This window comes from Hippoglossus hippoglossus, chromosome 20 (genome assembly GCF_009819705.1).
Source record: "Hippoglossus hippoglossus isolate fHipHip1 chromosome 20, fHipHip1.pri, whole genome shotgun sequence".
In the NCBI taxonomy this organism is placed as follows: Eukaryota; Metazoa; Chordata; class Actinopteri; order Pleuronectiformes; family Pleuronectidae; genus Hippoglossus; species Hippoglossus hippoglossus.
Window position 1 is genome coordinate 10,154,989 of NC_047170.1, and position 576,716 is coordinate 10,731,704.

Sequence of the window (576,716 nt, forward strand, 5' to 3'; positions counted from 1 at the left end):
GGAGATGTAAGCATCACCTCTTGTTTTGGTCATACCTCCAGCGAGGAAGCACCCATAAATGGCTAAAGCAACGTAAATAATTTAATTAAAACAGCTTGTTATTTGTTTCACCCTCCATCATCTAGTTCAAAGATACACAACCACTTATTTCCACAAATCCATTTGCAAGTTCAAAACATTGTTTAAATGCTGCAAAATGCAATCAGTATTTTGTGAAATGGAAAAAAGAGTCAATCGTAATGACGAATCCACAGAGAATTATCACCTGACCAACCAGGCTTACTCTCAAGAGGATTTGAATGTCTTCTAGCTTTTTGGGGTTTTATGACGCACAACTCTACTGTTTTGGTTTTGTGAGCACTCTCATTACTCTAATAAACCCACTGTTTACCAGCAGGCTGGTAAACAAAATGAAGTATTTAGCCAATCACAGCCAGATATCTATTCTCAGGAGATGGTGGTAGAGACCAAAAACAGAGCTAAAAGTGAGCAATGGACTTGCAAGCAGAGGAAGAGGGTGACCACAATAGGTGACCACAAACAAGACTCCAAATTATTGCTAGCGCTGCTGGCTAAAATCATGCTATAAATCATCAACTGTTCAACAAAATGAAATTATTATTTAATGATATGTTTATGTTTTGCTGTCCCTAAACATTTAACTTCATTACTGTTCTGTTGTTAAATAGCAGTTAGTTGTGTGTTTTGTTAGTTTCATTGCCAGATATGTGAAGATGTCTTTATAATACCATGACATTTTGACACTGAGTTGTAAAATATGCACCAATCATTATGTAGGCAATAATTTATCGTGGCAACATGGAAACACGTATGCAGAAAAAACATTTGCAATGATTTTCTCATATTAAAGGTCTATTGCTTCACTACTCTAGGGAGGCCGTTGGTTTGGTCCCTGGTTATCAAGACCAAGAGATTTATGGGACAAAAAGCCACCTCATCAGTTTTTATTTTCAAAAATGGGCTGATGTGGGCTCCCTGCTGTCAAATCATAACATTTCAGCTTTAATTCATTCCACATGTTGACAAAGACAAAGGGGGAATTTCCTTCATCTCCCTGTGAACAACGTATAAATCCCTATTTGTATGATTACTGTGCTCTGATTGTGACATGTGTGGGATGATGCTTGTGTGGCTGCAGCCTGAGAAAACCGACAAACATCATCGCCGTGAGACTGAGCTTGTCCTCACCTTGTCTCTCCCGGCTGCAGATGTGGCCGGCTCTCCTCTATCGTCAAAGCCGTCAGCCCTCTGTGGCATTGTTTGAATCCAACTCCTTGCTGCCATGGTAACCTGAGCAGAGCGAGGATGGGATACAAGTGAGAGATAGTGAGAGGGCATGACCTGCACTACTTGTGACACTCTTTCATGATTTCGTGTTTAGTATTCTGGCTGAGTGGTGGTGTGGTGATAATGACTGGACAAATTTGATTTAATTAGACACTACACAATATCACTTAACTATTTGCAGTATGATGGGTATATCTTCAGACCTTATAAAAGACCCTAACATGTACATAGGAAATTGTAATACACATTGAATATGTAATCCATATTTCCACACTCTAACACAATAGATCAAGTAGGAATATGCTAACATATACTCCACAACCACCTTTTCCTCTTCATAGTCTCATTTACATGATTCATCAACTTTTAAACCACTCCTGGTGCAGTGATACACTATGGAAGGCATTTGTGTATTTTTCCCTCTCTTACTTCATTTTAACATTACATTTTCAATCATGTCAGCACCGAAGAAATAATCAATTCAAAAAGGACATTACTCATTCTGGCTCAAATTTTACAGGTGCACAGCAGCGGTCAGAAAAAGAGATTGTCAGGCAGAGCAATCGAAAGAGTTGATGCTGTAAGAGCTCAAAGAAATGCTGATCCGTCCGCGCTCTGAGTGAGCTGAGCTGACACACTAAGTGAAATCTATTCAGCTTATGGCTTTTCATGGCCTCACCTGCAAGAAAAATCTATTAGACCCAATGCAGTGGTGCCAAGTCAGCCCGAGACACTCTTCTTCAGGCAAGAACAAGAATCAAATATATTAGTAAAAGATATTTAATGATTGAGAATAGATTTTCACATCATGTTATATTTGCGCAAGTGAGTGTGAGTGTGTGTATGAAGTTATGCCAATGAGGGAGTGCCATTAGAACATAATTATGAAGGAGTGCCGTGGTTTTGAAAAGCTATTTTTGGTGCATCGTGCAAATAGCTGCTGTTTACACTTGTAAAATGTTTTTGGGTGGATCGCTCTGGCAACCATTACAAACCTTGTGACTATAAAACCAAACTGCACATCCCCAAAATGAAATATGGCATCCATATACGGAACAACCATGTGTATGTTACCATTTAAAAACCTTTTAAAAAACTATCTTTCATCGTAAAAATATAGCTTAAATGCGACAAACCATAATGCGAACAGGGACAGCAGAACAACACGATTACAGCAATGTGCTAATTTCTTCATTTTCTTGCCTTTATGGAGTAATATAGACTTTCCCACTATTTCATAAGCATGTCTGTGAGTGTTGATTCATTTGCGATGTCACTGAGCCCCCAGCTACACTGACATATGATGTAATTGATTATCTACAGATTGGATGTTTTATCTTCCGGGGAGCTTTGATGTCTAAACTGATGGTAATTCGTCGACGTAGAATAAAGCAGAATTTCATCTGTCTGGCATGGGAAGATGAGAGCCGTCATTGCTGAGTGCCGCTTTATACCGTGAAATACAGCGGAGGAACGAGGGGGTGGCAGAAGGGGTACAGATGTAAGATTAAAGACACGTTGTGCTGGTAAGTGGTGTTGTATTTAAGTTTCACTTCAAGCCTAATGAGCAGTGTTCAGTGCGAGCATGCTAATGCTCAAACAGCCAAGGACACATAAACAGAAAGTGAAGCCAAGGAGGCCAGACAATAATCCCTCTTTGTTCAGTGACTAACACACAAATTGCAGCACAGCCAGGCTGTTTTTCCTCAGCCTCGTCCTCGGCTTCCTCCGTTGTTTCCACATGAGGGGACTGAAAGCCTCGCTGATTTTCTCCCCTTCGCACCTTTCACAAAGCTGTTACCAGAGCAGCCGCATGGAGAAAGCTGAGGACAATATTGTCGAAGAATATTGATTTGCAATCAGACATAGGTCTGTCCAGTTGAACAGGGGGGGGGGGGGGTTGAGTTTCAGTCTCTCTTTAGAGGTTATTATGTACATGACCTGACATTCCCTACTTTATTTATTATTTACTTATTCATTGCCCTGTAAAACACTGCAGAGCTTGTTAGCGACAACATCAAAACACACATTATAATTATTTTGTGTTGTTGCTAACGTAAAGTCCCTCGGTTACAAAATTCCCCCCAACAGTACTTCTTCTGAAGCTCACTTACATTAAGCTAGCTACCAATAATAATGCGATTTGTGTTGTTGCTAGCTAGCTTAGCTTATAGCTAACGTAAAGTCTGTTGGATAAAGCTTTTCCCTAAAAGCACCTTTAACACTCATTTATGTTAGCTGTTAGCTAGCTAGCAACAATAATGTGCATTTTTGTGTTGTTATTACAGCTAACTTAAAGTCCCCCTGTTACAAAATTAGCTTGAACAGCAACTCACTCACTAATTAACATGTTATGTTTGTTCAGAGGTGTCAGTGGGCATATTTTTAAGATAACTATTTTCATGGCTTCTAATCTTTATGCTAAGCTAACTACGTCTTACACACGAAAGTGTATTTCACAGAACCATCTTTAAACACTTCAACAACTTCAACAAAACTACTATTTTAGTGCAACCCTAGTCAATACATCAACAGCTGTCATCAGGACAACTTACTGCCAGAGAAATAGTAAAAAAAAATGTCTGTGGGATTATAAATAGTAAGAGGCACATGCTTTTGGAAAGACACTTTCCTGTTAAACTTTGTAACTGCATCACACCGCCAACAAAAATTCCATTTACCTCCACTGCATCAGGGTTATTTTCAGGGAGGGATCATCTCAAAACCTGGGCAAGTTAAACCAAACCTATCCGATTTGGCACGGTCCGATCCCACTGGAGTCAAGTCAAAAATCTTTGTTTTCCTGTATTTTGGGTGAACCGACTCAAACAAATAGAGCATTAAGAGAGCTGATGTTTCACTTGCATAATCCAAAACATCCATTACACTATGAGTCACGTCTCCTGATCCAGATGTTGTCTCCTAAAACACATTTCCTGTTTTCTCTCATGCTGTTTTACCCTCACTCGCACACAAACTTATTCCCACAAGTATTTACGTGTTACAGATTACCTGTCATTTCTGGTCAGAGCAGACGTGTTCAGTGGGGGGAAAAAAAGTGAATATTTTTCCACACTGGCTGTACAGCATCATCCTCAGACACATTGACAGGAGCTGAAAGTCGAGCGGCTGATGAACGACACTTCCCACAGGGACGCAGGCGAGGGCGAGCACTGCACGGTGAGGGCTCTGCATAGCAATTTTACACAGTTAACTCCGCGAGATGCCTTGAAAAGTTACTTTAAACTTGAAAGTGTGGAGTGAATAACAGGGATTTGAGGATGAAATAACTCTGCCCCGCTGAGATTACCGTCTCTTTACACAACCACATTGTGGTTTGTGAGGTTAATGTAAGCTTGTAACCTTGGTAACGTGATTTCAACACGTCTTACAAGAAGCCGTGTTGCTGTTTTCCGAAACCGAAGCACAGACTCAGGAGGAATGACACTGAAATGAATGGCCTGGTCCGTCTGGTGAAATGGCTGACATGTTTGTCCGCATGTACACTTGAGTCCATTTTGGATTGGCTGCCAATTGGAGCAGGGCTCGCTGTTTTAAGATCGTTTTTCACTCTTCCCTCCTCTTGTCTCCCGACTAAACTGCCCCTACATCAATTCACATCATCGTGCTGCGGCTGTCTACCCAGTGGTCTCGCCAAACCTCCGGGGACACGTTTGCAACAACAGTTCTTGATGTCAGACAAAAAAGAAAAAGGGGGTGTAAGAATGAGGATGAAGATGCATAACCATGTTTCATTATCCCCATTCAAAATGTGACTCACAGGGAATTGACACAGACTTGCACTGATGTTTTTTTACAACCTTTTTTCAGGTTTGTTGAGATAGACGACGCCACCGCTCACTGATATGCTAGAGGATAGGAAACTGGTATGTGGGCCGGAAATGAAACCCACTTATTTCCACAATTCTTCACAGCGGTGCATGTTTCCAGTCTTAGTGGTAGACGATTCCTCTGTGACCAGGAGCCTGCAGGCTTGAAGATATTAGACTTGCTTCTCCTCCCTCTCACTCCCACTCATTTTTTCCATCCTGTAATACACCTTGAGACAGGGTGCCTATTCATGTACAACTTGCCGTATCAGGAGATGCATTCTTTATGGCTTACCACATTTTAAAGCCCATATAAACTCCGCACAGAGGTACACTAACCCCCCTCAACATGTGTCCCAGATAATGTAAAACATACGATACATTTAAAAAATAAAGTGAATGAAAAAACAAACATTTAATCCCCGAAGGATCATGGCTTGTCTCCCTAAACCACAATACTCTTGTGATTTTTATCCACATCTGACAATTGTATTTTTATCTCCTTATCCAGAGTTGAATAAACAGTAGTCTTCTGTCTGAACGATGAATTGACAGTCTTGATAGCTGCTGTATATTCCACTGAGGAGTAATTACTGTAAGTAACTGAAGTGTTTGGATCGCTGCAGAACTGTATAAATAATCACTCTACATAAACATTTTGAAAGCACAAGGAAATAGATTCATCAACACTGAGCCAGGAGACAAATTCACCGCATAATGCCGCATTTCTTCAAGTCATTATGAGAACCAAACCACCAATTTTTCATTTGTTATGTACGGAGGTTTGACAACACGTTTCCCCTTCTCTCCTCACTCTGTCTTAAATGCACACAACACACACACACACACACACACACACACACACACACACACACACACACACACACACACACACACACACACACACCCACACACACACACACCGTTTGGCAGGAGCTACAGTGCAGGCATAAGTGGAAAATGGCTTGAATACTCCTCTTTGGGTTGGGGCAGTGGGCTCGGGTGGGGGGGGGGGGGGGGGGGGGGCCTCAAGATGTCTGACATGTTTCTGCAGGACCGCAGGCCACTGGCTGGCGCGGAGTAGAGGGCTTGCGGTGGGCTGTTTGTCTGCGTGAAGCTGGCATGGCCTCCCCGTTCCCCTGCATCTGTTCCCCATTAGCAGAGCCGAGAGTATAAAGCAGGGAGCTGACAGGGGCTGGGAACAGTCTCACTCTCGTCTGGATCATGGGGTTTACTATCTGGCTGTGCGTGCTCTGTCTGCAGGCGAGCCTGCTGTCACACGCTCTCGACTGCTCAGGGGCGACTCAGGGAGAGTCTTGTCTCGGCGGACAGACCGCAGACGAACAGGTAAGAGACCACACCTCTAATGGATGTGATAGTTAGGGAAGGACAAGGGTGTTCATTATGTATCAGTCGTCATCTGTCGTGACACTGCAGGGGTAAGTGCAGCCTGCCTGAGTCTATTTAAATGCTGTTTACTTGACCCAAACTATATTATAACTAGCACTTAAATTAAAAGTTAGCGAAAAGAATCTGAGTTATCAAGATTTTCTTGTTGGAATGCTAAACAGAACCTTATGTAATGTGATCTAGCTATGAAATGTGCTTCATCTCTCATTCTAGATTAGTTTGATTGAAATTTTAAGGAAATTGTATGTTTAAATTTGTTTCAATTACACTGAAAGAACAATATAGTTGAGAATTTTCTTCAGTCTGTTTTATAACTACAATCTACATCTCCTCTGTCTCACACTTATCTTCTTATTTTTCAAGAGTTCAATGTAGATTTAATCACAGAAACCCTTTGGGACTCTAAATTTAAAAAAACGTTCCAAAATCTGTCAACGTTTCTTTCAGTTGAAGTTTAACTTTCAGTTCACGTATTGATTTAGTCCGTTTTTTGCTCAGACACAGTGCGGTCAGTGTTTATACACTAGCTCGGGTCAGAGGAAGCCAGTAACGCCACTGGAATTCAGTCTGACTTCTGTTGTGACGATAATAGTGGTCAAGTGTGCGCCAGGGCGGCAGGAGACGTGTCCGGTCTAACCCTGACCTGGGGAGACATACTGTATAATTTATTTGAAACAGAAACAAAGTCTTATTGTAATGGTTTTTACAGACATAATGCTTCAGCACCAAAAATATACCCTTCCGTGGAACAAAATCCTTCAACTCCCCACTTTTTTTGGCTTTTCATGTGGCTACCAGCTGTTATACTTTAAACTTGTGGTTAGCGTCTTTCTGCGGACAGTCCTCATGTTCTGTCCAAAGTAATCACCCTCAGCCGGACAACGGATTCAACAGCTGCAGTGTGGGAGAGAGGAGGATTTTCACCCACAAACTAAAAGAGCTTGAGTTGGGACTTCTGTTCCATCTGAGGGAGTTTGTGCCACACATGCCTTTAGCAGTGCTTTACTGTGGCAGTTATTTCTAATCTAATTACAGCGCGCACAATTATAAGTTTCGAATGTGGCGATAACTAACTAATACCAGGAGGCAGCATCTCAAAGAGGCTGGATTCTCTTGGGTTTGCCTTTTCTGCCAAGGTCACTTGTGTTTGTAATAGCACGGAACACATTAAATTAGAAAATTTATGGGGGTTGCCATCAACCAAAACGAAAACCAAATGGACCGTGGTTGGTTTTGATGGATATCCCGACCACGCCCGCACGCATACAAAACATACATCTTGATTTTTACGAGGTTGTCAAGACCCAAGGGATCGCACCTCTGTAATCCTCCCTCGGAAAACATGCAGTGCTTGGTGACCGGGGTCTTTGGCTGTTTGTGTGTGTGTGTGACATTTTGTTAAGCATGTCAATATGTCTTGTTTGTCAGTGGAATGTTTTCACAACATAAAACTGAAAGAAGGAGGCGGTCAGATTTTTTTCCTTTTCTCATAACCCAGCGTGAAAAGTACAAATATACAAACTACTGACTCTTTGACCCTCTTCTCTTTCACTCCCTCTTCTCAGTATGGTGATGAGAAGCAGCAGAGGGCACTACCCTCATCTGAAGGACTGGTATGTTCCACTACTCCATTTAATCCATCACAAGGTTATTGCTCCAGTCTGAATCCTTAAACTCCTCTGCGAGAAGGAAACACTGGTGTTGGAAATTAAATAACCTAGGATATTAAAGCTAGGGTTGGTAATCCTGGAAAAGCTAGCAAGAGCAGGCCAGACTTTGAAAACATGCGACCAGTACATCCCACCCCCTCCCATTAGCCCTCTCAACAAAGTTACACCCCCAAAAACCCATAAAAGCACTCTGCGTGACAACAGCTTGAAGACTTGCTCTCTAACTTCTGGCTATCATCTCTGCTGGTAGGCAGGTCGGTTAGTGACAGACAGGTACGCTAGTCAATCACTTCATTCATGAATCATTCATGAAATTATTGGTCGTCTTTGTTACAGTCCTGCAAGAGCTACAGACACCGGCTTTTTTCACTTTTTCAGATGACTTTATTTATTGATGACTATCCATGCATGGATAGTCAGTTCAACATCAAGAGAGTTTCAATAAATAAGGTAAAAAAGTGCTTAAGAAACAATTGACCAACCCTTCCTTTAAGTGGTGTGGGTAGGGGAAAAAAACAAAATAATTACGTTACTATGTTACCACTGGTGATATGATGAGATTGTGAAAAAGCTGTAAGAAACACAAGTCAATCCATTGTACACACTAGCAATGTATGAGGCCCGGCAGCAAACAACAGCACTTTATTATTGCACTTCTAACACATTCAATCCCTCGACACTGAAAACTACAATACAATACAATCACTGTAAGAACATCACATCGCAAATGATTCAGAGGCAAATATGTTGTAGCTAATGTTGTTTACAACAGAATGGAAAAAGAACATGAGGAGGAAGTTATTATACTGGAAAATGATTTTTCAGAGTTTTATTTCCACACTTTTATAACTTGGGTAAGGGGGGGGGGGGTATTACATCACTGATGGAGTCGAGGGCCTGTATTGTTATAAATGTGCCGCAGAGTCCTAATTGGCGAACTGAAACCTGTTGTTTCTCAAAGTGACAGTCCATTTATGAGGGAAACGAGCGGATCAATAGCAGCGCTCCGTTTATGTGGGGATCAATGAGAAATGCAGGTTGTGGAGGGGCTACGCTGGCTATACTAATTTTTGCAGTTTCCTCCCCTTAATGACGGAGTTTACCAATAAAACGAGGGAGAATGATCGTGAGGAGGATGGGAGAGAGGAAACAGAAAATGACGTGTTTGCTCAATTCATCCACCACAGACTTCATCGCACAGAGCAGACGTGCAGTTGACGACTTGTTGTTTCCCTCTGTGGTTGTGGATGTGGTTGTGACTGTGTCATCCCTGCAGGTTTTGTTCAGACGTAAGAGGCACTTGGAACGCAGGGGTCCCACCCACCTGAGTCACTCCAGCCTGCCCGGGGCCATCTCTGTCAAAGGCTTCCCGAACTCTCTCATCCAGGTAAACCACTGGTGTTAGTCACACAGGAGTCAGAGAGAGCAAAAGCCCAACGCTATGGGGGGGAGGATCAGTTTAAAGCAGTGGCTGCTGTTCACCAAGATCCAGAGAAGTTTAAATCGTAGATTTAATCATGACATCAGAGAAGAACATTTATTATAATCATGCAACACTCTAGTGGCTGTGGGGGAAACTGGTTTACAGCTGTCGCAAGAGGTGTGTGTGTTTTCCAAATTCAATTTTGTGTATTAAAATGTGTGTATAGTTTCTATTAATCCCTATTTCATGGTTTCTTAGGCTGACAGGTCCAGACGACACTTGGTTCAAGGTTCAAATAAGAAAAAGAAGCGTATATCCCGCGTCGGCTCTTTCTCACTCCTCAGCAATGACAAGAAATCCAACCCCTTACAGGTAAAGTCTCCATGGCAACCCTCGAGCAGAAGGAACAGCTGGCGCAAAGATGCTGGATGTGTTTGAGTTAAAAGGCCATCTCAGTTGGTTTTATTGGATCCGTTTGGTGTACTCGCCAATGTAATCTGTTGGTTTAAATTAATGTTTGATAATAGGCAATGTATTTTTTGTTTGACAATGGAAATGTAATGTGTCATAATGCTGAAATACGTTGATATCCACAGTTTCGTAAAAATGTCCTTCACATTGCTGTGGATGGCTCTTTCCCTTCCAGGTGGTCAGAGCAAGGAGACAGGTGATGACCGACCCACCGAAGAAGGGGAAGACGGAACGTTCTGGGGCTTTCTCTGTCCTGGTGCGTCATTTTATAATATTTATTCTTCTATATGCAAATTAACCACATGCTCGATGCATTATTTATATTTACTTGTTGTCTTGTGTGTTCTCCAGGGAGATCCACTGACCGAAGAGAAGAACCAAGTCAAGAGAAGCATATAGGAGATGAGTGCTGGGAAATAAAATGCTCCTGACAAAGACTGTGTCCACGTTTTAGCAGAAATCACGTAAACTAGCTGAAGATTTGTGTGAAAATCTGACATGTGGATTAACAGCTTCGATGTGTATTTAGATGTGTGTGTCCAGAATTAGCATTCCTGTAGTTTACAATCATCAGCCAGATACTTTTTTATATGCTATTTTAAGTTTCTAATATATTCCTGCATGTTATCACAAAACGATTCAATATCAATATTCTCGTCCGGCACTTTGTTGTAACCTATTTAATCACAGATTCCTTAGAGATCGGGGGGTATATTTTTGCAGAAATATTTCTTGTGTTGTTGTATCAGTTTTCAGAAAAGAAACGTTTAGTAAAAACACATGCTGTAAAAGACTTTATGCACTTCTTTATGCTCCTTCTGGAGTCGGCCCTATAAAACGGGAGAACAGTTTTTACGCTCTGAGCTTCATTAAGAAATCAAATTGTATAACAGCTCAGTCTTTCCCTCGCTCATTTCCCAGAATAACAGGTTACATTTCCCACACAAGGGTCTGCAAAACTGCCCATGACTAATTCATAAAAATGAAGTATGAAGAGATTGAAACACCACTAAGTCCCTAATTACAGATGGCAAGTGCTACATGTACAGTGCCTGGTTGGCGAAGATGGCAGCAGAATAAACCACTTCTCTACAAGAGGGCCACTAATTCATTTACATTACAGCAGACAGGGGCAAATAGCCTCTACGTGTGTGTGTGAGAGAGAGAAAAAAACATCTAATTGTAGCCCAGAGCATCTGTTTCAGGAGTCAAACTTTGTCTATTTTAACATCTTGTGTCACTTTAATTCATTTGGCCAGGAATGGAAAAGCAGTATGGTTTGAGTATTTCTGCAGGACACTTAACATTAGCATACGCACAAAATCTGATCTTTATGTGCTGCTCCTCATCTGGGATTCTACCTATTTATTTACAACATGTCGGATTAAACATGGTTAGAACGCAGCACTTTGCTGTGATGATGACCTAAAATTGTGCTCAGGCCCATCCAAAGTGAAGCCACCAGAAAATCCCAACTCTGAGGCAATCTGACGAGGAAAATGAGCACGTGTAAAAGAGGAAAGGAAATCTAAGTGAATGGAATGACTCATCCTCATGCTCATGTAGCGATCAAAGCCCTCTGCTCGTGACGTAGGTGCGCAGAGCGCACCGTGTCATTTTTATGGTTTTATAAACCCAAACATCAAGAGAATGTTATTTATAAACATGCCATTTTCCCTGAACCCCATCACTGGTGCTGAATATGCTTTGGCAGCTCGCTCTGGGGAGGGAATATCAAGAAATGTGAGGTCCTGAGCTACTCGTCCATCATCAGATAACCTTGATGAGCAGGTTATGAGCTGTCTCTGTGTCATCCGGTTGACAAACCCCAACAGGATGCCATTCGGATTTCTCCGAAAGAGGGACACACATCAAGACCAAGATCCTGTTGCTCCTATTTAGAAACAACAAGAAGGAGACAGCCCCAGCGTAGTCCCTTGTCATCATCTCTCTCTCTTACACACACACAGCTCTGACAGCTGCCAGCAGGCTATCACTGACTGTACCCTTGGGCTGATGCATCCTGGGAAATTCCTGCTTAATGACCTGATGGAATAAGTGTTTCCCAGTGTGTATCAGCTGTAGACCACGCACATGCAAACGAACACACACACACGTGCAAAGACACATCCCCCAAATGCAATATAACCACACAGATACATTATAAATAGAAATCAGCCATAAGACCCATTTATTCCAGTGACGTAAAGGCTGAATCAAGATTGAGTCTGAGTGTGTGTGTGTCACCATATGTGTGGTCAACACAAAGGGAATCCTTATAGCTGCGTTTCAGCCATTGCGGTTGTGTAATGGTGTGTGGTATTGTTTCCGCTCTGAGCTGGGTTCGTTCATCCTCAGGAGAACAAAGCCGGTGATAATCACCATACGAGTAAAATAACTTGGAAGCCTTCAATCTATAGGACTGTGGTAGGAAAAGATGCAAGCCTAGTGATATGTCAGACGTTCCCATAAAAAGCTCAGTCAGGTTAGTGCGCAGTTAGTGGCTTATCTTCAACATCCTTTTCAAGCAGAAGACAAACCACCACATAAGTATTAGTTTCTTGTTGAGAGGAGCATCTTTCCCCAAACAACATGCGATGTGGGAAAAGACAGTCACAAACATGCTCTGCATTAGGAGTGGATAGAGGTTTGTTATTGAGGACAGTATGTTCTACTCCAAGATAGGAACCTAACTTATTGTTTTTGTTTTAAAATATTAAGGATAAGTTGTGTTTATGCAGCTCAGGTCTTAGATTTCTGTGGTTTTAGCCATTATCTGTATTGACAATTATCTGTATTGATAAATTTGACTCATTAAGATAACAGCGTTTACAACAACACTGAATAAACAGTAAGAAGAGGCAAAACGCTTTCCCCTTGTTACCAGTCTTTGTAAGATAAGTTCCCTGAAACCGACATATTCCATTAATCACTGTGAAAAACATTACAGCATCTATCCAGATAAAATGAGTTTGATGATCAGGCCCCAAACAGTTTTTTACTGTGTGATATTCAGAGACTGCATATAAAGATTGATGATGCGTCTCCACTTCCTCCCACTATCCACAAATGAAGCCAAAATATCCTGAAGATGAACACCAATCACAAGTCAGTGTCAGCTGTCAATCATGACGTTTCACTGTTTCTATAGCATCAATTAAAATCACAACACATTGGAAAAAGCAGTTACATACGTCAATGTGATAACTATATAAAATGACAGAGACATTAATTTGACATGTATTTTGACTCCTAACATTAAGGAGGCGACGTTTATGATCTATACTGCAGCCAGCCACCAGGGGGTAATCAAGATGCTTTGGCCTCACTTTCTAGGAGCTGTCATGTCATCCATCTTTATACACAGTCTGTGGTGACACTAAACAAAGTGTAATATGAATGGATGAATAATGATTTCTTTGTGATCGCAGTAAATTCAAGGTATTCCCTGCTCTGTTCCTGAAATGTCTCTCCTCGTCCCTTCTCTGTTTCCACTGACCTCAGACTGTGACCATGCTTTCGGGCTGTCTTTGGCTCCTTCTCTTCATCTCCTGCCACTTCCCATCAGTTCAGGGCGTTGGCTGTCTTCCTTCACCTCCTGTCACTTCTGTCTGGCCTGACATCACCTCGTCCAAACAGTCTTCCTAAGTCTGCCTGTCAAAACGTCTTCTAAGTGCTGTCACATCCCTCCGGCCCTAATGAAGAAAAGGCAGAGAGGGACAGAAACAGCGATGTATGTAAGATATGTGTAACTCCTCAGTAAGAGAGTTGGGGATTCAGCTCAGTTTGTCCGTCTGCTGAGCTTTGTGCATGTATGGAAGCCGCAAATCTCTTTTCTAGGCCCTGCTCGCTTCCTATTATGAACAAAGCCTTCGTCTGCACATCCAGGGGCAGTCTGCCACCTGTAATACCCTCATTTTGTCACTATAAACAAACGTCAACCAAATGTTTCAACGTTGAATTGAGATCAAACTTTCCAGTCACAGTCTCTGATGACATCCAGGACATACACCCTGTGTTTATGCCACAGTCGTACAGTGTATTATTTAGCTTGTAGGCTAATAATTAGGCTACCAATGTATTACAGACCACATGTTTCTAATTGTTTACACTGGAATACAAAAACTCATCACCATAAAATGTCAGGAATTGAGAAACAGCTTAACATAGCTTATCTTGGCTTAAAGACTGGAAGCAAGTGGAAACTCTGCTCCGTCTCATTTGGATACTACTGTTCGTGCACAGGCAGAGTTCAATATGTACTTACTTGTGCAACTGGTGCATGAATTTCATTTGGGTTGTGTTGTCTGAAAACACGGCTGTTGTGCATTTAATGGAAAAGACAATTGCCACTGTTAGTTCACAGACTGCAAAATAAACACAATAAACATATAATGGCGTCTTTCCAACAACATTTGCGGTGCTCACTATGACAACCATAGCCAACAGTGGCAGCTTCTTTGGTAAATATGTTGGTTCTGTAGCCTTTACGAGTGGATAGGTATTCAGTGCCTTTCATGATGCCATAATTATCAGTGTGAAAGAAGTCATGCCCCAGAAGTAAAAAGTGTAGGTACAGAAGAACGTCAAATGAGATGTTACCTCGGGGTGACAAGACAACCAGTCACTGGTCCGGAAATACTTAACTGATTTTAAAACCATAAATTGCCTGTAGATGGGTTGATATACAACGCTGACAATAATTGGAGAATTACTAATCATCTTATCATAATATCTAACTTTGAAATTAACTACCATGTGTTTTTTGAGTTCACATAATGTGTTAGAATTTCACATAAATGGGTTTTAGAAGGTGTCCAAATGCCGAAATTTGGCTGTTGGCTGCTATGGCCTTGACAGCCCTATAGCATCAGGGGCCCCCACCTCCCTTACCATTAGCAATTCACAGTTAATTTAAACCTCTCTGGTTTAGCTACAGCAATTTTTTTTAAATTACTTAAAGAGCTGATGAGCAAAGCTGAGAGAAAAAGGCAAGATTGAATCAGTTCCGTCTGCAATTCATCTGCGTGGCTCTCCCTGGAGAAGATGGATGCCTGCTGAGTCACTGCCATGGGCCAATCTCTGCCCCGCTCACAACATTAGAGCGGAAAATACTGCTGAGTTTGACCCGCTGCCCACTGTAGGTGCACAGAAAGCTGATTTATTAAGAAGGGAATACTTGCAGACAGGTTGAATCAATTTTACAGATATAGATTAGCAGGGCAGAGGGGGCTGATGATGAGCTGAGCATTTCTAAAACATACTTTATATCAAGGAATAAGTAAAAGAAATTCCTCGCAACTTAGCTTAAGCAATCTCCATTCAATCAGAATTAAAGGCTTGGGGTAATTAAGTTGCATAAAAGGGACAAAGGATTACGAGAGAGAGAGAGAGATAGAGAGGGGAAAACGGTGGATTGGTGCAGGGCAGGTTTGGGTCAGCCTGAGTCAAATGAGCTGAGTCCTCCCACTCCTTCTCCTTTCTCTTTGGTATGATAAAAACGTTGTTGCAAGCTATGAAGTGGACAGGCCTGTCAGTGGAGAGACGAGCTGCAGAGGCAGCACGGGGAATCAGGCAGGCAGGAGAGGAATTCCAATCAGCCTGGGGCAAGATGGAGCTCCAAAGTTGAGAACTTCTTATAGAGGCCGTGACAAGCATGCGTCCTCGGACATGAGGCATCAGGAGGGAGGAAGGGATGAGCAGGCTGGAGAAGGGTAATACAGGATTGGGTGGTGCAAGACGCTGGCTGGAAATAACACGCCACCTTCCAGCCACCACCTCGTTGACTCTGTAACCATTCGTGAAGGTTACAAAGGCTCTAAACTGGTGTAAATATGTCCTGCAGATGAAAACAAGGGTAGAAAGGAACAGCACATTCCTCTGTTACATTCCTCCAGGGCGGAAGAGTCATGGCATCTCTCTGCCAGGAAATGTTATGATTTGAGCCAAAAGAGTAGTATAGCACATCAGAGAGAAAAAGTCTGGAAACATTTTCCGGAGTTTGCCTTTCACACACGAAGAAGCTTGTGCGGGTCAGACATGTTCACAACAACAGGAACATGTCCAAAGCATTCAGGCAAGGGGTGGCCTCTGGGAAAAGGATGCTGGAGGCGGGACATGACGTATTAATCCCACTGTGGAATTCAGTTTGTTTTGTTGACGCTGGTATTAGTCCTTTTCTTCAAAAGCTCTCAAATCTCATTGTGTTTCCAAGTGGACATCTTCATCAGCATCTACGTGTATGACGCGTGCTGGAAACACCATCAAAATGCCCACTCGCTCAATGTGAATTCTCCTGCTGCGTTCTCACATGGATTCACTCAGACATTTTATCAGGGTGCTGGCAGGAAAAGTTCCAGGAAATATCCTGACCAAGTGATTTGGTCATTTGTGTTCTCAGTCTACAAACCACTTCAAGGCCTGGTGATGAAGAATAAGAAAAGAAGTAGTTTTAACTTGTGGTCAAAGAGACAACTGCTTCCAGTTTCCCAGCAAGACTCGCGTGTAGACGTCATTTTAAACAGCACAGAATTACTTCTGATTACTGGGAATGACTTTGTCTTGCAGGATAGAGCAAACTGCTGATAGAAATCCTTTATGCTTTTTCATTTCTACTTTATCACTCCGCCTCCATATCTGTAATCCTCATCTCTCTGTTATCTGTTATTTCTAAAGGGCTTTGCATCAGTGCATCAAAATAAAAACGCCAGTCAGCATCATAGATGTATGATGAAGAATAAAATGTTCTGTGGGACAGATATGAAAGAAAAAGCAACTTTTTTGTGGCTATTGTGCCCACAGCTTGTAAACTCCCTCAAAGTTCAACTCCAAGTGCATGAGGTCTCATGGGTGTCAGCCCGGGCAGAAACGTTATTAATATTTCATTTTGAGGCTAAATCTCTCTTTGAACATTATAGGGGAAGGCGAGGTTGGTTGGCCCTGGAATTTGGCCTCACATTGAATTTTGAAGTCATAAATGGATGTTTCAAGACTGCAGAGCGGGTGGCACTTTAAAGGACCCGGGAGGACAATAAATCATTTGGTCACACGTCAGTGCCCGAGTGTCTCGGGATCAAAGCGCTCTCTCAGCATCTTTGTACCACTCAGCTACTCAAGTGAGAAGTGCGAGGAGAGATAGAGAGAGAACTTCAGTGTGGGAATGTTTATCTATGTGCTGTATAATCCAGTTGTGATGCCACAGAGGGATCTGAGAGAAGGCTATGACAGTTCCGCCTCACTTAAATTGCAACAATTCACCCTGGTAGAGTGAAAATACGAGAACCAGAGAAACAAAACATCTGTGCTAATATGTAGGAAAGCATTGTTGCATTCCTTTGCACTGTGCCAACAACTAGATATCTTGTTTCAAACCATCTATATGGGAATATTACAAAATGTGCACGATAATATCTGCGTTTGCATGAGGCTCCTATGATTTCAGTGCACGTGGCTCAAGTTAATAATGTTGCTGCCGATATATTTCTTCCATTAGTGATCTGCTGTCGATCTGGTTGTCAGTGAAAAAATAAATACACTCATGGTTTATCAATATGTGTATCTCATCTGATCCCTCGTGTATTAACTGTTACTGATTATTTGTGGTAGACAAATCCAAAGCTTGTTAGAGACAGCCCTCTTGTGGTCATATTATATACTGCAACAACTCTGAACCTCAGCAGAGAAACGACAGATTGATTGATTATGTCCAATTTTTCATCTTGATTAGAGAAGAGATTGGAAATAAAGACATTTTAAAAGACTTTAAAATGATCAACTGGATGTCAGATCACATAACTCTGACTTATCTGACTATTGTCATGTTTACAAACCCCGACAGTAATGCTAGACTGATCAATGATTATTTAAGATTAAACTTTTTAAAATGTATGTAAATTGGTCAAAGCTTCCTTTCCCACAAACTTTACACTTTACTGAGGGAATCTATCCAGTATGGAATGAGGTGGTAGATTTTCTCAATGTCTTCCTGTGTCCTTGGATCAGGTAGATTGTGACTGGCATGGAATCATCATCAAAATAAACAAATAAAACAACTGGACATCTTTTTATTATCTTTAACATAAATTAATCAGAAAAAGCAGTTTTTACATGTAATACAAGGGGTTTGGTGTATTTGTTAGTATCCCAATGGATTTTGGGCACTATATAAAATGTATACAACATTTCATTATCTCTGTCAAGGAGGTTATGTTTTCTCCCGTATGTTTGTTGTTGGTTGGTTTATTTGTTTATAAGCAAGATTACACAAAAACTACTGGAGGGATTACCAGTAAACTTGGTGGAATAATGCAGTGTGGGTCAGGAAAAGAATCCATTCAATATTGGTGCAGATCCAGATTAGGGCGCAGATCCATTAATTTTGTTTCCACTTTCAAGTGGGTGCAATTTGGTGGAGATTGATTGAATTGAAGGGGACTATTGGCCCTTGGCGGAAGTACGCGCTCTACTGAGTGCCCTCCTAGTAACATCATTTAGATGATTGGGGCATAAATTCTTTCTTTACTCACCTCAACTGGCCAAGGCAGATGGTCGCCCACATCGAGTCTGGTTCCACTTGAGGTTTCTTCCTGTTAAGAAAATAGTATTTTTCTCTCCACAGTTGCTAAGTGCTGCTCATTATAGGATCTGTTGGGTTTCTCTATAGTTTTGCACCTTACTATGTAAAGTGGCTTGAGATAATGTATGTTATGATTTAGCACTATATCTCAAATCTCATTTAATATGCAAATATAGTTATGACATTAGCACAATATATCGTTTTGTAGTACAGTACATCCATAAAGTCTCAGGTTACTTAACACAATTACTTCAAGAAAGTGTTAGTACTTAAAGGTTCAGTGTGTAGAATTTAGTGGTCAAGTTGCATATTGCGGCTGAACACCCCTCAACTCACCCTCCCCTTCCAAACATGACAGAGAACCTGTGGTAGCCTTCAGTTGTCATAAAAACTCAAAAGGTGCTTAGTTTGTCCAGTATGGGCTACTGTAAAAAAAAACATGGCCAACCACCCACTCCGGATGTGAATATAATGTATTTAAATATAAAGGTGCATATTCATACAATTAGGATAAAACACAATAGTGAAAACATCACTAGGATTATTTTATATTAAATGACTGCCAATAGATCCCTTTCACCTACATCTTACCCACTGGACCTTTAAGGGACCAGCATACATGAAGACAGTCATGAGATCTAACATGTATTTATTATTTATTAGAACATAGATGTGTTCAGTGGTTGGGCCTTAGTGGGACTGCTACAGGGGGTGGAGGTGTGGGAGGTGTGGGAGGCCAGGGCCGTGTTGTCACTGGGTGTGTGGTCACTTTGACCCCGTGTGCTGAGCGGACTTCACCATTGTCCCTCTCTGAAAAGTCTTTAAAACCGCCTGGTATTTCTCGTTCATCTTCTGCAACGCGGGCTCGTAACCGTCACACTGAACCTTGAGCATCCTCATGTCCGCCACCAGCCGGTTTTTCTCCTGCACAAGACGCGTGAGCTGCAGCCGCTGGAGGTCCCTGGCTCTCTGGGCCGTCACCAGGGCCTGGGCCAAGGCGGTGGCCTCCCGCCTGTACTCGTCCCTCTCCCGCCGGGCGTGTTTCAGCTCCGTGTCCAGCCGCTGGTTGTCGGTGTAGACGCCGGGCACCACGCCGACCCGCCCTGCGTCCACCAGCCCCTTCTTCTCTATCTCATTCCACTCGGCCTGGAAACACTCGAGGGTTTGTGTCATACCTGCGTGAAGGAGGAAGTTGCGTAAAAAGTCATCCACGGCTTCCGGTCGGCGTGTGTTGCCAGTAGCGACGGGCCGAGCGTTGGCCTCTGCCTGGGTTTGAATGGCTTTCAACGTCGCTTCTAGATCTTCCTCCCCCTCTGTCAGACTCCAGTCGTCTTCCAGAGAAACTTCTTCATACTGAAAGTCCTCCTCGCTGTCGATGGGAGCTCCCCCGCCATCTTTCTTAGTGTTTTTCTTAGCTGCGCTCATCGTTTCAGTGGGCAAGCTCCAATAGTGGCAGCGGGAGCTCGTATAGGGACTTCCGGTGTCACCAGAAACTCCCACTGATGTGTAAAGGCATCTGCCTTTGTGGCCACAATGTTTAAAGGCATCTGCCTCAGTTGCCACACTGTTTGGCATCTGCCTCAGTTGCCACACTGTTTGGCATCTGCCTCTGTTGCCACACTGTTTGGGGTCAGCTGTCACAGGTGCTAGCTGCCGCGGCAGGTGCCCTAATGCAGCCTGGCAGCAGTGTGATTTCAAGTTTCAGTTCTATGACACAAAACATAGGCGAGGCATAACAGCATTTAAGCTGAATCGGTACAAATATGACAAATAAATCAGATATAAACGAGCATGTTTCACAATGCAAGTGGAGAAATAAAGATCAATTATTCTTGGTGCTCAGAACAGTAACACGCTGATAAACATTCATAAACTACGTATAAACCTCCCTGAATATGTCACAAACAGCGGTGTAACTGTAACAGCTGCCTTGACACATCAGTGGCAGTTTCTATTGCCACCGGAAGTGCCTCTACGACCTCGCTGTCACTCCATGCTTTCACGTCCACATCTAGAGAGTTTGGTGTTACCATGGTGACGGTCACCGCGAGATCTCACCACTTCTCGTTCCCTCTCGTTCGTCCTCAAACAATCATGGCGGACTACCGAGGGGCGCCCTTGGCCACTCTGCCCAAAACACTGGACCCCAACGAGTATTTCAACGTTTCCCCGGAGCAGAGACGATCTGAGCAGCAGCGAGCGGCGCTACGAGCCAACCTGAAGAGACAGTACCAGACACAGCTCAACAGCCCGCTCAGGAAAGAGCTCATCGTGAGTAGCTAGCGGTGTTACCCTTGAAAAGAACACAGGCTAATGGCTCCAATGCTAGCGGTAGCATGTGAGGGGAACAGTCGCTCAGACCAAAACTACACACGCTACAGTGGACTTGTTTATTTCACTGCTTGTGTTTAATTCCTGTGCGAGGGTTTGTGCAAACAATTACATCCGCAACCATCTTATTTAGACAAAAACTGCGCACTGACGCTAGCTAGCTAACACTGATCAGACCCACTGTGACACCTTTCATCAATAAAGACCTCAGGTCAACTTCTGAAAATAAGTAATATTATGTATAATGTTATTTGCAGTTTAACTGTATTATACAGTATATTATAAATGCCATTTATCTTTCCTTATCTGCCAATGCTACATTACGTAGAACAAAGTACTTACCCTACAATATTCGTAAAGTGCTGCAGCGTTACTAATACACGCTGTAAAAGTTAATGCACCATAAAGTACATTGCAGTATTTAAATGGAATGGAACATCACCGTCATCATTTGAAACATCATTTCAAAAGCCACTGTTGATATTTGTTAAGTTCTCACCTCCAGACCCTGCAGGTTAATTTACCCTTTTCCACCTCCCTGGCTGTTTCCACCAGTATAATGCAAGTAATGAGCTGATTTCAGTCTTAAGTGACATTCGCATTGTGTAACTGTGCATCGAGCACTAACACAATTCCACTTTGCCGGAAATATCGACCTTGTTTCAAGAACTATACACAGTGTAATTCTGCCTCTGTATGCTCTGAGTATACCACTACATGTCTGTAGTATAAGGTGGAGATTTTGACTTCTTTCAGTCATTTTCCGTAGTCAGCATAGAGAGATGTTTAAGTTTTCCTGTGTCAAATTCTTTTTATTTTGTATCTTGTATATTTCTGCAACTGTTTGACCTTTCTCTATTGCTAAGAATTAGTTTATGCAGGTAAATCATTTAAATTTAAACTTCATTGCATTGTTTTGTCTCCACAGGAAGACCCCGCGCTGACACGCTGGGTGTATGCACGTGCCAACCCCTACCTGCACTTCAAGCCCACGTACAAGACGTCTCTGATGGGTGCTATGTGTGGAGTGGTGCCTCTCTTCGTCCTCTACTACGTCTTCAAGACCGACAGGGTATGAGACAAGATGCAGTGGTCTATCTTTGCTTGATTATCTGAGTTCATGTTTTTGGCACATGTTTTCACAAACAAACATTCACTAGTTCTGGGGATATAATTAAATTACTGATAGTTTAGAGAAAGATTTATTGACAGTTTGGGTTTTTACGCTGTATAGAGACCAAGCAACAGAACAGAGCCAAATTTAGATGTAGACAAAAAAGAAGAAGAAACATTTCTATTCGTGTATTGTTGTGGTTAAAGTCCTTTTTCTCAGGGGCCACCATTGTGCTAAAGGCATCTTGGTTTGCAATCACTACTGCTTTCTTCATTTCATTGTATCTATCTGCTGTTAAATCGATATTACTCGGTAGCAAACTGGGTCATCAAGAATTTGACTTGATCTAATGCAGCGAACAACAGACTTGGTACATGTTACAGCTCTAAAAATCGGTTTTATGAGGGAAATTCAAACAATGATATTACCATTTAGAAGAATATTTATTTCTAAGAGAATACCTAAAATGTGATACTTTGTCATGAATGGCATCATAGACATGTGAAAAGCTTTTTTAGTTATGGATTGGGTACTCATTATTTCCTTGTAGGTGCACAGTTGATCTTGCTTTTCTTTTTTTTTGTCACCGTTCCATTCGCAATAGAAATTAGTTTTTTCATTTGAAATGGTGCCTGCTTTCATTTTCCTCCCCATTGTCATGGAGATTCCCCCTTGCAATCCTCTCCAATAGAATCTCCAGCCAGAAAGTGGTGCAATTGTCACACTGCTGAGCGATCATGTTCATCTCCCCCTCTCCGCTGGGAAGAAGGGAAAAAAACTGCTTGAAAGTCATACGATGCTTGCTTATAAATGTGTGTTTGAGAAAATGTCAGGAAGGTGAAGAGGGTGAGGGTGATATAACTTTGTCACTATGGAAACTGAACTAACCCATCATCTGTTTGTCGTCTGGTTTACAGGACAGGAAGGAGAGGATGATTAAGGCTGGGACCCTGGAGCGCAAGTTCAGTTTGTCATCATGAGCTTCGATGTATCGAGACCTGTATGTTCTAGTGAGGATTTCAATGCGTGTAATTATTATTAACTAAATAAAACTATATTGTCAAAAATAAACATGGTGCTTTTATTACTGAGGGGAAGAATCTGCTGCCGACATTCATCAGGTTTCTTTTTGCAGTTTTGGTAAAATTTTACGATTAAGGGTTTTCTTCCATTGTCTTATACAACTAAAACTGTTTCAGTTTGTGTTCAGTAGCCTGATTCTTCTACCTTCTCCCATCTATATAATGTCTAACAATCAATATCAAGTGGAGCTAGCTGATATACACACAAGCCCAAGTTATTGTATAACGGTGATGCAACAAGTCTAAATCTACAGTGACAGATGTACTCACTTTTGTTGCATTAATATACTTTGGATCTTGTATTTACAATGTAGTCTATACAATGAAGTTTGTATTTAATTATACATATAATTAAACAATCAGTTTTAAAGAGACACTTCAACACTAACCAGTAAACGGACTGTATTTATATAGCACTTCTCCAGTCTTGACGTGCTTTACAGTACAAATCACATTATCACACATCCACACATCACTTACATATCTGTATATCTATTAGCCACCATAAATTACTGGTCATACCAGAACAGCAAAACCTGTGTGTGTGTTGAAGTGAGAAGAGTTTCTTTATTTAGCATGAATTTATCTTTTTATTTTTATGAAGAACAATGTGTTATGTCACAGGCTCTCTAATGTAAAATTCAGTTTTTCACTTTACAAAGGTTTTCATGATTTCTTTAAGCTCCAAACTGTTCAGGTAAAGGAGATACACAAAACACATTCATGTGCAGCATGGCTGACGCAGGCAGAAACAATTTAAACACCCCATTTTTCCATCCAACATAACAAACAACAAACAGGTTTTATTTTTTATTGTGCAACCCCAATCATAGTTGTTTGTATAAAATAAATGTCTAAATTACATGGCATGGTTTTTCATTCCTCCTGTATTTTCAATCAATACATCTGATCAAATAACACAAAGAAAGCCAAGGATTGCAGGTAGTTACATAAAATGTTGCTTTAACAGCTGTATTTGGTAAGATTTTCCCTTGTCTACTTCTTGCTGGGCTTCCAGTTGGGGTTAAAGTGGCTGCGGAGATGTTCCCAGCATTGGTAGTAGCTCTTGTCGAGCCTCTGACACGTCTGTAGACCCCACTTGGTCACTGCCATACTGAAGGACGACTCAAACATGAAAGCCTGAAGGAAGGAAAAGCCACATATTATCTCACAGATTTTACAGAACAAACAATTCTTAATATCCAATTAATTTGCCCTGGTTAAAATTGAAACTTTATATATTTCTTTTTTACCATGGTGCCCTCAGCCACCCTCTCAGGCTTGAGTTCTGCAGTGCTGCTCTTCTCGAAGCATTCGGCGTCAGGGCCGTGCGGGGTCATCATGCTGTGCAGGCTCGCTCCTCCTGGCTGGAAACCCTCCTCTTTGGCCTCATAGTGGCCTTTGATCAGACCCATGAATTCACTCATGCAGTTACCTGAAGTCACAAGAACACAGCACTGAGCTGGGAACAAGTGGTGACTCTGTTCACCACTAGGTGGCGTTATAGATCTGTGGTGAAACCAGACCAACTGCACTGTGGTGGGGCCTCAGTTGGATACAAGTCATGCAGCAGGAGTGCATCACCTAGAGACTGGTTGGGTAAGTAAATACAGATGTTAGCTTATGGTTAATTACAAAATTAGCCAATCTCGGTAGAATTTGAAAGACAATTCAAATCCTGTCACATCCAAACAACCCAGCTCTAAAAATAATTCTTCTTCTCCCTGGAAAAATGTGCACAAGCCAAGCCTGTTTAGAGTTGAAGTGAGGCCTGTGTGTGTTTCTTACGGTGATAGTACGGTGGACGTAAGGTGTGGTCGGACACACCCCACCGAGGGGGGAAGATGACAAAGTCAGCGATGGCCACCCCCGGTCGTGTGGATTTGGCAGTCAGCACAGTAAAGATGGATGGATCCTGTAGGAAGATTACAATGTACCAAAATATGTGATGTTTTGAGATGATGCTCACAGATTGTAGTGTGCATACATTAAAAGCAAGAAATTAAGCCAAAAATTAACAATATACAATATGTTTATACTAAAAAGCCCTGGTATTGTGTCAGTGTCCTCACCGCGTGGTCGAACGCCACACAGTTGATCACCATGAAGTTCTTCAGGTCGTATTTGTAAGGCGTGTAGTTCCCGTGCCAGGCGACCACGTTGAAAGGAGAGAAATCCTACGTGAGGAACGCGAAAACAAAACAAATAAGACGAGTCTGCCCGAGCAACAAACACAAAGGACTTCAAATTGAGCTTTTCACTGGGAAGAAAAAAGGAACAATGAATAATTTCTTTGAAATCTTAAATTCCCAGAGAGTACTTCTTGACATAAAGAGAGAAAAGAAACGGTCATAATGAAAAGGGTTGATTGTGAAAAAGAGGGTGTGCTTCTTTCATTCTTCGTTTTCTTTCATTCCCCCCGTTCCTTTGCGATATGAGGCTCCAGGTATTACGGGGTAATTGGCCTCACAATCAAACTTTCCCAAACTTTGAGCGTTTTGCTGTAACAGTGGGCGCAGAGATATTTCTTTATCTTGATTGTTAAAACCACAGCAATTTTATATAGTTTCTCTGTTCTGGTAATGTCACTGTGAAAGAAAAAGACATTCAACAGGAGCTCTAAAATCAATATAGCTCATTACAACTCAAGCTGCCTCGTGGCTGACCTCCGTGCTCCCTACACACACATGAGCAGCTGACACACACTGACAAAAAAACACGTACACACATATTCATGCATAGACTTGTGTATAAGTAAATTCACAAATAACCAATAAACACACAAATACACACACACACATACACACACTCAATTTACAGCAGTTGCCATAACAAAAAAAGGTCTTTGGGGGAACCCAGTGAAGGTAATTTCTTGGACATTCATCTGCGGTAACTCCACTACATTCGATTAAAATGACGGGGAAAATGCACTGGCACACACATGCACACAAAACACAAACATATTGGCCCAGTCAAGCAAATAATAAGTTAATTTGAGCAATTTCAGCGCGCTGCAGGGGAACAAAACAGCAGGAGCAGACGGGAGGAGCAGCAGCAGCAGCAGCATCTTCCCTGAGATGAGGCTTGTGTCCTCCCTCCACCTTATTTTCATACCCCTGTGGCCCCACCATCCAGGCTCGGGGACCGGTGGACACCAGGAAGAGCGTGTCACCTCTGACCTCCAGCACATAACGGGGTAGATGCTCAACCAGAGATGAAAAGTGTTTGTTTTGCAACAGAAAAAATCTGTATCTCACCCTTGTGTACTTCCAACGATGAATAATAACAGTGTGGCTTGACACGGTTTCTACGGTTACAACCCCCCCCCCCCCCCCAACCCTCCGCCCCTGACGAACCTCTCCTCCCACCTCCTCTTTGTCTCAAAAACCTCCTGGCAGACGTGATGTGTCGATCCAATTATGCACCGAACAGGACATTTTCTGTTGAGGGAGGATCGCTCCCCGAGAGAAATCTAGTGAAATTAATGCTTAACTTGTAAAAGGTTTTTCCTACAAAGTAAAGCTTCACAGGGAACACTGTGTGTAACTCCAGAATGCTTTAACTAATTACCAGTGATTAAGACTCATGAGGGAGTTGAGGTGGAAACCTGCTGAACAGATAACAGCCAACGCTGCCATATTAAATCATAAGGGACGGTAACATCGGCAGGAGCGGCTAATGGATTATATGCTTCACTTGGGCAGTTTCCTGTTAGTCCCTGTTGCGCTTCGATGGTGTTTACTGAAGCAGACGCAAACTTAAATAGGGTAAATAGGGTAAATATGCCACATGTGTGGGCCACTGTCATACAGCCTCTGTGCATATGTGTGAGTGTACTAACACACAAAGTGAAATGTCAGTGAGAGGAAGCACCTGTTGGCAGGCAAAGAGCTTCCCCTGGTACTTGTTGATGACGGAGAAACCTGTGGCCACCGTGCGATCCTCATAACAAGCAACTGGACACAGGAAATCTCTGGGGTTGGCCAGACCATTGGCTCCTGCAAAACACACAAACAGTTACACACAAGGACACGCACACACAGAACTAGAATGTGTCTGAAATAACTCCTGCGCTACTGTATTTACGTAGTCCAGCATTTCATTTCAAAGGCCGAACTCCAAATAGGAAATGTATGCATTATATGGTGCCCCTTCAAAATACCAAGAAGGTAGTTATGAGGCCACGTGCGCTAACACATGAGCAACGTTTGACAGAAAATGGATCCACTGCATAGCTGTCAGTGATTCTGCTGAATGATGATGATGATTAGACTTTTTACTGCTGTCTATTGAGTAATATTATGGATGGTCTATTATATAGGGGGTAATGGATGAGCAAATGAGGAAGTGATTTCTGATACAGCCCTCATGCTAGTGGCTCTGTCAGGGTATAATTAGGCGTATGAGCAAGCTAATATTATCACAGGTCTGTGGCTTACTGTGTTCACCAGTTCAATTTGCTTGCTAGCATATTAGCATGCTAACATTTCGTTATTAAGTACAGCTAAGACTGATGATCAATAGTTCTGCAGGAATTTGATCATAAATCAGACATTTGGGCAAATAAAAATAAACATTTAACCTGATGATGGAGCTGAATAAAAAAGTCACAAGAATCCCCAAGGTGAATATAATTCATTGTGAGTGCAACATGAATGTTTTACCCACATTTCAGAGCAATCGATCCGGTAGTTGTTGAAATATTTATAGTTTTGACCATATAAGTGGTGGATCAACAGACCAGATATCCAGACTATAAGATGTTGCAGGAGTGGTGGCGTCATACAAACACACACCTATGGGTCCCAGGTCAGGGAGTTCATAGTGGGCTCCATACACCTCCAGTATGTAACCTCTGGTTTCACCAAACACGTCCACGCTGAAGCGCATCCCTTGCTGGAGAGGATACATGAGAAGAGGAGGAGAGAGGAGGAAATTTAAATGTCTGTGCTGATGTCGCCAATCCTGAAGATCAGACTTTCTGCAGCTCAAATCTCTCTAATTTTATTTATTATTAACACTTACATAGAAAGAAACCAGATTTAACATTGGCAGCATGTCAATTATATTTGTATATATAGAACAGAAACATATGATGAGAGTGTGGGAATATAAATAAAAATAAAAGCAGGGGTACATACATTTACATTAAATAATGTATTTGATTTTAAGGTCACTTTGAAAAAGTACCAAACTATGTCTTTCTAAATATGGTATATTATCTGGCGTGGGGGCAGACACTATGGTAGATTTCTATAAAAAACTGTATAAATGAAAAAACATGGCGCTCACCTGGATGACACAGATCTCGTTCGGCTCCACCATCATCTTCCCAAACTCCGTAGTGATCAGGATCTCTCCCTGCTGCGGGACTAGAGACAAACAGACAAAAGAGAGCGATGGAGAAAAGACAATCTGAGGCAGGAGAAGGACCGAGGATTGAGCTATCATTGTTCTTGTGATAAATAACTGTGAAAACATCAACAGCCCTTTTCCTCACCAATCAGAAAGTCTCCATCTGAGTTGTTGAAGCACCTGCAACAGGAGGAAAAAATGTTTTTTTTTGTTTTTGCCGATATGAGAAAATACATCTATATCTCACACAATCGGCTCATTTGCACACAAACACACACTCACCTGTCGACCATGGAAGTGTTGCAGGTGTACACGTGGATGCCAATGCCATTGCGAGATTTGGTATCTCCAGCACCACAGAGAGTGTGCAGACCCTGCAAGATACACACAGCCACAATCAATCAACTGACATTATGTGATTAAAGAATAATATTAGGAATAAAAAAGATTTGAACTTACAGCCACGAAGTCCACTTTCTTGTCTGTAGGTTTGGGAATGGTGAATGGAAGCCATCGCAGCTGGGAGAGAAACCTCGGAGTCAGAATCTACTTCTACAGTAAATACAGACAATTTAAACAAATACATCCTTTTGGCTGAAGTATTAAAGGCCCCGAAAACACGTTTCCCCAATTAGTTCAATTCAGTTTAGTTTATTTAGGCCAACAAAAGATATTTTAAACAAAGGATTTGTTACAAAAAAGCAAGGCAATAACTTTACAAAAAATGAATAAATCAGTAGAGGAGATAAAACATGTATTAGACTTATTAGACTCTTAACTTGAGCCGTGAGTTCCCAAATAAATACCATATTCCTATTTTTAGGGTACGATGTTATTAGCAGCAGGCAATTTGATTAGCATAAAGACAGAAAATAGGGGAATACAATCAGTATCTGTTAAGATAACAAAATCTCACTTTTAGTCATTAATTAACACATAATATCTTTGTTTACTTCTTCCAAAATCTGAGCCAAGCAGTGTGTATCATGCTGTTTTCCTGTTTCCTATAAATTAAGAAGGACTCAATGATCAGGGCCTCCTCCTGTTCAGCCTTGATGTACCTGGTTAGGATCAGGCTCCACTTCATCCCAGTTCTCTGACAGATTCCCACAAGGCACTGCGGTAAAAGGCTTGTGTTTGACGGATGGGATGATGCGGTACAACCAGCTGGAGAAAGAAAAAAGGACCAGTATTAAGTTATTTCACGTGTACTGTGCATGGGCTGGTTTTCCTGTCAGAGACAGAGGGGTACCTCCTCTTATTGGCTGGTCGGGGGCAGGTGAAAGCAGAGCCAGAGATCTGCTCAGCGTAGAGGCCGTAGGGACAAACCTGAGGATTGTTCTGTAGAGACACAACACAGTGTGTTCAGATAGGATATTAATGGTATAAACAGTGTGTTATGGATTGTGTAGTATTATCTACAGCTCATGTGACCAAGGGAGGTTTTGCCCTTCTTTAATCTACTATAAATGCACATAGGGTACATTTTTGACTTGCCTGGTCAGCCTCTATTGCAGTTCCATTGTAGTTATATAAGTGTGGTTCGTCAAATGATGATGGATGTAAAAAGAAAAATCTAAATGCAGCTGAATAAACAATACTATATATCTTTATTTAATTTTTACTTTGAAACCAGGAGGAATCACTAGCCTTTGGTTGGTGTCACCCCTCCTAACGCTTATGGTGTTGCATTAAGTATTTGTGCAGTTCACCTAAGCACAAAATCTATAATAAACTATTGGATTAATAACAAAAATTAGCACTGTGTGTTTGTGTGTGCATAAGCTATATACCTGTCCCTCGGGTAACGATCCAGGACAGCGAGGGTCTTCAGAGGAGAACTCGTTCCCGAAACCGCTCATGTACTGAAACAGACAGACAAACATTTAACACTCCCGGCAAGTGAAAATGAAAACAAAAGAAAACTCACCATGCGGCCTCATTGTAATGCAGGATAAATGTGTTCATGCTGGTTATAATTAAATCTGAAGGCTTGTCATTAGGCCTTGTCTTTTTGTTAATTGTTGTCATATTGATTCACATTAGATCTATGATAAAACAAACTGCAGTCACGCCAAATGTCTCCCCTTGTAGTCATCCATTGCTTTTGTGCTATTGTGTTACAGAAGCAGACTAATTATGCTAAAATCCTCCACAGCACAATTTGATCAATACTTCAATTATGACAAGATTATTATTCCGCTATTCTCCTCTGATGACACTGATCACCAGCCCCCGCAGTGTTCCCTGCCTCTGGGAAACATGAACTTGGCAAGAAGGTAAAGAAATCTTGCTGAGTCACTGTTAGTCTGCAGAAAGCTCACACACACACACACACAGGCTACTTAATAGGTTCCATGTGTGTGGGTTTTGAGTGTAGGGTGCCTAAAAACATTTAGAAAGCTCCAGTGTTTAGAGAGTGGTGTGTAAAGTAGGATTTTGCTGAACTTGCGCTGTTAAATCGAGTTAGGGTGTAGAAAAAAGCTTTTTCCCAACTTTTATATAGATATAAAGACATATTGTTTAATTAAGCTCCTTCTTAAAATATAATACAACAACATATTGACCCAATATTATAAATCTAAGATATAAGCATGAATAACTTTAAGTACAACAGGTCACTCAGCTGCTTCAGAGATGGTTTCCACCGTAAAAACAATGAAAACAAACCCACTGTAAACCAGTATATAAATGGTTTGTATATATGTGGAAGCCAATAGCAGAACCTAATGAGAATATAACGTTTTAAATGGTTTTATATTTTTGTTCTACTGATAAAAAACCCCACTAAAATACGTTTGTGCTGCTTTTGAGGCATCCTGCACCACATCTGGGCAGCTGCTGAATGCAGCCCTCTGATTGGTCAGACTGAACACCTCCCTTCAGTCAGCCGGTATGTCTCTGTTTAGTAAGTATATGTAAGTTATCACGGTTTAATTGTGCACGTCTGGTGCAAAGTATGCATTAACAGTTTAAATACAACTTTTGCTTTATTTTACAAACATTTAACCCCAGGATATTTGCATGTTCATATAGTCAGATTCTTGGTTTGTGGGGTTTTAGGTCTAAACTCTGGAGAATGAGCTTTTCTAAAGCTGCAAGTAGTTTTAAACAAACAAAATGCAGCCTTACCTTGAGTCCAGCCATTGTCTTGTCTGTTTAAGCGTCCTCGCAAAAGTAATTTAGCAATTTTGTGTGACTCCTAATGCATCCCCCCTTGGACTAAAGTCCACTGCAGAAAGAGTGCATGCTGGTATGAAGTGAGCTCAAAAGGGGGCTGGATTTATACTCTTTCCTCAGTCTGGTTGTAATTAAGCATTGACAGACTGGGTGACGCAGCAGCAGCAGCAGCAGCAGCAGCGGCGGCGGGGTGTCCAGCAGCGGAGGGGAGAGGACAGAGAGGATGGCCCAACTGTGAGCAAACAAGCACCAGTGTCACTGGTCACTGACAAAATAAACAAGGACGAAGGCTGCATGAAAAAAAGTTGTAGGTGCAACACAGGTAACAAATATAGGACACACAGAATAAATGAAGCAAAAATACTGAAGACATCCCATAGGTAATGGTGTCTGTCAATACAGACAAACAGTCTGCACTAGCTGCAGTGGTAGAAGAAGTATTCAGAAACTTTACTTTGGTAAAAGTACTGCATTCAAAACCTTACTTAACGAAAAGTGTGCAAGTATTATCAGCAAAATATACTTTAACTATGAAAAGTAAAATCACAGTGCAGTGAAAGGTTTTACTAGTGATATTTCTGTGTATGTTGCATTTTACTACAAGATTGAGCTCATTTGAAATACTTCATGTACTGTAGAGTAGTTTAATCCACATCAGTGCATCATATTTTGTAAGATCATCATAAGTCTGTGAGAACAATGTATCTCGAAAATTGAACCCGTATTCAGCTCTGTGACGATGCATTTTATAGTTAATAAAGAGGCTTTTTAAAGAGTTGAACACATTTAGGACCAGTCCATCCTTCAGTTGATCCCAAACAGTGAACATCAACACATGTGGCTTACATTGTCATTTGAAAAGTAACTAAAGCTGTCAGACAAATGTAGTTGAGTAAAAAGTATTTCCTTCTGAGATGTGGTGGAGTAGAAGTAGAAATAACACTAATGTAAAGTACAAGTGCCTCATATATGTACTTAGTTAGAGTACTTGAGTAAATGTACTTTAGTTACTGTCCACCACTGACTAGATGATAGATTATCATAAATAATGTATTATATTCTCTCAGTGAAATATTAGTCAATAGGTCTATGAAGGTTATAATGAAGTAAGGAAAAACCAGCAGACTATAAACTGGTAAAATGCCAGCAGACAGCATTTGTCTGCATTATACTATCACTATAGTGACAGTCACCCCGGTCAAACTGTGGTGGCCTCACATGCTCTGCTTGAGCAAACAACTGTGTCGTGCACATCCTCACGTCCTTCAAAGAAAACATCTCAGCAAAAGAGTCTTTAGAAAAGAGTAGCCATAAATTCCAAACTTGCGAAAGCTTAAGTTTTATTCATTCATTTTTTTTTTTTTAATAGACTCTATAATATCCCAAATTGGCAGGGGCGGATCCAGAGTCAGGGACAGGGGGGCAACGGCCCCAGCTGTACTCTGGTAAACTACACTTACCAATGATATATGAGTATTTCTTGATAATGCTATAGAACAAAGAGGAATAACTTAAATGTGCACCTTACTCAATCAGAAATTGTGCATGGACATACAGTGTAATTGGCCCAAAATTGCCCCAGATTAAGAAAAATCCTTGATGCCACTGCAAATTTGTAATGGGTGTTTATTTTTGTAGAATACAGGGCGTGCATGCCACCAACCGGCAGGCTGGGGACATCATCTCTCTGGATTTAATGCACCACCAGTTGATCAGATTGTCCATAATCGCATCTCTTATGCTTCACACATGCTGCGTGACTGTTTTATTCGAAGCGAGTTATCATTCAGCTGCATTATTAATTGACTTCTCTTTAAAAACTAGCACAATCCACAGACACAACCTCTGCATGCTGCAGTGAGCAATCCCCTCTTGGTATGAACAACAGCAAAGGCTTCCAAAGAGGCCCTATACATTACTTTAAGCAAAATGTATTCAGCTCATTTCTTGAAAATAGATGTCCAAAACGATGGGTACCTAATGTCCCCCATGCAGCATGTATCAAAAAGAATCAATTTCACCTTCTCTCATTCTTGGCTCGCTTCCCCCTCTTGTCTATTTCTTTTCTTTTTGGGAGGTGTTGGGGAAGGGTAAATGATGGCAATTCTCATAGCGAGGCGCAAATAAACTCGCCGCAGCAGAAGTAACTGTTCTCCGGCGAGGCGTGCAGGCAGGCCCGGGCCCCCCGCTGACAGCCAGTCAAGGTGCTGTGCCAAAGACGAGAAAACCCAATGGCAGGAAAATATCACGTCCCGGTCTCCGGAAATTGATCTGCTCCTTGTATGGAGAAAGAAAATGAGCGATTTTAATTTCATCCCCGAGTCTGATGATAGAATTCTAGAGTAGCCTATTTGGGGCCGATCTGGGCGGCGTCTGTGCGTTTGAGGAGAGGCAGGAATAGCTGGAGACGGTGGAGACAGTTATATATCTATGCATGCGTGAGTGGGCCGTAAATGCTTTGTTATTAGATGCCTGCTGAACTCAATGGCTTGATGGTAAATGGTACACTCACCTGGCAGAGTCTATCCCCCATATGCATAAACAGGAAATCTGTCTCTCCCTGTGTGTCTCCCTCACACACACACAGTAAACTGTTGTGGGATGACATCTTTAGCCTTTCATAGTAGATGGTGGACACAATTTCACAACATGAAACACACATAATGTTACAGTATGTGCTGTTTTTTGTGCCGTCTGACCTGTGTGGGTTTAGCATGGGTGTGCCAGGGGGTTCAACACGATCAACATACGGTACTGAAGCTTCCGACAGGCACCATAGCATCTGCAATGCATTACTATACAGTGGTATGGAGGATCGAAACTGCCAACATTTTAAACAAAGAAAGAAATATTCGAATGACAGAATAATATATAAATAAGCAAGTAAATGCAAAAAATAAATACTTGAACAAATGTAAAATTGTATGTTCTCTATAGTCAGAAAGTGAATATGATTTAATTTATGTTAAACTTTTTGTTCCTTGATGACAAAGGTGTAGTGTATAGGTCTATGTGCTGGTACTGAGCTGCTAATAGTCTCTGTCCAGTTTAATTTCTGTTGCATACCATAATAATGCAGATGACAGTCGAGTGCCGTCCTCATCCACTCCCTGCAGAGGCCCAGGAAAGACGAAGCCGTAACCGATCCAGGTTTTAGAGTTGAGCCCAACTTCCTAATTAACATACAGACACAGAAATACAGGTATAATTACAAAATGTAGAAATACAAAAAACATAAATATACAAATAAATATATAACTATATAAATAAATGAATGAATAAATGTAGGAAAACACGTTTTACTTATTTATTTCTACATGTTATTATCGTTTTTTTATTTCTCTATTTATTTTGGTATAGTCGGTCCTCTATACAGCAGACTTTACAAACAAACCTTTAAAGGTTAGAGTCACAGTGGCTAAACGGTGCTTCGACCAGAACCAGGGCAGTGCATCGTATCTACACACACACACACACACACACACACACACACACACACACACACACACACACACACACACACACACACACACACACACACACACACACACACACACACACACATATACTGTATATCTCAAGTGTACTTCTGATTAAATTAATCAGGCAGTAGCAAGTAGCAACAACTAATTAGCGTGTTCTTACACACTCCTGCTTTTGTTTCTCCGCGGTAATGAGATTCCGTCGGCTTCTCTTTACTCGTCGCCGAGCTGAGAGCAAAGCAGATGCCAGACATTCTCTTATAGGCAGAAAACATCACATAATACAGTATAGATGGATGTTGCACCGACACAAGACACGAGATTGAGTCTTTTGTTCGTCTGCTCATATCAGATCAAATTAAACCACATCGGCAATTCGAAAAATTGGCAGAAGTGCGATTTGTTCTCTTGAGCTGCACATTTTGATGAAGACACAGAGAACAACAAATATCAAAACTTAACTTTGTGAAGGACATGAGTGCAGATGACACCTGAATTGTCATCGCCTGCCCTCATCTTGTGTATCACTGGAGGCTAACTGCTGTATTTGGATGTCACATCTAACAGGAAATGGCTTGGATTCGTGTATTTTGTAATTATAGCCCTGTTACCCACTGTCGCACTTTAATGTTAAATGACTCCTGACATGATCCATCCAGAGCCAGAGCCACACACACACACACACACACACACACACACACACACACACACACACACACACACACACACACACACACACACACACACACGTCTGACAGCTCCATTTAACGCTGATTAGATTTGCAAGGACATGTAGTATACCCTCACTATGTCTCCCTACTCTCTCCCTGTCTCTCCGTGAGTAGGTTGAGTATCTCCTGAATCCTATCTGTCGCCGTAATGTTATGCAAATGGTTTAATATGAAGATAAAAGACTGTTGCAGCGTGTGGCGCTCTCCTGGTTCACAGCCTCGTGTTTCCAGGACGATAACTCTGGCGACGAGGGCACTATTTGGGAGTCATTAAATGATGGCCTTCCTGACATGCACCCGCTCACCACCGCCGCCACCCGCCCTGAGTTGGCCATTAAAGCGGCCCACACCCACACCAAGAACCGCACACACACACACGCACACACACACACAGTACAGACGCCTTTTAGCGCCAGCTCCCAGTTTCTTACACATCACAGTGTCACAGAATAGAAAATTACACTCTCCTCCCACAGAGAAAATTGCTTTGGAATTGCTTGGTTATAAAGATGTGCTTTAAAGAGAGGGGGTGCATGCAATAAAAAAAAGGACACACACAAACACAATTACTTAAGCACTCTAAGGACAATTCTTACAAGTTAATCAGAGGATTTACCAATTATTGATGTCAAAAGGATTTTGCTGCATATCTCTTCTGTGGCCTATGTTTATGCATGTGTTTGTGATTTGCATTCAAGGTGTTTAGTATGCATTTGTCTCTGTTGTTGTGCTGAATAATGGCCGAGCATATACACATGGATGGCAATCTCCAAATGAGTTGTTTTCTGCACAGCCCCTGTACTGGTTTACGTAGCTTTTCAAGTAGCTTGGGTTGTAACTGTAGCTGTTTGGGAGTACGTCCAGATGAGTTATTAAACAAAGCGAGACATAACAGCCCCAAACATTAAGGCTGAGGAAGGTAAAATAATAATTCCATGCACCACAGGAGAGACACAAGACGTATCAGCATCAAGAGACAAGAGAAGCGTGACTGAGAGGAAAGTGAGAATATACAAAGTAGAAAATGGTAGAGAAGACAGAAAGAGGCAGAGCACAGATAGAAGATTAAAATAAATCAGGGAGGACAGTGGATGGATGAGGCACAATGAGACTTAGTAGCTTCACGAGAGCAAAATGGCCCCTATAGCAGAGAGCGTGTGAAGAGGATGTTTGTACTGGAAAGCCGACAAAACCAAAACACATTTAACTGCACAGTTGGTAAAACTGTTGAACAAAACTTTAGCCTATTATGTCAAAGAAATGTCAATTTTTTCTATTTTCAGCTTTTTCAATTTGCAGTAAGTGCAAAACTAATAAACATTTTGAAACAAGCCACTGCAGCACTGCAGTAACTTCATACTTTATATTATTCTGTGGGCTCTGTTGCACTTATTGCAGCAGTGTCAGCTTATGTAGACAGTATTTAAAGATGGACATGACTGGTACCCAAAAGTGATGCCAAAGCATTTGGATCGCCACCCGGTGGCTGGTTGCAGTACAGCTCATAAATCCTGCTTTTCTCCATGTTAGTGGGTGGGACACGGACCTAACTAAAAAGTCAAAGTACTCATCAAATAGGTTTTCTCAAAGATGGCCTCTGTCTTTTGTACACTTTTCTCGTACACTTTTAATTTGTTATTTGTTGCTTTGAAAACAGGATGAAACTTTATGATTGACAGCTGAGACTGACTCACGATTGGTCGAGCATGTGTATCAGTGGGACCTTCAATCACTACTGCACAGATACTGACTCCAAATCTGCAAAATGGCAGTGTTTGTATCTGGGATATTTGGGCTTCATTTCTGTATAGTAATTTCTGGAGTCATTTAAAAACATTTGACGTCAGTGCTTAGTTACTGCTCTGTCTTTGTAGGACAGTGTAGGTCATTCACGGTCCTTGCCAAATACCAACATAACAATCTATTTTGAAAGACTGAGCCTCTACTACCTGTAAGAAGTAAATTGCTGTAAAATTGTTGATAAAAAGTCGCTCATGCAGCTGCATTTATTGTACGTGGATTAAAGGGGCAGGTTTGAAAAGTAAAAGCAACAACATGGTTTTCAAATCATCCACAAACTAAGCGATTCCTTCTGTCAGTTAATTAACAAAACACAGAGTTGTGAATATCTTTGTATTCATCTCTGCAACCTGTTACTCTCTGGAGTTGGACGCTGTGGTGGCATGCGGTAGTGAACATAAAATGCCCGGTGAGCAGGTAATGAGTCATAGTGAGCCCCAATTGTCTGCCTATAGGATATTCTGTCCCACTGTCTCCGTCTGGACCCGGCCCAGCAACTCACCAGACACCTCATCACAAATAGAATTAGCTCCCCGGACAGAACCAAAATGAGATTGGCTGGATGTTTGGCTGGAAGCGTAATGGCATTGGGGTGCTGGTGGTGTTTTCCTTGCAGGGGACCCAAAGGGCCGGAGTGTGTATCAGTTCAGACACTTCGTATGGTGCCAGTTATACTATTCACCCCTCCCTATGAAGCATGTGGACAGGTGGTGAGGATGCCTCCTCTAAATCTGTAGTTTAGCTTGGTAGTTTTGAGGAGTAGTCTGAGATGTGAAGAGGGAAACTTGAGGTGAATGGTCTTTGGACGAGGAATGGGTGTGTTCAGCATCAGAGAGCGAGGAGGGTGGGTTTATATCTGTGTGGTTTTCTCATCCAAGTGTGTGTTTGCCTGGTGCAAGAGTGCGACTGATGTTATATCAATCTGGGCGATGATTGTGTGTGTATTTTGGCGTGTATGTGCACATGTGTAGAGCTCCGTTGCTGTGTATGTGTGTGTCCGTCCCCAGCACCATCATTAGGTCGCAGGCAGTCCCAGTGTTGGGGGTGTAGCTCGGCTGCTCCTGCTCCTCTCAGGCCAATTTAGGGGGAGAAAAGCACTTCGATCCTGGCCTGCAAGTCTGAGGGTCCCCAGCGGGAGGCAGCGCAGCCCTGCAATCTATATTGGATTTATTCCTTTCCCATCTACAGGCCCCACACACCCCACCGAGAGGAAGTCTCAACTGCACTCTCTGTCCCCTAAGACAATATGTTATGGTACACACATGAGTACACATAATCGTGTAAACACACACATGCGGACACACTTTGGGAGGCACACACACCTGAGTCTATCTTCAGGGCACACTCCCCCACAGCAAGGAAGTTACACAGGCACACTTTCTGTCCCTGTGGGAGTTGCACTGAGGTCAAGATACTCTGAGGTTCGTGAGAGAGAGAGAGAGAGAGACACACACACACACACACACACAGACAGACAGACAAACAGAAAGAAAAGAGGATCGTCCAAGCTGTTGAGTTATTTGAAGCTGACCATTGTTTCTCTCTTCGAAAATATTGTTCTGATTTCCAAAGGCCAAGGTACAAAATGCATTTTTATCACATTAAAACAAGAAAAAAGAATTTACATAAAACTCAGACAAGGTCAGGGAGAAACGAGCTTCTTAATTTAGTCTAATCAACTGTCATTTGCATCGCGCCATTTGCGCAAGGTATTGCCACTAACTGAATAAATGGACTTCTTCAGACTCAAGGGGGGGCACTCCGGCTTTGATAAGCTGGCAACATAACTGATTTGCATATATTACTTTGATTATCTCATTACTGGGATGATTCTTGCGGAATTTTTGACACTCGCGCAATCGAATTAAAATGAAGGCACGCAATCAATAAAAGGGCAACGCGGCTGAGACAACACACCGCGCCCCAGGTTTGCATGGTCAACTTGTGGTGATGATGATGATGAAGCTGGGGATGATGATGGTGGTTATGATGATGATGTGGCAGATGACGGTGATGGCCATGATGATGATGATGATGATGATGATGACCTCTTCAGCTCACGAGGTCCCAGACTCCGCGGTGGGTTCACAAGAGCATCGGGCTCTCGATTCCTGCGATCAAAGCAGTAATCAGTGGAGACAATGGGGGCCGCGAAATTGCCGCCTTCGTTCGGGTGACCTCTGCACCTGCCATGAATCCAAGAGTGGCCCGCAGGCGGCTCATGATCCCCCCCCCCCAACAATCGATAAAAGAGCTCACATCTTTTCGTCCGACTCAACCCATCTGAAAATGATGAAAGCATGCGTAAAAAAGCGCGCACGCCTCTGATAATCTTGCAGTGCGGTAGCCACAATAACCTGATAACATTGTTGGGGAGCGGGCGAGGCCATGAGGGCCATCACTCCGGCTGCAGCTCCAAGGTGTGATCAGGGTATCATCTGTCACCAAAACCATCACCTGGAATCATGAGTGACACTAAGTAGCCCACGAGATATCATTTGGCTTAATACAGTTCTCGGTGTTCTACAATCTTCAAAGCCTCCAATGAATTATGACAAGAGGCTCGTTTGTGGCCACACACAATTTGCTTGAGGGATTTCGGCTGCAGCTCCAAGGTGTGATCAGGTATCATCTGCCGCCAAAACCTTCAAACCTGGACTCATGAGTGACACTAAATAGCCTTTAGGGAATGTATCGTTTGGTTTATTTTACTTCTTCCGAAATTATGCCTAATGTCCTTTGTGTTCTGATCTTCAAAACCCTCCAATACATTATGACAAGTGGCTCATTTGTTGCCACACACGATTTGCTCTCGGGGAAGAAGATTTGGAGACTCCTAATAGACTCTAACCGGAGCAGAGGCACACGTCCATGTTTTAAATCCGTGGTGCAAATAATTACAGGCCTTGGAAATTGATTTCCCTGCGACCTTCTCCGGCACACGAGGCCCCCCGAATCCCCCTGGTAAGCTACTTCTGCTGAAGCATTAAGTCATTAATTATTTTCCTTACATAAGGACAAATTATCGAGTCAGTTGAACGAAATTAGAACCCTTTGTTTCTGATCAGACCGCATTACCGCTGGAAATTACGGATGATGGCTGCGTGCGCGCTCGGCTTTGTTGTTTCGATCATCGCCTGTCGCTCTGAACCCGCACTAACAAAGTCATTAAATTGACTCCCTCTCGCTCTCATTATGCGGGCTGTTAATAACCGCTAATTAACTTTGCTTACGCGCGCCTTAAAAGCCTGCCCCCCCCCCCACCAACACACACACTCCCCCCTCTCTCCTTCCCGTCTTTTTCCTGCTCGGCCTCTCAAGCTGAGAGCAAGTGTCCAATTATGTCAGAGCGCGACGACGGATGGAGGATGAGTCGTCGAGCCAGTTGATGCGTGTGAGGTGGCAGATATTTACACGTGTTGCATTTGGAACAAACTTGCATGAACACATATATTATTTCCTGCATGTGGAAATGCCTGATATCTCGTATACACGTGGATGGGGTGCGTTCCTTCCAATGACTTCTCCAAAACGAACGTGTTTAAAAGAGCAGCCGATTAAGCAAGAGGCATTGGGTGGCGAAGATGACCCCCTCGTCCTATGATGCGTTCAGGTGCATGGTTCTATACATTATAATTACTCGGCCTCACCTGTTGAAGCAGTGTGCTATTCCAACCAGGAGATGGCGCCAATTGAATGACCTGCACGGTGAAAGGAACCTGCTGGTCCTAAATCAACGGAGCACTGTGGCCTTGGCCTGAGAGCAGAGACATGGAGCCGGAAGAGAGGAGATATAAGTTACATGACCTGTGGGAAACTAGAGATGTGCGCACACTGTGACTTTTCAATGCACAAATACACAAATGGCGAGCATGGCACCAAAAGGGACTTCGAGGGTAAAGAAATGCACCGTGGCTCAGTATAAGAATTGCGCATATGAGGATATTAGGTCTGTGCAGTTAGGATGTTATGAAAACACAGGGGAGGCGGCGGGGGAGGAAGACGGCCTCTCGCCGTCATCTCCTCACCTGCGCGTCAAATAGACGGCAAATTGAAAATGTGAAAATTGCGCTCGAGGCTATTCCGGCCCCCACTAATGTATGCGCGTAATTAGTGCATTTAAACAAAGCGCACGCGGGTGTCCTGCTGGCTGAAATGGCTGCTGACATCTCCTTTTCCACAGGGTTAATAACAGTGTGCGGATAAATGAATCAAATCGTGCCCCCCCAAATTACAGAGCGTCTCTAAATACTCGTCTGTATTACGCACGTCTGTTCGTGAGCGCGCAGGGGGAGAAAGAGAAAGGCATAACATTTTGTATTGTTATTACACTCATTACGTTGATTTGCGCGCAAGTAAACAAGCTCGGAAGTTTGTGACACGACTAGAAAAAAGTTGCAGATGCACTAGTCCTATGAGTCCTGCTTATTATATATAAATACATAAGGAAAAACAATATAATTTTTGTATTGTCTTGTAACAACTCAGACCTCATGATGGAGCAAATCTGCAAAATATTCATTCATAAACATGATTATCTTATTTAATGTTTTTTATGATACGTCTAAAGTGTATTTTTTAACATTTTGCACGTTATTAAATATAAATAATATAAATAATAATGAAAACAAGAGCTTAACTGTCGGATCTACCTCCACTAGATTACCAAGCGGCCTGTACCTTTACTAAACCTTACAGATATGTTGCTCTCGTGTCCCACAAAAAAAGTTACTGCGTCAGACAACCCAAAGAAAATAAAAGAATAACTTTCTGGACATATATATTTTATTGTTATTTTTCGTTTGCCGCATGTGGCCCGGGCGGATACATGGCGGAGGGGAGGAAGAGGGGAGAAAGGGAGCGAGGGGGGAGACAGAAGGAGAGAGTAAATTGCAGCTTGCTGAAGTTTTTGGATTGAATTCTGAAAATGATCCTTTTAACAGTGATGGGCTCTGAGGCGAGGATAGGGGTCACGCCATTCACAGCGGGTTAAATAGACTTTCATTTAAAATTACATTCTCGATCTATCTCTCCCTCTCTCTCTCTCTCTCTAGAGCAAGGCGGAGTCCCCCTGCGTGCGTGCGTGCGTGCGTGCGTGCGTGCGTGCGTGCGTGCGTGCGTGCGTGCGTGCGTGCCATGCCCCCGGCTCCCCGCGTCTCATCACCGCCGCGCCAGCCTCACTTTTTAAGTCAATCCGCAACTCCAGCAGAGAGCAGGCGAATGATGGGAGAGGAGGGGAGACAGACGGGGAGACAGACACATACAAAATCACACATTAACCGTATTATTGCTTTATTTTATGTCTCTAATTGAAATGCTGCAGCTTGAAACTGTTAAAAAAAAATAATAATCCTCATCCTAGTTTGGATATTTCTGTTTCTGTGTGACTCGGTGTCTGACAGGTTTTTTTCACAGGTGCTCTCTGGGGTTGAGCACAAACCCCGAGCCAGATTTTTTTATTTTCCATCTCGGCACAAGGATTCAACACAGTGTTAATAACCTGAGAGACATTATTTTAACCTGACCAGCATAAATGTTTTGTCCTTGTAGGAAAAAAACACCATGATTTATTATTATTATTATTATTATTAAATAATCACAAAAGCATTGGCCTGTTCTTTTTAATTGCAGAGGATGGATTGTTATTATTATTACTACAGGTAGCAGTAGTAATAATGATTTACAACAAAGTAATACAAATAACATGAGATAAAATAGTGGCAGCAAAAAGGGTGGAATAAATGTGGAATTGATTAATTGTTTATAAGCAATATTAGCAGTTATTAGCCTATTGTTAATGCTGCTGTATTACATTAGGCTGTAATACTGTATGACACTGACATGAAGGCCCATGGGCATGAATACATTTGTCCTTTTCTCCAACTGACATAAAAAACAAGACACTAAACATGTGTCTGTTTAGTCCCAGGAAGACATGGAAGGGACACCCTGAAACTGAAGCAGCTAAATTTAATTTAACCATTATTTATTGTAATATTTACAACACCATGATAAAATGTTGTATATATTAATAAAATGTATTTTATTATTTTGTAGCTTGGCCAAAAAAAAGGATCTGTGCTGTTTATTGTATTTGTACTTTTTGGGCATATTTTTGCATTTTCCCCTGCACTGGTCTGACTGTGTTGCCAAAACCCTGTTTATATTATTTAATAATTTCACTCAAGTGGAGAAGATTTTCAATGGATCTTTTAAATCTTAATAATGTTACACAAAACACATCTGTCAGAGTAAAATATAAATCAAACTAACAGACGGTAAAAGCTGCTTTAAGTTGCTTTGCTTGTACAACTTTATTTTCTGGAGTTCGTTCCACGAGGCGAAGGGAAAGAAACTCCATGTCACGTTTTGTTGTCCTTCCCTCAAATTAACTTTAATGTAAAATATATAAAGCCGCCTCGCGCTGCCTCTCTCCCCGCATACACACACACGAGCCAATCAGGCGCGCGGTGACAGCCTCCACGTTTACGCAGAGCACAGCGCACGGAGCGGAGCAGCGCGAGGCACACCGGAGCGCAGCGCGAGGCGGAGGAGTCAGCTGTCTGTCATCAGCTGAGAGAGAGAGGGGGAGAGAGAGGGAGAGAGAGAGAGAGAGAGAGAGAAGAGAGGAGAAGAAGAGAGAAGAGAGAAGAAGAGAGGAGAAGAGAGGGCAGGAGGGAGGAGTAAACGCTCCGGGTTCAAACTGACACACCGGCCTGACAGAGAAGAAGACCAGAAGAATAAGGGACAGACGAGCGCAAGAAAGAGAGAGAGAGAGAGAGAGAGAGAGAGAGAGAGAGAGAGAGAGAGAGAGAGAAGGGGAGAGAAAGTGACAGGCGTTACCGAAACCAGACGAACCAAAGCGTCGACATGAACGGCCAGTTCGAGGAAGACATCTACGACCGGGGAGAGAGGAAGAGCAGCAAGTCCCCGACGCTGCTCTCCTCTTACTGCATAGAGAGCATACTGGGCCGCCGCAGCCCCTGTAAGGTCAGGCTGATCGGAGCGCAAAGTTTGACGGGTCTGCCCGGCAGAGGAGAGCTCGACAAACCGGCGGACGGTAAGTTCCCTCTGCACTGGTTTATTGGAAACACTGTGGAAGGTGAACATGTAGACGTAACAAGGAGCTTCCGTGCGTAATTCCATGCGTAAAAGTGTGTGGTTAGCTTTATGTCCCCAGAGGAGTTTCTTTGCAAAGCCAGAAAGTCAAGAGAATAATCTCATCAGTTTCATAATCGTTGGCTCACAGGCCTGAATGTTGTCTCGTGGTATTTGTTAAGTCTGATGAAAATGTTTAAAAGCATATGGAAGTTGCGAATTTAAAGGATTTGCTCTGCTCTTCCCAGCCATGTTGTTATTCAGTATTTTGATATCCCTGCCATGCTTCCCTCTCAGGGCCAACTAAAGACCCCCTGTCTCTCAGCGCTGACATCCACCTGCCACCAAAGCTCCGCCGGCTGTACGGGCCCGGCGGCAAGTACCTCCACGACCACGCAGCGAAGCTGGACAGAGAGCGGCTGCTCCTGGAGCAGGCCAGCGACAGCCTCAAGATCAGCCAGGCGCCCCAGGTGAGCATCAGCCGCAGCAAGTCCTACCGGGAGAACGCGTCCCTGAGCCGGGGAGAGGGCGACCAGAGCCCCGTGGAGGGCTCGGAGGACGGCAGCCTGGGGCTGGTGGAGCTCGGCCCACTGAAGTTCGAGGAGGACGCGGCGGGAAAGGAGGAGGAGAGCTGTGCGGACGCGGCGAGGCTGTCCCCGAAGGACGAGGAGAGGGAGAGCTTGAACGCCGGGGATGGGGACGTGAGGGACGGGGAGGACAGCGTGTGTCTTTCGGCGGGCAGTGACTCGGAGGAAGGGATGCTGAAACGGAAGCAGAGAAGATACAGGACTACGTTCACCAGTTACCAGCTGGAGGAGCTGGAGAGAGCTTTCCAGAAGACACACTACCCCGACGTGTTCACCAGGTAAGAGAAACTGAGATAGTAAAATATAGTAGTCACATTATTATTATCATTATTATTTTAAAAATGTATATTATTATTATTGTATTTATTATTATTGTTGTTATTAGTATAGCTATACAGTTTAATGCAAGTGCATATAAAACGCAGGTAGGCTTTACATTTTTCAAAATAAATTAGTCTACAATAATACTTTCTCATGACAAATTATTATTATTAGAATTATAACAAGGTTTGGCTTTAAATGAAACTCCCCAAAATGCAAAAAGACAAACATGCTATTTATTCTCTTATATTTTCCGTAATTGAAGGTGATAATTAATTGCATTTATTTTTAAATTAACACCTCCCAGGCCAATAACTTTTGCCCCCAGTAATTCCACACGTGTGTAACAGGACTCTGCGCCGATCACACCTCATAAAATGCCCCAACAGAAAAAAACCCGTGTCTTGCACAAGTGAGCACAATGGGCCTGGAAGTGCTAACACAATGGAGGATCTTTTTTTTGTTGCTACACCTGAATGATGCATGACAGCGAGATTATTCTCAGGGAGGATAATTAACCGGTGCAGCTCAGGTTAGCTGATGCCGGACATGATACTGAATACATGCTGGAAAAAAAAAATGTCAGGGCCTAACTTCAAACCCAAGGGGCAGGTGTAAACACACACACACACACACGCACACACGCACGCACACACAAACACACACACACACACACACACACACGAACACACACACACACACACACAGTGAACTAGAGGGCTCCCTATGATATATTTCAGAAAATTATTATTATTACTATTAATAGAAATTTTATATTTATAGAACATAAAAACAAAATAAATAAAATCCACTTATAAATAAATAACGTGTAGATGTTTGGCTCCTCTTTACGCACAAATAATAATAAAAAAAAGGCTTCTCTAAATCTACAGGACACAAGTACCTATATTTTCTATTTCTTTCTCTTTTTTTAACCTTTGGGATTATTCATATTTTCCAATTGATTTACTTTAAGACGACTCGCGGCTGTAATTTTGCACCGCAAGCCCATCTCTGCAGCTGAAGGCAGCGCCAATTGCTTTGTGGCAGGCTAGTTTGGATGTCATTATTTCAAACCATTATGTTGTTACAGTGACAGGCCCGGGCTAAGGGAGAAGGAAAAAAAAAATCCAACAATCACTAAGGCCTATTTCTACCCATCCGTGACAGGGGAAAATAGAATATGGCCGTGGCGTCTTTCTGCAGTTCATACCAGGGAGGAGAGGGAGGGAAAGAAAATCAAGCCTATTTTGGTCGTCTGTTGACAGTGAACAATAGGAGGGGACAAAACAGCAATTCTTCCAAACGTTGGCCTGTAACCTTGAATCTTTTCTTCCCCTTGCCTTTTCTCTCTTCTCCTCTTTCTTTTTTTTTTTTGACTATTCTTTTCAGAGAGGAGCTCGCAATGCGCCTGGATCTCACCGAGGCCCGCGTCCAAGTAAGTGTCTTGTTTATCTTGTATCCGAACAGCGATGCCTTGTAAATCAAACAGAAGGGAGAAGGATGGAGGAAGGATAAAAACTTTTTTTTTTTTTTTTTTTTTTAAATGCAGCATCCTCATAATGTTTTATACGTGGAGGAAAATGTCCCTGGCGCACTTTGGCGCTGCGTAATAGCCGGTGATATGCGTCACTGATTGAGGATCAGCGATTACGGGCCAATTCGAGGCGGTAATTTATTACAGTAAAAACGTGTTAAATGGCCCCAGCCGCCGCATATGGGGAGGGTCCTTTTCTGTTATTGGATGTTATTACGCGCGGACGAGGGAACGTTTTAGTGGCAATTAAGCGGATTCATAAAAAGCTCACTTAGCGCACGGAGCAAACACTGTCCATGTTCCCTGGGACGTTTGGATTCCCATCAGAGGGGACAGAGTGTGTGTGTGTGTGTGTGTGTGAGAGGGTGAGACAGAGTAAAAGGATGTGTGAGAGAGAGAGGGGGAGAGAGAGGGGAGGGATAATGCTATTTGATTTCCCATTATGTGATTGCAATAGACCTGCATTGATCCGATGCTTTGCACTTGGGAGCGAATGAGAGACCATTAAAGGTGTTTGCTCCCCTCCCTCCCTCCCTCCATCCCTCCCTCGCCTCCCTGGCACTGAAAGCGTGGCCCTGCATGTCGAAAGCCCAGGCTCATAACCAGAGAGACAAGTCAAACACGGCGGAAAAGCTCCGGGGAGGTTATGGCCGACGGTAAAACAACAGATGTCTCTTTAAGGGGCCGTAGGTGAACAAATCACTTAACGGGCGCCATCAGGAGGTGATAAAAACTCATAAATTCCCGAGGGGCTGTGTAATGCTAAACAGCCCTCTGGGAATAATGTGTGTGGAGTGTGAGTGTGAGTGTGTGTGTGTGTGTGTGCGCGGTCCCTGTCGCTCAAGCTGGCTCCGTTCAATCACTTCCCCTCGTGTTGACATTTTGCTCATTGTGCGCGCCCCCGTGCTTCAGCAGAGCAAACTGTCCAGCGGCGGATGCGTGGGAAAGTTAAATAGTCGCTCCGGTGGAAGTCGCTCGTTCTGCGGCGTCTCCGAGAAGAATTTAATTTAAAGCGCATTAATTGTTATTGGAGCCAATGTTCTGCGGATCTTTTGTTAACACAGCTCTTAATTATCTCCCCCCCCCCCCCCCCCCCCGCCCACCCAGAGGACAACCCACCACCACCACTACCCCATCCTTTAATTAGACATTTAAAGGATTTACCTTCACATGTCATTACCGTTGACTTTCCGCCTGTTGGCCACCACCTGAACTACACGGTTATTACCAAGTGCAGTGACACAGCATTCAAAGTCTGATCAGAGTCTGCTCATGTGAATTTCAATGAAACACTGCTGGAGAATAATGCCTAAAATTATATCAAGATAAAATTTTTTTAAAAACATAGATAATTATCATGATAAATGATCGGTCATTTATTGCGATGATTATAAATATTGTGTTTTTATTAATTTTTTAGGCTTTTTATCACCCCACATAGTAGAGGTTTAATGACTAAGCCCAGTGATGAAAATTTTGATTTGTAAAAATGGGCAAATACAATTTGATTTGAAATGTCACATGATTATTTCTTTTTAAACTTTTGCTCTGTAGTGAATGATAAACACTTGATAAACAGCAAAACATTTTACAAATCTATAGAGCAATTGTGTGTTCTCTGTTTTTGCATGATGCATCAGAAATAAATCAATATATATTGAACCTTTCTTATATTGCTTTTTATAATTATTGATATTGTTTTATTGCCCAGTCCTATAGCAAGCAGGACAGGGGGTTAGAGTATAAGCTATTTTTATCCGTCTTTTCTTTTTTTATCTTCTTCACTTTATTGGGAAAAGTGATAATCTGCTCCTATTTTTTCCATTCAACTTTGTATTTATTTGGCAAAGTTAAACATACAAATTTTAAGATATTGCTTCCATGTCCCTTCCTCCTAATTTACAGCCCCCCTCCAGCTTTACGTTTATCTATTTACATGCATGTTCAAACTCTACAACACATTGCTCATATTAATCAACATTATCATCTTTGTGTGCCCCTCTAGGTGTGGTTCCAGAACCGCAGGGCCAAGTGGAGGAAACGCGAGAAGGCCGGGGTGCAGGGCCACCCGTCGGGCCTGCCCTTCCCAGGCTCCCTGACGGGGGGCCACCCTCTTAGCCACTACCTGGACGGAGGCCCCTTTCCTCCCCATCCCCACCCGGCCCTGGAGTCTGCCTGGACGGCTGCTGCAGCAGCGGCCGCGGCTTTCCCGGGCCTGGCACCGCCACACAATGGCGCTGCCCCACCCCTGGCCACCCAGCTCGGCCTGGGCACTTTCCTGGGCACGGCTGCAATGTTTCGCCACCCTGCCTTCATCGGACCCACTTTTGGCAGGTGAGCTTCACCACAGGACCTGATATCTGATGTATATATTTACATCCCGACTGCACTGATCTGGACTTGTCAGACACATTTATCCCTGTGTTTTCAGTTAAATAACTACAATTTTGTAGTCAAGCACATGTGCAGAACAATGCACGGCAGTAACCGAGCTCCAAATATACTCCCAACACATCTATACACTACAATGACTGATGGTAATCTTCATTCACACTGAATTAGACTACTGTTTCTCTCAGTGTCTGATTATAAATATGCTATAGTGTTAACCGTTCACAGTGGTGTGTAATCACTCTGTCAGACGCCTTAGTAAATTAACAAAACGTCTGATCCTGCCAGACAAGCTGTGAGGAAGGGTGGCACCGCACACTGCATGTGCCACAATTAGCTTCTCATTTGCTTTCCTCTGTTATGCAGCTTTATTAACCTTGTCGTCTCTGCGTTATCTTTTATATTGAGAAGTTGACATGTAATTGATGCCATAAATCTAGTTCGGGAGAATTTTAAAAGAAGCAGATGAACTTAAGCGCAAATAAAAGGCATCAAGGGACAGTGGAACTCTTAATCATCAGTTAATTGGTTTCTCCTCCGACTGCAGATCGTATTTTGCTCACTAATGAGGCTGTGTTATTTTTTGGCTGAATTATTTAACCCTGAATCTTAGGAAATACGTGTGTTATATTCCAGGCTCTTCTCCAGTATGGGTCCCCTGACCAGTGCTTCCACTGCTGCAGCTCTCCTCCGCCAGCCCGCCCCTCCCGTGGAGAACCCCTCCCACGCGGGGCCCGTCCTCCCCGACCCTTCCGCTTCCTCCTCTTCCTCCTCCTCTTCCTCAGCGGACCGCCGGGCCTCCAGTATCGCTGCGCTCCGCCTCAAGGCCAAGGAACACTCGGCTCAGCTCACCCAGCTTAACATCCTGCCCGCCGGAGCCTCGGGGAAGGAGGTGTGCTGAACACTCCCAACACCAGCCCTCGGCCCCCCCCACCCCCCCTGTCCCGGGCTTGCGTCCCATTCCATGACACCCCTGCTATGTCCCCCTTGTCAAAAAAACCCTTCATACCTCTGGAGGAAGCTGTCTCCTTGTCTCCCTGTGTTCAACCATCCCCCTGTTACCTCATGTGTCCCCAACAAAATAGCATGACCAAATTCAAAAGAGCACCGGCTGAGAAAAGTGTGTGTCTGTGTGTGTGTAGTACAACATTGGTTAACACATAGCACGAGAAGACGAATATTTTAAGCATAAAAAAAAATATTTGTATTCATTATTCTTTCACACAAACTGAAATTAGCTCCTCTGTCATTTCACTTGAGCTATAATATATAGATTGCCCATGAAATGTTGTTCTTCATGGATAGAAAATCAAACACAAAGCACATCATCAGTGGAGGAATGTAACAAAGTACACTGACGTTATATATGAATTTAAAGTACTTGTTGGATGCCACTTTATCTTTCACCATAGTTCAGTGGAAAATGATCTAAACTCCACTACATCATTTTACAAATTATTTAATTTTAATTAATATTTACGCACAAAATATATCTGATGTCGGGCCTTGTTATAGCTGGAACGAACAGTTCACGCTATTCTTAAATGAATGCCTCAGTAATTACAATAACTCTGTATTGTATTGCTGTAAAATTAAAACTATTTAATAGTTAATACTAAATAATAATAAGTTAATTTTACCCATGACATTTGTGTACATCCACTTAAGGAAATATCTCAAATCAGGAACTTTTGGTATTTTACTGTGTAATCTGACTACTTTTACTTCAGGATCTGTCATCACACACACACACACACACGCACACGCACACGCACACACACACGCACCCACACACACGGAGCTGAAGATCCGCCAGGGAAAGCCGAGACTTTATAAAAAAAAAAAAAGGATTCTTCTCGTGCCACTTCACACGTGCACAGCTCGAGTGCTCAACATTAAACACTGCTCTGCTTACTCTGTATGCATGGACGTGGGCTGAGCCGGCCTGCGTCTGTAATAAAGGTGAGTTGGAGGCATTGCCCCCCCCCAGAGCCAAAGGAAACCTGTCCATAGACCTTCCATAGCCTTCTCTCAACGAGCCTGACTCCTCGACGCTCTGCACGCCAGTCCCACAGTGACACTCAATACATATACACACATATATATATGTATCAAAGATGTGTTCGGCTCTTTGACTGCAACAGCGGTGATATTCCTGCTGTTTCCGAGTCAGGACGTGCGAGCAGACTTGAGACTGATGTGTCTCCTACTGACGTGACTGTACATATTGTGTAAAGAAAAAAAAAACAGAGGGGGAAAAGTACAGGTTGAAAAAAAAAGGATGATTTTCAAAACAAGGTCGTGTATATTTGAGGGAGACCGTGTTTTGATAATTTGCACTCGGTGTAGTGTTTTAATGAATGTTGCCCTGTGTAGAATTTCACCTGTGTTTATGAATTATTATTATTATTATTAGGTTTTTAGAGAATTATTTATGTCAACTCTTTCCCCCCCTGCCCCAACGTGAGGAACTGAGTGAAGGACAGTTTTTCTGTTTTCTTTATAAGTGATTGTAAGTTTCCTGGTTTATTAATGCTAATTTGAAAATAAATAACATTGGTAAAATGAGTTATCTTTTATTATTTCAAATTCCTTTAGGACTGACATATAGGCCCTGAACCAGGAAAAAATAAGCAATGTGAAATAGAATATTATAGAACTATTAATAAAAGGTGTTATGAAGAAAATGTGCTTTTCTTTGCTTTATGTTTTTCGTGTTTTCCAAATATAAAGAGCTTACTTAAAGGGACTTTCTATAAATGAAATATAAATAATCTTGACTACAGGAATGTGAAGTATCTATATGTTCTTGCAGCTTCAGTAACAGGTTGTGATGCTCAGGACACCTGCAGAGCAGCTTACATGCATCATTTTGTCACCGCCTCCCCCTGAACAAGGGGGAACATGCATTACAGCTGCATAATCCAGTGCACTGCATGCGTCTATATCCTCCTCAGCGGAGTTGACAAAATACTGACCATATATTCATGAGCTTAATCCCCCCAACATGAGAAACGTACGACAAAGGGAGAGGGGTTTTCAATTAGATCGCCCACTTTATCTGTGGGTGAGAGCTGGGGGGTTGAGGCGGGGGGGGCGTCACAAAAGTTTCCTTTAAGACCCTTTAAAGGCGCTAAATTGGTCTTAACATCTGTAATGCAGTGTCGGTGGAAGCGAGTCCCCCCTTTGTTATTAATGAAGTAACAAACCACTTCATCAGACGGCGCACACACTCTCTCTCTCTCTCACACTCACAGAGTTAATTCCCTCATCACCCCCCCCCCCCCAATCCTCCTCCTTTCTCTCTCCATTGGGTCTCACCACTGATGCAGCACCATTACAGCAATCAATGGTTATTCTCCTGCGTTTGACCCATCCATGGTGCCCGGCCAAATCGCGTGAAATTACCCCGCGGATTAGACTAGTCCCCTCCTTTTTTTATTGTCTGCATCTGAGAAAAACGGCCTTCTCCTCCTCTTAATTCCCTCAGATCCCTCGTTTTTGTCTTATATATGTGAATCCACAGGTCTCATACCTGCTAATCATTTCATTTACTCCCGAAATGATGAGGGGACAGATGGAGAGATACATGAATTAATCCTGACGCACACACGGCAAACACACTCAGACTCAAAAAGCCACAGAGCTGCTCTTTGGAGCATAATGCGAAAATAAAATGAGGAGGAAAAAAAAGGGAAAAGATAAAAACCAATTTTCCCCTGTGTGCACAGACCACCATCCACCATGTTTAAAAAAAACCTATTCTTTAGCTCAAGCTCAGTGGAGCGTGCACGTATGTTTTTCTGTGTATAGGGTTTTTTCTCCTCCTGTATAGGGTTTTGATGAGATTGTCTGGGCCCGGGGAGTTTTAATCTTATTGTGAATATAACTAATGAATGGCAAACCAATTTGTCCCTAATATCTGGGGAATGCCTGGAGGCGGATGACCTGCTGGGAGCGGGGCTTAAACTTTCTTTTGCGGCGCAAAAAGGCGAGAAGATTGAAATGCTGTGGCAGGAGGGGTGGAGGGGCCGGCTCACGGATTTGCAGCCACACTTGATGATGGTGCATGCTCTTTCATTCAGGACAGGGCCTGCACTTGCGTATATAGGCTCCATGAATGACCATCATAATGAGTGTTGATATTAGGGTCAACACAGTCCAATCATTTCCCTTCAAATTGGTTCCAAAAAGAAGAAGAAATCTACATTCTTTGAACAGTTTTGTTCAGTGTAAACACCCTAGTTTCTCACTAGTTAATCCAGGTGTCCAGAATAAAATAAAATAAAAAAGTCCTCCCGCTGACTTTTGCCCGTGTTCATTCCCCACATTTACATCTCTGCTCCTTCCCCCCCCAGCTGCTGGATGTGATTTGGCCCCTGATTTGCTACCTGGCCTCCTTTCTCTCCACCACGTCCCCGCCGGAGAGAATAGGCCCAATCACTCCACAGCCTCAGTCGGGATCAGTTCTCACTCAGTCCCCGGGAGAGGAGCTCTAAAAAGCTGCTTTGATGAACACCTCCCCTCCCTCCCTCATTCCCCTCCAACCACCCCCCCTCCCTCACCAGGACCTGAATAGCGGGGGCCATGGCACTCCGCTCCCCCCTCTCGGATCGCCCCTTAATTCCCCGTCTCTCTTGCTCTCATCCAATTAGCTCAGTGTATTAAGCGGTTTATCGTCTCATAACCGCCTATTCAGCTCCAACAAGGGAGACACTTTGCAATGGGACCGGCTCTCCTTTTGACACCCCTCTCTGGTGCTTGTATGTTCCGCCGCGCCATGAATAACAGGGACAGAATAGGGGCCTAATTCCCTCATCAAAGCCTACCTTGTCCATCGCTGGTCAAAACGACAAGCAATAAAGCTTAACGCGACAATACAAAGAGACTTGTTCGACCTTATTAGCTTAGCAGGGTCGAATTAATGCGGGGACTCAATTTGACTGGGTCCGCTCCAAGCCGAGAGGACAAAACGGGGCCCTCACTTTCAAAAAACCTGCAGCCCGGGTGCAGTGGGAATAGCAGGCCTCCATGTGCACTTCCTCTGTGATTCCGAGGTTGATTACGTCTCAAGGAAAACAGAGCAAAAATATAAAATAAAAAAAAACTATGCAACTGTGGGGAGAAGTAGTGGAGCTGATATGATTTAATAAATATGTAAAGTTATAAGCAATTGGCTGTAAATGCACCGAGACGCTTCCTCCCTCACACAGCCCTGTTCTATCTATTGCATAGTGAATCATGGTTTAAGTGTTCAGCCCACTTAAGGTTGCCTTCACAAGTCACAGCGGTTTGAAGTGATTTGTGAGGCGTGCAGTGTTTATGGAAATGCACACCGCAGGATGGAGTAAAAAAACAAAAAAAAAAACAGCCTTTTTGCTGTATTAACACAAAGGAGAATTCTTGGAGAAAGATGGTGAAACACGTCACGAGGCAGGAAACTTTAACTGCATACAGTATTTAGAAAGTGCGGAGGAATATGACAACATTTCCACATGAGATAAACGTAGAATATTTGGCGATATCAACACTTGTGTATCTGTGCTGGGAAATACGAGTGAGCACTGCTGATTAATGGCAATATTGATTTCAAAAGTATTTAATTCCCCAGATTAAGTTTTTTATATTTCCCACAGAATGAACTATAGCATGATACTGTGACTTAAAATGACTTGCACTATAAAACAGGACTGTTTCTATACCATTCACTCAGAGAAATAGCTTAAATCTCTCATTAGAAATACAAAGTAGAAACAAAGCAAAAGCCACAAAAATCACATCAGTATTTTTAAGGGACAAAACGTGATGGTCGCCGTTTTTCATCCAGCAAAGAAACAACTGAAACCAAAGCCACATGAGCTCAGTCACTACTACAAAAGTCGTGAATCTTTGAAAAGAACTCGCAAAGATATACTTCAGTCTTTAAATCTTAAAAAAAAGGATCTTATCTCTCAGGGAACTACAGTTTTGCTGCATTAGTCAGAATTTACAGCAGCAGGTCACTTTAATAAACTAGAGTATTTATGTTAATGGTAAATAAAGGAACGGGTCATGTTTCACAGGTTATGGACAATGAAATTATCTTTAACACATAAGAATGAGCTGTATCAGGCTCTAGACATGTTAGTGGAATCAATTCACTGAAACTTTTGCTTTGTTGACGATAAGAAATGTATTATTTTTTTTTTAAAATATGGTTATAAATAAAGCTCAAAGATTCTTGATGTACCGACCGAGATTCACCAATTCTAAATAATCAGTTATTTTATTGATTTTCCCCATCGTCTTCCTTAATAGATTTCACTTTCATGGCACGTTAGTGTATTACAGTGAGTAGTTGTAACACAGGAAACATTTTTCAGCGGTGCAAAAAAAATAACAAGATTAACACTTTATCCATTTAGCTTTTTTATTGAAGTTTCAGTATCAAAAAGATTTTCATCAATATCAAAAACACCCAACATGGAATATTCTAGTTATTACAACAAAAAAAAAAATCATTACACAAACCCTACTGAGCAATATGAACTGGACACATGGAAAATTACACACATTAAAGCACAATCTGCACAGAGAGGAGGGGGCCGGGGGGTAGAAGTGAGGAGTGAAATGGATGAAATGACATCAGTTAAACAGAGGCAGCGGAGGAGAAGGAGATGAGCTGTTCGATATGGAGACAAAAGAGCGAGGGAGCAGCGCGTGTGGCCTCCTTCACCCCGTCACTCCCTGCATCCTCCTCGCTTCTTCCTTTCATCTTCTGATCCGACACACGGGAGCGTGCACGCGCGCTCACACATGCACGCTCGCACATGCACGCTCGCAAATGCACGCTCGCACACTCACATTCGGGGATGAATGGTGGTAATCAGAACAAGTGTCCGATCGCTGCAGGCATCCAGTGGTCTTAGTGGCCAGAGTCACTATCATTGGCTAATTAGCGGCTTTTGGAGGACGCTGGCTGCTCCGAGAATAAGTCATTTTTTACACGCACTCGCATTCACACACACATCTGGACACAGCCAGCCTCCACACACACACAATAGACTGTCATTTAAGTATGATTGCTGCTCCCCCCTTTAGCGGCAGAGTGATGGGGTCAAGCCACAAGAGCGTGCGTGTGTGTGTGTGTGCGTGTACCGAGTGCCTATGTGTGGTGGAGGAGAAAGGTGTGATTTGATTTTAAGCCATACAACAAGCCCATTAGGTCCAGGGAGGGTGATATGAAGGTCAGAGCCCAAAATCATTCATACCTGCTATCATCAAACCCCCCCCCCCAAAAAAAAGCGTAGAGAACACATGTGGATGAATGTGCGAATGTCCAGCTCCGAGTCAGACGTCAAGGCCGCCTGGTGGTGGTGGTGGTCTTTGCAGATGTGTGTGTGTATTGTTTTACTTGAGGGTGGAGAAGGCCTGGAAGAGTTTGGCCAGGTTAATCTCCGAGTAGCCGCTGGTGGCCAAGGCTTTGTCCGACACTTCCTTCAGCCTGCGATACACTTCCTTCTCCTTGATCCACCGGGAAAGAAGAACTGCAGGAGAAGAGAGGAAAGAGGAGTTACCACTGCCGGAGCTCAACAGAAGATCAACAAGCTCCTCAAACGTGGGGACATCCATACGACTTCGCTTTCATTTAGAAAATGCATCAACCCTGCTCCGGAGTTTAAGAGCCACTAAAACAGAGAAGTTTGGAAATGCTGCAGGCCCCGTTCTAGTTTGGAGCAATCAGTCGTGTTGATGTTGTTTCTAACACATGAAGGAGTGAAGCTACTTTGTTCTTCTCTCTGCTTTCCTTTATATCGCTTTTGACTTTCGTTGATTTTGTGGATAGGTCGACCTCTCGCCTCTCGAAATGTTCCTGTTGATGTGAACGTGTCTGACCTGGACAATTCATTTCCCCGGACATCTTCCTGAGTTCATGTCTGAAAATAGGACATAATTGTGTCCAACGGTAAGTGGAGCCGCATGCCCAGCATCTTTGTCTCCTCATTAACCAACACTGAGCATTTCTCGCTGAACTTGAGAGCCAACAGATCTAATGCTATCTGCCAGTATTCCTATCACTCTGAGGGCCTGGAGACGTCGCACAGAATTGGACTGATGGGTCGATGACGGCATGCGCATGCGCATGCGCACACGCACGCACACATACACACACGCACACGCACGCGCAGGATCATGAGATCGATAGAAAAGCCCAACGAGCGCATGGAGTCAATATCTTGTCCCTGTTATCCCTTCAGGTGGGCCGTAATAAAGCCAGAGAGGAGACTGAGAGCTGACTATCGTGGGCTGGGTGGCCACTGAAATCAAATCTTTTCAACATTATACTGAGCGTCAAGTGTAGATGAAGTATCATGAAACCAAGTAATAACACACTATCAAACCAAAAGCATGCGGCAAAGCAGCCACATCTGGAATAATAGTGAGCTGACAGGAGGTCAAGAATAACAGGAAAGTGGAAATAATTGTTTTGCAGTGATTTGATTTCACAGCTAATTCCTTCTCATTTATATTTATCATGAACTGGATTTTAAAAAACGTTTTTATTTCAAATAAATTCAAAAAGACCCCAAATCTCATTGAGAGGGTTTGTTTTTCCACGATTTCTGATGCAGAAAAACAAATATCATATAAAATGGAACCAGTGAATGAATAATTAATCAAGTGATCAGTTCATTGTTTCAGGAGTGAAAGCAACAGTCAACCTTAAAAGACAAAATTATTTTATTTTTCTAGATTTACTGATTCTATTTGGATGCATGTCTGTGATTTATTGAGATGACACGCTGTATATAAACACATGAGAGCGCACTCAATCATACACACGCACACACACACACACAGTCCATATGGCCAGTTGTCATGTCCTCGCCATCTCCGTAGCCCTATCTCCTGTCTTCCTGTCCATTACATTAGTGGCTGCTGGATAAATACCAACCCACCGACTGCCCAAGGGAACAAAGGTTAGATACACAAAGATCAACAGTGTCTCTCTCTCACTCACACACGCACACAGACACACGCACACACAGTCAATTGATGGTAGTTAAACACCTATAAAAGCACACTAAACCAAAGTCATGGCGACTAAAAAACATCCACGTGACAAACTAATCACACATGCATGCACTTGTACACGTACACACACACACACACACACACACACACACACACACACACACACACACACACACACACACACACACACACACACACACACACACACACACACACACACACACACACACACACACACACACAGGAGATGGTGTGGTTGACTTAAACGTCAGCAGCAACTATTACCAGATAATCCCCATGTTAGCGAGGACAGGGATGGAGGGAGAGAAGGTGGGAGAGGAGAGGCAGCAAAAGACAAACTAGTCTATTTATCTGGGGAATAGAAGGGAGTGATGATGCATGATCAAGCGAAAGCAATCATGTCATCATTTCTGAAAGGTAGGAGAAAATAATTCTCCCCCTCCTCTCCTCTTCCTCACTCCTTTCTCTTTTTCCACCTCAATCACTGTGTGGCGAACAGATAAAAGAATGATTTAAGAGTCACAGAGAGGAAAAGAAAGAGGGAGAGACCTCGCAGCGAGTCGGAGCACAGTGGGGAGTGTAGTTCAAATAAATAGCCTCCCTTAAAAAGCGAGTAAGAGGCAGGAGGAGAGAAGAGAGGGGAGACAGTGTTGTTGGGAAAAGGCCGAGACATGGAAGAAACAGGAGGAGCGGAAAAGGAGAGAAAGAGATGCAAATGAAAGATGGAAAACGCCGTGCTGGTAGAAAGCATACTGTGGAGGAAAATGCAGCTTTAGGGGAAAATGCAGCTTCAGGGGAAAACTTTGCGTGATTAGCAGCACGGGACAGAAAATCGGTGGCGCGGATTCCACGTTTCCCACTGTCTCACACACATATTTCACAAAGATTCACACGCACATGTGCACAGTGAGTGTATCAGGGGTTATCTCTCCTCTAACTAGGTGTTGCCACACACTCATGCACACTGGCGATGCTGGGCACGAGTAGATCGGGGCTCTGCACGCTCTAACTAGGTGTAAATACAATAACAAGCCTGTAATTAAGTGAGCATGATGAAGTTAATGGAGATCGGCCATTCCGTCGGCCGCCTCCATGAATATTCTATTAGGCTGGTGGCGACGGGCAGCTGGAATAGCAGTTAATTTAATCACCACTCGGAGCACGGGGAAACTTCTTTGTGTGAGTGTAATTGCACAGAATGAATAATTGATTTGACAATCGCACCCGCAGATTTTGCCACCCCGCTTTGTATCGCCGGAGAAAGGGAGGGTGGAAGATGAGGAGAGAGAGAGAGAGAGAGAGAGAGAGAGAGAGAGATGGAAGAAAATGGAGAGTAAAGCGAGGGAAAGGAGGAGAAGAGAAAGAAGAGAGAGGGAGAGGAGTGGGAGGGTAGACAAGGACCAAATGCGGAGCGCTGAGAGGTGGCAGGGAAGCTGTCGGTAAATGGATCATTAGAAAAGCGCGGCTCAAGGACAATTTATATTTTATCAATGCGGCGAAATTACGTTATTGCTCACACATGCAATCATACTGCCCACACTCAAGACGGAGACCTGGAGGGGAGGAGTGACGGAGGGAAGAGAAAAGGCAACAGAGAGCGAGGAAAGGAGAGAGGGGGGAGATGAAAAGGGAGAGCAGGGGGGAGACGGAGAGAAGAAAGGTGGCTTGAAATGATTTGAAAGTCATTGATACGGGATGTTCCCAGCAAAGGAACGGACAGCATGTTTATTTCATAGCGTGTGTGTGTGTGTGTGCGTATAATCTATTAGAGATCTCCTGGAGCGGGTGAAATTACCTCCATGTTTTACTCAGTCGCAGCAATCAAGCACAAAAATGCAATGTACATGTAGATAAGACAGACACACAAACACACTGTGGCACTGCGCGCGCACACACACACACACACACACACACACACACACACACACACACACACACACACACACACACACACACACACACACACACACACACACACACACACACACACACACACACACACACACACACACACACACGCTATTCTGTGTAAAGCTATTTTACTTTAATGTGCTTTATTGTGTATGTTCCGAACACATGTAAACACACACGCTCTGAGTGGCTCTGCGATACATAAATAACCAGATATGATCGAGACTGAATGACGGCACGAGTATTCCAGTATAACATGGCGCTCCTTTACCTGAGGCTTTGGTAAACAACAGTAAGTGTGAACATTATAAAGGATAAGGCTGCCGTGTTTCTTTGTTAATAAATCCTTTCAAAGAACCAACACGTTTAGTTTGTATCTCAATTCTCTTCTTGTCCTCAGCTTTAAGCCCTATGAGGATGCATATGTTTAGATAGAGTAACATCAGAGCAAATCCACTTTTTGAGTGACTAAAACACACGTACAGTCACCTTACTGTGAACTTTTTGTATTTACTATCTGATGATCCAGGTCCTGTTTTGTAGTTTTCATTGTCCACATGAAATATATAAAATACGCAATGTACCCTGGACACTGGGGTTTGTTGACATAGGGAAAATCTGTTTAATTCAGGTAACATTCTTTTTTTATTCCAGAATTCCAAAAGTCATAAACCAAGACCTCTGATTGCATGCATCAACTACTATTGATCTCAAATGCTTCCAATTAAAACTTATATCCACTCGCACCTCGTCCACCCGTCTCTTCTAGTGGACACTGCTGCAGCTTGGTCGTTCACTACAGAACATTATCACCACATACAGGAAGTCAAATCGGTGTTGCAAATCACTATAGGCCCCACAGAGATACTGGTCTGTGCACAGAGTCAAGTCAGGTGTATAGGATTGTATGTCTCCTCCCTGTAATCGGAGCAGTGTGGCCCCTGGGTGTGTAATGCAGTAATATGGGGTATTACTGCCCCAGGACTGAGGGATAACACCGTAAACCTATATTTTATAGCAGCATGAGAATGTGTATACATGCATTCTCCTCTGCCCGATGAATCCATCCGTGTGTGTGTGTGTGTGTGTGTGTGTGTGTGTGTGTGTGTGTGTGTGTGTGTGTGTGTGTTGGATTAATCACTTGCTGTAGACAGTGTTGCAGCACGGGGCTCACAGATATCAATGTGAAGCATTATGAGTGACACAGTGACCTACACCTGCCCTATAAGCTCACATGCTTTGTTCAGGGGTGAAAACACTTGCGGGCTCAAATATCTCACTCTCAGTTTTGCAAATTGCGAAATCAAACCAGTGAATCTCGGTATCAGCCATATTTATGTAAATAAAACAATCAAAACGAGAGTTATGAATGTTTAAGTTCACTCTGATGAACTACAATTGCATGTTTCCATTTACAGTGATTATAAAACCAAATTGTAACGTTTGAATTGTGTCCATATGATATATGAGCTCATGAATCTTAAAGGCTTCGGTCAAAGGGTTGTTGTTGTTATTGTTGTTGAAACTGACCTGTGGTTCTGCCACAAACTTTTATTTATTTATTTTTTTGTAAAATAATAAGTTTCACCCTTTTAAGGCCAATGTAGGTTGTGCTAAATGAAACATGATAAATAGAATCAGGAAAAGTCTGCGGGAATTTGCACTTTTTAATTGGTCAATCAACCAATCTGAGAAGGCAGAGTCCAGAGTATCTTGTTGTCTGCAATGCACCAAACTCAGAGATATTCAAACTGTAACATACCTATCTAATAAATCAAAAATCTACATCTGTCTGTATGTAGAATGAGTCCTGCAGCCGGTCTTTAGATGCTGTGGCTCAACCACTGCAGGTCACTTCTACAGTTTCAGAAAGAAAAGCTGCAACCAGCGTCATCACAGGCCAAATAAACAGCCCATTCCAAACAGGCCGGTTTAAAATGATCACTGCACTCGTCCCTCATTTATTTTGAGAGCTCTCTAACCCAAAAAGTTGGCGACAGTACATGTGAGGTGTGTTTTGTTTCAGCCTGTCATCAGTGGACCAGTAGATGCCTGCTGCCACAAACTTAAACTGCTCCACAACCATCAACCATGTGTGTTCGCTGTGCATTCTACATGTACACTAAACTGTGAACACACATGTCCAGGGCTGCAAGACCAAGTGAAGATTGCATTGTGTATTGTACTGTATCGTTTTGAAGGGAACAGATAAGCCAGACACTCAAGAAGAGAAAGTGCAGACTGGATCACAAACACTGCAAAGCCAAGGAACATAAAGAAAGGAGAGTGAAGAATTGATTGGGGATGATTTCTCAAATCTTGGAAAAGGCAGAAATAAAAGAAGGCAAAAATGGAGGCTATAATCATGTTAGTACTCCTTCCATTCCCTCCTCCACAACAGGCCAATCCCTCTATTTCAGCTCCCTCCATCTTCTGAGTGGTCATCTGTTGATTACACAATATATTTACCTCTGCTGTCTTACTCTTTCGCTGCCTCGTTCAGGTCCAGCCCAGCGCGCACACTTTGCACCATTCAGGCATACATAAATAACATACATACATAAATATTTAATCAAATAAATAAATCACTCGGCCTAGCGGCCCTTTCTAATCAAGTGACATCAATCAGTGAGAACTATGGGTAAAGAGGCCTTGTAGCTGACGCCTACTGAGCGCGCCCAGAGCGCTGGAGTAGCGTCTATTTGAGTCCAAGGGGGGAAATATACGCTCCATGTCCCATTATAGGAGAAGGGCTATCCTTTCGTCAGCGCGCCCATTACTCCCCCTATCATTTCCCCAAATCTAAAACCTGTTTTCAATCAACACAGCCAAACGAGTGCCTGTCCAAGAGAGGGAGAGAGAGAGAGAGAGAAATGAGAGAGAGAGCAAAGGAGCGAAAGCGGCAGAGATGGACAGTGAGGGTCGGGGTAGAGGGAGAGCAATGGAGGGCTCTTTCCGTCTTTCTTCCAGTGATTGGAGCGTTTTGCATTCTGTATGTGTGTGTGATTGAATCCGTCTCCTAAATTAGGGCTGTCGAGTCGAGGAGCTGAATGTCCTTAACCCCCTCCCCGTATCCAATGGCCATACTCTGTTACTTGTGTGCTGAGCATGTCACATCATCGGTGAATAATGTAAGTGCAGCCTGGGTAAAAGGTTTACGTTGAGCCATTGATTGCTAATGCTATGTTGTATGCCTATTTGCGAGGAAGCATTGTTAAGGCATCAAAATTCAAACTTCCGACAGTCACTCTGGTAACTTGATATTAATTCCAAAGGAGGAATCATAAAGAAATGGCAAGAAATGAATAACCTATAATATAATTTTTAAAATATAGGTCTGGTTTTACAGCTACTACAGTGAAAAATGAATCCTGCAAGACAAAGTTAAAGACTGAAAGTTGAGACGGAACACAACAGTACAGTGACATGTATGATGTGTGTGTGTGTGGTCTTACTTTTCTCATCACCCTGTAGGACTTTGGTAATGGCATAGTCCCAGTCAAAGATGAATCTGTAGAAGCAGAGCTGGTTGTAAAGGGCCTTCTCGGAGTACTGTAGAGAAAACACACACAAAAACAGTTCATATTAAAACAATTTCCTAATCTTCCATCTTGACATTATCTCCATTCTTTGGAAGTGTTGGACCTGGGTCAGTTACATGTAGTGTAAATGTGACGTTCACTCCATATCGTGAAGACCAGAAATTCAAGCATCAAAAAGATGGGAAATGAATGTTCGTGTGAACCTTGTATTTCCAAGTCAAATCTTGACATCTTTAACACATTGCATGAAATCCATCTGACTGATCTTGATGGGAGGTAACGTGAGGCCTGATCTGACGGAGTGTAATTCACTGAGAGCAGATAAACTTATTTTTAGAACATTATTTTAACTGTGGATTGGTCACATGGCCAGACCCCAAGCTCGGTGGGGAATGGGAGGTATCATCCTAATGGAATAAGTCATGTAGCGCTAAATGTATCTGTCAGTTAATCAAATGAATCAACATCTTAATCTAGAACCTCAAATGTTGTGTTCTCGACAATTGATCGAAACATGAAACACCCGCAGACGTCATCTTAGGCCTTTCTCACATATTATAGAAAAAAGAAATATATTTTGTCAATTAATTGAATAATGAAAACTTGGAATCAAAATGGAAAGCAGTTTTTGTTCTCCTGATTCAGTCGACATGGTGTAAATACAGCATCTGTCTCGCGTCTACTCTCTGATCATGTTCAACAGAAACACACGATGTGTGAACTGTATCCAACAAGTGGTGACACACCAACACTTCTACCATCCCTGTATTTCCTGTTTGTATAAGAAGGTTATTAGTTTCTATTATAATCATTTGTGAGCCGAGTCAGGATCGTGACGGGGTGTAAAAGCATCCAAAACAGATGAATAAACCCGGTTTACCACCTGAAGAAACATGCTGATTGAACGTGACTCCGCGAACGTGCACCCTGCTCGTAGGACTCTACCTCCCTGACAACATTTCCTTTCCTCTGTGTGACACGCTAAAGCAAGAAAACAAATTTGCTTGCTTTGTTAATCTCCACTGCAATTAACTGGAGCCACACGACAGCCTGCCAGAGGGAGAGAGGGAGAGAGAGAGAGACGAGGAGGAGGAGGAGGAGGATGAGCGAGACAGAGAGGTGGGAGGGAAAATAAACGTGAAGAAAAAAAAAAGAGAGAAAATGGTAAAGATACAGAAAGAAGTGAGAGATGAAGAGAGTCAGACAGTGAGAAGGAGAGAGAGAAAGAAAAGAGGGGATCGGGCCTGAAATACCCTCCCTCATAATAGTTTGTTGTGATAAGCCATTGTGAGAGAGGTATGCGAACAGCCGAGGCTGTCAATTTGATTAGCCATTATACTGCATGTTTAATTGCAGTTATTGGCTCGTCATTTCCCTGCTATGCTGGAGAGGGCACGCTAAGCCCCGACCCCACACTGCCATCAGGTGTGCGCCGAGTGCTTTATTATTACCACCAGGAAGAATCCCCCCAATTCGTGCGTGTTTGTGAGAGAGTGTGTGTGTGTGTGAGTGAAGTGAATTTGTGTGTGCCCATTATACCTGCCAATCGGCAATGTGCGTAATTGTAATTTCAGTTTTTACTACTGCGGCATAATCAAGTGGCAAGAGCATCTAATGCAACTAAATGGAAACTATGTGATGTGCGAACATGAGTGAGTGAGTTAATGTGTGTGTGTGTGGGTGTGTGGGTGTGTGTTAAATGGCGCACTATGGCTGCCCACATGGCACACACAGCTGTTGACCATTGATGCACTGCCTAGTCAACAAACCAAACCATGCGCATCCCATAATGGAGCCTCGGTTACGGTTGCCAAGGTTGAACAAGCCCAGTCGGCACAGACACCGCAACACCGCTTGTTCCTCTTGAAAATAACAACACACGGAGAGCACACATGCATGTGCACACGCTCGCACTCGGCGCACGGGCACATTCAAACAATATAAAGCTGATTGTGGGCGGGCCCCGTTGCTGCAAACTGATTGACAGGTGTCAGAAAGGCGTGGCTAAAATTTTACAGGGTTGTTATTGAATTTAGAGCCCCTCAACCCCACCTCACTCTCTCCCTCACACACGCACGTGCACACGCACACACTCTCTCTCTCTCTCTCTCTCTCTCTCTCTCTCCCTCTCTCCCCCTCCCTCCCTCCCTCCCTCCCTCCCCCCCACACACACACACACACCACACACACACACACACACACACACACACACACACACACACACACACACACACACACACACACACACACACACACACACACACACACACACACACACACACACACACACACACACACACACACACACACGCCTACCTCGTCATTCAGCTCGGTGCTTTGTTCCTGCACTGACACCATTTCAATTTGCTCCACAAATCTGCAGCATTTTCAGCCTGACTGCCTAAGGAGCAAACCAGCTGTGAAATTGCCTCTCTCTCGGGAGCGTAGGAGCCCACCCACCCCCCTGCACCCCCACCTTGTGCCCCCTTGCTCCTTTGCCTCCCTGCTCCCCGACTGACTCCCCCCTACGGGCACGCACACACACACAGACCCGGTCCTGTTGCATGAACACAGTTAGGCTAAAAGGAAGAGGGAGATTTGTGCACGTGTGTGAGAGTAGAAAGACGCCGTGGAGACAGGATGTATAGAATAAAGGGAAAGTAAAGCATAAGAAAAGGCGGCTAAATCATACAAATTGATCCAAATCACAGAGCAACAGAGTCTAAAACGGCTCGCACAATAAAACGAGCACTCAAGTCTTCCTCCGAGTCTTAAAAACACCTGCCTCTATCTTTTAGGAAGACGCACACAAAGACGCACATCCAACCGCCAGCGAAGTTTTGCGCACTATACTGTCACTCGGGTATATCACTGCAGCAGTTAGAAAAGCTAGACACACAATATGTCTGCGAGAACGTAAGAAAAGTACAGGAGGCCAAACAGAGTTCATAGAGGATGGAAAGTGTGCAGCTGCTGACAGACTACAACCATTCAATCCCTTGACATAGATACGACTTAGAGGGAAATATCGGCACGGGTGACACAAACAAGGCCTCGGCGTTACGCACTTTTCCCTAAATACTGTTCTCCAGCTAGGATGCAAACACGCGCCGTAAATACCGAAGCCACAATATCCCGAGCCCTCGCACAACCGCAGCTGCAGAAAGAGAGAGGGTGTGAGAAAAGAGAGGGAGACGGAGAAACAAACATACATTTTGCCTCAGCTGTGAGGCCACGAGGCTTTGAAACTCTTGAGCTTTTTAGATGCGATGAGCATTATTGCCGGTTGTGGTAGTCACGCCGATCAGCTTCACAAGACACCATAATGAGTCAATATATGTAAATCTTTACTAGGCAAACACGGCAGGAAACAAAGGCATTTAACTGGTGCTCTCGCCCGCAAGCCTCCAACGATTCAGCACCGGTAATTTCTCCCCATTGAAAGGCATAATTGCCTGCTATTTGAAGATATTCATGCTCAATTTTTGAAATTAATTTCAATTGGGGGGAAATGTAGAAATGTCAGCTCCAGTGAAAGGGATTTGATTTCAATTATCCTCACTCAAAGGACTGTGATTTCCAAATACACTTAAGCAAAATTATGACAAGAATTTTTGTTCGGCAAAATTCAGTGTTTAAGAGCGATTAGGCGATAATGGGGCAGCTTTGAGCTGGCAGTGAATGCAGCCCGTCTCCCTCTGAAAGGCACTCAATTATCTCTGATTGCTCCCGCTATAATGTATCAAATAGAGATACCTGCTATTGCCGTAATTTGTGTGAAAATTAACATGCTGCAATTTCCACTAGAGGGAAAAAGGGAGCTCTAATGGGCGCCTGAGCGTACATCAATAAACGAGAAGAGAAAAAGAGAGAGAGACAGAAAGGGAGGGTGAGAGGAGGAGAGAGAGAGCGAGCGAGCCAGGAGAAGAGAGAATGAGTGGAAGAGCTAAGGAGGGAGGGAGGGGGGGAAAGAGAATGAAAAGAAAGGAGCAGGGAAGAAAGCATTGAATAAAAAGGGGGAAAGAAAAGGAAAGTTGGGACAAAGATTTGAGACAGGGTGAGAAAAAAATATATATATATAGTCCATTGAGCTAAGCGCTGTGGAGGGAGGGAGAGACGAAGAGCAAGGGAGAGAAAGAAATTTAATTTACTGAAAATATTACAAATTGCACCTGTGCATAACTCCCCAAAATTACCAACCAATCAAGGCAGAGTGCCTATTACTCTCCCATTACATGGAGATCAGATCACGCTCTGAATCTGTGTCCAGAGAGAAAGGGAGGGAGGGAGCGAGCGAGGGAGGGAGGAAAAGAAAGAGGCAGAGAGGGAGAGACTGATGGAAGAGGAGAGCGGCAGCACCCACAGCGATGGTAAATGTAGCATGATGCGCGAGAGGGAAAGGGAAAGCAGAGTTAAACAAGAAGAAGTGCCTTCACAGAGGCTCTGGCACAAACAAGCAAATTTAGCGTAGCATACGCAAAGACAAAACCCTGCATGCCTCTCTGGCTACGGCTGATATTAGCTCCATAATCTGCAATGAAAGGGAAAGCAGCCAAAACAGAGCCTCTGGCTGGATGCACAGAAATATCATGGAAGTTCTAACAAACCAAAAAAAACTTTAATAAATGTATCTATAAAAAGAAAGACAACCTCTCAGCAGGGGCGTGTGGAAGCATCATCATCGTCTCTACTTGTTTGAGTCACAGTCGATCTACCACCAGCTCAAAAAGCCATGAATGGCCTCTTGAGTACTTTGCATAATTGGCAGCAATTTAATATGTAAGCTGCAGGGCTATTAATCTCCATTCAATAGCTTGATTCAGACAACAGTGTTACCTAACACTGAAAAAATGAAAGTTATGTTAATGCTGATTTCATTAAAATACTCAAAAGGCATTTATATTTAACTTTTTCTTCTTTTTTCTCCTATTCCACATTTCATTGATTGACTGCTACTTTTGAAATGTAATATTATATTAAATATTTAAACAAGAATTTTTCTTTAAAAATAAACAATTACATTTTAACACATGTAGCTGCTTCACCAGGTCGAAGTATCTTCCGTCTGTGGCTGCACAGTTTGACACCAACAGATATTAGGTGTTGTTTCTGTCAACACTGATGGATAACGGTAGGAAATTCAGGACACCCAGAAGAAAAATATATTCTGCATTCCAGCCCCAAATCATCAATTTCAAATCTCACTCTGTGCTTAAATGTCCCATGAGTTGAATTTATGACAAGCATCACAGAAACCAATTCAGTGGATGAACACGATGCTGTTTTTTGCCAACTTCTCATACCATCTGTAAAAGTCGAGTCAGTTTATTGTCATGTATTGAGATGCTTCAGCCAGATGGTAGGACCGCCCCACAAGAAGAGACACAAGAAAGAAGGTGCTGAGCCTGACCACTGCACACGTACAGGTACCCGTTGATGGTTTTGGATACTAAAGCTGTTTTCAGACATATACTTCAGAAAATATCGGATAAAATGGGTCCAGACATTCTCTGGAGTTTGCCTTTCACATATGAGGAAGGCAGCAGGAGATCGTCTGAGTCGTTCCCAACAACAGGAAAATGTCCGGAACATGCCCATTCACGGACATTTTGACAGGGGTCTTGCAGGAAATGTTACAGAAAACGGACTCCAACTTTTGTGTTCTCACATACAAGCAGCTTATTTGATACTTACCCCACTCATTTGAAGGAGATACTTGTATTTGTGTGTTTAATTACTTCTTTAAACCATTTATATTGAATTTAGATGATACATTTTTTCCTATTTTCTACCTTTATGCAAAGTACCTAGTTGCCTTTGCTAGGTAAGTCTCGTGTCATAATCGTTATCTGGGTTCAATAGATGTATATAAAAGACTGTATAATGATAGAGCAGGGAGTCGAGCAGTGTGGCAGAGACCAGGTAAAATAAGGACAGGCTACAGGTTTTTAGAGTAGAGAAAGGGTGCATGAGTGAGCACAGAGAGTTAAATGTTTTATTCAGCCCGCAGGTTGAAAGTGCCACGGCCCTCAGACACAGCAATGGCCGCGTAAGTGGCTACAGAGACAGCAGAAATTGGCCTTCTGGTTTACAACATGTCGCCACAGAGCCAGGCACAGCAAAGCAGCCAGTGGGGACAGACAGGAGCAGAGCATGCAGGGTAAAAAGAAAAAAAACTGACAAGAGTGAGTTAAGGCCAGGATTTAGACAGAACAGTACGGGAGAACAAAAAAAAAAGAAAAGAAACGTCATTCTCAAATTGAAAGGGAGAGTGTTTCTGTTAAATCCAGTGGTCAAGCTAACAAAGTGTTCATAAGGCAGAGGCTGGACAGACGGACAGATGCTTTTAATGGTTCGACTACCATTCAGCTCTTAGTGCCTACGCACATGTGAGGGGAAAGTGTGTGTGTGCACGGACGCACCATCACACACACACATACACACGGAAGACAAAGATAAGATCGATGTTATTGGTGCGTATACGTGGTGTAATCTGATCCTAATGAGCAGAGATGTACAGAGACTATATGACAGAGACTTCAGCTCTATAGCACCATCACCTGGTCAAATCATACAGAATGCAGAGCGTGTCTTAAACAAGAGTTTTGTGGTGTGCGTTTCTTTGGTCCAATAAGAGGATGCATAGCTATGCAAGTGTGTGTGTGTGTGTGTGTGTGTGTGTGTGTGTGTGTGTGTGTGTGTGTGTGTGTGTTTACCTCAGGTCTGAGCGTCGCCCTGGTGCAGGCGGGGCAGATGGGTCCGTGGCGGGAGAAGGCGATGGGTAAACGTCTGGTCCTGTTCTGACAGGTCAGGTCCTCACACACCAGCCAGCCCTGTCAGAGACATATGATGACATATGATTGTATTAACTGTGACACATCCAACATTAAACAATAGAAACATAAATGGCAACTGCTTTCATGATTGGTTGATGTATTTCCAATGAAAACTGCAAACATTCTCTGTGTTACAGGGTTTTCTCACATTCTACCAACCATTAATCAGGACAGATAAGTTACTGCATGTGTCCACCAAGGCTGAATGTCCACTCCATCATCATATTGCCTCAACTTATTGAGATCAGATACATGAACACACAAGTTTTCTGCAAACTGTTTACATTACATTCAGGCAATTCATATAATTGTGAGAAACAAACCAAAAGATTAGAACATTATGTCAATCAACTGACTACAGATCAAGGAGAATATCAATATGAAGCACAAATCTAAAGAGACACAGAGCAAATTTGTCAAAGTTTCCTCACTGTAGAGTAACTGAATAAAGTTAACGCCCCCTAAAAATATTTATTTTAATTCACAGAATCTGGATCATTATCCAGATCTGCACCAAATTACGCCTGTAATTCAAGACATTTAATGAAAAATTCACAAAAGGTCAAACAGAACCCCATCGCGTGGTTTTTAAAGAAAGAGAAATTATTTTCCTGGATCCACTCCCTTGATCGAATATGCTCCAAACCTTAATGACGTCTTCCTTGGCACAGACCCCACCGTTACGCCAAGTTTCAAGAAAATCAGTATACAAGTTTTTGCGTAATCCTGCTAAACGTCAGACAAACTGACACAAAATTGAACACATCCTTGACCTTAAAGGCTCCATTCTCACTTATAAAGCCATGAGCATTCTGGTCTCTATTCTGGTTTCGGCTGCTCTGAAGAAAATATAAAACACAGAAATTTAAAAAAAAAGGTTTTAAAATACTCTCTGACCCATCCATCAATTTCCATTCTCGCAGCACTTTGAAATAACTTTGAATTCCAGCTGTTTCCTGTCCAAAGGGACCCCTGATGTAAATATCTCACAACATGCGTCAGAAGAAGACGTTCACAGCAGCTTTTACTCCCCTGCATGATTGCTTAGTTATATCACACGTGTTCGTGTGGGTGTTTATATTGTCAATAAAAGGTGCTCTTAAAAATTGACAAAAAGAAAAAAAAAAAACTTTTGATGCCTTGAAGACACTCTTTCTGTTTCTGTTAAAAACTGTTTCTGGTAATGAAAAAATGCTGCTGAAAATTGTTGCTTCCATTTAGCTGCTATAATTCGGCACAACACAGTGACAAGAAAAGTACTCGGGAGAAAGAAAAACAGGAGCCGTAAAACAAAAACAAGTGCGAGCGACGGGCAAAGAAAGAGGGATAAGAACAGAGGTTAACATCTGACTTCACATCGCGCCGGCCTCACTCAATCACTCTTTACGTTTCAATGTAACTTCAGCTGCCGTGCGTCGCCGCCCTGCTCTGGGAGTGCTTGTCAGACGGGCAGAGCAGCGGACAGCCAAAACGGCAGTAGTTAGGACCCCCCGGGGTGAGGTAGTGACCCTGGGCAGGTGCTGTGGTATAACCCTCTCAATCTCCCTGTATTCTTCCAGAGCCCTCCTCCCTCCTGCTTCTTATGCCCTGTCATTACTAAGGGGGTTTAAAGGGGAGGGGGGTTAATGCCCAACTAATGACAGAGGATAAGACCCACCGCTATCAAAGCTTTTGAGTCCATCCTCCATCCATCTTTCCTTCCTTCCTTCCATTCACTGCACCTGTCCCTCCATCCACTTCCCCTCACGCGCAACGTTTCTCCGATTGATTTTTACGTTTGCCTTTGTCTCGTCTCTGGATTAGTTTTGAGCAGCAGCTAAAAAAAATAAATAAACGATTCGAGAGATCATTTCTTTCTTTTCAACCAACTCTACAGTGTGTAATTTGTTTTCCACTGTGAAAGAACCTGCAAGAACCTTTGATAGTAAGAACTAGGACAAAGTGTCGCTGGTTACATGAGGAATCTGTTTACACTGTACGTGGCTTTTTAAAATGACTTTTCAAAGACAAACAAACATTTTACACTAAAATCAGCAGGTTTTTTTAAACGCAGATAAGCCCGCTGCCAGTGGAGGCGTTTTCAATGATGAAACCAACATGTCGGAAACTGGAAACACAACAGAAGAAAGCACCATGGACACCAGTGACCATGTTACGGTGGTTACATCTTTAACTTCCAAATCAGGCACATTGATGAATCTTGCCTCTTTCAGTCAGTAAACTTACATGGGGACAGTGAGTGAGCAGCAATTTTTTATTCCCACCACTGAATCTCAAATGGACTGAGGTCTGTTGTCACTCAATAATAAAACAATAATTGTATTAAATCGATTCTTCGGACTTTACATTGGGGCTTTTTGTTTTCATGCATTATATATTTCTGCTACTTTCATGCTCATAAGAGCAGCTTGCTCCATTTATCTGGATTTGTTCAACACATTTTCCACAATCCGAAGAGCTTAATGATCCAATATGTCTCGTCTATTAAGCAATGTAAAGACAAACCTCATGTCTTATAATGAAATTTTAGTATGTTTTTACCAAACTAAAACAAGAGGAGTAGGCAGGAAGAGGAGTGCTTCATTTCTCTCTCACACACACACACACACACACACACACACACACACACACACACACACACACACACACACACACACACACCCTTCCAAATGAAAACCAAACACACATTTTCACGCAAACACACACGTATGTCCCAAATCAATTAGAAAGTCCCAGAGTTCACAGTTATACCCACAAATCCGAGCTCGGGGACTAATTATCTAAACACCTACACCAAGCTTGTGCAAAGAGCTGAGCTTCATGGGAAATGAGACCGCGCCACTGTCTCTGATAAAGACACGTCCGGGACAATGGCTCGTAGTGGTGACAGATAAGGAGTCCGAGAGATGCTGTTTGACCTTCATCGTTTTTTACGTGTATTTCTTGTGACACAAGCCTTGGTACACACTGCTGTTCCCATGACACACCACACGCACACACACCAATCACTGTGGACACAAAAATATTAATCGCTTCCTATTCTCCTGCATTAAGTTGAATTACTGACACAAATCAAAGACTCAAGTGGCAAATACACACACAACTGAGAAGGCTAAAAGCAGGAAAATCTACCCACAATGCCACTCTGCTCTGCGACTGACCCAAAACCCACCCACACACACCAAAAATAAAAAAATAAGTTAGGATTAAGTGCAGCAGATGTGTGCGAGCTGCACAGAAAGGATTAAAAACAAGAAGCACACATGAGGAGCGAGGCAGAAAGAACAAAAAAAAAGAAAGAAACCTAATTGAGGCATTTCGCTGGAGCAAGGGTGGGGGTGTACAGTTGGACGCGAGAGAATAAAGGCTCATAATTACATAATTATAGCAGTGGATATCTGACACATTGAATGTAGACGTCAAATGAGTTCCACATAATTTAACCAAACAGAGGCAAGACCAGGCCACGACAGAGCCCACCAGGAAATATACCTTCTCTCTCTGCCTCTCTGCGATGGTCTGTTCCTTTTTTTATTTACACTCGTCTTTTCCAAAGTCTTCCTGCTGTTGCATTCAAACAGTTTAGGCTCTGATACTTAAACCTCCTCGTATTTCTGTGGTTCTATCAGGAAACTAAAGAGGTGTATTTGCAAATGTTGCTTCTTTGGACTTGGTGCTGTGGTTTTTAAACTCCTGAACTCCTTTTTCCGGTACCATTGGGTCATACTTATTTAATGAATCATGGCAAGGTATTGTTTGTAAGGGGTGCAACCATAGACTGTATGTAATAATAAAGATGGACAACATTTCTTCACTTACCCACTATACTCTGTATGAAGCCAAATATTCCGGTTGCACATTTGGAGCAGAGTCGGCGTAGTAGTGATCAGGGGAAGGAGCCACGGTATTGAGGTCCCGCCGATACACGCATTTGACCAATAGCAAGTAATTATCAGCTAAGTCTCAACAAATAACTAAAATTAAACCCAACTTACAGGAAAAATGTGCACTTTAAGAAACATCAGTGTGATAAGAACTACCTAAAACATGTACTTAGACTGTTTTCTTTAGAACATGACAAAATAACTTTTAAATGAAGTAAATATTTCAGCACCATTTTTAAAACAATGGGGAAGCCTCTCTGACGTGAGTCCTGTTCCACACACACACACACACACACACACACACACACACACACACACACACACACACACACACACACACACACACCACACACACACACACACCACACACACACACACACACACACACACACACACGAGCTCTACAACTGGTTTCATCAGTCAACACTTCCAGCTCTAAAGTGAATGGACCTAAAATCGGTCTACTTCACAAACACTCGCACGCACGCACACACACACACACACGGAGTGAATAAAGCTCAAACGGTTCCACTTTGTACCTCCTCCGCTTAATCAAAGCTTCTCTATTCAACAATTTGACCTTTTGTTCAAAACAGGATTATCACCTTCTCTGGTCTTCATTCACCCTTTCTCTCTCCCTCCCCCTTTCTTCTCTTGCCCCTCAGACCGTTTCCAGGGGCGACCCACATGACGAGGGTAATTGCAATAATTTGTTAAATGCCATGGCAACGGTGGTTAGACGGGAGGAGTTTAAAAAAGAAAAAAGAGAAAGAAGAATTGGGTGGTTCAGGAAACAAGCAAATCTCTCATTTTGCCCAAGACAGTGGGATGAGAGGATGAAAGGATGACAACAGTGTTTTGTATTGAGAGAGAGAGAGAGAGAGAGAGAGAGTAAGTGAACAAGTGTTTGCCCATTCTCAGGGTGCTGGTTTATTGATAATGGTGGGGATGGGGAGGACATTACTAATGATTAATGTCTCTGTGGTCCAAGCTTAGGACGCCAACACACATATATTCTTACACACACACACACACACACACACATACACACACACACACACACACACAGAGGAGGGAGGAAAACACACACCACACACACACACACCACACACACGCACACAGACACCGACACACACAGACACACACAGAGAGAGGTGCAGAGCTTTCACTCTATCTGGCCAGACAAACAGCTCTATTTGAACTCTCCCTCGGCCTGAAAGGAATCCTTAATTACACAATATTACCCCTCTTCATTGCCCTGCTGTGTGTGCGCTGTGTCCACTGCTGTTCAGCCTCCACTGGTGTGTGTGTGAGTGTGTGTGTTGCTGTGTGAGGTGTAAGTATTCAGCGGTAGCAGCTGTTTCACACATCGTGACAAAGGGGTTGAGGGGGACTCGCTCCCCACACATTCACCGCACTAATTGATTTCTGTTCAGCACTGTGGGAGAGTAACCCTGACACACACACGCACACACACACTTTTACAGACAGTGCATTCCACTCACAAGACCAAGGTGTTAGAAGCTACCAGGAGGGAGAGAGTGCTCGACAGACAACACAGGAATCCAGTTGAATTCACTCTCGAGATGCTCGTCAGGAGCAGTGACAACACATCCTCTCTTTCTACTCTCGCAAACATCTAGAGTAAAAAAAACACACACACACACACACACACACACACACACACACACACACACACACACACACACACACACACACACACACACACACACACACACACACACACACACACACAAACACAGAACCGGTCTCCGCAATAACCCACTGAACTCACATCCATGTGCCTGGATCAACATTGAGTCCTCTGCAACAACGTAGTTAAAACACCGCATTGCGTCGCAATCTATGGGACAAACTCTCCCGTCTGCAGGAGCGTGTGATTGTCTGCTCGCCTTTGGCCCTCAGTTTAAATACGTGTCTCATAAACTCCAGAGTGAACCAAACAAACACAAAGCAAACTGTAAGCACTGCACAGGTCCAAAGAAGCGCTGAGTGCGAAGTGAGCGCAGGTTAGTGGGGCAGCGAGGACATGAGGCAGGGTAATACAGCACGGTACAAAGACACCGGACATGCACTGTGTTCCTGCCCCGAAGCATAAGCTCTGTGGTTGTTTATGATTAAATCTTCAAGCCAAGACTAGCTCACACACGATTGACACAAATCTACTTGATCTTTTAAGTCAACTATGCTAAATTTGCTGTATTTTTAGTTTTCGCTGATTCTCTACTAACCCAGTTTCCCCCGACGTGATTTAATCATTTCACTTTACCATCTACTGAAAGAGCACACGTGAAACTTGGTATTCAAAGTAAAAAAAAAAACACCCATTTAAGTGTTTTCATGGATCATGCTGCTACAAATCTGTCTGCCGTTGTTTTTTTATATTTTAAGAGCATAATGTGCTCTTTGGTGGAAATGTCAGTGCAGTTTCCTGCTGAGGTTCCCTTCATTTTTGGTCCCACATCTTTTTGATAGCTTCTCTTAGCGTCACTGCATCTGTTACATCCCCCATTGTGTTAAATACAGTCCAACACTTTCATAAACACTTAGCGAAAGGTCAATTTTCACAAGTGCTAAATATTTCATTACATACGGCTCCGTTTGTCTGAACACTTGAATTAATCTATTTAAGAATGCGTTGATAGACACTGATATGCAAACATCCTCAACGTTTGATCGAGCACAAATAAAGCAGTTTTTGGACGGACTAAAATGTACCTTGAGAAAGGGAAAAAACTGAAGAGACTCTGGCCAGCTGCACTCTTCTCGTCTATCAAGCTGCAGTATTAGATACCAAATGAAAACTAAATGAAGTGGCCCTGCAGGCGGTCAGAGCTCATGCATGCAACCTGCCACAAGAACAGAGGAATACTCACAGAGTAGTATTTTTTGATGTAGCGACGGATGTCTAGTAGCAGTTTGTTGCTAATGTTGACGGTGAAGTCGACGGGGCGGCTCCCACAGGGGTTGTGACAACATCGCATTAAGCTGGGCTCCAACTTTAAACCCTGCAAAAGAGAAAACTGCACATGTCACATCTGAGAAAAGCGACAGATCGATCCACAAGCACTTTATATATGTCATCATCTTTAGTCACATTCAAAATAGAGATCCAGAAGAGAATACATCTTCATGCAGCGGTAAACAGTACATTTAGACAGCCTACACAAATTATCCTTTTATTAACTTGTTTATATTTTTTCAGTTAAGTAATTTTTTCCATAATCTTCGCTCCATATCCCAAAATAAAAAAGTGAAAACAGAACATTTTTGAATTCTTTGCAAATCTATGAAAAATGTGAAATATCACATTGACATAAGTATTCAGACACTTTGCTACGAGACTTGAAATGTATCTCAGGTGCCTCCCATTTCTCCTGATCATCCGTATGTTTCCACACACTGATGTCAGCATGTGGTAAATTCAGTTGACTGGACATATTTTGGAAAGGCAAACGTGACAGGAGCAGCATCAAGCTGTGAGGGCGTTTTCTGGCCGCAGTGACAGGGAGACCGGTCAGGTTTAAACAGAGCAGAGCACAGCGATATTCTTGGCCAGAGCGCTGAGGACCCCAGACTGGGCCAAAGGTTCAACTTCCAACAGGTTAATGACCCTAGGAGCAGCTAAGGGCCCTGACATGTATCCAATTGAATGTCTCTGGGAAGATGTGAAAATCTGTGTCCACCAGTGGTTTCCTCAGAGTTTGAGAGGATCTGCGGACAGAAATTGGAGAAAATCCCAATATCTAGTTGTACAAAGTGGCTTCATACCTATGAAGACATGAGGACTTTTGTTTTTGCTTGGTCATTATGGGGTAGCGAGAGTAGATAAGGTTAGGGTGAAACAAAAGATGAAGGGCTAAACTCTTTTCTCTGAATGCGCTGTATGAAAAAGCCTGCACACGATGGAGTCTGTGTAGCAGGAGGCATTTACTACAGTCTCAGTACAGTAATTAAAATCTGTCTCCCATCAGTGCTGCATCCTGTGCATAAACATTACTGTATCTGCATAGGGATTCATCACAGCTGCATTTTTAACTCTATGCTGAGAAAAAGCAGTTATGCAACATAGGAAACGTCGCCATTAATTTTAAACCTGCACAAAGAGCGTGTCAAGCGGGAGGTGTAAAGGCTTAAAACACCTCTGGGTGCAGTAATACTGTAACCTGAAGCAAACGGGTCAACGTGAACTCACTCCTCCTGAATTGTCCACTTGAGAGCAAGACTTATAGTTCATGCAATGAAAAAAAATAAAAGTAACCAGAGTACATAACAATTACACTAAATATAACAGCTTTAAACACTTGCTCCCTTCAACCTGAGCTCCATTTAACTGTCGCATTGATAGCAGCAAAAAAAGGTTTCTGCAGCGAAGTCAATGACACAAGTACGCGTGTGACCACACACACACACACACACACACACACACACACACACACACACACACACACACACACACACACACACACACACACACACACACACACACACACACACACACACACACACACACACACACACACACACACACACACACTTTCTTTGTTTAAATCATTTCCTTTCTGGGGAAAAAAATAATTTTAGACAAGTTTGACTCATTGAGTAAATTCACACATTAAACACCATTGCAGGCTACATCCTAAAAACAGTCTTGAGTGTCTACATCATCGTTTCCAAACATCTCAGTTTCTGCCCGTCCAGATTAAATCGCAGCCGCGGGGTTTTCAAACTAAAACGGGGCCAGGAGCTTTTCCAAACTTCTTTAGACCTCCAGAGAAGTGTGAACATCAGAGGTAGCCATAGCACAGTGCATGTGTTTTCAAATGAAAACTTAGTGTGTGCATGCAGCCCCTGTCTCTTCTCCACTTCTTCATGTTTTATTTTCTTTCCGGCCTGGAACAGCCTCCCTTCTTCTCTCTCCATGGTATCCTCCCTTTCCACTCCTTTATCTCACTCGTTTCATTCCAAACTTGAATTTGACAAATGCACTCCCCCTCCTAAGCAAGTTGCAACCATCACTTACTCAGCCAGTTGTTTTGCTATTTAAGTTATTTTAATTAAATGCAACATTTAATAAAAAACACCCTACGTAGTTTCTTCCTGTCAGGAGAGACAAGCTCAAAACAATCCAGGGAAGTACCTTTTAGAATTCTTCACTTCTCTACATGTCATATAAATCCAATCCAGCTGTCATCTTAACACACCCTTCTGTAAAACAATTTGAAAAGGTTTACAGTGTCAGCTGTCTACCTGAACTGTTCCCATCCCCGTCTTTGCTCTGATAATGTGTAGCTTTCATGTGGGACACCCAACGCTCTGTTAAAACTGAACTCAGGGAAATCCCTGGAGTTCCAGACAAATTTCTTACTCTCCTCCTCCTTAGTTAATCTTTTCATACCCCCATCAAACAACTTTCCTCCTCTGTCTGTCCTCCATCATCCATCACCACCTCCTCCAACCATCTCTGGCTTCGTGTCAGTGCTGGAGTCAAGGCCCATCTGTCCTCCCCTCTCATTGAGCTGTTAGACCATGTTCACAACCCTAATTAACTTACTGTCTTATCAGTTTCTGTGTGTGTTTGTGCGTGTGCATCTTTGCGTGCATACCAGCCTCTGACGCGCGGAGGAGAATTAACACCAGTAATCAGTCAAATCCCGGTAAGTTTAGTCTAAAAATTGGAAAAATGTAAACAACACTAACCTATCTGACAGATAACAAGTCATTTGTCTCCTCGCTGACAAGAATTTGATCCAAACTGAATCAAATAAGAAACATTTCTGTATGGTTCTTGTGCAAGTTTCTGCTGAAGTGTATCATGATATCATCCTTTTATGGAAAGTGTGTGTGTGTAAAACTCCTTTTTTTAAATTTAATGCAAGTTCTCCGGGCCAGCAGAGGACAGAGGGTTGTCAGTTTTATTAGTGTCTTCCAGACGAGAAAAAGCTGCATGCCCTGCTCCTCATTAGAAGCTGATAACACACACACACGACCTTGGCCTGACAAATGGTCGGAGATCAGTGTGTGTGTGTGTGTGAGAGTCCATAGAACAGCAGGGGTTAAAGGAAAGGCTTTTCAAGTTGTGGAGTCCAAACAATGCCAATGAAAACAGAGTCGGTATTGGAGCCAGGCAGCTGTCTAAAAATACAGACACAGACACAATATAGAGGATGACTACGGCATGAATCCTTCATGGGAAGTTTGAGTGAAATGCCTTCGGAAAAACACTGTTCTTCCACTCTCATACTTTCTATCTGTGTCTCTAGTGATTAATCCATTACAATCCATAAGTGATAGAAGCAATATTTTCTTTTTTGTCTTACTGTGCATCTGTGAGATTCTTTTGCTTCCGCACATCTCTGACTTTAATGGGGTCCTCAGATCTGCAGAAGATTCTAATGGTGTAAATCATCTGGAACTTATTTTCCCCTATTTGGTTGTTAGGTCATGACGTGTTGTATCCGTTTCCATGTCCAAGCTCTGGTATTTGCAAGATGCCGCAGTGCTGTATCACTGGCTGTAATTGTGGGTCTCAGATGGTAGAATAGACTTGGCTGAGCAGCACAGAAGCAAAAACTGTGCGAAGACCGAAATGAGGTAGATTAAATCACATCAGGTGTTCTCTTTCTCGCCTGGACATTTTTTGAAAGTAAAATCATTCCTTATTTACGCCTCACTTCAAATGACGTTATGGCAAATTAATTCACAGGTTCGGACATTGTTGTTTGCTAGTGACCTGAAGGTTTGGACCCAGATGTGGAGATCACATTAAGCGCAACATCAAATTTAAGAATGAGATGGGATGATGTAAACTCGTACCTCAGTACTTCTTTCCTAGTCTGGGCTTTTGGTGTTTGAGATAAATCAAAAAAGATGACGGAGGTATAAGTGGGATGCAACTTTTCAAAACTTTCAGAAGGTACAAAAGACAGTTTTGAAATTCATAGTTTAGGAATCATGGAATAAAATGGGACAGGTTGAACCGTTGGGGGACTTGCGTAATGTCTGTTTACTTACAGCTCCTTCAAAGACGTTGTCGTAGGTGTTGTCAGTGCCACACTCTGGGCAGGTGAAAGTGAACCTCTCACAGTCTTTGTAGCGCTCTTCATCAGTCAGCTGGACCGGAGCTCCCAGCGTGCCGTCAGCCTCCTCCTCTCTCTGGTGCTGCTGCTGAGCCCGGAACTGGCTGGGGTCCAGACCTGACGAGGACAACGGCATTTATAAATCTACAGTAATTTGAACAAATGTTTATGGACAGACTGGGCCGATGAGAGACGAGGAAAATAGAGCCGGCATCTGAGCCAAACCACTTTTATGACCATTAAACAACAATGAGACATCTATTTTGTACTTTTATTGGACCATTGCGATATCGGGCATGACATCGTTCCTATGTTTGGATGTCTCAGCTGTCAATGGACCATTAAACATCGGAATTAGAATTCTAATGCTAACATATAAAGAGAGATTAGTAGCAACACACTGAAGTATCTGTACCGCACAAATACTTGAAAGGACAGAGTGTATTTATAAAAGAGCAAGAGAAATGAATTGTGTTTAAACTTTAAATGTAAATTCAGTTATGTAATTTATTCCGTTGCTTTTTGCAAGTTGAAGTCAAAACTTTTCACTCAAAACTTTCGCCCCCGTGTTTTTAAAGACATAAAGAAACCCGATAAACTTTGAATCATGATCTAGCACCTGAGTGATGACGGGCCGCCCACTCTCAATACAATTAAAGCCTTTTACAGTTTCTCATAACCTGTAATTAACCTACCCAGCCACGTGGCTATGAGCACGCTGTCAATGCCCTCAATGGGGTCACAGATGCGAGACACCACGGGGTGGATCTGCTGGGCCAGGTAGTACTGAGTGTCCAGACTGAGACCCTCCTGCTTCTGGAGTTGCTCTAAAGCGTAGGCTCTCTGACTGGCTGCAAGTGTGGAGCCATCCTGGGGGATAAAAACAAGATACGCAGTGGTTTCAGTGGTAGATTGTACCTCACACTGTAGGTTCGTACACACAGAAGTATCCGTGGAACCTCAAATACAGGTGTTCACGATCAGGTAAATGATAAAACCCCTGAAACAAATTCTGAACCAGTGTCTTCAAGGAACATATTCACATCTCTTTTGTATGCACACACCTTACAGATGATGTAAGAGACTGTATCTCCAGCTTTGACCCGTCCGCCCTGAGAGTTCATCCATAGAGCCACGTGGACGTGAGGGAGGCTCTTCTTGTCTGGATAGTCCTGAGGATCTTTAGTCAGTGCCTGAAAGAGGAGGAGAAAGGACAAAAATGACCATCAAGAGGAGACAATACAGTAAGGATGGCTTCCTATAGGCAGAGCCTCACTTGAGTTGTGTTGATTTGTTCCCACATTCACATGACAGAGTGTTTTTTAAGAAAGTCCTCACCTTGTTTATCTCATACTGGTTCAGAGGTATGGTTCCATCTGCTACCTTCTCTCCCGTCTCCACCAGGTGTTTCTGGATGTTCTCCACAATGATGTCACGGCTCAGGTCCGACAAGATCTGACCAATCACATAGCTGGGAGAGGAGAAAAGAGGATTTTATCATGCAGAGGGAGTATTTCTGCTGTAATGTTTAATAAATAGATCGTCAAATGGCAACTGGGTTTGGCTCCAGCTCCCCCCACGACCCTCAAAGGATAAGTGATATAGACAATGGATGGATGGATGCCTATTAAAGTTTGGTATATCCAACGTACTTTCCACATTCCTTGGCCAGGTCACACCAATCTCTGCGGACAATATCCAACCCTTTGAGCTCCTGCTTGACGGTGTACTGTCCTTCGCCGTGATTCTCCACAACCAAGGCTGCGTATTTCTTCTTCTTCAGCAGTAAGAGGGACTTAAACACGCCGTCGATGTCAATCTCCAACAGTTTGTAGAGCTTGTTCACTTCGGCTTTTACCTGGAAGTAATGAACATAAGAAATGTAAATTTTTATAGATTGCCGGGTAGATATGTGGCGAAAACAATGAGTCACAGTCAAAGACATTCACAAACGGACCTTATTGCCGAGTTTGAACACCTCCTCCAAAGACCGGCTGTTGGTGTTGATCATAATTGAGTCCGTGTCTCCGTAGATGACTTCCAGATTCATCTAGGTCACAAGCGATTAAAGGTTTTAGGTCATATTGCTCCAAACCCTTTTCAGTGAACAACAATTGAAGGCTTGTTGATATCTCACCTTCTGAACCAGGTCTTTTGTATTCATCAGAATCTAAAAAGAGAAAAGCAAACACAACAGCATGAATGGATGTAAATGTCGACTACAAAATGCATTGCAGCAAATACACAGTAAACAAACAAACAAAGATTATGTTTCTATGTTATTTGTTGGGTGATTGTGTGTGTGTGTGTGTGTGTGTGTGGTGTGTATGCATGAATTTGTGTGGACATGAGAGCAGAGCAGGTGACTTGCTTTTAAATGGGGGATAATTGACGAAGAGGGCAATTATGAGAGTGTGCTGTGACAGGAGTCTTTTCAACCCCCCCCCCCCCCACACACACTTCTTAATGACTCGTAATGGCCTTTATCACCCGCAGAGAGAGTGACAGACAAATAAGAGAATTCTGTTAACGCAGGTTGTCCACCGCTTGTGTGTGTGTGTGTGTGTGTGTGTGTGTGTGTGTGTGTGTGTGTGTGTGTGTGTGTGTGTGTGTGTGTGTGTGTGTGTGTGTGTGTGTGAAAGAGGGAGAGATCTGAGCAGCAGAGGGATCCTAACAGGTGGGGGCCCAGAGGAGTGGAGAGTTGGGTGGGGGCTCTGGGTCGCTAATCTGGGGGGTCGGAGGGACGGAACGCAGTGTGACCTGTCACCAGCAATCTGCTCCTCAATCAACCACAGCCGCATATATACACACCCCGACTCGCACTGTGCTCAGCGTCGGGACAAGGACGTGGCTATTTCAGAGTGTCAGGAGGGGGCGGGGTTAGGCAGCAATGGAATTGTGTGGGGGGGGGACGGCGTTCCACTGAAACCAGAGTGGGACTCCAGCAGGCTTTATGGGCTGCTCGATACTGCTGTACGGCAAGGGGGGGGTTTGACTCATTCACAGAACAGCCATCTCCATTAGGGACTGCAGTCAAGGTCAAGGTCTCACCACAAACACACACACAAATTTTGGCCTGAGCACATGCACCCTGAAATGTGCTGCTAAGCTTTTATGCAGACGAATCGACTAAACTGACTCACACTGGTTTAGGAGAGGAAGACGAGGAGGGGAAGAAGGATATGAAATAATTCTCAGGACTTAGTAAGATTGAGGGTACATGTCGATAATTCTTAAAACCAAATGCGACTCTACCGCTGTAATTTGTGACGTCTAATATGATGGTTTTACCGACATTTTCAGTGAAAAGATTACTACATTTTAGTCAAGCTTTCAAATCATGTATGAAAATGCTTTTTCCTTCCAGGTGTAAATTTAGATCACGGCTACTTTTCGTAGATGTAAGAGTATTTTATTCAACATCTAGAAATAAGAAGAAGAGAGGTAGATAAATAGAAGGGACTGAGCGAAAAAAAGGAACAGAAGAGAATCCATATTTGACCGAATGCAGAATCCTTAATTTTTCCGCATTTTGTTATGCTGCATCCTTTTTTTCTCCTTAAATTAAATTAAATTAAATCAGAATTTAAGAATTGTTTGCTAACTTATTGACAAGGACTAGTATTCAGACACTTTGATATGAGACTTGAAATTAATCTTAGGTGCCTTTCGTTTCGCTAGATTCACTTTAACTCTCTTCATACCTGCAGTAAACATCTATCTCAGGTGCTTTGATCACAAGTGGACAACTCTAAATAGAGGTGTGAAGGTACCAAAGATGTTTTGTAGTCTGTGGCTACATTCTCTGAGCTGAATGCAAATGCGTTGTGGACCACATACTGTATGAGGGACCACCTACTCATCTGACATCCTCCGACCCTAATTGATTTTCGACCGGTTGCCAAACTAAGGCCATGGGGTTGAAAGAGCTAATTCGAGCAAGAGGGGGAGAAAGGTCTTGGTAACAGAGGTGACCAAGAACCAGATGGTCACTGTGACTGAGCCCCTGTGTGGAGATGGGAGAAACATCCAGCCTGTAGCAGACTCATTCAAAAAAAATGCAGTCGCATCTTTAAAGTCATGATCCAAGAATCCAATGATACTAATTAAATTCTATCTCATAGAATGCATAGACAATTGATGAGACTTCAGATTCACAGATCTGTTACATAGGCCAGACGTCCTGGACTGAGACATCACACCTCGACCAACGCAGCCCCTTGTATTGTTTTAAAGCAGGGTTCAGTCTCAACGCCCCTTCTACTTTGTTATCTCATATATTGAATTTGAAAATCTATGTTAAAATTAACTCTTTATGATGAGAAATCTCTCTTCAGTATTTCCTTTTCACGTTGATGAGCAGTCAGAGAGAAGTGGTTTAAGGAGAGCGAGACAGAAGAGGAGGATCTGAGGAAAAACAAAAGACGGAGAAACAAAAGCAAAGTGCAGAGAAGTGATGGATAGAGAGATGTAGAGAAGACAGAGTGAGAGCAAAGTGCGGCGGCAAGGGAGGATGAGTGAGGTGAGAAGGTGTTGATGTAATTGATGTGTGGACTCATTTAGACAGGTTTTCCATATGCTGTCACTTCCAGCAGGACAAACTGCATCAAGGAATGAACCATGTGAAAGACAAGTCATTTGACCATGACGCTGGAATGTGTGCAACTGCTGGTGTGCGCGCGCGTGCGTGCGTGCGTGCGTGTTCATCTTTATACACATACCAACCACACAGATATTATATGGACCAATGCAAACACATATCCCCAGGGGGTAGAAAGAGTGTGTATGTTTTCCCTCTGATGACTGCACCAGTCACCACAGTGAATTCCTCTCATACCGAAAAAACTGAAAAGGCCTGAGAGAGAACTTGTTCAGACACTAATAGTGTCATTGTCTTCTGTAAAACAGCTGCTTGTTTCATATTCGCATTAGTCAATCAACCAATTAGTTGCCTGACAGGAAATGAAACTGCGAGGGGTGGCCAATTAAAACTTCAGACATATCACTGCTTACGGTTGCCTTGTTGCACAAATATGAAAACTTCATGTTCAGTGTTTATTTCCTTAAACATAAAACGTAAGATATGAAGTTAATCACTTTTTATGTTTATGTCCATGTCAAGTTAACATTTAATTACATTTCTTTTTCAAACTTAGGAATCACTGAAACATTTTTTAAAACACATTTATTGCCCGATATGTCTATATCTGAGGTATTTTACAGAAATGTACTATTTTGAAGGACTGGCACTGAACAATAAAGAAACGTAAGACAAGGAGGGAGAACAGGAAGATGTCTTTTCTCTAGCATGCACCATTGTACTAATGAAAAACAAGCCTGTCGTTATATTTATTTAGGTTTGTTTCGTTAACTACTTCATTAAAACTAATTGCATCAAGAAAACGATAAACAATTAGGGAGCTGCTGTACCTGTAGTTTGGTTAATTTGGTGTGGACAGAAGAGAAGAATTATCCTGGTTTGACATCCTCCCTCATGATATCAACATGGAACCATGTGGGTTTGTTAAAATCATTGCTTCCTTGACAATCAAATATCAATTTGATAGTAGTTGAGGGTTTGAATTTTCTGTATTATCACACATTCCCCATGATAAAATATTGTGGTCTGTTTTGCTTTCACACCACAAACAACAATACGTGTGTTTGGAAGAATAAACGTTTTTAACAGTTAACTCACACCAGCCAGGAGGAAAATATCCTTACATGCCCTTTATACCTTCTAGATTATGTGATAGTAACACTAATCAGAGCAGCAGCCTCACCAGTTTTGGGCCAAACACACAAGTGTGGTGGACTCTGGATTTAAACCAATTTGCATTGTTTTACAGTTGAAATTAATAATTCCCATTTAGAAAAAACACAATGCACCCAACAATCCGCCTCGTTTCTTGGGGAAACCAACTTTAGGCCACCTGCTCCTGCCAGTGTTGGAAAAATATGTAGTTGGGCACAAGTCCATGATATAAACAGATCTCTTCAGTCTGTGCATAAACCCAAATCTCGATTTTCAGGAGAGATTAGCGAAACGGATTAGATTTGATATTTTCCAGAGCCATTTAAGCAACAGGAGAAATCTGCATTTGCCCGATGGCTTTTTTCACAGCTTGCAATTTGTGCTTTTAACCATGTCTCATGTCTTTGCATGTGCACCTGTGTGCCCATTAGCCGGGAGTTATTGCACCCTGTCATTCTAATTGATAAGTGGTTCAGCCCTCGTTGTGATATCCGCCTTTTCACAGCTGTTGTTCAAGCGATTCGTTGGCCTCATCTATTAGGCATCTACGTGTTTTGTTGTCATGTCGCTCTCATATATTCTTTTATTTCAATACCACTTCCAACGCCTCTGCAAACAAAATCTCTTTTCTTTGCACAAGTTGACATTTTCAAATAATATTAGTCGTAATTGACCCTGTTTGGCTGAGTGACAAATTGTTTAAATAGGAGAGGAAGCAATAAAGATGATACAGACAAAATGAAAAGAGGAGGAAAAGGGCATCCAACGTCCACCCTCGGTCTCCCATTCTGACCTCAACACACACACACACACACACACACACACACCACACACACACACACACACACACACACACACACACACACACACCCACACACACACACACACACACACACACACACACACACACACACACACACACACACACACACACACACACCTCTGCTCATCAGCAGATCAGAGGCGGCATGTTAAACCTCAGTGTGGCAAGAGGGCCCTTGTAAAAGAGCCTGGGGCACCAGTGCCGATTGTTTTTGAAAAGCACTCAGCTGAAAAGCATTTTGGGATGACAGTCGGCCGACTGAAATAGCACCTGTGGAGGAACACACCACTGTCAGAGCTCAGGAGCCGTTGTACGCACAACACGTACACGGACGCGCATGAGTATGCACGCACAGACAAATCACTCTCTCACTAACACAATGTCACAAAAAAAGATGCAGGAGATTTGAATAAAGAAAATGCACGATTTGCAAACACGCACACACACACACACACACACACCTGCCCTGGCAGATGCCATGGCTGTGTCCTCATAGCTGCTGCAGGGAGGGTCAATCTGTTTTTAAAGCTGCGTCTGATTTAACACAAACCGGTGCAGATCCCGAACGCTGGCATTCATCGAAAATGACTAGACAGTGACAACAATCCAATTAAAAATATGATACTTCCAATAGTTTCAGTTTAAATGTCCTAGAATGCTTGTATTTTTGCCATTGACCAATTACGGAAACTATTTGTCAGACGACCCCAAATCTGTGTTTTAAAAAAGTAAAATATGATGTGAAGGAACTTCCTGCAATAATATATGTGATCAAGAACTCAAATGTCTTTGCAGATGTGTGCTGTAACAGCTGCTGTATCTCCTTCTCTCTTATGATTGTTTATATTAAGACCGCCGACTCTCTTCATACAGTCTTACCCAAGTTTTGTGTGGGTGGTTTAACAGGTTAGTGATGTTTTGAGTCTGTTGTGGGGACCTGTCAGTGTCATAATTGGAAACGTTCAGTTTTCTGGTCCATGACACTTTTCATAATCAATTTACATCGATGAACATGTTTCGCATCCACAGATCAAAGTTCTTCTCCAGTTGGAATTATAAAGTTCTGAGTCGTGGACTCTCTCATCTGTGTTTTTGCTCTTTGCCGTGTGGAAGAAAGGCTCAAAGTGCCACTAATGACAAAAGCATTATCCAGCACAACAAAATTAATAGAAAATTCTTTGAAACGATAGACGTTACAAAATATATATCATCCCATCACGTAGACTTATTTATAGACTTTAAAGGGCTAAAACTGTCAAAAGAGGCCTATTTCTCCTCTGCAAAAATTCTCTTTAACGTTTATAATCCAGTCGGGAAATTTCCTTATAATATGCATCAGTGGCTTTAAAATATGGTAATTAAGGCTTTAACGCCAAACCAAATGAAACTTGAAGCTCCACGCTGTGACATCTTCCTGATGCATTTACCATCCATGCAATGAAGTGAAGATCAGAGCATCAAGTCTATCAGGTCATAAATCAAGAAACTTAAAGATTTCAATAGAACTGTACATGTGCACCACTTCTGTGCCAGGTCAGCTTAAACCATTTACTAATTATCCTCTTATCCAGCCCTATCAGTAGCCCTGATAAAGACAGCAGATGTCAGATCAATCCATTATCAATTATAATCCCTGTCATTAGCCCAGTCTCACATGGCCTCATTAGTAGGTGTTACCAAAGTCGCAGTTTGGATTCTGAAACCCTGTCCTGTCCACTGTCAGCCCTCACAGACAAGCTAATGTAGCCAAAATAGCAGCGACGCTCCCATGTGACTATTTGTTAAGTCCCCGCCTATCCAGAGCAAAGCCAGCTCTTTAAGCGGACTACAGGACCATGGAAACATGCAGCCCTCATTTCCCCAGACACGAGCGTGTACACATGCATGTGCAGACACACCATTGTAAGGGGGGGGGGGCTTATGTATTCTTACGTCTAATTTAGGAAAATGTAAAAAAAGTGACCCCAGTGATTCTGGGACAGCAGCGGCGATTGAAACCCTGCATTAAAGAAACAAGGGCAACAATATTTCCTTGCACAACCATCGCAGCCTGTAGTCGAGCAGACGGACGCGCAGACATGATGGGGGTGGTCGAGGTATTCCTGTGTCCGAGACGGGTAAAATGATTTGTGGTTCTTGGGACGAGAAGAATGAAACGCTACCTAAAAGGGGGACAACAATATTTACTCAGACTTCATTACACCCGCATACACACGTACAAATAGAGGTTTAACCTCAACCAAACTTTGACCTCTCCACACCCTCTGCTCTGTCACCCAAGCCCACTTCTATTCTTCACTCTGCATGCCGTCCAATAATGTCAACTACGAGCTCCTGTCAGGCTGTTTTTAAACACAAGGACAGAGACTCAATTACAGGAGAATGGCCATCGGGAGTCATCCTCCATCCACACACACCTGCTAATGGTTGTCAGGTTTGCTGGCAAAAGGGTCAAAAGTCAAACCAATCTGCGTTCCGCAACAATCAGCGGCTTCCACCAGCCTGTTGTTAACATCACTCGTTTAGAGGACATAAACACCAACACATTTTGTTTGTGGTGACAAGGGAAGGTTCGTGATTTTTTAAAACAAAATCATGGTGGTGTGGCAGCTGTTGTGGTGCCCTTGACTGGTAACAGACACCCCTGTTTGCTGTGGCAAGTAATATTAGGCCCCAGGATGTGAAATTAACACCAATAACCTGCCAATAACCACAAATAACCAGGCAATAACCAGCTAAATGCAGCAGAGTTTTTCCTTCATGATTCTAAATCTAGCCACAGATTCTACAAGTTAACACGAAGAATCTGGAGGCAGGGAGCCTTGTGGTTTCTGATTAGACCAATTATGTTTAAGAAGATTTTGGCTGAGCGCAGGTAAACAGTCCATGTGGAGAGCTAAAGAGGTGGAACACATCCAGTGAAATGCATTGGTTATTGTTATTTATATTTATCTGCATTCATATGCAGCTAGAGATTAGCCCCAAAATATTGTCTGGATCTAAACAAATCTGCAAAAAGTATTGTTGTTTGTGTTTTGTGTAGAGAAACCTTTGACTTGTGTGATAAAAGAAACTACTCAATGTATAGAGCCTTGGCCCGGATATCCGCCCTCTACTCCAGAAGCCCCAAAATAATAACCCCATTGCCACCAGAGGCTGATTCGTTATCAGACAATAGACGATGGGCTCCATTATTAGACACTTATAGATATTCCTCTTTATCCCGTGTCAGGTGAAACCGTGGGATGATGTCAGGGAGTCAGCAGCCACTCTTCAGTGGACAGTGAGTCTTACTGGTGTGACAAATGCATCTTTCAGCCTATTGAACATACACGTGTACGAGTTGTCTGTGAGTCATAGATGTGTTCCTCTGCACCCAACCGTTCTCTGGCGAACATACAAAAGAACCCAAAATAACGCAGAGGGGTTGAGGGGGACATCAATCTGTGGTGAACCCTCGCCTGTGTAATCCTAAACCTTCACCTTCCTCTTAATACCCATCATCCCCCCCTTAATACCCACACATACCAGGACAGAGGAGGGCCACAACAAATGGTCTCCCCGACAAAGGGCAGAGTTCGGCCAGTAGCACTTGTGCACATTCACGGATGGGCATTAACACACAGTCAAAGACACACACACACAGACACACACGGATAAAAGACATACTCAAGGAACTTGTATATGAGTCGTGGGGAAGGGGGTAAGTGGGGGTTTTCCGCTCTTAACTTGGCAAATCTGATCAGAAGAGCCACAGCCAAGGGTCTGTCATCCCCTTCTGAGCCTTCCCGTCTGAACCCGCCGCGGGCTGACACACCACTGTGGTCCCTGGCCTGACCCGTTGTGCCACAGGGGGTTAAGGCCTCAATTTAAAATGAGAGTGAGAGAAAGGTGAGAGCTAAGCCAAGAACACACGCGCATTCAGCCGAACACTCGTCCATACAGATGAAGGGAATGCGGCGAGGGGCGGGGAGGGTGGATTTATGTCGGCTACCGAGTAGTGGTTAGTGCGCGTGTTACAATTATAAATATAAAAAGCCTCTTAAATCATGATATGAAAGTTGAGTGCAAATGTGACGATTAAAATGGGGGCGGGGGTGCAAATGGCAATACCCACAAATACACTAGAAACCCGGCTATAAATGCCAGCTGGCCTCCCTGGCTCGCCGCAGTCGGAAACTACCAAGAACCACTTGGCTGGCGGTCATTAAACTTCAGCGCCCGATACAGAGTCAATAAAACAGCTCAGTTTTGTTCAAAGTGTTGAACCAAACCACCTCCAGGGTACGTGTGATAAGTGATGGCTCATGTACTGGGAGCACTTCACGTTGTAAATCCACATTCTAAAAAGATTTATTTTAGTTTTGTCCATCCAGATCAGGAAAACAATAACGTCGAAGCCTCATGAAACTATAAACCAGGATTTGATACTTGGTAGAATCATGTAAATGTAATTCAATGTAAAAACATTAATAGATGTTGTCACTAATTTGAACAGTTGAATCACAGATATGTACAAATTTAACTTAATTCTAGGAGTTTAATTATTAATTGTCTTAAATTAACTTCAACAACACATTATTTAGAGAGGTGTCCCTGTCCCTGGTTGTGTTGAGGCTGTGATCTACATACAGCCGGAGGTAAAAATAGATGCATCATAGATACAAAGTAAACAAAACTCTAACATTGTGCAAAGTGGAATCTCCCGCTACCTCAGCAAGTCGGTGCTGTGAACCGTGTGCACACCGTGACTTCAGATGTGACTGATAACCTTACGATGCACGTGTCTCCAATCATGTCATTTCACTCACCACTGTGTGCAACTTACCAGGGAAGTGAAGTCCTAATGGAATACAGTTAGTTTACAGAGGCCTCAGCACACTGGGAAAATTATTTCTAATAAAACCTAAAAAGACTGGTGGTGTTTAATATCACAGAATTACCTACTAAAGCAACCAGAGCTGAAATATTCCACAATACGTTCCTGTTTCAGTTACATTTCCTCAAACTACAATGTCTCAAAGTTTAAGGGAATTATTCAGCTTTTTTAATTTAAGAAGTGAAACAGCAAAGGTCTGGGACTGAGGTAGTTTTGTTGTTCTCATTGGATTTGTTGAAAATAATAAAAATCCAGAAAGTTGCCAACTTGTTCTTTTAACAAATCACTTTCCTGGGAAAGTCTTTGCACATTTCATTATTTCATCCCAAACTATTACCACTTACAAACCCTAATTTTATTTTAAAAGTTAATTATTATTTTGGTTGAAGTTTTACAAAAGATTATTTCAGCAATCTATATCTTGAGAATTGGGGAAAATCGCTGTTTGTTTGTTAATTTGTTGAGTCCTTAATCTTAAAGGAAGTTTTTTAACTGACATGAGAATTAAATTACATTTTCTTTTGTGCCATTTACAAACTGCAGATTTAAATTATGTTTCCAAATTATTTGGTTTAACACAACTGCACAAACAATGCGCAAAAATCTCACCATTTCAGATGATGAGAGAGAAACTCACTTCCTGTTTATGCTTCTTGGAGGAAATTAAGCAAGAAGGAGGTGAAGTGTAATTAACACATGCACCTCTGGCAGTCTGGGGTGAGAGAAACTCCCACCTGTACCAGCAAATAAAAAACACACCTTTTACAATGTAGCTCTGTCAGCCTAACAAGCATGACTGCAGGCACAAACTGACTGACAAAACAACACACACAGACACACAGACACACACACACACAGTTACTGCCCTGCCCTCCATTAGGGAACACAATGAGTGTGTAAGGGGATCTTAATGAAGGAGTCCCCTGAGGCAAAGCCTGACGCCTCTGCTGAGGATGTGTACTGTTAGAGCTCATTAAAAGAACATGAGTACAACCACTGACGAGGTGAGAGAGAGAGAGTGTGTGCGTGGTGCTCGGTTACAATACCAGGTTTAGCCGTTTATGTCATGCAGCACACACGCCGCTTCGCACCAGTTTATCGAGCGCGCACGCCCACGTTGTTCCATTCGTGCGTGTTGACCGGAGTCATTACACAAACAGACTTTACATGGGGAGAGTGAGTGTTCAGAGTGTGTGTGTGGTATTTTGTTACTGGAAAACACTCACACAGGACTATTGATATCACAGACACGAGAGCAGGCCTCTTATTCTGACAAAATGAACTTGAAGAAGGATTAATCATATTTAGAGGAGGGAAGGGCGAGAGAGGAAGAAATTATTTAGTGGAGAGAGAGAGAGCGAATGACAAATGTGAGACAGGAGAAAAAGAAAAAAAGAAACACGAGATGAGGAAGAAAAAGTCTGGAACAAAATGGAACAGAGGAGGGAAGCAGTGCACGTGTGGATTCTGATGTAGCAGTGCCACCTTGTGGATAAGAATTGAACTGTTTTGACTTCTACTGCACTCTACTGTTGATTAATAGTGAAGACCAGAGATTTATACAGAGTGTATGTGCTTTTGTATGATCTGCTCTGTGTTTAACAATAAGCTTATGTACTTATACAACAGACATATTGCACATTTATACAATTAGTAATTTTATTGTATACATTTCTATTTATCGTATGTATTTTGGATTGTTTCTATTCCTGTTTTATTTCTTAGCATGTTTACCCTTGAGCTACTACTTTTTGTGCTGCTGTGTCAAATTGAATTTCTCCTACAGTGATCGATAACTAAATGTCTTATCTTCTTTTAGTTCAGCTTGTGTATCAGCTTTCAGAGGCATGACAATTAAAGACTTTGGCATCTGTAATGGCCACAGTCCTTAATCAATGTGCATATGTGTGTGTGTCAGTGTTCCACTCACCTCTCGACCCTTGTGTGTGACCAGGGCAGCGAGTGGCTTGGCGTAGAAACGGCTGAAGCTGAATCCCAGGCAGCCGTACATGCTGTTAGCCGTCAGCTTCAGAGCCTTCTGACGGATGTCGTACTGAGGAACCGTTAACCAGAGTTATGTTTGGCCAAACAGATACAAGCCGACGCACATCTCAAAGTCATAATCTTATTCATCCAAGAGAATGACGCCATCGAACATCAATCAACTAGCGGACAAACCTCGTTCTATACCTCCCATACTCATTTGTTCTGCTATAGCAAGATAATCACACATGCTCTGTCTAGAAAACAGCGAGAGTGACAGTGTCATGTGTATGTTTGTGTTTGACTGTATGAATAATTGCATGTGTACCTGCAGGTAAAGGTCCGGGTTGATGTCTTGCTGTTTCATCAGCTGTTTCACTTGTTTTCTCCGCTCAACCAGCTTCCTGATTTCCTTTGGCAGGATTCCCATTTCCAGGGTGGAATCTGGAACCTCGGGAATCTCCTCTGGCTCGTTCACCTATAACCACGACAACAGGAATTAAAACAGAGAAAGGAAATGGAGGCTGGTGACATGGATCTTGAGCCACCCACGTGTTTGCATGAATAAATCATGTGTAGTAAACATGTGAAGACGTAACTGACAGACCTCGTTCTTCTTCCGGGTGTTGTGAGCTTCCCTCTGCACAGTGGTGAAGCAGATGTTGAACTCCTGGATGATTGAGGGATACAGGCTGTTGAAGTCGAGCAGCAGCACAAACTTATCATAGAAACCTAAAGAAAAGAGATGGAGGGCGGTTACAGAAAGAAGAAAACACACAGATACATAAGAGCAACAAAAATTTGCAAAGATTTCCAACATGTTCTTACCAACTTTAGGATCCAGCACTAGACCTCCAGCATAGGCTGCCTTCTTCTTCCGCTTGTTTTTCCCTGCATCCATATCATCCTCTCCATCGACCTGGGACACAGGAACAAAAAGGGGAAAAAGGCAAGAAAGCCTGGTCACATGATTGTACATTGAAAAAGAGAAATCTGTGTGTTTGTGCGTCTCTACCATCGCCAGCTGGGCCTTTTTGAAGGAGGGTTTGTCCGGGACGATGTAATTTTTCTCATGGAAGGCATGAAGCAACAGGAACTCATTCCTCTCAGAGCGACCGCCCATCAAAGTACGAGACTGCAGAGAGAAGCAGGAAGAAAATCAGGTGATTGGAAAAGGAAATGAAAAAACTTATATACCAGACTTAAGCCAGAAGTAAACTTTAGCAGTGATGGATCTTTTTTTCTTTCCAAAAATCTCTCCGTAAAATACATGGCTTGATCACAACAAACAGAAACTAAGTTTTAGAAAAGGCTTTAAGTCTAAAATCGTTTCTAATCATTCACAAGAACAAAGTCTTTCTTATGTCACAAACTCTTCTGCTTCTGACTGCACATAAAAAACAGCACAAAAGTTGCTGACTAGAGTTTTTAAACCTCTGCGACTGTATATCCTTCTGTCTTTTGTCATGAACATTTCAAATAATAATGTTGATGGTACAGACGTTTTCACTTTGTGGGGCCAAATATTCTCTCAAGCTCATCCCTCAATGATTTAAGGTAGAGGTATTTTAAGTGTGTCTGCTTTTTGGATGTTAACTTCAAGACTGTGAAGTGCAATGTTAACTGTTATCTCATTGAGTTACTAATAGTCTGGTGTGATGAAATCAGAAATATGAAACAGTTTTGCTGAATGTTACCATGACATTGCCGGCGATGTTGGTGATCTGCAGAGCCAGCGGCAGCACGTTGAGCTCACACATGATCTGGAGGATCAGCTTGGCGTCCGTCCATGTCAACTCCAACAGGTAGAGCAGGTGAGGAGAGTCACTGACAAACACAAAACTCACAGTTTAGGATGCACAAACAAAAATAATGTTTGTAGAAGAAGATATTTACATTAAACGTCCCTTTAAACGTATTCACCTGTAGAGGTTTTTGATCTCTTCCTGCGGGATGGTGACTCTCTCCGTCTTCAGCACCTGTGCAGTCAGCTCAGTCAGGTGATAACTTTTACAGCGAATCAGCTCCTTGGCTGAGATCTCCACATCGCACACCAGTCGGCCACATGTTGCGCTCTTCTCTGCAAAGGAACCACGACCCTGCAAGAATACAGGCCACAAAAACACATAAACACAAGCACATACAACATATGAAATGATTAGTGATGTGAAGAACGGTAAAGAAATACAACAACAGCCTCTATTACTTGGGATTTTAGTTTTTCTTACACCTAATTTGGGCATATTTGACCTCCGAAGGCGTCCAATCTTAGACCAGTGCGGAACCTTGCACACGTTGATCCTCTGCAGAAGCACTTCCAGGTCAAAACCAAAGATGTCATGGCCCTACAGGAAATAGAAGGGCACCACGGTGATGAAGCATTTCACCCATTTCCTGTGCATCTTATGTTCCTATATCCCAGTGTCTTCTACTCACCACCAGCACATCAGGGTCAATCTTGTGCATCTTGGCCAAGAAGAAGCCGAGCAGAGTTCGCTCTGTGGCAGCTATCTCCACCTTCCCATTCTAACAGAGGGAGGGAGACACTCAATGTTCAGCATTCACACAGACCACGGAGAGGAGCCATAGTGCAGACAATATTCCCTACATCAAGTCAAAAGAAACCTGTACATTGAAATCTAAAATACTGAAATAAAGGCCACTCACCTTCTTCCTGATCGCCTCTTTGAAGTCGTACGGGAAGATACAGTCTCCTGGTTTACTGACCACTGAAAAAACAATAATCATTTCTACACGTTCATCATTTTTAGACTCACTTGTCGACTGAGCTTCTGATTAGTATTCAACATGTTCAACCGTAGGACATACTGGCTGCAGAATAAAATGTAAATCTGATGTTTATGACATATTTATGTGACTGAATATGATTAAATTCCCATACATTTCCATTTCATACACAATTCTGTGCAATTCTATAAATAAATAAAAAACAGCAAATTTGAATAACTCACCACAGAAGTGGTTCTGGTAGGGAGGTCGAGGTGCAGATTTATCCATATGGAACTCATAGTGAACGAGTGCAGCCAGAGACACAATCTGCAGAAGAACAATTATATCATCACGTCCTTGCTCACTTTATATTTCAGTCTGTTTACAGCCACAGCAATAAATAACACTGTTAAATAATAACATGATATACTACAATAATGAATCCATCATACAGTTCCTGCTAAAAGTGGGAACTGACAATGCTCTGACCTCATTGTGGTGCGTCTTGGTGTTCTGGATCGTCTTGAGGCTGATGGACATGACAGTGATGGGCGGAGGAGTCAGGTCTTTAACCACAGAGACCAGGTCACTTCTCAGGGCCAGAGCTTCCACCTTACACCAGCTCACCGGCTGGCTCAACAGCTCTAACACACACACACACACACACACACACACACACACACAGAGGAGACGTTAGATTGGCAATTTTCATAGGAGATTCCAAATTTATTGTAAAATCCAGAGAAAACATTTCCTACTCTGATGACCTGGAGTGTATTTTACTTTTTACGTGCATAATCCCTTTTAAACAACAAAATGCAGGTAACGATCGATCTTTGAAAAATGGGCCACATTTCTAGATATCCTTCTTACGTGGAGTCTTGATGTCGAGCCAGCAAGGCCCTCTGATCTTCCTGCTGAGGAGGAAGTGCTCCAGACTGGAGGTGTTGGTACCGAAAATGTGGGAAAAGGTTGCCCCCTTCAGGTCAGTAGGCAGCGCAGGAAACTCGGCCTACAAGAAAACAAATTCCCCACACAGATAAATGTGTTACTAGGAGAAAACCATGGACAATCTGGGGAAGGTGGATACGTGTGCATGTGTCTACTCACAGAATATCTGACCTCCAGGTATTCACACTGACTGGGCACATCAGGAATTTCAAAGGAGTAGTTCCTGTCCACTTTCTGCAGAGAGACAAACACAGAAACCACAAACAAGTCAGACAAGCCACCCACCAGAAAAATACTATTATGCTATAACTAAGGTTGGGACCAACCTTGGACTTGAACTTCATAATCCTGAACTTCTCAGAGAGCTCGTTTAACTCCTGGTAAACGTCCATCATTCCGACAGGAGTATCCGACACCTCCCCAGTCTTAGGATTTACTTTCTGTTGATTAAAGTTAGAAGAAAAAACAAGTTAATAAAAAGGTGTTAAAGTGATCACACACACATTTCACAAGTAGAAAAAACAATAGATAAAAATCTAGTTTCATTCTACATCTGTACTTTGCATGGAAAATGAATTATAATTATTTTAGATTCCAAAACTATAAAACTTTATAGTGTAATAAAAGTTCTGTAATTAAACTTAAAGGCAACTGACTGAGAATCTAAACAAGTGGTCTTACTCATTACAGTAATAAGAGATAACATATACGTAGATGAAGTGTACATACATACAGAAATAAAAATTATGAAAGGTCGTGATTCACTATAACACCTGTTCAGGGTTTTCTAACAATCCACTAAGTATTAGCAGCAGAACCTGGTTGTTCTGTTTCTGAAAACCTAGCGATCGTTACGATTTTTTCCATTCGCACATCCCCCTGTCTGAAAACAGCAACTCTAACCGTCCTATGAGAGTGAGATTAGCAGCCATGTGACAGAACAGGAGACCTACGTATTCCCGAGGCAGCAGGTACATGGTCCGCTCGATGTTCTTGACAGAAACGCAGCAGCTGACGTGAGACTTTGCAGATTCGATCCACACTTTTCCAAACAGGTACACCACACCTAGCGAAATGAAAATATCAGCAGGTGCCTCACAGCGATAGTGTCCTCTCTACATATTTTCCCTTCAAGTGTAAGTTTGACTCACCTGGCTTACTGTACGGCTCTTCAAATGCATCCAACCAATAGAAACGGAAAACCTGCTCCCCGTCTGGCCCCTCCGCTAGGGGGAGTTTGCTGGAGTCGACCTGTACCTCTGCTTGAGCCTCGGTGACTCCGTCCTCCTCCTCTTGTCCCCAGGAGCCTCCGATCCTGCTCGACCTGGAAATGGACAGAGGAACAAAGATGTTAAAACTCAAGCTCATTAGTGAATCCCTCCCATGTTAGCAACAGCACATAATTCACTTTATGCATTTATTATACATGAAGGATTCGGTGTCTCTAATGTGTGGAAAACTGAAAAAACTGAGGCAGAAAAATCTCATCCAGGTCTTGAACAGACACATCGAAGGCAGATACAAACGTACATGAGGACAGAATCCGGACACTCTGCTTTGGGCTCCACTTTCACTGCAGCCACCGCTCCGACTTTAGATCCAGGCTCAGCATCCTCAGTAACTACAGGCTTCTGCTCCTCCAGTCCAACCTCCATCGGCTCATCAAAGTCCACACCATCAAACGCCAGAGAGTCATTTACTAAGAGACAAGTCGCCATAAAAGATAAGAGAGAGCTCTTTTTCTATAGGGAGACAAACAGAGTAAAAGTTTGTACAACTGTGTCTCTGTCTTCCTCACCTTCCTCATCATCCAGCTCCTTCACCCGCTGCTTCTCTGAAGGAAGAGCAGGTTTGGAGGGAGGAGGAACAGCTGATGCCCTTGGGCTCGGGTGAGAAAGCGGCGGGCGGATCACTTTGGACTTTAACCCTGTAGCTGAGGGTGACTCCTGGTGACAAAACATTATATGTTTAAAATATTTTCAAAACAATGACAGAAAATGTTGACGGATTGAAGAATACCTTTGGCATTTGAGGTTTGATGGAAAACGGATTCAAGGGTGATCCAAGAGACTTCTTTTTCTTCAGAGTCACCACAGGCGGAGCTGCCAAAGGACTTGGTTTCTAGGAAGACAGATTAAAAACTGATTTAAAAAGCAAACATGACAATATATCAGATGGACAAAAAAGAGGAGTAAAGGTCGGCTATAAAAAAAAGTCACCATCACTACGCAAGAAATGAGGCAAAACCATATTAACCGACATGTGAAATCCTGTATATATGACTTCTTCACCTCAAAAGGTTGAGATTCTTCTGTGTTTTACTGAGACATGACAGAGGGGCATGGAAGACTCCCCCTAATTGAATTATGCCCAAATTAAGTGTTTGGATCCATGGGATTTATCATCTTTCTGTCATGTTTTTCACTGTTTTTATATATATTTATATCACTTTTTATCTATTGTGTATTTCTACTTTCTGGTGTCTAGTGTCATTCATTTACACACCATGGCCTGCTCGCGAATCATTAATATTAAAATCTATATTTTTAGCAACCACTTGACAAATTATGGGAGAACTCAAACTCAATACTGCTGTCAAAGTATCTCTATAAAGAAAGGACAATTAATTATTTTCTGTTTTCTAGATGGTGTGTTACTAACCTCAGAGTGCAGGTCCTGTAGGATGTCTCCTAATAAGTCGTCTTTGGAAAGGTCCACGTCTTTCTGCAACAGACAAAATTACACTTCTGATCAATGCATGAACAAATAAAGGAGCAAGAATTGGTGTCAGTGTTTTCTCCTGTTCCATTTTTGTGTTTTCACTTCCACCGAAATGTAAAACTAGAATTAATGCCATGCAGTTGTATGTATGCCTCTACCAGGCAAACGTGTTGCAGGAAATAAGATCACAACCTCCCTCTCTGTTCCTGAGTCATGGTTAAATAATGGCCAGAAAACAGAACATTATAACGTTACTGGGAAGTTGACCTTTGACTGTGTTGACATTGATTCTTAAAAATATGTCAAAATTTACACATAAATTCTTGAAAAATGTGCTTTGTGAGGACAGAGTGACCTTTAACAAACAAAATCTATTGTGTTCATCTTTTAATCAAAATGAATGTTTGTGACAAATTTGAAGAAATTATCTCGAGTAGTTCCTGAGAAAGGGATGGTTCAGAAAATCCACATGCAGACTTGAGGAAAGTTGCAATAGAAGCAGTTACTAAAGAAAGTCCATGACACAAACAGAAACACACCTCAGCCGGCCGCTTGACATTACTGTTCATGAAGAGGCTCTTAATGGTGTTGGGCTTAGAGACGGCAGCTTTCGTCACATTTTTCTTTGAGCCGGCTCCTTTAGCACCTGCTTTTCCTGCAAACACAAAAAAATGTATTTACACACCTAAACTGTCCATTGTCCAACTCCCACTCTCAAAGAAATACATAAAACTAATGTCTGATGCAGTCTTAGTTCACCTTTTTTGTTTTCCACTACGTCATCATCCAAATCGTCATCGAAGATTTCTCGTCCGTCCTCCACATATCCTGTTCCATCTGGGTGAAGAGAAGTGTTATAAGACCTCTTCATCACACATATATTCCTGCAGTGAATAAAGAGACTGAGACTCACCGTCATCAATAATCCAGTCATCCTCTTGTCGCTCTCGTACCATCTTTGAGTACTGATCCTCGTCCACCTCCTCGTAAACACTGGTGAACTCCTCCACCTGGAAAACATGATCATTGGCTTAACATCTGTTAAACAAGCAAACCTGAGTAAATATTAAATCCTGAAGCACTTTTCTCTGTCAAGATTATGAATATTAAATTGCTTGTTCATCCTATAAAATGTGCTGAACAGGGCTGTTCACTGTCGTGGGGTAAAAACTTTTTTAGGGTTTACTATTTGTGTGCCCTGAACCAAACAAATAATTTACTTGTCACATACCAGCAGTTGTTTTTAGAGATAGTGACTGATGTTTACTAATGCTACAGAACTATCACCCTCTGTAGCACCAGTGCTATGTGCAAAAAAGTTAATGCACAGCCCTGCTAAACACACCGCCTTGTATGTTTCAATAAACTATGAAGGGATCAAAACTTGTAAAAGAGCTCCCGCACAAAGTCTAACTGGCAATCAGAGATTTATTATGTTACGTTCGGTACTAATCCTTCATCTGGTTCCAAACCGTTGCATAACAAATCTCTGATTGCAAGTTAGACAACATGCTGGAGCTCTTTCACAAGTTTTGATCTACTCGTCCCTCTGAGATTCAGCTGTTCCACGAAATGGAGTTGTGAAGCATTTTTTTATATAAAATATGAAGGAAAAGTAATTTACATTTAAGGAGTTCAAACGAGCCAAGATGTTGGAATTTTTTCCCTTAAAATTGGTGATCATTCTTTTGTTAATTGACAATTTCCTTGTGGAAATGACATTTTGGGGAAAGACCAGCTGATTGGTTGATACCAAGTCAGTAAAGATGTGTTTATAGATCCTAACAAGTCAGGGGATGCAGCTCTGAGGTCTCACCCCCTGCTAACGTCACTCCACACACAGTAACACACAGGCTGTTTGCTACACGGGGTCCTTACTTCATATTTGACCTTCTCCCCCTTCTTGGCCTTCTTCAGCTGCTCCAGCGCAGACTTCCTGCCCAACTTCTCCTTCTTCTCCCGCCGGGAGCGAGACCTGGCCAGACCGCAGGAGTCCCCTCCATCCTCTGAGGACAGGAGCACGTCACCATGACAACACGGCAGGTGTCCAACATGACAGTTTGATTTAACACTGACTGCACTGCACGACCTGGTTTGTCTTTTAACTCATATTACCTGAACAATAAACGCATCTGAATGGATAGTTAGTGATATTTAAACAATGGTTGCTTAATCAATTAATGGTACATTTACATATTCAGCCCAGGGCCTCCTGTGGAAGATGTCAAAACAGTAGATGTTAGCAGAACTAGCTTACAATGTGTTTAAAGCCTAAACTTCTATTGCTAACTGTTAGCATGTTTGCAACGTTATAGACACAAGCCCTGCTAACGGCTAAAGCATGTTCCCTCTGCTGGTGTGATAGTGATAGCTAGCAGGTGTGTTAGCTAACTCCTTCGCTCCCCTCCGAGCCAGTCCGCCAAAGTTAGCTCCCAAACAAAGCGACGCGGCCACTCACCGGCGCCCTGAGCCTCCGTGTCTTTGTCGGGGTTGGACACCGGAGCCATGGGTGTAGGTTCTTGTTGTCTGACAGCAGCTGGTGAGCACCGGAGAGTCGGTCGGTGGGAAAGACGGTCAGTCAACACAACAACAGGACGATCACCCGCCAATTTACTTTCCCGGGGAAAGTCATATGCAGGAAATGACATCACGGCGCTGCCAGCCAATGGGATTAAATAATTTCTGGCCTATCGGGGGCAGTGTTGTACAGTGTAAGAGTCTTGTGTACATCACTCGATCCAAAGACATGTTAACTAGAGAGAACAGTGTGTTACACTATAATCATTACATAGAAAACATAATATAATGTACATTCTACATACAGGCTATAACTTCAATGTGGTATATACATAATAATATATAATATTCATAATAGCAGTATATGTGTGCATCATGGTAAACACATCTCAGCAACTATCCTCAAATTAGATTTTTCAAATTAGGATCAGGCCACGTGGTTCTCCATCTTTTCAGTGTCTGTTCCTGTGTATCCCTATAAAGTTCGTTTCCATGGCGACCAGGCGGGACTATGGAGGGCACAATGGCTTCCTGTCCCAGATTGGGGCCACACAGTAACTACAGTGAACAATGAAAACACAAAGGCCGGTTTGTCCTTCGTCCCCACAGCATATTTTAGCCTCTTGATGCCATTACATCACAATAATAATCCATATCTAACCCTAATAGCCTCATAACATATAGTGGGATAATGGTCACATCATCATTATGATCCTATGTGTGGCTTTAGAAGCAAATAGTTATTAGAGCATGTTCTGCAGCCTAAGAACTATTTTGGTGTGTTCCTTCAAATGCATCATTGTTCTTATATTTTTTTTTTTTTACTGTGCAGAAGATGTGATCACTTCTCAGGATGAGGCTACAAGGTGCAGGTTGCATGAGTTATGTCCTCCACATGGGTGCAGCACAGTAGACAGAGGGTCTGCTGTGTCCACAGTGGTCGCAGCTGACCAGTTGCTGGTGAGCAGCTGACCTGACCGGACTGGGACAGACGGACCGCAGCCGCTCCGCTGCACTTTGGAATTAAACCCCAGACGGGCTCCAGCCTCGGACTCTCACGCGAACCAGACGGAAAAAGCGAAGAGGACAACACAGATCAGCACTGGTGGTTTTGACACTGTCTGGTGTTTGGACAGGATGGTGAAGCAGCGACGCGTCAGAGCGCATTCCGGCTGCGCAGCTGTTGCGCCTCTTTGTTGCAGAAGGGGACCACCGAAGGTAAACACGCATCCTCCGCACGAAAAAGCATGGAAACCCCTTTTCATTGTGTGTTTTAATGATGCTACAGTAGAAAGTTTCCCGAGAAGCATTTGAAAAAAATTGTTTGAGTAGTTTCAAGCATTGGAAACATCACAGTTTAATTCATGTGCCAATTCGCACACATAAATAGGCTGGATCTGTATATTAAACTGTGTGTGAACTCAAACTACAACTTTAACTCGATGCAACAACTGATAAACATGTCAACACAGTACATTCACCTGTTTCCTAGACCTTCAATGTTTCGTTTGTAACTTGAAAAGCACCTTGAAACTGTGTTTTGAAAGATGCAATATGAAGTTTATTATTATTTGTATTATTGTAAGTGAGTTTACAACTGAAGGTACAGGTTAAGATATCCAAGGCCTTAATATGTATATGTATCCTCTGCAGAATACTCTGTCAGCATACACCATGTCAGAATACACCATGTCAGAAATCAATACTAATCAACAATAATCACTAGTTCACTCTTAGTACATGTTACATCTACAACAATCGGACCATGTCCCTGGTCAGTGGACACTGGGTGATGCTGGGGAACAGCCTCTCACTGATGGTGCCATGGACCACTCCCCCAATCCCCGCCGCTGCCTGAGCTGCCGGGCCGCTGGAGCTCTTCTCTGATTGGTCCTCTCCCGCAGCTCTCTCCTCTTTCCGTCGCCATGGAGAGAGCTCATCAGTCTGCGAGCGAGCAGAGATCGTCTATCGACACAGCGACTCCCTGCACTGTGTAATCTGACCCGTGCGAAACAAGCGGCACATACCAATGCTTTGTTTTTTCTCAGGTGGTTAGTGATGCTGATGTGGTGGTTTTCTGACAGATCTGACTGATCACTCCAGATCAACTTAAGGGCCTTATTGCGCATCCACAACATGACACAAATACACAAACCCCAAATCAAATCACACTGGCACTGGTATGACAATTTGTTGTGCTAAAAAGAAAACAGTCAGAGTGCGACCTCTTTGCGGCCTCCTCCTCTCTGCAGCAGGGGCATCAGAGAGAAGGAGGAGGAGGAGAAGAAGGGAGGAGGCAGAGGGGGGGAGGACAGACAGAGAGTCAGAGCAGAGAGTGGGCGGGGCGAACGGATGAAGGAGAAAGAGGCAGAGAGAGTAGAGAGTAGAGAGGCCGCATCGTTGCACTGATGCTGAGTCACATCGCTGAGGGACCACAGAGTCTTTGGAAATAATGGAGGAGCTCGAGCACACCTGCCCGCATCCTCGGACGGTAGGGTCGTCTGTGTGAAATGTGTGTTTCCCTGTGTATGGACGTCTTGTGGTGTGTACAGAGTGTGAGAGAGGCAGACAAAGAAAGGCTCCTCATCCCCCCCCCCCACCCCCCCCCCCTGTTATGAAACAGATCTCCTACAGCAAGTGGCCGAGGGAGATGCTCAGACTGCTGAGTGGACATTGTGTGTGTGTGTGTGTGTGAGAGAATGGACGCCCTGCTGAAAGGACTTTGCAGCAGAATGGACAGAAATCCTCCTTCTCTCTCCTCCTCTGTTGTTCTGTCCTCACGCTTGTCTCCATCTTCTGTCCTCCCTCCATCCTCTCTGTGCTCGTGCAGTCTCATCTCTGCTGCTGTCTGCTTCTCTCATGCATTTTTAGGGGGGGGGCTTTAATCTTTCTCATGCCAGATGTTCTTTGCTCGTCCAAGAGTTGGTTTGACCGAGCGGCCTCTAACCAGCCCTCCTAACAGGCCCGTGTGCTGCTGGTTGTTAGTGTTTAAGCTGCACCATCTGCTCTGTGCTAAATGTTTGTAAGCTCTCCCCCCCCCCCCCCTTGGGTTTTTCACCCACCATGCCCGAGGAATCATGGAGGTGACGAGGACGCTCCCTCAGCATATTGCTGTTGTGGTTGCAGCTCTAATGGCTCCAACTCTTGTGCAAACGGACGGGGCAGTGCAGAGAAGATGAAGACATGCTAGCAAAATGTCTTTGCAATTTAAAAGGTCAGGGAAAGAGTGTGCAGGTAAAATTGGAGGTAGACACCACAGGGGGAGTCAAAACATATGTGGCAAATATTAAAAATCAATGCCTCCCGTCTATTCCTCTTGCTGCCCCAACTCTTTACCTGCCTTATTTTATATGTGCTGCTTCTTTTGACAGACATTTACATGCATAACCATTAAAATCAACTTGTCTCCAGACCTCTTAATTTCAGCGATTCATATAATAAAGCGAAAAGAATACAATTATTATTATATACAACTATTTAATTCTACAAATAAGTTTTAATGATGTGGTTGATTCATTGTTGTAGCGTGTTACAGTTATTCCTTGTGTTTAGTTGACATTGGCTTTGACACAGACCTCACTGCCATATGTGTAATAGTAACAATACTTAGTACACAAATCTACCAACATTTTCTTTTCCATTAAATATATGTTCCATGTCTTCTAACCTTATCAAAAGACGATGCAAATGACACAATATGGAACTATCAAGCTTCGTTTTTATACCAAATGAAGATACTTCACTCAGCCGAGCGTACACCCCCGCTAAGGCCCAACAGTCCCTTTAAATTCAATCAAGCTGCACCAGATTGCTCACACTCATAGATATCAGTCCCCCTAAATATGCCTGATGTTTTTCATCAAGATCCCTTAATTATCATCTGGGAAATATGGTGAAAATGTATCAATGGACAGGGTGAAAACACAACCTCACGGTGCTGTATGTTATCCTATAGTGCAGGTCTCTTTCACCATTAAAAGGTTTTAGGACAAATAAATATCATAGAAAACTCAGAATAATGTCCAACCATCATTGGCGTGACAGTCTCCTGACAAAATAGTCCTGAAAAACGTTGCAGTTGTGTGTAACGCCTTGATTCATGGGCACAGACTACGTTCAGGAAATGTTGCTGTTGAACTTTCACATGTCATTTTTCAAAACAGTGATAATTCACCTCTGTTCCAAAGGTGTGGTTCTGCAAATACAATCTCAACGCTCCCCGTATAGCTAGAGGCCACTTGAGCTTATGTACAGTAAGAAATGTTTGTCTGCCCTTCAGCGTTTAGAGCTCACCACTGATTTGATATTTACCAAAGAACAACACCTTCCTGCGTTTCTGTCTCCATTACCTCGGCCTGTTTCAGACGGTGCTCATGAAACTGTCTCTGGTTTTGTTGTTGCTCCGAGACGATATTTCTGACGTCATTTGCCCCAGAGACTGGATCTCTTTCCATTTTTTCCTCCTCCTCTTACACTCCCACGTCTTTCGGCTCTGTACCGACTCTAACTGTGTTTTATTGGTGTGAATGAGATTCATCTTAGTATTCCCTGCAGTCAACAGATGGCACACGGAAACACATTTTCTGTCAGGCTCACACTGCAGCACTTTAACCTTGAGCTGGTGCTAACAGTGTTGTCCTTCTTATCTCAAATGTCCTTCCTGGCTCTGTCCTGTCTTTCCTTGTGTCCTGCTGTCTGTCATCATTCCTCCATCTGCTTCATCGAAGATTTAATTATCTAAAAATTATAATTGTTTTCCCTCTGATCAATTCACCGCGAGGTCACCTACATTCTGACCACATGATTCTTATTCTTCTCTTTGTATTTGAGTTTATTCCTGTGAGGCAGATCCATAACTCTGTCCTTACTGTCTGTCACACAATACACACACACACACACACACACACACACACACACACACACACACACACACACACACACACACACACATACACACACACACACACACACTGATCAATAACACTGAGTGCAGCTCTGAATTCAATCGGCCCAACATGGAGCCGGCATGAGCTGTGGTCAGTTACTTAATGGAGGTTACTGTATCTGAAATGAGGCTGGAAACAGAGGCCTGCCGCTCACTGGGATGGGCAGCCATGTTTCTTTTGAACAAATAATACATGGTTTTGTATTAATTTATTTCAAATATATGCAATAACAGTATTTGTAATATATATGTTGTAATAGCCTTTTGGAAAACATCATCGCCATCATCTTCAGAAATCTCCTCTGTACTTGTATCCATCTAAATCTCAGGGTTTGTCTGTTCTCCTTTGTTCCAGACGCTGACCGAGCCGGCCATCTTTGCCAGGGAGGCCAGTTGTGACTGCCGCGCCCCTCATGAGAAACTCACCATTGCTCAGGCCCGTAGAGGGACCCCAGGTTGACCTCTTCTCTTTCATGCTCATATTTAACACAATACTCACAATTCTTCCTTCCTGGAAATACATTTGTCTCCAAAACAACTGCTACTATACTGAATCTGCAAAGTAATACAGCTCCTTCCACTAGTTTGTCTACTTCTTTATTAAAGACTGATATAGTAAGGTATATTAATACTTGCGAATTGTAGAAATCTAGCAAATTATATTATATTATATATTATAACTAGTTACGGGGAGAACATGTAAACTCCACACAGAAAGACCAGCGTGCTGCTAATAATTATATCAGTATAATAAAAAAAGCCCTAATGGTCCATTGTGATGCACAAACCCAATAATCACCTGTAATCTCCTGGATAGAGAGTTGATACATTTCAATTAATACCATTTACCTGGTATATAATGTTGTCAATACACAATAAGATGTGCTGAAAGTTGGGTGAGCATTCCTGCAGAAGCAATATTATGCATATGTCAAAGAAATCTGTATAAAATAAATGAGTTTTGCTGTCTTGTGTTTTCAGTGGACCGACCGGTCAGAGTCTACGCAGACGGCATCTTTGACCTGTTCCACTCTGGGCATGCTCGTGCTCTCATGCAGGCCAAGAACCTATTCCCCAACACCTACCTTATAGTTGGAGGTAATACAGATATGAATAACAAATGCAAACACACACTCAAACACGGCACGATGAAATGCCACAGTGAAAAATAACCCATTCAGATTTGTCTAACTCATGTGATTTCTATGTGTTTTGTGGGGTTTCCCTTATTGTGTGTTTGGAACAGTGTGCAGTGATGAGCTGACCCATAAGTACAAGGGTTTCACCGTCATGACGGAGTACGAACGGTACGAAGCGCTGAGACACTGTCGCTACGTCGACGAGGTTTTGAGAGACGCACCCTGGACTCTCACACCCGAGTTCCTGGAGAAACACAAGGTGCATATGATAAAACACATTGTGTGTGTGTTCACCACCAACTCCTTTATCATGTATGTTGACTGACATGTATGAGACCTACTGTGTGTTAAACCCGGGTTTTATGTTCACCTCATGTCAGTTTTCTGCCACATTCTACGTCTCCTGTGATTGTTTCTCAGATCGATTTTGTGGCTCATGATGATATCCCATACTCCTCAGCAGGAAGCGAGGATGTTTATAAACACATCAAGGAGGCAGGTCAGTGCTCCAGAAAGTTGAGGCTGTGACAACTCTGCATATTTCTCCTTTCAGTTTTCAAACTGAGTGTATTTCTGTGTGTGTGTGTGTGTGTGTGTGTGTGTGTACACCAGGGATGTTCGTGCCGACACAGAGGACAGAGGGAATCTCAACGTCTGACATAATCACCAGGATTGTCCGAGACTATGACGTCTACGCCCGACGAAACCTGCAACGTGGCTACACGGCCAAGGAGCTCAACGTCAGTTACATCAATGTACGTTCACTGATCATGCAACCATTATGTTGTAATGCTGAACATCACAATTAAACGTTTAGTTCGGTTACATTAATCATATTACTGTATTTCTATAGCACTTTTCTAGTCTTGATCACCACTCAAAGAGCTTTACAGTACAGTTTTGCCATTCAACCCATTCACAGTGCAGCACTTCCTCTGTCGCACATCTCCCATACACTGCCGACATCATTTTGGGGTTCAGTGTCTTGCCCAAGGACACTTCGGCACTCTGAATGGAGGATCTAAATATTGACCTTCTGGGTAGAAGACTACCCGCTCTACTCTCTGAGCCACAGTCACCCACATAATGTACTTTTTTTTTTTGAATTTGAAGAAAATTCAATAAACTCTAACTTTTGTAATCATCTTACACTGACTACCAATCATTTCATAGATTTTTTAGGAGATGTAATCAAACATCTGCTTGTCTATATATAAACAATCAAATATATGTTTTGTTTAAATCATATCATTTTAGAATATAGCACCATCTAGTGTTATATTCTAAAATGATATGGAGGAATCATATCAGGCTCAAGTTTTTTCTGCATCAAGATCATGTTGGCTTAATTTTTTTGATTTGCGACTCAAAGGAAACATGTTTCTTTTCCATAACATTACATGAAATATGCAGCGAAACACCAACCAGTCCCCAACAAGTTTAACTGAGTCAGGATGCAATGAAAACATTTCTTCAAGAGATTCAACTTTATATGTTTCCTCACCATTTGATCCGCTCAGGAGAAAAAGTACCGACTGCAGAACCAGGTGGATCGCATGAAGGAGAAGGTTCGCACCGTTGAGGAGAAGAGTAAACACTTCGTTTACCGTGTGGAGGAGAAGAGTCACGACCTCATCCAGAAGTGGGAGGAGAAATCCAGAGAATTCATCGGTAACTTCTTAGAACTTTTTGGACCAGATGGAACTTGGGTAAATAACTCTACCAAGGCCCCACTCATCATCATCATCATATAGACTGTTATCACTGTCAATATATTTATTTAATTCCCACCCTCACCCCAAGTAGTAACAGTACTTTTTCCCTCGCTAGAAACAGGTGTTCCAGGAACGCAGCGGCCGAATGCTGTCCTACGCTCTGTCCCCCAGGGGGTCGCCCTGCAACAGCCCCCCCCGCGAACTGTCCCCCCTTCGCTCTCCCTCGCCCCCGTCTCCCCCTTTACGCTGGCACAGCGCACGGCCCTCGCCCCCGAACTCCCCGAAAGGAGCGTCGGCGTCCATAAGCAGCATGAGTGAAGGTGATGAAGATGAGAAGTAGATGGACTGCTGAACACACTCCCATGCACACGCACACAAACACTTCACTCCTGAGAACTCCTCACACACACACACACACACACACACACACACACACAGAGACACAGACACACAGTAACCCACTAACACAAACACATCTATACTCTACACTAGAAACACTGGCTGCACAGGGTGGTCATGGGAGATGTGGTTCTGAACTGCAGAGCTAAGAAGCCATCACTATCTCTGTTGTCTGGGCAACCAAGGAGACAGAAGGAAGACGAAGAAAGAAGGAGCAGAGGATATATGTACACACATATCAAGGCCCAGAATCCTTTGCAGCACCTTTTGAAGAGGATTTGCTTTGGATTGGCCAGCACTGATAGAGACAAACAATGGCCTGCTCATAATATCCCTTCACTGCTTTTGTCATGTTCTGTTTAGTTTAGTGTTTGCTTAGGAAGATGCAGAGAAAGACGTCTTTTGTAACTGCTGTTATCACCGGATGTGAAAAGGCACAAAGTTACACAATCTCTGTGTCTGACATTCAGGCGAACAGGTCACGTGAAGTGACGGGAACTGGATTCATTCATCACTGTGTAACTTTGTGCTCGTTGAACTCGGAGTTTAGGGATTAATGAAAAAGTTGACGCAGCCGCTAGAATAGCAGAGAAGCGGAGAACCTGTTGACACACAGACACATAGTTAGTGCTTGTTTGCAGCATTTCACACGGTGGCTGAGACGTCTCACACAAGCACATTAAGGGGAAACACAAATGCAAAAGCCACAACACAAATACAAAAGCCACACAAAGGAAGTGAGCGACAACAGATGTTGACAATGAAACAAGCAGAGTTGCTTAACGCGGTCAAGTCGTCGCTTGTCTGCCGCCGCTTAAAATGTGATGCTGGTCCATCTGAGGAGTTAAGGTTCGGGTGCTTGACTTTTCGCAGTTGTGTTTTCTGCTCATGTGATTGTGTGATACGTCTCGGCCACCGTAACTTTATCATAAATGCCGGGTAAAAGAACTCGTGGATTTTATGTAATGTAACAAAAGTGATTCACAATATTAAATTCCCTTGATTTATTTATTCCCACGCAGCAATATGGATCAGTGAACTGCACCTAATCTGTGAAATGCCTGTTAGTTAGTCTCACTGGGTTGTGATCAGGCAGAAGAAACAGTAGCTTCTTGAATGTAAACAGTCATTGAGACCACACACCGAAAGAGTAAATAGAATCTCATTTGTACCCACATGCTTCCTCCACACCACAGCCACTCACTCATCATGAATTGCAGTAACTTCATAGAGACACACTCTTTCTCCATAGTATTTTTTGGACAATTTTCCATCTTTTAGCAGTCAATGTTTAGCAGGCATTTCGTCGCTCTTTGGAATATGATGTCAGCTGTGAAATAAAAACTGGCGAACCTGGAGAAGCAGCCTTTCCTCCAGAACTCTGACAATACTTGAAATATTCAATATTTGAAGCCCTCCAGGTGAACTGAAGCTGGAGCCTCACCCCGAGTGTTTTCTTTTGCTGTATGAACGACCCCCTATACTCTGGTCTGTATCAGAGCAGACTTCTCTTCCTCCTTAACAATACAATACAATACCCTCATGCAATGTAGAGAACTTACTGTCCTGTACGCACTACATGTTAATCTGCACTATATGTACAAACTTTGAGAATGTGTCTTTTTTTATCTTTTAAATTTTAATGTTCAAACAGCTTGATATGTAAATAAAACAAAAGCGTACAACTGCATGACAGTATTGCAGTATTTGCTCTTTTTTAAGATGACACAAGGTAAACTAGAATTACTGCAGTCTCATGCCTCTACCAACCAGGGCAGTTTCAGTCCACACACACATGGTACATGTTCTTTAGTCTTAACGACTCTTTACAGTACAGATTTGCCAATCAACCATTCACACTTCGGATCATACACACAATTAGGGTTTCAAGGAATTTGGAATGCAGAATCGAGGAAACTGGGATCGAACTGCCGATCTTCTGGTTAGTGGACGACCCCCACATACTTGAGGTTACCGTGGCCTATGATCTCTGAAATCGAATCGGTTCATCTTTTGGTCCAAGTGACAACTGGTCAACATCTGAAGAAATCCCCAAAAGGCAGATTTGGGATATAATGTTCAAGAGGCCAAAGACACTGTGACCTTAACCTTTGACCACCAAATCCAGATCAGTTCATCCGTGAGTCTGAGTGAACATTTGTCAAATTTGAAAGGACTTACGCTTTCAACAAGAACAAAGAAGGGTTTTGCGAGGTCACAATGACCTTGACTTTTGACCAGATGGTCCTGATCTATCACGTTCATGAGAACATGAGGTCACCTTGACCTTTGACAAACAAACTTCAACCAGTTAATCTTGAGGTCCAAATGAATGTTTGGACCAAATTTGCAGAAACTCCCTCCAGGTGTTCTTGAGATATCGTGTTCACAATGGGACGTATGGACGGACAGACAACTGGTAAACAAGACGCCTCTGGCCGTCGCTGGCACAGACACACAAAAAAACCTCACAGATTACACACAACAGCGATTTTCTTTATTGTCAGGTTTGACAGTAGGTATTGTAAGTTGGTATCATGCTGAAACACATTGTTAGACTGCTCCCACACCTTGTTCGTTGTTTGTGTTGATGTTGCAATATTTGCACATCTTTGCACATCTTTGCATGACTGCCTCCACACTGAGGAGCTCATGCAAAAACACTAACAATATTTTAAGCTTGGAGGTACAGTAGGATTGAAAACAGAGCGATCACTCCACACTGGCTGCATATACAGTGTAGACATTATTCTTAGTTATATATATATATATATATATATGTATATAAACAATATTTTCTATAACACAATAGGTACAGACAGTCTTTCTTGTCAACGGTCAAGGTTGTCAACGACTGAAGCTGGAAGATCCTCCTGATGACGACGACCACACATTACAGGCGGTGAACTGAGGCCTTTGAATGAACGGGGGCGGCCGTCTCTAACCTATTGAACAACACTTCCTTTACAGCGGGTTGGACACCGAGCGTCGCTCAGTGGCAGGTTTACAAAGGCATTGGCAGTGATGGAATTACAGTGTGGCAGAACAGCGAAGGAGCTACAGAGTGAGGAAACAGTCCATAGCGAAGAGTCTCTCAAAAGTCTTCATCTAAAATCCTTTCTTTTCACATCGGATACATGGAGCTGAAGAAGACGAGAAAAGAGAGTCACTTAAAACAACATTGGGTTTTAACAAATGGGTTCAGGTTTGGGTCAAGCTGAATTTGGTATTTTTCTGTAGCTTTTTAAAGATGACAGCACAAACCTGGGATCTGATCTAATCATAATAAACCCTCACTTAAAAAATCTTAAAATACAGCTGAATTTGTTTTTAAAAGGTATTTGAAAGAAAATATATTAGACTTATCAAAGTGCACTCATACAGTTCCTGAACATGATTCTCGTGACTTGTGATTGGATGTTATGTTTCAGTACCCACAGATGCTTCAGCGGTCGAGAGCTCAGCTCCTCGAACCACATTCTCTTCAGTGCTGCTTAACTTCCTATAGCATAGAAATAAACAAAAAAGCAATCAATAAAAACTGATAAGTTATCATAAAAAAAAGTAACCCTGTTCCAATATCAAAGATTGAAGGTCCCAAAAAAACGTGCGCGAATAAATAAAAACCTGTCACTGACGAATTTCTTCTGCATTTTAGCTGAATTCCTCTACATCATTTTCACTCTTGATTATAAAACAAAAGTACATTTTCAAAAAAAGCTTTGTTTAAACTCATTCATAGAAACCATTAGGATTAGTAATACTACATGAGAAACACAAGGCGGACTGCAAGAAGCGTTGGTAAGTCCAAGCTGAGGTTGTGTATCCAGGTCTGGAATGTTTGCAGGAGGAAATGCAGTGAGGATGAAAGGTAATGATGTTATCCCACGTTTATCGTTTCTCATGAGATGCATCAGGTCCGTTCCCTCTCTTCTGTGAGGATTCATTCAATTCATCATGCTGGTGTGGCTGAAGCTACTTGACAGTCAAAGCTGGCGTTGCGGCGGTTCAGGAACATCCCGGCGGATGCACTGTTCATCATTAGCAGGCGTTAAATCAAGGTGCAGCTCGCTCGTGGGCAAGCGGGGTCAGTATTGCTGATTAACTTTATTGGTGGGTGGTTGAATAACATCTGGGAGTTGAGTAGTAACAAGATAAAAATACCGTCACTCCTACTATTCTCTTTAAAAAATCATTTATATTGTATCTATCTAGAAGTAAGGCTTTCTCTCAGTGACATTAAATAAAAATCCTGATTACTAGATCTTTAAAAACAAGGTGGACGCCTGTTCCAATGCTTCCTAAATGTAAATTAAATAGAGTGCAACCAAAACAAGACTATGCAAATGACACACTGGCCTGAGCGTGCATAGAGTCAAAAGTATAATTAAACCTCCCTCTTTTTCCTGTGTGCACTTGTGTTTGAGTGGGAGACGCAGAAAACAAGCCTTCACTGACGCTGAGAAAGACCCTCGATCAGCAGGGCTCGGCCCATTCAGCCTCGCGAAGCAGCGGCCTGGTCAGCAAAGCAGACTATGTGGGAGAGATAACAGTGATGCAGGGAATTTCGGTTGAAGTAATGGTCACAGTCTAACCCCATTTATAAATGAACACATATAGGTTCTTTATAAATGGGATTAAACAGTGTGGATCCATAATTTGGAAGAGTTTGATTTTAAAGTCCAACGATAACAACGAACCGCTACTCTGATGAAGCTCATTGCCTTTGGGTACAGATTTAAGCCGAGGTCTTCCATCTTTTACAAAGATTTAACCACTGGAATGTAAAAGCCAGTCTGATCCTAGACCAAGCTTCTACCCAAGGGCAACATTTCATCGTACATGCTCGAGGCAGAGTGCAGAGGGCTGGGCTAGCGGGCGGGGCGGAGTTATCTATTGGCTTTGTATTTGGACTTGCTGGCATCGCGTGGCTCCTTGCTGGGGTTGCTCCAGTCGTCGGCCTCGGGGCTGGTCTTGTAGTGCCGCCACGCTGACTTGTTGAAGACGGGCAGGCGCTCGAAGGACTCACTGGACAGGGCCTTTAAATGGAGGAACACAACAGCCAATGAGAAGTCATTTAAGTATTTAAGTTACGATTACAAAGATTTTTGCCCTGGTTGATTTGACTGAATAAAGAGCATTACAACAATCTAGGTGACAAAATACAAAATGCATGGGTCATTGATCATGTGTGAATTAAAACTTAACTCAAAAATAATAAACAGTTCTTTGCTTCCCACTTGTTTTGTGGTACCAGACTTCCAAGTGTCTCTGTTAACTTGTAAATGATAATAAGGACCAGTGCATCAGAGTCATTTAACACTTCAGATAAATATAAGTGATTGTCATCAGTATACAAAGGATAAATCACACCATGACCAACAAGCAAAATGATAACGGATCAAGAATTGAACCCTGTGGAATACCAACAAAATAAAAAGTATCACGCTTTCTAAAGTCATGGTCGCTCAGGCTAATAAAACAGAGCTACTTCGATTTTCACATCTAGAAGTATCCATTGTGTCCATTACTACTATAACAGATATTTTTTTCATTATTCTGTGTCTTATTGTAAAGCCAGATTTCAATTTTAATGATACGCAGCAACTCATCCAAGTGTTTTATTTTCTAATTGCACTGTTGCATTTCCACAGCAGTTTTCAATCATGACCTCACTTTTGCACATTGTTGTGGTAGATTGTTACCAGTGGGTCTTGTTTTAACTTTAGACATCCTCCCAAACTTTATGCAATACTAAGCTAAGGAAATTGCCTCTTGGCTGTAAGAGTATATGTAACAGACAGATATGAAAAAAGTATTAATCTCCTCATCTTAAACTGAATAAGTATATCTCCCAAAATATTCAACTACTACTTTAAACTCTGAGTATCATGTCTTGCGAATTGAGAAAAGTCATTCCAACCTTTGCCCTTTGTGACTTTCTTATTTTACCTTCAGATAGATGACAGCATCCGTGCCAACGCCCTCCATGGAGTAGAGCTTCAGATCCCCCTGGAAATATCGGGCATAGAGCCTTGAAATGGGTAGACCGTAGCCAAAGCCAGCCTGGACAGGGGAGGAAAAGAAGAGGCAGACTTAAATTTTCCCCAGTTGTCATCCCATATAAATGTCTGAGCTGAAATGGTCACCGGGGTCAATATTGGTTTGATTTTATGCGAGTGTGTACCAGGGGAACAGCTCCCGGCTCCAGGCTGGGCGTCGGGGCAGTGGAGTACATGTAGTTAAACAGACGGTCTATCTTCCTGAGAGGAACTCCTCCCCCACTGTCACTGATCTGAGGAACAGAAAAACCAGGCAAACACACCGTTTAAACATCACAACATGCTTTGCACGAGGAGGTCCTGCATTCATTTGTATCTGATTTACCTTTACGGATAGATCCTCTTTACCCAGAGTGACTTTTGCCTTTACAGGTGGTAATCCCTCTTTGCTGTTCTCATGGAGCTCCACGGTGGCTCTCATCGAGTTCTGCAAACGCCGACAGAATTAATTAACCCAGCTCAGCACCAGTCCTCATAGAATTATAGTCACATTACAGTTTAATTACATTTAAAGAGCGCTGAACTGGTTAGGTTAACTGCACTCAATGCTGCACGGCTCACCTTGAACAGCTCGAACAGCATGTGGAACAGATGAGAGGGAACGTACACGGCCTGGATGGGCTTTTTAGGGGCCTTCACTGGAGGAAAAGAATATGAGGGGTGTTAGAGGACAAAACCCACACACAAATGCATACACAAATACACACAAACACTAAAATGCTAGTCTTGTGAAGTTAATGAGACGGTACACATTGTAATCATTACAGGAGTAAACGTGGAGCTGCACCCACAAGCTCTAAGTAGCCTCTGTAACATGGCGTAATAGCTGTGTGACAGATTAGAGGGAGATATGGTTAAACTCGTAGGATTTTAGCATGAAAGTAAACGCTTGTTTCTTACTGTTGAACTCTTCGATCTTGAGCTCAGGAGCAGCCAGGTAGTACTTCTCACACAGCATTTTGGCTGTGTCGTAGGCATCTGACAGAAGAGAGCGAAACAACAGGAGTCAGGGCAGGACAAGCTGAGAAATGTTCACTGTTTACATTTAGATTCCTCTTTTAGCTTCCGTTCATTCCCGGGTCATTGAGAGTGCGGCTACTGAAAAACACTATCACTGTGTAAGCAAGCCACTAAGCAGAGATGTTCATGGATTTATGTTTGATTTATGACACTGTTGAGAATGTGATAATAAACATAGCTAACCTTGTTCCCATAAGACCGATGCAATTATCTTAACTCAAATAACTAAATATCCCCACAGATGAAATATACACATATTGGCTGCAGCTCAAACTCTGACTTGATTCTTTCAGCATTGTTTGTAACTATAACATTTTATATTATTGTATTTTTTGAATTATACGGCACTTTTCAAATTACTGATACAGAGTTAGAAACAACATTATAAACATTTCATGACTAATGCCATTAAGATCAGGGAATAAAATAATAAAACAGACAAGGCATGCAGGTAATAAAATGGTGTGGTAGGATTAATAAAAGGATAAAAGGCCTTATTTAAGATGTGTTTTATTTAAAACACATCTTTATAATTATATAATCATGTGAAAAACGTTTGCAGGGATGCACTGTAACAGCAAAAATTATGTAACAAAGTAAGCCGATAACATATAGTCCAAGAATAATAAGATACATATAAAGAATGTAATAAAATATGTATTTACAAATAAATATACAATAATAAAATAAGAGTACTTATAAAGACATGATAAGAGCAAGTAAATATATAATAATACATAAATAAATATATGACAGTCAAAGGCTGAATACTATTACATTTTGTACAGTGGACATACACACATGTCGATAGAAAGAGAAAGAGACAGATAACTTTGACCCTCTCTGACTCACCACTGACGACTTCAGCCACGCTGCAGTTGGGGTCGATACTACCGATGTGTTTTGGATGAGCGGGGTTGGTGTCATTCCCAAACAGCAGAGCTGAACATAAACACATGGAAATAAAAGGTCAGCTGCAGAGACGGGTCATGAAGAAAAAAGTGAAGCGGCTAGTGAGATGTTCTTCAGGACTCACTGTGCTGGTTGATGAGCATGCGGAACGAGATGCGATTGGTGTAAAAGCGGTCGAGGAAATACTGGATATTGCTGCTGATGAAGGGGTCGAAGCCAAACTTCTCCTTGTACTCGATGACTCCCTGCGCCATAGTGGGAACCACGTCGTTGTGACGGTTACGGATCTCGATCAAGAGCTCCAGGAAGCTAAAGACAGAAAATCGAAATCCATCAATATGTTAACAAAACAATCAATGGTTGATATTCTTAAACTGCTTTACGACTTGCACTGGATTATGGACATTTTGCTGAAACTACCCAGATATGTGATAACGCTTATGTCTGAATTAGTTGCTACAGACATTTTCGGGAACTTTTCCTTCCAGCCTGGTAAAATGCCTCCTGCTGCTCGACCCAGACGTCATCCCTTTACTGAACTCTCCTGCTAGGTTCTTCAAATGTGGAAGACAATCTCAGGTAAATGTACGGACCCAATTTTCCAAACATTTTCCAGAGTTTGTGTCTGAAAACGGCTTTAGATCGACTGTGAGGTAATTCACTGATAATAGTGTAAGAAAAGAAATCACCAGGACAAACATTACAACATTTTTCTACAAAGGGATTTTCCTTTCTGAAAATGAGGAACCAGATAAATACGACTCATAATGAACATTTATTTTTAACTATTCTTTGAAACTAAATTACTGTTGCTGCTCTTTCCTGTGTTTACCATTTCTGCATCCTATTATCTGGCTGCAATTAGGTTAAAACACATTAAATATACTACAGTTACCTGTACAATGTGCAACTTCTGCCCCTTAACAATAACAAAAGACCTTGTTTGATGACATTGGGAAGCAGTGTGGGATCATGGGAGTTGTTGTCTTCACCATCATCGCCAATGAAAATCTACCTGACACGACTCGGTCGCGAATCATATTCATGTTGGAAAGAAGAAACAGCCCACTTGGCTAACTGGCTAGCAGGTTCTCCAATAGGAAATATCTGAATTGTCTTTTTAATTCCTTGTTTGGACGAGTATCAAGCTTAAGATCACTGTCCTTACAATCCAGTGAACTCTGGGAAACATGTTTTCTAAACAGGCTTATTCAAAATCCCGCCTGTGTTCCTCAGCCATGTGTGGCTGTTCATCACATGGCGTTCTTATAGTATAAATACACAGCGTTACCTGTGCAGTCAGCAGAGATCTGTGTGTACTAAGGGGATTAGCTGCAGTGGAGGAGGAACATGTAAACATTAAGCCAGTGTACAACAGCTGGTTGTACCGAAATGATATACAGTGTTTTCTTTAACCAATCATTAATCACTCACTCATTCAGAGCGCGAGGGTCCTCCGCTTTTCGATTCTCGTAATCCAGCAACTCCACAAAACTCTGCATGTACCTGATAAAGCAAGTAAAGAGGTCAAAGGGCGACGTTCACAAAAGCTCCTTATCACAGACTCCATTATAAACTTTATTATCTGGAAGCCTTACGAAGAACATAACTGAAAGAGGTGTCTCACCACTTCTGCACCAGCCTGACGGAGGGCTGGCCCAGCAGCTTGTCAGGCAGCAGGTTGACTTCTCTCATGGTGTTGGCCAGGCGCACGGGCAGCTCCTTACGCAGGAACATGTAGGAGGTTTTCTCACATGCATTGTTCCGGCCTGAGAGAGAGAGAGTAGGACGAGTTTCACGTAAATACAATATTTTTAATAAGTTTCTGGTAGTTTGGTTGATTGAATTTGACTGGACTGCCGGGTCTTGGCGGAGGTGTGAGCTCTACTGAGTGCCATTCTAGTTTGTCATATGAAAACAACCATTCATGCCAGGCAGCTGGAGGCTGTGGTGGGTGTCGATATCCAACCTTTAACATGACACCTTAAATTTGCTATCTGCAGAAACAAAATTACTCTGCACCAACATCAGCCAGAGCTATACAAGGAAATCAGAAATAAAGTACAGAGGGGGAGTCGTGGAAAGGTTAGCAGGATCTGTGGTTCTACATCCAAACAGGAAAAACTGAATTACACTGATAAAATCTTTAATGGTTTTCTTGAAACTAACTAATTGAAAGCCAGCGTAGCATTTTTAACATCCTTTTACTCCACTTAATTTAATTCACAGTGTGCAACATGCTCCGGTCTCATGCTTCCCTCTCACGCAGAAGCATGTGAAGCCTATTAACCCTCAGCAGAGAACCACTGGACACCGTGGAAGTCTGTGGGGAGAAGCAGTTCAGGTTCTTATAATCAAAAAGTGACACAATGGTAAAGTCTCAGGCTGCACAAAGGAACAATTGCAGGGGTAGCGGAAACCCTTTGTGCTGATGTCTGTGATCCACCTCGAGACTCCCACACAGACGAGACAGTAAGATATGTCACCCTGTGTTATTGTATCATAGGGGTGAAAGAACTCGATGATCAGGCAGAACGACAGGAAGCCTCCTTTCACCTCAGCTCAAAGCAAAAACCTTCACCTGATTCAGCAAATGTAGAGGGAGCCTTGTAAATCATAAAACCGGGAAGTGAAAACAGCAAACACTGACTCAGCCCTGGAATCACACACTCCTGGGATGACGGCCCATTTGTTCCCCTTTTCAAAACACACCAGAATCTTTTTAATATATATGTAGAGAAAGGTGTATATCATATACATATTCTATGTATTTTCTTTTCTTTTGATTTTATTCCCTATTATTAATTCTATTTTATACTTTCACATGATTTTCTTGTCTACCTGGTTTTTGACTATCTGCTGCTGTAATAATAAGGGAATTTCCCTGGTAGGTTTATCTTATCTTATCAATTCCCACTGAAAAGTTAATGGTTGAGTCAATGGTTAATGATACCAGCATTAAAAAATGCCTGGTCTAGCCTCAGCAAGTCCGCAGAAAATCTATGCACCGATCTGATACCATGTCTGTAAAGTATGCGGGTGTCACCCAGATAAAACAACAATTTTCTTTTCCCATAAAGCACTTCTTCTTCGCCGCTCTTCGCCACTTGTCAGTGGCCGTACGGCACTGACAAGCGAAGAAGTGATCTCCGCTGGTGCACTGTTAACAGCTATTTAAAGGAAGTAATTGTTGTGTTTTTCCAACACATATTCATTAATCCGTGTTCTTTTTCAGCAATGACTGTCAAACTAGATTAAAAAAAGAAGTTCAAAGGCATTCATCCTCTGTATGGATTTGTTTTTCAAAGGGTTTAACCTGAGCCAGGGCATGATATGAATCACCACTTTCATACAGGGTTAGTAAGAAAGAGCTGTTATATATGCATATAAAGATTTGTTGTATGAGTTGTAATTTACACCTACGCCAAGGAGGTCATGTTTACGTTTGTTTGTCTGTTAGTCAGCAGGATTACGGAAAAAACTACTTGTTGAAAGGATGAGATATGTCAGAGAAGAACCCACAAAATTTTGCTATTTCATTTAGCAACAGAATAATTCTTGGATCTTAAAAAAAAAAGGTGACTAATGTTTAAGTGTGTGTGAAATTTGGTTCCAGTGAGTTTAAATGTGGTTTAACACACAAATAGGGTCATCGGGCCTTTGGTGGAGGAAGGTAGTTCTGGTTTTAAATGCCCTGGTTTTCAGACTGGTTCTCTGTATTGGCCGATACAGAGAATGTTATCGAGGCATCTCAAGTGCAGCAAACACTTCCTGTGTTTCCTCTCATGTCCAATCCGCAGCTGTGAGAGCAAAATTGCGTCAGAGAGACAGACGACTGTGTTAATCAGAAGATGGATTAGGAAAAGCCTTGAGTGCAGCCGCTGAATTAATAACTGTGGTGTTGCACTGTCAGGTCTCTTGTCCGCCGGCCACAGTTGGTGACTCAACAAATGTGTGTGCACACCCAGAAAACATGAGCCTTCAGGTAACTTCTGAGAACCACAGCGATGGAAAGGCACATGAAGTCCTGTTGTTGAGCGATGAAGAAAAGGGGAATGTTGAGCAGGGTTCACCCTCCACACATGCAGGACCTGGCTGCATCCTGCATCCTGCACACACACACACACACACACACAGGGCTGTCATCCATCCACAGTGTGTGTGTGTGTGCGTGTGTGTGTGTGTGTGCGTGTGTGTGTGTGTGTGTGTGGGTGTGCTGTCATGGCTGAAAGTAAACCCCACAGTGAAAAGGGCAGATCTGACCCAGCAGAAAGCGTAAGGTTTCATGGCACCTGGCAGCACAAGACGTCCAACTCTATTAATAAACACAGTGACACATCAAATCCAGAGCGGAGACTCTCAAGAGGAACAACAGGGCCACTTGTTTACCTCGGGATGACACTCACCGAAATCCAGGAACTGCTTGATGGAGAGCGGGGACGGGGAGAACCGGGAGTAATACTCGATTTTGGGGTTGGCGTTTTTCAGCAGGGACGCGAAGACCCTCATTTTTGCAAAGTGTGCAGGTGACGTGTGCGGGTTTAGCTGCGAGAAAGACCCTCGGGAGGAGGAAGAGTAGAAAACACGCGACACGACCGTCTCATCCCCGGTGTTGTTGACTGGCGCACACGCAGACAGGGCTCCTCTCCCGGCGGCGTCCACATGTGTCCCAAACCCGCGGGGCTCCGGCGGACACCACACCACGATGGACAAACGTCCATAAGGTTACATGACACGGTGCAGACGCTGTGGACTCAGCCGCGAGTCCGTCTTCATCACTGGACTTTCAGTTCTGCTCAGAAAACCCGAGGAGCCTGCTGGGAGAAAACACACACACTTCCGGTTAACGTGTTTCAAAATAAGACGCAGCCGGTCAAATGTGGCAGGGCTAAGCATCTGAGAGCTGGTGTGTTATGGTCAAGCGATTAGATTCAAATAAATAACTTATTTTTGCGTAGATCGATTGTAAGCCATTATGCAAAATGTAACAGACAGACATAAAAACTATAAAGAAGCATACAATTACCACAAAGAGAAACAACACAACAACTAAATGGTTCAAAACAACCACAAAAAGATTTTAAAAAAACAACCACAATGTGACACAAAACTACCACAAAGTGACACATGACCACGAACAAATTAAAAAAAACAATGACAAAGACACACAAAACAACCACAAAGTTTAACACAAGCTGTATCTTTTTTGTCTGAAGATTTACACAAAATGTGATACAACTTTTTGAAATAGAGGAAGATAGAGACAACAGATGCCAACCAACTGCAACATCAGTCCAAAAACAACTATTGTATACAATCCTATTGCATGAGAAGATGTCATCTGTAGTTTTAATATCACATATTTGTAAACAACTTAACATTCAGAACTGTGGCCTTCACATACATTTTAATTTTTCATTTCTGGATAGTTAATATTTATACTTTTAGATTAATTATTTGAGAAAACTTATTAAACAAAAAACAGCAAATGTTGCTCAGAGAGTGACGTTGCAGTCGAAACAACACGTTTTATTTTTGAAAGATCTCCTCCAAGTTTCCGGTGTGTCTGGTCTAACTTGACGTCATTGGCCAACACGTAGATTCGAAGAGTCTCCACTCAACCGCACTTGGCACAGGCCTGTTGATGCACTGCGGGGATTGGTCCAAAACACGGAAGTGAGCCACAGCAGCAACCTGATTGGTCGATAGGCGTGTCAATCATCGCGGTTTAGCTTGCCTTGTTTACCTGCAGCTGGTCACTGACACACTGAGTTATATAAATGTAACAAGTTAAAAAATACACACATAGAATACTGCATATTGCAATTGGTAATAAAAAATACTTTAATACTTTCTTTTAGTATTTGATGTGAATGTTTTCACTCTGTATTAAAACACTGTCAGTCATCTGCTGCAGTTAATTACAATTAGGCTCCACTCACATTTTAGTTTCTACCGCCACCTAGCGGCAGAAGATTGAGAATATGCATTTTCAGATGGACAACTGTGATCGTCATATTCCAGAGGTTTCAACACAGACAAGCAGATGTGCGATGAAAATTAATTTGAAAAAATGTAGTTTAATATAATAAATGCCCTTTATTTCACAGAGAAGTTGACAGAAAGGGCTGAGTAATTAAATATTGATTCAACTTTAATTCATGTCCAATTGGATAAGTTACTCTATTTCATTACCATTGCATCTGGAGTATTCCACTTAGACCACAGCACATATATACGCTAAACATGCTTGAATGTAAAATGTCAACATTAATTCATATATGAATTTTTTGTCACCTTGAAATCTACTACTTCCAAGCTTTAAACAACCCAACACATAATTAATGGCTAATAAAAAAGGTTTCTACTGTAGTTAATGTAGCAATTCATTATGTAGTATTTTGTTATTAGTAGTATTTTGTTATTTTATTAGGTATTTAGTTAATTTGATTTAGTTTTGTTGGGGCTGAGCAGCCTTATAGACACCACAGGTTTATACAGGCATATGTATGCAGAGGTAGATGTAAAACCAGCACAGGAGGTTTTATGTTTTGAAACTCATATTGAAGAACTAACTGCAAAGCCTAAAACAAAATTAAGTGTCTTTTCTAAACAAGCAGCGTTTCTGTTTTAACACATGACTGCAGATTGTACAGATTTTAATCCTTAGACCAGAGGTCTTCAACAGGGGGTCCGCGACCCCTAGGGGGTCCGCGGAGGTACTGCAGGGGGATTGCGAAATTTTTGGTTGATTAGAAAATTTTAAATATTTTTTAAATTAAAACAAAAAAATTCCACAAATTTAAATGTCTTTAAATACACATTAACATGAATCAAACATATTGTAGCGAACGGATAAATGGAGGCAGAAGATGTTATCTTTCAGTCAGCAATGCACACATTCAGCGACACACAATAATAAAAACATGAATATATGAATCTGTGTATTATTTGAATAGCTTAGTATTGAATGCACACTAACAGGGTAGTTATGTTTATACATGGCACTAGGCCCAGTTTAATATAAAACACTATTTTATACAATATATATAGTAGGGGGTCCCTGCTCCATCTCTCCATCAGTTTGGGGGTCCTTGGCCTGAAAAACATTGAAGACCCCTGCCCGAGACAATGTAAAACTATGTTAACTGATGTTTTATACATTTATATTATAAAGGCTAAAATGATAAATGCTCCTTTTTTTAAATGTCTGTTTTATCACTGCTATACATACATTATTGTACTTCTTTGTGTTCTTTTTACTGTATTGCAATTCATTCAACGAACAACCACAACATTAGTTTGTATATAATTCATATTTATTCATATTTTCTTATATATTCTCTTAATCAGATAAATGCATGACAATAAAATATCTCTCTGTCTCACACACACACTCACACTCACACACACACACTCAGTTCTCATGCAGACTCTGGTACTACGACCATCTTGGTGTTTTCACAGTTGTCATCTTTTTCTTCAGGTACAGGATCGTACGGTCGTCGATACAGCAGCCGCGTTACCAAGGTGATGATGAACATCTCCAGGATCAACAGCTGCTGACTCATCACTGTGGGGCAGGAAGTACAGGAAGTCAATGTGGTGACGAGGGGAATACAATCAAAAACAGGACTTTAAGGATGGATGGATTCATTTTTGATCAAACAGATGAACACATGGATGGAGGGACTGGTTGTGTGGATGGATGTTGACTCACTGTATCCTCTGGATACCGCAGAGAAAGGAGGTGCACAGGCGATGGTGCCATTCATGGCCAAGATGTTGATGATGGCTGACTGCAACTGGCTCAGGATCAGCACCAGCTATACACACATACACACACACACAGTTAACCCTGACAAACAAAAGGCTGCTGGAAAATCTTGTAAAAAAACTAATGAAAGCCCTATAGCCTGACATGTTATTAGAAGGAGTGTTTACTTACAGCCAGTCATATATATTGAGGAGTACACGCAGATACTGTCCGTCATGAAGTGTGCAAACAGCTGTTTGTGTGCATGCATGCTTCCCCTGTGCCTTACCTGGTACATGGCGTACTTGGGGATGATCTTGATCGTCCGCAGGGTCGTTCTCAGGTGCATGAAAAGGATCGCTACAGGCCACAGGGCTGTGATCGTCAAGATGCCCACGAATGGGTTGATCCAAATGGCGGCTCCGGTGATCTTCAACTGAAAATGGAGTCAGGCACACACACAATCACACAGTTATCTGACTGTCTCAATGACTTCAGAGAACATTGCACTGACTTGCATTGGTTTCCTAGAGACTAATTCTAACCTTAACCATACTTACTACTAGTCTAACTCTTACCTCAACCTCAACGTAAAACCTGTCTTCGCCTTTAAGTTTTATGAATTATGTTAAGGGGACAAGATTTTTGTCCCCATAAGAAAGACAAGTACCCATAATGTGACTGTGGAAGTAGATTTAGGTCCTGACAACATGAGTAATACCTGGACCACACACACTCCATGAAATCCATAGATTTGTCCATATATATATTCTAATATAAATATGATATGTGAAGATAAAAATGTATCTTTGCATTTGCACATAATACAATTGTACTGAAGGCAAATCATGACTATAATTTTCCTACACAAAAAGGTTCAACCGGAGCAATTAAGTCTAATATAGTAAATTCAGATTTTTTTAGACACCAAAGATGAAAAGCAAACAAGATAAACAATGTGTGTTTATGAGTCCTCAGTTACCTGCAAAATAATTGGAAAATAAATACCAAAAACAATTTAGGGATATGATAGCACGAAGGGATGCGGTTCAGAATTTCCATGAAATTAACTCACATCAGTCACGTTAAAGTAGCCGTTGGTCCAGAGGACAATGGAGAGGATGGTGAAGACGGTCTTCAGGAGGGCAAACTGGAAGGAGCCAAGTTTGAGCAGGAAGAGCGAGCGCCTGGAGTGGGAACAGAGGAAACTATTTCATGGCAGCCGCTGATGACAGAACGTGGGTCTAGTCTCTAAATGCATTTTTAAAAAACGAATCAAAAGTTTCCAATCAAGGAAGGCCGCTTCGCCCTGAACCTCTCCTGGATTATTACAGCAGGATGTTTTGAACACCACAGCCTTGGGCTCATCTCTATTGGCTCATAAATGGTTTAAAATGGAAAACAATAATGTCCCACTGAGGTTCATCATCACCTGAACAGACTGCACTAGCTCCTCATAGATTTACACAACAAGAATCACTGCCCTGCGATTGTATGCCTCTGTCAACGAGTGCAGTTTTAGTTTGCATTCATGACGTGCGAAAAGGATTCCCTCCAGGCATTCTTAAAGGGATAGTTCACTGAAAAATGAAAATTCACTCATTCACCCGACGTTTAAACTGGAACAGGTGGATCAATAAACTGTGACACAAAGTGAGTGCAATTAGTCTTTAATCTGCTAGAAAGAAACATAACGAGACTAGTGTGATATATGCCCCCCTCCGACAGGGCTGGGTGACCAGGAGTGTGTTCAACTTGCTTTCACAGAACAGAAGCGTACATCTAATCTGAGTCCAGCCCTCGTTGGATCGCTGCGTCTACACAATCTTCAAACAAGCAAACAATGACATAAGAGAGCGCTGCCTCAGCCCTGATTCTTCAAACAACAGGTGATAAGGAGCAGCCCGAGATCTGGGCTTAATTAGCAGAGCAGCATGTTTCGGCGAGCACCTTTCAGGGATTACTCAACAATATAAGCAACATCAAAACAAATGTGCAAAACGTGCAACCGCGAGAAACATCGTCTCCTTTCATATCTCTGGTTCTGCTTTTAAATACAAACAGTTAAAAGGAATAGTCGGGACATATTGTTTGTTTTCTTGACAAGAGTTAAGACAAGAGGTTGATGCAAACTGTGTCTCAATTCAGGGGACGCGTCCCTCAGAGGCTGCATTTGAAGATCGGCACAGCAACTGTTGACTAAGCTAAATTGTAAATATAAGCTGAAACAATTGGGTGCAATATTTTCCTATATTGATATTTTCACTACTGACTTTATAGTTGATACCATATATTGTATATTAAGACGGACAGCGTGAAGACCCCCCAAAATGATGCCAAAGCATATATACGTATAAGTCATAAACCCCGCCTCCTCCATGTTAGTGGATTGGACATGGCCCCCACTGCAAAGTCAAAGTGCACGTCAAATAAGTTTTTCTTAAAGATCGTTTCTGTCATTTAAGGTAGTTCTTATCACATGTACAGTATGTCCATATATTAGTTATTTGATGCTATAAAAATGTCATGATTGACCTCACAAGCACGTTTCTATCTCCCGATCGCTACTGGGCAGACTCCAAATGCGAAAGATGGCAGGGTATGAAACCGGGATATTTTAGCTTTATTTCTGGACAGGGGGAGGAAGTGGAAACATGTCGATTGTTATTTACAGTCCATGTTTGATGCGTTTGGTACCAGAACTCTTTGAGGCTTTTTTCTAGCTGTGTACCTGACAAAACAGAGTAATTATCCATCTGATAAATAAAAATGAATGCATATTTCATGCTTCACATTCATCATGTTGGGATCTGCCATCCAGCTACAGACAGGATACTGCTGACAGCTGATTTTCACACCCAGGGTGTTGTAAGAAAGGATTCATTTCTCATTTTACCTCTTACGGCAGCACAAAGATACTGATCATGAAAACCACCGTCTGTACATGTTTACCGTGTTATGTCGACGTGCGGCAGGCAGAGGCAGCAGCAGCAGCACGGCCCTGTGCTGATCTTCAGTTTGTGTTTCCCCGCTCGTCTTAGGAAAGCCTCATCACCGCCAACCTCCTCCACCATCATGATCAGGAACTTGAACACCACAATGGCAAAGTAACTGCGAAGAAATAAAGAACGAGGGACGAGAAGTGAGGGGGAGAGGAAGAGGAGAAGACACACGAAGGAGGACGATCAGTAGAGGAACATTACACAACAGTATCACTGACATGCAAGTTTCCCATGTGATCTTTCTCCGTGGGGCTCTGCCAGTGAAATAATACACAGCACAGCGAGAGGTGGGAAGTGAGAAAGAGAGGGAGGCAAAGAAAATCAGACCCACCAGGCAGAGGTCATATCAGTAAACATGGTGGCTCTGGGAATCCACATCCCCACACAGGACATGGTGCCGATAACCTGAGAGAGAGAAGAAGAAAAAAGAAAACCATGTGAAGATACAACATGATCCGACCAGCACGTCTGCAAACTGTTTTCTCTGCTCTTCTTAGTGTCTTCATCTTACCGGCGCAGCCCCATTCACCCAGATGATCACACTCTTCTTGTTGGACGGCACTTTCTTATAGATGTAGACACATTCCTCTATGAAGAGCAGCATTGACAACGCCGCCATGAAGGTGAGGATGGCGTACAGGACTATGCCAAAGATGTCCAACTCTGGAGGGAGAGGAGAGAAATTCACAGAAATAAGCTAATTTTTCTAATGTCTAATTTCAGCTGCAGGACTCAAGGTTTGGCAGGTTGAATGAATTGTTGCCTGATAAAAACTGGTGGCTTTAAATTAGAATATATATTTACAATCACAAGAAAAAGTGGAATGGCTCTCAGTAAAGCTAATACATCCACCAAGGCCAAACAATCCTACGTGTGTATGTTTATTTCTTACAGTGGAAATATAAAAGAAAAAATCAAGAGGTTAAAAATTATCTTTTTGTCATAAAACATAGTTAAAGAGAGTGAAAACCTTCATAATGATAGTCTTCCCAGGCTCAGACCCCTTCCCTCCACAAAGTTTAAGGAAAATCGGTTTTGTAGTTTTTACTTAATTCTACTCACAAATAAACAACATAAAACCTCCTTGGCCGGTGGAACTAGAATTGCAATAACAGGAAAATGTGGTTAAACTCAAAACTTCTCGCGACATGAAACATTTTTTATTTAAAATGTTTGACAGACAACTAAAAAAAGTTTCTTTGGGCCATTGGACCTAACTGGAAATAGGAGTAGCTTCATTGTAATGGTGAGTAATGGTTATGTTACTCATCATAGATGTTGAATACACTAACTGTAAGTCGCTTTGGATAAAAATGACATGTAATGTAATGTAATATTGACCCATCACTTTGTTGATGCCCTGAGTTGAGTTTCTTTGATGACACGAGTCTGTAACAATCTGAGGTTGTTTTGAAGTGAATGTACAGTGCAAGTGAAAACAGCAGACTGTTGCCACTGGCATGTACAGTACATGTTGATCCTCTGACACGTGCTTATTTCCTCACGTCATGTGATATTCAAGAGCTTTGCGGTAGTCAAATATACGTTTATTTCTAAATCAGCCTGGAGGACAGAACAGAAGGGAAAGTTACTGATGGAATAAAAAAAGCTATTGGTTGTGAATCAGCATGAGTTGTGTTCCTGAAACTTTCTGGGTGATGAGTTATTCCTGCATGTGGGTGGGATTTTGTCAGAAGAACACAGGGGACACGTATATGGGAACAATGAAATCATACAAACAGATGTCTCAGACAAAGGAATATACACCATGACCAAGCTGCACTTCTGTTCTACATGAGACAGGAAAGGTTGAGTCAAATAGTTCCAGGTCATTTATTCTCTGGAATCCAGAAGGTCATTATCGGTAATCAGTTAATCAGAAACACAAACAGTTTCACTATGACCTCTTAGTGAGTCCGGGGCTTTGATTCTTTACTGTAGGTTTGACGAGAGCTGGATATTCTACTGTGAGTGAGTGAGTGTGTGTTGGTGAATGAGTGAGCGTGTGTGTGTGTGTGTGTGTGTGAGTGAGTAAATGAGTGAGTGAGCAAGTGAGTGAGTGAGAGAATGAGTGAGCAAGCAAGACGCAAGAGAGAGTCAGTCAGTGAGCGAGCAAGAGAGTGATTGAATAAATGAGAGAGTGACTTTTACCTCTTTCAATCTTTTTATCTCTTTCATCCTGCTTGGACATGTTTAACTTTGGTCTCTGTTCAGCACGTTGAATCTACCTTTGTGTATGAAACTTGCCTTATAAATAAAACTGACTTGCCTTTCAAAATAAATTGGCAAAGTTTCTATTAAAGGACAAACTTTAGAGACTTTGTTTAAAAAAAATAAAAGCACCTATCAACAAATTTAAAGACAAACTAAGTTACACACAGAGGCTCATGTCTCTCTGCATCCACTCGGCTCATTGAGAAGCCGTTTATAGCTCAGGTGGAGGCTGCTCTACGGTGGCCCTGAAGGTCAAAACACGATAAGATTTCACAATCTTTAATACTCACAAGACAAAGATTGGTTTGTAATATGGTGCCAAATGTTACTCTGTGTCACTTCCACCATATGATTATGATGATGATGATGATCTTAGCAGACAGCTGAAGTGACCTCACTCTGCCAAGCCCCTGACAGGATGAGGTTCCCCCACCCTCTAAGTCTTTACTTTTACGGTTGATCAAACATGATCAAAAGGGGGGATTGTGAGGGAAATGTAACATTTTGATCATGCACAATGTTAATTTCCCCTTTGATTGATCATGATTGATTCTTACACAATGTAACCTTGATCATGCTGTATCCTGTACAACTGAATGAATCTTGGCCTGATTGCCTAAACTGAGGAATTGTTGCCTCGGTGTCATCAGAAGATCCTGACCTTTGACCAAAACCCTAACCCTCAACCAGAGGGGAGGAGCCAAATGTATGAAGAGAAAGAACAGCTTCCCATCGGTGTGCATATTACAAACCGACCTTTTGTCTTGTGCACCATGTTCCGAGCATTAAAGTGTGACAATACTGTAAGAGATGTGTGTCTCGTTCATGTGTCCAGGTCCAGCTCTGATAAGACAGCCCCGTCCCATTAGTCCGAATTCTTTGAGGCTTGCTCACCGGGATCCATGGCTCATTAAAAGCATCACATCAAATGAATGTCTTTTGTGGAAATATCCCCAAATGATTTCAAGCTTCTCTTCCATTGTTCAAAGGAACAGAAAAAGGAAATGACATTGAGCTTCCAGCAGGGAGTTTGGTTATGTCCAGTGACAAAGAGTGGTTCCACCCTTCCAGTAATAAGAAATGTTAGTGTTCTGTGAAATGTCTGGTCGTCGTGCTTTGACCCTCAGGGCCACCGTACAGTGCACAATGTGATAACTTTTCTGGACATTAGCTGGAGAAGCTGAGTGTTGAAACAGTCAATTGAACTTGACTCTAACCTGCCACCTCCCACCAACAAGTCCAATGTGCAAACAGAAAAAGGCTGAAACCAGGTGACACCGGGGCTGGACGATACAGTCAAGGTTTATATCAGGACACACATTTATCAGGTGACATTCATTATCATGATAAATGTCATATTATTATTTCTTTAAACTTTGAGGACTTTTGGCTGCTGAGTGGAGGTTGTGGTTTTAAACTCTTCTTCATGAGAAGAAAGTGACAAACACTCGATTAACAGCAAGTAGTAGTAGTAGTAGTAAGTATTTTACAAATCTGGGGTGAATGAAATATATGATATATCTCCTGCATAAGGATTATATTTATATATATTGAACGTTGTTAATGAAAACTATATTGTGAAAAGTATTGATATTTTTTTATTGGCCAGCCCTACATATATATATGTCTAGTGACAGCTAGGGCTGTATATAATTATTAAGACGCAGGCTACTACAGTGAAATAAACAGCGATCTATTTCACCACAATTGAGAAATTAATTATTTGAATGAAAAAAATGAAGGTGCTTTGTGGATTTCACATAATTCAATGATGAAGAAGTAAAAGAAAAGCACAGTTTTAACTTTCATTTAAAGGGAACTTAATCATATAGCAGCTAAATAAATGTTTAAAAAACACATTGAAAACAAAACTTTCTGCCACGTTATGATTAAGAACAAATGAAGTAAAAAAAAATGTTGGGGTATTGCAACATCACTGAATCATCCACAAATCATCTTGAGCTTTTCATTGGAATAACGTTAAAACAAATTTGCTGCATGTTGGTGTGCTGGATTGCGAAAAATATGTACTGAAGTAGTATTTGGATAAAATACAACAAAATATTCAAATTAAATTGCAATAATCAAAAATTAAATGGCACCTCAAACCTGTCTTGAAATTCTATTAAGGAGCACACAATTGCTAAAAACCTATCTCCCCGGGAATCATCAATATTAACAATTATCTTTTTTTAAATAATATTTTACTTAAATAGAAACACTATGACGTTTAGTGACATTAGGATTTAAGGCATGAAAATATTACTTAGCTCCATTTCTCCTAAGTGGATTTTCTCTATAAGCTGTAAATGTCAGGCTCACAAGTGAAAAAGCTAAATAAAATGGATAATCCAACATTAGTAACACCAGCACCCAAGTGACATGGATTAATGGATTAGATGTATAACTGGAACTGAGCTCTGTCTGAACATGTGGCTGTAATTTGACAGTTTATCTGGTTCTGGTCTGGAAACATATGTACAGCAGATGTCAGGGCTTTGAATTGGGGCCAGGGGAGCAAAACAGAGAATAGAGCCAACGCTCCCTCTCCTTCGTTATTTACTGTAGTGTTTGCTTGGCTGCTTCTGAAAACCCTCTTTGTATAATCACATTATCGTGGCCTCCCAAAATAAATCAGGATGGACCACAGGGGGAAAACACAGACTCCCCAGAGGTTCCCAAAGCTTGGTCCAGGTCCTTCAAGGAGGAAAACAAATAAACTTTTCCAAGAATCAGTTTCACCAGTTTAGTTTTTCTCTTTTCCCAGAGGGACCAGCAAGGAGACGGCAGCCAACATGACAATCTAACTGGATTCCTGCTAATTTCATTCTGCTGATGCGTAATCACAGCTACTCACTGACGATGATGTCGATGGCGAGAGGGGGCTTCTCCCAGCAGCTCGGGTCAATGGTTCTGTTCGATCCATTATTCATCGCTGGAGGGTGTCGACGGATTTCTCTCCACAAACAACAACTTGTGCCGCGGGTCTCTCTCGTATCCACAGACGCGGCGTGCGTAAAGTTTGCGGTGCGGACTCTCCTCTTCTCTCCAAGTGTCCAAATGAAGCGTCCTGAAACTTTCCATGGAGGGATATTATCTGTACCCCGCAAAAAACACTTGCTGCAGCCTCTAGACCCGCCCCCCCTCCATGTCGTCACCGGCTCCTGAATAAGTGACGTAAAGAAGGACGTGGTTTGCGTCTGAACTTGTTTCAGTTTTGACTTTTATTGGTTTTCACGGAAATGTTCATCTGTTAAGAACAACGGATTTATGGAAGAACACTGGAAATGTTTTTAAAATGTTTCATCTTGCATAAATAAAAACCTGACAGAAAAAAAGGAAGGACAGAAATGTTTATTCGATTCACTTTCTTTTGTGTGTTATGTTTTTGTGGTTGTTATTTTTCATTATTGTTTTTCATTTTATCTATTTATAAATTATCATATTTGACCAAATGTATATGTGTGTATATAAGTGTGTATGCTTGCCTTTATTTCCTTATCTGAATTACCTCAATCCAATTTACTGAGTAGGAAAAACAAATGTTTGCTCCTGAACCTTTGTGAAGCCTACACAGTGTTTGATCCTAATTATATAAACTTTTAAATAAAGTAAATGAAAAATTCATTGAATCTTGTCACTCATATAAGATTGGTTATTCTTGCCATGCGTTTGTTTTTCTCTATTAAGGTGTTGTAGTGTGTTGCACACTGCTTTAATTTAATGGTAATGGTCTGTGGTTGTTTGGAAAAAGCGTGGTTGTTCATGGTATTTATTAGTTCCAGTTAACTGAGCTATAAACTACGGCCTGCTGTGAGTGCACATGTCTGTCTTTTTCTTCTCTCAGTATTTTAGGATATATTGCAAATTAAGCGGATTCTGAAGGAGCACGGCCATGGCGAGGGAATGATTTTGACCGTAGGACAAATGGGGATTCATTCATTCATATTTTTCACAGGAGAACTTCTAGATAGTAGAGTTCAGGACAGAGGACAGTCGGTTGCATGGCTTTGGGTATCTGTGTCTGAGGGCATTTCTCAGGACTGTAGCTCATTGACAAAGCCGGCACTCACATCACATGCTCCCTGGTCCCATAGCAACATGTGCAGGGTCGTCGTCATGTGAGGCATTTGCTGCTGTGGGTCCATCTGAATAAAACAGGCCTTTACTGTGATCTAGTCCATCAGTTAAATAAAAGTAGTAGAACGTCTCTCTCTCTCTCTCTCTCTCACTATTGTAGTAGAAAAAATAACTAAGTGTGGTTGAAAACTATTTTGTAGTTGGCAAGTAAGTTTTTGCAGACCTGTCAAAAGACTTTTATGACTTGTATACAAACTGTCCAAATGCTTTATGACCTGAGCTGTTTTATGGTCTGAACTGTGTTGACCTGAAAACTTTCAGACCCTTTTGCCACCCTTAACCAGTTTTTATCCTTTTTATCACTTGTGAAAAACTGCTAAGACTTTCTCGAATGTCCGTGAATTCAATTTTGCATATAAACATCAGCCTCACATCCAGGTTTTCCATGCCTGCCAGTTCAGAGAAGCCTTGTGAAGTTAATATTGCCTAAAGACATGAGCTTTTCTTTGGCTCTGAGATTAAACCTCTTTATCCCCGGGCTGCATGTTCAGACATATTTAAGGTATGATTAATAGAAGGGACAATGAAAGCCCCGGATGCACACACGTCTAGTCACACAACTCTACACACAGAGCAATATTGGCATGACGAAAGGATGAGAAGGCATGATATTTATGTGTCATGCAAAGTTACACTCTGTTGTATGTGTTCACCAGTTACAAAATGCACAGTATGATCCATCTGCGTCTGACCTCACATGACCACTGACTCATTTTAATCAAGTCTGAGCAACTGTCAGCAGATGATTCTGGTTACATCAAGCCACTCCTTAATGATTCTGTTTCAGAGGCTGCACACTCGTGTTCCGACCGGCCTGAGTTTGTTAAACTGACGGGAATGTTCCATCCCAAAAAACAAAAGAAAAAATCAACAGCACAAGATGTCTACAGGAAAATTCCTCCCAAAATGATATCAATAAAAACAGAGTTATAAAAAAAGAGTTTAAGGTAACAACTACGCAGACTGTGACGGCAGCTGTGTTGTATTTCTGATTCTCAGCTGTGCAACAGACATTCAGATTTAAGTTCATCCAGTCGCAGCCGCTGTCTATTGATCAACTCCTGATCACATCATCCTGTGAGGTTTAGATACATTACTTCCTGCCAAGGTTCAATATTGACAGTGTCGGTTGATCCTGATGTCACTCTCCCAAATGTCTTTTTAATGGTTAGCGTTGCCTTTAATGAATAAAACATCCAAAGTCTCGCCTGAAGGCTGCTGCAGCCTTGGGTAGGAAAGTCACTATTTACTCTCCTTCAAAAACTGACACCGAGGTCATTAACATGGGAGTTTGTAGCTTAGATGTACACGGACACACACACTAACACACACACACACACACACACACACACACACAAACACACAAACACAGGTTTTCGTAGCTAGTCACTTTGCATTGACTTCCATTCATTGTGGACAGCCTAACCAAAACCTTGTCCTTTATTTTAACCACAACCAATTTATGCCCAACCCAAACCTTAACCTAACCGCACTTCACATCTTACCACCGATCTTTACCAGGAGCTCCGAAATTAAGTTTTGCCTCCTTAGTACCAGCCTTCGGTCCCCATGAGGTCTACTGGTCCTGAAAAGGTCAGTATTTGTGCAGGTAAAGGCCCCGTAGAGGCCACAAAAACAAGTAAACACACACATTTGAAATAGTTAAAATAATTTTGTCTGGATTTAAAAAACACCAAAATACAAAAATTGATTAGCATTTTTTTTATATTTTACGTTTTTAAGTGTAAAAAAAACAAAAGAATATTTATTATAAAAAATCTAATGACTTTCCAAATGGAAGGTTCAATTTTTTTATTCTATTACCTTCAATGCATTATTGATTACTATTATTTTGCTTCATGTGGTGTTTACATAAAGTATATGTGACATTACGCTGCTCTCACCTTGGCCAGTGTGCTGCACAGATCTACAGAACACATGTGTTATAATCAGGGGCCTTAATTTGGGATTTACAAGTCAGGTACTTTTTTGAAAGAAAATTTAAGTGAAGCATGAAGGATTTCAGAGGATGAACAGAGGAGTCAATAACAGAAGTCAAGGGCCTGGGTGTCACACAGATAACAAAGAGGAAGGTTCACGTGGTTCCTGAATCCATAAGTCAGCAAAGGTTGTTGACTCTTCTAAAATACTGTGGTCATGATGCAATAAGCCTGTTTTACTTTTGTATCTGTGCTTATCAAAAAGCACTTTTTATACCCTGCATAGCAACCGCAGCAGTGTTTACTGTTCCTATCACTTACTCACTCTTCTTCTGACAGCACAAGGCTAAACACAGTTATTCATTTTGTCAGCCTGCTGTAATTGCATCTTTGTGTTACTCTAATCAAGTTATGATTCACTCCTGGAATTTAAACAGTGCAGATGCTAATAATGAATAGCTTCAACACAAACTGACTCTGGAGATGAAACCAACTGTCCTCTTATTCAACTGAAATACACAATGTGTTTTCTGTGATATTGAGACATTTTTGGAATTCAAGACATAAGCTATATTGACCAAAACACATCAACATAGCTTATCAACACGAATCACAATTTGTTTCAGGAGAAAATCTGATAAGTGATCTCTGCCAGTAAATTAGTGCTGAAGACTTCAATTTGAAAATGAAAAAATATGGGCATGAGGCAACAAGTCTTGGTGCTTGATACTCTTGAAACTCCTGCTTATCTTTTGGTGGTAGTGTTGCATTGTGGGTACCATATGAACCAGGTTTAGACAAGAAGAAAACATAGGACTGAAAAATTGATTTTGAACTTGAGTCCATTATGAGTCTGACAGCGTTAGTTGTAGGAGAGCGATGCTAAATCAGTGGGATACTCTTAAGAGTATGTAAGTCCTTGACTGTCGTAAATGTTCTATAGTATTTCTTCTAGACCTCAGTGCAACTTTTGAGGCAGTTGATCATTTGACTATTCAAGCAATGCCCTCATATTGTTTATTTTCTTTCTTTACTGCCCCAATCACTTATGGAGTACCCCAAGGATCAAATTTTGGGCCCATTCAATTTGGTTTGGGTATTTGGTCCCTTTAGGCTCCATCTTCCACAAGCACAATGTCTCCTTTCACTGCTTCACCAATCACACCCAAATATACCTTTCATTAAATCCTGAGGAGTGCATCTCTGTTGTGTCCATCCTTAATTGACTTCAGGATGAGAAATGCGGAATGGTCATTGGACAAGACAGAGGTGATTGTTTTTGTTAACCCCAACATCACAGAGAATTAGATTTATTTTTTATTTGAACTCCATCTGCTCCACTTTGTTCTTTCTACATATTTCTATATTACCTTGTATTTTATCATTCCCATTCATTTGATGAAAGAACTTACACAACTGATGACAGCAGAATTAGACTGGAGGTTTAAAAAAACATTTATTGTTATTTTCACGTTACTTGTGTAGAGGCATGTACTTCATTCACAAAATAGGAACAGTAAAATTAATCAGACAAGAAAAATATATATGTAGTCTTTTTCATACATTATCAATTTATATACACACACGTTGTAAAATAGGACATTGTAACAAAAAGAAATCAAAATGTAGCAATAAGCAAGTTATGATAGGCGACATCTGCACTGTGTACGATACAGATGTGAAATGTTTTTTTGAAATTCGACTGAATTTTTAAGATCCTTCCTCCATTGTCACAGGAGTTTTTATGGCTTCATTTATAAAGTTTTAGCAGACCAGGGTAAAGCTGGATTAAAACATGACACCCCTGGCTACAGTTGAAAAAAAACCAGTCTGTTTTATCACCATAATCCCTGTTATGTTAAAACGTTGTTTACAGAAGTTAGGCGCCATGCGTTTTATCATTAGTCAGACAGATATGTATGTACACAGACACGTAAAAAATCTCATGGCTGCACAGAAGCATTTCTCCCAAGACGACAGTATTACAAAAAGAACACTCAATTAAGGATTACAAAACACACACACACACACTTTAGTCTCTAGGCCAAACCGCCCAGAGGCAGATTATAGGCGATTTGTAAAACAAAGAAGACAGGTCCAATGTTTTAGAATCAGTGATCATAAGTGACGAGGGGAGAGAGCCAAGCTCGTTATACAAGATAGAGTTTAATTATGTTTTTACCTGTTACTAAAAGTTTACATATGAGGTTTAGAAAAAAAGATCCACATTTGATCAAAACACAACCTTGGTTTGGACCATGATCTTCAACAGTAACTTCATCTGCTGAAATCAAACCACAGTGTGTACTCAGCCACCATGACAGTTAAATCCATACAGCAACAAATATCCTCCAATCATCTGTTTGTAGAGAAATACACTAGGGCTCAAAAGATCAAACATGATTGGAAGGATAAAATGTAAACATAAAAGCTGTTTTAAACGCTCCGTCATTCAGCCAAATACCCTCACTGTCCTGTCTGTGGTACATTCAGCACAACTATGACGATTACCGAGAAACACACTGTACAACACCACGAGTTCACTCTACAGGACAGAAACAGCTGTAAACTTGTACATCACCAGAGTCTGATTGGGTCTAGTTAGTGGGAGGCTCCTCCGGCAACGGTCAGGGATGTGACCAGACGGGTATGAGCAGTGACACCTCAAATCTCCCTCAAATGTAAATCAGAAAGTTGCATATAAATGACAGAAATTCACCGGAAAAGGATGTACCTCATTCCTGAAAAATAGCTATTTGGTTGTTCATCATTTCACAGATGTTCACGTGATGCAGTCATTTGAGTTTTCTGGTGCTTTAAAAATTCAGTCATTGTGGATTGAAGTCACATCCCAGACATTCAACATTGACGAGACAATTTAACTGTCAAGTTTTACACAAGCTAAATCCGCTTAAAACAGTTCAAGGTCACAACACTGAGCTGATTCCAGATTACGTAAAGAGTAGACGAGGAGCAGAAGCTCTAGTCGACACCTATTTTTTAACAGTAGATGAATTTGGTTCAATTCACTTTGGATTCCGATTTAACCTGGACAAGTTTTCACAGGAACACAGTGAATCATTCTATGAAATCATTTCATTCTGATGAAAGCTGCACCTGCAAATTAGACAGAAAGTGAATTGAGCCCTGAGCCAGAGGCTTGTGAAGAACAGACGGCTCTTCATCTGAATGAGGGCAGATAACAGCGTTGCTGCCACCTGCCGGCCAGCACTGGTGCTGCAAGGACATCATGACCCACACAGGCAGGCAGGACAGATGCAACTCGTGTAAAATAGTTTTCCACGACGACTGGTAAATTTGGTTACCAAGACATTGGCCAGTGAGGACAAGATAAAGCTAGAATGTTGTAAACACTGCAGAGCTCCTGACAGGTCAAGCCCTTATTTGGCAATGGGTGTTGGTGTCTTAGTAAAAGGTTGAAGCACTGAGTTGTAGAGAGGACAGGCGGCTGTAGACATTTTGGACAAACAATCACTGATCATCACAATGACATAATGAACCGACTCTGAACAGGTAGTGAAGGATGCTGCACATTGCAATGTGTGAAATGCATCTCCCAGGTCATACTGTCCGTAAGTAAGCAGCACGTTGTTGCACGAGTTGGCCACAAAAGCACATAAAGCTGACTCTTTTAGTTCTTAAAAAAAAAAAGGAAAAACTGCCACTTCAACTGTTATACACACACATTCACACACTCAGACACACAGTATGCCATAAATCACATCATCCAACATCTGTTTTACCTGGGATGCTTTTTTGGACATGATAGGGGAAAAAAAGCAGCACGTTGTTTTGATGGATATTGATCAACTAAGAAAGTGCAAATGCTCCATCTTGCGCTCTGTTATCCAAAGCCCCATCCAAAACCCAGCTACAGTCTTCCCTGTGGTGCACTGGCTCAGTGCAGTAGAGTCCTCTGTAATGTTGTCCGGGTTTTGGAGGGGAAACATCCATCTCAAAAAAGGGTGCGGACCATATATACGCTTGTGTTATAGAATATAAAAATGTCACATGAGTAAACTGATCCATCTTCAGAGGGATGAAAAAAAAAAAAAAACAAGAAAGAGAAATGTTCAAACCAAACACACTGATCCAGCTTGTCCACCACTCTCCACTGCAGTTTTGTGCCTTTAAACAAGTCCTGACGCACCAAGGAAGCTTTTGGCACAAAAAGTTTTATCATAACAGCAAAGAAAATCCCTCCAGGCTTCTTTCATCTTCTAAATAAATGCTCCAGTTGTAAGAAAATAATTAAACTAAACAGCAAAAGGAAATGGCTGAATGTGTGACAGGTTGCATGTATGCATGTGTGTTGGTGTTAGAGGGAACAACCTTGTATGTCAGGTCCTGTGGGTGGTAGGTGTAAGATTTTCTTACGACACTGCATGCGAAAAAATGCCAATGCATTACTGTTCTGTGATGGGCAAAATGAATGCATTTCCACGGTTACGCTGAGCGGGTCTGTGGGGATGAGGTTGCAGTGGGAGACTGTTGCCATGGTGACGAACTAAACTGCTGCGTTGCTTAAGGCATCGTTTTAGATGATTGAGGATATTCTCCTGCGGTAGACGAAGAAAGCAGAAACAAAACAAACGTTATTAGGTGAGTCACATTAGAAATGTACATAACTGTGAAGCGCAACACTCCCATGAAAAGTTATTTTCTTTAATATGCACATAAACAATGTCGAGCTGTAACCGAACCTGCAGGCTAACTCCAGTGATTCAAGTTTACCTGGTTAGGACTCGCTCTCCATGGAGACTGTAATGGTTTCACTATCATCTGTGAAGGCAGACAGAAGAAGGGATGAGCTGACGGAAGTTTTTCACGTGAATTCTGTCTGTGAAATATTCCCATCCCTGGCGAGGCTCACCTGATTTGAGGGTGTTGTTAGCCAGATGGTCTGCGATGTTGTTGGCATGCTGGTCGTTGTTCAGGAGGCGATTCTGCGAGTCGCTGACTGGGCTCACAGGGACGTCCACAGTACTGGAAACATGCCAAACAAATAAAAACATAATTCATATTTACTCCCTGTCCCTCTTAGAATTGATTTTAAGATTTTACTGATCACTTTTAAAGTCTGGCCCCAAGCTACATCCCAGAGTTGTTGACCTGCATCCAGCCTTTGATGGGAACCCTGCTGGCTGTTCCAAAGTCAAGGCTGAAAACTAAAAGGTAAACATGCTTTTGCAATCAGGGCCCCTCGGCTTTGGAACGGCCTGAGGAGTTAGGGCTCGCAGAGTCAGTCACTTCTTTTAAATCACCTCTTAAAACTCATTTTTATTGACTTGCTTTCATGTGGTGTTGTGTTTTTATCATTTTCTTTTGACCTTTTATTTTACTTGTTCATTTATTTTTTATCATCATATTACTGCTTTTACGTGTTCAAGTTTTGACGTGTCGTAGCTCTATATTTACTCATTTAATTTGAACACCACCTTGTTTACGACAACCTAAACGTGGATGTCTGGCCTCCTTGTCCCATCCTACAAAGCACTTTGTAAGTGCTATATAAATAAAGTTTATTATTATTACAGTGTGTATTCACAAACCCTTCCCAAACATAAATCCTTAGTAGAACTTCATGTTAAACAATATATGTTTTAACCCTTGTCACAGCAGGACTGCTCACCTTTTATTGGGCTCTGGGTGCAGGGTCACTGTTGCCTGCTCTACATCCGCACTGACCAGCCGTGTGGGGAACGTCAGACCGTCTCCCTGGCTGCAGTAAATAAGGAGGAAACTCAAGATTAGGTGCAGTTGACCTGCAGGGCAAACTAACTGCATCACATTAAATATGCAACCAAAGGTAATCTGATATGTAAAAGGAAGAGATCCACTGTTTTTAACTGTGTCATGCAGCTGTAAAACAGGCTTTTTTCAATTTAGTGCTGTGAGGGGAAGAGTAAACATTAAGTCCTGCTAACAGCATGTTCATTTCTAAAGTCTTATTCTTTACCTGGTGAAGATGGGAAGCGGCCAGTATTTCTTCTGGTCTCCAAAGACCTGAGCGATGTTCTTACGGAAACCCAGAGAGAAGCCGTTCTTGTCAGAGCCGGTCCTAAAGACTGGGGCTCTAAAGGCCTCTGGAGACAAGAATGGAGAGAAAATACCAACACAAAGATTATTTCACAAACAATAGCCAAAAGAGGAACAACCTGCAAACTTAACACCTCAATCTTCAGTGTCTTGACTTCCGCTTTCCAAATCTTTCCGCCCTTCATTGGCTGACAGTTAAATTCAGGATTGATTTGAAGTTTATTTTAATGACTTGTAAAAGTCAGCACATTCCGGCCCCCAGTTATATTAAAAGAGCTACTAACACCTTGAGCTCCAAGTCTAAAGCTCTTCCAACCAACTCGTGCTAGTAGTTCCTAAGTCAAGGCAGGTAACTGAGGGTGATCAGGCTTTTGTCATTATCCCAATAAGGCATGACAGCACTTTACCTGTTTTTAACTCATTGCTTTAAATATAATTTCATTGGGAAGTCTTTTGATGCCTGAGTTGTAACTGTTTTAAAAGATGCTGGATGTTTTTAATATTTTCTTTTAAATTATCTTTTTTATTTTTGTCTTGTTTTGGTCGGTATTGTTTTATCCTCATATTAAGCACGTAACCTCTTTATGTGGGTGCTTTAGAAATATAATATAATATAATATTATAATATGAGAAAGAAAACAGATTGACTTTGTTTACAACCTCTTAAAACTTTAAATTCTGTGTTGAAATGTGTTCACATGTTAAATAGCAGAGAAACCTGTCGAGTGTGTGTGTGTGTGTGTGTGTTACCTATAGTGGACCTGTTCTTGCCCACAAGCCACAGGTGGTAGCTGAAGAGGGACAGAATACTGATGCAGAACATGGCCGCCACAAAAAAAAGAAACAAGACGTGGAATTTGGCGTGAGTGTCTGGCAGCTCATTCTGGGGAAGAGACAGAAGAAGAGGAGGGCCATAAATAACAAATTCCCACCGAGGATATTAAAAGAAAGTCTATGTAAAAAAAAAAAAAAGAAAAAGGGCAGATGACTAAGAGGAGTGTCACATGAACCATGTCACTGCATGCACATCACGACAATACCCAAGTAAACGATGGGGAGGCACTGAAACGCTTTGGAGGATGACTGGGTTACCTTTGGGCAGTTCTCTGCCGATTTCCTCCGGCAAAGCTTTAGTACAAACAGAAACGAGACTGGTTAGCAACACCAGGAGAGAAAAGGCAGCAGGGGAGACGAGAGGAGACACTTAAAAACCAGGAGGCAAACACAAGTCAAAGCCCAGTATGGTGACGGGGGGGAAAAGGGAAAGAAAGCGAGTGGGCAAATGTACAAAGTGTGACCAGAATAATGGAAACAAAAGGGATGAAAGAGGTAAAGATGAGAGGAAAGTGAAGTGGAACAGCTACAAAAGTGAAAAGAGGAAAGAACAGGAGGGCGTCTTTTGCAGGCTGCATGGGTGGTGTGACTGATGGTTCTGAACAAGGAGAGGCGGACAGAGAAGACAAGAGATCAGAGGACAATGACCCAGTGTCCGAGAACTGGGGACAACAGAGAGGGGTCAGAGAGTGAAGAGGGGCAAGAGAGGACAGACAAGACAGAGGAGCAGCACAGCTCAGCACAGGAGAGGTCAGCACCATGCACAACCAACTGAGGAGGATGCTGGACCTGGATTTCACACGCAGCCACATCTGCATCCTCTCCAGCATCACAAGAGATGCTCCGATACCGGAATCGGAAATGCGTCAAATACTGGCGAAAATGCAGAGCCTGCCATCGGCGAGTATGCGCATCTATGTACCAATCCAATACCATGTCTTTAAAGTATATTCGTTTCCTGTTGTATGCAGCAGGGTTAGTAGCATACAAATGTTAAAATATGTCATACAAGCTGCTATTTCTTTAAATGCACTGGCATCGGATCAGTACTTGGTATCGGCCAATACACAAAGTCCAGGTATGAGTATTAGGAAGGAAAAATTTAAATCGGAACTTCTCTCAACATACTTCAGACACACATTCACAAATCCTCTTCTTTACGTCTGCGCGCTGCAACTCACCGTCCAGAACTTTATGAAATACTGAAGCACGGTGGCTGCAATGAACAAACAGTACACCAGCGAGTAGGCCAGGAAGAGGATGAAGAACTTGTAGTTGGAGAACCCCACGCAGTTGTTCACCCTGCAGACAAACAAATACCGAAAGTCAGACGTCAAGGAACCGTATCAATCTGAACTTTATATAAAGGTGCCGCAGGCAATGTTGCAGTGTTGTTTTGTTGGTTAATATTTAATTAGCCTCTAAGATTAGAAACAATCCAGAGCATAGGCACAATTTTCAGCAGCTCATTTTGGCCACATCACAGTGTAATATTCAACTTTATTCTAATAAAGTATTAAAACCAATGACATTCAAGTATTTGCAACACTATCTGTCAAACCTTTAATGAATAAGTAAACAGAATTGGGATAAGAGTAAGTTCTGGGCTTTTATATGATGAGGAACTCAGGTTCATCTCTATATTATACCTGCATAACACAACTGAAAAACATGAACACATACCAGGGACAATGGTGGTCCATTTTAAGCACGCACCTGCCAGACAGAATAAAAGAGGAGACATTGAAAAAATGACTTGAAGGGGTGAGAGACAAGAGGAAGAGAAGAAGGTTTCGGTTGAATCAACCGTTTGTATTCAGTAAACCTGGTTTTCTTACATGTCACATGCGGAGCAGTGATGACATCGGTCCGGCTTGATAACTTGACAGCGGTCACAGTAACGGATTGCTGTTCATGTCAACAACAACAACACGTTATCAATACAGGACATTTAAGCTCCGATAAACAGAAAAGACAACTCCATTCTCATTCACGGTCGCACACACAGACGTACCTCCGGCTCCTGTGCGGGTGTACAGAGGCAGACTGGTGGCGGCTCTCCAGAGGATCTCCTGCTGGGTCTCTGGCCTTTCTTCCTTCTCGTAGCGCTCCTTCTCAGCCTTGGGCAGGCAGAACTGGAGAGACAGGAGCAGCATGTTCAATTTTCTTTAGAAAAATACATTCATCATGTTGACTTTATGGCAACAGGGGGGTTGCAGACATAAGCGGAAATCTGCACACTTTCCTGAAAGTCTTCCATATGGGCTGTGAGATCGGGTCAGTGGCTACGGACATTTTACGGTACTTTTCATGCAAGCCCACTGATAACATGTCTGGAAAATTGACAGCAAGCAAGTGGGCGTATTGATGACGTGACAGAAACGAAACTGGAAGAAGATACACATGTGCACTTTGAAGATGTCGACTTGGAAAGACAACAAGATTTGGAAGCTTTTGTCTTCCTCCTCCATGCCCATGCTTTCCAAAAATTCCAGCTCCTGTTGTGAACATGTCTGACTGTGACTCTGACAATCTCCTCCTGTGTTCTTCATTTGTAAAAGACAAACTCTGGAAAATGCCCAGACCCAATTTTTCTAAAACAGCTCTACAGACATGGTGGGCTCCATATGGCAAATTGGATTATTGTAACCTACCTCTTTGGAAGGGTTGGCAGGCTTGGTGAAGATGGTCTTCCAGTACGACCACACAAACATGATGAAAAAGAGGTGGAAGAAGATCAGGTAGACGACTGGAGGGAAAGACGGAGCATCAGGATCAAGAACATACACAGTCTAATGTGTGCACTGACATTAAATACATGCATTTCTCCAAGTCTGGACCTAACAGATGATCCCAATAAGTAGTAAACAGACTCAGTTCAGTAATTCAGTTTTTCCTCAGGACACTTACTCTGCTCTCCTATGCTTGGGATGGTGACTGAAAGAGATAAAACAGAATGAAAATGAACATTAGACATTAAAATAGATCAGACATGGCTTCACAAGGGGAACAGAGAATTGTTTAATTCATCCATATCTCATGTTTAATAAAGTTATAAATCCGTGCAGCATGAAAACTACATCTGACGAGTGTTTCGCACCCGACACCAGCTAAATATCATTCACAGTTCAAATAGAGACAGATGACAAAATAAGGGAAATGCAACATAAGGTGTTGGGCCACCACGTGAAACCAGAACAACCTTTTTGGACGGATGGAAACAGTTATTCAGACACATTTAATGATTAGACGATGTTGAGAAACCATTCCTGCATCGACATTCTCAATCACCTGAGGAAAAGTTGCTCTTGTTTTTGTCGTGTCATCAAATGTGCTGTCGACCAGAATTTACTTATGTCCCTCTCTCTCTCCCAGAGATGTAAATGCAGATGTGACTGCGGTCGCTGTTCCAGTCACAAAGACTCGTCAGCTGAGCCTTTGTGACTGAAGCTCCTGACGCCCGAGTCTCAACAATGACGCCTCTTTTCAAAATCACTTGGACCTTTTCCTCTTTTTATCTAGATACAAATTCGGAATAAACAGGGCTCACTCTGTATTTGCACATCATAGAGCGGGATTGGGTGTTGACTGGGTGTTTGCACCAGGGCATAGGCGATATGAGATAAGTATAGTCATATCGATAGTTATCTTGATAAATGTCACATTATTTATTTGAATTTTAAAGACAGATTTTTGTTCCTGAGTGAAGGTTTTTGTTTTAAACTCTTCTTTAAAAAGGGCAGAGAATGACAAACACTTTATAAACAACATTTTACAGATCTGAGGTCGATCAGTAAAATGTGTCATATCGCTGCACTGTGCACAATGCGCAGGAACTATATCGATGTATATTGGACTTTTGTTATTTGCTATTGATGACAATTAAATTGCGATAATGATTGAGGTTGTTTTATAGCCCAGTCCTAAAAAATTTTACCATTTTTATTCTTTTGACAATTTTTTGTTTGTTTCGATGCTATTTTTACTTGTGTATTTGAATTGTGAAGCACTTTGTTTAGAGTGCTATATAAATAAAGATATTATTATGGAAATTATTAAATAGAATTGGTCATTTTACGCTCCTTCACGTTGCCTTGTAAAAACTGGCTATGGGGACAACAGATGGAAATTAGCCTCTATGACTAACTATGCCTCATTGACAGCATTTTGTCTGTTGATTAACGGAAATAAAATGCTAAATTAATAATGAAACATCTGTATTCAACATGTTTCTCCAGCCATTTAATCCCCTCCCCTTTAATGTGTCACCAGCATGTTTATCTAATGAATTGATCCTTGATTTAAAAACAGATAATAACAATGAGGATCTCTCTGAGTGTTTGCTGCTAAGAAGCCAGAATAAGCGAACTGTGCCCGGCTCCAGCCCGTTACCTGCCAGGCTGCTGAGCGGAAGTCTAGTTGGAGGAAAAGTGTTGATGTGTCTGTGGCAGCTCGACACAATAAAACCCACAGAGACGAGCCAGGCAGCGGATACAAACAGCGAAAGTTTGACACGGAATTCTCCATGAAACCACCCAGCCCTGCTCCCCGGCAGCTCGCTGGTAGAAACGCTGGAGCTGGGTGGGTTTTTTTCGGACGGAGCCATTGTTGAGCTGCAGTCCGTTTACTTCCTGCTGGACCGCGGCGGCTGCTCGTTAGTGCCGGAGGAGGACAGATCACAATGAAAACAGCGGCGGTGGGACCGGCGGCTTCGAGACGAAGGGCCGGGGAGGCTACTCACATATACACAGCTCCACCACGTAGGCATAGTACGACCAGCAGACCACCAGGGCGATGAAAATCACCGGGATCCACGCTAAGCCCCGCTGACAGCATCTCAGTACGTGTGTGGGCGCCATCTTTCTCCCTCTGCTGGGGCAAGGGAGTGTCGCGCTGTGACGTCACTTCAGCGCTCGCAGGGAGGAGGAGGGCGATGACAGCGACCAGTTCAGTTCAGAGATCGATATTATCGATATTATTGATAATGACCTATACCCTGCACACCAAGCAAGAAATACAATTATAACTAATAAATAAAAATAATAAGTCACTACGGACTATTCACTATACTTACTCATATATATCAATACTGATTTGCACCTTTTTTATCTGCATTGTTTTTATCCGTGTCTAGTTTGAGATTCTATTGTTTTATTGTTTTTTATTACATGGTATTTATTTGCTTTTTTCCTATCCCGTATCAAACGTGTATTAACATATTTGTATACAAATGTGTATGTTATAATAGCCTTTATGTTATTATTCATGATTTGACTTTAACAGATTTCAAGACTCGTTATGAAAAAACTGGAACTTATTCTGATCAAAAAAGCTCATAAAAAAGTATATTTCAGAGCTTTTATTAGAAAGAATCCTCAAGTAAAGTCAACTCAAACTCAAGCCTCATATTTGATGCAGATTGTTTAATCACCGCCCAGATGTCAGCTCTCCGTCAGCTGGGCGGTGCTTTAGGACAGAGTGAAACTATATGAGAACAGCAGCAATGCACCAGGAAAACCATAAAGAAACCCAATGAGGAAACTCTGTGTGCACGAGGTTTGAATCGTCTTGAAGTTGTTGTTGTTGTTCAGTAAAAACAGAGTCAGTCTGATCCAGAACACGCAGGAACTCCGTGGACATGGATGTGCAGAAATATTTGAACCGGATCGGGTCCACGGTCCCGGCTGAGCCCGACCTGGACGCGCTGCGGTCGGTCCACACTCGTCACTTGCTGTCGGTGCCGTTCGAGGACCTGACGGTGCACAGCGGCGGGCGAGTCGAGCTCGATCTCCCGCTACTCTACGACAAGATCGTGACCCGGCGCCGAGGCGGCTTCTGCTACGAGAACAACGGCCTCTTCTCCTGGCTGCTGTCCTCCCTGGGCTTCCAGGTGACCACGCTCTCCGCCCAGGTGAAGAACTTGATCACCGGGTACTACGGGCCACCGTTTGACCATCTCGTCCTCATGGTGACCCTCCAGGGCCGCCGCTGGTTGTGCGACGTCGGTTTCGGTGCGGCAGGCTTCTCTGTGCCGCTTTCTCTGGAGACCAGCGGGCCCCAGACGGAGGGCCACAGAGTGTACCGCATCAGAAAGCAAGGGGATCTGCACTTTCTGGAATGGCAAGGAGAGGAGAACAGAGGTGCGGATGGAGACTGGAAGGAGATCTACAAGTTCACCCTCGATCCCAGGCGCCTGGAGGACTTCACGGACATGTGCCAGTACCACCAGAGCTCCCCCTGCTCCATCTTCTTCTGCAAATCCCTCTGCACCATTTTGAGACCAGGTGGACGGCTCACCTACATGGGCCACAGACTCATCTCCACCACATTCCCCACTGAGGGAGCAGGGTTAGAAACCACCACCAGAGAACTTCAAGATGAGGAGATTACTGTCATTTTGGCCGAGGGTTTTGGAATCGTGCTGAATTCTCCACTCAAACCAAAGGATGAAACAATAACACCACCCCCGGTCATGTATTGATCATATAGGATATCTATGTATCTTCACAAACAAATCTTAGATAAATCTGCTGGATCCAGACAGATCAGTCTCTTAATTATGCCAGATTGTTTCTCATCAAGCCCCATGAATGATTTCCTGGGAAATAAGAGCAAAGTGATCCAAAATTCCTTGATCTGACCCTTTGTCTGCACTTTTGCCAAAATCTTATGGGAATTTGATTAGTAATCTTGTTTAAAAACGAACAAACAAATGTACACAGGTGAAAATACAACCTCCTTGCCGGGGGGGAATTATGGGAAAAAAAATCGGTGTACTTATTGAGATGACTTCAATCAGTGTTTTGTTGACTCGTCATACACAAATGATTTGTGGCTTTAGTCTAAAATTCACCTTTGTACTGTAACCCCCCTGCCTGTTAAACAACAACCACATCGTCTTGACAACAAATGCACCAACAAAAAGATAAATTGTCAGAGTCAGACATGTTCACAACAGGAACAGGAATTCTTGGAACGCATGGGCATGGAGGAGGAAGACGAAAGCTTCCAAATCTGGTTGTCTTTCCAAGTCGACATCTTTAAAGTGTACACGTGTATCTTCTTCCAGTTTCCTTTCTCTCACGTCATCAATGTGCCCACTGTTTGTAGGTCAAAAAACATACAAACGAACAAACAAACTTACCAACAATACCATCAATAAATATGACAATTTGGTAAGAATTTATGATGCTGTTTTGGAATACAAATTGTGTTTAAACAAGGAACAAAACAAAGAGTTAAATATATATGCAGTGATGAGTATTGAGCTGAATCAGGAATTGTGTGTGGATGTTGGGCATTTAATTGGTCCCTCTGTGTAAATTGTGAGCCCTTTATGGCCTTGATGTGTTTTTCTATCCCCTATCATAAGTGTTTTAACATATTTGTATAAAAATGTACATGTTATAATAGCCTTTATGTTATTGATCATGATTTGATTTTAACAGATTTCAAGACTTCAAAACTGGAACTTATTCTGATCAATAAAGTTCTGACATAAAAGGTGCTCATAAGAAAGTATATTTCAGAGCTTTTATTAGTGAGAATAATCAATTAAACTGAACTCAAACTGTGTGTGTGTGTGTGTGTGTGTGTGTGTGCGCGCGCGCGCACAAGCCTCATATTTGATGCAGATTGTTTAATCACCGCCCAAAGGTCAGCTCTCCGTCAGCTGGGCGGTGCTGTAGGAAAGAGTGAAACTTTATGAGAACAGCAGCAATGCACCAGGAAAACCATAAAGAAACCTAATGAGCAAAGTCTGTGTGCACGAGGTTTGAATCGTCTTGTAGTTGTTGTTGTTGTTGTTGTTCAGTAAAAACAGAGTCAGTCTGGTCCAGAACACGCAGGAACTCCGTGGACATGGATGTGCAGAAATATTTGAACCGGATCGGGTCCACGGTCCCGGCTGAGCCCGACCTGGACGCGCTGCGGTCGGTCCACACTCGTCACTTGTTGTCGGTGCCGTTCGAGGACCTGACGGTGCACAGCGGCGGGCGAGTCGAGCTCGATCTCCCGCTGATCTACGACAAGATCGTGACCCGGCGCCGAGGCGGCTTCTGCTACGAGAACAACGGCCTCTTCTCCTGGCTGCTGTCCTCACTGGGCTTCCAGGTGACCACGCTCTCCGCCCAGGTGAAGGGCTTGATCACCGGGTACTACGGGCCACCGTTTGACCATCTCGTCCTCATGGTGACCCTCCAGGGCCGCCGCTGGTTGTGCGACGTCGGTTTCGGCGCGGTCGAATCCTCTGTGCCGCTTTCTCTGGAGACCAGCGGGCCCCAGACGGAGGGCCACAGAGTGTACCGCATCAGAAAGCAAGGGGATCTGCACTTTCTGGAATGGCAAGGAGAGGAGAACAGAGGTGCGGATGGAGACTGGAAGGAGATCTACAAGTTCACCCTCGATCCCAGGCGCCTGGAGGACTTCACGGACATGTGCCAGTACCACCAGAGCTCCCCCTGCTCCATCTTCTTCTGCAAATCCCTCTGCACCATTTTGAAACCAGGTGGACGGCTCACCTACCTGGGCCGCAGACTCATCTCCACCACATTCCCCACTGAGGGAGCAGGGTTAGAAACCACCACCAGAGAACTTCAAGATGAGGAGATTTCTGTCATTTTGGCAGAGGAATTCGGAATCGTGCTGAATTCTCCACTCAAACCAAAGGATGAGACAATAACACCACCCTCGGTCATGTATTGATCATATGGGATATCTATGTATCTTCACAAACAAATCTTAGATACATCTGCTGGATCCAGACAGATCAGTCTCTTAATTATGATCAACAATTCCTGGATCCAACCCTTTGTCTGCACCCGTGCCAAAATGTAATGGGAATTTGATTAGTAATCTTGTTTAAAAACTAACAAACAAATGTACAGAGGTGAAAATACAACCTGCTTGTAAGAGGGAATTATGGAAAATAAATCTGTGTACTTATTGAGATGACTGCAATCAGTGTTTTGTTGTAAATAAATGATTTGTGGCTCTAGTCTAAAACTCACCTTTGTACTGTCACCCCCCCCCCCCTGTTAAACAACAACCACATCATCACAAATGCACCAACAAAAAGATAAATTGTCAGTTTGATTTAATAAATTATACATACACTTTTAAGATGTACAATGGTCATTGCATTAATCCATCTGTCTTTTTTTTTTGGTAAGACAAAGTCTGCGTTCAAAGTATTTACACATGTACAATTATCAGGCAGCACTTTACAAAGCAAGGCATGAACAACAACAGAGATGTCGGGCTTCAAATCCAACCCTGTTACCCTCGCCCTCCTGCCTACTCCGTCAATCAGAGGGGGGAGGGGGTTACTCAGCTGTCCCATGATTATAGCACAATCTCCTCCCGTCCCACCTTTTGATGGGGGCGCGGAAGGGAATTCAAAAAATTGAACGACATCCATCAAATCCACCAACATCCACAGGAGATTCCAAAGGATTATGGTCGTAGAAAAATCAAAAGGGGTGGGGTGCAAGGTGTACACAACTTAACCGGTGCAAAAAAAAAGAAAAGTGGTGACGAGTGACACAAGAATTTACTCCACGACAGGGATGGGGGGGGGGCTCGAGCTCGCTCTCCCGGATTTGCGCTCGTAGTTGACGAGCCTCTGGCCGACCAGGTACCTGTAAAGACAAATTATCACAACATTAACACAATGATTCTGTTTTCAGACTTTCCAGCACTGTCAGCACTTTCCAGTACTAACAGTAACGTCATTATGTACTCAGAAAGTTACATGATTTTTAACATATATTCCAACTGGCACAATACAAGTTTGCACCCAATATTTTCAACTTACAAAACTGGAAAGTTGCTTTAAAATTAACATCCTCAATGTTGCAACTGTCGAACAACAAAATAGTCCTTACTTGTCGTTCTTGATGTGTTCGTAAAGGCGTTTAAACTGTCGGATCTGGAAGGACAGGATGCCGATGAGCGAGACCACCATCAGGAGGAATGGATAGATCCTCCTCTGCATTAGAATCTCCATCTCTGGGGTCACTCCTGCAACAACAATCCACAGTTATATATTGTTTCATTGAACCTCCCATTAGATCACAATGTAGTCACTGCAACAGTCATCTGAGATAAGAAGAAATGTGATAGCACTGAAAAAGTTTGTGAAAAGGATGAATCTGTAAGAAACTCATATTTTACTTGGATTATATTTACTGGTATGGTTAAGTGTGCTGCTCCTGTCTTGGTCAATTTCAGAGGTGTAATTACCAAACCAACAGGGAAAATGAAAGATTCAAACAAATACATTTCTTACGAATAAAAATATACACTCACCGACAGCCGGCACCACTCCAGCAGCAATTACATACGGTACGCACAAGGACAGCAGCAGGACTGAGATGACTGGAGCAGCCAGTTTACGGATTATGAATTGGAGATCAATGTTGCGAATTCCATTTGCGTAAACCTGAGGGAGAAAGTTTGGATTTGTTGTAGAACGAATTACAATTGAATTGACCTGCACTGATGAGTTACTGTCTTTTAACGCAAGTAGGGGAGAAAACAGAGTGAGCTACAAAACAGAACGAATGAACATGGTTAGGATCCACTGTCGAGCTGGAGGATACAAGACCTGAGTGATGTACCATCAAAACATGTTCTCAAGGACAGACAGACCACTTAACTACTCTGCTGCTCTTCCTATATGCTATAAATAAAGTAAATGTTGGTATACAACCACTGCAGTGTCATAATTATATTCGAGAATTAGTTTCTTATCTAGATCTTAGCAAATCTTAAAAGGCAAATGAATATTTGTTGATTACAAGAAGCACAAATTTCATCTTTAAATATATTCGTAAGATTTGACAGTTAACACAAATCTTTGATGTAAAACCCACCTGCTCAATAACAGTTTTCAACCACCACTGAGGGCCCATAAGAGTGATGGCAGCGATGATTTTGGCATGAAGCACTCCGAGAGCCCAGTCCTGAAGAGAACAAAGATCAATGGATGAATATAGAAATAAGTATGGGAATTAAAGACTCAAATGGGTGAACCCATTAACATTTCAGTAAAACAAAGTCTATAATACAGAGGAGGAAAAGAGAGATGGAAAAAGACTGACATGCTTATACAACACAGACATAATCATACCTGCCAGGGGTAGAAAAGAGGTGTTTGGTCCAGGGGAACCCTGAGAGGAGCCACAATAACCAATTCGAACAGCAGACCCAGTAGCAGCGGAATGACTCCAGCAACCAGCAGAGCAACAACCAGGGTCTTTAGAATCTGCAAAACCAAAGAGGATGTAAAATAAACACAGATATTAATGAAGCTTCAACAGATTATGAGATTAAATATGGCTGTTAAAGTTTTCATCCTTCTGGGGGCAAAACTACTGCAGCACTGGCCGAGTTAAAGACCTGAGTGGAAGCTCCAGAGTTAGGAAATTACCAATGGGCAGATACTGGCAAAGTTTACATGTTGACTAATAAGCTTAATTAGAAACCAACCACTGCGGCCCTAGATAATCTAATGTCCAGACGGAGCAAAACCAATTACAGCACAAATCCTCTGCCCAGTCTTGGTTTTTGCCAACAACGGAGGCTGATCACTGATACTTGCCATTAGTGTCCACTCCTGGACTTTGCGGAAGATGACCGTGCGTCCCTGGGGCATCCAGGCCAACAGCACGGTGACTCCGCGGATAGACAGCCAGCAAACGTACAGGCCACATGCCGCCGTGTACAGCTCGTGGATTTTGGAGTTTCCTGTCCAGAAGGACATCAGCCAGCGCCCGGTGAAGACTGAAACACACGGGACAAATTCTCAAGTCTAAATAAAGAGAACTATTTCAGCTTAAAATAGAGCTGCTTAAACTGCATAGACATAAACCCTGTTACACAGCCTGATCAATGCGGGACTGCCTTGCCACTCTGTATTAAAAAGGTATGAACACAGGGGTGGGGGGTGGGGGGTGGCATTGTTGTTCTGCCTTTAACCCAGAAGTGGAGGTAGTCACAGAGCTGGATCCACAACTGTGCAAAAGGCGGAGTGAGCATGGCAGGACAGACCCCCCCGACTCTGTTGTGGTCACAGCTCTATTTCTGGAATAACAGTGTGCTATTTACAGCAGGAGCTTTGTATAAAAGTGGCTATTGGCAACCCCTACAATTACTGCAGTGGTGTTGGTCCACAGAGTGAAAACACGTCTCACCTGGTAGAGTCAGACACACCAGACTGGCCACCAGCAGAGTGATGCACATGAACGCTATCAGCAACACAATCTGCAGAAAAAGAGGAAAGACATTATAAGTGAATACGGAGCAGTAATCAAACTTTTAATCATATCTGATTTACATTACAGATTCCCTGCCAACACTGTAGAAATGTGTGCTTTCTAACCTAGAGCTGGAATATGTTGGACAAATATAACATGGCGATCAAAGCCTTTAACTTCAGAAGGAGCCGTAGAATAACAAGAGTTAAGTTGTACTTCCGAGGGCGTTGGCACATTTCTAAATTTTGTGTGGTAAACCACAAATACCAAACATCTCTATTTGCTCTTTCTTAAAAGCATAACCAGGCTATGGAAGAAAATCCTACTCGTTCTGTTTCATTCTCAGTTATGACTGATAATAAGGCACTAAATTAATGTTAGTTTTATGCAGTAACAGTTAAAAAAAATACTAATTTGAACCCTTTTGAATCCATCTGCCTGCCAGCACATCCTGGAGTGCTACACTAACTATAAATTAAGAGGGTGTTGCCCATTCCCAGCAGCCAAAGTAAAACATGCAACGAATCTCCCTTTTATAGCTTTTTCAATGTCACACAAAGAAATGACTTGGAGAAGTACTTTGGGACCACGTGGTTTTGCAGCCTAGAGTAACCAAAGGTCCAAATGTTGGCTGCATGCCTCTGAGACATTGATTGTAGTGGCCCGCCACAGTTTACTTTGTCCCACCAGATTCATAATGAACTGAAAATATCTTTACACCACTCTGTTTCCCATACATAGATTTATTGGTGGCGGCCGGCCACGATATCAACACTGACCAGCATATATTGATTTTCTTTTTCAGTTTCAGATGTGTATGATCTCAGTGCATTGATTCGCTCTGGCTCTACTTGTCCCACAAAACAGTAACACAACATAAATGTCCCCTGAGCCTGCGCCAGAAACTGCAGCGGTAAATTATCAATGTCTCACCCTGAATGGGAAGCGAAGGGGTCGGTGGTAGGGCTGGAAACCTACTGGTCCCCCTTGTTGCAGGATGGCCTGATGGGCTGCATGTAGGCCCTCGCCAACAGCAGGGGCAGGGTTGTTATTGTTGTTATGGTGACCGGGGGGAGGATTATTATTGTTGTTGTTCACAGGCTGGTTGGCATCATTGTCGTCCTGCTCCCCGAGGAGGTAGGAGTGAAGGTCTCTGCGAAGGCACAGAGTCAGTTACAGGCAGCCAACATGAAAAGATATGTTAAGTTGTATTTATACTTGACTTACAATAAATATCCAGCACTGACTGTCCAGGCTCTGACCAGGCCTTTGAGCCACTGCCGAGTGTGTCCCTGCTCCAGTAGAGCCGGCAGCACAACCTGAAGTAATAATAGCTCCAGAGACAGCTCGCTGACCGGGGCGTCGCTGCAGGGAAACAGGTGGACAGGGTCAGACAAACACATTTGAACAGTGTGTGGACCAAGGCATGAACCATACGGTGGCACGGAACACTTGAGATCTTTTTTCAAAAATCAGCCTGCATAGAAAACAGTTTTGTTAAGTTATATACAGCAGATGCTCAAATGGATAAATCACTACAAATGTAGTTCAAAGCAGTAGCTTTTACACAGATTATTGCCAAGTGACCTATAATTTTGTTATGCCTATGGTTACCTGTAGAGCATGACATTGTATGGCAGGAAGGTGGGCAGCAGTAATTTAATCAGCCTGATGGGCAGCCACAGCATGAGCAGCACGATCGAACCAAACACCACCACGGACAGGATGAACCGCCGCAGGTGACGGTAGATGGGCAGATGAATCATCTCCTGCACCGGGTTGAAATCGGGGTCATTGAGGTTTCTCAGAAACCACAGCACTCCGGGCCTCAGCACCTGATGAACAAACGACAAGTTTGACAACAAGCTAAGTTTCTTTTTATATTTGGATTTTCAAGTATCAACAGAAGAAACTGAACCGTCAACAAACATTTTGTCGTTTACCTCTCTCAGTAGGAGGATGAAAGAAGCAAAGTAGAAGACGTAGACCATTCCCACAAGCCAGTGCAGGAACATGGTGGTGCCAGGGGCTGATTTAAAACTCAACTCTCTGTCTTTCAGTGAGGCATCAAACATCTCCTGCAGGAAGAAGAAAGTAAATGTTAGATACAGAAAGCATCGATTCATATTCAGCATCGCTTCGAGGACGATGCTTTTTAATGACTTGTCTTGGCCCGATGAATACACAGTTTAGATGATAAATCATGTTACAAAAAATAAAAACACTATCATTTTCTGACAGTACACGCAGGAAGAAGTTTGTCTCATTTGCCACTTGTCAGCATCAGAGGCTCCTTTGAATTTGTGGGACAAATTGAAATGATAAAAATAGCTTATTCCACACAGTCCATTTTTCACCCCTTTTTATTATTTTCACAGGTTGACAACTACAGAGCAGGAGGGATGTGGTTCCCTGCTGCTGTGAAAGTGGCTCCATCTGTTCTGAGGCAGGTTGAAAGGCTCAGGACAAGTTTAGGAAAACATATGGACTGATTTACATCGAGCAGCACTGGGGACAAGCTCAAGTGGCAGCTGTGGGTGGAGAAGGACTTGGTGTTTTTGACATTGTGCCAGTAAGCATCAAAAAGTGCAAATCAATTCAGACTTAGGTTGCATTAGACATGCACTGAAGTCCTGACATTTTCCGTAAATTTTCCAGTGAATGTCCGAGTTAGCTGATTCCAATATTTTCCAGAATATTTCCTGCCAACTCTCTAGTAAAATGTCTGGAATATGTCAGAGAGAGCTCTTGTGAGAATACAGCAGGGAAATTCAAAGTGAGCGAGTGGGCATGTTGATGACGTTTCAAACACGCGATGGACGCAAAACTGAGAAAAACAAACAAGATAAAAACAAAATCAAAATTTCTTTGGATTAAGGAGGTGCCATTACAGGACGCTGTCGAAGACGTCAACTTGGGAAGATTACGTGGTTTGAGAGCTTTTTGTTGTAAGGGCCAACGCCGGTGTTGATGTGTTGTAAACAAAAAAATCTTGCTCTCCACAGCAGAATTTATACTTCATATCCTGTCTACTGCATGATCAACCCAGCAGCCCCTGGCCTGAATTTTAAGGACATTTTCCTATTTTATCTTGCTTCGTTCTTCAAATGCGAAAGAGAAACTCCAGAAAATGCCCGGACCCAATTTTGCGGATATTGTCTGGAGTTCATGTTTGATATCAGCTTCAGAGACAAGGAAAGTGAGAGCAGCAATGCAACCTTGTCAAAAGCCACTTCAATAGTTATCTGACAGATGCCTACACAGGGTAGACATCACTACTTTCATTTCAGTAAATCAACAAAGACGAAGCATTCACTGAATTTACATAAGCAGAGACAAACTTAGAAAAGGATGCTATCACTGTCTCTGAGGAGGAACCATTTCCAGCTATTAGTAGCTATGGATGCTATTTTATGACAATATTTCTCATTACAAAGTACAGGACTATATCTGAAACAATAAAAATGTAAACGTTTGACCTTAACATTGCCACAACACAAATTACAGTTCGGAGTCTTACTAAAGAGCAGATGTCAAGCCACCAGCCGCAGATGAGTGGAAACACACCGATCTCCACAACAACCAGCAGAGAGACCTGTAATGGAAACAGAAACATGTCTCAAGGCCATCCTAACCCTGCAACCATATTAGACATTTATCTGATTATTTCTGAGTCACACTGTGATAAATTATTTCTATATCCCTCAGTCTGTGAGTGTGATTGCACATAAAATGTAATTCAGTGTTTTGTTCAGGTTGTAAATCTCAGTGAGTGAATACTTCTGTGTGTATTTTCACTGAGCTACACAAAACAGACGTTCAGGTAAGGCGTGGTTACCTTGACAACGATGTAGCAGACTCCCAGGAGACGCCGGGAGCGCTGGAACCTGACCAGAGCAGCCATTCCCTGAGACAGCCATTAAGGATCGATAACAACAGTTTACACACACACACGCACACGCACACGCACAAAGCTGCACACATAAATAAATTCAATGTGCAATGTCAGGCCCTGTAATATTTTGTGTGCCTACAAACAATGGAATTCTCTTAGGTTCTACATTTCAGTAGAGAACAGGGTATTCGAGTTTGGCGGAAGGATACATGACAGAGAATGAGCGTCATGGCCAGCAGGATGTAGCCCACAATTGTTGTGATTAAACCCTCGAAATGAGAGGCTTGGACCTGCGGAAAAATACAAAGTAGACAATAAATTGAAAGTATAGTTAATTGAATGTGTTATTACACTACACAATAAGTTTAAGTGATGAAAGTATATTCTTACATATTCCTCAAAGCCAAGACCAACAACGGAGAAGTGCCCGATGTGGTATGGACAGAACGCTGAACGAAGAAAAAGAGGAAGAGTTGTCACAGTGGCATAAACTTAATTGCCAGAATTACATAATAACAAATAAGAGTTTAAGTCTGTGATTTTGGTAAAACAAAAAGGACCAGGACCAAACAGCCTTACTCACCAAAGACTAGGATGAAGAGTGTGTTGAGAGACACTACCCAAAACACATGCTCCTGCAAGACAAAGACATAATCATCAATAAGGGAGATTTTACACTTTACATTCCTCATACAAAAGTGAAGTTAATATAAACGACAACTACGCATTTAAAGACTTACCAAAAATACCAGTGAACCATCCAGTCCAAGCATCTACAAGGGAAATTGAAGGAATGCAAGTGTTGCGTTTGCAAGGATGTTTTACACAGATAGTTAAAGTTACTGATTTTGGTTTGTGTGTACTCAGGCTGATCAGTCACGACATGTAGATATGAAGAATTACCCTTTCCCAGGTGAGCTCCTCGGCTGCTCTGTCCCACTCCAAGGCGTTCCAGTTCATGTCATCTGCAGGGACAGAAATTAAAATTATTTAAATTATCCAACTTGACACGTAAAAAGTATCTATATAAACAGCATATCAGTGAGCTCATGTAATTTAATATCATTCTAAAATGATTTCTAGCTATATCTTCCTGCTCGTCACCTTCATTGTGTTCATCTGGTCTGATGTTTTTGAGCTGGCTTTTAGAACAAAGGCAGAAACATGTTATTTAACAAATGCTGCTACTGTTATTTACGCCGCTCTGGGAAATTCAGTGAGTGCAAAACCATCTATTGTGCGACTTTTCCATTGTATTCCTTTAGCTGCAGTGACACAGTCCATTAACCATGGTAAAACAAAGCAAATGATGATATGAGAGCTATGGGGATAATTTTGACACATGGTTTCATCATTGTCAGATTAATTTAGATGGCAAATTGTTACAAAATGAGACGATTGTGAAAAATATTTGTACATCCCATCACCAGGAGTACGGTTTGTTCTAGTGTTTATCAAAATTAAAACAGATTTTCAGATACCTGTTGTTTTCCGCTGCAAAAAGTGGCTTCACAACCTTAAGTCTTAAAGTCCTAAAATGAATGTTATTTATAAACTGACTCTTCAAATTTCAGTGCTGACTAAATGAGCTAAATCTGCCAGGAAAAAAAAGGCTTCAGCGGAAACTCTGACAGCTCCATTGTCTAACCTTGTGCTCCATTGTTGGGGTCTGCGTCTTCAGCAGCTGCTCCCTCCTCTTCCTCCAGCTCTGGGTCATCACCTTGGTCTGGAGGGACATCGGGGGGCTCAGGCTCTGCCTCATTCTGGGCTGGGGGATCAGCAGGGGCCGGCGGGGCTGCGGGGGGCTCATCTGGGGCTCCCTGACCTGCAGCTTGTGCCTGAGGATGAGAGAAGGATACATGAATTTTATATAGGGAGATGCCAGTATGGGTGATTTTGTGTGTATATGTGTGATTAAGATGATTTAGATGTATGAGATATTGTTGTATATGGTGTTTTAACTTTTATGTTAATGAAATAATGACTGGCTAATTGGCAATCAGTCAAACAACGCACCTCATTGGCTTGTCCAGCAGCATTAGGTGGTGGCGGATGGTGCTGCTCTAACCACTGGGGTGCGCCACCGTGGACTATCTGCTCTCGGAGCCACACCAGACTGATGAACGCACACAGGGTGCAGGTGACGACAAAGCAGCCCTGAAGACAATCTGCAAGCAGGTTCTCTCTGCAGGAACAAACAAAAACACTGATGAGGGGACATGAAGAGAATATACGTGTAGAACACAGTTGCATTAACATGATGCCTTTAAGTGTAGTGCTGAAGAATAATCGTGTCGTCACTCACGTAGAGAGCATGTCCAGTGGCAGTGTCAAAAGTGAGCTCACAGAGCCGGTAAACAGACACTTGTAGATGCGACCTGAGGCAAAGAGACCAGACAAATTAATCAGTGTCATTCCCAATAAGGATTCAAATGTTTAAAACAGCACTAAAACAACCTACATAATGTATAACAATATAACATCCATTATTTGTATATTTAGTACTACGGGGGGTTTAAATAGCTTGTGTATAATTATCTTGATAAACATGAGCTAATGCGAAAAGGTTTATGACATGGTGATGTCATCAATAACTTTGGTATGTTACATTTAATGTGTCAACATACAGCATCATGGGCATTTGATTCAAAACCAATAACAAGTGAAATGCAACCTTACCATAAAATATTACGCCATTATTAGTTAAGTTATTATGTGCATTTCATCAATAGTAGTGTATGAATGCTTAAGTTACATGTTCACAGTGATTTTGACCTTTGACCACCAAAATCTAATGTTCATTCTTGATTCAACTAGATTATCTCGAGTAATAATCTGTTTATCTCTGCATTACTCTGTGTGTGTACTACTTACATGCAGTGAGAGGAACGACCCCCAGCCATGCGAAGGCCACCAGTGTGTAATGGAACCAGTAGCGGATGGCCGTACCCACGCTGGTCAGCAGGCCGGCACAAATGTCCTGTATGGGCAGCCGTGAGGGCATGTCTGGGGAGTAGACTGAAGAGGAAACAGGGACAAAGTGAACAAGAGACATTCAAATAATCTTCTCTGTGCGACAATGTTCTGTTTACAATACTGGAAGTTGTTCATATTATCCAAAATAGTGTCTTAGCAAAAACGCTGATTCTCCAAATGAAACAGTCATTTATAAAGCTTACAGCGTTTTTATTTTTTTTATTGAAGTGGATGATCCATCAATGCCACAAACTTACTTGGTGTGAAAGCAAATCTGTGCTTGCATAATTCACAGTACTCCTTCCTGCTATGCTTCAGCCACTGGACCAAACTGTAAAACAAAATGAATAACGTGAGAAGAAGTGAACGGTCTGACTTTGCATTTTTATGTTTCCTCACATATAGTTTCTGAGCCTGAAGAAACGTTTCTCACACAGCCACACACATCACACTCTGGTTTATAGTTGTTTGAGGGAGGGATCGGAAAGCCAATCAGGGCTCTATTTAATTTACACACTGTATATTTCTGAGCTGACATGTGTTTCTATGTTGGCCAAACAAATACCATCCTGGCATTTTGTAAAATAAACTAAACTGAGGGATTAACAGTGGGGTTATGTAAGTGAGTCATTACATCAGCGGATTCAAACACATATGGCAGCATTAGACCTACACAGACTCCAGTTATACGTCAATTTTAAATTCAACTCAACTCACATCATTCAAGGTTCAACTGACGGAAAACTGAGCTATCTGTGGGACACTGGTCATAAGATGTTGAAGTGCAGCTAAACAAAATCCAGACAAACTGTAACACTAATGATTCTATAAGTCTGTGAAGACAGTCATTTGTTTAATAACCCAAATGTCCCTGAGTTACCTAAAGAGTTATTGTTGTACAACACAGATTATTACAGTTCCTTCCTGGTGAAAACTCTGAAATTGAATAATTGATTAAGAAGTAACCTGCGACTCATTTATGGAGGAGATCTAATTAAATTGAGTCCGACAGTCAAACTGTCGCACCCTGCTGTGGGGATTTTGCCCACCTGCTATTTTAAGGTGTTTAAGGTTTAAGGTGAGTAAGTCCTGTCCACATATAACTTGATAAAAGTGCTGACCGTGGCATTATAGATGATACAATTTTAGTAAAGTGTGTCTGCTACCAGAGATTTGTTATGTTTTGTCCGTATATCTAAGCATAGCTAAATTTAACATTCCATACACTGAGCAATACAATCCAGACACAAAAGGTTGTTATTCTAATATGGACACAGACTGAGGTTCAACTGTTCCCTCAGAACAATCCAGACCGGGCCTTTGCTTCTGACTAGAGATTTCCAGCCAACTGACCTCTCTTGTAACAATTGACGCTCACACACACTTGACACATGAGACAAAGCACGGTCACCATAGTACCGGCAGGGGCTTGTATTGTTTTCACCATTCTAATACCACACCTAAAGCCAGTAATCTGGGATCCTATGTAACCTGGATGTAATAGAGGAAACTCTACTCTGCATCCATTTCCTGATTCTTATATTACATGCAACCACTTTTGTAATAATGATAAAGGACCGCCTGTACTCCAAGTTATACAATTTCTCAACAACCACCTCCACATAACAAAACCTAGTCTCTTTGAAAAAAGGAAATCCCTTTATCCAGATTAAGTTGGATTTTCAAATCAAGTGACATTATTTACACTAAACGGTTGTAATCTGATTATAACCCTCTCTGATCAGCAGTCTAATTATAGGAACATACATGTTTACACAGATCCTGCTTTCTTTCTTTTTTAGAACACAGGATTTAAAATAACCCGGCCAACAAAGATTTCTTTTGAAGAAACTACATAGTCTCTTAAGAAGCTGGGCTCATGTGCATTGAGAATAACCACTGTGGAAAATAAATATTGGAAATATGGGAAGCATCATTCTGTGTTTTTTCCCCGCAATAATCGACTGCAACATATGCATTTAACACACAAAGTTGAGTGAAACTTTCATTATCAGTTCTACACAGTCGATCTTCATTACAACTGTATGGGAATACTAGATTCTAAATACACCCAGTTCACTTTAAGGAGAAGGTAAGAGGGAGGTAAATGTAAACTAGAGGTTTGAAGTAACAAAAGCAACATGTGTACACAGTGTCCCACCTCAGGCAAATTACTCGCATTAGTGTCAATAGTGAGCGACACTGCAGAGAGAAAGCTGTCGGCCTCAGGAACAAGCTAGATCTTGCTCTGCAGGTCGCTCAGTAACTTTTAAATAACGGCAGCAAAGCTGATGCATTTCTTTTTTAAACAAGATTATCTCCATGCACGTGTCTTATCTAAACATTTAATATGTTGAGGTTTTATTGATTTCAACATTGTTTTTTTACTTATTTGATCATTGATTTTAGAGTTTAATATTCTCTTCCCTTCAGGGCTCAGACTTTACTGATGTGCTTCATACACTATGATGTATTTTGAGAGTGTGTTCGCAGGTTTTTCTTGTGTCGATGTTTGGGTGAGCTCGCAGGGACAAATTCCAGTCAGCTCTGTTGATGTGGCAATATATTATTCAGTCTTGCATCTTGAGAATCAGGGGTAGCTGCAGAGTCACAATAATAATAAACAGCTGTCAAACTGGAGGACACAGCCAAACCACACTTACCATTCCTGGTGGATGAACTTGATACTGCCAGTGCAGACACAGGGGTGGTACAGGGGTTTGTCCGAGGTCCCCTCAGAGCGGCACACGCGACAAATATCAGCTTCACAAACAAACAAAACAAACACATAATGTGAGCGAGTACAGCCATCACCAATAGAAAACAAGAGCCAGATGTGCTGACACGTGCAGTGGGTGTGGGGACTGGGGTGTGTTGACAGACAGGCTCATGGTTGTGGATGCAGGAATTTCATTTAGAGGCTTAACATAGCTGAGGTTAGACACCTAGGTGAGCAGGGTGTATAGAGCTAAATTACTAAGCTTATATACGAGCCTACACACCAGGAGACTGATGACATCATCACTAACCCCTGGGTCTCTTTTACTACACAACTGCTGTTTGACCAAAATGCTCAGCTGCTTTAAAACAAGCTTTAACAACCCCCCCATGTTTCCCAGGCTATGCTATCCAGCTAACTGCCCCTCTAGCAGGCCAGCAGTGGTGCTGCTGCTGCTGCTGCTTCTCTTGGATGCACTCGCGATGCTAATGCTAGCTAACCGCCAGCTGGGAGCTGACTGCAGCACACACTTCCCCCCCCCCGGTAGCTTACCTTCCTCGGCCGTGTCCATGATGTTCGCTAAGCACCGGTCACCGTATCTTCAGAGAGCGCCGCCTTCAGCGAAACCCATCCACGACGCCGTCGGTTATCGTTCAACTAGCTGCGTTAAGCTAGCGAGACGAGCGTATCCTTACGTGTCGGAGGCATTGACAATCATAAAATGGTTTCCCCCCGCAGACTGACCACTAGCGGCTCGCCGCGTCGTGTCCTCTCACATCCAGTCTTGCGTTCGGCCGCCAGCCGCACAGGGTGTATCCTCTCGGTGCGTCGTTATATAACGTGGAGCGCTCCGCCTGGGAGACGGTGCATCCCTCCGTGTCGCTGCAATGACAGTTTGAAGCCCGGAGACAAATGGCTAGCTGGCTAACGCATGCGCTAACGTCACTGCTAGCCGCTGTCACAACAATTTGGCTTTGCGACAGTGGTTCGATTTTGTTTTACCCTTTACGGCAGGGACACAACAACCGTCACGTGGTAAATGGGGGGGGGGGGCAGGCCGTGATTCCCACTGATACTTTGGATATTAAAACACCAGAGGCTTTGTTTTTAAACACATTAAAATCATTTATCTGCATCGACACAAGAGAAAATGTTTTTATTTACTTTCTGATGCTTCTAGAAACTGTGTTTATCGACTGTGGGTGACAGAAGTCCATTCATATCGAACAGCGACACCTGCAGGAGGATACCTGACCCAACAACTTCTTTACATAACACGAGACTTGCACCTGCGACCCTGACACAGGAGTCGATGTGGAACAAAAGTTTGATGCACTATTTTACAGGCCTTTTTTATGGTTTAGGTATTTTTTTTTCTACATAAACAACCAGTTGTTAGTGCAACATTTTGTGTTGCAACAACATAGATAAGCTATGTGTTTTTTTCCCTCTTTGGCAGTTTTGCAAGGTGCTTCTTTATCTGTTACTATAAGATAAGATAGATAAAATAATCCTTTAATCGTCCCACAATGGTGAAATTTGCAATATTACAGAGTCAAACATAGGCATCAGTGGGTAATACTATGTAACATGTAATACTTACGTTTAAGGATAATAAAACTTAAGTGTAAGGATGATACTACTTAAGTGTAAGGAAATATAAAACATAGAAGAATATGAATGGAATAAAAACTAATTTATACAGTGTAAAAACAAGAAAAACTATGTACAGTGAATGGATTGCACATGCACCATTGTATTGCACAGAATTAATATTGCACAGTTAAACCAGAGTTAAAGTTCCAGTCCTTAATGGGTGCGTGTAGTTCTACTGGGAGCAGAGCTGGTTGTACAGTCTCACTGCTGCAGGAAGGAACCATCTATCCTCACACATCAATTAAATACTAATTGCATCTGGTTTATTGTTAAACATGTGGAGATATTTGATGTTGTTGTTCACAGGGCAAGGGGGGGTCAAAAAAGCACTGAGAGCAGCGTTGGTGACATTGTAGGCAATGAGTCCTCATTGGAAAATAAAATATATATATACAGTATATACATGCTTATTAACACCAAAGATAAGGAAATTGAGGACCAGAATCATCAGGTTGAGGGGCTTAATAGGAGGTGCCGTGGCTTAGATGGTTAAAGCGCCTGTCTAGTAAACAGGAGATCCTGGGTTCGAATCCCAGCGGTGCCTTTTGAGAGGATCCCCTGAAGCTGGTATATGAAGCTGTGTTATAAATGATGAAACCTGAGGGGCCATTTTGTTTCGTCCTGAGTCACAGCAGCATGAAAACAGCATGAAGGAGCAGATCAATACTGTTAACACACACAGAAGAAAAGATGATTAACAAGAACACACAGACACACTAAAGCCCTCTGCACCATGAACGTCCAGGACAATATCTCTTCTCATTTTAATTCTAGTTATTAGTTTATTTGCCCATGTGTGATGGTCCCAGAGCCATAATGATAGTTATTATTGTTGTCATATCTATTATTATTATTATTATTATAAACTTGGAATGACGAAACAATATAATTTGACCTAAAAAGTTCCCATTATCATACTTGTATTATTTATTATTATTATTATTAATATTGTTATCATTATAAATTTGGAATTAGGAGTAAGAGTAACGATATAATTTGACTTAATCTGAGGCTGCTCAGGACACAACGTCATTCACAAAGTGCCTGTTTCTCCCGACTGTAAAGTTCCAATTATCATACCTTTATTTTGACGGTTTAATTGTACTTCCGGTTCACTCCAAGTTGATTTCTGACAATTGTGGAGTCTTCAATTCACAAGGATTTTTTTTTAATTAAAAATTACACCAAACCAAAGACTTGCCTTATATTTATCACTTGATCTTCAATGTTTATAGACATTGCAAAAAAAAAAATGTTTGTGTAAGCTACCTTTCATACCTTTTTTGTAACATAAAAAAAAGCTTTAATGACGATTATTATCAGCTATAACAATATATTCGGAAAAGACAGCACTGGTATTTTTAAATGATAACCATCCAACTCCTCATTGTATCGGGTGCTTTGAAAAAACGTTCAGTTGAAACTTATTTTGAAGGTCACATCTGGATTCTCATTAACTTCTTGACAGGAGCTTTATAAACAACGAAGTCCAGCGTCAGGCTGCAACTTTTCCAGTTCTACCAAACCAGAGGGTCATCGTATAAAACTCTGTCAATACGGTAAGCCGTGTTTTTGATCTATATTTAGATTTTTAAATACAAATTGAATATTAAAATTCTTCAAAACTTCAAAACTGCTGGAAAATGTCCCAGAGCTGCGGTGTAAAATGCTTTGTCATCATGACTTGAATGCACAGAGAAATCTTTTGGCTGAGTGTGTGTCCAGATCAGACCCATGTTTCTTCCACCTCTCTGTGTGTGTGTGTGTGCGTGTGTGTGTGCGCGTGCAGATGGCAAACGAAGCCAGGCCCTGCCCCTGTGAAATCGGAGACCGGATTGAATACGGAGGTCTTGGCCAGGAGCACCAGATTGAGCACCTTCAAGCGTATGTGGTCAAACCAGCCACTGCGTCTGACAAGGCCGTCATAGTCATACAGGACATCTTTGGATGGCAGCTCCCCAACACCAGATACATGGCTGACATGCTGGCTGCCAATGGATACATGTATGGAAAAGTTCATGGAAAAGAAAAGTTGCACAGCGAGAAGCTCAGGTCACATGTAGTCTGAATGAGCAGGTTCACTATTAGGCTTTTGTGAATATGATCTCCTCCTCTGTCCTTGCAGAGCTGTTTGTCCAGACTTCTTTGTTGGGAAGGAGCCGTGGAATCCATCTGATGACTGGTCCACATTTCAGGCGTGGCTTGAGGACAAGAAGCCAACAAACATAAACAAGTAACTAAGCATTGATGCATTTTCTTGTAGTTTTAGTTTATCACACAGCTGATGTTCCAGTGGGATGAGGATTTCTGAGTGATATGTCCTTTCCAGAGAGGTGGATGCGGTGCTGAGGTTCCTGAAGGAGCAGTGTGGGGCCAAACACATCGGAGCGGTGGGCTTCTGCTGGGGAGGGGTCGCCACACATTACCTGGCCATGCAGTACCCAGAGGTCCGAGCTGGAGTGTCGTTCTATGGTGCGTCCCTGCTACGCGGTGGTTAATTCAGTGTACGGAGGGAAGGCAGCATGTTGAGATGATGGTCTTATGTGATGCTGTGCAGGGATCGTCAAAGAGAGGGAGGACATTTATGAGCTGAAGTTTCCCACTCTGTTCATTTTTGGAGACAAAGACCTCGTCATCCCACTGGATCAGGTGAGTACGCATTAAGCTTTTATACACACTCTATACTTTAACCTGCCTAATGTCAGAGCAGCAACACACGTTAAAAATATATAAATACATGTTAAAATACTCGAGCCCAACTGATGTTGTGACTGCTAGAAATGTTATAGGCTTATTTTACAGAACAAGGCAGAAATGTTTTGCTTTTATTTTAGAATTTTTATGTCAAAACGTTTTTCCTTTATTCCAGTTCTACATAATTTGTTTTATATTTTTTATTATATAGTTATTCATAAGGTTTTTGGCTTAACTATAAAATATCAAGCCTTAATGACATTTCTTTGTCATAAGGGGTTGTTAACATCTCAGGAATCATTGGTAATTTTATTTTAATATATTTTTTACTCCCTAATATTGGTCTTGGCCCACAAAAACCCCTGTCAGTCTGGCAGTATGAAATACTCCACCACAAAATCTCACTCGATACAACAACCATTGCTTACATCTTTTTTACTCTTCAGGTAGGAGTCCTTGAATCCAAGCTGAAGGAGAAATGCACAGTGGATCATCAAGTGAAGATCTTTCCTGGTCAGACTCATGGGTTTGTTCACCGCAAGAGAGAGGACATCAACCCCTCAGACAAACCCAGAATCCAGGAGGCCAGATCGGACATGCTCAACTGGCTCAACAAGTACATGTAGATGGAGGGTGGGGACCTGCACACTGGAGTCGGTTACTTGTAACAAAAGAGCCACGGAAGCAACTGGTGCCTTTAATCCCATTTCTACTCATAGTTTACCAGCTTTCATGGGATAAAAAGATGTAATATTAAACCATTTTGAGTGAGGTGATTTAAATTTGTTTGGTTGTTGGCATTCCAGATATTTTCAAATCCAGGTGATGTCTGTATCTTTAGATACTAATAAATTATGATTTTGAAAGGATATGTGAATAAAATATACATGTAATTTTTTAGCCAAAATATGTGATGTACTTTTACCAGTTGGAAGCTGTATGATGACATTACACTATCTTCACATAAGAGTGTATTCAATCATTTGTAGAATGTTCCTGGTGAGCCAAAGTTTAGTAATTTTGTTTCATAAAACATGATGTAAACCTTAAATAAAACTTCAGGGGCTTGAAAACAGAACAGCGGAGTCGGTTCATTTCAACAGACCAAGATTTTAATGGTACGAATTTTTAACGTTACGATTACAGCTTGAACATTTTGTATCAAATGATAAATAGCAGTATGCAGTGCGGTTTGGACATGGTGCTCTGGGGAAGTGCTTAACACCTCTAAAATAGCACACGCATCAACAAGCGTTACAGGGCACAGCCGAGCCTTGTGACGTTCAGGAGTTCTTTAGTCCTCGCTCTCCCCCTGGCTTCGGATGTCGTCGATCTTAAGGATCATCTTTACCACCTGAGTAGCCAGCAGGATCTGCTGCTTCTTGCCGATCAGGGTCTCGATCACATGTTGGTGCTTCATGTCTGTGTGGGGAAAAAAGGAAGTGATTCACTAAGTCATGTCACTCTGCTTTGACACCAAAACGCAGCATCGCCATTGTGCTAATCCATCAGGTTGGAATAAAAAGGTAAATACTCCAAGATCCTTGTATTCCTTACCATTGGTGTTGTTATTCAGACAATCGATGCCGAGGAATGGGTTGTTCTCTTTGACCTGTCTGGCTCTGATCTCTGTCATGTTCTGGATAGGGTTCAGCCCACTGTTCTCTGCCAATGCCATTGGGATTACCTCTAGCGCATCAGCAAACGCCCTCATGGCATACTGTTCCAAAGATGGACACTAAAAAGGAGCAGAAGTTGAAAGATTGTATCAGCAACACGAGAATCATCATATATATTTCAATAGTAAGAGTAAATACTTTGAAAGTCATGATTTTTGTTTTGTCATGTTTGTGCTTCTTACTTTGTCTGCAGCCTGGTTGACAGCCAGGGCACATGCAATCTCTGAAGCTCCTCCTCCGTACACAACACGGTTATCTCTGACCAGGTTGCGAATGACACACAGAGCATCATGGAGCGCACGCTTGGCCTCTTCAATGATCTGTCAGTGAGAAAAATAAAATAAGAGTAAACCAGGAGGGACAGAACAACAGATATAGATACTTTAGACAAAGGCAATAGTTCAATGTGCTTACCATTTTGTTGCCTCCACGGATGAAAATGGTCACTGCCCTGGTGTTCTTGCACTCCTGGATAACCAGCATGTGGTCCTTTGTAGTACCAAAGGAGATTTCCTTCACCAAGCCAGCTACGCCAAGTTTCTCTGGTGTCAGCTCAGAGAACCTCGGCACGATGCGGCCTCCTGTGGCAATGGCGATCAACTGTGGAGGAACACGACAGACACTGTAAATTTAAATGCTAACAATCAGGCAAAACCGTACTGTGCTGCAAATGAAAATGTTTTATTAAGAATGATGACTTCTGTCAAGTGACAAATGCCCCTCACCTCGATCTCGGGCCCTCCGACCCACCGCACGGCCGGCAGATCGTTCTGTAGCAGAAGGTGGTTGGCTTCATCATCGAAGCCCCACTGACAGATGGCCAGGGTAGCCCCGTTACTTTTGACCTAAAAGATAAATACAAGAGTAAATATTAAGATTAACCACGCGTCAGTGCAGATGTTAAGATTTCCATTTAAAGTAGCATCGATGTTCCAGTACTAACCTGTTGGATCATCTCCGCAAACTTTTCCTTTTCATATGCCTGGAGTGCTTTGTAGTCTTCCACGGAGGTCACATCCAACTTATGTTTGGTCTTTGGCTTTGGGGGCTCAAACGGGCAGGTGAGGATAGCGATCTTAACATCTTTCAGAACCTGAGTGGTGACAAAGAACAACTGGTGTAAGATATAGAAGTCACAGTGTTGCAAGAGGAAAATGCAATTTAACTTGTAGTATTGAGCTGATGTGCTAAAAAAGCAAATAATAGTTCCCATAGGAGTTGTAGCTAATATAATGTAGTTGAAGTACAGTTTAGTTTTGCCTAAATCGCTTTGCAATACATGCCTAGTATTTTGATTCACAATACTTTCTTGTTATCATAGATTTTTTATTTGTCCTTGTGTACTGCCAACTTTGTGATTCCTATGCCATCCTCTGGAGCATGAGATTTCCTTTGGCTCCTACCTTGGGCATCTGAGGGTGGCTGAACTCCTTGTCCACTACGACTCCCTTGATGAGCTGTGTGTCCTCCAGCTTGCCTCCCACCTTGCCCTCCATCTTGATCAGCTCAAAGTCAACATCCTTCCTGTCCATGTCGGCAACAGTAAGGATGGCGTTCACTGCAATCTCTGCCATCTGTCTGTGGCACCGGTTGATACTGAAAGAACAGAAAAACTATAAGGATCTGAGCTGATCTTACCTTTTGCCTTATAATTTAAATATACCCTATGAAACAGCCCCTTTTAAGTCAAGTGTAGAATTGCAATGTTTGAAAGTGAAAAAAGTACCCGCCATGTATAAAAATTAAGTTTTTTAGTAGCCTCATAACAACATCCCAACACTCTAGTTTCTAGAAGACTCACACTTTGGACCCCAGCGTTGTCATGGCAGTCTGAATGAGTGGTTCTCTGTTGTTGGGATCGAAGGGGAAGGTTTCTCCAATTCTGTCCAGCTCCGCGATGGCAATGACTGCAGCCTGGTCGTAACCGTCGGAGATCCTGATGGGGTGGATACCGCGGTCCAGCAGCTGCTCAGCCTGCTCAAGGAGAGCCCCAGCCAGCACTGAGGAGGAGGAGGGAACAAGACAATGATCAATTACAGGTGAAAAATGACAAGACAAGATCTACATAATCAGAAATTAATTTGATTTAGCATATGTCTGATGCACATTATTATGTCACTGCTGCAAGGGGCCAACAGTTTGTGCATTTATGGGAAAAATATTCCAGTGGTTCCAGTGATGTTATAACATCAAATAACTGGTATTTCCATCTATTATTGTATGATATTAGATTATCAATGGGTTAAATCATGGTCAGAACTATAAAACCATTTGTTCGCTGGAGGCATCAGCACTGAGACCCCAAGAACACCTCACCACAGACCTATAAAGCCAAATTTACACAAACAAAAGTCACAAGTCCCACTTCCTCTTTCCTTCCCGTACCAACAACTCCAGTGGTTCCATCACCAATCTCATCATCCTGGGACTTGGAGAGCTCCACCATCAACTTGGCAATCTGGTGGTCCACATCCATCATGCTGAGGATAGTGGCTCCATCGTTGGTGACGGTCACTTCTCCATCCCTGTCAACCATCATCTTGTCAAGGCCTGGATGCAAACATGGAAAAGTAGTTAGAGGAATAGTGACGTGTATGAAACTTGAGAAATTTTTTTTTTCATGATAACACAAAGAAGCTCAGCATCCATCTCTGACAGCCTGATCAGAGGGAGGGGCAGGTGGGGTTTCTCTCACCATTAGGTCCCAAGGATGTTTTGAGCGTCGACGCCACCGCCTTGGCTGCCATAATGTGAGACTGCAAAAAACACAAAGTGACGCAGATGTTACGTTCAGCTGAAATTTACATCAATCTCACTCTCGATAATTACATCGAAAAGCGATGCACGATGCAGACTGCGATTGTGTACAAAGGAAATGATGCGCACCAATAATAATCATTCGGGGCACAGCCCAATGCTACATAGCAACACCCCCCGACTTGCAGAACGCACATGGGCCGCATGTTAGCATGATTTGCTAATTCCCTAAACTAATGCTACTGATTTTCACCAGCATCCTAGCTTGTCATTAAAATATATACTCAAGAATCAAAGATGACAGCATGTACCACGTCGGATTACGCGGTAGGTGCTTAGCGCCATGCGACTAATAGCAAGTTAGCAACATGCTAACCATCATGCCACAGTTAGCTAGCCCATTGTACCTTAAGTGCGTCAATGCCCGAGAGCCGTGTCTTCTTGTCCTGGTCTTTAATGATGATGAAAGGCCTCCCATACTCATCAAACGCCAATGTCCCCATACTGGACATGTTGACTGGTGGATGCGGCCACTAAACAAGAGTTTAACTGGTAAAACTACGATGTTTAATGGTGGAGATCCGGAGTGTGGCTAAGCTAACCGCCGCACTGGTCTGCCGGCGACTTCTGGAAGACTCCACGGGCGGGGAGGGCGGAACCAAGTAGTGTGAAGTGGGTTCCTCTAATCCACTCCCCTTCGCCCATTACAGCGACACCCAGTTATTGAAAAAAAATATGATATGATACTGAATAATCGTTTCGAATATTTAATGAATTCTATTTTAAAGTTATAACTTGAAAAATGCATTCTTTTAAAGTGGTTTCTTCCGAGCCCGTTCAATCACAGTCCGCTGTAATCTCGCGTGATTTCAAGTGTTGCTATAATTCTACAGGGCAGAGTGGAGTGGACTGAAAAGCTACAGCTAAAGGTAAAAACACAACTCATAAAATACCACAGCTTATTTATGAATGTGTTATATCGTGTTTTAATGTCTTCTTTGGACCTGATTGGACTTTTGGTTGAAAAAAGACAACGCGATTTAGCTTTTGTTTCGCAAACCAGGATAAGTCCCGTTAGTGATGTTGTCATGAACCGCTATCTTGACAACACATCCCTGCTATCATCGTTATTAGTTTTTAATTTGGTTGGAAAAAATGTTAAATGCTCAAATCCACGTGTCTGGATGCATGGATGCTGTCAACGCCAAAAAAAAGTGACGCAACTTCCGGGTTCTTCATGGTGGCGTTCAGGTCCGCGGTGCTTCACTGTGCAGGGAGGCTGGTTCTGTGTCCGTCTGTGTGTCACCTGTCAAATCCTCAAGTATGTAGGTAAGAGGAGATCAAGTAAAAACACAGCTCGACTAGTTTGACTTTTAGTGTCTGTCCCCTCTCCAGCTGTGGATTATTTACATGTTGTCTTGTCTTTTTAAAGTCAGTTTATAGGATCTTTTAGGTAAATAATAATAATACTTAATAATAGTAATGAATTGAACACACTTCACATTGGTTAAAAATAGAGGAAACAAATAGAAAATAAGAAATATACATCATTAATTACGCATTGAAGGCATTTCTGAAAAGGTGGATTTAAAGTAATATTTTGAAGGTGTAAAGTTCGGTGCAGTCTCTGTCTCTGTCGCTCACTATAACAAGTCAAAATGTCTGTTTTGAAGAAAAGTGTCAATTAGGAAATGTCATTTATGAATATGGAAATCTACAAATGTCACTGTTTTCCTGGAATGCTCCAGCATGCCCTGTGAAGCGCAGCCTCGGTTCCTGGTTCTGTACGGGTCTCAGAAGGGTCAAGCTCAGTCCATAGCAGAGGGGATAGCGGAGGAGGCCCAGGACCATGGACTGGGAGCTGAACTCAGCTGCTTGAGTGAGAATGAGAAGGTAACTTTTCCTTGAAGCACAGTTTGTTAAGCCCATCTTTCACTGCATGGCTAAAGATGCACAGTAACATCTTCATAAAAGTGATATTGCCTGATGATTTGTAAGAATATTTATCTAATATGTTTTCATGTGGACTGTGGAAACAGAAGTCATTGATTAATCATATGGTTCCAGTACAATTTGGAGAAGGAGAATGCCCCCGTGGTCTTTATTCTGTCTACTACTGGAGACGGGGAGCCGCCAGACAATGCCCTGCAATTTGTAAAGCGCATCAAGAAGAAGACTCTCTCCACTGACCACTATAAACACCTTTGCTATGCACTTTTAGGTAAATTCTATCAAGCAGTATGAGGGTCTGCACTAGCTCTCTTTGCAGCTCGTACGTCAAAATGCTCAATATATTTGTGTAAACCATTCTTCACTATCTGAACAGTTTCTGGCTTGAGACATCTTCATCTGTTTCCCTCTTTCTGCTCCAGCTTTAGGAGACACAAACTATGCAAATTTCTGCAACTGTGGGAAAACAGTTGAGCGTCGTCTACAGGAACTTGGAGCCACACAATTCTATGCTGCAGGATATGCAGATGATGGTGTAGGGTAAGTTCTGCAGGGAACTTAAGTGTGGACCTCCAGTTTTCTCCTTTAACTTACCCACATTTGTATTATCATCTTATCTGTCTCTTCTTTTGACTACTCTGCTGTCATTTATCATCTTCTAAACTTTGCTCTCTCCAGTCTGGAGGTGGTTCTGGACCCCTGGCTTGAAGGACTGTGGAAAGCAATTAAAGGAGCATTATCAATAATGGCTTCTGACAGTAAAGGGGAGTCGAGGGATTTACCAAAGGAAACTCCTGATTCACAGATATCAGACGTCAAACTTGACCTCCTAAGCCTTAGTGATGAACAGAATTGCAAATCACTCACAGCATCTGTAGACTCAGACTCCAAATATGCACCTGTAGCTTCATCTTCTGCCTCTGCTGCAAAAAACAGTGATTCAAATCTCAGGGCTACTTCTCCTGGGTCTCGTGGTACCGACAGTGTTTCTACATCAGCACTGCAGACACAGGCCGGGGCTGCTGAAGTTCCCCATGTTGCATTGGCAGCCTCTCTGACATGCTCCCTGCCCCCTCTGTCAGAGTGTGCTCTTAATGTTCCTGCTCTGCCTCCACCATACCTGGATGTCTCTCTCCAGGATGTGGGCACAATTGAACAGGTGAGGAATGATGCTGCTAATACATTTTTTTATTCGTGCCTTAGTTTACTCTTCGTCTTATTATTATTTGTTTTCCAGATTGTTGAACAGCCAAACAAAGAAAGTCTCCACGAGGTACCCGTAAACAGGGCGGTGCACCTGACCAGTGGAGATTCAGTCAAGCCGGCCCTTCTCTTAGAGTTGGACATATCTGTAAGTTTGACCGAATAACGTCAGTGGCATTTTTTTAAACCTGCAGTGTGGATTCAGACAGTTATAGTTGGCAGCTTAAACTGAAGATGCGTCTTCTTTATTCTCAGGCTCAGCCGACGATAGCCTATAAGCCGGGGGATTCGTTTGATGTGTTCTGCCCAAACAGAGCTGCAGAGGTGGAGGAGATGCTCCACAGGTTGGGCCTTCACGACCAGAGGAACTGCCATGTCCATGTTTCCCTAAAAAAGGATCATAAGAAAAGAGGTGGGGTTGCATTTTATCATGCTTATGTACACTACTCAACATCACTTATGCACATTTCATATAAATGTCTTTACTTTTCAAAAGGTTTTCGTTTAATTATTGTCATGATCATTTTCTACTGTTCTCTGCTCCCCGGCTGCAGGTGCCCAGGTGCCACCCTACATCCCCCAGAGCATTTCTTTGCAGTACTTGTTCACTTGGTGTCTGGAAATCAGGAGCGTCCCTAAGAAGGTAGAGTACAGTGTGTCCAAACATTGCTCTGCAGCGACTGACTTTGTAAATTGCATCAGCCGAGCCAGCCAACCTGTTCTTTTAGTGTGTCAGAATAATAAGAGGGGAGGTGTTTTCTTTTTTATTTAAGTGTCATGTTTTTTCCAGCCAGTGCACACTGCTTTTATTTGTATTGTCCAAAGCTTGGGGAGCAGTGTGTTACTCTTCAGGCAGAAGTGCAATTACACTTTGACTGGTTCCCTCGGCACTGGTTTCTTTACTGAGCAAACCTATTGGTACTGAAACAGTCGGTTACGACCCCAAATGTTTGCAGGGGTCCATAGTTTGTTTTAATGAGCTCAGGCGGGACTACGTTTACTTGGTCTTGCTCGAGGCTGAAATAATGATTAAACCTGCCTGAGTTGTGTTTGGACAATAGAGATTAACACATTTGGTGAACATGTAACATGCACCTTGACCTTTGGCGAGTTCACCCAGGTCTCATGTTTCCCTCAGTACCGAGCAGTGTCTACCGCAGAGTTTTTTAACGTGGGAGTGAATGCCGATTGTATCCATCTCCATTGCAGACAAAAGCCACATGTTAGTGGGTTTTTTGATCAGTGGGAAAGGGGCTTAACTCCCTATGCTCACAGTGGCTGACATGTCCTCCACTCCTTATCCTGTTTCTAATATCCATCTCCCATATTCTTGCTCAACATTGTGTCCTCATCTTGATTATGCAAGTTAAATTGATTATTCAATAAAAGAAACCCTGCCATATTCTAATGAAATTGAAAACTATTAATTTCCCTCTGGCATGAGCTGCATCAGTAATTCCCTGGCTTTTGTAAACAGTGTGTGCACCAAATGCCAAAATGAAGACAATTTGTTAAAATGTCAAAATATGGCAGCGATCCAGTCGCTCCTCAAGAAAAACACAATTTAAAATATTGTGCAGTCTTCAGCACACACTTAACATAAAAATAAAATGTTAAGCGATAAGATTGAGGGGACCATTATGAAATAATTGTCCAAATGTCCGTGATTATTTTCAACTGTTCAGCCCCAGTCTGAATCGTAACAGCCCCGATCCATCGACTTCCCTGCTGCTTACTTGTATACACTTCTTCTCTCCAGTGTTATTAAACGCCTGCACAGAAATTGATTGCTGCAGGTCAGAGTGTTGTCTACAGACTTACAAGGCAGTAAAGGCAGTAAGGATTTTATTTTACAACGCCTGCCTATGTAGTCCAAGCAGTTTATCTGTTTTACAAAAGCGTTTACAGCACCTATAATTTTTTAAAAGCCGTGATTTTTAGGATAGTGAAATATAATAACCCCAGCAGCCTCTTATAGTGAGTACACTACCCAATACTATGTGTAATAGTGTCATATACACGTAGGTATACTTGCACCTGTCTCACCATTTCTACTGAGACAAATGTGAGAATATATCACTCACTCCCTCCAGAGACTCTGACATTTACAGTCACCATCGCTTGACACCAGTCAAATACTGGTGAAGTGCTGGGTCTATTGAATGGATTTGGAAGATGAGGGTAATAATTCTTTGAGTACAAGCAGCCGGAATGTGCTACTGATCTCTGCGTATGTGCACTCGTAAACTATAATGAATCACCGAAACTCTCCAGAAGACTTGGCGCAACAAATATTTAGAGGTTCTCGTTGCTGTATCGGATTGATTAATGGTTTCAGAATGAAGTCGAATAACTCTAAATGTGTAGCAGCTGTTGCATTTACATTTTTCTCCCTGAACCCTTTTTAATCTTGCAATTTAAATAACTGCCTACAGAAAGAATAATAAACAATTATCGATGAAACGTCTCTTAAGCTTCAGCTTGTCTTCTGCAGATTTAACGTATGAATTGATTTTGATTAATTAGCCAAAGGATTAAAAGAATGCCTCTATTCATTCCTCCATGGCTTGATAAGCATTTAAAAAGTAAGGGCAGTTTTATGGGGCAGAAAGTGCATTGTGCATATTAAATTGTCTGTATTCCATAACTGAGTTAGTGTCAGGCTGCTCTACCTTTTCATTTACGCAGTAAACGTGCAAGGATTTACATTTTATGTGGCCTGTGCACAGTGTGGCACTGACGTTTTTCCTGCACAAAATGTATTTACTGGCTCCTCTTTTTACAGCGGTGAGCGGGCGCCTGAGTAAGCGACTTCACGTGCAATTTCTCTCTCTGTCAGGCGTTTCTACGAGCGCTGGTGGAGCACACGGCAGACGGCGTGCAGAGGAGGAGACTGCAGGAGCTCTGCAGCAAACAAGGCGCCGCAGATTACAACCTGTACATGAGAGACCCGGGCCTCGGCGTCTCGGAGCTGCTCGCAGCCTTTCCGTCCTGCTCGCCTCCTCTCAGGCTCCTCATAGGTCAGAATCCCTGCTGTCATCTCACACAGTCAATCAGTCATTCAGTCATAAGGTCCAAAAGTCTTGTGTGTCTATATCTATCAGTGGTACTGTGTAAAAACTGTCTGCATCACTTCATTGTGCAAACAAATACAAAATCTGATAAAAAATCCCATTTATTTAGGTTTTTATCATTCGAACTTACTCAATCTTAAAGTTACTCGACAAATCCAGTAACTAATGAGAAATACGAATAAAAACCTATAATAATAACCCTAACCCCCTAACCCTAACCCTTTTTAGGATGTTTTTCATGTGTTTAAATTTTTTATTTTATTATAATAGATTCATATTTAATTAAAAGACGGCTTTCATGTCGCTTTAAGTGAATAGGGAATTACAGTGATTGACATGTGAGTGTGATTTCGGCTGCCCCCTGTTCAAGACATCACTGGAATAATTCCCTTCGGAACGAGTCATTTAACTTTTAATGAGACCTCAGGTTATGTCAAGTCTACCATCTGTATTCAGGTGGGTCTGTCTGTTTGGTTAGTTTTAAACCAGTAGGGGTCACTGTAGCCCCAGTTAACAGAGGTTTGTGTGCACTGTTGACAGATAGACTTTGTGAGAGCATTTAATTGCACTGAATAGTCAAGACCCTGTTCATCGGTGGGCTCCCCGAAGGGTAATTTCCTTGTCTCAAGTCCAGTATTTTTTGCTGTGGTTATGATTGTATTATTACAGCTACAAGTAAAGAGCCACTCTCTCAGTTTTTATTATGATCCAACTCCCTGCCAATAAAACCGATCATTTATTTTGCTGCTGTGTGCAATCTACACCAGCCCGTCTTTGACCCTTTGAGCCAGCTGTTGGTGTAAAACTAACATTTTCTCTCAGCTCATTAGGACAGTTGGCCGCTCCTTCACGATAGATCTAATAAGATTTGACTGAAACTTACCAGACAGTGAAATTAGTTGGCTGCAGCTTCACATACAACTTGAACCGTCCTCTAAAAGCAGCTGTGTCACAGCTCTCGGCCCCACCCCAATGTCAGTTATTTTCGGCCTTTACTTGCCAACCACAGCACCTTTTCCGGTGGTGAGCCGATGCAGAAATTGGCAAATCGGGCCAATAGTGCCCTCGTGAAAAATATGCATTCGGAGGCCCTTCAGGGCAACAGCTGTTACTTTCGGGGACACGGGGCCGTTTACTGGTGAGCCGCTGAGCTGAGCAAGGACACAAAGCGCACAGACTCGGCCTGGGTCGTAGGTTAATGGTCAACTCTGACTCAGTGTGTCAGAGTCAAAGTATACCGCTGCATTTTTTTGCACAGTTGTCGGTTCATTAGCCCGACCGAGGGGAAGGTGTTTGCTGATCAGAGTTTATGCTGTGATACACTGACGGTAAATAATGAGGAGAGATATGTGGAGGTCCAGATGTCTCTGTCGGCTGAGTGCAGACGGGGTCTAAAAGTAAATGCTTGGTGTGAACCGAGAAGGATACCTGCCTCTCACAGTCAGCTCTCCTGTTATATGCTCCATTGTTTCATATCGTGTGTCAGATAAAAAAAAAGTTTGGGGTCATAGCCTCCGGGAACTGAACGCTGTCCATGAGCATCTTTTTTCAATTTACTTTACTGCAGGGCTCAAATAAAATTGTACCAGGGTGCAGGTTTATTCTTTCTTTTTTTTTTTTCTTTGTGACCTGTGGAAGAAAGTAAACTTAACTGAAGTAAAGTAAAGAGAATATGTCTGTATCTCAAGAGGCTGGAGCTCTTTCTCTCTCCAGAGAAGCATGAAATTTAAAATGAAGTTTCCTGGTCACATAGAATGTACCGCATATCACAAATCCCCCTTTAAAGAAATATTTAAAATATAATAAAATACCTGGGAAAACATTTTAAATGGTTTTGGGAAAAGCATGAGCTAGCAGCTTCTTTTCTAAGAACTTGAATTTAGCATTTGAAAGCAGTGGGAAAAAAAGTAAAAAAGAGCAAAACCTTCCCACAGAGAATTCATCCTCATGCTTTAATGCTAACAACCTCCTTAATTTCATCTGCAGCCAAAGAAACTATCCATATATCTTAAGATTTATAACTTCTATGCTCAACCACATTGCTATCTCATTTCCCCCCCCCCCCCACTAAAATGTTGCCTCTGCATATATATTCTGACACAGAGACTTTTGAGATGGAATAGATTATAACACTGTGCAGTATGATCGATGATACCCCCTGAAAATGATCATCTCTGAAAAACATTGCGGGGGAACCCTGGGACTGTATTTTTTGGAACTTTTTTTTTTTTTTTCCCCGTTGTGAAATACATATTTTCAGATGTATCCTCAAGCCACTTACTGCGATAAAGAAACTGTTTTGCGCTTTAAAAGTGATCTATTCTTTGTATCCAGCAGTGGTACGATGATGGTGCAGTGATGTGAGATGATGGATTGATTGTCCTCCGTTCGAGACATGTACTGTCTCTCTGTGAAAGAACTCGAGCGCCGTGCGGCTGCAGCAGATCGTGTTAACGTGCATGATGCAGCCATTCGCTGAGAGGGGTTCTCGCTGAAGGATTGCAGAATGTGTTGTATGTGATGATTGTCCAGAAACGATAAGAAAAGTCCAGAAACGTATTTTCTGCCCCTTTTTTCGAAACTTTGAAATCGTGAAGTTTTTTTTTTTTTGTCCATTCTGCTGCAGCTTAGTGATGTTTATTTATGAAGATTTATTTACAAATGACTCACTGTGGGTTGGATCTACAGAACAAGCATATTGATTATATCAAAGCGAGGCCAGCCTGTAATCTTAGCTCTCTGAGTCAAAGTTGCCTGTCCATCCAGTCCAACATCTTTTAAAGTTTGTCTTTCTCAGTGGGGCAGAGGCGATGAGGATCTACAACATAAGTTTGTGTCGTGTGAAAAACATTTTGGTTTAAATACATCCTGCAAAGAAAAGCCTGAAGAACTGGGTGGAATTAAACAGCATTAACTTTCCGATGCTAAGACATCTTGGTCTCCCTGAAACTTCCTCCAGCAGATTTTCTTTCCATCAGCCTTAATCAAACATATCAACAAGAAGAGGAATCTTCTTGAAGTACATATACAAACAAAATGAACACACTATCTATATACATACTTCTGTATTCCCTCGAGATACCATATGTTTATTTGCACAGCTTCAAACAAGTTGTACTGCGAATAGCGGAAGAAACGAAGAGCTTTAAGCCTGATGTTTATCTTGATAAGATTTTCTCCAAGTAATTGGCGAAATTAAATGTTTTGTATGCAGTTTGTTATTATGTTTAGTTAATCTGTCATTAGATCACTGTTTATTAATCTAAAAAAAATATGAAGGAATAGAAGGAATCTGGATAAAGTCAATGGAAAAGTGGCTGTTTGTGCAGGGTCTATGTTTTTGTCCAAAAGCTTTCTTCCAGAATTTCTTTTAAGTGTTTCACACGTCACCTTTAAAAAAAACCCTCAGCTCAAAGAGATTAAATGGACGTCAAAGTGTGGAGCTGCCTTACCAACATTCTGAGCTGTTAAGATGTCAGAGAAATCCACAAATGGAGGAGAGAGCAGATTCCGTCCAGCTGTTCGTCTTCCTGAGCACTTTGGCAGAAAAATGTGTTATTGTGGGGCCTCAGCTGGTACATATGGCGCACCGTTACTTTCCCAGGTTCATCTGTCACCGAAATACAAATGGAATGTAAGGGAGTGCATAGCAAGCACATCACACAACTCTCAATCATTCTCTTTGCTCACTTCTAATAGTGTGCGGCGGTCACAGCATCGCAAATGGCGTATCCTGTTGCTGCGGCGTCAGAAGATGTCTATGAGTCATGATAATTTGCCAGACTTTTCTGACATCACCTCCCAGATGTAATGCACAGTACATATTACGCAAAAGAGGGCACCTTCATGGCTGGCATTGAAATAAGGTCTGCATAAGCAATCTGTCTCCTAGTGGCTCCACATCTGGACACATGGGATTCCATAACCCTGAGTTTGTAATTTCACAAATATAGAAGTGTGTCCTAGAAACAAGAGCGTAACCTGGGTGGGGGCCGCCGAGGATAGATCAGTAGGTAGGACGTCTCGATGGAGCGAGATGACTTTCAGTTGTTATGTCTCCGCTCTGTCAGAGGCGTCTGTGAAACTAAATCTTAGCATGACGGCAGGATGACTGACAGTTGTGCTTGCCTTTCAGAGCATGTGCCGAGACTGCAGCCCAGGCCTTATTCAGCAGCCAGGTAAGATGACAGAGAATGTTGTACTGCAAATAATGGGGTCCTGTAGCATCATGTATCTGGAATAATACGTCTCCATATGCATTTGTCTTATGTTTTAGCAGGTGATCACGTAGACTTGAATCTTAAAACATCTGCCTCATTCTGGACTTGAATAATATGTGGTCCTGCTCATTAATCCAGTATTTCTAAATGGTGTTTGGTTATGGAAATTATTCAGAAAAAAAGCTTTAGCCTTCATGAAAAAAACATGTTTTACCATTTATAACAGTGATGTATCTGAACCATGGCATCTTCAGGAAATAAATGATCATCTCATTAATTTAAAAATGGTACCCTTTTATCATTTTCTCAGCTGCAACAGAAATATGTTTTTCCTTCCTCTGGCATGTTTAGAAATGCTCAATAAGAAACCTGATTAAATCTTCTTGAATAGTTGCCATCTTCCAAATTTTATTGTATATAGAAGATACAGAGTAGATCAAAATTATAGATAAAGCCCGAAAATCAAGCTTCAGTTAGAGATTGATGATGAGGGGAAGATATATTTTGTGCCAAAGTTCATAATTGTACATTTCATTATGATTTAAACTGTAAATAGCAATTTTATTTTGACATCGTGAGATCATTTATATATTGTTTGGGGCATTCTCACCTTCTTTTGTAAATGGGTTGTTAATATTTCATCCCTGTGCTTGTGTCATGATATTTCACTCCTTCAGTTTGTTTATATGCACTATGAGGCAGTTAGAGTATGCATGATGAAATTTATATTGATCGTGCTCTATTGGCAGCCTTGCATTGCTGTCCACTGGAGATCTGCTATTTTGCCAATTCCGAGGCAGTGTTGGATTCGGGCGTTCAAATTATCTGACATTTGAGAGATTGAGCTGTAAAATGGCTCCAGGAATTGTTTGAAAGTGTTTTCCTATTTTTTCGATATTTAGAGACATTTAGACACCAGTTTAAAAAGCAGCCCAACCTATGTATGCAAGTATCTAAAGTTTGTTATGGATTCAAATGCAGAACATACCCGTCTCTGTCTATCTTCACAAACCACACATTTCTTCCGAGAGCACCTCCTCTCCTAACACCTCGAACACCCTCACATGCCAAACTAGCACTTGCTGTGGTTCACTTCTTTACCTGATCTCCAACTCCCACTGAACAGACTCAGCACTTAACACATACCTCAAGGTCTCCTACTGTACTGTATGTCGCCCCTCAGTTGTAAGTTGCTTTGGTAAAAGTGTCAGTAAACGTAATTTAAATAGATTCCCTAGTTATACCTTGAACAGTCCGTGTCATATGTGTCTTTGTTTCGATGGGTATGTTTAGAAATAATTCTCCCGTAAGCTCAGTGGTAACGTTGGATGAATAATGGACTGTAAATATTGTATTGCCTTTAGCAGGTCGCGCTTAGTTTAAATAGGCCCAATGTTCCTTCTTTTTGCCTCACTTAGCCAGTCATTGATCTGCTCTTCCTGTTAAGCTAGTGCCCATTAACTTTGCTTTAAAGCTCATGTGGAACAGCATCATCTAACGAAATGTCAAAACTTCTCCACTCCTCTCATTAGTCCCTCACTTAGCTGCTGGTGTGTGTGTGCGTGTGCGTGTGCGCGTGTGTGTGTGTGTGTGTGCGCGTCTATGTGTGTGTGTGTGCGCGTTTATGTTTGTGTGGAGAGACGGCAAACGGACAGGAGAGACAGTGGCTGTAGTTTATCAGATGGTGCAGAGACATTAGAGGCCTGCATTATTGATGCTGTGGTCAATAGAGGTCTCCAGTGGCCCACAGGAACTGCAGAGTGAAGGATGAGAGAGCGAGAGAAGGCTTCAGCCGTCAGCGAGGACTGGACTGGGGAGAAGGGAGAGGCGGTTTTATTGACGACAGACAGAAAGTAAATTTTTTTTTCTCACTCCCAGAAGTGTATTTTTCAGTCTAGAATGAAGCTGAAGAAGATGTTATTGTGTTTTCTATTTCCAACCAGGGGAACGTTTGTCCCTGGGGGGGGCTCCTGTAGTTGATGGTGGGGGGGTGTATGTGGAAAGATGGTGATAAGTGTCCCAGCTTATTTGAGAAAAGTTAAATTATGATAAGGTGGTAAGCAAGAAAATAAACACACAAACAGGAGTCACATACTGTGTTGGAGAGTTCATGATAACTAAGCTACTTGTCACAGGAATGGGCCATGCAGTTAAAAAGTTAATTCAAAACTCGCTAGGCAGTTGGAGTAGCTTAAAACAATTGACAAATGGTTTAGATCATAGACGTGTACATTGACTTTCTGTGAGGTCCATGTCCCATTCACTAACATGGGGGCGGCAGGGTGTATGACATGTACTACAGCCTGCCACCAGGGGGCGATCAAGTTGTTGATGGAGGAGGAATTGAGCTCATCTGACTTGGCAGACAAAAGAAAACATTCGAGAACCACTGGTGTCGATTTATAATTTAACACACATCGAGGGGCATGTCTATATTTGTAAATTTCCGTCGAATCGCACGTCCTTGTCTCCTTGTAACTTTGTTCAGCTGCTGAAATGTGGAATTTTTATTGACGGGCTTTGTGTGAATCATTTGACGCAGTGTTGTCTTGTCTCGAGATTTATCCTGGCTCGTAATACTTGCGTCTTTCTGTACCCATCTGTTCTGCCTCTGCTTCCCTGTATTTCACTCCATTTTACACTTCTTAGTCTCTGTGCATCTTCCCGCTTGTCACTGTCTGTTTGTATGTCTTGCACACCCTCTCTCACCCACTGTTGTTGTTTCCCCCCGCTCCCTGTCTTCCTCCATCTTCAACTCTCTGTGGTCTCATCTCCGCAGCTCCTGTCTTAAGCACCCAGGCAAGCTGCATTTTGTCTTCAACGTGGTAGAGTTCCCAGCATGCTTTGGACGGCCTGCTGGGAGGCGAGGTTTGTGTACCGGTTGGCTGTTTGACCTCATCAATCGTGGCCTGGTTTTCCCTGAGAGGGTTGAACGCTCCGGCAGCCCGGCTCTGCCTAAGGTAATGAGCATGCTGGAAACTAGACTGTGCAAATTTGCGAGCTCTTGTTTGGCTTATACATTTTTAAGTGTTCAAATTTGCAAGTACAAGAGTTCACAAGTTATCTTACAGCTACAGCCCCCCCCCCCCCCACTCATAGGGAGAAAAAAACACATGTACCTCTGCACACCTTCCATACTTTTTTATTTTTTCTAATAAGAACGCCCAAAGAGGAGCCCATTCCTCTTCAAATATTACAGTTCAAGACATCACTGAATAAAGGAAAAGGTGGAATATCAAAAAACTGCAGTTTCTGGGATGAGGGATGCAACCTGTTTGTACTACATGTTTTAAAAACTCCTCTGGAAACTCAGTTTGAATTCATGAGACGCTGAATAAAACAGAAGCTTTGGGCCAGTTGATTGGGGTTGATTTACAAAAATTAATTTAAATTAGAGCAAGGAAATCTCTACCACAGCCTCTATGGATTCCAGTTGGAGCTCATGAGTTTTCTCATTAGTATGTCTTAGAATATTAAGTAGATCAATTAATAGATTGGTAGGCCCACAGTGGCTTCTCAGCATTTTTGTAATTACTCTCATTATTTTTAATGCTTTCTAATGGCCTCTGACCCCAGATCCATGTGAGCTTGAGACCCAACTGCTCCTTCCGGCCTCCCTCTGATCTGTCCCTGCCCTTCATCATGGTCGGACCTGGCACAGGAGTGGCCCCCTTCATCGGTTTCCTCCAGCAAAGGTATCGCAAATTTAACACTACATTATCTTGTTAACACACCATAACAATACTTCTTTTATATATGCAGGTTTAAACATTTTTTTTTATAATAAAGGCGATTAACTCATTGCCCGGAGAGGAGTTTGCCTTCTGTTTCTTTCTCCCCTGGTGAGTCATGTTCGACTTCAGGAATGTGCCGGAAACTGAGAAGCTCTCTCACCTCGCTGTCTTGCCAGTCTTGCTTTTTGTACATTGTGAAGAAAAACAAAAACGCTACCCTGTTCTCAAGATTTAAAAACAAAAGTACACAAACGTTCGTGCACCAACTTCCAGAAGTTCCAGACATAATGTTGTGCGGAAAAAGTGCGGCGTCAGTGTCTAGACTGTCAAAATATACAATAAATAGAGGACAAAGACAGTTTATCAAGAAAGAGGCATAGCATTTTGCAAATGTCTCCATCAAGTGCATGTGGTAATGCCCTTGATCCCGTGCCCCTGTTATTTATACGAGAAGTGCTGTTGAAGTGGGCCTGTCAAACGTCCATGTCAAGCATCAGAAACATGCGGGTTATGTGCTGATTGGTGCGCTGCGTGTCACGGATTATTCCGGCTAAAACTTCTGCGCCCCGCGATGAATATTCATGCCGTTGAAAGTGATGTGCGTGAAGTGCACATCATCTACGGATATTTCCAAAGTAATCTGCGGAGGCAATTAAACGGGACCCCGCTCAAAGCCTGCAAAAGTCCACGTCATGTATATCTCATAAGACATAATTAATCTCGTGGCAAGGTCTGTGATATTTCAGATGCTTCACTCGTCTCACTCGTCTCTCAACAGGGGAAAAAAAACCGAAGCCGTCTTTCAATACACGCGTTTATGACTTGACGTGTAATGAACAGTGAGGAGTCGAGGCAGCACCTGGAGTTTTATTGATTTGAAAGTATTAAGTTCTGTAGGTGGTGTCCGCATTGTTGGTGTAAATCATTGCTTGTAATTGCTGATGAGCTGCTGCTGGGATATTGACTGTGAGTGCTTCATAGTTCTCTCCAGTTTGTTTAAGTCTCAGTACTTGAGGAGTGGAATCAGGAAAGTTTTTTGTTTAAAGGCTCTTTATTGAAGGGGTGAAGAGAGACCTGGAGAAGATGACCTGCCAGAGGATGAATGTGACTCGAGCCTCTCTATCCAGGCTGATGGCCATTTGTTGATGCAGGCCCATAGCCGCCATTGACTTGTCAGAAGGCGGAGTGAACATTTTTAGTCCGACTGACATGTCTGACTCCTGGGTGGCTTTGTATAAATGAGGTTGTGCCCCAGTCAACTCCAATTGTCTCTAAATCCCCCGGAAGTCTCCTCTGTTGTGGCGGGCGGCGTCGGCCGGGGGTGATTGCTCTGAGAGGTGACACGGCATCTGCCGGAGTGATGGCGCGGGTGGGATTGTCTGAGGAAGGTGAGTGGTCTTCTGGGGGTGGGAGGTTTTTTGTGCCTTCAGGATGCAGGAGCACTGAAGATAGCAGGCGGTTTTCTTTTTTTGTGGACTGACCTGGTCACAGTGCTCGCAGACAGACTCCTCTTCTTAATGATCAAGGCTGAGCCAGAGGGACAGTGGTGGTGTGAGGCAGTGATATCAACATATCAGTCTTACTTTGATCCTTCCAGCGGGGCCCAAACATTTCTCTGTAAAATCGAACATTTTTAAAATGCACATTTAAATGTTAATGCTCTGTCCTTGCAAACCTGCCCGTCAACTGAGACCTCAACTGGGATTTTTCAAGGGCTTTGTTTCATAACACAAAAGCTACAAGCCCTTATAAAATGCCTCCTTCAGAGTTCAATGTTTTTGATTTTTAAAATGTTTTGTTAAATTCCAAATGTGTTTTTCCATTCGGCTCTTCGCTGTTAAGAGTAAAAAACCCCGTGTGAAAGGGTTTGCCAGCCTCCCAGTCCCTTCTCCCTCTCTGGGCCTCTCATCCTCTCCCCTGCCAGCCGCATTTTGTGCTGGACGACTGTAAAAACCTGTCCTGGCGCGCGGCATTGTACAGCATCTGACTTGTGATTCCAAACAAAGCCTCAGCGGCTGACGCTGCGCTCTGACAGGAGATAACAATCACCAGTTTGTCAACGGGACGCCGAAATCTGCCTCGAGGCCCCAGAAAGGTCCTATTAGCAACAAAACAACACAGGGACACTTTGATCTTCCTACCTCTCCACTTTTCCACCCCCACTGTTAATCGATGGCTGTTTTCAGGAGTACTTTGTATGAGTGTGTAGTGCTGGTAACAAGTAGAAGAAGGTCAGCGCCTCACTTGGTGGTACTGGGAGCTTTTAATAAGGCCCCCCAGTAGTCGAGTATTGATTGCTGTTGTTTGCGTGGAAGGATTTTATGGAGAATGGAATTTTCAGTGTCTTTCTGTTTTTCCGCTCGGAGCATTTACAATTAAACAATTATTGTATTTTAACTGAGTTGGTATCCTTAATCTCCTTAGCAGCTCTAATAAGCTTTTATTTTGGAAAAATTGAATACCAAGGTATGCCAGTAGGCATACTTGGATCATTCAATAAGACAACTTGTGTTAAAGTTTGTGTGTGTGTGGATAAATATTGAGCCTCCATTTATAGCCAGACAGATGATTATAATTAGCGTCTTGCTGCTGAACATCGTCCTGTATTATGAAAACATTTTGGATTCAGCTGTCGTTTGTTGACTTTTTTTGGGGTTCTTGTTGTATTATTATTTTGTTTGCCTAAAAAGCCACTTTGCACCACTTGCACGGAGCTGCAAAGAAAACAGATGAAACATATGAGATAATTGTGATGTTTACCAAGTCCTCACCTCGGCTTCCCTTGCAGTTTCCCCCTCCTGCTGATCAACTGAATAGCACTGAAAGGCAGCCGCCTCTGATTTCGACCCCAAATGGAGTGCTCTGTAGATGCTGGCTTCCCCCTGGGATTGTATTGCAGGCGGTTATAGTGTGGCTATGTGATGTGATGTGATTTGTATTCAGGGAAAGGCGCCGGTGTGGTCTACTCAGAATGGAATCCAGGTTTTTCATATTGGTATTGATTCCTTTAGGGCAGGCGGCAAGAGGAGAGAGACGAGCACACTAAAATGAGTTTACTCGAGGCTGTCTGCAGATCAGAAGAATCTCGTCCAGGATGCTAATGGCTGGGATCTGAGTGTTTGGATCAGTCCAGCCAGACAGCTCTGTTACCAGGCCTCATTCACAGATATAAAGTTCAAACAAACTTCTTCTTCTTCTTTTTTATCAACTCGTCAACTTCTCATTTAATTAATGGAGAGCAAAGCTTTGTTTTGGTATTCTCCATTGGACATTTGCATTGATTTCATTTTTTTCCCTCAAGCTAATTAGTCTAGAGCCGCAACAAAACAATTGACTGATCTGTTCATTAATTTGAAACACAATAAATATACTTCTTCAGTCTAGGAAATGTCAGAAAACAGAGGGAAAAAAATCCATGACGTCCTCACATTTCTTTCAATGCAAATAAATTAAAATTTTCAGTGACATAAAAGAAAGAGAAAAGCTAGAAGCAGGACATGTTTGGGATAAAAGATGTGTCCCTCCACATCCTTTTTAACCTCCTACATTTGAATTTTAAATTAACCATTAGAAATTCTGGGAAAATTTACATAAAAGACTAAATGGATTCTGACATTTCTGACTTTTCTTTTGACTGAGAAGTCAAACTTCTTGCCACCTTGTCCTCGTTCACTTTATCATGCTTAAAAAAAAACTAGAATTTTAATAGTCTCGTACAGTATGAACACTTTTATTGTTCCCATATGAAACTTAAGTGCCTCCTCAAGATTTTGTCCCTGCTGGAAGGCACTAATGTCCTCTGAAGGGGCCCACCCCAGAGTTTGAGAACCACTGACGATGTCAAGTGCCTCTCTGCTCCAAAATATGCGTTTTCCTATTGTTACTTCATTTGGATGTTTGAGCTTTAAACTGCTGAAGAAAAGTTTCTCTGTGCTCAACTTAAACTGGAGTTGAGGGTTATTCTTTGTTTGGAACCCAGTATATATACTGAGTGAGGATACCGGACCTGAACCCTGTCAGGATACGTTTGGACCTGTTGGGACCCGTCAGCCGGGTTTTGGACCAAAATTATGAAATGATATTCCGGTTCAGGTGGGTCAAGCAATAACAATGCAAGTCACAAACTCAGTGCAGCTTTTACATTGACAGCATTGGGCTCAGGTCAGATTCGCACATAAAAAACCTTCGCCTTCAGGTCAGGCTCGGTTTGTTTTCTCTCACCTCAGATGGATTGGGCCTCATCCACTCTGATACATACAGACAGATCCCTTCTGAAAACTTTTATTTTTGTGAAAGCTTTTACAAATGATTGCCATTGGCTCTTTATTACTTATTTACACTCACTCATCCCATTTATATGATTTTATCTATTTTATTGTTCTATTTTCTCAGGTTCCGTTGTTTTATTTTTATTGTCTGGTGTTATTTCTTTGTCTTAAAGGACCTCGTTGTTAAGAAAAGTGCTAAATGAATAAAATGTATGACTGTTATTATTATATGACTTTGAGTAATGCAGGAGACATCTTCAACCAGCTAAGCTTTTGAAATGAAAACGAAGAAGAAACGAGAAGAAGAAAGGTTTCAAAAAAGATAATAGTACTTTTATAGCAAAACCACATCGGACACGAGTTATGATTCAAAGCAGGGATTTTATACATGTTTTGAAAATGTGAATTGTCTAAAAAGTTGTTGGTGAAAACTTTTCTTTTCTCCTCTCAAAATAATTGATTAATAAAATTATAATTTCAGCACCAAATTTGTGTGGAAATCGCCCAAATTTTTGCCACCTACACACAGTTGGCCGCCATTTGAATGTTTTTTTCTACTGGAAAACACACCGCATGATTCAGTCAGTTCATGAATAGCAAAGGATGGGATCTATAGGAGGGAAGCAGCACCTTATCCTCAGAGTGCAGCAGTGCAGCACAAAGGGCCGGGTCTCAGTGCCTCTCTGTGGCGTCCCTCAGCCCCTCGTCGTGGTCGGTCAACCCCCTCCAGACAGGGCTCACAGATAATGCCGGGGCGCTTCAGAGAGTCAGCTGACTGATGGCATCATGAAAGGTTGGGGGGGTCAACTGTCGTTATCTGGGAGAGGCCTGTCACCTTTTCAGCAGGTGTGCAGCACAGATACCGCCGTCCTCGGAGCAGCTTTGTGCCACTGCGTTGCCTATTGCCTGCAAAGGATTCTGGGAGCTTTGCCAGACGCCCGAGCCACGAGAGAAATCACCTTTGCATGAACAGTTTTTTTGAACACACATAAACGCACGGGCAACACACACGAAGCACAAGGCCTAGTTTCGTTTTCTGTCTAAAGTGATTAGATCTGTCCTCCTGTTCGGGTGAAATTTAATAATACATATAATTGTCATCGTCGTTTCCGTGCATTAGGCAATTGCGGCACTCGGCGTACTGTCATTGCAGAAAGTGCTTAATGGTGTCACTACTCTTCTTTAACCTCTGCCGCGAGAAAGGACTTCCTCTCCCCCCCCATCTGGTCTGGTCGTCTGTTAGTATTGATTGACCGCTAACGTCCGTTGTTTGACTTTCAGAGAGAGGGAGAGGCAGGCGAACCCCGAGGCTGCGTTTGGCGAGACCTGGCTGTTCTTCGGTTGTCGCCACAGAGACGGAGACTACCTGTTCAGGTAAGATGTGTTTCTCTTCTCAGTTCGGTGGCCAGACCCTCATTTACATTCACACCTCCTCCATATACAGTACTTGACCTCTTGTACTGCTCTTACCGCCCACGTCCCTTTTCACCTTGCCACAGCGTATTGAAATCTATCACCTACATTATATACATTTTACCATCTGTATGTATCACGTGGGTGTCTTGTCTTCGATTACTTGTTTGAGCTTTGTGAACACTGTGCTGCGTTCTCAGCTCAAGGATGTGTCATAAGGTGTTTGGACCGAAAACAGACAAAGCCAAATGTTATTCTTCCTACAAGTGTAAGGGAACAAGGATACCAGCGTCTCGTTGCATTGGCCTGTTCCTGTGAAAGCAGGATATTGCACAGAGGTTATGTGACTGTTTATTAAAGCTGGGTATTTGAAGGCTTTTCTGTTATGAATCCTATTCAAAGCTGATAAAATATCCTGGTTTCCTCAGCTCGGGAGCTAATGATTGTAATGAGTCTCTCAGAAAATCTATAATATTCCTCCGCTTTTCATTTCTTCTTTTCATATCAGGCAACCTTTTTAGCAATTATGTGATATTAAGGTGGCAGTTGTGGATATTGCAAAATTAAAAAGTTGCATATCAGTAAATATTTAGTTCCTCATTAGGGGAGAAATTGTAAAACCCACAGAGAATTATCACACAGCTCTGAAGTTCAACTCATGTCTGTGGATCATTTTAGAAGCCTTCAGATTATTGTTTTGGTTTTAGAAATTGATTGTTTTGGTTGACTCTCACAGCTCTCATCGGGCTGAATTCTGAGACAGGCTTGACGCGCACTTTGTTCAAATGAATGTGATTACATGAGTGCATGCAGTTAAATAAGGTTTAACACTTGTCTGTAATGCCCCTTCTGCTGAATAGACCCTTGCAGTTTGACACAAAGCTGTATTCTAGATAGGAAATGATGTTCTCTATAGTGACTGAATATCCAGGAGAGATGTGGAAACAAAAAAGTCAATATTGGCCAGTGAGATCATTTTCATCAGAATAAGTATTTGTTAATGATACCTGGCTCAAAGTATTGGATGGAAATTGTATCCAACTAAATTTAACTGAATATTATACTAACTTTCTTCTATTGATCTTGTTTTGAGGGATAATGTAGTGACATCACCCTGTGAGTAGATCGCTCCTCTGCTTTGGCTTCACTCCCCCCCCCGACTCCATAATTGATCTGCTTTTTCCTAGTATCAGTAGCGCGCATGTACTTAATGCAGGGCCACCGATCGACTTCTTTTTGTAGGATTAAATAGCGTGAATGGATTAGCATCCTTAATCACACACGAATAGATCAGAGAGGATGTTGTTTGTTCCCCTTTGTGTCCTCTATCCCTTAGTTAAATACCAACTCACAGCCAGGTAGTAGGTAGTGTTTGTTCACAGTCAGGCGTCTCTGATGATCACCCCCACAGCGTTGACCGAAGCAATTAGTCTGTTTTTTTTATGAGCCACCCGTGAAGAGTTGTACTTAATTTAAATAGGTTAGCAGAATGAGAACAACATACCTGCCCGCATTCATCTCTGTTGGATTCCCTTTAGAAGTAAGTAAGTGCAACTTGATGTCACATCGCCTCGGAATTTAGGAACCTGCTTAGCATAGTTGGTAGCACCTCTCAGTGTCCCAGATTTTTTTTTACAGAAAAGTTCGGCTGAAGTCATAAGCAGGAGTCGAAACTTGAACTTCCATAAATGGCTTTTTATGCTTATAAATATTACAAAATGTTAAGGCAGGATGTGCCCAACGTTGCGATCTTGTTATGAGTTTTCCGCCACCGAAAAAACAAACAAAGCTTTGCGATCTGCCTCAATCACCCAACAGCACTCAAACATCCCTGTGAGAGGTTGATGCCAATCTGGCTGCTTGTCACATCAAACTTGTCCTCCCCTTTTCCCCCGGCGCCGCACTTATCCTTCTCCCCTCCCTCCGATTTCCCAGCCTCTTTATGGCATGTGATTTCATCCTGCAGGGGAAATGTGACTGGGACGCCTGCTGGGTTCACGTCAGGGTCCGGGATATTGCCACAGGCTGTTATGTGTGTGTGTGTGTGTGTGTGTGTGTGGACACTCTGAGGAGTTTCAGGTTGTGCCTCTCAGAAATTCTCGACTGTTATTGTGTTTTTTCCCCAAAAAAAGTCACTGTCCTTTGTCGTCCAGCGGTTCCTGCTCACACGGTGATTAATCGATGACGATTCTCATTCAGACGTCAAACAGCAGGATTCCAATATCCTCCGCTCTGTTTGTTCACGGTGTTCAAACAGATTTCACAATCACGCATCTCGGTCGAAAGAACAAGATTCTTTTAATAGCTCTGTCTTCAATCAAAGGTTAACTGGTGAGCGCAGCTGAAGAAGCAATAATCCTGCACATTTGGCACAGGGGAAAAAAAAAGAAAGAACAATACTTTTCTCTGACTTTAGTATTCACACAGCGGTGTCTGTGTGTTATTGAAAAGTGCCTTATTTTAGTCTAGGGGTTACTGCAAAACACAGACCCCTGAGGCGAAGACCTTCACCCATGGTCTTGAAGCTGCGTGCGTGCGTGTGTGCGCGTTTTTACTCATTCCGACTGCTTAACTTTAAACATGATGCTCTGAGCCACAGTAAACTTGACTCCCTCACCACCTTCCTCCTCCTCCTCTTGCAATAGCACCCCAGGCCCTGTAAAAACTCTGAGGCAGACGAAGGAGTAGTTGGCAAGCAGAACCAGCGATGGGGAGCAAGGTTACACCGAACTCCAAGGCTGGAAGGATTGATTGTAAAAAGATGCTTATAACGGTGACTTGACCTTGCTTATGAAATCCTTTTTTTTCTTTTTGCCCTTTTCTCGTTAAGCAAGACAAATTGGTTGTCTGACACAGCTTTTGTTCAGACCCCTTGCCCATCAGAGTTGTGTCTTATCGAGCTTGACAGAATTTTTTTGTCCGTAGGAGATGTTCTGGGTTACATGCTGGTTGAAGCTGTTGCTAAATATCTTCGGGGAGTGTTGGATGTAAAGGGTTAACAGTGAATTGAGTTGAATTGTTGGCAGTGTTGAGCCAATAGTCTCAAATTTCATTTCTTTGTTATAAAAAACATGTATTTGCTGCTTTCCCACAAAGTTGGACTCCCATTCACGGTTCCACGATCTTTCCTCTGCTGGTTTGGAAAGACTCACTTTCACCAATCACGACAACATTGCAGGAAAAGTGATTAACAGTGTCTGGATGTGACTTTGCACACTGTCTCCTTTTCCTCCAGAGAGGAGCTGGAGGGCTTCGTGACCAGCGGTGTCCTAAACCACCTCAAGGTGTGTTTCTCCAGAGATGACCCGGAGCAGGAGGAGCAGAAGGAGGTCGCCACCTCAGTAGCTCGACCCAGATACGTCCAACACAACCTGCTGCTCAACAGCCGCGACGTCACAGAAATCCTGCTCAAACGGAACGGTTACCTCTACGTCTGCGGGTGAGACTGACTCAACTGTTCGACTGTTTACAGCAGCGTTGCACTGATGTCCACCTGGGATGGTCCTGTCATGTTGTGGCTCAGTTTTTGTCAGATCACCTTGTGTCTCCGAAAACTCTGGCTTTGAGTTTTGACCTGTTGTACAAAAATGAAGCCAAAGTTTCTCTGATATACGGGCGCTGCTATCTCGCACTTTTGACGTCATGTGGCATCATGATCCACACACTTGACCAATCGCGAGTCAGTTTCAGCTGTGAATCCTGATGTTTCACACTGTTTTTATAGCAAATATATATCAATACATCAAATTACTAGAAAAATAAACACTTGAACATTCAACAGTGTGATTGAAACATTTTATTTAGCGGTGGAGTCTCTTGAAATGCAGTGATCTCTATTACAAAAGGTAAAATCTTTTAACACAGTTGTGTTCAAAACAAATTACACATCACAATTCGCAGGCGAAAAAACAAAAAGAAACAAAGGAAATAGCTTTAATTTCTCAAAGGAGGAGGGTGATGAGTTTCTCTATTTTTCTCACTATCAACAATTCCCACGAAAAACATGAAAACGACATTGAGTGTATCCTATTAGCAACTATTGTTTGTGTATTCAAAACCCGATTGAGCGAATTCTTCTGTGCCGTGGAGCTGGAAAGTGACACAACCGAGCTGATTAACTACCCGTCAAGCAGCGAGTGTCTCTGTTTCAGAGCAAGGTGCTAAATTCATGGAGAAAAAACAATAGCTGCTGAAGTGCTTTGCTTGAGGGCGAGTTATTGAGGGGGAAGAGAATCGTACTCATGCAACCCTCACACACTTTTCAAGGTATAATCAGTCGCAACTTTTCCGCTCACATCACTTTGCTGCCCTCACACTGATGCAACGTTTTATACAGCTTGTAGCATTTATAGCGTATACGCACCCCCCCCCCCCCTTTCCCCTCTTCACAACACAACACGATCTATCTGCCCGTGCAAACACAGCGAGGTGTGTACCGAGTCAAGTCCTGTCAACATTTATGTATCTCAATATCACATCCTTTGTTTCCCCTCTCTCGTCACTGCCTCACCTCAGAGTGAAATGACTTTTGAAACCTCTCAACTGAGTGAGTCAAAAGAAATATCACTGCTGGATGATGAATCTCCCCCAATATGCTGCAACAGCAAGATAGAGATTTCAGCAATTTCCTCCCAGGATGCACTCCTGCACTCGCTGGTTCTACAAACCGCTTAAGCCACAGAGCACTGTCTCAGAAGACGTGTGCATTAATTGTGTTTCCCCTCATTTCCTCCTGATATATTCAAACTGTTTCTACCTCCTCCAGGGATGCAAAGAACATGGCGAAGGATGTGAATGACACCCTGATGGAGATGGTCCGAGCCGAGCTTCAGGTGGACCAACTGGAGGCCATGAAGAGACTGGCAGGGCTGAGAGAGGAGAAACGCTACCTGCAGGACATCTGGGGCTGACGGAGGACGACCAGATAATGGCTTATTGCAGCATGCTGAGCTTTTCTTTTCTTTTTTTTTTTTTTTACAACCTCAAAAAAAAAAAAGAATCAGCATGCTCAGCTGTAACCTCTAGAACCATTAAATCGCGGATGCTGAAGCCTGGAGGTAGTTTACACCACCCAGTGCTACCAAGATGGAATGTACAATGCTAGCCCGGGGGTAACGGTTCACTACATCATCTCGGGCTTTGCTGTTTGAACAGAAATGACCTTGGTTGGGGCAATAGTGTCGGAGATTGGTCCTGCAGTGTGAAAATGTGTGTTTCAGTGGAGAAAAGACTCCCCCCGCTCCTCCTGGTATTTACTACCGTCGGCTGCGATGGACTGATTCTGATGAGACGGAGAGTGGGATATCGCTCCAGCCTGGATTGAAACGACACAATAATCTCAAGTTCTTAAACTGTACACGCACACACACACACACACATATACACCTGCACGTCTCTCTATAGTTGTGAGGACACTCGTTGACATTATGCATTCCCTAGCCCCTTACCCTAACCTTAACCATCACAACTAAATGCCTAACCCTAAAACCAAGTCTTAACGCTCAAACAGTCCATTGACTTTGTGAGGACCAATGATGGTATTAAACCAAAATTGGCCCTCATAACCATAGATAGACAGACACACACACACACACACACACACACACACACACACACACACACACACACACACACACACACACACACAGGAAATAGTTTATTGTCATTCAGGGAATTACTATTTAATTTTTTTCATGCAACATTTTACCTCCAAAGTCAATTTTTTATTATGAATGAAAAACCCCTAGATGACAGTAAATTGGCTCGATCGTTTCCCTCCAGTATTATACAGGATCATCATATTTTCATCCTAAACACTGTGGATAATAGACTTTTTATCCTATTTTCGAAATAATGATAATTAGTATGAGACCCCCCCCCAAAAAAAACAATCTGTCAGTTTCCTAAATAGAGTCCACAGAGTTGACTTTGTCATTAATTCCATGTAAGTGCTGAGTACACACGGCGTGACTCTGAATGAAGATGTGCTGCTCTGCCCGGAGCGGTTTATCTAACGAGCCCTCTCTGTGCAGACGGACCGTTAGTCCTGCAAAACCGACCCAAATCTCCCAGACTGTGGTGAAAACAAACACAACTGCTCCTTGTGTGATCAGGAATTAAAAGTCATTTCAGCGTGAACCGTTGTTGTCTTCAGTTCTTCTTCCGCTTGTGCTCACACAGGTTGCGTTTGACCTTAACACACATGTATTTGCAAGTGTGTGCGGGGGGGGGGGGGGGGGGGGGGGGGGAGTTTTCGCTGCATGATCGAGAGGCAAAGGAAATTATTTGGGAGATAATGAACGCTGATTGATTGGGGGGGGATTTTTTTTTTCTTATTCGGAGCTAATTTGATTGTTCAGGGTGACTTTGGTCAGAAGATGAAAGCATTCTTTGCTAATTGAAGGCTTTTCGCGATGGGCTTCTTCGAGCAGCGCTGGGCCCCAGAGAGAGGCTTCGCAGAATTAAATCTTCTAACAGCAGTCGTTTTATTTATCCTTGTGTAGGGAGGGGAGAGAAAAACATGTTTACACTCTCGGCTGCCTGCGCCATAGATGACACGCTATGTGCTACAGATATTTTTTTTGTTGTTGAGCCAAGTAAACAAAACATTCACTGTCGCAGAAAACAATCCCTGATAGTGAATAATTGGTGTAATACAGTGTTGTCAGAGGTAGAGGCATCCTCGTGTGTTTGTCCAAGCGCAGCTGGCTGCACCTCCTCACCCTCATCTCTCAGCATCCCGCTGCTTCACCAAGTCACAGGAGCGGAGGACGACCAAATCAAAATAATGATGCACTGTGGGCTTAACAGCGGCACCAGTCTCCTCTCACATGTACGCACATGTACAATCTGGAGCTTCTATTCAATGCAACACTATGTTGTCGTTGGTGAAATGAGAAAAAAAATCAATAAATGTTGGACCAAAAAGGAAATGTAATCAGAGTAACCAGTGGTGGGAGGTAACAAAGTAGATGTACTTCATTGCTTTGTGGATCTGTAGTTTACTGAAGTACATGTATTTACATGGACCTTTGACTTCTACTCAAATATTTACACAGCATTGCGTTACATGTTCACAATGTTTTTCATGTTTTTAAAAGTAATCAATAACGAGAGGGGGATCACTGATCCAAACAGAGTGGGCAGGTTACTGAAGACCCCACCTCCTTCAACCAGAGCGAAGCACGTCTCCAGCAGCAGCATCACTGGTGAGGAAGAATTCTAAACTGGATTCAGAAGAGGCCACTGCTGAGAAATATTGATGTAGTAGAACGTTGCATAAAGCCGGGGGTACACTGCGAGTTTGACCCGATCTGGAAATAGTAAGAAATGTAGTTTATTGCTGGATGTAATTGCAGAGCAAGATAGAAAATGAAAAAGAAATTTCAGAGTGTAGCCAGTGATCAATTTACAATAAAGTAACCTCAAATGTAGTTTGCTTTCTTTCTGGAAAATAGACGAACCCAAAGTCCCCACCTCTTTCAATCCACCTGCACGTCCATATGTCAACGCCTCTTTTTGTTTGGATGCTTTCGGCGCACAAAATGGCAGATACGATAAAGCAAAATTTGACGACTTCGACCAAAACACCGGTCTGCAGCTGGAAGAGCCAACGGCAAAGTACAGAATAATCAGTCAGATCGTGTCAGACGATTGGACCGCACAGTGTGACAGCATAAATCATTCGCTTTGGCGGGAGAGTGGGCTACACAAGGCAAGAACTTTTACTTTTAATACTTCTAAAATCAACTACTCACTTACTTTTACGCAAGTATAAGAGTTCATGCGGTACTTTTACTTGAGTACATTTGGTCTAATTGTACTTTTACCTATGTATTGTTTGAGTACTTCCTCCACCACTGAGAGCGACACGAGTGTGATCATTATTAGTGAATATAGTTTTAGAACCATGAAGTTCATTTAAACTGAACAGCTATTATTTACCTATCCTATTAACATGCCCTGGCCTCCGTTTAAAAAAGAAATGACCCAAAGCACAAGACGGAGAGCCTGCTGGCTGCTGGTGTCACCCCGTCCAGCAGCCATGGACTGATGAAGTTTTAAATTATGTCCTCATAATTAAAAAAGGTGCACGGCGGGGATTTTTGTCCCGAAGCGAGAGCGAAAGACAGAGCTGAGGAGACGGTCGCGAATAAATCAGAGCGGTGGAGGTCAGCGCAAGCGTCTACTAGCAGCACCTCCATGATAAATACCCCTTGTTAAGATCGACTTAAATGAAGCAGAAAGATGTGTGCTGAGGATAATTACTGTTGTTACGGGAGTGCCGGACTGAGCCAAGTGGGGAGACGCACTTTGTGTGAATGAGCCTGGAAGGACCTGGGTAACATTTGGCTCCTTATGTGAAGAATGTACACGTAGTGATGATAATGGGGAAAGAAACCTCCCACTCTCTCCTAATTGGGGAAGTGACAATATGTCGTATTCCTTTGGCTTCGGTCGGCGGATCCGACTGCAGTTCAAGCAACGTAAGGAGTAAACGGCAAGTAGAAGGTTCAAAGTTTTGTCCCTCATGAAAACACATTCTTGCATAGATCTGCATATCTGGGTATGTTGCTGAGGCAGGGACAGTAAAGGTGATGCATATGCCCACCTCAGCTGTTCTTTCCATTTCAACTGCAAAATCTTTGAACTTTGAAGGAATGTTTCAGGACAATCTCTGAACCTGTTGGCTATGGTCTAATGACAAATTAGCCTCTGGGGGTAATAGCCAATATTTCAGGGCTTCTGGTGTAGACGAATATCCGGGCCACGACTCAGTCTTTCATTTGCCGCACACTGTTTACAGTCACTTTTATCACTTGAGTTCTCCAGACAAAACACAAACAGCGATACTTTTTGTCTCTGTACGAATGCAGATAATTAAAAAGCAGAGAGATGATGCATTTCAGTCAATGTGTTCTGCCGCTTTTTCTCTCTATACCAGTTGTACCCAAGCCAGGGGTCGGGAGACACAGAAGAAGGGTCGCAAGATTATTTCCAAAAGGCAAACACAATTTGAACACAATTCTTTATATCATATTCCAGCCGCAATTCTTCCAAAAGCTAACAAGTACAAGTTAAATTCAAAATAAAACCATGCCTTCAGATTGTTTTGTCTCTATGTGACTCCGGAGACGATCATGACACATTAGCGACGGCATCATTTGCAGCAAGTCAGTTTACAAATACAGATAAAATATTCTAGATAGTGGGGGTCTCATGTCTTTGGCACAGTTATTTTGGGGGGGGGGGGGGGGGGGGGGTTTGGGAACCTCTGCTGCAGGCAACCAAAACCTGCTCTAACACGATTGGTCAAACTAGAAACGGAAATTCACATGTAGAATCTGTTTATTCCTGAAAGGTTTTTTAAAATAATGTATCCGTGTCTGTCTCAGTCCCAGTTATAGATTCATAAAACTGTGATCTGTGAGCAGACTGAAGCGTTGATTCAGTTTGAAACCTGTCTCGCTCTGAGGGAGGCGTCTTCCTGCATTAGTGCAGTCAGCAGGTTCTCCGGGTTCTTCCTGCTCCGCCTCACCTGTTGTTTTATCATTAAGAAGGACACTTCCACTCTGTCTCTGCCGTTTCTCCGGCTGCAGCCACTGACCCAGGAGTGTCAAGTCAGCACTTTGATGTGGCAACGATGACAACACACACACGCGCACACACACGCACACACAGACACAGCCTGCCTGCTCTCCCGAGTCCCAGCTGTGTGCAAACACTTTAACTCCAGCATCTGTCAGGAGTGCTGGAGGAAAATCTATGTTTTTCTAAAAAGGCTGCAGCGCTTCTATTGAGTTTCCTGTTTTCACTGTGAGGTACCGGTGTTGTTCTGGTCTCTGTTTATTGATGGAGCAGGAGAGATACCCCTGCTTCCGATTTGGCAGAACAAACATTTGCTGTAATTGATGCTGGCAGGAGGAGGAAGAATTCAATAACCAAGCATTGCTTCCCCCCCCCGAGGGTTTAAAAAGAAATACTTCTATTTTAGATCCTGGCTGACCAGGAAGAGCGCACTGAGAAAACACGTCAGAATAACTTTTGAAATGTGTAATTACCGACAGGAAATGCGACGTGTTTAAGAAATACCAGTCAGGTATTTACTTGAATGAATCTGTTTGCCTGGCTCACGGAATGTATTAACGATGTTTTAGTGACGGATGCTCTTACTGTGTTCATTAGTCAGAAAAAAAAAATGTAAAAATTGGTTGGGCATTTTCAAACTTACAAGGATGGATGAACACTTAGTAGAATTTATAGCCGGCTCACTCCTGACAGCCATAATGACTTATGCAAATCAGAGGTTAAGTGCTTAGATGAGACTGTTCAGCAGAAAAAAAAAATGGATGAATGTACAACTCAGGATGGATGGAAGATGGAAGAGGAGATGGATGGAGGGTTAAACTGTGCGCACTTCAAATTTGTCTTTATTTGTTGTTTGGGATTACGAGAGGACGAGTGCGTTGCCGTGGAGCTCGATCAATACTTCCTGCCTTCGGAGGCGAGACCTAAATGTGCACGTGAAGGAAATGAATTTAAACACATTCACCACAGGCGTTTGTCAGTAGAACTGCGTAGATGAAAAAGAAGGGAGGTGTGAAATGTCATCTTCGATTTGGTTTGATCTCGCTGTGATACTTTTTGCACAAAGTGGCAATAAGACGACAAAAAAGATCAAAATGAAGTTCTGAGGGAGACGACAGCGAGAGGATTCAGGGGGGTCACTGTGGCGTTGCTTAATTTTTCTAAAGATTTGATCAAAGGCATCGTTGTACCGTGAACGCAAACTATTACCACTTCAGTTATTGTTTATCGAGACATCTGAGCGGTAACGAGACAATTTTTATTCAGTCTTTTCACCGTGCTGTCGCTGAAGCTCCACCGTGCCACTGGTGAACGTCCCTAATCTTACCCAACGCCTGATAAGCAGCCCTGAGCTTCCTGGTGAGTGGGGCTCATCTGTGGCAGATTAATGTCCAGCTGCACTCGCTCGCACCTCGCGGCGAAAGGAAGGAAGAAAGGCGGGGAGACGGAACGCGGGGAGACGTCGCACACAGAGGGAAGGACTGACTGCAAATTGGGTAAAATTTGGAGAAGGAGCGGACAGAGAAAGGGTCGTTTAAAAACTATTTTCCTCTGAGGAGGAGGTGATGAGCAGATAAGGGCTGGGGAGGATAAAGTGGTGCATGACAACAGGGGGAAACGTAACAGGTTCCTGACTCTGAATTTATGACTGTGATTTGGGTGCAGTGGGAGGTGAACCAGGGTGAGTTATAACATCAACCGGCCCTTTTTTAGATTTGACTCCTGTGGAAAGGAGGTGATGTATCGCCCCCGAAGCAAAATAATACATTAACGATGTATTTTAAAATGAGCAGTTGTTTGTGTTATTAATCATCTTCCCCGTAATGTGACAGTCCGTGTGCATGTAATGGGACGGTTGGGATTTCGCGTGGTAATTACTGCTTCATTGAAAAATCTATATGTACAAACAGCAATTACAATAGTTACAGAAAAGGCTGTTATATTGCAGTGGAACAGTCTTCAAGACAAATAATGCATCATTGCAAGGGATTGGTTCCAAAATAAACTTGATATCCAGAACTATACACACGCATTAAAGGAGGAGATTAAAAAACGAGAGCATCACACCACTGGGGAAAAAACTAAAGATTGTGTTCCAAATTAAGGCCAATTTATGCTCAACGTTAGAAAAGGAGACTTCTCTGTCTTCTGCACGTCTTCTGAAAGCTGAGTGATACGGATGAAACAGAGCAGTACCACCTATACCAAACTTTGTGGAGATACTCTGCGATACATACTTGTACACAACCTATCAAGCTAGTGACCAACTGTCCTTTCTGCTGCTTTGCAGGCACGTGCATCCTTTGAGAGATTGATAAGAGGTTCACTCAACATACTAAGCTGTGCTATAAAACCAAAAACAATGTGCTAAAAGATGCTAACATGCGCCATTGAGCTAAAGGCTACTGCAGACTAGAGGATAATTGGGCCGACATTAGACCCGATTTGGCTCTTCTGATAATCGCAGATATGGATTTTAAATTTAATTTATTTTTACCAATTTCCCAGGGAATAATTTATAGATCTTGATGAATTGAAGGGGACTCTCTAGATCTGTTTCTACGATCTACTGACACTGATTAAGGCAGCTTTAATATAATCTAATCCCAATCTATTTGATACGTCAGGTACAGACACACACCATTAACTGCAACTCCTCCTAATTCAGGTGCACTGAAGAGAAGTATTATATCACAGAATGCATGATATCAATGGACCAAACAACCTCACACAGAACCATTATACTGAAGTTTGATCCAGAGCCATGTCTTTAAACAGAGCTTCAACATGACATTTAGTGGTGCGACAGTACACTGCCACGGCTGTTGCTAAGTAACTGGTGTGCCAACTGATCTCTTCATCAATGCACTGATATTAGAGAGAGATTTATCATTCACTATCAACCTCTTAGTGTGACCCTCTTCAGTAATGATGTCATGTTGATGATGGAATAAAATGATGGACGATGCTTCTCTAACAGGTCGACGGGAACTATGGGACATGGTCACTATGGGAAACACCAGCAGACGCTCTGCTCCTCCCAGCTGCTGTGATCACGATCATTCAAACGCCCCAAACATTGTTGATTCTGTCTTTCACGTGATGCAAGTTAACTAAACAGAATAACCCACACTTTTAGTTTGAATTTGACTTTAATTTAATTATAATTTGATTAAAAAGAATGGGAGGAAAATGTCAGTAAGTACATAAAATAAAACTTCCTCCTGATTAATTTAGTTTCTCGTTACTTTTGGACTTCAAGCGTCTGTTTTGATGATTGTTTGTCAAAAATAACTCAAACTAAAACTTCAAAAATAATAGTTAATTTAACAATGTTTTTAAAGGATTCTCCTTAATGCTTTAAAACTTTGCCATGTTGCTGCTGCAAAGGATTTTACTCTCTGGATAAAATATAGAAGGATTTTTATCACATCTTATGAGAAATAACTGAAACAATACCCACCTGGTTACCTTCTTTATCCATCATTCCCTTTCCTGCCATAGTGGCTTTTATAGTCCTCATGGACATTGTGTCGAGGAAAATCACTGATCTTACTAATAATGATGATCATTAGGCAGCGTGCAGGTCCAGGACCCAGCAACCGAAAGCAGCCACATGGAAATGACACATAGTTATTTTAATTATTTCAGTACCTTTCCTACTGTGAAATGTGAAATGTCTTCTATGAAAGACGCCTACGGTGTGAAAGAAAAGATTTTAAAAAGTCGTGGCAGTGCTTTGACGGTGAACCCATTTATTCAGAGTAATCAGTGGTTATCATAAAGTTAATGCTTAGGTAGCTTCGTGTAATTGTAGACAAGTCATCTTAGCTCTGCAGCCGCATTTAATCAATTTGTCTTCTAGGAATCTGCCCATGTTTGTATTCATAATATTGTAAATATTACAAAATCAAAGGAGAAAAAACCTGCCAACAATAAAAAGCGACAGTACAAAAAATCTGATGTTGATCTTATCGTGTTCCTCTGGTCAAACCCATCCCCGGAAACATACAATGAGCTCGCCATGTGTAATTCTGGCAGCCGTATTAAAAATTCAACGGGGCCATGCTGTGCGGAGCCGTTCACTCAGACCTGTGGAAGCCTCGCAGTGCCACGTGAACTCGTTCGCCTGGTTTATTAGTTCAATGACCACACGTATTAATTTGCCCAAATGACTTAATAAGTTATTAAACACCCTGCACGCCCACAGAGGTGCTTTCAATTATTCTGGCTAATCACCCGTCTGCTCAGTTTGAAGCCGCAAAAAGGCCTTTTTCACAGCTCGTCATAGCAGGAACAGAACACGCTAATCCAGCTTCTATAGTTATACTCGTGTTAAAAGCGCTGATATGGTCCACGGACTGTCACGAGCCAGTCATCACATCTGTGCTCCCCCTGCCATGACGAGGCAGAGTCCATGCCAAAGGTCTTTTATCAGACCACTAATAACAATCATGATGGTGCAAGTTGTCCCATCGTAGGGGGGGGCAGCGGAGCAAACACCAGATTTTCATTTGATGATATATTTGTGTCACACTTGAACGCCAAGAGTGCACGCTGCAATATCCAGCCCATCAGGATGATGGATTTCTCTAGTCAACATGCCCAGAAGCAACCAATTTTTAGCAGCAGCCATTGCTCCACACAAATATATTAGTCCCGCTGTGGCTTTACTCTCAGTCCACTTGCTGATGTTTTGTTCTGGGTTTTAATTTGGGCTATATACTATAATGACGTGTTGCTGGCTCACTTTATTACACCTGTTCCACCCAGTCCGATGGTTTCCCACCCACAGTAAAGCTGATGCTCTCTCCCACCAGCCAGTTAAATGCAGTGTTTTCGGGCGTAAATCAGGACAAGACTGGTAAAATAAACAAAACCCAGCAGGCTTCAGGTCGCCGAGGACAATGGGATCCAAGGTTACGGCTCCAGTCACGCTATTGTCTCTCTTCACTATACAGTCTGTCACCAAAACTAATAAATTGAGGGGCCTGGTCTTCCTGCTGTCCTTTAAAACAGTGGTGACAATAATAAAGAGTCAACTGCTGTTTGAGTATGCAATATATTTCCCTCAAGAGCTGAAAGCGCATGCTTATGTATGCATGTTTCTCCCTCTCTCCCTCACACACACACGCACACATACACACACACACACACACACACACACACACACACACACACACACACACACACACACACTCTGCTGAAGCCTAAATTTTGCTATTTGCTTGCAGACTGGCTGTGGTTCTGTGATAAATCACCACCTCTGACAGATATCCTGGGGTTTCATGCAGGCTCATGGACTCGCCCTCAGAAACGGACGGACGGATCGAGACGTTTGAGCGCCGAGAGTATTTCTTTTTCTGTGAACCTCAGAGCTGGCCGGACATTGAGGCTGGAATCAAAAAGTCGAAGAGAAGACTTTTGGAGAATTGTTTTGTAGCAAATAGAACATTCTCCTGCAAACCTCAGAAACAAGAACTATTTATATCTGAGTGATTTGATTTACATATATTAATTGCTTTTTAACCAGACTTTCTCAGTTGCTAAGACAAATTATAATAATTATAATAATTTCTATGTAAAGGATGTGACCTTCATGCTGGCTCCTGCGAGACTGGATAAATACATTGCTAAGCCTTGATAAGACCTTTATGGTGCTCGCTAGTTAGACGATAACGATCTTACGCTTGATAAATCCCATTCCACAAAAGCATTGCACAGCAAGATCCTCACACTTTGTTTTAGTGCTGTGCCAGTAGTGGAATATAGTCAACAGTATCAAATATACAAAGTCAAGGCTAATAACAGTGGAACCTCATCAAGCAACATGATTCCAGTCTCAGTCGGTTTCAGTCTCGGGAGGAGACACGGGTGAGAATGAATGGCCGAAGCAGCGGGGAGAAAATCCAACACTGATCATTTAATGTCATCCGTCATTATCTGGATATTGGGGATATGAGATTTTGGTCCTATCACCCAGCTCTGATTCATTTCACTCAAAATGTAATTTAGCTGCTCAGTCAACTGCTTGTGTGTCACTGCGGTCAGCTCCTGGCACCACCGAGCCACAGATGCGAGGTCGGGCAGTTTGTCCTGTGCTGACACGCGTCCATGTTCCGCTCCGATATTATTGAGCTCTTGAGCTAACTGGACAAAACGCTCCCCTGCAATAGAAAGAAAATGTCTTATATCTTTGCAGCAAGAATGCAAAGTATCTCCTTGTGATCTTTGCTTTGGCGCCCTCTGTCCACATGTCACTATAAGGCCGAACTCCTTGTCTGCTTGTTGTCAGAGCCCCACATGGTTTACATCTTACAACTGTTTCATGACACCCTCATTGACGCCCAAAACCGAAAAGGCTCCATTACCTTGTTCATTAGTTTGACCAACCTGACCTCAACCCGACCTCAACCTGAACATCATTTCTAATATGTAGTTTGAAACCCGGTCCAGCCCATTGTGTCCCGTCGGGTCTCATCGTCCTCGGGTCACGTATCCACCCACTGACTGAAATCAAACATCACATGTCCTTCCTGCAGCTGAATGACTCCAAATCAGAGGTAATTATAATTAACCCCCCGTGGCCCCAGCACCAGCAGCATTAGTCACTTCTCCTCTTGTCTGGCTGCCTTGTCCAATCATGTTCTCAGATGGACCTGCAACCTCTGAGTTACTCTGATTTGTCGTCTGATGTTCAGGTGACTTAAGTTGTCATGACTTTAGTAAACAGACTTTTACTAAAGAAGGTCATCACTGCTTTTATCTCTTTCAAACTCTAATCTGGAGTCAGCAGGTGAAACATTAAAAGACCGAGGTTGATACAGAACACTGCTGCCAGGCTCTTATCACATACTAAGAGAAACAATTACACCGATACTTGCTGCCCTTTACTTGCTTCCTGTGAGTTTTCAAATTGATTTCCAGATTTTACTGCTTGTATTTAAAGTCTTGAATTGTCCGGCTCCAACCGTGTCTGGGTCTCTCAGATGTGGAACTCCCTGCTTGGAGATCTCAGGCCGGCAAAACACACTTTAAATAATTTCATCTTGTCTGTATCCTCAGTTTTGACTCTTTGCTTTTATTACCGCCACCAAGGAGGTTATGTTTTCACCCCTGCTGGCTGGTTAGTTGGTTTCCATTGAATAATTGATGGATCTTGATTTTAATTTTTTTTATCTGGTATATTTAGGGGACTATTAGTGTTTAAAATTTGGTGCAGCTTAAGCAGACTGTTGGGCTTTGTGGTATGCGCTGGTGTGCTGTTCTAGTTGTACATTTTATTGTTATATGGACATTTATATTATAATAACAAAGGTTTTCTGAATGTTACCACCTCAGAGACAAAATGACTAAAATCTCAAGAAGCCATGCCATGCAAACATTTGTGTAATAATTCTAAAGATGAATAAAAACCCAACACCTGATAAACAAGCAACTGTCATTATTCCAGGTTTAATTATAGAGTACATCCAGCTCCTTGTCCTCCCTTCAGGTTGTTTCTCGTTCACTGGGACCGTATATGAAATTGTTTCAGCTCTTTCGGATTGAAACTTCGAGGAGAGAGGAGCCTGACCTTTTGTGCGAGCAGTGCAGGAGACACGTCAGGTTTGTTTTCCCCACAGTGCCTCCTGGCTGAGGAACAAAGTTGTCACAGAGATACTCAAGACTTGCTGCGGTCTCCAGTGCCACAAATATCGTGCCCTCCATGTAAAGCTTCACAAAAGTACACAGTCCATGAACAGCCTGTGGCCCTGTATGCAGCCACTTGGTTTACCTACATGTGTTTCTTGTGAAAAGGTCCTTGCCCTTATCAATCATTACAGAGTACATACAGTATATTAGATAGTTGCTCTGCCCACATGTTCATCTCCTAGTTAGTCAGTTTCAAAGTCTGCACTTTTTGATCAAGACTCTCTGTCAAAGCAACAAACTCCTGAAAACACAAATAGGTGTAAAAGTCTGGAGTGACACGGCAGCAAGGGAAATTGCTCCACCTGACTCTGCGTGCTACGAACCAGCAGTTTGTCTCATTTCCTGATTTGACTCACATACACCTGGAGGGTTGATCCGTCTTCTCCTTTCCTGCTGTTCACAAACACCCAGTTTTCAGTTTCCATGACAGGGAGAGAGCACGACGAACTATTTGCATCTGTGAAAAAAACCCCACCACAACGTTAGACAAATATCTCGAACTGCACGACAAGAAAAGTGACAAACTTGAGAAGTTGTGAGATGAGCCGATTTAAGAAATGTTCACATTTTCCTTTCACATACGAAGAACGCAGCAAGTCAGGCACGTTCACAGCAACAGGAAAATGTCCAGAACATTCCTGTTTGGTGGCGCCTGGTTAGAGCGTGCAGGAGGCCGGACCTCACATATAAATTCAGTTGCGGAAATCAAGTGGTTTTGTTCACATCACATTTGCCCTTTATCGCCAAAAGCTTTTGAATCTTATTGACTGTCTATTCTGACATTTCCGGACGTTCTCCTTTTGGGGATTGCAGGAAAGGTTCATTAAAAATGTCCGTATCAACTGACTCGGACATTTGCGTTGTCACGTACAGCCCGTTTGAAAATGACCTGAGCTCAGTTGGTGTCTGAAGCAGCTATGTTTTGCAGAAGCTTCACCAGTTACCTACAAGTTAAAAGCATAAGTGAACCAGTCAAGCATCAGGAAGAATACTACACACAGTTTACTGCTGTAGTGTGTGAGGCCAGGAGAGGGCTGTGGTATTAGCAGTTACCTGCAGGCTCGGATCTGGCCTGAACAGACCTGTGTGAGTTGCTCATGTTGTAAAACGAAGCAGGCAGGGCAGAGGCAGCTAATTATCTATTCCTCCGAGTGGTGGAGAAAATTAGATGGGGGGAGGATAGGCACTCAGTGATAATCCAAATAATGTGCCAGTCAAATACCTGCTACTTGGAACATCCAGCGGCCTATTTAATACAGTCCAGATTAAAATTCAGCCTTTACTTTAGTCACGGGGGGGGGGGGGGGGGGAATAGAGAACAACAAACTATAAATATTCTTCTTCTGCTCCCAACCTGACAGAAAGGGGTAAAATTTGGTGTGTGAGCTCTAATGAAGAATCAAAGATTCAAGACCCACAGGAGAGGGAATGGAAAAATACCAAGAGTTTCATGTTGGCCAATTAGTTCTAATGATCATTTGTATAATGTGCAATAATATTTGGGTAATGGTCCAAAGTGTGCGCAGCGATTCAGCCGCACTTGGAGAAGAAAATACCTCCGGCGGTTTGAGGAAGCTGAACTGACCCGTGTGGACATGCTGATTCAGAGGGGAAAGAAAGTGGTTCAAACCTGCAGTGAATGACTGTGAGATTATTCTGTGTTTTCACTACGTTTCTGAACCCACTGACTTTTTCAAATCCCAACCTTTTTCAGAGAGATAACTCCTCTGACATCCTGCAGGGTTACTTCATATCTTATTGACCTAATTGTTCAATTGCAATACTCGCTGAATGTGCAGCAGTGATATCTACTCGCTACAAGGCTGCACCGAACCAACTGTAGCACAAAGTTTGCTTCATACTAGCGATTTGTCGGGAGGGGGTCACTTTCAGGTTAATAGAGCTGGATGCCTTTACCCCCCTGCAGCCGGTCCTCGTCCTCAGAGCGTTATTACAGTGTGTTAATGGAAGCGCTTCTGTTTTTCACACCACACACAGTCACAATGCTGCCTCCTAACAGCCTCCAGGCCGCAGATAACCAAGAGTGTGTGTGAGGGAAATTAAGTTCATGTCGCCTGTGTGAATCAACTTAGGCTTATTTACAGTGGCCCTGAGAGCTCAACACACTGCAGCTGAAGAAAACACAAGCAAATTAAGGAAACATTTTCATCAGTTTGACAGTACGGCTGCAAAAAGAAGCATCACGAATAAATACAGAAATGTGCTGTGAGGAGATGGATGTAGCTTCTGGAATCTTCTTAAAAAAACACATGCATTGAAAGAGGAAAATGGGCAACCAATAAAGAATATAGTTATTATATATGTTTTAATGACATGGAGCCTAATGTTACAAATAACTGACAGAAAAGTATGTTTATGTAACAAAAGTGCTACAACCCAAATTGTGTTTTCCATGAAATCTTATAGTAATAAATAAACGTAGGCCTGAAATAACAATGTTGCAAATATGTATTGTGTGTTTAAGATATATGCAATAGGTCTTGTGTGTTTAAAAACTTTATTTTATATATTTTGTTGTCATTTACTTTCCAACAATGTTCAAACTCAGAGAAATCCACAATTTTAGAAAAAGGTAATTGCATCATATCCACTACCCATGGCATAGCCCTTCCCTGCTTTAACTTCCACGCCAAACGCTGTATGACGATAGAAAAACACACGGCTAGCCAGTTAGCCAGTTAGCCAGGCATTCATTTATTCTACCAAATGTTTGTAGTGATCATTGGTAATGGATCAGGATTATTAATTGCTGTTTGCTGTGTAACGTGAAGACGACAACTCCCATGATCCCACGCTGCTTCACCACATCATCAAACTAGTACTTTTGTTTCTTTTGACTGAGAGACCCCATAATTTAATATGCACAAACATTCGAAAATTTGTTTTCAACTGTTTGCAAAATTTGTGATCAATTTGAAAGATTGAAGATTGTAAACCTAACAAAATCTGCCCACGAGAGAGAGAGAGAGAGAGAGAGAGAGAGAGAGAGAGAGAGAGAGAGAGAGGTGCATGAGTATGAGAGAGATAGATAGAGACACGGAGGCTCAACCTCTGTGTGGTCCTGAGAGAGATAATTGCTGAGGCCAGAGATGGAGACTAAGTGACTAATGAGGCCAGTCACTAATTAGCCAGTGGTGTCGGTGGCCTCTCTATACTTTCACGTGTGTGTGTGTGTGTGTGTGTGTGTGTGTGTGTGTGTGTGTGTGTGATAGACACACAGGAGACAAAGGGTGTTGCTAGTGTCATTTCTGCAGGTATGTGTTTATTTAGTCGATTTAACAAAGACCTGATATGGAGGTTGCTTGTTTTTATGAACAGCATATAAACATGGAGCTTAGTATAGACACATAAACAGCATTCATAGTTTCATATTCTGCCACAGGTCTCCATGGCTCCATAAGAGCTTATTATTTACACCCCCCTTCACACTGACACAATTCAATGGGGCTGTGAGAGGCACAGTAGCAGAAAGATGTGCCCCCCCCCCCCCAAATGCACCCACGTCACGCATGTGCTGCAATTGTAATGCCACAGTCTCAAGAAATGTGTTGGCATGGCCAGTTTTTCCTCACGCTATCTTGGGTTTTGTGGAGCAGACAGTCCACAGCCTTCCCCTCCAGAAAGCCGTCCCACCAGGGATCAGGTGTTTAGGATCAGTGAGACATGAAGCCGTCCCTCAGTGGGAGGAACCTAAGGTCCTCCAGGTGCTGTCCGGGGAGCCTTTCAAACTCATCGTCTGAATCCCCCCTCAAGCTGCTGTCTGTGATAGATGGTGTTATACCACCTGCCTTAACATCAGCTCTCCTCCAAGCGGCTTGCTCAGAGGGGGGCCAGAGCACGAGGAAGAACTGAGGGGCTTTCGGATCTCTTTAGACCACTTGGATGCTTTTTAACTTCCCCCCTCACTCAGGGGAAATGCTTGTGTAACTCACCTGGGGTTCCCAGAGAGCTCAAATATAACATCGGACGGTATCTAGATCTCCATCTCGTTTGTCAAGGAGAATCCAGAATCCAAAAGGGTGATCCCAGAGAATCTGAAAAACCTGGCACACAGGAAAAGATGTGAAAAGATGACCAACATCTTCCATAACCACGCATTTTAACTGAACTAGTGTCACAAAGCACTCATGTTGTTCCAGTTATTCGATGCAGTCAAACACCTCCCTGGAAAAGGCAGGACTTCATCCCCCTCTCCAATCTGAATCTGCATTGCCTGACATAACCAGTCAGAACCAAGCCTGACACATTTGTCACAAGAGATTTATATAGAAACTAAACTAATCATACCTGGTTACACATGACAGTTCTTTTTCTGTCAGGCTGAAAATATGAGCTCACCCACTGCAGGCCATTTCACAGGCCAATATACGGGTGGTGTATTGTTGCTGCTGCTGCCAGACACAGTCGCACAGAGCGAGGTAACACCCGGGGTGAGAAACTTCAGCTTTAGTGTCAGCTTGAGATCTGTCATCTGTGTCTACTTCATGTCGACGGTAATAGGCCGGCTCCCTGTTCCTCTGCCTCCCTGATCACATCTCCAGCCCAGGTTAAACATTGCAGTGTTGGGACTCTTCCTGCGGGACCTTGGCTGCAGGAGAAGGAGCCTCGCTTGTGTGCAGAGACCTTCAGCCATCACTCTGCTCTCTTTACTTCCCCCCCCCCACCCCAACATTCTGCTCCTTATCTAGCCGGCGGAGGAGGCACAGAGAACTTCACTGTAATTGCTATGGAACAGAAAATTGGAGAGCTGCCATTCTAATTGCTTCCAATGCTCGGAGCCCATTAGTCAATGGTTGGAGACACTCTCAATAGCTTTGACTTTAATGAACGTGGTTCACCTTTGTGTGGCTACAAGGTTTGTCTATTATATTTGCTGTGAGTGAAAATAACCCAGTTGAAAACCCCAAATAAGACGTTATAGAAAATCCCAGAGGGAGAAATGCTCTCGATGCCCTGATCTGCTGTGATTTAAAGAAGGCGGCAGTAAATCAGCTGGAAGGATTCTTCACATGGCTCAAATTTAAAAGATTTTCATTTCTGTTTCATTTGGTACTTTGGTATAAAGCCATTAATGTTTTTTTCTTGCATGCATGTACCATTCTCTGTTTCCTACTATTGCAACCTTTGTAGTCCAAAGCTGGACCTCGATGAAATTCACACCGCTGCCATTGTCTTTTACGGAATCCAGCAGGACGAAGACACGTGAAATAATGAGCTTGGCATTTTCCCTGCAACCTCTCGCTCTGAGTTGCTATGAAATTTATGTTGAGGGCCGTTCCTGATCAAAAATTACCTGGCGCCATCCTTTCCACTTCAGTGGTGCGGAAATTGTCCTCCCATTGCTTTTCAGGGCTACAGCCTATAACTCCATGTCACATCAACCTGCGCTGTTGCATAAGCTTTGCAGAACACATGAAAAAATGGAGATTGTCCCCCTGACTCCTCCGGCAACAACTGACTCGAATAGATCTTTACCGCGGCTTCCTCTCAGCGTGGCTGTAAAATGAATCTTGAGCGAGGGATACTGAATACTAAACACACCGAAAAGGTCAGTCAATATCTAATTGCTTTGTCAACTCAGTCTTTATTCATATCTTAAATATTTAATATCACCATTAACAATTCAGAGGGGCGATAGTCTAGTTTGGAATCGTGGGGTAGTAGCGGGAGGGATCTCATTAAGCATTTTTCATAATGAATGACATCTTTCCTGTCAGTAACAGGCTGCTCAACATGGGCACTCACACCTCCAGGAGGGATCACCTTGTCTCCAGCGTCTGAAATGTAAAACAAAGGAAATGAGAAAAGGTTTTATCTTATCAGGAGGATAAAAGATAAGAAACCGCGCGGCTGCTGCGGGCATAGCAATTCCAACATTGTCTGCCTCCAGCAGGGAAATGTGATAATGTATTTATTTGATGAGATTTGGGGTTTTTAAGAAGGTTCGCTCGACTCCTCTCTCGCACTCATCAACCAATTTGGGACGTCTCTTCTTTTTTTTTTTCCTCTTCCCAAAAGATGATAGACTTGCCCTCCGTGGTCCTATCAGCTGTAAGACTAATGCAGCACATGCCACCGAGGTGGTCCTGGCAGGAGCAGGAACCAAAGTGGTGCAGATAAAACGCTGTGAGTCACGCGCCGAGGAGCAAACTTTGTCAAGCTGGATTAACACTCACAAGCTCCCGAGCAGGAAGGCAATTACTTGTGTTAACACTGATATCCACTGTAACGCCCCTTGACGACTGATTTCTGTTTGTGTGTGTGTGTGTGTGTGTGTGTGTGTGTGTGTGTGTGTGTGTAGGAGAAAGAGAAAAGATAAACAGCTTTCTTCCCTTCTAGCCTAACACTGTGTATATATCCCATAGAGGCCTGAATGCAATAAACGCAAACAAACAGTAATGAGGTGACACAGTGGATGTGTGTGTGTCTGTGTGTGTGTGAGGCTAATTTGCACCTCTTGAGAACTCTATGACTTCATTTTAAACTCCATTGCATCGCGACTGGATACCTGGGAAAGCTACGAACCTCCTTTCAATTAAAAAACGAATAGGGGCAAAAACAAGGAGCGGTGCTGCAAACCAACCAGTAATTGAGATTTTAGGCTCATGCATAGAAAACGTGGCCTTCAAGCTTCAAAAAGCTTTTTTAGACTGATTGTAATATATTGTTGAGTTTGGTGTTTTCTGAGGAGTTAAGGTGTTGGAACTGCGATGAAAGTTTTCATGATGACAACGGAAAATCTTTTGTTTTTATAGTTATCTTCTTTACTCTTGACACGGGGCATTCGTGCCTGAGAAGTTATCAGACATGAAACTTTCCCCAAACTTTCCCTGTAGAGTTTTTTTTTTGTTACACTCGTCCCAAACTTCTGTTTTCACTTTTTTTTGTCTCCTACTTCAGAGGCGCTCAGATGTTGTTGCTGTGCAGCAAGGTCACCCCTATCACCGCCACCACCACCTGTATTTATCTCTTTAGGCCTCACACTGGCAGACCCCGCCCTCACACACACCCAGCACCCCCTCCCTGCACCACACAGACACAGACACACACACACACACATTTATGCACGCACCTCAACATGCACTCTGTTCGCTGCATGCACGCCTCCCTGCCTGCTCCAGTTTGATTGACAGCTGATCACTGTGACTGACCTTGGCAGGTTATATTTCTGACGGAGTCTGGCAGAGACAGAGGGAAAGAGAAAGAAAGAGGTGTGTGTAGGTGTGTGTGTGTGTGTATATATTTGAGTCACTACCACAGAGAAACAATAGAAAGCGAGAGAGAGAGAGAGCTGACGAGAGAAACAAGGAGCATGAGACAGAAAGAGATGCAGACAAAACAAGAGAGAGACGGAACAAAAGACGACAGAGGTGGAGATAAAAAGCGAGACCGGGACGACTGAGTGTGCATGGTAAAGACTGCAATGGCTGGTGTGTGTGTGTGTGTGGGGTGAATTTCAAGCGGTGTGCAGTCGAGGTAAGAGCGTGCACGAGAGCTCGCAGGTTCACGAGCGGGTCTCCTCAGAGGAGAATGGGGTACGTCCGTGGTCACAGCCAATGAGGGACCGCTGCCCCCATATAGAGCCACTTAAACACTACACAGCCTCTTAATGTGTGTGTGTCTGCAGGGCAAAAAACATGAAACCTCGACATGAAGTGCCATCAAATCCCTCCCACACACACACACACGCACGCACCCACTCGCTAACTGAAAAGCCCACTTTCAAAGTGAACCTGCAGAAAAGCCAGCGAGCCAAATCAAGGTGAGAGCCGAGTGAAGGGAAAGTTGGGAAGGACGATTCTCTTTGTGGAGCTGTCGAGGCTGTGGGGCCAGTTGCTCGGCATTTACTTCAAGATTTTATTTGAATGAATTATTAAGAGTTTCTTTTTTTTTTTTTAAAGAAGAAGCAGTTTTATAACCTGCAGGATCTGAACCCATCAATGCTTTAGTGAAATAATCCCTCACGCTTTTATGTGTGACGTTACCTTTTGTCTAGTTTCTTAATGTTTCTTATCCGTTCTTTTTATGTTTTCGGTTCCTTCCTGTTTAGTGATTCTTCTTCCTCCTTTAATGTTCCCTTTGGTTCATCTTCTTCTTTCTCTTTGTCCCCCTGTTTATTATTATACACGATTGATTTCTTATATAATGCAGAAGACTTTGTATAAAGCCCTCGCCTTCCTTCCTCCTCCACACGCACCCATTCAACTCTATTGTCTTTTACCATAATGCATCTTTCTTTTAGACTTTTATGAAAAAAGGGGGATTTGTAACACTAATATTCTTCATCAATAATCATGTCGAATTTATTAGAAAGAGATTGTCTAGTTTTTACTTTTCATATGTGTGATCGATTTGAAACGACGAGACAGAAATTCTCCAAGTTCATAAGTTCAACCATCGTCCCAGACAGCTGCAGCTTCAATATTCAATACACACAGTAACAAATTGGATTGATCGCTCGCTGCGGGACATCTCCATTCTTCTTCTCCTCCCGCTCGTCTTCATGCCTCAGCTTGGAGATCCATCTTCCCCATTGACATGCTTAGTTCAAGACAAGAAGCGATCGTGGACACGCTCCACGCTGAGATCAAGCGTCACTGGCACTGCCTGCACATCCAGCTGTAAAACTGAATTTTTAAATTTGTGGAGTTAAAAAAAAAAAAGACGAAAAATCCTCGCAGAAGTTTGTTATTTTATTAGAGGATCATAAGACGGATACTTGATACTCGCGCCTCTTCTCCAGCTGGAAATAGCGCGACAGTGTTGGGGAGCTGAGGACGCGTTTCCTCTTCTGGTCCCATTATCTCCTAATGATGAATCTCTTCGAACAGTCGGTCTCTCCCGTGCTGCTCCGCGGTGCTCACAACGGGCTCCTTGTTAATTGGCCTTTTGACAGTGATGCCCACCCACCGGCGGCCAACTGGGATTTGATAAATGAGGTGCTCACTGTACTTGCACTCCCTCCACGCTCGCTGTTTTCAGAGTTGAGTGAAGTGGGTGTTTGTTTTCCATTGCACTTTGTGAAAGGCGAGGTATGCTTTGATGCGCACAGCCACTCGTAAGAACCGCAAGATGAACGATGTACGTTTGTGAGTGTGCGTACGTACACTCCCTGAAAATGATGGGATGATCCAACACTTATGGTGACTCAGCAATTACCTATTGCATTTCTGTGCCTGTATCTTGTCGTCTGTCGGAGTGTTGCTTTTGAGCGATAAGATGTGCACAAAGCTGAATATTATTCTCTCGCTGTGTTCGGCTGCAGAATATTTCCCAGGTGTAAGAATCACTGCTGGTAAATGTCAGGTTCTTTTTCAAGGCTCAGCATTCAGCAATCAAACAAGAACAAATCCATCACAAAAGAAGCAAAGATAAAAGTTTATTAACGATAAACCTTGGAGGACCAGCATGCACTGCAGCCTCAAAGCAGCACGCGTCTCCGATATCTACCCTGGCACGACTTTCAGGCTCTTTACAGAAGATCTACACAGACAATAGATTCAAGATTCAAAACTTTACTATGCAGTTATGTAGGAATAAAAATGCATCTCTCACTGGTGTATGGCACACAAAAGAATACAAGACAGTACATAAGAAGACACAATACATACACATACTGTATAATAACGGGAGTAAAGTTTCAAAATGAAGGAAAAGTTACACAATGGCAGTGGGGATGAAAGATTATTTCAAACAGCCCTTCCAAGCACAGGGAATTCTGAACCTTCAATCCATTTTCTGAGAGTGTGTACGTGTGCAGCCTGTGGTTTTACATCCCTGGTCGACCACTGCGGAGCGTTTGGCTCTACTCTTCACAGACAGTTGACTCATGGTGCTGCATCCTGGGAAATGTAGGAAACCATTACCTAAAGGCCCTGATCCCTTAGTTTCTCAATCATCATCTTACTGTGAGAGTCTAATATGACCAGACAACTCCGGCGAAGCTTGAACAATCACGATTTGGTGATTTTTGAAAAATGAAAATGGGATCATCACAAGGTTTATGCAGGGTTTGAGTAGTGAACTCTAAACTAACTCTCAAAAATGTTTTCCACCGCACTTTGATTGCAAGTAAATATGCGACCCTCACAAATGAGCAAAGTTATTAATATCGTAGAAGCAGCTGAAATATGACTATAACCTGCAGGGGGCACTGAACTACTAGATTAACCTCAGGTCAACATAATTTATGAGACCGGGTGCACAGGCTCCAGCAGACACTCTCCTGTCATAACTCAGCGACGTTGCATTATTTCATATTTTCTGGTTTGACTCCTGCTATAATAAAACATCCCTGTCCCCTGTGTCCTTGCATCCTGAGGAAACATTAGTTCAAAATACAGTTGATAGTATTTGAATACGATCAGGAGCAGGTCGGTGAACAGCATTTTCGGCTAAACCTCTCTCTTTAACGCCCTTTCTGTTTTGCCTCATTGTCTCGAATTCCTCAACGCGAGCCGCCCACTCCACCACCGCGCGTCTCCTTCAGTTTACTTTTAATTCCTTCTTGTTCTCCGCTCCGCACGCCGCAGTTACTTCCTCACGCGTGCTGCGTCTCAGCCTCTTAATGGATTCATGTAAGTGCTCTCCTGGTGCTTTGCAGCTGCTTGTTGTTCTTTATTACAGCAGCGGCTCGGCCTTGAGGCGCTTTCCTTTCGCTTGTCCCTCAGTGGGGCAACGACTGATGCCCTTGATGAGGTGGCCCTAGTCGCAGTCACAATCGTTAGCCAGCAGATGTGTTGTGTCACTGTGTATCCAGGCATCAGGTGCCGGTGGATAGCTTTTTTGCCAAAGTGTGACTAACATATCAGATTGTGTTTACAGACCCCTCTCTCCTCAGACATTATGCAGTCGGCACCAGTCCTCCCTCTCTGGCACTGTACAAACTCAGGAGCCACCAACTTGCCTGAGGACACATAACTCAGCCGTTCTCCATCACCTTGCATTCAAGTTTACAGTTGCCTAACTATGCGTGGTGACACCGCCCTCTGCAAGACGCCCGGGCGTCCCTGGGTAGGACACACGTCAAAGTGTGTGATAACATCTCAAATCTCGGCAACAGAGGAGATGTGCGTCCTCTGGCCTCCCTCCAAATCCTATTTGGATGGAGAAACTGATTAGAGGCTCCCTATGAGAAGGCCAAATCAGATCATGTTTGCTGCCCCCAGTTTGATTAGGGATTAATTGTAATAGGAACCAATCCTCCAGGGAGTGGAGTGGAAATAACAAGGGTTGCGAAGCTTCACACACACGCCGCCTCCTCCTCTGTCTTACTTTATTGCTTTTTGGTTTGGCTGTCCTGCCCTAATACGCTCTCATCAAAGGTGAAAGAACAAAACAGCTCGCATGCACAGTCATCCATACTAATTGCTTGTAATAATAAAGCATGCTGCTGGCTCGCTTTAAATATCTAATGGCTGTTGTGTTTAATGGTCCTCCCGTTTCATACGACCTCAACAAGAACAATAAAGCTGCAGGTCAGGTTTACCTCAAAGCAAAACTTGAAATTACTGGAAAATTCTCAGCCACTAATTACTGGCAGGTTTAGAGGGTGAAAAAAATATATCCTGAGTTAATGGAATCCATTGATGATTCACGAAGGCTTTGTCACTGTTGCCGTCTATCAAAGAGAAGCTCGCTGTTCTCAAACAATGAATATGACGTCACATCACAGCTTGTTGTGGCGCTAACTGCAATCGGAGGGCAGAAATCTGTGGTTTGCATTCAGCCCCGACTCAAATGAATCAAACTGAGAAACCACAAGGATCTTTTAGCAAAAAGATTGTTGTTCATTAGGGGAAAGTAAACTAATGCTAGCTGCAACCTTTTGCTACAAGAATTTATTTAGCCTAATAATTATTATGGTAATGCTAGTATCGTTGTTAGTATCTGAAAAAATGTATTATATATATTTTTGGCACAGAAATGTTTCAAGTTTTAAAGGATATTTCAGAGTAAAATGAACATATGACACTGCTCTACTAAAAGGTGAGAGTCAGGTGTGTAGGCTTTAACCACATGGAATCAAAATAAGTGAAATCTGAGTTTCTGCCATCTTCATTATTATATTAATTTTCGGCAGCAGGAGTAAAATCTCAAACAATAAAAGCCTTGATGTCGATGAATCAGTAATATGCCAAATTTTATGTTTTCAATACTGTGACAGTCTCATCTGTCAGTTGCACTCATCTCCTCTTGCTTTTTCTGTACACATCGACACAACCAATTATCGGAACACACCAACCAATATCCCATTATACACAAGCATTATACTCATTATTCCATATGAGCTGACAGTCACACAGCACAGAGACACCACTGGATGCCAGGCTACAGGCCAATATTCAAAGCAGCAACAGATGCACATCAATTAGCGCCGCATTGCTATGTATCACATACTGCAGTGTAATGAGTGGATCTGATAACATCTATCTTCCATAACAACATCTAATCTCATCCTTTGCTCTGTTCCTCTTTTCAAATTCTCTCCCTCCCTCTCGATTTATTGCAAAAGTCAAAAAGATTAGAAATCACTGGTTTAATCTTTAATCTGTTGCATTTATAAAGCTTGGCATGTTATCAGTTGTGTAATATATTTATCTGACAAGTAACTTGTAACTAAAGCTATCAAATAAATGTGGTGGAGTACAACATTTACCTCTGAACAGTAAGTATATTGTAGCATAAAGAAAAAAATACCCAAGTGCCTCAAAACTGTAGTTGAGTACATGTACTTAGTTACTTTCCAGCTAAGGGACTCATAGTTTAGCCAAGAGTCTATGGAAGCATGAAGACAGAACTAAAGTTTTATCAGACTTGCCAACTTCTTAGTTTTAATTTAGGATCTTAAACTGTGTGATCCTTCCATCACAGGCGGCCATGTGTCTGTGCTTTCTGAATTTGAACGTCTCAGGTTTGCTGAGGTTAAGAGGAAGTGTTCCTCTGAAGGATTTGGCTTTCAGTTCAGTTACTGTACCGTTTCTAGACTTTGGCACAAGTTCATCAACAGAGTTCAAGAGAGATTGAAGTTTTTTAAATGAGTGTCCAGAGTAAGAAGTACATCAAACTAATACTTGATGGCATCCAGACAAGCACTTAGATGCAGAGTTGCTGTGATCGTAGACGAGTTATTGAAAGGACCTTCTGATTTGCATGCTGGAGCACAAACGTGGTTTATCTATAAACACCACCACACTGTGATGTTTCTGATCAGTGTTGCTGAGGAGGAAGAGGTGTTTCTTTTAAATGTCAGTCTTTAGAAATCCTAAACCTCAGGCTTACTTGGAAAGGGATTTTCATATATGACTTATTAGCATCTTAACAGTCAAATGCCATAATCAGAACACACCACTTAGAATAATGTACATGTGCAACAAAGGAAGTATTTAGTAAAGAACATGTGAGGTTCGGTGTGACCATTCAGACTTGGTGTTTTCCAACAGTCAGTGAACAAGTTAAAACCCCTCTGATCTCTTCCCCCCTCAGCGGGGTTGTATTATGATTGTGTTACACTGTGAGAACTGCCTGATGCTCAGTCACTGTAAAAGGCTTGATTGCTGTCGTGCCATTTGCAGTGGGGTCTACTAGCGTTGGGGTTGCTTCATAAATCTCCCTCGTTCAGCTACTCCTGCTCCTCTGATCCTCCGCTCCCCTCGTGATGGAAGCCATTGACCAGAAGCAATAATAAGACGAAGTGCTTTAGTCACGCCCCATAAAGTTGCACTTCTGCAGACGCCGAAAGAACGCGGGGAGGAAAAAATCATTTGTCGTGTTTCTGGATTGTTTCAAAGGCATCTCAATGTCTAATGAAAGCTAAGACAAGCAAACAATTTGAGTGTTCCGAGGCGCCAAATGAATATTTGAGATTTGGGTTAGAGATAAAAATTGATGACATTATCTTTCATCGTGATGCAACAGGGCTGTTTGCTGGCTGCATGGTTGATGATTTGCCGTATGTGAATTAACATAACCAGCTTCTGCGAGCAGCGAGACATTTGTTGTGTTAAGTACGTGTGTGTGTCTAAGTCAGAGCTGTTATTTGCTGCCCTCCATCCTCAGTGGGGAGTTTCACGTGTGTGTATCCTCAAGGATTGTTTATCTAAATTATCTACTTGCCTCCATCTATTTCCTCCCATCTTAGTGCCTGTGTGTTTGTATGTGTAGTGTATATATACACACATACAGTGTGTGTGTTTGACTGTGTCCTTGAATCTTTGCATGTGGATGTCAGTGTGAGGGTGTGTATTAATGCATGTGTGCGTGTTTCTCTCCTCTCTCTCTCTCTCTCAGGATGAGCAGTCCCATCCGTCTTCTGGGCTCAGTAATGGGGGCTCAGGGTGGCTCACGCGCGGCCCCCTGATCCGTCCTCATTTGGTTGGCATTTTGTTACGGGCCAGACACTCTTCCCGTGACACAGAAAGAAACCCAGACTACCTCCCCCCCTCTCCACCTGCCAGCCTCGCCACTATTTCTCTTTTCCTTTTCTATCCTCCTTTCCCTCTCTGACTTTGTCTGACACAAACAAACACGCAGACGCGCACATTTTCTTCCCTTGTCTGCGTCTCAGCTTTCACAGGATGAGGCAAAACGAGGACAAATTGATATGAATCCTACGGGAAGAGGTCGAGGCGTAAAATAAAAATAAAATAAAATAAAAAAGCTAGCGGTGCCCGTCTGCGAAGCATCTGCAAGTACAAATCCAATGATATACTGCTGTGGTGTTTGCACTGTGAGTGCGTCCATTCCTCATAATGATGCCCGGTCGCACAGGAAGAACTTAAAGGACAATCCAATGTCACAGCAGCATCCGATGCAGTGGATCGGGTTTTTTGAGTTTGCTGTGAAGTCAGAATGCTCCCAATAGGAAATAATTTAAGCAATTTAATTTTAGCTCAGTGGCCACGTTTCTCCTCCAGACTGATGTTTCCACAGTGGATTTAAAAGGGAGAATGCAACACAAATAAAGGCAAATAGAGTCAACCTGGGAGAGGTCATCTGCCTTGCCTGGCGAGGGACCACGGGTAACACATATAGGCGGTGCGCTGCAACGCGCGCTCAATACCCTGTGGCTTCAAACTGGAGCCGACAGCGAGCTGAGACAAACCTCATCTCGGTTAAAGGCAATTCCCCTTCATAGTGGCTCTCCAGCCCTGAGCCTCTGGGCGCAAAACAAAGCCGGTCAACCTAATCATGAGAAAAGGTGAGTGGGGAAGGGAAGGAGAAAGAAAGAGATGGAGGTAGGCTGAGAAACCGCTCTCTGTGTATATGGGTCCGCACATGAGAGTGAGTGGGAGATACGGCTTTGCTACATCAATCCTGTGAACTCCAAGGCCCCTGGCTGGCTCTCAGTGGTGTTTATGTGTCTAAACCCCAGAATCATTGTGTCGGCTGCTCTCACAGTCGGACAGAAAACCTACGAGATGTGCAAGTACCTGCTTTTTCTCATCCCACTCTCACACTTCTCTGCTTCAGGAGTGAAATATGGTCATTCTCCATTTTTGCATACCCACACACACACACACCGCGTCTACAAAAGTGTACTTACACAGACCCTCACTTTCATCCGGTGAAAATTTATGTAGCCTTTAAACTCAAAAGCACATCGGCTCATGCACGGCGCACAGTCGCAGGGGCACACACCTGCGCACTTTTAAGCTTTCACTGCAGCGCACAGGAATAAAGGTCCATTGTGTGGGTGTGTGCGGCGGGATGAGCACTCAAGTCTAGTCAGCACATGGCTCCGCCGAGCTGCTGGATAGACCTACTGCTGAGCGCTGCAAGTACAGTACATCTCAATTTGTTCTGGAAGGGATCAAATTCTACTGCCTTGCAAATCTTACCGAGCAGCAGGCGCAGCACACAATGAAGTGTAGGAAATATAATAGAGCTGTGTTGGAACCACTAGAGTCCAATCGGAGCCTGGATATCTGTGTCCATAAACTATCTGTGGGGAGTCTGGCCGAGCTGGATATGAAGTAAATCAATGAGATCCTGGATAATTACAGGCTGCGTATCAGACAGAATTGCTCATCATATTCCCATCTCTTTGGAGATGAAAGGGATATACATTGTAAACATCGCTGTGTAAGTGAACTGTAAAAAAAAGGATTACGCTCTTATCCTCCAGTTGATTCAGGTCTGAAGCCTGATTAATAATCACGGCCGAAGTGATGGACGTCATTAATCTTTAATTCAGAACCGGCCTGAGACAGAAAAGAAAAGTCCTTCCAGGTCCGGAGAAGGTTGAAGAGCAGAGGTTGAGAAAGGACGACTATCATAATTACCATCATCAGTCACTCCTGCTCCTAATGTATCTGATCCTCTTCTGGAAATGAAAAATCTCAGCACTTACAACTAATATAACTCTGCTGAGGAGGAGTTTCACCGAGCAGGACAATCTCTTGCTGATATTTGATTAAATTACTTTTTTGTCTTCAAGGAGCTCAGAGGTGAAATTAATCACAATTTGTTTTCAGTAGGAAAAGGGCATGTTGACAAACTCGCATTGATGTCACATGGGGTAATGATTCGGTAACATTCATTTAGGAGGATAAGCTGTTTGGTCTGTGGCTCTCAAATGGCTGGTGAATAAGTTGGTTTTATTTCCATGCTACGACACAGGAAATGCTACTGAATACAAAATATTAATGTGGAAGTATTGTTTTAAGCAAAGCTGCTAACAAGCTATGAGTGTAGTTGGCTTGTTAGCCTTATTTCAGCAGGTGAGGGGATTTACGAGCTCCAATATTCTGGGGACTTTTCGCCAAGATGCTACAAAGTCGAGAGAAATCATTGACTGGAATGTAAAGCCAATGTGGAAGTGTCTGAAACCTGAATTCTCGTGAATTAGCACTAGAGGGCGACTCCACTTGTTGCAAAAAAAAAAGAAAGGATATTGTTAAAATCAGCAATCATTTTCGTGGGCGTGCAGTGTCCTCAAGCCCTCAGTTGAACCCACACTCCTCCAAATATGATCACTTCTGGTTTCAAAAAACCAAGATGACCCTGGACAAAACTGTCAATGTCAACAAACCAATGGGTGGTTTAAGTGTTATAGCGTAATAGAGGGCTAGTTGATTAATTGACTTCTATGTGAAATCAAAGATCCGTTGTTTAAAAAATGATACACATTTGAGCGGTGTTCCTGCCGTTACTTGGTTGTAAACTACACGTGCACCACACCTGAATGGACTGCTTGACAAGCATAGCAACAGTGACTGAGGGGCTTAGTGAAAAAGTCAATTGTGAGTATTGGAAATGAAAAATGTGTAATGAATAAGCCCATTAAACCCAGTCTGAAAATCCTACAGCGCAGATTAGTTTATTTTTCTGTTTTCTGTTGCGTTTTGTTTGGTGAACTTCTCTCTCTCGCACTTCCTGACACACGTGCTTGTTGATCAATAGCTCATCACAGGGCCCATTAGCAGAGCGGATGAATCTAATGGTGTGGTGAAATGAAGAGTTGGTTTAATCTGAAGCAGTAAAGCCTAAATCGAATTGATAGTTGTGAGGAGATGAGAGAATGGGTTGCTGGTTGCTTTTCTATAGGGTACGGCGGGGGTACAAATTGATCACTAATTACTGATTGTCAAAACACTTTTGGCGAATGACTTCACTCAATCCTTTGCAACTGGCATGTTTGAGTAGAAAATAATTGCTGCTTGCAAATCGAGTGTCTGTGATATTAATGTTTCATTTTGTTCGGTGCTGCAGGTTAATCAGCATTTCAAGGAGCAAATGAGTGTTTTTCAGTGATGTTTTACTCTCACTTAGAGCCTTAATACCAGAGTTTTACAAAACATGTTGATTGCTTTCCTGGCCCCTGTAATGATCATGAAGTGAAACAGGTGCCCAGTCATTACACTTCCTCATTCTCCATTGTTTTCTAGTTAAAGGTAATCAATTTTCCTGTGTGAATGAATCCCCTTAAGTGTTCCTCTGCCCATGTTGAGTGGTTCCATTAATCAAATAGACAAACCATACCTCGGAGGGATGTTTGGTTCCCCCGTTGTAAATTCTGAAAAACACCGGTGAAACAAAAGAAACTTCACGTGTAAAAATGAAAGATGTTACGGCAGCAGAAGACACTAATACAAGTAACTCCCTCTGTCTTGTTCCCTCTCTCGCTTGCATCGATCTCCACCATGGCCGCCGCCGCCGCCGCCACTCCTCTATGTGCAGACTCCATTCTTCCTCAGACCATCGTTTCTCTCTTTCATCTCCTCCCTTCCTCATGAGCGGGTTCATTCATCATCCGGCAGGTGATGAGTGCACCGTTTTTCACTCTGACCTCCACACTGTCACTAATGAGCTATCAGCCATGCGTCTTCATGCTCCCGCAGCCAAGAGTGACTGTTGGGTCAAGTAATGTTTGAAAACATTCGTACTTTCAGTTTGTGTAACCCTGTCTTAGACACCAGCTGTGATGGACTTTCCACATGAGAAACTGTAATAAACAGTGAAGACTTGAAGCTGTCACGCAGACAATAAAGCATGAGGGAGAAAATGGGTCTACGTTTCTGTGATTGACAACTTACCCGACACTATATGAATGATCTTTATGCAATAAACTGCAGCCATCTGGTGAGGCAAACCGATAAAAACACTGGGAATGGGGCCCGCAGCTAATTATGCAAATACTACTTTATTCAGGTTTGATGCAGTCACATCAACACCATTATATACGTATAATACTCAGGCATTTATGATACAACAGTGGCATCAATCTCATCGGCCCGCCACCTACATGCCACAAAGATCAGCTCCTTTGTCCCCTTCCATCAAAGTCAGGTAAATGTGTGTCTAGGTTATTAATGTCACACATCAAAAGCCTTCTCATCCAGTGCTCCTCGCCTGTAACACCACCACACGCATAATGTCTTTTGTTAAAATTCTAAGATCCAAAAACGTCAGTCTTAATAGATTCTCATGCGCTCTCTGCTCGACCAGTCACAGGAAAAAGAGCAAACCAGTGGGATAGCGGATGTAGTGATACAATAACAAAAGAAAAAGCAGGTAAAAGCATTTTTTTGTATTTTTTAGATGGGGCATTAAAAGGGAACAAACATTCAAATACTTTCTCATGAGAACTGCAGGTGCATATTTATACATTTTCTTGAAACACGTGAAACCTCTTTTTAAACTGTGCAAAATAAAACAAGACATAAATCATGTTAGGGAAAGTGTCAGATTAAATCAAGCCTCACATATCGACCTGGGCACAAGTCACGTGTGCAGTGGAGATCCATTACATGCATGTATGAATGTAATCATTTACACCTGCAGGGTTGAAATCCTGTCCTCCCCGACCCAGGAAAGATTTATTTTTGCCAAGAATGATGTCATGAAATGATATCTGTCTATATGTCATTTTACAATGGGAACCAATGTTTCATCTTAAATCTGATAATGCTGAGGGACGAGTTGGTTCAGGTTGTTGGACATGTAAAGCAAAGTGACATCACATTTGCAGTTTCAAAAACACAAAGAGAACAGTATGTCAGGGAATTTTCCACCACTGGCCATAATCAGGATTTAGTTACAGCCACGAGCTGTTAAATATACCGTAACTTTGTTTAGACAAGACCTGACAGGGCCATATAATCCAAGGTCTTAATACAGGTCTTGGATATTTAAGATTTATTGTTACCATGTGAACAGATTTATTTTAAGGCTCAGGTTGTAAAACTTGCCCTGGCAACAGTCTCAGAGAGATGGAAGCAAAGTCTATAGGACTAGTTTTCATTTCGCTATCTTGCTGAAAATTAGATGAGAACATTGATTCCACACTTGTGTATCGATCAGAAGCAAAATCCAAAGATCTTAGAACACGTGTGATGTGATCAAACTTTGTTCTCGCTTGTTAGGATTTCTGCAGAAACATTTTGGCGCAGCTCTCTCTTTTTCATCTAGACCAATGAGAAGGGTACTGCAACAGTCCCACCAGCAAGATATAAATACATATATAAGTTTTTCTGCATCTGCCTGAGACAAGAAGCCTCTTTGGATGTCTTCTTTGATAGAGAGTTGAAGCCTGAATCAATAAAGAGAGGCTCGAAAAGAACATATTTCCAGCTGCAGAGGATAAGCACCAACTAAGCTAAACTTTAGAAAGTTGCTGAACATTCAAGTGTTTGTGCTTTTGATTTATTCAACCAGGAACTTGACAAGGCTGAAGTCTCCAAGGGTCAGGAAGAGGACATACCTGTGTGTCATTAGCATAATGATGGCAGTGTCTCCTGGGGTTAGGTATTATACGGCAAAGAGGCAGCATGTGCAGACCGAAGAGTAGTTGACTATTGAGCCCTGGGGGACTCCATGGTGTCAAACTTTTCAGAGATGTTGTTTCTGAAGTGACACAGAAATTAATCATCCATTTAGAAGCCTCTTAATCGAAGTGTTATGGTCTGTGATATAAAACATTCCACCTAAATTTACTAGTACCGATATATAACTGTTGCTATTATCTGTGATTACATCACGGCGGGTTATTTCAGGAATACAGTTAGTGTGGAAGTGTGAATTGAAATGCATGCTGAGTCAGATGCGCTACCGATTATGCTCGCAAACAACATTTTAAATTATTTACTAAGGATCAGCTTATTGAAGATTGAATGTTAATTAAAAACTATAGAGGGGTTTAGACATTTTTAATATTGCACTATTGCACATTTTAGAGGGCTGGGCAAAGTTCCAGATTACAGAGGTGCTCACTATAGTTAAGACAGTGTACAGGCAAGAAGAAACCCTGTTAAAAATGCAGTAGGAACTGTGTGAAGAGGGCAGGAGGAAGTGCTGAGGTCCTCGACCACTTAGATGTTCCAGAGTGACAGCAGAGAAGGTGGTACAGAGCAGCAGTGCTTTGGGAGGGAGGGAGGGAGGGAGGAGGATCTGTGGCAAGAGTAGAAATCTGGCCTCAACTTCTTAAAGCTCTAAATTTAAGACTTGTTTCTGTCACAGTCAATAATCAAGGAGCTTTAATCGTTATCAATAATGTTTCTGAAATCTGTAACTATCTCTGTTGTCTAATTTCTGAATCATGGCCCCCAGTTGTGCTTTGTAGCCATTTAGATCATACTGCATTTCTTTTTTCTGCTATTTTCATTCTGCCCTCAAACATTTTCTTTTGTACCAGGCACCACTTTAGTTTTCTGTTGTCTCCGAGAGATGGTTCAAATTGGATACCATGTCATCTCCGGATGACGTGACTTGCGTGACTAATTGAGAATAGTTGGCGTTAAAAATATCCTCTGAGTTTACAGTGAGAAAGTGTTTCTTTAACACTTCTGGCAGAGATGGTTTCAACAGGGAGAAGCTGTGGCATCAAAGATAATAAAAGCACAAACACCAGCTTGAGTGTTACTGGGTTTACTGGTGGGCCTTGTCAACAAGAATGGGTAAAATAAAGAATGTAGGTAAAAAGAATAATGTAACTAATGCATTTTTCTTCCTGATATGCAGTTATAGATTGGATACTGTATCTTTCAGTGTATGGCTTTGAAATGCCATGTTCAGTGCCATGCTGTTCTTCTGAACTACAAACACTCAAGATAATGTCATTAACAACAATAATGATAATAAAATTCAGTAATTCAATTTAAGGCTAAAACATTCACAGTTAACAGCAAACAGGAAACATTTCAAAGCTATTTGAGGAATAAAATTAAAAGATGTTAAAAAATATAAATTTAACAGAAAAGAGTAACAACAAAATAAAAAACAAAATTTAAATAATAAGACCAGAGCTAGGATTAAAAACAAATAAACACTTCTAAAAATTTGTCTTTAAGACATAAAAAGATAAGGAGTTTGTCAGATGGATCTCTTGTTCCCAACATGGTACTTTATATGTTACAAACCATTAACCAAAGTGGTTCAAAGTATTAAAGGCTATGTTATAATATATATCAACAATGACTGCCAGAAGAAAAAGTATATAAGGAAAGTTGAGGGGAAGTGGGTAAATCTCACACCAGCAACATAAACAGATGATTTGTAACAGCACTGAAGAATTGCTTCTTCTCAGGATGACAAGAAACGGGACAGTGTGTTTTGTCGACACAGAGATAATATGCTCAGTGATTTACACGCGTATGGCTTCATTCCCACCTCAGTAACTGTCAGCGCTGCACTGATATACATGTGATCTGGATGTAAAAGTTCATACAAACAGTTTCCACAAGACAATATTCTGGTTTGTTTGAAGTCTGGCTTAGCGATATCAATTTTTACAACTTCCATTGTTTGTCTGATATTGTTTTTGTTTGAAATAGTGATTCAAATATTTTATGCCATGAATACATTTCCCTCAAGGCTATGTTGAATATTTCATATTGGATTTCTTGTGATATTAAATACAGTAGGTTGGATATGTTGCATGCAAATGTACATTAGCAGGTTGGGCTTTTCCCCTCTTTGTAATTCTAGCGTTATCAGCGGAGAGGAAAGCGAGAAAGACCGAGACAATCAGCCCAAGTGTCCACTTAAAGACGAGCGCTGAGTCTCAAGTGCAACTCAAGGGGATAATTCTCGAGGACTGAGATCAAGCAAAAAAAAAACTCAAAACAAAACAGGCAGGTTATTGAAAATGATCCTTAAACTTCCTCATTAATTCCACTCTGTCAGAATAACAAATTTCATGTTGAAAAATTATTAAATTGAATCTTTATTTATGGCTCTTAATTAGTGGGACAAGCTGGAGTTACATCATTTTCCTAGATTTAGTAATGTTTTTATTCTTTACTTTTCATACTTCTATTATAAATGGAAAGATAATTCCAAGACTAACTTGTTTCAGTCCTCACATGAGGAAATTGCTCTGCCAGTTCCAAAGACAATTTCGTCCTTCAAAATGAATGAATGAGGGATTCAGGGATGTGATGTTTCTTTTACTTTATATTTGTCAGAAATAAAAATGATCAGAAGAAAGCAGACGGAATGTCGTGCACTTGAAAGCCAATAAAAAAAAGAAGAAGATGGAAGTGATGACCTGAGAGCAGAGAGGAACAGCACCATGACTGAACTGCAACTCCCAAGAAAATGACATTTATTGGTGATATTTCATGTTATCATCAAGCTGGGGTTAGTCAGATAGAATATAGGCGCCTATAAATGTCTGTGCCAGTTTTTTAAAAGAACACCTTTTCAGCCAATCTTCTAAAACAAAAGGTTTTTCATTCATGATAAGGAGATTCAGTATTTCAGAAAGAACCTGAAGGCAGATATAAATCTCAATTACCTTGTCTCAATTCCAACAATACTATGAAGGACGCAACACACAATTTAAACGTACACATAAAATGATCATTTCCAGTTACTGATTACCATCTATCCCCTTACAACACGGTGTCCCACAATGCACATACCACTAAAAATCAAGCACTGACTTTAAAGAAGAACTTATCATTTGCAGTGTTAATACATATTTTTACATATGCCAAATACTACACAATCAAAATACACAATACTGCTTTCAAGGGAAACATCCGGTGAAGCAAAGCCACACCAGGCAGAAAACGTGTGGTTGTTATATACTCTCCTCATTGCAACATATATCCAGTTCATCGTGGTGACTGCTGTCAGTGCTCAGCCCTCTCTTTGCCGTATACCTGCTGCTGCACCAGTCACCTAAAGCTACACTCCGGCTGCTGCTCTTCATATATATTTCATAGGTTTCTGGGTTCATACATTTCTGAAACCAGAAATGTTCTCTCCCCAGGTTTTAATCTGAGCTACGTGAACTACAGTTAAATTGAACTCTAACTTGTGGTTGTATCTAACCCAAAGAGACGATGGAGAACTTGGTTGTGGGCATCACTCACACAAAGTTTATATCTTCAGAAGGTGATGTACAAATGAGTTGTCCTTGCCTTTTCCAACTTGTGTAATGAGATTATTCTGAGATCAATATAAATATGATTTCCAATTCTGACATGTACCGAGTTTGATTAATTAGCACTTGGCACGGAGTATTTTAGAAGTTGTCAAACATTTAATTAAAAATACACAATGAATACAAGTGCAGGGTGCGGTGATTATTGTTCTAAAGTAAAAGCAATGTACAACTTCTGTACAGAAAGGTGCATTTAATATTATGACTGTAAAACTGTCCATTATTGTACAGTATAGTCATGTTGTCACAATAGAAAAACACATTTCATTGCATCAAACATTATTTTGTGATCGCAGATGTCTAAACTATTCTACAGATATTGATTCATTAGAAATCTGGATTGATCATCACAGCTCTGTCGTCATACTTCTACGATCAGATTAATCAATGTGTCCTGATTTCAGACACTTTCCCACTATTGATACAACTCCCTGTAACAAACACCGCAGCAGCCATCAATAGCCCTTGTGAGTGAATCTAGCACTGACAGAGCTCTTCTGTTCTGAACGCCCTCCCTCTGCACAGACACTGAGGAAGCGGAGCAGCGCCAGAGCACCTGGGCCCTCGGAGGAGAATCGGGGCTTGTGGGGAAGCTGGCAGGGAAACACGGAGGAGACATGGTGGGTAATTGGAGCGCGGCAATATCCGTCATCTTGGCCCGTTACCTAAACAACAGCTTTGATTGAGGTGAATAGGCGCATAAAGGGTTGTGGTGGCACTGATAAGCTCCAGTGTGGCTTGGCTGGTGTTGCGAGGCTCTTGGCATCCACGAGGACACTTGGCTTCCTGCAGCTTAGACCTGGATCAGTGGGACGGGCACCTGGGATTCCAGATGTCTCGGGGTGGCATCTACGGTGGCATCTCTCAACTGGCATTAGCGCCCACGGTGACATTCATCCTTCAGTCTGGCATGTCGGAACCGGCAGCGTCGTGCCAGCTTCCTATCTACCCACACATATCTGTCTGAGTGAGCGCTTCTGTCTGACACCGAAGAAAAAGCATTCAGAGCTTGTGCCGGAAACGGAGGAAGCTGGACCGCTGTGCTAGCTGGAAACTTGGAGAGCTTCGCCGACAACAGATGCTAATGAAAGTGTGGGATTCATGGTGGAGTTGAAGAAACAGAATTTTGAGCAAAGACGTTGGTGGATTGAAAAATATTTTTCTTAAAATGCTGCAGCCAGGGCGTAGTGGAGATTAGTGGTGCTTTGAAGAATCGCTCGCATCTCTTTACTTTGAATACATAGTCAAGCTAATCTGGACGGAAGCTGCATTAAGGAATGTTTGCGCCAAAACATTAAAGCTGAGAAAATATACTTAAGGGGGATGCTTGAACCCATTGGGGGATAGTTAAAGCATCTTCTGTCTGAGTGGGTCTATTTGCAAAGTGGTAAATCCACAGCAGTGCTATACTGGGAAAAGTACACAGCGTCTGTGTGTGTACGGATAAACCCGTACTAAGTGTTCCCCCTCCATCCACTGAATGACAGGCGTCTGTAATCACTGTTATTCTCCGACTGCAAAAAAAACAACATTTCACGACAGCTCATAAATGGTTGAGTAGTCTTCCGTCTTCCCCGGGGTTGTTCAGTCAACATCTACTTCCATCACTTCTCCCAGCGCGTACAAACACAACGCTACAGCCCACATTCGTCACTGGGTTCTCTCCCAGAGAGCATTTTTCAGAGCGCTACTGTGCTGACTGCATGGGGGTCTCACTCCCAGACGCAGCTATAACTTCTTCTGGTTCTCTCAGCAGTAATAAATGACTTACCAGTCCTGGCAGGATTATCCACCGGCAGCGAACACCACCACCAGCAGCAGCTGCGGTGCCCACTCGTAGTCTGGGGAGGTCATTTCGAGGCATTTGTTTACTGATTTCCCGCTCGGGGAGGCGCTGAAAGGCCGGTTATCAAGCACGGTGATCAGTGGGAATGAGAGGAAATAAGCCCCGAGAGGAAAAAAGATGAGGTGTTTAATGGGATGTTCATGCTCTGCTACCTGCCTGACGGGAACCATTTCACTCACTCACCTTGTTTGTCACTCGGAGGCCTCCGTACACAGGCTGCTAATTAACACAGCTCCTGTTGCTCCAATGAAGACATGCAGAGAAACTGGGGGGAAGAAAAAGGCATTTTTTTTAGTAAGTGCATTTTGTATTATCAAATAAATATTTACTAAATTACCATACAGTGCTTCAATTGTTAATATTTTTAACCAGTATCATCATATAATTGAGTTGAATATCTGTATTATTTAAAACTAGGATTAGCTTTCACACATGCACTGAAGTCTGGAACATTTGGAGAATCCAGGGGGCTTTTCTATGTGAGAAAGCAAATGTCCCAGTCGGATATTTCCCGCAGCTTTTCCTGCCAGCGCCCCATGTCCGGGTGAGACCATGTGAGAATACAGCAGGACATTTTCTGGAAAATTCATAGTGAGCGACTGGGTGTGTTGGTGAAGTTTCTCACACTTGACGAACACGAAAACTGGAAGAATGCAAATCCAAAAGCTTGTAGAATTTGCCGGATACAGTGAAACGGATTGCACAGAAACCATTGAACTGACAGAGAGTTAGACCTGAGTTAAAAGTGCAACATCTTTATCTGGGATTCTCTTAAATATCTTGGACACAGGATCTTCGTTTGCCACACGTTGTCTTGGATTCACTCGATTGGAGAAGAGATTGGCAGCGAGACCTCCAGCCCACACTAAACACGCCAGACACTGATTTATGAGAACAGTCAGAAAAACATAGATTTGCAAAATATCATATTCAATGCAGTTTCTCTGTGCACATTTACTTAATGCAAATTTCCTTTTCAAGGTAAACCACTTCAAAACTTAAATATACCGTGAAATAAATTAAAAACATAAGAAGCAACAGGGAAATTAAATGGTAATTTTATTTATATAGCACATTTCACTCGAAGAAACTGCTACATTAAAACAAAGTACATAAATATATATATAAACAAGACATCACAAGGATGAAGTGGCACAAATGGTCCTTTAACAAAACCAGACATTTGATATAATTACCCTCATTTCACACACATCATTTTAACCGTACGTCTGAACCCATCTTACAAAAAACACAAATCAACTTGTGAGCTTACTTGAGCCATAGAGGCAGCTATGAATGTAGCTTAGCTTAGCTTCTAGGAGCATCTGAACAGCTCATCAACATGCTAACATGCTAACCAGCTAACTCACCAGGACAACCCTCGTCCTTCAGAAGAACTCACAGACGTTCATCCTCCTCTCCCTCGTCAGTAGGTCGGTGATTCTTCCCTCTGGAGACACTGTCAGCATCACTTCAACTCGTAACTTTTATTGTTATTTAGTTTGTCTCAAACTTCACTTCTCTCTGTTTGTCTCCATCACTCGATCCTGCACCTGCTGGCAGTTTGCAGATGATGCATTTAGGGACCTTAAGGAAGCCACGTAACATCCAATAGCTTCAAGTGATGCATTTACGGAACGTCAGGAACTGGGTGTGGCTGCTACACACTTGAGGATAATCGGCCGATTTTATACCCGATTTGCCCCTTCCCACAATCGCAGGGGCGTTCCCGACTGCCCAAATAATCCGGAAGTGTGGGGGGGGGGTTTGCAAAATAATCTAATGCTACCGATTGAGTCGGAGCCTCCCCATCCCGGATAATCGGCACTGACAGAAACCCCCAATAGCCAATGAGAGCGAGCTGACAGGGAAAACTAATGAAGAAGAATATGATATCAAGAGTTTCTGTGAAATTCCAAGTCTCTGGAATCACCACTGTGAAATTGTTTCCTACAAAGGAAAGTGTGTGGTCTTACATAGTGGCCAAGTCATCGAGTGTGTGTGTTCTGAAGATTATAATATAAAAAATCTGTTGAATCTGTCTTTATGTCTGTGGTCTTCCACGTTTTCTAAAATCGATTAAGAGTTTAAAAATCCTACATGTGCACGAGGCCTTAACTACTGAAAATATCCTTGGTAACGGCATTATTATTATTATTTTTTATTATGATGATGATGATTATTTTTCTTTTTACTGTAAAAATAGATTTAGGGCTATTAAGAAAATATATTAGCCATGATCTTTAAATCACAAGCAGTGATTAGTATGTTAGGCTTTAGTATGTTTAAATGTTACTTATTTAAACTTAAATTACACCTGAGGCTGATGGGAATGTTTTGCAGGTTTTTTTGGACATAAACCAAAATATAGGACAGATTAAAAAGGTTTTCATATCAAGGTATATGAAATATTGAGGGGAACACCCAGATTTGTCATCTGTTCTTGAGGAGGCGAATTTATTACATTGCACAACCTTTCATTCCGTGGATGCTGAGACCTTTGTTCAATTCGTTATGACAACATAACGAAAGGCTTCACTTTCGGGAAGCAGTCATGTCGCCTGTCTTTATATAAAGTGCATTGTTTGGACTGAAGCGGTGTCAGACCAACACTGTCTTTGCTCTTCTGCAAAAATGTTCCAACACACACTTGCATAAAAAACCTGCAGATTGTGTTTGTTCTCGTCCTGTGAGATCACATCTCATGACACTTTGACGTCCTTGTACACAGCGCAAACAAGCTCTCACCCAGTCCATGTCTTTGTGGCCCCACTCTTGTGACCTTTAGCTGTGACCTTTAACAGTCCCCAAATGCCACTTTTGGAAAGTCATTTATTGTCCTCAGTCCTGCTGTCAAATGCGAATGTCACGTGTCTGAGCGACACCGAGCTGCGGAGCTCATGTTGCTGGAGAATTCACAGAAAGATGAAAAGTGCTGACGAGAGCTACTTTGCTGATAGTGGATGGAAATTTACTGTATGAATATTATATATGCCTCCGGTAATGATTCATCAATCAACATTTGGTGGGATCATTATGGAGCAAAGAGCTGTTTTATATGTCATACGTGTAGTTTGAAAATGCATTATGAGCACTTTCACACCACTTTCCCAACAACTGACCATACACCCGCTGTCCCTAGCCCCCGCACAAAACTGTGTGCGCATGCTGCTGCCTTGCTTTCCAAAATGAAGTCAAGGTAAAGAGAGATTGATTTTGCCGAGTCGGCTGTGCATCGAGCTGGATCAGCAGCCCCCTCCTGCCCCCCCCCCGGCCTCAACTGACCAAACTGCGGGGGTGATTAATAACTCCCCCCTCCGCTGCCCTGTGCACACAGATGGGACGTCAGGTTGAAGGTTGATGGAGAACAGCGCGGCGTGCGGCGTTACCCCCCGTCATACAGATTAGAGATTGGACATCAGACGGCACCTTTACCCTGCTGCCTCATGCGATTTGTATCCTTCAGGTATCCTTCCACCATTTGTCACCGCAGGGCCCCGCTGAAGACTCCTTTAGAAATGGGTGCAGACTGGAGAGAGTGTTTTACTCTGCTTCTGAGTGATTTATGAAGTGCTGCTGCTGTGTATGTGTGTGTGTGATTGTTTTAGTGTGCTGTGCTCGAGGAAAAATCAAAGTCTCCAAAGTTGTCAGAGTAAGCCACACTGGACAGAAGTGCGTTATCACTGTCTGCTCTCATTCAACCTGAAGCCATCTTTAGGCCTTTGAGAGGAAAAAAGTTTACGACCTCAAACACGTGAAAATCTGTGCAACTCACACGCTGACAAGTCGTTTGTGTACGAAGCAGTTTTTAATTTATGCACAGAAACACAAGCAAACATGGAAAAAGAGTTAGTTACAACTGAACCATTGAATAACCTAATATTCGGTTATACACTCTGAACGGAAATATCTCAACTTGATGAATGGATTTCATTTTCTAGTATATGGGTAGCACTCCGGTCGGGGGTCCAGGAAAATAATGTTTGCTATGTTTCACCTGTACAGTTAATGCCGTCAACATCCTGCTCTCACAAATACATATTGAACTCAGAAGCCAAAGGAATTGCGAACACTATCAAAATTCAAAAACATTTCTTTTTTTTTTTTTACAAAAAATATAAAAAGTACGGTGACAGAGACTGAACATGATGCAGGTTGACATGAATGCCCGCGATTACTTGCCAGAATTCACATAAACAGTTATTTTTTCTTTCCAAAAGAAAATCTTGAAACACTTGAGACATTGATTAAGAAAAACTAAAGACATAAGATTTGAACTAAAAATATGTCTTTCAAAGCAAAAAAGCAAAAAAACATAAAGCTTTTACACAGATTTTCGCTAACTGCTAGACCCTGAAATAAAATAAAAGATAAAACAAAGACAAACTTGACCAAAAAATTAAAATATCTACATCCTGATTCAGGGACTGGGTTGGATATTGATCTGTCTGCAGCAGTAAATGGTCGACGCCAACCAGACATCACCGCAGCCTTTTGTTTTTCCATGACTTCCGATACCGGCCCTGAACCTAAGACCAGCAAAGAGTCCCCCAACACCCTGGAATGCGCTCAATCATGCAAAATAAAACAGAACAGCAGAGAAAAAACACATCGGGATGAAATCATGCAAAGCCAGTTTTGTGGTTATTTCCCTCATTACAAATACAGGTCAGTTGTCGAGGCGTCACAGGAAAGTTAAAAGGGAATCACGTTTTCCCACAGTCACTTTAGAGTTTTTATTTTTCCCTTCTTGTCCATGTTGGGAAATCCAGCTGTCCGTTTCCCAGCGAGAGGCAAGGGCGAGATTTGCCCCCCCACCCTCCACGAAAAAAAAAAAGAGCTTTCCAATTGTACCCCAAGGCACCTGAGAGGAGGTGGGTTTCCCGCTGTTGGCAACAACGTGTGTCTGTGTTTTCATTACATACCAGCTGCCATAGAGTCTCAGAGTGGGACTATCCCACGCATGGTGTCACGAATCTCAATACAAAGCACAAAGAAAAGAATACAGTCGAAATGGATGATGAGGTTGGTGTCCCCCCAGAGTCTGAACTGCAGAATCTAAAGTTAATAGTCGTCGTAGGTGTTGAGGTCGGCGAAGTATGCGTTGGTGTAGGTCTTCCCGGCAAGCTGTGGGTTGAAGTACTTATTTCTTTCCTCCAGGATCAGGTTGTTTTTGTTGAGGGCCTGTGGTGAGAAACAAGTAGAAGAAGAGGGAGAGAAGAGAGGTCAGTGTCGGCTTGTTCGTGACATGTGGATGAAGTGATTATTTATCCCAGAAGCCAAGGTAAAAGCAAATCCATCTACCCTCCCCCCCACCACCAAAAAAAGAGGGAAAAACAGGTGCAACACAAATCAATGGGAGGCCAACTCGGTGAATGAAACACACATTTCACAGAGCAAGGGCAAAGCATTTGTAAACAGGCCGGGGGAAAAAAAATGATAAGCCACCACAGGGGCGAAATTATTTTGATGCAAGTCTGTATGTCCACCTCTGTCATCTTTGATACATGTGCATCAGCAGTTTTGATGGCCCCCGGATTGTTGGCCCTCTAGGACAAATCTGAGCCGTAAAAATCGATCAGAGCGGAGTCGCTTTTCTGTTAAACAATAAGGAAGAGCCACGGGGGCGTCTTCTCTGTCCCCCTGTGCCATGGTAAACATGGAATGAGCTTCTGATGTGCTGCTCAATACAACATCAGCAATTTGGCAAATGGATGTGTTCATATCCAGTGTGGTGTATACAGTGTGTGTGTGTGTGTGTGTGTGTGTGTGTGTGTGTGTGTGTGTGTGTGTGTGTGTGTGTGCCGGGAGTCCCTCGGGGCAGCGTAATTGAACACTTGATGATGCTGCGTTTGCGGTTGATGGATGTTTCCATCTGACACTGATAGGGAGCGACTGTGCTCGACAAAAAAAACAACAAAAAAAAAAACAACAACTCATATTCACCCCTTTCCCCGTTATGTGATTTGCACACAAAGGGAATGTAATGAACGCTCCCGCGGCCACGGAGACGGTTATGTGTCTCCGCAGGTGGCCCCCATGGCTGCTTTTTAAACGGCTGTGCTACGATACTTGTTTCCGTCATTTACTTTGTCTCCTTGTCTTAAAAACCTCTTTAACTGGCTGAGGAATGATTCGATTTGAGTTTTTTTCCGGAGCTGTAAACAAAATTTGCTTGAACTGCGAAGTAGCATAAGTGATTGAGAGGTAACAGAGGAGCATAAACAAAGAGGATCACAATGAATTTTCTCTCTCAACCCATTAAATCAAGGACAAATATAGATAATGTTTCCCCCCCCCCATCTGTATCCAAGAGCATGGTCTTTCAGTTTGAGAACAGGGCTCTCACTTAAGCACTTACAAGGGCGGGGCAATTTAATTCGTTATTTTATTTTGGTTGGGAGAATTTGTTGCACAAAAATAAACCCCAAGTGCTGAAGGGAAAATTCGAGAGCAGATGTGATGTAATCCAGTGTGATCGCAAGAAGAGCCTAAGCTGGAGCGCAGGAAATCAAAGCACAAGCAGGGTACATTTGAGTGAAAGCATTACAAAATCTGAATGTGAAATCAATACGTTCCGCTCTCAAACTGGAAGACACACTCTTGAATAAAGGTGGGACAAAACAAACCCAGAAAATACAGGACAAAACAAGAAAGACATAAAAACATGCAAATGGAGAAACTTGTGAAAGAGAAAAATAAAGAAGGGATACACTGCCTTCTCACAAGCCAGAGCGGGGAGGTGAAGGGATGAAGGGATGAAGGGATCTGAGCAGAGAAAGAGAACGCCAACCTGCCACACACAGGAAGTGCCACAGGAAGTGGAAGGGCAGGGCACGGTGAGGGAAGAGGAAGTAGTGGCGGTGGGGATCAAAGAGTTGTTGTGTAGGGGGGAGGTCAAGAGGCGGGATGTTGAAGAGAGGTTCAGAGGTTAGTAGAAAATCTCCAGGCCGCGCATGGACACCCCCATGTTAGCAGAGAGAGGCTGGTGCATGGCGGGGTCGTCCAAGGGCAAGAGTACCGACACGTCTGGCTGCAAGGGGGGAGAGGAACGGGCAAAAGGTCATCCTCAAAGAAACCCTCAACCATTTTCTGTCTCACAGGAAGTCTGGAAATGTAAAGACGGGCATGTAAAACTGCAGCTACACGGTGACTTCCTGGAAAACTGCAGGAAACACTCCATTTGATGCTAAATAATAATACTGACAAATGTGACATCAGGGTTTCAGCCACAAAGTGTAAAATATGGTGTCAGGCGCTCATCACTCCTTCCATAAACACACAACACAGGCATAATGTGCTTCTGCAAACTCAATTCACCGGCACTTCTGAGGCGTTCGGGCTCGGTGAGTGACGCTCGGAGGCACAATGCAGCGTCCATTTGTCATGCGGCTTCTTTTTGTGTTTCCACGTGCACTGACTATATTCATATCCACGGCTATTTGCAACCGAACTTAACTGAATTATGCTTTATGCTCCCGACTCTAATTGCGTGAAGGATGAACGCTCCTCGCACCTTTAATCTGCAATTAAACTGCATTTGGAGACGAAGGATCTGTTCTCACTCTGTGGCGGTTTTAAAAAAACACGTCTATATCCGTGAAGGAGTTTATGCCTTTATAATGTGCAGGCGTCCAAAGTTTTATGAGTCCACATGGAAAATCGAATATTTTCACATAAACCTGGAAGTGATCAGAAAGTTGGAAGATTCAGGAACATTTGAAAACATTTCAAACTGCAGTTGTGTGCCTCCGCCAACCAGTGTTGTTGCACTCCCTCCATGTGGACCTCACATTTTGCATTCACGATAATAGGGTCACTATGACCTTTGACCTTTGACCACCCAAATCAAATCAGTTCACCGGTAAGTGAAGTTTTCTCTTATCTTTTTGAGATAATGTGTTTACAAGGCACAGTGACCTTGACCAGTGACACAGTGACCTCTTATCAGGTCACCCTGTCCAAGTTAATGTTATTGCCAGATGTGATAAAATCATGTCATCTCATGTTAACAAGAACATGAGGTCACCTTGACCTTGTCCTTTGACACCAAAATTGAATCAGTTCATGTGAGACATAAAAAATGTTAAATCCTAGATTATTTATAGACCAACATTTAAATCAAGCAAATTTGGGTAACTGACAAATTGAACATCTTTTTACAAAAGGTCTGATCACCTTACGTTGTATCTCACAGCAGCATGTGCAACATCATCATCATGCGCATCAACTCATCTGAGGCTTGTTCAAGTGACTCAACTCAAAAGACATCAGAACTTCTTATTCTCAGTATTGAATCGTGGCTAAAATAAAGGTTTCTCAGGGGGCAGTGAGCGAAACTCCAATACTTTGCAGAATGTGGATCAGTTGTATCCAAAGCACGACGAGGCATTTCACAGGGGATGATTGGAAAACGTTCTCTTTACTGGTGAATCCAGGTTAGAGATTTATGGCGGTAACAGAAGGGTGTGTGGAAGGAGACTTGAGCAGATTGATGGTGGGAATATTCATGTCTGGGTGTGTTTTGTCTACACCTGCACTGGATTGACTGAGGAGAAGAACCACTGCATTCTTCAGAGACATGTTAAAATATCTGGACACTTCACATCTTTGTAAGAACTGCATGAAGACAGGAAAAGACGAAGGAGTCCTGACTGTCATGGGTTCTCCTCCATAGTCACCCGCCCTTAACTCCACTGAACATTTATGGGACTGAGAAAGACGAGCGTTCTGCGTTTAAATCCTGCAGGGTAAAAATCAGGTTCTGCACAAATGCCAGCTTGAGTGCATGCTGTCATTACAAGCCAAAGGGATATTAAATAAGAAGATATTCATATATTCATGTGCATTTTTCATCGATCAAACTTTTCACTCAAGTTGTAATATATTAATATTATCATTTGTAATGAATAAAGGCTTAAATTCAAACTAAATAGACTAATAGAATGATCTTTTGACACCACTGCTTGATATTCACACGTTAAAACAAACAGAAAACCGGCCTAAAGAAACTTTTTTTTCTCTCTCTGCAGTAGAATAAAGCTGAGTGTGAGTTTTGGCCCAAAACTTGGAAGACGACCAGCTGACTATGTGCTAAAATCCTGCCCAGAGCAAAAGTTTAAGGAACGGTCTTAACGGTGTGTTTATTTTCTCTGTCTTTACAAAGGCAAAGGTCACACCATCATTTTATTTTATACTTTCTATTTTAATCGTATTATTTTAATCCTTTAAACTATGTTTAAATGTTTGCACAGAAAGGAATCCTTTTTACTTCTTTTACCTTTTTTAATCCCTTTCCCTTTTTACCTCGGCTTTTTGAAATCTCTTTTATTTCGCTGCTTTTAACAATTGTTTTGAACTGTGCTTTTTGACTTTCTATTGATTTCTTTTAACTTTATCTCTCTGTTGTTTTTAGTCTCTGTGCAGCACCTGGAATCTTCCTCTGTGCATGAAACGTGTAAAACAAAACTGCTCTGCCTAAAGTGTGTAAAAGTACAAAAATACCTTAGAAACAGAGCAATACTTCCAAGGCAAAGAATTAACCATATATAAAAAGGAAGTAAGACATTGTGCAAACTGCATCACCTTCATACTGTGATGTCCCCTGTGTAGTACTGCACAGAGTTGAGGGGATCAGTACAGGTACGCTATGCAAGACTTTCCTGCAATAATGTTGCTATGGATACAAAAAAAATGAAATTTTATTTAACCAAAAATATCAAAAGACACCACTTCACTACCGGATTTACATAATTTCATGAAGTTGAATGAAAAAAACTTTCAAATAGTTTTTCAGTTCTGGACATATGAGCGAATCACAGATATTCTGATCACTATATTCCTCTGTATTATTATTATTGCCAGTGGGATAAAAATTGATGCGGAGGTTAAAGTGGTTGAAACACTGTTTAACACAGAGCAATGGGAATCCGTATAAAAAGCCCAGCTGGAGCAGTGGACAAGTGCTAATCAGCCGCTCGGTCTGGTACTAAAGCTGCGATGTATCAGTGGATAAGAGGCTGTTTGTGCTGTGAGTGGAGCTGGATCGGCCATCGCTGGCTCTGCTGCATCCAACTGTTTGCACTCTGGGATTCAACAATAACACAAAGGCCCCCCCCCCCGTCTACGCAGGGAAATATGCAGATGCGGGAGCCACTTTGCTGATTACCTGCCCACGTGCCGAGGAGTAATTGCATTAGCATGTTATGAGAAAGCAGTGTATGACCACTGACACAGAACAAAGTCACACACTGGGACACACAGCAGAGGGAGCGCACGGAGAGAGAGAGAGAGAGGGTATCTGCCTATCTGTTACACGGCTGGAGAGTGTCAGTGCATGACAGGAGGTGGCGTGACAGTGAGAGTCATGCAGTAAGAAGTGTATTTAATCACAACTGACACCGGAGGAAGAGGCACAGCGCTGCTCACTGACTTGTGTGTGTGTGAGTGTAACGTGTGACATCAATTGATTAAGGTCAAAGAGTGAAGAAATGTAAGAAACTGCTGCTTTGCATCTACGCGTCTCAACCACAGACCTTGATGGCTTCCACGGAGTCGTATTTGTCCAGCTTGTTGATGTGGTTGGTGATGCTGGTGTTGAGGGGGGCGGCCGAGATGGGGTGGATGACGGTGGCGTCGTGCGACTGCTGCTGGTAGCGCTGGCAGTACGAGTAGACGAGCAGCGTGACCAGGCAGCCGAGGACGGAGCTGCTGAGCCCCACGGCGATCATGTGGAAGAGGTTGAAATCTGCGAAGGGAGAGAAGGAGGGATGAGAGAGAGAGAGAGGGAGAGAGAGAGAGAGAGAGGTTGGGGGGTAATTCTCTTGTCAATTCACACAAGTGGATGTGGTAATTAAAACTGCAATTCATATGGTAATGATGGGGGTGTTCTGCACTGAAAAAAACCCCTCTGGACTGATGAGGAAAATAAAGAATATATTTGTCTCCTCTTATTTCTGTCTCCTTTCTTCTTCTGTCTCCTCTGTTTTCTTTGTGCTCTCAAGTTTTCCAAAACCAGTGTAAAACAAAACTTCTGTGCGCGGATCGCATCTGGTATCAATATGCAAGTTTTTATTTAGATAGCATTGGCCGCAATTACTGTAAGAATGTGTTTTCACCTCTCAAATATGCAGCAATGATCCAGTTCGTTCAATTTCATTATCTTTTCAAAAACAGCAGCAAATTTGCATTAAAGCTCCTGTCATTTTATTCACAAGGATGCAAAAAATAAATCAATCAAATTAAAATTGAAAACAGAGAATGTTATTGTTCAACGTCAACAAAATCCATACAACGCAATTAGCAATAATTTTCAATCAATTAACACAATATACTTTAATTGTTATTGTATTTTTCCTCTATAATAACACTTGACATTCTGCATTCATTAAACCTATGTGCTTTTTAATGACTATAAGAATAAGACTAAATTGAAAGTTGAGGCTTAAACCAAAGGCTGTATATGGTTTGTTCAGCTGGTAACAATTAATTACTGTTCTGTATCAGGAGCATTGTTCTCTCCTGAATAAGCTTCAAACACATGTACAGGAGAGAATGATAATTTGGGTGTTATTTCTCCGAGCAGTGTGTGCACGCAGCAGAGTTATTAGCAGACTGTAGAGTTATTTGCAGAGTGCATGTAGCCTGCTGCATAATGATAGTATACCATCACTCCATAGCCTGGATAAGAGGCAAGCACAGGACAGAAAAGGTCCCCCAAGCCTTGCTTCTCTCTTATTGCTTTGAGTGCAGCACACCAGTCAAAGTGATTTACTGTAGATGAGTCTATCTGCATTTTTATCAACTCAGGGCATTCTTACTGTATATCAGCGTATAGCTGCAGCCGGGCAATGAGAGGAGGCTGTAGAAAGTGATTTTATTGATTCACTCAAACTCAAACTGGAACTGTTTTACTGCATTACAGTCATTCACCTTGGTAGTTTCTCCAGGTTTCAGATATTTCTGCATAGGTGAAGCGAGTGAAAAGTTGGACATAAATCATGTGAAGCACTGCTCACGGTTTATAAGGTGGAAAAATAAGCTGAGCTGCAATGAATTTCAGATGGCATTATTTCTGAAACAAGGGCGGATATTTATCGCTTGAAAAAATAAAGAATTTACACAATGGATCTTATATTTCCTCCAGATATGAGTCACTGAGTCACAGTCACCCTAACCCTGGCTAACCCTAACCCTGGCTAACCCTAACCCTGGCTAACCCTAACCCAGGCTAACCCTAACCCTGAATTACCCTAACTAACCCTCAACCCTAACGCTAACCCTAACCTCCTAACCCTGACCAACCCTTACACATATCCCTAATCAGTACCTCAGAAATTAAGTTTTGCCTCATTAGGACAGAGCTTTGGTCCCCACGAGGCCTACTGGTCCTGACAAGGTCAGTGTTTATGCTGTACTAGTAAAGCACGCACGCACACATGCACACACTCACACACACACACAAGCACACACACATTACCTCCGCAGCGCCTCTCTTCCTGACTGGAGTGTGCAATGGAGACTTCTGACAAAGGAAACAGGGAAAAGCAGCAGAATTAGGACCAAACATCAGACACCCTCCTGTTAGCATGACTAATTGCATCCTTCAAGGCGAGTGTGAAGATGAAGCTCTACTCAACACAAACCAGATTAATCGTTCAAAAAAAACAAAAAAAAGTATCGCGGCTGTGGCACCTGGAGTGGTTTATGAAAAGTATCAGTTCTCATTATGGGAAATGAAGAACAAGACGTTGCTAATGAACCTTAATGGACTACCTTTCCCATTTAGGCGGATGGATGACAAGGTATATAGGCAATTGGGTAATTTCTACAAAGACCTGTGAATGGTTTTCAGGAGTATTATGTCCCGGCTAATTCAGACAAAGGTTAGAAATTAATATTTCAATCAAATGTTTATTATGGTTCGTGATGATTGATTCCTGAAGTTTAAAAAGTGCAGGACTCCACCTATGTATATACTGTTTCTAAATTGAGTAAATATACAAACCTCTTCTAGCAGCAGCTGCAGCAGTGTTTGCTGAGATACAATGTGAATAACAAAGCGTCCTCAAAGGTTTTAATGATCTCTATGTAGCACTGATCAATGCTCCTGGGTGTCTCACATTACTGGCTGTCAATAGGGAGATGCCTGTCTAAGCAGGATATCAATACTAATGGTGTGTGTGTGTGTGTGTGTGTGTGTGTGTGTGTGTGTGTGTGTGTGTGTACAGTATAGATGAATATTAAGGTTTTAGCAGGACTTTCTCAACTTTCAAACGATTTTTCCAAAAAGTTTTCAAGATGTAATTCTCCAATTGGAGCGGAGCAATCGTAAAAGATGAAGATGCTTCAGTGGCAAACATGAGGCTGTAGGAAGATTAATTCATGGGTATTGAAAGGCGATGTCAATTTCTTCCTCTCCAAAAGCCAGACAAACCACATAAGTTAAGGTGTAAAGTAATTGATAAAAGAACTTTGTAAATAGTGTATTAGTTCTTAAAAAATACCTACAATTCAGTACGGCCGACAATCGCGGGGTCAATGTCAATTTAAAGCTAATCTGAGAAGGTAATCTGATCAAATAATCCTGTGGTGTGAGGGGTTTAGAGAAATAGTCTACTTGTCACCTACTGAATAGAAGCCCCCTCGATTTTGTGATGTTTGATAAATTTACGATTCACAATCGGAGATGCCCATGTAGCATGAAAGGAACAGCATTTGAGTTAGTGGGCAGAAACCTAGCCAATGAGAGCGAGCTGACGGGAAAGTGGCATGAACCAGATGTTGGGTGCTTGGGTTTCGACCTGAAACAGTGTAAGGACTATATAGGATTTTCCTGGAAGGGGATAAAGTTGTGGATAAAGGATAAAGTTGTGGAATTATGGAAACAGAATGATGGCTTGTTCAATGTGTCCTGTTGTTTGTGCAATGTTTTGTTTTCCAAGTGTAAACAGCTGACGACGCTGGCGGAGTTAGTGGTCCGGCGTCTCGACTGGATCGTCTAGTGTGGGCATTCTCACGTACCTGTGGTCCCCTAGTTTTAAAAATCCTTTGATTGTTGGGGTTATGTTGAAATAAAGCCAAACTTACGAGTAGCACTTCCACTGTTAGGTATATTTTCCCACTGATGCTGAAAGCTAGTAGAGTTTAAGGTAACATCAGCTCTGCTTACTGTGTTTGGGGAAATGTACTCCAAGACATAGCGTTAGCAAGAACATACGTCAATTCTCCTCACGATTCTCATAATATTACTAATTTAGCTCTAAGCTACAAAACAGGAAGAACAATTTCTTTCACCAGTTTCTTCATTGAGCTTTAAATATTTACTACATCTATCATCATCTGACTCTTTGCCTGGGGCCTGTAGCTGTAGCCTTCGTCTTTTATCATGTATGTAGCCATAACTGCATATTTAAGACCATGTTTCAAGGATCTCAGTTTAATAACTACAGTCAGCCTGAAAAATCTAAAATTAGACGTGGCTTAATGAGTTTGATAGCATGAGGCTCTGCCTGCCACAGATGTCATTTAATCTGGCAACATTGAAGGTTACTGGCTAAAAATGTGAAGCCTGCTGACATTTAGGATTTTTTTCTTTTGATTTGCACTGTTAACACCATACGAGCTCCCACACACTGTCTATTTAACAGTACAATCAATCAAATTAGGAACAAATTGTAATTAAAGTGCAAATCATACTTGAAACACAGACGCCAGAAAATACGAACACTTGAATGGCCAGAGAGCAGAATATAAAAGCCACGTCCTCCTCCAACATTTGAAAAAAGTAAAAGTGCTGCCGTAGGAGCTTTTGCGTGGCCTGACAAGACACCGAGGCTCATAATGAAACTAATATAGCAGCAGGATTATTGGAATGAGCAGACAGGCTGCCCTTAAGTGTGGCACCCGGGTTCACGCCCCCATGTAATCATCTGCCGCACTCAGGAGTCCTTGAGCAAGACACTAATACCGACCATCCCCAAAAGTGCTGTCCTGTCGCTGAACCTGACCCCTGACCTGAGATCAGTCCCTCCCAGGGATCAATAGTGCATTTCATTATCGCAGGATTCTTTGAAATGAAATGAAGTACCGCTGTGGGCATAGGGTGGTGGGTGGTGCAGAACGTGTGTGAGTTTTTAAACTACATGCATGAGTGGCCAAGACATTACTAAAGAGAAGAAGCATGTGTGGGCTCATATGGGCAACTACAAACTACTGTGTGTGTGTGTGTGTGTGTGTGTGTGTGTGTGCGTGTGTGTGTGTGTGTGTTTGTGATCACCTGGTATAAAATTGGAGTCAGGAGAGCATGGCTTTGTTTCGCTGGTGTTTCCCGAGCACTGGTTTCCAGTGGGAAACAGGACATCGCAGTGACGCACACGCAGCTGGGCTCCGTTGGAGTCACAGTGGGACCACTCGGACCAGCTGGACCAGCTCTCTGGAAATGGCAAAGACAGCATATCTCACAGTCTGTTTGGTGTGTATCCATATGTTAGTGTCAGTGTGTGTGTGTGTGTGTGTGTGTGTGTGTGTGTGTGTGTGTGTGTGTGTGTGCGCACTGCATATGTTTGTGTGCCCTCACCTGCATATTAGTCATGCATGAGGGCCGACAGAGAGTAAAGAAAATAAGCAGTGGACCTGTGATGGATTGGTGGCCGCGTTGGGGCTCTAAGCTGCTTAACACTGAGGTGTGTGTGCTCTCTGTGTGTGTGTGTGTGTGTTTGTGTGTAAATACCTGGACACGTTTGTGTGTTGCAGAGTGCCTCCTCAGTGTGTAGGCCCAGGCAGATGTCCCCTCCATAAGCCGGCGGGGGGTTGCTGCAGGTTCGCGTCCGCATGTAGTGTCCCCCTCCACACGTCACGGAGCACTTGGACCATGAAGACCAGCACGACCAGCTGCCATCCACTGAACCCAGAATATCAAGAGTTAAATTGTTTATCATACTTAAGTAAGTGACGTAAGACAGGAGAAAATTGTTCCTTGGGCTTTCACGTTTTCTAGGAATCGGGTTGCAGCTCAATTCAAAAGACACATTTCTTCTGAACATCAAGTGATTGGACGTCGTTTCAAAATATTTTAACTGTGGATGTGTGGCTTCCTAAGCATCTTCCCTCCATTTTGTGCAAAGTGGCAAAGTGACAGATAAAAGCAGGTGAAAATCCAGGACAATATCAGCGCACACACACACACACACACACACACACACACACACACACACACACACACACACACACACACACACACACACAAAACATATAAATACATGACTAAAAGGAGAAAGGGGGGAAATAAAAAGGGAAAAGAGAGCAATAAAATGGTGGCAATCTGTGTCCATGAATCACAACAGACGTAAATATCCTCCACCAATCATCTGAATAAAACCTCACTTCATTGTGGCAGAGAGAAATTTCCTTCTCGGAACCACTTGAGATTTGCTTTTAAAGACCCGAGGATGGCTGGCAGCGGCGTGCAGGTAATTGAAGTTGCCGATGCTCTTTGTCATCTCAGCGTAATTTCTCTATCACAAAGCGACACATAAGTCGATACCTGGCCCTCAATGACGGATCGTCTCATCTCAGGCACAGATGCAAGAAAAACACAGATTCATTTGTTTCCAAAGCAGACGGATGGCGGGCACAACACCTTTCTCTCTCGTTCTCCTTCACAGTATGCTAATGCATTTTAAAAAGGCGCAGTGGATTAGCCATAGGAGGTTTACAATTGGTCTACCGGCACGGCCTGCATGCCTCAAAATAATATCTCACTTTCAGAGGGGTGCTAATTGAGTATGTATTAGTATTCATTGCTACTCAGGCTGGGTTAAGTCGGTTCCTTTGGGGGACAGGAGTGCAGAGTTGTTCATCAAGGTACTGTAGAAGTAGTATTAATACAGCCTACGTCCCAGTATGGGTACTTGTATTAGCATAGTGATGCGGCGCAGGGAAAATCAAAGTGCATTTGCTCAACATTTTAAGAGGAGCCCTTGTGGCGACCATACAGGCAGAGCGCCGCTGCATAAAGCAAATCTGATGCTCTCAGATCCATCCCAAGTCTTCGTCTGGGCTCACAGCTGATAACAGCGAACCCTATTAGCGGCTGCGCTCAAAGCTGCTGGCGAGCGGAACGCCGTGCACTACTACTGAATGAATTAACAGGCTGTAAAAAATAGTATTGATGATCGTTCAGTCTGTCTCTTTCGCTTGCTCACAGCATGGCACCGTTTATAAAGACGGATTGCGTGGCGCGGGGGGGGGGGGGGGGTGCTGAAGACGACACAAAGATCCAGGCTTTTAGAGGGATACCTAAACCCTTCTCCAGGGGGCTTGATTAATAATCATCTGAGGCAACGTCCTGCTTGTCTGCTTGGCGCCTGCGCTGGATACCGGGTTTACTTTATGCCAAACTAAGCACTGGATTTCCATTTAGACAGCTTACTCCCCTTGTCAGACAGAGTATTCTTTTAATTAGAAAAGGTTCCTCTTGCCGTCTTCCACCAGAGCTGTGTTGAAAATGCATTGTCTCAGGGCTTTCCACAACAGAATAAGGCCTCCCATAGCTGGCAGCATAATTACCCAGCGATGTAATTACACGCTGAAGCACCACAGGGATTTTCTCTTTGATTCCTGGTGTAAATTGGGGTCTTCGTCATACTTCTTATCTGCAGCTGATTTCTTTTGTTATTCCTGGTGATGCGGTGGGTTATTTTGCCAGTTTAATTCTTTATCTATTAATCAAGTAAAACATAGCTCGAGTTTGGTTTGGAGCAGTGGGAAGAGAGCAGGTGGAGCAATTGACTCCTGGTCATGGAGGTGTTCTTATGTTGCAGAGAATAAGTGTCCTGCATTCTGTGTAGCTGCTTTCAGAAATGCCCTGAACTCCGGGTAATCTCCTGAAACTATCCAGGGGGGCTGTATGTGAGAAGGCACTGTCTGAACCAGAGGCTCCGGACATCCTGCTGTGCTTTATTCAACAAATAATGTCTGATTGAGAATACAGAGATTTTCTGAAGGATTCAAACACAAAAAAACAAACATAAAGAATCCAAATATCTCTCGAAAGGGTGCAATGAATGTAGAAGACACCAACGAAGATGTCAATCTGGAGCTTTTTGGTGATGCGGGCCAACTGCTGCATTCTTCCTATGTGACAGGCAAACGCCAGACAAAAGTCCATACCCTATTAATGTCCATACCCTATTAATGTCTGAAAACGTCTTTAGTGTGCGTTTCCTACCTGGACAGGGGGTGATGTTACACTCCTGATACTCCTGCGCCGCCCCGAGGCAGGTCTGACCTCCATACTTGGGCTCTGGGCTGCTGCAGGTCCTCTTCCGGCTGCGGATCCCCCGGCTGCAGTCCCGGCTGCACTGGGACCAGGAACCCCATAACGACCATCCGCCGTTCAAACTGTGGCTTGACATCCTCCCGAGACGGAGCACCTCACCTATTCGGTACAAGAAGATCGGACAAAAACAATAATGACACTCTTGTCAAGACAACAGGTACCACAGTACAGTATCTCCCGTGAATAGTATCTCAACATTATAACCACATTTCCTGTTGTTTTCTGTAGGAACATGGAAGATACCGGTCCCTGTTTCCTGACTTCACTGTGTGCATTTGTTTGACAGAGAGTCAATAACAGCTCTTGGTGAGAGCGAATGCCTGCAGCTGGGAGATGCTTCTAAAAGCTTCAGCTTGATTTGTGCTGAAAGAACAAGAACATGCTGTATCTTAGTAGATAGATGGATAGATAGATAGATAGATAGATAGATAGATAGATAGATAGATAGATAGATAGATAGATAGATAGATAGATAGATAGATAGATAGATAGATAGATAGATAGATAGATAGATAGATTCAGTTGAGAGTGTCCTGCCAACACGCTCGCTCATCGAACTACATCAGCTGACTAATCTGTGTACTCTCATCTGGAATGAGTCGAGCAGAGAGGAATCCTAATGAAATATGAAACCGTAATTTCTATTAAACTCTAATTACTGCGTGCCTTAATCAGCGCTGTGGAAATTCGCCTCGTGGTGAGAAGACAGAGAGATGAACGGGGAGACAGAGAAGAAGAGATAGAGAGAGAAAGCCCTTGGCCCTCTTTGAATGAAAAGCGTGAGCTCTTCTGTTTGGGAGAATAATAATCAAATCCAGTGAAATTACAGTCACCGTCCAGGCACTTTTCTGATGCTTCACTCATTCAACACACTGGGCTGTGATCTGGCTTTTTTAGATTATAATGCAAGACTTTTGTGTCCGTGCCGTTTCTGCTTTGCGTCATTCTCTTCCCACACTCGTTCTGCACTTTGCCTTGGAGGGAGAGAGGCTAGAGCATTTTTTTTATCTTGTTGAAACGGACAGCGGAGGCACGTCTGGACAGCTGAGGCTTCACCACTCGACCACTCTGCAGTGAACTTTCTCTTTTGTCTGATTTTCCATTGAATGTCTTATGTATATGTATGCAGAAGTTTTATGCAACAGATTAGTTTGTATTTTATATTTTTTGTGAAGCACTTTTTGACTTTGTTAAAGGTGCTGCACTTAATAAACCTTAGTAACTTAAAGTGATAATAATTCATTTAGCCTCTCTGCATCCATCTCCTCCTTTCCTTTCTTTCTTCCTTTCACATTAACATTCCCTTGATTTTTGCCTCGTTCTGTCTCTCACCGTCCTCCAACCTGGCCTTGTTGTTTTGTCAGCGCGCTCCTTTCACTGACAGTTATTGTGACGCCGCTGCTTTGTATTCTCAGGGTGAGGACAGTGTGTTTACCTGACACAAATCCTCGACCTGTTCATAACCATGGGCCGACCTTGGCAGTGCGCGGGGCCGACTCGCGGCGGCATCAAGCTGGCCCGAGAGCTGACAGGCCCCGCCGAGGCCCCCGCTCTTTATCGATTCTGAGTAGTCAGCGGCACGGACAGCCCCGCCTGCAGCTGTGACCCGTGCTCTTTATCAATCCATCTGTAGCCCAAGAGACTGCACTTCTGCCCTGAAGGCAATGGATCGCTTCCTAATCATGCTTCTCATACATGCACACTTAAACACACGTGATAAGAACCTCACACGGACACAGGCACAAACGCTCAAACGTCAATGCACACCCCAATACAGGGATATACCAATGCAAACATCTACACATCATTATGCTAATTCCCCACAATACACACACCGTGCTTTGCTCACTTTGCTTGCACAAAGGCTTTGGCCTGAGACTTCTTTAATACACTGTGGGTATTGTTAATTTGTACTTCGCAGGGTTCTGCCATCCCATCACCAAAACAAACAGCGTGGTACCCTCCTTCTTAAATAGGTAGCGACTGAATCTATCGATCCGCACATTGCCGGGGAGAATTAATCCTCTGTCTCCTGACGAGCTGGGCTGAGCCAAAACACAGAGGGGCAGAGCGCAAACATCCAGTGTAGTCCCCACTGCAAAAGAAACTAGGACACGGAAAAAAAAGTTTTCCTCCCTCCCTCCCTCCCTCCCTCCCTGTGCTCAACCTCACACCCTGCTCAAAGGCAAAACACACTGTAAACAAACTTGTGAACTTTCGTGCGCGTGTGAAGGAGAGAGAGAGCGAATACAGACGTAAGAGTGGGAAAAAAGACGAATCGGGACTCGTAGACACGCAATGCTGTGCAATCTAACAGGGGTGCATGCTCAAAGTGAAAGACGTGAGAAGAGAGGGGAGAGAGATAGAGGCAGAGATGGTGATAAGATGATATCTGCAAACCGGAGAGATAACTCTGCTGTAAGAAGTACAGACGTGTTACGACCCTGGGTTGTGTTTGTGTTTTATCATGGCCGATGTCTCTCCCCCCACATCGGTGTCAGTATATTTATATATATGTATTTGATGATCATAGACTGTATATAATGATTGACGACATGACAGATCCTAAAAGTGAAGCCGAAGATCCCCAGCCCATCAAATCCTATGTCCTCCATGTTAGTGGATGGGACATGGACCAAACTAAAAAGTTCATGTCAAATAATTTTGTATTTTTGTCATTTAAATAGTCATTTAAATTGTTCTCATCAAAATGACGTTTGTTCAGATGTTCATTGTTGTTTGATGACATAAAAACAGGATGACACTTCATGATTGACAGCTGAGACTGACTCAAAATTGGTCGAGACCTCACTACTGCGCCTCCATCACCAAATCGCTACTGCGCAGAATCTGGCTCCAAAGGCACAATATTTCAGCGTTTGTCGTTTTCAACTCTGCATCTCCTTTCCCTCTCCCCCAGTTCAGCCACCACAACAGTGTTGCAATATGCAGCTTCAGTTTGAACAATTTACTACTAATCTGACAGCAGACAAACTAGATAGATGTAGAAACGCTGATCTGATCTTGATCCTTATTTTTTGATACGTCACTTACTGCAAATAAAAAGGAGATAAAAGCTGAATGAAACAGGATATTCATTTTTTTTTGTTGAGCCGGGTGATTTGCCGGGTGTTCTCGCTGCCACTTCAACACCCTCCAGGTCCAAGCTGGCATGACAGAACAGAGCTCAAGATACGGAGATGTGGAAAAATCGCTAACCCTCAGCCGTGAAGGGAGACACACTGTCATGTGTGAACAAAGATGTATCGACACAAGATTGAACGCTGGACCACACCGAGAGAAAAAAAAAGAAGTGGAGAAGTGCTTCTGCCAGCTTGTCCTAGATTCTCAACGACACATTACTCTTCCTCCCTCTACCTCCTCATTTACTCTCTTCCCTGTGGAGGAAAACAATTTCTTTGGATGTTGAATGTCCATATTTGTATCTAAAAATGTGCGGCTGTTTTCGCATACTTTACGTCATGGATTACAAAACCACAGAGCAGCTGTAGGTGCTTGCAGTGTCACAGCAGTATTCTCTGAGCCGCCCGGAGATCTGCCAAGAAACGCTCGACTCAGAGACCCTGTCGGAGCCAACTAAAAGTTTTGTAAATGTGCAATTAAAAGCCCAAACTTAAAGAACGTCACTGCTCAGTGCTCGTGCATGTACAGAAACACAGATGCACAAATAGTCAAGGGTATACATGCAAACCTACACTTACACTTTCATACTGTTATTGGACTGAAGAGGTTTTTATTCACTGTCTCTCTGTAATGTTAGGACTTAAAAGAATTCAAGGACAGGATGCAGAATCTCTGACCTTCTGCAACAAAGAGCTATACGAGTCGACTCTGTGATGTTTACTGGTTAAATAAAAGTGTGTTGCCTTGGTTAAACTCCATTTAAGTTGTATTTCCACACCATTAACTTCAAAGCACACACTGTTTTCATCACTGCCAACATCTGAATGAGGCCTAACCAGCTCTTCTGCACGTTTTTTTTAACTGACATTTTGACCTCCGTTTAAAACAAGAGCTGCCTTTTACAAAACATCTCCTTTCAGATGAGAAACACAAACACGACTACAGACGCTCAAACAAGCGTATTCGGGCCAGTAGGTGGCGATAAAGTGTACATAAATGTTCTGTCATTACCAAAGAAGAAGTATCTGTTCACAATATCAACGATTGTGAATTCTTTGTGTTTGAGTTCATGTTTGACAATATGACGCACGACGAAGGGGAGTTGAAAATCGTCCCTCCTGCTCCAAACTGCTCCAATAACACCACTTTGGCCAGGATGTGAAAGCACCTGCATGTTTGTGGATGACCTTCCACATGCATGTTCTCTGCAAGTTCATTTTTATACTGTGGTGAAAATGGAGAGAGAGCAGCAGCTGGTTGGAGGGTGGAATATCAGTTTATAAGTTAATGGCGTGCTTTAGAAAATTGTTGGGAACAATGTGAATTAGGTGCAGATGAATGTTAACGGGTTTAAATAAGCAAACGACTGGTGCTCTTTATTTTGTTTCACGTAATATTCTGCCAGTAAGAACTGACCGATGTTGAACTTGACCTCGGTTCAAGTGGACCCTCTTGTTACCGGCTTTGTGTTTAAGTGGACAAAGCAGAAATAGGAAATATATAAATGATAAAAAAAAAAGCTTCTCTCCATCTATCCCTCTTGCCAATACAATCACAGGTAACACAAAATACCAGATGGCGCTTCTGGCTGTGGTCGGCTTTAGGTGCATATTTGGCATAAGTGCAGGTCCTTTCAAAAGAATGATTCAACTCCAACGACCCTGAAATTGCCAACAAACAATAAAAACAAGATAGATTTTTTTCTTTTTCTGCCAAAGGAAACTTGCTTCCCTCAACGAAACAGCCTTTTTTCCGTCCGCTTGGTAAAAACCACAGCGCAGCTCTCTGCAGAGACGCAGCATCCGGTCGACCTCAGAGGAAAGACAACCAGGGTTGGAAAGGAGACAGGCAAAGACAGCTCACGATGAGCTTAGCACATCACTAAATCCTGACGTGTGAGAACAGAAAGTTTTGTTAATCTTTATTGTTTAGAGATGCCATCAAAACCTCCTGCTATAATGTTTTTGAAAGAGCTCAGAGCCAGGATTTCTTGCAGGAACCGCTGAGTGACTTTGTGCCAACAAAGTGGATTTTCATTTTCTGACAGGCAGTGTTGCTTTAAAAAAAACGAAATCGCCTACGCTGGGTTGCAAATATGTTGACGCGATGTCACCAAAATCTATGCCACTGAATGCTTTACTGGGGGCACAGGTGAAAGAGGCAGTGGGTTATTGACAGTCCAGTTGTATCCAACAAATGTGGTGTAAAGGATAATTGCAACAAGGTTTTGAACTCTGTCTGACAGTCATCTCAGAGAGGGCAGGGGCTATGTACACAACAGGCAGAGAGAAACATATAAGGGAAGATCTTGTCAACAACACCTAAAATCACCAGATTAGGTGACCTGGTAGTGATTGGACAAGGCAGACGGAGTGAAGAGAAGGATCACATATATATGACCTAAATGACTGTCACATACCACAATGTATTTTATAGTGTTATTCCATGTATGGTTATTGTGCACATTTCTGTTTTATAAAGTAAAAACACACCCACACATTGTTTTCTGTGCCAATGACGATTTGGCAGAATTTCAACAAGGAAGATGTTTCTTGGTTCTAAAATCAGTCTTTTGTCCGTCTGTGAGTGAGCCTGTCTTTCAGACTTCAGACTTCACAATCTGCACCTGCCCCCCCCCCCCCCCCCCCCCCCCATTATGGCAATCTTCAGATTTTTGGGGGAGATTTAGCCGACAGCTTCCATTATCCACCTGCTGGCTTCACTCCACCTCCACAATCACCAGCCTCGACTCATCATGTCCTTTCGTCTCCAGGGTTTGTGCAGGTTTCAACAAGTCGTATTTAAAGCTTTTTAAGACCTTATAAAGACCATAATTAATTAAATCAAGACCCATGTCGAGTATGACATATGAAGGAATGTCACAGTCCCAGAATTACTTACACTTTACCATAATTGAAGATAGGGTGAAGTAGCCTAGTAGAGAATAACGCTTGATTCGCCACATTATCATGCAAACTTCAGGCAGAGACAGTAGTTATCTCCAATCGTTCCCACAGCCAAGCTGAGTTCACTGCAATGAATTCTGACCAGGATGTTAGTTATCAGTTCCACTTTGGTTGTTTTTAGCTTTATTACAGTTTGCATTCATTTGTGAGAAAAGAACGACTGCCCACGGGGACATTACAAACTATGCATGCCGCCAAAACAAAAATCTAATTTCATAGCACTATGGAAGAACCATTGAATGAATGTTAATATGATTACGACCTAAACATATGCAAGACCTAGTAAGTAATTATTTAATTTCATAATTTAAGACTTAGAGTAATTAAGTCAAATCCCCAAAGCCCTTTTCTATATCAAGAAATATATATTGTGAGGTACCTTTCCAGTTGGTCTCTCACTGAAATACATGTGTGCTAATAACCGACTTCAAAAGTTTTCTGCCCCAACCTTGACTTATCTCATAAGAAATACATGTCATTCTCTTTTCAATGGTCATCTAAACCTGCCTGCACATTTGATATTCTGTCATGGTTTCCTATAGGCAACCATGCAGTGTATAACATAAACTTATTCATTTGTTAGCTCCAGAAGTTCTGCTTGTTTTTTTGATACCAGTGCGGCCACTGTAAACGAGAAAGTGTCGACTGTAGGGAGAGAGAGGGAAACAGAAGGAACAATAAGGACACTGGAATGGCTGTCATCCGTCAGAGACATCCCTCAGCACTGTCCTGTGTCTACTGTGTCTGCTCACGACATCCGTGCAGAAGAAACTAATCTGTAGCCCATGAGAAAGCCCTGGCCTTGATACCAGATCAGCTGAAGTGAAACACATCAGGCTGCTGACACGCCACCATTTCTCCCTGGGAGAAAAATAAAGCCATCACTCACCGACACAAGCCAGTAAAATTACAAACTCACAACCTTCCCGTAGAAATGTCTTTTCATCTCTCCACTGCTTTCTTTTCTCTGCGTGCGTCTGTCTTTGTGAGATGCGAATGGAAAAAAAATGTTTAATTTCTAAACCTTTTTAAGCTCAATTTTTACGACTGCTGCAGCATCGCCGAACTATTAACGCTTCACATTATGTAGAGATATCGATTAAATAAGACGGGAATATCTGTTTCACTGACGTGCAGCTTTGAAGAAAATATCAATGCAATGGTCAATTGGTGCAGAGAGCTGCCCTATGGCAACAGAGGGAGAGACTAATAACAGAAGTTTTATGTTGCAGGCTGACTCATGATAGACAGGCAGCTGGTGTGAGGTCTCGGACAAGAGCGAACTCCATCTGCTGTAATTTTCGATTATGGTGGTGATGGTTACTTCAACAGAGACCTATGATGCTTCTTCCGTTTTTATACCCTCTAGTGTGTTCTACAGGGTTTTGTGTAAGTAAAAGTTCTGGTCCGGGGTAAAGGGAGCTCCTCTCCTCCACTGATAAAACTGCTCCTGAGGCTCCTTAAATGCCTTGTTAGTGGTGGAAGTAGCGTCACAGGGCAGCACAATGCCCCACATTTGCATAGTCTGACATGCCCCCGAACAAAGGCAGGTAAAGCGAGAGCAGAGGTGGACATTACCCACGCGAGCTGGAAGCAGCTGACCAATAACCAAGGAGTGAGCCAGCTGGCCAATAAGAGAAGACTGGGCCGGGAGCGGGGGCCTTAAAGAGACAGGAGCCAAAACCAAGTGTTTCAGACAGAGGCTGAAAAGAAGAGCTGCAGCAGTGGACAGTATAAGAAAAGTTATGCATTTTTTGGACATTAGAGAATGTAAACTTTTTCAAGTAATAATCCTACTAAAAAAATTTTACCTGGATGAGGAGAATATGTCTCCTTTAAGGTTCCCTAAAAAAATACCCAACAAGTATTTTATAGTCCTAGCTTTGCGGTGATGTAATGGTGTATAGGAAGGTAGGTACACTGTAGCTTTAATAGATCTCACCTTCCAACCCCACACGTTCCCTGGTCATTACTGACTTAATTTAATGCAATGTGAAACTATGTAGATGAAGTCCTTGAGTGTAGGTTAAGGGTACTTTTACTATATACTAAATTAGCCAACTTTGTATCTCTACTTCATTTAAATAGTTTTATATTGACTATTATTATAATTATTGTCACACATTTGACTATTTCTAATAGTTTTTTTATTATTATAAGAACTTCAACTTTCAGGATCTAACTACTTCCTCCAGCACTGATGAACACACTCCTTCTGTGGGTTTGCAGTGTCTAACTTCATGTCTGCCTTATCGTCTCCTTCTGCAGATATTTTTCCTTCCAGCTCTTAATTGTTGTCGGTGGGTTTATTGTTAGACGACATTCGCTTGTTCGCCTCATAGCTGCGTGAGCTGCGGAGCTTGTGGATTATGGAACATCAGGAGACAAGTTCTTTGTTCCCTGTGTTTGTCCTTCAGGCAGTGCTTTTCCTGAGGATTGGTGCAGATTTAGCAGGGTGCTTATGCTGCCCGTGGGGACGCACTGCCCTCAAGGCTAAAGTTGGTGAACAAAAGACTCCTGTTCGCAGTAAATGACAGAAATTACTGCATGATTACCTGTAGTACACGAGAAGTCTACTGATACGTATCTGTAGCTATTTGGGGGAAGGTATATAGTTTAACCCCTCGCCCAGAGCTGGGTAAATGCCTTATTATTGCATATACACACCACTACACAACTGTAAGCAGACAAAGCAGGCCTGTCAATCCTTGGGTTTCTTCTCAAGCTAAACAGTTGTATTGTAGAAAGAGTGATTCAATGTATTTGTTTTAACCTTTTCAAAACACAAGAGTAAAAGTTCAAGAAATGGATGAATTATTCTGACAACAGCTGCAAAAGCAATCTTCTCAACTTATACTTAACTTAAACTAATGTTCTTTCCAAGTCAATCAATCAATCAAATTTGATTTGTATAGCCCATATTCACAAATCACAATTTGTCTCATAGGGCTTAACAAGGTGCGACATCCTCTGAACTTAACCCTCAACAAGAGTGAGGAAAAAATACCTAAAAAAACCCTATTAACAAGGGTAAAAAACTTTAAAACCTCAGAGAGATGTAAGGGATCCCTCTCCCAGGACCGACAGACGCGCAATAGATGAAATAACAGTATTTACAACATTGATTAGAAGAAACAGTATGTCAATGTTTAAAGTTTTCATACATAAGAAAATATCTGATAGAGATGAAGGGAGCAGCACTGAGAATATTGTATATTGTATATCAAGCAATCTTGATATGCATCATAGTCAATGATCAGCTGCCACCACGGTCACGATCCTCCATCCCTATCAGGATCCACCATCCTACATTACATTACACTAGCATGAGGGCATAAAGGTTCAGGTCAAACCAACAATGGTCTCATTTGTGACTTGTGCTGATAATTCATGGCCTCTGCTTGAAGCCAATTGTGGATCAGAATTTAGGCCAATGTCTAATTTTTATCGGCTATGGGGATGTTTAGATACTTTATTGATCCCGAGGGAAATTAAGGATTCCGAGGGTTTCTAGGGTTTATTGAGTTTATGCTCAAGCAACCCCAGCTAACACTACTTAAGATAGCATAATGTTTTTTCCAGACACATGAGACAGTCCTCATCCTAAACACCTTAATCCTTGTAACATGAAAACTTAAAAGATGTTTTTGAAAACACAAAGTCATGTGTAAGCTAGCAGCCAAGCAGGCTCATTCTTCAGAGCTCTGCTCCCTTTGAAAATCAAAAGGATGAAATGTCGACTAAGACTTTCCAGTGGTACATCTGTTCCCATCATCATTTCAAACTGCATATGTGCCGCATTTAATATAAATGCTTGACAGGGATGACAGGCGTTTGCATCTATGACACTCTGAATTCTACCGAGGACTCTATGAGCAAGACATCGATCTTCTGGAATGCTATACTACTGCACCATCTATAAAGAAAGACATAACGTTATGGAGGAGTGTGCAGGATGTAGAATGTGCAAACATCAATTGCCCTGTGTAAACCACCTTGAATTATTCATTGTGTATTAATGCATAAATATTTTATGAAAACGTATTATATTAATTGAATGAGTCAAGAGATAGTCACGTAATGCGCAGAAAAAGAGAAAAAGGCTGTGTTTTATGAATTGTCTTTTGCTATATGGTCATTCAAAAATACATGACGGTAAAGGCAATTATGTAAATGTTTGGTTTTTCATTCAGGCATGTGAATTATGATGAAAAGGAAAAATGGCTAGCACAGAAACGAGACTAATCGCTGGGCGTACACGACAAGAGAGGTTTTTAAATCACTACAGATCTTAAGTAATTAACTCCTCGCTATCATTAAGCCACGATCACTGAAACGTAACAAGTCAGTATGTTATACTGTATAAAAGCTCATTGTAAATGCTTGGTTAAATCATATACTCATAATTTATCTCTCCTAATAAAGACAGATAGAGATCTTAAACACAAAGGGGGAGAGAGAGAGAGGCTGGGGAGAGGTTTGCAAAGTCACTAGCGGATCTCGCACATCTATTTTTTCTCCCTATTGATGGGGGATTAATTCTGTGCGTCACAGATTAGACCTCCAGGTGCATGTCACTAACACGCAGTGCGTCTCTGAATACAATTCACATCATCAAATGTCATGTACACCTGATAGCTCTGATCCTCAAAGCTACAAACACGGGGACTTTATGCCTGAGTCGAGAGAGACGGAGAAGATCTGAGACAACGCGGCAGGATGGGCTTTTTTTATTGAGTGGCTGAGAAGTGACATCAGTGGGACGAGAAGAGACGATGAAAGGTTCTGTCACAGGTCATGGATCGATTTTTGAAAGAGGAAAAAAAAATTGTTGACTGCAGCAAGCACCCTCCTTTCCATTATATAGGTCCTAAAATGTTGATTACAATTGATTTATAATAAGAATTCCTATTAATGTCCAGTTATTAATTTATATTCTTATACCTACTCATGTGATTATTATCTGTGTTGCATTATTAAAAACATGTGTAATTGAATGTGTTAGGGTCAGATAAATGAACACTTTAATTAGTTATTACACACAGCAGCCAATCAGGAAGCATCGTTTTTTAATTGTTCCGATGAAAAACGAGAGCCAAACAGATTGGAAGTATAGTAAAGAACGGACAGATTTATCTTAACTTTCAAAGAAACTCAATTGCTTTGAAACTTGTTGCGAGTCTTGTGTACGGTGGTTCTCTGCCAGTTTCATCATTACAGGTTGCTGAGGAGTTAGGATCTGTAAAGTAGTGTTTTGTGCCATTGCATCATTGTCAAGCTGAACCCAGCTGTCTCTGCCCTGCTGTCACTCTCTCTCCGTCTCTCTCACAAACACATTGACAACAGACTCATCTGTCACAGTCGCACTGGCCATCAGGAGCAACAGGAGGAATCTTGCCGCATCAGTGGGCCAGTGGACCGTCAAAAACCCATAAAGTTTTTATTGTCCTCAGCAAAACGGCCAGAACTCTGCATTTCTGCTTTGGCTGTCTGCTTTAGCTACGCCGAGTTGAGGTCACTTAGTGTGACCTTGCCAAGAGAACAGCACAAACACTGTTGGATCAATAAACACAAATACAACTGCCACACACGTCAAACAAGCGACCACAATGTTAAAGATAAACAAAATACATTAACTGGTACAATTTCCTAAAACAATAATTTAGAAGTGATCACTTTGACTGAAAATATTCTTCAAAATGTCCTCTAGTTATCATCTCTTTTGACAGGTCTTCTGTTCATTTTTCCAGGAAGAAGGTGGCGGCATAATTATTTATTTAGCAACCACAGATCAACAGATGAAGAATACTGAGAGCACACACCATATTGATATTGATTTTTTTTGCACATCTATGTACACAGAAAAAAAGAACCTATAGGCCAAGCAGAGATTTAAATAGAAAGGCCTATGAATGTGGGATTCGATGCACATTAAGAGATGGGCACTGCATAAAGAGTTGCAGTGTTATAAAATATTTCTACGGCCAGTACTAAAATGTAAAGCACAATGATACAGTATCCAGAGTCTTTATGCACTGGTCAGGTGTGTTCATAAAGAACAGATCACCGTGATTTAATAAAGGTTAAAAAGTTGCCACAATCGAGGATCGAAACACGATTTATTCTGAAAGAAATTCAGCTTGGGAACGAGGTTTTTATTTTGAGATTTGAATGTCAATTTCTGAGGAATGTACTTATCTTAATACATATTCTGAGCATTTCAATTGAGATCTTGGCCAAATAAGATGTTACCACCCTGCCCTTTGAAAATAGCATGAATTTGGATTCGTCTGCATTTATCACCTGAAGAATGAGACTGAAAGTCAAAGGCAGACTGCAGGAATTCTATGGTTTGTACAACTAAGGGGGACGAAAAATAGATAACTGAATGTCTGCATAAAAATATAAAATATATATAAATGGTGATTATAATAAAATTACATATATGCAGACAAAAGCAAGAGTCATATAATGGAACCCTGGTTTTTCACTAACAAACTTCTTAATTTAGAGATTGTCCTGTTGTTATTAAGAGCACTGAAGCATTTTTTTCCAAGATGGCTACCATTGATCACAATAATCCATCCAACCTGAGTGGTGGTCCCTGTCCTGTGATGGCCTCTTGCTTTAAGAAAAGTTAACTGGCTGGCTGAGGCCCACCATACATCTGTAAGAGGTTGATGGTAGGAGGAGGACAAATTGGAAAAATTTCATGTACACACACACACACATGGACACACAAAATCAAACGCACATTTCCACCCAACAGCAAAACTGGCAAACAGGCACATAAACTCTGCCCCCCCACATACCCACACACACACACACCACTGCTTTCCAGAAGGATGACAGGTTTGATAATGGCTGAAATGAAGAAGTGGATCACCGGACTCAGTCCTCTTTCCTCCAGTTATGACTTAAAACTCCTCGGAGAAGTGAATCATATTGAAGTCTGGACATGAACAATCAACCTGGGACAAGAGCAGAGTCGCACACAGAGGCCACACACACACCACAACAGGTCTTGTTTTCCTTCAAACTCTACAGCTGGAGCCAATCTGTCGTTTCTTCTCCCCGAGAAGGAAATTGTTTCATATTTTACATCGAAGTTTCTTCCTTCAAATGCTGCTGAGCTTTAGATGAAAAGAAAACCCCCGTCTTTGAGTAAACCAGGCCTGATGTTGAAAAGCAATTTGTTTCACGGAAAATTTACAAAAAGTGAATGGAAAAATACACATTTGATTTCAGTTAATCGTTCCTAACAAGGCCACGCTTTGAGGGAATGTAGAACAGCGATTTAGCCTTGGGTGTTTTTATATCATTACTTATCGAGTTAAAATGCCAAAACGAGTGGAATGTAAAATGCAACGCCGTCATGACTGATCACAACTGTTGATAATCTTTGGCACTGAGTGTATAATGAAGTCTGCTTCTATTAACACTGTCATTACGTTTCTACATTTCACCTGCAGCAGTGCTGGTGCATAATTAGCACATCAATGAGCTTCGTTAAGCGAGTTTCCAATGTTTCCTGTGAGCAGATACGAGAAAACAACACCCATGTTTGTACGCTGGTTGTCGAGTGGATTTAAAGTGTGTACGGGTGCTGTCATACATCACCATCTGCCTGCAGCAAACTATAGGCTGCTCACATTCTGCGAAACAGGCGAACACATTGTCAAAAGTGACGGCTCAAATCCCAGCCTTGGCTTTTCAATTGGTGTAATTAACACTGAAACTAATCTGATTTCAGGGCTTCTGGTGAAAACCTCTAATCAAACACGTTGTGTCGGTTACTTCCTCTCGCTAATCGGGAACAAGGCAGACCTATTAAAGCTCAAGTCTTTGTTTCCTAATGACTCGGATGTGTGGCTGTCACTCTCGTAAAGGCTTCCACTCTCTGCAGTCAGGTTTTTTTCCTCCGTGCCTGCCGGTGCTCGTCTAAAAACCCTCCAGGAACATTTAAACATTGGCTTCAAAGGGGCGAAGAGAACGACTTACAGCAGCGACGGCGCGGAGGGAAAAGACGGAGATTAACAATCACCGATGAGGAAGAGGAGAGAGATCAGAGGAGAGAAAAGCCCGCTGTTAGTGCTTATTAAGGCTGACCTGTGTGATTACGGCACCACGTGGTAGCGACAGACCACCCACAGACATAAGTGAACTTAAAGTGATGGGAGGTCGCCGCAGCTCAGCCAGGCGCTAACCATAAAATAATATAGGCAATATAGACGCACTAAGTGATCCCTGGTCGTGTTTACTGTGGTGTGGTGCCACCCCGCCTGTCTCCCCTCTAATATGGATCCTTCCACTTGACAACATAAACAACTTGTCAATTAGCGGCCTGTTTGTGCAAAAATGGATAAAGAGTGTGCGCTTGGGCTCCTGCAATTGAACTTTGTGCAAGCATCTGTGTGTCTGTGTGATGGCATGGAGGAGCTAAAATTAGTTGCAAACTGCTGATCGGCTTTGTGGATTGGAAGTTCATTAACGTGTCTGATGCTCTGATGAGAAATGAGCCAAAAGCACGGGAGCCGATTAAGATTGTTCTCTTTAAACTTTTTTGCAGGACGGAGAGAGGAAAAGTTTGAGGAGGCCAAAATCGAACAAACAACAGACACACGTAGAAAGAAGGAAAGACTTGAGGCGAGAGGCCAGTAACTAGCCTGCAGAGACGCAGAAAGCCAGTTGGAGCGAGATAACAGAAAGGTCCAGAGGCTGAGATAGCTGGAGAGAGAACCATCTGTCTCTTCCACGCTGCACTCACCGTCGGTGGAGCAGCCCGTGGATCCGTCACTGGAGCAGTAGCGCATCTCGATCCTCTGCCTCCCCACTTCCAGGAGGCTGGGGTCCGGGATGCGAGCTTTGCAAGTGTAGCGGAAGCGCTGCTCGTAGTGCCCGCCGTTGTCGGAGATGTTGACCGGCGTCCAGGGAGTCCACGGCGTGGTCTTCTTCAGGTCGGGACACGGCAGGGTGTTGCACGACTGGTACTCCTGCAGCCAAAGAGACAGACACATTTCACGGCATCATTGGGGAGCTTCTTGTCTATTTCACTGGGAACACGTTTGCCTGGAGGTGAATTACTGTGAATTGGCGTAGGAAGAGATAATCACAAATCATTAAAGCAATAATTAAGCATGACAAGCTGAGACAGAAATTTCTGGTGCATTTCCCAGGCATAATAATGGATGGGACAATGCCTTTTGAAATTCACAGCAGTGACAAATGAAATGAAACTGGGTGTTTTATGAGGAAATAAAAAGCCTTTTCAAAGCTTTCATCCTTGAAAAGCCTCTTGATTCCAGTTCAGACGGGTTTTCTGTATGTTGCCTGGTCCAGTACCACTCAGCCCTCAAAAACACAGGCATGTTCAGCTGTTCTCAACACAGCCTGCCACTCTGCCAGCACGCACCCACTAAGGATAGAGTCCCATTAGGCCATACTTGCTGAACATGGCGAGAGGCAAACAAGCCAGGCAGGAAAGGTCATTGGTCAAGTTTAATTTATTACCAAGGGGGGAAGGATGGAGGAGGAGGAGAGAGGGTGAGGAAAAGTTAATAAAGAGACACGAGGAAGTGGAGGGGAAAGAAAGAAGAAGGCAATAATGGCCACTCTTTTTCCCATCTGCATTTGGCTTTGGGAGCTGGGTAATAAAAATGAAAACATGGCACTGAAGCTCCAACAATATATGTGATTCTCACCCCGTATATATATATTTTCCCTGAGCCAATTTGAGCAACAGGCCAAAAAAAAAAATATATATATATATTCCTCCTTTTCTGTGGTGCGATATTTGATGATATGATTCACCGAGATAAAAGCTGGGTAATAGGCAGTCCAGACCCTTTTATGCCCAGCTAAATAAATAAGGAGGTGGTGATATGTCTGGAGAAAATGACACCACAGAGGAGAAGGTGAGATGACTGTCATTTTCCTCCCTGCTTGTTTATTTATGCTGAATAGGCCTTGAGTGACTGCCAGACCTTGACAAAATAAGATAAGAGTTCCTTTCCGCACATCCGTCAGCCCGTCACATGGGATGGGCTGACAGGTCAGCTGAGGAGAGCATTATACATCATACACTATGCAGCTCCACTTTTCTTCCTATTCCCTCCTCTTTTATTCTCTCTCTTTCCACTTATCTATTTATCTTTTCCTTTATATTCCTCTTCTTCACACAGTGTTCATAACTCGCTTTGCGTCGGCTCGTCTTTCTCCCTTTCTCCTTGTTTCCTTTTCTCCGTGTGTCGCTGTTTCATCTCTTGCTCTGTCTCTCCCTGTGCGCCTCCCTTTCTATCTCCTCCTCTCTCCCTCGCTCTTCCCAGGGGCATCAAGGTTAAAAACACAGAAAGGATTTAGATTCTGTTAGGGCCCCCGTGATGAATGACAGTGTCACCGCCACCGCACTTCCTGCCTCCCTCCATCCAGCTCTGTAATCGTCTTCAGGCATTAATATTTAACATGATCACGCACCGCAGACCGTCCCACAATCCATGATTATCAGCCAATAACCAAAAGGAAGGAGGAAAAAAATAAAAAGTCAGCCTAGGTGTCTCACCATCGCCTACAGCGACAGAAAAGCGACAACGTGGCATGAATGGAGGGGGAAAAGGCAAACGATCTGTGGGTGGTTGTTGTGTGAGTTGTTGATGGTGGCCAAACACAATAAATATTTAATGAGGCTTGTCTAGTAAGCGTTTTTCCCTGTGCTCTCTGAGGATTACTGTCGATGCAGAGGGTTAAGGAGATAATTACTGGGTTTAAAGCTAAACCTCATTCAAGGTCTCAGAAGGCATCCACATCAAATACGGCTGAAGTATACGCAGCACCGTGGTCAATGTGTGAGTGTAGTGAAAATGTCCACCTGATATAAGATTTTTAATCCAATATTCTGATAGTTTTAATTAACAGACTGTAGTTTTTTCATTCAATCAACTAGCAACAAGTGCAGAAATGGAGGAGTTACGGACGGCGTCTCGACAACCGTTAATCCAAAAAGTTGACACTGCAGTTTCTCCGGTTCTCTGCGAAACAACTTTTAAGTTTGAGATCAATGAGCTGAGAAGTTGAAAATCAAAAAGATGAGAGCAGAGACAGACTGAGATCTCTGTTTAATGTGTAGGATAGAAAAGGAGAGAATAATGAAAATCTTTGGACAACCTGAAGAACAGAATGTATCTATGGCTCCCATATCTGGAGAACCGTTCATCTTATAGGCTTCAAACTTGGCATGTGTATTGATAAGGCCCCTATGGTCGAGTGTTGTATATGGTGTGATTAAGACACGCAGTACGTTCAATATTGAGCAACTTTGAATAAAATGTTGCAGAAATCTGGATGTTTAAATCAAGGAATGGAAGGAGAGGAAAAAGGTGACTGCAGGGGGGGAAAAGAAAAGCAGAGGAAACGTGTCCAGAACTGAACACAGACGACCTTAAACAAAGCAGAACTAACTCTCATGTCCTCCATTCTAATCATTAAACACACAATTGGTGGATCATTATCCCATAATTAATAATTTGTGTGGACAGGAATAGACTCGTGACCGTGTGTTGGGTGAAATTGCTTATGTGAATGATTTATGGGACTTTTATTTTCGAAAATTAAATACAAAAACAAAAATAGTACTTTAACCAGCTGCTGAGCGAATAAACTGAATGTATGAGGCTGAAGACCTTGAATCTTCACTATATTACATCCACTAACTTTGTTGAATGATGGTGGACAGTTTATTGCCTTTTACTGCAATAAAAAGAGCTTCTTTATGGCAACAACACGTGAATACACAGTCTCCTCTTTACACCGTGTTTGAATAATGCATTCAAACCTAGATGTGAAATAAACATCAGTCCAGCTCTTCTCTTAGAAATCCATAAACTCAACATATACATACTCCTACAAGCAAATTCAATAATTCCATTCAAATGACATTCCGCAGAGCCAGAGCAGAGAGGAGGTCATGTTAGGCGTACAGTGCATGCTGTTCATGCAAATGTGGCTGTTTGAACAAAAGGAACGAGCCAAGTTTGAATCTAACTTTGATTCGCTCCTGGAAAACATTGAAGCAGAAGAAGCTGAGCGTAATGATTTCAATGTTTCATCTCGTTCTTTCCAGTTGATGTGGCCGGCTGATAAAACTGCACAAACAAAAAACAACACGGACACATTTCTCTTCACTCGGCCACACTCAACATCTCACTCAATTCCAGGGAAATTAAGCAAAAGTGAAAACACGCCAAAACGCAGTCGGATGTGACAAGTGGCATGTGGAACACAATATTGGATTCAATTAGTCCACTGATGTCAACTCGTATCCGCGTCTCCCCCCTTCAGGCTACAACAGTGCTATGCATTATGGGCAAATGGAGAGCAGTGATTTTATGCCGTGCAACACCTTAAACAGGCAGCTGCTCTCAGACTGGCACAGTGATGTGTTTCTGGCTGGAGCTCAGGAGAGCTGGATGGGGGGGGGGACGGCCGCTAGCAATCTTTACTGCGGCACAGATACAAGCTGCCTGGTGGGTCAGTGTGGACGTGGTGGCCAGTCTGTTTGCATGGGTGTATATATGCATAAATATGTGCGGGGGTACGAGTGAAAGTTTGCACTAAATCTGGCACTTTGGCCTTGAATTGTGTGTGTGAGTGTGAAGAGTGAAGCCCTTGCGTGTTTATAAGTTTATGCATGGCTGAGTTATGGATTCGGGCTGTTCCTATCTCATTCTTTCTCCATCCACAGACCTTTCTGCAGATTTTTTTTTGAGGTGTTATATGCTGAGGGGATACAGGCGGAGAAGGAGGAGAGAGAGAGAGAGAGAGAGAGAGAGAGAGAGAGAGAGAGAGAGAGAGGTATAGACCCTCATCCTCTCTTCTTATTTTTTATGTGGAGAATGTATGAATGTGGAGTGGAGGGTGATATACATTGTATGTCATTGTACTTCTGTGTGTTTTTGTGTGTGTGTGTGTGTGTGTGTGTGTGTGTGTGTGTGTGTGTGTGTGTGTGTGTGTGTGTGTGTGTGTGTGTGTACCCAAGGCTCTCTGTTGTATACAGCTGCGAGGTGAATAATAGGGAGTCATGCCTCTCCAGCCTCCTACCATCATTATACTCATTATACTTCTTACTGGACCGGCTGACTGCGCGTGTGTGTGTGTGTGTGTGTGTGTGTGTGTGTGTGTGTGTGTGTGTGTGTGTGTGTGTGTGTGTGTGTGTGTGTGTGTGTGTGTGTGTGTGTGTGTGTGTGTGTGTGTGTGTGTGTGTGTGTGGGGTCCAGGTATTACTGATGTTGGGAGGACCTAAATCCATTAACACCGTCAGGTTTTCGGGACTTGCTTTCCTAATGGGAATAAAAGCAAGTCCCCATAATGTAAATCATTACATTTCAGGGTGAAGACATGTTTTACAGTTAAGGGAAGGTTAAGGTAAGGTTAAGGTTAAGGTTGGGCAAGTAGTAACTATGGTTAATGTTACAGAGTAAGTCTCTAGGAAATCCATGTCATGAAGACACGTCTCTGTGTGTGTGTGAGTGTGTATATACAGGAGACTATACACACCACTACCCTGACATTTAAGTGAATGGTCCTGATGTGAGACATGCGAGTGACTAATCCTCTTCAGCTCCTACATCTTTATCCATTGTGGTTGGAGTCCGTGGAAATCAACGCCTAATGTTCCTCAAGTCTCCATGACACATCAGTTCAATTAGCAGCGCCGACCAATACACACTCTCTCTCTCTCTTTCTCCCCCCCCCCCCCATCTCCCCCACCAGTCTGACTCCATAATAAAGACTGCTGTCGGCAGGGAGCAGGTCTCCTGGCTACACACCAGTGCCCGCATGCAGGCACACACACACACACACAATACGTTACACTGAGTAACACAAAGACACACGAGAACGTTCACCCATCAATCTGCCTACACAAGCACCGGCTACTTAACTTTCATTTCACAGCCCGGCCGCACGTCTGAACTCCTCGCAGGTAAATAGAACAGCTCTCGATATCATTTAGCAGCTCCGTGCATCGTCAGCTGTGCGTGGCCTGTATTTGACTTTTACTTAACTCTGACAGACGGAGTCAAGATGTGGCGCTCAGCCGAGAAGAATGGTCCCTCTTTTTGACGCCTGGATGCGAGAGATATTTGATGTGCTGTATACTGTATAAAGCAGGAAATACCACAGTGCATCGTATCTTCCTGGAGACTTCACATATCTGAAAGTCGTCTATTTATCCATACCAGGAATTTAAAAAAACGAACAGCAGGGTACAATTTACAGTTCAGGAGCAATTCTAATTTCTCTCTCATATTTTTTGGGGGAGTATATACTTTATTTTCTAATGCATTAACTTCAAACTAATTGCTTAAACTGGCATGCAAAACATTCGGAAGTTATGTATGCGACACTAAATTCCTGTGGTATTAGTCTTAAATTGGTTTAGAAAAAAAAACAAAAAAAAATCATTAATGCAATGCTTCTGTCCAAACTGCACAGTCTGGCTGTGAGGAGAATCAAATTACACGGAGCTGGAACTAGTCGCTGGATTATGTTTTATATTAAAATCAAAACAAACACTATGAGTTATTGTATTATAATAATAATAATAAAAAGCGCATCATTAAAAAAAAATTTCAAACGCATGATTTTGTAAACGTTTAATTTCAGCCAGGAAATCGGGCAAGAGAACCTCAGGGGGGAGGTAGCTCAGAAGAGAAAGGTGGATTTGAACTTCACATTAAAACTTCAAATCTATTCACCGATGTCTGCAGCTGTTCTGTAGGTGCTGTTGTGTCTGGCTTGGCTCTCACGTATTGGCGATGTTTGCTTTTCTACTTTTCTTTTATTCTGCTCTAGAGAGAGATTTTGATCTCAATGATATCACCTGATTAGATCGTTTTTACATACAAGGGTCGGTCTCCTCCGGCTGATAATTATCTCTGTGTTATCAGCCTCTTTAATGAATAGTGACTCATTGCTTCAGTGTTTTTCGGGGGAAAGGAAAAGTTTTTCCAGTTCATCCCAGGTTGTCTGCCTGTGTCGCCACGCAGGGAAACAGCAGCGTAAGTATTGTGCTCAGGGTACGGTAACGTACGTCACTGCTGGGCCACCGGAGCCCGGCTTGTTTATTTCCAGCCCAGATTTTGTCGGTTTCTGTTGGGGATTGAATCCTGCAGATTTAATGAAAGCGGAGAGATGGAGCGGCGCTGCATGGACCAGGACTCAGACTGATGAACTTGCAGTCACGGGCCTTTTATATCAGCAAAATGAGGCACCGAGCACCTCAGGACTAAGTACTTCCCTGATGATAAGACTGTCGAGGCTTAAGGCAATGACACACAGGGCAACAGTATGGCAGGTTTGATGGAAATAAGGCACCTCGAGAGTTACTTCCTTCTAATCATGCATGTATGTTGCAACTATTTTTTTTTCAGGGCAGCAGAGTTGCTTAGTAAGTAGAGACGCTTGTGTTTAAATTAAAGTGTCCTTGACCTGAATCTCTACTGGCATCACTTCAGCTACTTTGTCCCTGACTCTGCATTGTGCTTCATGGGGGGGGGGGGGGGGGGGGGGGGCAGTCAGGCATGAGGAGCCTCCTGCCTCTGGGCCCTAAAAATACAAACGTACATGTTTACCTTTGTCTTCGCTGACATGCATCATGGTGACCATCAAGAAAAGAAAAGTAGATTCAGGATTTCACATTTTCCAAGAGAAACTGAGAAACTGTGTTTTTTCCGGTTTGAATGGCCTACAAGCAGCTTTCACAGGATTGCATTATGACAGCGTCACGCAGGAAAGTTTGGCAGTGAACAGGCGACTAGCGAAGCAGCTACAACGTCATTTAGAAGGAGAATTAGTGACAGAGCCTTGTTGCTGGTGTGGAGCTGCAGGAAAGAACCATTGCAAAACATATTACTGATATGACACAAGATACATAAATCCAGCATTTCTCTCTGTCCTACGGTGAAACAACTGACATAACAAATTGCCCAGCTCGCCATTTTTCCCTCCGCAGAGGAGGTTATGTTTTCATCTGTTTGTTTGTCTGTTATTTGGCAGGATTATGCAAAAACTCCTGAGTGGATTACCACAAAACTTAGTGGAAGGATACGGTTTGGATCAGGGAAGAGCGCATTACATTTTGGTGTGGATCCGGATCAGGGGGCGGATCCAGGATTTTTGTTCACTTTTTTAAACAAGGCGAGAACATGGCGTTTTTCCAACACTTTCGTTGATTTCTGACATATTTAGGGAACTGATATCTATATGTGTGTGAAGTTTGGCACAGCTCATAGACCATACGGTTGATTGCAGCTTGACTGATTTAAGGGGACTGTTGGGCCTTGGCAGTTGTTTGCACTTTACCATTATAGTTGTGTGTTGGATTATAGCAGAGTTTGATTCTAGGGAGGAATTATCTTTATCTTTGGACTGGAACTGCTTTATGTGCATGTAAAACAGTTCCAGTGATCATATACTAAAGAGACTAGATTGACATGTGGTTCACAAAGGATGTTTGTAAATTGAAATGGCCTTTGATAAGAAATGGAAGCTAGGGTTCAAAATCACAACAAAGGTACAGCTACATCGCTTTTTAAATTGCTTTTTTCACTTTCTGAGCACATTGTGAATGCTGACTGTCTACATCATATCGAAGGCCAGTGTCACCAACGTCATTCCACTTCTACTCTTTTTCAAATTTCCAAAAGTTAGTATTTCTCGTGAATTACCGACCGGTCTGTCATTCCCGTAAAAACAAACCAAGCAGATGTTAGCTCATCGCTGTCGATTTATGTCTGGAAAAATGCCTGGATCTGACCACAGGTGGCTGCAGCAATATCAATCTTACAGGTAAACATGAACGCACAGGCGCCAACACCTACACGGTGTTCGACTCATCAGGTCTCAGTGGGGGGTGTCTGAACTAAAAAAGTAGCTGATGACAAAAAACCTAAGTGTGTGTGTGTGTGTGGTCTCCTTCTGTTTAATTAAACATGGATCTGTCCGGGGGAAGTGGATACAGACAGATGGCACATAAAAAACAAACTCTATCACACTTTTTACTTTTTTTCAGGGGGGAGGGGGGGCCTCTGTGAAATTGAAAGAACATATTCCCATCACCCTTGATCTTTAAGTGTGAAAGACGAATATATTTGTCGCTATTTTCATCGGATGTTATTTGGAGTTTTAAAGTTCCCCGTGACGAACTCTTAAGCTGCAGCTCTTTAGTGGCTTTAAGTGCATTGAGGCAGTTGTTATACATTAACAGCTGTGCGATTAAGCACCTTATCAGAGCTGTAAATGAAAGGCAGCAAATGTTTATTTTATCTCGAGTAAATGTGCAGCTATAATACAAGCCGAGCTGTCTGAGTAAAGCCTTCACGGGGGAAAGAGAAGGTGTCTGTAGAAACCTGCATGTAATTACAGCGCTTGCGCCTGAGATGGCCCCAATTAAGTCCATGTCACAAATTTGGACGACAAGAAGCAGAAGAGTAAACAAAACAAAGTTAAAGTCCAAGACTAATGGTGAAGAGAGGAGTGTAAAAAAGATTAAGTGGGTGAAGCTGACAGCGGCAGTGGCGCTCACATGACCTTTCCCACTGACCCGTCTCAGCTCTCACTAGTGTGTCCACCTCCATGTCTGTAATCATGTCCCTTCCCCTGACACGATAAGAACCATCTCTAACATCGCCCGCTCACTCAGCCGTAGATCATCTCCGATCCGAGGATAAATAAAAAAAATACCCCCAAAGACTGAAAGTCAGGGACGAGCTGTCTCTCTTTGAGGAAGCGACGAGATTCCCTCGTGCTCGCCATCAGTTTCCTTTTGTGAACCGAGCTCCACCAGGAATACTGCAGCATTCCCAGGATGCTTCAGTGAGGATAATGGTTGCCATGCAATGAGTAAGACAGCTGTCATCTGGCGGGGATGTGCGTGTGTGAGAGAGAGAGTATGTAGGGAGGTACAAATAGCAGCAGAGGGTAGGGTGTGACTAAATGGCTTCTAAATGGAAGGTCAATCTTTTCATTTGGGCGTTCTGCAGCCACTAATGTGTCATGGACAATTATCAGACACTATGATGTATATGCTCTTGAGCCTGAAAGGCCTCGTGTGGGTTATTTTATTCTACTGCTTGTGTATTATTTAGCTTTACAACGGGCCATTACACAATATGTAGGTTGGGCTTTTTAGCTCAATATGATTTGGTTGTTGAATCCTTTTTTTCAGATTTTGTTTTTAAAGCAAAATCCAAACATCACTTTAAATCAAAATCTTAGGGGGTTATACGTCAGAATGGTGAAGAAAAGACATAAACAATCATAGAAAAACACATTTCAAGGGTCCACATGCACTCACAAGCCCCTGACCCATATTCTTTAATCCATTTCCAAGAGGGACACAAGAAGCTGCAGCTATCATGTACATTCCCTTTTATTTTTGTACCAGGCCTGTGGATGAGGAAGTGTGAGAATGTGTGTGTGTGTGTGTGTGTGTGTGTGTGTGTGAACCAGATATAACACCAGCATCACATCATTCTGTCAACAAGCGAACGCTTGTATTTCAACACTTCCTTGCATCATCCGCGCTTTGGAGAAAGCTTTGTGGCAAAATAAGCCCATTCATATGTGGGGTGATTACTGTATGTGTGTATGGTATTAAATAGGTCTCGGTAATAAATCTGATGGCTGCTGCCACTGTATAAATATAGCCTGGGGATTTAGTCATGTTAGATGTTCCAGTTTCATCACGACTGACTGTTCCTTGCATCAAATGACTTCCCTAACAATGAATGGACTGAGAGAAAGACGTAGACAGAAAGATGGGAGCATGTGAGAGCTGCTGTTTGGGGCCAACAACATACCTGACCACACCCAGGACAGTCGTTGCCGTTCTCGCAGGTCCTGCGTCGTGACTGGACGCCTCCGCCACAAGGCACGGTGCAGCGTTCCCATGCCGACCACGCCGACCAGTAGACATGAGGCGGGCAGGGCAGGTGTTCGTTACAGTACCTGGGAAGGAAGAGGAACAAGCACGAGGGATGAGCATGTGACTTTATTTTATCAGATCGTCTCATTGTGATCAGGGGAACAAAGACCTGGGAACCAGAAAATCACACAACCAGCAGATAAGATAATAAAAAAGAAAAGTCAGACAGCCAAAAATCTAGCAAAAAAGAAATAATAGTACACTTGGTTAAGTGGTTGTCATGTAAGAAAACAAGCTACATGCTTGGTTACACCCACTGAACTGAAACACGGCCAAATGGTTTATATTCCTCTTGATGCAAGGCTTCCAGAACCAGAAGGGCCGGTCTGTTACAAACACGCCAGGGGCCGCCCACTCAACCAGGTGAGGGCCAGTGAGTGTGGAGCGGAGGATTGAGTCCTGCTGCAGTGGTCGCAGGTTCGGTTCCATCCTGGCTCTTTGCTGCATTCCTTCCCCCGCTCCCTCTCCGTCTTTCACACTTTTAAACTTTGTCATTAAAGAGAAAAAAATAAATGGTATAAGTTTCCTTGCTCAATATCAGAGATAAACTCTCCTGAATTTTAATGACTTCTAAGTTTCTTCAGTGATCTGCAGTTCAACAGCACGTCTGAGCGTACTGGGGATCTGTCTCTATCATTTAGTCAGGATCTCCTCAGGAGAGATCACACCCACTCACCAAAGATACATGGTGCAAGAACAAACATTCAGGGCGCCGAGTGGGAATGAAAGAGACACCGTTATATCCCTATATGGAGTCATCGCACCATCAACTAATTCTGCATTTAAACCTCCGCTCACAAATGGAATAGCTACTTCATCTGACTGCAAATCACATGTCATGTGAAGGGCACCGACAATGTCACCACACCACCAAACCTTGCCACCGAACCGAAATAGCTACGAAGAGTCTGCGCCGCAAGACAAGGACGTCTGCGAAAACCGTGTAAACTTCACTTGAAACTAACTTTTTACAAATCCCAGCGCATGTCTTTGATGTGGCCGTGGAGCGCAGGGAACACGGTGCACTGTGCGAGCCGGAAAACATCTGATGGAATCACGCCACCGGAGACAAGTCTGTGTGCGTGTGTGCGCGTAATGGTCAATGTTGGATAAAAGTACATCTAATAAAAGTCCACCTCAAACCGTAATGAACATACATATGCACTTTGCATAATTTATTGACACAGCCTATTAAAAAAGCCCCAAAGATGCATGCATCATCTGTAATTGCATCGTTTTACAAGACAGGATTATAGCGATGTCTAAAATACTTAATTACTTAGTCCTCATTATAAAATAACGATAGACGATTGCCAGCCTTATTAGAGCCATATAATTTATTTTATAACTTTAACGCACGCTATAAAATTGCTTTAACTGCTATTTTGTTGTGTTTTGGCACTTGACTTTTGAGGAAAACCGAGTCTCCTCGTGCTAAAATAGCTTTAATGTTAAACCCTTCCTCAGGAGGCTCAGGCTGGATATTTCCATTATGCTTTTTCCCAAATACTCCGCTATTGTTCATGGTAAATCAAAAGCTTCATTCTGTACACCCTGGTAGTAAAGGTCCTTGGAGGAGTGCGCTCTTTCCCACTTTTACTAATCCGTGCGCTTGCAGTGGGATGAGACTGTGGGGAGGAGAAGTGAGGAAGAGTGTGGATTACAATCAGGCCTGAGAGAAAGAGACGGAAAAAACGCACTTACACAGACATCCGCGCATGTGGGGTTCTGCGCACACACACACAAAATACCACTGCTGCAACACAGTAGAGTAAAAAAAAACAAAACTGCTGCGATCAATATGAAGCAGATTAGAGCTTCGGAATCATCATCGTACACAGTGTAATCATTTCAGACAAGTCGGCGGCTTTGCTCCATCTTATCTTATCCCCTTTTCTCTGCTCACGAAGAAACACAGAGCCGATTGGACTAAAGAAACGCTGCTAATTACTCACTACAGGCTGAGTAAGCAGTGCGGACCATGTCAGAGTGCTGGGAGGAAAACCAACAGAAGGTTTATAAATGCAGGCATTAAGCAGCCAGATGTAAGCCCGTAGCACTGCTGTGCGCGGCCGGTCTCAGAACATTTGCTTTCGTCTTTTAAAAGGGCCTGCCTGCTGCAAACAATCAGGGGCAGAGCTCGTGGGAAGGCTGTTGGCTGAAAGGGAAGCGGACGAGAGGTGAGAGCCGAGGTTTGGTTTGGTCTTGTGGTCTTTTAAATTTTTGCGAATATGTGTGTGTGTGTGTGATCATAAGAGCTCAACACCATACGCATGCATGTTTAAACAGAAGGCCCGCGCACTCATCTGAAGAGGTGACTTGAGGCAACATGGGAAGTGGAGAGTCAGACTCACTGCAGACACCGCTGAGAGGACGACTGTGCTCCATAAAATAAAAGCCTGTTGTGGTCTTAAATAATTATTCAGGGTGCAAGAGCTGAAAAATACTTTTTTTTCACTTTGAACCACAAAGCAAAAAACAATTTTCATTTCAAGTGTTTTTTTTTGTTCTTTCTTTTGGGTTTTTGGCTTTAAATGGAAATAAAACGAACTCCCTGAAAGATCCCAGACCCCCCTTTTCATGCCATTTGGATTAAAGTTTGCACAGAAGATTTCTTTTTCACACATGGGCAACTATAAACAACAGATGCAGTGGAATTCTTTGGCCACGGCTACGCAGGCCAAACATCCAGTGAGAGGTTTGACCTACTTTGTTCATTGGGATATACATTTCTGTCACATCTGGATACGCTCATATGAAACACACACTCCCCAGAAAAGATCTAGCATCTTCATCTTACCTGTCAGCCCCTGAGGCAGATGCAAACTGACTCGGCATAATTCATCTGTTAACACACTCTATCTCTATGTCTGCTCATTTGTTAGACTCGCACACACACAGACCCCCCCCCCCCCCCCCCCACAAAGATCCTCACAGCTGGTCCCTTGCACTGGCCTAAGGTGTTTTAAATAGCTGAACAGAGCAAGTGCGGAGAGCCGGAAGAGGGAAGCTGGAAACAAAGGAGATTAAAACTCGGGAAGAGCAGAAGAGACGAGATGTGAATACCTGCTCCTGGTCTCCCATGGCTCCAGCCAGTGGTTTTTCTGGTGTGGTTCATGAGTAACTGGGCTGTGTCGGTCACTCCATATATACTTTCCCTCTTAGTGAAGCAGACCCTTTTTTCAAAGGAGCGCTCCAGCGGGAGCATTAGTGAGTAAAAGGAAGGGGACGATGGGAGGTTAGAGGAGGGAGAGAGGAAATGAAAAAGTGCAGAGCGAGGAGGGGGGAAAGAGGGATGTAATATACGGTTCATCCTTGAAGGCCGTATCCAATTACTTGTCCATTGCAATGCTGTTTCTGTTGCCGTGGTGATGATTGGTAACCTTTTTTCCTCCTCTCTCCCTCCCTGCACTATCAGCACTGTATCTTTTTTGCACTTTAGCGCTGGCTAATGGGAGGAGTTGGATGAAAAACATGGGCTCTATCACAGACACTGTAGGGGACAAAGGGGGCCAAGCTAAGCCAGGGAGGCTGAAATAATGTGATTTAACCACTGTAGTCAAAATGTTCAAACACAATGATCTTTTGCTGATTTGGCAAACCCCCCCTTTCAGATAACCACAATAAATTGTGAGGCGGACACAACTTTAACTTTGAGATGGCTAAACTCTAGACCTTTTCTACCTTGGCTGCTTTGTGTATCTCTTTGTGCTTCTTCACACACTTTGTCCTTGAGGAAAATACATTTTTTTTTTTCCGGCCTAGAAGGTTGCTTAGGAACCAAACAAACATCTTTAAAAAGGCTATTATTCTACGCCAAAGCCTCCAAAGCTTCAAAACGTAGACTTGGCCTGTGTGTGAAAGCCAGATAATTACCCTAGCACAGGCCTATCCCACTCATTCCTAATTGGCTGTCACAAAGTTAGACAGAATATGAGGAAAAAACAAGAAAAGAAAAAGTCACAGTCAAAGTCGTCCCTCCTAATTGTAGGTTGCACATTATGGAGCGAAATAGCTTTTTTTCTGGCGTCTCACACGGACAGAAATCCAAACTTGTCGAGGATGCATTTGCTTTAATCAGCACACGTGTTTAAATGTAGAAGCGTGTGGGCGCGTGGTGATGCATACCTCTCCTCGCGGTTCTGGCCCACACACACTCGCCCTCCGTGGCGAGGGGTCGGGTTGCTGCAGGAGCGCTGACGGACCTGGAAGCCGATGCCGCAGGTGGTGCTGCAGGGAGACCAGAGAGTCCAGGGAGTCCAGGCTCCGTTTCTATGGAGACGCAACATCAGTGTGAGTCACTTTCGCCATTAATGGTGAGGTGGCCAGATCATCACAACATCAAAATAAGATTGTCATCGCTAGACGTTAAATCTTTCTTCTGCCATCTTTATTGTTTGGGAATAAAGGCGTGGACTTGATTGGACACAACTGATGCACCTTAATGTCTTGGGTGCTTAATGGTCAATGGAAGGAAGTATATTAATGCACACTGAAGTTAACATACTGAGAATTGAATCTGTAAAACTAGTATTTATAAAAATCTACTGCAGTTCTCGTCCAAAATGTCAATATGGGGCTAATCGCTTTTTTTGAGAGAATCACCCAAACTAATTTTTACTAAATATCTGTTCCAGAAACATACTGAATGTACAGAGGTTTCAAGCGTCCTTATACCAACAAAGTAACGTTTTTTTAGAGAACCGTTCATCCATGAGCAACACTCCACCCAAGTTTGAAGTCAATCGGATGAGTGGTTGTCAAGAAAATCGAAATACAGATAAACGGACAGGCAGATATAGATTCCTCTTTATAGTTAGATGAACACTGTTTTAATGCTGCAGTATATATGTGCAGGTATAAAGTCTATATGAGGTGACACTGTCAGTACTAATGTCATATGACTTGAGGCCATGTGATTCAACTAGCGTTTAAAACAGGGAATTTATTAATTAGACAGTGAATAGAAAAGGAATCAAAGGCTAATTTGACAGACTGTAAATAATTAAAAGAATATGTGATATCATATTTCTGTGTTACAGCCTCTCATATGTGAGTATGTGCTGCTTTTGAGTTTTTTTCATTGAGCACGGGTAAAGCATGAATTGATTATTTAAAACAAAGGACAATATAACAATGACAATAACATTATCAGTTGCTTTCCCTTTACTTAACAAAAATGTATCTTTCATGAAAGAAAACATTCACATGCTCTGTTAAATAAGCAGATTGAGGCGCAGCAGCATCATCACAGTTAATTTAAACTCTGTAGTATGTCAGCTGAGAGCCGACAATAGGATTTCTAATGAATAGTTGTGAGGACGCAGGCAATGAGTCTTTATATGTGTCTCTCTCTCTGTGTCTTTATCCAGATGTGGAGATGTTCAGAGGAGACCGATAGAGGCAGCCGGATGATTTACAGATGTGCATCACTGAAACATTTTACCTGGAGCAATTTGCGACCTCCACACTGATCCCGTGGCACTGCTGGCCCCCGCACTGAGGGGCAGGGTTATGACAGGCTCGCGTCCGGCACAGACAGGCCCCCGCACTCCCACCGTCAGTGTGACTGCACATGGACCAGCCGGACCAGGCTCCGAAGCCTCCATCGATCGTCACATTACGGACCTGTTGGGAACGGGAAAAAAAAGGAGCAGAAATAAAACATTTGAGGGTAATAGCTTTTCTCTGAAACCGGTTGCTGCATTAGACCGATGCTCTCGGTAATGTGTTGCTCTGGGAAACGCAGCCGATGGCTACGGAGGATGCAAACAGAAATCAATTTCCCTCAAACAGATGCAAAAAATAACCGCACCGCACACACCGTTTATAGCACATTCAAAACGCGGCAGTTACAGGAGCACAAATGTGCCTTAAACACGGGGAAGATGTATGAAAATTGTCTGAGGTTATGATGCGATTCCAGCAAAGCAAAACGAGTGATTCAGAAAGGCAAACGAAAGCTGGTGAATGGACACATTCTCGCAAAGGTAAAATATGGAGGAAATAAAAAGTGGCCACATAAATAAATATTTGAGGCGAAACAGAATGAAACGGGGACGGTCTTCGATATTACAGGGGAGGTGAATTACGAGTGATACGAGCTAAATACAAAAAAATCACTCGTATGAAATTCGGGGGGGGGGGGGGGGGGGGGGGGGGGGGGGGGGGGGGTGCGGATGAAATGAGGCATGTCGCCGCGATATTTCAGGGTGATTTCAAAATGCAAAAAAGAACACTTTCACACAAGGAGAAGAGACAGCCTTATCATCAGCTGATTTGGCAGAGGCAGGGAATAGCATCTCGCCCGTGCTCTCGCTGGTAATTGAACTCTGCTGTGAGCCTAAATGGGCGACGCTTGGCTAAGACAGAGAACATTTGCGTCGCAGAGAGTAAACAGCCTGAAAGGCACGTCACATTTCTTCCAACAATCATTTGTAGCAGAGACTATAAATTACACGGTACATGCATCCGATCTTACTTGTATTATGTATTTTTTTGGGGAAATAAATATATCTTTTTAGGGATGAGAAAATGCCCAATTTCTTTAATTAAAAAGGGAGGATAGAAAGGAGAGGACAACCGAAACAAGATTACAGATCTCTGAAGGATGATGTTTTCTGTGGATATATATAATTTCTCTTTTTTACCGACCAAAAATTACAATAACTGTCTCCTTTTTATTCTGTAACATCGTGTTTTTTTGAGTGGAAGCTGATTAAAATTACTTTTACGGAAGCTTTGCCCGTCACTTTGACATCCAGCCAGTTCGGCTTTGTGCAAACTGTTGATGGACATATCACAAGGAAAACTTTAACCGTTTTTAAAAGCGACAAAGATCTTCCTGTCCAAGTTTCATGACTTGGCATTTAATTGCTGCGAGCAGACCACATTCGTCGGCTTCAGCCATTTCTCTCTGTCAGCATACAACGTTATTACTGCCGGAGCTAATTCATGCCCACTCTGAGTGGATGGACCTGGTTTAACAAAGGTTAAGTGAATTAATAAATATTCCATCAGAGGTATAGGCACTGGCAGCCGCCTGCAAATACATCAACGAAAGGATTAGTGGCTGCACGGCTGCTGCCGGAATAATGTTGATCATCTTAGATCAGTTGCTGCAATTAAAGTAATAATCTGGCATTTGTGGAGATGCATTTTTTGAAGAAGATCGACATCTCATTTTTGTGTTTAATTTGATGTTAGAGCGAGGAGACAGTGAGACACAAAGAATGTGTAAAAAAAAAAAGGACAAGTTGTACTTTTTATGAAAATGTGCCAGACTACTTCCTGGCGAGGAGCAGCAACTCCCTGTTCACTACTAGACACACAACTTGTTAATTAGTGAGCTTTAGAGGTGCTGGCTGGTGGAAATGTGTTCTATCGTTTCTGCTCCATATTTTCTTTACAAACATGAGTAGCAATTTTATCACTTTAATTTGGCAAGAAGGCAGAAAGGGCATTTCTCAAAATATTGACTATTAGCAGATAAGAGAGGAACTAACACGTTACAGGTTGAGATGGATTAAATGAAAGTATGGCTTCAACTACGCTGTCCCTTTTTCGAAAGCTCCTTGAAATGCGTCTGAAAAATACGTAATTTCATCCCTGACCAACAAAAGCTCCAATGGATGGATCCTTCTCGGGGCAACCTTACCCAGGATTCATTGCGCTTCAGTGTCGATCTGTTTTTCAAAGACATAATGACGCCGGCAGGTGCCGAAACCAAAACGTCCAATGCCTACACTTTTAAATGAGGTATCAACTCAACTGAACAGCTACACATGTTAACAAACCAAGGGGCATTCAAACTTTCCCATCGTGTGCAACTGCAGCTCTGTTGCTAGGCGACAGCGATAAGGACGGGACAGGCTGTTGACGCAAATCACGCAAATCCTCCGCAGAACCAACCGTCTAATTTCGGCCCGGGCGACGAAGCACCTGAAGGAGGGGGGGCTCTGAATTGGAACACAGCTGAAGCCGAGAGCGACACGCTGAAGCTAGAATGTGCCTGTTTATGCACATGTGCGTCCACGATTGTCTGTGTCCATATGTCTGTGTGGTTGCAGTAAATTTCCGCTCTGTTGACAGACGCCACCGGGTGCTCGGTGGCTTCGGTGCCAAATATTCCTCTGAACACGAAGCCAAAATGAAAGGGTATGGAGGCACACAGCCCTCTCTGCTGTGACCGGCTTGAAGATGATGTGCGAAACACTGAAAAGAAGCTGAGCCGTGCTGAAACCGAGAGGCTCACCACCCCCTTGCACTGCTCCCCAATTTGGTGCACATTAAAATAAACGGTGGAGCTGTTTGGCTCGTGAACAAGTAGGTGAACGATCATTCACTCTTGATCATTCTCTGGGGTCAAGTGGCTCAGTCCCAATGTACTTTTTCTTCGATACAGAGGATATGTTTCCATGGCTGCTTTGAGGAGCTGTTGCTTGTAGGTTGTGGGAGCAGATGAGAGTATTACATCTATATGTCAAGTGAGCACGGATTTTTTTTTTATACCAACTTCAAGGTCTGAAAGTACGGATAAAAGAAGGAGCGAGAGCGGCAAAAAGAAAGTGAACTACAATAAAGTGAGTGAAGATTAGGGAGCGGCACGCGGTGACACTCACGGGGCATTTGGTGATGCTCTGCTCCCATTGGCTCATCCGGACGCTTTCCTCCAGGGTGGTGCATTTCTTCAGCAACAGATCCCAGCCACAGTACGGGTCCCTGGCCCCCACACAGGCTCTGGAGGGAGAGAGAGAGAGAGAGAGAGAGAAAGAGAGTAGTCATTTGCTTTTAATGGACTTAAGGGAATATTAACCTGTCATGCATGAATAGAGACGGGGGAAAGACATGAAATCTGCCATCAGACTGAGGAAGGAGATATGAAAGGTAAAAAGACGAAGTGGGACGAGTGGGACAAAGGGAGAGATAAGACGGGAGAGGAGAAAAGACGTCAGGGTAGAAAGAAGAGAAGCAACTCAAGTGAGAGGGAAGAAAAGAGGAAAAAAAACCCAGAAAGGCATGAGAAGAGAAATGTTAATTTTGTTTACTTTTGAATGTGGAGCACTGGGATGTTCTACAATGCCTGCATCGCATCAGCATTGTAAAATTATGTCTAAACACAATGTGCCGACTGATTTTTCAGGTAATCTTCTGCCGACGACCAGGATTACAATTGTTCATTTGCACACACAAACACACACACACACACACACACACACACACACACACACACACACACACACACACACACACACACACACACACACACACACACACACACACACACACATTCATTTCTGACTCAAATACCCTATCAGCCCTAAAAATAGTGGCGATAGCAATATCTGTCTTTGTCGTATCTGCTTCAGGTGCTTTATTGAGTGCAATAAAAAAGCCTGATGTTACTTATTTTTTTTTCATGCAAATGTGAATCTGCAGCGACAGCCCACTGACATATCCCTGAGCCACAGGCGTCAACGCAGCCTGACATGCCCCCTGTGAAATGTAACCAAAATTGTCTGCGGGTTTCGTCTGCAGACACAGACACAAACACACTCGTGAAAAGGCGTAAGATCACATGCATTCATCCGTACGTAAACGTGGAAAAGGCGAACGCTCGTGCACGTCTGCACACAGAGGGTGGCTGACGTAGCGTCTGGGTGGCGAGCAGAAAGCGGAGCCTTATGGTGTGCATCTGCGCGGGGAAAGGATATCAGGGGTGATGACGGTGGTGTTAAATGACAGGGAGAAGAAACAAGCTACTACCTGTCTTTCAGAGGGCCTAAAGGGCCTCGCAGAATGAACACCGCCCATCAGCGAGCTGCACAGACAGCCTTCTAATATTTCAAACAAGTACACCTCAAAGAAATGTCAGTGATGAACCCAGTAACTCTCTTTGTAGCTGCCGGTCCCTTCGCGTGGTTTTATATCTTTTTATCTGTTGTTGCTGTTGGTTTTTTTTGCTCTCTCTCAAAAAGAAGAAGAAGAAGAGAATGTCACAGAGGTGATGAAGTGCCGTGATGGCTGCAGTGAATAACATAGAGTCACGGCAGTAATATGAAGCCTTAACTCTTCCGTGCATTCCAATAACAGCTCAATGTGTGCGGAATAAGGAATGGAAGGTGTGAGCCCGTCCCTGCGTGTGATGATGGATGGGATCCCAATTTTGTGGTGAGTCTTCACACCTCGGCCTGTGTCTTGGGTTTTCTTTGCCAATATTTATGCCTTGACGGAGCGTCTTCCACACAGACGGAAACTCAATATATCTGATAAAAACGCGCACGGCTGCAGCAGAACTGTGCGCGGGACGGAAAAATGCACATTTTTTTAGACAACTAGGGGAAGACAGTGAGACGGACGGACAGGGGACAGCTGTGGGCACCTCCAGTGGCTCAGACAAAAGCTGATTTACAGGGTTTTAAATCTCAGCAAAGGCCCCTGACCAACAACACAGGCCTGGCCCTCCCAGATAAAGAGCGTCTTATGAGAGAGGGAGCTTTAAAACTTGGTTGTGTGCACATTTGCTTTTGGCAATTTCCATTGAGATTAATGGTGTCTGCGTGTGAATGCACTCACTCCCTGCTCTTGTGGTAGCTGCATCTCTTCAGCGGGATCTTGATGACCTGGTCCCTCACGCCCACGTAAAGCTCGCTGCGGCTGTGGAGGATCAGCAGGCTTCGGATCGGCTGCCTCTTCCTGGGCGGGAACAGCTCGATCTCCTCCAACAAGCAGCTCCCCGTGGACTGATTGAGAGGGGACAGCACTTTCCTGATAGTGCCATAATCTGGAAGAGAAGAAAGGATTTGGTCACAAAAGAAGAAGGAGGGTGTTTATCTGCACAAGTAAAGGTGATGCGGCGAAGGAGAGGGAGGGTTTTTAAGAGGAGAAAAACCACAACACCAAAAAAACATCTAGGATAAGCAAAACTGAACAAAAGCTGGCGCGAACTCAGCGTGAACCACCGAACAAACACTTCATAACTAAGTCAAAAAGACTGTCGGGGGCCGGCGTGCCAAGCTGGGTTACGCCATCAACATACAGCGCTGTCGATGCAACCAGGGAGGTGCATTCGGCGACTGAATACATGATTTCTGGCCCCACTTTTCTTTAAGGAGATATTCCAAAGAAAGCAACCATTTAGTATTTCTGAAAGAGAAGAGTGTGTGTAAATCAACGTCATTATGAATATGTCCTGACCTTTATTTTATATAAGGTGGGCCCCCTGTGAGATAAAGTTAGTGGCAGATCTTCTTTTGGGAGAGCTAAAACAAACATCATCTATTATACATGAAATCCCCTGCGTGCAGAGACAAGTAATTAGGTGCACGGCGATGCCAAAGGAAGAAGGGTGAATTTGCTAATAGGTGCGAGGATGTGAAAGTTAAGCATTGCCCCAAGCGGTGCTGGGCAGTAACATATGACTCACATGTTGTGTGTCTGTAGCGGTTTGCTAATGTTATTCACTGCAAAGAAGCACCAAGGTAGCTGCCCTGCAGCAGCCTGCAGCTTCACTGTGAGGACAGCACATCCAGAGAGCTGTGTGCTAACCGTTGATGTGCAGTAAACACAGCCAAGTCATCTGATGCTTGTTAAACCATATAGTGAGTCATTTCTTTTACAATGACACATAAATACGATATTACGTTACACAGACAAAATGGTGAATAATAAATGTAATATAATCTCTGATCCTTTTTCATAACTACATGGAGCCATGGGGCCCACATTCTCAATGATGTATGATATGGGCTGAAATACAATGTGACGTAAAACCTTTCTGCCAATAATAACAAACTGGTTTATTTACATTGCTCTTAGAAATTAATATCAATATTTTTCTGCTGACTTGCTGCCACTAATCCCACCACCACTGATTTTAGGTACTATGTATTTATATTGCATTGTAATAAGGACTTGAATAAGTACTATTCTTTTGATTCACTATTTTTATGTTTTTATATCTTACTAATACTTGTCAGTAAAGCACCCACTATTCTAATCATTCTTTTTTTTTATATGTGTTAAAATAAAATGTGACATGTAAATGTGGGAACTTCCGTTAATTCAAGGCACCTTTGTCTTACTTGTTCTGTGAAGTAATTACTAAAGTAACAACCTTTTTCAGTGAACAATATTAAATAGTGTTAACATGATATTTTTAGCAGATGAAAATCTACCTGATGCAACTCAGGTGCAATTCTTGCTCCCTGATGAGGTAATGTAATAAAGTTTTATTCACGTTTACACAGCAAACGGCAATGAATAACCGTGATACATTACGAGTGACCAATACAAACAGTGGAAGACAAAAACAGCAAACTCTCTAACAGTGTGTTTCTCCTTTGTCAGACATGACTTGACGAGCAAAACCACAGGCAAAGGGGATATGACGCAATTAAAAGGCAACCAAAAGGAAACGTCTCATTACTTTGAATCAAATTGGGGATTTCTCTGCGTTTGAGCATTGTTGGAAACATTTTGGATAATGAAGGTACACAACAAACAATATATATAACAAAGGTCTCATCGTTTTTGAGACATTTAAATGAAGAATTGTTACATATTATATCTTGAACTGAATTCTGTTCATGCTGACTGAAGGAGTAAAAAGTTGCTGCAGGGTTGAATTTACTAACGAGTGCCGAATAACAATTTAGATGAAATCCTGACTTCTTTGGCCCCTAACTTAGATCTATCGGGTTCTCTGCAGCGGCCCCAATCAGCAGAGTGCGTTTGAGCATTAATAATGGCATATGATTAGGCACAGTGTGTACGCTACCCAATGGCCTTGGCAGCGTTTCAGATGTTTTCATTAGTGTCTGGTTTGTGTCTGGGGAACTTGCAGTGTGGGCAGCTCCCGGTCTGACGCTACATTGATCACGGCACCATGCAAACAATGAGAGGGGAGTTTTTGAGGGAGATGCCAAGCACGGAGGCACTGAACTGGAACAGGTTGTGTGTCTGTGTGTGTGTGTGTGTGTGTGTGTGTGTGTGTGTGTGTGTGTGTGTGTGTGTGTGTGTGTGTGTGTGTGTGTGTGTGTGAGTGTGTGTGTCTCGACTGCCAGCGATATATCCTAAAATAACACTACTACAGGAAGATCATGTTGACATTTCCCACTGGGCCTATGGTACATTATCACAGCGAAATGGGTCACTGTGTTCGAATTCTGTTCTGTACATCCGTCTGTAATCCATACACTGTGTTATATCATAACACAGAACAGACACTGGAGTGAATCTGCCATTGTGTTGATACAGTTTTCAGCTCTTTGCCAAGTCTAACATCACACACTGTCTCACCAGGATGATTAAACAGTGTGCTGATAAGCAGGCTGTCTCATGCAGTTCATACAGTGTGAGGGTTAAATTGGAGCCGTGTGTGTTTGTATTATTAATTACCCGCCTGTTTTCATTTTACACGTCTCATGCTTACTTTGCTCTCTTTGTGCAGGAGTGCAAAGGAGTTACATGGTTTCTATGTGTGTGTGTTCTGTCAGTGCATATGGAGAACACATGGTGGTAAAAAGTGATTAAACTTGTGTCAGCAGACCGAGCTTTGATGTGTCCTCAGAACCGAAGATCTATTGGCCCTTTATTCTTGTTGCAGGCCTGTTTTTTCTCCTGCAAAAATGAACTTCAAGGGCCTAAAGCAACTGATATTTTAAGTATTTATCTAAAAAGATCAATGTTCATTAATGTAGAAGGAACAATTATTGCATATATTATGTGTATCTTGGTAATAATTCCAGAAATCTCTGTCTGCCTGCCTGTCTGTGTGTGAAACACGTGCCCCGAGAACCGTTATCAGCTCCACACTTGGAATGTGTATTATTAAGGTCACAGGAAAGTGCTGTGTCAAATTTGGTGCGATCTGAAGATGTGATACGCACTATTAATAAACTTTGAAGGAAAAGGTGACAAGCCGTCTGTAGCTCTGGGAACAAACAGAAGTGACACTGTCGATCACTGATTCTCCAGCGAACTCTGAATACACAGGGGAACAGCTCTTAGGGCAGCAGCGGCGGGTTCTTAGGGTTCTGTGGACTGAGAGCAGCAGTCGGTCTTTACTTGCCGCAGGTCATTTTTCAAAAAAGAAATCTGCAACCAGTGTTACCACAGGCCAAACAGAAAAGGTTTAGAACAGGCTCTAGAAAGCAGCCTTATGTTTCTAACCACTAAACTGATGGTGCACATGCATGCATGCAAGCCCTATCTAAACCGTACAGACAAACATAAAAGACAAAACAAAACCACATGTGAAATAACCAAAACTCCTAAATTTGATAGTAAAGTGTGTGTTTATGTAGGAAGCCACTGCTCATATCAAAAAGCCCAGTGAGAACATGTGCTTACAGGGGCTTTAAGAAACTATAAAAATCCTAGGAGAATGTAATAAATAAAGCATGTCAAAACAAAGACACTACACACGGATGAAAACAAACCAATTTTGCAAAACATTTAGCCAAGCAAGGAAAGAAATCTACACAAACAGGACACATGCGGAGACACACACACACACACGATGCTACCAGTACCTACCAGTCGCCAGGTATATGATGTGAAACAGCATGTCTTTCCCCTGCACCACATCCACCGCCACGTGAGAGAAGCGCACATTGTCCTCCATGAAATAGGGCACGGGAACCACGGGTTGGACCACCTCGTGCATCAGCAAGAACTTCTGGGCGTCCTGCAGGTTTCTTTCGGTCAGGTTCACGTAGGTGCCCGAGTCGATGGTGCCGCACTGTGGGGGGGGGGGGGGGAGGGGGTGAAGTGGGACAGAAAAAGCTTTGAGTGAGGACATTGCTGAAAGTCGATGATGATGCAAGCTACAGGAAACGTGAGGGATTGAATGATTAAATGACCGAGGCTTTAAAGCCAATTGCTTCCTCATTGCAATGGTTTGCTGTCCTCACAACCTTAAGGCCTTGTAGTCAATACACTGAGGCTGATGGAAGCAGAGTAAATGAATGTTTAACTGAGCAAGGAGTTATCTCTTTTATTAGATTCCTCCTCATATGCATATATATTGCTGGTGAGGTTTATTGGTGTCCCAATAATAATGTGTTTTTCAGAAATATGCGTTTTAAGAATGGTGTCCTCTTTACAGCTTCATAACTGATACTCGAATTTTATAAATAAAAATGTCGCAATATCATTCACACAACAGAGTCCCAGAGGGTTGGTACAATTTTTTTTCGGGCCTCAAGTATCAAAATGACTCACACCTGAGATTTCAGGAGCCTAGAAAACATTGCAGTTCCAAACACAGAGGTATCTCACATTAATAAGCGCAAGTAGATTTGATTCTCACGCATTTGGTTTGGTTATTGTTGACTCCACATTCACTCTCTATGTCCCAGTGGAGTTATGCTGCAGCAGCAGAGTCAGTATCACAGCAATCGGGTATAATGTGAAATATCTGGGATGAAAGATATTTCCCACGGTTCATTTTCTGAGAAAGAGTTCAATAAAAGGGAACTGCTTGTATTGGATAGGAAATAGTATATTACGTAATACACTGTGATCAGAGGCACTTCTAAACGTCACTGTCCAATGATAATATCCAAAGTTTTCATGTTGATAGTTCATTTTCACATGGCGTGACTGTGACAATATTCTTCTTTGGCGTGTAAATGAAGTGTTTTCTCCACCAAACGGAGCAGGACAAGGTGACGCTCGCAGCCGAGCTGAGGCAGAGCTGGAGCAGTAAAGCTAACCATGCATGTCCTCTCCAGTAAAAGAGGTCCCAGGATGGGGTCAGGATTGCGGATTGAGATCCCGTCCACAAAGAATGGGCCCTCTCCTAGAAAAACAAATTCAAGCTGCGCTCCACCATTACACGAACCCAAACGACTGCGCTGTTCGTTTGAACACAGGAACTCAGATGGGCTGCGCGAAGTCGCTCCAGGCTAATCATACACAGCCTCGTCGAACAAGAACGAAAACGGGGCCTTGGGTGGCGATTAGTTCCCGCTGACCAGCTACAGTAGCGGCAGCACTGAGACTTCACACAGATCAATCCTTGGCCTTCTCCTGGAATGACAGATGAGAAACGCGGAGAGGGCTTCCCCCTGAATGGGAAACGGATCAGTGACCTCGCTACATCAGAAGATGGGAAATTAAAGCCCCGAAGGACGAGGGGAATGCGACACTGTTTGTGTGTATGTGTTTGTGTGCTGCGAATTTGCCTCCTGCTTAATGGCGAAAAAATGTATTCCACTCGTCTGTCGTTGGCCACATAATGACATATGTCTTAGGTTTCCTTTTGTGGTTTGTCCTTGCATTGCGCGTGTGTGTGTGTGTGTGTGTATTAAATCCTAAAGTGTCCGCGTGATCGTATTCCTGCCACAGTGAGACAAAGCATAGGCGCTGACCATTGAGGGTCTGCGACACCTGTGAGTGCACAGGGAGATGGATGCTGATGGTTTCCCGCGGTGGAGTCAAGGTGAGGGACATCATTTGGCTGACGGCCCGTACAACACCCAGCTGTCCCGCTCTGCTCTGCCAGAATGATGAGGGCCGCGGAGATGTATGGCGGTTGTACGACATGCATTTGCAGAATGGGCTTTTGTTTAAAATGCATCCTGAGATATTGAAAGTTCCCTCATCCCGAACATGATTCCAATATTTTGTTGGCTCTCAATCGAAACAAATCATTCATCAGATGTAAAGCAAAGCGAACTGACGTCTCACACAACTTTTCTATCAGCATCTGGCTCAGAGTTTAACTTTACATATTTTCCTATATATGGAGCTTAGCAATGAAGGCGTTTTTTTTATTTTTTACAGTAAATAATTACAGATGGACAGAAAACCTATACAACCCAGAGACGTTATTAGCTCCTAATGCACAACAAACATGACTCATTGCCCGAATAAACCAAGCGGGATCAATGTGTGCGGTTCAAATAAATAGGGGGATTTTCTCTGCGGACAGACGGGGAATTAAGCTCTCAATCAATGACCAGTGTGTGTTGTGATGAGTTCACAGTCATAATTATCCCTATTTGGCAGCAGTCTATAACCCTGTCTTATGTGTGTGTGTGTGTGTGTGTATTTGTCTATAAGATGTGTGAGTGGTCAGTGGCTTTCTCCAGGTATATATCCGTGTAGGTGAGTGTGTGTAGGTGTGTGCGCGCGGACGGATGAAAACAGACAGGCCATAAATCCTGAGCTCGTAAATCTAATCCCCCAACATTGACAAATGCTTGATTAAGATGTCACTGAAACCTAGATAAAGTGCGCATCAGTCTAGCGCTGAGGAGAAGCTATTGTACCGGGGCTTAAATGGAGAGATGGGGATAGAGAGGAAGAACTGATCCTTGTTTATCCTTGAGGAACACAGCCTTATGAAAGCCTGTGGTACATGGAAACCCTTCTATTATGTACCTGAAGTGTGCTGAACTGGATAAATCTGTGGTCAGCGTTGACCAGATAGTGAAAATTGGTTTTCTTGAAGCCAAGCAAATTTTTATCGCTAGCGGCTGACATGCAGAGATATGTGCATGCATGAAGGCAGTGAGACGCTTCATATGTCACAGATTTGTGGGTGTGTGCATGTGCATTTTAATTTTCTTTTGCAAATTGTCACAGCTAGCACTTTTCCTGCAGGAGCATGTCATTATAGATAACGTGTGTGTGTGTGTGTAACTTCTCGATAGCAGGCGTTACGAGGCGCCTTGCCTCTGCCCGGTTTGACGGAAACATGATGGAAGGGCCGTGATGGGAAACACGTGTGGAAGTGAGACGTGTGTCATCCGCTGGCAGCCGGGCATCAGAGGGAATTCAATCCTTCATGGAGAGCCGCGTGGATTAGCTCCCTCAATATCTGCTAAGCCTGTTACAACTGAGAGCCACTTCTGCCGCTAATAAAACATTCCCCCCCGTGTCATCGGGATCGAACGGCGCCTCATATCGGGATGAAGTGCCCCGGCGTTGCTTGGGGATTGCCCCCCCCCCCCCCCCCCCTCCCATCACCCCTTGTTTCAGCACAGAGTATAAACATTAAGTGGCATTTGTGCAAAACAACAACAGTTTATTAGGAGGGACTACAGTGAAAAAGAAGAAGGCATCTTAAAGGAGCGACTGCGCGATTGTTAAAGTCACTGAATTTAATAACGAGCGGTCGTGATGTGTGTTCATGAGCAGAGAGAGAGAGGGCTGATTCAGAGAGAGAGAGAGGGAATTAGTGAGAGCGACGCCCTCATTGGGACTCAGAGGCAGAGGCATCAGGATGAACACATACATTCCATCCGCATACATTTCCTGAGGCGTGCACCCAGCTGTGCATATTGTCTGGCTGATTGGACAGCGTGTTGGGTATACATTTCCTCACCATTAGCTGTGGATTTAAATTCACACAGGGAGTTTACAAACCATTTCAATAAACATGGTCTGAGCCGTTCAAGCAACATGGTTTTAGAGATGGAGATGTCCTGTTGTTTTATTGGTTGTTATCTGCACCAAATTGCACACATGCCTGATTGTTTTCATCAACGATCCATAAATAAATTTCTGAGAAATAGACTAGAATGTTAAAAAAACATCCAATCTCGCCATGTAAATAAAGCGAAAAAACATAAATGGATCTGCACCAAAATGTAATGGACTTTTCCCTGATGAATTCTGCATCGTTCCAAGTGTCATGGTAATGGGTAATCTTTTTTTTTTTTTTGCGTAATCTTTCTCAAAAACAAACAAACCAAGAAACAGAAGGACAGTGGCGAAAACAAAACCTCCTTTACTATGATTCCAAAAGAATCATAGGACCTGGCACTTATCCTCTAGCGCCACACATTTAAAGTTTTGAATCCTATTTATAACCTATTAAATATCCCAATATTAATTAAATATTGATGGTTCAGAAAAACACGTCATCACTTTGTGGATGGAGACTCTTGGTCTTCTCCCACAAACACAAACACACCCGTACTGCTCTGTTACCTGAAAGTCCGGGTTGGGGTTGGGGTACGGCAGCCAGGCCGACCGCGAGTTCTCCTGGTACTTGAAGGGCCCGTTGAAAACCTGTGTGATGGCACTGAGGTTGAAGGCACACACCGCAGATGCAGCAATACTGTTTCTGAATGTCAGGGAAAAACAGGGAAGAGGAATCCAAAGGATGAGAAGATGGAGGGGGGGTGGTGGGTGAGAGAGGGAGATGCAGAGGGAGCTTTGTGAGTAAAGACGTTTTGAAAAGGACACCACAGCAGCAGCAGCAGGAAACTGTAGAGATTGTGTTGCTATTTGTAAAGCTGACCCCACTATGTTTACTACGTTCACCCAAAAGTACAAATCAAACCCCGAAGAGACGGATGCAGACGTTAGTGTAAGTGATTGTCATTATTGGACTGTAAATCAGGCAAGAGGAAACAATTAAACTGTGCAGCCTTGTCTGATTAACTGTTCAGATCTCAGGCCTGAAATACAGCTTTGACTTTTTAAGCTGTCAGTTTCAACAAGTACCATCTCTCCCCGCTGAAGAGAAAGTAAAGAATGAGAGTATTAACTCTCAACTCATACTGTGAGACTTGGGCGATGTGAATTATAATCCATTGCGGCTGTTCATTAAACTCTGTGCCTGCAGGGGGAAATGTTTCCAATACCCTTCAAAAGACTCCTTTTTCAGCAATGCGAAGGCATTGACCATAAAGAATAGATTACTCAGCTTTTAGTAAATGTGTGTGCGTGCGTGCGTGCGTGCGTGTGTGTGTGTGTGTGTGTGTGTGTGTGCGTGCGTGCGTGCGTGCGTGCGTGCGTGCGTGTGTGTTTGTGAGTATGAGAAAGCAAAAAAAAAAAAACATGCCGAGACAAAAAGAGGAAAAGGTTGATCTGTTTGTGAAATAGAAAACAATAGTTTACATCCCTTCTCTTACAGGCTCTGTTTGCATGATACAGTGTAATAATAACCTTCTTTTATTAGATTTAAATGTCAGATGGCTGCTACATTATGCAACCATGTTTGTAGATGGTTTGGGAGTTTGGGAGAGGATTTATATTTGAAAATAAACTTATTATTCACTTGGCCTTGAACAGCATTTTCATGTGTTTCAGTTTATGTTCAGTATGTATGGTACAATAAGGTCACGTGCCAGGTTCATGCCCTGTAATGCCAACATTTCGATGATTAAACTGAAGGTTGCCAGGTTGAAACAAGAAGAAATTAGATTTCATCTATTCGTCTGAAATGTATGATGGATTGTTTGGAAAACTATTACGAATTTATGACGAATTTTGATAATTAAACTTGTCATGTGCAAGAACAGAGAGCGAAACCAGGGACGGGGTCTGGACTTAGCTAACGACACACTGTGGATTTAAAATCTGATGGAACAAAGTCCCATTTTGTAAGAATGAAGAAAGTTAATTATTTCTTATTGTATTTTAAATCATCTCATGTTACTCACACGTTGGTGGTAAAAATGCCGTAGAGCAGCTCCAGCTCTGGCAGGTAAAAGGTTCCCTGCAGCTCGTTGTAGTTGAAGGGGATCTCTCCGGGTCGGGAGCAGTTCAGCCTCGCTTTCATGAAGGTCGTCCACGTGTCCTCCAGGAGGAAGCGTCCGCCGATGTCATTCTTACAGACTCGCCCAGCGCGGGAAAACACCGTGCGGCCGCAGTCGTGCTCCACGGCGTTTTCCCGGAAGAAGAAGTAGGTGAAGTTGCCGATGTCGTAGGAGGAGACGAAGTTGGGTTCTGTCGAAGTAGCAGAAATAAGATGAGTGGGAGACCGACGGAGAAAAAAACTGAAATAAAAACTGAAGACAGCCAAGAGAAAGATGGAGTATATGGAGAGAGAAGGAGGGAAATACCACAAGAAAAATATTTAAGGTTGCGGCGGTGAGAGGGAAGGGGAGAGTGAGCGGGTATATGCTATGACTGATTGACTCAGTGTGTGAGAGCGCGCGGCCCCCACACAACAGCAGGTGAAGAGGATTAATAACTACAGACCTTGTTATTAATGGCGTTGTGTTGTAATAAGAAAACTAATTTTTCACTCCCCCCCCACACCTAAAGGTTAGAATGAGAAATGGCCAAAACAGGTGTAGCGTAATAACTCTCGCCGTATCTGAAACACGCGACCTACACAACACCGTCACCACGAGGCGTTCATCTTTATGTATGACACTATTGGATCTAAACTGCACACTTTATTCTCGCTGACAGTGATTTAATCCACCTTTAAATGAAAGCGTGTTTCCCCCCCCGACACCTCATTTCAATCCTCTTCTCCTCGGCCCCCCTCGGAGGGCAGGGGGGAGGGGGTAGACGGAGGGAAAAAAATCAATTTGCCATAAAATTAGTGATTAAACCTTTTCTCAGAAGGTTGAATTCTTTTTTTTCCCCCAATTTATCTTAAATGTGAATCAGATAAAAGTCACCCGCTGACAAGATACTGATTCACCTGCACCGCTGCGGGCTCGGCCCCTAAGACGTCTGAAGTTCCCCGACCTGCACTGAGGAGGTCAGTGTTTTGAAGTGAAGTGGGTCCGAGGGAAGAGGACATCGATTTTGGATAAATATTATATCTGTCAAAGAAAAGCTGAGATGAATATAGAGATTTCTTTTAGTTGCTTAGTAACTTTGGAGATAATTGCTTTTTTGCAGACAAAAGGCAACCGAACAGTTATGGAGACAGAATCGTGTTCTCCTGCTGCACCACTCTGCACAGCCTGGTTGTGAATGGAGAAGCAGTACATTCCTTTCACCAAGAGGGCGGCCGATTCAAACTCCCATGTTGGATAACCATCTGCCAGGCTTAACTATGCTTGTGCAACACACTGAATCCCCACCAGCTGGAGCGTTGATGTCATTTTTGTCCATTATTGTGTTTCTTTATGTTAAATATCCATCTTTTTTTAATGTAGCTTGTTAGTGCCATAGTGCCTCCTCTAAATCGACCAGATTCTGTTGTTTTGCATCGATATATTTTACATAGACTGAAACTAAATTTGCTTTATTACTGTTCATATGTGTGGGTTATATATAAGTTTGACTGATTTACTTTACATGTTATTTTTTCATATATTACATCTCGGCCATCGCAGAGGTCTGTTAATCAATTGACAAATCTTGCGTTTCAAAATAAAAGCTCTGTAATTCAGCTAAATATTAAGCATTGCAGCAGCAAAATATTTGTGGCGCTTTTATATTGTAGACAAATTGCTAAAGAGGAATAAGAGTTTATACTGATGCTGCTGCCATGATTTTGCTGCACGGTAAGTTTTAACCCGCGGGCCGCAGGATTCCGACTGCCGCTGTCGTATAATCTACAACATTTACCATTGAGCCACTTGGAGTTGTACTGGGCTGTGCGCAGCGGGGGAAGGCCGCCCAGGCTGCGGTAGATGGCGGGATCTCGCCCGGAGAAGTCCATGGCAGTGGCGGCGTAAAGCTCCCCGCTGGAGGTGATGAGGGCGGTGGAGTTGTGCAGCGGGTTGTAGGGACACCGAGCCATCCCACTGATCTGATCGTGGATCTCTGTCAGATTTGTCAACTGAAACACAGAGAGGGAAGCGGTAGGGAAGAAAAGTTTAAAATGGAAACGTAAGTGTTTACAGGACACAGACATCAGCCCTAAAAGAATAGCAGTATACCTTAAGATAAGACCGTAAAATACTAAGATACAATATCTGTGGGAGCAAGGTGCATTTTTGTGTTATTTCTAAATAATGGATGATTGCAGAAAACCTGCATGAAAATATAGGGGGAGAGTAGGAAAGGGCGGCAATAAAATCCAAATAGGAGACGTCTGGTAATATTTAGTTTGTTCCTGCCAAACACACACTGAGATATATAAGAGAAAAACCTCCAGGAGTAGGAAACATAATCAGCAAACACATTAAGAATCATTAGCGGTGTAAAATACACAATCAGAGCAGCTGCCTCTAGTCTAATGTTAAGAAACCACCTGTTAAGAAAGCAATGAAACTCCTACAACAGGCGTCTTAAATCAAGTTAACTCTTGAATGTAGTGTTTCCCTGGTTTGGCTTCTGATGTCTGCACCACACAGCCAGCTGTTGGCCTGGGTATAACATTATTATACCATAGCCCATCTTAAAAAAAGGCTGTGTGAATTCAAAAGAGCCTTGATGTAGGATACAGTCTTCTCTTTGCATTCTGCCTTTGAATATGAAGCCAAATCCGACTCCCCGCTTTTCAAAACCTACTTTACAGCATGACGCTGGCTTAGTCCTGACACACTGCACTGGTTCCTACTTAAAAGAAAATACAGGCCATAGCTCGGTGACTCAGCCTTGAATACCAAAAAAGGACTCAAGTATTTTTTTTTTAAATCCAAGATGTAATTACAGTTTGTGGTGCACAAGTAAACACGGTATATGAGGATTAGCTCATGGTTTGTACTTCCATCCAAGGCCATCTAAGTGTGGGCTAAAAGTAAAAAAAAAAGATTGCACTCTCCTTATCTCCTGTTTTGAAATGTGCAAAAGGCAATTAAAATTGTTCTACTCGCAATTTTTTGTCAATCAGTCAGGTTCCACTTATTTGACTCGGGCGGCGGGAAGACCTCGGGGGAACGGTGAAAAGCTGTCGCCTCGAGTTCAATCTCACCTCGCTCCTCGCACTTTTAGATTTGCGCCGACTGAATAATCTGTGGGCAGCTCTTCCACACGGGAGGTCACACTCCATTCAGGGCAAGTGTTGAGGGGGGGGGGGGGGACGACTTCTTTAGCGACTTCTTTAGCCAATTTCCTGGAGCCGGTCAATTTAGATGAAGGGGTTTCTGTTAACTCCCGCCACCTCTGCTCCATCCTGAACCACAACAACAACAGAGCAGCCCTGTCTGAGCCTCGGCCTCGGATGAAAGCCCGGCATTGACCGGGCTTGTTCCGTGGGCTGGAATAGCCACACTGAGGTCAATTGGGTCATTTAAAAAAAAAAAACAAGAGGCCGGGAGATAAATAGATGGACTGCAGCGCATCCGTTGCATTTTGAGGAAGTGGAGTGAAAGTGGTCTCTGTAGTGGAGCCAGCAGCTGGAGGATTCTGCTCTTTGAATGCCTCTGATAGAGACTTTGTTTTTGAGACGGACAGCTCACAGTTTAGCTGTGAGAGCCGGTCGGGGGCCACGTCTGGTGCTACTGACACATTCCTATGGCTATGGAGAGGATTTCCAGTTACCCTCAGTGACAGGGAGCGTAGCCACAAGCATTACATGTGATCTGTGATCTATTAGTAGATAGGATTTTCACTGATACTCCACTGCGGACGACTGGGTGTGAACAGAGGGGCAGATACAACTTCTTTATCTGGAGGCCGCTCATTCTGAACGTGGACCTAAAGTTACAACTTTAACATGTGTTTTAAAACAGCCAAAATATTAATCTAAACAGGGGATAAGGGGAATAGTCAGGGTTGCATCCAAATGCAATTCTTAAACTCAATTTCCAGATAAATGGCAAAAAGAAATGCAAATGAAAATGTGTGTGTGTCCCCTACCGCTGTGCAAATATAAGGAGTTTGTTCACCGAGTTTAACAGTTGCTTCATAACAATTCTTCAGTCGGCTTTAATTATGGCACCGCAGACACAACAAAATGAAGTTATTGAAAGAGCGCCAGTCAAACTTCAAATGATGGAAAAACAATGTCGAGAAAAAACAAAGCCGAGATACGGAATTAGTTTGTTTCATGTGCTAATTGCACGAGCTCCTCGTCACCTGTCAGTTTCCACGGCACTTTGCTGCATAACGGATTCATCAAGACGCAAAACTTTCCCACCTCAGCCGAGTGTAAAAAGTGTATTAATAATATGTCTGAAAATGCAAATGGTTGATAGAAACAAGTTTGACAGATGGGGACGCTTTCCCAAAAGTCAGACTTAAACAAAACTGTTATACACCCTCTATAGGAGGTTATTTACTTGAACAATTTACTAATGAGAGTTACAGATATCGACCTTATGACTGGAACAGTGTCACTGTATTAGAGCCAACATGAGCATATGTGTTTGATTTACATTTAATTGCTGTAGGATTTTTTAATGTGGGTGGGGACAGCTAATGAGAACTCAAAAAATAATAAACATTGTTATCAGCTCTATAGTCATAAGGTCCAAAATCAGTGTCTCCATCAGTGAAACACCTGCCCTTATTATCTTATCATCTGCAATCTGTGTTATTGGCAGATCATCTTGATTGTTTACAATTAAAACTTGTGTTAAAACTACAAGATGACAAGGAAAATAATTAGTATTTTGGTGCTTATTCTGAATTATAATGTAATAAAACATGACAGTAACTGACAAGCTATTTTCTTTGTTTAAATTATCTTTCAGAAAATATACACTTTTAGAAATGAAAAAGACCAAAAAATACATCGAATTTGAATTTAGTTTTATGTTTGTACAGGGACCTTCTGACTGAGGCCTCCCTGAAAGACTTGTCATCCAAAGAAACTTTTTTCATCACTCTTTCATAATGATTATGCTTGTACATAACAAATGGCTAAAAGTCAGCGGAAGCAGTTTAATCTATAACCAGAACTCTGATTAAACTAATAGAATTTTCTGCGGCCCCCTGTTCATCCATCACAGCTGATAGTAAATCTTCCTGAGCGTGATTCCCTGGCCGTTCCTGTGGCCGTCCAGTGTTCCACATTAGCGGACGTTCAGTGGATAAATATGACAGTGCCTGATGAAATACTGCTATAATAATGTCATGACATTTCTACTATATGTATTTCCACAGTGGTAAACAGCCATTATGAGTCAGTGACCTTTGTATGCAGTGCTTTTGGACAAAAACAAATGTCATCATAATGGTAAACCCCATGCTTCCACCTCCTCTGTAATCCCACTGCACATGACGCAGGTATTTGATTTGGCCCCCGAATTTTTACATGTTGTTCTCAACTTAACTTCAGTCGGCCTTTGTCACCAATAGGTCTCTTAGCTGATACTTATGCAGAGAAACATGGTTTTTAGCACAGACCAGTGGTTAATTATATAAAAAAGTAATGCTCTTACTGTGTCAAGACCCTGCTGTGTCAGCATGGGATTTAAGAAAGAGAAGTAAAATACACCACACAGAACTACAATTAAATATAGAGGAAAAGACAACATGATTATATAGAGAATAGAGAAGTAAGTAATTGCAATGAGTCATGAAGAAGGGCAAAGCAGCACAATGAGACAAAGGACTGTGTTTACTCATAAACATGATTATTGGCATCAATGAGCCTCAGACAATATTTTGATTGCTGTGTTCAACAAGTTTCAGGTAACGCGACTTCTGAAATACTCACGCTTGATAAGACTGATCAAATAATTAGGCTACGTCACTGACTGCATTGCAGGAACAGCTATGAGAGTAAAGCCTGTGATATGAAGAGCACGACTCAATCGCACCTCGATTAAACGCGTTGATCATCTTTGACCTTCCTTTCTGACATCGTCGGTTCAATCGATAGCACTTCAGTCTTACTTGCAGTGTTATCAGACTTATGCTGTGTGAAATATCACTGTTATTCAAGGATAATGGCTTATGAAGGTCTGTTTCTCAGGCGTTCACTTATGGATTTTCAGTGCACAGTGACTAATAAATGTGACACATGCAGTATTACAGAAATATAAAAAAACACTGGCGCCACTGCAGCTGCTGTTCACATCCATATGCTGCACTGCAGAGTGTCAAAAGGCTTTTAGAAGCTTCTCTCTAAAACACCATTAATAAATGAAAGTGACATTTTTTGTTTGGTCCCATCTATACTATCATGGAGGAGGCACAATTTACAGCCTATAAGTTAAGACACTTTTACTTCACTTTAGGGGAACAGTCATGTCGTCCATCTTTACATATCTACGTCTATGGTATGAACCAACAATAAGAATCATGGATGGAGGAGAGGATGCTCTTGTTCATACCGTTCGGTTGGTGCAGATGGGGGTGAAAGCGTTGGTTCCACAGGTAAACAGCCTGTTCCCGTTCACCAGCAGCACCCTGATGTAGTTCTGGCATTCCTCCTGCGGAAACACACCGGGAAACACACACATCACAGTAAGCAGTTAGCAGCAGCACCATTATCCGCCTATTGACAGGCAAGCAGCGTTGGGCAGGGGGGCGGAATTACACTTTATGCCAATAAATGAGACAAAAACCTACAACCGCGGGAAGGCTACTCTCAAACGTGGCCAAGCTTGACAGAGTCAAATCAAGGCTAATGCCTGCAACGCTTAGCTGTGTCACATCTTAATTCAACAGGCACCAGATGTGGAGAGGGATCTGAACAAGGTGGAGGACAGATAAATGCAGCAGGCGTGGGAGAGGACCACTCAGGATTGGTTTAGAAAAATCCCCGCGGCTGTTGTTGACCGGTCAAAAAGTGAATTGGAAGTGTAGCCTCTAATATTCATCATTCAATCATGTTTCTTTTTAGCCTCGCTCTCTACATTAATCAATTCAAACCACTTGTCTCTAATTTATGGTGAAGTACATGCTCACCACTCTTGTCTTGGCTCGCTCCCGGCTTTGAGGTTTTGGCTTTGACTTTTGACGAACAAACCACTCAGTTAAAAGCGCCGGGGAAAATAAAGCAGGGCTGACGGAGAGAATGATTGACGGAATGATTGATTTGCGTGAACTCTTTCATGCAGGTTTTCTGGGGGATTAACATCGAGAAAGCTCACAGTAAATGTAACAACAGCAAGTCGGTAATCATGTCAGGGGGGGCGGCGTTTGTTTTGTCCTGGGACGAGGTAATAAATGGGAAAGGGGCCGCGGCTGGGTTGAAGAGGGGTCCTCGTAGAAATTTAAAACCTTGTAAATCTGCTATTGTCTGAGCCACTCAAGGTGCTCAGGGCAACACCCCCCTCCCCCCCCCCAAAAGAGTCTGATTTAGGAGCGGAGGGCACCGCGGCAGAGATGGAGGGGAAGAAGGAGAGGAGGGGGGGTTTTATTTCTCCCTATCAAGATAGAGGTTGACTCATAAAACAACTCGTTTCCTGGTGCTCAGCACAGCTTAAGCACGTGTGTGTGTTTATGTATGTGCCTGTTCATAACGGATGACAGGTGAGTGTGTGTGTGTGGTTGCACTTGTAATGTATGCCTATATATCTGTGCTATTTGTACATCTTGTTATGTGCTGCATGCTCGTGTGTGTGTGTGTGCAAGGAGTCCGCGTAATTCAATTCTTCTTTGTTTCCACAGTAAATACCGGCATATTTAATATTTGCACAGCCTCACAGTGTTGACTTGTTTATGAAAACTTCCTGACAAATGTTGCGCGTCTGTACTGCAATACCGAGCGGTTGTGCTGTTGGCTCTCGCATTATAAAACAAAACAGAGGCGGCAATCAAGTCCTGTCAAGTCAATTTAACTCTCCTTTCTTCTCCTGGCTCGAATAAATCAAACACGTAAGAGAAGAGCGGACGTGTGCATTAGGAGAGAGAAAAAAAATACAATCACTTGTAAAGCCAGTGAAAACAGAGGCGAGGTATCTGTGTAATGGCTTAAGCGATGGTATATTGGTGCGCACTGAGTTAGGTAATAAACCATCGAGAGCCCTGTCAGCGGCAGGAGGATGAAGACTTTTTAATGCTGTTCTTAGTGAACAGGAGCCGATCCTCAGCGAGCAAAACAATTGGACTCCAGCAGACAGCGGCGACTCTCAAGGACTGAGTTGGCTTTGGTCTGTAATTCACAATCTTGTGCTGGCCAGTGTGCCTATTATGGGTCTCTAACCACCTTTCACAGGGGGATAAATACACGGCGGTGCACACACATACACACACACGCACACACACACACACACACACACACACAGTGAACAGGGCTGGGCAGTTCACCCACAAGTCAAGTTCAGCTCGAAACCAGCTGTTGGGTAGAGCGCCCATGCCAGCCATAACCACAAAAACATACAATCGAGAACAAAGAAGAAACTACAAAAACAATGGGAACTCCCTCTCCGCGTCGCCTATAAATAAGAGTTAAGGTGTGGTTGGGAACCTTTTAACTTCACAACAAGTTGATTTAAATCCTCTTTGAGCTCGATCACACATACAAAGCAGGGATTCCCAGCGAGTCTATACGTTTACGGCTGAACAGAGCGCTCCATGTTGCTCTCAAGCTTCATTATGTTTCATCACAACTTGACAATTTTTGATTTCATGAGCTGTTTGGTTGTGATGTGTTCTCTGGAGGTGATTGGATACGGCCTGTAAAGCGAAAGAGAAATCAGTGATGTCTGTCTTTAGAGGTTTAACTTTCTGTTTTTTCACCCATTACTATCATGCAGCACTGATGCTGTGGTGGGAAATTCCAACAGTGGAGGCCTTCAGGTCAATTCATCCATGTGTTGTTTTTTTGTAAGAACCAAACACACAGGAAGAACAATCCATCAGCTGACTTGGATGCTGCCTAGCAGATTGTTGTAGTTGAATATCTTATAGTTATACTAGTAAAGGGACTTTCCATAAATTGTACATGTTGATATCAGTTCATCAGTCGTCTCCTGAGGCTCTGGAGGACGCTTTGTCAAGTGTGGGAAAATACCCCGTGTGATGTCATCAGAGTAATCTCGGGTGACGCTTAGTCATCGCATTTTTAGTCACAATAGTGGCCTAGTTCAATGCCTGGCCATGTCACCGCAGGGCCAACATACTTTGAGACCGGCTGCAACGTCTGCGTGCTTCTCGCTTTAGAGCTGGATGAGACATGTGAGTCTATTTAATGATGTCATCGTCCCCAAGACAAGTAACTGATAAAATAAATTTTAATTCGTGGGGAAATGCATCGTGGGAAATGTAGTTTGTTTGTTTGTAAGTGCTCTTAGTCTACAAACAATATTTTTAAGTATCGTTTAAGACAGTGGTTGATGATCGAAGATACCAGCAGTGTGTCAAAATAACAATCTGATCAGATAACAAGAGGACAGCTTTATTCAGACCAACGTCCTGTGACCACTTGTGATCAGATCTACCCACCTCCAAATGTGGTCCGAGTGATCAGATCGCATAGAGGACGTTCAGACCTGAACTGTAGATTCTCGTGTTGCAAACAGTGTGTGACGACGTGATTTGTAGGCGCTTATCAGACATGCAGTGTGTAATGATGAGATGTTATTGAGATGTATCTAACAACAGCTTCAAATAACAGCAAGGAAGCACCCGAGCCAAATTCATGAAATACACTTTACAGCGGACAAGGACTTTATTTTTTAACAACACCAGAACTGAACCTTGTTTTCCTCAGCATCGTGATAAAGCAATATACCAGTGTGACATTTCTGATGCTCCGGCGTCACTTAAACTCACCTCAGATTTTCCACGGCTGAAGCAGGCTCCCTTGGTGAACTCGTCGCAGTGCCACTCAGCCTCCTACAGGGAGAGAGAGAGGGGAAAAGCAGTGTCAGGCTCCCAATAAACCATCAAGGAGAAGCACACATCATAAACATTTCGGCGCCATGTCACCACGAACCACTCTGAAAACCACTCTGGGAACCCAAACAAAACAATGCTTGGCTCTTCACTGTGGCAAAATTCCCACCTTTCTGAAGTCGATTTAATGTCTGGGGACTTTGTGTGAGATAGTGCGGCTATAAAAAATGCCACAGAAGACATGAAAACACAGACAACAAAAAGATGATGAGCTTCATACGCCGGCTGGAGCACTGACGGTTCCAACTTTGGTTGGAGGAGAAGATTACGACAGGAACGGTGAAATCATTTGACTTTGTATCTTTACTGAACTCTAATTTGCATGTTTTTTATATTTTTCGCACCTGTATACAGTCAATGAAAGCTTTCACATCATCAATGAAATTTCCCTCAGCGACACTGTGGGTTTAAATGTTTCGGATATGGTCAATATTTCTTTCTCCATGGACACACCGGACCAATCAGAATGCGTGTTTTCGACAAACGTGAACCAGTAGTTGTAGTAGAAGAACAGCTTCATCCTCTGTCTGGTCTGATATAAAGTTTATTTATCGATATATTTAATATATTTTTCTTTAGCCACAGTTATTTCTGTCTTCACGGATATTGTACAAGCTAATTGACGCTAGCATCAAGCAACAGGCGACCCAACTCCCGTCGTAGATGTAAAAGGACAAAGTCATCCTCACTTGATGTTGATTCCATCTTTCTTTTCCCATTGTGAGGAGCAATATTTTTTTAAATACACAAATAAAACATATTGATCCAAAATATTTCTAAATATAGAAACGTGAATTAAATATTTCTTGACATAAGTTAACTGAACTATGTACTCTCTTTTGTTTTTAAGATATGGCCATTTTTCTCTTTTCCTCTCTAACCACTCAACTCTCTGGTGCCACAGCCCGATATAATCACGTGTTTTCACCGCAAGTAACGAAATGAATGATCTCATCACAAGTGTACAACTTGTTGTTGAAGAAAAATATCTACAAAAGGAATTAATGATCTACCTATTATGCTTTTAGTTTGAAAGCGATTTGAACCGGACCATGCAAACGACAATATCCTGGCCCAACCACCAGCTGACATCATCACAGGTCTACACTGCTATGAGGTGAAAGACAGAGGCCTTAGCTTTCTGGTTAAAAAAAGAAAGGTTCTTATTATTAAATGTTTTTTTTATCCACATGATGTATTCACCACATCATGTCACACTTAATGTGAGGAGAGGCGTTAAGCACATTTTCTGTTTTGTGCCCTTTATTTGCGTCGCCGTTGATGTGCACAGGCCTTTGGTCTTCCACTCGCACATGCACACTCACAACACAGCACACGTTGATAAGCCATGTTAAACACAGACACAGAATCCAATTAAGGTGCATATCAAGCGGAGGCCTCAAAAAGCGACAGGGAAGTGAGCGCCGAGCTGAATGCCAGTTTGATTTATGTGTGAGGGAAAAAGAGGGTTCGGAAGACATAACAGGCGAATCCCTGGAGAAGGATGTCAATGTAATTTACATGTGAGCGAGAAACAGAGCTTTTACATTTTTTACTACAGGAGGGAGAGGAATGAGAAGATACTAAACCCTTGTCTCGTCTCCTCCTCAGGTGAAGACACCACTGTGCTCCAGTTTCTACAGTTTAATTCCATTGTGACCTCTGGGGAGGAAGTGGGGTTCCTCATTGAAAAAAGGTTTCCTATTTATGAAATGAATGTTGGCCTCTGGACGGCACTCAAGCTTGTGACAGGCAGAAGAAGCTGCTATACTCCCACCAGCTCCAGTGTGACCGGCAATGACAAGTTTAACGCCAAGTCACACAAAAGCCTCCCAAAGTAAAACTTCTTAGAGATGCGACTTTCTGGCAGTAATAACCTGGTTAGTGGCCAGAGCCGCAGGACTGCACTCAGTGGGAATACAGTAAATATCTCTAACTGAGAGAGAGATTTTAGATTTCACCTTGGCATCAGGGCTGTTTAATGCCAGGACAAAGCCGAAGCCCCTCAGTACTAAGCAGAACTTCTTTCATTTCCTCTTCCAGAAGGCTCTGGGAGTTTCCTCTGTGTTTTATGACAAGAACTTTGCCTTTTTTCGCCTCAGTGGCCTCTCCACTGGGAGGCATAGAAACTGCCGTATGTACACACACACATAAATGCAGTGGCAGGGGGGAGCTTAGAAAGAAGCAAGAGCTGAGGGTGTGTGGTGCTATTCAGAGAGGATAAGACATGGAGTATTAATGGAAGCGGGATTCTCTCTTCCTCGGTGTGTGTGTGTGTGTGTGTGTGTGTGTGTGTGTGTGTGTGTGTGTGTGTGTGTGTGTGTTGTGTGTGTCAGTTCACATTCCAGGCCAAAGCAGGCTATTCTGGGGCCATGCTGCCACCACAGACACAAACCACACACATCAGCACAAAGCAGCGCGCACACACGCACACGGTCCCAGCTGAGTTGAATGCAGGCGCTGAAAAGTGCTCTCACTTATCCCATTGGGGGAGAAATCCTGTTAATGGCCAGAAACCTGACTTGTGTAAAACAAATCAATCATAACACAATGCAAAATTACAACTAGATATCCCATTAATGTGAGCAAAGTGGTTGCTTTTGTCAGTGCGGCCTGATTATGTCATTCGTCGTCATTCAACATAGTTTAAAACAGATTTTTTCGGATCGCTTCATCTCGAGGACATCAACTTTATGGCCAGTGAGGAAGTTTACGCTCGTAAGCCTGTAAGTGGGGGGATGTGCCGGCATCATTGACCGCTACAGCCGCACTCTGTGACTGTGCACTGTCTCAAATGGTCCAGATTAAAGAACAGAATCACAGCCATGAAAAGCCAAGCACCAAGTGTCGTTAAGACGCATTAAAAGCTCATTAACATGCTATTGTTCGGCCAATGTGCTCCTCAGATAAATCTGCCAAGAACTGAAATTTAAAAAAAAGATCTCGTTAAATAATCATTCTTAGCACTCAGCGTTACAAAAGCCTTTCTCTGAGACTTGGGGAAGCAGTAAAGAAGAAGACGAGCGAGCGGGATCACATTTAGGGAGCGAGGTGAGGTGGTGTGTATCTTGAATGGGCCCCATAGAAAAAAATAATTAACGCTCAAACTATTATGGATTTTATTCTTGCATAACAAGAATCTCCTGCCACCAGTTTAGGACCAACCGCCATCTGTTTTCAGAGGATTGGCATTAGAATCAGTTATGAAAACATTATAGTCACCAAATAAATGCTAAGATCTGGCACAAGAGCCATTTTTGGTGTCACTTGCATGGTTGAGCTCTAAACTGTGACCTGAATGCCATCTTATTGATATTAACGTGGCAGAACCAGCAGAGAAACATATTTGACGTGCATCCTGTTGGCCTTATTAAGATCTCTTTGATAAGTTTGTCCAGTAAATATGATGTTTCATGCTCAAGAAAAACATAAAAATCAGTTTAATAAAACCATGCATGTCTGAATGAGCCAGTGCTACAATGTTCAGGAGCCTGTTCTCATGTCAGATCATTTCATGTCTATAAAAATCATTTTCCGTGACTGCCAGACTTAATAAAGTGCGCAGTAAAAATCGCTGCCTAATAAAAGATGGAACAGATGAGAACATTTATGTGAGGATCCACTAGAGAGACGTGGGGAGGTGGGGTGGAGGTGAGGGCAGCCGGTAATTTGTGCCTGAAATAGGTGGTCGGATGATTAGACATATGAAGAAAGCCAAACATTTATCCAGATGTTTTAATGGTAAAACTAAAAATAAGAATTTCTCAAAATGACATTAATAAATGAGCATACAGCCGCGGCAAGTACAGTAGGTCAAGGTAGAATCAGGAAATCTATAATTCTGCGGTGACAGGGTGGAGAATGAATAGAAAGACTCTTTCAAATCGTTCTGGCTAACCTGGGGTGTTGTTTGGTGGAATGTCCAATTGATCATCTTATTTTTGCCACGCTCGACTACTTTTGAGTGATGGAAGATAAGGCGTGATTGAGGTGCAGAAATTCAAAAAGAGGCAGAGGGAATTCACAGTCGATAACAGACATTTGTTGCTTCAGGGACGCCGAAGAAGAGAGAAAAATGCAGAGATTTGTTATGCGTCTCTCTCTCTCGCTGCCCTGTAAAGGGCACAATCCTCAGAGATGAACCATTGTGCTCGAGCCTCTCCTCAAACCCTCACACTGAGGGACTATTGTCACCAGGGGGTGGGTGTAGGAGAGATACCAAGGGAGCCGGTGGAGAGGCAGAGGGCGAAAAGACATAAAAGGGGGGAAATTAGAGACAAACAGGCAGAAAGAACAACAAAGAGAAAACAGAGTCCAACTTAGGAGTCAGCCACTGCGAGGGAGACAGTGTGGGCAGAGTCAGTGAGACGGAGGGTGGAGTGAGGAGCTGAATTCCAAAACAGCGCTGTTTCCAGACATGATATCGAATACATTAATATATTTTGCATAAAGAGGGTCCAGAGAACACACCCGCTGCTGACAGCTGTCGAGCTTTCTGAAATGACTGGCTCCGTGTCTCATTACAAGAGGACGGCGGGTTGAGAGCGGGAGCCGGACAAATCCAGCCGGGGAAATCTAATCTGTTTTATGAATAGTTGATATTAGCTCTTGATGTACTGGTGCAATATTTACTATGTAGACTGATGTCTGCTGATGTAAGTTGTCGAAAGATTAACGCGTAAAATCTGTCTTGACGTCGTGTCGGAGTACGCGTGTAGGTTTGAGTCACCGCCCATCATCGCAACCCCATAAAATGATCAGTCAGCGTTGATGTGACCCCCTGCTATGATTCGTATTGCTTAATATCGCCGCCCACTCGCTTAAAGAGGCCATCAAACTCCATGATATCACAGAACGAGCTGCTATCTGTATCTACAACCCCATTGATGCTTTTTATTCCATGCATTTAAATGGCCAAGTTAGTGGATTCTCATAATTGAATTAGCGATGCTGCCAGAGCTATGGAGGATAGCTTCTGTTAGGTACTGATTAGCAGGGCTAATTGTCTGTCTGATGAGGTGTAATTGCAAGAGACAGGACGGTGAAATACAACAGGTGACACAGCAGAGGGCCTTTTGTTTTCTTTGGAGTCTCCTGTCCTTCTTTACGACATGACAATACGAGGGGAGAGCAAAGAACGAAAAAAACAAAAACACGGAGGCACAATATACATCTCAACACCGTGTCTGCTGCCAAGGGGAGCTGTTATGGATAGTGTTTTCATGTGCCAGTGCAGGAAGAGAGAAAGAGAGAGCGAGAGAGAGAGAGTGGCTGGAGTGAATATCCACTATTTTCTCCTCTGGTGCTGTATTGAATGGCGAAACAATGCCGCTGATCCTCCTCATCCCAGCGCTTATTGACTAGCGCCGGGCCACACTGTTTCTGTTGAAGCTCGGCCTCATCGTCCGCATCCTGTTTCGATTAAGCGCGGTAACAGCAGGCTACTATTGGATTCTTAAAGGGATGTTTTTTTTTTTTCATTTTTATTTCTTTGCTTAACTTGTACAAATTATACACATTCAGGACCAGCATACAAGTGCAGTCTTTTATTAGACCAGGTGAGAAAAGGATAATGATGGCACTACAGCAAAAGGACGGAGGGGGAATCATAGTATTCAGCATCATGAAAGGACAATTATTCGAGTGGCACACTGGGTTGACGGAAACGCTGAGAGGTACATGGAGCAGGCGTGGCCATTCATCAGCCCCGGCTACACAATGGGAAATGGAATACAATGCAAATGCAGTGGGTCCCAATTCATCAGCGTTTGTCCCCCTGTTCGCAGCCGGCCATGGAGGGTGCATAATGGCGACGCCAGCCTCGAGTCACCTGCCCAAGGTTGGCATCAGCTGAGGGCAGGGAGCTGAATGAGGGACGGAGGGGGCAGGAGGACAATACTGAACAGATGGGGGATATAAAGTGGGATTCACCTGTAGACGGCGGAAGGATATTTTCCTCCGTGGCTGCTGTTTTTATAGCTGATCTTTTGCCTGTGGTAGCTCTAAATGTCTCATTAGCTGTACATGCAGCAGAGCTAAGCCCTTGGTTTCTTTTTTTTTACTTGAGCTGCACAATTTTGAAAGTGGAGCAAGGAGAAAAGTTACCACCTTTCCCTCTCGACAGTGTCCAGATCAGAGAGGACAAGGGTAAAAGGTGGACAGGTAGAGGAGGGCCTCTTCAGGCTGTTGAGACACCGCAGAAATAAAACTTTAAGTACCAGATATTAACTCCAATCAGGGCTATTGGGATGAATGAGTCATGTTTCAAGGTCTGACTCTCCCCACTTCAACCCCAAATTACCATTCACTTCGAGTACGTGCAAACAAGTTCATGTAATATGGAGGATTTTCTGCTTGTACTCTAATAGTGCAGTGCAGCATTGTCCTGCACGTCGATGAGTCCCGGCCGCTGCTGCTACACAGCGTTGCTCGCCTGTTTCTTCAAAGTGTATGAATATTACATATTGTATGTCGATATCACACCTAATTCAAAACAGCCCTTCCTTGGACTGGGCAGCATCGTGGTTAGCACTGAATCCTGGTTTGACTGGGGCTAATTGGAGAATCTCAATTGTCCATAGGTGAGTGCTTGTTTCGACATGTCAGCCTTGTGAAACGCTGGCGGCCTGCCCAGGATGTACCCGCTTCTCGGACAATGTCAGCTAAGATCGGCTCCAGCTCCCCCCCACGACCCTCAAAAGGAGAATCGATAAGATGTATCATTTTCGAGATATGTGTTCCACATTCAGGCAGACCGAAAGACTGAGGGAGGTTTCTGGAATTATTGGATAGATGAGCCCGAACAAGACCAACCAGACCAACCTTTATATTTCTCCTAAGTGACCGAAGGGGTGGCACACGGGCAACGAAAGAAATAAAAGTTCTCAAATGGCTCAACATCAGCTCTTTTAACAAAGGTCCTCTTTCTCTCCAACTCCTGATGTTCTTTGGTTCCTCTATTCTTTTTTATTATTACCTCCAAGCAAGGAGGGCATTTACTGAGGAGATTATGGTTGCCGGGGCTCAGACTGAATCGATCGTGGAGTCTTAACTCGATGTGTGCAATAGACTGGTTGAGGACCAGCGGTGTTCAGCCACCACCCTAAGTGTCACTACTCTCATAATACAACGGCAAGACTTCCAGGTATTCAGAGTTCACCTACTGCAGAATGCTTGCAAATAACTCTGCAACCAAGTGCAGGAGGAGTGGGTGGGATTCACTTTACTTTTACGCAGCAGAAGATCACGCCCCGTATTTTTTTTTCAACAAATGTTTCATGCATGTACATTCAAGATGAGGTCAGCCCCTCATCAATCATATGGTAATTACATCCACCTCCTTAGTGTATTACAGGCTGTTTGTATTCCACTGCCTCGAAGCCTTGTGCTCCGTCAAACCATACGCAGCCTCCCTCTTAGCGCTGCCAGCCATGCAAGAACAAATCACTGCCATCGAGCATTATCTGACAGGGCTGATGCATGGGGATGGGGTGAAATCACAAAGACAAACGTGGGTGTAGCTTTTTAGCTTTTTCTTTTCTTCCCCTTCTGCAGGAAAAGAGAAAGAAGAACCTCATGCAACTCCTTTTTAACATCTGTGCAACCGAAAATAAAACGCACTGGACGACTGAGACTCAAACTTTCTTTGTTTGCTCTGGCACTCGCTGCAAGCCTTTCATGTCCAACAACAATAACACTGACAAATATATGTAAACCCAGCCACAGAGGCAAGTGGATCTCCGTGCAATTAAATCTCCCCTATTCCATGCCAGAGTGAAAAAGAAGCAAGGAGAGAAAGAGACGCCAGAGGGGGATGAATAGAAAAATAGCTTGAGTGCTCCTCACACTTCAGCAGTTGAACTTCGCCTTCCCCTTGACCCTTACTGCTTGGTTCCAGTCAAATGCAAAGCAGGGACTAGCGCACAGGTCATCTGAAATTGGCCCTGGACATTGGCAAGGGATTACCAGGTCCTGTTCTCTCAAGAGAAGACATCTTGATTGGGCTGTTGGAATCTCCTCACTGATTATGCAGCGCCAGCCGAGCGCAGGACGAAGTAAAAGAAAGAGGGATGATTGGGTGAGTGGATGGCAAAGAGCATCTTTAAAAAGCATGTGTGTGCAGCGAGCGGCCACAAAAGACGGGCTCGGCATGCATCCTCATCTCGCTCAGTGGGGGGGGGGGGGGGTGGGTTTCTCCGCTTTCTCTCCCTCAGCCTGTGTGCTGTTTCACTGCTCCCTGAATCCTTTGTGTGTGACGCCCTCCGCTCCCTTCTATCCAACAAACTCTGCCCTGCCGCTTATTACGTCTGACTGTTTTTCTCATTTATGCTTTCCAGGCGGATTTGATATCAGCACCGATTCCCTTTATTCTCCACGTTTGTTCCGTCCATTCATCCTCACACGCAGAGTTTCTCTTTCTCTGCCTCCTTATCCTCTCCCCTGGTTTTCCAGGGTGTAAATGGCCGACACCAAGAGTTTCCTAACCATCGAAGAAGCCTCGCTGCTACCACCTAGGAGTGAAACCTCTTAGTGTGTCTGTGTTCGTACGGTACCTCAGAGGGTAGCAAAATGCTCAGCTCTGTGGGGGGATGTGGGAGAAAAAAAAGAAGAAATATGAGAACCTGCCGGGAAAAAAACTACAATGACACCATTTGAGAGAAAGAGAGATGAAAGACAGACTGAAAGTAGAATAATTGCCACCTTGAGTTTGCTGGTATTTTTGTGCAAATTGTAAAACGTGTCACCACAGGTAGAAGTCAGTTCCCTGAAGTTAGCACACTCTAATTTCTATTTAGCATTTCCAAACATTGTATTCCCTCTGTGCGAATCTTGTTGACCTTTCTACCTTGAGAAGAGCAGGGGAATATATCAAATATGTTAGCATCATATTTAAGAAAATACACAATGTGCCAATACCCTGTGGGAAAGTAAGAACGGAGTGTAGCTGCAGGGCATTTCATTCAGTCTCAAACTGGATTTAAACATGGAGGGTATTAACACTGACTCCACTCCACATCAACACTTTCTCCGCGTCAACCCACGTTACAGTCGACCAAACCCGCCGTCACTCCACCGGATGGGAAGCTGTTGTGACACGTGAAATGCTAAACCATTTTACTGTAACAGCTTTAAGTTGTGGGAGCTGGCAGCACCGCGCTACAACTATATAGAGCTGTGTTTACCGGAGACAGGCAGTGGTGTGGACGCCTGTTCGACTGTGTGACTGTAAGAGTTGTCTCGGCAGACAGAGCGAGTACATATTCACCCAGCAAAACGTGTGAGAGTCAGTCTGATGGAGAATCAGAGAGACAGGCGGAGGAAACACTCACCTGGATCAGTGTCAGGTCTTCCAGATTGAGCCTGAACAGGTGATTTCTGTGAAAAGAAGGAAACATGTCAGCTGACGGAGACATTTTCTGCAAATAAACTCAGAAAAGTGTGGGTGTTAAAGCATACTCCGTCAACTGTACAGTCTGTACGGTATTTATCTGTCTTCTCTTTATAGCCATTTCATCTTCACTGTGCCTGTAGCCATAAAGCCAACAGTACAAATGGATCTCCACCTCAAAAAACGAAGCTTAAATGACCCTATAAGGTGTGAAAGTGGCGCCTCACATGGAATAAGTGTCTTTTTTGCTGTCGTTTTCCCATCCAGCGCCCATGGTGTTTAAATACTACATGCATTTGAGTGTGTTAATCTTAGAGGCCTCTCCAGTGAAGATCAGGTTAATATGTCCCCCATGAGCCTTTTATATGAAAGAAGACATATCTTCAGCCAAACAAGCAGTCAACAACATGACTGAGTATATTTCCACCTGAACACTGCAGTTTGTGATGTCACAAATCAAAGAAACCAATCCTGTCAACTTGTGGATGGAGCTCAGTAGCGGGAAAAGGCCCAATAACAGCAGGTGAGCTGTGAGGGTGGGGAGACGTGGAGCAGGGGAGCAGGTTTAATAAGCTAAGCCACTGGAGAGGGACTTAAAAATTTGTTGTGGTTCAGTAATCGTTGGCACATTGCTTTCTTGAGGCAGTGGAAAGCAATTGAACTTTTGGCCAGCAAATACCTGGTCTGAAGTTCCTAGGTTTTTTTTTTCCATCTTCCTTGACAAAAGATGGCACCTACATTATCCACAATGGAACTCAACCACCACCAGTTCAGTCAGGGATTTAACTAGTTAATGTAGCCTTGAGCTGCCAGTGCTGCAAGCAGACTACAGAGATCTCGAAGCCTTTAGTCCACAACCCCAGATTTCTTTGATTTTCAAACTTGTCGTCTTCAGCTGTAGCGAATGTTGACAAGTAAAGTCACCAGTAAAGTTTTGCGCGGCACCATCTGGAGCCAAAGAATTATTTTTCCACATATGCCGGAGTGCTCCTTTTAGAAAAAAAAAAAACGGTATCTTTCCAATTTAAAACTGTGGAATCTTCGGCTTCTGAAGTTTTCCCACTAAGCAGTTAAAACGAACATTTTCATTAGTGACCTGAGAAGTGGAAAGAGTTAAGTCAGGTTATTCATGGCGACCAAAGTCAGAGAACAGCTGCATTCAGCCACCATAGCAAATGACGGAGCTCTGAGTTTCTCCAAACCATAATTAGAAGGTGAAACAGACATGATAAAGCAACGCGTCGATAAAAGGTTTGATCCTCATATCTCCTGGTTTTCTGTGTACGAGGAACAGTGAGAGTGAGACAGGCTGAGAGAAACGTTAAAGCCTGGTGGTGAGACCTCACTCTAATAAGTGCCTTGCCTGAAGCGTTTCCAATTTGCAAGGCACAAACAAAACACTTCCATATTTATTTTCAACTTTTCAAGAAACATCTAATGAATGCCCTCTCAAGAGCAATATGCTGGAGCTTAATGTCTGAGGATGTCTAGTAAAACCATGATGGACCACAAAGGGAGAACACATGAAACCTGACAATTAGGACTAAAGGTGTTATTTATTCTTAATTTTTACCTTTGAGATTTCTTTATTATCCATTTTTGGATAATAGTTTGTTCTATGAGCAAATCACAGTGTAGGAATTTGGGTCCGTGCCACAAAACTCTTAAATAATAATAACTTTTTTAGAGATTTACCTGAAAAGATGTTTAAAAATCTAGTAATAGCTTTTAAAAAGAATCCATGATGTTGATCTCTGAATGTGAACCATCATTTTGAAGTGCAGGCACTTTTTTTCCCATCAAGCAGATATCTCATTTTGGAGTTAAACTCGTCATCACACAAACACACACACAAACACATGCATGCAAACACTCGCCGAGATCCATAAATCTCCTGAAGAGTGGCTATCAGCCAGGTCTCAGCGCGGCCGCGGCCCCCTATTTTACTGTATTGATATTTGCATCGATCCCTCATTCCTTCCATTATCACTCATACTTCGAACTCAGCCTGCAGCCATCCATCCAGCCACATCATCTTTCCCAGTCGGACTCGGGAGACGCCGTGCTGGCATACACAATTGAACCAAATCTCTTGTTTGATCTTTTGAGTGCTGCAGATACCAGGTGTTGATAGGACTGACTGAGCTGTAGCTAAAAATAAGACATGGACACAAAAACAGTGTGTGTTATATTAAATTACATTATATTAAATTATATTATATTATATTATATTATATTATATTATATTATATTATATTATATTATAGATTGTGCAATTAGCTCCACAGGGAATTGACTCACCTTTTCAACCTTTGCTTTTAATCTGTTCACGCACAAACACACACGCACACATTTTCTCTGATTAGACTCTACCATCTAAGTACCTGCAGTACATTAGTAAATTCCCTGGGCTCACTTGGTTTCTGTTTATTTCGCTGCTCTCCTTCCTGCTGTTATCTCCTGTGCCTGTTGTAGTGAGTTTCTCTCTATTGACAACTAAAGCCATTAAGAGAAGTGCACAGCACACTTCATCTGGAATCAGCCAGCGTGAATGCATATACTCCTGTTCCTCTCACACACGCACGCACGCACGCACGCACGCACACACACACACACACACACACACACACACACACACACACACACACACACAAAACAAACACACACACACACTTGGCTGGGCTTGAAAAAGACAACGTACATGGAAACAATCTCCGAAGCCATTGTTGTCTGACTTTTGACATCTATAGAGAAACTGATCATTGCTCATGCAATGCACCAGCAAACATTGGGGAAAAAAGGACAATGCATGACAAGACAACAAAAGAGGGAGGCAGGAGGGACGAATGAAGTTTCTTTCTCATGCACGGCAACTCTGAACGTATCCAGACATTATTCCCGGGAGCTGTTTTTTGCGTGAATGCAAATGTCCAAATCAGTTGGAACAGATTCTACCCTGCAAGCTCCCTCGTACAAAGTGTGTGTGATGTCCAAATGAGTCCATGTGTGAACAGAACAAATGATTATCCAGAGGATTTCCACCAAGCGTGTTGATGACATTTCAATATCCGACTGGCTGTGAAACTAAGAATACAAACATCTGACAGTGAAGAGGATGGAGTATTTACATAAAAATGGCGACAAAAATGTCAAACCAGTGAGGCGATGAGATTCGAAAGCTTCTGTTGGCCAAAGCTGTCAGATATATTTAAGGTTTGATATAAACAAAACACTGTGACTTCAGCAGTGCAGGTTTTGCGTCACATCCTGTCTCCTGCACGCTCTACTCATGCGTCACCCCTCAAACCAAACAGACCTATTTTGCAGTGGGTGAGAATCTGACACGGACAACTCCAGTTGTGTGCTGCATGTGTGAAAGTCAACTCCAGACAATGTCCAGACCTGCTCGTGTGAGAAAACAGCACGAGAGAAGAGAAAAACCTCAGGATGTGTCTTACCTGGCACCGACGATCAGTTCGTTCTGGCCGGGGTCAAAGGTCAGCTGAGAGTAATCCACCGTGCCCTCCGCCTTGAACCTGGAGATCCACGGCTCCATCTCTGCCAATGACGGGACAGGAGAAAAACGACAGTGAGCCAATCGGAGCGGAGTGTGTTTACGACTGCAGGAGACAGCTGTGGTGATGAATGAGCTGCTGTTGACTTTACACAAGACACTTGAAGAGAGTGGGGATTGTTAAAGGCCAGAACGACAACCTCGCTCCACTACTGCTGTTATTAAGATATTCACTTATTCAACTGCAGGTGCATTAGTTTAAAGCTTTATTTACAAGTAGTGTACGTTCACTCAGACTAGCGCAAATACGTGTGTGGCATAAAATGCAAAAATTAATGAGGCAAGAAGCAGCAGACGCGTTGCAGACTGTGAATGAGACTTTGCTCAGTAGTTACAGGTCATTAGTGCTAATCGCTGCTGACATGTGCGACTGGCTGTTGCCACACCACACACCGACCTGCAGCAACACTCTGCAGAGGTGGAGGCTCCTTAAAAATAATTAGCTGCGTGGGACGGCTCTGTACCTGCCGTCTACAGTGAGGTATCACAGCTTGACATTATTTCAGATCAGTAAAGCTTCAGTTCAGCCTCCTTCAGGCTGAACAAATCCTACTTCAGACACCTCCTGCTCAATAACGTGAGAGGAAACACTGGGGCCAACAATGGCGGAATGCAACTCGGTTCATTTACTCAAGTGGTTAAGTTTTATTTTAGAATAATTGCATTTCTATTTTATACTACTTAATAATTCTCATCTATATTTCAGAGGGGGGAATTGGACTGCATTTTTAATAGCTGTGGTGCATTGCAGATTAAGATTTACATATTTAAAATATTATAAATACCTAAAACATTAGAAAATGTGATGCATAGCAAAAGTTTAAACTACCTAACAGTATGTAAAGCATTTGAAATGGGCTCCACGACAAATGGCAAAAACATGAAACTGCTGCATATGAATGCATCAGTAACAATTATCTATTAATATGATAATAATACAGCACTCACACAGGCATTTCTCTGCATCGCGACTCCAGAAACTCATGATCTAATATCATTTTTTGAAGTAACAAGAACATTTTGTGCAGACCACGTTAATTTCACAGGTTAAAATGTGACAAAATGTGTAAAGCCTGTAGGTTTCCATGTCCAACAAACGGGATTACATGTGATCACACGTGTCCAGATGTTTCCTACATGTGGACATCACCAACACATGACATGAAATCTAGTTTATATTATTGAAACTTGACCTGATCTCAAAGGTGAAGAAACAAACAAACAAAAACTGTAATTTCCTTTTGCCATAGGCCAGAAATCTAGATTATTATATTTCTGTGTGTTGGATGCACACATGAACCAAAGTTCAGATTTTTGTTTTCCTCTCTATCACAATGCATTCACAAAATTGCTCCGGTCAAACTCTAAATTCTTACCAGCGCTCCCCTATACTGGAGGAAATGAAGAGGAGAATGAATAAAGAATAAAAAAAAAAGGTTAAGAGCTGTCCTTGGTTGATAAGGTCACTCGTTCAAAAAATCATTTTACATGGATCAGAGTGCTCAGACATTAGTGCTCCTCTGGCTACATGTCTTAAAACCACAAGACCAGAGCCGAGACGCCAGAGGGAGAAAATAGTGAAATTTAGATTTCTTGTGTTATGACTCAGTGGGAACCTCTTTGATTTTTAAATTCCATTAAAAACTCTCCTGTTGACTGAGTGGTTTCCCGGATGAAACGTACACCCTGTATGAACCGTGAAAACTGATGAGATTCCAAACGCTTCCCCCAGTTTGGTGAACACACACCTGCACCTACACACATAAAGAGCACGAGAGAGAGAGAGAGAGAAAGCCAGAGATATCCCAGACAGTCACTGACATCTTATCCACAACATGCCTATTCTCATGGCGCCCAACCCATTAACCCCTGACCAATCGAATCTCAGGCCCGGGGTGGTTGCTGAGCGATGAGGACGGCCTGTCTGCCATCTGGTTACCTGATCTGGTTATTTGCGGGTGGTCAATCAGTCATTTCGATGACGTGTGCTCTCCATCGTTCGTCACATTGCTTGATCCACGGTCTTAATAACTTTTCCCGGCAGTGCTGTACACACAGATTGGATTTCACTTGACGAAAACGTCTCCATAATTGGGACATTTTCTGCAGATAGTGATTTTTTTATTTTTTAAAGTTACTTTCCAGATCTCCAGCAGGTCTGAGCTTTGAGCGACGGTTGCTACAGTGTTTTAAAATCACTCATCACTACATCTGTTAGATAATTCCAGACGAGAAATTTCAAAAGGGACTTTTTTCAAATTACCGGGAAGCCTTCCAACAGGGCCGATCAGAGAGAGAGAGGACAGCTTGAATACACTCCTCAAAACACATTATCTACTTCTTCGCACACCTGTCAGACGGCATTTCAAATGAAAGCATGTTCTCCCTCGACTGCATCAAAAGCGAGTGCTCCGGGTCTCTGTGACAAACGTGGGATTTCGGAGCGATTCCCCCCCCAAAAAAAGGAGACAGACAAACAGAGCTTCCAAAGAAACTTCCTCCAGCTCACGTAGAGGGACCGAACTCTGTCTCCCCTCACAAAACAACATCATCTGCTGTGAGACAGTTGTTCCCTTTCAAGTTTCCAGTGATGAGTACAAGAGGGCGACGAGAGGAAAAAAGCGTCCTGCGTCGGGGTTTTGCACCGCCGATGCATTTTCATTAGAAGTCGGCAAATAAATATCTGAGAGATCACGACCGACTTCACCCCAAAGTTTTCATTTTTCAAAAAAATCTTTGAATGTGCCAATCCCTCGGCACCACTGGGGTTGTTTTTTTTATGCCATCGAGCGGATCCCTGGCATACTAATGGAGCTGTGGCACCCCTCGGGGGGGAAGACGCCGCTTGACGAACTTCTCCCCATAAATCTCCCTGACTCACCGGGGGAGGCTCGCTAACACAGTGATGGAGTGTATGTGTGTGTGTGAGACAGAAAGAGAGGATATTTGTTGGGGTGTGCAAAAGGGGGCTAAAGGTTTTAATTGAACCGCACGCAAGGGATTGATGGATCTTTGTGACGAGGCCAAGGACTATTCATAAACATTCATATCCGGCGTGGATGGGCCCCTCCCAAGGCTCCGCGGTGAAATACACGGAGCTTCCAAAAGTCAAACTCGCGGGGGTATAAGCAGATCATAGTTTGATGATGCAAAACTGTGACACACTTGGGAAGACTTTCAAAAACAACGCTGCAGGATACCGCCTCAGCTCCGCCACCGACACTAATCACAGCGATTTGATCTCTGATCTATTTATTTGTCTTTAGATGGGTGGTAATAATTTTAGGGGGCACCCACAGGGGGTTTATGATCCCATAAATCACCCTTATTGTTAACCTAGAAGAAAAGGAAACAGTAGGGCAGCCCTCAGCTAATAAATATCATCTAAACCCCCCCCCCCCCCAGTCCTATTCATTATCCCACTTCCTCGAGTTCAGTCCTGCTCTTACATGGCTTCATGTCAGCTGCACTTTAAAAGCATGTGATAATGTAATCACATCACCACCAGTCATGCTTTTACAGGAGACGGCTGCCGATTATACGAAGGCGTAATCACACACACACACACACACACACACACACACACACACACACACACACACACACACACACGCGCGCGCGCGCGCGCACACACAGAAACGCACATCCCTCGCCCCCTTCTTCTGCTCGGTCCCCATCTTATCCTCTTAACCCCTGTCTTCCTCCTCCTCAAAATAGAACAGCCCATCACTCCCATCCTATTTGTTATTCCCCTCTCTGACACGGCGAAGTTGACACAAAGACAAAATGACAGGGATGTATAAATATTTACACCCAGCATCAGAGGCCACACCAGTCTTCAGTCTGCCAGCGCTCAGAGTTACAGCTCTTCAGTGCTGCCGGGCCGACGGCAACGGCCACATGTGGAACCAATTCTGAAACATGAATGTTTATTTTTTTCCCTCAGTGGTGTAAATAGAGGGTGGCAGTAGGCACTTTAATGAATGGGGAGTAACTTGACGCTAAACGCTGCCCCGTGGAAATGGGCAGTAGAAGAATGCCAACTAATTGGTCAAGTTGGTGAGAGGAAAAAAAAACGTTCAAGGAGCGGTCGAAAAAACAAACACCTGCCGAGTTTGAGAAAACCTAAAGAGCGAGGAAAGGTCGGCGAGGACCTTCACGCGTGGCTCAGCGCTCGGCGGTTTCTCTCCATTATGTTATTTGCAGAAAAAACAAGGAGCACATTTCTGAGCTGAAAGTCCTAAAAGTGAAATTAGCGTGGCTGTGCTGTGGCCTGAGGGCAACAAATGAGTCATGCAAAACAAAACCACTGTGAAGCCACAAATAAGTGCAGTAGAAAATATTTAATCTAATGTGTATTTAGGAGCTATTGCCTGTGGGGGTGTACACAAATCCAAAAATATGAGCGGACCCGTGCCAGCTTTTGAAGTAAAAACATGGCTCGGACATTGCTGACCTTGAACGCGAGTAGAGCTAAAGTTAACGTTTGGGAATTTTTCAACTTTAAAGACCTCTGATGGTTTTAAATCTAAAGCAATCACGCCCAGATGACCAATTGGAGGATCCGTGATACTGGTTTGCAGCTTGTTTTGTTTATGAATGCTATGAGGCCATTTGTTTATTTTCCTGCTTTCCCTTCCCCCTCTCTAACGATGTGTTGGCCGTTCAGGGACGATAAAAAGCCGAGTTCGGTCTGTGGTTGTAAAACAAGACTGCCGGTTCTGCTCCTCAGAGACACGGCCCTCAGCTTGGCCTGTGAAGCCATTGTTTACACTTCAGTTTATACCCTTTAAAAGCCTTCAAGCCTTCACATAGGAAAACTAAAATACAATGCTTTATCAATACAGTAGATTTCCGCTTTAAGCAACAATAACATTGCAAAAGCTTGATTATAAGACTTGCTATAACATATCTTCAAGAAATGGGGATTAAATCTCTCAACAGCCCTCGTAAAATAATCATTTGAATGAAACATTTACATTGGAGCTCTGCTGCGGCTATTTGCAGAGCGCAGCGAGTGCACCTTTTGGGGTAAACATTTGGAGCGCGGCTTCTGAACTTTCTTTCTGAAACCCCACATTTCTGAAACCACCATAGAAAGCAGAAAACAGTCTTTGGACTGCAGCATCCTCGCACCACAGTAGCAGTTCTGTCAGCCAAGTGTTGTGCCAAGTCACAAAACCACCGTCCCTTGTGGGGTCAGACCGTTGCGGGGACACGCCCTTCCACACTCAGGCCACAATCACATAGAGAGAAAAGGAACACTGAGACTGGAACACTCTCGGTAAACCCTTGACCTTGGCTTCTCACGACGAGTCACAACCGCTCTTTGGGTTCTGCATTGTTTAACTGTATTTTTACCAGCCCAGCTGAGGCTGTGAGCTGTTCCAGGGAGTCTAAGAATCTCATTGGAGTAGGTTCAGATTCAGTGGCAAGAGCTACTAATTAAAGGTGAAGCCGAATATCACTCTTCTGCTTCCAAATACCCTACTGTCAGCTCCAACCTTGTACTTGAATATAGGGGTGTCTAGACTGTCTTTGTATAGAGCAAGGGTTGCTGGCTCTCTCTACTTAAAGTCTTCATGCTAAGCTAAGCAGCTGCTGGCTGTAGTTTCACCTTCAAGCAGTTTTCAGACATGAACTCCAGAAAATGTCTCGAAAATGAGGTCCTGACATATTCTGTAGTTTGTCTTTCACATATAAAGAATGCAGCCGGAGGTCGTCTTGGTCAGACACTGTCACAACAACAGGAAAATACAGTATATAATAAATATAGTAATGTTCAGGCAAGGCGTGGTGCCAGAGTAAGGCACGCAGGAGGCAGGACATGACGTATAATTTTAGCTGCAGCAATCACATGTTTTTGTTTACACCACATTGAGACCAGCATTGAATCTATCGCCAAAAGCCCTTGAATACCATCTTCCCAAGTTGACCAACCAAATCTTCAACCTTGTTTCTACATATATGGCACCTCGTTTTCACCCTGAGATATCGGTATTCTCTTTTTTCAGTTTTGCATCCGTCCGCATGACATCCACACGTCCTTTTCCTGCTTGATTTTCACGTGGGCTCACTCTGACTCAGACATTTGCGTTCTCATATACAGCCCCTATGGGAAAAAGTCTGTACTTCATGTCTCAACGCAGCTTTAATGAACAGACTCACTTCTAACATAGTTTCTGATAACAAAATGTGAAACTACACCTTTAAACAACTGTACAGTTGAGCACTGGCAGTACAGCTCTAAATGTATGTGTGTATGTCCAAGATTTACCCTGAGTGGAGCAGTATTGTTGTGTTGTTGTGATCCACAAGGGGAAATCTAATGTGTTTGTAGTTCTCCCAGCTTGGCTGAAGATGACACATTCACATTCTCAACGACCAGGGATTACACTACATTACATGGCGCACAATGACTCACAAAGGAGAATGAAAATAGGTCTAATGAGAGGTTTATCTTCCCTTACACATGGTTTGTGCGGATGTGTATGTGACTGTATGTTCCATTTATGACTAACACTTCTTCTGCGTTTACTGCAAAAAAAAAAAGAAGCAAAGGCCTGTAATTTGGCAGTCTTTAAAAGCTGTGTGTACTGTACAACTCGGAACAATGAGATGCATTTGAAGTGCACAAAGACTATCATCAGGCCATGAAAGAGAAGTTATCGGGAAAAAACGGAGTGAAAAGCTCTTTGGGAGACCAGGGGGATTCAGCAGCTGCTCTGCAAAGGTGCTGATTCTGGCAGATTAGGGTAACTAAGTAAACAAAGTGCAATGATAAAACTTGTGTTGTAAGGAAACTTCCTGTCCCCGCATGACAGCAAGAAAACATCTAGTCTCGCAAAGTCTGCAGTGCTTTGGAGCTCTCACGACCACGGCAACTAAACTGATGTGCGCGTAGTTAACAAGCTCGTAAGAAACTTTGGATGAACTTTTAGGGATCAACACCCTTAATAAGCCAATGAAACCTACATGCATACCTGTTTCTGGATCAGTGCAGTTTAATTTTATGAAAAATAATTCCACCTTTTTATGGTTTGCATAGACTCCATCTGGTTTAACACGTAACCTAACACTCCCAAAAGAGCACGAAAGTGAAGTCAAACGCTGAAGGCGCGACTGGCTGTAATTCACTGTGAGGTGAACTGTGAAATTTCATCCAGGTGCCAGCCACCGTGAGTCAAGACTCAAAAGTTGCATGTCAGCGTGATCTGGGGATGTGGAGAACAGATCATCTCCCCCTGACATGATGGGAGAGAACCAAATGACGAATAATCACACTTATTTCGGTTCCCGTGGGAAAGGGGCAGACAGGTACACGGAAGCTGATAACACCCTGATCAGCAGCTTCCCATTTCTAATATTAGCGAGGGGCCAAAACTTTATTAAGAAACATGACGGACAGAAACACATTGCTCTTGAAAGTTTAAAAAAGGAAGGATGATAAGATAAAGATACTGCAAGGTGAAATTGCAGAAAAAAGTCATCCTTGTTTTCACTCAACTTTGTCAAATCTTAATAACGGTGCGACACTTCATTAGGTTTCATTATTTAGAAGAATTCATGTTCTTAAATCTGCTTAGGATCTGCTACGAACCTGACAGAGAATCAACATGTTTATAAGTTTCCCACAGTGTAAAGTAATCCAGCTATGGTACACAAGAGGAAATTGCTTCGAGCTTATTTGCAGTGTCAGACTTTGAAAGCCCATACTCCAGGAAATGAACCACTTTGTCATGTGTTGGTATAGCAGCGATAGGAGATGTAAATTACAATGTAAATGATCAGCTCCATTCTGAACGTGCCCTCAAGCTTTAGGCTTCCGGAGGAGGACCTTAATGAAGACTTTCCCAATGTGGTACTTAATATAGTACTTAACACGCTACTACTACAATATGTCTCCATTGAAGCTGCAGAGCCTCTAATCCACCTCGCCGCAGGAAGAAGCCATTGTATCATCGCAGCTGATCACTCAGACCTAAAGACACTGAGCCGCAGACAGCCAGTTCCTCTCTCGTCCTTTTCCCTGTGCAGTTGCCTTTGTGTTAGTGAACCATGTCTGATTGCTTACCGAAATGTCGACCCCCTTTATCAATGCTCCCATATTTCAACCAAGGCATTAAGCCACCGGAGCTTAATGGGCCATTGTGGTACATTAGAGAACACAAACGCATTGACCATGGCTGACCCGCTGGCTGGTGTGTGGTCCTCCGCACGCAGAAAGCACAGGGCGAGAACGTACCGCGTTAGCCGGGCAGTTAGTCATCATCACTGCACTCAATTGGCACAGAGGGAGGACTGCCACCTCAGCTAAGAATGAAGTGACAAAGACTGGGGAAGAAAGACGGAGTGAGAGCCTGTGCCGGGGCGGTGGAGATGAGTTTTTGCCTGCATGGATCTTAGTACACACCGTGACCTTGGTCCTTCAGTAAACTTAATCCACAACAGATACGATGTGATTATCTGACTGGGAGTCTACTGGACTGAAAACAGCTCATTGACATTTTGCTGTTTTCTTAGTGAGTACGGAGTACTGCAAAGATCACGACTGATACTTCCCTTTAACCACATTTCACAGCTTTTCATTAATGTAGTGAGCAATGTAACAAAGAGTGTCAGGACAAAGAACTGTATCTAAAACCTGCTGAGCCTTGTAGTTAAGGTATACAACAAAGGTAATTGCGCAGCCTGCTATGTACATCTTCATTTAAGGAACAACCGAGGAGGAAAAAAGGAAATTAAAGGAAAGTAGGAGAAAGTTTTCTTTCACAGCCTAAAAACTGAACATGAATTAAAGTTTTGTGACGATAAAGCAGAAACCAGTAAAAGCAAGAAACTCTTGAATATATATATCTTTCAAAATTATCACTATTTTATTTGACTTTGATTTCATGCAGACGTAGACATAAGCAGGCTTTTCATTTCTACTCAACAACAGGACTGAAACTATGGAATAGTGGTAGTTGGCAAACTAACTGTGCTAATGACGTGAAAAGAGAATCTCATGCAAGGGCTCTTAAATATGGACTTTTTGACAACATACATGATACTGTGCTCAAAGACTGAAGGAAAAGTAAGTAAGAGTTTATTATGGTACTGGAAAGTAGCCCTACAACTATACTATACTATAGTGCATCAAGCTAGTGAGCTAGACATGCTAACGTTAGCAGCTTATTTGAGTATAGTAACATTGTTGAATCTATCCCTGACAATATTGCTAGTGTTTTTGAAAAGGCCAATAAAAACTAAAATACCCTTAAAACCGTTTTAATTAAGTATTACTCAATTGTACTATTTCCATAGACAGCGAGAAACACAGCTTGCGAGGTAACAAAGCTATGATTAGACAATAATTGTTTGAGTTTAATCAACAGTCAATTCACATTAAATCAACTCATTTTGAATTAAACTGTGAATTCTATCCGTCTATAATCTAATCAAAGTTTCAGGCTCATTGTTTTCAGGTTCTTTTAACCCAAATTATTTTGGGACATGTTTATAATAATTCCCATGTGGATTTTATGTTGTTAAGACAATTGTAGAGGTTGACTCTTTTACTCCAGATTACTTTTGGTACTTTCAACAAAATAAGCCAATGATAATAATGATTTCCTTTTGTGAACGTGCAGTGGAGCATTCTTGTTGTGGCGCCATTGCTTGAGGAAATTACCTTAACAATCGGGCTCTGTTAACTAGCTGCCCGATAAAAATGTCAATGTCTTCTGTTCTTTTTCCTTTGGTCGTAAATTTGCTCCAAACAGAGGATTGGCAATGTCTCCATGTGCGTTTATGTCTCCTAGCAACAGTAAAAACGTCCCGATGAAACGGTGCAGAAACTGTCCATATGCGGTCTACAAATCTAACGTCGTGTAAAGTGGAGGTAGAGGATGATGGAGGAAAGAACTTGATTAAGGTTCAAGTGAAAGACTGAAGGGAGGGAGAAATGGATGGAGAATGAAAGGATATAAATTACTCTGTACAGAATACTGGGAAGTTCACAAAACCAAGGAGGGAAATAAAAACTTAATGAGCTGCATCGATGGTCTCACCCTGGTGCTTGTGTGTGTGTGTGTTTACCTGAGTGTGGGACGAGTGGGTGCTCCATCTTGTGACAGGGTGACTCAGGCAGCAGCACTGGCCCTCTCCTACCGGCCACGCTTGCAGGCCGCAGGACCAGCATGCACTGCAGCAAGAGCAGTGCATGCTGGGTAAAAGGGCGTCCCATGGGGGCCTGAGCTTAGCTCACTATTCCTCAGGCCTCAGGGGGCCAAGACCATTGGAAAGACACACCTGGAGAGACAGAGGAGAAACAGTCAGGTTTGGGTTTGAACAAAGGCTGATGTCACAAGCGCTGAAAAGCTTTAAACGCTATCGGACCTCTGTATCACTACAATCTCAAAGTATTCATGAAAATCAGTCAAAATAAACCCTTACGAAACATGAAGGAGGGAGGGAGGTGTAAAGAAGAGCGAGTGGCAGGGGGTGTTGGGAGTTGTTGTTGGGAGCAGCTCGTACTCCTCACAGGCACCCGGAGACCTCACCTCTCTCACCCCTGACACCCGCTGCATGAATCACACACGGCTCTGCATGAACTCCAACACCTAATGAGTGCGTCTCTGCGAGTGCGTCGTCTCATATCTCATATTACATCCCCTCTGTGCGTGTCTCTGTTCCCACTTCAGAGGAGGCTTTCTTGTATTTAATGATGAAAGGCAGCCATTCTTACATGTGCGCTGTGTGCATTCGTGTGTTTTCCATTATTACGAGACTGTTTCTTCGCGGGTGACGGATGTGTCAGCTGCACGGCACCCCTCCTCGTGGGTCAATTAAACCCTATGGCTGCTGCCGATCTGATTTGTTTGTATTCACACACCCGTATCCTCAAATTGCTGGATATTATACTATAACACTTACAGCATACTCATTCGTCCTGGAAAAGCCATTTGCCGCAAGAAAAACAAAGCCGTTTGGGCGACACAATTGTTTATAATTTCTTTCTTTTATGTGTGGGGGTGCATTGATAAGTGGTCTAGACCATCTACATCATTGCTTTTTAATCATTCATGTCATTCTATCACAAGGAATGATTCGCGCCGAGCACAACAGAAGAATAAGCCTCCCCGAATGTATCCCACATTATGAGTGAATATCTTAACTATAAAAGGGCGAGTAATGGCAATTTGGCTTTGCTAAAATGTATCATACTTGAAAATGTATTCTGTAGCCGAGCCTGCGGAGTGGAAATGTGCTTTTCATTTGTTGTCCACTAACTGGGGAGGGGGTGGGGGAATGTGTTTTGTATAGGAGGAACATAACAGTCCTCCGTCCATGACAGATCTGATTAAGTGGTGAATAAGCAAAACAATTTTTTTTGCACATAGAAAAATCTGCACGGTGCAAAAAAAAAAGAAGAGAAAAGCCAAACGGAGCTGTGGTGGTGGACATTTGCTCTCTGCAGACAAACCTCGTCTTGTCTCCTCTCTGAAGTATGAATCGTCCTTAGAAAGCTTAGAGTGGCTCTGGGGTAACATAACACACCTAGAATGGAAAGTTTACTCTGCCTTTAGTGTGGATGAATAAGCGTCGTGACCTTGGGGCTTTTATGGAATTCATTTAAAGTCCAATGTATCACCGCACGCTGCAGTGGGGGATATGTGGTTTGCCTTAACCCGCGGAGTAATGTAAAACACCTGTCATCCACAGCGGGGGGGAAAGCAAGTGACAGCCACTGCCACTTGCCTCTCTCTGTTCCTCGCCCCGTTCGTCTCGATGATTCACTCGTCAGCTTCTATACTCTTTCGCGTATCTGCTTTAGTCGCTCTGTCATCTTACATGTCACTTTTCTTTGTCTGCCACTTTCCTTGACAGTTCCTACCTATTTTTTTTTTTTCCTCCTCAGCCACCGGAGAGCCATTTTACCTGTTGCAGCTGAAAGTGAGCGAGTCGTTTTCAGCGGGTCGTCTGTTAGCTGGAACATTCTTCTTGACATTTTTCATTGAGTCTTATAAACTTTTATGTCTGCATTCACTAAGCGGAAATATATTTCATAATCTTCTGGGCACAGAGGTGAACTTGACATAGGAAATGAGATTATTGCTGTTTTTGCAGTCGCGTGTGTAATTTGAAAGGGCCGCGGGCATTCACACACTCCAACACACACAGACTATGACAGGAGCAGGAGCCGAGGTCAGAGGGTTTGTTGACCTTGCTCCCTCTGCTACATGCACACAACCTCCTGTCGGCCTGTACGCGTCTCCGCACACGTGCAAACACATGTGGGTGTGCATATTTAAAATTCACACCAGTTCCACCATGTTGTACATGTATAATATCTACTGCTATTGCAAGCTATCATGTGGCAATTTCAGCTTTATTCATGTTTTGTAGTCTTGTGGGGAGTTTATGAGATTTTAAAAGTCTTTTAATTGTGGTTAAATATAATGTTAAAGGTGCCCTGTGTTGTCTTTTTTTGTAAAGAAACAAAACTTTTTGTTACCTAAACGCCTCGTGTGTTTCCTTGAAGTCCAACACATGTTTGCTAGATTGTTGTCTTCTTCTCCTTTGCCTTTCTTGTTTTTTTTGCACATTACCACCACCAACGGGAAGTCAGGGGAATAGCGTGAAAATGGTATGTGCATCCTCCTGCATAGGAAAATAGACTGTATATAAAGATGGACGACACATCTACCACGTCCTCCCACTATCCATAAATAAATCCAAAATAGTCAGGACGCGAAGGCTGCCATCTTGCACATTTTGTCTGTGCAGTAGTGATCGGGGATGGAGCTGCGGTAGTGACGTCCCACTGATACATGCGCTCGACCAATCGCCAGTCAGTCTCAGCTGTCAATCCAGACATTGCAACTCATTTATAAAGTAACTAATAAAAAACAAACCTATTAGAAAAGATAGTACTTGCACAATTCAGTGTGATAAGAACTACCTAAAATGAGAGAATCCATCTTTGAGAAAAAAATATTTGCTGTGTAATTTAACTTTTTAGTTTGTTGCACCATGTTCTATCTGCTCCCATGAACGAGGCAGGATTCATGACCTGTTCTGCAGCCGGCCACCAGGTGACGATTAAAATGCTTCGGCTTCACTTTTTGGGAGCTATCATGTCGTCCATCTTTATATTCAGTCTATGCATGATACATAAAGGGACTCACTAATAAAACCATTACTCATAATATCATAAATGGTCACAATCCCAACCAAGTATCTTGAATTTAACCATTGAATTATTAAACAAAATATGTAAAATAGCAGGTTTGATTAAGAAGGAATGAAGGAATCTAAATTATGTTCAATGGGACTTTTATTTGAATTTGAAATTTAATTTATTTTTCGATTCTGCAGTGACAGCAAAAATAGCATTTTGCATATTTAAAGTCAGAGTCGAATTGCATATAAGCCCTCATTGTGTTTGCCTTATACTTCCAACATCTGGTTTGAATGAATCTCCACATGCTTCCATTGCTGCATTAGCATGAAGAGGAACCCTAATGAAAACCTGCCATCACGCAGTGACACACAGGAGACCTCTAAACTCTGAGACACTGTAAATATTTATAAGCCATAAATAAGAAAATGCACATGTCACTTTAAAGGCCCTTGGATAACCTGATTTATACCACACGTCATTTGCATCATGCCTTTTTATTTAAGTAAGAGTCAGCCAGGAGTTGATTTAAAACCAAACCATTTGAACTGTTGTTTCATTCGCCTGAAGTGATCTCTGGTGGATCCTATTTTCTCTTTAACTCACAACAAGCCACGCACTGACAGGTCCTGTGGGAGAAAACTGGAAGAGCTTTCTGAGCTGTTCGGTGGTCTAAACCCTAAATCATCTCCAGGGCATCAGTACAAGCCTCCTCCTCCTCCACCACCACCACCACCACCACCTCCACCTCCTCCTCCTCCTGCTGCTGCTGCTCCTGCTGCTCCCACTCCTACTCCTTTCTCCGTCTCTCTCACACTTCTACAAATATGGACACACAAGAGCGCTCGTGCAGCGCCTGAGCATTTACAGCACATACACACACTGAAATCACCTTGGGACCAGGTGATGGATAACAGCAGAGTACATTCAGGGCACGGAGCAGAGGGAACCTGAGCAACACAAAAACTTAGCATGGGGTAAACGATGTTGTCATTAGAAATGCATGTGCGGAGCAGATAATAATGTATAATACATCATGCAAGCCGAGATAGTGTGAAACTTTGATGTTCTATTGATGTTTTTTTAGTTCTAATTGGGTTTTGCTTGTGTATTTGTCTGCATAATAACTGTAAGAACGGTTACTATCCTGATATGCACTGTTTTGCTCTTTCAAACCTAGAACGGCACTTAAAGCACATACCTCCACCAAAGTTTACCACCATATTGCATATACCGTAGATGTATTGAGATCAGATACAAAGACCGTGAAAAAAGACTCTCCTGGAATCGCCTACTTAAAACAATCCACATCCGAAAGTATCCAACAAGTTTCAAGACAATTGGTTCAGTCGTTTTTGTGTAATCCTGCTAAAAGACAGAGAAACAGCAATGAAAACATAACCTTTTTGGCGGAGGCAATAAAAAAACTAAGGAAACACATTTACAGACCGTCATCAGTACCTTGCTTTATTGCCCACACAGTTTCTGGCTGTTTTAAACTCATCCGGGTTTTATCCGAGGTCGTTTCTGCCTCCAGAGCACACAGTCATCCAGGAAAATGTCGTAAATACAATCAGACATCAATCAGTGATGTGGCTTTGCATGAAAAATATATATGAGCGTTAGCAGGAGCATTTTAAGGGACTTTTGGGGACCCAGGCACTAAATCAAACTCTTCACTGTAGTCTTAAACCAAACCTTTAAAACTGCAAAGCCTTCAGTAGAAAGCTTGTGGCATGGGGCCTCCTGTACACAGCCGATCATACAGTTTAAGGAGGTTCTCACAAAATGATTGCTGCTCTGGACTCAGCCGCTCTCAGGGGCCCTCTCTGAACTCGGGGCCCCCAGGCGATTGCCGTACAATACAACATTATTACCATCTTTTCAAGTTTAAAAACAAATACCTATCGTAATCTATACCCATTAGAGTCTGGGAAAAATAGTGAAATGTAAATTTCATGATCCGCAGACCCGTACTTTAACCTTAGCCATTACAACTAAATGACAAACCATAACTCTGACATCACCCTGAACTCTAAAACCAAGTCTTAACCATCAGTCATGTAAAGTAAATGCCCAAAATGTCCTCAATTTCCCAAAATGTCTTTATGCCAAAGGTCAAAAAACTCACACTGGTCCTCAAAATGTGCAACCACACACACACACACACACGCGCGTGCACGCTCTACATCTTTGCATTTCGGCCGTTGAGGTGTCGGCTATCTAATCAATTGAAGTCTTCCTGCAGTAACGAGCGGAGAGAGGATCATATTAACAGCAATATTGATTTTGTCTGAGGGCGACTTCATGGTGCTTACATTACACCATACATAATGAATAGACTCCCAAATAATCGCCGGCTTTGTGATCGCCACAGCGACACGTGCATACACACTCGCACATAAACAAGATTGTCAAACACGAATGGTACAGATGATCCATCTGTCCAAACACAGTCAGAGTAGTGTGAGATTGGGGTCACACCACAGTGCTGATGGATGCCTCTCTCTCTCACTCTCTGTCTCTCTCTCTCTCTCTCTCTCTCTCTCTCTCTCTCTCTCTCTCTCTCTCTCTCTCTCTCTCTCTGGCCAGACAGGACACACACACCAGTAAAACCAGCCCAGACTTTGCTTTACACCAAAGCACAAAAACACGGAGCTGCTTTACTGTATATATACGTGGCTGTTTACGATTTGTGAGGCAGAACGCTTGGATGCAACCGTCTGGGTGTTTGGCTGTTTATCGCTCTGTCTATCAGGCGGGTTCTTGCCAGCTTTTGTTTGTTGTTCTGCGTCCCTGACTGCCAACTGGTAGCTACGATGTTGGCGTCTTGTGTTTGGACCAAAGCAAACAAACACAAACACACACAGAGAAATGACGGAGATGTTTGCTTTTTACTTTGCTGGCTGACAGGGACAGCTGTCCACTCGATTGTCTGACTGATTAGTCTGCGTTAGAGCTAAATTATTGATTGATAAAAAAAAAAATAGCAATGATGGAAATGACAAATGTCTACAAATGTCACAGCTCAGCAAACGGCTGCCTGACGGGCCAAATGTACAACCGATTCCCTGGCTGAGTGACCGACAAACTAGATGACCAGGCGGGCAGACTGAATGACAAGTGATCTGCCAAGATAACATAATATAGACGAGTGACTGACAGAGACTGATGACTGAGTGAGCGGCTGCTGCGTAAAACATAACATGATTGACAGATGAAGAGGCCAGTTGACTGACCTCTATTCTTTCTTGGCTGTAATGAGGATTTTTTTTTTTTTTACTGACATCTGTCAAATTATTCAAACTTCTATCGTTCCTGTCCCCTGCCCCTCTACGTTTCTACCTATCATTGACCTTTTTCCCTCCGTGTTTATGCTTTCAGTCAACCTCAGTCCACTGGGTGTCTCATGGACTCAGCGGAGGATGAAACAGAGAATGATATCGCCATCAATTGGGTTCATTTCCGCACAGCAGGGTCCTTTCCGCTCGGTGACCTCGCAGATCGGGGGACAGATTAATTCCGTGTGAAGACATGTCCATGTCCCTCCAAGAGTGGGATTGGAAAGCAAACTTGGACGAGATGGCTTGTTTGTCTCTGAACCTTATCTGTGGCGAACAGTGTGGGCTTTTGAAGCGCAAATCAAATGTGCACATGTGCGGTTTGTCTTTTCCAGTCTTTCACACACTGACACCGAGTCAACAGCTCTCTCAGTTCTCTCTCCAGCCCAGTTTGCATTTCACACTCCACCTTCCTCATCCTGAAGCAACTTCTTTCTGCTGTTGGATTCAATATAAGTCATCATTAAGACTCATTTACGCTGCCTTTACGTACAAATAGAGATACGAAGTCACTGCCCACATGCTTCCATGCATCCTTTATATTGGCATGGGTGGTTGGCATAACATCCACTGGAGGGCAGCGCAGTGTTGAGAGTTTCTGACAACAACAAATATGGCGACGATGGAGGAAGTTTACCTCTGAAGAAAGATGCCATGACGTACACACAGTGGAGGTCCAACTTACTAACTCGCAAAAATCTCTCGTCTAAGTTCCGCCATTGTTGAAATTTCTTTCTCGTGTTCTATTGTGTACTATCAGCTCCTATTGGCAATGGTTTTATCTGTTTCGTCTGTACCCATTAGCCTTCAGAAGATGTGCACAAATTCAGACATGACATATCTAACGTTGAGCCTAAATGAGCCTTAAAAAATGGGCTAGAATAGAAATGTTTTTGTGTCCACATTGTTTCCTCTTCACCCCCCAAAAAACACAAGAACTTTCTAGTAAACAGACATAACTTGCGTCTTACACAACTTCCCCCTCCCTCCGCTCCGGGATGTTGGCGGCCTTGGCTCAGCAGCCAATTGTACACGGCTCATTGGATACTATAGACCCAACTGCACTCATCATACTTGTGTGTGCATGAGCAAAAAAATTGTCTCATATCGGAGCTCATGTCCATGTATTTTATGTGCTATATATTATATCTATTACTTTTCTATTTGAATCCGGAATACAAAGTTTTATTTTCCCCCGACTCTTTTGTTGCACCGTAAACTAAATCAAATCTAAGGCCACTGGAAGACCTGAGCAATGCATGTTCGTAGTGATCTGACCTTGTATAGATGTCTGTCTGCACAAATCAATAGATAATGTGGTCATCTCACTTTTTCTCTTTTCCATTTCTCCATTACTGTACAAAAACAGTTTCACCGATTGAGCCTTCAACTGAATTAGGTGAATGGCATCAATGGTGCAGTAAAAGCAGATTTAGCATTTTTGGCCGATAACTCATGAGCCATAGAAAGAAAATAGGATCTTGGATCTCCTTGAAATTATAAACATAGGTAACATCCATTCTTGTCAAAATTGATTTCTACACTTCTCTCCCTGCAGTGGCGTTGGTACACACGTGTCTTCACAACTGAGTGGTAGCCGTGACAGCTGCAAGCAAAAGACGGAAAAAGATCTCCAAAGCAGTCAAGGTGCAAGGATACATTCAACTTCTCCAGATTGTTTTTAATTATCTTGAGTTGTTTTTAATTATGCTGTTGATTTGGCATTTTGAAAAATGCTAAAATCAAGACATTTTTTTTCTCAGCTTTCAAAGAAAGTCACTCCTGACTCTCTGAATCTGGACACAGTTTCTACTTGATAGTGACAGGGGATTGTGATGTCTGGTTGCTCATGTGTATTTCTTTATTGTGACACTGTATTTTTCTCAGTCTTGACTTCAAACTGTTCCACAAACAGCTCTAACTTGGAATAAACGCTTAATCAAACAAATAGTGGGTTTTCTAAAAGACGTGGAAAAACAGATAGTTGTGCTTTGTTGTGTTAACACAGCTGAGGACAGCTGCTGTTTCCTGGTGCAGCTTCTTTGGTGCTGTGCTGAAAAATCACAGGTACTCAGCTTAGTTCAAAGTTTGTTTACAGAAACTTCTGTAAAAACTTTTACTGTGGGTTGTGTCAGGGTCAATTTAAGATAATGTCACACACCCTGCTACTGAGTAATGGTTGTACATATCTATACCGCTGCAATTTCTTTTTATTCTTTGCACAAACACAATGAATTTTAAACACAATAAAGTTTGTATACTGTGTCCATAGCTGTGGACCAGGGCGTTCTGTATATCACACACATTTGCAGACAATCACTGAGTCAGAGAAACACTCACATGGGCCGACGCACACCAACTCCCTCTTTTTTGCTCGAAAACACACCCGGCAATTTCATCTGCGTCCCACCCTAACTCTCCAGAGGTTCCCAAATCCTGCTGTTGTTTTTACTCAACTCGCTTATCCTCGAGCGCTCATGCTGATGCACGACCACGTGCGCCTACTGGGCGTGTGTGTGTGTCGACGCAGCACAACCTCCAGACAAGGGACGGCTGCAACAACATGCAGTGTGTGGCAGGAAAAAAAATGCGACATCATGCCTGATAGGAGAGAAACATCTGCGTGAAAAGCTCTCACACGCCACCAGACAGCAATTACCAGCATGACCTGGTCCAGTCTTCGTGCTTCCATGATTGCTGGAGGTAGTTCAATCTGACCTGTGACTAAAAAGCATTACGGAAAGCCTGGCAGGGTAACACTTTGAATACAGAGCAGGGCTTTCGAAACTGTGCACTTCTAAATTTAGGTCAAGGTAAGGCAGAGTCAGGACTTGCAGCCACCTCTATAATTACAGAAAATTAATCATCTCCCAGGTTGCTTGGTTGGTTTCCTTTCGGCTTTTGGCAACGGTGCTATGCAAAAAGATGCAGGGAGAACGTGCTTTAAGATACTGTATTATTAGAGCTTTGAAGATTGATACCAGCTAACTTAGCTCATGTGGCACAAGGGCTCGGTAGCCTGCTTTTGTCCAGGGTTAATGAAATCCAACCATCATTTCCAAAACTCACTAATAAACACATTCAAATCACAAATTACCGTTCGTGCATTAGCATCACATTTTACCTACAGGCAAATTCTCAACAAGAAAACTTGAGATTATTTCTTAAAAACATGTTGATTTAACAAATAGTCTGAGATAATTAACTTAAATACCCTAATTATATTTTTCTCTCTAAAGATCACAAATTAACACACAATACACATTTCTCATTTGTTAAATCCGTATACTTACCTAAGTGTTAAAATTCTGGGTCAGACTATTTCTTGACTCTGAGCAGTTTCCAGGCAACCAGAGGAGACTCCAGGAAGTGACTGTTCCCGGCCAAGTAATTGTCTGACAAGTAAAATGGCACTTTGTCATTTTAACAAACGAACAAGACACAACGTGTTAATTGCTCGGCTTCAGAGGTGATGTTTAGGCTTCGAGTCTTTATGCTTCGCTAACGTATCCGGCTTCTGCCAAAAGTTTCACATTCAGCGTACGGAGATGAGGACGGTGTCAGTCGTCTCGTTTAAATCTCGGGAAATAAGTGAATAAGTGTATTTCCCAAAAATGTTGAACACAGAGAAAACCACTGACGAATTTCAAAATGTCAAAAAACAGGAGATGCAGACCAGGGAATGACAAATCTGTTTCATCAGAGTTCTATCTAAGCCTAGTGCTGGTGCATTTAGAGCATGTCCAAATACAACAGGTGCACAGTTCAGAATAGTCGTAATTGATGTCTTTATTAGTCATAGCTGTGAATTGAGCATAACTTGCAATAAACCAATCAGAGCGCCATCACTCATTCCCTTTAAAAGCCAGGCGGATGTCTTGTATAATGACCAATCTGCCAGTTAGTTGAGAGAACGCTTCTCTCCAGAGGAAACTGTTTTCTGCACCAATGACTTCAGTTTAGTGATTTTTTTGATGTAAAAGTCAATCGTCTCCAACGCTTTCCACTGCCTCATTTTAAGACCATGGGCCTCAAATTGGCCCAAATGCATATGCCATTTAAACAACGTGGGCGCAGAACAGGATATTGACCACTGTGCTGTTCTAAAACTAGCGAAGACACTTACATCACGCTTGGCGTTGTGTAAGATGGGGTCCTAGGAGCTATGGACGGCACACAGCTGCCTTCAAGTGCCAGTAAACATTTCGCTACAAGTTCTGTCTCTACCTGTACAACAGGCTACTGCTGCTGCTGAGAGGTGGCTGTGCAATACATCATCAACTTGTTGAAAAAATGTAGTGGTTGACCCAGGCACTGATCAGCTATTGAAACAGCAGCGCTGACACATAACCCAAACCCTCAGGCTATACTGTCTGAGCTGCTCTCAATGTCAAGGAAGTGCTGTTCACAGGGAGCAGCTTGTCACAACATCCTTGAAGCGCTTGGAGAGGCTTAAATCCTAGAGAAGAAACCACTGTCCCAAAAAAACTACATCTCACTGAGAGATGATGTTTCTAGAGCAAGGTTTTACACAGATACTTCACTGACAGGACAGCCAGTGCCCGCTCGCTGCCAGCCACCTTAAATAAAGTTTCAGGGTTCTTTTCCAGTTTCAAAGTCACCGATTACTTTTAATTAACAGCTAAAACTGAAGATTAACACAGATCCCAGAAACCAAAACTGCAATCATAAGACACGTTTGTTTTCACCCTGGAGAAGATCAAAACAATCCTTTCGTGGATGTTTGAAGAATATAGATAATGTGTCGGCATCAAAGATTTCTCCAAGTTCAAAGCTTTTGTTCTGTGTGCGGTGCATCGGCAGAGCCCATCCCCCCGAACGAGGAGAGGTGTCACCTCGCGCCTGATCAAGGCTGGGGTGTGCGAAAATGGCTCAAGACTTAACAACAAAATAACTCACCGCACATAAAGGGGAACACAAACATTACACCCGTGCGCTCCAACAGACACATACACACTCACCTGGGAATGCAGCGATAAGGGACATAAAGCCCGGCTGCTGAGGAATGGTGACATTTTTAAAGCTTTAATTACATGCTTGGCTAACGGGTAGCCGACTGTCTCACCGGGAGCAAAATTACACTATCACTGTCTACAGCTGTGCATAGATGCAGGTCTAAAACAGCCATTCGCACAAACACACCTGCTTTCCGCACCTCGGAAGCACAGTGAGGCCACCTCGCTGCTCTGCCACAAAGGTAACTACCAACTACGGGAACAGCTCATTGATCTAGACTTTCAAAAACAGCACAGGCGTGACTCAGAGAAGAAGGAAATACTACCTTAATGCAGCAATGGTGCTAAGTAGAGTCTAAATGAAAAGAAAATTACAGTCATCCAAGGGTAAATTCCTCTTATTGCGCTGACAACGTGAAATTAGTCAATGGAGACTCTTTTTTTTTTTTTGGGGGGTTCTGCACAGAGCGCTGCGGTTTTGAATCATCCCATTACTAATATTGTAATCAATCATATCAGCTTTAGTGGTGACAGGATATGACTCTGGGAATGATGGATGGAATCTCTTACAGATACGATTCCTCTGCAGGAGAGGTCAAGCCCCTGAGCTGCAAACTTACAACTGTACAGTATGTTCTGTTAAATCTTCCACGGCAGAGGTGCAAAAGTTAAAAATGTACATTTATCCAGATACTGCACTTCAGCATTAATCAGATTTTTTAGGTTTTACACTTGCACTCAACTACATTCAGAGGTTAGCTTAATACTGTACTTTTAACTATTGTACTCTCTGCTATACAGAGCAGTTACTGTGAAGCCGCTTGAGGGGCGGTTGTGGCTTAGGAGGTAAGAGAAGGTCATCTATTAACCAGACGGTCTGCGGTTTGATCCCCGGCTGCTCCAGTCTGCATCCTGAAGTGTCCTTGGGCAAGGTACCGAAAACAAAATTGACCCTGACGGCTAAGCTGACCGCGTGTGAAGGAAAAAGTGTTGCATATAGAACCATGTATGTGTGTGTGAATGTGACTTGTACTTTAAAGTGCTTTTGGAGAAGAGCTAAATTATTACAGTCCATTGTGGATTGTGGATTTATAACTTCTGATTTGCTTCAGGCGTCGATTCATTTCTGAACTCGAAGACTTGATCTACTGGTTTTCTCATCACTTCACGCATGACAACATGGAACACGAAAGAAAACACACTTCATCACAGTTGTTGAAGTCTTTTAAAAATCAGATCCTTCACTGACAGCAGTCCAATCCAGTCAGAGTCAAAGGGAGGCGGGGACCAGGGAGGTGCACTGTAATCAATCTTCCCACGTTTCTCGCAATCAACACATGCAGGATAACAAGCCTAACAGCCTGCCAACTTCTACAGCCCGGTAATTGTATGCCTGAAAAACAACAACAACCACCTCTTTGGCAGGAAAAGAAAATCACAGGCACGTTTACTTCAACACACGTAAAGGATTCTGATGGGGAAGGAGCCATAAGGAAGCTGCCTTGAGATGACTCGTCTTACTGTATCTGAAGAAATGTGGCAGGAGGGATAGTAAATTAGCTCTCGGCTCCACTGGAACCAATTAATTACCGGGGCGTGTGCGCGTCAGTGTGTGTGTGTCTGTTGAGTGTCTGGCCTTTGTAATTTTCCCCATTAACACCAGAGACAGGCACAATAGTAGGAAGTTATTGCATTAATGAGAGGGTGAGAGGAGTTTGGTTAGCGGCAGCTGTTTTCACATGCAGCAGAAGTGGTCTTGTGTGTGTGCGTGGGCGAGTGTGCGCGTGTGCATGCGCGTGTCTCTCTGTGTCTCCGTCTCCCCGAACATGTCTCCCAAGGGTAAAGTGGAACAACAGAGGAGCAGAGTCGGATACGGTGCCTGCAGGCATCCGATGTGATCGTGTCTCTGCTAAACCAAGCAAACAGATGTCCTCTCCCTCCGTCTCGCCTCTGTCTGTCCACCCCCCCCCCGTCTTTCATGCACGCTGGTGAGGAGTGCGAAGGATTGTGCTTCACCAGGAGCTGAATGCATGTGTCTACTGCGACAGGTAACCTCCTCGAAAATAGAGACACCAGAGACTTGGAGCCACTTTCAGAACCAACCTGAAGTCCTTAGCCTCGGGCAACTTGTGTCTCCGTATCTATTAAAGCCATGTTAAAGCGAAAAGGCTGCTGTCGAACCACGGAACTACAACTTCAGTAACTTTTCATCTGCAGTCGGAGTCCAGAGGAAGACTTTATTAGTCTGCGGTGCAATTAAGGAGGTGCGGCAATTGAAACATGTTGGTTCTGCGTTTATGCATATCACACACACACTGTACGTACTGTAATTTGTGCACAGTAGCAGAAACTGAAATATTGCAGACATTAAAGGCTCATTAATGCTTTAGAAACAGAAACAGAAACGGACAGAGCTTTCATTTAATACTCATCGTTCATTTCGTCCTATGAAAGATTACGGATATGGTTAAAACAGACAAATCAGAGCAGTACCACAGGAAATCGGGGGGGGGGGGGGGGGGGGGGGGGGGGGGGGCAAGATCAACTAAGGACAGTTGTTAAGAAATTAGGCATCTATGTCGTTACTTCTGACTCTTTTGCTGCCCTCTAGTGGACGTATCTCTTCGTATGTAAAGATAGCATAAAATGAGCACACACACACCAACCGAATATTTCAGGTTTACTAAATAGAGTGTTACTGTTTATAAATATATCAATTGTATATACATTAATTTGAATGGTAAGTCCTCAAAGACCTTATTAAAAAAAAAAAGCCAGTTGCTCCTCTTGAGGTCATGGGATGCACATAGTAAGAACGGCTGATTAATAAGCTTATTTACATCCTGTGAAGATGGGAGTGAGCGAATCAAATGATTTTGCGCTGTGTCTTTGAAATGCAAACATTAAAGAGGGTAACTTTGACCATCAGTGTCTCGGTGATTAGGAGCACGCAGGGAGGTGGTAATTGCATTTCCTCCTGTGATCCAGTGTATTTTCCCCCACGAGGGAGGCCGGGCTGTTTGCGGAGCAGCAAACAACAAACACAAATACATCTCTCGCCAAACACACTCCCTCTTTAGCAGATGATAGGCATAGAGATGTCCATCATTACATAGCTGCATCTGAAAGCCTGTGTAATGAGGTTTTCTCTTGAGAATCAAAACCACAGTTTGCCTCAGCACTGTCCCTAATGATGTCTTACAAAATGGTGGCGACGTCAATCTAACAGCACATTTTGTTCATCACAACAGGATATCACACAAAATTATAGTTGTACTTAGCTTAATGTCGTCCTCCTGCTAATGGGATCAACAACCAATATTAGTGTAACTTCACCCTCAGCTCGGAGCCTAAAAATAATGCTTAAAACAGGACAGGGGACTGAGAGGGTGAGGGGAGCGGGGCTGGATGTGAGACGGTCACTGTCGGGACACTTTCAGGCCCCCCAAAAAAAGAGAGGGACACAGGAACTGGAGGATGTCTCCAGAATCCCCTAAAGTAGACATTAAAGTGGTCGGGGAACATGGCAGTCCCAAGCCACATCAGTTCATTGGCTCCAACTCAGTTACGCCCAAAGCCAGAGCTCTCAGGGTTGAGACAATGCAAATGCAGGAGAGGGTGGAGGCAACGTAACGTTTGTTAGAGGGCTAATGCAAGTGAACGTTCAAATAAGTTATAGAGCTATGTAATTACCATTCCACAGAATGTCCAATAAATCAAGGGCGACACACTGCCATCCCTACCAATAATATCTTTTACCCAGGTGAGTGTGCGGGGGGCGCTGCAGTCGCCTGTCAACCCAAGGCTACGCTGCTGCAGTGAGACCGGATCACAGTTTGTCTCTAAACACCATTTCCCCAGTCTTACAATGAACCCTTCCACATTTGATTAGAGGACGTTAACTTAAATATAAATCTCACAACGTAGAAAATGTCCCAAAGGGTTGAGCCTATGGCAGCATCGGCCTCGCAAGGTCCAAGACGGGTTGAAACACCGGATGGCGTCATGAGTCAGGTTCAACCCAGGAAATGTTCATTATTTGGAGAAACATAATATAAAAATTAATGAGTTTCTTCAAAACACAGTCATATTAATTAGCTGCACTATCTCTTTCCTTCAATACAACTGTGTTACTGTAAGGTTAAAAGAAAGAAAGTAAGACCACAGCACACATACCCGCATCATAACCTCCCCCACATCATGCTGTTATGTACATTCGTAGGTCCACTGGCTTAATGACCGAGTTGTCCTTTAGCATGTGCTCATTAACCGCTGTGACGAAGCCTTTTGTGCAGGTACATTTCCTCTGTAAATGCCAGTTGGAAGGTCACGACAAGTGTTTTAGAGCACCAGTTGACAGCGAGCCATGGGTGAACCAGCGGGTTGCCTTAATATAAAGAAGTGATATAAATAATGGTAGCACACGTTAACCGACTAAAGGTGAACTACTAACATCAGTGTTGACAATTGACTTTGCAGCGTTTACACAGGGATCCATAAAGTTCAGATTATATGAAGCACTTTCACACGCCACACTCTGCAGACAAGGACAGGAGGGGGACGAGTCAGGCTTCTGAGGGAAATAGAAAAACCGAGGCTGGCGCTGAATTTTCTCCCGGTGCCATTATTGATGTTGATCCCTCGGCGCGTCACGCTGCACTCTTACTAATCAGGTCTCACTGTAATGTTTCCACACTGTCTCCCTCTCGCTGATCAATGACACTCTGCCCTCCCTCAGAAGCACCAAACTTCAGACAGGGAGCGTGGCCTGCACAGTTAATCCACTCCGCCGGTGTACTGCTAAATCATCAACACGCCACATTAGACAGAGGGAGGGGTGAGAAGAATGCCAAAGAGGGGAAATTAGATCACAGGGGTGCAGACCACACACACACACACACACACACACACACACACACACACACACACACACACACACACACAGAGAGAGAAAACACACACAAACACAATCTACGGTTTGAGCAATCGCCTTTAGACATGGTGGTCCCCAGGTCCGATTCACAGGATCAGTATTTGCCCGACCGTGTTAAGCAGATCAGGTTTCGGCTACAAACGACAGATCCCCGTTACAGTAAATACAGTTACAGCAAATCATCACTTCCCAAATGTGCTTTACAATAAAAGCATTTTAATGTGAAGGTCATGCTACGCCCTTTGCTTGAAATGCTGTTTGCAGCAGCTAATGTAACAAAGGATTGATTTTTGTAGTGGGTGTAATTTGGTCCGAAACAGTACATGCATGGACAAAGTAAACACAAAGTGAAAGCTCTGATGTGCAGGCGGTGCTACAGGAAATGTCAGGGAGAACAGGGAAGTCAATAAGATTCATCCTTTGGGGGCACCGTGCATATCTGTAGCAAATTGTACGATAAACCTTGAGATATTTGTTGAGATTTTTTCGTCTGGACCAAAGTGGTGGAATTGCCAACCCTAAAAGCAACAACATGGCTGAAAGAGAAAACGCTTGATATTATCAGGTCGCTTTTGATTTGTTAGAAGACCTGCAGAAGCACGTGAATGAGACCTAATACAATTTCTTACACTTTACCAGATACTGTGAGTGGTAGCACGTAGGGAGGGAGCTCTATTCTGAATATGTGTTCACCCTCAGGTCAGGCTTTCTTAAAAATGAATCCAGGGTTGTTGTATTGTCTTATAAAAGAATGATCAGAGGGTGTTTCGTGCTGTGAGGAAGGAGGATTATATAGATTTTTAGATTTGTAAGAAAGAGATGTCAATGGAACTGGAACTGATGGTGGATTCTGCTTCAAAAATACATATATTCTGTTTCTACCAAGCAACATATGTTAATATCATGGGCTGTATATAAAGATGGACGATGTGACAGTTCCCCAAAGGTCAAGCCGAAGCGTCTCAATCGCCACCTGGTGGCTGCTGCAGTATAGGTTATAAACCTTGCCTCATCCAGGTCAGTGGATGGGACATGGACCAATCTAAAAAGTAGAAGTACAATTCTTATCACACCGATGCAAAATTGTTCCGGTAAAACATGATTGACAGCTGAGACTGACTCGTGATTGGTTGAGCGCATGTATCAGTGGAACATTAATCCATCTATCTATCTATCTATCCATCTATCTATCTATCTATCTATCTATCTATCTATCTATCTATCTATCTATCTATCTATCTATCTATCTATCTATCCTTCTATCCATCTATCTATCTATCTATCTATCTATCTATCTATCCAACCATCCACCTATCTAAGCCTTGTTTTAACAGCAAAATTACTACTCATTAGGGGCTCATATTATGAAGTGCTTTTACTTAGTGACACACGCACACGCACACGCACACACACACACACACACACACACACACACACATTACACCAGCCACTCTCATCGCTCTTCAAAACAACGATGTTCTTTTCAGCTCATGTCATAACTGCCTCCAAGCATCATCGCAGCCTTTCAAGACTTCTTATGACAAACATTTGTGAATATTTGAGGACGTCAGGCTCAGACAGCTAATTCTGAGTCCTTCGGGTTCGGTGCCACGGTGCCCCATAAAAACACAAAGCGAGTTTCCTCTAATTGACCCAAATGAGCCGCGTAACAAATAGAAATCACTTTGATAATGTGTCATCACTCCAAAAAACCAAGAGAGAGAGGGAGAGAGAGAGTGAGGCACTACAGACTGCAAAGAGCGAGTGTGTCTGTCTGTGAGCCTCAAAAGAACCGGAGTATTCGTGACCACAAACACGATCAGTCAGAGGTGATGAAGCGTATGTTTAACATTTTTTCCGTCTGGGTAAAACTATTAAGATGGAGTCATCAAAACCTCACCTCGCCATTTGGCTCGGAGGCAGGAGAGCGGTGTGTAATTGTTGTAAGAACGCATGTGTCAGCAGGTTTACAGTAGGGGAGCAGGTGTGTGTGTGTGAAGGCACAGTGCGGCTTCAGGGTTCGTGTCGCTGTTCAATACACGTTTGGTCTGTGTGTGTGTGTGTGTGTGTGTGTGTGTGGGGGGGGGGGGGGGGGGGGGGAAACTCCAAGGGTTCAGGGGATGAAAGTGAGAAGCTGGAGTCTCTATTTGAGCCAGTATTAACTCTGGGAGCCCTCGTAGCTGCAGGCTCCTCCGCTAACTTGACTGGGCAGGCACGGGCCAGGTGCTTGTGCCCTTCTGTGCTGAAATGAGGGCTCACGCAAGGACAAGCCGACACAGACACAGACTTTAAAGGGACAAACACACACTCACAATCTTTAAACGTTTCCCCTTTTTTTCTTTCTATGAATTCCTACATGCTGCCACATCCCTTCCTAATGCCACCCAGCAGAAGAAACAATACCGTCAAATCAGCTGCAACCTCCCCGGCCGATGAAGAAGACACACACGAGCCCATATGGCATGTGTGTACAGCTGTGACAAGTCTAATTTAAGCTCACAGCTAAATATACAGTGGAGTGCAACGCTGCCCCTCTGAACCGTGTAGCTTCACGAGGCCTTTGATGGCTCGACATCAAAGCTGGATATCATCGCTTTTAACTATAATATATTAATTCACTTTCTATGTTTAGGTTCTGTCTTATATTGCTGCGGAGGTGAAAAAAAAAAAAAATTAAAAAAAAGAGGAAAAAAGTTAACTTGCCCTCACGATGCATATTCATGAAGCGCACGCACGGTACGATACCTCAGAGCCGCGCAAGACACTGAGCTCCTCCGATTTTTGGTCGACTGGCCTACATTCCCACCGAAATGATGGCACGTATTAATCCGGAGATACCTTCCTGTGTCATTATGATAACAATTACAGGTTGTGGTCCTGATTAAAAGCCCCCGCACCTCCTCCAAATCCCCAGGAGTCAGTCACGAGAACACTGGGCGCATTTAATGTGTGGTCTCCGCTGTTGTTGACACACCGGTGCCGGGGTCCATCTGGGCCTGATTGTAGGCAAAGAACAGATGTTCCTGTCTGTCTGTATTTAGGTTTGTTTTCTGTGTGTAAGTGAACGCTTTCTATTCTACCTCGACGAGTGTGTGTGTGTGTGTGTGTGCACAGCTGTCTACCTGACCCAAATGTATCTATTACCGCTGAAATGCTTCTTTGTCAGTGTGAGTGTACCTGACCCACTTGTAACAGTTTGTTTGCTTGTTTGTTCCTCAGCGAGTGGTTTACGACGACGGTAGTTTTGTCGTATGTTAACACTTGTATGTCTGTTGTTCGCAGGGGTTTATCCCGTCATATTTATTATATTCAGACGTCTCTTCCTTTAGGCGTTGACGTAGTGTGTGTTGTTCTGCTTTTGAGTCTCTGCATTTATAGAGCTGAAATAACGACATGATTTATGAGCTAGACGACTAAACACAAAAAAACAGAAAGATGATAGCGCTTTTTTTTCCCGCGCTAGGTATCCATGACATTCCCCAGGTAGTAGCTGCTGGAACAACTGGAATAACTGTGGGAAATCCATCCGGCAAAAAAAACAAAAGTAGGAGCCTCGTTGTCGGTAGAGGCATGAAAGGGAAAGACAGAGGGATACACACCCAGGGTAAAACAACAGTGAACCTCCAACACTACATGAACACCCCTAATTATCCTCATAGCTCAAAGAGAGAGTCGCTACATGGATTGACAGGGAGGTTTCTCCAAGTTTGGCCAATCAGAAGACAGCAGGCTTTTAAGGAGATCTGAGCTGAACTGACAAATAAGAACTTTTTTTGAACTGTGATTTTCTTTTTGAACTGTGATTTTATAAAAAGCCTCTCTTGGGGCGTCCTGGAATAAAATCACAGAGCAAGAAATTATATTTCCCCTTTAAAACCATTTGAAATTTCTCTCTCCTCCTTAATACTTTTAAGACAAATTTAGTTTGCCATGTTTTGCGTCACTGGGGATGCATTGCTGTGATTTGGGAGGTGTGTGTGCGGCACCTCTGAGACCTATGGTTTCAAATAACGTCTTCCTCTGTGGGTTTACCAGAACATTAGTGTGTGTATCTTTTGCAAGAGCATAACTCCAGCTCGAGATGGCTTTGTGTATTATATTCATCCTATACAGTGATGTATTTAGATTTAAGTTCATCTCATTGGATTTAAAGGTGAAAAGTTCCAAAATAGAATCTTTAAAGTCATATTTTTTGTCTAGGCTTTTAATGTTTAACACAGCTGGAGAGTAATAACCCCTCTTCCTTACAATGTCAACTAGAGTGGCAGATTAGCAGCAATTTGGCCGCACTTAACACCGATCTGCTTATTTCTTATTACCCTCACATAATTCATATAATTTAGTAACTCCCAATTGTACGAAAGACTAAATGGTGTAATTTTTTGTAGTAAAGCAGCAGCAGACAAGACAAACATGTATTTTTCAGCTCTTCTTATTTTCATAATTTACCAATGCATAAATGTCTGAATCATTCACAGAAACCCAGAAGTTGATTATTCTGTTTAAGTGTATAAATGTGTGACACTGTCTGAACTGCAATGCCCATTATTCTACAGCTGAACACTCATTTTCAAACACAATATATTTTCAGTGTACATTATTTTTCAAGTGAACATATGTGAAAACGTGCAAATGTACCTTAAGTCCATATGAGCCTGCGATATGAGTGAACATATTTCCGAATCCACCAATGGCTCATCTATCCTCAACGTTACATCTGTATAAAGAAACAGATGGAGCTTTCTGTCCGTAGTCTCTGTACTTTTCTGAAAGTTTTATGAAATTTTACAGATACGGACGAAACAGCTTAGAAGGAGCAGTACCAAGGGAAATCGGGAGGTGGCAGTGTCGCCACTATTTCAAATTAGATGACCGTGAAACACAAGGAAGAAATGTCAACAATTCTGGGACTTTCTATGGACGATTGAGGAAGGTGAGTTGGAACTCACGTCATTTACTACACTGTCACGACACGGCCGCCATGTTTGTTGTTGCAAGAAACCGACTCTGCGCTGCCCTCTAGTGGATGTATTGCACAGCAAACCATGCCAAAGATGAGGTCTTGTGGAAATTTGTGGGCAGTGACGGTTACATCGTTTGAAACAGATCTCTTTTTGTACATAGAGGCAGCATAAATTAGCCCTTTCAGTAAAAATGTTAGAGGTAAAATGGTAAGATCATTTGAGATGGGTAGATATAATGGTTGGGACATTGATATGGATCATATCCCAACTGTCAACACCCAAATTCACGGCCATGGCGTCTGCCCGTGAATTCTTGAAGGCTCCAGGCTGCTCAGCTGTCTGACAAGACTGAAACATGATGAAGTAACAGATTTCAGTCCCACACCAAACTGCTCATCAAAACGTCAAGAGCAGAGCAAAAGACTGGAGAGACAGAGGAGGCGAGAAAGTCATTTGAGATAGATTAACGCAGAGAGGTTGGCGATAATGAGAGGAATACAGGAACAAAAGGGATTGAAGGAGATGCAGGACGGGATGAGGAGTAGAGGTCGGATGAGACTAAATTAGGGTACGGGGCAAGGATAAAGGAGGTGGGAAGGGGTTTAAAGAGGTTAGCAGGAACAAAAGGAGCGGTGAGCGAGGAGGAGAATAGGGAGGATTAATAGAAGCCGAATTCAGATGGAAAGAAGGAAAAGGAGAGAGGGGAGTTTAAAGGCACTTCAGAGGAGTGAAAGGAGGATCAGAAAGTGTGGCTTTGCAGGGAAGAGTGGGATTTCCATAAATAACGCACACCACATGCCGTAAAAAATGCAATCCCTCACATCTCTCAGGTCCTGAGTCCGGTATGTCATGTGTCAGGAGGGCAAGTCCCGCAGAGGTAATTGAATCAGGACATGAAAACAACAGGGTAACAGGCGCCGGGTGAAGTGGTCAGGCACAGCTGGAAAAGCAACAGGTCGCCCCGTTTTAAACTGAAAGGAAAGGAAACACCGGGGGGAGCGGCAGTATAACAGCAGAGTATCTGGGACCGCGGCGTCTGGAGAGCTGACTCCACGCAGCCTTTCGCGAGAACCACAGCTCCAGGTGCAACACAGAGAGGATCTGTTTAACATCCAACTCTTTTCTGAGACCACCTCTGCCTCATAATGTCTGTTCCTGAAAGAAACCAGTTCACACGCAAAAAACACCATTAATGACCCAGCTGCTTTTACATAGCCGTTTTCAGACATGAACTCCGGAGTATGTCCGCGTAATTGAGTCTGGGCAAAGTCTTAAATCTCCGGAGCGTTCAGGTGAGGGGTGGAGCAGCAGGCGGAGGCACAAAGTAACGTATTCATTCTGCTGCGGAGAGTTTTGGTTTACGGCACATCGACACCGGCGTCTGCTTTTATCACTAAAAGGTCTCCTGATAACTTTGTCTGCGTCTTCTATGTGTGCGGCGCCTTTCATCCAGACATTTTGGAGATTCCTTTTTTTTTCGGTGAAGTCGGTGAATCCTGTGGAGGATCTCCTGCTCTCACATCGGCTCATTCTGACCTTCTCCGGAGATTTTGCAAGGCCGCTGGTGGGAGAAACTCCAGAGAAAGTCTGGAGCCTCTCACTCAAACATTTGCATTCACACATACAACCCCTGCGGAGACTGTCGGGACATTATCTGGAGTTCAGTGCATGTCTGCAGGCAGCTTAAGATAGGGAATGTTGCGGGTGGAAGCAACTAAAATGGGCCCAGTCAGCTCTAAGTGGTGTTTGTGTTCCTGTCTGGGCTCAACAAGCAAACTACTGTCGTCGTAAAGCGGAAATTGCCCATGAAACCTTCTTCGCTACCTCATCCCTCAAAGGGAAGAAAACCTGGACGTGAAGGTTCATTCTGGAAGCAGCCAGTGAATAAACGCAAACACAACTAGGTGTAAACAAGCCTAACAAGGGGGGAAAAAAGTCTTAGTCATGTTTGCCACCAGGCCAGACTGTTAATGTCTGCACTTTTTCTATTGGACGGGCCCCCCCGGTCCGCCTCATACAATTATGTTATTCTCCCGGGGCTGTGCGGGTGGGTGTCTGCATTGTGAGACTGGGTCTGGAGGTGATAAAACAGCACATAAATAATGACTTAATGATCCCTCCCCTCCGCCCTTAGTCAAGAATGATGACGCTGGAGTTTTTTCCAACCCAGGGCGCTTGGTGAAATCCACATGTGGCCTCCAGGTGTGCTGAACTGCAACTCTCTCACTTCTTAACCTCCAAACTCAACCATGTGTGCGTCCACTTGTGCTTTTGCCCGTCTTTTTTATGATCCCCACCGTCGCTGAACATCCAACGATAAATCTATTCTTTCCCTGTGCGAGCATTCGTCTTCTTGCAAATGTATTGTGCACGTGAAAGAGTTCTGTTCTCAGGAGAGTGACGCAGCCTGATGATCCGCATCAATCAAGCTGCGTTTCTCTGTTTACACACAATGTGTGAAAGTTGCTCTGAGTGCATGTGGATGTGTTGCAGAGGAAAACAGGTACTTTGATTGACAGACTGTGTGGGACCAGATGCTGAATCAGACGTGCGGCTAAATTATGGTTTAGCTGCTGCGGCAGAAATAACAGTATGATTCCTGTAATTGTTTCCTACGGTTACTACCACTGATTTATAACAATAGCAGTAAATCACGTGACTCATGCACTGCAATTAACATCCTGTACCTCCTTCACTGTACAGCAGAAACGTCAGAAATATTTTTGTGCCGTTTCCCGCAGAAGGTATTTTTTTTTAAATTATACGCCAACACCTTGATGCCTTTCGCCGCTTCTGAAAAGCAATAATTTCGATGCAGGAGTTTTTTCGATTCACATGGTGGGGGAGGAAAACGACGACTAAGAAGCAAAGTGTCTGTGACCTGCAAATTGCTTTAATTGCATCAGTTAAAACCGATGAACCCTGGATCTACGGGAGAGGGTGTGGAATCACACGCGGAGCATGCGTGCGTGCACATATCTGTATGCAATTACCAAAAAAAACATGTCACACGGGTTTTTTTAAGCGGGCAAGAAGGAACATATTTGGAATGAGAAAGTGTTAATTATGATAAATGGGGATCAGGGAGGGAGTCGGCGTGGGTGTGGAGCTCTGCTGATGACAATGATAGTTTACAGTGGGATCTCATGTGCACAGAGACCTGCCGCTGCCTGCGGCCTGAAAACTGCACCGGGAAGCCGCAAGCGCTGTTGCTTCATGGCCGTTAACACACAACACGAGGATCGCTGGTGTCCCACTGTATCCTGCACTACGACCTTCCACATCAGGAGGAGGGCGACTGAAAGAGATTATTTCCGTCTGGGGATGAATAAAGTGTTGTATAATATTATGGTTTTCACTGCAGGGTGAGAAAGCAAAGGAGGAGCAAACGTTTCCCTTTCTCTAAAAACAGTTGTGATTGGTTTGTAGATCTCCAGCTACATATTTTGGCTTCTTGTAACCAGCGGAGGCATTCAAAAAACCTCATCCACCTTTACTCGCACAATTACCTCCTGAGTATCAGCAGCCTGATGGGCTCTCGCAACAGTTTCCTTTTCGCAAACTCCTTTTTATGTGCTCTGCTAAAGTCAACAAAAAAAAGAAGATGTTGTCCCTGCAGGAAAGAATCCCCCCCCCCCCACCCCCCTTTTGCCCTCAGCTGATGTTGTGGAAGGAGAACCTTTCCACCGAAACAGCCTCCGGGGAACGGCGTGGAGCACAAAATAGATCTGAACGCCACGGGGCCCTCGGCTCGGAAGGGCAGAGGTCTATTTTTAATGACAACAAGAGCACGGCAACAAAGCGTTGTGGTATGGCTAGTCCAGAGGAAATTTATCGCCTGCGTAGGAGTTCCCTCCCTCGCTGTGCCCGCGAGTTCTGCAACAAGCTTAAGTAAAAAAAAATTTAAAAAAAAAAGAACGCACAGGTTTTCCTGCAACGAAATCCACTTTATCCACCGTTTACATTGATTTCACTGAGATGATCTGCGGCTTATCCTCATTAAGGGAAATGCTAATTTCTCCCCCAAATCCCCCGCTGTCATGATGAGCGCTGAAAAGTGCGTGTGCGTTTTCACACCTTTCGCCCACAGCTGCATGTATGTCTCTTTAAAAGTGGCGGCAAGGGGGTCGGGGGTCAGGGTTGGGGGTCGCGTCTGGTCAAGCTGAGGTCGGTCGACAGGAGCAGACTCGTCCCTGAGAGAAACTGGAGCGAAACTGGATCCTTTCACTTCCAGTAGCTCGGAGTCGCCCTGCTGACCTCCAGAGGTCGAACACAAGCACCTGAGCACGTGAAGTAAACAACTTTATACTCCTCATGTTTGTACAAATGGATCTTTTTTTTTTCTGCCACTGCCTTCTCGCTCTGTTCTGCTTCTTCTTGGGGATTCTTTATTTTGTAGATTTCATCTTTCTCTCTGTCTCTCTCGCTCCCTTTGCTCTGTCAAAGCTCAGCCTACGCTGGAAGACGCTGCAGGGTCTAACACTCAGCTCTTCTGTTCAGACAACACAGCCGAGCGCAGCACCTCACTGACATGTGTGTTTTCAGGCGCTTTTTGTGTTTTTGTATCCGCGTCCTCCTCTCTTCTACATGCAAGGGCGAGGAGAGAGTGGAAAAAAACCCAACACACTTCATCCTGCAGAATCTTTTAACAATCCGCTCCGGTCCCAACAGGGCAGTGCAGAAGAGGAAGCGCAGCCAGCGAGTCAGCACAACTCTTGAACGTAACTCACCTCTCGGGGGAATTCGGCAACACAATAGAGCCACAGCGGGAGAATAGAAACACTCTCTCGTTTCATGAACAGCATAATCAGACCGCTGCGACCAACCAACTCGGTTTTTCGGAGGAAAAGAACAGACACTCCTGGCAATAACCTCTCAAATTACTGCATTATCTTCTGCTGCAACTGATATTCTTATCGCTGAAGTCCAGCACCTGGCTACACTTGTAATGTTCCATAGCAAAATATTCCGTGAAACCAAACTCCTACTTTTGAACAAAGGTACTCAACTCCAAGTGACCACTTCTTCTCATGCACGCAGGTAAAAAAAAAAAAAAGCTTCACACGCTGAAATGCGCAGTCAACAAAATAAGGTGTTCACCGCTGGCAGACAGACGAGTTCCTAACTGAGAGCTCATTCTTCCTAATGGCTTATTCATGGAAGAATGAAATGTTATTCAGGAGGAGAAATGAGTGGTTTGTTATTCACTGCTGGTGGTTGAGTTTAGACCACACATCCTCTGTGCGGTTTCCACCTTCAGAACTGAGGCCCTCTTTGTGTCTGCGACCGGGGTAGACTACACATTTCGCGTCGGCGCGCTACGCAGACCACGAAAGGCCGTGACTCATGGGAGTCTCATGTCTGGAGTGTGTGGAGAGTGAAGCGTTCGCAGGCCAGAGGTTGGAAGACAATGCAGTAGGTGTGTGTGCATAAGTGTGTGTGTAAAGACCGGAACGCTGTTTTTCAGACTTTTTACCGCATCTTTCTTTCAAGGGCATCGGTTCGCTTTCAGACAAACAAAGAGGCCAGAGCTCCCTCAGTGAATCACTATGTAAATTGCTGCATTAATAATGCACTGAGCCCACTTTAAATCAAGTTGAGTTTCCTTCATGGAGAACTGATACTTTACAATAATGTGTCTGCACCTCTGCTCTTTGTGACGGATGCTCACTTCTGTTGGATTTATAGTGTAAATGTTCTTTTACATGAAAATGTGAAAGTGGTTTTTTTTCCAGCTCTGAGCAATCCTCCCCTCAGAGCAGGATTAACTCACCTCTATGCAGTACTCAGATTTACTTAAGTAATAGTACATTACTCCGTTACAAGTAAAAGTCCTGAGTATTCAAAATTTGTAGTAAAAGTATTGTGTAGTAGTGTTATAGTGTTATAGTGTTATCAATATACATACATAAAGATTTAAAATTTGAAGAATGAAAACTTCTTCTAAACTTCTCAAAAGTTGTTGGAATCCTTATTCTTTTTTAAAGCCTTTTATCTAGTGAGAAATATCAATTACCTTTTGATTCAATGTAGTGAAATGAAAACAACACAATCGTGAAATGGCAGAGTAGCACTAAAGGACACGCTGCAAAGGTACGAGTACTTTAAAGTTGCACATAAATGCAGCACTTGAGTAAATGTTGCTTTCCATTGTTGTTTGTAGCCTAAGAGGAGGAAACCCCCCAAATCACCTGAGTGAAAGGTTGTGATTGAAGGTAATTCATGTGAGCGTGTCACCAATTCTGGACTTTAGTCGTAACAACATTGGACTTCCACTGCAGGAGGAATTGAGGGGGTTTCAAACAGAAACTGTGGGTGAGGAGATTCTGAGGGTTTTGAACAGTGATGAAGGGCACGTCTCCTTCCTTCATCACCATCGCCTCCTTTCCTCTTACTTCACCTTGCTGTCAGATCTCCTGTCTCCTTCCCTTCATCCCTCCTTCTCTTGCTCCCTGCTCCTGCTCCTGCTCGTCCCGTCCCTTTCTCTCTGCCCTCGCCTGTGTCGGGACCTCGAGCGCTGACGGATGAATCCAGCAGAAAGATGCATGGGCTGGCCCCGCGGCCTCCTGAGAGACGCTCCTCCTTGTATATATATGTAACAGTTTCTCTCAGACCCGTTCAGTAAACTCTCTTATCGCCTCTTCCATCTCTTTATGATTCCTCTTCTTTTAGTTTTCTTTTGTCCTTTTCTTCCTCCATTCAAAAAAGGCGGACATCTCCCCTCTTTGTCTGGGAAACTTCACTTCTTTTCTTTCCACATCATATCTGCTCCGTCCAATCTCCCTTTCTCTGTTTATATCTCTCCCCTAATCTCCCTCTTCATCTCTCCTTCCGCTCCCATTTCTCCTGCATGACTGAACTACAAGTAGTGGGCCGCCTTATCTCTCAGATGGTATCACATACTTTCATATAAGGTCGGATAAAAAGAATATGGCCCGCTCTGTAATTTTTTTTCTCTCATTCATCTGCTGAGGGGAAAGATCCTCTCGCAACTTGGATATTTTTTTTTTTTTTTTGAGGATGCTGCTCTGATTACCCCTTCGTAATGATTTCAAAGTAGAGATAAATGTTTTCATTTGCCGGAGATTAAAGGATTTTCCGTATTTATATCCTCTCACTGATCAAATTAGAGCTTCTCTGGTTGTTTGCAGTGCAGCGATGCAGCGCAGATAGTCCCAAACACATCACATCAAAAGAGATTCTTATCTCGTAATGATATGCTCTGCGGAGATGAGACACAGTCATGCACGTCCCACGAGGAGTGAAAAAACTCGCGAAAGACTTGGGCTGCGAGGCCTCCTCCCGCTGATGGGAAAAACATATGGCAAACCCACCACGTGACGTATAAATAAATACATAGAAAGCACATACCCGTGCCTCCTTCAGCAATAAGTGCACAGGCTGCTCATTTAGCTGTGACTATACATAGTGGAGAGAGTGTCAGAGTCTCGCAGGAGCCAGTCCAGTTTCACTCTCACCTCAGAGGTTCAAGCCGCAGCCGGAAAAAGAAGACGCTCCCATAAAGAGAGAAATATACGAGCTGAGCGCTGCTATCAAATGATCCTCTCATTCATGCTTCACACTCATTCATCTTGCAGAGAAATACAGCTTGGTGACGGCCCAGAGACAAAAAAAAACTGTGTGTGTGTGTCTCTGTGTGAGTCGGGTGACAACTCATGACTCATTTCACCCTTCAAATGGTCCCGTGGCGCTCGATCAGTCAATAAACAAAGACCAGCAAAGCCTCTTCACTCTTTCTTTTCCTCGATCGCTTATTTTAAAATCCTCTTTTCACCTCCTCTCCCCCGACTCATTACACCTCGACACACGCTCCCCTCTTACGCTCATACTTGTGCAAAAAAAAGAGAGCAAAGAGCCAGCAAACTCCAAACTTAAAAGGAGTTTACAACAATAGCATCTCCTGTTGTCAAGGAAGTTTGGACCCGTCTCTCTTTAACCTTTCAAACATCCCCTTGCCTTCATCCCCGGTGAAAAAGAGGCTTTGGGGATTATTTAATCGTGACCCAAATAGAGTCTCTCCCGTCTTCCTGTGCTGCCTGGCATCGCGGTTAAAAAAGACAGATTCCTCTGCTGCCTGAGTGGGGGTTTGAGGTTGTAGTGGAGAGAGGGACGGAGCTAATGTAGTGGATCAGTGCGGCCGGTTTGGCAAGTGCTAATTCCCTCTGATGTAAAGACGTGAAACTGGATGTTTTACTCAAACCGCAGACAGTCCCTCTCAGATCCGAGCAGCAGAAATAATGGTGCATCCAGGATCACATATGGTTTGCCGCACCGTGAACTCAAATTATTCCCTACACCTGCCTCTGTGCTGTTTCTGCTGTTTAGCATGCAGTGTGAAATTATCACAGCTTCCCCTTCCTGTTTTACAAGGATGCGAGAGCTGATGTGTGTGTTTCCACACAAGCACACAACACTTTCCACCACTTTGTTTTTCCTTGTTTCATCGTTGACTCTAACTCGGGGCGGTGGTTGTCTCCTCACAGCAGGAAGGTTCCTGGTTTGAATCCCGGTTCGGCCAGGGGTCTTTCTGTGTCTGCCTGGGTTTTCTCAGGATACTCCAGCTTCCTCCCACAGTCCAAAGAGGTACAGATTGGGGTTATGTTTACAGGTGGTATTAAATTGTTCATTGGTGTGTCAGACATGCACTGAACTCCAAAGACTCCCCCGAACATTCTGCAGAGGGGCTGTGTGTGGGAAAAAAGTAAATGTCCGAGTGAGAGCCTCCGGACTTTAGTGTTTTACGAACGAGCCGACATGAGAACACAGCAGGAGATCCTCTGCAGGATTCACCGCGAGCAAGTGGGTGTGTTGATGCCGTCTCTAACACACAACAGATAAAAATATCGCTGCCACACGATGATGATGTCTAGACAGTATTTTGGGCCGACAACAGATGTGCGTGTGTGTCTCTATATGTTGGCCCTGGGATACGCTGGCAATCTGTCCGGGGTGTACCTGGGATTTGCTCCGGCCCCCCCACGGCCCCTCATAGGATCAGCAGCATAGATTATGAATGGAATGGATGGATAAGTATAACTCACTCTATACTCCACCTGTGTTACAACCTTGTTTAACCTTATAAAGCACAACATTTGTGATATAACCTTATTCTTTACAGAAAATAAAGTCACAATATGTTTGGACATAATGGCCCCGAACCTGTTTCAGGAAAATAATGTAACTTCTGTATCTGTATGTCAGCGACACAGCAGTCATGCAGACCTTTGTGCAGACAACAGATGCTATGGGGTTGCATTGTGCATCCCTCTTAGATAGCTTCCTCACAATCTCTATGGCAACCCACATTACACTTTGCCCTTTAAAGAACACAAGTAGCATGGATGATAAACTTTTATTTTTGCCAGTGTTTTTCTTTCCCTTTTGTGAAGGGTGAGCACTCAGAGCCCCTGCAGGAAACCTTGAGGTAGCCATAGCAACATCACACCATCTCGCCACATGAGCGAGTCGGAACGGTCGAAGAAGAAAAGAGAGGACTGTTGACTTTCACCCCGACAACACTCTCTCTTCTGAAGGGACGGGTCAGCGATGTATCCGAAACGTCCCGCTACAGTCACGCAAATCAATGCGGAAGCTCAACAAACACGAGAAATGAACCCAAACACTTTGAATCAGAGTCTTAGAACATGTGGGATGCTTCTCCGCAGCCTGGATACAATTTTCAAATCACAAGTGGCAGGAGGAACAAGGGAAGGAATGAGATAATGGTAAAGTGGTTGTGATGTATAAATAGCCCGTGGTGGTGAGGGGAGCGGGGAAGTACAGCAAACAACCTCATGCTATTGTCTGAGTCTCGCAGTTTACTCGCGTAAAAGCAATAAATCATCCGCTGAGGAGAATTTGTAAAATCAGGGCTTCTGTGTTATTTACAGCCAATAAAGCCGGATCTTTTGTGAGGCAGCGTGTACTTCAGCAAACTCTCCCAACGCCCCATCTGGCTGGTGTCGGATAAATAAGTAACCAAAGGGCCTTAAAGAGCAGAGAGGGGCCACAGGGTAAAGGCTGTTTGGTTTACACGTGCATGACAATGCCTTTCACTTTCGCTCCCGACAGGGATCGACCCCCGAAGGGGACGCCGAATCACAAAGGTCAACGACAATGGGTTCGTCATTCTGTGGGTCTCCATAGCGACCACACAGCCCGCAGAGGCCACCGGGGGTCATTTTCATCGCGGAGTTCTCCTTGGTCCGGACTAATTGCCGTGTTTGTGCTGGTGTTCGGTGTCAGCTCTTGGGCAAATTCCCAACACAGCGCAAATATCAATCACACTAATCATATGCTGCTCTGCCATGTGGCGCTGGCTGCCAGAGTACGGGCTCATCTGGATCCGCTGCTCGTCTCTGTGATGATGAATCCACCACGGCAGGAGTTTAAGTGGTAATGGTCTTCAGGGCCGCAACTAACCATTGTAACCATTGTTGATTAGGTTATTGATTCTTTCTGTCTAGAAAATGTCAGCAAATACCGAAAAATGCACATCACTGATTTTTCTTTCTCTTGCTCTCAAAGCTGGCAGATTCAGTTTTCTTGTTTTGTCCAACCAGTAGCCCAAAACCAAAGGATAGTAAATACACTACGAATAACTTACAGGAGAAAATCTGCATATATTCACATTTACATTAAACATGGTATTCTTGATTTGACGAAAGGACTTGAATGATTAATCAGTTATAAATATAGTTGCAGATACATTAATAACAAATGCCCATCTTAGTTTTCCAGAATGCAATGTGTTGTTTTTAAATATGTTGTTTTTTACAACTTACGGCTCTAAACCCAAATACATGCAGTTTACAGTGAGATCCGATACGGCTGAGAAAAGCAGCACTCACACCAAAGAAGCTGCACTCGAAGTGACTGAAGTACCTTAAAAATGACTTCATCAATTCTTCATCAATAATCAAAGTATTTGCAGATTCATCTTTTTGATCAAGTAATCCAATAATTGAAACCCTAACGCCTCGAACACTTCAGCTGGGATATAAATTGCCAACCGTTGCCAAAAGGCAGAATGTCACACGAGTTCCTCTTGATTCAACCCCATCATTCTCCCCCTCATTTACTTCTTCTTTCTCATCTCTTTTCCTCCCCAGGGATTTCAGCATCTGACATCTAATAAAGGCCCGGACAATGTGAGTCTAAAATGATTCTACCCTATGGATCATGAGGGGCACTTTTTTTCCCCCATCCATCGGAGAGCCCAGTGTGACTTGTCGGGACGAGGCCACACGATCAGCGGGAGCTGACTGCCTTCATCAGGACAACGGCTTTCAAATCCCAAAAGCTAGCACGAGCAAAACAGCCGCGGACACGTGTGAATACCAATGGAATGGAAAAGAGTTTGCTCTGTGCTTGATAATCTGGACACATCTGAGAACAAATTTGCTAACCCTTTTCTAAAAAGATGCTTGCCCCGGGCTTTAAAAAAGAGAATAAAAAAACCCACAACCGTGAGTAAGTGAGTTAGTCGACAATTATGTTCCTTTAATTGTGCAGTAATCAGCGTGACGAGGAGTGGAGGTAAGCGTTCAAACAAACCTGCTGCAGGGACGGTGAGAGTCAGGGACAGAGCCGTGAGCAAAATGCGGGGCTGAGACTTCACTAAGCACCTGAACCACATTTATTATCTCCTTCCCAGTCACGTTTTCACCTCCAGCACACACAAAGCTTTTTTACAATCATGGAGTTCACTCGTCTAATCTTTTAGGACCCAGGGGAAAAACAGCACATTTGATACTGTTTCAGTGCGACTTTTGTGCGAGAGAAACACTACAGGAAGTTTCATTTGAAATCTTGAGTAGAAGAAAAGCTCAAGTGATTCTCTTTGTGCAAATAACGTCACAAACCACGTAGGTTACCAAAACCTTCAAGGACTTGGCTGTGGCTCTGGCATTGTGTGGAGAATCCTGGGGTGTGATGTGTAAGGCTGGAAGGTCGGAGAAAACCAAGTGGGAGGGTGCAGAATTAAAGAAGCTTTGCAAATCTATGTGGCCATAAAATGTGAAATTCATGTATTATACAGAACACAATCCATGTCTCTCAAAGGGCATGGAGCTACTCTGTGCACGTCGATTGAGCATTGAAAACTGGCATAATGACTCCTCAGCAAATGGAATGAAAATCTTTGGTTTGAAACATAATGCGGGGTTGAGAGGGAATAGAAAACACTTTAAAAGTCACATATAAAAGCAGGAACAATGCTTCACAGCCGCTAATAAGACACAGCTTTGTTGGGGGAAAAAACGAAATGAACCGATACAAAACACTACAACTAACCAGAAAACACTGGAGTGCGAATTTAAATGTGGGTTGTCAAGGCACTGACTGATTCTCAAGACCGTTTTCTTTTTATAAACCCAAACACAGCCACAATTTCCAACCTTCTCTCATTGTGCACTTGCTGCAGTGAATGTAGGAGATTTGTGCCACGGAGGCCAGACACTGATCAATTATCACAAAAGAAGACAGACAAGAGAGGAAGCCGCGTTTGTGGTGTGAATTTGCTGAATAGAAAGATTTGATGGAAGCTCTCAGTCAGACAGGGACCCTGGTGGAGGCTGCACTCTGCCAGCACCACCAAGTGGCCAGAAGTTGCAAAGAAAAACAAAATGCAAAACTTCTGCAAACTGATTATTTACAGTTGTGGTGTTTGGGGTCTGTGGGGTTGGTGCGTGGTTCCTGCAAGATGCTCCAATTTCCTTCATTACGCATGACATGTTTTTCAGCTCTTTAAACAATTTATGTGAAAATACCCCAAATAACAAGCAAGAGAAGTGTCTGGGTTGTTTTCGGGAGGAAACAAATGCCTTCTTGCGTTTTGGAGACTGGAAACCTGCAGCAGAAGCCTGAGTCACATCTATAAATAAATGCTGGTGCACAGTCCATAATACAAAACGCATCGTCTTACCGAATGAGGTGCCCAACTCCGGTTCATCTAGCAGGGAGCGAAGCTGCGTGTCTTGTCCCGGTGAGAAGAGTGGTGTTGGGGGGGGGACTCGCAAAATCAAAGATGTGCTGAAGATGAAATATCCTCCGTCCTGATGTTTCTCTGGCTAGAATCAGAGCTCTGTAAAAACTCCTTCTCTCTCCGCAGCGATTCCTCTGCGCTCTCTCCGGTGTCCCTGCGCTATTTCTGCCCCACAGGGGAGCGCTCTGTGCCGGCGGCTCCTCGGCGCACGGTTTGTAATCGGACACCCGCACTGTCGCGCTGCGCCACAGACAATATGCCTCCGCTCTGTGGAGGAGGAGGAGGAGGAGGACGCGGGTGCGTAAAAGCGACGGCGCGGAGGAAGAAAAAAAACACACACACACTCGCACACAAAACTTCCCTTCAGCTGGAACACTCGGTGCTTGTGCGTAAAAAAAAAAAAAGCCAAAGAGCAGTGGAGGTGGATGTGTCCCAAAAGAAGCTGCTCTCAGTCACAGCTGCGCATCTCCCGAGCTGCGTTCTGATGGCTGAGCAGTGCGCCCCCACTTTGCGCGTCCACTCACAACGTCCACTCACAACAGCGAGGAGAGACGTGGCAGCGGCGCACAGCTGTCCTGCAGGTGGAGGAGAGGAATACAGCCCCACTAACCTGCAGCCACAAGTGGGATGAGGGACAACTGGGCTGGTTCGGAGCTATTTTAGACATTTGCAGTCTCAATGCGAAATGGTGCAACATCGATTCAAGCAGCAGTTTACCCCCCCCCAAACCCGAATGATTCCAGTGACAGGCAGGTGAAGAGTCAGTTTCAAGGACACTTCAGCAGAGAGGATGCTTAGTGGGAGTGGGGCTTGAACCCTGTCATGCATCTGCAACCACTGCTGCTCAGAAAATGTGGATGAAGTTTTTTTTTTTTACTGCAGTGCATCCAAAAAGTTTCAAAGAAGGTTCGACAACAGCAAATTTTCCTTTTAGGAATCAAACATTTTGATATTATGCAGACATTTAAAATGTCAAAATGTTTATGTCCTCATTACATCACAATGTCCTCACAAGTCAAAACGTCATTACTCTGCCAAAATGTCACAAAATCAATATGTTTGAGGACATTTTGACGTTAGAGAAAATCTTGACCTTGCAAGAACATTTTGATATTTTGGCATTTCAACCACATTTTAATGTTATGAGGACATTTTAATGTTATGAGGACATTCTGACATTGTCATCATCGAGGGTTACACAAGGAACTGGTTCCAGGCTCTGGCTCCTAACTGGCCCTGGAACTTCCTTGGTGGAAAAGGCCACTTTGTCTTCTATCCAGTAGGATCATCAAGATAAAAAAAGCATAAAGAAACGCCTGACCTCACAAGAAAGTCATAAAAAAAATACCTGGATCCGCCCCCTGATCTGGATCCACACCAACATTGACCCAACATCCTTCCAACTATCTTTTAGTTTTTGCATAATCTTGCTAAACAAACAAACGAACAAACGGGGGATGAAAAAAGAACCTCCCTGGTGTCCTCACAACTACAGAGAGACAAGAATGTGTGGAGGGGGGGGGCTAAATAGAGACTGACAGTGTGTTACTGTGCCTTTGTGTATTTTAGTGACATCCCCAGTGCAATTACCTGTTTATCCCCCGGTGAATGAACGCAGCCTCTATCAAGCACCAAAAGCCCTGAGAGTGCCGTACACAGCTCTAGGGCTGCGACACAACGTGTGTGTCTGTCTTCTTGACAGACACGTAGCAGAGGCAACCGCAGCCTGTTAATACGCCTCTTCGTTACACAGGAACGTGCCTCGGTGAATGCCTCGGCTCCCGTGTACCCACATATCTAAATTCAAATCAGGTAATTTTCATAAAAATGTAGCAACCCACGATGAGGGGGGGGGGAATAAAGCTGAGATTTACATTTCAAGTGGCCTCCGTGCAACTCTTGGAAACGCGTGGGTAACCTCTTCCTTTCTCAGGGAGACACGGAGGGAGCAGATCTGTTTTCTTAAAATATCGGAGCAGATTGGGTGGAGGTATGGCATGGCCATAGGCGCTGTTGGTGCACACTGAAGAAACTACAAGAAACAATAAACTAAGTTGTGATACAGCAAACTAAACCAATCTGTTGTTGGAAAATCAAATATAGTTCCTTCCCCCGAAAGTGCTGTGACCTCCACAACTTTTTCCTGCTCGCTTGAGGAGTTTAAGACTCTCTCTCACTCTGCATGGTTTGCTCTCCTGTTGGCCAACAATAGAGGTTTTACTCGCTCGAGGCCAAATGCTTAACCCACAGAGCTCCGGCTCCGGCTCGACTTCAGAGGGAGGCTCGAGCAGTGTGAGCTGCACCGCAAGTTTCACCAGTGAAAAACAAATGTAGCGTCTTTGAGTGAGCCATCAGTGTGTGTGTGATGGATTATTGTGAGTGTGCATTAGCTGATGGGAGGCCTGAGACGGATGAATTAAACCTACACTGTATTCAAGTCCCCTATGGCTTGTGTGTGTGTCGTCCAGGTATTACTCATGTTGTAGGGACTGAAATCTGTTTACATTACTGGAACGTGGTTTGTGTGTGGAAATAAAAAGCATTTCCCCCTTAAAGTTAAAGATGGTAAAGTTAGGGTAAAGCAGTAGTTATGGTTAATGTTAGAGTATGTCTGCTGGGAAAGGATTGTAAATCAATGTCATTTCCTTTGAAGTCTGAACAAACAACTGTAGCTGTGTCCCGTGTGTGTGTATGTGTGTGTGTGTCCACCTTTGTTGTTCAGCCTTCCTGTTTTGATGTCGGACTAACAAACTCAAGTTGCCAGGCAACCACAAAATTCTGTTTCCGAAAAAGCCTTCTATGTTTCACCTGGTTGTGTATGATCTCAGCAGGGTGTGTGTGTGTGTGTGTGTGTGTGTGTGTGTGTGTGTGTGTGTGTGTGTGTGTGTGTGTGTGTGTGTGTGTGTGTGTGCTTCCTGATGTGTTTCACTGAGTGTGTGTTTGTGCATTGTTTTGATTTCTGCTTTTTGAAGAACTCAAATGTTATATCATTCTTTTACTCTAGCAATGCAGTGACAAAATCAAAAAGTAAAACCCAACTTTCATCATACTGTATGGAAAGGGGGGGGGGGGGGGGGTTAAATGTCAACCAATTGGTTTTGACCATAGACTGTATATAATGATGGGCGACATGATAGCTCCCCAAAAGTGAAGCCAAGATGTCTCAACCTCCCCCTGGTGGCTGGCTGGTGTATATGTCTTAAACCCTACCTCCTCCATGTTAGCAGATGAGACATGGACCAAACTAAAAGTCAAAATACACATCAAACAAATTTTAGGTAGTTCCTTCCACACTTGTGTGTGTCCAAGTGCTAATATTTCGTAAGTTTAGATTTAATTGCTTATTCGATGCAATGAAAATGAGTCATGAGTCAATGCTCACAGCTATCATCCAATCAATCTGTGTTTAACCCCACCCACATTCAACAATTAAAACAATCAATCTACAGTGGGTGGGCATGGGCTGCAAGACAAAGGCATACGAGACAAGACAAAATATTGATTCAAGAATATTCCCTGGCTCCCTGGCGTTGTTGTGTTTCCCTCATAATGAAAATGTGCATGTGCATCGGTTTGTGTCTGTCTTATGTGTGTCTGTGCACAGTGATCGAAGGAGGGGAAACACTAACAACAGGCCAAGCCCTTGCTTTGGTGCCAAACCACAGTTGACCATTGCTAAACCTCCAAATCTCTCTTTCAAACACACCATCTGTCATCCAGTTTCTCTGCCGCTTCAAGCCCCAGGTCAGCGCACACCTCACAAACACCGCCAGCAAAGCAGAAATCACTGGGACATGCACACACACTTACTCTCTGACATATATAGGCAACATTTTCACACATGGAGGTCGAGATCCGGACACGCATGCACGATTGTGCAGGAGTGACTGCCAGTTTGACTGACTCAGTGAAGTGAGAGCACAGGTGAGCGAGAGGAGGGTGTTTTGGTCATTTCCCAGGAGAAGAGAAGCTGGGGAATTAAAGGGGGGGGGGACAGTCAGGGGGAGATGGTGGAATAGACTGGAAAGATAGGGAGAGAGCGAGAAGCTGGCGAGCTGTGAAAGACTGCAGTCATTCCTCACTCTGATCCATACCTGCAGACTCAATGAGCCATCCAAACGCTGCAGCAGGGCCAAAGTCGTGCGATTTCTCAGGCTTACTCAGCCTTACTGCGCCTTGTAGCAGCAGCAGCAGCAGCAGCAGCAGCAGCAGCACCACCCAAGGCCTCACAGTGCCAGGACTCCACAGCATCTACTTTCACTGCCTCACTCCACCGGAGGAGGGATTGGTCAACGATGCCTTAACTGTCACAGTGTCAGAGGAAGTGTGTCTGCGACAGGAGGGCCAGCACTTCTAGAGGAGATGAACTCAGCAAAATGATTTAGAGGTACTAATTTACCACAGCATATGAGATGATACTTATTACGTCCTGCATGGTAGTTGTGTTTTCATCTATGTTTGTTTGTTAGTTAGCAAAAGCCACTCAATTTACTACCATGACATGCTTTCTTTGCAGCGTTTCCCACAGCACGTGCATGCACAACTGCATAGAGGTAGCTCTCACGTGCAACAGGTTCAGAGTGACAGCTCCAAAGACTAAAGAGTGAAAGTGCATTGAGATAATGTATGTTTGATTTGGCGCTATAAAAATAAAATTGATTTGAATTTAACTTGGGGGTCGGCGCACAACTGTAGCTGAAACTCTAAGGTCTGACTGTCTGCGTGGATGGTAAAAAAAAGAGAGCGTGAGATAGTACTTTTCTCACCATTTATATTGATTTCTCAGAATAATTGATGGATCTTGATGAAAAGAAATCTGGCATGTTTAGGGGACTGATATTTATAAGTGTGTGAAATTTATTGCTATTGCAGGTTCAAATTAAAGTCTAGTAAATTCAAATTCGGCTTCATAAGGAATAATAATAAGTTAAGATGAATGGCCTTTGAATTAGGAACAGGCGTTTACTTTCACCTTTGTTAATGACTAACTACACATTTAGTGATCCTTTCACTTTCCATTTAGCGCCATCATTAGGTCGAAACTTTTATGTCCAGTTGGTTTGTGACCTGCGCACTTTGTTTTTGTGTCAGTTAGCAACATGAGCATGTTAACACGAAGATTGAACATGGAAAGGCAACCGACTGCCAAGCATAGGTATGTTAGCATTGTCATCGATATACCCCCCCTCTCTCACTTGTAGCATCATTACAAATGTTTTCTTCATCTTTTCTTTGTGGGTTTGTCCACATCAGTCCCAGCACTGTCCAGCATGACAGAGTGTTCCTGGAGCTCAGTTCATCCAAAGGTAGTAAATGAATGGACTGTGTGAGATAATGAGATGCAGCACCAGTCCAGCGGGGTCATCTTTCTCGCGTTCTGCCCAGATTCGGGCCGCCTGTATTTGTCTTTGTCCTCCCCTCTACGGCCAGTGATGGATAGCAAAAAGAATACGGCTGATGGTACTCTTTTTAAACTCCTGTTTTTTAGTGTCTTATATTTATTTATTTATTTTTCGATTACCGTTAGCAAAGTGGCAAAGTTAAGGGCCGGAGAGATGAACTCTCTAAATTCAGCTGTGGGAAGCTGGAGTGTAGGGGGCGTGAGGTCTTGCCCCAGTGGGCAGTTTCAGGGCTTCAGATTAATTAATGTCAAAATGGAGAGGGTGAGGCTGAGGAGGACAATTATGAATGTGACTCCCGGGCATGGCGTTCACCGGTCACAGTGAGGAAGTGCCGTCTGCTGATTTTCTTTGGAGTTAAGAAGATGTTTTATTCCCCGACAGTAATTTTCGGCAGCCAAAAAAGCAATTTAAGTGGAGATAGAGCAGGCAAAAGCTACCCATGGCTAAATGGATAGAAAAATAAAGCCACTTATGTAAGTACTCAAGGCACGTATAATCCAGAGGAGCTGCAGAGGAGGGAACTACCACCATCTCCTGTGTGCTGTAATCTTCTGAAGGCAGACCACGAAATAAAATTATATTTCATTTTTAAAAGGTTGAAATTGTCCAGTGCGTCCACGTGGCACCTACACAGTCACTCCCCCCCCCCCCCCCCAATTCATCCCTAGTGGAGGTTTACGTCGATGCAACATCACAGATTAATCAGACAAATAGAGTGCGCACTGTACTCCTCGTGGCCACAGGGGACCGACGCTGACCAAACCATCACAGCAAACCGGAATAAATCCTCCAATTTCAAACTCAGCAGAAGCAATTTGTTTCTTTTGACACCATCTCATGTTTCAGGGTGACTCCACTGGCCTCTCGCCGCACAGAACCGTCTGTTCTCTCAAGTCTAACCGAGGGCACAGATATCACACACACACACACACACACACACACACACGCTAATGTTGCATTCACAAACACCAGGCTGATTAATACGCACGTGCACGACTATGCAAACACTTTGTTGCTTTGTCTCTGTCCCTCTCAGGCTCTCGTGCAGACAAGAAAAACAAGCCTTCACCCTCAGACCCAGGGTGTTTGTGTTTGCCTGAACCGCGGTGCACTCTAAGCAGGTGTGCACAGGAAATCAAGTCGGGTCTTCTCTCGCTACGCTGCATTTCTATCTCCAGAGTTTTGGAAAAAAACGTTGATTTATTTTTTTTCTTGCTTCTCGGGTTTGTCTGCGGTGGAGAAATTGTCAAAATATCTGAGGGGCTTTTTCTCAGTCAGCCAGTCAGCCAGTCTAACAGGTACACACACACACACACACACACACACACACACACACACACACACACACACACACACACACACACACACACACACACACGGAAGAAACAGAGCAGATTCAGAGGAAATGTTTAACTCATATTAAATGTTCTCCGGTAAACGCAGAACGTCACATCTTTGTATTTCACGGAGCTGATCCTTGTATCCATCAGATATCACTGACTTTCACAGAAACCGAAGAATTACACAAAAGACAACAGCAAGCAAAGTTGACAACAGTCACCGAAACTTGCATTAACTGATATGAATCACACTCATTAGCAGGATATTATCATTTCTTATTCTTCTCAGGAAGGCAGATCCTGTTTTATCATAACGAGCCTGCAATAAGGCAGAGGAACTCATTAAGAAGGAGGCACCGATTGGAAATACAGACATCCATCATGTGTGCACGTCTCCTGCAGGAGCCATAGTGCGAGGGACTGTAACACGCCGCCCATTCTTCTCTTCGGGAACGAGCTGTTGTTGACAAGCGAGATGGAGCCTGGGTAATTGTTTTTTTTTTGCCTCACTTTGGACAAGTTAATTAATTTCAATTACTGGCAGCTCTCCTGTCTGGAGGTGAGAAGTCAGCGCCGGCCTACTCTGCGTGGAGGAGGTAGAGTCTGATGTTTACGTTTCCATTTATCAAAGACGACATAACTACACACCCGGGTGATGACAAGTGAAAATGTTTGGACAGACGTTTCTCTGAAGTTTTTATTGAAGAGCTGCTCTGACTGCTGATGGACGGCGTGAGCTGAGGAAAGTGGCCCCCGTCTTCCCGCGGTACAACGGGCACCGTGAAGATGGCATCATGAGATGGAAGCACGCCGCTCGCTTCTGGGAAAGTTAGGCCACTCGCCAGAAAGGAAGAGACTCTTTTTGCTTGGGCTTTGAACATGGCCTCCCCCCCCCCCCCCCCCCCCCCTCTGGGAGTGGCGTTGACCTTTTCCCATCTTTGAGGCATACCTTTGGACGAGATGAAAGCCAACGTCTGAACACTTCAGGGTGTGTGAGACAAACGAGGACGGCTATGCGAGGACGGCTTATGTGAAGTAAAGTGCCTCTAAAAGCTGGAATTTAAAGGAGAACAAGGGGGTGCCGACGGTTTATAATGGAAGTGGCCAGATTGAGAGGTGTTGCACTTAAAAGAAAAAGAATCATCAGAGGCTGGAAGAAAATTTGTAAAAAGACAATTCTCTAGGAGCAGAGGAGTGAGACTGTGTTAGGTTTAAATTAATCAAGTCTGATGACTGGTAAATGAAATCATTAGCAATTGGGTTAAAAGTGCGATATGAATTAAGTTTACATTGGTCAATTTTGAATGAATGCAATTATAGCAACAAATAATTTTTTACTTTATACAGTTTCTAAAGTCAAAATAATTTTCATTGCCATAACATAAACTTTGATTACAATTCACTATCCTGGAGAGTCCAATATCTTTCTATTAAGCTATATTCACAATAACGGTGATGTGATTTGAGCTAAATACTAATTTCAAATGCTAAATTTGTCAGAATTTATCGAGAGGGGCCATAAATGTCTGAAATATATTTCATGGAAACTCTTCCCATAGTCTTCCCATGCACATATTAAAATGAAAGCCAAAAATGTCGACCTGCTGATGACACCAGAGCAGTGCTCGCCAACCCGTCGATCGCGATCTACCGGTCGATCTCGCTGTCTTCACTGTCGATCCCCCAACTCTCTGGACTCACTGGCTGTCGTCGCGCCGCAGATCAGTTGTGTGTTGGTTGTCTGTTATTCACACGCGCTGTGTGTCCGCTACTGGCGGCGGAGCTGCAGGTTTATCGCCTGCATTTCCTTCAAGAACAAGTTGGTTCATGTACTAAAGTAAATGGCAGGACTCTACGGTATGAAGATGCAAATCTTTAGGTCATAACAAACAAAGCCCCGTTGGAACAAATGAGTGGATTTAGAAGGTGAAACGCTGGAGTGCTTTTACTTTGAAACGGGTTCGGGAAGTGATGTAAATACGTTTGTGTCATAGAGAGATTAACAGTGTGGTTCACAGCAGAATAAACAGAGAAGATGATCTTTCACCTGAGTTTTAATGTTTGTCTGATGAATTTATGTCACAAACAAATGGTTGCAACACTTTCTGTATGCCTTTTCAAAAATAAAAGCACTCGAGCGTTTCTGTTGATGGAATCCATTCCCTTGTTTAAAAAGGGTTTTTTATTGTGAAATATTTGCTGGAGCGGAAGATGCACGGCTTCATACTGTGTAGTCCTGGCATTTATTTGAGAACAATGGACTTCTTTCATACAAGGAAATAATAATATTTGTGGCCATATTCAAATCAAAGCCTATATTTAAAACCATTGTGCTGCAGTAGCAGCTCCTCTGCAGAACATGCTGTGGAACTGAGAAGCTACATATTTTGCATTGTAAATATGAATTGATATTAATTTGAATATTGTGCATTGAATAGAAAAATTTGCACAACTGCCTTTCTTTGTGTATATTTATTTCTTGTACATTCAGCCTTTAACAGAAATTGCAAAAAATAATAAGTATGACCCTCCTAAGTGGGTTTTTTGGAAGACATCAACAAAATCCAGCTGTTTGCTGTCCTGGCTCCGAAATGGTGGAATGAGCTCCACATTGACATCAGGACAGGAAGTCTACACATCTTCCGCCGCAAACTAAAGACACACCTCTTCCGACTATACCTTGAATAAAAGTTTAAACTAACAATTTAGTAGCACTTAAATGACACTTACTTATAGCACTTTGTAGTTTGGCTTTTTTTTTAAAGAAATTGTACTTTCTTGATTCTTGTTGTTCTGGGTTTGTTCCTCATGGTTGATGCACTTATTGTAAGTCGCTTTGGATAAAAGTGTCACCTAAATGAAATGTAATGTAATGGTAGATCTCGGCTTAAGTTTGGAATTAAAAAGTGATCTTGGGCTCGAAAAGGCTGGTGACCACTGCACTAGAGTCATAATGTTGCCATGGTCGTTAGAATATGGAAAACATGCCTGAAATCATTATGCATCAAACCAAATAAGAGCAGTTCAACCTCTGATCTACTGGTAGCCTGTACAGGTGAAGTCAGGGGACCACCAAAATGACAAAGATTCATTTTTAAGATATTTCAACAAGAGCCATTACGTTTCGTCCTCTGGGGACCATGAATGTCTCTGCAAATTTTCAAAGAAAAGCCATCCATGGAGCCACACTACTAACATGGCTAGATATTCATATTGGATTTGAATATGTTACACTACTGTCTCTACAGTATAATTATAAAATATGGCTTTTAACCAGAAAAGAGACTTTTCAATCCAGAGTCTGGACGATTATACAACCACAACCAGCTTGCTTTGGACTCCATGAAGATTTTTCCTTTTTAAAGGCTTTATATTTCTGTGTGAGTCATGCAGACGATGGATCTGTGAATATTACGAGCTGTTTGCAACAGACTTAAAGAAATTAAATATTTATTTCCTCATGATCCATTATTAATTCAGGCGTTCATCAGATGTCTGGGGGAGTCAACACCAGTAATGGAGGAATTCTAGAGACACTCAAACCAGTCATGTTCACAAACGTTCATTTGATTTTATGAGTTGTATGACTCTCCATGGTGATATTAGCTGAATTTCTTTGTGCCCTGCTCTACATTTTAAGCTGCAATATGCAAATCATTTCTTAATTGTAGACTTGAAAGATTTCCCTCAGGACGGCCGCTGATTTCCCAAGTGCGACCTCTTGGTTGGAACAGGCAACAGAATGAATAAACAACCAGATTTGGTGCTTTGTGGAGCCAAGCGCACACATCTCACTTCACACGCCACATGTAATACCATAGCGGCTCCGTGGGAGCCCGATCAAAACCCTTAATTGATTGGCTAATTGCTCAGAATCCCTCAACTGTACCCCGATGACCGAGCGGCGTCGCCTTAGGGATTGCGGGATTTGTGTCAACATTTCCCCATGCCACCTCGTTCACTCGCTCTTTTTGCCACTCTTCCACGGAGCGTGAAGCATGAGATTGGATTTACTGTGTAATGGAATAAAGCACATTGTTTCTCATCTGTGAGAGAGGAGGATAGAGCCGATAACCCCCCCCCCCCCCCCCCCCCCCCCCGACTGGAAAGTTGATCAAAAGCTTTGCATACAGGAAGGAAGATTTGTGCTGTTCTTGCTCGCTCGTTAAGTTTACTTCCCCCAAAAACATAATAACAGTGCAGGTTTTTTTTTCTCCATGATGCTGTTGCTATCGATTTGCTCCTCCGTCTTATTCCGGGTTCTGGAGGAAGAGTAGGAGTGAATAAAAGAGGTCATCATCGCGAGATCAAAGCTTGCGGTGTGACAGGTGCAGTGTTTCCTCCGAGAACCTTGTCATGTAATTTGTATAGAAACAGACGTGATGAAATTCACACTCCTTGGTGTAGGTCATTGTTGTGGCAGCTGTGTTAAAGATTACTCAGCATTCTTGGCATTTACGCCCTCTCAACGTGAAACTCAATCAGGGGGAATAGAAGTATCTACTTTTCTTTGAGATCTACAGAACGTCCATATTTCTTTTCTTTTCACTGACTTTCATCTGAGTGAATGGAGCACCATTATCAGTTAATTAGCACTTATCAGCTCCACAATTACAACGATAACACTTCCAGTGTCACACCAAAGCCAAAGTTACAATGTCGCCGCCACAATTTATTACCACAACTTTACTTTCACTTCCCGCAGGCGCGTCAAGGCGGAGAGCAGAACATGTATTTGCTCGGGTTGGAGCAATGAGAGGGGAAGGTCGGACTTGATGCAATTAGTCTGAATCCTAATGGCTTCTTTGAGAAACTGGCTCTGATGGTCTGTCGCTCAATTCAAGCGCTTGACTTTTCAGTTCGGTTTCTTCTGCAGCAGTCAATCACGATCTCGTTACAATGTACAGCGCTGACACGGAGTCTGCAGGTGCCACAGTCTGGAAATAATGTAATAACAACCACTGAAATTTGTTTTTTAATTGAGCCGTAATGGGTTCAGCCTCCATCCATACGAGAGCAAATGAGACAGAGTAAATAAAGTCCTTTATCTGGTTCCTACTGTAAAAGTAACAAACAAATAAAAGTACCTCTAACATTCATTCTCACACGGAGGATTCTCACTTGATTCGGTCTTGGAAGAACAATGGTGAACAGTGTCCAGCAGTTTTATTCACACGATTACATCTTTCAAAAATGTGAAATTAGCAAATATTTTACCTTGCAGAGTAAAATAGTTTTGGCCCAGATGGGGCCCACACTGTCATCCCAACCACACACGGCATGGAATGATGGCACTTGGGCGGTCTGCCCCTGTTAAGGTGCCCCGATTTTTTTCTTTCTCACTATTTTGGCCATATTCCCCCTTAACTGCATGAGCCACTTTTTGCTCCCATCCAGATTACACCTTGCCTAAAGCATGTTTGCCAAAAAAAGGCCCACATTTATTTTGGGATATTTGGGCCACATTTGCTAGTGGGTCACTTTAGGCTCACAACCATTTTGTCCGGGCCACAAATAGGCCACAAGTGTGTGTTTGCTATCTGGGTAAAGACTGAAAGGATTTAATATAAAGTGAACAGTACAATAAATGTCATGCACAACGTTTTTCAGCCTGGACCAAAGTTTATTGACAGAACAACAGGGAGACCAATTTGCGACGAGCAAAAAAGTTATGTTGAACAACTTGCAGTTTCATGCTTCTTAAATGTAACAAATTTACACGAATTTACACTTTTCAGAAATTACAACAAAACGAAGATCCTTGAGTTTTTGAACTGTAAGTTGGAAAAATCTATAATTTAAAGAACAAACCAGAAAGTGAGGGAAATCGATAATGATCAATATTTTTAAAAAATTAGTTGCGGCTCCTACACTTCCTACACTTTCTAGAGACAAAAAGCAAAAAATCAATGGTTATATTTAATGTCCAGTTTGAGAAAAATAAAAATAAAAACATCTAGGAACTTTACAACCTAGAATAAGTTTAAACGACCCAAATCTCTGTTGATACAAGTACAATACAGTAAACACCACAAAAACCACGAGGCTTTGCAAAATTAGCGTTTGGATCCACAGCGGGCGGCCTCATATCGTCTGATAAAATATTCTAAATAGATGTAAAAGAGACAAAGGCAGGAGCTGCTGACGAATCACTTTATCCAATCTTTTTATCTCAAATCTTATCAGACAGACTCTCAGAAGAGTCGGCCAACGTGACACATCAAAGACACTGGAGGTGTGGACGCGTCCGTCCTCATTAGTATGAGAGAGCACTGAGCTGTGAGTGATGCGAGAACACACACACACACACACACCTTGAGCACGACTCTAATTCCCTGCTGTCTTCACACGCACACACGCGCTCCAAGTATATCTCTGGCAATGGAAGCATGAAAAATCTTGGCACGTTCAAAGTCATGAAAACACAAACAACTGATGTGTAAACACGCACACATCCAGCCCAGCTGTAGCTTTGTGATATTCCTGCACGCCCCCAAAATCGGAAAAAATAAAAGTGTAGTCCCGGTGATGACAGCGTGAGCAATCCTGGCACATGATGTTGAATTCTGCATCGTCAACGTGAGCGGCTCTGACTGGCTGTCATCTTCAGACTCGCGCTTCAAGCCCGCAAGGTGCTTCTCTTAAGGGGCTCTGCCAAGCTGCGCAGCAAGCACAGTTTAGCTCAAACATCACGATTCAATTAAAATGTGAATTCTCACTGAGCTGATAAACAGGGAACAGCAGTCCTCTCAGGTCCACGTGGCCCCAGACAGGAGGCGACTTTTCACAAAGAGAGCTGGAAGTTGATGTTTGGGAGAGCAAGGGAGCAACGGGGCCCCGCGGGATGCTGGGGGAGCAATACACACAGGGGTCAAAGGTCGGCAGGATTTCAGGCCATTCAGAGGGATTTACAGACTCGCCTTTTTCTCTGCCGATTCCCTCACTTCTCCTCTCGCCTCCTGCACAGCTCCAATCTTCTGTGGATTGCAGGTCTTTGTCTGCTATTGACAGCTCCCCAGAAAAAACTCAATCTGCTCAGCGCCAGCACCTTTTGAAGGGTTTTTGACAAACCCGCAAAAAGCGGTGAGACGTTGTTGACACATCTCATCCGACCCTGAAAAGCTTCGCAGAACGAGATGCACGTCACGTCAAACCCAATCCACCGAAGGGTAAACGCAACACATCGGAACGCCGAATCAAGATAAGGATTACGACATCTCTATGAGTGAGATGTTTTACTTCCAGACTGTTTTCGCAGCACGTCTCGGCTGATTTGTTTTTTGACAGTGCAGTAGGAGCAGCAGAGGGACGGATGGATAGATAGATGAATGCTTTTCTTCATAGACCAGTGCTGAGGAGAGCTGCAGGTCCTCCAGGAGGTGAGGTGTTTTTTATCTTTACCCTCCGTCATTCAGACGAAGCCACTGGTGGCTGCGAGTCACAAACACATGCTCGGATGACAACTTTCCATTCCCAGAACTTTTTTTTCTGGGATTAGACACGCAAGACATTTCCAAACCGAGTTACCAGCAGATTTAAGAGCGTGCGGGAGAATCTCTGCTTCTTTCAGTAAAGACTTGTATAAGTGCTGGAGCCATCACCAATAAGTCCTGTAGAAAATGAACGATGATTATATCCAGAAACGTAATAATACATTGTTAAAATTTAACAACCTGCTATCTTGGCTGCAGCGTCATTATGCCCAGTCTGCACCAGATGCTCATCCTGACATTCAGACATCCTCACTTAGCCTGTCATCACATAGACAGCGCAGACCCCTGCCCCTTAGATTATATCTGCAGCGGTGGGCCCAGGCTGAACCTGCTTATCATACTTTCAACGCTTGATGCTAACCAAAGCGAGACAGAGGACGACAGTGTTTTAGAAGTGAGGAAAACAGTCAGTGCTTCTCTGATTGTCTTGTTTTCTTCCCTCATCACTTATCGAAGCCTTTTAAATCAAAATGCTCTGATCCCACATGAAATAACGAATGCATGTCGGCTGCTGACACCGGTGCCCTTTAGAAAACCTAAGATGGATAATAAAAGAAAGCAGATCAGACAACCCAGCAAGATTATTTGTTTATCGGCGGTGGAAGATGTTCTCAGATCCTTAATAAAACGATGTAAAAATACTACATTACAAATTAAAGGTCTTGAAATAAATCTTTGAAGTAAATTTGCAAATGTAGCGTCAGCTAGATGAATTAAACCGATTTGAAAAATGATGAAATGTCAGTAAAAGTAAGGGTAGATATACTTGATATAATATTAAATTATGAAATTATCAATGCCGACCTTCCACTTCGTAGTCTGAAGTCTGAGGGGTCATGATTTGATTCAGTGGGAAGAAGAAAGGGTCAAAGAAAAACAAAGGTTTTCTACAGAAATCTGTATTTAAAATATTCTGTGTTTTCTTTTTTTCGGGGGGGAAAACATCGGAGACTTGCCTCTTTGCAGCTCAAACAGTAACTCAAATGAATTCCAGAGGAGAAAGCTGGGCCCCAAGCAACACTGTGTTTTTTTTTAATTTGGGCCAAGAGTCATAATCTTTAACAAAGTTCATCACGTCTATCTTATGTCAAATCTGAATCACACAAGTAACTTGTGAGGACATCTGTCAAATAATTGTAATGGAGTAAAAAAAGTTTTGTGTTTAACTGTTAATTTGTATTAGTGGAATATAAAGTAGAATAAAATAGAAACACAGTTAAAGATCCACTGCATAAGAGTGTCAACATAATCCAGTTCAGATGTAGAGAGCACTTTAAAAAAAATCCAGATCAAATAGTTCTGCACAAAGCAGCAATTAAGTACAATTCGAATTCAACTATAACTTTCTGATAAAAGTTTGTCTTATGACATATTACTGAGTCAGCCAACCTGATTATAATTGAGTTTTCAGCCTGGGTCTCCAATAAGGTCAGTTTTCCACATGTACTTACAATGGAGGTGGTAAATATCTTTCAATGTTTTCCAAGCTTTGACTACATATTCCAAACTGCAATTGACTGGATATTTGGTTGAATAAAAATGAACCAAATTAACAAGCAAAGAAAGAAATTAGAACAAGAAGAGCTGGTGCGGAGGCAGAGAAATGAAGGAATCTGTTGAGTTAATGACCTGCAAAACTCATTTAGGTACCTTGATGGTAGAATTCGAAGCATAATAAAAAATAATGTTGGAAAAAAACAAATCTTTGCTCACATTAGTGGTGGGTATTCTGGTCTGAAACGACTGAGGCCAACAGAAGTATTAACAGCAGCGTTTCTGACATCTCATCCATCCTCACCCATGCCTGGAATGTGCTCTCCTGCTGAATTCAAACGGTGTGGTGCTCGAATTTTGTTGTTGCGTCATGGCCACTGCAGGCATACCAGCCTCTAAATACTTGTCACTTGATAGGTAACGCACCTTAATGCAAGGCTGGGAAGTGCAACACGTCTTTTGACAGACAACAGACGGATATCGAGCTGTTGTGCTTCTCAAAATGGCCTCAGAGACCTCGATGATCCCGAGGAAGCTTCGGTGGAAATCCGTGAGGAGTGTTTTGCACTGTGTGAATCATATACAGCTGTTTTCACAGACATGCAATGATACGTAAGGTGGTTCAAATGATGCATTGTTAGCTGTATCCAAAAATGCTAATATTTTCCCTGAAGCAAAATAGACTGTATATAAAATCGCATATATTATACTTAACAGACACATGAACACATGGATCACTGAATTTAATGCGAAAGGTGATTTTGATAACCGTTTGCAAACATAGAATAATATCAGATCAAGCAGATATAATATGTTTCTAATTTTCATAATAAACATGAGAATGCTTGACCATTTTTATTTCCATTTATCACATGAGAGCTTCACATCCCATATTGTTCTGACCATAAAGGTCTATATTCACGTTGAATTGCCCATGCTCAGCTTATTTGTATGCAGCTTAGTGAGGCAGCAGCTGAGAGGCTGAGATATGAAAAATGAATGTCCTTGAGTATATACGCCGCTGTACGTTCTACATAGGGCTGCTGCACAATTGATCTTGATGGAGGCCAATTATTTTTTCCATCTAAAGTATAAAGTTTTGGAGCAAAAGTCAATGCCATTTTTTTTCTTCCAGTCAGTAAAACATGTAATAAAAGACATCAATCTACACTGCAGCACTTCTTGTGTCACCAGGATTTGGAGCAACAAGTGCAGGCAGCTGACAAACGTCTGGCTGGAACCATCAGTGGTGCGAGACTGCTCTCTAGTGGCACATCGGAGAAAAATGTCTGTCTGAGGACCTGTGAACCTGTCTCTCAGAAATATCGACGTACCAATATGTACATTTCAGCTCTGAGGTCACTGTAATGATCCTTCACGTCCACAGTGACTGTGAAGAGACGAGGGACCAACGTTAATTCTCATATAAGGCTTCAGTCGCTCTGTTTTACAAATCGAGTGGAAATATTCAAAAGTACACACAAATAATAATAATAAAAAAACACTATGAACTGAAATGTAAAGAATAAGGACAGGGGGAGTTAGCCCCTGTGTTTCTTACATTATTTGCTTTAGGTTTGGACGGAGAAGGAACAACCACAGCAGCCAAAATCTGTTTAAATGTTGATTTTGGCATTTGACTGTTGTTGTACTTTGTTTCATTTATTTCCCAATACTGAGTAAACTCAAGAGGTCAAGCAGAGGTCAATCTGGATTAAAATGAAGAAACTCTACTTGTTTTGAAACTAAATGCACTAAAAGGTCACCTTAAATTCCTAAATAAGAGAATACTTTTCTACATTCTGCCGCAGCTGCATCCAAAATGAAACAAAGAAGGAAAGAAAGCAGAGAAGATGTGGATGTTGGGCATTGATGGATCACGGAACGGATGAATAAAGTCAATTAATTCCGAAAAAAATTGACGGATTGACTACAAAGAAATGCAAAATGCCAACAAGGAGATGAAGAAAGGACTATGAAGTGAGTGCAAATGACCAGAGGAACTCAAAACATCTGCACAGAAACTCCAAACACCCACAGAGATACACAGCAACCACAAAATACTCAAAACAACTACAAACAGATGCACACCGGCTACAGAGATACTTTTTTTGTGTTCAGGGGCCCATTGTCTCATAATCCATCCACACGGTTGGCAGACAGACGCCGTCAGTCGTCTCACGGTACCGACTTCACCCTGAGACGTGTATGAAGTGTTTTGGCAGCAGTGGGTACGTTTTTTGGACGAGGGATCAACTGTTGTGTTGAGCCGCAGATTGAGAGCAGATTTGCACGGCTGCCGCCCCGACCCTGGGTTCTCCCGGCAGATGACAGGGATAACCTCTCATCCTCACACAGCGGCGTGAGGATTCAGAGGATTTCTGAGAGCTAAAAAGGCTGCAGGGGGAAAGTTAACTCTGAACGTGGGTAACTTTGACATAAAAGATGCAAAAGGCGTGAGCGATGAGAATACTAAAAAATGGGCCGCTTTCCCAAGGAGACGGTGACGTGACAGAAATTATTCAATTATGGAAAATGTAAAATATCACAAAACCAATGACATTGTGAAATGGGATGAGAGGATGAGTGAAAAGAGACTTCACAGATCTATTGAATTGACTCTGCTCCTGGAATACTGAGGCGTTGAGACATTCAGCTGACAATCAACACTTGGATTGTCGCTGCATCTCCTCCACACAAACTACACTTTATTGATCCATTTGGAAGCAGATGTCTTTTTAGGGTGAGTGAAATTTATCTACCAATGTCACCCCCCTGCATCTCCTCCCTCTGCCAAGGACAGGAGACAAGATGCAGCGTGTCAGAGACCTTGAAGGAGCCTCAGTCTGACGACAGAGAGAAAACACCAGGGACATCAGAGCAAAGTGAAACCATCTATACCACCTTGGAAGTATTTGCTTTTATCCGCCCCGCTGCACCCCGTCCAGTTCTGAGGGAAAAAAGACAGAGTGGAGGAAGGTGCGGTGACCCGGGTGCAAACAAAGATGTACGGTTGACTACGACAGGGTTGGCCGGGCTGCCCCAGTTTGTCAGACAGTAATTTAGACCTCGTCGAGAGCGACAGTTGTTATTACCTGACAGAAAATACAGTGTTTCCTGGTGCGTCAGTGGTTTTACAACTCTAGCCTGCTTTCCTTTACTGCTTCTGTTCCCTTGGTTAGAAACCACTCAACAATCTCAAGTAGATATTTGATCTTTGTGAATAATGTAAAATATAAATAAACTCAGCCGATCTTTCTGGTCTTTAGGAAGCAGAAGTTGTTGTGGCACAGTGTTTGGCCCACACTGTCACTTTCATCCGGCCCACGTACGGCTCGGAATGATTACACTTCAAATCTGTATTGTGCAATCTGGGAATGTTCTGTTGGAAACTACAGGCAGAAGCAAACAGGGTAAAACTGCTTTCAGCTACGATGCTGCACACAACTTCCTGATGACAAATGCAAACCAAACTCGCAGCCCCTCTCACATTTAAATTAGAAACTCTGCTGTTATTCTGTGCTTTTGATTAATTACTTTGTCTTCAGAGCTTTTATTACTTTTGTTGGATGCGGTTCAACTACCAACACATTGTACTGTAACTGCATTTCTGTGTTTTTATTTATTGTTTATTATCTCTGCCAAGGAGGTTATGCTCTCTTTGCTGTTTCTCTGTCTTTCAGCAGAAGCCATTTTCTTGCAACTCGGTGGGGAGACAGCACAAGTTAATAATAAAAAAGATAAAATATGTGAAATGTAGGAACCGGTGTTCCTGGAGCTTGACCAAGCCGTGAGGCTTAAATTCACGATTCCTGCTTTTACACTCATCTTTTTCTGAGTTGAGTGAAATTGCTCTTGTATCCCTTTAAGGTTGAGCTCCAAACATAGTTTACCAAGATATATGCGACTAAGATAAACATAAAATGTACCTGGGGAAGGCAAACAAGTGAAATAAGTAAATAATGTATAACCACATTGTCCCGAGGCGACTCCGTACACGAGTAAAGAAAACAACACTTGCAAGATTATGAACAACAGTTTAATACAGAAGACACATTCCCCAAAAAAAAATCAGACAAAAAAGAAAATCCCCTCAACTCACAAAGCTACTCACTGAAGAGATCTGACAGGTCACCCACCACAGTAATGAACATGAAGTGGACAAACAGGTCGCAGATTACAGTGGACGCCTGTAACACTAAAGTTTGGGTGGTCAGCCTTCATCGTGCTGCTGCTATAGTGATGTCAACCGAGTTCAAGGCCGTGTGCTTATACGAGCTGTGTCGTGTAAACGCAGCTTCTCAGTCGCATCGTCCAGATTGTATAACCACAGGAGAGATTGTGTGGAGCGCATCAGTGACGGATGCTCCACGATTTGTCATCACAATACGGACGATTATCATTGTAACACATTCCGTTGACATTTTCAGATTCTTTATATATTTATATAGTTTCCCAACAGGCCCAAAAATATGTTTATACAGCATTTAATTGCTTTTCTTTTTTTATCAGAAACTGTACACAGATTATATTTTTGCGGAAACAAAACATGAGAAGTGGAGCATCATCATTATACCGATTTATCTGAAATGCAGTGACACATAAAAAGCAAAGAGCACAGTAATAACCTTTTCCAAAAGCAATACTATAAACAGAAAACACAGGAGAGGAAATACACACAGTTGGCTGACTGACCTCTACCAGCCTGTGGTAGATTCACATGAGGATGACGAAGAACAGAAGATGATGGGTTGTTTGCTTTTGGGTCGTTTTCATATAAAAAAAAAAAAAAAGAAGTGATAACTGAGTTTTGTCGATGACTTTAGAGCATAAGCAAAAAGCCGTGCGGGTTTTGTATCAGGATTGTAACACATCATCCAAACTGAATATTACAATTCACAACATCAAATCTGATCCGACAACTGGGTCAACAACTACAGAAAATGTGTTGTCATGAGTTCAAGGACTGAAACTGTTCAGACCTGGAATCTGTCATGGCTGATGTGATCACGAGCCCTAAATACAGATGTGAACGCATACAGAAGCATTGAGGACACATTTGCGATCCAATCATTCGCTTCTCAGTGTTTGATTTATTTGTGGTCAATGATAATTTATCAATACTGATGGCCACAAAATGACGATCCAGTTGTTAGAATCAGATTGATTTGTAAAGATGTGCAGTGATTTCTCTCTCTCTCTCTCACACACACACACACACACACACACACACACACACACACACACACACACACACACACACACACACACACACACACACACACACACACACACACACACACACACACACACACACACACACACACACACACACACACACACACACACACACACACACACACACACAGCATTGACTTCCAATCATTGTGGGCAGCCAAACCAAAGCCTATATCCCTAAACTTAACCATGAATAATTCATACCAAACCCTAAACCACAAAGTTCATATTACCCCAAACCTTCACCAGGACCTTAGATATGACATTTGGCCTCATTAGGACCAGGCTTTGGTCTCCATGAGGTCGACTCGTCTGAAAAGGGTCCTAAAGATGTAACATAAACAAGTAGACACATATTTACATGATTTGGTCTTTGCGAACAGAAATGACATGATTATTTGCATATAGAGCGGGGAGGTGCGATCATATCACAAGTGGTCACAGGAGACGCATTCAGGACGTAATTTAAAGTCAGGCGTGAAGAGACAACCTTCACGCTGTCCACGTGGGATCAGAACTCACAGGACGGATGTTAACACCAGGGCTGAACTTAAAGGGACCCTTTAAGAAAGACCAAACTAGATGTTTGTACAGAACCTTGCATCCTGGCACGTAGGTGTTAATGTAGAGCAGGAACAGAGAAGAACCCGGGGCAGGAACGGTGACAATCAACAGAGAACAATCTCTTGTCTACTTCCGTTTATTTCATCAATGTGTTCCCCTTTCCTGCTCGCCCTCGCTCACTTCCATTCACAGACGTAATAAGCACTGGAGTCGCCTGATAATGTCCCAGAGTGATAATCACGCTGATGTATTAAACAACAGCAGTGATGCTAACGAGGTAATTCTTTAAGATGGGCAGTGCATTTCGTTACCAAATACGTCTTTGTCTGCGCATAACAAACGTGCAAACTGTTTGAAAGAAGTTGAGACTGTTCATTTAACGTCCACATGTACATCATTAGACGCCACGAATTTGAGACGCTACGAGTTTTCCACCATAGACTGTTGTTGAGTTATTGTTTTGAGAACAGTGTCAACACACAAGCATGAAGTAATGTGTATCCCAGCAGCCAGTGCTAACAACTGTCAAGCCTCTAATTGCCCCAACTCCCCCCCCCCCCGCTTTTAAAGTGAATTAATCTGTGAAAGGAAGTGGCCTCAGACGAACAGAAAACTTGGGAGAAAGAAATATAAAAAAAAAGAAAACACACTTTAAAGTCTCTGTGTCTCTCTGCTTATCTGTAGCTCGGCGATATCCTGTGAGCTTTGAGTCAAGGGTATTATCCTCATCCTAGCTGGGAGGCAGGTTCTGCGGTCCTGACTGAGGCACACAGGCTTGCTGTTGTCATCTGTTTTCGCCACGCTCGTCAGATGACCACTTTTTTGATGACAACAATACGAAGTAGAAAAACAAGTTGGCTCTGAAAACCACCAAACACACACGCACACACTTGCATCGAAATAAACTTCTGCTCTCATGTGACGAGAGTTAGGCTGGCGACGATCACTGAGGTTGAATGTAGGAAGGCAGTGCATGGAAAAGGCAAACTGGCATCGGGGATCGATTAAGCGAACCTGCTCGCCGACTCGCACTCACTTAGGCTAATCGGGCCGTCTTGTAGACTGACTTGTGTGAAGGGGGACGCTGTGTAGGGAGGCGGGGCTTCGTTTATGCTGGACGAGTCTCCTTCCTCAGAAATGAGAGGAGTGTAATGGGAGGGACAGGGGGCGTCGGCCTCGTCGGCTTGGGCACACTCGCTGTAGGGAGGGGGCTTGAGGTCGTCCTCTGAAAGGAAGGAGGAGAAAAGTCAATCATTGAAACGGCTCCCGAAAAAAAAATATATACACACACAAGGACAAATACGTGATAACATCAGGGCTGCAAGATTAAACAAAATACGATGACAATCTAATCTAAAGTTTATGTGACCAAGATTTTGCTGCGTTTGCACTAAAACGGTCGATTACATCAAAACAAATATTCCCAATTTCTCCCGAAGGTGCAGAAACAAATAACTCCACATTAGAATTTGTGCACAGCAAGAGGGAGACAAGGCACCACTGTGAACACGTCACTAAGATACCGAGACATAAAAAGTTCATTACTTTTTCTTTGAGGGTGAGAAAAACAAGAAAGAAATCCACCATTTCAAAATAACAACTTGGTCAGTGGCAGTGAAATCATCTGTATATGTCGATGCCATATTCCATAAAACCACTTGTTACACTTCTTCAGTTTTGCAGCTTCTTCTTGTCGTTCAATTTGTATAGTTTTTCATGCAATTTTATTTCGATCACTGACTTGCACCTTCATAAAGAAGGCATGCAAAATGGTGTCAGTGCAGACACATTTGGAAATAAAGGCCTTCCTACAGTACAGATACCTTGATGAAACAGCAAAATGAAAGCAGATCTATAAGAGCAAACCCTAAAACCCCCTGAAACATGTCATAGGAAAAAGCGTCACTTGTGACGTAGTACAATTAGTGGTGAAATGCCACCATTTCCGACCATATAACCACATCCTGCTAAACGAGCGATGAGAAGTCATTCGCAAAAGTAGAGACTAAAACTTGAGCGGTCGTCAGTGATGTGAAAGCGGCTTGTTATAATGGAAACACTATGACTGGCTTTCTTCTCCTTTAAACCTTCCTGTGAAGAATAAGGGAGACCAAGTATAGCAATTCATTAAAACAATTTTTAATGGATCGGCATGGCGTAGAGGTAACAGTAGGAAGTGGGCAAGATATGAACAGACTACTGTTTTCTCCATTACTAGAATTGAAATGAGTTGTCTCTAGATTGCCCTGGCACATTAGCTGTACACAAGAACTAGTTTACAGAAGTGCAGCAGTGTCGTGCTTCAGACTCCATCTGGTGTCAGTTTCCTGGTTATGTTAATGCCCCTAAATGTGCAGGTACCTGGGTTAATAATAGGTTCTCTCTGTGTAGTTAAGAGTGAAGTAGGTTCCCACTCATTTCTAGCGAAATCGTTTTTTTCCAGGACATTTTCAGTGATGATCTATGACAGACGCCACACACTAATAAGTCTCTTTGGGAGTTTGAGTGCAAAGATGTGTCATCTCTGGTTATTATTCATCTATGAAATCATCTCTTACCTCGTGACAAAGTGAGTACAGACATAACCTTTAAATGTTTTAAAGTCACAACTTGCTTTTCTCTCCCATCCAACAGTCTTGTTATTCAATTTCTTGCTTGTTTTATATTTTTTGTTGTTTAGATTATTAACTGCCACTGACTCTGATCAGTTTATCACACTAAACTTTAGCCCCTTTACTACTCATAATATCTGAAGTCTTTAATAAGGCTAATGACGTTCAACAAAAGTTTTATTGTCATGTTGTTTATTTTACCTAAACCATGCAGCGGGGTATTTAAAGAGACAATGCTAGCGAAAGTGAAAAGGTGCTGTTGGCTAATATTTAGTCAGTGTTTTGACTCATACACTCAAAGTCATTGCTTAACCATTGCTCCTAGTCAGCATTGAATCACAAACCTTAACCCTGCAGGCAAAACAAGCTGGCAAGCATGTGAGGGCTGAGCAGCTGAATCAAACATGCAGAGAAATGTGATAATATTCAACTGTTCAAAACAGGTTTGGATGAAAGTGATGATTTATAAACTACCACTTACACCAGCCTGCAGTGACCAATGGGTAAATATTAAGAATGATGTAACTTGCATTTTTCTACTAACTTGCAGTTTTAGCCACTTGAGTTGTAACGTCATTCGAAGCTGTATGTGCCATGACTTGGGGGATGTGTTCACAGCATTTCCATAACATTAGAAGACAATGATCTATGAGCCTATTCACAAAACTCGTATCCATAAACTACAATTTGATCGTTCAAGGCGCATTTCGTGTTTCTACTCTGTCACCAAATGTGGGTTTCTTTTCTAATGTTGTCAGAAATCGTTCTAAGAGAAGACAACACAAGAACAACTGAAGAAAATGTCTCTTTTATAGTGATGATGAAAACTCTCATTGAGAAAAACAACTCCACTGCAAACCTTCTGCTCACAGTGACCTCCACTCTTAATCGCAGTAAATAATGTAAATACAGCGACCGTATAGTCAACACAGACTCTCCCACTGTTACTTACACCATGAAGAGAAGGAAAACATGTAAACACAGTTATTATGGGAAATGTAACTAAAACATGATGGTGCTGGATCATCTATTATATCATTTTGGATGATGAATTAATAATGTAAACCCTGTGCCATAGAGTCTATGCCATGGGTCAGTCACGGCAGTGGAAGACTGTGGCTTGCAGGAAGTTATGGGCTAAATAAAATAAGAATGTAGAAGTTTTTCTGGTTCATCTTTAATCATCTGGATGAATGAGGAAGGAGCAGATGCATAGTGTGTGTATGTGTTTAAATGCGTGCGCTACCTCCAGAGACGGCCTCATATGGTGGTGGCATGTCGAGCTGGGAGACGGATGATGCGGGCGGCAGCGTCGTGGAGGGCTCCTCTATTGACAGTTCATCCTGAACACCATACCAGCTAGGCCACACAGATGTTTGCTAGAGAGGGAAGGGAAACACACGTAGTTAATGATACACACAGAAATGCAGAAGTGCACACAAGCACACATACGGTAAATACACACGCATCTGCTGCCAAACACGCAGCTGAAAGAGGCAGTTTACACAGTCAGATCCATGAGCTGGAGTGAACAGTTTGTACACCTCTGGCACTATCTTGATACTAAGTGAGCTGGTTTTTCTGCACACACACCTCTGGAGGGGACAGTGCTTCTCAAATCTATTTATTCATCTGCTCTTCCTGTGAGTCTCCCTTCAAATATTTTGCTTCAGGACACACACAACCACACACACACGCACGCACAGGGAAGTACAAACATCACTAAACAAACAGCCAACAATATTCGCAGAGAAGAGCGAGATACTGTCCGTCTTCCAACTCTTTGCTGTGTCGTTTTTCAGCACCAGGATGACCAGCAGGTTACACTTTCACCTCAAACCTGCTGAACCATTTTGAACCCCATAAAGTTGTTTACACACACACCGCAGGAGTTAGAGGCCTGCCAGTTCATCACATAAATAGGCAGTGGCTGTATACATTACAACCACTGCCAATGAACCAATGAAGGCGCAGAATGAAGGAGAGCCTGCAGCTTCTGTCATTCGTCACAGGCAGTTTTATCAGATGATCTTTGAAGCTGCTTTCAGACACGCACTGAACTCCAGACAATCTGAAATTATCCAGCGGGGTCAGTTGCTGAAGACATTCTCTATTTTTACTTCGAAAACTCTAGAGAATGTACACATGTGTGAGAATGCAGCAGGAAAATGTCCAGAGAATCCACCATGTTTCTAACACAGGCCGGACGCAAAAATGAAAAACAACCCCCCCCCAAAAGAATGCAAATACTTCAGGGTGAAAAAGCCATACATGTGGAACAGACTGAAGATGTTAACTTTGGGTTGACGCCAGTGCTGATCTGATGTAAACAAGAACATAGAGCTTTCTGCAGTGGAATTTAAACGTCGTGTCCTGCCCCCTGCACGCTCTACCCAGGCGCCACCCCTCATCTGACGGCTACGGAGATTTTCCAGTTGTTACCCGCACAATCTCCTGCTGTGTTCTTCATATGTGAAAGACAAAGTTCATATTCATTTCTTAAAAATTGCTTTAGCGAGATCGGCAAGCATTACAGCAGCACGCGTTAGCTCTTATGTCCTTGATCTCCTCTGAGGGAGTTCTCAATGCTTTTTACTCTTGTTAGTCAGCTAGCTGCGATGGGAACAGGAAGAAAACACATGCAGATCGAGCAGGAAGGTCACTGATGATAGACTGATAACCTTGTGGACTGATATCTTAATTAGTTCAAAATTGCCATCCTGTTGTTTTAGCGGTGATGGGGAAAGATGCAGCACCGACAGACCATCTCATTAAAAAGCACGAACATTTATTGTCTATAGGATTAGAAAAACCAAGACAGAAACTAATAAAACAAGGCCTTATAATCTAAGTACTATCAATCTCTCCCATCTCTAGCTCCAGCCGGCATGTATCAACGGGTTTTTTTTCCCTTCACCACTCTTCTGGGTTCACTTTGTCTCTTCAGGTAGCCACGGATAAGATTGTCCAAGAGGCTTAGTGAGAGATACTACATCAAGACTTTTCCCCCCACTGTGTGTGATTCATTTAAGTCCAAGACTCGAGTCGTCTTGGCGTCCATCCAGAGAACATTCAGGGTTTGGGGTAATGGATGACTGTGGGGCCTCCCTGCTGCACATTCCATTAAAATCTAAACAGGGAACATTACACACCAGAAACAGCGGAGAGAACAAGAGGGAGGGGAAGAAAGGAAGGAGCAAAGAAGAAAAACGGAGGAGGAGAAAGGAGAAGGCTGCAGGAGCAAACTGGGGAGTTGCTGGACGAGGAGATATTACGACCTGGTGGATGCTCAAGAGGAAAAGGATGAGTGCAAGAAGGAAATTGGAGATCTTCTCTGTTACTGGACATGAAGCCATCATATGTCAGATAATAAGATACCAAAAATGGCAATCTCATCCTCGAATGGACATTTTTGAAAATCCAACATTTCAAATAGCAAACAGGATGTCACAACTGGAAATGTAAGGCCAAAAACCGTTCAACTCTCAAGTGAATTGTTATTTCCTGTTGCACAAATATTCAATGAAAGCTAAAAATATCTTTGCCTGTGCCTCTTGCATTTAACTGAAGCCGAGTGATGAAAGAAAATGGCTTAAATTAATTTTGATGCAAAATTGGATTTCATTGAATCTGCTCTCAGAAAAAGTTAGCTTTTATATAAAAACATATTTTGCAAGATCTACCAGCAACTGTGCAAAGTGGGCAAGCATTAGAACTGAACGCAAGAGAAACCTGTTTTATATATGATTCACCGAGCATATTTTAGGAAGGTTGTGAATCATGGCGATTGCTTCCAGGTGTTTGGGAGAGGCAGTAAAGCAGAAAAGCTCTGGAGGAAGCACGAACATGATGACTGTTTAAACCTGTGGCGTGGACCACAGAAACGACGCCGTAAGAGCTGATGTTGTGGAAAGGCATTACAGTTCTGGAGCTCTTGGAAAACATCAACACAGATAAAACTACAGTCAAGGGGCAATAAAAAGAGAAGCCGGCATTTTGAAGTCGTTCTCAAAACACAAGATAAATGAAGAGCACGAGTTTCAAAGATAAAGAGAGGCTACAAGAAAACCGTGACGTTATTTCAATGATAGTGTGACATTTAAAGAGCAGCCCAAACAAACCACTATTCACTGTGTCAAGCAAATTAATCATTAGAAGAGACTTATTATTTTCCATCTATCTTACGATTTACAAACGAGAACAGGTAGCAACAATAATACTCTGTGAATCAGTCTACTCCTGTCTTGTGGTCTGTGACTTTAGTGATATTTGCACACACACACAAAAATCTCTCATACATGGTTCAAATTTTTACAAACATGCTTAAAAAACCGTGCACACACACACACACACACTTGCACTTCTTTGTAAGTGTAAAACTGTCAAAGCTGGGACCTGCCCGACCAGACCTCTGGTGTCAACAAGGTCAAACAAACTTCACAAAAAAAATGTCAACACCCAAGTGCACGCGAGACCAGAGGCGTGCACCTTCTAAACATACTTCACCAAGTATGTAACTGAAAGTGAAATGCAGCCTGTGCTGTCGTTCCAAGGAAAAGCGACTGACTGAAAAATCACATGCCCTCTCGAGAGAGCAAACAACTCTTCCACGAAAAATTTAACACAACCGTGGCTTTTATTAGAATTTCTCTTGCTTGGTCCTCGTATAACTGTGTGCGATACTCAAGTAGAGAAGTGGTTAACTTACAGTTTCCCTGTAGAAATGGTGATACAAACAAATCCTTCAGGTTTATCTTTATAAAGACAGTGTGGCAATACACTGATGCCTTATTAGTGTAGTTCTGTACTGAAAGCAGTAGTGGGGTATATTTATATCGTAATGGTGAGAGAGAAAGACAGACTGGTTGTTCAGGGGTTCACACTACACCAAGATATTGACCCAAAAAACAGACAGTAGGTTTCAAATTATGGAACAGCAGCAGAGTCTCCAGACTAAAACCTCTTTGAGGTTCGGGATAAACTAAACTAGTCCTGTCAACCACTCACAGCACGAACCCATTCACACACTTTCATTTAGCCCTACTTTATGCAATGCTTTTTTCTAACGAACACCACGGATATATCCGTCAGAAGGAGAAGGGATCGAAATCTACATGCTTCTGGTTAGGGGATCTACATCCTGAGTCACATCCGCCCACATGAAGGTGGAAGTGATTCAAAATCACCAGCGAAACAAACACTCTTGTCTTGTCATGTTTCCAAACAGAGTTTCATTTCCTTTACAGAAATAAACTGAATGCTGATGTTGAATGAGTGGAATAATTTGATTAAATTTAGTGTATAAGATTCCATTACTTTTTGTCTATTTATTTGTTCTATGCTCACATTTTATAGAACAGTGTGACACAATCTCACAATATGTAAATTCAATGGAAGTGTTTGAAAACATGTGATCCCAAGTGTGTGTACTTAGACCCCACCACAATAAATGTACATCCTGAAGGCAGGAAACCACTTCAGCGGTTGACAAGTAGCTCATGCGAGTAAAATGGAAGAGACACTAAGTGCACAACTTACACTCTGTCTCTCACACATCTGATGGAGGTATGCTCTTCCTCCAACTATGACTATCTGGGCATTGCGTGGGTTGCTCAGGTAGGCCGCCAGTTGCCTCTGTCTGGATCGGTACCAGCACACATAGAAGAATATCTTGATGATGATGAATACGATGACAACTCTGTGGAGGAGAGAAGATCGGGTTGGATGGGAAAATGGGTGGATAGATGTGTGCAAACATTTAAATACACACACAAATAAATGGAAATACACAAGTTATACTCACATGTACCAGTACAGCTCCATGTTTGTGTGATGTCACTGAGCTGAGGCTCTCATAGTTGGGGAATAACTCGGTGATCCCTGGTCAAAAAGACACAAGTTGTCCTGAAAACAAACATTAGTTTTAGCGTTTATTCAACCTAAGAGGAGGAGATCACTACCACTTTTTGTTTATATTCAATACTTTAATGATTATTGATAAACACGTTACCAAATCAGACGTAGCAACTAAAACCTTAAAGCTCACACGAGTTAAACCCGCAGGCACTTTTACTAAACGATAACAGATGACAACTTTTAGCAGTCGACGGCCACACCGGCGTAAACTTTGTTACAGCAAACACATAGTCGTGTGATGTTTTTCAACTTACTTCCTGGCGACACTCCGGCTGTATGAAGTTATCAGCTGCCGAGGTTTGTCATTTCCCCCCTCGCCCTTTGTGGGACGTGATGAGCTCCAGGAACCAGCGGAGGCTAAGCGGCTAGTGAAGCTAGGCTAACGTGCAGCAGGCCAAACAACAACAGACATTAACCCAGGAGGAGAGCAAAACAACAGCTGGAGCTGACCCGTGTTATACACATGGCTTCCTGCTGTTACACACGGAGTCACCGGCTAGTTACCCGGGAAGCTGCTGGCTGACTCCGCACGTGACAAACAACTAGACTAGTCTTAGCTCGGGTTAAAGTGAGTTAGCACCGTTAGCTCGTCTCTGCGCGTTCAACGCTGCGTTTGGTTTCACAGTGGGCGGTGTTCTCAATAATGGTGCGTTCGTAGTTTCCCGTAAAACTGCCACTCCTCAAAACTTCCGTTGTAATTAACAGGATAGAGGAGGTGTTGTTGTTGTCCGGTGATATATTCCAATATGGGGAATATTAGCTAGTGTATTCCGCTATAGAGTGATGGAAATACTAAATTCATATTACTTTCTAAATAACATATGGCTGCTGGGTATAAATACCGTAAAAATGCGTCTGATAAATGACTATGAACAGTGATAAAAGTTATCTACCATCAGAGGATCGCATCGATGCAGCAGTGGTGACACAAGTGATACAAAGTTGATCTATCATATTAATTGTACTGATGTGGTCCATAAATGTTAATATTCCCGAGGGTCATTAAGGATAGCATATGATTCTGACAACCTGGTTATTATGTGACAAAATGTGCACATGTAATGTCTAATATCACAGGATGATATATGTGTAATATCACAGTATCATACATGTATCAACATATACATAACATGAATACAGACGGTATTCCAAGAATAACGTGTTCATTGTTTACTTTTATGGAGTCTGAGGAAGTCTGTCTCCTCTGTAAAATCTTTGAATATCTATTGAAAAATCATTCAAAACATCAATTAAAATGAGTAGAAACATATAAGTGAGTGAGAAATGATGAAAAAATCATCACAGGTCATATCAGGTTGTTTCCGTCTCTCAGTTCTATGCCTCCATCTAGTGGTCACAGCTCCAGAAAGCAGTCGGACAGTTCAGAGAGAAACTGCAGAATAATGCAACAAATAAACGATCAAATAAATAATTGTGAATGTTTTAACAAAGCAGACGAATTAGAATAAAGAGCTAGTCTATTTGACTGTGTTTATTTCCAAGCAAAAAAGAATGTATATGCAATATTTTCAAAAACTCTTCAACTCCTTGTAATTTTTAACTGACTTTGTTTTATTAAATTGGCCACCAAAGCTCCAACTTAAACCAAACGTACAATTTGATACAGACAAAAGACCAATCAGACATGGTCAGAAAAATATAAGCACTGATGTTTCCATTGTATTTGTGTCTCAAATAAGAACCATTTTATTACAATTTAAAATCATTTTGATTACATGTTACTTAACAATTCATTAGTCTTTTAGTCAAAATAAAAACCAAAAAAGAAAATATTGTTTTTGGGGTATTTTTTAAATAACATCAACACAAAATTGCCAAGATCATTTTATATTGGTCAAGAGACTTTGCTTAGCAAAGCTCTTCATCAAATTCCAACCAGTACATTGTTGCAGCAAAGTTTCAATCAACTACGACTGTTGACACAAGGCGTTTTATTCGTAAATTACAGTTTACACTCATAGCTATTTGTCCAATAACACAAACCTGCCTTTGAGAAACACATTATCCACATTTGTTCAGTGAGTTCGACATCTTCTTTTATCGGTTATCTTCCACAATGATCGTCCGTCTTGGGTAGGTGTCCACTTCCACAAATATGTATCGAAACTCGTATTTTCCTGTTTCATTGTTCTGTAAAATGACAGCAAGTTATAAGTCCATTGAATTTTAACCTTCACTTTAAATGTATAATTTTGAGGTATCATAGTTAAACAAGAACTGTACTGCTTTTACTGTCACATGTATTTCGAAAGATGATTTCAAACAGTGAATTAAAACAACACCAACCTCTTTTGACTCTGAATGTACAGTTCCTTTGAGACCTGGTTCAATGCCTTCGACGTAAAACTTAAGTCTCAGATGCTTCAGTCCGTCCTTCAGGTACTCTGTGTGACTGAGATGGAAACAAACACACACCTGAGAAAATACCTCAGTACTACCACAACACAGATGTTTACAGAAGGACCGTACAACTTATTTAAAAATGAAAACCAGAACATAGGAGGGATTGTTATATTTATTCAATGACATATTAAAACACACCCACTAGTACGACTAATCAACACATTGTTTGAAAATCTATTCAATTCCTACCGGACTTGCTGTCTCCTTCCTCGACGTGTGGTCTCACCATAACATTTGATTGGCTCCCCGAATGCACCAACCACCTACACACATGTAACAAAAAGGTTAATAAATCCATGCATACAGTCAAGTGATGACCAGTTTAGAAGTCTGATACTGCTTAGCCTTAGCAGTCAGTGATCTCATTCTTACCTCTGGGTGTGACTTGACTTTGTCAAAGGCTTTCCCATAGACTTTATTTGGACTGGAGGAAGAAAACAGCTCCTGGAACACCACATATAAGAGGCCACCTGAGACACACACACACACACACGGGACAAAACATTTCAACTGTATTTAGTAAAATAGGTGATAAATCTGTTTGAGATGGATAATTAGATGAACATTTAATGATGTTACATTAACCTGTCACTCCAAGTCCTATTAGTACAACTATCAAGTAGGTGAAGTCTCTGCCAGCGTCCTTCACTGTAAAAGATTGGAGATGGAAGTGGTTACAACAGTGGCCATAATAACAATGATAATAAAAATAACAACAACAACAATGGCTAAATATCATTAAATTATTTTGAGATAAAACATTTTCATATCAGTCGTTGTCTATATTTATCATGTTTAATGTAACATTAATGTAATATTATATAATATTACATGAAATTATATTATGTTATTATATTATATAACACCTTCTTTCTAATTTGTTTGTTAATGAAGCTTAGCAAACACGTTTAAGGTGAATTACCGCCCCCTACAGGCGGTAGCATCGCGTTACTACCAGGTGCTGTTAAAAACACTGGCATATGCATTTCCAAGTTGTGTAAATAATTAAGTGAACTGTGATTTAATTACTATTCAAACATCACAACCCTTTTCAGTTTACTCACAGTAGACGTTTCAACAGTGTGAAACCAGTCTGATCATTTTTAAAACGACAGTAGAAGCACAGAGGACACGTGTCTGTCTCTGAGGGTCTTGTTTACCTTTCTGTGCACCTGAAGGCTTCTGGCTCTGAAACCTGGACACGGATCTGTCTCTGTCCTCGGGGCTGCTCCGGTTTCTGGCCGGGAGGTCCACATGGACACACCGCCGGGAGAGGCAGCTCAGAGCGGGCAGAGCGAACGGAGCAGCCCCGGCTCGGCTGTGGAAGCTCGGAGCGGAGGACGGGGTCCACACGGTGCTGTGTGGGCGGACGAACCAGCTAACCTGCGTGAGTTTACACGTGTGTACCGTGTAGTGATGCGTGGCCGAGGACTGCAGACCCCGATGCAGGGCTCTCAGTATCTGTGTGTAAGCCATGATTGTCCTTCCAATGTAATCAGTGCAACCAGCTAGCAACTTCTGGTGCTATATTCTTGAGCAGCGTGACAGCAAGCTAAAGCTAAAGCTAAGGAAGTGACCTAACGCAGCCAATAGGGATGTAAAGTTATTATAGAGATCAACATATAAACATCTACTACTAACCTACTCGAATACTGTGCATGATCCTGTCCCACAGGGGTGGTGTGTGTCAAACCAATCCTGGCGCATAGTTGTGTCGTCACACATCATCCAGAGGATTCATGGGATATTGAGTTTGTATAAGGAAACAGAAACTGCCACTTGCCCTTTTACAAAAAAGCTGTGCACACGTCTTCACAGCCTGGAGAGGATTCATTATTCATAGTGTTAAAGGGGACATATTTCTCAGCTATAGATTGTTTTTAAAGATAAATGACATGACAGCTTCTCCAAAAGTGAAGCCAAAGCCTCTCAATATCCCCCTGGTGGCTGGCTGCAGTACAGTCATAATGCCGAGTGCCATTATACCCCAGAGCTCTGAAATTACCCACCCCGGAGTCGGAAGTTGCAACAGGAGCTCACTCTCAAGTCGGAATTTAATCTCGGGAAGGTCATAGGAACTTCCTATTCCTAAATTATTTGTTCTTTTTACCAGGCATTAGCATTCATGTTGAGCGAGGTGTGTGCTCACCTTCAGAGTTCAAAAAGTCAAATCAACAAGGCAAACAATATTCTAAAGCTCTGTAAATCTGAAAGCCTTGGAGGTTAACTCTCAGTGTGACATTATTAGTGGCACCTATAACATTACACATGTTGATTTGATCCACTGTTACTATACAAACTATACATTATAGCACATTGAAGTGTTTGGATATTCACGTTTTATGAACTTGCAAGTTTTAGTTCCCAACATAATTCTGAATTCTGGTGAAAAAACACATAATCCTTTATTCTGTTGTTTGATGAGCTAAAAGCAGTCACATTTACAATAAGTACACCTAAAAGAATATCCTAATCTACTCTAATATTTGTCTAAAAGTACTGGAATCTATCTGTATAATAATATGTCTTCACCATGCATTGTTCAACAGCTGAAATTCCTTAAAATAAGTTCTACCAGGTTGGTAAAACCTATACATTTCCAGAAAAGAACAAAATTTGAAAAAAGTCAGGACCGGTAAAATAACTCATCACAATAAAATCAGTAAACATTAGTTTATTGAAAACGTTCTGTCATTCATTTTCTCTTTCTTATGTGTTATTAAATAAATCAGCAATGGATTTTGAAAAATTGACAAAGACAAAAACATAAATTAGTAATGCTCAGACATCAGTAAAGTGGGAATAAATGAAGGTTAGTTGATCAAAGTTTCACATCACTTTATTTCATACTTTTCTTCTTCACAGGGCTTTAAGTTATTAGTTAAAAACAACCTGATACTCTACTAGAAAGGCATGACATCGAAATAAGATCAAATAGAACTTTAACTCAGCAGCTGAAAATATGCAGTTTCATATTTTAATGCTTACATGAATATGATCTAAAAAAAACCTGATTCTGTTGTTTTTCCCTTCACGAACAATTTTACATTAAAGGTTCTCGATTTCTCAGAAAAAACAAAACAACTTTCAGATACGTATCTGAAAGGATCAGTGTTCCATGGCTCGTCATTGTGGAGCACAGGTCGGGGAAAAAGCACCTCAGCGGTCCAAAGCAAAGACATTAAACTCGATGCATACAGCACAATCCTTTTTTTTTTTTTTCTTTAAAATTTAATTTTCTCATCACAACACTCTACATTGGTAAAGTTGCTCGGGGCAACAGTTCGCTCAAGATGCATAAAGGTGAGAAACCTTAGCTCCGAATGCTGTCAAACTTGGCAAGATGCAGCGGAATGATGCATCTGTCTGATGTATCTGCAGAGAAATGAAAACACTATTACTTGAGGTCTCTCCCGGGCGCCACACGTTTCTCACCCGCTGCCTCGGCTGCTTCACGTCGTTTCGGCTCAGACTTAATTACCGAGGTGTCTTCCTCCATCTATGTAGCGGCGGGTGATTTGTGTGTTTGTGTGTAAGAGAGTGTAAAACGGAGCCAGAGAAAGAGGAGTAAATGTATGTGTGTGTGAAATGTTTTTAACAGTTTCTTCTTATCCGTAAGAGACGCGTTGACACAGTTGTGAACCAGACACAACACAGAGAACAACAAAGTTTGTGTAGAAAAGAAAAGAACGATTTTATTCGGAATCTGCAGGAACATGAGTCCGTGTATGATCGGGTGGTAATGGAAGGAAAACAAATTGGAATGCATGGACGTAAAGAAAGCATACTTTACACTGAATACAGAAAATAACGTGCACATAATGGAAAATACAACATTTACACAGTGAGAAGAAAAAGAACAGGTACTTTGACAATGACAGCAGAAGAAAAATAAACGTGTCATATGCAAGTGTGAATGAATCACATGTTTTTATGTCCCTGTGCTCAGAGCTGATCTACTTTTCTAACTTTTCACAAAATGCAGGTTGTTTTTTTAAACTCTTCCTTCCTACAAAACCAGCCTGCAAGCAGTGAGTATTAATTGGAAAATAGGGCTAATTCTTCCCCTTTGCAGTAAATATATAGGGTTAATCTCATCAGGACAGACAGGAAATGTAATTTAACTTGTCTGTCAGTAACCTGGGATTATTTAATTTGTCTAGAATTAATTTTATTGTCCTGTATCATGAAGCTAATCATTTTGGTTTGGTTCTGTTTTTCCTCTAAAGCAAATCAGCCACAATAAATTGACCAACATCTGAAAAATAGCATGACTGGGAGACGTGGATGGCGTGTTGCTGACAGTTTGAGGACACGCTAATGGGACAGAGAAACTTCTGACCAAAAGCCAATAACACAAAGGAAATAGATGAAGCTTTATTGTTATTTATTTTTTTTACAAAGCATCAATAAAATCAGCCCTGAAAGATAGTTTGAGTACCTGTAAAAAGTGTCATCCGTTCAATCTGCCCTAGTATAAAAATCTGTTTCAATACAAAGATATTAAGCTCTGACAGTAGAAGAGTTAGATGACAAACAAAGAAACTAAAATCTGTTCTTTGCCAAAATGAAGCTGCTGTCAGAAAGTTAGTGGATAATACTAAAAGGGAATTTGAATTAAAATGAAAACAATGATATTTATTTGCTCAATTATCTTATTAATCTAATGATTTAGCAAAGCGACTGCATGCGTTGCAATTAATACATTTTAAAGATGCTTTATTTTAACCACTTCTAATGCCCATATGATTTATGTATTAGTGGATGGGGGCCTTTCATATGTTATTCTTAGTATGTTACTGTTTAAATGGATATCAAAGAAGCATGCACAAGCCATCCAACTGGACCTCAAATAGTTATTCAAATTAAACTGCGTCTGGTTATTACAACAATATTAAAATCTAATTAGGTTAGTCATTTATTTAGTTTAATTCCAATTTTCTCTAACAATGTAAATCTTACCTCTATAATTTGCTTTCAAAATCAAAACATGTATGCGACTCATTTGAAAAAGACATGCATAGAAATGAACTTGAAGATGTTTGACCACATTAATTTTGCTATCAGCGAGGACAATGACAGATATGATCCTGACTAACGTCCCAAATTTAAATGTCAATAATCACTTTCGTCGTAAAGGTCCATATTATACCAGCAGGACAAAAAGAATCTGGACTGCCTACAGTACGTAGAGCACAGAGCTGAGCTTAACAGCGTCGCGGCTGTCCCTTGTGTTCGTCTTTGCACATGGACACACATTCAGTCGTCACAGTGTCCCTTCATCATCATCATCAGCATCATGCTGGTGTAAATCTCCGCTCCGCTCTTTCATATGTCAGTGACGCCCGTTCGTATTGATCCAGGATTTCACTATTCTCAAGAAGTCTACATGATGGAGACAATGCAACATAATGTAGAACATAAGCAGACATACACACACAAGCACGCATACACACACACGCGCACACACACACACAAACAACAGGACAGCACACGAAAAGACAGAACAATGGGTAGCACCTCATGTGACTGCTCCACCATATGCAGACATTAAGTTGCAGTGTTTTTCTTCAACTTTATAATAAAGAGCTACTTATCAATTCATATTCATGCAACATTTTTTATATTAATTTATCACGTCGTGCTTACAGCAACCTCATGAAAGCACAATTGTGGAGCGTGCACGTGAAATGTTACACACAAGCGCAAATATTATGCTTCACAATTAACCAAAAAACAAAAATCAAACACTAAAAGTGGCATAAATCATGCAGAGCTACAGAGGAGGTCTGGATACGTGTGTGATTAGTACAGATTTGTAAATAACAAAGAGATTAATGAGATATTTAAATTATCTCAGTGTGCTTTTTTTTTCAATGTGTGCAAAAATCATCCCACTGATATATTGCCATGAAAACACCTGGGATCGTGTTCGCTTTCAAATTTGTGCTTTTTACTTTTACATTTTTTTGAAATGAATGATTTGCTGTCTGGGATAAAAAAAGAGGTTAGACACATTCATTGATTGAACAGCTTCAATTAAAAGATGCCTGACAAAGGTCCATGCTGATGAGATATCCACGGAGTGATAAAATGTATGTCCTCGGGCAAAGAGGACATACAGTATAAACTGGAGCATCACAAAGACGTCAAACAAACTCACTAGGAGGACAAGATGGCTGCAAGCAAGAAAACCATCTTGTTAGGGAAATAAAACAATAAAAAAAAAACATTTAAATAAAATATAAACTTGTGCAAATAATCACAGAAAAGGAAAAGAAAATACATAAAAGTATATACTGACTGGGTAAATGATGACTACACAACAACATATAGAGATGTTGATTTTTTGATAAGGGTGCTTACCTTGAGATTGTCTCTTAGACCCTAGTTGTGTTGTACTCTGATTCATGTTTGCTCAAAGAGCCAATGAGGCAGAACCTGAAATGTCATGGCTCTTTCATTTAATATCAAATTTTGCATAGAGAGGTCAGAACTCATATTGTGCTACACGACAGCAACAAACTTCATCAGGGCTCTGTTAGGTCTCATGGGAGCCTCGCATGCAGATAAACAGTCAAGAACACTCACATAGAAAAAGGGCATGCAGGAGAAAGTTGCAAAGTATTTTTCTCCTTCACATTGAGTTTTTGTACAGTTACTTTTCAAGCAGTGCGATTACACAGTAAATTACTTTTTTGTAAATAGGAAAATCTCTCATGCCAAAATGTGAAGCTATATAAGTCATAGATTTTCAGTATCATAGTTAAAATACGAATGCATTTTGTGTGATAATTTGCATTCATGTCATTTGAAATTAGTCATTTCTATGAATATCAGGCACCGATTCAAGCCCTTGTGTTTAACAGTCAAAATTAGACTGATTATAGAATGAATATCTCTTAAATTGAGGTTTGTATTTAAAAGCTTTCGGACAAACCTCAAAGTTCAGTCGAGTTTTATGAATATAACTTTTGAGGAATGCTAACAGGGAGTGCTTGACATGTTCAAGGAGGAGCATGCAAAAGGTAGCGGAATTTAGCCCTTTGTGGAAAAAATTGAAAATAGAAAGGGGATAAATAACAGGGATCAATGCAAACAAAGAAGCTTATCATAATTCTACAAAAGTAATGAGAGGAAGAGGGAGAAAGCTAAAATAATGAAAACAAAATAAATGTAATTTATCCCACATTCATTTCAAACACCCCCATAGTTAACTCTACGGTTGTTGTTCTTCCCTCATCAGAAATCTATGGATACTGACCGCTGTACTGCCTTTTCGTGGCGTGAAAGCCGGTGGCTGGTGGTGGGAACTTCTTCCAGGTCGTCGTCCAGGTCACATCCATTGTCCGCCGCCTCCTGTGAGTAGCTGTGCTTCATGACCAAGATGCTCCTGCGGTTTGCCGTGGCCGGCAGCAATGGCCGCACTGCCATGGGCGGCTGTGGAAGGTCCGTGAGCAGGGTGGCTCCGTCGCGGCCGCTCAAGTTCCCGCGGCTTCCTCGTCCACTCAGTGACAGCTGGGATAAGTGGGCGGAGCCGGGGTTGGAGGTGGACCCACAGTGGTGGTCGTGGATGCAGCGCGAGGAGGCACGGCGAAGGGCGTGGTAGTTCTCAAAGTCTTCCGCCAGGTCGACTAAGTCTGCTGATGCCGCTGCGGCTGCGGTGGCACTCCGTAATGTACACAGCTCGTAGTGAGGCGGCTCAAACACCTCCTGGAACATGGTGGGGTCAAAGTCCTCACGCCGCAGGATGTACTTCTTACGTGGCTGCTTGATCTGGACGATGACGGAGACGATGAGGAGGATGAGGACGATGCAACAGGTGACACCGATGATGGTCCCGTTTGTGTTGTTCAGGTTGTCGAGGATGTTGGCTTTTCTTTTCTCTGTACAATTTTCGAGAGAGAGAGCAGGGCGGAGACAGAACACATGAGAATATTACCTACACGGCCCTATAGCATAGCTTAAAAACTTGAAGATCACTTAAAAAACTAACTACATTTCAAACTGTGTAATTAACAGAATACCAACTGTATTCCCAGTTACTGACCATTAGTATTTCATTGGTTACCAACTAAGACTAGGCATGGTAGGCCTGTCATTTTTCTGCAAGTTTATGAAGTGCGCATGGGGCTCTAGTCAGAGAAATACTCTGTATATAAAGAGTTTAGATGATGGGATCTTTTTTCATCCTCAAAACCAGAAATGCAAGAGTTCAATGAGATGATTAAACTGTGTGTCTATCACTTCTAATGTAAGGGATGGTACCATGTTAGGCCAAACCAATACATAAAGTAGTAAACAAACAGAGCATAACCTTCAAGGATGGGGGCATTTCATTGTACATTATTTTTATGATTGTGTTGAAAAATAAACCCTGTTCACAACCAGCACATTACCTGTGTAGTATTTCTTAACTGTGTGGAAGAAACAGAAACCATAGCTCACATGTAAAGATATCTCCTTACAGCCCGAAACCTGTCATGTCCAAGGTTAAGGCTGTGACTTTTATCAGGTATCAAGCAGAACACATTTATATTTTGTATAAATCACAGCTGTGGTGTCTTTATCACACAGGAAACTACACAGAAGAGCACAAACTAACAGAGACATTATAAGGACTTGGAAGCACACGTGGGGCTAATCTGTGGGGAGATGTGTGACATTTTAATACTGGAGGAACTTGTAGCACAGCGACAGTAAATGGATACATTCAGAGCTGTAAAGCAGAAAGGAATAAAACCTGACATTTTACCACTAATGAGGACAAATGTGGGCCCTGTGGTGGACCTATGCATTACTTGAGCAGGGTAAACCGCTGAGAAACATGGCCGCCTCCTTGCTGAGTTCTGCACAATTTTAAACTTAAGATAGGTATCTTAGTCTCTGTGAGGAACTGGCTGTGCAGGATTTACCTAATTGATGCGATTTGTCATTGGTTTGGCTTAAAGAGAGAGAGTTACAGTATATACAGAATACACAGACATCATCTCTGTCCAACTTTTGTCTTTGATTCAAAGACGTGAGGGGAACGGCGAGGCTGAAGCTTACTGTAGAAAAGTAAATTGAGACTTTATACAAGGTGAGACAGAGTTTGTGTTTTGTGAGTTTGACAAGAACTCATCTTAACCAAAACGTTAATGATAATCAACATCACTTATTTAATTGATGTGGGAGTTAGGATGCATGAGGGATCAGGGGAGCTGCAGTATAGATCTCATCTTATATGTATTGGAACGAGGTGATGGGTCGGTAAAGGTCAAGGACCAGACAACTAGTTAATTGGAAATATATAGTAGTGCAGAGAAAAAGTAGCTCATCCCCAGAGTCTTGACATATTGGATTAGAATCATAAATCTTGATGCTGCAAAAAGGAAAATCTCAAACCAGAGGTGGAGATTATCGAGCTGCCAGCATTATCTCTCTAACACAGAGATTTTATTTGGGTGTGCGACCCAGTAGCATTAACGTCATTATAGCAATGTTTGTATCCGACCAAGAGAATTATGCCATTCACGATCGATTAACTAGTGGACAATCTCGCCTGGCTTTAGCCCTTCTGTTCCGGTTTATTCTGCTAGTGCAAGAGCACACTGCTGATGATTGCACAATGTGCCAGTACTGTCTAAAGGTGTGGATCCAATGGCTTTAAAATTCTGTGTGGAGAAGAAGAATTTGATAGTATCACACACAAAGGAAGTTCACAGAACCTCGCTCAGCTTGAGCCACCTTCAAAGAACGATAACAAAGACATGAGAGCAGTTCTTGCACATCAACCTGGACCCAGATGAATTGAGTTTGTGATGAACCTCATAAAGCCAGTTTGAGTTTTATAACTTGTACATCATATTAATATATAAACTAGAATTACTGCTCTGTAGTTTGTTTGGTTCTGCCATCAAGTAAAGTTGTAGGAAATAGGGTCTCATTCACACAGGAGTGACTACAGTTTTTCTAAAGTACACACAGTTTAAACCATAGATTATAAACAAAGAGATGATATATTATATATTCAGATATCAAGCCTAAATATCTCAAACACGAAAGCTGCCATCTTTTGCATGTACAGCGTCTGCTCAGTAGTGATCGGGGAATACGACCACAAAAATGATCACTTGAACAAACAGATAAGAACTACCAGACGTGTACTCTGACTTTTTAGAGCGGTCCATGTTCCATCTACTAACATGGAGGAGGTGGGGTTCATGGCCTCTACTGCAGCCAGCCACATATGGCGATGGAGAGGCTTTGGCTTCAATACTGGGGAGCAGAGTCGTGTCGTCCATCTTTAAATGCAGCCTATGGTTCAAGCTCTAACGCTCTGCCACTGTCCATGGTGCTGAAACATTCAAAACTACTGGATGTCTCAACTCTGATACTTCCATCTGTACTCTTACAAGTAGTACACTATGAACACGTATATTCTCTGGCATAGTTTGTGAATTTCAACCAGACAATATCTACAGGCTGCTTTGCTCACAATTTAAATATCTTCCACATTATGTGTCCTCCTTTCTCAGCCACATTTTCAAAAGAATAAAAAAAAATGTTAGCGGCCCTTGCTGCATAGCCTGGTTGGCAACTGTTGAGGGAGATAAGTGTCATGAGTAGCATTTCAAACTTGACTATTATGAGTGCACCATCTGGGCAGTGATAATGCTCTGCATATTGTTTTGTCAGTGTGCACACTTTTATGCACTCGAGATAGCAAGTGTGAGAATGGGATGATTGATACACAGCAGAAGTCTCTTCCCAGGGTGCTGCAACTTTCTCTCAAACCATTAAAACCATTGGTTCAGGTGGGACAAAAGGGTCAAGGGAGCTGAAATGTAACATCTCACCTTTACACTGGTTCTCGTCCCAGGGGTAGACACAGTTCTGCATGCCGTTACACACCAGTGTGTTGTTTATGCACATGTTGCTGTGACAGAAGAAGGCATCTGCATCACAAGGAGCTGGAAAAGAAGAAAGCAAATCAACACGATATTCCTGAGAGCTTAATGATTATCAGGTCAACCTTCACGTGTTCATAATCAGAAGATATAAAAACAGTTTGGTAAAAAGTTTAACTACTTTTATTCAATATCTCTTTATTAAAAACCATAAATGAGAGGAGCACTAGCTGAATTTGAAGTACAGCTGTAAAGAAGTTCGAGTGTGCCAGATTTAGACGAAATAAATTTGAATGGGAATTACTCAAATCAGACCTGTTCCCCATGAACCCATCTGTTCTTCATGAATTTTCATCCTCAAGCACCTCTTCAAACATTTGCAGAGGCAACTCGATGATGTGACTGAATTCCTTGGAAAATGTGTGTGTGTGTGTGTGTGTTTGTGGCGTTTGCAGAGATTGCCATGACATTTCGGAATCATCCGCACAAATAACAAACCCACAACAGATCCTTCCTATTTATGCGAGATGATGTTTATTTGTCCTCGGTGCGCAGCCCTTGTCGGCACGTAACCGGGTAATAAACACGAGCATGTCCTCAAACACACCATCCATCATGACACCTGCCCTTGCCATGAGGCCTGTTGGAGACATAAAGCTGCCATTGTCTCCGCCTCCGTGAGTCACACATCAGCAGAACATGGTCGTAAAAACCGGAGTGATAATGTTTCAGGCTCCATCATCATATGGCAACATAATCATTTAAACCCAAGGTGCCCTTTCCTCTCAGCAACCAATCAGATAAATGCATAAACCACCTGATTGGTCAATTCATAGAGTAGCTTCACCCTGTTAATCTCAATAGAGCATTGTGAGTGAACCATATGTTATCCCATTGACTCTACAGCAAATAAAAATATAAATGTGGATTCATGAGGGGACTGTTGGGCCTTTCTAGTTACAGGATTTATAAAGCTGGAATTACTTCTACTGCAGTAGTGACAACATGACAGTCTTGGATTCATATATTTGCAGAAACAGAATTTTTTGTTCTGGTTATATTAATCTTTAAAGTTATGAAATTGAATTTCAGGCGAACCTTTTCTTTTCCTTCCTTCCTTCCTTCCTTCCATCTATATTAGTTAAAGTAATAACAGTAATAATGAAAGTGTAAGCAACATTTTTAATGTGATAGCTGATTGAGGTGGAGGAGGTCATTTAAATTTGTTTAGGAACAGTAGCATAAAATAGAAATTGTGTTTAGTGCTGTATTTAAGTAAGTGTACTTAGCCAGCTTCCACCACTGCAGATGTAAAGAATAAACCATGCACCATTGGCCCAGGGGGAAAGTACTTGTAGAAGTACTTATGAAACCACCTCCAATTTGCACATGTGCCAAGAGTTACCATTTTTGCCACTGACATGAATGTAATGGATAACTCTATCCTGTTGATAGTTGTGTGATATTGGAGGAGACGTCCTCTCCCCTCTCACTCTTTCTCTTGTTCTCTCTCTCTCTCTTTATCTCCCGCTCTCTCCTGCACAGCACTGGCACTGTGCACTAAAGCAGCTTGCCAGTGGTATGGCAGAGCTGGGGACTATCTGACAGTGTTACCACCGTGATGTATGGCTGTTTTCAGCCCAGCACTCATCCCAAGTGAATAATAACACACCAAATTAGAGTGACTTATCTCTATCTCCCTCTGTGTCCCATCCTGGGACTCTGCCAGAATTTCTTGGGCCATATTGGCTCTCGCCGTGCGTTCTGATACTCCTCTTCTCATTTTCTCCCCACTATCTCAGTTTTTCTTCTTTTCATCCTCTGTTTTTGTTACAGGATATGCCAAAAACTGCAACATTTGTTTGCTCACAACCACCAGAGGGAGCTCACTCCTTCTCATTCTGCAGCTATACGTCCCCCCCCTCTCTCCTTCCGAACACCACAGGGTGAGACCCGACGTTACAAAGAGCGCGATCCACACTAATCTCCTGCAAAATTAATTTCAAGACTTTGTAATAAAAGTGCCCTTTTGCCCGCACAGAAACAGTCACAGTCACTGCTGGCAGCATAAATTAACTCCTTAATGAGTGGCTGATGAAAATAGTCTGAGTGTCTCTGCAGAGGGGGGGCTTCTGCAGTGAAGCGCTGGAAGCTTCACATGGGTGTAATGAATTTTTCAACCCAAATAATCACTATAGATTTGTTTTGTGTGTTTTTGTTTTGTAGTAGTGCAGTTAGACTATTTCTACTCTGATGTTATCAATGTAGTTTTCATTTTGCAATATATTTCTGCCAGCACTGTAATCTCTCATTTCATCAACATGATATTTTTTTGGTTTTCTTGCCATCATTGTCTAAAAGAATTAACAATGAATAGGATTTATAGTAAATGCCATGTTTTCCCTATACTTTGCCTGCAAATGCTCCTCATTGGTGCTAAAAGGACCGACCCTATCTACCTGGAACTGATCTCCCTTCATCTGCCACCAGTGAAATGTACGGAAGAATAGATTTAAAGATTATTTTATTGGTTTTTACAGCACAGCATGGACCAGCACCCGCTTATATCTCAAGTCTCCGGAGACCTTCCATATCCACACGCCCCAGAGGGGGGTGAGCCTTTGCTGGTTCCATTTATTTCCACCTTTAAATTAACCACCTTTTTTACAACTGCCTCATAAAGGCAATTCATCATTAAGATTGTCTGCTAGTGTGACTTACTTATATATCCATCCATCCATCCATCCATTATCTATAGCCTACCGCTTATCCGAGAGGTGGGGTGGGTAAGGGTCCACCCCAATTGTGTTACATCTTCTGTTAACTAATAACTAGTGCACGGTATTTTTCTCCATCCCAACACATCTCTGCACAGTGTGCAGAGATGATTTAATCTGATCTGAGACAAGAGCAAAGGTGCATACGTGAGCAGATATCAGCACAGTATGTTTTTCTCCAATGCTTCCATGCATACGATTAAGAGGCTTTACACGAGACGAGATGTGATGTGTGTATCGGAGCAAGAGTAAAATAGTCAAATTTCCATCTGCAGCTCCGGAGACAGGTATCCGTCGATGAGGCGTAACGATTCTGACAGCCGAGACGTCGCACAAGCAAATATATCACCCGAGACATAATTGCTTCTTGGGTAAAGATGGGTTTCGCTTTCTTCTACCTCACATGTAGTTGTGTGTGTTTGTGAAAATGAGCTCAGAGCTAAAGTGAGAGGAGCAGGTGTGAACTGCATGAACGATAAAAGTGGAAGTTTGCATTTGGGAATGTTGCTCTCCCACCGCAGCGACTCTCTGGGAGTCAGCAGCTTTGAATGGTCCTCTAAAAGCTGCTGGTCCCACTGGGAACCAGCAGCTGTGAAAAAGAAAATATAGAAAGGCTCAGGATCTACTGTGGCAGGGGAACACTTATTGTAAGAAGTGCCCTGTAAGCTGCAAATCCAGTTAGTGCACCGCTAAAACACACACACACACACACACACACACACACACACACACACACACACACACACACACACACACACAGGCAGTGGTAACACAATTTCCTTTCACTTGCTTTTGTAGTACACATCATAGTATTGGCCACATCTGCATCACATGCCATGATATATATTGATAAGACAATCGTAACTCAAGGTCTTCTTACGAGCTTCTTCAACAGCTTTCAACAACGTCTCTGGAACGCCCACTATTCAAACACACTATAATGATGACTGTAGTTTTCTGAGTGAATATCTGCTGATAAAATTGTCATAGAGAGCTTTCTCCCAAATTAATTTCAAAAGAGTATTTTTTGAATGGCAAAAGGCTTTGGTGCAATGAGTGGCTTTAAATCTTCCTAATACTGTTTCACACACTCGTAAATATCAGTCCTCTAATCATGCCAGATGTTTCTCATCAAGATCCATGAATCTTTCTCTGAGGAATCAAGCAAACAGTTGAAAAAAGCCCCGTCTAACAATGTTAAAGAAAATTCCTGGATCCGCCCCCCTGATCCAGATCTGCACCAAAATCAAATTCCCTTCCCCGGGTCATGCTCTCGGTTTCAAAGCCCGAAACTTATCCCAGAGCAGATGAGGAAAAAAATCGGTAAAATCATTCATAAACATACGTATAGGTGTACATACATACATCTATATGAAGATGTACATAATATTTAAAAGGATCAGCCATAACATACAGGGTTTTTTTTTTCAGGTAACTTGTTTTAATGTGGCTGATCGGTGTATATGTAATCACATCTTGTACACAAGTCCTTTAATATAGCTTTGGCTCTTAAAATACCTCAAAAAAACAAAATGTAATCGCACATAGTACACACATGTATATTTAGTTTCACTGGGATTTTCTCCAAACTAATCCCTCTGCATACTCCCATAAGCTGCATCGCTCCACATGTACCAATGCACAGTACTGTGTTCTACTTTTGCAGGATTCTTGAAAAAAATAACAAAAAAACTCAAAAACAATCTGCCATGACAACGAGGTAAGAGCGCACACTAGACGGAGATACTTGTGTTACGGTGTGTGCTTTCCGGAGCTCTCACACACCTGCTCCATTGACAGCTTTGACAGGTTTGGTGCAGTGCTGCTGAGCTGTGGTGGATGTTGCTCTAAAGGCTGAGGTCTGGCTGGGGGATCGCCTGAGTGACTTAGGCAGAGGCGTTGCCCCGGCAACAACACATCCTGGCTCCGCTTGGCAAAAAAAAAAAAAAGGCCTTTCAAAGGGGACACTGACTCCGCAAACCCAAACCACTCAGCTGCTGCTGTCACCCGTTCCATAGATAGTCCCACAACCATCATATCTTAACCCACAGACATGTTGTTGATATATACGGCTGATGTGTGAGGAGCATCAGCCGATCGTCCTTCAGGGTTTCATGATTTCTTATTGGTGTGGCTGCACTTTGTGGCGTTCAATAAATCCAATCAGCTGTGTCCTTATGAAGGAAAAACAAACTGAACTCACTTTGACATAACCGTTCTAGGAACATGACTTTATTTAAGATGCATTATTTCTGCTTCTCCACAACCATAATCCCAATGTGACGCGCTGTGGAATAAATAGAGCCTTCTGAGAGGAAGCATCTGGCATTGGGTTTGGTTTCACCACAGTAAAAAGACCGAATCACATCTTTGAATAAAGTCAATGCAATTCTTATATTTAAATAAGTTAATAAGATTTTTTAGTAGCCTGTTGACCTTTATTTTAAATCTAACCCTGTTTGCTTAGATAGATAGATAGATAGATGGATAGATGGACAGATGGTTAGATGGTTAGATGGACAGATGGATAGATAGATATTTTATTCATCCCAGAAGGGAAATTACAATGTTCCAGTAGCAATTCAAAACAAAAAACACTTTTCCTCTTTCTTTTCAAGCTCCAAAAGTGCAGATGCAATGTTCAGTAGTGCAGTGTGTGTGTTTGTGGGTGTGTTGGGGTTGTGTGTTTACTATGGTTTTTGTATCTGGGGCATTCAAAGACCCTGAGTGACGCTGACATGATGTACAGGCCATACTCATAAGCCTCAGACCATTGGCATTCACCTCACTAGTACAAAGAATGCCCTCTGCAACCCCTGTCAAAACTACACGCTCTATCACTGAGGAGCCTGTGAATGAGAGGACAACTGTGTGTGTGTGTGTGTGTGTGTGTGTGTGTGTGTGTGTGTGTGTGTGTGTGTGTGTGTGTGTGTGAATTTTAATCTCTCCCAGGTGTTTGGCTCAAAGAGGTAGATGTGAACATATTGTAGCTCGTCCTAATATTCCTTTGTCTCAGTCTCTGTTTCTCTCTCTTGATCTCTCTTTATCCCGATCTCTTTACCTTTTTTTGAAAATAAGGGAATAAACAGCACACCTGTGGCTCTTCCGCAGTTCAGCTCCAATCCAACGATAATGTCAGGTTCACGATCAACCCAGAGGCGATATTCATTAAAGTGGAAATCATGTCCCTTGCTTTCCTGCCTGGTGCTGTTTAAATGGTCATAAAACTGAGTGGAACCCTCTGACAGCACAGTTTCAATGAACGACATCTGATATAACTCAACATAATGTGGTCGCTGTGCCTCCATCAAGACCGGCCCTCTTTTCTTTTGGCATCAACGTCCCTGTCATGGTGTCGTGAAGTGATTAGTAAAGCTAATCTGATTATCTCATTAGGTTGCTGTAAGCGTCTTTATAATAGCGAGTACATGTGCACGTGCGGGGCGTTTGCTTTGCGAGTGTTGCCTTACGTTCTTGGTAGGTTGTGAAAAGGATGCGGAAGCGGCTCTTGCGGCTGTTCTCGTCCGCCCACATGCGGATGACGCCCAGCGTGGAAACCAGCATGATGTCGTTGGCCACCGTGGAGCAGTACTTGCTCTTGAGGTCTTCCACCGAGCTGAGGCGAGACGGGACGGGAAAGAAACGTATTGGTTTATTATCAAATAACGCCCACGCGTGCTGTGCTTTTCAATAATTCACATCAATTAACAGCAGCCGTGGTCGTTATACATATTTAAGTCCCGTTATCCGGTGATCGCAAGTGAATGTTGTGGTTATCAGATTGTTGAGGAGCTCATATTTTGTTTTAAGGACACTGCAGTTCACTACTTCATTATATCCTTATCTCAACACACCAAATATGTTATCAATGATCATGATTTCAAGATATGAGTCTCATGAAGTTGCCTGTAAAGTTGTAATCTTACTATTTTAATAAAGAAATACAGCAGTTCAATGTTTTGGGGAATATGCTTATTTGCTCTGTGGCTGAGCTGTTGATGCGGTAGTAGCTGGTTAGCTTAGCATAACAAAGACTGGGAACCGCTAGCAGCTTTATCTAAAGGGAATGGATTTTTTCCGACCAGTTGACACATTGTACACAGCATGATAATCACCACTGCCGTTTCAATACACATGGCTTACTGGAATGATACGGGCCCCTGACACATGGGGAGAAAAATTTTAATAAACTATGTGAGCTACATCCTCCGGAAAAAACAGACCGTGATTGGAATGCTAATTGTCCCTCCATGTCAGTCACACATGACGTCCATAACTGAATCGTCCAATGAATAGGTTGCTGTTTTTAACGTTTGTGTCTGGAAAGAATCTGGCCACTGAATAAAGCATTGCCTGATAATCTACATAAAAAAATAAATGATTAGTTAAATATGTGTATTGAAAAGCTGATTCCATCATGTATCCTTTGGATGGTACTGATCGACAAAGGACTAAAATACTGTCTTAACCTTCTGTTCACAGGAAAAGCACAAAGTTCAAATTGTTATCTCAGGATAAAAGAGACGATTTAATCATGATTATGAGATAAGGGGCCAAAGACGTGGAGAAATTGAGTCTCTGTATGATTCATTGAAATGTCAGAAAGTCCCACCTGCCGCCATCGTACACTGCCACAAAGTTGCGCTTGCACTCGTTGGAATTGGCCATCTCATAGTCGAGGAAACGCAGGTAGATCTGTCCAGGAGGCGGAGAGGAGAGGAAACACAAAGAGGAGAAGAAGAGATTAATTGAGGGGGAAATAAAAGGACGTGACAACACAGTGGAAAGACATGAACAAAAACGAAAGAGAGAGAAGAAGAGAGGGATTTCAGCTCCTTCGTATTATGGCCTGTGCATCTCACTCATTATCCCAGTGCCTGATATAGCAGCTCTTTAATGAAATAAGACTGACAGACTGCAGCCTGTACAAAGTCATTACATTCGCATATCAAATGAGAACTCGTAGACAGACAGAGTCTATTAGCTTTGAACTCATTATCCATATTTGTTGAGATTAAACATTACACAAAAAACCTACACCCTCGTTAAAATTTACATAGACGTGGGACATTTCTACCACATGCTTTGGATATTCGGGGGAGAAAGTGTCCACGGACCCAAACAGCCCCCTTGCCATTCACTTTGACCCTCAATGTCCCAGTTGCCTCGGCATCCTTGCTTGTCACTCATTCATCAGGCTGAGATCACCCAATCCCAGCAACGGTTCTGGTCGGCTGCACACAGCATTCACCATCATTACGGTTAATGAGCGGACCACTCCCGAAGTGTGACTGGGAAATGTGGCGCTTTAAATGCCCAAAGACAAGAGCCTACAGATGGAGCACGATAATGGACCGCGCAACGTCGACTCCACAATGACGGGCGAAATGGATCGAAGGGCGAAAAAAACAACCTCGCCAATTCCGCCGAGGTCTCCTACTGGTGTCAATACTATTCCATCTAATTAAAAAAGCTGTCTTATTCTGCCACTATGTCGGCTAAATTAGCTCTGTCACAGGAAACGGGGCATTTTGTTTTGTCTCGCTGTGATAGTGGATTGAAATACTGTTCAGTGTCATTGCAAAGATGGATGCGCACGTGTATAAAATGTTCACAGGGAAAATCTGCCTTTTTTAATCTTAATTTTTGCCCCAGAATTCATGGGCTTGTATGGATATCACTGTCCTAATCCCTGCAGGGAGGGCAAGAAGATTGAAGAGGCTCAGAGGACATTTTTTAGCACATGTCACTGGGGAGTGCTTGGGTTTCCAGTACTGCGCCTTTAAATGTGATGGAGAGCTTGAGGTGGTGCATACTTAAGTGTCCAAAATCATTTTTCTTAGTAAAGTGGATTAAGTCAAAGAAGCAGAGATTAGATCAGTGTTTTGAGAGTAAAGTGGAGTTGTCACAATAGCAAAATTATGACTTAGATATGATCCCTGACTAAATATCTCAATACCAATACTGAAATGATACTACGGCTAAAACATCAGAAAAAAGAAATTGAATAATACGCAACAGGTAGAATCTAAACTGCTTTTTACAGAGTGTATTTAATTTGTCACAGATACTAGTGTGCAGACCAAGGATTGTGCATTGAATAATTTGAGAGTCCCCTTCAGTGCACCACCGTAGTGAGCACGTTAATAATCCTGGGTTTAAGCTTCATGAAGTGCCCAATTTACAGTTGATGTTGTTTATTATTCTAATGCTCAACAAAACTTGTTTTCTTTTTTACATTTGTATTTGTGCAGTTTTTTTTACAAGGAAATAGAACATTTACCACATTTGAAATTGGAAATAAATGGATCGAGGTCATAATGTTATTAAATGTTTTGATTCTTTATTTTTGCTACGAGAAATTAAATAGTGTTGAAGAAAACTTATTACACCTCAATGGCTGAGATATTAAATCTGTTCATATTTCATAGCAATAGAAAGAATTAAAATAACAGAAAGAATTATTGACAAAGCTGTTGATGCCATGATTGTCATTAACAGTAATGATTGAGTTTAATTTGATCATTCACGAGTAGAGTTATTGATCTGTATTGATGTGAATGTTACAGCTTGTAAGTTATGGTCAAGATAGTCTGAACATGTTATTTAACATAATCGTTAACCTGTCTCTCTTTGGATTCTTTTAAAGGTCAGAATATCTGCTGGCGAGATGCTTTGCCAAGATGGATGTGTTGCCTCACTCGTTTTACTCACGTTTCAAACATCTTTTCCATGCTTTGTCGTGTTTTAGGATTTAGGGAAAAGTAGCTGCTGTGGGCGAATGCTGTTTGAAAATGGCACATGACCAAAGAAGTTAATGTGAAATTATTAAGGTCATAAATCAAGGTTAAGGTTGTGGTTAGGTGCTCTCCACCAAAATTGCCTCCATTTGTGTTAAAGTTCAAGAAGCAAATAATTGGAAAAAGTACCAATGATTATGTTAATTAGGACACTTGGCCCCGTCATTCCATTGAAGCCAAATTAGACATGGAGTTTTGTACCAAGAGTGCATTAAATGCAGTAGTCTGTAACCAATAAAAGGGAATTCAATCAAGGGAGACTAATTACAAATAGAAAAACATTGTTGATAAAACACTTCGTTTTTTAATAGACTTCATTCGGTGCTAATGGCTGATAAAAGTAATGAAATTACCTTCATTACTGAGCACAATCCCCCATCATGACCATCATAACTGAATGCAGCAGGAGTCATGAAGCGGGAGGTGTACAGACATTCATGGTCCTCTGAGTATGAATCGAACTGACATTTAGTTTTTTTAATCTCGTGCCTACATCAGGTCAAAACTGATTTTTGTGCATTCATGGTATAATTATGACAATTATGAAATAGCTGATCCCTTTACTAATTATCAGGTCAACATTAAATTCTGCTCCCCAGAAGTGAAGCCAATCGTCTCAATTGTCCCCTGGTGGCTGGCTGCAGTATAGCTCATAAACCCAGCCTCCTCCATGTTATGAATAGGGCATGGGCCAAAGTAAAAAGTTAAAGTACACGTTAGATGATTTTTTTCTCACAGATTGTTTCTGTCATTTGAACGGGAGTTGTTGTTACGTTGATGTTTGTTAAAGTGTTTCTTTAAGTTTGGATTTAATTAGGTATTTGGACCTCGATACTCCGTCTAACGATCACTACTCTGGTAACAAACACTCAAGATGGCAGTGCTCGTATCCCAGATATTTCATCTTCATTTCTGGATAGTGAGAGGAAGTGGAGTGCTAATAGTTGCAGGCTATAGAACAAAGTAAAAGGAGCATTTTCAATTATCGCTACTTCAGCAGAGTAACACTGATAAAAGAAAAAAGCCTTTCCATCATGTTGCCACCTACACGCACCTTTTTATGCTTTAAAATCACATCCCTATTAATAACCACAATTTTTCATCCCTGTGATATCTCTTCCTTTCACTAAAGCAATACCTCAAACACGTGACTGGGTAGGTGTTAAAGAAAGCTTTGTAACTGCTCGTGAGTAAGAGCAACAGATATAAAAGCTTTTGAGGCTTTTTTTTTTTTTTTTTTACAGCTTCCATTGATGAAGTCCTCTAACTGACCGGCGATGAAGAAAAATCAGAGTGCAGATGGCATCTCAAAGCCCACGTGACGGCAATGGATCAGATAGATACAATCACCAATTTGTAAGGCGTGAGATTGGCCCCAGCAGGAAAATAGCCCCTTTCGTCATTGATTCCGCGGCGTCTAATAATGGCACAGAATCCATCACTGACTGCTGGAGAATATGTTCTCACTGTTCTCTGTTAAAAAGGCGCCTGTAACAGCGTCCGCGCTTGTTCATTACAGTCAGAATGAAGGTCCATATTTGGGCCATTATCGTCGGGGGAAAAAGAAACGGGAGGTGTCAGGCGGTGCAGGCAGGTGTGGCGTGGGGTGGGTGGGGGGGGGAGTGACCGTTATGAGTCAAAATGAGGGAGGTGAAAAAAATATTCCTCTCCAGCTAACAACTGTCAGCTGGACTCGGACAGCTGTCTGAACGGGACAGAGGAGGAATACTACTGGAAAAACAGAGTGCAGTTGACAAGAGGTGTAATTATGACAAACTTAGAATCCAATTATATTTGTTAAAGCATCAATTATGCCTTTATCTTCCCTGATGTACTCACTGGTTATATTTAAAAGGGGAAATTGCTGCCGACGGCTGCATTTAGTTTTTTTGCATTACTTACTAACCAGTAAATCTATTTTTATTCTTTCTGAGAAATCTATCTGTAAAGCTGTAATCAAAATGACACGCGGAAATGTGAAGCGATCACGTTATGGCATTAAAATTGGTGCAGTGCCGTCACTTCTGGCAACAACACACGGTCATTATTGCTTACTTGCAGGTACACCTTTCACTCAGTCCTCAACTCTCATGCCACCCCTTCTCTGCCATCTGCCGCCTCACCCCTTAACTCCCTCTCTATACATTCAGACCTCCAATAAAATGCATTATTAAGTATATCTTCCCCATTTTTCCTCCTCCTCTGTCCCCCTCTCCTCGTCTCTTCCTCTCTGGAGCGCTCCGGTGCAGTCTAATTAGAGCCTCCGGTATAGGATGTCATTATCTCTCTGCTGTTTCTGGCACACTGGGTACAGTGCAGCACTGTATCAGCATCGGGAAATGAAAGCCTTGCCCTGCATGCATGCACACACAGTGATGGAGAGATGGTGGTGGTGGGGGGGTGGCATCATGTGCATCTCCTTCACTGCAGTAACATGTGAGCATAAACGTCTCAGACAGAGAGAAGAAGTGAGGAGCCAGAGGAGACAAAGGGAGATACTGTAAGTTTTATATATTTTATGTGTAACTGGGTGTGAGCGGTGGTGACGGGGGTATAAGAGCTCCGGGCCTCTGTGTAATAGATAAAAAATGTATTTGCTGCCTTGTCCATCAGTGTCAATGACTGTCAGCCTTTGCCCCATGACTCGCCTTGTGAGACGCTCCTGCAGGGCCAAATATGACACTGATTCAGACCAGGTGAAATACATCATCACCCTGCTGGGCTCAGTCACTCTTTTGCTCTTTCATGCACAGAGCCCGGCCTCGGCTTCACACGCATGGATTCAAGAATGTGCCACAAAACTGACTTATGGCCCCCTTTGGCACAGAAGCATCAATGTATTGGCTGACTTGTTCACTTTACTTCTACTGAGCTCAGACAGCAGGAGTTTCAGGCTGATTTAAACCTCATCGGAGGAGAAATTGGGTCTGGAACCTTGGTCAGTACTGATGTTCGGCCCAGATTATCTGGTAGTGTGACAGGGTTACAGAGCCATTCTCCAACCTCCTGAGCTGCCTGCAGAATCATCTGGGCCACACACTGATAACCATCAGACATGTTTGATATTTAGAATTTAAAATCAGGTTGATTATGTCATTACTTTCCAAGCGAAACCACTACAGCCAATGATAGAGACAATAATGTGTCTAAATTCAGGCTGCATCCTTTGGAGGCTGTGTTTTAAGAATGATTGTGTCACAGTGGTGCGAATAGGCTTTCCCATTTTGACGGCTCCTTCAAATGCGTCCTTTCATCCACGACAAATGAAGGCTCCAATGGATGGATCCTGCCTGGCTTAACCCATCCCAGGATTCATTGCACTTCCTTGACGATGTAATGGCACCGGCAAGCAACAACACGTCCGATGCTTGAATATCAGGCTTCAACTCAACTGAACAGCTAATGGTACACAAATCGAGGGGCATTAAAACGTTCAACTTCAGCCTTGTTGCGCGGCGACAGCAGTAAGGGAGGGACAAGCTGGTGACGCAGTTCTGTGGAATCCTCTGAGGAGCAGATCTTCTCATTTCGGTTCTGTCTTTGAGGTCTACGGGGCCCCAAAAGCAGGAGGCCCCTGAATTTGGACACAGCTAGAGAGACAGCTAGCCGGTGTGCTACCGGCTAGTGTGCTTCTGTTGACAGATAAAAGTGATGCTTCTGATGAAGCCAGAAGAATAGATACAACCCGTGTTGACTGGAACATATTCTCATCACCCTTTTGCTTTTGTTTATTGACATTAGAGCAAGTTGTCCCTCCACACCACTCTTCATTCTGTTTACGTCTGCTTCCCCATGAGGTCACTTGAGAGACGTGAGGTGGTGCATCGCTGCTTCTGGAGCAATAATCTTAGTTATATTCTGTAGTGTGTAAATGTGCCATTATTTTCTAATCTTGTATTGTGGGTGTGTTTACATTTATAGCAAAGAATATCTGTGAAAGCTCTCCTTATGTTTAGAATGCCACTTGATTTAAAAATTGTTGTTTCCCAGCTTCAGAGGCACTGGGGAATATGTGCAGCTTTTCGGGGGTCAATAATTTAAGTGGATATTACCTGTTCAATAGTACACTTATTGTGCAGCTTCACATGAGTGCTAATGAAAATGTTTGTAGGTGGGTGACACAGTCGTACAGTTGCTGTGGCCTTGGGGCTTAAAGCAGCTGAATCTGAAGGACATTTCTGAATAATAACAGGTGAAATAAACCTTTTATTCCAGGGGCTTCAGCAGGAAATATGCAACCCAAGAATATGCCAGATAAGAGCAACTGCCATGGCCATGAATCACAGGCCCTCCAATATTATCAGCCGGTCATATCATAAACCAGTGTGAGTGTGTGTGTGTGTGTGAGTGTGTGTGTGTGTGTGTGTGTGTGTGTGTGTGTGTGTACAGTAAAAGAGCTTGCAGCACAATATGAAAAACCAGCGTGAAAACGTACTGCGAACCAAATAAATGTTTCCATCTGGGACAGAACACAGTTCAACAGCTTCACTAATGTGTAATGAGTTTAAAAAGATCTCCATGGTGGCCACAAATAGGGAAGGATAACATCTTGTAGTATTAACAGGCGCTGAATTGGTGAAACAAATAGTGACACGGTTCAGCTGCACAGCTTTATCTCATACTCGGGAGTAATGGCACGATGCATACATTTAGACAAATAGGTCCTATAATGAAAAACTATACAAAAGTCACTATTTTATATCGATTGACGTCAGCTTTTGCAATAACGCATAGCATGTTCCGTCCTTACTGCTGGCACCGCTTGATTTGTAAAGTGTACCGTTAGCTGTTTGGTTGATCGAAGCCTGATACTCAAGCATCTGACGTCATGTTGCTTGCCGACGCCATAGGATGACCCTAGAAGGATCCAGCCATTGAAGCTTTCATTTCTCTGGGATGGAAGAATGCATTCGTCTGCTGCGTTTGTCAGAGCCTTCGAAATGGGACAGCCTAGTCGTGCTGAAATGAAGCAATCGGCCTTCAAAGGCAGCCTCCAAACGATGCAGCCCCTGAATCGAGACACGGCTACAGATTTCTGGAATTAGTGGATAGATATTCACACATTATGCTAAAAATATCTAAGTAAGAGGCCTAGTATACCTCCACATTTACAGGCACAGCATCATAAATGTGGCCAAACCTCTTAAATCCTCAGTTAACAGCTTCATAATACTTCCTGTCCTTGAAAGAATTGTTCGAACCATAAAAGTCAAAGTAAAAATGTGGTCTTATTGTGTTAAATTAAATGCACCCAGAAGGCTAACAGCATTTAACCACTGGATTTACTGCAGCCATGCACTGCACTGTGTGTGTGCACGTATATGATGGAGCTGTACAGTATAGACTCATGGAAAGTTATGGCATTTATAAAGTTGCCTTTTCCTGCTCTGCTGCTCTACCCTCGGGAAACCTTTAATCCCGTCGAGTTAATGCAGCACAGGTACCTCTGGTAGATAAGGAAGAGTGTCTAATATGTATAAGATGTAGGGAAGGTGTGTGTGTGAGCGTGTATGTCTGTATTTGTATATGCATGCAGGGCAGCATGGCAAACACTGGCAGAGAAAACAAATACGGGTGGTGGAAGGCCTTAGGGTCAAACTGCATGGCAACACTATTTCATCAGCGCAGCCTCCCTCTCTCCGTCTGCCTGGTCTACAACCACTCCCTCTCCTCTCTCTCCCTCTATCTCTCTCCTCCTTCCATCCCTCCATTCCTCTTGGCAACAGCTTGCTGATTAAAAAAATGGACCTGACTCCAAGTAAACCCTTCTGCATATCTCTCTGACCCTAGCAGGGGAACAAGTCTCCCCACAGCCACAAAGACTCACATTGGGATCCTGCTGACAGCTACAGACAAACCCCCATGCAATATCAAAGCTTCCTGACGCAACCCGTGATCTCCCTGCATGTGTGGATGGATGCAGGACGGAAACAGCAAATTAATGAGAAAAAAAACCACACACCCATCCTCCGTACAAGCTGAAGAGACACACGGTGTTTGTCAAACGAACAAAAGTCTTGCAGCATCTATTTTCCTTCTTGATTTGCTTTCTGACGTAACTGCGCTCTGCTGTCATCAACCCAGCTTGATGGGAGCACACAATTTCATTTCCATTTTATTTTATTTGACATTTCAACGTCCGCCTTTAAATCGAATACACAGTCGGATGCGAGCGGAGCTTATGTCACTAACCTTGGAGCGTGGCGGAGCACGGATGTACCATTTGCAGTCGACGGCCTCGGTAGCGCCAGCCTTCCCGTCTCTGGTGATCTGATGAGACTCCACGATACCTTCTGGACCAACCATGTCATACTGACAGGCTGAAACAAACACAGACAAGCCCACAAACACACACTGTCTCACAAATCTGACACACACACAATATATATATAACTGGAGGAAACAGTGTATAACCTTTGTTGAGATGGAAAGAGTGCTGAGAAAGAGAGTGAATGTAGAAGACGAAGAGAAAAGGAAGAAACAGAGAAAGAAAGAGAGAGAGAAGGAGTATACCTACAGGGTAGAGGTGGGGGAACTCCCAGGTCTGCAAAGTCTGGATCTGAGGAGAGAGCAGAGGAGGGGATATTCATTTTTAATACACGATTCCAAAATCAGGATCTTCCACAGCGACAAAAACAACCAGGTGTAACATGGTACTGAGGAACTTCCCACAAAGAGCTGCTCCTCCTCCGGAATTATTTTTGGACCCTTGAACGCTTTGCTACTCTTCTCTGGCGCCGCCTAAACAAAAGCTGTTACAGAAACCATCTGTCATGCCCACAAGTCGAAAAACTTGTGCTCATAGGACACAAGCTCCTGAGAGTGAGATTCTTTATTTCAGGCTTGTGACACATGATTGTTGAACTTTTTGAGGACTGCAGACTTCCCAAAATCCACCCTATTAATGTAAAAGTGTAGTTTTTTTAAACTAAAACAAAGAATTGTTCATTTTCTATTGTAAAACAAATTAAGAGAATGAGAATCCGCACTCTCAAAACCTGTAAAATGACCCTCATTAGAGCCACAGTGGAGTCGGCCAAATTTACTGGCAATTAAGACTTTGCCAGCAAATTTGGAGGACGAAGGTCAGACCTTAACGCTGCAGATGTTCTCTTGGGGTTTGATTCCACATGGTAATCAGGCCAATTTTCAGCTGCGTGTCAGAGCAACTTTGACAGTGATTTGGTTTAATTGGCGTCAGTAGATTGAAGACATGAGGACCCAGAAGCTGTAAAAATCACTGGTATGAATCAAAACCGTGTAAACCAGCTGAACACAGTTGTGGAGGAATCATATATCAAAGATGGAGGCATGAGTCCTGACAGTAAGATCGATGTCACGTTGCAGCTGACTTGCTGATTTACAGTACACATGATACTCTTCGGTCGCATTTAGAATAGAAAAGGGCAATATCACATTTCGATATGGGTGATAGGGGCGACACACCCGAAAAAAAAGATTTAGAAAGTGGTTCCAATCACGTGATCGTTTTTCTATCACTCATCGGAATGTGATGTCAATGATCAGGATTTAGATGGCAGTTGTGTTTCTGATTTGAAGTACAATAGTGTAATAATCATGTTCTCTTCATTAGAAGTTTGTTTATATTAATTTATTTGTGTGATATAGGATTTGTGCAATATGTTTTACCTCATGACAATTTGAGTCTTTGGCATATTTATAAACTGTATCGTCCATGCTTTATTTTTGGTATTTGTAAACGTTATGATTTTACGTATCATGACAAAGCTGAAGGGGGCCTCACCCAGGGCACCATACAAGCTAAAACCGCCACTGCAAGTTCTATCTTTGTTCTGTTTAACAGCATCAGAACAAAACAGAACTCAAGCTTAACAGAGATTGATGAAAGAGCAGAAATATTAGAACGTCCTCAACAAAGGTTTCAGAGAATTTTAGTAGACGGCTGGGGACTATGAATCTAATCCTCAACCAAACACACCGAGAACAAAAAAATGAAGTTCAACAAAGCGGCGCTAAGTTCGTGTGTTTTGTCGAGTGAATAGGATAAAGGAAGCGCATAAAGTTTTGAAAGTCAGCTTGAAGCGGAAAAAGTTTTAAAGCAGTCGTTCTGTCTAATGTTGCAATAAATTACATCAACAAGCCCGGCCTTTCTGAGGTGGGTTCCCTCTGCTTGCTAGTGCGGCATCACAGTCTCCTCTCACATCTCCAGAGATTCACTATCACTCCAAAGATGACAGAAAATGACTCTTGAACCATCTCCGCTGCTCTTCCATGACCATTTCTGTACATGCGCTTTGTAGGGATGTTTGAGCTCCAGCTGAATTTTAAACCACCTTTGAAACGGAGGAAGATTGCCATCAGAATTCACCTCAACAGAGACAAAGAAAATTGTTTTCTTGCTATGAGCACTCCTGTCACTTATCAAAGACTGCAAATAGTTCAGCCACATTTTCCAATACGATTATAAGAAAGAAAATAATGAAAACCAATGAAGTCGCCACAGGATAATTGTTCTTTCACTCATTTCTGAGCTCGCGTTCCAATATAATGGCGTCACCTCGTCACTGATGCTGTGACGTACAGTTTTGTCTTTGAAATAATAAAAACTCCGGGCTTCCATTTGACTCCAACCTACGAGCGGTTGTGCTTTCAAAGATATGCCATTAGCCAAGAGCTCCGGGGCTGCATTCATTTGAGGACAGACCCTGAGGAAATAGGAAACACAAAAAAAGGGTTAGGCCTCGCATTAAATCTGATTGTTCCTCGCCAAATCGAGACACGGCTACCGCTGACTGAGCTCAGTGTGGAAAATGAGCTCTGATTGCGTGAACACCTTGTCTAAATGTCTCTGTTTTTCTTTTCTTTTTTGTCTGTGTGTATGCCCTAATTTTCCCCGTCTAGACATGAGTCAGAGCTTCGCCGTGCGCGCAATGGACGAGAGGAGCAAATCCCATGTACCTGGCAACGCTGCGTGAACATCAGATAAAGAAAAAAAAGATGAATGAAACGGTGGTTGGGGGGGAGCAAGAGGGAGGAAGGAGTACTCAGTGTGTTTGATGATGATATTCACTGGATAAAAAACAATAATCAGAGCAGAAAGATTCTTGGCCTGATTTCAGTTGTGTTGTCGTGGGGCTTCAGAAGAGATGAACCTCCACCGTACAGTGAAGAGAAAAATACCTGTGACGAATCGAGCCGGGCTGCAGAAAAAACCCTCGGTCCTCGGTGCTGTCAACAGCAAGCGGTACGTAGTAAAACATTCGTGTGAACTCAGAAACAGTGTAAACGTGCTTATAGTCGACTCAAGAGCTTCTCCAAAGGCTTTTACTCCGTTTCCCTCCTGATTCACTGTTGCTTTCAACTAAGGCCCAAACGATCCAATCGATGAAGAGCTGAATGTCATCTCGTTTATAAATACAAGTGGCTCCTCTGGTTTTGAACTTTTTTCTATCTTTTGTGAAAAGTAATGCTTTGTTCAAACAAATCCACCCTCTCTGCCTCGCTAAGACCTTGCCTCCACAACTATTCCCACTAAAATAATTATATTTTCTTAAACTCTCCATCCACGTGGATTTTACAAAATATCCCTGACCTGATGAGAGCCCAAAAACTACGACAAATGCTCAAACAAGCAGGCTGGGCCAGTAGGTGGCGATAAAGTCTACATCAGCAATCGCTCAAATACCAGCAAAGAAAATTGTGAGCATGCTCAGTGCATTCACGGAAAGCCGGTAATGGTGCAGTGATGCAAAATTTATCGACCTTGTAATCAGACATAGCCGTGCTAACCAAACATAGAGAAACCACAATATAGCCGCCATTATTGTTGTTTCTTGCACAAAGCAGTAACATGTGTGAAGTAAGCTGTCATGTCATCGTTCACCAAATGCTCTGTTTCACTTGTACACACAGAGAAACAATTTTATACACAGAAACTGGAGTTTTTGAAAATCCGCACTGTGGAAGGTGTTTTTAAAAAATGTGTTATTGTACAATACTTGGGTAAGTTAAGGATCAGAAAAAATCCTAATTGTATTTCCTAAAACTCAACCGACACATAGATTTTTTTAACGAATCATTTCAGCTGTATATCTTTTAAAGCAATCGAAGCAAAACATGTTTTAAATGATCCACGATCCCCGTATTTAATTACATGATCAAAACCACTGGTCTTTGGTCATGGTCTTGCGCCAGTACACATGTCTCATATGATCAGAGTGTATGAACCAGTTCAGCTCCTCAGGGCCTCTGGTTTTCGTACCAGTAAGCTGTTACAAAGTGCAGGAATAAAACCTTTGGTGAGGCAACCTTTTGTTTTTGTTCTCCAAGCTGCTGGAACACTCAGAGCAGCCGGAAGTGTTGAAATCTTTAAACACAAGTTTAAAACCTTCAGTATCTCTTTTACCTGGGTTTCAGTTTGTAGACATTATCTCACTGCATCTATTATGTTATGTTTTATTATCTGCCAGATAATATCAGTTTGTTTTCATTCTATATCATTGACTTTTATTTCTTCTATTTATTGTACTGTTTGAATTTTTTATGGCTCTTGATATTTTTGGAAATCTACAAATTTATCGTTAGCACTTTGATTTGTTTTGTCTTGGCATTGCCTCGTCAATCTGTTGTGAAGCACTTTGAGCTGCACTAACCTGTATGAACGCTGCTATAGCAAATACAGTTTGATTGATCGATCTGTCCAAAGCTTCGTTTTGCATTAAGATTGGTTGACTTTTATTTTTTTAACCTTTGGGCAGAACCATGCTCGCTTCTTGCACATGGATTTCTTTGTATTTCTCTTGATCCATGTCTATGAATGTTGCCTTTATCAGAATGTATAACATGCGTGTTGTGGGCAGGTAGTCAGGCGGGGGGGGGGGGAAATCAAAGTGGAAGACACTTAATGAAACAGTGACCTTCAGGTCATCTGTGCTGGTTGCGTCAGAGATTTATGCTTTGGCATCTTTTACCCCCCCCACTGTCACAAGGCCAAGCAACCTCTGAGGAATAGCTACACGTGCAGGAACACACGCACACACACAAACATACACGCGCACTTTTTGATAAAGGCTATTATTAACATTGCAACAAAGGTCCCACTAAGAGGCTGCTCTGCCTGTGAATGGCACTCGTGCGACCCTTGACCTTTTTAGTCTCGGGCTCCTGAATTTCAATCAGGCGGACTCCATCCCATCCGCCATCAATCACCGTCCTCTCCCTCTCTGACCTCCTTGATTAATCGATTCAATCAATTGCATGGATTGATAAAATGATTGATGAACTGTATAAAGTGCATGTACTCTTTCCACAGCAGGTGATTTCACCCTGTTATTAAGCCGGATGCGTCGGTTGAGTCACACCGGGTCATTTTTGGTGACAGATTCACAATTCAAAAGGATGAATAACAACAATCACGCAAAAATACACGCCGCGGTAAACACGTATAGAAATGTAACCCCTGCTGTACGTGGTTGATGTCAAATGTGTTGTTGTCATTGTGTACTGCAGCTTCTCTGTGGTGCCTGCGTGCCTGCTCTCCGTGGCATTGTGTAAACGCCTTTGCCAGAGCGAGTTGAATTCAGAGCACATCCACACGTGGCCACACCCTCTCCCCTCTTCATAAAGCCCTACTAAGAGTGTAATCTTCTGGGGCTTACTGTATTTACCCTGCATGTGCAACATAGAAAATGCTCACTTTAAAGCACAAGACACAGACTTTAAGCTCCCCACCATCAGCGCTGTTCATGCACATATGGAGCCGCTTGAGGAGCATCATTCTCCATAACGTAATCCTGACACAAAAAGGAAAACTATATAGGCTCAAGCAAAGTACATTATGTACACACCCTTATTATAAAAGCATTGCCGGCAAAACTGCAGAGATTCTCAGCGAGAGAACACAATTCAGACAAATTCAGTGAAAATGAAGTGGGAGCTCAAAATTTGCAAATGACGTTGCTTCAAAAACATGTTAATAAAACCAGCAGGGGTGATTCACTTTGGCAGGCAGACACAAAAATAATCATTACAGATAAATAGCGAAAAAACTGAATCAGATGATGAGTAAGAGCTAATTAGCTCGGTTTAGTTGTATTGATGACGCACGCACTGTAATCTGTTGTAATAAATGCACAGTCACTTGAGGCCCATTCAGACCTGCTGTTAACATCAGTTCCATGTTATCTGATCACCAGTGGGCAGCTCTGAGTTCAGGTGAGAACGCACCCAAAAGTTTCAAAAAAGATGTTTCCATTTTGTGTCCATGAAAATGTCTGATAAAAATGTACCGCTGGTTTACTCCATTGACAGCAGTGAATGTTTATATACATAAAAAACACATATATAAATAGTACATAAAAATATACAAAGTGAGCATCAGCTATTGGTGAAAGATTTTTTTTTATAATAAACATCCCTAGTAAAATCTCATACATTTTTTATAGTAGAGCTGCAAAGAGCACATTGATTCTCTCAGCCTCTCATGACTCTCCTCTCTCTCTCACACACACAAACACATTGACAACGAACCCCTCTGTCATCGTCAGACCGGCTAAAAACAAAACAACTTGGTCTTTGCGAAACACAAACGATGCACACGTTTATTTGCATATAGAGCGAGGAAGTGAGATCCGATCACAAGTGGTCATAGGAGACGGATGTGGAGACGCATTCTAATGTCAGGTGTGAACTGACGTACTTAGAGCTGTCCCCCTTGTGATTGGATCACTGGAGACGGGGGTTAACACCGGGTCTGGAAAGGGCCTGAGTAATGTATCGCTCTTTAAAATTCAAACACAGCACTGTTTTATTAATGAGACTCAATACAGCTCATTTGGTATTGAACATTAGGCCTCACTGCCACATCTCTTTCAGTATGAGCTGCTGAGAGCCAATGTATGTAAAGGAGCATGTGAATGAGGCTCATGGTAATCTTTATGTGGCAACTCTCCAGGAAGCAAATGACACAAGCATGTGGAGTGCATGCACACACACACATAAGTGGCCCTCTACACAAAAAAAAAAACGAAATTTACCAATGGCCTCGTTTCCTCTCCGCTGCTCGGCGGTGACATTTAAATAAGCATCTGATTAATAATCTCTGCTAAAGTGGTTGATCAAGCTAATGAATGGCTGCCATTAATCACTGGGGGCCCAGCTGTGGAAGGAGTTTTGAGAGACAGACAGCGAAAGAGGTGGATAGAAAGGTAGAGAAGGGAGAGATAGGATTTGTCTCAGTTTGATGACTTCCAGCCATTTCAATCACAGCGAAAGAACAATTCTGGTAGAGGTGATTGTCGCTGTCATACTCTCGCTGTTTTTTTTTATTGACTGTGTATCTGCGGCTTTCAATCAAGCCGTTAACCCAGCTTTCAGCTGCCAAAGCAAACATACACATTACATAGTGGACTATTCAGAAAACATTGACTGAGAAAATAAAAAAGGCCATTGTGAAAATCCTCTTTGATCAAACGGCGCCGTAAGAGATTAGCCATATAGTTAATACCCACTCGCCGGTGCTTTGTTGACCCCGCGGATGACAGCACTGCTCCACAGGACAGTGCCTGTGAAAAGAGGAGGCCACAGGATCTGCCGAGGACTGATAGGATTCACCACACCCTGCATGGGTGTCATGGCCAGTGAGCTGGGCCTGTGCCCTGAACAGCGATTAGCGGCGACGTGTACCCCCGATGCCACGCCACGAACAACACCAGCTACACACCAACGAGCCCGCTAACAACTGCACTGAACTCGTCACCACGGGGGAAAAGAGAGAGAATAAAAGGAGAGCGCCTTGTGTGCAAAAAGTGATAAATCCAGGCAAGGTTAACTCTGCTTTACATTCCAACACACAACCCGCCCTTGACCTCTATTTATCACAAAAGCCACCAATACTGAACACACTGAATTCAAAGTGCCGGTGCTGTGATTCAGTGAGGCGAGCCTTTGAATGGGAAATTATCAGCGGGGGGGGGGGGAATAAAAAGCTACTAAATAATCCTCACCTTTACGTCAGCCACCATTGTCCTTGAGCAAAGCACTTCACCCCAGTATGTTCTAGAGGAGGTGTACAGTATCCAGAAATATTGGTTAAAGAAGAGAGATCGTTTGTCAGGTGCGTCAGCATTTGGAGGACGGACTGTAACAGCAATTCCGAGGCATATACATTACAAAAACTGTGATCTCTGCTCTTGTGTGCGGACTAATGATGTGATACAGTATTGATCTCCATAAGGAAGGCAGTTATAGAAAAGCTCCTGAAGCGGATAGGGCTACAGTGTCGGACTCAAGGACACCTCGGCAGAGAACACGCGTGACTCTCAGGGTCATGTGGTTCATTTATAATCTCCACACACCACAGCAGCCCTTCATCAACACATTATGTTCTAAATGTGATTACTTGAACTGATTTTAAACTGTTTATCCATTGTCTTTAGCTAGATATTCAATACCATTTAGCTTTATCTACATGTCAGGTTCTATTGCTCAGGCGCTACAACCGACTCAGTACGTGGATATATTTCTCATATTTACTATATATTTAGCTATTTCAACTGTAGCGAACAATTTGACTATTGTCATGTCGTGCAAAAATGGATGTCCAACGATTGCAGCCAACCTGGGGGCCGGCTGCAATAATGGTAAAAAAATCTCACCTCCATGTTCGTGGATGGAAGATTGATCTAAATAAAACATCATCGAATACATTTTTTTTTCAAAGGTGGGTTCTGCAGTTCAAGATAGATCTTAAGTTTGGTTTTAATAACTTATTTGATTCTTTGAAAAGGGGGTGAAACGTCATGATTGACAGCTGAGACTGGTGGAATGGAGATATTAGTGTCTGGGATATTTTGGTTTCATTTCTGGATCGCGGGAGGAAGTGGACATCCATGCATCATCGTTTAGCTATCTAACTCTTTCAGCTAACCTGCTAACTTTCAGGTACTTGATAACTAACTAGCTCTAATGCACTTTCCATTACTCGTTCCAGCTGATTCAGTATGTGGATATACTTGTAATTTAAGTTGTTGAGCTACTCTGCCCGTGTATACCCTAGGGTACAAGTACCCCTTGTTGGCAATCGCTGCTCTAATCCGGTGTATTCAGTATATAATACATTGTATTGGTAAATTGTACTGATGTGATGTGATGGTGTATATTATGTGTGTTTTGTTCAATTACTTTCTTAATTAGTTTTGATTACAATGAATAATATTTCACCCGTGTTTCCAGCCTATTTAGCATATTGGTGTTGAAAGAGAAACCTCTTAATTGTTAAATAATCTGTTGATTTGTCCGTTCATCATCCTCTGTCCACAAATCCCCCCCTTGTGGTGGGCTCTTGTGCAGATAACACAGAAGCTTGGTTCATTCTGCAGTTAGCTACTGCTCATGCCACATCGAATAGTGTCCATGAAGATTCCTGCTTTGGGACGACGGCTGGGAATTTGGTCTCTGGGATGGAGTTTCACTTCATTTTGCACATTTATTCACAGTGATGGATTTGAGAAATCTGTTTATGGCTTTGTGCCTGCATGTGTGCACCCACATCTGTGTGTGTGTGTGTGTGAGAGTGTGTTTTCTTCCATCTCTTCCATTGATCAAGCTGTTAACTGCTCTCCTCCTTCTCTCGTCCTCCCTTCCTCCCAGAATGCCCCTGGGAAACAATTACAAGGGCACAAAGCTGATACTGAAACTACTCTACTACAGCACCTTGTGAACAATGTCCCCAATCCTGTGTGTATCTATGGTTAAGCACTGTGTTGATGTAGGTGATATGTGGAGGTTTCACTGCTTCATAGTTGTGTTGTTGTTGTAACAGCTTAAATCTGTTGTAAGACGATCATACCGTTTGCTTTGGAAAGCATTTGTCTGCAATAACTAAAATCTGTCACTGCTCAGCAAGTTACCTTAAATATGTAATCAAATACTCATTGCACATCACTGATTGAAAAAGTAATTTGATTACAAATTACTATGCAGCAAATGCAGACCAAAGCATTAAATCATTCTATACTTTGCTTTCATTATTCAGCCAAAGGCAAAAGGTTCCTTTAAACAAGTCCAACTCCTCCAAAACCACACATAACATCTTTTTTAATTTAACACCAAACAGAAAACAAGACTTTATGGTCTAACAAAACCTACTCAAAGAAACAGAGCATCACTCAGATGAGTAACTACAATTTAATTACTGACTTTTTAACTGTAAAGTACTGAGGCAAAACAATGACATAATAAAGTGAAGTAAGTTCTTCAAAACTATAATTAATTACAGTACTTGAGTATATCCCATGGCTGGCCTATGACAGACAAATAAACATGAATACATTTGTGCGGGTGCCCATGATGCTCAGTCAGAACTAAGTGCATATTTACCCTGCACACTATCATAGCTGGGACATGCGCACAGTGAACGTGAACATTCAAAGCTGTATCCGCTGATCTTATGCTGAGTCCTGTCTGCCTGCAGAGGACGGTAAAACATTTACGGATGTTTCGACGGGTCACTACCATGGTTGGGATTTGTCCTGGTGCTGCTGATGGTCAGTCTGGCTCTGACAAGACAGGTCAATGTGTTTGTGTGAGTGTGAATGAGAGAGAGACCGTCAGGAAAACAGGGCCTGATTGTGGTACACCTTGTACACAGGGCATGCATCGTCTCACTGAGGCGTTTCTTCCTTTCTTTCTTGCTTGTGCTTGCAACTGTGTATCCGTGTGCGCACTTGACTGTGTCATTGTGCACGCGTGTACGACACGTTGATGGCTCTAGCGAGAACCGATTCCTGATGGAGCAGTTAGTTGTCCCCAGGCATCACAGGTGTTTCTTTCTAAGTGACGCCCACTGACAGACACATTCCATCCAGGTTCCATTTGGGCAACCATGCGATAAATCAACACAACATCCCGCTCTGCCACTCATTACCGCACACAGTGTCTGAGGGGGCAAAGAGGCCGAGAGAGAGCGATAAAGGGACATAAAGGGACAAAGCGACAGTTCTGCTGATTTGCCAACAATGCCCGTCCCCCAGCCTCCCCCCCAAAGAAGGGTAATTTGAGAGTCTGATTGCTTTCTTGAGATAGTGTTTCATTTCCCTGTAATAGAATTATGAGGTGTAGCAAAACCCTGTCTCTATTTTGACGGCCGCTCCGCATCTGTTGCAGAGGGCCCGGGGGGGAATCAACGGCTCACACACTTTTCTAAGCCAACAATTGGCAACAATTTTATGATTTGACCCAGTGGGATGATAAAGCGCAGCCAAACACTCTTAAGCTAACAAACAACTTGCCCGTGTTAGCGCAGTAACAATTTTGGTGCCGGGTTTACACGGTTTAAGATTAGGAATAATGTGATTTCAAAGTGAAATTGTGTTTCAGTATTAGCCTTAAAATAAACTCTCAATCAGCAAGCAGAGGAAAAATAAAAAGGGGGGAAACATCGCTTGTGGAGAGCGACTGGCAGGCAGAGAGAGAGATTATGATGGAGAGATTAAGAAACAGAGAGAAAGATTTAGATAAAGATTTCGGCATCTGAGCTCCACAGTTTCCTTTACTTTCGCAGCACCAAAGTGATTGACAAATTGTTGAAAAGAAGCGTAATAGGATTTGCACTGCATTAAGAATATTACACCACCAGTGCAGCTGTGGAGCACAACAACAGCTCTGAAGGGACACGGTCATTACACCGGAGGCTGAGCAAACCTAAAAAGTACAACGGTTCACTGTCAGCTGTACTGGATACATTTCTAATATTCATGTTCCTTTGAGAACATAATCCCTACAATACATGGACGACTTCACACGCATTTCTAATATATTTTACTAGAAACTAAGCCGGCGGCATGAACTCCAGTTCACTGGGTGATATTTAAAGAATGACACATTTTATTTGGGGAGTAAGCTAAAGAGATTTTCAAAACTGAATACATGAGAAAACAGGAAATGTTACCATCAATCAAGAATGAAACTTTTTGTATAGTAAAGAATGATATGAAATAATTTAATTAGACAGTGGCTTTGAAGAATGGCTTTTGAAAATACAATTTCATAACTTTTAAGTCGGTATCACCTTAAATGTTGTGCACCAGTGGTGAATAAAAAGATGAGTATTATAAGTTAATCATTGAGACCACGAGCAGAATTCATTCAACTGCACATGCTCCCAAAATGTACAGTCAGCATTTTCAGGGGAGCTCAACGGAATAAACACTTGAAAGTCAGTTTACTAGTCACGAGGAGTTCTACTCCGCGTTTGAAATCACTTATATAAAGTCTTTGGTGTGGTGTCTCCTAAAGGAGCTTCATAATGTCTAAAAAATGAATAAAATTCCAATCGTTCTTTCTGCTCAGATTTGAAGTCTAATCAATTTTACCCGAAAGCCTGCAAACAAACTTGCAAGTTGAGGTTAGACAGATAAAGCATTTGGCCGGACAGGGGACGGTCTGTGGAAAATGTGCTCATAGTTTATGAGAACTGCAGGATTCATGGTTTTTGGAGCTAAATGTCAGGATACAGTATATTGGCCTCTCCTGCACCAATTTTAAACATTTAAAGCAGTCTCTTGCAATTCAAAATGCAATGCAAAAGCACTTCTTTCATACTAAAACATCCACCTGGAACAGCTGCTTTATGGAGTTTGACACCATATCCAATTGGGGCTAACTTCCTGCCTGTGGTTTGCAGCCTTGCAGGTCAACTAACAGTTCCCCCTCCGGAGAAGATATAGTGGCCTCACTGTTTGAAAGTGCCATGAGCTATAATATCACTCCGACCTCTCCCTACGGCTTTTCTCCTCCTGATTCGATGCTAAGCTGTGACAAGACTTCAGCAACACCTCTAATGGCTCACAACTAATAACCGCCACACTCTCTCTTTACAAATGTCGGCAAATTGCTGCCTTCTGTTGACACCGCTGAGAAGCAGCTCCTTTTCATGCCCCAGCACTGGCCCCTGTGACCACACAAACACCACGGGCAGCCGGGCCGAGTGAGCATGACACGGGGAAAGATGAAGTGAAGCTGCTGGACCCTGATATGTACAAACCCACAAGCTTCGATCTTCTGTCTTCTTTATTTTGACCCCTGCCTGTTGGGATACACCAGGTTAAATTGGCTGAATCCCACTGGAAATATTCAGTGTGTTGTGTTCCCCGTGTTCGGTCTGACTGAGTCTCTCTCTCTCCACTGAACCCAGAAGATACAGTAAATCCATGCAGCTGCACGGGGACCAATTCTTTTCCTTCTTGTTAATTCAATCTGCTGCTTGAATCTGATCAAACTGAGCTGAATTAATTTGCTGTTTTACGTAATATTTTTACATAATCATTGCTTCATAAATAGTAAAAGTAGGTCTGATCAGTTTGAATTGGATTCTGTTGGATTAATTTCCTCTCTTATATAATATAAGCTTGTAAAATCAGTTATATACCATACTCATTGTTCAAGGACTAAACATCTGGCTTCGCTGGCGCTGCTCTCCATCTTGCTCTTACCCTCCCTGACTCTCTCTGCTCAGTTTTATTTCCAAAACACTTAAGCCTGCTAAATTTAGCCAACCAATGCATTAAGGCCATAACAAGCAGAAAAATATATATACACACAAGTCCGCAAATTATTCTTGGGGATAATACAGGATGGAGTCACTGGCAGATAACTACCACATCGGGTTTTCCTATTCACCGGAACATTCAGTTCATTGCATGATATTCAGAAAAAATACATATTTCACCGTATACATTTAAGTTTGTGTCAATTCTCCAAAAAATGTCCGTTCGAGTATGAAATCGGATGAAATTGCCAGGTAAGTAATCGTCTAGTGTGGTTAAACGTAATGATGGCAAATATCCAGCCTGAGGGCTTTTCCCTGCAGCATACAGTAGCATATTTTTCAAGCCTTGGCCATTACATCCAAATAAGTAAATCCAATCAACAGAGGAGGAGAGATGGGAGGGTAGGGGGCTGGAGGAGGGAGGGGTCATACTGCAGTCACATACTAATAGAAATTAAATCTGTATCTGCACACTGAAGACTGCGTTTACACTCGCAAACTCAGGCTTTACTATTCCAAACAACTCCCAGCGGAGCAGACGAGGAGGTAATGGAGGGTGACCACAGTGTCGGATTGCATTATGCCAGCTATTGGGGAACAATTAAACAGCCAAGATGCCTGAACAGTGAAGTGAAATGAGACTTGCTTTAGAAATTCACACCACTTAAGTGTTTTCGTTAATTTGAACTCCTTGATTATTTCAGTTTTATTCCTTTTTAAAGGGCAATGGTGTTGACGTGTGGACAAATGAAGTCGGAACGCAATGAAAGGAAAAGAACATTTATCGTTTTTCAGCTTTCTTTCCTCATCCGGTGAAGAAGGTTCAAAGCAACAGAAAGCACTCGAGCATTAAACAATCCCATCACACTTGGAATAATACTGTATGTACTAACTGTCCACTGAGGGCTAAGTCAGCGTACTAACAAATTAAGAGGCCACTGCGAAAATCTCACTTTTTACATCTGTTCTTTCGTCCTCAAGGATCTCTCTGACGAATGTTGCATTTGTATCTCAAGGTAGAATAACTGCAGAGAGCGGAAAGGCTGCCTTAAAGCACTTATTACCAGAACTCACTGGACCAGAGAAGGTCACAATGTTTGAGTACCTGTCAATTACTTTATCATAATGATCCAAATCTAAAAGCCTCAGCACTTCTTCTGTACTTTTACAGTCACGGCTGCTCTGCTTTCATCAACTGCGACTGCAGATTCCCTTATTGATGGTAGTGGAAGTCAGCGCACACCCACGTGCATGCGAGCTTATAGAGATACTTTTCCTTGACAGCTTTGAATGTCTGGGGTTTTATGCAAGATGTGAGTGAGGATGTTATTTGCTTTATAGCTTTGTTAGCACACAGAATGTAAAAAGGTAAATTAGTTTTTACCATGAAGTGAGGTAGGTAGACGGAAGATGTTGTTAAAAGCATAACATTTTAGGGACAACTGCTGTGTCAGTTTTTAGCAGGAGTTGGAGGAACAGATCAATACCTTCCTCATACACTGTGAGGCCAGTAAATATGAACTACTGCCTGCAGCCGCTTAGCCTATACCTTAACATAAAGACTGGGAAGTGTGAGCCGGGTTCTGTCAAACCTAATGGGGTGCGGACATTTTCTGTAGTTTGCATTTAACGTATGAAGAAGGCAGCAGGAAAAGTCTGCAGCATTCAGGAGAAGGGACATAACGTATAAATTCCCACTGCGGGAAGTCAGCTCCTTCTCTCTTGTATGGCACCTAATTTTCATAATGAGACATTTGTATTCTTTTTTGTTTTTCAGTTTCATGTTCGTTGTATGTTAGAAATGTGATCGACACCCCCACTTGCTCGGTGTGAATGCTCCAGACATTGTCCTGATGTATTCTCAAATGAGACATTCAGACATTCTCTGGACATGTTACTAGGGGGCAGGTAGGTAAAACTCTGCAGATTGTCCAGGGCAACTGACCCAGACTTTTGCTCTCTCACATACAGCCCCCTTCCGAAAACTTTGGGAGAATGTCTGGAGACCAGTGCATGTCTGAAAGTTGCATGAGTGAGCTGCAGAGGTGCTGGTTCTTTGATTCAGCCGGCGTTGCACACAGCCAGGCGAGGTTTCCTCCCATTTCCAATCTTTAGCTTATTATTCACCATCAGACACAAGAGTGCTATTGACTTCTGCTCGCTCTCAGCAAGAAAGCAAACAAACACATTCTCCAAAATGTCGAACTGTTCCTTTAAATCAACAGCCTCCCAGTAGAAAAGACGAGAGATGTGTTCACCACGACGAAAACAAGACAGCGAATCGAACCCCTGTCTCATACAGACACAAATAGATTCCACACACGTAAACATCCTTCCACTCACCAGCAGTGACATGTATGATTAAGTACTTGTTGGCACAGCAACAAATATCAGCATGCACACAACTATCAGCTGAAAACTACCTACAAACCACTGGGTCCATCTTTTCCCCTCGCACACCAGTCTCCCCCATCATCATGCTGCAAGGGGAAGAGGTGCCTCTCACACATCAGATTTCATTACACCCTCATCCCGGCATATGACTGATCACTGTCAGCACAGACAGACTTCATTGAGAGGTGAGGGAGATATGCGGTTGTTATGGTGTTTTGCGGTCAATCAAACCCTAGGTAACATCCTGCAGGACGAGGTTGAAGGACGATGTGTTTATTTATTTGGGCTGATCTGTGCGCATACGATTCATACAAGCGCGCATATATTAGTACCCGCATCTAATTATGTGGCTGAATGTGTGCATTTCCACGCATGCCCGGCTGTAAGTGCCCAGATGTTCCATTTTGTCTCACTGTGTGCTGTTGATTGCTTTTATGACTGCTCTGACATGAAAGCCATATGTCAATCGGACACATCCTTATTGAAGGACTCATCGTTTCAGTCAGCCACGGAAATGCCTCCTAATAGGACCGCACCGCTGCCAGGCACAGCGCTGATGGACGATCACATGCGAGCTCTGTTTAGTGTTTTCACTCCTACAAGATGAGGACATAAAAAGCAAAGCCACCTCATAAGATAATGAAAGGCTTTCTCCTTTTTCCTCAAGCGGTAAGAGATTGCTAGCGTAATGCATTGCATTCATACAGATAATGAATAGGTTACAGATATATGCAGGGGTTCAACGTCTCATTTCTGCAATAACAAAGCCATTGATTCGAGTTTCTAAAGCCTCGAAAGATCCTCTGTTCTGTTGAGATCCGGCACTCTGACTCCATGTAGGGAAGGGAAAAGAACAAAAGTATATAATCTACTTGGAAATAAGTAAGTCAATCATTTTGATGTACATATCTCAAAATCTTAACAGAAGCCATCGCAGTGCAATTTTCATGAAGATTTGTTCCAAAATGTTCTCTTAACAATAAGTGGATTCATTTAAAATCGATACTACGGTCTTCAATGAAGTGAAATACCATTAGCAGATGATATCTCTAGCAATATAATAGCATTGTCTTGTTTTATTGTGTGAATGTAACACTTGAGGTGATGGAAGTCTTGGTCTCTTCTTGGCCCAGTACACCACCAAAGTCCACATAGAAATATCTCTACAGCCGTTTGCTGCCTCACTAATATCTTTGGTAAAGATATTCATGGTGCCCAGAGGATGAATCCAAACAACTTTAGACATACTCTGACTTTTCTTGTAGCTCCACCACGAGGTTTGACACCGTCTCCACTTCACCAACTGCTTGTAGTGTGGACTTCCCCCGGCAGGAAGAAAACCTGATAACTGCCTTTGAATGTAAGATAAATTGTAACTAGAAAAGGAAAAGCTTGGCAAAATGGCTGACTCGTGAAGGTGGGACACTGGTGACAGCATTTGGTGAAATATTTACCAATACACTTGACTGTGACTTTAGGAAACCAGGTATCAAGTGTCATTGAGAATTGTCGGTAGCAGGAGCAGAACAGTCGGACTGAATCTATAATCAGTCAGAACCAAGGGCTCAGTGTGAGACTGCCCTTGAGGACTAATCTATATGTGTCCCTGGTGCTTAGGATGTCCCTGGGATGTAGCATCGCAGAGTCTGGATACTCAGAGGACTTAGGGGCTTGCGAGTAAGGGGGAAAGGTCTAATGACTGAATTGATTTGCTGCTTCTTCTGGACCTTATTCACATCCTGTTTGTTTTTGCTTTGATCTACTTCTTTATCAGTATCTGTTTGTAGGCAATATGCCAGTTCTGGAAGCCTATTTTCACACCAGACGATTGTTAACTGTTAAAATTAGCAACGAGTCTGTTCTATTGAAGAGTCACAGTCCCATTCATTTCAAGATTTTCCTACATGTGATTTTCCTACATAGGTTATAGTTTCAGGGTCGTTTTTATACCTGAAAGTCCGAACAACGTTCCAAACCAAGGTTTGAGTCTTTGTTACGTTGTTAAATTTGATCCAGATCGTGTTGGTTTCAAAATGGTGAGTTCAAGAAAGATTTTTGTATGACATACATCCTGTCACCATCACCTACATGGGCTACTGACATCAAGTCATGTGACAGGCATGCCTCTGATTTCAATTCTTAATGTTTTAGTCTTTGTTTGAGTGGAGAAAATGAATAAACTGGTTCATTAATTAATTTCTTCATCATCTTTTTGTATTGATGAAAGGGAAATAAACAGTTGGATATGGGTATGAATTAAGTCATCTAGATTTCAGCTTTTTTACCGTAGCCTACACTGCAATTTATATTAGAAAAATACACACTTGTATGAAACTGAATATACGTCTTCAGCCTGTGTTTTTGTTTTGTTTTTAGATGCTTTGGGTTTCTTTAAAACCTCTCTGTCATCACTTCTCAGTTGGATTTAAATCTGGAAAACAATGAAAAAAAAAGAAAGAATATAATGATTCTTGCCACATCCTCTCTGGGTAGTTTTGATAGCTTTGTCCTCTATCAGCTCCTGCGGTACACTTTTAATATTATCTCACTAAAATATGTTCACACTGCTCTTCGGGGAGCTGCTGGCACACTTTTGCATCCTAAAACCTAACTTTATTGTTCACTTTCAAGGGGGTAGTGCTCATCCAGGCTACTTTTTAAACAGCTTCACGCCACAACTCTGAAAAGAGTTGGATGGTACAAATTGAGTTAGGGTGCATACATCTATTCCTTTAAAAGAAGCCCCTATTCTGCCTATGTTTATATACTGCACTTACTTGTGTGTGTGTGTGTGTGTGAGGGAGAAAGAGAGCGAGTGAGAGATTGCAGCTGTCAACATGCCTCTCTTTCTCTCTCCTGTGCTGTCAGCCTCTCTCTACTTGTGCTTTCCATCCCATGGTGCAGAACAGAGAGGGGTTAGAAAAGCCTCCCTCTTCCTCTTTCATCTCTCTGCCTTTGCCCATCATTTTCGAGATGGAAATGTCAAACAGACAGTCATTGTACCACTGTATGTCACGCTGTCAACATTGTCACCCATCAAATTTACTGCCCGATGCATGCATTCCACTGCTTTCTGTTTAACATCCAAGCTCCATATGCTGGAGTTCAATGTGTTTGACATAAGAAGTTTCAGCGTAGGTTTCAGGGGCTGTGGTCTCTGCGCTCCGCTGTCACTGACGGGGTCTAAGGTCACCAGCCTTAAGGACTCGTGAGAGCGGCCCACAAACACAGACACCATGCACGGACCCTGAGGTTCGCATCATCTCAACATGTCACACACATTTCTAGCATCACTGTGCATCAGGGATGTCGAGCGTCGTGCTGTTAGTAATGTGACAACTGCGTCAAGACACCCAACATGATGGGCAGCAGTGTCAGTGTGATGCACAGGGGTGCAAAAGCACAGTCACACTATCACTCACACATCAGATGTGATGTGCACCGGAGCCTGGGCACATGTACAGTGTAAATAACTTCAATGTCCCTTTTTTCCCACATTAAACATAATAATAATGATAACAACAATATAATAATAAACATTATTTGTATAGCATCCCGTGTAGCAAATTGATTTAGCCACAAACTGAAGTTAAGTGTTTGCAATTTTTTTCCTTTTCATAGAATTGTCATTATCATCCCAAATATTTTCCCACTCCGAAACTACTTCTCTTTTCCAAAGTAATACATGAAAAACTCTCACTCCAGATGTATGACTTAAGTTACCTTGTCAACAAACAAAAAGTTATATTTTTTTATTCAGTGTTACTCATCAAAACTCATTTGCTGTGTCCTTGAGCTGCATTTCACTTCTTCATGAATTATTTTTTTTAGCAGCATTCTTCTTGTTTACAGCCTTTGTTAGCACATCAGCACATTTGATGCCAAGTTACTGCCACAAACTCTGGCAGTGGCAATGGCAGAATCCACATGATAACTTCACTTAAATCATGACAGTCAGTTAAAATTGTTTCATTACGGCAAATGGATGAATCTCAGGCCTTTGTTTGTGACTATGATATTATGATCATAAACACAAAATGACAAAATACATCTAAAAATGGCCAAAACCTGGATATTATTTACTGTACATTTACATTCAAATGCAGTTGCTTACAGCGTACAGTGTTAAGGTGTATAGAGCCAATAGTACAGCTCCAAATGAGTCTCACAGACCAATAAATTCCAACAAGTCATGCAAATGTGACAAAGACGTGAGTGCACTTTGATTTCATAAAATTTTCATCACAGTGCCGAGTGTAGGCCAACAACTTTATATTAGTCTTAGTTTATGAGTTTACATCAAGAGCTTTATGAGGGCGCATGTGAAAGCATATGGAGTTTGTTTCTCTATCCGAGAGCGTGGTCTCTCATTTTGAGAGCATTATTTCTTCATTTCATGTTCGGATTTTGTAAAGCGTTCCCTCAAAGCTCTGCTCTCTCGCTCAAACAACCTCGGCTCGATCACCAATAGAAGCTCAGATATCACTACAGAAATGTCCTGCGCTTCCGTTTGAGACGGTCAGACTCTCGCTTTTGGAATTTGGGAAATTACCCTGTCGAAATTACAAGGTAGTCACATTTGCAGCATGGGAATACATCTGTGATAGGGCTGCCACTTCCTCCGAACGTCAAGTTCGAACAAATTTGACACGACAGGTCATTTCTTTGTCTTGTGTGCGAGGTTGAACACTCGTCTGTGGTGACTCTTCCGCTGCTGCTCACTGGTGAGGCCACAGATTTTTTGTCCTTGAAGAGTAAGGCAGTCGCACGGTCGACAAACAGCCTCACCTTTGTTGGTTACTTTGCCGTCTACGATGTTGAACTCAAAACACTTCCACACACGGCTGCAGATGCTTCGGTGTCTTGCTTGCTAGCTTCTTCCATTTTCTTAGCTAGATAACTTGACTGACTTACTTTACCGATTGGTCAAGAAGCCCCACAAAATAGGTCAACCTCATAGTTAACGCCCTCTGCTGGATTACAAGGCAAACTACTTCAGATGGTCCTATGCGCTTCTACAGTTTGAATAGGAGCTTTCCCCCTCACGTTTAAATTTAAATAAAGACTGACAACCCTAATCACTAATGATAGGCTGTACTAGGCTGTTAATTAAACTCATTTTGTGAATACCGGTGTTAGGCAACAAACCATGTGTTTCTCTGCTATCTGCCTTTCAGTGGTAATGAATGAGAGAACCAATAGCAGAGTTGAACATTACAATCTGATGAAACTAAGGAAACGCTTAAATTGTGTCAAACATATGCTCGATTGACTTCTTACTCCTCATTTAATGCTACAGCAATATTACAGCAGATTAGGATACAAACTCTTCCTCTGTCTGCCTTTTGAAAGTTAGGATTTTGGAGTTTGAAGGAGTTAAAATTTGCTCCAACCTCATTTAGAAGCAGTGATGGTGCTTTTTTCCCACGTAATACTTGCAGCTTTAAGTCAGGATAAGGCCTACTTGGCGGCGGGACCCTCGCCTGCCACCACTACAATAAGCAGGCAACAGGACGCTAGCCAAGCACTAGCTCTCAGCACTAGCTGTAGGGGTCTAAGCAGCAGGGAGGCTGTACCACAACATAGCTTTTGCTACATGTCGGCCAGATTTGGGCATGAATAAATAAACACAGCAAGATCTGTCCAATTTTCCCCCAGCCCTTAGGCTTTAAACCAGAATACTTCTGACACCTGCTATGATCATTCATTATCCTCCCCTCGCATGCATTATTTCACGGGTGCCAAGTTAAAAATAGTCTATATCTATTTTTGATGGGTGCCAGCGAATAAGTGAGAGAAAGCACACTTGTGCTTGACACAGCAGATGAGGAGATTAGTGGTGGTTAATCTGTTCCAACTGTGATTCCCACAACCAAATCACTCAACAGGTCACAGTTCGAAAACAAGGAAGCTTTCTGGGGACAAGACGGACGCCTCCGACATCATCTCCTGCTGCATAACTGGTCAGAGTTTTTTGGAAAGCACCGACCTTGAAACAACTTTGCAGCATCAAACAGTAATTTGCGAAGGACAGTGGTCAAGCTGCCAAATTCAATATTAATTTGAGTCAATTACGTAGTCCCCACTGCCTCCCCTGTTTATTTCTCTGAAAGCCAAAGTAAATGGTGAATGGACTGTGTTAATAAAGTGCTTTTCTTGTCTTATTGGCCACTCAAAGTCACATTCACACACATTCATACAGAGTTACTTTATGCTCCCAGAGGCAATTTGGGGTTCAGCGTCTTCAAGGACAATCACGGAGCTGGTGATCGAGCCTCAGACATTCTGATTAGTGGATGACCCACTCGGTCTCCTGAGCCACGATAAGAAGTGTGGATAAAAAGATTGTACTTTAGGTCAAACACTAACTCAGCCTGGACTGTGTCGAGGATGGACAATATATAACTGCTCCCAAAAATAAAGCCCCTACTCAATAGCCCCCTGGTGGCTGGCAGCATTATGGGTCATAAATTAGACCAAACACCCCCAATAACTACTGCCCAACAAAAAGCTACATATTCCATATAGCTGCCTTAACTCAGAGGGCTGGTTGAGTTGACTGCTAACAGGGGAAATGTCAAAGGCACAGCAGTGCTCTGTAACCCCCATGCTGAACCAAGTGAGAGCTGCAGCTAGGTCTGGATATGCCTGTCATAAGCAATCAGCGATTCACATGCTGGTGGAATATCTCTCCAGGAAAGATACTAAGCAGGAACTACTGTGACATACAGTATGTGAAGATGTTCTGAGTGTAACTTTGGATTCGAAAAAGAAGTTGTATCCTACTGTACAAAAAACGGATTGCATACTGTACAGTGCCATGGTGCGTGACAGAGATACAACTCAAGATAATTATTTCAAGCAAAGTTAATCGAGAATATGTTTTTAATGCTGAGAAAAACAATTTGTCTTGAATATAGGCGACGCTCTTAGAAGAACAAGTATGTGAAGCCTTTGTACTGACCTAGTTTTCTGCATTCATTTGTGATAAAATGATCTCAAGTACAAACAAACCTAATATGTGTATGCTAATAACACACACAATTACAGTATTTCTTCTCTATGAACTCACCCATTAAACATTGGTTAATTAATTTGAGTGCTGGTGGAAAAGGTAAGTGAAACTTGGATTTAATTACTGCTCAAATCCTTATTTGGTAGCAGTAGACAAAACATGTTGTGTTATTAGATATAAATAGACTGTGGTTGTTCATACTTGTAACTTAAGTGTTTGACAAAGTAAAAAATGTGAGAATTACAAGGGGTCTATTTACATACGAATATTGACAGATTGCTTCATCCAGAATAATTGGATTTATTATTTTGATCAATAGGAAGAAATATATAAATAATCCATGTTTTATTTACAATTGCAAAAAGTTGATTAATTTGTATTAATGTGTTAGTTAATATCAAGAAAAAATTATTAGGAACAATTTTGTGAGTTTAATTAATTTGATGGGTAAAAAAATCCCCCAAATTCCATTATTCAAATGTGTCCAAGTGAGGATTTTCTCCTGCTTCTGTTATATATGTTGTAAACTGAATGTAATTGGATTTTAGACAGCAGTCAGACAGTTTAATGTACCACTTAAATTTGGGAATTTAGACACGACAACCGATTCCTCAATAAAGAAGATGATTGTTCCTGGAAGCCATAACATAATAATGACTACATAAGTGCTAAAACTGTCATGAAGTTCGGCAATGAAGCAATTAAAAAAAAGGAAGACACACTGTGCATCGGCGTAGTAAATCATCTAAAGTGACAGACGGTGACAAAGGAAGGTGAGTGGAGCCGGAAACATGTCCAGCATCTTGAGGCAGGTTACAATATGTCCACTGACAAATGCCAGGAACAGGGGTGAAACAGAGACTGACATGGGAAACAGAAAACTGGCCCCGAGTGTCGAAAAAGTGAGAGAAGGAGAGACACAGAGAGGTTCTGGAGAGGTATAAAGGAAGTGAAAGAATACATGCTGTTAAAGGGTGGTGAGAAATGGGAAAAGCAAGTGATGGTGAGTGGGTAAAAACCGAGCCTGACAGACGCAGGCAAGGATGGGAGAAAAGACAAGCGTAGAGGACTGCGAGTCAGAAGCAAGTGATGTGACGACTTGGGGTTATGTGTGTGTTTGTGTGTGTGCGAGTGTGTGCGAGTGTGTGTGTGGTGATGAAGGATAGCCATCTAGCTAGAGAGGGGGGGAGTGAGCCAAGTGGTCCAGCACCATCCTCGAAGGAACAGCATCGGTCTCAGCAAAAGAGAGAGGAGCAATCAATAACTACACAGTTGAGGTGTGTGTGTGTGTGTGTGTGTGTGTGTGTCTGCTTGTGTGCATGTGTGTGTGTCACTGGTGCATTGGCCATTGCGGCTTTCTTGCACTGCATCTATGTGGAAGAGGGAACAAATATATAGTATGTGAATGCTAGGAGGGTCTGTGCACAAGGAGGTTTGTTTGTAACTTTTAGCGACGCTAGCTGCACGGCTCCATGGATCGTAAATGTTGTGTGACTCTCACTCTTCAATATTTTCTTTTTAAATTCTGACGGGGTCAGGGTTACAGGAAAAAAAAGAACAGGAAAAAACAAAGCCTGATAATAAAGTACAAATCCCAACAATAACTGGATGAAGCATTCTGCAGCAGATGCACCACTGTGTCAAAATGTCCAATTGTCACAGACTTTTGGTTCATGATTAAGTATCTTCAAACTTTAGAGACGTATGAGGCTTTGATGCCAAGCTTACTTTCTGAATATATTGAGTTGTAAGCACTATATATAATAGACTGTTTATAAAGATGGACGACGCAATCATGACATTTTGTTCTGTTTTCATTGCATCAAATAACTAATTACAACCAAACTTGCCTGAAAAAAAAGCACTTGAACAGGAGCTACCTGACACGATAGATTCCATCTTTGAGAATAATGCATTTGATGTAATGCACTAACACGGAGGAGGCAGGAATTATGACCAATAGCAGCCATCCACTAGGTGGCAATCAAGACGCTTTGGCTTTACTTTTGGGGCGCAGTCATGTCGTCCATCTTTATATTCAATGCAATTGCGTAGCTAATTGTTTCAATGTGCAAATGTAGCTTATAAAACTTTACGTATCCAGCAACAAACACTTCGCAGACATCCATGTTTATATACAGTCTATGATTGAAAAATACTCGGCAGCTACAAACTGAAGCACATGGTCAATATACTCCCTTTATCTCACATCTAACTTCTCCTTTCACAATATCACAGCCACAAATACACCGAAGACGAGGGGCTGCAATCTCACTCGGCAGCGGCACGACACCGACAGCCATTGTTATTTGGTGCCCGGACCTAACGAGAGAGCTCCACTCAAGACTGGGGAAATATGGCTGCTCGGAGGATGATCTGTCACCGCGCAGTTCAAAGTGAAGCATGATCAGCTTTATGCAAATATCTGCCTCTGTGACGTGTGGCGGATGCAAAGTGCAATTCACATAATGAATTTTCATCCCCAACATGGGTTTACCGTGCAAAGCGTCAGTGCTCCTTTTAAAATTATCATTATTAAAATAGAGCTTTATTCATCACTGCCAGGAAAGTATAGAAACATTACTCTGCATCCAAATGGACACAGATGCATGATGGATTAAAGTGTGTCCGCAGCTGTCTCAAAAATATGACTACATGTACTGTATATACACTGCATTTATTTCTGCTCGTAACCTTTGAAGTCTAATAAAAATGGGAGAAACACTCTGATCTCCCAGTGAGAATAACCCTGTTGGTCAGATTCACTGCAATCAAAAAGACAGTCTGTTTCTCAACGCGTATCAGGGGGAATTAATCAAATCACACAGCATTTCCTTTCATCTTCTCTTGAATCGATAGCATGTCAAGTATGTTGGAGCGGACCTCGCAGCGCTCTGGCATAATCTACCAATGAGGAAGACTACTGCCTCTTCGTTTTTCTTTTTTTTCTTTCTTTCATGTGACACCTTCGAGTTCAACTCCCTATAACGTCAGCTTCGTTCAGTCACGCTGCCACGCGCGGATTAGACCTTCATCAGAGTATCTGTCTTTACAATACAAACATTTCCCTCATTCAATTTACTCTATTTAGGCTCTCGCCCTGCGCGGGTGTTTGATGGATGTCCAGAGTAGCTGGCAGTGGAGTGGAGAGGAGGCTTTGAAGTCCAGCCTCACACTGTTAGACTCTTCAGGTTGACTTTGATAAACCCCATTAGAGTGTCACTATCTCTCCCCTTCTCCCTTTCTTTCCTTCTCTTTCCCCTCTTCCCTCCGGTGCGAGCATACGAGCGTCAGAGGAACGGGTGTGACGAGAACACAAGGCGGCTCGGATCGCTGCTGGGTGAGTCAGTGAGTGAGTGAGGAAGCTGATGACGGAGGAGAGGAAACACCACAATGTGCCTCTTGAAGGCAAATTGATTGCGATGACTGCGACTGGGTGCAAAAAAAAAAAAAAAAATCAAGATGGCGGCACAGGGTAGTGTTACAAAAGATTTAGATATTGCAATTTCAGGCTTTAGTCACCGGAACAGATTGAGAGATGAGTATCTGGGTCTCGGCATGTGCAGTAGTAGGTGAGTATCAGCGTAATCACCAAAGAATGAATGATTCGTCAAGAAGTCTGCGGAGGTCGGCACTCTACATGCACGCCGCCGCAACGCCCCATTCACCACTCGCCACTATCTAAATTGAAAAGAGTATTTATACCAACTTAGGGATCAGAAGTTAATGGAGGCAGTCATGCATCAATTGAGTTACATAAAAATGTCCGTTGGAAAAAGGGCGAGATAACTACGTCCTTTTAAAAGATTTTTAATTTTCTCAAATTGGCTTTTTGTGCCTGATGGAGGGGATGTATGTGTGTGTGAGTGTGAGTGTGAGTGTGTGTGTGTGTGTGTGTGTGTGTGTGTGTGTGTGTGTGTGTGGTGGTGGTGGGGGGGGGGGGGTGGTTGTAGGCATATTACTGTGAGAGTTTTAATCAGACATCAGAGGGGGTATTAACAGGGAAATGTGCTACAGGAGTAGGATCAAATAAGGATCTCTCTCCAATGGAATGAAACGCCGCTCTATGGTGTGCCGGCTAATCGCATTGGCCAAGTTGCGGTACAGTATTGCTCAAAGAAAAAAAAGAAAAAAGGTGCGATGACGGTACTGGGAAAGTCATTAAGAACTCACTGTTATAACACATGGAATGAAACCTTTGGCACAGAAGAAGGACTGATTGTTCCTCCTGCTCTGCCCTCATGTAAAGTCCTTTGTCGCTCAGTGTCTAATGCGCCATAATCCCATCTGTTAGTTTAGAGGAAAGTACGATCATCTGTGTTGCGTCGCAAATCTGAACCCCAGGCAAACTTTTGCCTCAAGCTGATGAAATCCTTCTCCCATTTAATGAAATGAATGAATCCAATCCCAATCAGGATTGCACTGCAAACACCCCAAAAGAGATTCTGGAGCTTGTTGAAATTAACATTACACTCACTGATGAAAAAAAGCAATGTCCCACAATAACTTTAACACCGGTATCTGAAAAGTTGGTTAATGAGAACGTCCTGTGAAAGAAAAACAATCCCAAAGGTCGTCTGGACAAACGTCTTATTACGACACACAGTTAGGTTTTATTTTTAGACGACTTCTAGCAGCCGTAGTAATTTAGATGACGAAGAATGACAGAGACTGCACTGGGAGAAGGTCAGGACGGCCCAGTGAGCTGACAGAACACAGGACTTCGACATGGGAGAGCGCTGTTTGTTTCCCACGTTATCCACAACCGCTCTACACCCGTATCATGACGAAGGTTCTGAAACTTTAAGGAAGTACTCGTCCTAACCCGAATGCCCTGGCTGCCCTGGAGGTGTGAGTGTGCAACGTGGAACATTTAGTATTTCATTTAGGCAGCCACGTAATTTTTCTGTGCAAAGTAGAATAGACAATGAAAATGATGTTGTCAAATATGTAGCAAACACAAATATAACACAAAAAAAACACAAACACTTCCTGTCCCTGTTTCAAAGTAAAAAGGCCTCCAGGGTTTCTGTCAACTAAATCCATTCATTTGTTTTGCAAGGTTTTTATTATTATTTCAGGACTGGAAGATGTATGTCTTCATTAGAGCCCAAGTACATAGTCCTACTTTTATAAGAGGAAACACAGTGATCATACCAGGAACCTCATGAATCACATCTGCAGCAGACATACAGCAGACACGCTCCCTGTGACGTGCACAAGATGCAGCAGATCAGCGAAGCAGCCGTCACGCCCTGCACATGCACCCAGTGTGGCCCGTGCGTGCCTCACCATACCGTGACCATTTCACAACACTGACTTCATGCTGATTATTGTTACCATGGTGATGAAAGTGCAGTACACCTGCCACTCCTACAGGTTGCATCTGAGGGTATAAGGACAAACCTCCAAATACTGGTTTAGGCAGGACAACTTCACCTTGTATGATGAAGTAGCAAAAAGCTCAGAGTACATTTCCTCTGTGGTGCTAAGAATAGTTTGAACACACTTCCCTCGCTGGCACATTCTCCATTCATAGCTGATGCCTGAAGTAGTGCCCTAAAAACCATAGCAACAACTCACTAGCTATCACAACGACTGCACAGCATCGCCGCAATTACCCTCGCTGCTGAACACAGCAGCAATGAATGGGAAGTTATAGGTTTCACCTTTAAATATAGCTTTATAAAGGCTGCATGTAAAGCAAAAGGTTATTACCTCCACTGCAGAGCCTGAGAAAAACTGTAATTCAGGCATGATTTTGCATTTAAACAAAGACAACTGGAAGTGCTCACAGGTCGGGAAGCCAGCGGCGGATCCACGGCATTGGACTAGTGGTTTCAAGTGGTTTAGTTGAGGTTCTTCCTTGTAGTAGCGGGTGGTTAGTGTAAACCTACCATGCTTTAACCCTCGTTACTTATTTGACAGGAACATATACAAGATTATCACAGCAATATTCAACTGCAATGCATCGCAGCATCTGTAACAACTGCTCATTTCCAATGCAACAAACATAAAACATCAGAATTGGAATATGAAATGTATTTGTTGACCTCATGCAGCAGAACAACTAACCGGAATACACACATGTACACACACCAACAAACGTATCCATTCACAGAAACGCACATTCACATATAAGGTCATGTACATTTTATTGCAAATAACCACCACTGCGTCAGGATTAGGGCAGAAGCCTTGTTTCCTCCCTACTCACTCCCTCGCTGACCTGCGCTCATATTGCACTCAACCAATAAACACCAACATTAATCAGAAGTTATTACGAGTTTACTTTACGTTTGTTTGATTCACTGTAGAATTTGCGAGGCATGCATTTTCCATAAACACGTTGAAAAAGATGGCACATACTACACCTGCCAGCACACATGCAGATGGAGCGACAAGATGCCATCCGTTGTGTATGGAACTGTCAAATAAAGTCCTCCGGTGAAACATGGCGAGTGTCAACTAATCGTACTTGTTTTTACATCCCCAGCTGTTTTTGTTGCATCTCATTGTAAAAGCGTTTTTTAAACAAGTGAGGAAAAAGACAGTCAACAGCTTACCCCATTCAGTATTCTGTAAACAGAACTTTACTGAGCTCCCGTGACTTGAATGTAATGAACGGAAATGAATCACCGGGGAAATAAACTACTTGAATTACTGTCCACTCAGAACTGAGTGTATAAACAACATGCTCAACTAAACAGGCTCCTTATGTCCTCTCACAAACTTCAGGCTCGTGAGAGGCAATAGAGAAATATGTTGTGTGTGTTTAAATTCTCCCTCAGAGCGTGGCAACAATGGCAACTTCCTCGTTCTTCACCGGAAAACACTAAACTGTCAAATTTTTTTACATCAGCTTTGTTTGGGCCAAAACCACAGATGTTTCACAAGTTGTGTGTCAAAAGAGCTCGGAGCTAAAACCTCTCTCCGGAGCGAGCGCCGCCATCAAATTAATATTTAAGCCACACCAAAGCCCTTCCTCTCCACACACACACACACACACACACACACACACACACTCAGTTTAAGCATTTCCACTGAGCTCCTTCAGCCACAATCTGAGTTTCCGCACGATAAAAATCAATGAGTCAGACTCCGCTCTTGATCAGTCAATCTCTCCTATAAACTCCAAACACACAATGAGGTTTTTTTTTAAAGGGGTTTAAACTTAATCCTACAACACCATCACCCACCTCTTTATTCCTCTGTCTGATGTATGTCTGGACATTAACTCACAGATGTGTGATTAGAAACACAAGGAACTATACAAAAAAAAATTCCCCGGGTATATGAATCAGTCCACTTCCCACTTTGCCTGTTCTATAACAAAGAGACGGAGGGTCGGAGAGAGACTGTGAAATACGGACTTAATCAGAAGGTGAAGTTGGAAAGACTTTGGAATACTAGAAAATAAAGTGTTACCCAGAGGGCGACAAAATTCTCAGCCCAGCCTCCCAGATTCAACCTAATCTTTTCTAATTTAAGAAAAAGAAAATTATGTCCCCGTGGCACACGGCTATCGAGGGAAGGGATGGTGATTTTAATCTCACTTGAATTCTACATCTCACCAGAAGAGGCCCAGAAGGATTAAGCCTGAATATGTAAGATTGCTGTACATGGTGCGGGTGGTTATGAATATGAAGTATATGCTGTGTATTTTTCTACATGAAGTGTAGAAAGTTCACGTTATTTCTCTCCCCTCTACTGACAGGCCTGTTTTAACTTCTGCCACACAAACTGGAGAACAAACGTGACCCCTACAAACAAACTGGAGAACAAAATGAAAAGGATTTTTTGATGTGAGGGTTCAGATGCAGCCGCTGGAGGTGCAGTGTGTACGTCTGTGTTTGTGCAAGGGGATTAGGGGAAAACATACACATGTGAGTGTTTTTCCACAAATCCAGCTTGACTCGCGCTTTGCATGAGCAACATTGTGTGTTTGCATGTTTGCTACTCGGTGTATGTGAACAGTGAGCATGCATCAAACAAAAGTAATCCCCCCCCACACACAACTGTTAGCTCTCTTGTTTACAGACGCTCTCAGTATGCGCGACCATTGAGGAATGTTTAATTTCAGAAAACAGATTCGGCCTCAGTTGTCTGTGCAATGTAAGAATTTTCTAACAGTTACTTTACTGTAAACCTGACAATCCAGCGTCATCAGTTAATGCAAATTATATAAAATGTGCTGAAATTGATGAATAATCAGCTTTTTGTCAAACGGGAGGATTTCTCAAAACAATTCTCTCCCCCTGCAGCAGATCAGATACTTCATTATACGGAATGAATAAACAATCACGGTGCATGCACGGAAGGAGATAAAGTCAGCAAGTCTCAATTTCAGTCCTGAAGATATGAAGCCAAACAACTGTCACCGAAAAAACTGTTATCTCGTAAAGCGGTTTTTTTCATGCACGGCAATTTCAACGTACAGAGAGCAAACAGCTGAGGCTCTTTAAGCTTTTTTAAGGCTGTTTATATAGAAGCGCAAGAAGCACTCGACGCATCTGGGCATTATGAAGAGCCGTTTGTATGCATGTTAGGCACAGCGGCTTATTAGAAGCCACAAGGTAAAAGCCAATTGGCGTCCTTTTACAGATGGTGGCGAGAAAAGCCAGTGTCAGCTCGCTGAATATTCAGATAGAAGCCGAGCCTTGAGGGGACACGGAGCAGTCCCAATCTTTTATCAGTCTTCCTCACAGCGTGGCTATAACCTACGCACAGCAATCCAAATCTGTTTCTCCATTTCTGAAAACTGTGTTCTTTTCTTCAGTCTTTGCCGCTCATTCCTTTTATTGCTCAGATATATATATATATATATATATATATATATATATATATATACAGTATATAGTAGATGCAGTAATGTAGCAGTGTGGTGCTCCTCTTGCTTTTTCCCTGCCTCACTTTCCCCTTGCTGTACAGTTCCCTGCATAGGGGAATAATGAGAGCCAGCACCAGTGGGTGGCCATGTGCGTCGCATTGTATAGGAGCGCTGTGATTAATCGAGCTTGCCAAGTGGAAAATGAAATGCCAGCGAGGCCACGCTGTCCAGCAGCCTGTTAGTGTTTGTTTGAGATGAACACACATGATCGACTTTATAACTTTTCCAGATCCTTGCTCTTGGCAATCTACCAGCAAGACTTCAGTCCAATGGGAGAGGATGGTCCTAATTGACTCGCTGGACTTCTCTCCTTCCATAAGCACAGATGGATGAGCAATTTGAGCTTTGACAAGCATGAAAGACGACAAAAAAAGAGAAAAAGCTGTTGGAAACCAACACCTTGCTAAGAGTGTGTTTATGTCAGTTCTAGCGTCATCCTGACATTTTCAGCCTTTGAGACTCGAGGTCTCGGAGCCAAGAAAATGCTTGACACCTCTGGCAAAATGGCTCAACATGTACTGAAACGATTGCACAGAACGCCGCACAACCTGCTTCACACCTCCCGGACACCAAATGTCACACACAACATTAGGACGTCGAACAGTAAACATTCACATTTGACCAGTTTTTTTTTCCTGCAGAAACAGTTTAGCAGCGTGCACGCTCACATAATGGATCCTCTGGGTGTGGTAGAGATCGTTCCCACACACACACAGGGGAAATGAAGAGGAACCAAGCAGGTCTTTATGTGCAAAATTAAGCCTTGGTTGGTCTACATGGAATTTCTGCTGTTATTGTCATGAATAAGCTGCAAAATAAGGCATCACTTCAACAACCACCACAAATCCAGCACAGATACAGACCCATATTGGCCATTTTGTTCTGCTCTGTATACAATTTCTGTTCCATTATTATTACATTGGATATTTCTTCCTCCGTTGAACCTGGGGAACCCTAGAATAAATAAAATATGATGGACTGAGGGAAGCTGGAGAATTACAGTCAGCAGCAAACCATAAACCACTTGTCTTGGTGATCCCATAAGCCTATAAAATGGTAATGATATGCATTAACCCTCCAACACAGTCCCAGCAGTATATATGATGGGACAGGCATTATATGACCCTGGCTGCACTTTCGTTGCATGAAATGCGCCATCAACTAATTTCACTGCCAGTTCCTACAAGGGAGTATTATAGATTGTTGTGGGTGTCCGCTTAAATTCACAACTGTTTTATCATTCTGAGATGTCGGAGGGATTACTCAAACTCCACATTTCATAATCCCATCATCGTCCTGCCCGGCTTCATTGCTGAACGTTGACATCATTCTCCCAGTGGCAAAACAAAAAACCTGCCATTCACCTATTGGATAACCGCGATGCCAACTGTGATTTAGATTCTTTTGGAATCATTTGCTCTGAGATGATAAGATAAGAGCCCGATCCGATGCCACAAAGGATGTAAGTAAATGGGGGGAGCGACGTGTGGATAATGAAAACACGACATTCATCATTTGTTCTCCTTTTGAAGACTTTTCATCCCGGTATGTTAATACGCCAACCCCCCGCAGGAAGTATCCCACTGATGGGATGATGAAAACAAAAACAAAACTCGTCGAGCATGGCGAGCAATCTGCTCTGTGATGTCCTTCAAAACCAGACGCACAAATCAGCAGCGACTAGCAAACAAAACTCATTCACCTTCCAAAAAACAAAGAGACCTTTTCAATCAACCCTGCACAGAATAATTCTCTAAGACATTTTCAATGGGTTGAGGCCTTAATGTGTGTGGAGATAAAGCACACAGCTCAATCCCATCGCTGCCTAATACAGCGTAATGGAGAGAGTCAGGCACTCGGCATGACAGCCAAGGATCCACCACGATGATAGGCTAATGACACAAAGAGCCCAGGGCGAGCTGTTATGCCCACAGAGGAGGGGAGCTGCGGGAAAAAATGCAGTTGCAACAGCCCAGCTAATTTTTCAATGCAGTTCAGAGAGCGCAGACCATATGCATCATGTGTGCACTAAACACTGTGAATACACAATGGGTCGATCTGTTGTGTGTGTGCAGCGCGGGAAAGGACCCAGAGGAAAGCAGCCAAGATTGCAGAGATGCATGATGTAGACAAACCCATGCACAGATGTACCAGCCACTTGCATGTACACATATGGTGTGTGTGTATACAGTCGACACACATTCACAATCCCCCAAACAGGCCACAAAAATAACCCCACACCCACCACGGTTTGCATTACTGCAGACTAGCAGCTACAGCAGAGTGGTACCCTGACCCGCGCAGCATCTGTAGCTGAACAGCAGGCCTGGCTAACAAACTGCCACGGAGGATGGAAGCAGGAGGCAGACTGAGCCTCTGATTGATCTGCAGGGTAATTGGCTAGGAGCGGCTGAGTCAACCGAAGGACATAAATATCAGCCATCCTGCTGAATAGTGAGTTAAGTTGCACCGGACGATAAACTCTGACTGGTTGTCCCCCGAGCAAAGGCTCGTCGTCTGATAAGCTGGAGAACATTCTGTGCCGAGCGGGAGGGAGAGAGGTGCGGCGATGGGAGGAGTGGAGTACAAGTGGGACCGAAAAGAGACAGAGAGGGGAAGCTCAGTCACACAAGCTAGTGGCACAACAAAAAACAACGAAAAGCATCCATGTTTTAGTGATGTGTGTGTGTACCTGAAAACTTAATGCACTGACTACGGTGGACAAAATGACAGTTTGCCAGCTCCAAAGATTGAAGCCAAAACATCTCATCCCCTGGTGGCTGGCTGAAGTATGGGTCAGAAACCCTGCCTCATCCATGATAGCAGATGGAACATGGACAAAACTAACAAGTCAAAGTACACCTTAAATAGATTTTTCTTAAAGATGGTTTCCGTCTTTTCTAAGTAGTTCTTATTACACAGTACTTTCAAGATTTTTAAGTTTTTCAAGAGATTTGTGTCTGTTTTTGTGTTGGATGTGGAAGGTTTGCGGTTTTGGTAATAATAACTATGCTGTTATCTTTCTTTGTCTTATTGTTTAAAACCTGTGTGATCATCTGATTGGTTGTGTTTCTTGCTTTTTTTGTGTGCATGTCATTATTCCCAATGGAATCTATGACCAGGTTGTCAAAAAACTGGGTTATCTAAGGGAAACAAATGACACCTCAGCCTTCATATAGATCGGGTGTGACACACATAGGAAGCATGCACTCGGCACGGCGGTGAGAGAGGGTAGCAGAGAAGAAAAGAGGTAGTGTTAGATGAAGACAGAGAGAGAGAGAGACAGGGAGACGAGTGAGGAGAGCGAGGGTGTGACCAACCTCTTCCACAGCTGCAAGTGGTGTGCCTGCAATGCTAACTCGCTTCATCCATCTCGTTTTGCTAAAACAGAGGCAGAGTGAGGGGAAGGGTGCCGTCTGAGCTCAAACGCAACAACTGTTATTCTTCCTCACCGCGTATGAGCGAAAGAATTCTCTTTGAAATGAGATTGGTGCGGGCAGTCGGATCTCAAACCCACCAGGCACGGTGAGGGACTCCAAAGGAAAACCAAAAGAGACGACCAGTTCTCTAAACACACGTCAGATTTTTTTTCCGAAACCATGACCTTTTGTAACATTGAAATGAGTGATCTGAAAAATAAACACAAGCAGAGATGCAGCTGTTTTCCCTGTGCCAAAGTCATTCAATTGATAGCGTCACAATGGGGAAATTGCATAAAAGCATACCTATGCTGTGAGAAATGTACCCCTACACATCTTCCCGGTGAGAGAAAAAAAAAAGATAGACCCATAACAATCAGACAAACAGAAGGCAGTGCTAAACAATCAGGGAGAAAACGCCCAGGGAATGTGACCGGCACTATAAGGAGCACTAATGACAAGAAGCATTAGAGCAAAACATTGGGAAAGAGAATCTCTTTTGTCCTTTTAAGATTTATTATGATTGACTATATGCAAGTCGCTCATTCGGGCAAACAAACTCCTCACAGAGATCTGGGGAGAATACAAGAAAATGCACCACGGGAGAATTGGCTCTCCATTTCTGCCTATGAATTTCATCTTCTCTCCGTGCTCCGCAGTGAATCCGAGCCCCTACCCGTGTTAGGGCGTAGAAAATGAATTTTTTACTCCCAGCGCCTTAGGTGTGATCGCAGCATGGGACAATGTTTTGACAGTGTTTTTATTGGATTTGAGTTGAGAGGTAACGCAATAGAAAAATCCAGATCAAATCTCATGAGCTTTGTTGTATCTACGAACATGAAATCTATTTTAACTGTGTCATGAATTTGCAGCTGCATGGCAAATATTTCACACTTAAAGATCATTAAGATTTGGCCGGATAAGGTCCATGTGCAGCGATTTCGCATCTGCAGAATAAGATCCCCATGTCCGACTCGGCTGTTTGCATGCTACTGTCCATGTTTTGCCAAATTCCCTTTGACATATGTCTCGTTATATTTTTAGGTTTAGAAAATTGTCAATTTGAACTTAAGTTTCAGTGAATGACAACGATCCCACGTTGTGATACTGTATGTCTCTCTTTGGCAACCAGGAGAATGTCAGTGATTTGTGGATGCAAACAGCAATCCAACAATTAAATGTCGAGTTGCAGCCAGGGACAGGCTTTGGAGACAGAGGTGAAACTGGGGAGTCACTGAACTTTCTGTCCAGCTCTGCGGTGGTGCCGCCGTGCAGTCAGTTCCTTCCAAGAGCGACGACTCAATCTCTTTCGGTTCAATTTTCAATTTTCCAGTTTGAGCCCATCTGGGTTCAATCGCATGACTCTGCCTCCTTTATGAAAGGCCCATATATCCTATTCCAGCCATAATCATAAATACCATTTGACTCATTTCATTCCAAAACGATTCTCAGTGCAGTTGGAGCTTGGAGCGGCGAAAAAGGCGTTTAGGACAATCAGAGTCGTCTTCATTATAGATTCATTAGTCATGGCCTGAATTCTTAGAGTAGAAAACATACAGCCTTATGGCATTAATATTATCTGTGTTACTGTTCCAGGGATCCATCTTTCCATAGCAGTAAATATGTCGTTGAATTTAGCAAAAATCAGCATTTCAACCAAATACATAAGAGGTATAAATCGACACAAATCTAATATAGGATGGGTTTTTTTTTTCATGTGAGATCATCTGCCTCAGGACCAGGTCTTGGCTCTGCAAACAGCATGTTCAATGATCAGAGTGCAGGGAGCAAGAGGGGGAGAACTTGCAGCTTTTATTTGCTCTGGCTTTGGCTTAAGGTGCTGAAACACCACTTAATCTACCAGTCCACAGGGTTCCCGAGGTCACGGCGCCCTAGGACAACCTGAACAGCAGAAGTCTGCTCAAACAGCCTTACACACACACACACACACACACACACACACACACATGCACAGAAATTAACACACGTGGTTCTCTACTCTATATGTTTCCCTGCTGTACATATACATTATCCAAGTGAAATAACACTTGCTATTTTATATCGTGTCATTACTACTGAACATGGCTGCATATATCACAATGTCACAGTCCAAGTGTTCTGCTTTGTTGCTGACCTCCAGAGATGAGGTGAATCTAGGGCAGGCAACTTCGCATGTTATGTGAATATATATATACATGTATTTATAGAGCTTTTGGCTGTTAAGACATCACAACACCACACAGCGTAATGTCACACCTTCGCGCACTGCCACAATTTCAAAACCCAATTTTTCCTTCACTGTGAATATATTTGCGCAAAAATAACCAGAAAGCGAGAGAGGATGAAACAAAGAAAATAAAAAAAAAAGATATAAAAATGATCTAAGGAATTCTTCTGCAAACACAGTCTTTCCTCTGTGGCCCGGGGCTCTCAGTCAACACTGCTGTCGTGGGTGGTTTACAGCTTTACTCCTCTGTCTCGGGCTTCCCTGTCTTAATGAAGAATGACTGAACTGCCTTTTTATTTGTGGACAGAAAGTTGAGCAGTAGAATGTGATGACTTCTGGAATACACTCACAGTAGCTCTGCATGCTGCTTCAAAGTTGTTCAAGGATAATATGTCAAGGTTAAATCTACAGCACCTTACACACATGAATGCCTGATTTCTATTTGAGTGTTAGATCAGGAGACGTAACATGGGAAGCTACTGCGAGCACAACCGCCTGCCGGTTAGCTTAGCACAAATCCTGGAAACAGGATTGAACAAGTAGCCCAGCTCTGTTGAAAGAGTCCCTATTTAAAACGCTATATTTTCTTGGATTAATAGATTCAAAGAATATTAAAAGACATGTGTGGGTTAAACTATTTCTAGACCTGGTTTCATGCCATTGTGACATTGCCATGACACCAATGGAGAAATAACCCTCATCTAACCTTCTATTTTTACTCTTAGGTTTTTTGTACGGATTGAATAAATGACATAAAACGTGCTGTTTTGTGAGATTTTGAGTTGCTGCTGGCTGACATTCTTACCTTCAGTCAAAGTGAGGCTAGCTTTTCCCTTGTTTCCAGTCTTTAGGTTAAGCTAAGCTAAGCTATTGGCTGTTGGCTGTACCTTCAGATTCACCGTAAAGGCGAATCAAAAGTGAAGTTGACCTTTGAATAACTTTATTCCCCAGAATGTAGAACTGAATACTATAAATTAGTAATAGTATTGAGTCAGGATCTACAGTATAAAATAGGGTTTGTGAGCAACAGACTAAAATAGAGCAGCAGCGGAAATCACAGGGGGCAGTTTGGTCGATATTTCAGGCGACACAACCCTAGGAGGAAGAAATTTCAACCATGAAACAATTTTGAGAAAAGACTTTGGAGCCGGTAAGAAACTAAAGGCATCTACATGACACCTTTACTTAATTCGCCAAGGCACAAGGGCAACCGGTTACTGCAGAACAGCTGGACTGAGATTGCACAGGAGTTGAATGCCAGTTGGACATTAGTGATGGAAAAGTGGAGGACTGTGCGAGTCTGCTGCAGGAGCGCTGCCCCCCTCTATCGGACGAGCATATCTTTTTTCATACGTGAAGGCTGCATATATGAGTCTTTAGGTGGGCAGAGGTACTTCCTGACTACAGTGCAAGATATGCTCATTCAGTAGGTTAACTTAAGAGTCACACCTGCCACTTATCACATGGGCTCCACGGCCTGGTAAGCTTTTGTTTACTGATCTCTATTCAGGTGCTACACATGTCTCATCACTGTCAGTGTGACTTTGTAGCTGAGTTAATTAAACAGGAAATTACACGTACGATTTTCAGTGTTTTGTCACACTCCTCTTACTTTCTATACCCTCAGAAAAAACTATAGCTGCAATATATTTTGCAGTGCCGGAAAAAGACTGCTGTCTTTGTGCTTTGACGTAAGAGGAGACCTTGCACGAGGCTTCTGGGTGTAATTTGTTTGACAAATAAATTGCGCATCACATCACTGTGGCAGCCAAATTCATTTAGTCACTGTTCTGAGTGAATCTCTGAAGTGTCTGTTACACCCGCAGTATCCTACTTCCTCCCCCCACATATAAATTGAATACATAGCACCTGCAGACTTTAAGTGCTTCCCTGAAGTACCTCAACATATAATATGGCACTAGATGTTGCGAGATTCCAGTTACTGCTTCTTCATTCACTAGTGCTACTCGCATTAGTCATCAAGGGCTGTGAGCGAACATTGGCAGAATGCGAGGGAGAGACGTAAGAGTTTTTATCACTTGGCTCCTAAAATGACTAAGGAAGGAAAGTGAAAGGAGCTCTTTCACGTCAGCTACATGGCCTCTTCTCCGTCACTCTCATTCATCAGTGGAGGACTGTGTGAATTAGCTCGGTTCACAGAGCAGATGCAAATGTGAGACCCTATTCATACTGTCAGATTTCACATTATCAAGTCGAGTGAATTCAGGACTTTTATCCTCTTTAATTATGTAAATCATACGCCAAAGATATTTCCTATCAAGTCAAGAGGCATGAGCTTTTTTTTCTTTTCTCGCAGCAAAATTTCAATGAAGCTCCAAAGAGAAGCAGGAGGAAGAAAATAAGAAATTTACATATTTGAGAAAATATAGTCTTGGTTTTTCCTTTACAAGTATAAGAGCTGGAAACATATACTTTCTTTCCTGTGTAGTTTTCTAGATTTAGATTTTAAGGTGTTTTGTGCTGTACCCAATCCAGTAGGGAGGACTATTTCGTAGACAAAATTAGGGCTCAATTGGTATCAAACCTTGACAAGCTGGACAAACTGTAGATATTAACAAAAATGTTTTTATATTAAAGAAACATTTCATATAAATATCAGTTGAATCTTCATTTACTTTCTTCACTGACTGCAGAACAATGCAAACACTATGAGCTTAGCCCAGTTCTGGGACCCCTGTGTTTCTAAAACCGTGCACAAGGTCATGAACTCAAAAACAATTTTGAGGAAATTAAAGTAAATGGCAAGACGTTAAGGGCAAAATTACTCTGTCACGTGCAATGGAAATGTTTTACTTTGACCAAAACATTTTGTACTTACTGAGGTCTACTTCATGATCTGAGATTAATGAGAAGAAAGAGAAAAGAAACTGGAGGTAAATACCAAAATAAACTGGAGTTCTGACATCAGGCTGAGCTAACGCACAGACATTGTCATGCTAGTGTGTCGCTAACAGCTTCAAGCCAAGATCTGTGTAGTTTTTACATGAGCAACAAAAAAAAAAAACTGCATAAACTATCAAATGGTAAAATTTGTAAGAATAATACAAGGCAAAACTATCGGGGGAAAAGCAAATACATATTTGCCCTATGCTAACCATCAAAAGAATGGTTCATTCCTTTGATAGCTAGCATAGTTAACATTGAGCTGAATGCCATCTTGTGACTCATAAAAGTTAAGTTTCTCAACTAGCCTTACTGAAATACACACTTCCAGTATCACGAGTGCATTTCTAAAGAGGGAAACTTCTATCAAAGCTGACAGAACAATTGATGTGTAAAACTCAGCTGCAGGTTAAGAGCCTCACACCTCAGCTGAAAGCAATCCCTGCAGCAAAGAACGCAACAACGCCTGACACGCTTCACATTTGTGTCGATTCATGTTCTACTTTTCTTGCACTTTTTTCCCCCTTTCCAAGTTCTTTTTATCATATTTGACACTGTAACTTTCAATGTGTTTACAATGAAATACATTTGAGCTACAGCAGATTTCTTTTGTTTTTTTCAATACATTTTTACATCTCAGAAATCTTCTGCAGCAGCACTACAGCTTAACAGCCCATGGTATCAAATCCTTTGGTCTATTGCTCAGTACATTTCATTGCTGCAGTCTGCAATTTTTCTTTTACCATAATTTCCAATGAACGGATTTATCGTTCGGATTTCTTGATAACAGCTCACACACACAGCGGAGATAAATCTATGACCCCTCTTGACCTCAATACCTTTGTTGTCAAACGCCTGTAGCTAGTAGCCTGTTTTTCAGGTGAAATGTACTGCATAAGTGTTTATTGTCTAAACAATGACACTCTTACTGTTTTTTCTCCAATGGTAAAATGCCCCTGAAGGTGCAGTGGTTGTGGAAACAAACTGGCATAGCGTTCGGACCTCCTGGCACGGTGCCTTTCAAGCCTCAAACACACTAAAGAAGTTGACAGTGTTATTAAACCCAGTCAAGTGTAGGTGAAGGAATATTAAATCATGGTTATGCTCTGATTCCTTGTCATCAATCCTCACAGTGCTGCAGTAATGGGATCTCAACCAAAGATGAGGCAAATTAAGAAAGCCAAGGTTTTACACATGACCATAATTGCCCTGATTGTGTTCGACAATGCAGATTACTTTGCCACGCTCTCTCAGCTTCTCCCAGCTTCTCCCAGCCCTGTAAACTGAGGAGTGGTGCTGCTGAAGAGAATTAAAATCTGACACTGTTCCACATCACTCCGGATACAGGGGGAGAAGAAATAACAGCCAGCCACGAGAGTGCCCCAGCCAGTGACAGTATATTGCCAATGGAAATGCTGAGTGTTTGCAGACAGACAATCAATAAAACTGCAAGAGGCTCCCTCAAGGCCGAGTTCCCTGGATGACGTTTGTTATTCATTTGGAGCCCCGCCGTTGGAGCTATAAAGCATAGACATGCTTACAAAGACAGAAATGCTTTGACCAATGCAGTAAGACAAAACAATTCCAAGAAGATGTACCTGCAGTGAAGTTGTAACTTGCTGAAAATCCCACCGCTTCCAGTTCTCCATCGGTAACAAATTTTATCCACAGATATCGGCCACTACTCCTGATATCAGGCGGGCTGTGCTGACCGCAGTAGCGTCCGAGTATTGGGGAGAAGCCAAAGGGTCCATCCCGAACCTCGATGTTGTCAAATTTACATTCCCAAGAGGACTCGATCGAGTAATTCTCCTCAAAATGCAGATCGATACACTGCCTCGGGGGTGCTGGAAGACACAATGAAAATAATTACCACTGAGCACAAAGCGGGGAGTAAAATATTAGCCATGCTTTCGCTGATGAATGTTCGCCGTGTTTCAATTTAAGCACACCCACACGCTCAATACACACCAGCAGTCCTGGCTGCTGGTCAATTAATCTCTAAAGCAGTGGAGCTGTGTCTTCAGTTCCCGTGTTCACTTTGCTAATATTTTAACCTGATTATCTGTGGCGATAAATCATGGGGCATCTCTGTATGTGGTAAAAATAACAGCCTGACGTAGCCACTTGCTGTTTAATAAACCATCTCATCATTGTTTGAGCAGTTACTGTGATCCACCCCCCTCACCCCCACCAAGGACGACCACAGGAATAAATAGCTGGATCCCCTTGCTTTTTTTCCTATACTGCTTCTATAGAATATTTACCTTCAAGGATGTAAACACACTCGGTGTCTGGGGGGTATTTGTTCGGGAAGTTGGGAGAAGTGAAGATCCCTCCGTCTGGTTCTTTCACCCAAGTTCCACATTGACCTGCAGGCTTCACTCCAGAATTGTTCTTTGCTAAGTAACACGAAGCAAAAGAGGAAAAAAAAGAGAAGAGTCAGGGATTAAAGCTTGGAGGAGAAGCCATATCTGTGCAGAGAAGACTAGGCATTTGTGGTGATGGAGATTACCTGCTGTATCCTTCTTTGTTGCCCCAGACAACCCAAGTATGAGAAGACTTGCAACTACTGGAAGAACAGAAGGAGACACAAACACATCCTGGGTTGAAGACTGTGGCACGAAAATTATTATCTTCGTTGCACGGCTTGATTTCAGCTGAGTCAGCGAGGGACACATTCCAGGTTTTGGATGTCATGCACTGTACATCAGCATTGTGCTATAATGCTAAAACCTGACCTGTGTGCAACCTTATAACCTTAAGAATCTCAACACAGCAAATAACATAGGAAATAAAGACGGTAACAAGCAATTGGGATCAAATATTCTGCGATTTAAAGAACAAATGAAAACCGGCATGACTCTGAATAGAGAACTTTGTGCAAGCACATACTTTGGTGTTTCAGTCATAAATCTTCACCACACCCCTTAAAAACAATGTATCTTGAAAAAAAGAACTAGAAAATGACTTCAAATTAATTTAAAATGCATTAAAAGACACAGGTACGTTGTTTCAAATCACTTTCCAAAAACAAAGAAATGACGAATTCAAAGAAAAACAAAGAACTCGCAGTGTGACCTTCAAGGGTGAGTTTACAGGTTGCAGTGTTTCTACATCACCTCATGATCCTTTTCATTTTCATTCAAAGAAATCACTGATTCATCTGTTGCTCTGATATTTAAGAGGCTGATTCAAGGATTACTATACTTCTTCGTAGGTAGCGCATGAGCCTACGCAATAAGAGGCTGTGACCATGTGTGCTTCAGCTGATGAATACGGATGACTTACCGTGATGGAAGCTGTGCCCATGTACCATGTCTGTTCCTTTCACAAACGGCTTCAGGCTCAACTAATTCCATTTAGATTTAGGAATACTGGAAAAGAGAAAAAATAAATAAAGATTGAGATGAGTTTCTGGGAAATTCACAGCGGGGAGCCGCTCATACCATAAAAACCTTTCGGTGGAAGAGGACAAAAAAGAAAAGAGGCAGTGAGAATTCAAAAAAAAAAAAATTCCTTGCAGATGTGCCACAACAATTAATCACCAGTTTCATATAAAACCAGAAACAGTTCTAAACACTCGCCCGATTTCCATCCAAACGATTCCAATACCCTTTGGTGCTTTGGATGCACTGAAAGGATTAATAGTCCCGTCATCAGCCCTTCTCTAATCGCTCCACCTTTGCGTTCTTCTTTTGGGGAATATCATGGGCAGCCTTGTTTCGTCCTCTTTGGTCCCTGTATCAGGAGAGGGGATCCTTCAGGAGCATGTAAAACCACGCGACACTCATCTCTGCAGCGTTTGCTTTCCACTCTCTTTGCGCTGCGTAAAACAAACAATCCCCCTGGAAAACAAGAAGAAGCCACAAGAAGAGAATTAAGTGAGATTTCCGTTGCGATTCATGTGTTGGTTCCTCAGTGTTGTTCTGAGAGCATCCTCTCCGCGTTCGCTTCTATCAAGTGGAGAGTCCCCCGCAGCCAGCAGGAGTTAATGTATGATCCCCCTCCTCCTCCTCCTCCTCCTCCTCCTCCTCCTCTTGCCGCGCATCCAGCTCTGCTACTGGCGTCCAATGCGCCACTGTCCTGACGCACGCATCGGAAACTTCTCCAGGACGCGACTTCATCCACTCGCCATTACGCACCAGCAAAGAAAAAAGAAAAGTAGAGAAAGGAAGCGCTAATATGCACGTGTGTGCGCGTGCTCTGGCGTGTTTGAACAACGAGCACGTCCTGCAGAATCCATCTCAGCTCGCGCATCCGGAAATGGAAAGGTAAGCAGAAATAGGCAATGAGATAGGAAACGGAATAAACTAGCAATAGAAAAACGCACAGGCGACACGTTAAAGAGTCAACGAGAGTGACTGCAGAATGAAATAGGCTGGAGAATCGCAGCATAACCATCACATCATGCCTTTCATTATGCGTTTGGTCATGAGGCACAACTTTGTTCCACGAAAAACTTGGTTTTAGGTATTAAAAATAACCTTTACAATGTCCTACAGTAAAAGCTTCACCAGATTTGCTCCATGCATCTATTTGTCTCCAATTTCTAAGAAGCAAACATGGAAAACATGCATAGTAAAATAGAGAGTTATGACAGTGTTATGCATAAACACTAATAACCATTAAATCATGCTTTCCACAGGGCGGTTGGTGTTCCACAGCCACAACTTCGTGCTGTTGGTGAAATACATTTAAAATGCTTTCACTCATTGAAGAACATTGAGGATGTTCCTTTACTGATGGGGATATACCCAATGGTAAAAGATCTATACCTGCAGCTTACTTTAAGGTTATCGTGAATCTTCGTCTCTTCTCCTTGTTTCCAATTCCAACTAGAGGCAACATGGAAAACATGCAAAATTAAATATAGGCTGGAGAGTAACATCAGCATCACACCATGTTTCATTAGGCTTTAGGTCATCCATTGTTCCTGGTTAATCTTTTATTCATTAACCTTCATCATGTTTTTATAGCGATAGAGATGTATGCTACAGTAAAGGCTCTATACCTGCCGTCTACTTCAAGGTTATCATTAATGGCATCTTCAGGTTTTTCTCCTTACCTCTCTTTGTTTCCAATCTCTACAGGAATTGAAGAAGTTAAAGTCGGCAGAGAGGCTTGCTTATTTTTTTTCTTTCTTTTCTCTTGTCACTTTTTCTTTTTCCTTACAGAGAAGTGACAGAGACCCATTAGTTTCTGAGGTGTGAGTGTCGGGATGCACCCAGGGAGTGTGTCGCTGCTGTCACACCTGATGACAAAGCTGATCAGAGGGTGCTCAGGGACAAGTCAGGGGCTCCCAAAATAGTCTTGGCACCCACAAGACAATATCCATCTTCAGATGCTCGCGCTGCAGAGGCAATCTTGGACTCGGTCCGTCTGCATGCGTAAGTAAATGTCGCAAGTTCGAGTCCACTGGACGCTTCGAAACAGCTTGAAGTAACCTGGTCGCGATAGCAGATGCTTGTGTAAACGCCTTTACAGTGCAGCGACAGACTTGAGCACAATGGCTGTCTGTTCTGTCTCGTCTGTGTCTCGCAGAGGGAACTCAGTGTGTTCAGTGCAGGAACCCTCTAGAGATTTCAAAGATTTACTCAAAGACTTACAATCGTCCCTCACACCCTCCTCTTAATTACAGCCTGTCTTACAGACTGGCCTGTAACTCAGGACTCGAAGAGTGTGTGGTTTGATATCAGGTAATTCCAACAACTTTGAAGGTGCCACGCTGACTCTGGGAGCACATGTGGGAGTGGGAAATCTCAGAACTCTTTTTCAACTAATAGGCTTCTGCTAATCTGTTGTACAGTGATTTAATGGACTTGGGATTTAGACCCCCCTCCTCCCCATCCACTTCCCAACAGAAGGACTGAAGCTTAGGCAGTCACTTTCTCGCCACTGTACACTCAACTCCCATGAAGCCTGAAACACACAGCGTTGGCCTGCGGCTCGCTCTGCTTTCTCCCCCCCCAAAATTTCACAAACACAACAAAGACATGGGCTGAAAGGAAATTCAAAATGTCAATTTCCCTGCATAAGCAAAGCCTATTATAGATCTCAAAGTCTGAGGGGGATGTCAATAGCATCGGAGCCAAAATGCGACGTGGTGCTCAGAGCTTGTTATTGATTAACAGTGGTGCTGCGTTTGTCCGACAACTTTATAAGCACAGCACCGCACATTTCTGATGGGTAAACTCCGAGATAAAGCGGCACGGCGGTATGGGAATTATTTAAATGAGTCTTATCTAGCCCACGGTATGCAACAGTAGCCCTGGTGAATTTAACAGCAGCCCCTAGTTGAGCTCTCTGGCATGTTTAAACTGTCGGACTGAATAGCACTGAGGCGGTGGGAGCATCGGCGAGAAATAATTCATTCAACAGCAGCCTCCTAGTCTGCCATTCGCAATTAAGGGAGTCTATCGTTTGGCCGTAGATAACTATTGTGCCGCGTTGGCCTCACTTGAATTTGTAATTGTAATCAGTTTAGGGAAATGGGACATGCAGGCAGAGAACCATGCATTTTACATACATAACTATACACCAAACACAGAGAGGAGGATATCTACTACTACTACTACTCCTGCATGTTGTTTCTCCGGCCGCTTTTCTCAAACACAGACACTCTAGACTTTTACTTGCATGTACGAAGCAACAAGTAATTAATGATTGAATCTTGTTCATTTGGCTAAAACCCGATGGGTAAATTGGGCATTCACCTTCTACTTAGTGCCATTGTAATGACACTGCAAGCACTGTTCCTGTTTGTCAGTCTAACAGGGGACAGCGCTCAGGCGGATAAACACTTAGGCTAATGCCTCATGTCCACTGGGACTCAAATTAACCTTATTAGTGATGCATTGAGCATTTCGTTGGCCTAAAATTTTTTTAAAAACACCATTTATTTGTCATTCATGGCACCTTGTAGTTCATTAAGCGAGACCCAGTTACCAGAATGTCTTTCTCTGACCACAGGCACATTTTGAGCTGCTCTTTATGCCACATTAGGTGTCTGGGTCTCTGAGGCTGTCTTCATCCTGGCCCCCTTGCTCCTGCAGCCAGCGGGAAAACAATTCCATCAAATGAGAGCCACATGTGGTATCTTTTTTTTTTTTTTACCCAGGTGCCTCAGTTAGTTTGCAATGCAGCGTGTGTTTTTAAGCCCTGTGGTCTTAGAGAGAGTATTCGACCATGCAAATGGGGCGAAAACAGAAAAGTCAGATACACACGTCGATGAGGAAATTGACACAAAAAAATTAATCACAGTAGAAGATAAAATATAGTTGCCACTTGTGGAATGATTATGAAGAGGAAAATTCATTATATAGGGTAACTGCATAGACGTGATCCATATTTTACCATCCAGATTACAACTGATAATACTAAATGCCATAAAATGGTCAAATCATCGTACAGCATGGAAATATTGGCATTATTGATCATACATCGTACATATAAATATCTCCAATTTATCATCAAAGATGGAAATTCATTCTTGGTACTAATGCTTAAAAGAAATAGAAGAAATACTTTATTATCAATATTTTTTCTATTAAAAAGATTGACTACTCAAGTAATCAAGCATTTTCTTCAGCTACATGTTAAATGTAAAAGCTAGAGCATAAACGTCAATAGAATATTTAAAAGGGCATGAATGAAAAGTTATCTGTTTCCGTTTCAAGGGTGTCAGTCACGACAAGACACATTTTTCGATGTTTGGTTATCAATGTCTGCAGTTTGAAAAAAAAGGCCCGAGCACCTGTGACATCTATAACTCACCCTGTGATGTCGGTTGACTTCTCAGGAGCCCCCAAAAAAAATCAACATTTTCATCAGCAAACTTTCTTTTGAGGAATCCAAAAGCACTCAATGCTGTTTCCACTTTGAACTGCTGCACATTCATCTCTCTCATGTCTCCTCAATGCTGCAACTCATCTGTCAATCACTGTGGCTTTATCCATCCAGCAATTAATCTCAGCCCAAGAGAGGCAGCTGCACTGTCTATGAACCTAAATGTCTGCTGAATTGCTGCGCCTGGTCTGCAGATTTCTGCTACAGTTGTAGCATTGAGAGAGAGAGAGAGAGGGGTTACGTTAGAGGGCTATTCCCCCCCCCCCCCCCCCCCCCAGCATTTCCCAGCAGCTCTTTTGTTTTCATGTTTCCCTCTGCAGGGCCTGTCACTCGGCCTTCCTGTCCATGCGATCCACTGCATCACAGGTGTCCTGGATATCAGCTAACATAGCAATCTGTTCTGTACCTGCAGTCCCAAGCCTCTGGGTTAAACTGACTGTGTAATTCGTCATTTGACCTCATTAGCCACTTGGTGCGTGGGTGGGGGGGGGGTGCGCCCCCGACACCACGGAGTGACACTCTGTGGGCCATGACACCCTAGATGGGGGAGTTTGTCGCCAATGTCACAGTGCCACTGAAACCCAGTTTTGTTATAGATGGAGCCTGTGTTTATGCAAAGCATCCAAGGAAACATGGCTCAAATCAGATGCAGTAGGAAACAATGGTGAGAAGCTAATGCTGTATGCTGCATGCATTTTATTTGCATTCATTAGAAATATCTTTGTCTACAGCGAACGTCCAATACTTCACCAACAGTAACTAGGTGCGTCCAGTCTGTCAAGCTTTGGACTTCAACGTGACCTGTAACAGTTTGCATGGAGCTTAAAGAGGATTAATGGTCTTCATATAAAGAGTTTTATGTTGGGAGAAATTGATTTAAATGGGAGTTTGGCTGCTGTAATGTAAGCTGTAAACCAGGCTAACTAGATTATTATGTATATCTATAGTGTCGGGTTACAGGTTATGTTTGGAAAATACCCGTTCACGACCAGTGTACCCAGCAGAGGGAAGCTGAGATGTTACTGTTCCAGAATCTAGAGCCCATCAATCATTCCTCATTCTGATCATTCTCCACTTGTAATAGTGAAGCATAGAGTTTAGGAATATTAATGTTTCAGCATTTAAGTATGTTTTTCTAGGCCGAGTTTCCCCGTCATTTGCATCTTCGCCATCTGGTGAGGATGCATGAGAGCAAAGGAATCTTTGACCTTACACAATGTCCACACACGCAGTTTAGTGGAAGCAGCACGTTGAGAGAGCTCGGGGGGAAAAAAAACATAGTGCCAGCCGTTACATGACCTGTGTCCTATTTACATATTGATTAACATTATCTGTTCAGACTAGATGTGAAGCAGTTGACTTAGAAACCTTCACACTTCCTTTGCAGAAACACGATTAATGATTTAGTGTCATGTTGTAACCCAAAAGAGCATATTTAAAATCCTTCCACTAGATTGATTTATTTTAAATTAAGCATTTGATGATTAAATAATTATAACAAATTCAGTTGGAGATGCATTGAATCATTAGCATTTACACTGACTGTTGGATATAGTAGTAAATTCAGGAGCCAAATTTAATTAGCTATAAGTAAAAAGTGTTCTTTTTCTTATAGTGCATTTACATGGTGTTAGAATATTAGGAAAATATGAATTCCTGACTGGCAAAATTCACGTGAACGCCACTTCAATTCGAAACAACTCAGAGAGTCGGTTTTTGGTGGGTTAGACAAGTTGGTGACTTCATCACGTATAAACCAATTAACATACTTTTACAATCTGCTAACTGTAGGTTAACTCTAAATTGTAGCTTTTAATGTGCATTTTCAAGCTGTATGTACATCTCGCACAAACTCCTGACACTTGAGTTTTTTTTGTGCTTTATGTTATAAATATTTAAAAAGACACATCAGACTGTAGTTCAGATGCTATACCTTCACATGTATGTGGTGCTGTGGCTTAGCTGGTTAAAGCGGCTGTCTAGTAAACAGGAAATCCTGGGTTTGAATCCCAGTGGTCCCTATTGAGAGGCTCAACTGAAGTCTATAAATAATGAAAACCCTTAAGAACTTTAGGGGCTGTTTTCTGTGGCACAGGGGATTGAGCGATTTGTCAACCAATCAGAAGGTCAAGCTCCTCCAGTCTTAAGTACCCTCGGTCAAGACTCTAAACCTCAATGTCTAAAAAACCTCAGGAACTGGGAAATTACTAAATCTTGAGGTCATTACATTAATAATGTATTTTCCTTACGTTCGCATCCCTTTTTTAAGGTGTAAAGATTCTATTCCTCCTTGTTTCATGCTCAAAGATCCACTGCTAGCTCCAGGGACAGGGAGGGAGGTGATTTCTGTTGAAATGTCAGGTGGGCTCTATGTTGTGGGCAGCGATGACCCTTTAAAGTGCCCCCGATGTTTGAAGACAGAGCCTGGCTGTGAAGAGCCTCTCAACCTGAAACATCCCCGCTGTGCCTCCACGTTGTCCGCTACCTCCATGTTTGCCCACGGTGCATTTCATTCAGTTGAACCGAAGTCTCTGATGTCGCTTTGGAAAATGTCACAGTGTTTGTCCACCTTGGGTAAATACGCTCCGATTAAATAGGAGATGTTGGTTTTTGAAGAATAAAAGTGGCATAAAAGAAGATAAAATCCCACCAGTCATAATAGAGTGTGGTTCATTTCTAACATGCACACTACATTTTGTAATTTTTTACTAATGTAACACAACTTGATTTTCCAACCAGAGCTTTTCTCCAGAAAACTGCTGCAGTAGAAGCTTTATAATTTGAAAATGTCCAAAACCTACTTCAGGCCATCGGCCAGCAAATTTGGTTTTCTGGGGCACAGGGTGGCAGCTAATGTTTCTAATGGAAGAAGAGGATGAAACATGAAAACATAATCTCTTTGAAGGAGGTGATAACACCACAAACATTATCCACTTTCTGGACACAGTTGTATTATCTGGTTAATTTTGTAGTTTGTGATGTTTGCAAATGTCTCCACTGAGCCCAAAACTTCTTAAAATGCAGTTATTTTCAACTAAAAAACAAAAGGACACATAGCATATGGATTCCCAGTCCTGCCCAAATGCTGCAATATGGCGGATCAATAATTAATCTGAGTGGTGGGCTCGTGCCATATTGCCCTAATCTCATACCACCAACACTTCCAGAGATCCTGTTAAAATCGTTTCTCTGCGACCTCTCTTTTGAATGGGCTTTTTCCATTTCCCTGTACTGTAGCGCGGCGTTTGTTCAGTGTGAATAATGGCTGTGAATGTATTAAGGATGATTCATCTCATCAGTATAATGTCATAAACAGTAGACGGTGAATTGCTCATAATATCTAGTGTAAGGTTTTCATGCAGAGGCTGACCTCCACAGCTGAAGACCGTTAAATGTACTGTATGTTGGTGAATAATAAAAAGGGTGGAAACTTGTGGCGACTGTATGTGTTCCGCTCAACATTCAGTCTGTAGCACATTTTTAACAGCCTACACGATAAAAATGATAAAAAAACAAGATTTATATTCTTGCTATAGATGGTTTATAGCACTTTCTAGTCAACAGTGTTCCACAACAGTGAGGCACAACATTATCTGTATATTTTTTTATGTACTAGCTTCTTGCATTCTTGCCATTAGGCCTGCTGGTGTTATCTCATCACTGCAGCTCTTACACACACACACATAGTGGAGCACCAGGCAGCAGAGGAGGGGAGAAAAAATACTGGAGGAGAGGAAAATAAACGAGATGATGTGGGGGAAGGGAAGAGAGGAGAGGAGAGATGATTAATGATGACTGGAGAGAAGATGGCCAAGGTGGTTAGTGAAATTAACAGAGGCTTAGCCAGCAGCGGACCACAGGGAGCAGAAGGCGCTTCACAGACCCGCACCAACTCAGATCCAACTACTGTTTGTGTGAGTGAGTGAGTGAGTGTGTGTGTGTGTGTGTGGAAACAGCATATGCATGTGTTTTTGTACATTCATAAACACACATGCTGTTGGATTCAAATACGCACTGAAAAATAGACTTTACTGTGTAAAATATGCCAAAATGAGCAGCTCATTCGCTCCCGCTGTTAGGGACACAATCACACAAGACATATGCAGTTTACATTTTAAGCAGTTTCATCTATTCTTTACAGATGTTTTCAGTCGTCTATTTGGCCCTTACATGCATTCATATAATTCAATTGTGAAATAGTTACCTTATTAGGACAAACCACTGTTTCAGCCAATTTCAGCCACTAGGGGTCGCTCAACCGAAACTGACTTGGACCGACAGACTCGCCGCCATTTTTTAATTGAGCTGAAGCAATGAACATGGACGACGTCTTTCTTTTCATCGTTGCAGTTCTTTAGCAAAAAGTAATTGCTCTTCAACATCTATCAGCTCCAACTCCAACCATTGTTCTGATGTAAACAGAGACCCCAGATAATTTGGAAGTAAGAGGACCAGAAACAGGAAGACACTCAACCGTAGCATAGAAACTCTACTGCCACTAGTGTTTCGGCGGTGTAACTGCAGCGTGAATCACACGCACCTACGCACAACTATGAAGTGCTCAGTCCCGTTCGTAGGCTACGTGCGTACCCACGACGCAGAAGCAGGAATTGGCCTGTTAGGCGCAAATCGTTTTCCCCGCTGAGGTTTTATTCACGTTATGCAGCAAATGGCAAAGAATGATCGCGATCCATTACGAGTGACCAATACAAACAGTGGTAGGACAAAAAAAACTGGCTGACAGTGTGTTTTTCCCTCATCATATATCGTTTGCCCTAGAAGTTATAGCAGAGATGGACAAAGCCACGGGTAAAGTAAAGAGGATATGATGCAATTAAAGGGCGACCAAAATGACCTTGAATAAATTTGTGGGTTTCCCTACAAAAACCCCAATTAAGTTCCTCGTGTGAATATTTGATGAGCCTAATGCACAAACCGCACTTATCTTGCTGAGGTGTCATTACACCAAAGCTTCAAATCAATTGAAATAATCAACAAATTGGAACGGACAAACAGTCAATGAGGACAGAAATCCCTTTTAGCGGCCCTCAGGAAAATCAATGATTTTAATTGTGCTGTGGGACAAACAATTGAGCTGTTTACATAAATCTCTTCAGCACTCGGTGAAAGCCCATCGTAAATGCAGCTGAGCACCTTTCGGACTGGAGGAGGACGCTGTTGTCTCAGGGACAGACACAAGATATTTGCTCACAAATAGGAGACATTGAGTTGGTCAGAGCTTGTGCTGAAATTAATGATAATGAACATCTGCTTTGTTCAGTGAAATTAAAAACATCACCTTATGCAAATGTATTTTTGTCCCTTTTTACTACACTGATGATCCCACGATTGTAGAAGAAGATTTCAGTACTTGCTGCAAGTAACAGTAATGTTAACACGGAACGAAATAGATGTGTAAGGTGTTTCCTATTCCAGTTAGATTTAAGAGGTTGGTTATTTGTTAATTACTGTTTGGACTCACTGCTGCTGTTTCTATGTGGACAGCCCCGGACCAAGGAGACAACAGAGGAGGTCTTGGTGGTCCCCGCGGTGACGCCTGTCTGTAATGAATTGGTGTCACTTCAGACTGAATGTTTCCGATGGCTGAATACTGATAGACAGGTCAGGTCACTGGTCTGCTCAGAGGGGGGGGTTGGGGGACGTTGGGAGATTATTTGGAAGCATCGAGTCGGAAGTTTCTAATATTGTGTTTAGGCAAAGACAAACAACCTGTTGACTTCTTCATTCATTACTTTCAGTGCGGTACAAGCCCATAACATTGTCTGCTGCTGGTCTTGGTCCCACTACTTTTCTTATTTTATTAGCTATTGTCAATGTGTGACTTTTTTGGCCCTGAACTGAATCAAGCTAATAGGGTAGTTCCTGTTTCCAGACTTTGTGCTGCTCCCAATAGTCTCTATAAATAAAGAAAAGGGAGTTTACGATGTTATTCTGGAGTTACGGTGTAGGTATTTTGGGCATACATTTAATTTTCTGACATTTTAATTGGCGGAGCTTGCTCGGGGTGAGTAAACACAGCAAGAAACCTGCTGTCTGAGAAATTAAGAAATTAATTTGACTACAACGCCGGGAAGTTGGTTTGTTGACGTCACCATTGAAGTTATTGGACCTGAGCTCTTTCTGGCGGTGTTGCATTTGGTTATTTTGTGTATATAGTCGCTGTAATAGGTAAAATCTTCCGAACAACGTGAGTGTGTCTCCGTAACATTTCAAGGAGAGGGTGAAACTGCAAACTTTCCACATAATGCAGTCCTGGGGATGACATGATGACAAATTTAGGGTGGTGCTGCCATAAGACTATTACACGGGAGAGAAAATGAAAAAGGAGAGACGAAAAGCAAGACTTGACTGTCTGTGTATCATGATTGATTTTAAGATTTTTTTATGGATTGAGCAAGTTTCACAACACTTTCTTATTTTCCACACGTCAGACTTTCCACCTTTTACCTCTCTCCGTGCACATGCAGGTGAATCCACAGACCAAAGGCGACCAGACCTTCTGCAGCTACAGAAGGAGCCCGGGTCTGTTTCCGGCTCGAATATGTTTATTCAGTTCTGGAGAGTCTTTGGCTGTAATCAGCTTGCATAAATCTCTTTGATGATAGCCTCTGCAACATCTGCTGGAGCAATAAAAAAAAAAATTCCAGGGAGGCAATAAAAAGTCAATTTCAAGTAATGTGAGTTGTTCTGGAAGGTTTGTCCCCAAAGAAGTTGCCACGGTGTGACTATCACCCTCAAAGCATGATGAGGTTACCTATAGTCGTTGGAGCTACAGTGCTGAGCAAGCTTTGTCCTTCACTGCGTATACGTCTTTCCCTCCTCTCCAACACTTCCTCCTCCTTTCACGGTGGGCTGCGCGATGGATGTTCTACCTTTACCTGCAAAATCAGAGTTGAAAGGCGCAGCCGTGTGTCAGAGGTAATTTTGTGTCCGTGGATGGGTGTGTGCGCATTCTCACTATTTACTCTTTGAAAAAGCAAAACACCTTTTGTTAGATGATAATTTAATGTATAGTAATTTCCCGAAGTGTTTCCAGAGAATATTTGAACACGTTTGAGGGAAAATCTAATTTCTCTCTGTCATGCCTTTTGCTTTTTGCTGCTTAGCATGCTACACTGAACTAAACCATTTCATAGCATCGTGCTCTCATGACTCAATCACATACATGCAAAGCACACTGTGTACACAACTCCCCACGTCGCAACCACAAGCTCACAAGTTACATTTGAAGGCAGTTTATAAGCCAGCAGTCAGCATTCATTTGGCCCAGGTCAGGTGAATTCATCCTGGAGCTCTGAACAAACTCCTGAAGGAAGGCGTGCAAGTGAGCAAACACACAACAAACAGTAGGATGACAACAACTTCAAAGTTAATGTAAGTATTTCGGCTCTTTTGGTCGAGGCTAGCTGCTTTTCCCCACTTGAAAGTGACCTTGAAATTATCATCCCTTACACTACTTTGTTAGTGAAAAAAAATGCATGACTGTGTATTATTTTACCGAAGGTTTCTAAATACTTCATGTGAACACAGTTTAACTCCAAGCAGGACAAGTTCAACGTGTCGCACATTTTTTACACCGAGCATTGATCTATGAAATCTCTCCCCACCTGCCTCAGTGTGTCCTCTGCATCTCGGCACAGAACAAAACAGCAATTAAAGCAACATCGTGTTCTCTGTCAACCACATGAGAAGAACCACAGGGGGCATTCGCATTCGGAGCATTTATAATGAATATGACTTTGCCAATTGGGTCATCGCTGGAGACTGTGCAAACAACTGTGCTTCTCAGTCTTGGAGCTTTACTCACGTCTAATTAAGTCCAAACAGTTTGGCTGTCAAACTCCTACATATGCCAGAGTTAAGAGAGCGTTCCCCTCACTGTTAAAACACGAGGCCGTCACAGATGGGCTCTGTTGTGATTGAAGGGGAGTGCGAGTAAAGCAGAAAATAAAAAGTCAGCTTTGGCGTTTTTTCGGTAAACACAGAGAGGGGTGTGCATTTAGATAGTTTGTTACGGCTGAAGAATCATGCAGTCCTCTTGTCATGTGTCGGGCGGAGTTAATTGTGCAAGAGTGCTGTGGGTGGGTGTCTGTGACTGGGTAATTTACCCATTTTGTGGGTGTGAAAGCCACTCGCAGAGCAGGGTGAGGATTCACAATGCTGTAATCTCCCCCACTGCTCGCCGCGGTGCAGCGCCGAGCTCTGGACTTTTATTTTCGCCGTGTAGCAGCAGAAGCCCTGCTGAGGGCTGAGGGACAATTAGGATGCCTTGCTTCCAATTGCAGCCCGAGGTCTCTCACAGGGAACTGCCTGTGTATCTCCGTACCAGCCCCCCTGACCAAAAAGAAGCTGGTTCCATCATTAACTCACGTGGCATTTTAAAATTTTACAACATGTTTTGCTTCTGTGCGAATTACGAATTTGCTTTTTATTTCACGAAACGCTGTGTGATCACATGCTGAGGGAAGCTCCTGAATGTGCAGCATTTTTTAAAATTTCATCTGGGCACTCATCAAAGAGAGCAGTTGCAGACAGTGTTGTGTCAGTCTGCCCTGCCTCAAACGGGATGGTTTGTTTCCATGTGTTTAATGTCTCCACCACAGCAAGCTCCCCTGGTGCCTGTGGACACTGCAGAGAGAGAAAGTGTGCATTTACTTACTGTGCTGTATGAGAGACAAAACATTTTTTTTTTATTTGATGATGTCCAGAAGCAGTGTGGGGTCATGGAGGGGTTTCTTCACCCCCATTTCTTGTGTCATACTTGGGTAGCTTGGTTCCCCTGGGCAGTGGCTCTTCACTGGGAGAGTTTCGGCGACAGAACGCGCAGCAAAAGGCAAATCGGGATCCATTGGAGTGACCAATTAAAAAAAAAAACAGCCAATTCGCTAAATGGCTAGCCGTGTGTTTTTCTTTTGTCATTCATCATTTGCCCTGGAAGGAATGGAAGAGATTAATTAATAATTAATTAATTAATTATATCACACACAGGTGTAGACTTTTTTTTAAAGCATAATGAAGAATTGTTATATATCTTTAAATCGGCTGTTTGGATATCACTCGCTGACATATGTAAATAACGTGACACAATCTTGACTATTTCATTAATTAATTCATTGTGTTCATTTCATTTATAGGCTTGTGTTATATTTTCTGCTGTCACTGCATATGTGCGATGCAAAACCTACGCACCACTATCTCAAAATTTCCACCATGCTGATTTGCTATAGGGTTTCCACAGACTGATTCAAACTCAGCCAGAATTTGGTGTCGTGTGTTTTACTTACTTGTGTGTGTGTGTGTGCGTGTGTGTGGGAAACCGCAAAGAAGGTGTGTGTGTGTGCATGTTTATTTGAGCCCATTCCTGTGCATCACAGTCTCAAGGCCACATCATTAGAGTAAGGGGGCTGTAATTAGTGAGTCCATGCATATTAAACAGCACCCTGCATCTCCAGACCCACCAGCCTCAAAAAAGCAGAAACCAGCACTCTGCTGTCACTTGCAGCCAGTATGAGCCGCTGTTCATGTCCAGAAGGTTGCACAGAGAGCCGCGCGTGATTAGCTACCCCGAGTCAGTCGTCAGGGATTCTTCCATTTGCCCTCCACCCTTTTATGTGTGATGTGGAATATCTGATTACAGCCAGATTAAAAGAGAAGGGAACAGAGGCCTTTGATAGCAGCGTCGAGGGCTATCTGAATAAAAGCGCAGATATGACGGCGCAGACAGGAATCAGAAGGCGGCTGTCAAGTCGCGACGGAGGTACATCCATCTGTTTTTCTGTCTGCAGCTTCACTAAACAAAACAAGGACAAAGAGGCTCCACTTTTGATTTGCTGTCTCTCAAATGACAAAGTGACTTGTGGCTCCCATTTAAAAGGTGTTTGACTATAGGGGAGAAAGGAAAGGATTAAAGAAATGCTTTGTGCGATAGTTGTGTACATGCCGGAGACAAATTAAAGCTGACACCGAGCTGCCGAGTGGCTGCTCCTTCCACATTTCCTCTCCATATTTATTACCCCTGCAGACCTCTGTGTTGAGTGAAGCAGCCGCACAATCAAACTCAAATTATTGGGGGCAAAGGACCCAGAGTGGGGGCAGTTGTAAATTACATGTACATGGGTACTTATAACACACATGTACACACACGGTCTTATCTCATACATATTAACTGACACATTAAACTGCGTTGGGCTTGTAGAGGACTTTACATAGATTTTAAGAGCAGTAATTGCTTTTCTCTGCTTCAATTTGCACTCCATGTTTACTTTAGTATCAGGATGTGTAGTTTCCTGCATCAGTTATGACATAAATAATTTGACTTTTTCACAGAAGTCCCGTTTGCAAATGTATCTGGATTTGTTGACTCCCATCCTTGTGATAATTATGTTTTCAAGCATCATAAAAACACACAATACAACAAGAAACTAAGTGACTTTTTATGTTAGCTATTACTCTTGATAGAATTGTGACCACACGACCAACTAAAATGAAATGATTCACATTCACTGTGAGGTGTAACTGCAGCTCAGCTGGGCTTCATTTTCATATGGTGGCTACCTGGAGAAAAAAAAAAATATGTTAAACACGCAACAAGCACTATGGTAATATACAGAATATCATATATTATTGATATATGGGTAAAACATGACGACTGGATTTGTATTTTGAGGAAGGAAGGTGAGTAATTTTCTGTTAATCTTTTAAGAGAAATGCTCGCAAAAAAACATCTTGCCTATAAAGGTGCTGTTTTTACTACATTAGTTGAGGATAATCATCTGGGCAATTAGTGAGTTACCTTAACTGTGTTTCTGGTATGAGGTAAATTACAATTTTTGCAAATAATGAGCTTATAGTTCATACAGGATTTGTTCAATCTAATTAAAACACAACGCAGTAGACGTGTACTCCTTAACAACTTGTCGAGTTATCATAACATTGATCATTCACTTCTAGCCGCGGGCTAACAGGGCATGTGCTCAAATTCTTTCTCCTGACGTCCTGAGGATGGTTTTTCTTCTTGTGGACACTGAACTGTTTGCTTCTATCGCTCACACATGTTTTTTTATGTGTTTGGATTTTGAGAATAGTTAAATGCCAGATTTCCCGAGAAGTGCGCCCACAAACTGAACAGATTACAGATCAATGCTACTTTGAATTTCCCCTGACAGTGCAACAATGTTAGTCTTTTTCTCAGTAAGCCATTTGGCTCTTTAAGACAAATGGCACTCTCCGTGGCTCCGTTAGTAACTAGGTTACAGACCAAACCACCTCTGAGCTGTGGAGGATTTGAACGTCTGAAGTCATTATGATGGCTGAGTCACAGCTGATGCTGGACCTGTCCGCTAAACACAAGACACAAATATCTGTGTGTGGTAACCTTCAACATCTCTTCCTGTCAGCCCTCTTTCAACTACTCACTTCCTCCACACACACACACACACACACACACACACACACACACACGATTCAGCAGCGAATGCAGATGTACAGCTTTTCCTGGTGAGTCACCATTTTACCCTGAAGTTGGAGCTCATTACAAACCAAACTCTCCAGAGAATATCAGACTGCAAACAAAGAAAATGAGAAAACAATGTGGAAGCACTATAATTTAATGTCTAATGAGAAATCAATGGGGTAAAATAGGTTGCGCAGAAAGAGCTACTGAACAGATGGCCAGAAGAGATTTCGGATTTTGCCGATACTTGCACGCGAATCCCAGTCCCCTCCCACATCGTACGACACCACATTATAACAATAGAATTTACCATCTCAATCAATCTTTTCACCACAACCACCTGCTGAAACAGCCGTTAAACTGGAGACAGCCGAGGTGGCGGCAGGCGGGAGTGGGCCGGACACGTTCCTATTCCTCTGCGACTTTCAAGATGAATGGGTATTTTCATTATTACCTGCAGAGCTGTTGTAGCTCTAAATGATGAATAGCTTTCTAGACTTTATGCTGTTCATTCAAATGTTCCTGTAATTGGCTAACTAATAGAAGTCATCAGTCAATCCGCTCACAGCATCAAGCCACTCGCTCTAAACCACACTTTAAACTTTACAACCCCCCCGTTACTTCCCCACTAATCCTGTGTCTCAGGGCACATGCGGTTTCTGGTTGCTAAAAATACTGAAACCACAGAAGTCTGAGATGAGGTAGACATCAATTCTGGAATTATGACGATTGTTTTCTCCGATTGCTACAAATGACCTTGGAAGAAAGGACACAAGTATTTTATAAAGACATTTTAAATTTAAAATATAATTTGTAAGCCTCTAATGAACTTGTTGATATAGTTCACATTCAAAATGATTTCCAATTACGTAGGTTTTCTCCTTCGCCCATTATTTGCAGCAGGATTACACACAAACTAGTGCACGGACAACACGAAACTTAGTGGCAGGATGGGTTGATATGTTCAAAGACTTCCCAGAGAATGATGCCTTGTTTATAAAGTGCTTGTAATTCGGTGGAGGGTTTGCACTCTACTGAATAACATTCTTATTATATATGGCTTCAAAGAAAATGCATCATCCATGAAATTGCCACACATGTTTTTATGCAAACTTCTGAAAATGTATGTTGAGTTTTGAGTGTTAAAGTTAGTGTGGGAGTAAAGCTTCTTGCCACAGTGACGTGTCATACGTGAACTTTCTGGGAGGGTGAAGCTAAGAGGAGAAACCGTACTCATATCTCTGACAACGGTCGTTGATGTAGTTCAGAAGCTGCCTGGCCTACAAACATCTCACAATCCCTGAATTCAACATTACAAGGTGATGTCCGTCTTGTGTAATGTTATTTTCAGTGACCTCGATTGACAAAAAAATACTTTGCAGGTTTAAAGAATAAAAGACAAAAAACATTAAAAAAAACGAATATTACCTCTTACTTTCTCTCAGGCCCACAAATTCCCCAATCATCGTTTTAGGTAAAAAAATATGAAACCAACTAGCAGCCACAGTCATCTGGCAGATGAAGTCATCTAGCAGATGCTTTTATTCACAGCTGAGAGATAACACTCAAGCTTCAGTGCAGCAGGAGTAAACCTTGGAGTAAATACTACATAATAGAAAAAGAGACGAGAGGCTATTTGCAGAAGAGACATAGAAAAACCAAGGCTTTATGCCGTGGAGCTGCCCCGCCTGTCCTTTCCCGTCCCTGCTCATAAAAACTTGATGTTGTTAGTGTGACCCTCATGTATCTGTATCCCAAGGGCCCCTGTCTTTGCCTCGCTGCCCCTCACAGTCGAGCACGTGCTGCACAGTCACATACCACACACTGGCAATAAAGGTCAGGCAGAATGAGGTGGAGCTGAAGCTACACCTGTCGTCAGCACACACGCTAGTGTTAACTTTCTTTGCTTTACTCTTGAGTCTTTGTTAATGTCCCATCTCGGGCTGTCACACCGCTCTGAGTCCATGTAGGCGATGGGAGTTGTAAGCGCTTGATGAAGGGATTTGGTTCAGAAGACATGGAAGAGAATCACAAAGGAGAAGTTCAATTGATTAGTCTTGGAAGTTGTGAAATAAATTGGTTTTGATATGAGAAGTGTGGAGACTTAAATTAGATATAGACATTCTTTTCATTTCTGGACACTGGATCTGGGATGAAAATGTGATGTTTCGGAGTAAAAGTCTTTTCCCAGATTATCATATCTGATACTGATATGGTCTCTGTGGGGAGGCAGACCCACATATCACAGACATTTGGAAATCCCTGCTGGTTTGCTTGATCTCCCTTAATTTGTACGGCATAAATGATGCATTGGGAACAACGCCTCATGATGGGTTACAACGGGCGGCGACTGTCCTGCCGGAGACAACGTTAATAATACAAGACATTATTCATTGCCCACAGTAGGAGTGATTAATAGGTCACCTCAAACAGCAAGAAACATGCTGTCATGGGACCTTAAACAGAATTGATTAAGTTATACTTGCAGGCAGAGGGTGACATGTGTATTCTGTCCATATTGTTTGGTGGGTAAACTTCTGGACACTCTGTTTCTGGGATGATGGATCATTTTGAACTCTGGACCTTTTTCGTAAACCCAGTGCGATGAGGAAACTGGCAGCCTCGCTCTCCTCGGTTCTGAGCTTCTCTCTTATCAATGGGTTTAATTGTTTGCTCCTCTTCCTCAGCTGCGAAACAAAATATTTGAACCTCTGGGCCAAATCACTGATGTTGTGCTGGAAAGCTCGACTCAGCTGGAGAAGGGGGCAGAAGAAATGAGAGAAAGAAGACGAGTGCAATGACTTGTGACACGATCGTTGCCCCGGGGCTTCTCTCTCTCTCTCTCTCTCTCTCAGTGGGCGAACTTCTGAATCGCAGACTCAGCTGTCTGTGGACCCTCAGTATCAAACGGTATCAAGCCGATGAACAAACGACCACAAATCAGATGGGCAATGAAAAATGTCTGACAGGCGAGGTTTAGCATTTAACTGAGATCAGCCTCCTGAATAATGAATTTCTAATTGGAAAAGGTGGAAATAATTGGAGCCACCCCCTGTGAGACAGGTAGTAATCATAGGCCTGTAATAAAAGAACAAAATGGAGAGTAAAATCAAGTACGATGAGAAAATCAATCAACAAAGCTTTAGTCGGAGCCCAAACAGCTGAGACTCATTCATGAAACTATCTATCTATCTATCTATCTATCTATCTATCTATCCAATAATTCCAGAAATCTGTCTGTGGCTCACATATCTAAGAATTGTTCATCTTCACGCTTGGCATGTGTCATTAACCTTTGAATAAACAGGTGAACAGATATTTGTTCAGTGGCGGTGGAGCAGCTTCAAGGTTCTGTGGACTGAGTCCTGCAGATGGTCTTTTGTTGCAGCAGCTCAATTTCTGCAGGTCACTTTTTTTCTGTTGCAAAGCTGCAAGCAGCGTCACCACAGGCCAAACAAACAGCCCATTCCAGACAGTGTTTAGAACGGGCTTTGTCTTATTTAGTTTAGAGCATATTATAGAATCAAGCAACAAATCTCCATGAAAGTATTTAATGGTCTATGGTTATATGATCCACATCAGCAGTTGATGCTGACTTGGAAATGAGTGGACAACAATATTTACATTAGATTCATTTTTAAATTGGAGTGAGACAATGGTCATTAGTTGGCTGCAAGAAATCAAACGTTTTCTTGTTTATTGTGTTTCTTGAATTCCTCCTTGCAAACACGCTGTAGCATCTGTGAAGCATTTTGCTGGATATTCATTTATTCATGGGTGCAGTTGACAGGGATTAAAGTTTGGAGATAGAAGAAGGGAGACAAACAGTCTCAGTATTACTGAGATCGTACCAGAGAATCTGACTGATCTGACATGACGGAAAAAATTGCTTGTGAGACAGTTATTACAATAATCTGTGTGCAGGTGAGCAAGATGTGTGTTTAATTTCTTTCTGTGTAACCTTGTGCTGCTTTGGTTCAACACTCGACGTTCTGGGAAATCATTATGAAAACGTTATGGGGGTTTGACCTGGTATCATTGCCGTTGTGACTTTTGATGTAAAAGTGTCTCAGGTACTTATTCAGACAGGAGACCTACATAAAAAAAAGAGGTCCATCTCATTTACATAATGAGATGCGTGTCTGAAAGAGACCAGCGGTAAATTTACATATTTCAGAAATGATGAGTCTCTATCATGACGCTAGAGTTTTTAAACAGAGCAATAAAAATAGCCTGAAGTCAGTTCATGTCCATTCATTCCTATTAAACACGACAACACAGAAAACATATTTTTTAATTCGTCCAATAAAGGCAGCTCTGAACAGGCGGCTGCCAATTGTGCTTCACATGGTTGAATTCAAATACCAAAGTTCGGCTCCAAAACGAATTTGACACTTCCACTTCGCAAATTGTGAAATTTATTCAGAGCTCAAAGCCAGATTAATGAATAATTGATTGACTGGTTAATTAATAGACCTTTTCTCATTTGTTTATTAACTGCTTTATTGATTGTGCTACATAAATATGCTCTTAATCACATTGTAAATTTATATACCTATTAATCTGTTTTAATTAACCCGCTGAGGAAGTCGTTAATTATGTGGCTGGCACACTCGACCCCGCACGCTCGGTGAAAGCAGTGGTCTGCAGATGTAAAACAGCGATTGAACGTGAAAAATGTTTTAAAAAAAATATCATGCTGGAAATGTCAACGCTCCCAAGGACATGGAGATGAGGACTGAGTGACGGGCTCCACTGGCGATCATAGTGTTTGCATTTGGAACACAACAAGCCCAACTAAAGATGTTCTTTCTCGTCACCCTCCTCCCACTGCAAGACAAAAATCCCCACAACATGTTATTTGAATAGCTGCGACGGTTGTTGGCCGTCGGCCTGTGTTTGGTGTCAAAACGAGCAGAAAGAGAGCGAGGATTCCTTTAAAACCTCTTTCATCTGAAAAACTGCCTCTTTGACACAGCAGCCATCTCTGGTGCATTAGTGTCAACAGCACCACCTACGAGTTCAACAGCAGCACTCAGCCTCATGAACCAGCAGCTCTTAGACACTAAACCTCCAAACCCTGCAGAGGAGAGAGCTGCTCTCTTTGTGACACACAGACACACACACACACACACACACACACACTTTTGTCCATTCTCAGTGGAGCGCTCGCGTCAAATCTGTTTTGTTGGATGAATGATCCAAAACCTGATCACAACCCTACAACTCAATATCGGTACAAATTCAGTGCGGGTACATACCATCATTCAAAGTCTTTCCTGTTTATCAAAAGCATCTTGAAATTCCAGAGATAAACTTGCCTTCGGGGCAGAGAACCAGATGCATCGTGAGCATACTTGTTCATAAACTCGCTATGTGCTACGCATGTTACTGGAGTATTCACGATTCAGGTTAGCCAATGGTTACTTCTAAGATCCAGGCACAAAGAGCTGTAATTGCAAGAAAGATGGTATGTGTGGCCCTTTCATCATGTCATGACAACGGCGAGCATCTGCCCTTTCATCCATGTGCAGGAAATGGACACAGGATACACGAGGCAGCAGTGATGTGTACGACTGTCTTTACGATCCACATAATAAAACATTAATTAATAGGTAAAGGGGAATGGCACAGAGACAAACTCTTTCTTACCAGGTACGTTAACACAACCTCCTCCACCGTTGTGTTTGTTGTCAGATCCTCTGGACTAACCTCCATACAACATAAAGGACACGTTGAAGTACCAGTGCATTGACTGTTACATCACGTGAAGCGGACAGATCTCTGTTTGTATGTGAAGGCAGCATAAATGAGCCTTTAAAAGGTATAAGCCGAAAGAATTGTGGCCAAAAGTTGTGCTTTGCAGTGATTATCTGAGAGCAACTGTTAATCTCTCCATTTAAACATGAGCCATTTCTTGTTTTTTTTATACCATGATGTATAAAACAAAAGCATGTTTTACTATGAGCCGTTGACATAACCATCACAAACAGAGTTGGACATGCAACAGTCCCACAAATCTCCTACTGTGGCTACTTCACACTTTTGGGGGCTGTTCCTAGAATACAATTTCTTATAACTGCTCGGATACCAAATTAAATAAACTGCATAAACTGCTATTCATCTGAGAATAACTGCCGTATTTCTCCGCTGAAGACAAAAGTGATACAAAAAAAGAAAAAAAAAACAGATTTCAACCTAAAAGAGTGATTTTCTGGTGTAATACGGGAAAATCCACCTCTATCCCCCCTGTATCCCCCTGTTAAGGGAGGAAAGCCTGCTGCAAAATGAAAGAATCTTTTCTTGAATCCAGGCACCGAGCCAAGCACAATGTCTGTTGGCACTGCCAGCCCTAAGGATTCTACTTATTTATTTTTCCTTCTTTTTTTATGGTTTGGCACACAGGAGACACGGAAAGGATTCATTCAAAAGAGGTCGACTTTTCAAACGCGGCAATTAACCTACGGCAAAAGATTTTCTTTTTGGGGGGGGATTTGTCAAAAAGAAAAGCTGAACTCCTTAGCTGCGTAGTTGCTTTGTTTTCCTTGACGGCGAAAAAGGCAGAAAAACCAATTACAGAGCAGATAAAAATGGCTTTAACTACACAGACGGCTGAAATGACGTTAAACAACACATTAGGACATGAGGGAGTGTTACGCTGAGCAGTAACGGTAAATCAAAAAGGGAAAGCAATTAATTTGAAAGATATATCAAGAGCCGCTCTGAGGTCATATACGCTTCTGTCGCTGCGTACTTAACAGCCACTTGATTTTCATCATCTTTACAGGCAAATATCACGGCTAACATCGTAAAAAAAAAAAGGTGAAGTACAATCCTGGAGTGTGCTCACCTAGCGTGAGATTGTGTTGTAAACTACAGTCTAGCAAGATGTTACATTTAAAAACAACCCCAAGTCGGCCCCATCTCTCCTTGACTGCCGCAGCTAATTTTACTGTACGACAACCAGCCCGGCTGCTCGCTGCGCATTATTGTAATAAACAGCCCCGCATACAGCATGGAGGTGAAAAGCAAACTATAAGGACACCTTTACCTGCCGTGATTAATGAGGTCGTTGCTGTTTAGCATCGAGCATCTGCCAGCGCCTTTTCCCCCCCACACGTGCACCCGCGGGGAGTCAGCACCCAGATCATGAGACGGGTGACGGCGGGTCAGGGGGCCACATGTACGTAGCGCGCGGGGGGGGGGCGTCACGCTTGGCGAGCCCCCCTCTGCACCCCGACTTCCCCACTGAACAACACTGTCATTAACCTTCAGTCACGGCTATCTGATGGCAAAGCCCACTGGAGCAGCAACTCATTTGCTTAATAACAGACTCTATCTGAGAGGGAAGGATGGAAATGGGAAGCCAATCAGCGGAGAACAGAAAAGAGAGAGCGAGCATATCCTTGTCTAATTAACGCAGGGGATGGTGTGTGGAGAAGGGGGGGCTGGCAGCACCTGCTAATTTATGGCGATAGATGCATTAAATGTTTAGGGATAGTTTTTAAGAGGCGTGGTTGGAAGTTTTTGGTGAAGTGCACACAGAGAAGCCCAAACTTTAAGACTCTGATCTGAGCTACTTTGACTTCCTGTAAGTGTCATAAGCGTTCGGCACTTCAAACTGCTTCTTTCCCTTTTATATGGTTATTTGATGTCAGGTCCAAGAGGCTGGACTGTCAGCTCACTAATAAGCCAGATTTGCAAGTGGCGCGCTGTCGGGGCTCCGAACAAGAAAGCACATGGAGCTGTGGTTTGTCACAGAGGGACGCAGACATTAGTCATCAACCCAATCTGCCTGGGATGCCTGATGAATTGGCGGGCCGCAGTGAGGATGGCAGACGGGCGGCCACAGTACAGCAATTATCAATCACCTACGCTGTTGGGCCGCGCTCATTTTTCACGCCGCCATTGTCAAACGGGATGGATGTCAGGCAGGTGGATTGATATGCAGTGAAAACCTGCGCTGATTGTCATCTTCAGACATAAATCTCTGCCGCCAGTTTACATTTAAAACAACCTCCTCTGGTTGTTTAAAATCTGAGTGGTCCGTTAAGTATGATAGCATCAGGTATATTGACCACCGCTCGCCAGACGATTTATCAACCAGCCACTTCACTGGACCAACACTTAGTCTTCCCAAGGCACTCTGACTGCAGAAAGGTACTCAATGTCCTTTCTCTACCGGCCTCAAACGTTAAGACTGGCAGCCAGCGGATAACTACGTTACAGTACAATACAAGCAGTGAGAGGGGCCAATACTTTGGGGTAATTGCCACCTCCACTTAGGGTAATCCGAGCCTCGTTTCAGTTAGTTTCATTTGGGTGTGCATGGGAGAATAAAGTGTGATAAAGTGACTTTAACACACATAATGAAGGCAGAGTGAGCGATCAGAGGGGACGTTGGGAAAAAAACGGTTCAAAGTATAACTGACGTCAAACGAGAGAGCGAGACGGAGCAGGTACAGGAGGGAGGGAGGGCTGTGACTACGTGTCATAGGGAGAAGTGGCTCAGAAAGCAAAGTTGGGAATCTAGTATGAACACTTCACTAAATACGGACTTCTAGAAAAAGAAGCCAATACTTACGTCATTGTCGCAGGATTAAGATGTACAACAGCAACATCAGCCAGTGGAAAATTCATGACAGTAGACAGCATTTTAGAAATAACAAGTGCAACAACCGAGGTTGCTAGAGGGGTACAGGGGCATGATCCGATTTAAATAAGAGCATTTTAAGATGTGAAGTGTACAAAGATTGTATGGCCACTTAAAACCAGGTCAATGAGCCGTAGCATAATATTACCTTTCAAGCTGTAATGCATTAAACCAAGTTAAATGGGCAATGACCCACACTTCAATCTGTAACTACAGACGACAACCCTTTCTGAATTTCACTTTTGTGTTTGATCGTGGATGTGAATTATTGATGTCTCAAACAAGAAGCAAAATGTGTTTTATACAATACTATTTTATGCCACTAATATTATTACGCTAGATTTGGGTTTGTTATATTGGCCCATTATAATAACCAGAGGTAATTATGCCTATCCTGGGCACATTGGGCAGCGCCTGCTTCCTCCTCTTTTATCTCCATCCTCATCATCGTCTCTCTCTCCTTCTATCTCACTCTCCACATCTTGTCTCGTATCTCTTTCCCTCACAACACTGACTTTTGATTGATGCAGTCTTTTCATTCTCGTCTGCATCAGTGAAGAATGTAAACAAAGGGTCAGATGGTAACGACGTGCAAAATGTTTCCAGCCTCTGCTTGGATGATCTCAGAATGAACACAGAAAGGGTGGTAAGGTAAGGGTGCCTGATTTTGACATGAGTTTAAAACCCTTTGCACGAACTGAACTGAAAATAAAACCATTTCTGTTTTCGTTGGAAAGTTTTCCAGTCTGGACATAGATGGTTGCAATTAAAGTTGGGTAACGAGCGACACTATATAGCCTGGCATCGTAATGGACGTCCACTGACTGTCAGATGATACGTGGAAATGAAAGGCACGGAAACACAAGCACTTTGTTTCTGTGCTTTGGCAGAATCAGCTGCCTGTCTGCTTTGTGGATATAATCAAAGAATCCGTGCTGAGCAAAGAGTTCACTCCACTGAGCCAAACACAAACAATGATGCTGCTGATCGGATGAGAAAGTTGTTGATCTTACTGTTGTACGACCACAGTAGAGTTATTATTTCACCACCTATATACACACACACCTCTTGCGGTGGTGTGTGCATAGGACTTCATAGCTGGCTGCGGGGGTGTTTGAGGTGGATAGATGACAACAGACCGTGCCAGGTTCCCCTCCTGTCGGCAAATGCCAAGAATGTGAGGCTGTAGTGCACACAGGCCCAACAAGACTAGACAGTTAAAGACAGGAGACAGATGCATCCAGGTCTCCTCTGAGGATGCAGATGGTCGGGTCAGAACGTGGTGTCACAGCATGAATGCATTGAACCTAACCGGCCTTTTGTAAACAGTCCAGGCTGCTGCTGGTGGTGTACTAATAGCGTGAGGAGTTTTTTTCTTGGCTCCCTTTCGGTCCCTTAATACCAATTAATAAGCCTTTCTAAATGATGTGCATCCCTTTATGGACACACTACTTATTTTTCCAATGGCTAAACTTCCAGCAGAATAATGTCACAGGCAAAAATGGTCTCAACCTGGTTTCACGAAGTCACCACGTCTGGATCCAGTGGAATGCCTTTGGGATGCAGTTGAACGGGAGATTTGTAGCATGAATGTGCATCTGATAAAATCTGCAGAATTTAGAGAGAATAAAAGAAAATCCAGAAATGTCTCACATCCTGTAGAATCCATGTCACGGAGAATTGAGGCTCGTTGAGATGAATGTAAGGTCTCACCTGTTATGTCCAGAGGAAGAAACTTAGATGACACACTGAGAAAAGATTTTTTTTTTAAAAGACGCTTTAATGAGACAAAAAGGTTTGGTGCATGGAAAGGCCGAGGTATCCAAAAAACATTGAAGGAAGGAAAGGTCAATAAACAAAGCTCGGACGGAAACTTACCGGGGAAAACACAAGGAAAACGCTGTAACTCTGACAAGACGAGCAGGTGAGGAGCTCAGGGTTTAAATAGAGGAGGTAACAAGGCGCAGGTGGAAAACAATCAAGGCGAGGCGGGGATTCAGTGAAGGAGGGAGAACCCACAGGCAGTAAAGTGCACTGGCATGAAACAACAGGAAATAACTGAATATGCAGAAAAAGGACAAAATAAAACATAGGGACCAAACAACAGATTCAAATCCCAAAAAAACAAATGCAAGGAAGGCAACTTTATTAACTGAGCACATTTCATGACTAAGAAATCCAATGTGTTTCACATAAAAGGAGACAGGAAAAATAAAACATGTCGCACAGTGGCATATTAATAATGATAATAACAAAGCAGCATAAAGTATAGTGACATATCCATCAAACAACCACACACACACACACACACACACACACACACACACACACACTAACATTGCTCAAAAGCTCTACGAAACAGAGAGGTTAATTAAAGGCGCATGTATTAGCCCCTGATCTTTTTCTTGGTACAACCAAGAAGTCAATGTCTGAACAAGAGCTCCAACAAACAGAGCCGCAAAGAGATCAATCGACCAAAATATAAATCAATTATTAATAAATCAATAAATCAATGATCAAGTCCCTAAAAAGCAAAAAAACATAGGCCGCCCAGTAAAATTGTGTTCCTAATGAAGTGATCAGTGAGTGAGTTACAAAGGAGACACCACAGCTTTAACAGCCATTTTGACTTACACCTGACTTCGCTCACACTATGCATATCTCCTCCTGTTCTCACATCACATTGAACGAACCAAATATAGACAGTGCAAGCAACCCGATTATTGCTGGAGTGATAGATATGGGCACCAGGAATGGTGTCAGCAGCCCTCATAAAACAAAGCATAATAACAGGACGGTTGTGAACTGGGAATAACTGACAAATAGTCTCTCCTCCTTCTTATGCTGGTGTGGGAATATAAAAACAAAGATATTCGGAGGTTATACAAAGAAATGAATCCTGCCTGAGGTTTAGTGTAGAAATACAGGTGGAAATTACAGTTATTTAATTATAATAATCAGCATTATTCAGTTTTACATCAGACTGAATGCAGGCACACTTCACTTTAGGGCGAGTTAATGAACCGCAGCAAAGATTCTTCACCAGCAAAGACATTCAACAGGAAACATTTAAAGAGCTGTCAGCACCAGCTCCTCATCGCCTTTCATTCTGTCAGAGACGGAGATCCTCTGTGATTTTTGCTCCGTTTATAATTTTAACTTCTTTATTTCTAACTCAACGGAGCCTGAGTACATTTTGTTATAATTGATTTCGTATGATGATGATTCACAGATTGAATGTGTTACAGAAAAGTGATCAAGAAGTCAATAGATTCGGGCCACTTAGCATTTCTCATCCATACTGAGGAAACCTGGAACTTTTTGTCTTCTCTTCAGTATTGTAAAATCTCATTTGAGCCACTGCCGGAGTTGGATCATTTCTTACACTCCCAGGGAGAATTCAGATCTGCTCCTCGCACAATGACATCAAAGCACCGCTGCTCTAATGGTTGTAGAATCAAAGAAGAGCCAGTCAGCCAAAGACTACATGCAGAGCGCTTGTGTCATGCTACCGTCCTCATGAGTAAAACCTTGACTATAAATGATGTCACGTGGCAAAGCAACTGAAATCAAACACTTTAACGCACAGTGATCATGTAATCCTCTCATTGGATTTCACGAGGAATGGTTGTTTAGTCATTTAATTCAAAACCCGAGGTTTTTCATTATGGTTTGTAATTTTTTTAGCAATCGCCATTTGATGCATTTTGTCACAGCTGAGAGTGGGAACAGGAATGAAAGATCCCAAACAGAGAGGTAGATTGATGCAGACATGATACCTGCATAATAAAGGGAAAGCAGACTCACGGGTGGTTGGTGGATAACCAGGCAAACAAAATTAAACGAACTACACAAAGGAAGGTTCCAGGAACAAAAGCAGACAATCTGACAAATGGGACAAAGTGCTGGGATGAATCATTCAGGGCTGATTGGGACTGAGGAAGAGGAACATGGATGGGTGTGGCAGACTGGTGAGTATATGAGTCTGTGGACATGTGTTAGGTGAGTAGAAGAAGGCAGGGGAACAGGAGCAGTGTGTGATAAAGTTCAGTAACCAAATGGTTAAGTGAATTTGGCCTGTGGTTAAACCAGACGTTTCTGTTGCCACATAGAACCAGAAGCTGGCTCGCTAAAAAAGACGAAAACCATTGTGTTAACACAGAATTGTTGTACAGTGCACAGTTATCTCAAGACTGAAAAAACAGTTTAACAGGCTGCATATGTATAGACTGTATCTGCGGGTCCAGAAAATGAAGCCAGTGTGGAATTTCTGGAAAACTGTGTTCACTTGAATGACCAGCAGGGGGCGACTTGACTGGTGGGAAAAATTCTATTTCTACAGAAGTCTATGAGAAAAATAAAAAAAAATGACATCTATTTAGAGTTAAATAGATGATGAAGCACAGGGGCATGGATACCGTGTCCTGCGACCTGCACCCATCGACAGCTAGTGCCGTCCAATGGGTGCAGGTCGCAGGTGTAGGTGGGCGTGCAGTGTTCTGGACCCCCCCCCCGCTGCTCCTCCAAATATGGTCACTTCTCAATTCAAAACAACTAAGACAGAGTAGGAAAATCTGCCAAAATAAAGGTTTAAATATAGCAGTTCACAAACCAATTGGTGACACCACAGTCGCCACACGGTTCAAACTAAAACTCCTTACCCATCGTTTGAATCTTTTCGATGGAGATCATTACATAATGAGGATTAATTTGCCGTTATAGTGTCTAGATTACCTTGGAGATTTAGTCCTCCTATCATTGTTGTTCTCTGAAGCTCCTCTTCCCTCCCTCAATCAGTGGCACTGCTTCATCGCGAACATAATTTGAAATGGCACTGGGCCATCTTTCACATTAGGTTAAATCTTCCATTGGATTGCGACCGACGTGAGTGTAAATGATTCCAATAATGTCTTTCCAAAATTGCAATTAAGAGCAGTGAAGCCACGGGAAACTCCAGAGAAAAGAAATTCAGGAGGAAGGCAGAGAAAATGATGAGGGGAGAGAAGGAGAGAGAAAGAGAAGAGAAAGCTTTTTACAGGGCCAGCCAAGCAGCAATTGCTCTGCCACAGTTGAGCAGTAGAGATAAGCCACAAAGCAGATGCCTGCATATCAAGTGCTTGCCTTAGTTGCCACTTTTCCAATAGCTGACTCACAGCTCTGATTCGCCAGAGGACAGGGGCGTGTGCTCGCGAAAGCACTGTATTTCTCTCCTGTGCGTGTGTGCAACTGTCATTGTGTTGCAGCCTGAGTGTTTGTGGGATTAGGAGGTGTTCAAGACAAAGGGAAACGTCTTTGAGAGGGTCATGGTCTGGTGATTACCTTTGCTCAGCCCCTGCGACAGGAACAGAGCAGGAGGCATCGATCATGTGTAGCTCCGTGACGCAGGAGCCATTCGAGATGCTCTGGCAGACAGATCAGTGGTCTTCTGCTAACTTCAATGATAAGAGCTGATTGAAAACTGAACTCCAGTGGCTCCTCGCGTTGAAAGGCTTGATGCTGATGACAAAGGGATCAGAAGACGTTGATATACATACGAATGGATCAGCGAGCAAAAATGCAAATCATATTTCACGAGGTAACTCACAGATGTGTCAGTGCCGGTGTAACGTTTTCCATACTCAGCCGCACAGAGACTTCTGCAGAATCACTCTCAATAATGTTTTTGTTTTTTTTTTCTGTCTGCAGCATTGATGCTTCCAATCATGTTTCCATCCTTGTTCAATTTCGCCCGGTCGTCAACAAGTCCGGTTAAGATGGTTCATCTGATACTTCCCCTAAAAATGCAAGCTGCAGCTGCATCGACGACAAGCACGAGAGAAAATTAAGAACAAGATTTGTCTTCTGTATTATACTGAAGCGGTGCTATGCAGATTTTCCTAGAATGCAGGGGGAAGTACGTTTCCACTCCATTTCTCATACACTACACAAAGTAATTTCTAAATACATGACTTGAGCCCCATGGAGGTAAATAAAATAATTATATACACTAAATATTTAGTAAAATATAACTAGAATGTCAATTAGTAGAGTCCATACCTCCGCCAAGGCCCAAAGGTGAAACCACATTTAGATTCACTCAAACCAGATTTTTATTTGGATCTGCACAGACTCATGTATATCAGTCCCCTAAACAAATCAGATTTTTTTCCATCAAGATCCATAAATTATTACCTGAGAAATCAACAAAAAAGTTTAAAAAAATGCTCCATCTTATCCGCAAAGTTTTTACCATCCACAGTCAGACCTCATGGTTGCTGCTACATTTGTGTGAGAACCAGTGAGTGGCATGAAATCCAGTTCATTCTCTCCACATGAGAACTTCTCTCTTTCACTCTTTGGTCTGTGTGTTTGTCACCTTCATGCACGTGCACTACCGCTACCCCCCAGAGATTAATTCCGTAAGAAACACTGCAAAGAAAGTGAAAAAGAATCTGCCCCTTGATCCAGATCCACACCAAAATGTCATGGGTTCTTCTTTGGGTCATTCCCCACGACCTCCACAACACTTTTTGGACATTTGTTTTTGGAAAATCCTGCAAACAAACCAACACATGAAAATACCATCTACCTCCTTGGTGGAGGTGAATATAGGTTAATCGGCTGCGTCAAGATTAAGCTCTGATTTATACTTTAAAAAGGGACACTTGACTGGAAATGTTTAAAATGCTTGAAACTGTTCTGTAATGGACTGTGTGAGAGGGTCTGTGAGAACTCAAGGAACAAAGACGAGACAAAGGACCAAAGCTGTAGTTTTAAATAGCAAACATCAGCACAAGGTAACACATCAGCATTAGCACACAGCATTATTACTGAAAGGGGCCTGTGAGGGTTGAGCAGTGTGTCAGTGATTTTTCTAGTGCTGATTAGGCAAACACCAAGATGAATGTTGTGCGAAAACTGGTTATTGATTTGGCCCATCACGAGAGACGCTCTCAGAGCGGCTATCGAGCCACTCGGAGACACCGGAGGATTTGTCTTTAAAGGTCAATGAAGATGACGCTTGCTTAATTGAGTCCACATTGAGGCATTTCAAAGAGTTATTCTAAAGTTTGGAGGAAGTTAGGACATCATAGAAAAGAGCAAGAGATAATTAAACAGGAAGAGGATTGAAATGGTGGCCACATGTTAGTCAGTTATATATTTATAGGAAGGCTGGCTGAGCTTCCTGGTTTTTCTTACCGCAGCTTCCTGCTCCATCTAAATTAAGCTGTACATATTCTTGTTAAGGTAAACACATATTTTTGGTAAGGTGGAAATTGAGACTTTCCATTTCTTTATGGATTGAGAAGATTCGTGAAAGAGACATTTGGATTTTTAATTTTTTACGTTTATATAGGTTTGCATGTTAAATTTATGTGAAGTCAATAAGCCCTAAACGTAAAAGGGACCTTCTCTCCTTCACAGAAGCTCCTGAAACACCTTGTCAGCAGTCCGACCGACACCTCTGGGGGAGGTCATGATGTCATATTACATCACGATCACGCCTGGCATGCGTTTGTCTCCTTCAATCATCAGTGCATCAGTAAATTAGAGCTGGGAGATGCTCCATCGTCCATGATGTTCCAATAATGAACGCTGGCACCTGTGCAGAGCTCCGTACATATCTTTTGCCAATTAAAGCCTGCCCTTTCACTGAAATATGCATGGAACTTAAATTAAGTAAGCTCATTAAAATACAAATCTGGCCACGGCAAAACAAATGCCAGGTGTAATAACTGAGCTTAAACTTTAATGCTTTCTTACAGCGCCCCTTTCAATTACTTGTATTATATTAATCTCTGTATTTCAACCTTTCACACCAGCTTGAGGTCTTTTCACGTTGTCAGCCTGAAGAGCAACGTGGTTTTGTTCTGATATAGAAAACGTTGATGTGACATTTTATCCATCCAATGGATATGAAAATCCTGTTCAGCACAAGAAAGTGAAAAGCATCTTGTTCCAGTTGGATTTGATGGTTTTTGTCAACGTGGAAATTTATGGATTTGGAAAGAGCTTTTTTTTTTCAAAAGCATTTCCACCAAGTGTCAAAATGAATTCACGATGTTATTCTTCAGAACCGGGAGATATGCAGCGAGTTAATCTCAGTGTAAAGGACATCACAATGACAAAAATACCCCAAAAACCAGCCATACACTGACTTAAATTCTTTCACTTTATGGGATAAGTGGACAGAAAAACATTTTGTTACGCTTCCGTGACCCACGCTGCTGTAAATACGCTTCACTTCCTCAGACTACCTGTGTCCTTTTCTAATCTTAATGCTGAATAATCAAGTTTCAGAGATGTATCGAGCAGAGCGCCGCGCACATCACTTTGACATTATCTCTCACTTTGATTTATTTCCACATCCACAAGCAGGGGATTTGTAAACACGTCAAGGCACCGTGGGTTTAGCCTTTTGATCTGACACATCATTAAATGTGTGACTTTGAGCAGACTTTGTACACAGGTTATGGACGGGTCAATAAATTAAGGCGGTGTTGGGTGGAGCCCTCGTTCAAAAAGGGAAAAACTGAGATATTTTGCATTGTACTGTCTGCATATTTTTATATACCAGAGATTTTTGCAGCCATTTCAGGTTAAAGCATTTTTTATCACAATCTAAACTATTAAATAGAGGTAAACATACTGTAATATGCTACGTATCGTAAAAAAAACCTTTATAGACAGTAAATCAAGTTAACAACAAACAATGTAGCGAAACAATTTTTTTTATGGTCATAGCACAAATGATTTAATGTTTCCACAGTTCCAATCGCTGCCAAAATTACATTTGCATATGCACATTCTTGTTAGCGTTCTATTGGCAATGCAATAGAACATAATATGCGACTGAGTGGCCACAGACCAATGTCAGCGGAATTCATTTTGAAATTGATCTTTTAGTTAGATGAATGATCGACACCATAATCAGGCGAAACCTCGGTCACATAACATCCGGTGTTCAGCGGGGGGGCAGGAACCCGCTCTGTCTGAGTTATGGCTCAACTTTCTGCTTCTTTTTCTTCCACGAGACAAACTTAGTGGATATTCTACTAAATAAATTAACTATTTCTAAAGATCTAAGTAGAATTGACTGATATAATTCCCGTAATGCTGCTCCCTAAATTATTTATAAATACATTTTATCCCCCCCCCACCCCTTTTTAATCTCTCAGCTACCACAAAAAAACAATTACGGTCCCAGATGATGGAGCATTTCCGTATTTTTAGTCTCAGATCGCACGATGCTGCGACGCGTGCTGTTCGATTGCGGGGACATTTTGTGGCTTTCCGTCAGACTGTGTGAGTGACAGCAGCAGGAATCAGGGAGGATTAATTCAGTCTTTAATGTTTCCACCCTGCATGCAAAACAGTCGAGCTTGTCAGTTAAGATAAGCACAAACCGCTACGAGGGAGGTCATGAGAGAGAGATCAGTGGATTTAAAGCATGGGGGGGAGGAGGGGGGGGGACACATTACCACTACATGAATTGTAGTGGTAATGTTGTCATGTTGTAAATATTACACAAACATTTGATGCCTAATGTGCCGTCAGGCTAAACTCGGCATCCTGCAGAGCTTTGAGGGTGAAAAGGACACATTTATTCACTCTTTGTTTTCCGTGTTGAACCAGATAAATTGTAACAACAGACGAGCAGACGAGTGACAGCAGTGAATCATCATGTTTAGTCACCGACTGAAAAAGCAGAGAGACAAATAAAGGCTGGCTTAAAGACAAAGTCCTCGCTGAATGCTGAATCTCCAGGATAGTTTTCGGTGAGGAAGCGTCTCCTCAGCTGGAGATTCAGCTCCACTGAACCAAGAAAAGGCTCAGCGTGCTGGTGCTGCTCAGCCCCCTTCTGTTGTGAGGGAAAGTGCAATACGAGGAAAGTAGTGAGGCTTTGTTTGAAGAAAATCAGATATTTAAGCATCACCTTAGAACAAGAGGATAAAACGTGCTAGAAGATCTAGAATGGCACTTAGTTATAACATATACATTCACTAGATCTGGACTTTTATTTAGATCTTCATGTTCTCGTCTGCATTTCTTTGCCTGTCTGTTAGATAGCAGGATTATGCAGAAACTGGATGGATTACCATGAAACTGCTGGAAGGATGTGGTATGGTTCAGGGAAGAGACCAATACATTTTGGTGCAGGATCTGGATCAGGGGTTACGTTTTTTTTCACTTTCTCTAACTCTGCGAGATAGTGCATTTTTCAACATTTCCGTTGATACCAGGATACAGCACAAGGACTCCAGAGGGAAAAGTCAAGTTAGCTCTATGGTGTCCCCCAGACACTCTGGGTCTTAACGGCACGACTACGAGCTGGCCCACCAAAGACCTGAGATGGCTCTATACACGCTTCATCACTGCAGAACTCAAACTGGAGTCTGATCGCTGAAGGCTCTGGCTCCACTCTCTACTTTTGGAGACTTCAGGGGACGTCAAGTCAGCCTGAAATTCTGGGAGCGCCGTGCTTTACTGGGGTGATATTGTACTTTGAGCTTTAACGTGATTTTCTTTGTATAAATTCTTGATGCAGAAACTCCAGCCTGTAGCTCGTAGAATTCAGACCGCTAGAAAATGCAGCATCCTGTAGATTTTAAATACTAACCTGTCATATTGGTGCTTTCATGAGCAGAGTCTGATCAAAAGCTTGTAGCTGTATTTCCCTTTTTTTTTTGAACTGAGCTGCGGCTAAACTGATGGAATACAAATGGTCGTAGTCCTATCGAGGTACTGTGAATTAACATTCATTAATTCAGGATCCGTGAGGGTTTACTCATCACAAAAACTCATACTGACTCCATCATGAATTCACGATACGGCCTGAATTAATTCCTACATTAAAACGCTCTGCGGCCTGCGATAGTTCAGCACTACTCACACATGTGAGTATAATGATAAGAGTGCAGCGTTAATCTTCATCTCCTCTTACCTTCACAATATTACAACTAAATAATTAATGAATAAACACATCTCATTTCACATTTTTTATTCAGTGTATCTTTAAAGAAAACTGCTTGTCCACATTAAAATTTAAATAAACTGTGATAAACAGAGGATAAGCATTATTTTCAAAAATAAAGATATAAATACAAATACACACATTCAGCAATATGTGGTTTTTTTTATTAAATATTCAATACCATTGGGCAATTGAATAAGTCCTATAAAAAATATATGATTTGATCATTTATGGATTACACTTAATATTTTATGATTATATTTTTTAATAAAAGTAATTTACTGTATTTTGGCACTTAATTTTGAAATAACAAAAGCTGTCAAATAATTCAGTACTTTTTAAAACGAATTTCAACAGAAAGAATGCATATGACAGATACTTATCAATGATGCAAGGCCTGCGAGCTGCACTCTCCGTTTTAACCATGTCAGAACCGGCAAGGTAACATTATTAAATCATCAGACGATCGACATCAATCACACTTTATCATTACAGAACCAGCAGAGGAGATGGACAGGGGGGTTATCTGCGCCCTCCTTTTTGAAGAAGAGAAAAATCATCTAATCCTGTTTATGTTTTCAAACAGTTCAATTTCACTCTGAAATTCAAAAGAGCGCCCCAGAGGTGCTGGCAAATGTTTAGGCCCACAAAGCTTAGTCTGGCGTTAAGGTAATCAGTTGGCGAAGCAGCAGCAGCAGCAGCAAGCCTCTTTTAATACAAATAAACTTGGGCAGATTTCACGCGGGGCGCAGCCGATCGTATATATATGTCGAGTTCACCAGGATTCCGTGTCAGGACTTTGCTGAGCATGCGCTGCTCTGAACTTCAGAAGAGCGGGAAGTCTCTCCTCCTCCGTCTCTGCACTATTTGAATATCACCACATCTGCAGGCTGCATCCTTTCAGAGGAAGCTGAAGGATTCAGATTTGCTGACTGGAATCCTCCCACCTTCACCAGCTGCTGTCAGGGAGGTGTCGGCAAATCATTCCATTTATTGTTAGTGTATCACAAAGACTAACAAATATTCAGTCGGTGGAAATGTTGAGCAAACCACTGCTGCTGCACCACCAACCAACACACACACACTGATACAAACGTGGTTGCAGGACGCGTTAGACCATAAGTGGGACATTTAACCATTATCTTTGTTCTCTTCTTACGACAGGTACATTTTTATAACTGTGTATTAAAGTAATCAGTGAACTCAGTTATATCCTTGGATCAGGGAGTTACATAACTACAAAACTGACAAGATCCCATAATACAAGTACCGTCCACCCAATGTGATATAGCTGACCTCCTTCCTGAATTTCAACCATCAGCGCCCCAAGAACAATGAAGCGGAACATAATCGGCTGAATGTTTTTGAGCCAGAATAAATTGCTTAACCTCTGGTATCACGGATGTAATCTGAATTTTTTAAACTATTCGTTATTTTAGGGATCTGAATTTGGCCTAATGTATTCAAGCACAATGAATATTTTAAACCTTATAACAAATTTTGTAACATAAAAGGGGAAATGGTATGAATTTGGAGGGAATCAAATTCAATAACATCTTCTAGAGAAACAACTCTGCCCCTGCACTATGAGATGAAGATGAAGGTGAATGGCAGATTAACGAGAGGAAATCATCCCCATTGTCCTTTACAGACTCAAGCGTGAAACAGTTATATGCTCAGTGTGCAGCATGTCCTCTCATTATAATCCAGTTGAAGTCAGGTTTAATGAGGTGACTCCTGCTTTGGATTGTTTAAATGTCCGTTAGTTCCCATCAACACTTATTGGCACTCCTAAAATCGGACTCTCGTTCACTTCGCCTGACTGTGGAACTGAAGAACTGGACTTTAGGTCATTTCGTACCGGACGGAGGCCAATCTGAATGAATAAAGTTATCAGAAAAATAAGAAAATAAGCTGGTAAACACCACCAATTTATTCATCATCAGTCACTAACCGACCTGCCTGCTCGATTTCACAAGTCAGAGAAGCGGATAGATGATAGCCAGACGTTAGCGAACGAGTCATGGAAAAGTCGGCCTCTAGCAATTGTCAGGCTCATGAGTTTTGGGGGCGCAGCTGTGACGAGATGGATGTGGTCTCGATGTATCTGTTGCATATTTAATGTGCAGCCTGCTCTTGCTCGATTTTTCCAGGATCCCCAACCCGAGCTTTAAGTGGCGTTTCACCCGTTCTCAAGGCTTTTTCTTGCGTTTTTTCTGCCATTCTCCTTTATTCCTGTCAGACATTATTATTATGGAGTTATTATGGAACACATTCATCATTAGAGGCAATCGCATTTGACTGATTTTATTTATGACTGAAGGTTAAAACACTTTATCACCTAATCCTGCTCTGCTGGCCCTCACAGGATGGAGCGAGAGTAATAGCTTCCCCTTCGGCACAGCTCACTCTTAATGCTCCCCAAACAGCAAAAAAAAAGACTTACACTAAATCTTGTTAATAATTCAGCTTTGGGGGGAAGAAAACCGAGGCACAGTGTGTTCTACATTTCAGAGTGAAATATTTTTATGGATTCAATTAACAACAGGTTAAAATAATGTACGTCTGTTGCGGCGGGAGGTGACACAGTGAGCATTCGTGCGGTGTCACGTAAAATGAAAACTTGTGCATTTTCAGAGGCTGTTTGTCGAAGCTGTGTCGTCTTCTACCGCATGAATTCTCTGAGAAGCCGCTGGAAGAGGGAGGCGTCGGCGGGATGATATAAGCCCTAAATGTGGATTGTTTAAACGAGGTCTCACTGTTACAGGCCATATTTTTTCCTCTATAGATGTGACACATTGCAAACCCCTACAGGTCAACAAAAAAATATATACTGTGTTTGAGTAAAGACCAGCGACCACGCACAGGAATATAAACTCTGTTTGTTAATTCCCTGAGATCTCCTGAGCTTCATTGGCTGTAATTCAGAGACAAAGCCGGTTGGGTAGATGCCAGTTCAGTCGCTCTGTTTGCAAAACCTACAGCAAACAGCAAATTCATCCAATGCAGAGGCTGTTTGCTTTCATGGTTTAAAATAAAAAAAGAAACATGTGAGTGAGCAAACATCACGTGTAACTGTTTTCAGCCATGAGTCATTGAAAACTGTGATTGTTCATCAGTTGTCCCTGCTCTGTACTAACGTGTTTTTAATAATGCAGAAATGTGCTGTTGTTGTGTTTTATAAACACATCATTGAATGATCGCAGTTTGTGCTCATCTCCTGTGACTACAAGTACAGAGTGAGGCAGATATCAGTTAAAAACAGTAACGCTGTATTGCACATGTGGATGGATGAATGTGGTGAACACCCGACCTGGGTAGTGTTTGCACAAAGATAAAGGTTAACACCATCGAGCCATGTAAAAGCAAATGTAAAATCCAGGATCAAAATTTGATGGAAATTCACTTCTATATTAAGAAGTAATCCTGCTCACAGACAAACACACGACAATGAGAATATGACCTCCTTGGTGGAGGTAATAATAGGGTAACATTTCAAATGCCTGGAACTGATGAATGGAATTAAAAAATTGAAAATATCTCATACTGAAATCAATTTCATCTTAATATCTATAAGTGAAAAGAAGAATTTAACAAAAACACATTGCACCTCTTCTTCAACCGCTCATATGACCAAGGATCTGTTCGCTCTCCGAGATCCATCTTGTTTTTCCGTGTTACTCTTCTCCTTTATTTCTCGTAACCTTCTTCCCCTTCGTGTCTCAGGTTTGCCCATCCAAGGTCAGTATATTACACTGAGCCTGTCAACTTCCCAAAGTCCAATTATGGTCGTGACCTCTGCTCTGAGCTTGTCGTGGGGAGTCCTTGACAGACCCAACACAATCAAGCGGGGAGCCATTATCGTATATCAGACACATTGCAACATTAGTGACAGTGACAGCGCTCGTGGCGAAAACCTTCATTTTATGAATGGTCGCCCTGAAAACTATCCTATTATCATAAACCCAAAGTTATATCTACTGAATGAATCTCTGTTTGCAAATGGGTTGTAATGGAATAATGGGAACGCCGCGTGTAAGACAATTTTCTGTGCAAACGACACACGCGTGCCATAAATGAGTGATAAAGTAACCCAGCTATGAATGCCTTTAGCAATCACTCGACGATGGCATCTTAATTTTTTGCTTCATGCACTACATTTCAAGTAGCCTTTAGTAAAGCAGTTTTGTAAAGCGGCTCTGAAAGCTCTACATAAATAAACCTGGTTGCTTTCTTTTTCCTCTTCGCTCCGTGTTTCTATTCATTCACCTCAAAGCAGAGCTCGTCTTTGGTTTCCTGCTGCTGATATTTATTTTTAGTTAAAACAGTGTAATAGCGAGTTGTTAATGTTGCCGAGTGGCAGTTTCAATCAATGCAGTATAAAGACATAGTATGTTCCTGTGTTGGAAGGTGAAATATTCATCTTAATGACACTATGACAGCAGAGTTAAGAGTATTAAGGATTATTTCCCACTTTCTTTAACATTGTGAGATGAGGCCTTTTCCACATCTTCATTGATTTCTTTAACGTATCAAAGAAGAATGAAAAACTGATACATCCTGTATGATCAGGTAAAAAATGGATAACATTCCTTACAATAAATTTTTCACAATAGAATGAAAAAATATAATTTTGTTCACAAACCACGTTCACTTCCCTCCAGCCTGCCCCCCCCCGAGAGAATAAAGCAAAGAGTGGGTGAACATACAGTACGGTTCGAAATTTACATACTAAACTAGACGATGGTTCATGTCCTGAAGTGTTGGTGCTACGTGATCAGAGCGCAGAACAGAGGCACCTTCGAAAAGAAATGAGAATATGCTGAGTGGAGCAGATGCATTTGAATAAGAAAGGAGTTTTTTATTGCACAATATATTACGTAGCTGTCAGAGTTTGCCGTTTGTTGATGCTGGGATAGAAGTGACCTTCTCGCATGTAAATACTTGTCTACAGTAGCTGCCGGTAGATTTGTGGATATTCTTTGAATATGTTGCTCAGGTTTTTTTTTTTAAACAGTACACTTCACCTTGTCAAGGACAGAATTGTCTAAAGACATAAACACTTACTGCTGGTATACACACCCAGATATACACACACCCAAGTTTACAATTGACATCTTATTCTGATAGGTTGAGATATCTATCTATCTATCTATCTATCTATCTATCTATCTATCTATCTATCTATCTATCTATCTGTCTATCTATCTATCTATCTATCTGTCTATACATTGTGAATATTCTGTCAAGGTCATGCTTTGGGTTTACTTGCATTTGTAGTGAACATCTTCAAAGTGTTAAGCAATGATCAGTGTATGAGGTTTGCTGCTGTTGGGTTTGCTTCAGGGAAATTAACAGGAAGTGAAAGTTTTAACCAACTGGGCCTCAGGACGGACGATTTAGTGCCCGACTCTCTGCGCCCGGTCGTTATCACCAGAACCAAATTTAATAAAACAATTCTGCTGTTTTTTCGAAGGAGGGAAACATCCTGACTCTCGTCCCCCGGGGCTTTCGTGAAATAAAGCAAACACTCCCAGTCTTACGTTTCCAATAACTCTATGAGACACAAGAAGTCCTTCGGGCAACAGGTTGGAGGAGTACAGATGAGCGTGTGAGATTTGTGGTGTCAAGCATGTTGTCAAGTGTTGACTAAATGTTATCCCGGGAAGCTAGACAGGTATGTAGACTGTGATTACCCAGGGCTTTGGGGAAATGCTCCATTGATTTCTGTAATCACTTTGAGGTAATTATGCAGGAATACGCTGAACGAGCTCCTTGGGGGACGGCGCAGAATGCTTTCTGTAGTGTGCGCGACTGTGTGATCACAGCTCCCCAGTGGCGCCCGCCGTGCTCCGCAGCAACCCTCTGACATAGAAAAGCTCCAGCTCCACACATTAAATATGGGCATTGAGGGATGGATCTTTATGCAACAGAGCAGCGTCGAGTACAGAGGGGCTCGCATACATTACTGTACTCTTTAAAGTTTACTTTGACTTCAACACAGATAGTGTGCACTCAGCCTGAGGTTTCATGGGGGGGGGACGGGGGGACTGTCAGGCTCCAATTGTACATTGACAAGTTTTCATTCAATGATCCAAGAACACAGAAATTCAATAAAGAGGGAGAGCGGTATTTGCGTAAAGCCCTTTTGCAAATACCGCTCTCCCTTTGGTGGAGGAGGTAAGGCGAATGAAAAACATGCATGCATCTAAGATACGGCATTAGTGACAAGCCAGTTTCTCTAGGTGGACTCACTACATGTCAATTTGCTCTCTCGAGGTTCAGGAGGTGCGGGGGAGTATGGAGATGGTGCAGAAAATGTCCATTCAGGAACAAGGTGGTTCTGTTTGAAGAGGGTGGGCCTAGTCCGACACTAGAAGATGTCACTGAATGGTGAATTAACAGTACTTAAAGTAATAGGTACAGAAATAAGAAGATAGCGAGTCAGTAAGCATTGAAACCAACCCTCACTTAATATTAATATTGCCCACGACCTCGTTACATACTTAGACACTGTTTAATCATCATTCTAAATGCAGTTTCCCTGGTGACGAAGTACCGGCACCGTGCGCTACGTAGATGCAAATGTGCAAACTGAACTATTCGGTTTGAGACACAGTATAAGACAACATCTGCATGGAAGACTTTGTAGAAGAAGTCAAGGGCATGGCTGAGATGAGAGTCGGTTAAATCAAACAGGAGAATGTGCATGGATTTGTAAAATTAGATATAATGCAAATAATATGGCTGCAATAAATATAATGGATGTGTGATGACAGGGCTCCGGCATTTCAGGCATATGAGACAAACATTTTCCACCCGGCGAGCAGGGGTGATTTTCAGATGAGAACTGCGGCTGTTCCACTCAAGTTGTCACAGAAAGCTGGCAGCATCAGTTCCACTGACACATCTGAAATTGGCTTTGCTCTACCTGTGTGTATACACCGGGATGCAGGTCGACCTTTTTTTTGCCGCACCGATCAGCCACAAGAAAGGGCAAAGTAGTAAAGGATACAAAGGGAGAGGAGTTGTAGAGGGAGATCTCGTGCTTTTCAATGGTGGTTCACAGCAAAGAAGGAGCTTAAGTCCTGTTAATATCAATCAATTAATCAATCAGGCTAACACGGTGCTTCACATAAAAACAATCCTCCAAAGTACACACATACACATATACAAAGCAAGGGCTTAAAAGAGCGTATACATGCCAGTAAAAACAGGAACTGATTAAAAACACTATCTCAACCATCTTCAGGACTTTTTTTTCCCATGAAGCCCCCAAAGATGACCCAACTCCCCAGCTCCACCAGCAGGGGGTCCCAGGCATTTGACGTCCTATGTGACGACCCACTGATCAGATAGAACCACTGAACCCCCCCCCCCCTGGACAGAAGTTGAAACGTCACCAAAAAAAAAAAAAGCAAGCCCAGCTGCTCAAGCACCTGCACAACAGAGGAAACCAATGAGGAAACACTGGAGACAGAATTTTTAAAAAAGACTTAAACTCTAAATAGCTTCAATCAAGAATAATAGAGGTATGTATACTCAATATACGCATGCAATCTATTTTAATAGCTGCTTTTTTCCCCATCCTTTTGATTCTGAAATGAAAATGCAGCATTGGTTTATATATAAACACAATGCAATTAAAATGTGCTTATCTTTATTTCTCACGATGTTTCAGAAGTTTTTCAAAAGAGCCAATGTAAATAATTTACATATGCTCGGAGACATTTTAGTCATACTTGGCCTCCCTGTGTTTATCGTGGCCCACACACCTTCATCCCCTTTTGTTCGAATCACTGACATTCCAGATTTACACCTACAGTGTTCAAAGCGCCAAGGACAAAGCTCACCAGTTGCATTTCAGGCAATAAATCACACGCGGCGATTTGCACATGCAAGCCCTCCCCCGCCTCGGCGGGGGCTCACGTTTACGCTTCTTAAATCACGAGGATTTCTTGTGGCTAATGTGATTTTCCATGCATTTGTGTGTCGGCTGTAGCTCTTACGTGACTCACTACGATAGCGGGATCACTGTAAATTCCCAAAGGGTGTTTGTGTACCACTGTTGTTTCTTAAGAGCCTCTAAATAACGCCGAGCTCCAGAGCCGCTCTCCTGCCGCGCCTGCCTACGAGCTGATACACTGAGCGACGCAGCGCTCGTAAAGTCCGCTAAGTGGACTTTTCAAACTAAGTGGAACGTTCAAAATCTATGATGACGTTACAGTTAATTGTCTCATGAAAGTCAAATTCCCAACCTGCTTTTAAGAATGTCTTATGTTGGACACGTTGACATTGAAGGTGTGGTCGATGCTGATTTTCCATCTGGAAGGAGGTGATGGTTGCACCCATGTCTCAAAACTTCCGAAAATAAAGACATCTTCGGCTGAGATTTGGGAATCAGATTGTAATTAGTGACTAATTCCTTTAATTAATGTAATGATTTAGGGCTCTCAGACTAAATAAATGAGGATTTTCATTGTGTTAGTTTATGTCTATTTTCTCTATTTGCCTGCAGGTAACAGATCAGATCTGTAAGCAAAGCCTGCTGCTCAGCAGTTAAGGAAACCACTGGTGTCTTATTGAAGGTTTATGTTGGAGCCAACTCAGTGCCCTCCAGTTTCCTCATTTCATTATACCGGCCCATCAGCTCAATAAATGCTGACAGGACACTGGTTGAGCTGATTTACTCTTCATTATTTCACTATTGATTCTTTTTTTTCTCACTTGGTAATTTACACTGAAAGTCCAACTGTGAATCCAGAACCCAAGTTAAGGGAATTGTTTCATCACAACGGGACATTGTATGACTGGAGGAAATCGTTCCCTTTAAGTAGAGTGGTTCACACAGACTCGTGTGTGACTAACGTGCAAAAATGAGAAATGCAATATTATAAACCTTTAGATTTCAGTTCGACCTATTAAGTGTATTTATTGTAACAACCTTCAGTTACACAATAGGAGATAAAGCTGCGTAAAACTGATACAAGGACACGGACAAATTTGGGAAATATAGGTCATATCAGGAGAATCTAAAAACTGAAGAACCTTGAAAGAAATGCTGAGTGTGTGTGTGTATGTGTGTGTGTGTGTGTTTGTGTGTGTGCACGAGTCCTCCTGAAGTGGCACAGATCACACGAGGTACCCTGCGGTGCTGCTGGAACAACTGAAACGGACTTGGGGCAGCCACAGAAAGAAATGCACTGCTGGCAAAAGCCCTGTGACGTTGATGAATGTTGTCCTCCAAGTGTTAGGTAATATTCTCTGATGAGATGCAGTGTGCGGCTCTGGGCCCACAAGGTTGCGAGGTACAGCGAAAAAGTGATGACGTGAGGGTGCGGGATCCAGTGTATAGTGTTACGGGCTACGCAGCTACACAGCAAGGCCACGGGATGGAGGATGGAGGAGTCACGAGAGCACCCATAGAAATGATTTATGCCGTCACACCGGGACATCAGACGGGGAAAAAAAAACAGTCACCTCAAGTGTTTGCTTACCTCGACTTCATCCTCCACCCATGTGTTTCGAATGAGTACACAAGCCAAGAGTAAATGCAGTATTTCCTAACGCTGACTTCGTCTCACTACGGAGTTGAACAGCAAACATTGAGATACTTTACAGTCTGGTTGCTTTTCCCCTATGAAAGCAGCAGTGCCTGTCTCTTAATGAATTCCCCGTTCCGCTTTCTCGGGAGTTTGTGCGAGTGAAATTTGCACAAATCCATTGTGTTGCATTATGGACTGATTGAAACAACCGATGACAATAGATTAACCAGTATTATTCCCCCTAATCTGCATTTTGGCGAACACAATGTCAGAGCGACAGCCTGATTCTTTACTCGATATCTGCTACAAAGAAACAAACAGGGCAGATGCAGAAATGACAAGATTAAACTGAGCTTTACTTGTTACTGCCTCTGGCTTTAAGTCGCCTGGCCATCAAAACGGTTTTCCCAAACATTGAACTGCTGTTTCAAAACGTTCATCTCACGCTCTGGGTCAATATCAATGTTTTCACCATCAAAGGAGTCAAAACCATTAGTGCCAAAACCATTCTAATCCCTAGTGGTGACTTCAACTGCATCTTTCACTTGGCAAATAGCCTTGAACTTTAAAAATCAAAAAGAACAATGTATTTTTACATTATTTGTAGAATGTGTTAATACAGAATAATATGGTAGCAAAAACTGAATTATTTATTGAGGATGCTGCCAAACGAAACTTGCCTACAAATGCAGCCTCTACCGGGTGACCTGACAAAGGACAGAGGCTTCAGCTCTGTGTGAGAGGTTGCTGAATTTATTTTGTTACAGGAGGTTGAGACACAAAGATCATTCTACACTGAAAACCTGGATGTGAAGCACAATAACACATCTGGCTTAAATGCACGTGCACAACAACACACTACACACACTTGCCCTTGTAAAGAGCTTCATAAAAAACACACCTGAGCTTTCGGTCGGTTGCCGCAACGATGCTGAGCAACAATATATATGCTGCAGTGCTGTAATACAATATTTCAATACAAGTTTCAGATTTAGCTATAGAAATCTGCTGTTTATTTGAGATATCAATATAAATGTGCACGTTACTCACGTTACCCTCAGAAATTAATAACAGTCAGTTCCTGGAATCATTGATTGGTTTTTATTCAGGAAGTTTTTATACTGAAAATCCTTTTCCTCGCCCCCTCTCTGTCAGGTGGAAAACATTGAGAGTGTCACGAGGAGCTTCGGTGCCTTCTTGTGGCCACTCCACATTTCCTGTATCACTGTCCGGGGCCACAAGACTAAAATGTAAAGACCTTGAGAAATACTTGAGTAATACAGTTAAATGTGATTTTCTTTCAGCTGAATAACCTCAAGGCAAATCCGACGTTTTTTTTTGCAATATCCACGACTTTCTCTGCGATCAGAGATAAAGCCTTTTATCTCGATGCTCAGTCTACCCACATCTTCGTAAGCTATAGGGGGAGGTTTACGGGATGACAAGTTATGCAAACATGAAAAATGATCCCCACCATTTCCAGCAATCGCTATTAAGCTGCGTTTCCTCTGTGTCATCTCTTTTTTTTTTTTTTTTTACTTTCATGTGAGCATCAGAGAAAATTACCTCTCCGGCTCGAGACGAGGGACCACAATTCATCTTACTCGTACCAGAGGTGAATGATCATGAGGTGTGGTGACTTCAATGAAAAAGTTGGGCCCTGATAGTATCAATCATCATCACCCGCCCGAAAATGGAAAGCTCTCATCACGCGGCACGTGAGGTAAGAGCCACACAAACGGACGCCCTCACCTCGGGCAGCCACCAACTGCACTCATTAGTCAGATATGCTGGTCATTATTTAACACGGCACCCGAGGAACTGTTGCTGCTGGAAAATAACACTCATCAATCCCATGCACATCTGACACCTTCCATCACGGAGTGGCTGAGTGAGTCAAGGGGAGTGCATTTGATTAAGATGACAGCGTAATGAAGTGAGGTGCACACACGCACTTGACCTTTCCCTCATTCATTCCACTTTGGTAGAGTGTGAGTTAGGATTGAATTAATCGAGGCGTCATGTAAAATACTATTGGATTCAGTAGTGCTGACTGTGCCCACTCACATTGCTTTACTGGCTGAATCCTTCTTTTATATAACAAGATGAATAGTCTGCTTCATTGCTAGAGCGGCTCTGTGAGACTATACATGGTTGAGATTTGAGCTAAATGCTAATGTCAGCATGCAACACATATTCACGATTGGAAAGCTAATGTGTTGATGTGTAGTAGACTGAATCTTAAGATGGACGACATGACAGCTCTCAAAGGTGAAGCCAAAACATCCAGATCGCCACCTGCTGGCGGGCTAGAGTATTGATCAAAAGCCCTGCCTCCTTCATGTTCATATATGGGAATAGAACCAAACCATCAAGTCAAAGTACACTGCAATTTTTGTCCAAAGATAGTTTCTACTATGTAAGAATGATTGACAGCTGAGACTGACTCGTGATTGGTCGACCATGAGGATCTGTGGCACCCTGATACTGCGGCTCCACCCCCACCATCACGACTGAGCAGACTCTGGCTCCAAGATGGCAGCACCCGTGTGCAGGATATTTTCATTTTTGTATGACGTCCATCTTTACAGACAATCTATATGTAGATATAATATACTGCCAAGTTCACCAGCTTAGATTAGCATGCCACGTTATAACAGGTAGGTGATCACCATGGTTTATACAGTTCATAGTGGCACTGGACAAAAAGGGAGTGAGGGTAAAGAAAGTCCTCTAAAAAAAACTGTTTATGTTCGTTGAAAATTTTGTGTCAATCCATCACCTTAACAACATTTTAATTTGAAGTGGGGGACCAAATGATAGACAAACCTTTCCATCCGTAGAGCTGTGCCACAACCATATATTTCTTCCTGTCACTGTTGAGCATTAATTTACACCAACGTCATGGCATTTATCATGTGAGGGCACAGTGTATGTGCTTCATTTTGCTGTATCCACCTATCTGTATTCTTCTGCCAGTGAGGTCAGGAACATTCAGTCAAGGGTCATTGCCATGGTAACATCAGAGGTGAATTTCATCAATTTAATATGCTCCATAAAACCAGGTCCTGGCAGCAGCATAAACCACAGAGACGGATGCTGGGAGAATCAGTAAAAGCAAAAACAAACGATAAATAAGATGCTGCCATGCGTCAATGGAGATGTTGCACTGTACTATGCACAGACTGAGGTGATGAAAGCTTACAGTGTGTTCGGTACGAGCTGACGCAAAATATTATGACTCAGCGACATTTGGATGACTTGGCAGGTGTCCGAGAAAAGGCCCAGGTATCAACGTGGCACGATGCCTGAGGTATCCATCTTAATTTGCTTTTGTGACAAGTGCAAGTATGTGGAAATGTTATCTGAGCCATGCTGACGGCCATCATCGTTAATGTGTGCCACAAGGAGGTGGTAACCACCACAGAGACGTGATTAAAAAGCAATCAACCCCCCCCCCCCCACCACCACCACCCTCATATGAATGTACGTGTAATAGAAGAAGTAGTAGGGGCAACTTTATTGTACCTACAGGGAAATCTGAAATGTGGTACGTGACTAATTAAATGTTAGAATAACAGAAAACTGACAAATTAATAGGAACAAATAAAACAGTGACGAGATTGGTCGAGTCTCTGTTGGGGGGGGGGGGGTTGGGATCAGACATCCGAATGGAGCTCATTCACGTCAAAAGGGGACAGTTGAGGTGGTTTGGGCATCTAATCAGGATGCCTCCTGGGTGCCTTCCATTGGAGGTTTACTGGGCATGTCCAACAGGGAGGAGACTCCGGGGCAGACCAAGAACTCAGTGGAGTTGGAAGTGCTGGAGTGTGGAAGTGTGGCTGGGAAGAGGGTTGTCTGGAATGCCCTACTTGGCCGGCTACCTCCACGATCCGAGCCCAGATGAGCAGAAGGACTTTTTTTGTGCAAGTCTCAAATTTGACATCTCACTGCATCGGTTTCCTGAGCTGCGCCGCCTCAGCTACAGCCGTGACCTCACACGACCCCGAACTATCTCTTTTGAAATTTTCATTTCAGTCAGAGCTGTGAGCCGGCAATGAAGAACTCAGTGTGGCACTTCACAGTAACAAGTGGAGACGCGAGTGATGAGTGGTGGTCCCGTGGGAGCCTCTCCAGTGTCAAAAGTGTAAACAGCACACGACTATGACACAGATGCAGCTAACCACCGGGTTTTCAATAATTCATGGCCTCGTAGAGAGTGTTTACAGAGGAAACAAACTGAGCCTGGTTGGGTGTAATTGACCAAATATATCACTGACACTTCAGATGCATTCTGCACCACAACACTGGATGCCAAACCTTAGTGTGCCAGTTCACACACAATGACTGAGGCTTTCTTTGTGTGTCTCTGCCTCTGTGTTCTCTCTTTCTTTTTGGTTCTTTCTCCCCCGTTTCTCTCTCCCTCTCCGTCTATCCCTCTTAATAGTGGCTCAGATCAATGGAGTTAGCCTCGGGCACAGACCTTTGCGCTAAAACCAATTGTTCGAGGGACAATGTCTAAGCAGAACCCGGGCTGTTTACTGCGAAGCCTGCCTCATTTTTGCATCCCACAAAAGAAAACATGCCGCATTTGAAATCTTGCTGTACGTGGGAAGAAAACTTGTTTATTTTAGGTCTTAATCTTTCATGGATACATAGTTTGACTTTCGGGGAAATACTTAAAGCTTAAAGGTGATCCTGAAAAAAGCTAGCAAGAGCAGGCTACATGTTTGAAAGAAATGCAACGATACATCCCACCCTCTCGTCAAAGCGACGCCCCCAAAACGCATTAACTCGCACTGCCTGACAACTGCTAAGCCGACTTTTCCATGACTCACTCGCTAACTTCTGGCTATCGTCTCAGCTTCAGCGGTGTACGTTTCCCTGGCTGAAGACTGGCAGTCCGGATGAAATGATTACTAAATGATTGGTCGTGTTTACTACAGACCACTGAGCGCCACAGACACCAGCTTTCTGTCGTTTTTTAAAAAGTGTTTCAGAAACAAATCATCAACCCCCTTGATAAAACTTAACTTTACCTGACTTTCTTGCTGGGAGATTGACGAGAAGATGGATTGCATCCTCATGAGTATATAGTGAATACCAGGCAGCAGCCAGCTGCTTCAGTTTTGTCCCTGCACCAACTGTAAAAACCACAACTTGTCATCTTTAAACCTCCGTTTTTGTGTCAAATATAAAGCTTTTGAGGTGCTGGCAGACAAGAGGATGTATCGATCTTCCCATCGAACTCTCAGCAAGACAGTGAATAGCTGTACTTTCCAAAAATGTCAAATGTGTCATTTCAAGTTTAGCCCCTGTAAATAGAGCTTAGATAACCAGGCGACCCTTCCTGAGCCCACAGCGAGCTGCAGCAGCATCAGAACACAGTTTGGACTGCACTTGCATTCGAAAAACATCTGCTCTGAGACCAGGCAGCCACAGGATGTTGCTGTGAGAGTAATACAAACTAGTGAACCGTGTGAAATTTTGGAAAGTGCTCCTACAGTATACTGGATAATGTGCTGACTCATGCTCACTCTCTGGTGCGAGCGCACACACACACACACACACACACACACACACACACACACACACACACACACACACACACACACACACACACACACACACACACACACACAGAGAGAGAGCGAGGAAGTGAGAGGGAGGGAGAGAAATAGTGGTGAGTAATTTATTTTTTGACACAAAGGACATTCACCACCCTGTTATCCAAAATTACAGATAATTTAGACCCCTGGGAGTCAGACACTGTTCAAGGATGGATGCCAAGTATGTGACAGCGAGTGGCCTCAAAATAAATTCTGTAAGTAGTGATGTGGGGAGTCCATTAACTTCAGAAATGTGTACTTTCTCTTAACATGGTGAATCCCTTTCTTAAGAAACGGTGGTAATAGACTACCATGGGGGGGTAAGTTAAAAGTAAAAGCCTTGTATTTAATAATTTAATTAAGGTAAAGTGGAGGAGTTGTAGGAAAATGTTCTTGTAATAAAGACTCGAGATATAATCAAGAATTGCCCCTTTCTGGTTTATTGTGGTGCATTAACACATAGTAGGATTTTAATGTTGGAGCTGATCGAGGTGGAGCTCATTTTAACGATTTTACATAACCTTGGCTAGTTTAGGCTGTGAAAAACCAAAACATTTTTTATTTACACCAAAGTCTGTATATAAACATGGACGACACGTCACCATTTTCTTCCACTATCCAGAAATGATGCCAAAACATCCTGCATACACAGCATCTAGCGCCGATGACGTCATTTGGAGGCAGAGTCTGCGCAGTGGCTATAGGGGGGGATGGTGCACATGCTGGAACAATCACGAGTTAGTCAGAAAAAGGAACACTTGGAACAAAACGTCAGTGTGATAACAATTATCTGAAATGACAGAAACCATGTTTGTGGAAAATATATTGGACTTTTTAGTTTGGTCCATGTCCCATCCACTAACATGGAGGAAGCAAGGTTTATGACCTATACTGAGGCCAGCCACCAGGGGGCGATCAAGATGCTTTGGTTTCACTTTTAGGGAGTACACGTCGTCCATCTTTATTTACTGTCTAGGGTTAGGAATATTATACAGCTGTCAGAAAAATAGATAAAGTAAAGTGTGTACTATTTCCCACTGAACTGTAATGGAGTGGAAGTATGAATTACCAGTACATGACTCAGATATGCTATGAATGTAATTAGAATGAAGGACAGTTGTATTTAGGGTATTTAGATACTTTCTAGCATTCATCAACACGTCTCCTCGAAGGAGAAGTGCATCGTTCTGTACCTGAACTCCAGAAAAATGCAGTAATATCACATTTGCTGTATAGGCTGGTTGCAGAATGATGCAACCCTGGACCGTGCAGCGGGGGGAAGGCACTTTCCCCTCTTATGCTGCTCGTTGAGCTCTTGAAGCCAGAGGACAGACTGCAGCTTTGATATAAATGGATTTCTCCGCACCCGTTTGCTCTTGATGCACCATTTTAAAAAGGGGGGAGAATAAACCAGGGATCTCACCGGGCATCATGAAGCTTTTATAACACTGTCACCCCTCGGGGCTCTGCCCCTCTATCCTCTGGAGTGATCAAAAGAGTGGAAGACGTGAGGGGGGGGGGGACTGCTGGTCAATGGCTGCAGAGTTCACTCCCTGCGTTATAATCATATGACCATCTGGTATTTTGTGGCACCAATAAAAATGCTTTTCGCTCGATTATGTCGCCTCTAATGGTGGATTTTTGGGCATTGGCGTTATGAGCTGTTGAGGTTGATGTTTTTCTGATAATTACAAGCATAATTAACTCTTTTGGCCTCACACTCGTGCACAATGTGAGGGGATAGGAAAGGGCTTTTGTGCTCATCAGTGCTGAGCAAAGATATTATTATCTCCGGCTTTTGGGAAATGTAAATTGACTTGATATTATTTTAAGACAGCAGTTTTATTTAAGACGGTTGTTGTAAATTGATTGCCGTGCTCTCCGACACAAATACATACGCAGAAGAATTTAAGCCTCCTCCTTGTGTACCTCATTAGTCGGCGATTTCCTCCAATGAGAGGAGGAAATAGAGACAGTGTCATTGGTTCCTGAGGCTGAATAGTTTGCGGACCCAGCTGGTCACTCACAAGGGAGAGAATTACAGGCTAAAAATGGAAGCAATTTTCTTCCAAGATTAGCCTGTGAGGAAACTAAGAAAAATGGGTTTAATGAAGCTTTATGTCACTAGAATTTACCCATTCTCTCTCAATCGTTTAAGTTTTGATTAACGTGTAATGACTGTGCAAAGTGAAACAAAAGCAAAACGAGGAAGAGGAGGAGAGAGGCAACAACTTCACTGAATAATCCGCAGAAAAGTCATTCATGATGTGCTGATGTAGATTTTCTCTGCAATTGCCTTCGAACAGTTTGTAAGAATGGATGAAATTCAAAAAGCACCGTGCTGTTTACTGATCCTCTCATTGTTTACTAAAGAGAGCCATCTACTGGAGAACTGCGTCTATTGAACTGCATTCAAATAACATGGGGAATTTGCATGCTTGTGTAACTTGATTTTAGCAATTCATATGAAAACCACCGCAGGAGGATTAAATTAATATTTCTGCACCACCACACTTAGCTCACACTGTGCTTTCTGATCAAGCTCCCATGGTCCTTGCCCCCTGAAAAAAAAAAAATCCATATCCCTTGTTTAGCCATTACCGTGACTCCGATGTCTGGATAACTGCACTTTATGTTCTATACGAGTCCATTACGAGCCTGCAATCCCCTCTGCTCCTGGTTTTTCTAATAAAATGGGAATGAGGGATCGGCACTTTGGAACGTTTGATGTGACAGCAAACAGGAGTATGAAGGTCACTGGGATGGAAATGTGTGGTAATACACTTGTAACCCGAGTGTTACACATGGTACACACTGTTCAGTCCAGGTAATGGTCAGTGTCATGTGACTTGTCAGTGTGGTAAGTGCTGGAGGCAGAAATCCATTGTTTCACATCTTTTATCCTTATTTATCTTGTGTGTTTGGACAAAGCTCAAGTCTATGTCTGGGAATTTGAGACTCATACATCTTTTAATACCTTTACCAAGAAACCTTACATCATTGGAATGCATTAGATGTTTTGTGATTGAGGTCGCCATCCTGTCTCTGGCATTGAGATAACATGGAACTTAAGATTCCATCCTTAAGAAAACTAAAAACCACCGCCCAGGGCCAACAGTCCTCCTCAATTCAATCAAGCTGCACCAAAAATGTCCCACACTGAGATAGAGTGTGCCTGATTTTCATGAATTACATTATTATTGTTATGATCCATGAATTATAAAAATGTTTCATAACACCCAATCTCGCAATGTTTAAGAAAAGGAAAGAAAAAGTATCCCTGATGCGGATCCTTATCATAATTTGAATGGGTTCTTCCCTGACCCAGACCGCATCCTTCCAATAAATGGCATGGAAATCTGTTTGGTTGTTTTTGTGTAATCTTGTTTACAAACAAACAAACAGACAGGAGTGACAACATAACCTCCTTGGCAGAGGTCATAATAACAACCTTGACCCAGCCCAAGAATCTCCTCTGTCGACAGATATGTTGTAATAAACTTGTACGTAGACAACTGAGGTTCAACGAGTTCATTCTTAAATAGAAATTCCGAGATCTGTGCAGATTTTCCATCATCAGGCCTAGGACTGGTTGAAAATACGACAGCTCTTGGAGTCCTTGGGATTCCGACGGTGTCTCTCCCCATCACAGTTTTTTTTTGTCTCAATTCAATTCATCACACATACTGTTGCCCCACTTTTTTCCCTCTGGCTCACTTCCCCCAATGATTTCGGATCCAGTGCCAATGCAGTTGGGGATGTGTTTGGAAAAATAAGCATCTTTTCAAGGTGAGGTGACCCTCACTGAGAGAAGGAAGGGAAGCCTCTGAAATCCTATTATCTAGAGGCCCTGCCTTATTTTATTGCCATCAGCAGTGCTGGCCCATCAGCAGCCTGGCAACTGTTTCCAGCAATCGCTCCCACACTAATTCTATCGCTGCGGCCAGACTCGCCCAGGGTGTGGACATTAAACTCAATTTTCATCTAAAAGTGATTGTATAATGTGTCACAAAGCAATTAAGTTAATGTTGATGCCACGGTGTAAAAGCCATGACAGGAGGAAACAAAACTTAATTTGTGTGAATCATATTAAAACAAACTAATCTTTCGCTCTATTTATACATTTAAAGCGTGTGATCATTTTTGCTTCAGTCGTGATAAAACACCTCTTTACACTACATGTAAAAATTAATCTGGAGTCGCTAAATGTCACAGTGGAGTCGTAATACAGTACAAGGTTTGGCTACACGCCCTGCGTCACTTTCACAGCTCGGGTTTCTGTTTAAATATTGAGGGGATCATTGATTACATATCTAGTTTGCATTCTACTGGAGGTAGAGAGGGCTGACGTAGTTATCGCCCCGATAAACATGACTGACTATACACAACAACAAAATGGCTCTATACTTTCAACGCTGAACTTTTTTTATTGAATGCGTCACAACCCAGTGGAACGTGAGAGATGAACTAAACATTTGTACAAAAATATGAAGTAAAGTTTAATTTGAATGCTGTTCAAATTACTTTATGGCTCAATTTAAAAATACATTTAAAGGCAAATTTAAGAATGCTGCTGTAAAATCCTTGAATAAATTGCAACATTGACAGTATCAGCTCAACTTTATTTTAATTTATCCACCACTAAAAGCATCTATTGTTCCTATAAATAAATTTATGTTATGTTATAGATAAATCATATATAGATTTAATGTTTTTCCATAAAGATTTTTTGACAGGAGAGAGAGAACGAAGACAAAGGAAATCCAACTGTGGATCCAGATGGAATGACTGAAAACCCCCTGTGTTCAGTAATCTCTACTGAAATGCTTGTTGACTTTAGAAACACTCACATAGACCACTAAACTGACGACGACAAACTGCTTCTGCTCCTCCACCCAGGCGAGTGTCATCTTCACCTGACCGTCTGCGTCCAGATAGTGGATCAGGAAGTGCTCGCCATCGTAGTCGAAGGAGCCACTAGACGTCTTTCCCAGCTCCACGGAAACAGGAGAGCTGACACACCAGAAAGGGTTCTTGAATTCATCCAGTAGAGTCAGACTCATGATGCAGCAGTTCTGCCAGGAAGAGGAAAATTAAAAATGCTTTAAGACCTGTTTTCTACAGTATGTGAACTGGTGTGGTTTCGCTGAGGTTTCATTACCATGTGCAGTAAATTATGTCAACTTCTTGTAAAAATATCAATCCAGGTCAGGAACAAATCTATTACACCGAGTCAAAACTGCCAATAATTAATAAAAAATATAATAAAATGAGATATTTCAACTTCATTCTTCTTATCTAAGAGAACCAATGGAGGGATCCTGGCCCCACTATGGGTTGTAAATCTAAAGTAGTCTTTTTTGGGTTAGCAGCAAACTTAGGTCACGCGTTCCTTTTCTCCAGTAACAACACAGTGGGAGGGTGTGGCTGCAGTACCTCTGCTGAGCCCTGCAGGGCCTCACACTTCCAGGGCAGGGTGATGCTGCCTGACAGAGGAGGGTGTGAGCTTGTCCTGCTGATGGCGGTGAGCTGGATCAGTCCGTCCCTGATCTGACCTGGAAAAAGAAAACGACACACAATCAGTGAGTCTATATATTAGTGTACAGTTTAGATAATCTTTTATGAGACAAAATCTGAAAGTATCACGTAAAAAAAATATTAAAGATCATGGCTATTAAATAGTTGAAAAGAAAAAAGTTGCAACTAGAACGACACTCGATCCAGATTTTTATTTGGATCTGCACCAGATTATGCACAATAATTAATATCAGTCCCATAAATATTCTGGTTTTTTTATCATCAAGGTCCGTGAATTATTCTCTGAGAAATCAACGAATCACCAAGTTTAAAAAAGGGAAAAATAAACATTTGGATCCGTCGCGAAACAAATAGCTTCAAAGTAAAAAACTACAGAGAGCAAAAGGAAAACAAACCACTGAGTTTAACTCACAGGGAAAATCCAGGGACGTAAAAAGACGAATTTATGGAGGAGAGGGGGAGAGGGAGGAGCACAGGGGCTACATACACAAAAGTAAGCAGGAAGAAATTAATTCTACTTGTGACACAGAGCAGGTGCAGACAATCATCAAGGAATCCAGACAGACACAGGAAGTTAGGTGAGAGGTAGACACAGGAAAGAAGTTTCAAAGTAAAATAGGAAATAATGAACTCCAAGTGCAAACAAAAATATAAATCCAAATAAGGAGATAAGTCCAAACTGATTATTAAAATACCACCAGTCCAACACGAAGGTTTGCAAAAATTAAAGTCAAAATAAAAATCTAAAGTTTCAAAAGTTCCACGACTGTCTCTTTAAAACTACAACACGTGGGCAGAACCACAACACTAGGTCTAAACTCTGTAAGTGGCCTTAGATCTGTCAGTGCTGGACTTGTAGCTATGGATGTGTTACAACTATAAACATGTAGTAATTTTAGTCAAGGAAAAAACTTTTACACAGACAAGATACATCAAACTGATTCTATATTATCGTAACTTAATTATTAGTTTTTAAATATCCACAGTACACCAGATACCTTATATTGTCTCTGCATCATCTCACAATGTGACTCGGTACATGCATATATATATATATATATAAATGGATTACCTCTATGGCAGGAGAGCCGGCCGAAGCTTCTAGACATGAGCTTGCAGATGGTGTTGTGGAGAACAATGTGTAGTTGGTAACCATGGAGACCATACTCGGGGTCTATGTCATCAAAAGCGGGTCTGACCTCTGGTGCCATATGGGGGCTGCAGGGGAAAAAATTATAAAATGTCAATTACACTCAAACTGTGGTGTGAAGAGAAGATACAGAAAGAAATTTTCTTTTGATCAGGATGTTTATTTCAGAGTGTATATTTCCTTTGTGGGCCGCGATCATACTGTGTAACTGCATTGTGTTCCCAAAAGAAACCAGAAGAGGGGGCCATGTCCACACATTGAAGTGCAAGACTCACATGGGCGTGGAGGTTTTATGGAACCATGCAGTCTCTGCTCTCAGATGAATGTGAAATACCAAATAACTTGATTTAATCTTTGTTTTCATTTGCAGGGAAAAATAAAAATGTGACCCCTGTGTGGTTTGGCCCAGTGGCTCATGAAAGTTTAATAAATAATGTTAACTTGTGGCCTGACCAAGTTTCAACTGCTTCACTGTGTCCAAAAAGACTGTAAATACCCCTGCTGTGAGTCGTCCTGACATTTGACGAGAATAAACGTCTTCATATTAATATGTGGCGCAGTTACATTATCCTTCTGTGCCGTTGGAATTCAGCTGGCACTGATGCTGGTGCTTCAACTCTCACCCTGCAGTGCTCTACAGATAGGTCACACCAGGAGCATCAAATGAATCCTGTCGGTTATCAAGTTCTATAAATTTGAGCCCTAACCAAGTGATGGTGATATGCTGCACCCGGCGTCAGCATGTGAATAAGAGGTGCCTGTTCACGTGCAGCCTACCAAAACGAAGAGCCCTGGATGCTTCTCTCCACGAGCCGGTGGACGTGAAGGGTGAACATGATGAAGGCGACAGTGCGCTGGTCCTGTGGAGAGAGCCATCGCTTAGATTCCTCTTCAGTTCTTCACATTATGAGATTGAACTAGAGTTGTTGATCACTGAAATCTAAAATCAGTTCATCTTTGAGTCAAAGTTACAACTGGTCAAAATTTGAAGAAATTCCCTTCAGGTATCTCTGAGCTATTTAGTTCACAAGACCAAAAAAACGTGTTCTGTAAGGTCACAGTGACCTTGACCTTTGACCAAGACCAAGGTTCTTAAGATATCGTGTTCACAGGGATGAGACGGACGGATGGATGTACGTATGTATACGGATGGACCAAAAATGCCTCCGGCCACCATCTGCGTGAATGCTTAAAAATGTATCAATATTACTTTTCCAGCTACTTTAGGCCAACGTATAATCATTCAAATTATGGACAAATGCCTCTAAACTATTTACCTTCCAGGTACCGATGATGATTCCAGGCTGTAGCAGCTTCAGTTTAACCAGTCTGTCCTGACCGATGACCTGCGTGCTTTGAGTTAAAGCCTGCATGTCAACCTTGGACATGAGGGACCTCTCGCCAGGACTGACAGAGCAAGCACAAAAAAAACGATGAGAGACAAGTAGAAACCGACGGATGGAGAGAAACAGAGGGAGTGGAGATGGACACCTCCTCTCTTACTTCTTTAGGTGGGAGCAGCTGTGGGTCATCCTACTGACACCGTGGAGCTGAAGGGTGGAAATGTGCTGGTAGCTGGGCAGGCGGCTTCCTCCGCTCCAGCTCAGACACACAGACGTATCACAGAACTCGGACCTGATGAGCTCAAGTGTGAACTCATTCCCTGTGTCATCAGACACCGTCAGTTCCCAGGTGACGTGCAAGTTTCTGGAATGAGATATGACAAATTAGCACTGATGCCACACAGCAAGAAAGTTCCCTGTTTGAGTCTTGGTTCGGCCGGGGTCTTTCTGTGTGGAGTTTGCAACGTTCTCCCTGTTCCTCCCAGCTTCCTCCCTCCAGTGCAACATCAGATGGGATTGGCTCCAGCTCCCCCTGCAGCACTGGAAGGACAAGCGGTGTAGATGGATGGCTGTATGGCTATAGTGTGACAGTGACCGGGGGGTTAGCCGCTCGTTCAAACACATAAAAAGCTAGAATTAACAGGCTCTTTACTTTATAAAATGAAAATAGCTCACTAAATATTCCTGAATAGCTGCAGGAAGACGCCAGTGAGCTCTTCATCAATACATTTATTTGAAGTTAATACAATGCAAATAATTGGGCAGCGTTGGGTAAAGCTGCTCCTTGCTCTTTAAATCTTGCAAACTATGACTTTAATGGCTGTTACATTCCTTTTGACAGATGCAGGGAGTAGTATGTGCGCAGTTAAACTGTTCTCGCTAATGAAATGATATGCGACGAATGAAATGAAACTGTGGCTGCTGTGATAAAGCTCTTGATCCAATTCTGTCTAAACTGTGATTCAGGGCTGCCCCCACTGTGATGCAGCCAGTGTCTTGCTGAGACACCATCCAATATCAATTAAGTGGAGGAACAAAGCTTAAAACTGGAGCAGCCCAGGAGGCCCCGGATGACCCGGGGGATTTCACTCTGCATTGTCTGTATGTGTGATGTCTTGTGAAATGATTATTACCAAGGTAAATTGCATGCTCCTCAGTGTTTCTAACAGACAAACCCCCACAGGGAATTGTCTGAGTTGGTGGGAGGTGGGAGGAAGGAGGAAGTGGTGCTGGCGTGCATGTGTGTGTTGTGGAAGAGGGGTTGGGGTCTAAGTAATTTATTTCAACAATTCCGACAGCCTCTGCAAGGAACACAATTATTTCCACTTCCCCTCTGTACCACAGTGACTGCCACAGAACTCAAAATTGAGTGCTGCACAGCCTCTAATCAGAGGTTATAAAAACACAGCATCGGTTTCTGCGGCGGAGGCGGTGAGGGAGCGTTCCCCTGCGCGCCTGCATCCCCCTGAGCAAGCATCACATTTAGACAGAGACCTCCACTCTCACCTTTAATAAGAAAGTGTTATTAAGTGCAATATGAAAAACAAACTCTGTTGTGATTGCCAGCGGATTCGACTATCCTCTCGTCTCTACCCTCGAACTGCCATGTAAGGGAGGGATCTCCAAAGTTTTGCTGTCTGCAAACCACAAACAGTGCAGGGAGGGGGGGGCACAAAGCGGCTTCCAATTGTACAACAGCAAGACGACGCAAACAGAGAGCAGGTATATGTTACACACACGATGATCAAGACGCTTCCATTTAACTGAAGCAGCAAGCTGTGTATAAAACTGTATATACACGAGGATTCCCACCGAAATAACGAAACCCTTTTCTCACCTCAGTAGCTATAAGATGTTCAAACACATGGTATAAGCGACAAGCAGCACTTGTCAGAGTGTCTGGCGAGTGAAATCAAGTATCTGGTACATTAAGCAAATCATACACATCAGGTCCTTCATCTAAGTGGTTCTCAGAAGTGGGATTTCCTATCGCTCCATCTCTTACCTGAGAACCCGCTCTGTTCGAGAGGGCAGCCCGGTGTAGCAGTCGATGTGTCCGAGGTTTCTCTTCAACTTGTTTGTGTCACGTTTGACGACCGCCTCAAAGAACAGCCGCTTCCAGTAGCCGGAGGCACGCTCCTGCAGTCTCATCTGCAGCAGCTCAACAATGCACTTACGTTTCCACTTTTGGAACTCTGATATGCATATCATACGCCACAGGGCACTGCATTAGGGGCATTGGAAGGCAGAGAGTTGAGAGAGAATAACACAAGGCGGTTAAGACACAAATGATTGGACTATTTACGCAAATGTCGCCTTACAACAAGTTGAAACATTCAGACTCAGACCGAAAATAGACCTTAAGAGATGCACATTACATTTGTTGATCAACTGATTTGTGGATGGGGGAAAACATTTTTGATCATCATTGAATCGTTCAACAAAAAAAAAGATCAATCATCAAATGTGATTATTTGCTTTGTCTTCAATTATAGCAATTTGACCTCTGGTATTTAGACAGAATTTGTGTTCTGATATTGTCGTTTTGACACTATTTTGTGAGCAACAATTAACCAATTAATTAAGAAAGATTATCAAGGCATGAATCTTTAATGAATAAATAATTGTGCTGTTCAAGTGTTCAGATATTCCCTGACTTGCAAGAACAAGATTTGGCGGACACTCACTTATCGCTGGCAAGCTGGTAGAAGAGCTTATTGACGTAGCTGATGCTGAAAAGAGCAGCGGCGTCCAGGTACGACAGAATCTCAGTCAGTATCTCAGGTGGCAGTCTGCGAGAAAAAAAAAAAGAAGGTAATTAGAGATCAGAACAAGGAAGTGGCAGCAGTGTTTTCATGACACCTGTTGCTCAGCGGACATTTGTTCAGACGCACCATGTGTGTGGGAGCAATGTGCTTTTGAGAGGCTACTTATTAGTCAAATCATGCACTCCTGCCAACAAAAAGGAAATGACCCATGTAGATGTTTTTATTTAAAACAATATATATATATACATATGATAATTATAAACCAAGTGATGAATTAAATCATGAGTGAGAACTAAAATGTCCACAAGCAATCAGAGCGAGAAGCACTCATCTGTGGGAAAACTATAAGCCGGGCTGAGCAATAAAACAATAACAATCGTTATCACAATATAACTTTCATCAATAGCAATAGAACAAAAGTAAAACAAATATATATATATATGGTTTTAATGTTGTTCCTCAGATTTATAAAATGTTTTGCTGTTTGTCAAGTGATTGTATCCCCCTGCTCATAAAGAACAGTTTAAAAACACAACCTTCACTCAGGAGTCCTAAAATATGAAACAAATCTTAATAGCAGTTTTTTGCCATATTGTCCAGCCCTTAACTAAAGTCAGCAATGCTTTATCTTAGATGAATAAGATAATAACTGGATATTTGGGATATTAGACAAGTTGATACAGGTTAGGGGGTTTTGTCTGTTAGTTAGCAGGATCAGGCAAAAACTACTAGATGGATAAGTATGTAACTTAGTGGAAGGATGAGAAAAGAACCCAATAACTTTTGGTGTGGATCCACATTTTTTCCACTTTCATTGTGAAATCAGGCTTTTTTTCTCTCCAACATTTTGTCAGAGAATAATTCATGAATCTTGATGAAAAAACAGCCGTATTTAGGGGACTGACATTTATAATAATAACAATAACTTGAATTCATATAGCGCCTTGCAAGAGACCTAAGGACGCTTTACCTGTGTCAGCAGGGACAAAAGGAAAACAGGACAGAAATAGACGTGTGCGTATAATTTAATGCGGATCAAAATAAAAATCGAGTGAATTTAAATGTGGCTTCGTAATGGGACTGTTGGTGCTCGTTATTACTAAATTGTAAAATCTATCTGGTGTCGTGTGCCGAAGCACTTGAAGTTTATTTTTCATTAGGAAATAGAACAACTTAAATACACTTCACTGTTTCACAGCAGACAAAGAGATGGAAACGAGCAGCTTTGTTGGGTTATGAGAATCAGATCAATTCGAACATGCAGAGGATTTAATAAATCATAAAAATAGATTACCTCTGTAAATGGCAGTCGGCTCCTCTCATAGTCCTCGCTGTCATTTCACTGTTTCCATCTCTACGTACATTCAACGGCCCTGAAACGTTAGTCTGACGTTAGTTTTTAGACGTTAATACCACAGAGTTGAATGTTAATGTAGTGTCTCTTTGTCCAAAAGATGTTTCTGTGAAAATAAACTTAACAAAAAGCCACTGAGGCACCAGCCTAGTTGGGTTGTACTCAGGCTATTAAAGAAGTCCAATGTCCACGCTGAATTCACGGTTGGGTAGATTTATTTTCCCGTTCAAAAACAAAGATATACATGTGCTTCTCCTTGTGCTCTGGTAAATAAAAAAAAACGTTCCCTTCCTGGTGCCCCCCCCCCCCCCCCCTCATTAACACACCTTGATCTTGAAGAAGAATTTTAGCTCTTCTATCCCAGATTGGAAGGAAAATGTTGGCAGCTGCGCACTATATCTCGTGGCTGACCACTGGTGTATTGTTCCAGAAAGTGCAGGCAGTCGCCAAAGTTGTTTGTCTTTGCCTCTGCTCCATTTTGTAAAAGCTCTGATAAAAGCTTGGTACTGAAGAGATCCTCTCCATTAAATACTGGAATGCCTCTTGGTGGAAGAGAAGATGAGAGACTTTGTTGGACCATTAAAGTAGTAAAGTCATTTTGTCTCTTTTTCAGGAATGTAGACAGATACAGCAGGATTGAGATTACTGGTGGTTGGAGCGTTAGCCTTTTCAAAATAAGAGCGCATTCCATCTGACACTCTAGAGCCAGTCCTTGATGCATTGGCTTCCAATACATGGGTTTTAGCATTAGCAGCTGCCATCTCTGTTTCCAATGCCAATCTTTCCTTTTCCTTTCTCAGTTGTTCCACTTGTGCCTCTATTAAATGTCCTTTCTTCAGCGCTGCAATGTGTTCCATAAGAACTGCCTTTTCAGCTTCAGCCTTGATACGTGCAGAGGATGTTAAAGAACGACCTGATAATTGAGATAAAGCTTTTACGTGGCTTGATCTAGAGCGTGAGAGACATTGGAAACACTATCCCCAGGTCCAACTTCCTCCGAGTCTGTCCCACTTAAGACATCATCCTGTTCAGAACTCTTAATATTAGGTTGACCAGCATCAGTAAGCCATCTGTTCACCCCTTTCTGTATAATCACTGTAGTTATTTTAGTGTGAAACCACTGCTTCTGTTTTTTCAACTTCATCCTGGGGTATGGGTAAGTTTAAGAAAGATTAATGCTCATTTCTTGCTTCCTAATAGCACTTGATGAAATTACACATTGTACGTCAGTAATTCTTTACCAGCATTTAGTGTTTCTTGTGGTTGGCCAGACCCTTGGCAGTGAGTTTGATGTCTCTTTTTTCTGATGGCATTGACACGTGGCCCTCTGTTTTAAAGTTCACCGCTTTAAATGTATCAATATCACGACCGGAAGTCAAGTGCAAGAGCGGTTGTAAACAATGTTTCATTCAAGGTCCGCAACTTATTTCTGCACAGCGGGATCAGACAATCACGATCGTCCCGTGGCGTCTCGCACCAGTAGAACCAGCACCGCAGCAGCAACTCAGACCAGCAGAGCAAATCCGACAAACAGGGCCGATACAATTCAACTCCAATCGTTGTGCAGTTTCCCGATACAGCTTTACAGTCACTGTGTCCATTTGTCCAATGCACGTACCACGTCGCTGCGCGCTCCATGCGCCGGGTTTCCGTTTGGTGAGGTGCGTATCCAAGGTGGTGAAATCCACAGAATCCAACAAATGTTCCTTTTTTCCAGTTTTCATCGTCCAAAGTTCTTCGTTCCCGAGGGTGTTTTTTTGTACTTTGATTCAAAGGATGTTTTTTATACTTTGATCCAAATGAAGGTTTGTTTACATTATGTAGTGTCTATTTTTCCAAAAGATGTTTCTGTCAAAATTAACTCAACTGAGGCACCAGTCTAGTTGGGTTGTACTTCCCTTCCGGGTGCCCCCCCATTAACCCACCTTCTACCTTTGTTGTGAATCCAATATCTAACTTCAATATATCAAACTAATGAAATAGCTCCTACAGTTAACTTACGCTACGAACGCGACGACGTTAGATAAACACAAACGCTGCTTTTACGTCAAAGAATCACCGTGAATACCCTGATGTATTAAACTGCCCGCGTCCTGTCACCATGGTGATACCATATCAAGTTCCTGACACGAGCAGAAACTTGTTTTCCGGCTAGAGGTGGCACTTTCAAAACAAGACCGGAAGAAGGTGTTTCACAGGCTTTTAGCATTTATGCTGTCTGTCCATCCAATCTATTTGTTTTATAGTCTTTTGTTGTATTTCGTAAAGCACATTTCAACCTTGTTTGGATAATTACAATAGAAATAAAGTTGTAATATTCTTCTTCTTCTTCTTCTTCTTCTTCTTCTTCTTAGTCGTTTTAAAGTGGAGGTCTGCGGCACAATATCATGGAATACCATGAAAACAAACTAAATAAATGTCTCTATATGGTGTTTCTCTTGTGTTGTCCTTTCATGAAGATCAGTAGAAATGTAAAAAAAAACTAAGGAACATAAATGCGGGGGTCCCCTGAATATGTTCTATCTTGTAGGAGGGTGTTTGGTTGGGGAAAAAAATGATAACCTCTGTTTCTTCACTGTCTTTTAATAACCAGAACAGCTTTCAGGGGAGTCGAGCTGTGATTTGAAAGCTGTTGAATTAAAGGGCCACACCAGTGATGTAGTACTGCACTTTCTATAAGGTGGGGGGGCTCACAGGAGGGGCTTTAAAAACAAAATTGTCAAAAATCAAAGCAGCAGACGATGAAACATGCTGACTTTCAGTTTGTGGTGTGCGTCGACTCTCTGAAGCGAGACGAGTTTATTTCCTCTGAACCGTTCAACAACACAGCAATTCAAATCATTCATAACTCGAAAAGGCATTTAGAAAATATATATAGGCCAAAGAAACACAAGGCAGGATATAAAAAGAACACTGATATATAACGTTAGAAAGAAATGAAAGGGTTCTACATTTCCCATCATGCATCTTGACTTGTCTTTCATTTGAAGACACGCGGCTTTATTCAGTTTCTTATGAATGTGTAGGCCCCAAGCACAAGCTGAGAAATTTATCATCATAAAAATTATTTTCACAGATCTCACTTGTTTATCTGACTATTTACATTTTTTTAATATATATATTGTTTTTTTAAACTAATAAATACAGGGGTTTCTGATTGGTGAAGATAAATAAAAAATGTAATAGGTGTTAGCTGTGCAATAAATTCTGATGAAGAAATAGAAACGTTAACAAAAAAAAACCCAATTTAGATATTATCTTTATATGTCTGCAACAATTGGTAAGTAAAAAAAAAAAGAAACATATTTTGTAGGTGAAGAAAACCATTAACACACAGGCCCAAATCTAAACCTCATTCAAATCTTACTGCTAAAATTAGACAGCTTACCTTCACAAAACCTGTTTTTTGTCCAAAAATGAAACTGAATAAACAGATTTTAGCCTGTCGCCACAATGCGAAGATGCACACACACACACACACACACACACACACACACACACACACACACACACACACACACACACACACACACACACACACAGGTGCCAATGTTTGTATTTCTATTCATCACTTATTGGTGGAATGCATTCCCCAGCCCCTAACCCCAACCTAAACCTAAACTCTAACCATGACCCTTAACCATTAAGCCTAAACAGCCCTCCACACTCTCTCTCTCTCAAACGAACACACACACACACACACACACACACACACAGTAATACCAGTTACCGCCTAAGCTTGTGCGGTCACAATACAATCTGCTATAAGGAGTTAGCCGTGTAATTCCTCATCTGGGCTTTATTACAGTACAAGCAGGGGGAGGACGAGACAATATCGATGTTGTTTGTCTCCTCACAGATGTTAAGACAGAGGTCACATCTTACTGATGTCAGACGAGAAAGACATAACACCCCCCCTACCCCCAGAGGTTTCCCTTAGGGCTGCACCGAGAGAGAGACAGAGAGAGAGAGAGAAAGAGGAAGAGAGAGGTTACAAATGAACTTGAGAGGCTGACCTCATTTCAAATATGAAGATAAAGATCTTATAGGTGCACACAGACGGACGGAAAGACAGACAGATGGAGAGAGATACATTTATTTCAAAGTCAGTATTTTAGACCTCATGAACCATTCGGTGATTTAGGGCAAATATTACGTATAGAACAGAAATAGAAAGATCACCAAAAACTACTCGCACATTAAGCAAAATGTGGTGCTGATGTGAATGGGTTTTTTTGGGGGTATTTTGTACAGAAAAACAACCACATCCATTCTTCCTTGCAACAGCAGATGGTTCGCTTTAGGACCCAACACATAATCGACCTCCCCGTTCCTGGAAGCCAGTAGGCTCTGCTAGCTGTCAGGGAGCATCACCATAACAGTGATGCCAGTCTAGCGGCGAGCTGATCAGCTTCCCTGATGGAAGGGAAGTCCCTACTAGGGCAACGGCAGCCGCTGGTATGGTAATGCGATGTAGGCCATGTCCCTTTCCCTTGCATGCCCCCCCCTCCTCCCCTTACTTGACATTTTCTGTAGCAATGTGTCCTTCTAAAGGCCCGGGGTCAGTTGTGGCTCTCGGATACCTGATGTCACTCTTCCGCATGGGTTGTCAGTTAGCTGTGACAGAGCCATGTGCACGGGGGCTGAGGGAGAGGGGAAGGATCACTGTGGATGAGTCTGAAATTTTGTGCTTTCTTGCAACTGAAAGTCAATGAGGCCCATTTTTACAAACACGTTCATGGAGGCAGCTGGTAGAAATGCAGCCATATTTGCGTCGGTGCCTGAAATGCTTATTCACGGTGATGTTCGGCTGTGTCCTCTGCTCCCATCTAGTAGCTTGCACTCAAGATTCAACCTCCAGTCCAGATGAATTATGTTCAAAGAACTATTTTCCACCTGCTATTTATTTGAGCGGCACGACGTGGAAGGCTATACAGGGCCTTCCCCTGCTTGTGTGAGGGCCATGCATAATGTAGACAGTTAGCATATCTTTAAGTAGGAAAATGACAGCTCATTAGAAGGTCTAACCCACTCTCAGAACCTTTAGAGGTGTGTAGCGCCGAGAGGGGGTCTCTACACACGGCTCTGTAAAGGTTGATGACATGTCAAGAACTGAAAAGAAAGGCTAAAAGGTGCTACAGTGAAGTGCAGGTCATTCTCTGGGAGGTGAGCCTTTTCTGAAGAGTTGCCTTATTTCATCTTGCCTATATGGGTCGTTTGTTAACCATGTGCATGTGGAATAATTTACTGATACACTATTATAATCTCAATAAGATATAACAGCCACATATAACAAAAACTTTAATTTAATCACTTGTTTGCTTTTATGTCTATACTGTGCCTCTGAGAAGTGGCTGGGTCTGCACAAATAAAAAGCACCACTGGATGGCGCACAAGGATCTTCGTTGGACTCTTAAAAAAAATGCACGTTTAAGTCTGGAATTAGAAACATATACATGCATGCCGGATGTACCATGCAACAGCCAGGTTATCCGCTGCAGCCCCTTTCATTTCACATTAATCAGGCGGAGACATGAGAAACCCGGCGCATATAAATGACAGACGTTGAGGGGAAGTGATCTCTGCCGTCCCGCGGGGCCCCCGAGCCAACAACACTGAACTGATTAATATGTAAACATGCCCATTAATCCACGCGTGTGCTCTTAATTGCGGGATACTTCCGAGGAGTCTCGTTGCAGTGGCTCCACACAAAGGATGGGCGTGAGTTGTCCCTCGAAACGGAGCCCACAGACTTTTTGCTGTTTTTTTCTTTTCGCACCAGCGATCTGAGCGCTCAGTTCACAGTCTGCGAGAGACAGAGAGCGTGCAGCAGCGGGATGGACAGCGCAGGTAGGTCGTGATTTACCTTTTCTCAGCAGAAATACCTGCAAAGTGCTCGTTCCATCTTAAATATGAGTATAACAGTGAGGGTGTGAGGAGGGGATATCGTTTCATGTGTCGTCTCTTCTTTTTCTGCATTAGAAAATGTTACAAAGTGCTGCTGCGCACAGTTTTATCAGGAGATACTCTGCAGTAGCACAGATATGCGTTTTTGTTAATAATTAATCAAACAGAAAAGGAATATGCTTATACAGATCGTGATAGTTTTAGAATGTTGGTTCGTTTTTACGCACGAAAGACATTTTACGCACACAGAATATAGAGAGATTTAATAACTAAACTCTATGCAGCCCTTCTCTTATTGCTATCGGACAGTAACACTCTCATTTTCACCTTCTTATCAACAGGATTTACGACAGCAGTTGTCTGAATACTCTCCCAAAATCAACTAAGACGCACAGGAGGGAGGGGAGTCGCAGCCGGAGAGAGTCTGAGTGCGTCTGTGTCAGAGGGTGTTTGAGAGAGTAAGGGGGCATCACAGATAGAGGCAAAGCGAGCGGGGAAGAGAGAAGGGAGTAAGTCTGGACCAGGTGATCGAACACTGACAAACCTCCAAGGGGCTTCCATCAGCGTGCACGGGATCAGCGATCTGACCATGGTGCCAGCGCACTTCCCGGGACCCTGTGCCATGCTGGCACTGACCCTCCTCTTGGGATGCGGCGTGGCTTCCTGCCTCGGCGCGAACGACACCGAGCCCATCGTGCTGGAAGGGAAGTGTCTGGTGGTGTGCGACTCGAACCCTTCTTCGGACGGAGGGGTTACCTCCTCGCTCGGCATATCGGTCCGATCCGCTGGGGCAAAGGTGGCTTTCTCCGCCGTGCGTGGAACCAACCACGAGCCGTCAGAGATGAGCAACACGTCAATGACCATCTATTTTGACCAGGTCAGAGGTCCACTGTATTTACACCAACAACAGTGTAATATCAGCTTTGCTCCATGTTTACTTCTTATCGTTTTTTCTCATATTCTCATCAACTTACATTCTATCTATTTGCCGTGGGCGTACACAACTTGATTAAGGTCATGATTCATTGATTTCCTATCATTCGGTGTGATCTCACCCCTGACTATCTCCAACCTAAACAAGATGCTATTTTCGTTTCATTTAAAGCGCTGCGTAACGAGCGAGTTGGAGATGCGCTGTCAAAACGAATCATCATCCATGCAGGATCATTTATCACAAATGCATAATAGGCCTTGGTTGAATCTACGTGTGCATTGTGTAGTTTGTGGTACACGGGGCTGTTCCGATAAGTTTTCCGGCTGCATGTGAGGGCTTTTGGGCAGCGGCCTGCACGTTTTACGCATTCAATTTAGAGCCCCATCCCAAAGTGCGACTGTAGTGCTGCCTAAAACATTTGGCGTGTACCAGAACCAGGCGATGTCTGTAGTCACTGTGCGTGTCAGAGACAAACAATACACAGTAGCAGCTACTGAAGCATGAACATGGGAGAAAAACAGAGCGCTGTCTCATTGTGCGCTCTTTTTGGTCACAGGTTTTAGTGAACATCGGCAACCATTTCGATCTCAAAGCGAGTGTTTTCCAGGCTCCAAGGAGAGGGATATACAGTTTCAGCTTTCACGTGGTGAAGGTGTACAACAGACAAACCATACAGGTGAGCGATCAGCAAAGATGTTGGTGCACATACATGATTTTGAGACATTTTACAGCCAAACTGAATGTGAGTCTCCACTTCCCCCGCAGGTGAACCTGATGCAGAACGATTATCCAGTTATATCAGCCTTCGCCGGGGACCAGGACGTAACGAGAGAGGCGGCAAGCAACGGAGTACTGCTGATGGTCGAGCGGGAGGACCGGGTCTATCTGAAGCTGGAACGGGGCACCCTCATGGGCGGATGGAAATACTCCACCTTCTCAGGCTTTCTAGTCTTTCCTCTATAATCTAATCTGCGATGATCCACGTCGCCCGGGACTCTGCTCATAGGGTTTGAGGAACAGAACAAAAAAAAAAACGAAACGAAAAAAACCATGCCATTTATTTTTAACTTAAATAACTGTCAGCCAAGGAAGCCGACGAATATCTGTATACCTACACTCGTCCACTATCTAGTCTAATATGAACGTTTCCTTGGAGTTTCATATATCCAAATCCATCTGTCAACTTTTACGCAATCTGGATGATAAAACGTATCGATCGGCCAGTGGCGTTTTTGCTTGTCGGGTTTGTGGATTTTTTTTCTTGCTTGGGAAAACAAACTTTGCCAAACAGACAAACGGGTGAACCTGCAGGCAACGTGGACACTGGAGAAGACGAGGAGTGGAAGAACTGAAGTCCTGGACAGGCCGAGTGTGTTATGCTCTATTTTATGTTTGTATAGCCTTAAAGAATATTATGGTTTCCGTCCAAGTGAAGTATATGGAATTATGGACACCCAGAGAAGAAGTGCTTTCACACGCAAAGCATTTTTTTTGCACGAACGGAAGTGTTTTTTTTCTTTTTTCTGTTTTTGTGCTGTCAATGGTGTTGCGTTTGGATGCTGAACATATTGAAAATAAGCCAAATGTAGGCCGCTGACGAGTTTATTAAAAGAGAAAAAAAGGCGACATATTTCCGCCACTGGAGACGATTTAGAGCCCTTTTATTAAGAGAGAGAAAAAAATAATAATGACATAATTTATAAAGTACATATTCACAATATTGTGTGTTCTACATTTCGGAATCTGCGTAGCTTTGACTGATTTAATGTTCAGTGACGTTGCTCACCAAATGTACATTGTGGAAATAATAGAAGAATCCCTATGTCCCGCTTAATAAAAGATATTGTATTGTATAGGCTGAGCGCGTTTATCACTTTTTACGCACACGACTGAGGAGAAGCTGAGAGGCCTCAACCAGCAAGCAGACGCAGTCGCTGTCCGAGGTGCTGAAACCTTCTGTTCCATCAGACAGCACCACTTTTTCTTTAGGGGATAAAACGAGAGAGGCAGCACAGAGGCACAGGGAGCAACTTTAAAATTGTAATGAACTCGTCCTTCTCTTTGTGGCTGATTACCAAATAGAGTAAATTAGCTGGAATGGAAATACTGAGCTTCAGTTTACAGCGAGGCACGGCAGTGGTGCGCTTTTACGCATGGCACGACAGAGAGAGAACGGCTCAGAAACGCATTTACTTAACCCCGATAACCTCTTGAAATAAACACGCATTTTGTGGATTATCACACATTTTTTAGAGCTAATATCATAATGTGATAAAAACACGTCTATTCTGTAGTTTAACCCCGCCCTGTGGTGTAACTTTGGGAATTGTCACGTTGTTGGATGCCATCTTGTTTGAGAATCAATCACCCCCTCCCCCCTCTCTCGCTCGATCGGTAGCACACACACACACACACACACAGTCAAAGTACATATACCCCCCTCCCCATCAAACTAAAATTAAAGCCACGTCTGAATTATGATTCAGGAGATTCCGTCCAATCAAAGCAAAGAGGTTACTTGTGCCAAAATGTAGCAATTTCCCCCCCAAATATATATATATATATAATAGCAACAACCTAGTTTTAAATAATATGTATTTCCATGACTAAAATATGTTTCTGAAACATTCAACAAATGTTAAAAATACTGAGGAAACTTAGGTCCTACTGTTTTTATGATGCACACTGATGAGGTGAATTCAGGTGTGAAGCCTTCATCCCGTGTTGTTATCCCTTTTGTGTAAGCTGCAGCGTTTGGAGCTTTTGAGATGTGGACTTAGTGAAAGCAGAAAGCGCTGGTGCTCAATGTCAGAAAAAGGTGTTTCCATGTTTTTGAATAATTGTGGAAGTTGTGAGCTGCAGTGAGATCTTTGTAAATTTGGTCAACTTCATTGATCTGGTTGCTGTGGGACTGTCGGGTCAAAGGGCAGAACATATGCTGAGTCGTGCTTCAGCTGTGGATGTTTCTTACTTGACCTGTTTTTAGTGCTATGGGGCTGAATTATGCACTTTGTTGTGGTGGCACATCTTTTAAGTGGCTTTCTAACGTGCTTTGAGTCATTTCGTAAAAATGTAGATGTGGAGGGGTTGTTTGGAAAAGGCAAAATAGACACTGGCAAAAACAAAACCTATAGTTTCTTGTTGTGAAATGGCAATAAATAACAATGTAGATGGAAATGTTTTTGCTTAAAAACAAACTATAACATATGTTGGAGTGCAGTGTGCGATGCTCTTTAAATGGCTTTGAATCATAATATAAGAAGAGGATACCTGAAAAAGGTTTGAGATTAACTGGTTGACGACTCTGATTCATGAATCTGATCTTCATCGGAACAAAAAACATTTTCCAGAGGATCTGTTTCAACACAGAGCCTGTGTGACACTGGCAGAAATAAAAAGAGCAGATTTAAGAGACTGCAGAGCCTGCAACCCTTTATCCTAATCTTTAACTTGTTGAAACACAACCTAGTGTTATACTGTGTCAGGAACAAACACAGGAAAACATTAAAAAAATGTGTTTGGGTTTAAGAATGTTACCCAACAGCTGCTCCTTCTTCCTATATGAATATCTTGACTTTTTGAGAGTATACCTTCATCTTCTGAATAACACGACACAACAGCTGAGAACAAAGGAGAAAAACAGGACTTGCTGATGCCAGCAACAGGACTGCACAAAGCAGCAGAAAGTGCCAGCAAATCAGAGTCATTTGGAGAGCGTTTTAAATTGGCCTATAAAATGCTAATTGTGCCCATACCGTAATGAAAAGTCTGTTTCCAAATGACACCCTTAGATAATTAAGATAGTAGTCTAAAAAAAAAAAAAAAGGCAGTGCACAAGAGTAAATGAGAGATGAAAACAAATACACTCTTTTTTCATTGAATACCGTCAAATGAGTCGGACTTAAATTCCTCACATGAAAGAAAGGATTTAACTTTCATGCATGGGATGATGACATTGTTTAAATTCTTATCTAGGGAGACTGGTAGTCGGCACGTAAGACCACAAACGATCCATAAATGCAGGGATAAGGCCGCAACTTTTACTAACTGGGTTTTTTTTGGTTTATGGCGGTGCCCACATAATCAGAGAGTGTAAGTGTACGATTTCTCCGCCCTCTAAAACCAGCGTTCAAACGTAGGTGCCATTTTTATGGAAGCACAGGAGGCATTTTACTGTGCTTTACAGGCCACACGCAGTTAAGTGCAAAACTTTAAGTCGCCATTACAAAAGCCCTGAACTCATGCGGGCTCCTGGCTTTTATGACCGGGCAATATTTTCTCTTGCGTGGTTTCTTCAAAGATCACCGTTTGTCCTCGCGATACACATTCTTTTGAGGGTGGCTTCTTTTCGTTTTGTGTGATTGGAGGACGCAGCACTTGCACCGAGATCACAGGCTGGCTGCACCGCGGGGCCCCCTCGCTCTCTGCATTGGAATCTAAATTATGTAATGGACTCATCAGGCGAATGTCATCTTTGGATCCAGACACTCGTGGAGAATGTCAGCTTTTCATTAATGAGGTTGTTTGAGTGTGTAAACACCCACCCAGGCTCAAACAAGCGGTGCACATTTAACCATTATGTACATGTTTGCACACACATTCTCCCACACACACACACACACACACATCCAGACAGTTAAATTCCTGCTCTTTCAGCCTTGAACAATTCAGCTCCTGTTTGGAAACACATTTGAATCCTGCTGTTGCAAAAAACCACATTAAAACAATTTCAGCGACGAGAATGAAAGTCGTCTAGTGTGGAGCTGAAAGCTGTCATCAAGACATTGATGCTCTGACTTTCATTCCAGCTCCTTGTGTGGTGTGTAAACATTTAATTACATCTCTCACACATATCTCCAGTGGGTGATCTGTTTCGTTTGAGTTTAGCAGGTAGTGTCATTGCGCCTCCATTTGTGTTTGTGTTTGAGCAAAAAAAGATGAATGTCGCTCTCCAAGAGTTTGTTTGTATCTTTAGTTCTAGTGCCAAAGTCTGTCCATGGGAAAATAGCTGTGAAATAGGTCATTCATAAACTTGCTGCTGGCACAGACCAATGTGCATGTGCGTCCATCCCTGACATAATACACCATTTTGTGTCATAACCTAGTTGGTACGCACATGAATTTAGCTTCAATATCATTTCTTAGTACAATTAAGTGTGGAGTACATCCCAAACCAGAGGAGAATCACTGGTTTAAGTTTTACATGCTGCATATTTTGGGGTAAACTGGCGCTTTCACGTTGAAACTCTTTTTTTGTGGAGTTCAGTCTCCATAGCTCACACTGATGATGCATTTGACCTCCACAGGAGACGTTTCTGTCAGTGTCACAGTGAGAAGCGTCTTCTTTTGATCCATTGGTTTACGTTTTCCATTCAGAGGCCCAGAGAAAACTGAAAAGCTGCGAGTCCAGTATGAAGGAGTCTCCCGACCCATCTTGAACCCCAACTCGTGGTTTAAGAGCAGAAACGTTGAGTGCTTCGGTTCACTTGCTTCCTCTGAGAGCCGCATAAAAGACTAACAAGAGGCTGAGCGAGCGCTTAAAATATCAACCAGAGATTCAACACGTAATTATCGCTAAATGCCCATGTGACTGGGTTGTCAGTTTGACTAATGAAGCCAAGTTTGATGCAAAATTTCAGTTTCTGAATTTCTATAGCTCCGTCTTTTTGGTTCTCTGCCGTTGGAAATCAGTGTGTGGACATGAATTGTGTTTTTTCTAAAGACACACGCTGTCAAAGGAGAGAGAGCCTGACAAGATTTCCAACCTTTCCTTTCCTTTTGATTTCAGATGAGCTAAATACATTGGTATGCATGAGAGGAGGGAAAAAAAAAAAAAACTCAGAAAAAGGTGTCTTTTGCCATAGACTCATTTTCTCCCAGTCCTAGCTCCTGTTATGGCTGAAATTGCCTTAAGTGTGATTGTGAGTGTGAATAAGCCTTTCACAGCATTATTTTTATTCAAGCTGTTCCCAGGCAAACCTACAGGCAGTTCCTTTTGGGTCTGAAATGATGCTTAGGGGCCCACTCAGTCTAATATCTAATGTGGCTGCGGGTTAAAAGGAAAACGCACATTGAACATCAGGATTTATTTCCAATTTTAATGGCCCAGAGTTCCTTGTATCGTTTTTTTCCGAAGGTTTCCTCACAAATGAGCCCTGCTAATTTCATGGGCCGTGGTAATGGCGGCATTTTGTCTGCAAGGCGCTGAGACGTAACCAGACATAAAACCACCTGTGCCTTCTTCTATGGAGGGGAAAGCATTTTCACACTGAATTGATTTTCCTCGTATATTCTATTCTGAATAATAAGATCACATCGGATTATAAACATGGGTCAAATATCAGATTTCACCTGAGGCGTTGGTTTAACGGTTAAGGTGGTGCAGACCCAGCTAATTTGCACTTGAATGGAAAAAGACACTGACGCGAGCGGAGAACACGCTGAAAGGACAACATGTGGCGGTGGCTCGTTAATAATGCATTTGTTTGCCGAACAAATAAATAGAGGCATAACACAGACAAACATCCGTCACAGAACCGCCTCTGTGCACAGGCCCATCCCTGAAGAAAGAGGAGCGAGGTGTGGGAAACGGGAGGGGGGGCAGGGAGAGAGTCTGTTTATTCCTTCTGCCACAGCCTGCAATATCCATACTGCTGAAACACGCAATTCCCCAAAGAAAACACAAACCACGTCCAAGCCCACCCCGCGGCAGCCCACACCCACCCACCGCACACAGACTGTAGGCAACGTGGAACCTCGCAGGCAAACCCAGGCTCATATGAACAAGTCCTTGATGCGATGGTTCCAATACATCATCCGTCTTCCACATTAGATTCAGGCACAGCGGAGCCGGAGAGGAAGCACCCTGGACCCACAACTCTAACCAGTTTAACTACATTCATTAGAATGGCAAAAAAGTGGGCCTCAGCACAACAAGCTGGGGTGGTGGACAAAACACACACACACACACACACACACACACACACACACACACAGCGAGTCGTTGATCAGGGAAACACAAGCAGAAACACACACACACACACACACGGAGATATTCACTGCAGAAGCAAGAAGACTATTTTAACAGGTGTAGGTGTGGATTCTGGTTATGGTAATTTTACAGATCATTTGGAAGGGATATGACGCAGGATTTAATAAGGTTACATTTCTTGCCCCAGTCACTGGAAATAGACCATCACCAACCACTGCCAAGAAGCCTGTATATGTTATATTGCTAATGGAAACCCACACAGAACTCAATATTTTGTCCACAGCTTGTTTTCTGGGCAGATGAGACAAAAATTAGATGCCATATTGTGCTTTTTATCTTCATGCATACAGGTTTAAAAAAAAAAAAGAAAAAAAGATGAGTGTGCTTTCTACAAAACACGCACAAGAATTGAGATAAATAAATCATCAGCAGATCTGGAAGTCAAACTATTGAAGCCTTGTCGAACATGTCTAAAAATCCCCTGAGACAATTCCTGTCACTGTACAAATGTAAATAGTGTAATGAAAGATTTTCCTGTAGATTATTACATTTAACACATTCAGCTGTGATACACATCTACATGGAACCTGTTGTTCTGCTCTGCTGGTCCACACCGACAATCTGAGCTGTTTGCTAATACCTCCCCGTTGTGCTTTATAGATAGAACAGGGTCCATCCATCCATGTTACGACCAATACAAAACTCATCCCTTTTAAGACGACAAAAGCTGCGGTGGTATCTGGAGGGTTAGACAAGCGAGCGTATGTGGTTTGTATTGATTACATCCTGAGGAATGTGATGGTTTTTTTTCATAATTCATGTGAGAATCAGTCGACACGTAGAATGAGTCACGACGTGGTTAAACAATAAAAAAACGTGCATCAATGTGCAGAAAGAGGCCGGTTTTTATTACAAAAACATGAGGTGTTCACTAGGAGCGGAATTCAGATCAGGCTGTGCTCACTTGATAATTAGTGGTGCTCAATAAACGATGTATGCAGTGGAATATAGACAGGTTCAACATATGAATATTTATTTATATTGGCTTTGATTACACATTCATTTAAAATAACAGGTTTGTCTAAAATGAGCAGAACACTACATACTAGTTCGACACTGTTTATACCACACATTCATCTTAAGAGCAGGTAGTTTACAAAAAAGTCATCAAACCCTTCAACCTAATACAAACAGGACTACTCAATCACACTGTGGCTTTGGATTATCACTGCCATTTAATAATGTAAGAAGCTGACATCCAGGACGGGGCGGCTGTGGCTCAGGAGGTACAGCCGGTCATCCACTAACCATGAGGTCGGCAGTAAAGTCAACCTACACCTGTAAAGTGCTTTGTAGTCATCAAGACTAGAAAAGTGCTTTATAAATACAGGGCATTTCCCATAAGAAGGGCCAGTGCATGGGGATGAACAGAGTCGTGGTGTGGCCGGAGCATTAAAGGAATTCAGGGGGCCAAGTCTCAAGGTGGGGACACGTCTCCATGAGCTTTACAAGCCTCGACATCCTCCCTGTAGCTCCTGGGACGGCCAGGGTTCGATCCAGGACGTCCTTGTTACATCACAACAAGCCTCATCATCTCCCGACGACGAGGTCTGCCGTCAGGGGTAAATGTTGAGTGTGAGCCGAGGTCCTGTCTCTTTTAGGCCTTTGATCAATATGACGACATGGGGGTGAGAAATGAAGGAGGATGGAGCAACAAGTTAATACCACTGAGGTAAGATGAGGAAGTGGATTCTTTGATTTGGAGGACTAGTTAGACATGAGTGATGAAATGATGTAAACATACTCTTCCCCTTAATACTAACAGCACTACATACATGTGTAAAATCAGCTGTCAATCAAACTGTAACTTTGGGTGATCACTGCCAATTTAACTTCACAAATAGACAGTGAAATGTGTTTGCTGAAATTGACATTTCTTCCGAAGATGTTTTGGAGCTTTGGGGTTTCACCACCACTCAAAAATGAATTTGTTGATTAAATGTACTAAATTAGATTTATTTAATATATCCCAGCCGTCAGGAGGTCCTCGGGTTCCTTCACACACTGTGGGAGAGTGATGCGGATGCACAGCACACTTAAAACTTTACTTTGTTTAGTCTGCGTTCACGCGAGTTCATTTGATTTTCTCACTTTCCAAGTGCGAACACGCTACATATTAAAAAGCTGCTACAAATCAGATGCAGTGTGGATTCAGGACATGTTGCTTCCTGAGTCATGGTAGTTTGCACATTATTTTAATGCATGAGCTGCTGTTTAGGGACAAATCATTTTGTTGAACCTAAATAGCCTAAACGATATGGAACATTTAAAATAGGAACTATATTCATCAAACACTGTGACTACAAGGATACCGAGAGTAAGTTTACTGCAGCATAAGATACAGCACATGAAATAATGAACTTATTTATGTATTTCAGGGTCATCAAGTTAAACCGCCATGATTCCACTGAGTTCCTGATTTGGTGATATCTCCTTAACTTCAATCAAGCTGCACCAAATTTCACACATTAATAAATGTCAGTCCCCTGAGATGGGCCTGACATTTTCTTTTTCAAATCAAGATCCATGAATTATTCTCTGGGAAATCGGTGAGAAATCTCGCAACATTAAAGAAAGCATCTGCACCAACATTTAATGGGTTCTTTCCACATCCTTCTACCAGGTTTTGTGAGAATCCGTGTAATTGTTTATGTTTTATTTTGCTCACAAACCAACCAACAAACGGACAGGGGTGAGAACATAACCTCCTTGCAGCTGATACAGCAACATGTGTTTTGGGTGAGACTTTTTTGACTGTGCTGTACAGATTTTACACAAAGCTCAACAATTCAACAAATCGTTACATCTATAGTCTCCTTTTCCCACATCCAATAAACCGTGCTATTAAAACTAATTAACAAATTATGCATTAATGTAAATTCTTTACTCAGGGGCTTTCAAGTCACTTGTTCTAAACAAATCCAAGTATCTTTTTTTTAATAAATACTAATTTGATTATCGTTTTAATTTATGGCGCTGAGGAATCAGTGGAGTTTCATTTTCTTCCTAAACAAACTATTTTTTATGATAATTCTGACAGAATCAAAGGTTTGCATGAATATTTGAATATCCGTGACAGTGCGTGAAGAAGGATAAAGACATTAAGCATCGCATCCTCATTAAAATGATCAACAGCACAGAAGGTAAATCAAACAGCGTCATGAATAAAAAGTTATAATGTAGAAACATGTCAGCTGATTATTTGATATTATCCAGTTACATCACCTCGATGGTGACAGCACTTTCTGCTTTAAATGCTGTTTTCCTGCTCCAACATTGTTACTGTGACTGAACGAAGCCTGTGCAATCGTCCTGAATCGCTGTTCCACACCAGACAAGATATTCAGCGAGCAATGAACGACAGGTGACGCTCCACGCGTTAACACCGTCTCTCATCATTCAGTGTAACACACACCTACCCTGAACACATCATATATATCGCGACCAGGAACAAGATGTCCTCGGTGCACAGAGGGTCTTTGCATGTGGACAACCACGGGCATCGTTATCTTTCTCTTTAATAAGCTGTTGTCCCGGATTCCTGGATGATGCTGCCTTTTAATAAGGACACCAGCGCATTGTATTCGCCGTAAACCGCCTCTATACCTGCTGCTGGAGAGTTGGACACGGCCACAGTCACACAAACAACATGCCGACATAGGAAATGAAGGGTTTCTTAAAAAGATTACAAATATGGTACCTGAACAACACTGACATTTAATCAGGGCCTGGGACTTGTTAAATAAACATGGTCTTTTCCCACAGAGAACCATATACTGGCAGATTTCAGGTCTTGACCCATAGTTTTAGTTTTACAGTGTGTACTCGGAGGTATTTTAAGAGCCAGAATAAATAGGAGGGATTAAAGGAGTCCATGCATTTCATGATAAAAGGTTCTTTTTTATAGGGTAAAATACACATTTCCATATCTTTTCATTAGACTTGTAATTCATGTCGCTTTTTTTTTTTTTTTTTTTTGCCAATACATCTTTAAAAAATTCCAATATCGACATGTTGCATGTTGCTGAAGGTTAGATCGATGTCTCCGTGGAAAAGGGAAATAAAAGCCAGAGCATGTCGAGCTCATCTTATCATAAACATATGGGTGGAGAGGCTTCGGTGGAGGCACTGGATTGAGCCTGTGTTCATCTGAGTTCCTCCACAGCCTCGGGCATCACGGGGGACCTTGAGGAGCGCTACAGGCGTGTTTAAGGGCAAAGAGAGCGGAGCCACGGTCTGCAATCACTCTGCTGGAGTGAGAATGGAAATTCATGTCACTGTCAATAATCCATTTAATTTTAAACAACCCCCGCACCTCCGGCCCCTACGATAACAAGAGAGCACCGTTTGTACAGTATAAAGGCTTTATAAAGGTTTTTATGTGGAATAGCAAGAGAATTCACAGAGGACTGGATGAGGGGTGTGTTAGATTTGATGATGGGGGCCAAGGAAAGGGATGAGAAGGGGTTGAATGGATGGAAATGAAGGGGATGAAAGGGGGTCCAACAGAGTCTTGCTGTGGCCGGATCGTCTAGGAGTCCAGGGGTCGAGAATCAAGGTGGGGGCAGGTCTCAATGAGCTTCACTATCTTTGTCATCCTGTGGTTTCTACAACAGCCAGACGTCCTTGTTGCCTCACAGCAAACTCAATGAACTTAGTGAGCTTTTTCATCTCCAAATTAACCGAACTGGACCATAAGAGGGCGGTTATAGATCGGTGTCCTTTGTGGTAGTGCTAGACGCAACAGATGAGGAGGGCTGCTGTCAGAAGTAAACATTTTGGGGTGAGCTTAACAAATACAAGGGGCTGACAGCAGGGATGAATAGAAGGTTGTTAGCATGAGTCACGGTGTGGCCTTGAGCATCTAGGAATCCAGGGGTCGAGAATCAAGTCTCAATGAGCTTCACAAGCTTTATCATCCCCCCCTACGGTTCCTGGGACAGTCAGTGTGACCTCGGACCTTCGTTATTTTCCCAAAGTCCTCAACAGAGAGGTTGGTATCCTGTGTGGTGGGTTTCGATGAGGAGGCCTGCTGTCAGAAGTAAACGTTTTGTTGAGAGGTGAGGTTGTTTCTTTCTTAGGCCGTTGATTAATATGTTGACACGGAGGTGAGGAATGGAAAGGGCTGGAGCTCCTGGTTTGATGAAGGAGCACGCTTGAGTCGAGGAATTTTATGATTTTGAGTTCTGAGAAGGCGTGAGTGATGAAATGACATAATGGAAGGAAACTCTCGGTTGTGTATTAAAAGTTTTGAAACTGCTTTCCCCTGAAAAAACTCATGATTCAATAAAACAGTCTGATATCTAACAGTTCACTTAAGTTATTACGGAATGTCTTACGGTTGTCTCACGTCATTAATGTCTCATAAGCTTGCTCCTGTTCCTTACTTGTTCCGTAGCTACATGCAGTTTTTTGTATTGTTTTGTAAATAGTTTCCCTTGTTACCCTTAAACCTTTAGTTGTGAGTAAAAGCAACAATTAGCCGTTTTACGGGAAGTTATCTCAAATTAATATTTCTTGGCCAGGACTGGTTGCCGTGGGAACCAGCGGAGGAATAGCTTGGCACATAAACCAGTGAATGGATTGAACAGATATAACCGACATTAATTGGTGTGTTTTAGAGGTGATGCATGGCTGAATTTGATACAATTGCACACAGCAAGGTTAGCAGTTACACCCGGTTTACAGTTTTTCTGCTGAGCTAAGTTTAATCACATGAGTTCTCTATCAATGTCATCATCAAATTCTTTTTTTAAATGAGTATTATTCCCAAAATGTGAAACATCCATAGTGTTTACACTTGACTAGGGACCGGCTATATGGAATTGACGTCCTTCCTCTACCGACAGTTCTGCTTTTCCTTAATACAACCAATTAAAAATCACATTTTAATTCTTTGAACACTGTTATCCCTCAACATGCTGGTCCCTTGGCGTGGGAATGAGCTGGTGTGTGGTTGTGTTACTCTGTGTGCTCTCCACGGCTGACAGAACGAGCGTCTTGTTGGGAGGCTGGTGCACGCGTTTGCTCAGATCACATGTTTAAAGGATGCATTAGAGAGAACACACTTTGGGCAGAACCTTGTGCAGGATCAATGCTGGCATGCTGATGAGCTCAGCTCAGATGTTGCCAGAGGCGCCGTGATAATGGTCAGAGCAAGCAGAATCATTCCAGGGGCACTGATGGTTCAGGAGGAACTAATGAAATACACACCAAACACACTAACACACATACACACACACACGCAGGCTCATTATTGGTGACGCAGTGACATCATACTTAAAGGTGAGAGGTCAGACGCACGTTCCCTGTCCAGGAAATTAAACTTAGCCATCACAGCCGACCCCGAGATTACAACTCCTGAGACTTCTGAGAATCCTTCGCACCAACACAAGGATTCTCCACAAACAGCACAAACCCACACTGAATTTCATCACTTCCAGTGCTTTAATATTCAGTATATTGAATGGAAACTTAATTCAGAATAGTTTAAAGACATTTAGAATTACACGGCAGTGAAGCAGCGGAGAGCTCCGAAAATCCATTTTGTTCCGATGCTCGTGTCTGGTTTGTGTCGAGATTTGCCCAATCAGAGTCCCTCCCCATCCATTCTGCCCCAGTTCTCGAACAGTCCCCATCTGGTTTGACAATCTGTTTTGATGGAAATCAGTTGTTTTTTCTCCCCTCTCATCTCCACTCTCTGCTTTTGCGGTTTTTTGCTTGAAGTTTCCCTGCGATCACGGCTCAGGCGCTTCAGATGAAACTGAGGCATGATCACAGCCTCTCCAGCGACGCCACCAGTGCCTCGCCCGCCCTGGGGGAGTCGGACCGTGCACAATAGAATCCCTTTAATTTCACCTAAAGTAGGCCTCGTTTGGGGGTGTTGGAAATTGGGATGGAAACTGCAGTGCCGTGTCTCCGTGCTGCTGTAAATCGAGGACTTTAAACCATCTGTTAATTTTTAAAATCTTGAATTTTTACAGGCTGTTTCATCTTATTCATCTCCCAAGACCATTAGTCAGTCTAATGGCCGTGTAGATCTTTATCGGAGCTGGGTCATGTGTTCGCTCTTATTTCCTTTTGTCTACTTTTCTCTGAAATATAAATGGATTTCATTGTTGAAGTTGAATAATCAAGTGATTGACAAGTTAGCTATTTGAAAAAAAAGACCCAATTTCAATCTTACTTTGTTTGATTAATTGAAGCATGAATTTTAAGGCCACATCCACACTAATACATTCTCATTTGGAAACAGCATTTTCAAACTATAACCATCTCTGTCCCCACGAGTGTTTTTGCTCCATTTTATATCCCCGTCCACACTAACGTGCCCGAAAAGGCAAGTCACGTGACCACTCACGTACACTGGGCATGCACGTGTCAGTGTAAAAGGGAATTGCTCGCATATGAGCAGCTGTGTCACTGTTAAATACAGAATTTAACTGCACAGCAGCTGTTAGAGAGGATAACGCTTGTGATTGATTTTCCGTGTTGTGCTCGACACCGGCCGGTTGTTTTCTTTCGGAAGGGGGTCATGTGATGGGACCCTGACGAATCAGCAAAGGCTACGTCGTGACTAAAAAGAACAAATCAGCAAGTGGTTGTGTCCACATCATTCTTTCCGATTGTTTTCTGCCCGTCCAAACTAAAGTGCAGCGCCGGTGATTTCAAACTAAAACTGGGCTAGAAGCTTTTTTAAATTCGGAGTTTTAGCGGCTCTAAAACTCTGTAGTCGTGTGGACTCCATAAAGGAGGAGTTTTCAAACATAAACATATGTGGGTGTAGCCTAATATGAGATTATGATGCAGATTTCAGTGCTTTATTGAGCTAAAAGCTAAAAATGCTAAAGGTAACAGCGTCTCATTCTTACTCTGAAATATCCCGCTGTGCTTACGCTCGTCTGGATTTAATACCAACTGCAAACTGAAGGGGAATAATGTTGGAAAACGTACAGTAAGTTAATGCAGCAAAAACAAAAACAGTGTTGATTTTCAGCTGGCAGGAAAGTTTTGTCAGCTCCGCATACCTTTGGATGACAGTGTTGAAAGAGTAAACACAGTTAAAGAGAGTCAGCAAGAAAACAAGAGAGGGGAGTCGACTCCCCCCCCCCCCCCCCCCCCCCCATCGCCCCCTCCTCTGCCCATCTCTGCGGAATAACTGTGTGACTACCATCACAAACTCTGTCTCTGTCAACAACTGCCAATGCATCTTCAGACAGTAAATCGTGATCAACGCGGAGAGACGCTACCCAGGCAGAGAGGCAAGGAGGAAGAAGAAACTGTGTCTTTTTCTTTTTCTTTCTTTGCACAGGCATTGTGAATATTCTTTTGTGTCCTGCCTTCCTCCTCCTGCCTTTTAAAATCGCAAAGTTTGGGAGTGTTTTTAAATGCAAAGGTGGTGTGCTTTTTCTACTCCCCAAGTGCATTCCCATCCCAGAGCACTTTCCGTATATCTGTGTCTTCCCTCCACCCTCTCTCCTCTTTCACCCAACACTTCTTGATTCTCCATCTCCCACAGGTTCGCCAGACGATTCCACTGCCTCGGCGTGCGTTCTCTCTCCCCCCCCCTTCCTCCCTGTCTCTGCGCAAATATTTTTTCGCTTTTGACTTTATTTCAAAGCGGTTTTCAGCCAAGTGGTTCTACCTTTCCCCGTCTTTCATGTGAACGTTCACGAGGAGGATACAGCCAGCTGCTCAGATGCTGGGGGAAAAAATAGAAAAGCAGGCTCACAATGTACAGTTGTACACCAACAGATATACAGGACATATGCACATGTATACAAAGATCAATAAAAAACGTCTCCAGTATCATACTGGCACTCTTCGCTACGGCTTTTCTACATCTAAAGAGAAGGAAGAGCACTCCTAGTGTCCTCTAAGCTTCATATGCTGAGGAACAGAGGGATAAGAGGTGATGCCGCACACGCGTGAACCTGAAAACATGTCTTACATCAAAAGATCCGCCTGTTCCGCGCTGAAGCCCTCAGATTCCGAGAACACAGTCAAACTGCTCAGTTAGTGGTGGGCAGAGAAGAATGAAAAGAATGCTTGATCCATGTTCGACAATGTGGGCTGTTTTTAATCCTCGCCACAGACTATACAAGAATCCGATTAAATTCACAGGCTTTTTTTAAAATAGCAGGTTTTTCTTTTTTTTTTTTTTAGAAAGGCCTCCCTCCTCCTTCTCGACTCTGCGTCCTCTGTCATTGGCTGTCCCACGTCTTTCTGCATAAAACAAACAACGGGAAGAGAGGGGAGTCCTCAAGGCCGCTCCCCGGACCCTCGGGCTGAGGATGGTACCCCCTTTGCCCCACAATGTTTGTGATGCTATTCTTTACTTCTCCGCTGCGTACCCTGTTTTTATTCACAGGCCCCCGGTGAATCAAATCAGGAGATTATAAGAACATTCAAACATTCAACATTGGCTTCCAGGAGAGCTCAAATCCATCTTAAAGTAAAAAAATTTGAGAGCAGGAGAGAAGCCGTGGGTTATCTGGAGAATGGGAGGCGGGGGGGGGGGGGGGGGGGGTCTGGACGAGGTTGGCAGCGGTGGAGGGGTGTGTGACAGCGAACCAAGGCTGTTTTGGGTAACATAAGCGTGAAATGCCACGGCGTCAATTACGGAATGATTGAGGGCGAGCCGACTGTGTGCGGCGCCATTCAGCAGGAGAGAGGAGGATATAATGGATAAACAGTGATTATGCCGAGTCCTCCAGATTGAGAATGTTCATATTTACAGTGTGACACTGGGACAACGACAGCTGTATTACTGCCTGTCATTTATGCAATATGTATTTCACTGCAGCATGTCTCCAAATTGCCTTATTCTCACAAGGAGCACAATGGAGTGGATTCTGCTGCAGGAGCTGATGGATCCAGGGGTTTTTCAGGGAGCACTGTCATGCATTGTATTCTATTAAGTACAGGGAGCACCGTGTTGACTTATTTTCCCTGAATGGCAAACTAATTGACCTATATGCCACAGCCATGCAGCGAGTCATGGTTTAATACTGTATCTGTCATGGAAATCCTGCTTTAAACCTGCCACATCCCTGCTTGAAATTCGGAAAGGGGACAGCTTTAATCTGCCAGGAGCCAAACCTACACCATCCCACCTCTGTCTCTCTCTGTTTCTGTCTTTGTCTCCCTCTCTTTGTCTAACCCACCACCCCCTGCTTAGTTAAGCTTGCTAAGTGATAGGCCATGGCATGGGCTCCTCCGTTCAAAAGACAGGCGCATCATTAGGGAGCTGAGGAGCGCAGTTCCTGCCCCCAGGGGAGGGATGACAGTCCGTCACCACCCTGGGGCTTACCTTACTTTGGACTATAAAAATCAAAGATGGGGCTGTGAAATTTGAATAGAATAGGATGAAATACTTTTCTTCATCCAGTATTAATTCTGCTGCCGGAGCTCAGACCATTTTTGATGTGATAATGATTAATCGTTGAGTGGAAGTCAGGCCGCTTGAGGATTAAAGAGGAGACTGAGAGTAAATAAAATGAAATTTGAGTAAATGAGGATGCAGTGTTTGCAGATTAATGCCTGGAGGAGCAAACATATTGATAATTCACAAGACCTTCACCTCCGCTGACAAACACTCCTGAAAACGCTGCTACGCTCCATATGTCGCAGAGGAAGGCGGCGACTTCTTCTTTGGAAACAAACAAACTGTTTGATTTTGGCTTTTGAGGATTGCCTCGAGTTTGCGGTTCAGCGTCTTCCTGCGTCTCGGCGGTAACCTTGTTCTGTCAGTGCCATAGTTCTCCTCCAGCTCCTGTCAGGTACAGTGCTGATCTGCTGCTATTTACGCCAAACAAAGACGCTCATTTCCGAACGAACCGCCGCACCACATGAGAGCACAAGATTTGGATCATAGACCTTGAATCACTTTGCTATTGTATGGCTCCCTTCACTCCAATTACTCAGAGCACTTACTGCAGAGACTCATACATATGCAAATATATGGGATGTCAGGATGGAAGTGCATGTATTGGTAACACTTGACAATGAACTACACAAATCCCCGGGTAGTTACCGGGGACACATAGGGAGTGATGCGTTAATATAAATTTAAATATGATTTGAATATGATGACTTTTTTCCGACTGTCTCTGCATGGACTGTGTCATTTATGAGCTAATGGTGCATTCCCAGTTAAAACTCACAGGTTGCTTGGTAGTTTTATAAGATGCTGCACCACTTAAGTGGAGCAGATGCATAAATGATAAGTATTGGTGAGGTAATCTGGACGTAATGATGCATTCCTTGTACGTCAAGCACAGAAATATTAACCGTAACGTGTTTCTAATAAGGATGTAAAGCTTGATTATGATACATCTGAAGTTATGATATTGCAGCTGTTAACAAAGTTTCCTGATTTAGCCAAATAGAAAATGAACGACCTGTTGAATCTGGTCTTTTAATGAACTAAAACCATAGAATCATGCTAAGACTAAAGCTAGTCTTAGCCTTTTAAGCTAATTTCACTTTACCATACATTATGCATTTCTGCTGGATGGCTACTGGACATTTAGTGAGCCCTCAAAACATTATTTGATGATGACATATCGTAGGAATCCACTCTAGCATCCACATTAAAGGAGACATATCATCTGTTCTCAGTATTTTCCTTTTCTTCTAGTATCTGTTTTTACCTCCTCTGGATTACGTAAAAGCTAATGAACAGATTTCTACGGAACTTTTTGGACCATGGGCCGAGTAAGAGCCCATTTAATTTCCACACAGATCTGGACACTTACTTTAACATTGGGAGGGTTGTGTTTTCCCTGGGAATTAATTAATGGATCTTGGTATTATAAACAGACATATTTAGAGGACTGAGTTCTATGGGGGTGTTCAATGTGGTGCAGATGTATATTAATGTGGATTCATTGTGGGGGTGGACTGTTTTCAGCTGCTGTACAGTGACAAATGGGATGGAAGTTATAGGTTTCCAATGTGCAGCGAAGATTATGTGCGGCTAGTGTGGCCCGACCCCCTAACAAAGCCCGGTAAAGCAAGAGCAGAGGCCGATGTTTCCAACAGTCTTAGTCAGTTTCCCTTTTCCCTTCTTTCTTTGCTTGTCACATGAATGATTCCTCTCTTTTAAATCCATTTGTGTCAAGCCCATCATTTAATTGAACGAGCCTCAGATTCAAAGTTGATCCATTTTCTTGCGTTTGTCTCTTGATATCGGTGCATGAAGCACAAACACAAACAATGTGGAACACGTCTTTTCCCGGGCAGCAGCTCCGCTTTGATCAGAATCTCTCATTGTCAGCCGCAAAGGTAGCGAGCTGCGAGCGATGCAGACATGTTAAATGTGCCAGTATTCATGTATAACACGGCTAGATCAAGCAGAAGATAGTTTATTTTCATTATCTTTACTTCAATATGTCACACGTCTCAGCTTTAAAAGAGCACATTCACAGAACCGAGCTGATGATTATACATGGGCTCATTAACACTGCGATCAAGCAGAATGTTTTCACCTCTTGTTATTCATCATTATCTAGAGTTATTCAGAAAGTTATTTGTTAATCATTCATTTATTCATTAGCCTATACATTATACAGTTATTATCCTACATATTCTATACATGAACTCTATACAGGCTCACAGGCATAACTGCACTTTAATGCATCCATACGTCAGCCGACAGCAGCCATATGCACACATGTTAAATAAGCAAGGTGTGCAATGGTACACAAACAGCAGGGACATGGGGGTAAAGACGTCATCACTGTTTCCTGGATTTAAAACATTATTCAGTGGAACAGTGGGGATTAAAGGACCCCCCGCAGTGTGATCCATTTTGACTCCTGAACAGAAATGTGCTACTCGGGCAGTGCTCTGCCTGCCTATACACACAGGAGTCTTTGTCAATGCTAATTGGCCAGCCTACCGACCAGCGAAGTGGAACACAGCTTCCCCGACACATCACGCCTTGTTTGTTATTGAGCAAAACCAAATGGTACCGCGCTTGTGGCACTGCGGAAGCCACCGGCAGCCCTGGGATCTGACAAGAGAGTTTAACCTGTAATCTTTGTCGCTGCATGCGGCACACTGGTCAAGGCATCGGTTCGCTGATTGCAGGTTGTGGAGAGGAAAACCTCCAACTGGCTCCTTGTCTCATGCACCATTTGCAAAATCTCAATTCATCTTCATTTATCGTACGTGGTTTCCATGGAGAATATATTAGCAGAACAACCGTGCACTCGTTCTAACTGGCACAAACGACGTTAAGCAATAGATTCCTCTCGACTATCCTGTTGTACCCTGCGTAGCTGTCGGAAGCTGCCGGGTGGTGGTAAGACAGCAAATGCCCCCATTTATTGTGTAGCGATTCTTTCTGTGGCATTTTGCCTCCTCCTGTTGTCTCGCCTCTCTTATTAACATGCACTTAAATTCCCTTTGTTCTCTCAAGTGCTCATTAAAGAATTCAGTGCCTTCTGATGTCTATAGTTTTACATAATTAGAACCCAAGAGGGTTCCACATGTGCACTAAAGTTCTCCATTTGTTTTACTCCGCATTAGAGGAGCAATTTGTTTAATTTCTCTGGAGTTTAACCTTGCTGACTGTGATGGAAAAGCACCTGCAAATCTTGAATTCACTCAGATCACTGGTGGAAAACATTGCTTGTGTGTGTGGTCTTCCTGGTGTCTGTGGGATATTATGTATTTCCATGGCAGTCGTAGACAAATTACAATTTACAATATACAGTGTAAGTGCTGTTGTCTCAAAACTATGCAATTATATTCTGGATATTCTCTTGGCTGGGACAAAGGAGTATTTCCTTCTGGTGGTCTGGCTTCTGGCCCTGGTCAAGAAACAGCCTGACACATAACCCCGCTTAAAGGGGCCCTTTTACAGGTGCTAGTAGATTTCTTTCACTTTTGGAGGAGCCGGTGTAACCAGGAAAGTAGCAGTGTGTTGATGATGAAATGACGATAATAACATTGCAAGTTAAAAATTTATATATGACTGTGTTACACCAGGCTAGCTGTTTCCTTCTGCTTCCATTCTCTCATGTGCTATAGCGAACTAGCAGCTGGATCCAGCCACATATTTACTCTACACACATCACAGTGGATTGGATCTTCCCATCTAACTCAGCAAGAAAGCAAGTAAGTGTATTTCCCTTGTGTCAAATAATTGCTTTAACTTGTACAAAACTCAAATGGCATAGTTCACCATTGTCCTATTTTGCTTGTTTCATAGCTTTGTCTTTCAAAGGTAGTTCTATTGTTTCATTCCTCATGTCTACTCCTGTTGAAACCCCTGTGCAGCTCGAGTCAAACACCATTCGTCTGCCATGCCCTCCGTGCAACAAGGGGAACCACACACTCAGTAGATACTTCCCCCAGGAGCCATTAATTTCTTAAACCAATATTACAGACTTTCTCCTTGGTAAACCCTCTGTCAGTGGAAGAAAAGTGTTGCTTGTTTTACTTCCTCTCCTCGTGATCCTATAAAAGAAAAACTTTTGGCAATGTGTTCCATGTTTCCGCTGATGCCAACACGAGGGACGTCACAATATATTCAGATACATGCCTTCACAACACCTTGCCCTTTCCCCTCCTATTCTTCAACCGAGCTTCCGGAATCCCTTTGAGTCCACTCCTTGCAGCTGCACAAGGCCAGGCATGAAGGCGACGCATGCGTGCGTGTTCGTGTGCTTATGTACACACCGTCTAACTGTAGTTTGTGTATGTCGGGGGGGTCTGGAGTACAGAGAATGTGAGGTGGGGAGGGCTTGATGTTGTGATCCAAAGTGAGAGGCCCGCCGAGGAAAACAATAAAGCACGAATGACAGGAACAGATGGCCCTCTTTATTGTCCCCTGAAATGCAAACACTGAATATCTTTGCTTGGTGGGAGGCATTATTATATATTTATTTTCCCCCTCCTGTCCCTCTCCCTGCTAATAGCACTGGTGGCTGGCACCCGCCCACATTTAAGACTAAAAGGGCCGATAAAGGGTTGCAGCCAGAAGCTTATTTTTGGTTGCTTAAGATTTAATGGGCACTGACAGTGAACAGATCTGACAAGAGGTGGCACGGATGTCCAAGCACTTGGACAGGCGGGAGGCACAGTCGGGGCATCCACATGCAAAACATGTTCTAAAAGCAACAGTGCAACACCACAGCATGTGGTGCACCACACTGACTCCCTGAAGAATGACGGTGCTGCCGTCCAGAAATCTTAATTTACCATTCGCTGTAGAATGAAACAAGTGGTTCTGATGGAGGGGCGGCAAATTAAGGGACGATTTCCGACACAGCAGCTGAATGTGTAGTTTCACTTCCAAGCAGAGCTGGATGATTTCCTCCGTTTTCAAAACCATTTACCACCTGATGTGTGTTTGAAGCTTCTTCGTGTAATCAAAGGTATAATGGACTTCTATGTACACAAGTTGCATGCTGAAACTGCAAGACTTCCAAATAAAGTGTCTGTCAAAGTAAAAAATTAGGCTGAATTAGTCCTTCTGAGTTTATCATTGTTAGGTTTAAAATCTATAAAATCTCATATGCATAGTGTTTTTCATGCTGCAGATTTAAGAATATATCTTTCATAGTAAAAAAAAACAAAAACAAAGATGTCCTTGTTTGGAAGAGATATGGAAGAGTTACCACCTCTGTATGCTAGAAAGGATCCATCCATTATCAACACTGCTTATCCTTTGAGGGAATGTGGGGGTTTACTGGAACCAACAACAGACATTGGTCAAGAGGCAGGGTATACGCCCTGGACCGGACACAGGGCCAACACACCAACAACTATTCCCATTCCCCAACTAAGTCCGTTTCCAGTTAACCAACCCCTATTCTACAGGAATCTGGAGTACTCTGGAAAAAAGCCCAGAACACGCAACTCCTCATAAAAAGCCTTAAAACGGGAACCATCTTGCTGTGAGTTGACATTGCAAACTACTCTCTACCGTGCAATTATGTCATACAGCAATTTGATATCCGGAATATGATGTGGTGGGGAGCCGGGCTTGACAGCAGTGAGGTTAAAGTTTGAAAGATAAACACATCCTGTCTCAACCCACACTGTTTCTACTAGAAACCAAGAACAACATCAAGAGCAACATCATCTTTTCCCTCATCTTAACCAAAATGTTTAATGAAGCTGTAGTTGCTGCAAGTGGATATTGTACTGATAAATAATGAAATACAAATCTTTATTATGCATGAACACATTTTATGTCAGAATAAGCATTTGTAACTTGCTAAATACACTAACTGTCAACATTTTCCCATCACGGTAAAAGAAAACGGCTGCTGGTTGGCCCAGTAAGAGAATTTCTTTTTTCATTTTCGTAACACTCCACATTCACCGACAAAACACGTCCCATGGAACAAATACCATAGCAACACCTAGCAAACATTAGCCTGCACATCATTAGACGATAACAATAACAACAATAATAAACGGGGACATCTCATAAACATGAAACATTGACGGACAGTAAAGCTCTGGGTTAGCGATGTGATGTCTTATTAATTGCAGCCGTAGCGTCAGGTACCATTAGCTGAAACGGGCCCTGTTGTATCTTGAAGCTGTGTCCTGATGGCGTTGTGTCAAAGTGGGTGACTGAAGACATGTGTTATTGAGCTGGTGATGCGGGTGATGGCCTTACAGTTGACTTCAGACAGGTTGGGTGTGGGGAGACGTATTCATTTGGAACACAATGAGCTGGATGATACAACAGAAAGGGAAGATGGAGTCCTTTAAGTTTGCAGGTGAAAGATCGTCTTTGGTTGTAAACCAGATAGCCTACAGATGTGGGCCACTTCAGGCAATGATGCAGTACTTCTGTCCGTCTTGTGTTCTGGACAAAATGGATGTGAGCCCAAAGTGGCCCACTTGGAAAACAGCGAATGTGGCCCAAATATCCCAAAACAAATGTGGGTCATTTTAGGCAAACATGTGGTGCTCTAGGCAAGTAGTAATCTGGATGTGACACTAAAGTGGTCCATGTGGCAAATAGTGAATATGGACCAAATAGCACAAAACAAACTCAGGCCACCTTTGGTTGACATGCGGTATTGCTATGGCTTACCTGTGGCCCAGTTCTGGCAAACAGGAGCGGACCTCCCAAGCCCCATCATTGTACACGGCGTGTGGGCCGGATGTGGTGATGTAGGCAAATCAGGACCAAAACGATTTTGCTATGTGGGAAAATAATCGTATATAAATGGTAGTTTGGGGAGTCAGGGATGCTCAGTCTGAATCCCACTCAAAGGAATTACAGAATCAACTTTACATTTAAATCCAGCCATTATTACAACTCAATGTTTTGTGCATTTTCCACCCAGGGGCCCTGGTCCGTGGCTAATCGTTCCTGGTACGAGCAATTACATGCCGAGAGAGTATTGAGCACTGATAAGAGAGTTCACGTCTATTGTTAAAGGTACCGTGCAAAGTATGGCCCGTCTCTAAATGATACTGTAACGGAAGCAAGTATAGGCAGCTTTCAATTGGATTAGGGAGATTACCAGTTTAAGCTCTTCATTACTGGAGAGGTACCTCACAGCGACGGTGTGGAAGGAGGATCCTCAAAGTCGGAGTTGGAAAAAAATAAATAAGCTCTTTCCCTCACCCTTCCTTTTGTTAAATCATTACCTCATTTGTCTCTCTTACTCCTCCTCACCCCTCACTCGTTTCTCTCCCTCCTCTCCAACTTTCCTGTTTTCACGCCACAACCTCGCTCCCTCCTCACTTCTCTTATCTTTCGCCAACTCTCCCCCTCTTATCTCACACGCTCTCTCATTGCCCCTCTCCATTTCCTACCTCTCTCTCTCTCTTTTTGCCGCTCCCCCCCTCCTTTGACACCTTCCCCTCCTCCCTCTCTCTCTCAGCTCGACAACCATATTACAGCGGTGGCCGCCCCAGTTTTTGCTGGGTTCATCGCTCCTCTCCCTGATAATTCCCCTGTATTAACTGGCTGGAGTTATTACCCGTTATATGAGATGTCTATGTTGAGAGCGCTTTATGAGATCCTGGTCCCCGTGGATAAGATGATGGAGTTGGTGAGTGCTGTCATCCCCCAGCCCCTATAATGGCATCAGTTGGGAAATACACAATGCCATGGATTATTGATAGAGCCATATCTGCACTTCTGCTGACAAATTCCTGGCCTGGGTTGAAGGGGCACATAATCCTGAAGAATATCTCTGCTAATATGGCCGCCTCCACGCGGTAACACCTCTGCTCTCTTTGGGGTACTTTGGTCTCTCTCCTCCCCTGTGACGGATGATCAAGCCTTCCCAGTGATTCAAATGAGAGGGTGAAGATTTATTCCAACAATAGGCTCTCCCACACTGTCTCACACAAGAAATAAGTATCAGCCGAGTGAAGAGACCATCTTGCTGCTGTTGCCGCCGCTACTGCAGCCGCTCCTCCCGACGCCAAAACCATGATTGTATTTTACGATAGGAAACAGGAGAGAGCACGATCAAACGAGGACATGCAGAGTTTAAGGATTTGTCATGAAAAGGGCTCTTGTAGGCTCTCACAGGTAAATTCCAACAGGCGGTAATAGGTGATACAACAATATGGCAATGGAAATATTCTCCCTCTCATTAGCGGTTCACCACCCAGCACGACAAGAGGCTAAGAAAGAAGGTAAACAATCCTGCGCTCCGTATAAATAGAGTGTAGTAATTCTCCTGGCTCTCATTACATGCCTCCTCCCTCTCTATTCCTCCGTCTGTCTGATGCGCTGTGGTGGGACTCGGGCTCAACGGCGTTTAGTCGGCATGAAGACCACAGGCTGCATTCTCAGTTATGGCCTTGATTTTTTGATCCCAGATGCAAGGAGCTCTGTCTGATGTGCGCGCGTGTGTGTGTGTGAGTGTGTGTGTGTGTGTCTGTGTGTGTGCGGGGAGGGGCGGCAGGAGACAATAACTGATCAAATGCAGGCGGTTAATGAAGCTACTGAGGGACGCTACAGGCTCAATAACAGAGGCCTGCTTGGACGAGAGGCTGCCGTGTTTACACGAGCGCGCGCCCCACTCCACCAATTCTGCCGCTCCAAACGAGTCACAACGAATTTGCATATTTGTTTGAGAAATTGCATGTAAATGACCAGACAAGCATCTTGTTGTGAATTGCTCTTCATTACTCATCTCGAGACTCAAGCCTCAGTAGCCATGTTGCTTTTCAGAGGAATATGAAATTACTATCACATTGAGGGAAATCAAAGTCTTGTTCTGCTGCAGTCCTCTGGGCAGCATTGTGCAGTATTGCTTTGGAAACTGGCCTAATTGGTATGTGTGGGCCAAACTCACCCCACTGCCTGCAACTAGCTTGGCTTCATGTTCACAACAATTGGATTTGGTATAGCTGCCCTAGATTGTTTGTGGAGTTAGGGTGTGTGTGTGTGTGTGTGTGTGTGTAACATCAAGAGTGTGAAAGCTAATCCCAGTCTCTCCTCTGTCTGTCATATTAGAATGCATGACTCTCGTCGTCGCTCGGAGTCCATTGTCACCAATAGCATCACCATGTATTTTTAAAAGTGGTGGGTGGCCGTGGTCTCCTAAAGAAAATGGAGGGATTTGAGCTGAACGATTAGTGGCAGCTTCCACCTGACAGACCATTTCTGTCTCCTCCTCCTCCTCCTCCTCTTGAGGCCGGACACTGAGTCTTTCAGCTCAGGGAAAAGGCTCAATGTTTATGGCCCTGACCAGAAACCAAGAGAAAAAGAGGAATTCATTAAATCACCGATAATTTGCTCTCCCACTCTCAGACTGTGAAAACAGACACATGACAGCTCTGTGATTCATGTAGTCCGTGCTCCACGTCTGCCCCCCCGAACGGTGATTGGCTCTGGCACGGGGCTCGGCTCCACCGTGCGAGCAGAGCGTGCGGGCTCCCGAGTCAGACCCTGTGATGTTGTCTCCTTTAGTATGCACAAAAGCGACTATTAACCTGGCATCTCATTTTGAAATATGGAGGCAGGGAGTTGCTTCTTTGCATGTGTCCACATTCCGTGGCCTCAACACAACCTCACCTTAAGGGGGACATGTTGAGTGAAAGCTCCCCTGCACACCGCTCCCTCTCTTCGGAGGCTATAAACGCACATTGTGTAAATAATTTGGGGAGCATATTAACTCTCATTTTGTTGTTCAGCAAAACCCTAAGCACTGCCGGTAATGTGCACTGTGCTCACCTCCAACATGGAGGTTTGCCGAATTAGCTTGCGCCAGTAACTTTCATCCTCCCAAACGCACCATGGTGCAATATAGGGGGAGAGAGAATGTGATTACAAACACTAAGTTATTGCCTCGGGCACAATTAAAACTTTGCAGACGAGCATTCCTGATTGCAAACTGAATCAGGTACGGTGTTGGTGGGGCATGTTGCTTGTTAATTGGTTAATTACGGAGCAGGAAGGCTTGCTATACAAGTATTAACTGGGAAATCTGCTCTACATTTTCTGTCAATCCCACATGGAAACCAGACACTGGGGCAGCCCCCTCGACTAAAAATAAGCCCATCAGCAATTTGGAGCTGTGTGGGCTGTCTCTCATCGTGATGGAGGAGCGCTCACAAATGGGTGCTCACAATGCTCTTCTTCAAAACACACAGACTCTCGAGATGCATTTGTGGCCACAGAAGCAAAGATGTTGTATTCGGATTAAGAAAAAAAAAGCTTAATCTGCGTAAGTAACCAAAAAAAATCTAACGTCTAATTCTAGAAGTCTCTGTCTGTATGTGGAATGTATATCTCTCGAACTGCTAATTTTATTGGCTGCTCACATGCCCTGTGTATTGTAAAGTTATTTTGTTGCTGCAATGCTTTATTCCGGGCAGAATTACAGTGCTTTTATTTTTTAAAAGACAGGCAATCGTATGGAAAAACAACGCGTGATAAGTAAATCATTCCAACTTATATACAAGTGTGAAATGTTTGATTTCATGAAAAATCTTTATTACAAAATCTTCACTGCAGATAAACCAGGTAGGATGACCACAAAGTTTTCTAACTTCACTCTGCACCATAGAGATAGTTCATAAAAAGCTCTGGGCACAACAGCCAGCACACAGACTATAAAAGCGATGGCATATTGTGGACCTGTGGTTTGAGGACGACTCACTAATGACAAGGAATAATGCTGAAGTAGCTCCGGAGCATTAACAGAGCATCACAAGGACAAAACCTGCCTGTTTAGAATGGGCACTGCACTTGTTCAGGTATTCTTAGGCTGTTTTTGCAGTAATTTTGTAGAAAAGTAAGAAGCATGAAATACATCTTGAAAATGATTGTAGGTCGTGTAGTTTTTGTCATGAAGCTGTTCTCTGCAAGATAAGGAATAAATCTGGTTAAGCATGGACAGGCCCAGGGACTGTGAAGTGCACAGCACCAATGACTTAACACCATGACTTGCAGGTGTATTGCTTCATTCCACATGTTTCTGACAAAGTTGGGAAAAAAACAGCCCTGGGCAGTGCCTCGCCACAAGGACGCCCTGTAAACGCACACACGCACACACACACACACACACACATACGCACGCACACGTTTATATGTACACATGCACACCTCATGCCTCTGGAGGAAATGTTGCGATTTCTTAGTCAATGCCCCCGATGCCACAAATCCTACAGGTCTTACTCAGAGCCAGTGTTCACTGTTGCTTGGGTAAATCAGAAGTGTTTTCTGACTGAGACTGCGTTTGGGTTTGATTAAAGCAAAGCCACGGGCTAAAAGCTGTCCACATCCCTTTATGAGCATGCTTTTCTGACCTTTCTGTTCAGCGAGTCTTCTTAGGACTGAGGACTTGACACAACATGACATGTTGCCAGGTCAGTAAACATGGTGTTGTCGGAGATGAAACAGCAGCGAGCGGAACACAGACTAGAGATTGGATGTATGCTTTGATTTATTTTTCCTCCACCGCTATTGAAAGAAAGCATGTTGTGTAAATGTTGCTGTGCATTCACAGGCCATTGCTAATGTACCGATTAACACGGAGCCATGTATGATCTTTAGTTACAAGTATATTATTATGGCAGGTTTTTAAATGTTTTGGTTAATTTCTTCTTCTTTGTTGTACAGCCATTCACAAATTAAAAGAAAATGTCAACATAATTTATCTGTTTTAAACCCATGCAAGCATTACACAAAAACAACTGGACGGATGAACACAAAACCTGGTGGAAGGGCCAGAGGAAAAGTCACATCCAGGAATCCTTTTTTGCTTTCTTTAACTCGGCAAGATAGGTCGTTTTTTATTTTTTATTTTCACTGATTTCCCAGGGAACAATTCATAGATCTTCATGAAAATAAAAAGGCATATTTAGGGGACTACTATCTAGGAGTGTGTGTAATTTGGTGCAGCTTGGTCGAATTTAAGGGGACTTTTGGGCCTTGGCTGAGGTATGTGCTCTACTGAGTGCCATTTTAGTTTATTATTAGGGAAAATGATGTTGTATTATCAGGGCGCCAGTTGTTTTACTAATGTTATTTATTTATCAAAATAAAGAACGGTTGTGTCTCCGTCCACTTTCTGAATATAACTATTAATTCTCTACTGCAGGAGTATTAGACTGAATTCAATTATATTTCACAGGTTTATTGTTGGCACACTCTGTACATGTAAATAACTGGTGTTTTACAAAATGAAAACCAATTTCATGTAAATTACCCACTGTTTTACCATAATTGACCTGTAAATAATCCATTAATTTTAATAACACAATCCTAAACAATTCTTTATTCTTCCAGCATGGATTCAGGATGTCCTCCCAGCAGGGACGAGCGTCTTCCTCCGACACAACTTGTCTCTGTCTCATTTAAGTTATGTAACAAATAAACAAATGATGGAGTTACTTAGTTTAACATCTGTTTACATAGCTTTAATTCACATTAATCTGCCCCTAATGTGAGATTAGAGATACATTTAAGGTTAATGGGGCTTGGCAACAGAGAATGAGTAGCCAGTAAATGGATAGTTTAGCGAGAATGTGTTTGTTAGACATTCTGCGAGGACTGCGTGGCAGATTAATGCGAGGGGGAAAAGATGGATGTGTTCACGTCTCTTTGGCAAACTTGTTTCTGGATGTTGGCAGCCAGACAATAGATAACACTAGTGAGTAATCAGACTAATACTGTAACCTCTCCCTGTCTCTCTCGATTATTTCCCTCTGCTTTTAGATACAAAGTTGAAAAATTCAACATTTAACCAAATAAAACCACACGTTTAGATTTTTCATGCGAGGTCTCAATGAGTCTCCGCCCAACTTGGAAAGCAGCCCCTCAGCTGATCCCGCTCACGTCTCTGCCAACTGGTCTACGCTCTGGCAACGTCACCCGCTGGCCCAACCATCCCAGGGTGGCACAGGTATGCCAAGGTGGCCACCACCCACACATTCCTCTCATCTGCTGCCAGCTCGGCTTGGACGAGGTAAAATACTGTTATTTCACTAATATAAGCCTGGAGGTGTCGGTATGGGAAGAAGATGGAAGGAAAAAAAAGTGGCAAAGTGATGCTTTCTGTAATGAGGGAAGAATTTAGTGGGTGCAATTTTCTGCAATGCATGGAGGCACAGCTCAAATTCATGGAGGAAATGAGAGCGGTAATGACAGTAAACATTTGCACAATATAGTATTGTTCGAAAGGAACAAATACAATTATGTAACACTTACCATACATAATTTTATGTTTCATAACCAGGTTCGTAAATTTAAATATTTACAGTTTTAAAAATAGCAATAACTAAACCCCCTTATTAAAAATAAGCAGAAAATACCCCTTGCTAATTAGTCCCTTGTGTGGAAAAAGGGGGATAAACACAGCTAAAAAGGGTGTCAGATTAATATATGTATTATTTCAACAGTGTCGTGTGAGTACAGTTGGGAAAGCGCTGGCTAGGGTCTCCAGGTTTTAGGATTTGAACATTATCCTCTGCATAAATTATAAACCCAGCACAATTACAGCCTTGTACACAGTTTTGTTTTCCGATTCCCTCTCCCCCTTACACACTCTTCATCACCAGGCTGCCACCGCCACAACAACAAAATCTTAAGCTTGAAATCACACAGCCCACACAGAGTGCCATCATCAGATAAAAGCACTGGCTGATGTGAAGTAATTTATTGTGGCACTTGCTCATACAGGCACAGAGGGTTACATCATTGGCAGTATGAACTGGTGCCTCGCAGCTAATATCCTGTAGATTGATAGGATATTTTCTCCATGTCTCTCTCCCTCTGCCTCTGCTGCCGTCCCTTAACAATGCCAAGAGGGTATAGACTGTTGAGATTTGAGCGCAGAACAATTCGTGCTGTTGTTCGAGCGTTGTTTGACAAACATCCAAGAACTCGCCTCGGATTGACTCAGTCTTGCATATCATTCCGCGGTTTTGCAGACTAAATGGAAAGTGCCAGGGGTGGAGTTGAGGCAGAGGGCGCCGTGAATGGGCAAAGCGATTTAACAAGCACAGGACGGACAGATGGTGCTGCGAAATAAAAAAAAAACAGAAGAAAATACAGGGTCGGGGGAAAAAAGACAACAAAAAGTGTAATAAGAATGAGGAGGCCCCGCGTACGAGAGAGAGAATGGCTGAGAATCCCCCTGGTGAAGAGCTGCTGTGCACCCACAGTTCTCAGATCTCTCATCCAGAAAATATCTCAAAATGCAACGGGAGACTGTCATTATCCTGATCTGTCACTGCATCGGTTGGGTGGAATCAAAGTCACAGCCCCAGACTGAGGCTAAAACCTTGTCATTTAGCACAGGAGAGAGGGGAAATTGTCGCGTTCATATACAAAACAACGTAAGGATCTCATTATAGCAGGGTGTTGACACGGAAACTGCACACTCAAATGAGTTTTTGGTCTGTAAACTAGATTATATGACCGTTCTTAGATGATATGCATTAATGCCACATTTATAACCAAATGAATAAATCAAATCGACATTTATGGGTTGAACATGGCTCTTGATGATGTTTCACACTGTATTGAACCTTTCTGGACCTTACATGGATTCAACCATTTGGGACGTCTCTCCATCATCACATTTATATATATTTTATAAGGATAACACGCTCTAATCAAAGGTTTGAGGCTTGGCGCCACTTGTGACAGCTCATGAGTGGGAATCTGGAAAGCTAAGCTCATTTTCAAATCTATGCTAAAACTAAATTAAACCACCACACCGGCCACCATTAAGAGACGTCCCCCATCCTCTCCTTCCCCTCAACAGCCGCCTGTGCCAGCGGTTTGAGCAGCTCAGGACTAGACAACGTAGGTAACTTAGCTTCAGGGAGCTAATCGATATGTCATATGAGGTAACGATAGGCGGTTCTTAGCTCTCTGCCTTCCATCACTGCATCCTGTAGGCGTAAAATGACGGTAATGAAATCAACCAATGGAGGAAAACAGAAAGCGGTTTTGTTACTATAAAGAAATCAGGAATAAGCCGCCGCTAAAGAGGCACGAGGAAATGCGCGAGCTTGTGGTGAGCCCCTACAGACACTCTGGTTCAGTTACAATGCCTGATCCATGGAATCTCGTTGGGCCATGTAATGCAGTCAGAAGCTTTCCTATGGGGAATTACTGAAGCAATATTATTCACAAATGTATGTGGAGTGTCGAGGAGCCGTATCTGAAACCTGCATGTGCGTGTGAGAAACCATATTCCTTTCAATGCATGGCAAATGTTTCCCAACCAAGAGTTCTTTATTTGCAGATAAACTCTGTGTATAAACATTTCCTCATTTCTCGAGGAATCCGTCTGATCTGGGGCTGCTCAGTAAATGTCCTCACAGATCTGTGGAACCCAAAATCTTTAAACCGAAGTGCCCATCTGATGTGAATCACCATTGTCATTCACGCTGTCCTCACTGATGTCTGCCAGCGCCGTTGTAAGCTAAGCTGTGGAACAGTGTCTCATTGTCTGGTGAAAGGCTTACCGAAACACTGCGAGAGCTACACAAGCAAACATTAGGGAAGCAATTCAGCTGCAAATATTTACCTGCAAAGCTCTTAACCCATTAAACAGTGTTCGTTTGGGCCTGATCATAACAGCAAGAGCGGGCAC

The 576,716-nt window shown here is 42.6% G+C and overlaps 22 protein-coding genes, 1 long non-coding RNA gene and 1 other non-coding gene across 49 annotated transcripts; 10 read left to right on the forward strand and 14 right to left on the reverse strand.

The window, feature by feature from the left end:
* Positions 1-6,152: 6,152 nt before the first annotated feature.
* On the forward strand, positions 6,153-10,903 carry si:dkey-12l12.1. The gene is made up of 6 exons (XM_034572871.1): positions 6,153-6,485; positions 8,114-8,161; positions 9,495-9,605; positions 9,900-10,013; positions 10,288-10,368; positions 10,464-10,903. Exons 1-6 carry the CDS (start codon positions 6,363-6,365, stop codon positions 10,509-10,511), a joined length of 525 nt encoding a protein of 174 aa, XP_034428762.1. The 5' UTR covers positions 6,153-6,362; the 3' UTR covers positions 10,512-10,903.
* Positions 10,904-19,438: 8,535 nt separating this feature from the next.
* Positions 19,439-20,234, reverse strand: LOC117753861 (sperm-associated antigen 16 protein). Its single transcript, XM_034572317.1, has one exon. The coding sequence runs from the start codon at positions 20,110-20,112 to the stop codon at positions 19,453-19,455; it is 660 nt and encodes a 219-aa protein (XP_034428208.1). The 5' UTR covers positions 20,113-20,234; the 3' UTR covers positions 19,439-19,452.
* A 509-nt stretch (positions 20,235-20,743) lies between these two features.
* ndufb4 (NADH:ubiquinone oxidoreductase subunit B4) lies at positions 20,744-23,203 on the forward strand. The gene is made up of 3 exons (XM_034572623.1): positions 20,744-20,958; positions 21,947-22,090; positions 23,050-23,203. The coding sequence occupies exons 1-3, from the start codon at positions 20,782-20,784 to the stop codon at positions 23,110-23,112; spliced, it is 384 nt and encodes a 127-aa protein (XP_034428514.1). The 5' UTR covers positions 20,744-20,781; the 3' UTR covers positions 23,113-23,203.
* A 585-nt stretch (positions 23,204-23,788) lies between these two features.
* Positions 23,789-31,906, reverse strand: hgd (homogentisate 1,2-dioxygenase). 2 transcript variants are annotated; one of them, XM_034572621.1, is made up of 14 exons: positions 31,702-31,906; positions 30,363-30,434; positions 29,822-29,910; positions 29,631-29,736; positions 29,029-29,088; positions 28,852-28,943; positions 28,715-28,749; positions 28,507-28,586; positions 28,011-28,110; positions 27,088-27,212; positions 25,287-25,391; positions 25,003-25,129; positions 24,439-24,649; positions 23,789-24,406 (listed from the first exon to the last, which is right to left on the reverse strand). In XM_034572621.1, the coding sequence occupies exons 1-14, from the start codon at positions 31,714-31,716 to the stop codon at positions 24,211-24,213; spliced, it is 1,413 nt and encodes a 470-aa protein (XP_034428512.1). In that variant the 5' UTR covers positions 31,717-31,906; the 3' UTR covers positions 23,789-24,210. The 2 variants fall into 2 exon arrangements, with proteins under 2 accessions (XP_034428512.1, XP_034428513.1); XM_034572622.1 differs by having other exon boundaries at positions 23,789-24,354; positions 24,468-24,649; positions 31,702-31,900.
* Positions 31,907-44,309: 12,403 nt separating this feature from the next.
* Positions 44,310-50,998, forward strand: arxa (aristaless related homeobox a). 2 transcript variants are annotated; one of them, XM_034572794.1, is made up of 5 exons: positions 44,310-44,822; positions 45,158-45,725; positions 47,161-47,206; positions 49,311-49,639; positions 50,333-50,998. In XM_034572794.1, exons 1-5 carry the CDS (start codon positions 44,633-44,635, stop codon positions 50,595-50,597), a joined length of 1,398 nt encoding a protein of 465 aa, XP_034428685.1. In that variant the 5' UTR covers positions 44,310-44,632; the 3' UTR covers positions 50,598-50,998. The 2 variants fall into 2 exon arrangements, with proteins under 2 accessions (XP_034428685.1, XP_034428686.1); XM_034572795.1 differs by having other exon boundaries at positions 44,317-44,822; positions 50,310-50,502.
* Positions 50,999-56,080: 5,082 nt separating this feature from the next.
* Positions 56,081-104,490, reverse strand: pola1 (polymerase (DNA directed), alpha 1). 3 transcript variants are annotated; one of them, XM_034572742.1, is made up of 37 exons: positions 104,306-104,490; positions 103,726-103,853; positions 102,761-102,857; positions 102,607-102,684; positions 102,387-102,502; positions 101,788-101,850; positions 101,146-101,247; positions 100,925-101,072; positions 100,657-100,825; positions 100,278-100,450; positions 100,080-100,192; positions 99,453-99,566; positions 99,286-99,360; positions 99,049-99,187; positions 98,665-98,819; positions 98,418-98,502; positions 98,113-98,174; positions 97,882-97,971; positions 97,674-97,790; positions 97,369-97,544; positions 97,143-97,272; positions 96,461-96,580; positions 96,274-96,364; positions 96,053-96,177; positions 95,774-95,923; positions 95,393-95,515; positions 84,143-84,175; positions 83,963-84,055; positions 83,658-83,863; positions 83,344-83,476; positions 83,070-83,198; positions 82,701-82,875; positions 81,941-82,122; positions 77,803-77,934; positions 70,902-71,018; positions 64,099-64,195; positions 56,081-57,222 (listed from the first exon to the last, which is right to left on the reverse strand). In XM_034572742.1, exons 1-37 carry the CDS (start codon positions 104,352-104,354, stop codon positions 57,086-57,088), a joined length of 4,422 nt encoding a protein of 1,473 aa, XP_034428633.1. In that variant the 5' UTR covers positions 104,355-104,490; the 3' UTR covers positions 56,081-57,085. The 3 variants fall into 3 exon arrangements, with proteins under 3 accessions (XP_034428633.1, XP_034428634.1, XP_034428635.1); XM_034572743.1 differs by having other exon boundaries at positions 57,086-57,222; positions 100,657-100,822; positions 104,306-104,473; XM_034572744.1 differs by lacking the exons at positions 102,761-102,857; positions 103,726-103,853; positions 104,306-104,490 and having other exon boundaries at positions 57,086-57,222; positions 102,387-102,504; positions 102,608-102,678.
* An 827-nt stretch (positions 104,491-105,317) lies between these two features.
* On the forward strand, positions 105,318-114,252 carry LOC117753658 (choline-phosphate cytidylyltransferase B-like). 6 transcript variants are annotated; one of them, XM_034571867.1, is made up of 8 exons: positions 105,318-105,582; positions 109,665-109,764; positions 110,291-110,407; positions 110,556-110,707; positions 110,869-110,947; positions 111,061-111,203; positions 111,969-112,157; positions 112,285-114,252. In XM_034571867.1, the coding sequence occupies exons 1-8, from the start codon at positions 105,502-105,504 to the stop codon at positions 112,501-112,503; spliced, it is 1,080 nt and encodes a 359-aa protein (XP_034427758.1). In that variant the 5' UTR covers positions 105,318-105,501; the 3' UTR covers positions 112,504-114,252. The 6 variants fall into 6 exon arrangements, with proteins under 6 accessions (XP_034427758.1, XP_034427761.1, XP_034427762.1 ...); XM_034571870.1 differs by having other exon boundaries at positions 111,969-112,119; positions 112,279-114,252; XM_034571871.1 differs by having other exon boundaries at positions 111,969-112,119.
* On the reverse strand, positions 112,576-136,633 carry slc51a (solute carrier family 51 subunit alpha). Of its 2 annotated transcripts, XM_034571873.1 has the most exons (9): positions 136,386-136,633; positions 131,826-131,977; positions 131,646-131,719; positions 131,265-131,423; positions 129,388-129,499; positions 128,602-128,748; positions 128,277-128,382; positions 127,940-128,129; positions 112,576-112,593 (listed from the first exon to the last, which is right to left on the reverse strand). In XM_034571873.1, exons 1-8 carry the CDS (start codon positions 136,459-136,461, stop codon positions 127,981-127,983), a joined length of 975 nt encoding a protein of 324 aa, XP_034427764.1. In that variant the 5' UTR covers positions 136,462-136,633; the 3' UTR covers positions 112,576-112,593; positions 127,940-127,980. The 2 variants fall into 2 exon arrangements, with proteins under 2 accessions (XP_034427764.1, XP_034427763.1); XM_034571872.1 differs by lacking the exon at positions 112,576-112,593 and having other exon boundaries at positions 127,908-128,129.
* Positions 115,043-125,410, reverse strand: LOC117753656 (pyruvate dehydrogenase (acetyl-transferring) kinase isozyme 3, mitochondrial-like). The gene is made up of 12 exons (XM_034571861.1): positions 124,963-125,410; positions 122,184-122,325; positions 121,991-122,062; positions 120,681-120,865; positions 120,497-120,586; positions 119,525-119,602; positions 119,186-119,262; positions 118,950-119,051; positions 118,750-118,857; positions 118,515-118,628; positions 117,481-117,601; positions 115,043-115,705 (listed from the first exon to the last, which is right to left on the reverse strand). Exons 1-12 carry the CDS (start codon positions 125,063-125,065, stop codon positions 115,671-115,673), a joined length of 1,227 nt encoding a protein of 408 aa, XP_034427752.1. The 5' UTR covers positions 125,066-125,410; the 3' UTR covers positions 115,043-115,670.
* Positions 136,634-141,045: 4,412 nt separating the features above from the next.
* On the reverse strand, positions 141,046-151,394 carry LOC117753657 (palmitoyltransferase ZDHHC20-like). 3 transcript variants are annotated; one of them, XM_034571863.1, is made up of 14 exons: positions 151,244-151,394; positions 149,413-149,439; positions 149,157-149,251; positions 148,517-148,637; positions 148,341-148,410; positions 148,186-148,218; positions 147,684-147,804; positions 146,761-146,796; positions 146,419-146,551; positions 145,589-145,715; positions 145,262-145,351; positions 144,503-144,615; positions 144,364-144,411; positions 141,046-144,188 (listed from the first exon to the last, which is right to left on the reverse strand). In XM_034571863.1, the coding sequence occupies exons 1-13, from the start codon at positions 151,359-151,361 to the stop codon at positions 144,368-144,370; spliced, it is 1,128 nt and encodes a 375-aa protein (XP_034427754.1). In that variant the 5' UTR covers positions 151,362-151,394; the 3' UTR covers positions 141,046-144,188; positions 144,364-144,367. The 3 variants fall into 3 exon arrangements, with proteins under 3 accessions (XP_034427754.1, XP_034427755.1, XP_034427756.1); XM_034571864.1 differs by having other exon boundaries at positions 144,333-144,411; XM_034571865.1 differs by lacking the exon at positions 146,761-146,796.
* A 520-nt stretch (positions 151,395-151,914) lies between these two features.
* LOC117753997 (arylamine N-acetyltransferase 2-like) lies at positions 151,915-155,620 on the forward strand. Its single transcript, XM_034572605.1, has 2 exons — positions 151,915-153,109; positions 155,286-155,620. The coding sequence occupies exon 1, from the start codon at positions 152,141-152,143 to the stop codon at positions 152,981-152,983; it is 843 nt and encodes a 280-aa protein (XP_034428496.1). The 5' UTR covers positions 151,915-152,140; the 3' UTR covers positions 152,984-153,109; positions 155,286-155,620.
* LOC117753996 (arylamine N-acetyltransferase 2-like) lies at positions 154,105-155,277 on the forward strand. The gene has a single exon (XM_034572603.1). It carries the CDS (start codon positions 154,363-154,365, stop codon positions 155,203-155,205), a length of 843 nt encoding a protein of 280 aa, XP_034428494.1. The 5' UTR covers positions 154,105-154,362; the 3' UTR covers positions 155,206-155,277.
* On the reverse strand, positions 155,582-169,330 carry LOC117753995 (E3 ubiquitin-protein ligase MARCH6). The gene is made up of 25 exons (XM_034572602.1): positions 168,902-169,330; positions 168,294-168,393; positions 165,888-165,961; positions 165,529-165,672; positions 164,960-165,032; positions 164,671-164,839; positions 164,303-164,492; positions 163,558-163,619; positions 163,395-163,427; positions 163,238-163,289; positions 163,045-163,103; positions 162,864-162,944; positions 162,598-162,666; positions 162,280-162,354; positions 160,703-160,837; positions 160,374-160,594; positions 159,987-160,124; positions 159,693-159,912; positions 158,697-158,766; positions 158,105-158,286; positions 157,634-157,768; positions 157,377-157,466; positions 156,811-156,943; positions 156,387-156,522; positions 155,582-156,140 (listed from the first exon to the last, which is right to left on the reverse strand). The coding sequence occupies exons 1-25, from the start codon at positions 168,918-168,920 to the stop codon at positions 156,053-156,055; spliced, it is 2,748 nt and encodes a 915-aa protein (XP_034428493.1). The 5' UTR covers positions 168,921-169,330; the 3' UTR covers positions 155,582-156,052.
* Positions 169,331-170,475: 1,145 nt separating this feature from the next.
* trnat-agu lies at positions 170,476-170,549 on the forward strand. Its single transcript has one exon. It is a non-coding gene; the product is annotated as a tRNA-Thr (tRNA).
* A 915-nt stretch (positions 170,550-171,464) lies between these two features.
* On the forward strand, positions 171,465-173,772 carry cmbl (carboxymethylenebutenolidase homolog (Pseudomonas)). Its single transcript, XM_034571620.1, has 6 exons — positions 171,465-171,564; positions 171,795-172,009; positions 172,131-172,238; positions 172,335-172,477; positions 172,563-172,654; positions 173,146-173,772. Exons 2-6 carry the CDS (start codon positions 171,795-171,797, stop codon positions 173,323-173,325), a joined length of 738 nt encoding a protein of 245 aa, XP_034427511.1. The 5' UTR covers positions 171,465-171,564; the 3' UTR covers positions 173,326-173,772.
* A 21-nt stretch (positions 173,773-173,793) lies between these two features.
* cct5 (chaperonin containing TCP1, subunit 5 (epsilon)) lies at positions 173,794-177,777 on the reverse strand. Its single transcript, XM_034571619.1, has 11 exons — positions 177,543-177,777; positions 177,074-177,134; positions 176,764-176,928; positions 176,180-176,378; positions 175,782-175,974; positions 175,322-175,471; positions 175,104-175,223; positions 174,793-174,978; positions 174,561-174,698; positions 174,257-174,437; positions 173,794-174,121 (listed from the first exon to the last, which is right to left on the reverse strand). The coding sequence occupies exons 1-11, from the start codon at positions 177,645-177,647 to the stop codon at positions 173,994-173,996; spliced, it is 1,626 nt and encodes a 541-aa protein (XP_034427510.1). The 5' UTR covers positions 177,648-177,777; the 3' UTR covers positions 173,794-173,993.
* A 149-nt stretch (positions 177,778-177,926) lies between these two features.
* mtrr (5-methyltetrahydrofolate-homocysteine methyltransferase reductase) lies at positions 177,927-203,129 on the forward strand. Of its 3 annotated transcripts, XM_034571618.1 has the most exons (16): positions 177,927-178,064; positions 178,884-179,028; positions 179,203-179,356; positions 179,508-179,625; positions 179,764-180,004; positions 180,044-180,244; positions 180,323-180,436; positions 180,544-180,700; positions 180,843-180,931; positions 183,128-183,308; positions 187,498-187,540; positions 190,362-190,542; positions 191,159-191,277; positions 196,866-196,958; positions 200,233-200,436; positions 201,763-202,476. In XM_034571618.1, the coding sequence occupies exons 2-16, from the start codon at positions 178,885-178,887 to the stop codon at positions 201,905-201,907; spliced, it is 2,184 nt and encodes a 727-aa protein (XP_034427509.1). In that variant the 5' UTR covers positions 177,927-178,064; position 178,884; the 3' UTR covers positions 201,908-202,476. The 3 variants fall into 3 exon arrangements, 2 of the variants coding, with proteins under 2 accessions (XP_034427509.1, XP_034427508.1); XR_004612250.1 differs by lacking the exon at positions 201,763-202,476 and adding an exon at positions 200,688-201,171 and having other exon boundaries at positions 179,764-180,244; positions 200,233-200,525; XM_034571617.1 differs by having other exon boundaries at positions 179,764-180,244; positions 201,763-203,129.
* Positions 203,130-219,865: 16,736 nt separating this feature from the next.
* On the reverse strand, positions 219,866-241,615 carry LOC117753538. The gene is made up of 3 exons (XR_004612251.1): positions 241,408-241,615; positions 240,221-240,302; positions 219,866-220,078 (listed from the first exon to the last, which is right to left on the reverse strand). It is a non-coding gene; the product is annotated as an uncharacterized LOC117753538 (long non-coding RNA).
* Positions 241,616-243,826: 2,211 nt separating this feature from the next.
* On the reverse strand, positions 243,827-371,606 carry sema5a (sema domain, seven thrombospondin repeats (type 1 and type 1-like), transmembrane domain (TM) and short cytoplasmic domain, (semaphorin) 5A). 4 transcript variants are annotated; one of them, XR_004612334.1, is made up of 24 exons: positions 371,144-371,606; positions 336,899-337,111; positions 326,703-326,802; positions 323,186-323,231; positions 313,734-313,796; positions 310,346-310,444; positions 309,449-309,460; positions 305,745-305,958; positions 303,872-304,157; positions 302,412-302,547; positions 298,005-298,209; positions 294,042-294,249; positions 292,088-292,205; positions 288,913-289,094; positions 287,595-287,738; positions 283,342-283,489; positions 273,255-273,480; positions 258,267-258,476; positions 255,768-255,938; positions 255,315-255,470; positions 252,516-252,560; positions 250,573-250,784; positions 246,831-247,070; positions 245,085-245,221 (listed from the first exon to the last, which is right to left on the reverse strand). XR_004612334.1 is itself a non-coding variant. In XM_034572535.1 (23 exons), the coding sequence occupies exons 2-23, from the start codon at positions 337,044-337,046 to the stop codon at positions 245,102-245,104; spliced, it is 3,249 nt and encodes a 1,082-aa protein (XP_034428426.1). In that variant the 5' UTR covers positions 337,047-337,111; positions 371,144-371,606; the 3' UTR covers positions 243,827-245,101. The 4 variants fall into 4 exon arrangements, 3 of the variants coding, with proteins under 3 accessions (XP_034428426.1, XP_034428428.1, XP_034428427.1); XM_034572535.1 differs by lacking the exon at positions 246,831-247,070 and having other exon boundaries at positions 243,827-245,221; XM_034572537.1 differs by lacking the exons at positions 246,831-247,070; positions 252,516-252,560 and having other exon boundaries at positions 243,827-245,221.
* Positions 371,607-393,167: 21,561 nt separating this feature from the next.
* Positions 393,168-401,932, reverse strand: si:dkey-118j18.2. Of its 3 annotated transcripts, none has more exons than XM_034572184.1 (5): positions 401,517-401,932; positions 401,150-401,250; positions 400,885-401,044; positions 396,593-396,725; positions 393,168-393,959 (listed from the first exon to the last, which is right to left on the reverse strand). In XM_034572184.1, exons 2-5 carry the CDS (start codon positions 401,167-401,169, stop codon positions 393,739-393,741), a joined length of 534 nt encoding a protein of 177 aa, XP_034428075.1. In that variant the 5' UTR covers positions 401,170-401,250; positions 401,517-401,932; the 3' UTR covers positions 393,168-393,738. The 3 variants fall into 3 exon arrangements, with proteins under 3 accessions (XP_034428075.1, XP_034428077.1, XP_034428076.1); XM_034572186.1 differs by having other exon boundaries at positions 401,150-401,226; positions 401,517-401,929; XM_034572185.1 differs by having other exon boundaries at positions 401,150-401,255; positions 401,718-401,904.
* Positions 401,933-402,832: 900 nt separating this feature from the next.
* Positions 402,833-405,396, reverse strand: timm21 (translocase of inner mitochondrial membrane 21). The gene is made up of 6 exons (XM_034572183.1): positions 404,847-405,396; positions 404,272-404,334; positions 404,059-404,156; positions 403,876-403,949; positions 403,570-403,675; positions 402,833-403,413 (listed from the first exon to the last, which is right to left on the reverse strand). Exons 1-6 carry the CDS (start codon positions 405,160-405,162, stop codon positions 403,321-403,323), a joined length of 750 nt encoding a protein of 249 aa, XP_034428074.1. The 5' UTR covers positions 405,163-405,396; the 3' UTR covers positions 402,833-403,320.
* Positions 405,397-406,345: 949 nt separating this feature from the next.
* On the reverse strand, positions 406,346-474,534 carry neto1l (neuropilin (NRP) and tolloid (TLL)-like 1, like). 5 transcript variants are annotated; one of them, XM_034572180.1, is made up of 13 exons: positions 474,120-474,534; positions 473,824-473,909; positions 473,048-473,104; positions 472,800-472,934; positions 472,131-472,379; positions 430,673-430,714; positions 430,348-430,475; positions 421,968-422,050; positions 420,826-420,971; positions 414,528-414,641; positions 410,951-411,572; positions 410,053-410,127; positions 406,346-407,061 (listed from the first exon to the last, which is right to left on the reverse strand). In XM_034572180.1, the coding sequence occupies exons 2-12, from the start codon at positions 473,849-473,851 to the stop codon at positions 410,067-410,069; spliced, it is 1,665 nt and encodes a 554-aa protein (XP_034428071.1). In that variant the 5' UTR covers positions 473,852-473,909; positions 474,120-474,534; the 3' UTR covers positions 406,346-407,061; positions 410,053-410,066. The 5 variants fall into 5 exon arrangements, with proteins under 5 accessions (XP_034428071.1, XP_034428072.1, XP_034428069.1 ...); XM_034572181.1 differs by having other exon boundaries at positions 473,824-474,534; XM_034572178.1 differs by lacking the exon at positions 474,120-474,534 and having other exon boundaries at positions 406,346-409,071; positions 473,824-473,866.
* Positions 474,535-528,972: 54,438 nt separating this feature from the next.
* Positions 528,973-538,519, reverse strand: fbxo15 (F-box protein 15). 3 transcript variants are annotated; one of them, XM_034572889.1, is made up of 10 exons: positions 538,386-538,519; positions 536,708-536,786; positions 535,333-535,437; positions 534,651-534,869; positions 532,806-533,009; positions 532,580-532,709; positions 532,080-532,162; positions 531,225-531,370; positions 530,051-530,169; positions 528,973-529,689 (listed from the first exon to the last, which is right to left on the reverse strand). In XM_034572889.1, the coding sequence occupies exons 1-10, from the start codon at positions 538,489-538,491 to the stop codon at positions 529,420-529,422; spliced, it is 1,461 nt and encodes a 486-aa protein (XP_034428780.1). In that variant the 5' UTR covers positions 538,492-538,519; the 3' UTR covers positions 528,973-529,419. The 3 variants fall into 3 exon arrangements, with proteins under 3 accessions (XP_034428780.1, XP_034428781.1, XP_034428782.1); XM_034572890.1 differs by lacking the exon at positions 538,386-538,519 and adding an exon at positions 537,094-537,191 and having other exon boundaries at positions 528,976-529,689; XM_034572891.1 differs by lacking the exon at positions 538,386-538,519 and adding an exon at positions 537,162-537,190 and having other exon boundaries at positions 528,976-529,689.
* Positions 538,520-542,291: 3,772 nt separating this feature from the next.
* cbln2b (cerebellin 2b precursor) lies at positions 542,292-545,461 on the forward strand. Its single transcript, XM_034572799.1, has 4 exons — positions 542,292-542,617; positions 543,016-543,551; positions 544,165-544,284; positions 544,374-545,461. Exons 2-4 carry the CDS (start codon positions 543,264-543,266, stop codon positions 544,569-544,571), a joined length of 606 nt encoding a protein of 201 aa, XP_034428690.1. The 5' UTR covers positions 542,292-542,617; positions 543,016-543,263; the 3' UTR covers positions 544,572-545,461.
* The last annotated feature ends 31,255 nt before the right edge of the window (positions 545,462-576,716 follow it).

Excerpts from the sequence above, each read along its gene's own strand:
- fbxo15 (XM_034572889.1), bottom strand. The coding sequence starts at position 538,491 with ATGAAAACTGGAAAAAAGGAACATTTGTTGGATTCTGTGGATTTCACC. Across the intron at positions 536,787-538,385 it reads ATGGAGCGCGCAGCGACGTG|GGCCGTTGAATGTACGTAGA; the intron begins GTACGTGCATTG and ends CTAACGTTTCAG. Across the intron at positions 531,371-532,079 it reads ATCCAGGGCTCTTCGTTTTG|CCCCCATATGGCACCAGAGG; the intron begins GTAGGCTGCACG and ends TTTCCCCTGCAG.
- arxa (XM_034572794.1), top strand. The coding sequence starts at position 44,633 with ATGAACGGCCAGTTCGAGGAAGACATCTACGACCGGGGAGAGAGGAAG. Across the intron at positions 45,726-47,160 it reads TACCCCGACGTGTTCACCAG|AGAGGAGCTCGCAATGCGCC; the intron begins GTAAGAGAAACT and ends TATTCTTTTCAG. Across the intron at positions 47,207-49,310 it reads TCACCGAGGCCCGCGTCCAA|GTGTGGTTCCAGAACCGCAG; the intron begins GTAAGTGTCTTG and ends GTGCCCCTCTAG.
- pola1 (XM_034572742.1), bottom strand. The coding sequence starts at position 104,354 with ATGGCTCCGGTGTCCAACCCCGACAAAGACACGGAGGCTCAGGGCGCC. Across the intron at positions 99,567-100,079 it reads ACCTGCTGCCTCGGGAATAC|AAAGTAAATCCTAAGACTGG; the intron begins GTAGGTCTCCTG and ends TTTAATCAACAG. Across the intron at positions 97,545-97,673 it reads CAAATATGCCCAAATTAGGT|GGTCGTGGTTCCTTTGCAGA; the intron begins GTAAGAAAAACT and ends GTATTCTTGCAG.
- slc51a (XM_034571873.1), bottom strand. The coding sequence starts at position 136,461 with ATGAATAATGGATCGAACAGAACCATTGACCCGAGCTGCTGGGAGAAG. Across the intron at positions 131,978-136,385 it reads CGCCATCGACATCATCGTCA|AGTTGGACATCTTTGGCATA; the intron begins GTGAGTAGCTGT and ends CTCTCCCTCCAG. Across the intron at positions 131,424-131,645 it reads ACTGATATGACCTCTGCCTG|TTACTTTGCCATTGTGGTGT; the intron begins GTGGGTCTGATT and ends ATTTCTTCGCAG.
- si:dkey-12l12.1 (XM_034572871.1), top strand. The coding sequence starts at position 6,363 with ATGGGGTTTACTATCTGGCTGTGCGTGCTCTGTCTGCAGGCGAGCCTG. Across the intron at positions 9,606-9,899 it reads TCCCGAACTCTCTCATCCAG|GCTGACAGGTCCAGACGACA; the intron begins GTAAACCACTGG and ends ATGGTTTCTTAG. Across the intron at positions 10,369-10,463 it reads CTGGGGCTTTCTCTGTCCTG|GGAGATCCACTGACCGAAGA; the intron begins GTGCGTCATTTT and ends TGTGTTCTCCAG.
- cmbl (XM_034571620.1), top strand. The coding sequence starts at position 171,795 with ATGGCAAACGAAGCCAGGCCCTGCCCCTGTGAAATCGGAGACCGGATT. Across the intron at positions 172,239-172,334 it reads AAGCCAACAAACATAAACAA|AGAGGTGGATGCGGTGCTGA; the intron begins GTAACTAAGCAT and ends TGTCCTTTCCAG. Across the intron at positions 172,655-173,145 it reads TCGTCATCCCACTGGATCAG|GTAGGAGTCCTTGAATCCAA; the intron begins GTGAGTACGCAT and ends TTTACTCTTCAG.
- LOC117753997 (XM_034572605.1), top strand. The coding sequence starts at position 152,141 with ATGGATGTGCAGAAATATTTGAACCGGATCGGGTCCACGGTCCCGGCT.
- LOC117753658 (XM_034571866.1), top strand. The coding sequence starts at position 105,502 with ATGGTGAAGCAGCGACGCGTCAGAGCGCATTCCGGCTGCGCAGCTGTT. Across the intron at positions 110,408-110,555 it reads CACCTACCTTATAGTTGGAG|TGTGCAGTGATGAGCTGACC; the intron begins GTAATACAGATA and ends TGTTTGGAACAG. Across the intron at positions 112,158-112,278 it reads TTGGACCAGATGGAACTTGG|AAACAGGTGTTCCAGGAACG; the intron begins GTAAATAACTCT and ends TTCCCTCGCTAG.
- mtrr (XM_034571617.1), top strand. The coding sequence starts at position 178,885 with ATGCCCTGTGAAGCGCAGCCTCGGTTCCTGGTTCTGTACGGGTCTCAG. Across the intron at positions 179,029-179,202 it reads GCTTGAGTGAGAATGAGAAG|TACAATTTGGAGAAGGAGAA; the intron begins GTAACTTTTCCT and ends ATATGGTTCCAG. Across the intron at positions 180,701-180,842 it reads AAAGGATCATAAGAAAAGAG|GTGCCCAGGTGCCACCCTAC; the intron begins GTGGGGTTGCAT and ends CCCCGGCTGCAG.
- neto1l (XM_034572182.1), bottom strand. The coding sequence starts at position 473,851 with ATGGTACATGGGCACAGCTTCCATCACG. Across the intron at positions 473,105-473,823 it reads TGGGCACAGCTTCCATCACG|TAGTTGCAAGTCTTCTCATA; the intron begins GTAAGTCATCCG and ends CTGTTCTTCCAG. Across the intron at positions 414,642-420,825 it reads TTTCACAACCTACCAAGAAC|CTCCTTGTGATGCAGATGCC; the intron begins GTAAGGCAACAC and ends CTTCTTTTCCAG.
- LOC117753656 (XM_034571861.1), bottom strand. The coding sequence starts at position 125,065 with ATGAGGGTCTTCGCGTCCCTGCTGAAAAACGCCAACCCCAAAATCGAG. Across the intron at positions 120,866-121,990 it reads GACCCTCGCGCTCTGAATGA|CTTCCTGGAGCTCTTGATCG; the intron begins GTGAGTGATTAA and ends TTCTGTCTTTAG. Across the intron at positions 115,706-117,480 it reads CAAGGAGCCACGCGATGCCA|CTCCATGTATCCGATGTGAA; the intron begins GCAAGTCCAAAT and ends CGTCTTCTTCAG.
- cbln2b (XM_034572799.1), top strand. The coding sequence starts at position 543,264 with ATGGTGCCAGCGCACTTCCCGGGACCCTGTGCCATGCTGGCACTGACC. Across the intron at positions 543,552-544,164 it reads TGACCATCTATTTTGACCAG|GTTTTAGTGAACATCGGCAA; the intron begins GTCAGAGGTCCA and ends TTTTGGTCACAG. Across the intron at positions 544,285-544,373 it reads ACAACAGACAAACCATACAG|GTGAACCTGATGCAGAACGA; the intron begins GTGAGCGATCAG and ends CTTCCCCCGCAG.
- si:dkey-118j18.2 (XM_034572184.1), bottom strand. The coding sequence starts at position 401,169 with ATGGAGCTGTACTGGTACAT. Across the intron at positions 396,726-400,884 it reads AGATGTGTGAGAGACAGAGT|CAAACATCTGTGTGGCCTAG; the intron begins GTAAGTTGTGCA and ends TTCCCTCTCTAG. Across the intron at positions 393,960-396,592 it reads ATATGAGGCCGTCTCTGGAG|AGGACGACCTCAAGCCCCCT; the intron begins GTAGCGCACGCA and ends CCTTCCTTTCAG.
- sema5a (XM_034572535.1), bottom strand. The coding sequence starts at position 337,046 with ATGGGACGCCCTTTTACCCAGCATGCACTGCTCTTGCTGCAGTGCATG. Across the intron at positions 292,206-294,041 it reads AGCTACCACAAGAGCAGGGA|AGCCTGTGTGGGGGCCAGGG; the intron begins GTGAGTGCATTC and ends CTCTCCCTCCAG. Across the intron at positions 252,561-255,314 it reads TGACTCCAATTTTATACCAG|AAGTCTCCATTGCACACTCC; the intron begins GTGATCACAAAC and ends TTCCTTTGTCAG.
- ndufb4 (XM_034572623.1), top strand. The coding sequence starts at position 20,782 with ATGGCGGACTACCGAGGGGCGCCCTTGGCCACTCTGCCCAAAACACTG. Across the intron at positions 20,959-21,946 it reads CGCTCAGGAAAGAGCTCATC|GAAGACCCCGCGCTGACACG; the intron begins GTGAGTAGCTAG and ends TTGTCTCCACAG. Across the intron at positions 22,091-23,049 it reads ACGTCTTCAAGACCGACAGG|GACAGGAAGGAGAGGATGAT; the intron begins GTATGAGACAAG and ends TCTGGTTTACAG.
- hgd (XM_034572621.1), bottom strand. Across the intron at positions 27,213-28,010 it reads CCCTGACCTGGGACCCATAG|GAGCCAATGGTCTGGCCAAC; the intron begins GTGTGTGTTTGT and ends TGTGTTTTGCAG. Across the intron at positions 25,392-27,087 it reads AGCTCTTTGCCTGCCAACAG|GATTTCTCTCCTTTCAACGT; the intron begins GTGCTTCCTCTC and ends TTCCTCACGTAG.
- LOC117753996 (XM_034572603.1), top strand. The coding sequence starts at position 154,363 with ATGGATGTGCAGAAATATTTGAACCGGATCGGGTCCACGGTCCCGGCT.
- LOC117753861 (XM_034572317.1), bottom strand. The coding sequence starts at position 20,112 with ATGAGCGCAGCTAAGAAAAACACTAAGAAAGATGGCGGGGGAGCTCCC.
- LOC117753657 (XM_034571863.1), bottom strand. The coding sequence starts at position 151,361 with ATGGCGCCCACACACGTACTGAGATGCTGTCAGCGGGGCTTAGCGTGG. Across the intron at positions 146,552-146,760 it reads CGGCAGAGAACTGCCCAAAG|AATGAGCTGCCAGACACTCA; the intron begins GTAACCCAGTCA and ends TCTCTTCCCCAG. Across the intron at positions 144,412-144,502 it reads TAACAACACCCTCAAATCAG|ATGATAGTGAAACCATTACA; the intron begins GTGAGCCTCGCC and ends CTGCCTTCACAG.
- timm21 (XM_034572183.1), bottom strand. The coding sequence starts at position 405,162 with ATGGCTTACACACAGATACTGAGAGCCCTGCATCGGGGTCTGCAGTCC. Across the intron at positions 404,335-404,846 it reads GCCTTCAGGTGCACAGAAAG|TGAAGGACGCTGGCAGAGAC; the intron begins GTAAACAAGACC and ends AATCTTTTACAG. Across the intron at positions 404,157-404,271 it reads AATAGGACTTGGAGTGACAG|GTGGCCTCTTATATGTGGTG; the intron begins GTTAATGTAACA and ends TGTGTGTCTCAG.
- cct5 (XM_034571619.1), bottom strand. The coding sequence starts at position 177,647 with ATGTCCAGTATGGGGACATTGGCGTTTGATGAGTATGGGAGGCCTTTC. Across the intron at positions 175,975-176,179 it reads ACAACGCTGGGGTCCAAAGT|TATCAACCGGTGCCACAGAC; the intron begins GTGAGTCTTCTA and ends CTGTTCTTTCAG. Across the intron at positions 175,472-175,781 it reads GCCACCCTCAGATGCCCAAG|GTTCTGAAAGATGTTAAGAT; the intron begins GTAGGAGCCAAA and ends GTCACCACTCAG.
- LOC117753995 (XM_034572602.1), bottom strand. Across the intron at positions 162,945-163,044 it reads GTCTTGGCTTTGAGGAATAT|GTCCAAGCCTCTCATTTCGA; the intron begins GTAAGAATATAC and ends ATTTTTCCGCAG. Across the intron at positions 156,523-156,810 it reads TGGAGTGGTGCCGGCTGTCG|GAGTGACCCCAGAGATGGAG; the intron begins GTGAGTGTATAT and ends TTGTTGTTGCAG.